At 43.7% G+C, this 532,802-nt stretch overlaps 13 protein-coding genes, 4 long non-coding RNA genes and 7 pseudogenes across 39 annotated transcripts; 10 read left to right on the top strand and 14 right to left on the bottom strand.

The window, feature by feature from the left end:
* Nucleotides 1-18,729: 18,729 nt before the first annotated feature.
* CABP7 (calcium binding protein 7) lies at nucleotides 18,730-27,210 on the top strand. Of its 2 annotated transcripts, XM_016164349.2 has the most exons (5): nucleotides 18,730-18,839; nucleotides 25,412-25,555; nucleotides 26,313-26,425; nucleotides 26,707-26,860; nucleotides 27,083-27,210. In XM_016164349.2, the coding sequence occupies exons 1-5, from the start codon at nucleotides 18,731-18,733 to the stop codon at nucleotides 27,208-27,210; spliced, it is 648 nt and encodes a 215-aa protein (XP_016019835.1). In that variant the 5' UTR covers nucleotide 18,730. The 2 variants fall into 2 exon arrangements, with proteins under 2 accessions (XP_016019835.1, XP_016019834.1); XM_016164348.2 differs by lacking the exon at nucleotides 18,730-18,839 and having other exon boundaries at nucleotides 25,240-25,555.
* A 1,330-nt stretch (nucleotides 27,211-28,540) lies between these two features.
* ZMAT5 (zinc finger matrin-type 5) lies at nucleotides 28,541-51,379 on the bottom strand. 4 transcript variants are annotated; one of them, XM_016164350.2, is made up of 7 exons: nucleotides 51,254-51,379; nucleotides 40,550-40,704; nucleotides 36,866-36,928; nucleotides 35,368-35,448; nucleotides 33,458-33,569; nucleotides 33,072-33,134; nucleotides 28,541-28,960 (listed from the first exon to the last, which is right to left on the bottom strand). In XM_016164350.2, the coding sequence occupies exons 2-7, from the start codon at nucleotides 40,674-40,676 to the stop codon at nucleotides 28,831-28,833; spliced, it is 576 nt and encodes a 191-aa protein (XP_016019836.2). In that variant the 5' UTR covers nucleotides 40,677-40,704; nucleotides 51,254-51,379; the 3' UTR covers nucleotides 28,541-28,830. The 4 variants fall into 4 exon arrangements, with proteins under 4 accessions (XP_016019836.2, XP_016019837.1, XP_036076968.1 ...); XM_016164352.2 differs by lacking the exon at nucleotides 28,541-28,960 and adding an exon at nucleotides 28,968-31,119; XM_016164351.2 differs by lacking the exon at nucleotides 33,072-33,134 and having other exon boundaries at nucleotides 51,254-51,378.
* Nucleotides 51,380-51,653: 274 nt separating this feature from the next.
* LOC107520492 (cytochrome b-c1 complex subunit 9) lies at nucleotides 51,654-53,511 on the top strand. The gene is made up of 2 exons (XM_016164354.2): nucleotides 51,654-51,838; nucleotides 53,250-53,511. Exons 1-2 carry the CDS (start codon nucleotides 51,689-51,691, stop codon nucleotides 53,286-53,288), a joined length of 189 nt encoding a protein of 62 aa, XP_016019840.1. The 5' UTR covers nucleotides 51,654-51,688; the 3' UTR covers nucleotides 53,289-53,511.
* Nucleotides 53,512-66,423: 12,912 nt separating this feature from the next.
* On the bottom strand, nucleotides 66,424-104,892 carry ASCC2 (activating signal cointegrator 1 complex subunit 2). Of its 3 annotated transcripts, XM_016164345.2 has the most exons (20): nucleotides 104,795-104,892; nucleotides 100,724-100,821; nucleotides 95,447-95,605; nucleotides 94,906-95,076; nucleotides 93,795-93,924; nucleotides 89,240-89,307; nucleotides 87,596-87,706; nucleotides 86,851-86,963; nucleotides 83,516-83,590; nucleotides 82,971-83,078; nucleotides 82,655-82,723; nucleotides 82,364-82,441; nucleotides 80,877-81,057; nucleotides 79,389-79,603; nucleotides 78,367-78,486; nucleotides 72,906-72,999; nucleotides 72,686-72,816; nucleotides 72,026-72,125; nucleotides 70,655-70,734; nucleotides 66,424-69,381 (listed from the first exon to the last, which is right to left on the bottom strand). In XM_016164345.2, exons 2-20 carry the CDS (start codon nucleotides 100,802-100,804, stop codon nucleotides 69,210-69,212), a joined length of 2,256 nt encoding a protein of 751 aa, XP_016019831.2. In that variant the 5' UTR covers nucleotides 100,805-100,821; nucleotides 104,795-104,892; the 3' UTR covers nucleotides 66,424-69,209. The 3 variants fall into 3 exon arrangements, with proteins under 3 accessions (XP_016019831.2, XP_016019833.2, XP_016019830.2); XM_016164347.2 differs by lacking the exon at nucleotides 95,447-95,605; XM_016164344.2 differs by lacking the exon at nucleotides 104,795-104,892 and having other exon boundaries at nucleotides 100,724-100,846.
* A 492-nt stretch (nucleotides 104,893-105,384) lies between these two features.
* Nucleotides 105,385-105,502, bottom strand: LOC118603172 (annotated as a pseudogene).
* Nucleotides 105,503-127,437: 21,935 nt separating this feature from the next.
* LOC118603542 lies at nucleotides 127,438-127,556 on the bottom strand (annotated as a pseudogene).
* On the top strand, nucleotides 127,491-131,168 carry LOC118602795. Its single transcript, XR_004950784.1, has 3 exons — nucleotides 127,491-127,571; nucleotides 129,720-129,825; nucleotides 130,989-131,168. It is a non-coding gene; the product is annotated as an uncharacterized LOC118602795 (long non-coding RNA).
* Nucleotides 131,169-132,311: 1,143 nt separating this feature from the next.
* Nucleotides 132,312-248,855, top strand: MTMR3 (myotubularin related protein 3). Of its 10 annotated transcripts, XM_016164299.2 has the most exons (22): nucleotides 132,313-132,508; nucleotides 133,832-134,090; nucleotides 187,164-187,213; nucleotides 198,573-198,657; nucleotides 205,112-205,201; nucleotides 205,601-205,717; nucleotides 213,844-213,926; nucleotides 215,955-216,121; nucleotides 222,072-222,168; nucleotides 224,622-224,735; nucleotides 228,753-228,958; nucleotides 229,468-229,599; nucleotides 230,570-230,681; nucleotides 233,630-233,825; nucleotides 234,609-234,794; nucleotides 237,399-237,569; nucleotides 238,775-238,920; nucleotides 240,755-242,177; nucleotides 243,291-243,401; nucleotides 243,867-243,955; nucleotides 244,751-244,777; nucleotides 246,684-248,855. In XM_016164299.2, the coding sequence occupies exons 4-22, from the start codon at nucleotides 198,655-198,657 to the stop codon at nucleotides 246,853-246,855; spliced, it is 3,642 nt and encodes a 1,213-aa protein (XP_016019785.1). In that variant the 5' UTR covers nucleotides 132,313-132,508; nucleotides 133,832-134,090; nucleotides 187,164-187,213; nucleotides 198,573-198,654; the 3' UTR covers nucleotides 246,856-248,855. The 10 variants fall into 10 exon arrangements, with proteins under 10 accessions (XP_036077364.1, XP_016019785.1, XP_016019782.1 ...); XM_036221471.1 differs by lacking the exon at nucleotides 133,832-134,090 and having other exon boundaries at nucleotides 132,312-132,508; nucleotides 229,492-229,599; XM_016164296.2 differs by lacking the exon at nucleotides 133,832-134,090.
* LOC118603164 lies at nucleotides 136,294-136,409 on the bottom strand (annotated as a pseudogene).
* LOC118603068 lies at nucleotides 194,556-194,674 on the bottom strand (annotated as a pseudogene).
* On the bottom strand, nucleotides 240,907-280,254 carry LOC107520471. Of its 2 annotated transcripts, none has more exons than XR_001599325.2 (3): nucleotides 279,950-280,254; nucleotides 257,241-257,304; nucleotides 240,907-249,375 (listed from the first exon to the last, which is right to left on the bottom strand). It is a non-coding gene; the product is annotated as an uncharacterized LOC107520471 (long non-coding RNA). The 2 variants fall into 2 exon arrangements; XR_001599326.2 differs by having other exon boundaries at nucleotides 280,006-280,249.
* Nucleotides 280,114-360,541, top strand: HORMAD2 (HORMA domain containing 2). The gene is made up of 11 exons (XM_016164306.2): nucleotides 280,114-280,288; nucleotides 286,882-286,965; nucleotides 292,085-292,226; nucleotides 294,797-294,860; nucleotides 295,353-295,389; nucleotides 298,405-298,425; nucleotides 299,172-299,198; nucleotides 305,091-305,158; nucleotides 308,100-308,251; nucleotides 308,416-308,669; nucleotides 360,166-360,541. The coding sequence occupies exons 2-11, from the start codon at nucleotides 286,915-286,917 to the stop codon at nucleotides 360,268-360,270; spliced, it is 921 nt and encodes a 306-aa protein (XP_016019792.2). The 5' UTR covers nucleotides 280,114-280,288; nucleotides 286,882-286,914; the 3' UTR covers nucleotides 360,271-360,541.
* Nucleotides 300,441-300,559, top strand: LOC118603588 (annotated as a pseudogene).
* A 22,534-nt stretch (nucleotides 360,542-383,075) lies between the features above and the next one.
* Nucleotides 383,076-387,159, bottom strand: LOC118603003. Its single transcript, XR_004951081.1, has 3 exons — nucleotides 386,182-387,159; nucleotides 384,332-385,972; nucleotides 383,076-384,004 (listed from the first exon to the last, which is right to left on the bottom strand). It is a non-coding gene; the product is annotated as an uncharacterized LOC118603003 (long non-coding RNA).
* Nucleotides 387,160-410,501: 23,342 nt separating this feature from the next.
* Nucleotides 410,502-425,812, bottom strand: LIF (LIF interleukin 6 family cytokine). 3 transcript variants are annotated; one of them, XM_036220405.1, is made up of 5 exons: nucleotides 425,564-425,812; nucleotides 419,835-419,982; nucleotides 415,667-415,787; nucleotides 413,758-413,936; nucleotides 410,502-413,021 (listed from the first exon to the last, which is right to left on the bottom strand). In XM_036220405.1, the coding sequence occupies exons 3-5, from the start codon at nucleotides 415,683-415,685 to the stop codon at nucleotides 412,611-412,613; spliced, it is 609 nt and encodes a 202-aa protein (XP_036076298.1). In that variant the 5' UTR covers nucleotides 415,686-415,787; nucleotides 419,835-419,982; nucleotides 425,564-425,812; the 3' UTR covers nucleotides 410,502-412,610. The 3 variants fall into 3 exon arrangements, with proteins under 3 accessions (XP_036076298.1, XP_015991036.1, XP_015991029.2); XM_016135550.2 differs by lacking the exon at nucleotides 425,564-425,812 and having other exon boundaries at nucleotides 419,835-420,011; XM_016135543.2 differs by lacking the exons at nucleotides 415,667-415,787; nucleotides 419,835-419,982; nucleotides 425,564-425,812 and having other exon boundaries at nucleotides 413,758-415,140.
* A 4,313-nt stretch (nucleotides 425,813-430,125) lies between these two features.
* Nucleotides 430,126-433,994, bottom strand: OSM (oncostatin M). Its single transcript, XM_016135558.2, has 3 exons — nucleotides 433,919-433,994; nucleotides 432,239-432,372; nucleotides 430,126-431,653 (listed from the first exon to the last, which is right to left on the bottom strand). The coding sequence occupies exons 1-3, from the start codon at nucleotides 433,950-433,952 to the stop codon at nucleotides 431,117-431,119; spliced, it is 705 nt and encodes a 234-aa protein (XP_015991044.2). The 5' UTR covers nucleotides 433,953-433,994; the 3' UTR covers nucleotides 430,126-431,116.
* Nucleotides 433,995-446,503: 12,509 nt separating this feature from the next.
* Nucleotides 446,504-450,932, bottom strand: CASTOR1 (cytosolic arginine sensor for mTORC1 subunit 1). 2 transcript variants are annotated; one of them, XM_016135571.2, is made up of 9 exons: nucleotides 450,768-450,932; nucleotides 450,124-450,194; nucleotides 448,759-448,946; nucleotides 448,530-448,662; nucleotides 448,139-448,265; nucleotides 447,585-447,698; nucleotides 447,394-447,476; nucleotides 447,212-447,306; nucleotides 446,504-447,088 (listed from the first exon to the last, which is right to left on the bottom strand). In XM_016135571.2, the coding sequence occupies exons 1-9, from the start codon at nucleotides 450,878-450,880 to the stop codon at nucleotides 447,020-447,022; spliced, it is 993 nt and encodes a 330-aa protein (XP_015991057.1). In that variant the 5' UTR covers nucleotides 450,881-450,932; the 3' UTR covers nucleotides 446,504-447,019. The 2 variants fall into 2 exon arrangements, with proteins under 2 accessions (XP_015991057.1, XP_015991064.1); XM_016135578.2 differs by having other exon boundaries at nucleotides 448,139-448,262; nucleotides 450,768-450,931.
* A 2,358-nt stretch (nucleotides 450,933-453,290) lies between these two features.
* TBC1D10A (TBC1 domain family member 10A) lies at nucleotides 453,291-483,762 on the bottom strand. The gene is made up of 9 exons (XM_016135586.2): nucleotides 483,498-483,762; nucleotides 465,136-465,235; nucleotides 461,122-461,229; nucleotides 456,859-456,965; nucleotides 456,037-456,151; nucleotides 455,892-455,957; nucleotides 455,014-455,203; nucleotides 454,734-454,888; nucleotides 453,291-454,147 (listed from the first exon to the last, which is right to left on the bottom strand). Exons 1-9 carry the CDS (start codon nucleotides 483,704-483,706, stop codon nucleotides 453,650-453,652), a joined length of 1,548 nt encoding a protein of 515 aa, XP_015991072.1. The 5' UTR covers nucleotides 483,707-483,762; the 3' UTR covers nucleotides 453,291-453,649.
* On the top strand, nucleotides 471,026-471,144 carry LOC118603397 (annotated as a pseudogene).
* LOC118602794 lies at nucleotides 472,846-479,535 on the top strand. Of its 3 annotated transcripts, XR_004950782.1 has the most exons (5): nucleotides 472,846-473,158; nucleotides 473,646-473,680; nucleotides 474,541-474,605; nucleotides 476,413-476,511; nucleotides 477,574-479,535. It is a non-coding gene; the product is annotated as an uncharacterized LOC118602794 (long non-coding RNA). The 3 variants fall into 3 exon arrangements; XR_004950783.1 differs by lacking the exon at nucleotides 473,646-473,680; XR_004950781.1 differs by lacking the exons at nucleotides 472,846-473,158; nucleotides 473,646-473,680 and having other exon boundaries at nucleotides 474,433-474,605.
* LOC118603606 lies at nucleotides 473,689-473,807 on the top strand (annotated as a pseudogene).
* Nucleotides 483,763-489,941: 6,179 nt separating the features above from the next.
* On the bottom strand, nucleotides 489,942-508,495 carry SF3A1 (splicing factor 3a subunit 1). The gene is made up of 16 exons (XM_016135595.2): nucleotides 508,316-508,495; nucleotides 505,579-505,700; nucleotides 501,501-501,708; nucleotides 500,086-500,343; nucleotides 497,764-497,838; nucleotides 496,950-497,100; nucleotides 496,433-496,626; nucleotides 495,467-495,584; nucleotides 495,010-495,195; nucleotides 494,205-494,326; nucleotides 493,853-494,098; nucleotides 493,098-493,305; nucleotides 492,436-492,590; nucleotides 491,391-491,492; nucleotides 491,225-491,296; nucleotides 489,942-490,463 (listed from the first exon to the last, which is right to left on the bottom strand). The coding sequence occupies exons 1-16, from the start codon at nucleotides 508,376-508,378 to the stop codon at nucleotides 490,362-490,364; spliced, it is 2,382 nt and encodes a 793-aa protein (XP_015991081.1). The 5' UTR covers nucleotides 508,379-508,495; the 3' UTR covers nucleotides 489,942-490,361.
* A 102-nt stretch (nucleotides 508,496-508,597) lies between these two features.
* Nucleotides 508,598-524,843, top strand: CCDC157 (coiled-coil domain containing 157). The gene is made up of 11 exons (XM_036220960.1): nucleotides 508,598-508,707; nucleotides 513,974-514,232; nucleotides 516,350-516,521; nucleotides 517,232-517,808; nucleotides 518,527-518,604; nucleotides 518,955-519,145; nucleotides 520,387-520,563; nucleotides 520,740-520,908; nucleotides 521,900-522,171; nucleotides 522,649-522,737; nucleotides 522,827-524,843. Exons 1-11 carry the CDS (start codon nucleotides 508,662-508,664, stop codon nucleotides 523,074-523,076), a joined length of 2,280 nt encoding a protein of 759 aa, XP_036076853.1. The 5' UTR covers nucleotides 508,598-508,661; the 3' UTR covers nucleotides 523,077-524,843.
* On the bottom strand, nucleotides 524,776-531,750 carry RNF215 (ring finger protein 215). Of its 2 annotated transcripts, XM_016135609.2 has the most exons (9): nucleotides 531,377-531,750; nucleotides 530,996-531,139; nucleotides 530,444-530,515; nucleotides 530,278-530,363; nucleotides 529,679-529,835; nucleotides 526,189-526,308; nucleotides 525,969-526,112; nucleotides 525,616-525,718; nucleotides 524,776-525,527 (listed from the first exon to the last, which is right to left on the bottom strand). In XM_016135609.2, the coding sequence occupies exons 1-9, from the start codon at nucleotides 531,659-531,661 to the stop codon at nucleotides 525,505-525,507; spliced, it is 1,134 nt and encodes a 377-aa protein (XP_015991095.1). In that variant the 5' UTR covers nucleotides 531,662-531,750; the 3' UTR covers nucleotides 524,776-525,504. The 2 variants fall into 2 exon arrangements, with proteins under 2 accessions (XP_015991095.1, XP_036076547.1); XM_036220654.1 differs by having other exon boundaries at nucleotides 524,776-525,718.
* Between the last annotated feature and the right edge of the window lie 1,052 nt (nucleotides 531,751-532,802).

The raw sequence follows: 532,802 nt of genomic DNA, 5'->3' as shown, positions 1-532,802 counted from the left end.
CCACCTATTCTCCGTTTCCCTCTCAGACAGCCCAGGCAGCTGAGAGAGGCCACGGGCTCCTCTCCCCTCCCGGGGCTCCCTGGCAGCCTGTCATTGCTGCATTATGGCAGGATGCTGCGGCCGGCCGCAGTCCCAGCCCGACTAGGGAGTCTGGAGCTCGCTTATAGGGAGAATAGGCCAACCCCATTCATCAGCACTGTGAGGACCCGAGCTGACTCAGAGGAACCCCCACCGTGTCCTCTCCTGGTTTCCATTTGATGCCCATGTCTCACTGGGATGGTAGCCCCAGAATAGCTCTTGGCATGTTGCCTCTGAGCCGAGGAAATGAAGACATCTCCTGAAGAGCTCTGCAGTCTGAGCAGCAAGAGTCCACCTGGCCAGTCCGCTAAGCCACACGCTTGCTCTGGGCCACCCCCTTCCTTGCAGGGCTAGCTAGATGCTTTGCTTCCCAAAGCCTGTTTCCCTTTCTATAGAGAGGGTTAACAGTGATGCTCTCTGAGTGCCTTTGGGACATTGTCAAAATAACATGAAGAACAGATACAAAAATTACAGACTTCTAAGAAAAAAGGCGTGAGGATAGGTAGCAGCATTACCATTATTTACAAATAATAGAAGTAATGTGCATGAAAGAACATGCAATCTTTTCTTTACACCTAGCCATGGGGCGGGCTGAGGAAACCACGTAGCTGAGAGACTCAGGGCTCTTCCTGACTTGGAACTCAGGAAAACCTGGGTTCAAGCCCCTGCTCGGCCACTTGCTATCGGTGTGATCCTAGGCAAGTTACCTAAGTTTGGGGCACGGCAATTTCTTTATCTAAAAGTGGAGTTTTAAAGGGTTTTATGGGATTAATAATGCCGGGAAAGTCCTACACACACTGCCACTCAAGGAAGGTGGCTCTTTTTCCAGATGTTTCCTCAGGGTGGGAGTGGGGGTTGCAGGAGGAAGCAGAGAAAAAAGCAGTGGTGACCCAGAGGAAGCCCCGACTTGAAAGGACCAAGCCCACCAGTGGCCCCCAGGTGGGCCCCATCCCTCCACCTGCACCAGGAGCTTAATGAACCTGCATCTGGCCTGTTTGTCCTTGTTGTGTTTGCCCAGTGCCAGCTGCGAAGCCTGGGAGATGATAGATAACCGTGGCTGGGGCTGCCTGGAAAGGATGTTCTGATTTGTCACATTAATACTCGCTGCTCCGGTCAATAATTTACTGGAGGCTTGGGTGGGAGGGGGGCACTCGGCTCTGTACCTGGACCTCCTCCCCAAGGCTCTGGGTACCTGGGCCGTAAAATCCCAACCGCAGACACCAGGGAGGCACAGCAGTGACCTAATTTTCTCTTATCAGGCATAAGGAAGAAGTCCCCGTGGAGTCTTGCCCATTTCCAATATAAATAATGTAATTCCCCTGCCTCCCTGCTAGGGGAGGAAGGGGCAGCCTTTGATCTGAAGGAATTAAGTCAGTAAACAAAAGCGAAGAAGGCTGCGGAGGCGGCTCCTTGTAGGTACCTGCTGTGCCATTTGCCCTGAGAAAGAGGAGTTAAATTCAGACAAGTGAAGTGGACTGTGGGGACAGACTCGCTCCCACCCACCCTGCCCCTGGATCTCCCTGAAGTCTCCCTTTATCACCAGCTGAGCCCCAGGACATCTTCCTGGGGCCCCAGCACGCGCCTGCCGCAGCCCAGCCTGTGCATGGTCCGCCCCAACCCTCCCGGCAATGGCCCCGCTTGTGCTATTTGTAATTTTTAGTGGAAGAGGATAATTCTAGGATCCTCAGTCCAGGGTCCCCAGGCTGGAGAAGGGCTCCCTCTGAGGGAGGAAGAGGTTCTGTGGCTGCCAGAGCCACTAAGACCATGCCCCACAGAGTGTCACGCAGGCTTCCAGCCTGCACTTCAGGAGGGCAGGCCATGGGTTCTTGTCCCTCCAACTCTCTGCCTCCGGCTGTGTGGCCTTAAGTAAATCCCTTCCACTCTCTGAGCTTTCACGTCTTTGCCTACTCAGGGTCAGGTTTGGACCAGGGAAACTCTGAGGCCCCTTCTGATTCCAATAGTCTTTTATGTCGAACTGGTTTCTAAAGGAATTCCGCAAGCTGATCCCCCGGCCCTGTCAAACCAGTTTCATCCTCCAGGGAGCTGAAGGGAGAGTGACTGACCTCGTATCTATCCCAAGAGGCAACGAGCTGGATTAGGTCCTCTGAATGCACAGCCAGCCTCACCGCATCCCTTCTAGCCCCACATGCCTCTGGCACAAACCGTGGAGTGGCAATTGCGGTGTCAGCCCCCAGGTTAATGTGAAGGGCAGTGGGCAACAGGGCAGGGGGTTGGCATGACTGCTCCGGACTTCCTGCCACCTCCTCCCCAGCAGTGGGCCCAGCTCCAGTGAGCCCAGGGAGAGGATGAGGTGACAGGTGCTGCACTGTCGGCCAGGCCTCCTTTGACAGTTGCTCTGCCCCAAAATCCACGGGGGACCTCCCTTTGTTGCCCACGCCCAATCCCTCCCGGAGTCTTCTGCTCCTAGCCGTAGTTCCTGAGGCAGAATCTATTAAGTCCTTCATATTAGCCAGCAAAGGGAGAAACAACCCTCTTTCATCTTAACTGGAGTGAATTTGCATTAACACCTGGGGAGTTCTGTTTGCCTTGAGAAAGCACATTGCTATTCTGAGCTGCACACGCTGCGGAGCTGGTTGCAGTGTCCTATTCTTTTATTAATACGGCTTCTCTCTCCTCCCTCCTCTTTCCCATGGAAGGGGAGAGCCGCTGGGGATGCCACGGCTCCCCCTCCACCCCCGTAGGAAGGTCCTGGAAACTCCAAGAAGGGAGAGCAGGAAGCAGCTCCCAGGTGGATCAAGCTTCTTCCTTCCGCAAGACCACCCAACTCCCCAACTCCCCAACTCCAGGAGGCCACCAGGCTCCCAGGGTAGCTCCCAAACCCGAGGCCCCCATTCTCCAAGTTCTGCTGTGGCCAGTGCCTGCTCAGCATAGGGTGGAAGGGCTCCAGAAGGCAGACGGGGCCCACTTCGCGGAGCTCCTTAGGCAGGGAAGGGGATGGGGAGATGCAGATAACTCAGGGACAGCTCCTGCAGGGCTGGGGCACCCCAAAGTCGTGATGTGGAAGTCACAGCGTTACAGGGAGGCCCGACTTGGAGGCTGCTGTGTGTCTGCCTGAGGGCACTGCTCCCGGCCCTCCAGCAGCAGGGCCAGCATCATCACCTCACGTCCCGGCAGGCAGTAGTAGCTCCTCGATGCAACTTAGGGTGATCACACCTGGGAAATGTCTGGGACAGTGTGGGTTGGACGGATCTTGGTTTCAGGTCTCAGATCTGGAGACTGAGGTTCCTGAAGAAGAGAAAGTGGGGGGCAACAGTGGAGGGAACAGCGAGCAACAACATGCCTGCCCTCTGCCCCGCCGGCCTTCTAGTCTCCAGAGACTCAGCTCCTCCTCCGAGTCCAGACCTGGAATGGACATGAGCCTTCTCTCTCTCTCTCTCCGGCTCCCATGGGCACAGAAGCTGAAGGAAGCCGATAGTCCCGGATGAGCAGTGAAACACCACCACCCCCTACCCCACTGATCCCAGGAGATAGGGCAGGGGAGGAAAATGCAAGGCTGACATGTGGGACCGGGCTCCATCTTCTTAGGGGTGGGGAGCTGGTCAGAGAGAGGGTCCCACAAGGACCGTGAGCGGCACAGCAGAGCTGGAGTGGGGTGGGGGACCACCCCCAGTGCTGCTCAGAGGAGAGGCCTTGACCTCTCAGCCCTCACATTCCTCTCCTGCATGATGGACTCAATTCCTGCCGACCACAGGGTCATCATGGGGCTTGAATGGGAACACAGATACCACGTTCTGAGCCAGTGCCTGCTGCAGTGAGAGTTTATTAAATGATGCCTGCCGCTGAGTGGTTATAGCTATTTTACTATTAGCTTGCCCTGACTCAGTTATCAGAGGAGACAGCTCAGGGAAACAGGGGCCATCTTTCGCCAGGATGGGTTCTCCTGCAGCTCTCCCTCCCGCTCTTGCACCCTGAGCGGCTGGGGCCCTCTCCAAACCACCCGGAACTCCCCCCTGCCCCACCTCCCCACCTCCCCTCAGTGGATCATGAAGAGAGGGGCAGGAAATACTCCCAGCATTGGGGTTCTGGCTCTTGTGGGTTGACATCAGGAGAGGGGCAGGTGGTTACAAATATCCCCAAGTGGGTGACGGCTGCATCTGGCTGGGCACAGCCCCTCGGGACTTGGAGAGGAGTCTAGAGAGTCTGGAGTCCTGGATCGGTATCAGCATTCCAAGGGCATCCCCAGCCCCTCTGGCAGTCTGCTCACCCCATGCAAGACTGGGTCCATGCTAGGTGCCAAGTCTGCTCTCTCCAGTGACATTTACCGGCTGGGAGGTGGCCACCCAGACGTGAAATCAGTGCCAGCCTGAGGATAGCCCACTTCATTAGAGGCGGCTCTGCTCCGCTGTGTAGGTCAGCACAGGGCAAGCACAGCCTCCGCCCCAAGCCCTCCAGCTCCTCTCAGGCCACCCAGCCCTACTGCCTTACACAGGAGGGCAGGTCCCAACCTCTCACCCTGGCACTGACCCTGGGGTCAGGGACACAAACATCCCCCTGAGCACCTGCTCTGGCCAGACAACGAGGAGGATGGAAATATTAACAACAGTGATCTGTGTTGGCCAGGCCATCCTTGGTCTGTCTCCTTAATCCCCAGCCGTCCCAGGAAGGCCACATGTACGCTGTACTGTATACACCAGCTCCAGTTCGTGGCAGTGGCTCCCACTTAGGTCATTTCCTGGTGACATCATGAGAGCCTTGTGCAGTCACCGTTGCTCCCACATGAGACAGCAAGAGGCTGAGGTTCAGAGAGGCCAAGTGAATTCTCAGAAATGAGGTTTGAACCCCTTCCTCCGGCCCAGCTCGAAGCAGACTGGACGAAGTCCTCCTCTCACATCCCTTGGGTGTGGCCACAGGCCCTCTGACGGGGCTCAGCAGTGGGGACAAGACCCTGGGCACGACAGGTGTGAGAGGGACTGTCCAGAGGTGGAGGCAAATTCTGGGAGGAGAGGTCCCAGTCCCGGCCTCAGCCCCAGGAGGGAAGGAATTGGGGATATGCGGTTGGGCTTGGTGCTGCCGGGCGCACGCACTTGTTCATTCACCTGCCTCTCCACTGGCAGCTGTCCATGGCAGGGCCCTGTGGACCTGGCAGAGTCCTGGGTGCAGGCGTGGGCTCCGCCTCTTCCCAGCTGGGGGTCCCCAAGCAAGTCACCTCACTGCTTTGGCTCCAGTTTTCAAAGCTGAAAAACGGGGTCACTTATGTCTGCCTTGGATGAGTAAATGAGACAATGTGCTGAAAGTGCTCAGCACTGTGCCTGCCACCGAGCACCCCACAACTGCCAGGGAACACGCACACACGTGAGAATGATCTCCCATCATTCTCATTTATCTAGCATGTTGGACACGAAACCCAGTCCTGATCCACCTGTAACTTCCAGAGCAGCTGGGGCAAGCAGGTGGCCAAAACCTTCTTGTCTAATTACCCTGTGCCCAGCAGAGAGCCTAGCACAAAGTAGGTGCTCGGTACTGATTTGCCGAGTGAATGACGGGGTCTTGGTTTTCCCGTCTGTGGAATGAGGATCTTAATGTGCCTGAGAATCTTACCCCACTTGCTAGGCCGTTGTGCAATTCAGGTGAAATTATGGCTCAGAAAGCATTTGTTTTTATAATTAGAGTGCTGAGGAGGAGGAGGAAAAGAGGAGGAGGGAGGTGGTGACTTCCCAGCAAGCAGTGTGGGGGCCGAGAGAGAGTCTGGGGCATGACGTCCCCCTTGCCAGCTGGTCAGGACAGCTGAGCTATAATCATCATAGTGCCTGGTCATCAGGCCACCACCCCCTCTCTCAGCCCCGTGGCCCAGAGGAGCACCCCGTCAATGTCTCCTTTTCCCACCCTCCATCCCCCACAACGACCTAGACAATTAGCCAGTCCTGCCTGAATCCGCTGGCCCTGCCACTTGAAGCCACCACAGCCTCCTCCTCCTCCGCCAGCCCGAGGAGCCGGGCAGGGGTTGCAAGACAGTCATGAGCCTCAAATTTGTGAATCCTCTCCTCTTCTGTGTAAGGTGACACTGCTGTATCCCCATTTTACAAATGAGGACCTTTTCCCAGATGCCAGAGACTTGCCCAGGGTCACGCGAGTGAATCACAGGACTGTCACTCAAACACTGGCTGAGCTGGTCCCAGAGTTCCCACTTCTAACTTCCGCTATCCTCCTCCTCGCTTCAGCTTCCCCTGCGCGCTAGAGAGCTGCAGACATCCTGAAGTTTGCAGCCCTGTGGAGCCTGAGAGAAGGGCTGCCGCCTGCTCAGCCTCTCCCAGCGTCCCAGGGACAGCATGATGAATGAGGATCCCATGGGGGGCAGGTGCATCACGCCCACACACGTGCGGACCGACCATCGGGTGATGGATCTTTTCCTCCTCTCCCCTCCCCAGGGGCTTGGCTCCATCTGGTCAGGCACAGCGCCAGGCTGATGGATAGACTGCCTGCTGGGCCACCCTTGCTGCCACTGTCACCCACATCCTTGCTGCTGTGCTCCGGGATCAGGAGGGTGGCTCTGTAGTCCCTCATTCAGTCATTCAACAAACACGTCAAGGGCCTACTATGTACCGGAACACAGAGCAAGCAAGACAGTGTGGCCAGTGTGGTCACAAGGCAAATAGAGGGAAGCTATGAGAGCCAGAGGAGGCTCTGACCAGATCTGAGGGACCAGGGTGAGGGGTCTGACTAAGGCAGGAAGAGAGCAGCTTAGATAAAGGCCTAGAAGTGAGAAAAGGCAAGGCATGTTCACGAAGTTTCGACAAGTCAGGATGACTCAGGCAGGGAGATGAGATGGGGGTAGGGGATCAGAGAGGGCCAGGGAGTGAGGCCAGGTTGGGTGAGAGGATTGAGGAGCCAAGTCGGCACTTCCAAAAGACCCTGCTGCTGCCAGGGGAGGGCAGCTTGCTGAGGGTCTGCAGAAACTGAGGAGCAGAGGGAGGTCCTGGTGGGTGGGACTGGAAGAGTCAGTGGAGGGGAGGCGTGTGAAAGACTGGAGCAGACAGTGGTCCCTGCAGGAAGCCAGGGGCGGGGCTGATAGAATTAGCCCCATTTTAATAGATGAGGAAACCAAGCCTTGGTAATGGGGAAGGACTTGCCCAAGGTCATGCAGGGAGGAGAGGCAGAGCTGGGCTGGAGGTAGGGTTGTGTGAGAGCCGAGAGCCCCTGCAACCCCAGCGTCCAGACCACGTCCCCAGGCTTAGCCTGGCTGGGCATGGGTGTCTGAGGACACCCCCACCAGCACCAGCACTGCCTCATTCAGGGAGGCAGCTGTCCCTTCGTGCTGCCACGGACAGGAGCCAGGCAAGAAATATCACATCATTAAAATGACAAATCCCTTCACTAACTGAACTGGAAGGCCTGTCTCCCTGCCTCCGATCCCTTCGGTTCCCCTCTTTCCCTCTCTTCCCAGGCTCATAGTCCCCCCCAGACTGGCAGGAGAGCACAGGTGGGACCACCTTGTCCCTGAGATGACCTTGGGTCTCCAGCCCTCCAGCAGGGACCCCGGAGGAGTGTGGGGCAGGAGTGAGGGTTCTGTTCCACAGCCGAGGACGCAGGCTCAGAGAAGGGACGAGACCCTCCAGCGGGGGCCCCCTCCTCTGCAAGAGTCCTGGACATTGGCCTCGGGTTAGCGCCAGGCCATATGAAGTGGGGGCTGCCCCGAGTGACCTCAAAGGCCTCATCCAACTCTGGGATTCAAAAACCATGTCCTGCCCCTACTCCAAACAAGTCCAGAGCAAGACTCACCTTCCAGAATAGTGTTCCTAGCCCATGATCAGCTACAGAGCCTTTCTTCAGGGTCAAACCTGTCTCCCACCTGGGACATTTTCTTGTCTGAGCCTTACCCTGTGGAAGACGGGGCAGGGGTCTTTCTCCTGAATTTACAGGCAGGCACCCCAGCAGCCTAGGCAGGCTGCTGCCCTGGGTTTTCTCCACATCTGACAATGTGGGGCTGACCCTGTTTTTTTTCTCTTTTTTTTTTTCTTTTCTTTTTTTTTGACTAAAGCTAAGGCCGAAATTGTGCAGGGCCTGGTGCATGCTGAGGGAGCACATCTCTCCCACACCCACCCAGATACATCCACAACTCATCCACGCCTGTATGTGCGAAGTCCACACGTGCAAAGTGCACTGCGCACACAGATGCATGTGCCCACAACTGGCCACCTGCTCTGCCCCGGCCCTGGGTTCTTGGGCCTCAGGTATTAAGACCCCTGCATGTGCATTTCCACCCTAGAACATAAGCGTGCACACACACCTGGCCACAGTTGCACCTGTCTGTACTGACATGCCCACGTGCATCCTTGCAAGCCTATACCCCTCACGTGACCACCAGATCTGTGTCGTGCATTCGCAGCCATTGGGAGCCCCATGTGGGGTCCGGGATTTTTGGGAAGCAGGGTAAGTGAATAGATGCTGGGAGACACCTCTCAGATCTGCAGGCAGCCCTGGTTCCCAGAATGACCCCCCCACCCCCAATCCCCATTCCTCCTCCAGGCCCAGGCAGCAAGGACACGCTGTCCGTCCGCCTGGTGTCCTGGTCTCCTTGGACGCAGACAGAGCCCACAGAGGCGTCTGGCGCATCCTGACTCGGCCACAGGAACTGCACCGCTGCCCCCGCGGCCCCCTTCCCTGTGCTCAGTGCTGTCCTGCCTGTCCTTTCCCACCTGCTGGGCAGCGGCACCAGCCTCCCACTCCCCACCCTCCCCGGTCCATGATGGGGAGAGGGTTTCTTTCAGAAATCACCATGAAGGGTCCCCAAGCCTTCCCCCATGACCGTAGGCAGGTCTTTCCTCTATCGAGACCTCAGTGTTCCCACGTGAAAAATGCGAAGGAGGTTGAACTAGAAATTTACCAAGGTTGCGTCCCTCGCTGGCTATTCAATCCTCCCAAAGGTCAGGAGAGGGGAGATAGAAGATGGGGTCAGGTGGAGAGATACAGGGAAGAAGAAGCAGGGTTTTAGGGACAACCGCTCCCTAGCCCACCACCAGGCCTCGCAGGGTTGGGGCTCGAGGTCAGAGCACCCCCGAGTCTGGGACTGTGCTCGGCGTGCATTCTCTCAGATGATCTTCTCTGCCCTCTCCCAGCAGGTGCTTCATTGCCATTTCACAGATGAGGAAACTGAGGCCTGGGTAGATGCATGAGGAGCCAGAAGCCCCCACCTCCCTGCACTTCCCTACACGGAGGGCCACACCGTGGGAGCCATGCCTGAGACAAATCCAGTACTCCCTGTCCTGCCCTCTTTAGGGAGGGTGGCCTTCCGGGAATGGCTTTCTCTGGAGCCAGGCACCTCCCCCACCCTGCTCCTGGCTCCTGGCTCTGAGCCCACCCCTCAGCACTGCCCATCCATCTGCTGTAGCTTCCTGGCAGGGCCAGTGGGCCATATATCACCTGACAAGCCTGAGGCAGCTTGCCAGGTGGGTGGGCAGGGCATTGCTGAGAGCTCTGGACCCTGAGTGTGACCCACCTTGGCCGATGGTGGTATTTCAGGCACTGTCTCCTGCCTTTGAACAGGGCGTTGGGGCCAGTGGAAGAGGGCCCCCCCCTCAAAGTCTCAAAGCCCACCCTGGGGTAGCCACTTATTATGGGGGAGGATGAGGACATGGTTCAGGCTACAGGGTGGTCTGGCTGAAAGGGAGTATAGGTAGGTCTGATGGCCTGTAGGTGGAGGGCACCAAGGTTGAGCATTTGGCAGGAGAACAGAGATTTTATCTCCCTGACCCCCACCCCCGGAGTAATTTGCTAATGTAGGTAGCTGGGGCCTATCTCCTGGCTAGCCAGAGGGAAGGGCTCACAGCCCCACATCAGCCTCCTGTCTCTTCATCCCTGCACCTGCTCTCACCTGCCAGGGCTGCCTCTGTAGGGATTCTCCAGTCCATCCATCCATCCATCCATCCATCCATCCATCCATCCATCCAACAACTATGTATGAGCTCCTGTATGTCACAACATAGGGATGCAGTGAACAAAATCTCGCACCACGCAAGAAAGAAGAGTCCACAGTGCGTTAGGCTGAGTGAGTAAAAGCCAGGACAATAAAGCAGAGCAGTGGGAGAACAGGTCGTGTGTGTGTGTGTGTGTGTGTGTGTGTGTGTGTGTGTGTGTGTATGTGTTTAAGCTAGGGTGGCCAGGAAAGGCCCATTGGGAAGGTGACTTTTGAGTAAAGACCTAAGGAGTGAGCAGTGCAGACGTCTGGGAGCAGAGCATTCCTGGGAGACACACAACAAATGCAAAGGCCCTGAGGCAGGAGGGTGCCTGGCTCTCCGCCAAGAGTAGGAGGGGGCCAGGTGAGGCAGCTGGAGCGGTAAGAGCAGAGAGATGAAGAGGGAGGTATTTGGGGCCCCTGGATGATTTGGGCTCTCACTCAGAATAAGGTAGATGCCACTGGAAGGCTGTGAGGGAATCGTGCTTGAGTTTAGGCCAGTGACCAGTGGTAGGTTAGGGGGCCAATGGGAGGGACATGTGACAGAGGCTGTCTGTCCCTGGTTTGTCTGTCCTCCCTCCTTCCTTTGCTCCCTGTTCTTTTTCTTCCTTTTTTTTTTTTATTTCATTAATTAATCCAGCAAACGTTTACTGAGTGCCGAGCTTACTTCCAGCCTTTTGTGAATTCAATCCAAAGGACGCTCAACCTGCCTCCCCTCCACGAGGCACCCCACAATGTCTTCCCTGTGTACCTAAGGTAGGGGCCGGGCTCACCTCAGCCCTCTCCATGCTCCAGTTGGTTGACTCGACTCGTGCACCCTTCACGTGGGTGCAGATATACACGTGAGATAGTCACACGGGTGCAGAATGGCAGCTGTGTGTGAGCAGAGAGGCCACCGAAGGTTGGTGTTCAGGGCTGGTGGGCCTCACACTCACGAAAGACCAGCGTGGAGCACACACACACACACAGACGACCCGTTCTCCCACTGCTCTGGTTTATTGTCCTGGCTTTTACTCACTCAGCCTCTTCTCCCTGGGCCTCAGTTTCCCCATCTGAGAAATGAGTAGGGCGAGAGGATCTAAGACCCCCTTCCTATTCTAAAACGAGGACACTCCGTGGTTACCCAGAGTCCCAGGGACCAGAAGTGGGAGGGCACAGGTTTACGGTTTTGCTTATACAGGCAGGACATTGATGTCTGCAGTGAGCTCACAGGCAAGGCTGCACAGAGCTGTGTGAGCCCATGTGAGCACAGGGGATATGCATGTGAGGACGCAGGGAGAGGCTGGGCTTGTGGGAGCCCCTCCACCCCATTCTATAGAGAACTGGGCTTTGGGGTCCCTTTGTGTAGTGCTCTTGGAGACATCCTCCTGGCATGATGGGACCCCAGGTCTGGTATGGGCTTATGTAGACCTGTGGCAGGGACCTGCCTCACTCAGCTGCCCCAAGGAGCAGCAGAAGAGCAGGAGGTCCCAGTGGTGACCCAGTCCCAGTAGGAAAGGGGCCCTGCCTCCTACTCCCTGCCCATGGCCCTGCGTGGCCCCGCAGTTCACCCTGGTCCCCCACAGCTCCTCTAATTACACAGCTATAAAGCACAAATCTCTAACGATCCAATTAGTAACGCCATTACTGCTCTGTCCAGGATTAAAATTACCAATTAAACTGCTGTCGATTTTATCATCACTTAGGCTCGACACAACCAGGGCACTGTGGGCCAAAGAGGCCCATTAGCGGGCCCTTGGGTGGAGCGCCAGGCGGCTAGGGCCAGGGCTGCAGGCTTAGCTCAGCCCTGGAGGACAGTGGTTTAGAAGGAAGTCCCTCCACCTACCACCCCTGGCATCCTAGTGCTCCGCCCTAGCCCCGTCCCCCAACATGGGGACTCCAAAATGATCATAGCCCAGTTTCCTATAGAACTGGTGGCAGCCGGGGTAGGAGGAGCTCTGGCAAGACCAGCCCCTCCCTGGACAGCACCTCCAGTCTAGGCCTCCTCCACAATCCTCTCTCAAAACTCACCCATCCCCTGTCCCATTCTCTCAGTGCCAAGCTAACCATGCTGTTGACCCTCATCTGAAAGTCTGGCCCCCACTTTCCCTGCCCCATCTCTGCCACCACAATGCCCTCTGCCTACAGGCTCGAGGTGCCTTCATTACATGATGTGGAGTATGAGGTGCCACTCTGAAGAGCTGCTCATCAATGGTCAGCATTGTCTGTATCCCAGGTGACATGCAGGGCCCCCTTTTGGGGGCCCCTCAGTGCCTTGTTTCAGAACGGGGGAAATACTGGAGCATAAAGCCAGAACCCAGGGAATAGGCAAGAGCTGGCTTTGCCTCTGAAGGGTAGTGAGCTTCCCATCCCTGGAGGTGTGCAAACACAGGCTGCACCCAGGCCACGTGGCAGCAGGCCAAAGCAGCAGCTCACACATAGGGAAGGGTAAATGTTGGGCTAGATGGCTGAAGCCAGGTAAATAATTTGGTTCTCCTGAGAGACAATTTGAGGGATGACAGGAGGGGTCTGGGCAACCAGAGACAGGAAGGCGTGCATCAACCTGAAAACTCAGCCCAAGGGGCGTGGTAAGGGTTTCTGGTCTGCAGCACCTCAAGAACCCCTCTGAGACACCACTGGAACAGTGACAGGGAACATTTGTGCTCTGCCTGGACCCTGGGCTTGGCAACTTCCTCTTTCTGCGCTCACCCTGAGAAACAGGTGCCCTAATTCCCAGATGCGGCACTAAGATTCCAAGTTCCAATGGCTTGCCTGAGGTCACACAGTTTCTCTCTTGGATCTGACCGGAGAGGACATGCTTGTGACCCTTGGCAAGGGTGTGCACATTTCAGCACCTTTGCAGTTCCCTGTTCAAGTGGAAGCTTACACATTGCCCTTCATGCCACACAGAAGGATGCAGAGTTAAGGGTGCAGGCCTCTGGGAGACTTCAGGGTCCCAGCCTCACCTCACTCCCAAGATGGTGAGACCTTGCAGGGAGAGCCGCCTCTCACCCCACCCCTCACCACCACAGACCAACAAAAGAGGAGGCCTCTTCTGGGGGAGCAGCTGCCCCAGGCAGGTTGGTGGAGTGTCTAGTCAGAGGCAGCAGACTGAGGCAAGGATCTGAGATCCCAGAGCAATTAGGAGCTGCCTGGCGCCTCCTCTCCTGCCAGCTGTCACAACTATCATTCAGGAAGTGGGCCTGGAGCAGGGGCTGGGCCCTCGGTACCCACATCTCCTTTCCAGCTAGCAGCCTAGCCATGCCCCGGGGGTAAGCTCCCACTTCCTAGAGCGAGAAACCAAGGCCCAGCGGGGACATGCCTAAATTCCACTCGCCCTCCCTAGACTCAGTTTCCCCCATCAGGCCTTCTTCCTTTGGAGCAGTGTTTCTAATTTTGGCTGCATCTTAGAAGCTCCTGGGGAGCTTCTGAAAAAATGCCTCTGCCCAGGCCCCAGGCCAGGCAGGTAGGAGAAAACTCTCCTGGGTCGGGTGGGGGGTAGGGAGCAGAGTGAATGCCTGTCTCTCCAGGACCAGGTTTTTGCACTTATTGATAAACCCTGCCCTGAGGCTTCTCTGCTCCTGTGGCCATGCCTCCCTCTGCCTTCTAGACCACTTCTGGGCTCAGGGGAGCCTGCAGGCCAGAGATGGAGGCTCTAAAGTTCCATCTTCGGCAACATGTGTCAGCACTGTGTGTGCCAGGAACAGCAGCACCAGGCACTGCCACCTTCATCATCTCAGCAGATCCTCACAGCACCCCTGGTTGGCTGTGTAATGGCAACATCAACCCATTTTACAGAAGAGAAACTGAGGCAGGACAGGTACCACATTCAGGGTACATTGCTGGTAATATCAGTCAGGGTTTATCCCAGCCACACCAGACTCCAAGTCCAGTGCTCTTTCTCCATCACCAACTTGCTTCTCAAGAAGCAACAAATTTAAGGACCCATCCCCTTCATCCTTCGTTCCTTCTTGTGAACTCTGTCACCTTTTCTGCCCAGTCTACCCTTGTCGCCTGTGAGAGATGGCATCTGAGGGCTCAGAGCAGGTGCCCAGGGAAGAGTAGGATCAGAGGAAACAGGGGCTTCTAGGTTCTGGCCCACACCCTCTCCCGGCTGGGTCTGCCTCTGCAAGTCTATAAATTCCATTATTCATCAAGTGACTGTGTGAGTTTGCCCAGACGATGAATATTTTATTCACCTCCAGACACTGTCCCCAGCGGGTTCTTGGAACAATATTATTCCCTAGCCAAGGAGTAGAGGCCAGAGTCTCTGCCCTCCCCGGACAGCCACTCCCCCACCTTATGCACCTCCCACCTCCCCAGCAGCACCCCCGGCTCAAGCAGGGCTGCTGTCAGCAGTCCTGGCATGACCTTGAGCTTAGTGCGTACCCTCCCTCTACTTTGATTTCCTCCTCTGGACAATGAGGTCCTTAATTGCCTTGTTGGGCTCTCAATGTCCCTCAGTAACTTCACTCTACTCGCCAGAGCCCCTGGCAGCGGGCTCTGCCAGGAGCTCTCCCTGGTGCTGAACATGAGTGGTGAGAGTAGCGGCCTCAGAGGAGTGGTCTCCTGGCTGAGGAGTGTGGGGAGCGTACTGATTTGACAGGAGAGGTCTCCAGTGTCTAGAAGGGAAGGATCCAGCCTCTGGATAAGATGATCTTCATTTCTTTCCCACTGTCTTCCTGCCACTTTGTGGATTCTCTCAGAGTCACAGGTGGGTTACCTCTCCCAGTGTTTTCAGCACCCTGAACCAAGTGAGATCCATGGAGACCCTTCTTAAGAGGGGTCTACAAGCCTCCCAGTGACACCCTGGGGAGTGCAGTATGATGGCAGCAGCGCTTTCCCCAGATGGGGGAGCGACAGACATAATTCACACCTTGCAATCATGCCATCTGCTCCCCTGTGAAGTGCAGAGAAGAGGACGGGGCTGCAATGCTGAAGGGTGGGTGAGTGGGTGATCGTTTGTTCGTTCATTCATTCATTCACTCATTCGTTCATTCATTTTCTCATTCATTCATTAAGCAGATGTTCATCCAGCCCCTGTCTCCTTCCTAAGCTAGGCACAGGATATAGGGACCGCAGACCTAGACACTGCCTCTCAGAACTGAGGGGTGGTCCTCGCACACTTCTTAGCTTCTATCTACCTGGCTCCGCCTCCTCCTGAAGTTCCCTTTACTCATTGTAAGAGCCACCATGTTCCGTGCACTGAGTACTCACATGCAGGATCTAAGCATTCACTATGGGGGCTAGATGTGTTTCTATTTAACAGGTAAAATGAGGCTCAAAAAGGTGAGCTTAGACACCCAAAATCACATACCCAACTCTGGGTTCTCCATTCAGAGCTCTTACTACTCATGGCACTGTGTCTCCTACTTCATGTCAAAGACTTTTCAAGCCCAGCCTCCATGTCCTCTGTAAAAACTGCCCTCTCCTTCCCCACCGCCCTTCAGTGGACTGTGAGCTGCGGCCTCAGCCATGCTGCCTAGCCGTCTTGCTCTGTGGGCACAGAACACTTGCTCTGTGAGCCCAGTTATGAGCAGCTCCCCCTCAACCTCTCACTCCAGACCTTTGCACCTGGGACTGTCCAGTGACCCAGGTGCACAGCAGTGGAGGGTTAGGGAAATTGATGATGGTTCATAGAGGCAGCATTTCTCTGAGCCTGGAAGGCAGGGAGAGGTCCGTATAGCTCAGAGCTTGGACCCTGCAGCCCTGGCTCCTGTCCCCATCCAGCTTCCACCCTAAGCTTGAACTTCCAGCACTGCCTCATAAGGCTGCATGACTCAATCTTGTCCCTTCGGTGGGGACAAAGACAAACTGCCTTCAGAGATTTTGGGGACTCAGCAGGTTACATTGCACAGCCTAAGTGTAACCCACATACACACCTGAGAAGGGGAAGCAGGTGCAGTTGGTGGCATGTGGAAGCCCCATAGGCCCACAGCCAGCTCTGTGGGACTTGGCTTTGTACCAGGGGAGAGGACAGGGACTAGCCTGAGTCACTAGGGGAATGGGATGTCAGGGATGGCCCAAATAGTGGGGTGCACTACGGCCTTGCGGCTATTATCCCCAGCAAGTCCTGCCCCTTTGACCTGGCGGAGTTCGCACCAGGGAGCAGCCTGGTCACAAGGTAGACAGCCTGATCTCTTGGCCACAGACCAAGGCTGAGGTCTGGGAGAGGCCCATGTCAGACCTGCAGAGCCTGGCCATACACTGTAAGCCCACCCACTTGATTTTTGTTTGATTTATCTCAGAGACTGTTTCTGCCCCATTTTTTGAAAATTCTCCACCAGGGCAGCAAGGCTGGGAGCTGCAGAGGATGCAGCAAGAGCTGTCCCTCTGTCAGGCAAGTATCAACATGGTCTGTGGCAGCCTCTTGGGGAATCACCAGGAGCTGGGTTTCCCACCAGCCCTTCAACAAATTCCAGCCCACACTCCCTCGAAACAGGGGTCCTGATTTAGAACGAGTTGGCCTGGGCTGGTGCAGCCTGGCCACTCAGTAAATGCCACAAGAGTGAGCTGCTGCAGCTCACGCTCTCAATCAATATGTAGCAGCTATAATTATTATTAATTCATATTCCTTGGGGGGATTTTCATGCTAATAGGAAACTCCCAAGAGGTATAGGGGAGCACTGCCAGGCACCTCTCATAGGTCACATCACCTCATCCTCATGGCTGCCTGGGAGGTAGCATTGCCACCCTCACTTCATGCGGAGGAAACTGAGGCCCCAGGAGGTTAAGGGAGGTGATTAAGGTCCCACAACAAGGAGATGGTAGATGCAGAAGGCCCAGGTGTCTGGCTCCGAGTTCTGAATTCTTTCATCCTCTCACTCCTCTGCTCCACCAGAAGACCTGAGAGAACTCGAAGCACTCGGCTCCAATGGTGGAACATCAAACAAGGGGACAGGTGGGCGAGGAGGACTTTCCGGAGGTCTCTCATACCCTCGGCCCCAGGTCCTAATGGGCACCAGTTGGTCCGCAGAGGCTGGTAAGACAAATAGCTGGGGTGCTTCTTGGCTCCTTTGTAGGTTTTGGATGCTGCTGCGAGCCCCCTCCAGAGCTGTGCCTGAGAAGTTCTGGGGCCCAGGCCTGGTGCAGCCCTGCTCAGCCAAGGCTGGCATTTCTCCCTGAGCCCCCTCTCCCCAGGCCCTAAAACAGGGCTGTGATTAATCAACAACAAAAGCAGAGACAAGCAGAAAACTGTAATCAGCTTGAGAAGGGCAGGGACGAGCAGGACTGTGGCAAGCAGCTTTCCCACTGAGGCCATTGGCTGATTGGACCAAAGGGGGCAGGGAGGTGGTTCCAATGTGGCCTCCAGGCGCAGGGTCCACACTTTGAACCACAGCAAGGCCAAGAGGTTATACCCTCCCCCATAAATATACATGCACATCTGTGTTCACATGTCCATGTCACTCTCAGCCCAAGGTCTGCACGCCGCCCCCCACCTGCTCGGTCTTCTGCCAGGCAGCTCCTGTCTTCCCCTCTCCTGCCAGCTCACAACCTTAGCACGTACAGGCGTCCACACATTCCCGACCCGCATCCATCTGTACGTAGACTTGCAAACACTTGTATGCATTTTTGTGGATAACAGATATATGCATACATGTGCCCCCTCATCCAGATGTGCACACATGTTCTGGGGCCTGGGTGAACCTTGCACACACATTTGGTCTAACCTTAAGCCATCTGAACTGACAGGCCCTCAAACCAGTCCCTGCAGACACCCAGCCACCTCTCTGTCCCTCAATGCCCCCTGGGCCATGAGACAGACCTTGGCTCCCCCTCTGCAGGCTGAGGGGTTGGGGCTTGGGGAGGAGCCAGGAATGGGCTGTATTGCAGGGTGGCCGGGGCAAGGTCAGCTAGGAGGTCCCAGCCACAGGGCTGGGGAGTCTACCCCAGACCTGACCCAGCTCCTGCCTGCCACTTCTACCTCATGACCTTGGTCAGCGCCCTTCTCTTTCAGCCTCAGTTTCCCCACCTTGGAGCCTCTCTTTGCACCAACACTGAGTGATTGTCCTCGAGCACCCAGCCCTGGGGCCGACCTCACCTCGCTGCTAAGCTCTAGTCCTCAGTTCCCTGCTCTTAGTTCACGGTGTGTGAGGGTGCGCTAAGGGGCAGGAAAAAAGGGCCCCACCCCCACCGTGGTCTCGGTGGCTGCGGACTTGGGGTGGGGGCGAGTAATTCTCCGCAGGGGAAAAGGGGAATCCGAGGCGAAGGGGAGCAAGAGCCCCCAGAGGGCTTGGGGAGGCCGCGCAGGGGCCGGAGGCTGGAAGGGGCGGGAGGGGGGGCGGGGAGCGCGGAGGGGGCGGGAGGGCGGGGGAGGCGGGGAGCGCAGCCAGCGCGGCACAGAGCGAACGAGCAAGCAAGACAGGCGGTGAGAGCCGGAGCCGCGGGCCGGGCGGCCGCGCCGGCGAGCGGACAAGCGGGCGGTGAGCAGCGCGGAGCGCGCGGGGCACGGAGGAGCGGGCGCGGCGGGCGCAGCGCGCGGCGGCCGGAGAGGAGAGGCCCGCCCGAGTGGCGCCGCCCCCGACACCCCTGCTGGGCCCCGGCCGGGAGCCCGACGAGGGAGGGGGCGGCATGGACCGGCGGCCTGGGGCGCGGGGGCGCTAGGCCCCCGGACGGGTGCCAGCCGCCTCACCACCGCTGCCGCCGCCGGGCCCCCTCCGCAGCCGCGCGCCCCGCCCGCTCCAGCCGCCCCCCGGGCCGCCGCCGGCCCATGAGCCCCGACCTCAAAGTTTGCGGCGGGCGGGCGGGCGCGGAGCCTCCAAGATGCCGTTCCACCCGGTGACGGCGGCGTTGATGTACCGGGGCATCTACACCGTGCCCAACCTGCTGTCAGAGCAGCGCCCCGTGGACATCCCTGAGGATGAGCTGGAGGGTGAGTGCCCCGCCGGGACCCCCGCCCGCTGGCCCTCCTACCTGTGCGCCCAGGTGAAGCGCGGGCTAGGGGCGCAGGGGGGCGCGGGGCTGTCCGCAGGTGCCTGCTGTCAGGTGGGCGCTCCAGCGAGCAGCTGCGCGGGGAGGCTAGACCAGCTCGCACCCCTGGGCGCCGCTGTGGGGGTCGCCAAGGCGGTGAGGCTGCCCTCCCCCTGCCCGCGTGGTTCCCAGCGCTGCGGAAACTTGCTGGGTCCTGCAGCGGGGTCACGGGGCCTCGCAGTCCGCGGTGACGGTGCAGCAACGCAGCAGGTTGGGGTAGGGGTCCGAGCTGCGCCCCTTGTGCCGACCCAGCCGGAGCACCCGCGTCCTGATCCCCTCCGCGGCGCCCGCCCGCGGCTCTGCGCTCGTATTGACATTCCACTCGTGTCGCTTTTAAAATCCAATCTGCTTGGGCAGCTGGAGAAGGGGAGAGGGCGACTGCCCTGCTCCTGCCAGCTGCAGGGCTGCCCCCAGCCCCTTGCGGCCTTAGCCCCTTCCCCACAGCCCTGCAGGGACCCCCCCAGCCCAGAGCGCAGGGAAGGCAGCCTGGGAGGTGGTGGCGACAACAAGTGGCCAGATTCAACGGCTTGGTCGTGATAACCGAGCCTGGAAAGGAAAGGCAGAGAGGCAGAGACCCAAACCTGCCCCCCAAAGTCCTTTTGCCTTTTGACATGAATGGGGACCTTAGGCAGCAGGGCTAGATGAGATTGGAGCAGAGGGAAGGGGCTTGTGGTCCCTGAATGGAAGATTCTGGAGAGCAGTGAGATCCCTGGGACCTGGGAGCCCTTTCTCTACTGGGATGGGGGCAAGCAGTCAGGCTTCCCCTCCCCCAGACCTTCTGGGGTCCCACGTGGAGTGGAGTGAGGGGCTCTGGGCTAATGGGAGTCTTTGCAACCCCTGATCTGCTTGTCTACTGTTGGGGGAGGGGCTGAGATCACCCTGGGGTTGGGCCTCTTTTTGGTATCTTGGGTCCAGGGGTCTCTGAGACCTTGAACTCATCAGGGACTGAGGGGGCGGATGCAGCTGAGACACCAGTATAGTCAGGGATAATGGTGGGGGCACATGAGAAGGCATGGAGAGAGGCCCTCCCTTATCCTCAAGCCCTGGAAGGGACAGATCTTGGAGGAGTCAGACTGGGTTAGGGTAGATCAAAAGGAAGAACGCAGCTAATCCCCCCGCCCACAACCCCGCTGCACCACAGGCTATGAGCTACCTCCTCTTCACCAATTCCCCTCAAAAGCTCTCAGAGACTAGAACAGCCATGGTGGAGACGAGGTCTGGTATTTGATGTGAGCAGGTCAAATGGATGGGCGCTGCCCTTGGGTCTCTAGCCTTGAACCCCAGAGTCCAAGTCCCTGCCCCGTCTGGGCCAAAGCCCAGAAACCAGAGCCCTAGTCAGGGCCTGGGAGAAGGAAAAGGTATGATGAGGGGCAAGAGGACAGGGAATGGGGCATAGGCCATCTCTTTCCTAAAACTGTTTCTTCCTGCCCTGGGTCACCCCAAACCTCCTGCCAGTGCCCCCTTCCATTCCCCATCCATTCCTTCTTCCTGGCCACTCAGGCAGGAGTTAACATTGTCCCCACACAGCAAGGCAGCTTCTACCTCATTCCCTCCTTTTGCTCCCAGCACCCACCATGACCCTGGCAGCTCTGCTTCGGGCCTCACTGGGTTCCACCTCTCCTGATCTCCTAGCCCTGAAATGTAGACCCCCAAGGAAGGGGAGAAGCTGAGAGGAGGCTAGGATGCGGGGGTGAGCGGGACATAGGGCGGGCAGTGCAGGGGCAAGGAGGCCGCAGGCTCCCCTTGGGCCTCCTGGCGGACACACTGGCAGGAGCCCAGGAGCGTTAGTCACCAGCCATACCAAACGCACTCCCTGCTTCTCTCCTGTCCCCTTCTGCTGGGCCCTGAGGAACAGAGGGGCCTGGCACAGGCCTAAAGTGGTCCCGGCACATATCCTGGCCCATGGGCAGCTATAGATGAGGTCAAGAAATCCCACACGACTGACCCCCTTCTTGGCTGCAAACACCCTGAAAACCCTCCTTCTAGGAGACCAAGTCTCTGCAGGCCCCAGTGATCCTTGAATGCCAGGGCTGCGTGGACAGAGTGACCATTCCTGGCACAGATCCCCGCTGGGCCCCCTCCACTTCCCCAATGCTCCATTAGTGCTTATGTCCCAGGGCAGTCTGGGTAACACCCAGGCCTTTGCTGGGAGGACGCCCATCAGTCGGGGAGCCACATGTGCTGAGAAGAGGGAGCCTGGCAGCTTGGGATGAAATGCTGCAGACAGTATGTGCCTGCCGCAGAAATCCAGGGGGTGGTTAGTCTAAGGGGGAGGAGGACCAGGAAGGGAAGTGGCACACCCAGGGTTAAGAGTAGCTTCCCAGCCAGGCAACACTGGGTCCAAGTCTCTGCACCCTAGTCTTGAGAAGTAACCTTGGACAATTGCTTGTCTCTCTTGCCTCAGTTTCTCCATCTGTAAAAGGGGGTTGGCATTTGCCTTCCCCAGGGCTGCTGATGATAGGATTTGATGTAAGTTGTCAGTATGGGGCATGGCACGCAGTAGGGGCTCAGGGACCAGACGCAGGGACTGCGGGGAGGCCAAGGAAGGTAGCCCTGCAGGTATATATTCCAGAGCTTGGAATATAGAGGGATCGGTGAAGGCCCATGAGGCAGGGACACAGGGTGTGCAGTGGGCCTGGCCAGAAAGGCAGGCAGAAGGAAGGACTGGGTGGAAGGGGCCTTGAAGGTCTGGCAGAGGCACCAGGGATCCTGTGTCTGGGAGGCAGTTGGCAGGGTAGATGTGGCTGGACAGAGCTGGTCTGGAATGACCTGCCTCCTGTGAGAGGCTCTCCCAGATTCTTCCTGTACCTCCTCCCCAATATATACACACAGCAGAGACCCCCAGGTCTGCAGGAGCACTGAGGCTGGCCTCAGTGGCATCAGCGGATGTGAGCATCTGAGATTGGAAATTGGGGAGGCTGCGAGCCCCAGCCCTTCCCTCTCTGGCCAGAGAAGGAGGGAGACCAACAGGCAGATAGCCATCAGGGCAGGGTTTTGCGGCTGGCACTTGGCCTGCTCAGTTGGACAGAAGATTGAGAGTGGCCAAATAGGAGCATTAGGGTATGGGGAGCAGGAAAGTCCCCCTTCCTTCCCCTCTTTCTTGCAATCCCAGCAGCCGCCTCTGTGCAGGCCAGAAACTCAGGGAGGCTGAAGCGATGGGGCGTGGGACCAATGCCAGGAAGAGCACTAATCGCTGCAGAGGAGAGACACTGTCCTACCCCCGCAGTGACCTCCAGCCCATACATCCCCTCTCCAGCTCCTTGACAGAGTGCTGGCATCACATGGAACCTGTTGGGGATTCAGGCCTTGACAGAGCTCCACAGGCCAGGGGGGAATTGGAGGTGTCGGGTGGGAGGCGGCAGGTGGGGAGCAGTTTCAGCCCTGCCTGGAGGACCTGCCAGCCCTTTTCCAGGCCAGGCTTCCTCATGCCAAGATGGAGCACAGCAGGCTTCCTCCAGCATCATGGGGCAGGAACAGAGTGAAGCTTTCGGGGAAATGCACCCAGCTGGGAGATGCTAATGGAAGTAGCAACAACAGGGGAGTCATGACACCTGCCCCATTCAGGGAGCCCCCAGCAGGGTCCACTTCTCAGGGATGGAGCAAAAGTTGTGTTCTCATTTCACAGACGAGGCATTTGAGACTCAGAGAGGGAAATGCCTTTGCCCAAGTCATTCAGCTGCTGATGGGCAGAGCCAGACTCCAAGCACAGGCCCCCAGGTCCCAGCACCAGCCAACAAGAAGGCTGGTCTGGTATCTAGAGCTCACTTAGTCCTCTTTCTCCTTCTCTGGCTCTGTCGTTCGTGACGTTCTTATTTATTGTGTCCTGCTCTGAGCCAAGCTCAGCGCTGCCGAGCACTTACACAATTAATTTTCTTATTTAGCCATCCTGCAGCCCCATTGTACAGGTGAGCAAATCCCAGACTAAGGTCATCCAGCCAGGATATAAGAGAGCTGGTATTTGAACCTGAGTCTGTGTGACTTAGAAGTGACCATCTGGCGGAGAAGGTGGTCCCTGAACTTGGCCTCAGGAGCCAGCAGGGGCTGAGGGAGGGCTCTTAGCATGGACGAAGGCACAGGCACAGGCCTGAGGTGTGAGCTGGGCATGGCAGGGAGGGGTGGCTGAAGGGACACGTGGATGTGGAGGTGGCAATCTTTGGCTTTATCTAGTGGTCTTGGGAAGTTAATCCTGCCTGAGAAATGGCCATAGGCCCATGGGCTGCCTCTTGGCCCGTTGCCTGCCCACATACCCCAAGATTCTCACCCCCTCCACTGTCTCCCATCCAGCCCAGTGCATTTCCTTGGGGCTTCCAGAAGCAGGTCAGGGCCTCTAATTGAAGCAGCTCCCTGGGCTCTGGGAGCCACACTCGGGCCCTGCCAGGGTAGGAGGGACAGCCTGGGCACAAGTTCACTAAAGCAGAGGGGGCCAGCAACCACTGCAGCCCACGGGGAAGGGGGGTTCAAGATATTGCCATCACACCCTGAGATCTCAGTGATGACCTCACATGAAGTAGTGCCTGAATTTCTGCTTAGCGACTTTCTCTGTGAGCTCCAGACGTCTGGGTTCCCCAAATCAGTTATTCATTTAACCATTTATGCAGGAAATGTTTCTGTTTGAATGACAGGCCCATGCTGGGAGCGGGGGTGAATTCAAGTACACCATGGTGAAGGAAGAGCATTCCGGTGGCTGGGTCAGGAAGGAAGGCTGCAGTGCCAGCTAGAGACCTAAGTGTCTGTGTGTGTGGAGGGGAGGGGGGCAGAGGGTGTGCCTGGTTGTGTGTCCAGTGCCTCCATCTCTACCAGGCAACCGGAAGCCCCTCAGCAGTCTCCATAACTGTCAGGTCTCTACTCACACACCTCTGGGGATGGGGACCTCACCATTCTTCAGTGGCCTAGGGAAAACTCTAAGTGGGAATTGGCCTTGAAGTGCACAGATTTCAGGGTTTACAGATTTCCCATCCTAGCTGTTCTTCTGCAGATTCTCAGGTCCTGCCTGGGATGGGTAGGGCAAAGGTTCGGAGTCAGAGGGTCGGGGTGGGGTGGTGGGCAATTCAGGTTTAGCCTGCTGTCTCTGTCTAAGCCTGAATGTCAACTAATCTAACCTCTAGGCTTGGATGCAGACACCGGTGGGAAGAACTTGATAAAGTTTGGGACCTCAGCCCAAGCCATCTTGCAGTGTGACCTGAGATATACAGACACCCTCTGGGCTATAGTGGGACCAGCAGGATCAGGGAATGACTCCAAAGTGCAGGATTCAGAGGTTCACAGACCCTTATAAGACCAGGCCCAGGCCAGCCTAACTCCTGTTCTTACCAGAAATAGCCTTGACCCCACAGTGACCCTAGACTGGCCACCTAGCTTCTCTGAGTCTCATTTTACAAGTCTGTAGTGTGGGGGCATCTCATCTGTCTCTATTTCTAAATACACACGTGAAAACAAGCTCGCCTTTGCCTACTGAAGTCCCACCAGGGGAACAGCTTAGACAAAGGCCAGGAGGCTGGCAGGTGAATTACACAAGGAGACCCAGGGAGCTGGAGCAGAGAGGATGTGAGTGGACTGAGATTTGCTTTCCCCCAAAGGAGAAAGCTCCTTAAGACCATTCTTGGGCTGAGTAACAATGAAGGGCCAGCAGGCAGAGACAGAGGTAGACAAAGGTGAGCTGGGAAAGATTAGGACCCTCAATAGTTCCTGGATGTCCTTGGTAAAACCCTTGTCCTGATATCATTACTGCCCATTTTACTGCGGGTAAATCTGAAGCTTGCCCAAGGTCGCTCATTGAGTTGCTGGTTCCCAGGCTCCCCACCCAAGTTACCCAGGTCCTCAGGCCTGCCTTCCTCTCTGTATGATGGGGTAGAGGGAGCAGCCCCTACATCCAAGCCGGCCCTTCCATCAGGCCTCCGTCTTTCCCCAAACCTTGGGTTCTCAGAGAAGTCTCTGCTGAGCTGTCAGTCCATTAGTCTGGCACGGCTGCCTCACGTGGCTGCCATTAGAGGGTTGGCCAGTGTTAACGAGCTGAGTGCGCTGAGCAGGGGGAGGAAGTGTGGGATGGGGACCAGGGAGAGTGGGGATGGGAGTGTGGGGTGGGCAGGGAAGCTTTGGCAGCTCACAGAAATCACTGGCTGCCTGGCATCCTTGCCTGCACATAGTGGGACCCATGGGCCCCACACACGGGGTCATTTTTGAGTATGCCTGGAGAGGTTGTGGGAGCCTAGAGCTCTGAGACCAAGACACTGGGGACAGTCTGGTTACTGCTGCACTGGGCACACTTCTGTTGTCTGCTCCATCCTGAGCTCGCAGGGGCAGCTATGGTGGACTCTTGGGCCATCTGCCAATTTTCTCTGACCAAACCTGCAGGATCTAGTGGATTCTCGATGCCGGGCTTGGGCTGTGGGATCAGTGTTCCTGGAGGTCTGGGAAGCGGGATGTTGGGACTGGGAGTAAAGTCCCAACCTGCTTTGCTCCACCTCCACCCCTCAGAGATCCGAGAGGCCTTCAAAGTCTTTGACCGTGATGGCAACGGCTTCATCTCCAAGCAGGAGCTGGGCACGGCCATGCGCTCCCTGGGCTACATGCCCAACGAGGTGGAGCTGGAAGTTATCATCCAGCGGCTAGACATGGATGGTGAGTGCTGCTACATGCTTGTTTCCTCACCCCTCATCTGCGGGGCCAGGTCTGGGGCCTGAGCCACTGAGGCTGAGCCCAATGGGAGCCTCTCACGCCGTCCACTCCCAGCCACTCCCAAGCCCATGCCAGTTTGCAGCCAGGTTGGACTCATTTTTCAACCTGGAGAATGAAGGAGAGTGTGACAGCCCTAGCCACCTGCAGAGGTCAGAGACTCTGCCCCTAAAAAATTTAAAGTACAGGAAAGTAGAAAGGATATACTAAATATCCCAGGTCTCACCACCCAAAATAAAAAATCATTAATTTACCTGTATTTGCCACCTGGTATTTTATTAAGAAAAATCTCCTAAGAACCAATAATGCCCAGTTCCCTCCTCATCCCTGTTCCACTCCTCCCCCTGCCTTTTCTCCACCCAGAGAGCAGGTGGCAGCCTGGGCAGGTTTTCTCCTCCTGAGCTTCATTTGCCGCCTGTATGGTAGGGATGATGTCAGGCCCCACACCCACCCTGGGTTAGCAGCAGGGTGCTGGGAAGCCGTGGAGGGTCCAAGTGGAACGTGAGGATCTCCCACGTGCTCAGGACCCACCTTGTCCGTGGAGCCTCATCACATTTGGTGTCTTCAGCATCAGCCCAGAGCCTGGCATGTTAGATGTCCCTGAAACTGACTTAAGGCTCAGAGAAGGAGGGGACTTGCCTGAGGTCGCAAATGTCCCCTAAGTGGGCTGGGACCCCACTGATTGGACCTGTGCCCACTCTAGGTGATGGCCAAGTGGACTTTGAGGAGTTTGTGACCCTCCTGGGACCCAAGCTCTCCACCTCGGGGATCCCAGAGAGGTTCCACGGGACTGACTTTGATACTGTCTTCTGGAAGGTATGCCATGGCTGGTTGGGATCCAGGGCTGTGCACTGTAGAGGGCTGTACTGGGGCCAGTGAATGGCCAGGCCCACTCTGTAAAGGGGGAATGACCACTCCAGGCTTCTGTCCACTGGACAATAGGGAGGCTGGTGCTGGTCAACGACTTGAGGAATGGAGCAAGTGGTTTCCATCCCTCTAGAATCTGGAGGCTCGTCCCTGACTTGTGTAGCTGCAGGTGCAGGGCGGGGACTGTGGTGGTGGTGGTGGCCAGAGCACTGTGTCTCCCCCAACCCAAGTGCGACATGCAGAAGCTGACAGTGGACGAGCTGAAGCGGCTGCTCTACGACACTTTCTGTGAGCACCTGTCCATGAAGGACATCGAGAACATTATCATGACGGAGGAGGAGAGCCACCTGGGCACGGCTGAGGAGTGCCCCGTGGACGTGGAGAGTGAGTGCCTGACCCCTGGGACCCCCTGGGTGGGTCAACTGCTTGAGCAGGGGAGGAACCAGGGGTTTGCAGAGGGGGTCTGGAGCCTCCTTGCCTGCCCCAAGCCTGGTGTCCCTGTGTACCCCATGGGAATCGCCCCGTGCAGAAGTGCAGGCAGCTCCTGATTCCATTGCTCCACTGTCCCCTTCTGTTTCTCTGGTGCTCCCTGGTGGGTGGCCACAGCCTGCTCCAACCAGCAGATCCGCCAGACGTGCGTGCGCAAGAGTCTGATCTGCGCCTTCGCCATCGCCTTCATCATCAGCGTCATGCTCATTGCGGCCAACCAGGTGCTGCGCAGCGGCATGAAATAGGCGCCGCCAGGGCACCGCACCTGGCGCACTCGGTGCATGGGGGCCACCTCCACACCCACCACCGCCTGCAGCCCTCCCCTCAGCCGGCTCCCTGGGCCATCACCATTGCGTGTACTTCAGGGCCTGGACATCCAGAGGCCACACCCCACCCACTCCACCGGCCTTGCATGGAGCCGTGGCCCAGCTGTGGAGGGCCTGGTGGTGGCTCTGAGGACGGCCACCAGCCCTGCCTGCACCCTGCCCATGCCCCACCCTGGCCTGTATGTAGCACTAAAACTCTTCCCGCTGTCCAGGAGCTCCCGGGAAATTGAGAAGGAATTTGTACAGGGCCCAATAGCTGCTGTGGTTCCTTAGGCAGGAAGGGCACCCGATACCCAGGGCCACATAGCCAGCCTCACCCTGTTCCCTCATGTTTAAGCCATGGACTAGATGATACAGGTGGGACAGAAAGCCTCTTCCTGGAGGGGCTGTGAGGCTGGGATCTCCTGGGCCCCACTACCTGGCATGGCCTGAGAAGGCCACTGGCTTCTGCTGGGTCTTTTCCTCTGATCCTCCTTAGACTCAAATCCAGCCCTCCTCCACATACCCGCTGAGGTGACAACTAGGCCATTCCACAGATGAGGAGCCTGAGGCTCAAAGGGCCCCCAGATGTGGTCTCAGTTCCCCCATCAACAGGATTTTCAGAAAGGGCAGAAGCTCATGGAGGATGGGGCAACTGAGGTGGCCCTGCAGTCCCCCTATCTTCTGGGCACCCCCACCAGAGGCCCAGTGACCTAGGGGCCACATCGCCCACTAGCACCCCAGCACAGAATCTAGAACCAAAGTATAGTTGAGGAAGGAAGCAGAGCTGGGGCCTGGAGACTCCAAATCTCCTGAGCAGCCTCTGTGATCTCCCCATTGGCCAGGCGGCTCCTCCAGGGCAGAGCCTTGGAGGGGCTCATGCTGGTGCCTCAGCCAGGCCACTCTATCAAGCCCAGGGCCTGTCCTCCCGGGCGCCCCTATTTCTCTACACCACCTAGGCTGGAGCCCCAGTTCTCAATCCTGCCCCAGTTGTGCCATCTCACGCTCGGGCACCAGCTTAGCATGGGCAGACATGGGGGCTAGAATGACAGACTGAGTCCTTGAGCTCCTCTCCCCAGATCTGGAGTCACTTCTCACCTGGGTGGTCACACCCACACTGACCATCCTCTGCTGGTCCCCAAGGGAGAAGGGCTGCAAGCACCATCACCCTGGAGAAGAGCTCATCTCACTCCAGTCCTGCCCTTCCTCTGACCAGGGACCAGAGCAGACAGCTGAGGGCAACCGGCAAGGGAGAAGTGCAGCCACAAAGTCACAGACAGACTCTTTATAAACATCCAGAAGGAAGTTTTCTCACCCATCTTCCCATGATGTCCCATGAGGGAGGGAGGATGGAGCTGAATGGTACAGAGCTAGGACCAAGGCTGCACCTGATGAGGGAACTCCTGGGCCTCAGCAAGGCCAGGCCAGGCTGAGCTGATGGCTTCCAAGGCTCCATGGGGCACAGCAGGAGGCGGCCTCAGTGTCCTCAGTATGGGCCCTTATCTTTACTGTGACTGTTGTGGAAGCTGACCAGGTGGGGGTCAGGTGGGGTTGAGGAGCTCAGCCCCACTGGACGCTGGGTTGCAGGGGCCACCCCCCAGGTGGCGGTGCCCGCAGAGATGGAGGCAGCTCCTGGACTGGTGGCCAGCCCACAGGGTACTGGAAGACAGTGGGTCTGATGGGTTCAGCCCTAGAGAGAGAAGAAAAAGTTGAGAAAATTCAAGGTGGGCACAGTCCAGGCCCAGGCTGGGGCATGCCCCCACCTTACCCTCCCTGCCACTTTGGCTGTAGGGAGGGTCAGTGACCTTTCTGGAAGGCAGAGCCTCAAAAACATGCAGACATGAGCCAGCAACCTCACCTCTAGGAATGAGCCCAAGGGAATAGCAGGGTTGTGGGCGGAAACTGAGTTACAAGAAATAGAAATAACCTAAGTGTTCACCTGTGGGGGACTGATTAAATATATATGCACGTCCACAGCAGAGATGCTATGCAGCCTGTGTAAAAATTAAGCAGACTTATATGCACTGATGAGGAAAGGTGTCATGATGTACTGTGTGAACAGGAAGAAAAAGCAGCTTATAAAATAATGTATATAGCATGATATTATTTTTGTTGAAAAATATATAACATATATAAATGCATAAAAAAACCCCTGGAAGACAGCCAAATGTTAACAGTGGTTTTATCTGAGTGGTGGAATTATGGGTGAGTTTTTTACTTCTTTATACTTTTCAAGAAAAGTTTTACAAGCATGCAAGCCTTTGAAATCCAAAAAGTTATTGTCTAATTTTTTTTTTTAAAGCCTCATTTCTCATGCTATTCACTCTCTTTCCCTTAAGGTCCACCACTGCTGGTGCCACCTCCTGGGAACCCAGGGCCCATTTGAAGCACTCACCCTGGGTGCCCAGCCTGGGGCCGCCCTGTCCTAAGGGAGTTGAATGAGCTGCAGAGATAACCTCCCTCTACCAACTGCTCCACATTTTGATCCTTCTGAACTTGACCCTCACTCAGGCCATGCAAACCCCTTTATAGATGGGGCAACTGATGTGTATGGAGTCCGTCACATGCCTAAGTGACAGTCCAGGGATGGAGGATAAGGGACCGGATGCAACCTACACATGGGCTCCGGACACATACACCCCCACCCTGGCTGCAGCTCCTGCTGTACCTACCTCCACCCCATCCCCAGGCCCAGCTCTCAGTGAAGGTGAGAGCCTGGAAACTTGTGGCAAGCTCAGGGGCCCAGTGGCCGGCCCTCTGTGAGAGGTGGAGCTGGGGGGCTGGGGGCAGGAGCCCTGGGAGTTTGCCTCACTGCACGTACCCAGCCTGCCCCACAGGGCTTGACTAGATAGCGAGAGCCTATTTGAGGACATCGGGCAGCCCCAGGAGCAGCCTCTGGGGCCTCCTGTTGCAGAGGACAGGGAAATCCCTGCTCAGTTGCTTGCTGCCTGCTGGAAAGTGCAGAAAGCAGCTCCCAGCATGATTTATGGCACTGGGGCGGTTTCAAAAAACTCCACCAGTGCAGAGATAGGTGGGAGTGGAGGAAGGCTCTGCAGTTGTTGGAAGGGGGAACCCCAGCTGTCAGCCAAGTCTGGGCTCCCCACAGGGTCAGGGTGACCATAATTTTCCACAGATCCTGTGGAGACCCTTCCCACGAACCTCAGACCCTTCCTCTAGAAAATGGGGCAGATTCCTGGGCAACTGGGACCCAGAGTGTCTGAATGCCCTGAGGCCTCTCGCGAGGAAAAGGGTACACCCACATGTGCTCACAGACACTGGCACATTCCTCAGGCCCCAGACACGGAGGCCTCTGAGCCCCTGAAGTACACCTCTCTAGCCTTGCACACAGTAGAATGATTGCACATGTGGCGTGAGCCTGCTCATGGCTTCTCTCGTGGCCTGTCTGCCCCATGCATAGGACAGGGGCAGCAATCTTGTTTCTCCATCCATGGTCCTAATCAGAAGGAAAGTCTTAGGGAGGCGCCTGGGCCACAACGGCAGCGCCAGCCCAGAGAGATGTACAAAGGGGGGGATTAAGAGGGATAAAGTCACAATCTGAAGAGCCAACAATAGAGGGCAGGGACAAGCACTGGCCTCACTGGGGATTAGGTGGTATGGCTAAGGCCGGCCTCTCCTTCCCACCACTGGCTGCCCTTGGCAGATTCCTCAGGGTCAATGTGCTGAAGAAGATGGCACAATGCTCCAGGCTGGGGCCCCACAGAGCCTCTGTTTCCCCTTTTACAGGAGGGATGGCCTGGCTCACCTCGAGGACTCTGCTCAGCCTATAAGGTTAGAGCCCTTGGGTTTGGGAGGCTCCAGTGGGCCAGGCAGCCACCTGTGCCCCATGCCCTGAGGGAAGAAAGAGACACAAAGAGGAACAGGGGCCACCAGACCCATCCCTATAAAAGGCTCACAGCACTAACACTCAGGAAATTGTTCTCCAGGCTGGGGATTCTGCTCTCCCAAATGCTCTCTCAGGCAGTCCACATGGCCTGGGCTGGCATGTAAGACGTCTTAGCTAAGCTTGAAGGATGAGTCTGACTTTGCCAGGCAGAGTGGGGCGTCAGCTACTGGCTGAGGAAATAGTGTGCACAAGGTTGCTCCAACTCAGAAACACCCAGCACAGCTAAGAAACTGCCAAGCGTCCAGTGGGACTGACACAGAGGCCAGAGGGGAGAGGTGAGAAGGTGACCCCCGCGGTCTGGGGAAGTGGCAGGGAAGTTTCACCTGAGGTACAGGAAGCCTAGGAAGGTTAGGTTTAAGCAAGGGCCAGGCCAGGCTGTGTTTTAGAAGCTGGTTGGGGTTATTGTGTGGATGAACTGGAGGAGCAGAGGGGAGGTGGGAGACCAGGAGGGGCTGCTGCGGCCACGTACAAGAGCCTGACAGATGAAGGGCAGTGGGCGCCTGTTTCCACAGGGCTGCCTCGAGGCTAGGAGACTTGGGAAACGGAGCCACTATGCAGCCAGGGTAGGGGAGGTGGGGCTTGAATTCATGTCTCGCCACCTGGTAGGGGCAGAGCCCAAAGCTCTTAGGCCCAGGACACGGGTGTCATTTTTTACGAGACCAGCCTGTGAAAGAGAGCTGAGGATGAGGGCAACAATGTCAAAAGCAATAATAAATATTCACTTCCCTTCCAATTACCCCTTTTCCTCAAGGCTGGACAGGACTGTTCTTCCCAGAAAATAATTCATTTTGGCTCTGAGCCCTCAGGAGGTGAGTGGACAGTGAGCGGGCACAGAGAACAAGTGGTTACTGGGAAAGCATGTCCCCTTGGAAGGACTCAAGTTGAGTGGCCAGAGGGCAAGGGGCTTAAGGGGGAAGGTTCAGATCCCTTAGGGCGCAGGGTGGTCCCCAGTTGCAGGCTCTTTTCCAGAAAAAGCAGGGAGATGAGCAGCCAGGGGAGCATGGCTTAAGTGAGTGCAGAGCATGGCTGGGACCCACAGGTCTAAGGAGCAGTGCAGGGTGGAGTGGGAGAGCGAAGAGGCCCCCAGAGCTCTCTGGGCAGCCTCCAGTGGGCTGAAGAAGCCTGAAGTGCAGGACATGGATCCCTGGATGATCATGGCTGGCTCCAAGGAGGGGGTGCCCACGTGATCAAAATCACAACCATTTCAGACAGGACCCGGAGGAAGATTCCCATATTTGAGTCATTTCTGTACTATATATATTCCCAAGGTGGTGAGGGAAAAACTGGGCACAGATTTAAAACAAAGGTAAAAAACAATGAAAGTTAATTTGAAATAACTTAACAAACTCTTCACTGAGGCACAGAGAAGGCAGGAAGCTTGGCCTTCACCTTCTGGCAGTGCCCTGAGGTAAGGCTTCATCCCACAGACTGTCCAATCAGGCTCCTTTGGCCCAGACAAGGCTGCTATCCCATGAAGCCACACCACGAAGATAACTGAATCTGAAGTGAGGTGGTCCAGGTTGAGGCTATTTGTACAAAGTCACGGGCAGCTCCCAAGCACATCCTTTAGCCCCTTTCCCTCCCCTCTCTCCTTCAATACCTGGGAGAAGAGTCCAGGAGTCGTAGCCTTAACAGGAGGACCTGAGACAGCATGTGGCATACACCTGAGGGCTCCTGACCAAGGGTGCTCCCCATACAAGGAGTGAAGGGTGCCCCGTCAACTTCTGAGCATCCTGGGTACGGGGTCCAGGCAGTAGCCACCCTCATCAGGGAGGCAGTGAGACAATGACAATAAGCCTGTTTTCACAACCCTGTGCAATCCCAGCTCTGTCTCTCCCTTTGGGCAAGTCATGCCCTCCTATGGGCCTCACTTTCCTTGTTAGGTGACTATGCCTACCTGGCAGGACTCCAGAGGGTACACAGCAGTGGAGACTCAATAACCACAGTCGGGCTCCCTGCTCTGGTAATGGAATTGGTGAAATGTAGTCCAGTTGGTTTGGCCACCCCTTCAGCCAGCACAGACTCCAGTAAGGGAGGAGCCACTAAGGCAGGGGGATGAGGCCCTGGAACAGGAACCTTAAATGCATGCCCCTTGGCCTCTGGAGAAGACCTGGGGACCCAAAAGCCCCTGACATGGTCCCTCCCTCAGGGAGCTCTGCTGGGAGGGGATTCCTATCTAGCCATCAGGCAGTATATGGAGACTGTTCAGCTTCATGTCAGAGCAGGATGGCTGGGGTCTTGTTCCCGGAGGGCACAGGAGGAGGGGCCCCCGGAGGCCTGTACCTGCTGCTTGGGGCTGAGCTCAGCCGCTTGGCTCTCTTCTCCAGCCAGTCCTCCAGATGGCCCTCTGGGAGCTCAGCAATGTCTGGAGGCCACTCCCTGGCCCTCCTCTCCTCTGTGGGGACAGGAACACAGATAGGAAGGAAGACCCTTGCCTGAATCCCACCCTCCCACAACACAGCCAGAACCTTCCTGGGAAGGCACAGGCAGGAAGGTCAGGAGCAGAGCCTCTGGCTTGCCCCGACCCTGCCACTAACTCCCTAGGCCCAGCCCTCTGGGCTTCACTGCTTCATCAAATGGAGACAAAACACGGCTACCTCCCAAGCTTTTTAGAGTTGGACACAGAATAATGCATGTAGACAGCCTGGCCCTCAGGAAGGGTCCAAGTCCAGGGTGCAGAGAGGTTGTGTGGGCTACAGAACAGGGCAGAGCAGGATCTGAATCTTGGCTCTGCCACTTGCTAGGCCTCTGACCCTGGGCAGGGGAAGAAACCTCAGCTTTCCTGATTTTTCTTCTCATAAAATGTCTTATAAAAGCTTTGCTCACTGATTTAAAACTGAGCAACAGCAGGAGTTCAAACAAGCTTTGTGTGAGATGGGGGTCAGTGTCTTGGAGGGGACAGTTTAAGATGCGACCTGGGGTCAGAGGAAAACAATCATACTCATGGACCAATGCTTACTCTGGGCCAGGCCCTTGGCTAGTCTGCACAGGCATCATCTCACTTCATCTTCAAAAGCAGTTGTGTTCAACAGATTAGGACATTGCCTCCAAGAGAGTAAGCTGTGTGCCAGCATCACAAAGGATATGACACAGCCAAGACTGTCCGAGCTGCCATCTGAGGGCACACCTCTGCTCCCAGCCCCTTCGGCCTCTCCCATCCCTGTCTCCACTAGGCATTGTCTTCAGCTCCAGGCCCATCAGCCTGTGCTCTCTCCACCATGGGCCAACTGTTCCCTGAGCCAAGGCGGGTAAAGAGCTGGAGATATTGCCACGGCCAAGAGCTGTTAGCCTGGCCCACAGGGTCTTACCCTGGGAAAGCTCCTGGAAACCATGTATTTTGCCAGGGCTGCAGCCACTCTGTCATTTGCTCCACAGGGCAGGACATTGCCTATAGGGTCTGATTGGTCAGAGAGTAGCAAGGCCCCTCAGGAGACAAGGGTAAAAGCCAGGTTGCCCAAACACTCTCTGGCTGCCCCAATGCCTGGATGGAGGGAAGAGTGAGGGCAGTAGCACCCTGGGAGACTATAGTCGACCTCTAATTTACCAGGGCTCACATGGGGCCCTTCTGCTTGAGTGCTAGCCTCAGTTTCTCCATCTGTTCAATGAGCGGTTGTTCAATGAGGGGATCGATAAAGACCATTTAAGTGGGAACTTGTCCTCTAATTTGAGAAGTAAGGAGTGGATTTTCCAAAGGCAGGCATGCCACATTCCAGAGAAAGCTGAACCTGCTCTTCCCTGGAATTCCCAGGCTGCTGAGGGCAGGCGAGATGCTCTCTTCATACCAGAGCAGAGTAGGGGATCTGCCTGCTGCCAAGTAGGGCTTCAATATATGTTGCCTGATTGAGAGAGGGAGGGAGTGCAACGTGAATGAATGCCAAGCTAGCAGCAGGGCCCAGGTGGGGCTGAGGTACGCCCTCAGGACTCCTGGGCAGAAAGCCATGCATGCCACTTTAAACCAGAAGGGGACACAGATGGGAGCTCCCCTGCTCCTTCTCCACTCATGCCTGGGGTGGTTTGGAGGCAGTTTCTGATACCCACCCCATCACCCCGGGGAAGCCCTCAGCCTATCCCACATGGCAGCCATTAAAGACGGGAAGCTGAGGAGGCACAGCACAGCTTCCCTGGCCTCAGATCCCACACACACCCTCAGCAGTCCACCTCTCCCCCAGCTCAGAGTCCCCACCAAAACGTACCTTCCACCTGGATACTCAACTCCTGCAGGTCTCGCTCTGACATGTGGGAAAATCTGCAGTTAGGGCCAAAGTCACACTGGCCTGCAATAGGAAGATAGTTACTCACCGTTCTGGAAGGGCTGCCACCTAGAAAGGCTCCCACTGTGGGCTGAGGAGCACTGGAGTTTTAGGGGCAGGGCTTTAGGGACTAAAGAGTAGCATAGCAACCCCACCTCTGAAGAAAAACTTGACTCCTTCTGGCCCCGCCCACACCATCAGCCACAACCACCTGTCTGGTCCTCATGTCCTGCTCACAGCCCTTCCCTGGCTGGGGATCATATTCCACTGAAGCCCTTCACCACTGGGTTGCACAGCCTCTGCAGGCTTGGCTCTTGTCACCACCCCCACTACCAGCACCAGCCGAGCCCATTCCCCAGCCTCAACAAACTACATGCAGGTCCTTGAAAGGGTCATGCTTCCTCCCTCCACTCTAGGCACTGCACATGCCGTGTTCTCAGCCTGGTGGCCTGTCTGCTCATATGGCTTACACTGGTCCCCAGAAAAGCTTTAATGGCAGTTTTGTACCATTAAAGGAAGTACCAAAGTCCATGGTGGCTTTCTGAATCTCAATTGAGGAAATTAAATGTGCCTCAAAATAATAGGAGACTGAAGATGTCTTAAGCCAGCATAACCCACCAGTGGCATGTACACATCAAGGCAAAGTCCTTGGGGAAGCCCCTGATCTGCAGGCCTGGTGCCCATCTTGGGGCAGCACCATCTCCTGAGGGAATGCAGCCATTCACCCAGCTTTCTTAGGTCAATAACAATGCCTCTCCCCAATGCTAAGTGCCCTTACACAGCATGTTAATCATCATGGTTTTAATCTTTACCTTGGCTACTAGGAAGCTCAGGGCCAAACCCGTAGGGAGTATGTAGGACCTCAAGGAAAGCATGGAAAGACTAATTTTACTGGCTTTGTTTTATTTTTCCTACCCTTATTTATTTACCTTTGGTTTCTTTTTATCTCTTTTCTTTTTATCTCTTTGAACTAGATGCATCTTTATTAGCTGGGTATTAAGCAGTCAAATCAACACCTAGCATTCTTGGTTCTAATTCTAAACCTTCTCAGTATTGTCAGACCTGTTACTGTCTCCAGCCCTGCCTGCTGGGAGCGGGTGGTGCAGCAGAGGTCGGGCTCCCAGACTAACTTAATCAGCCAGTCTATTACACCCATCAGTGTCCCCTGGATTTACTTGAAATCTCCCAGCACTTGCTTGTTCTGAGTAAGCCAACAAAATCACATTTTAGGTCTGAAGAGCTAAGGATCAGCCCCCAGAAGTCCTATGGCACAACACTGCAGAAGGCCCCAACTGATCAGTTGGCTAATGCGCCAAAGCTACAAAGTGGGTTCAGGATGGTGGCCAAGGTCGGGGAGAGTCTCTGCAGAGGTCCAAATAGGCCGGACTGGGCATGCTGGTCCCTGGGTGGGTAGATGGGACCTGAACTGAGAACACTTTACCTGTCAGGAGAAACTTCCTGCAGGGCCGCTTGTTCTGTTCATCCAGCAAGATGGCAGCTGCATCTGTGAGAGGAGAGAGGGGCTGGATTCAGACCTGAGCTGCGCACAGGCACTTTCTGAGATCAGGAAAGAGCTCCCCATCCATAAAGCAGTGTAAGAGAGGACGACCACAGATAAGGATGCTGGGCAGAGGGATCCAAGCTTCAGGTGACCTCAACCCTCCCACACCACCCAGACCCAGCCAAAGGCAAGTACCAGGTTTTAGGTCAGAGGTTCTGAACTTTGCACAATGAAATCACCTAGGAAATTTTTTTTTAAATGCTGATACCACAAGACTTCTCTGCACTGTCTTTGTAATTTCCTATAAATCTGTAATTATTTCAAAATAGAAAGCTAAAAAAAAATTTCTTCTGCCCAGGAAGCTTACTAGTAAACCCCAGGGCCTAGGCATCTTTCCACAGCCAAGGATGCAAAACACTGCCCTCCATTCCCCTCCCTGCACCAGCTGTGGGCTCCCAGCACCACACCAGCCGCCAGCCTCCACAGGACTTGGCAACAATCTCTCTGGATAAGAACCTTAACCCTGGTTTCCTCTGATTTTTTCCACCTTTATTTTCATCATATATTTATGGTGTAAATTTTATGTACTTCTTGGGAGGCAAGGAATCAATCAGTCAAAATCTGTAAGTAAGATATGTGAGGAAGGTGTTCTGATTCAGAGGCCCTGAGGTCATCCTGGAAGAGGGAGAAGCTAGGCGGGAGGAAAGCATGAGAATTGTTAAAATCTCAGTGATTCTGAAGTGCACCTGGGCTTGAGAACCCCTGGCCCAGGCCCTGCACAAAGAAGTCTATGTTCTCCCACACTGTGTTCAAGGGTCCACGTGATCTGAGTCCATTGGTCCTTCTCGCTTCATCTCCCAAAATTAACAGCTGCCCTGGTGCCCTGTGTCTGTTTGCTCATTCATTTAGACATTCATCTAACAAACATTTACTGAGCACGTCCTGTGTGCCAGGCACTGCGCCAGGGTGAGGATTTAGTCAAGTACAAGTCAGACCTGGTACTTCCTTCCAGTCCAACAGTCACACTAATCCACGTGGATATAAATGGGGTAAACAGCTAGCACGAGGCCAAATGACCTGACCTGGCCCGGGAGGTGGGGAGGGCATCTTGGAGGACTCTGAATTGAAGTGGGAGGACCAGGCTAGAGGTGGGGAGGACAGCAGGAAGGGCATGGCTGCAGAAGGTACAGTACCTGTAGTGGACGGTGTGACTGGAGCTAGGATGGAGAGGTCAGCAGGGCATGGAGGCCTGGGCAGGACAGGGGTTCCGCCCAGAATATGCTGTATTAATGGTGTGAGATCACTTTGCAGAGGTCCTGTTTTTCTTTACCTGCAAGTCTTCAGGGTCTGTCTGGGAGCTGAGGACATGCTTAGTGTTTACCAAGCACCAGCTGAATGAATGAACCCATGAGATAAAAGGCCTGAGGCCAATCCTTTTGTGGACCCATAGGTATTGTTCCCACTTAGTGAAGCCTTACATGCTATACAGTTATCTTGAGATTACTGAGCCCCTGTCATATCTGTGGGAGGTGGGTATTGCTGTAACGGCTGTTTTACACATGATGAAATTAGGGCCACATTGTTAGTGAGTGACACCTTGGGACTGACATCCAGGCAGCCTAACTCCAGGGCTCACAATTGTCCTGACCATGGCAGATGGATGGTCAGTTCCTTTGGGGGCTAAGGGCCTTCTCCAAGGCCACGGAGGTGGGAGCAGAGCAAGTGTTGAGTCCTAGCCCAGGCTGGGGTAGCATGTGCCTCTCCCCCCAAAGTCTACACTGTGTAGTTGTTTGGCTAAGCTGGAGCCCTGGGGAAACCTCTTAAGGAAGTGGAAAAAGCTTGCATGGCAGCCTAGGGACCCAGGGTGAGGTGATTCACTACTCTAAATTTTAAAGTCACTGTGTATAAGTAGGGATGCCTGGCCCACCCAGGCTCCCTCAAAAAGCTGTTCTAAGGACTGCTTGTGGTTGGGGATGTGAGAGGACACTGGGAATGCAGGAGTCCTGAGAAGAGGCTCACCTATTTCATCTTTTCTATAAGTAATACAACAGCCTCTACTGACGAGCCTTGGACCTGAGGACCTGGCTGCTCTCGGCTGAGTCTGAGACTAGGAGAAAACACCAGGGTGAACTTGAGGCTCAGTTCTATGCCAGATCACAGCCCCCACTGGATTTGAGGGACAGGGTGCTTCTGCTTGACACCAGGGTCAGAGGTCTCTCAGGCACCTAGGAGGCCCTCTGCCCTGACTCCCAGCTCCTCACAGCCATGCATGTCCTACTGAGCAGCCTGGCCACCTTCCCTTACCCAAGCGTCTGAGACTCAGCTTCCTTATCTGAAATGAAGAAAGTCTGATAGAGCTTTGAAAATACCATGTCTAGGCCTCACCCTAAACCTGCCTCTGGGGAAGGGGTCAGGAGATCAGTGTTATTTCAAGGTCTCAAGGTGATCCTAACTCAAAGGGTTGAGATCTGTTGCCTCAGAGAATTACTGAGAAAAGCAAATGACAAACCATGGAAGGCATCTAGCATGCAGAAGGCATTCAATAAATGCTTACTCCTTTCTAGTGAATTCTGAGTCACACACCAGGGAATTCTGTCTCCCTTTCTCTTTCCTTCTCAGCTGCTGGGACTCAGCTCCTTCCTTCCAGGCTCTGGGCCCTGTCCCAGAATCCTGCTCCCCAATTAGTGGAGCATCAGCCCTACCCCAGCTCATCCCAGGAGCTCTTGATCCACTGCCCCCTCCCCACACTGCCGAGTGCTCTCTGCATTTGATCTGGCTCCTCACTGGCCACCCTCTGGCATATCCTTGGCTATTGCTCAGTGTGTATGTCTAATGACAGCAGTGAGGAACAGCTCCCCTGTAGTGAGTGCCTTGGAGTGCCAGGCCCTGTTCTAGGTGCTTACAGCCTTAGCTCATTCGCCCTAATCACATCTGCTCTGAGAAACCTTTCCCAGAAGCTTGGCTATTCGATCATCCACCATCTAGTCATTCAATGGCCATTCACTACATCCCACTGCTCATAGAGCAGTTAGTCATCACTGTCAAATGCAGCTCTGGTCATGTTGGCTGATGCCTAAAGCCTTTCAAATGCTGCTCTCTGCCCTTGGGACAACCCATCCTGCTTACCGTGGCCTCCACAGGCCTGTAAAAGCTGGCCCCTGCCCTGTCACCAGCTTTAGCCCTACCATTCTTCTCTCCTGCTGTGTCTATCCACACCCTCTCTTCTGCTCCAAGAGCACCAGGTGCTTTGCTCATGACTGCCTTCTTTTATATACTCTGCCCAGAATAGCGCTGCTGGCTTTTCCCTATCTTTCTGCTGTTGGCTTAAACATCACCTTCTTGGAGAGGCCTTTTCCCTGGCCACAGTAACCCCAGAGCCTGGCAAGGGGTCAGAGAACAGAGCTCTCAGTCAAGATTGTGGGGGAAAGGCACTTACATTCCAGCATGACCTCTGAGGGCCAATCTGCCCTAGGGGCCAACGACCCAGGCCTCCTCTATTTTGCTCCTTAAAGAGCCCAGACCAACCAAGACTGTCGCTGGCCCATGGTTTTTTCTGGTCTGATGATAAGAAAGACTGGAGAGCAAGGCTTCATAAGCCTGGTGGCTGAGCCAGTGGGCACCCACCTCGAAACATGTCATACCAGGACTTCTTGGCCTTGAGGTGCTGCAGCCCATTCAGGTGCTTCTTGCGGTTGTGGAGGTTGTCCTGGAAGGAGCGGTCACAGTAGTCGCAGAAGTAACGCTTCCCCATGGCCAGCTGCACCAAGTGCTGCTGATGCCTGGGAAGCCATAAAGCACTCGGTCAGAGCGTGGAGGCAATGCCACACACCAAAGCCCACGGCACACCACCCCACTGAGCACTCCCTCAGGCCTGTGCTGTGAGGAAGGCTTTCTGTACACACGCCACCTCATCTAAAACTTACAACAGCCTTTGAGGAACTACACAGGCTGATGATTGCGGCCTATGAGGCCTCATTCCAGAGAGATCTTTTAACCATGTGATGTTGTGCTTCCACCCCAAGCCTGTTAAGGCGGAACCTCAGTAAATGAGGCCCAGGCATCAGTATTTTTTAAAACTCCCCAAGAAAATTTCACACACAGCCAGGCTGGGGAACCAGCACCTTATGCCCTCTGGCCAGCCCCCCCCCTCCACATCTCTGACCTCTTCCTCTCTTCTGTTCTCTCCATGCCAGCCACACAGACCTCCTCTCTGCTCCTCGAGCATGCCAGCCACATGCCCACTGCCCAGCATTTCCCCGCTGTTCCCTCTGCCTAGGTGCTTTTCCCAATACCTGCCACATTTGCTCACTCGACTCCTTTGATCTTTACTCAAATACTACCTTTTCAGTAATCTACTGTGACCACTTTATTTAAAATTGCACAATCCTCCACCCTATACTTAGCTTTCTCCATTCCTGCTTCAAATTTATCACCTTTGAAGTAATAAGTTACTTGTCATGTTTACTATCTTTTCCCCCAAACAGGAAGATAAATCCACGCTTGTCGGGATATTGTAGTTTATTGCCGAAGCTCCAGCACCCAAAGTGGTGCATGGTATATAGCAGACAACCAAATATTTGTTGAGTAAATAAATTCTCATTTTCCTTAGGGGACAACTGAGGTTCAGAAAGAGGAAGTGATTTGCCCAAGGTCACATAGCTGGTAAGCAGAAAGTAAACCCAGGTCCCCTGAAATCCAGCTGCTGAGTATCCTCTCTTCCATTGCTAGCTCAATGCTTAGAGAAGCCAGAAGCTCAGGCAGAAATGCAAATAGCTTCCCAAAGAGATAAGCTAAACCCTCAGGTGGCAGGTCTCCAGACAATCACAGAGGGAAATGAGGTCTGAAAACCCATAAGACTTTTCAGGTGTGGTGAACAAAGCTGCCACTCCTGAGCCAGGAAATCTGTAACCCAAGGTAGGTGCTGATTCCATGACTCTCATGGCCAACCCATGTGTCTTCCAGTTTGGTGCCACAAGACCAGAGGACTGGGTCTGCTCAGGGCCATCAAGTATGATCTCAGGGAAGGCTGAGCCTAGACAAGCCCCTCACCCTTCAGGCTCTATGTTCTGACACTTTGTTTCACACAGCAGGTTCCTGAGGCCCAGAGAACAAAGACAAGTGACTTCCTTAAGGTCATGAAGTAGCAGCCCAGGCTAGCAGCAAAAGCTCCAGACTCCCAGGATCTGGCAAATAAAGATAAAGCTGGGACCTGACTCACAGGCAGATGGATAGGGGAAGGCATCTTGGAAAGAAGAGACTGGGGATAGACACAGAGACAAACAAGCCCCCCAGACAGTTCAGGCAGCCATGTGGGCTGATGGAGAAAGCCACTCCTGTGGCAGACAGGGACAGCAACCATTAAGTCGAAGGCTATAATGGGATTAGGAACAGACAGTCATTCAAAATGAAAACATAAAAAATCTCTCTTTTCTCCCATTACTGCTGAAAAACCACATCCCAGACACATGGACTTGATATATTAAATTTGGCAGCTCTAATACATCCCGTCTTGCCAATATACTTATAGGAATTGAACTGAAATTGTAAGAGATGAACGTTTAACGGCTGAGAGCTTAACCAAGACATTCACAAAGCTTAAAGCTCCAGGAGCTGTGGGGCACTGCAGAGTAATGAGGAGGGGTGGGGTGTCCCTCTGGGGCACTGCAGAGTAATGAGGGAGGGAAGGGTGTCCCTCTGGGAGACTGAGACAAACAGTGGATCTGTTGCATAATTGGCTGGGTGAAACCACATAGGCACTGAGCAGCAAGCTGTGTGACCTTGGGCAAGTCACTTCCCCTATTTAGGCCTCTACTTTCACTGCAGGAATATGAGGTGGTGGGTCTGACTGGTTGCCTGATTGGGGAGTGGTAGAAAGAAGTTTGCTAATCCAAGTGAATTATTAATAAAAGAGTAATAGTAATAGAAATGACACTAATAATGTTCAGCATTGAGCGAAGGCTCAATAAATGTTATCTATTACTTGATTTATTGTGTACCTATTATGTATTGGCACTAGATTAAAAGCTTTATCACACATCATTTTATTTAATCCTCAGGACAACCTGTGAAGTAGGACCGATTATACCTTTTGAGATGAGAGCACTAAGGCTCCAAGAAGTGAAGTGACTTAGCCAAGGTCACACAGCCAGAAAGCAGCCAAGCTGGGCTTAGAATCCAGGCAGGAGGGGCTAGAGCCCCTCCTAATGACTAAGGAAAGTCTCCTACCAACAACAGTAGCAGTTTTCCTTTATGAAATACTCACTATACCCCTGGGACCATGTGGCCCCTTTGAGCCTCAAGAAGTATGTATTATTATAATCCCTTTTACGAGTGAGGAAACTGAGGCCCAAGGAGGTGCTGTGAGGTGCTCCAGATCACCTATCTAGGAAGGGTGGAATAGGTCTCAGAGTACCTGGGGCTTGGGTCTGCTGAGAAAGCCTCCCACCAACCCACTGGGAAATCAAGACCTGCTCATTCTGACTCCTACGGGATGAGCTGTGCACAGATTGTCTGTGTGTGCATGCGTGTGTGTGCACTGGGGCAAACCAGCCTCAGCTGAGGGCCACAGTGGCAGTACCGCCCACTCGTACCTTCCTGTGCCCACTCTGGTCAACCACCATCTGGCAAGTTCTCAGCTATCTGGGATGGGTCAATGGACCTCACATTCTAGTCCCAGCTCTGCCAGGTGAGGCTGTGTCTCTGTCACTTGCCCTTCTGGGCTTCAGTTAACCCGTGTAAAGCAGCAGGCAGGCAGCTGGCTTTAAATTCTGCCACTGCTGCTTTCTAACTGTGACCAAGGGCAATTAACTTCTGGCATCAGTTTCTTCCTGTGTAAACTGGGATAACGGCAATGTCCATCTCAGCGGCTGCTGTGAGATTCAGATCATCCATACACACACTTCACTTAGCCAGAGCCTGGCCCACAGGAGGCCCTCAAGAAAAGTTGGCTGTCACCACCATCACTATACTAGCCTTTGGAAAGCCCATATTTCAGAAAACACAGGCTCAGAACAAGGAACAGGATGCTACTGCCCAAGTGACCTCTGGGGTCAGGTGGTCCATATTACAGATAAGTGAGGCCAGGAGAGGGGAAGCAAGTTTCCAAGGTACACAGTATAAGACAGAAGTGGGATGAGAACCTTGACCCCTGTGGGGGCCCAGACCCCTGTCCAGACCAGCTCTGCAGAGCCACCCACTGCCCTGGTATGGTGTCAGGGGAGCACACAGCATCTAGAAGAATAGCACTTGCAGCCTATCTCACAGGCCTTCCCCACGGAGGCAGAGGCCCTTCCTTTGCCAGGAGTTGGCCTTCAGCAAGGTGACCTCATCCAGGCATCATCTACAAGTGGATTTCTGGGGCTCCTGAACCAACTGCCTCCTGCCATAGTGCCTTGCTGGGAGAATAAGTCTCTGATACAGTGCCCGCCAGACACACAACTTGGCAAGCGGAGCATATTTCACTCCAACTTACTCCTCAGCCAGGCGTCCCTGCACAAGGCACAACCTGCACCACTGCACTTGGCAGCCCTGAGTGGGAGGTCAGGGAATGGGGGTGGGAACAGATGGATGTCTCTGATGAAGCCCAGATACCAGCATGGGCTGCTGACTAAGCTAGCCCTCTCTGCTGTGATTCATTCTTATCCTTTGAGGCTGGTGTGCTCGGCAGCATGTGAGTGAGGCCCTGTCCAGAAAATAACAGTCTGGCTCTACTCCCTTGCTGAGAACACAGGCAGTGCCACCCACCCAGTCCCAGGGACTAGGTCCATGGCTGCAACAGCATCTTCTGGCTCCTTGGAGCTTGTCCAGGAGACAGGGAAGTTGCCTGGGGCAAAGGGGAAGTGGGCAAGGCTAGTGGGATAACCCTCTGGAGTCGCACAGGTCTGGGTTCGAATCTTGACTGTCCTTAACAACTGAGTGACCTCTGGAAAGTTATTCCATAGCTCCTCTTGTCTCCTCATACGCTGAATTACTGTTACATGTGCCTGCCTCCCCACTAGACTATAACCTCTCTGAGGACAGAGTTCTGTCTGTCCAACTGCTGCACCTAGCACCCGCACAGGGCCTCGCATACACAACTGCTCATGGAATGAGCCTGCAGCATCCAAGGCCTCCTGTCCTCTGCTCACTGACATCTGCCAGGCCCTCTTCTCCTCAAGCTTGAATCTGGGGATGATGACAAGGGTGGACAGAGAAAAGAGACACATAAGTCCCCAAAGGCAGATCTTTCATGACCAGCAACACGCCGCCCCCCCCCCCCCGCCCCACAGGACCTCTACCTCCAGCAGAGCCAGCTCTACTGACTTAAATGACACCAGTCTACCCCATGCCCCTGACTTCAGTCCTCTAGTCTCAAGGAAAAGATTGCCAACTAGTTGAGACACTTTAAGGTAGAGGTAAGAATAAAAGAGAATGGAGGTGGAGTAGGGTGAGGGAAGACAGCTTCAGATTTCATTCCTGTGTGTTAGGCATCTGGCTTTCATCCTCAGAGACCAGATATAAAGGTATCTACTTTACAGATGAGGACACAGGTTCGGAAATACTCCTAATTTGCTCAAAGCCAAGGCTGAAAGAGGCACTGATAACGGTAGTTTTTCATCAGCCTGAGTGCTGCTGGTGGGCCAGAGGCGCCGAGGACACCCATGTACCCTCTTGTGGAGCCTTCACCATGATGCTGTGAAGCCACGCACCGAGACTTCACAGCCAAGGCATTCACACTGGGATCTGGCTGACCTCAGAACGCTTTCTCTCTCCATACCACTACTCTCCTGTGAGGCCGTTGTGGGGCAGACAGTTGTGCTTCATTGATATTCTTGGTTCCTTTCATTGTGTGTGTCTCAGGTACAGAGCTAGCTTTGGCACAAGGCTAAAATAAGCCAACAGCTCAGCTGTGGCCAGGGGCTGTGATGCACACTGCAATTATCCAGGACTTATGCTCACCACATGCTGTCCTCAAGCTCACCTGTCATTTCTTCTAATTATGGCACCAGGTAAACAGCAAACCGCAGTCAGAGGACGGCTTTATTACACACCCACTAGGAACATGGCAACATCCCAGTGCCACATATGCCTACCGTCTGGAGTCTGCCCTATGGGGGTGACCCACAGACTGCCAGCTCAGGACCCAGCTCCAACAGAAGTGCCAAGAAGGTTTATGTCTTCACTGATAGGGGTCTCCCTCAGGTGCCCCAGGGTTTTGTAGCAACCACACGGTTTTCTCATCCTGACCTCATTCATACGTTCCACCCGTTGGTGTGAGGCACATCAATTTATTCCTGGCAGTATAAGGTGGTGGGGGCCCCACCTACAGAAATTTCTAACTTGGCAGGTCTAGGGAGGCCATGCTACAGAGTCCACAGACCACACTCGGAAAAACGCTGGTCTAAGGCAGAAGATGATGGACTAAAGAACAGAGAGGGTGAGAGCTAACCCAAAGTCATACAGGTCACCCAGGCCAATCTCTACGCCAAAAATTCAACCCAGGTGTAAATCTCATCCCTGCCACTTTCAGGCTGTGAAACCTTCAGCAAACTATTTACCATCTGAGCCTCAGTGAAATATGAGGGTAACAATATTATTTTATAATATTACTACGAAGATTAAATCATGAATGTTAGGTGCTTAGCACAATGTCTGACATGCCAGTGGGGCTCAATACTCATCTGTGGATATGATAACCAGCCTCCATGGCCCCCAATGATAACCACCTTCTCGTGTTTGTACCTAGTATTGTTCCCTTCCAAGATGTATCAGGGTTAGTCTGTGTAACTAAAAGAATAGAATAGAGGTGACAGGCTATTACTTACAAGATCGGGTGGCTTCCATCCTGGTGTCTCCCCTTCTTTAATCACTTGCTCTGAGGGGAAGCCGGCTGCCATATTGTGAGCAGCCCTGTGGGGAGGACCAAGTGGCAAGGAACTGAAACCTCCTGCAAACAGCCATGTAAGCTTGGAAGTGCACCCTACAGCCCCAGTCAAACCCTCAGATAGGTGTAGCCTCAACTAACAGCTTCACTGCAACCTCGTGAAACACTGAGGCAGAACCACCTCACTGAGTCACCTCCAAATTCCTGACCCTCAGAAGCCATATGAGATGTTTGTTGTGTTAAGTTGCTAAGTTTTGGGGTAATTTGTTATATAGCAATAACTAATGAATACAGTGGAATGTATGCAAAAGCTAAATCACTTTATAATACATGATGGCCACAGGTACAAAGTGCCCCATATCCCGAAACACTCCTGAGCCAAATCAAAAGAGCCCCTCTATCCCACTCACACATGCACAACCCTAGAGTTCCACAGTTCCCTTTTCATTCATTCATTCATTCTTTCACCAGCCAAACATTTGCTGAGCACTTCTTCTCTGCCAGACCAGAGTTCACACCTCACAACGCAGAATCCCTGCTCTCATAAGAAGGTGCACTGGGTATTTGCTGAGGGTGGCTGACAGATGCACCCCTAGTAACAATAGTAGGTAACAAACTCTGTGCTGGAGGCACCAAGGAAGGCACCTGCATCCAACAGCGAATTCCTCCAAGGAAAAAATCAGAGATGGTTTCAAAGAGCTAGGTACCAAGGGGGTCACTGCAGTGTAGCTTGTCCTAAAACAGAAATCTAGATGTCCAACAGTAAGAACAGCTGATGGTTATCCATTACTCGCCACACACCGGCAGGTTGCTCAGGGTCCCGAGTGGGGTGGGGGCAGGGTTCAATGACAAGTTGCACAAAGTCTGTAATCCTCATCTTGCCCTGCAAAAAGCTGCAGGCAGAGGGAGCCCGCAGCTGGCCAGGAGCACGAGTAGGGCATGAGCTATATCTGGTTAACAGAGTACCACACAGCAATTAAAAATCAAGTTGAAGGAGACAAGTTCCTCACATGGACAAATGTTCACTCTATATTGCTAAATAAAGTTCGTTATCATAACAGTATATATAATTTGATACCACTTTTTTAAGGAGAAAGAACCTCCTGCCCCAACATACACACAGATTAAAGCAGGCAGGAAAATATTTACTATGGTTCTATCTGGATAATAAATATTTATAAGTTTCTACATTTAACATGTATTATTTTTAATTCTCTCCAAAAAATTCCCTTCAAAAAGGGCAGGGATCAGTCCTATCCTTTTCCTTCAGGAGCTACCATGGATGGTTCCAGTGACCTGGTTCACCACGATGAACCACCTAAGGGCAGCGGTGAAAGGTATCAAACAAAGACATTTCCCTCAGTTCCTGGCTAAAGACTGATAGGGAGTGCCCTGATTCCGAGCAGACCTGGCTCAGTGAAAGCTGGCTGAACCCAAATCGGACTCCAGGGAGCTGCAGGCTGGAGACACAGTTTCTCATCAGATAGTTACAGGTCCCAGGAGGCTAGAGTTTCCAAATAGGAAAAGGTAAAAATAGCCTGAGGGAGGCTCCTGAACCAGATACCCAGACTCAGGGAGGCTGTGCCTTCCCCGTCCTCTCTCCCAAGTCTGGGCTTTAAATACCATCTGACCCTCTGTCAATACTGTCACTGCTACCCAAGTCAGGTCTCACCTACTCATACCTGGACCAGCCTCCCCAGTTTACTCCACCCTGGGCACCAACAGATTGAACTTCTTAAAATGACTCCTGCTCAAAATTTTCCAAGGATCCTTATGCAGACCTTATTAAAAATGAAGTCTCCTAGGTCAGATCTCCAGAATTCTGACCTAGCAGATCTGTAAGGGTGGGGGGCAGAAATCTGCATTTTAATCAATGAATCTAGCAGCCACTATTAGGTACCCTTTAAGAAACAAAAGCCAAGGGAATGAGCTTCTGCTCATCCACCTCTTCATTCTGTACATCCCAAAGGCAGTCTCTGCTGGGGACAGTCACTCTGGGTAGACAACAGCCCCCGATTCATGTCCCAGTAAGAAATCAGTCTGATTACTGAATAACTTCAGCTTGCTGAAATGGTACCTCAACTTGATTGGAATGCTAAACACAATTCATTAGAGTAAATAAAACTGTTTTCTTACTAAGTGCCTTGTTACACTCCAGGAAAGTTTAGAATTGAAAACAGAGTAGACTAAATCAAACACATTGTATTAATGTTCTTGTCCTGAGTTTAGTAATAATCAATGTATACTGGTATTTAAATATCTGTAACATTGAAAAGAATTTGACATGTTGAGTTTATGACAGATAAGCATTGGGATTCCAATTTAAAATATAAGTTAAAATATAGAGTTAGGTAACTGATAAAATATATGTTAGTAATTGATTTTAGATGTGTGATTTTAAGTTGAGAGGTTAGCAATGGCTGGAAACACTGGCTACATATTAGAATCAACTGGGGTGCTATAAGATTCTAAAGGTGCCCCCCATATCTTAATTTCATGTCAGAAGTGTGGTTTTTTTAGCTCTCCAGACTAAGAACCAGTGACATGAAAGAAGTTGACTATTAATAAAGTACTGAACTATTTACAAGAACTTAAAATTCATTTTGCTTATAGGTTTATTAAATTTTCTAGATACTAAGTATTCTGGGGAATTATGCTTATGTTATGTATCTGAAGTACTTAAAAAGAAAATTAAATATATAAAATTTATAAATGGAATTAAATGCGTAAGAGAATGTAATTAGGCTGTAAATAGGGCTGAATGTTTAAAGGACTAGTTTGTTCAACTTGAGTTCAAAGATTAATCAAAGGAAAAGTTAAGGTATTTTTCCTTATTTTCTAGATCTATGTACAGAATAATAATTTCTAAATTGAATTTTATGGCTTACAGAAAATTAGGCTTTTAAAAATTGTTGCTCCAAAGAGAATTAACTAAAAAGACCAAAAATAAAACCAAACAAGCCACACCTTAACTCCCTGTGTTCTTCCCCATCCATCCTACCTAAAATAATTCCTCCTTCCTCTGAACTTTCCAAACTTGTTGTTAGCAAGCCATAAGTATTCTTTCCCAGAAGGTTCACATCCTGTCCCAAAGGGCTACTAAGATGCTTCGTAAATAGAAAATGACTGCAGTAAGGATAACACATCCTGGATGTAGAACATTTCATTTTCCCTCCCAGTCCTCTAACTAGACATTAGTGTGAGTTTTACAGGTCAGAGGCAGTTCTAGGTCTCGAATCCAGTCCCTGATTTTTAACGCCACACCTATGCCAATGACTTTTATTTCTGGTTCAGACCTCTCCTCTGAACTCCAGATCCAAATCCCCATTTGCCTCCAGACTATAAGGGGCAGCTCAAATTAAAGGTGGCCAAACAGAACTTAAGATCATCCCCATGGATTTTAAATTGTTGAGGTCAAAATTTAGGGCTTGATTCCTCTGTCCTGCACACTCTAGATGTCTGTTAGCTTGTTCTGTCTGTCCTACCTCCCCATATACCTCCGAAATTTGATCACTACTGTAACCCACAGCCTAATCTAAATTACCATCCTGCCTCAACTGACCCACTACAATAACTTCCTCTCTTTAGTCTGTTCTCCAGAGAACAGCCAAAATTATGCCATTAAAGTGTAAATTAGATCATATCACATCCCAGACTAAAACCCTCAGGGGCTTCCTAGTGCAATTAGAAAAAATAAGACTCCTTACCACGGGTTACAAGGCCAGATATGAGCTGACCTGAACCCGCCTCTTCACAGTCCACTCCTCTCCTTCAAACGCCCAGGACTGCAGAGCCTCAAGGCCTTTGCACCCATGTTTTCCTGTTTGACCTACCACTATTCATTCAGGTCTCTGGTTAAGTGTTACCCTGTGCACCCTGGCTAAAATAGCACCTCCACCCTCTCCCCAATCAACCTGTTTTCTGTTCTTCACAGCATTACTTCACCTCCCCATCCATCCACACATAGTAGAATGAGCGCTCCATGAGAGCAAGAACATGTTCACCGCTGAGTCCCCTGCGCACAGCCCAGAGGAGGCGCTCAGAAAATATTTGTTGAACAGCACCAGTACTCCACAGCCCTTGCTCTTTCTGTTCCCAAGAAGAAATGAGTGGAACCCCCATGTAGGTCAGGGTTCTCGGCTGCGAAGCCCAGGAATGAGGAACATAGGAAGTAGGGGCAGAAGCTCCCAGGCCCCTGAAGCCCAGCAGATTCATCCCGCAGGACTCAACTTTTGCCAAAAGCTCCAACGCTAGGGCAAGACTTGGGGATGATAGAGGAAACAGTGGGAAAGACGGGCCGAGGACCGGGACGCTAAGACCCTACTCGCCCCTCTAGTCACTCGCCATCCTATCAAATGGCGCAGAATGCCGCGGGGCTCGCAGGGTTATAAGAAGGAGCCCCAACCGCCCGTGGCGGGCGGGGGTAGGCTAAGACTCGCCCTTCGTCTTCCCGTCAAAGAAGGTACCTGGCTCTTCTGGGGCCGACCTCTCTGAGTTCCTCCTCCTGCGCCCTCGCGTCACGAACTGCTTACTGGGATTCGTAGTCCTTCCTTGGGTATCAGTCCGCCCTTCCCACAAACCTTTGGGAATCAAAGCTGAAAAAGCGCAGGGGCGGGGGAAGCGCGAGGCCTTCTGGGTGCTGTAGTTCAAAGTATTCAATCAGGAGAAATTACTGCGGAGCAACATTGTGTAATAAATCTTACCAAATAATTTTGGCTGCCTTGATATGAATAGTATGAGAATTTCCTCTTACACAAGCCATCCATTACCTCTGTAATTCAAAACGACGAGCACCGAGATTCAGAGGAACTACAAATCCCATAAAGGGTTGCTCGTTGAGGGCAGAGGGGAAGGTCGGCCGCGGCGCAGACGCTGTGGCGCGATTTTGGCCGTGAGGAAATATGGCGGCTCCGACGTTTACTGGGAGGTTGTACTCTTTGCTATTCCGCAGAACCTCCACCTTCGCCCTCACCGTCGCTGTGGGCGCCCTATTCTTCGAGCGCGCCTTCGATCAAGGCGCGGATGCGATCTACGAGCACATCAACCAGGGGGTGAGGGCCTAGGCCAACCCTGACCTTGGGCCCGCCTGTGGGGTGACAGCGACAGTGGAAGTGGAGGTGGTGCGGGACTCAGTGTACCTTTGCGAGGAAGGTGGCGAGGTGGGGGTGGGAGTGCAGTAAATGCTGTACTGCTTGGGCGCCCTGTGTCTGTAGACTGCTATCTGTCCTCCTCCTGGTGTGAATCCTGGAACGTTAAATGGGATCAATAGATCCCACTTTGCCGAGGTTGTAAGTATTGCGATCTCCCACGTACCCACTTTTCCATTTGCAGAAGCAAAAACTAATTCTTAGTGAGAGCAGACGTACTACGGCTACACTCCCAGGAAGTCAGTGGCGAGTCAGGGCTGGAATCTGGGCTCCCTTTCTTAGAGTGTCAAGGGCAGATTAGAGCCGGCAACGGTCGCAAAAACGCTATCTCCCTGAGACATTATGGTTGGCCTTTTCAGATAGCACTTTCGGTTCCCAAGGCTTCTCACGTAAGCAGCGTGGTATTAATTATAGTTAAGAGTCTGGGCTGTGAAATTAGAGAGCCCTGGATGGGAATACTGGGCCTTGTCACTCAATAACTATAACATTAAGTTGGGCAAGTTTCTTAACCTCTCAGTTTCACAAGAGAGATGACAATAATAGTAACTACCTTGGCATTATTGTGAGGATTATTTGAGGTACAGGCCAGATGCCACAGTGCCTGCTAGGTGTTATATTCCTCAGGAGAAAATGGAAGCATAAGGTAGAGAAGTAACAACATCATTTAGACTCATCGTATGCCAGTCACTGTGCTAGGTGCTCTGCGTGCTTTATACCATTGAATTTTGGCTCATACTGGAGAAGGTCTTGTACGGATAGCCTTGTTCTACCATTCACTGGTGTTTGTAATTTTTGGCTTTACAGCCAAGGCAGACCCTGTCCATTAATGCTGTGGCCATGGCAACTTTCTGCTCCTGTGAAAGTGCTGCTACTGTTCATCTCCTGCAAGCATTTCCATTGGCCGTTGCCAGTGTTTGGGAAAGGCATCTAATTATGTTGTCATAACCCACCTTCAGCGCTTTTAGTAATGAAAACAAAAAATGTCTCAGTCTGAAGTACTTAGGGACTCTGCATTTAGGACCCTTTGAGTAATCCCAGAGTTAAAGAAATGGGACATATTCCAGGCTCTGTTCCTCAGTTTTATGGAGAAGTAAGATCATCCCTTCCCATTTATTTCACATAGTGATTGAGAGCATCAAAAGCATTTTATAAATGTTAGGAATGTGTGTCTAGTGTTGTAGCCAGTTTGCCCACCACAACTGTCAGGACGTGGTACGTATTTTTCTCATTGTTTAGAGATCAGGGAAGTGGGAGTATAGTTGTAAAATGTGAGAAGCAAAACTAAAAGTTTGTGGTTCTTGTCTTTAAAATGCAGAAGCTGTGGAAACACATCAAGCACAAGTATGAGAACTAGTAGTTTCTTGGAGAACCCCATCAAGGCCAGAAGGACCAGATCCACCACTATCCGTTTGCTCAAAGCCAGGGCCTCAGCTTGAAGATGATCCTCATGTCTCTCTCCACATACCACCTTTAGCTGTTGGCAAGAAATAGCTTCACCTGACAGACTCTTTAACTTCTGCTATGTTTGAAGTATGTTTAGTCGTAGCCATCAGCAAATAAATGTAAATTATCTTTGAGACCTGCTTCTGCTTTGGGTACTTTGTTAACTCTAACTAATCTTCACTTGTCAGTTATTTGATACAATTTCATAGTCCTCTGCAAACATTTGAAGGGCAGATTCCATGATTTTGAGTTTCCCATTAACTTATAAAGAATTCTGGTTTTCAAAACATTAGCTAGAGTTGGAGATGTTAGCTTAAACTTTGGCTTCTAAATCAGTAATTCCACTCTTAAATCACACAGAAGGGAGCTGACTGGCTTGGCTGTGGGGAAGCACCATGCTCTCAGTTGGGGAAAAACCCTGGCCCGGAGTCTAGTCTCCATGCTGCCTTTAACTTGTTGAATGTCTTTGGATAAAGCTGCCATATTTCTCTGGGCCACAGGCCATATTCTGATGATTAATTTGGACCAAAATTCTGAGCCTTCTGCTGGAGTTCTGCCCTCTAATGAGTTTGGTTTATCGTCATGCTCACATAGTTTTGAATCCTCACTCCATCAATTCTATCTGTGTGAACCAAGGGCGAAGCACTTGACCTTGTTAAGCTTCAGTTTCCTGGTCTGTAAAATGGGGGTAATAGGAGTATACCTGTGTGGGGTTTCTGTGAGCATTAAAGGAGTTATTAAATGCAGGTAATATAGTCACAGATCCTGGCACATGGTAAATGGAGGTGAGATGTGGGGGATGCTTAGGGACCCAGAGAACCAGATTTCTACTAGAAGGCTGTGGAACCATAAGAATGTGAAGAAGAGGGGTTCAAGGAACATAGTCTGGTCATTTAACAAACGAGAGGCCACTCTGTGTGAAACACTGAGCTATACTGGAGCCATGTTGTGGTGAACAGAACATGGGGTTTGAACTTCTACCAGAGACATTAAATGCCATTGATGTATATGTTACAGACTGGGCCAAGGGTTCTGGGGAAACACTGCAAAGAGAGAGAATAACTGAGAGCGATGGAGTAAATGAGGGAAGCCTCAGGATAGGTTAACATTGGTGATAAAGATGCATCACTTAAGTTGGGAGTTGAAGACAAAGCAGAGGAAATAGGTTTGAAGGCACAAAGTGGGGAGAGCCCTTGCTGTATTTAGTGGGATCAGGTCATTCAGGACCTGAGAGTCACTGAATAATTTGAATTTTACCAACATTATAATGAGTTGCTACTGAAAAAGTCTTAAGGAAGCATTAAGCTCTGCCTTATTAAAACACTATTCTGGCAGCTCTGAGATGATTAGTTTGGAAGCGGGCAAGAGTGGACGCAGAATAGTTTGGAGGTTGTTGCTGCACTCTGTTAGAGCTGGTAGCTGTAAGAGACCTTGGAAAATGTGAGACATGGTTGGGAGGCAGCAGAGGAAAGCACTGAGCAGGTGTGGAGCAGTTCTGTCTTGTAACTGGCCTGGGATCTTTCACTCAGCCCTGGCATGATTCAGAGGAACCGATGGAGGAAGTGTCAGGCCAGGAAACCCATGCAAAAGAAGGAGAGACCCGTGGAATTAGCCAATTTGTCCTACCTGAGGTATATCTATGAGATTAAGTCAAGGCCTAAAGGAATAACCTTCCAAAGGTGATACAGCTCTAAGGTCAAATCAAGACCTGAACCATTCTAAGAATAGAATGATTTCAACATCAAATAGGGGATAACCCCAGGGTTGATGGTAGTCACTAACTACCTTCACATTTTTCCCAACAATGTGTTGGCAATGTGCTGGTAAAAAACAATAAAGCAGGGAATATTCTTGTAGTTACTTTATGTTACTCTTTGGCACCTGCTCAGAGCAGCAGAGACAGGTGGGGCACATTCTGACTCAGCGCAATAAGCAAGCAAGTGCATCCATAAGCTGTCAGTCTACAGTTAAGATGTCCTGTTATTTGCCATCAACATTTCTGAGCTGTGCGTGTATGTGTACATGCTTCTTTTTAATAAGAGCTGAAGGTGAAAATAAACCCTTTTTTACCTATTGTATGGGAGTAAATAGTGTCCCCCCGCCCCAAATTTATGTCCACCTGGAACCTCAGAGGGTGACCTTATTTGGAAAGATTCTTTGCAGATATAAATAATTAAAGATGAGGTCATACTGGATTGGGGTGGGCCTTAAATCCAGTCACTGATGTTCTTTTAAGAAGGCCATGTTATGACACAGAGAAGAAGGCTACATGAAGACAAAGACAGAGGTTGGAGTTACATCATAGGCCAAGGGATGCCAAAGATTGCCAGCAACCACCAGAAGCAAGAAAAGAGGCGAAGAAGGATTCTTCCTTAAAGACTGCAAAGAGGAAAGGTGACCTGCCGAAACCTTGATTTTAGAGGTCTAGCCTCCAGAATTTGAAGAGAATAGGTTTCTGTTGTTTTCAGCTTCTCAGTTTGTGCTAATCTGTTAACAGCAGCCCTATCAAATTGCTCAAGCTAAAGAATGATATATCTTTCGAGGACGTAAAAAAATGGCACTCATATACTATTGACAAGTGTGTGAAGTTGCACCATATGTGTTAACAGCCTTCATGTGCATACCTTTGACCCAATAAATACCATTTCTGGAAAATTTTCCTTAAAAAGTACATGTCCACAAAAGATATTCATCGTGTTGATTTTTATAACATGGGGGGGGGGAGGGATGAAAACAAAATATTCAAAAGAGGAATTACCATTGAGGTAAAATATACAGTCATTTAAAACCATGTTTTAACTGGAAAAAAAAATCCAACAAATCTGGCAAAGTACCAGCCTCACTAATTTATGAAGCTGTCTTCAAAAATAATAAGAAAAAGATGAACTCAATAGAAGCTAGGGCAAAAAATGAATAGGCAATTAAGATAAGAAATACAAATGGCCACAAACTTAAAAAGATTCCCAGTTTCACAAATAGACAAAATGAAATACTAGTTTTTGCCCATCATATCAACAAAGATGAAAAAGATTAGCAACACCTGTCTTTTGGTGAAGGAGCAGGCACTGCCCCTAAGCATTGGAACAAAGGTTTTATTTTTTATTTTATTTTTTTAGGTGAAGCAACCATTGGTTGACCTCACAGACTGCAAGGACCTTGTCAGCTTACAATTTATTTTTTTATTTTTTACACCCACGGCACCTGGTCTTCCTAGATGTTCTCCCATGCAAATACTGAACAGGTCTGACTCTGCTTAGCTTCTGAAATCAGGCTATTCAGGGTAGCATAGCCATACACGGAACAAATGTTTTATGGGGCTGTTTGGCAATATCTATTTTAATTGTTCATTATTTTTGACCTTGATATACTGCTTCTAGAAAAATCTCTAGAATCACATGTGCACATGCACACACACACACACACAGTCATTGGAGTATTGTTTGGAATTAGAAGAAGAAAATGATTCTTCAATAGGGGAGTAAGTTAACTAAATGGGTAGATTCAAACCATAAAATTTTATGTAGACATTAAAATGAGGTGACTCAATGTGTAGCAGTAAAGAAAGATAAAGTAAAACAAATCAAGCTTCATAATGGTATGTTTAGTTGTTTAGTTTGATCTCATATATGCAAATGACATGTATGTCCATACATGTATGTAATATATGTTCACACAAAATAGCAAGGGATGTGCATTAAACACTTCACAGTGTTTATATGTGAGGGGTGGGATCTCAAAGAACTCTCGCTTTATGTAATAGATATCTACTTTTTTTTTGCAATGAGCAGGTATTCTAACCTAAAGATATTTTATAAAAAGAAAGCAATCGAGTAAAAAATGTGGAAGGCAAATATTCACATAAGAAAATGATCAAAATAGAAAGCTAAGTAGAAAAGGCAGGTCACAAATTTATGTAGTGTATAATTTTTTTTTTTTTTGCAAAAATGTATAAGAAAAAATGGGAAACATTCACATCAAATTGTTAACAATGATTAATGGAGTTTTACTTTTCTTTGTATTTCTCTCTGATTTCTAAGTTTTCTGCATCAAGCATGTACTATTTTCATAATGAGCAGTATAAATAAAAAGGGGCCCAGAGATAGTGTGAACACAGAAATGTAAAATGTGAGCCCCCGGGGCTCCCCTTCCTGAGGTCCCCTTTCAGACTTGCCCTTGAGCATCACTGTCAAATGAGAGCCCGGCCTTCCCAGAGCTCCCTGAGTGTGTCTGCCTCACAGGTCGGGGATGTGAAGATTAGCACCCTTCTCAGACTGGCACTGACAAGCTGTTTACTATCGGAAAAAAGTTCTCTCTTCCAAGGTCAGCCTGAGGCATTTCCTGGAGTCAAGAGCTGAGACAGTCTTTATAGTTAGGAAGCCCCAAGGGCTCCCCCCACCTGCTCCCCTAGCACAGGTGTCAGGAAAAGCTAAATGCTTGAGTGTCTCATAAAGCTAGTTCCAAGGTCTCTGAAATCCTCTCCTGAGAACTTGGCATCTGGTATATCTCTGAGTAAGCAGGATTACTTTCTGGGTTAAGAGTATTTGAACTGATGTCTTTTTCTCCTAGCTTCTCTCTTGGGTCCAAAAATACTTCTTCAAACTGGTATAAAATATTCATTCACTTGGTCAGTCATCCAATCATTACAGCTTTATCGAGCTCCTGTTCTCCCTGGTACCTCTAGACCTTGGACATATAGTGAAGAATGAGAAAGATCTCTACCTCTTGGAGCTTACATTCTAGTAGGGGAGACAGGCAGTAACAAAACACTAAATAAAAATTTCATTTTACAATAAGATTTATGAATAAAATAGAACTGGGTAACAGAGAGAGAGTGACTCAGGATTGACGAGTAACATGACATGCTCAGGTAGGTGGTAAGGGAAGACTTCTCCACGGAGATGACATTCGAGCTGATATTTGAATGAAATTTCAGCCAGGTAAAGATCAAGAGTAAAAGCATTCCAGAAAAAGAACAGCAAGTGCAAAGGCCCTGAGGTGGGCATAAGCTTAGTTTATTTGCTGAACTGTAGGCAGGGAAGGAGTGATAGAGTTAGATACTGTATGATCTAGGCCATGCTAGAAGAGTTTGGATTTTATTCTAAGAGGTGAGGAAAACCTCTGGAAGGTTTCTGATTAATAGTTTATGTTTATCAGCTACTTATGAGCCAGGCATTGTACTAAGTGCTTCGCAGTTAGTATCACTTGATTTTAACAAAAATCCACATTATTATTTCCATTGAATAGCTCTAGTGAAGTTTAAAGAGCACTCTTTTTAGAGTGGACAGTCCTGGGTTAGAATTCAAGCCCCACCACTCACTGGTTGTGTGAACTTAGACAAGTTACTTACCCTCTCTGAGCCAGTTTCTTCATCTGTAAAATACCCACTGTGAGATCCACAGTAGCAGCTATGATACTTGTTATTTCTGTAGCTGTTGTCATCTTGGAAGGGTGTCAAAGGGAGTAAGGATTACTGCACAGTAAATCCTCACCCAGCTGACTGCTTAATTAACCCAGCCAGGGGCTACCCTGGAAGTCTCTGGTACTCCAGGGCTACCTGCCAAGGCTCAAAAATTTTCAGCTCTGGGTGGAGTCCAAGTTGTCCTGGCAGGGCAGAAAGAAGGAAAGTCCAGCCCTCAGAACATTCTAGGCTTGTCCCCGGAAGATGCAAGAATGCTGCCTATTACAGGCTGGGTTCCCTGGGAAACAGACTCTGGGCTAGAGGTTAGTGTGCAGGAGATTTATTAAGGAGTAGCCTTGGGGTCAATACCCTTGGCGTCAACAAAGGAAGGGAAAGGAACAGGACTAGCAGAGGGAGAAATCAGATGCAGATGTAGTCTCAACGGAGGCCTCCCCTGACCCTAGACCCTTGGGGAGTTCTGGGAATGGGATGATCTTTCAGAGATGTCCTGAGCAGAGTGAGATGGGCAGCTCTTTACAGCCCCTGTTGATCATTCATTGAGGTTACTACCTGAGATGGGGGCAGACTCAGGCAGGGCTGTCTTCAGCCTGGCCAGACCCTGAAGGGGCTGACAGCTGAAGCAATTGGTACACCGCACCTTTAGTATCTCATCCCTGCAGAGAGATCTGGGCGGTGAATCTGAGATTCCACCACAGCCCTCCCCATCTTTTGGTCTTTCTCAGGCCCATTTTATACCTGCATCCATTCCCTGAGGGTCACGAGAACAAATTTGCAAAATAAAAATAACTAGATATGCTTTTACTCATTAAACACCTAAGATTTTTAAAATTATAGTACCTGGTGTGAGCGAACATATGGGAACCGATCATTCTCAAAGCCTGCTCGTGGGAAGGCCAAATTGATAGTCAAAAAACATAACCCAGCAATTCTATTTCTCAGAATTTACCCTGAAAAAATAATCATGAATATGGACGAACATTTAGTCAAGAGATTGTTCATTGTAGTTTTGTAGCAAATAATGAGAAACAATCTAAATGTACAACTACTGGCAACTATTTTACTAAAGTGTGGTACGATAGAATATTATTAAGCCATTAAAAAGGATATAGATAAGAAATGGGGAAAAAAGTAGTGATAATAGCATGTGTTGTACAATCACATTTTTGAAGAGAACCAATTTGTATATTCCATTTTCTAAAATAATGCTAGAAGGAAAAGAACTAAAATTGTAACAGTAATAATTTCTGGATGATGAGATTATGGGGTTTTTCTTTCTCTTTGCTTTATTGTGTAAACCATATTGAGCATATGACTGCTTTTATAATAAGGGGAGAAGCAGTGTAGGTTATTAAAAAGAAATAGATTCCATCCCCTACTCAGCCAGTCCTTCCAATTAGAAGGAACAGGGACTGTCCTACAAACGAGCTTGAAGTCTACCAAGGAAAGGACAAAAATCAATGAATCTAAAATGTCTGAGCAATGTGCAAGGTTGGAGGGAATACAAATTCTTCAGGCAAGATGGAAGTTATGGCATCTGCTTGAGTGTTAGCGAAGGATGAACACTGTACCAGTGGCAGGCAGCAGCCTACACAAGAGAGTGTACACACACACACACACACACACACACACACCTGCCTTCTCTGGGCACCCACCGAGGGCCAGGCCTGGGCCAGTTGCTGCTAACAAACCCTGTGTCACTGTATTCTCAGTCTGAGGTGGGTGTTGCTCTCCATCCCATTTTACAGGTAGAAATAAAATTCAGAGAAGTTAAGTGTCTTGTTAAGGGTAACACAGCTCTTGAGAGTGGAGCAGAGGTTCAAATACAGGACAGTGCCTCGAGGCTATGCTCATACTCACTGCTCCGCACCATGCAAAAATCATTTTTCCTTTTTTGTTGGGGCCTTGGCCTGATATTCTTAGATTTATGCACTGACCGAATGCCAAGGGCAGACTCCAGCCAGCATCAAGGGCAAAGCAATGATGGAATGCAGAGAAAGTGTTGGCTGAGAGCTGCCCAGTGGACAGTCTGTGAGTACGAGAGTACTGACATGACAGGCTTCATGCTTCCCTGGTCTATCCTCCTTTTAAAACTCCTGCACAAAAACTTTCTTGACTGCTGCACCTTCAGAAGGCTGCCAGATCAACGTCCCTGTTTAAACACCTTCAGTGGCTCTCCACGACGTGCAAGATAACATTCAAACTCCTTAGCCTGAGAATGTGGTTCCATAGTGTGGTGGCTAGCACATCTGCTTTACACACTGAAGGTTCTGGGTTCATGCCCCAGTGGAGCCGTGGTCCATGGTCTACGGCCATGCCACCCTGAACAAGCCTGATGTCTGATCTTGGAAGCTAAGCAGGGTCGGGCCTGGTTAGTAATTGGATGGGAGATCACCTAGGAAGACCAAGTGCTGTAGGTATAAATAATAAATACCTACATACATACATGCAATTCGTTAGCTTGACATTTAAGATCCAGGCTACCTTAAATCTCCCTTCATAAACCTCCCAAATAGGGTCTTTGCTGTGGGTCCCTTTGCTCTGTCATCTTTTGCCTAGGCATCGATTGTGGACTAGCTCAGCCAGGTGACCTTGGGTGAGTTGCTTCCTCTCTGTGAGCCTCGGTTTCCCCATGTGGAAAATGGTATAATGATAATACCTCACAGTATGTTGAGAAAATATGTGAGATAATGCTTGTGATGTACTCAGCACAGGCTTATTAGCTAATGTCTACAGTGAGTAAATTAACAGGACTCCCAGTGAGGTATTCAGGGACCAGAGCCTAATTAGCATATTCAATCCATACAATGCAGGCTGAGAGCTTTGGGGATGACTATACAGCTTTGGGGATGACAATCATCCAAGTGGCCCCCACTTTACCCCCATTGTCCCACTGCTTTAAAACCCTGTTCTTGACGACATTCTTCCATCCCTCTGAGGCCCAATCATTTTCTTGTGATCCCCTATTTGTTCCTTGACAATCTCGTTTCAGCATCTCTAACACTGCTTTAAACCCCAGCAGCCTCCTATCTGTCATCCTCAGGCAGCCGTTATCTCTTCCTCACACCTTTCACAATGTAATGGATTCCTCTCTGCTTCTGTCTTCCTTGCTTCCTGATGTCTAAGCAGACTTCTGTCTCCTGCCTGTACAAACCTCCAGCAGAGAGGCCACTGCCTACCCTGGGGCTGCAATTCTATGTGATGGCTTATCTCCTTGGCTTACTAAGCTTCCCTAATGAAATACTTTCTTCAAACTGGGCCCTTCAAGGGGCATCCCTTCCTTCCACTGGCAGACAGGGGAGACCATGGCAAACTGGAGATTTGGAAAATATGTCCTGCCAGCTTCCTATTCTCCTCTCCTTTCCCTTAGCCCTCTGTCAAAGGAATGACTTGATTACAGGTTGTATCAACAGAAATATGATGGTTAGAACAAAAGAGGTACACTGAGTTAACCACATGTGGAGTATTGTGGCTTCAAGTTCAAGTGCCCATCTATAGAAAAGCAAGAAAGCCAAGGGGCTGAAAATATGGACTGCAGAGGCTGGCAAACCTGGGTTTGAATCCTGGCTCAGCCATGAACAAGTGACTGAACTACTAAATGAGGCTTATAATCACACCTATCACCTGTCTTTGTTTCAAGGATTCAGTGAAGTAATTTCCAGTCCCACAAGGCTGAGCAGGGCACCTCCTCTGGGTCTCCAGGGCACCCGCCACACACTTACCAGGCTGGATCGTGCCTGTCTTTTTCTTTCTCCAGCTCCTGTGTGTATAGGTCATCCTGAGCCAGAGGCTTCTGGGAGGACTGTCCTGGAGTCAGGGCAGCTGCACTGAGGGGATAAGGGGTGGGATACATGGAAAGGTGGCTTAGAGCATTGGCAGGAGGGTCCCTGTGAGCGAGGCCCTGTGAGTTCACTAGCTCACCTCACGGTGGGCACCACACCTTGTCCCAATATCCTGCCAACATCTCAAATTTACAGACAAGGCAATTTTAGCTTAGAGAGGTGAGGCCACCTTGCTCAGAGTTACAGAGCCAGGGAGTGGCTGAGGCCAGCTCAATTCTGACCCCAGAGCCAAGCCCTGTTCTGAATGACAAAAGCAAAATAGGTCACCAGCCATTCAGAGGACCCTGATCCCCAAGGAAAAGTTCTGGCCTGGCCATCACATGCTATTCTGAGTTAATACTCTTGGGGAGAAACCAATGCCTTTCTGTGTAGACCACTCCTGAGAGGAGAATCTGGTTTTCCAGATGTGACAGGATGTACACATCATCTTTGGCAGGTCATCGAGCTGGTCCTTATCTGTTGCCTTTCTCCTGTTTCAGAGGAGACAGAGTTCTGCCCATTGGGATCTGTCCTGTGGCACCTGGTAAGCCTATCAGAGGAACAGAGGCAGGAGCCTCTCTTTCTTCTTAACAAATCCCATCCAAAGGGGTCGCAACATGACAGTTCCCGGGCTCCCCTAGAGGCAAGGCCCTGAGGGAGACTGTTTCATAGCAGAACTTGCCCATGGAGGCAAAAGCCTTGGAGTTCAAGCCATTCCCTAATTCTGTCCTTATAAGAACTATCAGCAAAAATCCAGATAAAGGGAGCTCTAAAACTCTTCATAGCCTTGGGACTCCTGAATTCCATGTTTGGAAACGTACCCCCTGGAAATAACAGGTGATTTTGTATAAAGAGGTTTCTGGCAAGGTGATTAAAAGAGAGCAGAGGTGGACGTTGCCTCAGATGCAGAGTAGACAGGGTTGCTCGTCAGTCTTCTTTTCTCCCATCTGAACTAGTTACACTGCATTTATTATTTTGATATAAGTATACATTTTTAAGTTAAATTTATTGGGATGACATTGGTCAATAAAAATGTTATAGGTTTCAAGTATACAATTCTATAATATATCATCTGTATATTGCATTGTGTGTTCGCCATCCAAAACCAAGTTGCCTTCAGTCACCATGTATTTGATCCCTTCTACTCTTTTTTACCTTTCCACTTTTCCTCTGGTAACCACTACACTGTTATCTGTGTCTATGAGTTTTTGTTTGTCTTGTTCGTTTTTTGCTTTCAGTTTTATTATCCCACATATGAGTGAAATCATATGGTTCTCAACTTTTTCTGTCTGGTTTATTTCGCTTAGTATGATATTCTCAAGATCCATCCATATTATTGTTGCAAATGGCAGTATTTAATCTTTTCTAATGGCTGAGTATAATGAGGTTCATGGCTTTTGGTGTGTCTCCCCAGTTGTGATCTCATCTGACCCTCAAAATTACCTCATGAGGCAAGAGGGCTGGGAGAATGATCGTTCTCATTTCTCGCAAGAAGAAACCAAATTCCAGAGAGGCCAAGAGACTAACCCAAGGTCACACAGCTTATTGAAGTCCAGGGCCCAGACCCCAGCCTTTCGATCTTGAATCTAGTGCTCTTTTCACCACCCCAGGCCACTTTTATGAACAAACTAACAACAAAAAAGATGGGCATATGAGCCCTGGGAATGAATGTACATGCAAAGGACTGCTAGGTAGATCAGACCAGGAGATGGGAAATAGCGTGGGCGTCTGCCTGTAAGCTCTGCAAATAAAATTCCTAAATGTACAGGAATGATTGGCCCTTATCCCACTGGGGGCCCCTTTTCTGCCAGGATCTTCTGTGAAAACCACTTTCAGGAGGGGAAAACCATAATTACTGCTTGGGATGACATAGCACTTAAGGGACATGTCCAAGTGCTGAGGGTGGACTCATGCAGCCAGAAAAAGCATATTCAATGTTATAATTTCATATTTGGAAAACTAGAATTAAGTGCCTGTTGTTTTCATAATTCAGACCACAGCAAGTGAAGCTTGGCACAAACTCCGTGGTTGGAAAAGACCCACAGAAGCCCAGTAAATTCTTAAGCAGGGAAAGCTCCCCACCCTTGGGAGAAGAGTGGGTATTTGAAATACCAGGACCAGAGATTCGGGTGGGTTGAGGGTTCAAATGGGTTAAAAAATTCTGGACTAAATGCCCTTTAGGGCTCTTCAAATTATGCCAATCTGTGTAAAATTCTCTTGATGATTATTGACCGTGGGAGAAGAATTTCTAGTATGATCTGAAGTAAGAATTTCATGCTCATTTTAAAACACTGACACTCTCACTACACATATACATAGGGCTGGAGATACTAATCTTTAGACTTTTTTTTTTTTTTTTTTTTTACCTTGGTTCAGGCTGCAGAATTGCAACAACAGCCTCAGGCCACAGTCAAGGCCCCTCCCTGCTGCCCCAGCACCCAGAGATTTCAAAGAGACCTGGTACTGGGCTACCCCTCACTCTAGGAGGTGATCTGGGAGCTCCACATGGGCCCTGCCCCCATCCCTCCTCTTACTGGGGACTCCTCAGCTCCTTTTAGCCACCCTATAAACATGTTTTGGGTTCTAACATTTCTTCTTTACTTCAGAGCCCCATCTCCCTCCTCTTCGACGTCAAGTTCCTTTCAAGACAGGCCCATCTCCTTCCTTCTCTTCCTTATCTTTCATTCTTCACACTGGCTGCCTCCCCTCTGCTTCCCAGCAAAGTTGGGACAGAGCCCTAGGATACCCCACTGCTTTAGCAGTTCACCTCTTGGCTACTGCCTGACACTGTGACTACCACCCTCTGTTTCTGGAAAGTGTCTTTGTTCTTGGCCTTTTTCTGTTGATGTTGCCTACTCATTTCTTCATTCATTTATTAGGACTTAGCACAACTGTTACTAACCGTTTTTCCAAAATGTCTTAACATCTAGATCCCCCTTGGATGATGAACTTCATGAGGGTAGGTGCCGGGTCTTTCTCACAAAAGACCTGGTGTAGTGCCTGGCACCTAGCAGATCTTGGTAAATGCGTGCCGAGTGGATATACTTGTCCTTGCCTCCCTTGGGGCTCACTGCCCAAGCTACAAGCCCTGAGGGCAGACCACAAACACTGAAAACTGCTGCTCTGGACAAATATCTAGGCCATGGCGTAGCCTAGCCTGTGACCCTAACTCTGGGCTCACTCCCTCTCTTCCACCCCTTTCACATGCACCCTGGACCCTTTGACTTTCCTAGCCTTTTGGCCCCCCTCAGTGCTCCCCAAGCTCCACTGTCCATCTCAGCTGAAATGCTCTACCCCCAGCCTTTTCTCTACTTCCCCTGAAAAAGGACAGAACACAAAAATAATTATTCAATGGCCTTAATGGTACACTGGACACACAGAGGAAATGATAAATGAATTTGAAGACAGTGAAAAAAATGGAACAGAGCATCTGAGATCTGTGGGACAATATAAAATATATACAACTGATCTAACATACAACTGGAATCCCATCAGCCTGGCCTGATGAAATGGGGTTTCCCACCCTCCTGTCCTACTGTTATTTTCTTTGTATTTTTTTCTTTCTTTGTAAGAACAGTAACAAGGATGCAGGAATGGAGGAAAGAGAGATGGCAGGTAGCGTAAAGGTTAACAATGTGGGCTTTGGAGATAATCCTGGGACTGAATCCCTTCTTAGTCACTTGCTAAATGTGTGACCTTGCTTGGACAGGTCTCCTACCCTCTGTACCTTAATTTTCTCATCTGTACTTACCTTGTGAAGATTAAAAAAGATAATGCAAAGAAAGAGCCCAGCAGAAACTCTGGCCATGGCAAGTACTTGGTAAGTGTTTTTATTCTCATTACATAGCATCACAGTCTCACATCATTTTCATTTATGCACATTCCCTTCCAGATTTGGTCTGTATGCAAAATCTTTTTGACATTTTCATAATCAGGGTGCATGACCATCATATATTCAAATTTATTCTTTAAAAAAATTATTCTTGAATATTTAGTTTCTCAGATGGCTAGCAAATTTTCATTGACATCATTTAAAGGGGTGGGGGAGTTCCACAACCCCAACCCCCGCATTTTTGTTGGTTTTACTTTTATTTTTGTCTCCATTCCTGTATTATTTACCCCGAGCTCGTGGTGTGGCAGGCACAGGCATTCCTCACAACCATTTGCTCTTCCAGACTGCACCGAGCTAAGGGGGCCACTCAGAAAGAATCTGTATCCAGGCTCCTTTGTTGCTAACTTGCCATGGGCTTTGGGCAAGTCACTGTCTGAGCTCCTGGGCTTCCTTTTATAAATAATGACAGGCTCTGTCCACCCACTCATAGAGGCACAGAAGCACTGTTCAAACAAACATGTTTATCATCATTGCCACTCACGGACTAGAAACAAAGACAAGTATTAAGTCCTCTCAGACGCACAGGTCTTAAAAGCTTCCTGGGAAATGCCTGTGATCGTCACATTCTCTGCCAGGGTACAGAGAAGGCACTTGGAAAATTCCTATTTAGGATTAGTAGTGGTGGTGGTAGGCCCCAGTGACCGAGGGGGCAGGGTTCAGAGACCCCAACCCACTTCGCTTATAACACCTCTGCCATTGCTTGTCTTAAAACTTGGGACTTCCTTAGAGGATTTAATTGGCACCAAGTGGAAACCATCCATCTGGTCCAACGTACCCACTTTGCAGATAAGAAAACTCAAGCCCCAAGAGGTGAAGGGATGTGCCTACCAGCACCATTCGGGATGACCCCTGAGCTGTTTTCAAAGCATCCCTGAAAGGGTGCCCTCAAGGTCCAAAACGAGAATACACGTAGTTCCTTAAGGGAGACTAAGTTTGACCTGGCACTACATTTAGGAAAATTTGAAAAAAAATCACTTCTGTCTTCTCAAGTCCTTTAAACCAGGAAGCTAATATGAGGCCTGAATACCACTCTGGGTGGTCGGGAGGTACAGATGACAAAGTGAAGGTGAGAGGGCTGTATGAACAGTAACAGGTAAGGCAAGTAAAGCCCAGGAGCTTCCCTGACTCACCTTACTTTGCTCTAGGGACAAGAGCCGGGTCTGAGGAGACAGTGACTGAGAAAAGAGTGGCTCCTGCCCCTGCTCTTCAAATGCATCCAGGAGGAAAACAGTCTTCTTGCTGCCTGTCAGGATGGCTGACCCCAGGCCTGATCTATTAACTTGCAGCATGAGGGGAGGGTACCACCCCCACATCTGCTCCACATTGCTAATACACCAAAAGAACTGGCGTGACACAGAGGAATTGCTATTGATTTTCACTTGTGCAGGCTGACCTAACGAAACCAATTTTTCAAGTGCTTGTCTGCCTTGCTGCTTCAGATGCTCATCCTAACCACATGCAAACAAATTGTGCTAGCGTCTAGGATGGTTTGTCAAGGTCCAGCTTGGCAGGGGCCCTGGCCTCTACTGATGGACTATAGGCCAGGCTGGGTTGGATCGTCCCAGCAAATGCCCCACTGCTGAAATGCCATTGTTTAGTAACATTCAGGGGGGTGCAGGAATCGGGGTGCCTGGCAGCTGCTGCCATTCTAGAAGCCAGTTGGCCACACTTGGGAGGGGTCTCTGAGGAACTAGGCCCACGTCCCACTTGCTCCAACAGGGCTTGGCAGTAACACCCTCACTTGTTTCTTCTAGTCTCCGACCCTTTGAGTTTGGAGGATTTAATAGAATGTATGTGCAACCAGGAGGCACTGAGCTCCGGTACTGGCTCTGCTGCTGGATAAGGGTCCTCAGGCCAGCTGAGATGGAGATGATATTACTCACAGGGGCTAGGACCCTATAAAGGAGTCAGACTGAGTGTCCACTCCTGCTATCCCACTCCCTAGCTGTGGCCTGGGCAGGCACCTTCAGTTTTCAGTGTGTACCTTTCTCATCTGTACTCGGGCTGACAATAGTGCCTACCTCCTCAGGTGTAGGTGGTGGGGACTGAAGGAGATAACAGACAGGGTTGCAAGGCTTCACATGCTGAATCCTTTCTTCCGTAAGCAGACACTGGAGGTTCAGAGAAGCAGTGATGTTCTCAGGAACACACAGCAAGGCAGAACATTAGGAGTTGCAAAAAGAGGCAAGCACAAAAGGTTAATGAAAAGAGCATGGCCATCCTGCCCTCTTCATCACCTGACAGTGGGGGTCACTGAAGAATGAGACACAGGGTAAGTGGGTCATGGGCACATTATGGATGATTGCTTAAAAGGGTCAAAAACTTTATTCGCAGACCTTTTTTTTTTTTCTTTTGGAATATACAGGTTTCCTGCTGTCCAAGGAAAAAGGAAGTGGTGTCTTGCTGCACAGGTTTGGGAGGCTTGCCTTGGCGCTCTGTCCCCATCCCTTTCACCTGCTCACTGGCCCCAGGGGTTCCTCCACTGTGGGATAAGGCACTGTGTGTTCTACAAGAAGGCGCTCACGGCTGGCTGGTGGACAATGAGGTGGCCTTCTCAGGGGCTGCAAAGCTGAGGCTGTTGAGGGATTGAATTGAACTTGGGGCCCTGGCAGGAGACCACCTGGTGAGGAGGCCTCGGGCTATAGAAACGCAGCCTGGTGGGTTTGGCACTGCTGCCTCCCAGCTGGCCCTGGCATGGTGGTTTCAGGATGGAATCATGCCTTTGTTTCTTTTGCGGTCGGCCATGGTTCTCCGGTTGTGGTTGGCTCGTGTCGACTTGTTGGCTTCCTTCTTCCTGCGTTCCTGCGTTGTCTCACGACTCTGCCCATGACCCCGGGGACTACCGGCCACTGCTGTTGAGCTGTCATGCCGGTACCTGATAGAGGAATAACCCATCCCCAGGAGAACCCATCAGCCAGAAGTTCTGATGGTAAAAGCCCACAGCCTTCCTCAGAGGTCCCTTGGAAAGGACACACAGCTTAGGCCAGGCCACCTATGTCCCAACTTCCAGTGGAAAGAGAAATGGAGCCTGGCAGGGGCAGAGCTCTGGGGACTCCGGCCATCCCTGTGCCTGATGGGTCCTTTTCTCTGAGCCTTGCCTCTAGATGGGACCTTGGCGAAGCCGTGAGGAAGGACCAGCTAGTGGGCTAACTGCAGCCCACACAAAGAGAGGAAGAAGGCTCAGGGATGGGTCCTCTCCCTTCTCAACCCTAGACTCATGTTACAGATGAGATAACACTCCTGTTCTATATAGAGCCTTGCTTGGTGGCCTTCAAAACCAAGTTCACTCACAGACATGACCTAGGACATTTTCAGACCATCCCAACTGCTGGGTTTGCCCAGAGCTCTGTGATCAGGGGGTTGGAATGGAAGAGAAGTCAAAGTTGTACTGCCCCCTGCTCAAAACCTTCCGTGGCTCCCTACTGCCTTCAGAATGAGATCTAAATACCTCCCCATTGCCTTTTGCACCCAGTGGGCAGTGCTGTGGGAGTCCGAGGGCCAGGACAGAGGACTTGGCTTTCACCCATGCTTTGGCCTTCAATTGGAGGAGAGACCTGGGGTAGGTCCTTGGCTTCTCTGGACCATTTCCTCTCTGGGAGGATGAGAGGGATGCATTACAGGTGTCTCTGGTTATGTGTTCCCAGCTTCCCTCCAAAGGCCACACCTGTTTTCTTGCCTTTTTGCCCTCACATGACAAACTCCTTTGTACCCTTTCGACCTTCAAGGGCCTAACTCAAGTGCCCCTCTCCTTATTATGGCTCTTTAAGCCATAAAGGATGTGTGTCTGTCTGGGCTCTCTCACATTTTACATACTGCCTGACACCAGCTAGCTCTGGACCCATCAGGCTCCCACACTGGGTGATAATCCCTTGCAGTGTTTGTCAAGTAATGGTTACAAGTGTGGACCCCAGAGCTGGGCCACCTGGACTTAATCTTTGCTCCATCAACTACTGTGTGACCTTTGGCAGGTTACTTAACATCTCTGGGCCTCAGTTTCCTCATCTGTAAAATGAAGATAATGGTAATAGTAGTTACTTCGTAGGGTTGTTGTGAGAAATAAACTTATACATGTGTGGGCTTCCTGGTGGTTAACTGGGCCTTCCCCGGATAGGCTCTCTCTCATTAGAAACAGCTTCTTAAATGCTCACCCCTTCCTGGCGAGGAAGGCCATGCGCCTGGCTTCTGCTTTTTCCCGCAGCACTGCAGGGTCCTGCACAAAATGGTCAGGCTGTGGAGGAGAGGGGAGGAAAGACTCATGAGTTGCCCTATTTCCCTAAGCTGTGGCGAGGTTGTGCCTGACTGAGACCTGTTATACCTCCAGGCCAGGAGATCCGGGGAACCACAGTATAGCAAAGTGACGCCCAAGAAAAGAACTGTGCTTGCTATGGTCCAAGGTTTCTGCTAGAAGCCTCCTCCTCCATCCTTTCCATCAATTCCCCTAGGGAGAGGCAGCAAAAGGGATGGAGGCTTCCGGGATAGGAAGAGTAGGGCTGGTGATTCATTGGAGCATAACAATGACAAATGAAAGCAATGCAGGGAAGGTCAGGATGGCCACCATGAGAGGCCATGTAGGGCCTTGAAAGCCAAGAGAATCACCCCTGGAAGCTAACTTGTCCCCACACTGGTGCCACCAGCAACATGCTGTGGGAGCACCCATTCTTGAGGACCGTTTTCTGTTCCAAGAGGGAAAGAAGCCTGGACTAGCAAGAATGAAATGAATCACTATGATCTAAAGAACACAGTCAGGCTTTGGTGGCCCATACAATTAAAACAAAAAACAAAACAAAACAAAAAAACAAGTAGAAGTAGTTTGAAAACTGGAATATTTTACAAAAAAATCTGGAATATTTTATAAAAAAAAATCTGGGAGCAGGAAAAGCCCCAGAAGCTCTGGCCTACACTGTGCTGAGGGGTCCCTCTGACAAGGCGTGTGTGCTGTCTACCACCAGGGTCAGTCTCCACCACGACCTGCTACTCAATTATTCAGACAAAACACATCTGCATTTGTCTCCCTGGTGGGAGGGCATGAGGGGACTTAGGGGTCCCAGGCTGCCATCCATTTAACCTGAGTTTTGAACACTTTAATTTGTTTTACATGTTGAGGTTCTTGTTAAAATTTCATTTGAAGAAAAGTTTACCTGCTAAAAAACAATTTTTAAACTCTCCAGCCCAGATGACCTCTAAGAGCCCTTGGGCTCTGAAGCCTCTCTGATTTTAAAGATTGCCATCCTGGGCACGGCAGCCAACAGCTGCCCCTCTTCTGGCCCCCAGGCTCCTGGGCCTAATAAACCCGGTAGCTCAAAGGCCTGGCCTTTGATCCATCCCCTGGGCAGCAGCGGTGAGTTCTAAGCCAGCTGCTCTCTAAGCAGACAGCCTGGGCTCAAAGGGGCCTCTCTTCTCCTGGGCAGTGATGCTGGGGCTGCCTTGAGGCCAGGTACAGGGAAGGGGGTGTACAATGCTCCCAATTCACCCTTCAGAACTGCATCTTCCCCTTCATCTGCCACATGCCAAGGAGATACCTTGGGGGCCTCGTCTTCAGCTTCCTCTTCGTCCTCATCTTCCTCCTCCTGCCCTTCTCTGGGCACTTTGGTTCTCAGCACCTGAGGGATGGTGAAGGGCCTAAGGGTTTAAAGAGAAAGTAAGATCAAAGACTAGATTAAACCTGGAGAGAGAGCCTCTGGGAGTAGGGAATTGGACTGGGTGAGAGGAGGCCGATGGAGAGGGCTTTTCAAGTCAGCTTTGCTCCAGTCCCCGAATTCTTTGAGGGTACCACGATCTGACATGGGGGCTTAGGGGAGACTGAGATGAGGGTGTGGCGGGGGGGGGGGGGTTGTCTCCAGCTCTGTTTTTATCTGTACTGGGGAATCTCCATGTTTCCACTGGAAAAAGTTTTCTGCAATTAAAAAGAACAGTATAAAACTACTACATGAAACCAAATTAATGCTGCCCTACTGAGGGTGGGTTAGACTAACCAGCCAAGGGGGTGGCTGGGGGTGTAGAGAGCACTAGACTAGGAGTCGGGAGGCCTGGGTTTGGGCTGTGGTTCTGCCATTGACTTGCTCATGTGATTAGGACCTTGGCTTCCTCATCCGTATAAATAAGAGGCTACAGGAGAGCCCCATGGGCCAAAAGTTACTCTGCACCTGGAATTCCGCCCTCTGGCCAAACTATGGCCTCACCTGCGGCTGATGAGCTCATCATCCGAGTCAGCATCATTGGCGCCCACCTGGTTACCATCGTATGTATCATCGTACTCATCCTCGTAGTTATCACCATGGTAGGACAGGCCCTCTCCTGGCTGCAATGGCACCTGCAATGGCAGAAGTGTGGGTCAGTGGGGCCCAGGGGCCGGCCAGCCTTCCCAGCCCAGCGTGGATCCAGTGGCCTTAGGACACCTACCTCCTCCACCACCACGCTGTACTGCTCATAGCGCTGCCGCTGCGCCACCACCTCCCGCTTGTCATTCAGCAGGCTCCGTGTATTCTCCACCTTCCTGGCGTTGAGAGGGAACAGCAAAGGAGAGGGGAAGGAGAATCATCAGGCTTTGAAGGCTGTGGAGTGTGACATCCTGGAGAGACCACTGACTCACTTCTTCATCCCTCAGGCCACCAAAAACTGGGATAACCAGTATCAAGCACTAGCAGGAATGTGGGCAGCTGAGACTCCCTACTGCTGGTGCCATGTGACCGGGCCCAGCACTTTGGAGGGCACCCCAGGAGCAGCTGTTAGAACATGAAATGTGCCTACTCCTTGACGAGAAAATCCCCCTTTGAGGCATCCACCTTAGAGAAATGCTGGTCACGTGCACCCAGAGGTCTGACCAGGGATTTCCTTTTCAACATAGTTTGTAACAGAGAAAATAGAAAGCAACTAATATCTATCACCAGTAAAACAGCCAAATGACCTGTGCCACATCTGTATTGCAGAACTCCGTGCAATAGTTCTTAAGAATGGCTTTGATCTATTTGTGCTGACGGAGAAACAATTCTGACTTAATCCCGAGGAAAAAAGCAAGCTACAAAAGAACACACACAATATGATCCCATTTGTATAAAAAGCAGAAAGCAAACCAGACCAACTATCTGTTCCTACAGGCACATATATATCCAATGAACAGAGACGGTGCTAGAAAGTCACCCCCCCCCCCCAAACGATAATGGTGACTCCCAGGAGGACCCTGGGTTATTTGAATCTTTTAAAAGAAACATTTAAGAAAGAGCAAGACCACATGTGGTTTTCTTACTGAGCTCAGGAGAGCCCCAGCGGCTCTCTGGGATGTCAGGGATGAGGAGGGGGTCCCAGCCTCTTCCTTTTACCTCCACTTCATTACAGTGGCCTTCTATCTGTTCTATGTTTAATCTTCCACATCAGATTGCATGGGAAGAAAGAGGCTGAAAGTTCAACTCCCATCACATCACAGGTGAGGAAACTCTGGTGCAGTGTAGGGTAGGGGAGGGATTGCTTTTGGTCACAGTAAGCTGTGGCACAGCTGTGGTGGGGACGCAGGCCTCCAGACTTTGCAAATCTGTAGAAAAACTTGGCCCGTCAAACAACAACAACAACAACAACAACAACAACAACAACAACAACAAAAACTGGCTTGTCAGACACATAGGCCTGTGGAATGGAATGTAGTTTTGAGCCCTGCTGGGGAAAATCAATATGAGATGCTAGGCAAGAAAATCCAGCTTAGATGTGAAATCAGGTCTCTGGAATGTATCAAGGGTAGGGGGAAAAAAAGAAGAGACACAAAGCCATATGCAGCTCCCATAAAAATCTTCTATTAATTGGCTTTTGGTGCAGGGAAGGACAGGCGCCTGAGTCTGTCCGGCTGTCTGCCTGGGAGCTTGGGAAAGGTCAGGACTGCAGCCTCCAGTGTGGCTGGGGAAGGTTTCCTTCAAAGGTTTTTACTAAGGGCCTACTGTGTGCTAGGCAGGGTAGTAAGGCTGAGCTGGGGAAAGACAGAGTAAAGAGTAAGATATGAATCTGCCCTCACGGAAATCACAGTCTAGTAAAGGTGACAGACAGGCAAATGGTAGCTAACATGAAACGTGTTAAATGGAGGCAAGCAAGCCCTGGAAACTCAGAGAAAGGAGGAATAAACTCTGACTCACGGGGTCCAGCTGGGGGAATGGGGAAGGGGAAATGGAGGCTCTATGAGGGGGGGAGCATCTGATCTGGACAAAGGAAAAATCCCAGTCCCCAGGAATCTTTCATATCATACCAGGAAAGCAGGCCTGTGACTGTGATCTTGGCCCTTAACTGGCTCTCTGCCAAGTTGGGGGCTGGAGAGAAAATAGGGGGAGGAAGTAAAAGGGCTCAAGCTTGTCTAAGTGGCTGGTGCCACTGGTAGGAGCACATCCATTCACTCAACACACATTTCCTGAGGGCCTACTAGATGCAAGGACCTGTGCTGGGCCAGGGAACCAAGGCTAAATGAGAAGCGCCACTGTTCTTTCTGTCATATCCATGGCTCCTGGTCCACACTGTCCCAAGTTCTGAAAAGTAGGGTGGTTCTTTTGCACTGTGTGGTCTCAGTTATGTGGCAGGGCCAAAAAGAGAAGCCTGACTAACTTCACCAGTCCGAGCCAGACACTTGCAGAGGACACAGCTAAGGACAGTGGAACCTGGCACCCTGGGCACCCTGTCTATCCCATCTAGGGAGGTGCAGCTTTGGCCCCAGGATCTCATTCAGAGTCAGGAAGCAAAAGAATATTAGGGGCAAAATTAGCTGAGAAAAGATCCATCAGAGGGCCAGAACTTCAGTTGAGTCTGGAAATACAGGCAGCAGTGGCTTCGGAGACTGTCTTTGGAGCAGGTTGCTTCCTTGGCCTCCTGAAGATGGCAGTGAGCCCAGGGAACATGTGGGCTCCCTGAAGCCTGACTGCCTTTCCCCTCCCCACTTCCTCCAGCCTATCCTTCAAGACCCAACTCAAACTGACGCCTGTGAACTTCTAAAAGGCCTTCAGAGGCAACAAACCCTTCCTTTTCCAGGTGAGGAATCAGGGAATCCAAGGGCACAGCAACCTTCCCAAAGTCACATATCTACCAGCAGAGCCAAGACCTGAACATAAGTCTCCTGACTCAAGTCTGCTCTGCTACTTCCTGAGATGGGATGATATGAAGTAAAATAAGTAGAAGTAGACCTGGCACCTGCTGGGCTCAACAAAGCGAATCCTGTTTCTTTTACTGTAGAACTTGTCAGAGCTTTTAATGTGCTTCATGACTCCCCTAGAGGCAGAGTACACAGACTTTTCTGGCCATAGAACCTTTACTGGGGGAGAACACTTATTATCTTCCAGGGCACCACTGTTAAGTCTAAAGGTATTATGGGACCCCCACCTTATACTCACTGCCTCCTTCATTTAGCTATGATATACCTGCAGCACATGTACTTGGTGTCTACCTAACAGCCACCCACTACTTCATCCCCACTTCGAATGGACCCTCATTTTGTTCAGGTCCTTCTACCCTCTCCTCTTCTCCTGAAACCCTAGATCTCAGCCCTGTGACCCAGTTCCCCAGTGAGATGTGAAGAAATCTTGAGACTTCTGAGAAAGGTTTCCTGGCATCTAAGAGAGATACAGGAAGACCTGGCCCAGACTTCCTCTTGGCACTGTCATTTCTGGAGGTTGTGGCTCAAACGGCAGTAGCCACCAAATAGCCTTGAGGCAACCAGCTCCAAGAGATGGAAAAGATGCATCCTTAATGATGTGGCTGCATGCAAGTTAACCAAGCCTAGGCTGCCCTACCTTGCAATTTCTTGTCATACAAGGAAACAGATTTCCTTATTTCTTGAGCCACTGAGTGTATCCTACCTGATTTATTAACATACACACATTTTAATTCAAGGGTGACCTGCCTTGTACTACTTAATTCCTCTTGTGGTCCTTGAGGGCAGGGCCCAGGGCCCTCTGCCTTACTCAGATTACAAGGCCACTGTATGCTCCACCTAAAACCTCTCCCACTCTGTCACTGCTTATTTAATGGTCTAAGTCTTTCCCACGGTCTCTGTGCCATTTGAGGGCGAGCCCTGGGGACTTTATTCACCTTGTCTCTCTACTGCCCAACACAGGATTTGGCACTCGTAAATCGCTTAATAAATATTTGCTGAATGAGTAAATAATGAACACATGAATGGAGGTTCTGCCTCTTTGCAATCTCCAGCCCTTGGCTACCCAGCACAATGAGTTCAGTAAATATTTGTCACCCATTCTTTCTGCTTGGCAGCTCGGAGTGCTCTATGAGCAGAGGCACAGTCCTCCTCATTTTGCCCCTCTCCCCATAGCAGTAGCTGCAGAAGGTCATTCTTGCCTGGAACAGTGGCCACTGATGCAGGGTACCGTCCCTGGCCTAAGATCTGGGGATGTTGCAATGTGTGTGACTAAGCAGTTTACAATTACTTCCTGTCCAACCAGCCAGATGGCTTTACAGCTGCCCTGTACATGCTCCCTAAGCCCTTGGCCAGCATGGACGGCCCTAGGGAAGGGAAATAGCACAGGGCTCTTACTGAAGCAGCAGCTAGCAATTCTGTCACTGAGGCTCCTATCATAAGAAAGGGGCAAGTCCCCACCCCTGTATTAACCTCATTGTCTCCATCTATATGACGGTGGGGAAAGGGAGGCTGTTCTCATCCACAGGGCTCAGATATCTGGATTTCATATATCAACATTTAGGAGAACTGTGGGGAACTTAGCACAGTGTCTCTGCTATGTGATCCTCTCTAGTATCACCAATTCTCAGTCATGCCCATGAGTCTCCATTCCACAGTCACGTGATCTTTCCAAAACATAAAATGTGTTGGCTCAAGGGACCATCACCATGGTCCCCACGGCCTCAAGGCCACTGCCCCTTCTGTTCACTCTGCTTGGAAAGCTTCTCCTTCTCCCTTTGTGCAACTGACCCTTCCTCATCCGTCCACTCTTGGTCCCATGTCATTTCCTCAGAGGATCCTTCCTGCCTGGAATGAAGCCCCTGCCAGACGCTCAGAAATCTGTACACCTTCACCTTGTAGTGCCTGTTATATCTGCAATTTTATACTGTTTGTTTGACCGATTAGTGCAAACTCCACGTGGGCAGGGGCCGTGTCTGTTTCACCCACCCTCCCTGCCCCAACTACATCCCTAGCACCTAGTAAATCCGGGGCCTAGAAGGCCATAAGCACTGGGCAAATATTTATTGAATGAATGAATAAATCATGAATGAACTTTTAATGCCAAAAAAAGTAGGAAGGACACAAAATAAAAATGCAGTATAAAGAAATGCCTTAAAATAAAATATGTTCTGTCTATGGCCATGCTACCCTGAACATGCCCAATCTCTTTTGATCTCAGAAGCTAAGTGGGGCTGGCCCTGGTTAATACTTGGATGGGAGACCAGCTAGGAATACCAGATGCTGTAGGCATTAAAAATTTTTTTTTATTAAATAATAAAATACGTTCACCTTCTGAGAAACTCACTCATTACATACAGGTCCTTAATTTTCTTGTTTTGTCATCCTGGAGAAAACCAGGCCAAGTAGCAGCTTCTGGGAAGTGCTGCCCAGCTCCATCATCCAGAGATTCGATGGTTGACATATCCAAAGACGTAAGAAGAAGGGAAGTAGGGGGACAGTTTTAGCTCCTCTGGCTTTTATCAACAGGGGGATTCACTAAAAAAAACCCTGTGTAGAGTCAGAGCCTAAAGCATAACTGTTAAAGAATCTGGCCCTGCCGCTGGAAGCACACAGGTCTGGGCTGCTCGGGAGCCTTGGGCCGAACTTGGACCAGTTCCTCAGAGATGGAGCGTTTAGTTTCTCTTGCATTCTCACAGCATTTGCAGAGTTGGGGTGTCTGGAAGCCCACAGCCCACTGCCACTCACCTCCTGCCCTTGTGTACTCGGCTTAGGTCCACTGAGTCCCTGCTGAACACGTCAAACTCATCGTTCTGGAAGACGTTGTGACGAGATGTCAGCAGAGGTGTCGGGTTGGGCTTCATCTGTCTAGGGGGTGGCACAGAAATCAATTCAAGGGGGACTTGCCAGCTGATATCTACTTGTGTCCCCTGTGCCCCCATACCATGTTATAGCCATCAGATTCTCCACTCCCCTTCAACAGTCACACTTGGGACACAACCTGAAGCCTGTTCTCTCGGGCCTGCCTGGTATGCACCCACACATCACACGAAGCTCCCCTTTGCTCTTGCATGCCATTCATACAAATTTTCTTAAAAGTTCCCTCCCTCATTTAAGGCTCATAACAGTCCTATGAGATAGGTAGCCACAGGTCACTTGACCTCTTTGTGCCTCAGTGCCCTCATGTGTAAAATGGGCACAAAGAAGCTGAGGAACTTGTCCAAAGGCAGAGCTAACTTAATCCACTCATTTGATAAACATCATTTGTTCACGGAAGAAACACCCGTTCATGCACTCATTCCGGCTGCCCCGTGGGCATTCGGGGAACAGTGGGCCAAACCCAGATAGGGTAGGTAGGAAAGAAGTGAGAAGTTCTGGCCATCCTCCCTCAGGAAACTATGGGAAGGTGGCAATGGCAGGAACAGGCCAGCAACTTTGGAGCTTTGAGGGCTCAGCAACCCCTCTGTCACATCTGTGTCTAATTGGTCTTCCCGCAAGGTGCAGCAGGGATGTCTCTGCCCTGCAGGAGGCATGTGAGATTCTCTTGGGGGTCTAAGGTTTTTAAGATTCCCCAGAGAGGACATAGGCTTAAATGGTCAGGAAGCATCACTCTGGGGAAGACAGGACAAGCTAAATTCTGGGACATGAGGGAAGGAAGATTGGAAGGCAGAAGAGCTAAGAAGGGTCCCCGATGAGGGCCTGCAGAGTGCCTCTGGTCAGGGCCGAGGCAGCTTGGCCATCATGAGCCTCCTCCCACCTATATCTCCCACCTGTCTAGGTTCCGGTCCAGCTGGCTGAGGGCAGGGGCCAGTCGCTCCTCCAGGATGTTGTTGATCACCTGCTCTGGGTCATAGCTGTAGTGCTCCAGGCAGGCTAGGATGAAGCCCTCACCAAGATCTGGCAGGAGATCCTTCACTTGGGAGATGAGCGAGTCCAGCTCCACACCGCACACGGCAGGGCCCAGGGCAGCAGCTGCCCCCACATACTGTAGAGAGAGCCAGAGTGAAGGAGGGGAAGACAAGGCCAAGCGGGTGATAGGTCAACAGGCCCCAAACAGAAACGGACTAGGAATCAGGGGACCTGGTTTGAGTTCTGGTTTCAAATGGTTCAAGGAGATAATGCACATGAAGTGCTGAGCGCAGTGCTGGCACAGACTAAATGTGGCTTCTACTAACCAAGGTAGAGCTTTTTCAGCTCTACAAGTTGATGGCTGACATTGGAGGGGAACAGCAACCACCAGACACGGACTGCGTGGTGACGTTCTCCTTTCATTATATGCTTATCGATAAGGAGGATTCAGTTTATAGATTGCTTGATGTGGCTTAATTTTATTAGGCTTTTCATTTAAGGAAATTCTCAAATAAAAAATAATAATAAAAACCTGCCATGACTCAGATAAGAAGCCCAATGGGGAAGAGGGTGGGGAAGGTAAGAGGGGGCTGTCATTCTTCAAGGTTCTGCGACAATGACGGGGCCTGGGGTCTAACGGGAAGAACAGCAGCGCCTGTTATGGAGCATCAAGGGCCAGGCAGGTTCAAGGTGCTCCATGTGGTGGCTCTGGGAACCCCAACCACCTCGCAGAGACAGGATGGCGGCTAGCTCCATCTTATAGATGAGGTACTATGCTCGATGTGAGTGACATGCCTAAGGCCACACAGCTTGTGAGTGGTGGGACCAGGATACATCCCTGAGCAGCCTGACCCCAGAGACTGTGTAGTCTTAATCCCTGTCATGCTGCCTCCTGACATGCAGAGAAGAGTCCAGGGCTCAGTGACCAATCTAGTACAACAAGACTTGGTCAGTTCTGGAAAAGCCTGGAGAGAAAGCACTAGGTCAGAGGTTTCCAAACTCACTCCGTAGAGCCCTGCAGTCTCATGGAAGGCCTTCCAGGGAGGCCAAGAGGTGAGACCAGGCGCTGGTCCCAGCTGCAACCAAAATAGCTCCACTGTGATCTGTTCAGAGGAGAATGACAAGAAGGACTTCACATGGAAAAAGGTCCATTGCTTCATTCGATAGAGGGAAAACTGAGGCTTTGACAGCTTATGAGACTTGTTGTCTCCTCACTCCTGGCCCGGCATGCCCTGAGCTAAGGACTCTAAGGCAGCATAGGGCTGACCAGTTGTTCCAGGCTGTACATTCTAAAACACACCTTTTTCCCTGAAAGCAGAATCAAAGAAGGGAGGGTTCCCGCTGCCCTGATCTCTCAGACAGGCCAGGAGGGGCTGAAGCAAGAGGAAAGCGCCACTCCAGACACACACCTCCTCTTCCTCTGAGTTCTCTGGATGTGATGACAGTCCACTGACTGGCTCCGCTGTTGCCACGACCCCATTAAAATCCTCAGCCACCGGTGGGTCTTTAGCATCTGTGGCTTTCTGTCGGTCCACCCCTTCCCATGCACTCTCAATTGCCTGGAGAATGTAGGCAGTCCGCGTCTCATCTCTATGAGGATGTGTTAAGGGGTCTTTGTCTTGGGTGCCACAACCCTGTCTCCTCAGCTCTGAGGCGGCATCATTTCTCAATTTCTCTCCAGGTTGTGAGCATATGGCTTCTGCCAGGAGCTGTCTGGGCTGCACTCAGTAGCACCTGTGCTGCATGGGGAAACAGGCCACATGGGCCGTGAAACCCAGTACCTGCTACTCAGAAGAAAGCAGCAGCTCTGGGTAAAGACAGAGCCAGGGGCTGGCTTTAGAGTGTCTTGGGACATGGTGTTTAGATGAACGAGTAGCTCCTCTGTAGTGATCTCCAGGAAGAAGGCCTACTGAGGTATTGCCCCTGGGCTACCTGTCCAACCAGCTGAGGGCTTTTTGCAAAGGCTGGAAGCCCACAGGGTATCTCTAAGAAAGGACTGAGCAACTACCCCTGCTGCCAAAATGGTCCATGGGCCTGCTCTTCCATGTCTCCCCTCCTTATCACCCTGCACACTGCCCAGCCAGACATCTGGGAGCTGCCCTGGACTCCCCCATTCCACTTCTAATTGAACCCCCTGTAAGCCATCCCTGGATGCCAGCAATGGCATCCTCACCAGCCCCTGTGCCTCGCAGAGGTCCCAGGTCAGTCTGTTCTCCTCCCTATGTCAGATAGAGCTTTTCCAAAGTCTCAAACTGACTCTGTCACCCCCTGCTTTACACCCTCCCACGGCTCCCCAGTGCTTGCACAGAAGAGCCCAAACTTCTTAGTGAGAATCATCCCAGAGCCATGCAGGTCCACTGGTACCCAGCTCATCTGCCACATCCTAACCCGCTCCCGCTAGGCCCCTTCCCTTCACTCCAACCCTGCAATCTACACAAAAAGTCTGTGGGCTCCTCTGTTCTCCATCTGCTTGGAACACTTAGCTTGGGGTGTGGCCATCTCCTATTCCTTCTGCTGCTCTCAATGTAGACTTTACTTTCATGTGACACCCTCACACTGAGCTTCATTGAATTAGGTGCCTCCCCTGGTTTTCCCACACTCTGAATGTCTCCCATATGACACTCTAGCTAACTGCCTGTTTACTTGTCTGTCTTCATCACACAGCCCCAGACACTCAGAAACACCTAGAGAAAGCAGAACTGTACCTCCCCTGTTCCAAGGACCAGAGCAGTCATCTTCTCCAGAAATAGCAGCTGGGGTTTTGGTGGGGGTCTAGGGAAAGCTAGCTGACCTGTGTGTTCTGGGGTAAACCTCCCTCTGCTCCTCTGGGTTCCAGTGGCCCATCTCTGACCTGGTGAGGCCAGGCCCCATCCCAGTGGCTGTGGTAGAAGGATACAACAAAGCTGACGAGGCTTGCTGCAGCAAGCTGACATCATCGGCCACTGGGAAGAGCACATCATAGTCCCGGAGGAACCTGCCAGACAGAGACCAGATGGGAGGGACAGGGCTGAGGCCGTAGGGGCACTGGTTTGCTATGAGCCACTCCCTGTGTCTGCTGCCCAACCACAAATTCCAGAAACTTAGACTGTAGTGATTACAGCAGCAGCTCTATTATGTAAGGTCTCGTGGGCACTGATGAGAGCACATGAGACTGTCCCACTGTTGGTCCCAGCTTAGTCACACTCACCTCTTCTCCTGTAGCAAGGAGCTGAAGATCTGAAGGAACTCTTCGATGAAGCCCTGAATGCTGTCACGGCTGGAATGGGACACCAGGGAAAATAAGCTTACTCAATGCAGAGGATATGCAGCTCCTTCCCAACCCACCCTGCCTGGCCCCTTGTGAGGCCTCTGGCCAGTTGGGAGGAAAGATGCTTTTTTCTGGGTTTCCCATCTCTGCTCAGAAACCCAGGAACAGCGGAAAGGAGAGATAGAGTAAGGAAAATGCCACTATTGGGCTTAGGGAGAGGGCTGCTCCACCTGGGGAGCGGCTCCCAAGGGTTTACCTGCTTTCTAAGACGGGGAGAAGGCAGATCTGATTTAGGAGGATGTGAAAAATCTCCAGTAGCTTCTTCCTGGAATGGGAGAGCCTCTGCCACAGGTCACTTAGCAGTCTTTGAGAACCAGAGGGGTTAAAAAAAAAAAAAATTTGAGAGACAAAAAGGCACAGAGGGAGCTTATTCCCAGCAGTTGCAGATTCCCCCGACCTTACCACCCCTACACACACCCAGGGCTGAGAAGGCTTCACAATTCACCGTTGACAGCAGCTGAGAAAGGCTACAGGCTCTGATAGGCTGGCTGGTTCCAGAGCCACCTCTGAGTTCAAACAGCAGGCCAGACAGACACTCAGAACTTGGTGCAACAGCTGAGCGGGCAAAGGCCTAGATGCAGGGGCCAGTAGGCTGCTAGGTAGGGAGGCACCAGCTGAAGCTTTACTGTCCTTGGTCCCACTCCCTTGTCTTAGAGATGCTGCTGCTAAAGCCCAGGAGGGCAGGGCCTGTGTTTAGGCCTCTCACCCACAACAACACTCAGAGTTTTGTCCCCGCCTCACTTGCTGTCTTCAAGTCTCCTCTTCTTAATTGCAGACTCCAGCTCAGGAATTGCTGTTTCATAAAAGGAAGCTAGTCTGTGGAGGCACACATGGGTTAAAGGCTAGATTAGTTCATAAATACCACATTTCATTTGAAAATCAAAGCAAACCCAAGGGAGCAGGAAACCTCATTTTTTGCTCTCAAGTTGTCACCACAATTTTCTCCTGGAACCACCCTGGCTCTTCTCCAAGCTCACCCCAGACTGTCCCACTGTGGCTGGTCCCATAAAGAGCCTCATAGAAAGTAACTGGGAGCTACGTTCCCCCATTCAGATTAGAAACCAAGGCCCAGATTCTAGCAGAGCAACAAGAGGGCCACCCAGGACTCACTGAGGTTTAACAAAAAAACACAAGGTCACTCTTTTTCATGCTCAAAAACTGCCAGCAGCTCCCTACCTCCTATGATATCACATGGTAGTTCCTCTAACACATCCATACCTGGCTCAGCATAGCCAATCTTGCTTCTCACCTCAGCAACTTCACACCCAACTCTAATTCAAATTTAAACTTTCCATTCTGGCTACATGCTTTTTTTTTTAGTTAAACCAATAAGATGCCACACAGTTCTAGATCATGCTCACGCAAGTGAGAATGATCCTTCGGTTCCTTCCCAGAACTAAATGCACAGCACTCAGGATACGCTGTTCTTACAACTTATATGCAGCTAGCTACCTCTCTTCTGTAGTGTAATTCTATCTCTGAACATCTTAGCCTCCCAAAGTCCAAAATGCAGCCTATACGCCTAGGATAGTACTGAATCTGTAGCACGTAATCTGTAAACATTTATGTCAATTGACTGGCTTCTGGCAACTTCTATCCTAGCGTAGTGCCATATGAAACAGAGGGTAACTAGGCCAAAAGAGGCAGGCCTTACTAGGCCCACAGCATGGCACACAGAAGACAGTGAAGGCAGGTTTCACTGCCAGGATACATTGCTGGTGGGAGGGTACGCTGGAATAACTTCTGTGGAGGGTGATTTGGCACAATCTATAAAAATTTAAAGTGCATCTACCATCTGTTTTTGCAATGCTACTTCTAGGAATTTATTCCTCAGAAATACTTGCAAAGGTGCAAAATGATGTGTATGTAGTTATTCTTTATAGCTTTTTTGTAATAGCAAACAATTGAAAAAAATCCAGTCCCATACAATGGAATGCTATACCCAGTTGTACCAAAGATTGAAGCTGCTTTATGTATTGATATACATTAAATTTAAAAGTAAAATGCAAATAGTACATAGAGTACTCATATGCCAGCACTAAATTTTTAAAGGGGCAAGATATAATATGCATTTTTGCTTATATATGCATATGTACATGCATGTATATATGCATATCTCTGGAAAATTCCATAAAAGAACTAAGGACAATGGTTGTGTATGAGGAACAGAACTGGGGAAGGGGGAGAGGGAGACTTCACTATATATTGCATACTTTTAGAGTTTTGAACATGTGAATGTATTATTCATTCAAAAAATTAAAGGACAGAGAGGGCTATACTCAGATATACTGAAGTGTATACTCAAGAGGAAGGAAGAAAAGGTTGTTATGAGAGGGATTAGCTAAAGAGCAATTTGGTGACTGCAACCCCTTGCAGAAAGTTCTCTAGGACTGAGGTTGCAGCATGTGCTCAGTGGCAGGTTCCTGGCTTCCAGCAGTTTAAACAGGCTGGGCCAGCCTCAGGCTGTTTATGGGTCAAAGGCAGTGTCACTTGCCAAAGACGGTGTTACTTGTAGTTAAAAGTGTTTTCCTTTCTTCCTCCTCCTCCTGAGATGAGTTGAGCCATTCCCTTCCCTCAAATGTCCCTTGCAGGAAAGCTGGCTCTTCTAAAAAGTACTGTCCCCTGCCCCCCATCTCCAAAGACCCTTTCATAAGCAATCTGTGCCACATTTGGGAAGATGTTTTAACAAAATGAAAAAATGACTATGAAAGGTGAAAATAAGCATGGTATAAAAGTCTAAGAATAACATGATTTCTCATTGTGATTTTCATTTCCTACTTCTTGGGATTTTCCAAATTCCTACAAGCATTTGCCACATTTACCATGAGAAAAGATACCCTTTTAAAAAAGAGAACAGCTACTATTCCACCCTAACCCTTTTTTTTTTCTGGAAAAGTGTAAAACACTTTATTCTAACATTCTCTGGGAAGCTGATCAATCCTAACATCTGATTTTCACAAGCTAAGGAGACCCAAGGGGGGTCACAGGACCAGTTGCCATCTCTGACACATGTCAGCGCTAGACAAATGCTTTGTTGAATGGGTGAGTAAATGAATAGACTGATGGCTGGGTATATAGAGTTGGGCAGCTCCCAGATGCTCCTTTGGACAGTGGGGAAAAATGCCTGGCAAGAGCAACAGACAGAGGCCCCTGAGAAAAGGCCAGCCCTGCCGTTGCCAGGCAACATGCAGATTACTGGCCCATGCCCTGCATCCCTTTCTCCCTGCAAGAGAAACATGCCCATGGTGCTACATGTGCAAAAGAGGGTCTCCCTCCCTGCCCCTTATCCTCCTCTACCTCTTTCTTCATCCCAGCAGGATCTTTCCATGACTTCTTTATATAAAAACCTCCAGCGGCACCCTCCTGCCTACAGAATAAAGGCTCCAATCAATCTCTAACAGCAAATTCAAGGCTCCACACAATCTGACTACTACTGACTTCTCCAGAGCCATCTCGTTACCTTTATTCTGCTGCCTCGGTCTCCCCACCCACTGCTGCATGTCACACTCCACTCCGGGGCTCCACCCAGGACACTCTCTGGGTCTTCAGGAGCTTCATCCCACCAGCTTAGAACACTCTTCCTGCCACTACAACCTTTCTCTGTCTGAAAGGTTCTATTTATTCTTCCAAACCTCATTCAGGGGTAACCATGAAACCTCTTAATTTCACCAGACAGAGTTTTGCCTCCTTCCTCTATGTTCCCAGAATGCTTTATAATACGGCCACAACAGCCTATCCACATGTGAGCACGTCTGCCCGTTTCCTTCTGTATGCTCTCTCCTGGACTAAATGCTGAAGTCTACAGACCACTTCTTGTCTATTACTCCCTGGCCCCTGAATTGAAATTGCCCGATTCTCGGTTGATTTTTTTTTATCTCCCCTACACTGTTCTTGGCCAAAAATGGGAATGCCTGTAAAATGCAGGCTCCACATAAGCAAGAGCCTTATCTGTCTTCTTCATGTTTGTGTCCCCACACTGGAGGAGGGCCTGGCATGTTCTGAGCATCCAGTGAATATTTGTTGAATAAAGATGTGAACTAGAACCTCTACTTTAACAGACAGAACTACTGAGGTACCTGTAACAGAAGTCATGTTTCTGGAAGGTTTGGCAAGCCAAAGGGAAGATATCCAGAAAGGCCCAGAGTGTAGTGCAGGTATCACAAAGGTAGAGAACAATGTCCTTTAATTCCTGTTGCCAAAAGAAAACACTAAATTATTCTCCTCTGCCCCTCTTTTACTGTAGAGAGCCTGAGACAAATTTGACAAAGCCTGGGGTCCCTAACAGGCAGATGTCTTGTGCGGGGTTGGGTAGAGGGTACCGGCTCTAGGAGCATGATCTGGGCAAGTCACTCAACCTCCCTAAACCTCAGGTCTTATTACCATAGCTCCAATGAGTATAAACCCAGTGATCTCTAGGGTCACTTCCAGCTCTAGAATAATATGGTTTTCTCTTCTAAGATGAAAGAAACCCAACCCCTGAATCTAAAGACAACACTTGTAGTCCCGCACAGAAAATGCATCCCAGTGAGGACAAGAATATCAAGCCCACACTTTTCTTACATTTTGAAGAGGGTATTCAGAACAGGGAGTACTTTTTCATACACTTTCCTGATTCTCCTGACAACTCATGAATTCCAGCTCTTTGTTCTTTCCACTAACTCCCTAGATGAAGCTCCCAGAGAAAAATAAAAGCCTGCTAAAATGCTCTAAATGTGATGGGATTAGCTGTTTACGAAGTTGGGGAAAATGGCTGTGAGCAGGGGAAGAAGCTCCTGGGTCCTCTAATAGCCAGTTAGAGGCTGGGCTGAAGGGCAACCTCACCAGAAGAGGCATGTCGCTGGGGGTCGACCGGCCCCTCTCCTCGAGTTTCTGGGGTGTGGCGCTGGCCCCATCCCTTTGCAAACCACTGTGCTGGAGGATATTGCTGAAGACCTATGAAACACAAGAGATGACTCTCCCACATTCTGTCAAACCAGCAACTAGGACCCCTGTCCTGCAGCCAGGGATGGGTGATCTCAAAACTGCCTTGGACTCTGGAATCTATGCCAGTACACTCAGGACGCCAGCTGAATAATGACCATCTCAGAAAGCAGGGTCAGAGTGAACACTGTGTAAAATACGGATGATGGGGTATTCTTCCTACAGCACTGTGGTTGGGATTAAAAAACCAAAAATGTATGTTAACGCCCCCAGGAGCCTACAGATGTTATGTGATTGTTTAGGCTGGGTAAGCATATAGTAATAAATATTTAAGATACACATTCAGCAATACAGAATATGTTTTTAGATCCCCTTTAGATGGCATTTATGGCAAATGAACAGTGAAGGTAAAAGAGACCACTGTAAAATCATGTAAGTCTTTAACTGATTGTGCCATCTTTAAGTATGTTAGTGTGTGACTACAGTCCTCCCTCCCTCGGTATCCTCTAGGGATTGGTTCCAGGATGCCCTGTGGATACCAAAATCTGTGGATGTTCAAGTCCTTATGTAAAATGGCTAATATTTGTATACAATTTATGCACGTCCTCCTGTATACCTTAAATCACCTCTAAATTACTTAGAATACCTGATACAATATAACTGCTATATAAATAGTGGTTAAATTGTATTGTTTAAAGAATAATGTCAGGAAAAAAAAAAGTCTGTACATGTTCAGTACAGACCCAACCATCAAAGGCCTAACTATATAGTATACATCAGCGACAATGTATCTTTATTTTTAAAATTTTTAAATTTTTTAATTTTTTTGCGAGGCAACCCTTGGTTGACCTCACAGATTGCAAGGACCTTGTCAGCTTACAATCCTTTATTTTTTATGCCTACAGCACCTGGTCTTCCTAGGTGGTCTCCCATCCAAGTACTAACCAGGCCCCGGGATGGGGCTTGTTCAGGGTGGCATGGCCATAGATAGCAACAATGTAACTTAAAAAATATATTTTCACATTTTCGATTCACTGTTGGTTGAATCTGCAGATGCAGAACCCAGGAATATAGGGGGCCAACTGTATTTTAAAAGTTATCATAAACAGTGAATATCTCTTGGTTTGGAGATTATAGGGGATATTAATTTTTTTGTATTTTCTAAATGTTTTACAGTAAATATTATTTTATAAAATAATTCTATAAAACTTCAAAGTCTTCATTCAAGAAACACACAGCTCTCTGAGAGGCGTATCCTTAGAGGTTCATACAGTTGTCAGCAAACACCACAAAATGCAAGCCAAGCTCTTTTTGTATGAGTACAGTATTGGACAGCCCTTAGATTTCAGTCCTGTTCAAGAGGGGAAACAATTAATTTGAAGGGGTTTGGTGAGGGGCAGGACCCAGACAGACTGAAGATGAGGCTAGAGGGGGATGGGAAGTAAACATTTCTCCCAGGCTCAGGAAAGTCAAGGGACAACATTAGGTGGTGGGTGGTCTGCCTCCCAGGCTCACTCTCCCCTGGGCGGGGCTGAGAGCTGATACCTGAAGGATGGTGGGCACGGTTTCATCTAGGTCATTGTAGTAACTTGGCTGCTGCATAAAGATGTTTCCTGAAAAGAGAAGGCAGGAATTGCAAAAAGACGGTAGGGGTGGAGAGAATACATTACAAGTGATTGCCAGCATATCCTGTGACCTTGCTCTCCTTTTCCTAAGCCAATCTGAACTGGAGCAGCCTTGGCCCCAGAACTTGCTAGCAGAGTGTTTTAGCCCAGCCTAGAAACTTCCTCAGGGTGGGGGAGGGACCTTGTTCTTTACAATTTAACCTTTTAAGCATCTCTATCTAGTGAATTACGTAAAAGACCTGCCTTGGCCAAACCAGCTACCCCTGATATCCCCAAGGAGTGATCACACTTGGGCATTGTGCCTTGTATGACGGCACTGGCTTTGGATGTGGGAGTTAGTCATCCAGGGAAATTAGGAGATAAGATGATCTCTTTGCTCAAGAAACATTGGATGCTGCAATTGAGGATTCTTGCCAGGCCATGCCTCCAACAGTGAGAGGGGCTCAGAGGAGAAGCTTCTCTGTCCCTCCCCACCCTCCCCCCCCCCCTCTGGTTTTTGATCTCTCACCCTCTGCCTTTGAATTTGCTAGGTGTACTACTCTATCTCATTCAGAGATGAAAGGCCTGCAAGGAACTCAGAGGTAGATTTAACACACATTCACAGTTGTTCCTATAAAATGTAGCTCCTATTTGAGTGTTTACTATCCTCCAAGTGCTGCTGCTGTGAGTGAGTAGGTTATAGCATATGGTAACTGGAACAGAAACCAAATGTTCTGGCTGCCTAAATGGTGAAGGGAGGGAGGAAGAATCACGGCTAGCTGGCAGACATGACAATGAGAAATACCAATGCCCTTAAGAGGTCAGGGTTCTCCATCCCACTCTAATCCTAGTATCTAAGGCTGGCTGACTGTCAGGATGTTCTGAATTCTAGGTGTGCTCTGGCCTTGGGCAGGTCTGTTCTTGGTTTCCTTACTGAAAACCAGGAAACTTTCACCCTATCCCAGAGGAGTTGTAAATGAATGAGCTCAAAGGCCACACGAGGCTAGGTGAGTAAGCAAGTCATTAGGTAGCTGGACTTTCTTTACGTTCCTGTATGCTAATTCTTCTTTGATTCCAGAAAGTTGAGATTTATTAGCACCATAGCTCAGTTTCTCACCACCTCCAGATGGGTGTTGATCCCTCAACCTGTGAAGGTACTTTTTGACCATCTGAACCTACCTTCTGCATTTGATGGGCAAAGAGTAACAGATGGTTTTCCACCAACCTCTGCCCTTCCTCAAAACCCTCCTGTTGGTAACCTCAAGGTCAAGCCTAAACTCCTGACCATGGCACAAAAGAGACCTGTGAGATCTGGCTCTGCTGGCATCTCCAGCCATCCTCTCCCCATTCCTAGCATTGCATTCCTCCCTCACACCATCCTCAACCTCAGAGAACAAGCCTTGTCCCCTCCCTCTGCCTGGAGTGACCTCCCAGAGCTAGGTCTGACATAAGGCAGGTGTCACCTTCTCTAGGGTGCACCTCCTGACCCAGGCATCAGGAGCAGTCTCTTCCCATAACTCCCAGGGCCACACCCTGGTTCCTTGTACAACCTAGCCACCTGCCATGGGGGAAGGCATGCTCTCCTAATTCTTCCAGTGCTTAAGCCTGAGTAACAGGAATGTTTCACAAGCATCAAAAGAGATCACATTTCACAATTTACCCTTGGAGTCTTCAGAGTCCTTTTATTCTCCTTTGATTCCAATGTTGGTGAAGCTCAGATTTTTGATCTCTTCAAGAAATAATTAAAAGGTACGGACAGCATAGCATCCTTTGAAATATCCCTTCTCGACTGAAGATGTTCAAAAACCCAGGGTGAATGGAAAGTGTTGCCAAATAGATCAGTGTCATCCTTGATAGGGCCAAGACAGGGCCTTGATAGGGCCTTGCTTTCAAAATTACTTGCTAATTCACAATACCAGCTTTGAGATTTAAAAAAGTGGGGGGGGGGGGTGGAGAGAATGGGAGTGGGGAGCAGGATAAGGACTGAGCTTCTGCCCAAAAGACCGTAGGCCAGTTCCCTTGCTCTCTCTTTCTCACCCTTGTCAACTCTCTTATAGCTGATCTGCTTTGCTTCAAGAGTTTCTGTGATAGAAAAATAGACGCTAACCCTTGCTGTGCCTTCTGCTCAGGAAATGGAAAGAAAGCTTCTGCGTGGGTGGGTGTGTGTGTGTGTGCGCGCGCGCGCATGCAAGTGCATGTGTGTGTAGGGATAGGTGTAAAGAAGGAGGTCTACAGACACACACACACACACACAAAGGAAGGGGCTCCTGATGCCTGGTCCTGCCCTCTTTTCCATTAACCATTTTCTAAGACCCAATGAAAGGGCTCTCCTTAATAAGTCAGTTTAGGGTTCTCAATATGGAGATAAGAACATTCAAAAACACTGCAAAATGTATAAGGGATCTGTTTTTCTGAAAACAAGCTGTCATCTGATTCTCAAAGGAGCCAAGTGACTCAAAAGATTAGGAATCGTGGCAGCAGGCAGAGCTTTCTCTATCCACCCTCGCTCATTTGGAACTGCGTCATCTCCCCCTGGATCCACACAGCCATTTTATACACAGCAGATCTAATGCTGACCTAGCCTCTACTCACAACTCACTCCTCCCACCTCCCAAAAGCTCTTTTTCTGCAACTGACATCAGTTTTCTCAGGAATCATTAGGACTTCTCCCTCCAGCTGATGTCACTAAGCCTTGCTTTATTCTGCCTCTTGGGTGCCCTTTCCCGCCCTAGTAGTCCAACCAGGCTCACCTTCAAAGCCACGCTGAAGCACTAGCCTCCTATGTGGCCTCCTGTCAGCACCCTCCCCACCCATGTACTGCCAGATTAACCTTGTTATCAGATGGCTCCTCACCCTGCTCCAAGCTCTTAGAGACTCCCATGATCTCATCACAATAAGAGTTCACACGTACCAAGTGCCAGTAATGTGCCAGGCACTGTCCTGAGCACCACCTCATATTCAGTCCCTACGACCATCCTACGAGGTAGGTGTATCATTAATTTTCCCATTCTTCAAGTGAGAAAACTGAGCCTTAGAGTGGCTAATTGACTCTTAGTCAATTAGAGTGGCTAAGTGACATAGCTAGGAATAGAGCTGGGGGATAAATTGGGCAGTTCAACTCAAGAGCCTGCCTTCTTATCCACCAAGCAATATGGCTCTCCATGTGCTAAAGCCTGGCATTGAGCCCTCTCTGATCTGGCCGCAGCTACTCCCTCTCCTATCTCCCAGAATGCTCTGCTCTAACCAGACTGACCTAATAATTGTTTCTCTAACTAATCGCACTTGCTTTTCTCACTTACTTGATCCTCTTAGTTTACAGTAACATTATTAAGGGTCTTTCTTTGGGAAAATAAAAGAAATTAACTGATGATCATGCAATGATTAGATATGAATGAGAAACTGGAGGTTGTTCTAATGAAAGAGCTGGAAATGAAATTTTATAAACATTATGCTTTAAAATGCTTTTTAAAAGAAATACACAGAGAAAAGACTGGAAAGAAATAATCACCAAATGATTGTCCCTAAGTGCAGGAATTTGGCAACTGCTTTTCTGCTTTTTTATACTTTATACTTTTCCAAAAAATTTTAAATTAACATGTATTACCTTTATTATTAAAGGGAAAAAAAGGAAGAAAGGAGAGAAACCATTTTAAGGGATTACTCAGCTTTGTAACTGTGTTTAGAAGACTGTGTCCTAGAATCTTAGGGTGAAGAGGGCTGATGGGGGTGGCCAGGGTGAGCACCTCTCCGTACTGGGCCCAATGCCATGAGCCGCATTCAAAGGGTGTTGTTCCCTCTGTAGCATCCCAACAAAGCTTTCCGTCTTTGATTGAACCTTTCAGCCCACCACCTCCTGATGGGATCCAACTGCTGACGTCATTCCTTTCAAAACCCAAAGAGTCTTCTCTGAACTCTGCCTCCATCTGTTCTCAGCAACAATGCAAATCATGACATTTTGAGCCAGTCCCATCATCTCTGAGGCAGGGAATGGCAAAGAACAAGAGCTTGAAACTCAGGCCTATATGACATAAATAAAGATGGCCACTTATGAGTCATGGCCTCTTAGGCAAGTCCCTTACATTTTACCTTCAGTTCCCTTATCTATAAATGGGGAAGATGATGGACTTACATCACACGGCTGCTGTGAGGATCGACTGAGATAACATGAGGAGTGCTCAGTACACCAGTAGGCACTCACGTAAAGGTTAGCTATCATTGCTATTCTTACTCTCATCACCAGAGCAAACTTCCTCACTTCTTCCATTGTTTGAGCTAAAATCCTGAGGAACCGTGCAGTACACATTTTTGTCTCCACTCCCCCAACACCACCCAGTCACTTCTTTTAGAGTTGACACACAGATATTTAAGTCTTTTTCAAACACCATCCACCACTGCTGCTCTGAATCTCCCCGCGCCCATCTAGATGCCCTCTGGAACCTCTAGTTTGGCAAGTGGGGGCCGTCTCTGCATCCCTCCAGGACCTGCACCCTATGTACCTATCATCTTCTTGAGCAGCTGCGAGTTGCCTTTTCCAAATAGCACACAAAGGTCCAGGATCTTTGGGATGTCAAACAGGAAGTTATTGTAGAGGATTTCTCCAAATGCAGAGGGAGAAATAAAGTGATCCTAAAGAAAAGAGCAGAAAAAAGGATAAGGATGAGAGACTTTCTGAAAGCAGATGCATTATAAAGTAATAGCAAACCTACAAGAAACAACCTTCAGGGCCATCAGGAGGGGATTGGCTAATAAATGGAGGTCTGGCCACACTGTGGACATGTCTGAACCTTATATATTGACCTGGAGCAATAGCCAGTCTTTGTTTTAAGGTAAAAAGAAGCAAAAGTGTACTACAAAACAGTTGGGGATTCGTTCTAAAATATTTATGGGTAAATTACCATGGTATCTGGGATTACTTTAAAATATTTCAAAGAAAGAAAAAAGAACTCAAGGGGGGAGAGAAAAGATTGGCAAAATGTTGATAATTGTTGAAGCTGGGAGATGGTATATGAGGTTCATTACACTTCTATGTATATCTGAAAATTTCCATACTAAAAAAGTTTTTTTAAAAAACCAAGATACTATTTTTAAAATAAATACACGTACACACGCACACTCCTATTAAAAGGGAAAAAAAATTCCCTAATGGAACATGTACCTTAACAGTGGTTATTGTGGAGGAAGGGGATTTTGTGGGTAAACTTCGCTGTCTACAATATATTTCTATAATGTCTGTATTGTTTAGAGACAGCATTATTAGTTTTAAAATCAGAGGGAAAAAACAGTAAAGGTTTTTAAAAAGCACATACAGGTTCCTTTCAAAAAGAATCAGTGCTTTTACTCTCTGACGCACAAGAAAAGGCATAGTCACGGGTCAACTGGCAAAGGGCCCTCGGGCTCCCATTGATAAAAACACTGAGTGCAACGCAGAATGACCCGTGAATTAGAGGATAAGGGAGGTGGCACAGATTTCTTCCCCAACAGTGGGAATAAAGGCTGAGGGGAGACAAGAGGAAACTCGAGACTTCTAGAGCCTTCCTTCCCAGGGGCAGAGTCTGGCACAGAGGTGTTAGGTGTCAGTGGTGACCTATCACGAGATCAGGGGCTTACTTTGGATTCCTTGTGAGTGGACATGCGGAGGAAGGTGAGAAAAACACTCCGATGGAGGCGCTTCTGCATGTCAACAACCTCAGGGGTTGGGGCCACCCACTCATCAAACTTCCGGGGGACATAGTGCAGGTAAGAGTCCAGGCACTTCTGCAGGGTCTCGTCGAAGATAACCTAAGTCAGGCAACAGAGGAGAGCGAGGATTTGTCACTGAGGCCCAAGGCTTTGTGGGTGGACTGCACAGGAGCTCATAGCCCATCAGCCCTGGCCTGTGGCACACACTCCAACCCCAAGGGACCAAGGAGGTATGAATGAGCCGAGAGCTAAACACATGTTTCTAAAAATGACAGGTTGGAAGGCATTGTATAAACACCATTAAGATTTGTGATACAAGAAAGAGCAATCCAAACCACAATTTGCTGTTAAGGATCCAGTGAAAGAAGTAGAGAAAAAAGCATCTCCTAGGGGGAGAGAAACAATAACAGCAACCAACCAACGGCATGTCATGTGCTTTGTCTTAGCGTTAATTTTGATAGAATGTTACCTGGCACCAGAATTTATCGTGAGGCAAGGCCAGGAGCCAGTCGAGGTCATTGGCTACGAAGGTGGCGCGTTCCAGGTACTCCTCCACTAGGGCGGGAATGTTGTCTTTAGGGGGCGGTTTGTATAACACAAAATACCGGTCTGCCTTCTGCTCGGGGTGCTACGGATCCAAAAACCACGTGTTAACGTGGCAGAGGTTAGTCAGCGAGGGCCCATTTGCCAACCCACAGCAATGACAACACTTGGCTGTTCCAACCGGTGACCCTCCAAGGAGCTTTTAAGCATAAAGAACCAAGTGTCTCTAACAAAGGGGCTTGGTTGCATCCAGGGAACACTAGGCGGGCATTAAAAACCATGTTTTTTGGAGACTATTTAATGATATGGGGAAAGGTTAAGGGAATAAAAAGCAGGGTACGAACTTCTCTATTTTATATAACAAGTTTTTGGACTTTCAGAAAGTATATATCTATTGAACACATTCACATACAGGCTAAAAAAAGTGTGTGTGTGGGGGGGGGGGTGGGGACAACACCCCAAAGCTAATAGTGGTTATCTCTGGTGGGGGAGATTATGACTTAAATATATTTTCCAACTTAAAAAAAATGAACATGTATTACTTTTATTTTTTAATTATACAAGTGAGATATGAGCATCCAGGTGAGTCGCCTGGAACCACACTCGCAGTCCCAACCACTGAGTGTCCTTGCAGACCTTTCCTGGGCATTTACGTTAAAATATATCTATACAAGGTATCTGTTTAGACGTTTTCACCTTTCTTACAAAAATAGTATCATTCTGTATGTATGTAACGTGCTATATCCTTTTTATAATCAGGAGAAAACTTTAGTAATTTTTTTTTTTTTTAAATAAAAGATACTAATCAAGTAATACAGGTCTCGACTGAGAATCACAAGTTCTCTCTTTCAACCCTACCTTGCCATGAACAAACCTTACTTTGTTCACCATAGAGAAGAGACGATGAGCTCAGTTTTCTCCTCAGACTACATAATGGCTGCTTTCTCCCGGGGAAGTGGTAATAGAAGGCCAGGCAACGTCTCAGCTGTTATCAACCACAATCCACCCACTTCCATGTCTGTCAGTCCAGAGGAGACAGGAAAATCACGACTGATTGATCAGTCTCCGTAAGAACCACGTATGCCTCCCTACTGCCTAATGCAAGTTTTTAAACAGGGAGTTCTTAGGTTCCATCTATTGAGTGGGCCATCAGGACCCTTCCCATTTAAATCAGAATTTATACAGTGGGGGTCCAGGTACAAACCTTTTGAAAAAGGAATCCTGCTGACTGAAGCAAGTTCAGAGACATTCTCTAGGGTCTAAATTCATCTCCTAGGTTTCCAAGCTCCCCTGTAACTCTATATACTGACACTGCCCCTCGTAGGTTGTTTCCCATGCCAGGCTACTCGCTGCCCTCCACTCCTGAACAGGCACTCCACCCCAACCCTGCCCGAGGAATCTACCTTCCATTTAATCCTACAAACACTGACTGGTACCCCACTGTGCCAGCCAGTGTCGTGGGGGATGTTAAGAAAAGCATCTGCGTGCTCACAGAGCCCATGTTCCAGAGGGGAAGATGCACATCAAAGCCACCAAGTAAGCACAAAACAGAAGAACTGACAGCTCCAACCTAGCGGAGGGACTGTGGGTGTGCAAAAGGGGATTAACTATGCCTGGAGGACAAGGGACAGCTCGCTTCTCAGAGCAGGCAGCATCTGAGCTGGGTCTTGGAGAATGAGGATTTTTATATGAAAGAAACAGTATTTTTATGGAGGCATAAAAATGGATCATAAAAATAAAGGGCACAGGATGGTAGGAGATGAATTTGGAAGAAGAGAACACTGGAATAATGATAATAAAAGCCACTTATGGAGGACTTGCCACTTGCCAGCTGTTGAGTAGGTATGTTCCAAAGCCTTCTGTTTTTTAATCTACGACTATTTAAAAGGGAGTTAATATTTTTTTTACAGAGGAGGAAACAAAGACTCAGTAAGCTCAGGAACTTTGCAAAGGTCACGAGGCTAAGGAAGCAACTGAGGCAGGATTTGAACCAAAGCTTACACTGCAGACCTACTAATGACTTACGGTACCCATGTGCCATCCTGGTCACACTACTCGTCCTTTTGACTCCAGCTCCGACCTCACCTCCTCCAGGAAGTCTCCCCAACTCCCACCCCTGACTAGGTTAGAGGTTCGCCCGGGCTTCCCCAGCACCTGCACTCTGTGATCCTCGAACAGTAGTGCTTGTGGAACCACACCAAAAGTGCTTTCAGATAAGTGGTTCCTTTGGATGGGAAGAGGGGAAGGGATGACTTATAGAGAGGCACAAATAACTTTTGGGAGTGGTTGAAATGTTCATTATCTTCATTATGGTCATGGTTTCATGGGTAAATACAAATGTCAAATCAATCAAATTGTATACTTTAAATATGCAGTTTATTGTCCTTCAATGATACCCTAATAAAGTTATATAAAAAAAGAGGGCCTGCCTTCTCTGTCTCCCCCCAATAGACCTCTGGAGGTGGCCTAAGGTTTGCTTACCACAGCATTCCCAGTCCCTAGAACAGTGCCTGGCATCAAGCAGACTCTCCACACACATTGGCTGGCTGGACAAAGGAATGAATGGAGGTAATGAAGGAGCAGATATTGCCAAGGTCTTTGAAGGACTTTGAATGCCAGGCTCAAGAGTGGGGGCTTTATTTAGTAAGTAATGGGGGTCACAGAAGATTTGAGGGCAGAGAGTAGCAGGGCCAGCTGCATCTTCCATCCTTCAAACCTGGCTCGGGTCCCACTTGCTCCATGAAGCTTTCTGAAAATTCTCTGCCCATCAAACTTCCTTTCTGTTTATCTTGATTAGAGACCATTTTGCACTGTTCTCCAAATGCTTCACTTACATGAGTCTTGTCCTCCTCAAAACCTCATTCTGGCCCAAGACTTCAATTCTTTTGGATCTTCAATAGCATCAAGTATGTGCTGTGCACATAGTAGGTACTCAATAAACATTAGCTTCATTTATAACCCTGTAAAGGCAGTGTGGTGGCTGTCTCTCAGCTAGAGACCTTCCTGTTCAAAGTTAGGACTAAAGAGGCACATACAGGGTAGGTACAAACCTTAGGGCCAACAAGACTGCTCCTTGATCAGTCAGCTATCTCCCTCAGCTCATCCCTCTTCCCACCCTACTCCTCATTCAATGCTTCTGTCACTGTCACTGTTGTTATCACCATCTTTATTGAGTGCTTACTATGTTCTAGGCACAGTGCTAATTCAGACATCTCATTTAATCCCCATAGCCACCCCACAACGCTGCTTCTATTATCCTTTTTGGATCCTGAGGCATGGAGAGGTTATGTAACTTGCCCAAAGTCACATAGCCAAGTATGTGTGAGATTTAATACACAGCCCATGCTCCTTAACTCTGTAATACTGCTTCCACTCCCAGTGATTGGTGGTTGGTACCGAAACCAGGCTCTCTCAAAACAGCATACTCAGGTTCTCCTGCCCGTCCATCCCTTCCCAGTTCCTCTGTCAGGCTAGTGCTTATTCACCCTTCATTACCCAGTTCAGGAACCCCCTCCTTTAGGAAGCCTTCCCTGGTTATATGTACCCTCCCACTACCCACAAGATCTCCCTGCCACCACATATCCCTTTGTTCTGGATCAGCAACACAGGCTCTGATGCTCATGTAGCAGCCTGGACTTCTTTCTATCACAACCCTGATCTCACTGTAGAGGAGCTACTGGTCTGCTTTTCTTTCAGACCATGGGTCCTTCAAAAGCATAAACCATAACTTTTCTCTTAGCAGCTCCATTGTCTGTCACAAGGCCTCACTGGGCTCTTTGACTCATTTACTGAATGTTTCCTGGCACTGGAGAACCCAAATGAAGGGAAGGGACCAGGTCCCTGCTCTCACAAGCCCACAGTCTCATAACCCAGGTATTCAGTACATGGGGAAAGACTAAGGTGGAAAATCAGACCCAACCACTCAAGGAGCCAGTCTCAACCAGGACTGTCCAACAGAACTTTCTGCAATAATAGAACGGCTCTATACCTGTACAGGCCAACAAGGTAGGTACTTACCACATGGAATTTTAGTTTAAATTAATTCAAATTAAATTAAAAATCCAGTTCCTTAGTTGAATAATCCACATTTCAAGTGCTCAGTTGCTACATGTAGCAAATGGCTACCATATTGGACAGAACAGTTCTAGATTTTCTGATAAAATATCCATATATAAAAAAAGTTATGAAAAGCGGAAACGAGAGGCTTTATTGCAGAAAGGTTACTGACATGGGCTCTAGCACCAGCCTAGCTGGGTTCACATCCTGGCTCCTCTGATTTTCCAGTTCTGTGACCTTGCACTCTGAGTTTCCTCATCTGTAAAATGGGAACAACCAAAATACCTACTCATAGGGCTATGGTGTGGCTTTAATGAAATAATGCAGGTGAAGTATTTAGAAAGGTTTGGCCCAGAGTGAGTCCTCTCTAAACGTTAAGTACTAGTATTAGATGGTAGTTAGGAAGTAATAGGAAGCCGTCCAGAAAGCATGAAATAAAACGCCAAGCTCTTGTTTCCCACGACTTTACTCTAGCCCCCAGAAAATACTTCCTCCCACTTTGTTCCAGTAAGCTCATATTCTTGGGAAAACAATAAGTAGGTATGAGGACTTCAGGCCCTGCAGTCTGTCTCCTTCTTTAGCAGCCTGGCACCTCTCTGTGGCTCAAATCTCACTCTGCAGCAGGTAATCAACATGCTCACAGTCTCCTTATTTTTCAGTCTCACAAGCCCTGCAGAGTCTGCATGTGGCGCTTCTTAGTCCATTGAGATAAAAGGCTGCCTGACCTCTGAAATCAGTGTTCCCCCCAAAGTGTGGATAGCAGCTGAGATAGCTCTGAAAAAGGCCTACCTGAAATCTGAACACTTCCCGCAGGGTCAAATAGCCGAACCTAGCTTTGGGATGGATCCATTTCTGGGCCAGCTCAAGCTAGTCAGAACTGCTATCAGACTCAGATTCAAAACAAAATGCTTTGGGGGAAGGTGTGGGGTGGTGACATGGAAAATACTACTCAAATTCAAGCTGCTGCTTAGTAAGGAAACTTCTACACTAGGCCTGGAAGGACCTAGCAGTGTCCCAGCTACTGAATTACTTACTGACTGTGGCCCTCAGGTTATTCTTGGAACAGATAAAAAAGAAATTTCCTTTTTGCTTTTGAAATTGTAAGAATGATAATATCAGGCTGAACAGCCTCAAGGCACCGGCTCACCAGGGCTGGTGAAGTCCTCAGCTTTCCTGTCTTCTGGTCTTTGTGGGTGATCTGGAGTTGGTCCAGGGGCAGAGCTGGCATTGTGATTCGTGACCCTCCTGAAAAGAATATGGATGAGAAGAAGAGAGCAGACACATAGGCTCCTGGTGGCAGGGTGTCTGCTCTGGGGCTGATCCCAGGAGAAGCTTCAAACTCTGGCCTCTGGAGGCTCCTGATGCGGGCCTCAAAGGCCCGGTTCATGCACCTAATCCAGACTGAAGTGACTTTTTTTTTTTTTTTGCCTAAAGTAATAGTTCTTAATTCAGTAGGAACACACTCCCCAGATGACTCCTAATATATTCCTACCCCCTTTGAGAAGTACTGGTTAAAAGCACCTAGATTATCTTCATCATGGCTCCAGCTCCATATCCTCCTTGGCCCGGGAGCTCTGTGGAGACAGTGCCTAGGCTCTCTTTCTCTTGCTACCTTTCCTGTGACCAGCACAGGCCTGGTACAGAGGCAGCTTCATCAAATGTTTGATGAACAACTGAATAAGAGGACACTGTTCTTGTAACTCTAACCAGATTTTAAGTCTTTTGAGGGCTGAAGCCATATGTTAAGATTTTACAACCTCTCTAGGCTTCAGGAAAGAATAACATGAATGAACAGAAGGATGAAGGAGGATGAGAGAATTCAAAGAAACTTGCCAGTGCGAGCTCCTTTCTACAGAGGCCTAAAGCATCCTCAGAGTCAGTGAGTGGCAGACCCCATGTCTCCGATCCAATACTCTTTTCACCATACCACTTGGCCTGATCCACAGGAGACATGCATATGAGATGTATCATGAAATAGCAGTGAATTAGGCCCCTTAAAAAACATGCCATAAAAGGCCAGCACAATCTCAATGACAACATGAAGACATATCAAGGCTAGAACGAGGAAACCAGCACCTTCTGAGCCATCACAAATAAGCCAAGGGACATGGTCACCCATGAGTTACATGGGTTATATATGTAGATATGGGTATCCATATATCAAACATCAGGCTAGGCAGGTATTTTATGAACATCGATTGATAAGGTAGGGTCTCTGCCCTGAGAGATCTTACGTCCAAATATAAAATGACAGTAGCCACAGGAACAATGTGCTTATCATGTGTTGGCACTTTTCTAAGTGCTTTTCTCAGCATTAACTCATTTTACATGTATTATGCTCATAACAACTCTAAGGTTTGTTCTATTATTATCTTCATTTTATCAGGGAGGAGAGAAGAAAAGAAAATTGCCCAATGTCTCAGTCAGTAGTTGGGGAAGTAGGCTGAGGCTGGCTCTTAACCATTTGCTGTACTGAATCTAGTGTAGCTGAGCTTGTCTGGGGTGTGGATTTCAGGAAAGGATTTCTAGAGGAGAGCCTAAAGGATCAGGAGAGCCTGAGTTGAGTCTTGATAGAAGACTGGCCAGGGAAAAAGGGTATCCCAGGCAGAGGAAATAGCAGGACCAAAGGTAAGTGGCTGGGAGGCAGCTTGGTTCATGGGCTGTTCTAAAAACTAAAGATATCCATCTTTGAGGAATATAAACAGAAAGGATCAGTCTGTCTAGTCTTCAAGGCCTGTTCAGCTCTAGGATCTCAATGGATCAGACACACTGTCCCTGCACACATGAGGTGGCCTGAAAAAAATCATAAGGCAAAGTAATAAAAGGGGCTTGGGGTGAGTTTTCATCTTTCAGCTTTGCAAAATGTCGATAATATCCTTTGTTGCATGTACATTATTTCTAATCAAGTTACTATCTTACTAGCCTCTCACAACAACTCAGTTAAGGATAACAAGGATTATTATGCACAGATGTCCAAAGAGAGGCCCTGATGTACTCAAGGCAAATATATTAGTGGCTGAGTTGAAAATAAAGCTCAGCTCTCCTGCCTTGACGCCTGGCTTGCTTATGCTGGACATGCTAAACATACTTCTTTCCTATTCCCCAGTGATGCTAGGAGAGCAGCTGGAAACATCAGTGGTCTGCTCACCAGTGCAGAAATCTAAATGACTCAGGCCTAGTTCTTTCCATTCTCACCTTCTAAAGATAATAGTAGAAATATCCAGTGTTGGGACCTAGGGTGGCGAAAGAATAATGAGGAGGAGGTAGCTCTCCACCCTTTAAATTCTAGGCCCCAGAGTCCAGGCCTAGACAGGTAATGACAACACCTGCTTTCACAAAAAAATCAACTACTACAAGCCAGTGCCTGTAACGGCAGTTCAGACCCGGGCTGGTGTGATGGTTGAAGGAGAGTTTTATAGTTTTGCAACATGGGTTCAAATCCTGGCTCCACCTTTTCCTATCTATGTTGAGACCTTGAGATAGTTCCTTGACCTCTGTAAGCTTTGATTTCCCCATCTGTAAAATTGGGATGATAATAGTACATAGTCTCTTAGGGCTGATGTAAGAAGTAATCAATGCTACAGTACTTGGTAGGTAATAAGTGCTTGGTAGGTAATAAGTGCTGAATAAAGTTTACTTGTTATTATTCAAATAAACACAGTACTTGGTAGGTAATAAGTGCTGAATAAAGTTTACTTGTTATTATTCAAGTTCCAACCATAGGCAGAACACTTTGGGCTTCCTCATTTACTCAGCACACACTGACTGAATACATTCTGAGTTTTGGGCATGTAAATGACTATCATTTGGTGTGGTTAGAGCTATCACAGGAAAATTCCAAAAACAAGCATAGCCGAGAAAGGGAGAATATCACAGAGAAGGTGACCTATAACCTGGTTGTTGAAGAATAGGAAGAAAAGATGGTAAGGAAGGGCATTCCAAGCAAAGAGCAAGGATGAGCAAAGGCTCCGAGTCTGTGGCTTTGAAGAAAGAGGGAGACATTGGTATGGTTGAAAACACAAGGTCAGGGAGGGGATGACAGAGTGGAGAAGAGAGGTTAATTAGAAAAGATGGAGCCAGTTTTTAAAAAGCCTTGAATGCTATGCTAAAGAGTTTGGTGTTTCATCTGCAGGCAGTGAGGAGTCATTTAAGTAGAGGAGAGAAATGATCGGAAAGAAAAGACCGTAACCTGGTGACAGGACAGACCTCCTAGGAACCACCAGAAAGCAAAGACTGTTAATCATCTCATTCATCCCCTCAAAGATTGCTGAGCATTTCTTATCCAGGCACTGAAGCCCAGAGAATACTAAAGCAAGCAAGTAACAGACCTGGTCCTGCCCTTTACAACTAAGAATCAAATAGCCATTCAAACAACAAAACTCAATACCATGATGTATGCTATGTCCATGGGCCCATAGAGCTATGACAGCATTTAACAAAGAGCACTGACTTAACAGAGGAAGGTTGTCAAGGAAGATTTTTTCATCTAAAGCATGAACAAATATTAACTAGGCAAAGTCTAGACTCTAAGTTCCAAAAGGAAAAGGACAATGATCATGACAATGCCTGTGCCCACCATTGCAACCCCAGAGCCAAGCAGGACAGCAGAATCCAAAAGTTGGGAAAGGACTTCCTTTAGAAGGAAGCTCAGTGCAAACATCAATGAGGCGTAGGTGCATCCCCAGGGCTACTGCTGCCTAAGTTGCTCTGACTGTCATCCTTCCGGTCTCAATTTAATATTACTTTCTTCAGAGACCCTCCCAGACCACTCTATCTAACTTATTCACTTCCCTAGTTACTATTATATTTTAAATTATCTTATGTATATATGTGTCGCTGCCCGTCGCTTCTCACTATAATGTACGCTCTATGAGGGCAGGAGCCTTGACTGTCTTGCTGTTTCTATCCCCAGTGCCTAGATCTGTGCCTGGCACGGAGTGGACGCTAGACATATACTTGTTGAACGAATGAATGAATCCTGAGGAAACTGAAGCCCGGGGTGAAGGTAAAGGGCTGTTACTCGGTCAAGTCACTTTGGGGCAGAGCCTCGAACCCAAGATGTCCTGGCCAGGGGGGCGTGGGGGCGACTTGGCTCCTGGGACAGCGTAGCCTCGACCCTGCCGTGGAGCGGGAAGACCCGAGGCCACCTGAGGCACGACTGCGGCTCCTCCCAGGCCCGGTGCCCCGCATCCGGCAGGGCCCAGCCACATGCACTCACCTCGGCAGCTCCACCACCCGCGCTGTGCCCCGGCCGCCTAGGTCCACGGTGACAGCTCCCAAAGCGCCGGCACTTCCGGGGTCAAACAGCGATTCCGCAGGCGCTAACAGGAAGCTTTGGCCCAGCCCCGCCCCCGACGCCAACTGCCACCGGGAAGCCTGGCCCGGGACCACGCCCCGGCCTTAAGACTCCGCCCCACAAGGAATCCTACTGACTAACCACGCCCTTTGTCCCTTCCTATCTCCCTTGCTTTCGCAGAGGATGGAAGATGGGCGGAGAATAGGTTGTGATCCCACCTCTTGGAAAATCCAGCTATAATAACCGACTTATCAGAACCCCGGGCTTCCACCTTCTTCCTAACCTTCTCAGTCATCGTTTTACAAATTTAATCCAGAAGAGTTTTAACGAGCCAAAAGAATAAATATGATGTTGAATGAAAGAAAGCAAACGAAAGTATAGGCTACAATTTTGTTTATATGAAATTTTATTTTTCATTTATTTAATTTATTTTTTAGGCGAGGAAATCCTTGGTTGACCTCACAGATTGCAAGGATCTTGTCAATTTACAATCCCTTATTTTTTATTTTTTACACCTACAACACCTGGTCTTCCTAGGTGGTCTCCCATCCTAGTACTAACCAGGTTCGACCCTGCTTGGCTTCCAAGATCGGAGGGATCAGGCTTGTTCAGGATGGCATAACCATAGGAAGTTTTAGTACAGGCAAAACTAAGGAGAGATGACAGGGTTAGGATAGTGGTTGCCTCTGGGGCTGGTGACTAGCAGAGATCACAAGTGAGGTTGGGGACCTAACCTGTCTTCATCTTGGGATAGCTACATAGATGTGTTCATTTTGGAAAAGCCATTACATTGTACACCTTTGGGCTTTGCACTTTTCTGTGTGTATACAATACAAAAAAATTTTTTTTTTTTTTAAATCAGAAAGACTGTCTAACCATCTTAAGAATAGAATGCATTTTTCCACAGATTGTTTCATGTGGTGTAGCCTGGCTGTGCATCAGGATCATCACAGAAAGATAGTTAAAAATACACATCTCTGGCTTCATCTCAGTGTCTGGCACACAGTAAGATTTTAAAAACCACCACCATTATTCTCACGAGGGTGTTATAGAAGCCCTTAATGGAACACAGAACCCAGCCTTGTGGGTCATGAAATATTATCCAGCACCCTCCTAGTGCCAGGCCCTGCCGTCTGCACCAGAGCTTCAAGGAATGACAAGCACAGTGCCTGTCCTTAAGGAACTTATAAGGTAGGGGGTGGCAAGAAAATCAGGAGCTGTGAGACAATATGACAAGTGCAGAATGCTAAAGAAGAAGGGGAGATGGGCTCTGAATTAGAAATAGGATGGGAGGAGTTGGATCCTGTATTAGCTAATACCTAACAAATTATCACAGACTTTGCAGCTTATAACAACACACGTTTATTACCTTACGTTTTCTGTGGGTCAGGAATCTGAGCATGGCTTAACTGGCTGCTCTGCATCAGGGTGTCCCACAAGGTGACAATCACTGTGCCACCCAGGGCTGGGGTCTTACCTGATGGCTCAACTGAAGACAAATATGCATCCAAGCTCTCATGGCTTTGGCTAAATTTAGTTCCTTGAGGGTTGTGGGACTGAGGGCCTCAGCTGGAGGTTGGATTTTGGCCAGAGGCTGCCCTTAGTTTGTTGTCTCATGGGCTTCTCCAATGTGGCAGCTGAGAAGGCAATAGAGAGAGAAGGCACAATCTCATATATCTTAATCATGAAAGTGAACCATCTCACCATTTCCTATTTGTTAGAAGCAAGTCACAGGTCCTGCCCTACAGTCATAGAGAGGAGATTTATACCAGGGGGTAGGAATCACTGGGAGTCATCTGAGAATCTGCTTGCCACGGATACTTAAAGAACACACATCAACCCCAGCTCTTCGGCAGAGGAAGTAAGGGAGCAGAGAGAGAGAGCTCAATCATGATAGTAATAACAATATTTGTCAGGTCTTTACTCCATCCTAGAAACTGGACTAAGTATTTTACATATGTTATCTCCTTGATTCTTTATAAGAATTATAAGAGGTAGAAATTATTATTATCATCCCAATCTATAGAGAGGTTTAGAGACTAGACCAGGGTCACAGAGCTTGTGAGTAGGTGGAACAGGGATTCGAACCCAGCTCTGTCTGGCTGCAGAGCTTGCCTTCATAATCTCCCTACCAAGGGCTTGCCCAAGCTCCATGAGACAGGTTTGGGAGTCTCAAGTGCAGGAAGAATTCTATGGCCAAATGCTGCAAGCCGTCTCAAAGAAGTGGATGCTTTCCTTTATTTCTGTCTTTTTTTTTTTTTTTTGGAGAAAACTGATCATCCACTCATGTGGAAGGGACAGAAAAAAGTGCCAGAAACTCCATTTAAAAAAAAACAAAACTCTGACATCACATGCATTGGGACACAGGAAATAAAATCTGCATCTTGGTGATTGGTTTGAAAGAAATCATGTGTAGCAGCCTTTGGTAGTGAGAAAATTTAAAATAGGACTTCTGGCAAAAATGTGTGGATCAGTTTTGTCTTTTCCTATGAATATTAATATCACCGAGATTTTGGCGCTAAATACATGACTGTAAAAAGACAAAACATCTAATTAGACACTTAACTTCTCCAAACATGTCTCAGTTTTCTTATCTGTTTAAAAGGGTCATTAACATTCACTTCATAATCATTAGAAGGATTAATAAGAGAATACAGACAAAGCTATGCACATAGTATGTGCTCAAGAAATTTTGGTGGAGAAGAGGAAGGAAGGGAAGGAGGAAGGGAGGGAAGAAGAAAGTAGATTCTCTATCGGTTGGAGTGTTAATGTTTATATTTTTTTCATTTTTGTTTTCTCTCCTTTGCCTGAAGAGATTAATGAGGAATGTGAGCTTCCAAAGGAGGCATCCTTGCCTGAGCTAACATATGACCAACTGGAATTAAATTAAAAAGCCATCCATAGGAAAAGCCTTAAACCATACATTAGTCACACACATGTGAAAGAACTTCTGGGCCTCTATTCTCTAGATTAAACAACAACAACAACAACAACAACTAACTTTAAGAGCAAATATTTGGGTTGGCAAAGGAGGCAAGTGTCTGTGAGCTCATAGCCAGTCAAGTCTAGGGATAACTAGAGAGAAAAACTGTCAGTAGTTGGAGTTAAAAAATCAGCGTAGGAATATCTGGGCCTGAGTCCAGCCTGACTCAGATACTCTGAGTCACCTAAGATGAATCAGTATTACCTTTGTGTTTCAGTCCTCCAGCAAGAATGAGTTCATGAGGCACTCAATGTTGGAGTTAGCTGTTGTATGCCCCCCTCACCAGTGTTAATTTCCTCCATTTTCCCACTAACAATGACTTGATTACTCCTTAGAGAACCAACCCTCTTGCTTTAGTCCACATGGATTAGGACCGACTCCTTACCCAGAGCTGAGGGGTGTGCAATTGTATGAGTTATCTAATCCTGTGCAACAAATTTGTCCCCAAACTCAACAGCTTAAAACAGTAAAAATCACTTATTATCTTACACAGTTTCTGTGAGTTAGGTAATAAAAGAAAAACAGTTGTCGAAGAATGAGACTTTGGCTTTGTCCCACTACACTGTTCTAAGTGTGTGTGTTCCTCATCTGCAGCCCCTCCTCAGTTCTGGGGGAGCCATGTGTGCTGGGCACATTGTTTCAGACAGTGGCTTCCCCACAGCTGCCTCCATAGGGCCACATAGATCAATGGTGGTTCTCTTCAGGCGGTGAGATTGAAGGGCTTCTGTTATTGTTTTCTTTGGATTTGTTTTGATAATGTATTGTTTTTATAAATGGAGAAAAAATAAACAGCATATTTTAAAGCAAAAAAGAGGGAGGACTTGGATATCCCCACAACACTGCTCCTGGTTTCCTGCAGAGAAAGTAATCCAAGAGATCAAAGGAGCAATGCCTCTATGACCTAGCTTTGGAAGTCACACCATCGCTTCAGCTACATTTCTATTGAACACATAGACCAGGCTTGGTTTTGTGTCAAAGGGGACTGTACAAGGCCATGAATATCAAAAGGCAAGATAATTGGGGGTCATCTTGGAGGTTGGCTACTGCATCAATCTAAGATGAGCTTTGACAATTAGCATATTCCAAACTCTCAGCCACAGTGATTGGCTCAAGAATAGATATATGTTCCGAATTCATCCAACGATAGCTAATTCTGGAAACTTTATTGAAGTCAAAGTGAAAGAAAAGCTCTCTTCCTTATGATATTTCTAGCAGTATGAAAGAACTAAGCCTGGAGAATGAACTAAGCTTACCAGAGGCCACTACCTGGAACCTAAGAATGAAGCCAACACAATGGAAAATAGAGCTGAGAAAAGAAATTACAAGCAGGGGAGAATGAAAGAGGGTGTATGACATCATTTGATCCCTGAATCCAGACAGTCCTAGACTTTTCTCATTCCTGCTTTGCCTAAGTATTTTGAATTGGGCTTCTGTCTAGTTGATCAAACTTTTTTAAAAATCATGACTGGTACCCACTGAGACAAGAAGGATGAAATTGCCAACTATTCAAGCTCATGAACAGAAGGAGTTGCTGGCATTACAAGTCACTGCATAGTGATGGGGAGAAGTCAGCTTGCAGATCTACCAGGGACACCTTGGGTATCCACTAATTGGTATTTTTTTAACTAGACCAAGGAGAGGTACATGTTTAGGAGAGGTACATGGTGAAGAAGTAGGACATAGTTTGGTAGTGGAGTTTGAAGCCTTGAGTATTAGTCCCAGTTAAACCTCCTACTCGCTGGGCAAACTTGAACAAATGGCCTAGCTTTTCTGAGCCTCCACTTCCTTATTTACCTAATGAAAATAGTAATACTTGTTCAATCTACTCAACAAACATTTACTGAGGGCCTACTGTGTGCCAGTTACTGTTAATAAAACAACAATGGATGCAGTTCTAGCCTTCAAGGTTTACACAGTCTTGTCAGAAATATGAATAAAATATGAATTACAACATGGTTTGAGGTAGATGTACATGGTACAATACATATAAACCTGGGTGTTTTGAGGTCATAAAGAAGAAAGTGTCTCAGATGGTGGGATCTTCATGGACATTGTGGAGTGGATGTTATTTAATCTGAGTCTTCAGAAAATGTAGGAACTGAAAGGTTGGAAGAGCCCAGTCTGGGCAAAGAACTAGAGATATAAAAGAGGGGAGACCATTCAAGAAATTGTGAATAGATGTGTACAGCTTAAATCTTGGGTTTGAAAGTAGAGCTGAGAAAAGACCTGGTCTTGAGGAGAGACCAGATTACAAAGGGTTTTGTGGGTCATGCTAAGGAGTTTGGACTTCCTCTTATTGATGATGGGGAAAGCCCTAGAAAATTTAAAAGAAACTGAGGGGTTCAGAAAGGTATTTTACAAAGATATCTCTTGTAGCCATAGAGGTAGAGAAGATAAATGGTAGCAAGAACAGAGGTCAGCTTGTATTACAGTTATCTGTTGCTACGTGACAAATTACCCCAAACTTAGTGGATTACGAAGATATATTATTTCTTATGATTCTATGAATTGACTAGGTTCAGTTCTTTCACTCCATATGGTGTCAGCTGGTGTTATCATTTGGTTACATTCGATTGGGTGTTTGACTGAGGCTAGAACATCCAAGACAGCTTCACTCATATGTCTGGCTTCTTAGTAGGAGTGACAGGAATAGCTGGCGGCTGGCTGACTCTCTCACCACATGGTCCCTCATTCTTCAGTAGTCTAGTCCATTGGTTGTCAAATAGGAGTGATTTTTTTTCCCCACAGGGGACACATGGCATTGTCTGGAGACCCTTTTGGTTATCATACTAGAGCATCTAGTGGGTAGAGGCCAGGGATGCTGTTAAACATCCTACAATGCACCAGACAGCCCACCAATGCAAAAAAATTATGTGACTTAAATGTCAATAGTGTCAAAGTTGAAAAACCTTGGTCTTAGTTCATGCTTCTGTACATGGTGGTCAGGCCCCAAAGGGTAAAAGTGGGAGCTGCCAGATCTTTTGAGTCCTAGGCTCTGGGGCTCATACATGATAACTTCCTTCATATTCTATTGGTCAAAGCAAATTACAAGTCCAACTTTGATTCAAGAAGAGAGGAACTACTTCTCCTTCCCTATCCATGGGCAACCACTAGTCTACATTCTATCTCTACAGATATTTGGTGGCCACTTTTATAGGCAACCTACCATAGCCAGGAGACCATGCAGTAAGAGAGACTCATGTGAAGGATGATAGCAGTTTGAGCTCAGGCAGTAGCAAAATATTCTCATGCGAATATGAAATAACAGCACTGAAATCTCTGCAAAGCGTTACATAAAAATACTAATTTCATAATCCACACTGTCCTTACACAGGAAATGCTGTCCCCAGCAGCTTTCTTTTAAGCCTGGCTTTTTCTCAATAGGCCTCTGCTCTGTTTCTGTCCAATCCCTCTGCCCTCTGTCGCGTTCATCAAAGCTTCTGCTGACTCAAGAAGAATCTAGAGAATGATCACTGCAGTGAAATTCTCAAATCATCCCCCAGGGCCCCTAATAACAAAACATCTGCTTGTCATTCTCCCTTACCCCTCTGAGTTTTAGTGAGAAAACAGTGTTAAATGACGATAATGACAACTTAAAACTAAGTTTCCCAGCTTCCAAGAAGGGAGGCTTAATTTGAAGGCAGCTAATTATACACTCATTGTAATTTACAGTGAGTGGTTGTCTTGCCTTCTGTCACTGGTCTGTGAACAATAGTCAGGAAGAAGAAAAAGAATGTCCAAGTTAACACATTTCAGATAATAAAGGATAGAGAATCCTCAAGTGAAAGAATCTTCTCAGACATGTGGTCCAAACTTCTCATTTTACAAATGAGGAAACTGAGGCAAAAAGAGAGGTGGGACTTGCCCAGAGTCACCCAGCAGCTGGCAGGTGGCAGATTAGGCATTGAAACCGAAGTCTCCAGTGGCTCCATAGTGTAGTGGTTAGCTGCACACATAGTGTAGTGATTAGCTACATACGTCTGCTTTACACACAGAAGGTACTGGGTTCGAGCCCCAGGTGAAGCTATGAACCATACCTCAGGTGCGCCAGGCCCCTGAGTACACCAGGTCCCCAGTGCACCAGGCCCCGGGTGCACACCTTGAGTGCATGGGAGGAGATGCCCGGCCTGCAGAGATCTAGTTCTTAAGGGGAGATGGCAATGTCTGTCCCGTCCAGGCGGAATTAAAGAGTGAGAGAAAAAAAAAAAAAAAAAGAAAAAAAGAAGCCGAAGTCTCCATGGTGGCTCCAGCCTAAAGCTCTGCCCAGGGAGATGAAAGGGTAGCTCTGTCTGCCCTGTGCAGCTCAGAAACTGCACTCAGACCACCCATCAAAGTGGCAATTGGCACGTCCGGGCCTCTCGATAATCATCAGTGTGGGACAATGGAGCCACAGAACCAGGAGGTGGAATAATTCCTCATGGCTGGGACATAGTTTAAATTGCAGAGGGTGCTGGGGCAGGGAGATTGCTTCACTTCAAGATTAAACATTTGGTAGCATCATGAACTTTTTATGCTGGATCTGAGAGGAAAGGCTTTCAAAAGACACCTCCAGCTACTCTGGTGATGTGCTTAACCATTAAATCTGGGGTTGCAATACAGTAGAATAGTGCCAGCTCTTTAGCTTTCCTTGGAAGAGCATGAAAAGAAGTTACTGGAAGATATGCCTTAGCCATCAGGAAAAGAGGGGAGTCTTCCCGTGTTCCTAAATGTTTACTCTCTGGGCCACATAGTCCCCAGAGGTCTCCAGAATGCAGCCATTCTGACCCTCTAATTTCTTAAATGCCTTGCTCCCCCATATTTCAGGGCACTAGACCATGCTGCTTCCTCTGTCTGAAATGCCCTCCATGCTCCCTTTATCAAGATAGAGACTCCTTTTTATTTTTTCTTTCCCCAGCTTACACACTCCCAGTTAGCTCCCTGCTTTTTCCCTGTGCAGCGCTGGTTACAGCTCACCATCTTGTATTTTTTTCTGTGATTACTTAATCAATGACCGCCTCCCTCATTGGACTACACGTTCTGACTAGTTAGGGACCTCATCTGTTTTGTTTGCCAAATTTATGCCCTGTCATCTAATAGGGTGCAATAAATATTTGCTGAATGAATGATTGAATCAAAGCTCTAAGATGCTCTAGACCAATTCTTCTAAATTGCAAGTAAGGAAACTGTGGCTTGGAGATAGGCAATGACTTGCCCAGAGTCACATATAGGCACCTTGCTGACTATTCACTTCCTTAAAATATCTTGGCACATGGGACAGGGCCATTTCAAGGCAAGGTTGAGGGAATCGGATGATTTTCATGCCCTGGACAACTGTAGTCCCTCTTCTTAACAGAAGGTTCCCATGAGGCAGGAATGCTAAACCTGTGTCCATGAAGTGGCTCCCAGGATTTATGCGCCCCCTGAATTGTACACAGATATATTGCGGAGTATTTTTCAGTAGAGGCGCTGCAAGGCTTTCATCTGATCCTCAAAGGAGCAATATCCTCAAAATGCTAGAATCATTCACACCTGCTCTTTGCTGAATCTCTTCTCTTTAACTAGAAAACCTACTTCATGGCTCAAGAATCTCTGGTGGCAGAAATATGGCTTAGTGTGAGGCTGTGGGCCAATAGTGTTCAGGGCTAAGTGGCTAACACATGGGATCAGAGAGAAATGCATTTTCAGCTTCAGTTGGTCGGGGATATCAGAGAAAGCTTCCTGGAATAGGTGCCAGTTGAGCTGGCTGTAATGAACTGTGAAGGTTAGAGAGGCTGGAAGGAATGTGGGGAGGGAGATAGGGTTCTGAATTCCCTTCTGGCAGCCCCAATATCTTCATTAACTCCTTATGCCTCAAAGGAGGGCTTGTTTAAACCGTCTCGTATTAGGGTCATTTTGGTCCAGACACCAGCCTAGCTGTAGAATATCTTTTTCCTTCTCCCTTTAGAAGGCAACATAGGCTGTTTTTGTGATGCCAGTGGACCTTTGTCCCTTCTGTTGAATTATTCATCCTGCAAGATGAATTATTAATTTCCAATTTTGTATAGCAAATGCCAAGCAAACAGGTAGAAAGGGAGTTGGTACTCTGGGCATGGAGCCACAGACCTCCCCAGGTACCCTGAAGTACAGGACACCAAGGCCAAGAAATTATGCAAGAATTTGCAAGGGGCTCACCCTGGAATGCATTTGATTCAGGGTGAAGTTGGCACAAGATCATGGCGCCTCTGAAGTGACTGGGCTCCATTCTTCTCTAGCTTTCAAGCCCCTTCCTCTCTTGGCATTCCTGACTGGCTCCAGTGCTGGGCCATATTGCACGTCCAGAGTGGACTTGGCTATATTCAGCAGAGTGACTTGAGTTTGATTCTAAGCCTAGAATCCTAGTGGCTGTGGGTTAGTCAAGCAGAGTTTTCTCAATCTCAGCACTGTTGACATTTTGGCCCAGATAATTCTTTGTTGGGGATTGTTCTGTGCACTGTAGGATGTTGAGCAGCATTCCTGGACTCTACCCACTCGATGCTAGTAGCACACATCCTCCTCCCCCCAATTGTGGCAACCAAAAAGGTCTCTAGGCATTGTCAAGTGTCCCCCAGGGGACAAAACTGCTCCCACTTAAGAGCCCCTGGGTTGGTGCTTTCACTTCTATGAGTCTTTTTTCAGCCCCCTCATCTGTTAAGTGAGGATCGGAGTATTAATTTCAGGGTGATATGATGAGGAAATCAGATCACATATGTGAAATGTCAGCTTGTCTGGAGTGTCTCCACTCTGGGACTTTTCTGTTACATGAACTCACAGTTCAATTTTATGCTTAAGTCCAGGTCTCGGTTAGGATTGTGTTCAGTCTCATAATGGAACATCCACCTTTAACTGACTTGAACAGTGAAGGAGAGTGATTGGTTCACATAACCAGAGAACCAGAAGTAGCTTGAGCGTTAGGTTTAATTGATTCAACAACTCATCAGTGTCCTCATCTTTAGGGACTACTCTTTTCTGTCTTTTTGCTCAGCCACATATAGTGAGGGTGTCTACTGATATTGGGTCACTTCAGGGTCCAGCAAAAATTGGCACCATGGGCTTCCTATTCACTTTAATGTCAGAAAGAACACATCTGTTTCTGCAGTCCAAGCCTGTGTCCTGAAGTCAGCCTGGCCGGGCCACAATCTTGGGTCACAATCTCACTCACTCTGAAATTAGCATCTACATCCAGCAGAATGGGTGTACCAGTTGGTTTAAGTCCTTTAAGTCCCATTCCTGCAACTTGTGATGGAATCACTTCTCCCAGAATATGGCTGTGTAGATACCCAAATGAAGATCTAAGCACTGATAAGATCTAATGAACATTCCCGAACCAACCATTCTACCTTGAGAGGAGGAACAGATTATGTTGATTGACTGGACCTATGACTTGACCAACTAACTCTTGGAGTTGAGAATGTGGGGTGGTGGACAGGTCAGCCTCACCCAAACACAAGGACTGAAGATGCAGAAGGCTTGGTTTCCAAATCCCAAAATAGCACGTTGTTATCAGAAAATGGAGAATGGATGTTTGGCAGGCAAGAATGAAAGTTGTCTGTTGTATAAGGTCAAGAGGAGGTAGCAGCATGGGGCAGAGATATGTTATTATATCTGTGGGGTGGATCAGACATCTCTGTGTAGCACTTCAGGTCCTCTTGGGCTCACTTTTTCTTCCAACCAGTGATAGGTGCTTTATTACTTTATGCCACCAGGGGTGGGGGACCTGTAAGGTTCAATACTTACCATATGCACCCTGGAAGTGTGAGATGTTAATACCCTACGAGGCAACCCTTGGCCAATGGGAATAGGCACTGATAGCTACATTCTCCCCCTTTGTTCCTTAGAGTGAACTCTTCTAAGATACACTTCCTAAGACATCTGAGAAGATCCCAAGGAATTGAGCCACCAGTCACACATACCAGGGACACTCGTGGCCCATTCTTGTTCTGGCTCTTGCTCTTTGCCTGTTCCTCGCTTTTGCTTCCTGGGGTCACTTCCTAAATAAATTGTCAACACAGAAGCCTTTATCTCAGATTCTACTTTTGGGGGAACCCAGGATAAGCAAAAGATTTTAGCTAGTCTGAGATTTAAATGTTAAGTCTTTATACTTTGTAGATGACATGTGAAAATTTTAAAAAGTAAGTTTTGTGCCTTTAAATTGGCTTCCTACCTTTTGATCAGGGGTATTCTCAGGAGACTGCATTCAGGGGCTGAAAGTCAAAACTTTTGAAATCCAGTGAGCCTCAGGCCATTCCTGGCAGGAGGCAGAGGCCTGCCAGCTGCTGTGCCCTGGGTGGGCAGGCAGGCAGCAGGAGCGTCCCAAGATGAACTGCTACCAGGAGAAGCTGTCAGGAGCTGACTGCAGGCCTTGAGAATTTTATCAAGATATCACCAACCAAACTGGGAAAGCTGCCCTGCCTCCAACAGAGCCCCTGTGATTCTGACTGACGTGTTAGGACACCAACATGTCCCCGACACCACTCGGGCATCAAGTGCTTGCTTGAGGTGGCCTGCCAGGGACAAGGCACAAAACAGCCTTTGCAGAGATAGTGAGAAGGGACTGGAGAATGGGCTGTCTCTCTTTCTCTAGTGGCCTTGTCTCTCCCTGATTGGCTACAGACATATGTTACAATACCTCTCTGCTTCCAGCATCCCTGAGCTCGGTTTCCTCTACCAGTGCTCACTGACAATCCCGTACACTGTTCAGATGAATGCCTCATTTTCTCAACTCTCTGGCTGATGCCCATACACCTACTGTGCCCTCCTCCTGGTATGGCCTTTGGCCATCTCTCCTGGGCTCAAGACTTGTTCCTTGCTGCCAATGAGATCAGCAAGCACAACACTTTTTGCCTTTACACAATCCCCTAGCTCCCCAAAAGAAAACCACAGCAGTGTCAGAAGGGCATGAAGGCTGCCAGTTTATACATACTAGGCACTATCTCAGTTTGTGGTCAGACATACCAGGAAAATTGGGAGCAGAGCAGCATGGTTACAGGTTAGCCCCCATCCAACTGTCACGCCTCGATTTCTTATTTTTCAGTGATGCCCCAAGGCAGTTCAAGGGCCTGTATGGGACATTCAAGCCTCTACAATCTCATCTTATCAAATCTCACAACCTCCCACCATTGAATATACTGCAGCTCTAAGACCTTCCCATGCTCCCTCAAGTTCCCATGCCTCTGCCCTAGCTGGTCCCACAGCACAGGATACACTTCCTACTCTTGTTCCTCTATTACTTGACTTACTTTAAATCATTTTTCAGCTCTCAGCTTACTGTCAGCTCCTCCAGGAAGCCTTCTATACCTTTCTAAACTGAATGAGGTTCCTTCTATAAGCTCCCAAATTGCCTAAAATAAATTTTAACACGTTGCCTGGTACCTATGTCTATTCATGTGTTTGTCTTCTGCAGCAAGCAATAAATTCCTAGACATTCAGTTATCACCCTTAGTTCACCCATTGTTCCAAGCACAGCCAAGCACTGAGCCTGACATAGAGAAGGTACTCAGTAAATGCTTGTTGAATAAAGATTAGACTTCAAGTATCTAATAGTTTGAGCTCAGGGTTTATTCAGAAGAAATTAATTCTCAGATTTTATATAAGGTTGAAAAATAATTCATGTGTTAATATGGGGTATTCATATTATCAAGTTATGTTCATTATCAAACATATTTATATAGATAAATATTTTAAAACTTAAATAACCACAAATTTAAAAAAACACAGTTAAAAACAGAAATAAAATAAACATGTAACAACCTAACAACAAAATAAAATAAATATGTAACAACCTAACAAAAGTACTGTATTTTCATCTAGTCCTCACCTTTCGGCAAGGTGAGTTGAATTCCCCAGTTATAGTGAGTGCTATTTCTATCTTTTTACTTAACATCACAGTATCAACATTTTTTTTCATCCTGAAATTATGGCTTTTGGAGTTAAAAGGAACTTTAGAAGTGGTCTCATCCTTCTGCTTCATTTTCAGAGAGAGGAGCTGAGGCCCCGAGCAGTGGCTGGCTCAGTCACCAAACAAAATGACGACTTTAGTTTCTTAACTTCCCAACTTGTGATGTCACCTTCCTGCCCCACGACCTTTGAGATTTTCTTAGACATTTTCTCCACTTTTGGATCTAAACAAGAAAACGCATTGAAAGAAGGATTCTGAAGCACAGATGGATCATAGTTCGACATGCTACAATCACTTTTAAGAGTTTAATGACATAAAATTTTATAAAAACTTATTGGGACAAGTTTGGGAACATTTTCTAAAGCTAAACATCCACCTACCTTATAACCAGAAATTCCTCTCCTATATATACTCCTATCAGAAATGAGCGCTTAGGTCCACCAAACGACATGTACAGCCTTATTCACAATAGCCCTCAAATGTCCATCCACAGTAGAATGGATAAATAATTATTGTCTATTCAAAGTACATTGTATTCATAATAAAATACTACACAATAATGAAAAATAATAACTCTTACATGTTTAATCATGGATGAATCTCATGGATTTAATGTTGAGTGAAAGAAGACAGATACAAAAGAGAAGACATTCTATGATTCTATTTATATAAAGTTTAAAATAGGACAAACATATTTACAGTGACAAAAAAAGTGGTCATGTCAGAGGGTGTTGACTTATAGGGGCATGAGGGAGGCTTGGGGGCTGATAACATTCTATATCTTGATAGAGGTGTTGGTAACATTGGTGTATGCATTCATCAGGCTGAACACTTAAGATTTATGTACTTTATGTGTGAAATAAAAAATTTTAAATACATGATGCCCCCCAAATTGGTGCCATCTGAGTAAGGTCTACAGTCTTATCAATTGTATTGTGTCAATTTCCTGGTTTTGGTAATGAACTATAGTTATATGAGGTATTACCACTGGGGAAGCTGGGTGATGGGTACACAGAACCTCTCTGTTTTATTTTTGCAACTTCGTGTGAGTCTGTAATTATTTCAAAATATGATATTTAAGAAAATCTTATGCTTCTTACTCTTCATTACAAAATCATACAGTTAAAACATATTACTTTTTTCAATCATACTCATCTCTATCTTCAAACAAATTTATGGATTAAATAAATTTGTTTTCTTTTCTAAGTGGTTTTAGGTCTTCCCTCTCCCTCCTTCCTCCTCCTTCCCTTCTTTTCTTCCTTATTTTCCCTTCTATCTGTCTTCTTCCCTGCTTTCCTTCCCTCCTTTCCTCCCTTCTTTCGAGTATCACTTAATCTGGCCTTTTCCTCTCTTCTGTCCCTCTCTGGATCGTCCCACCTCAGTGAATGCCTGCTTTGAGAGGGCGTTTCCACAGGATCTTACTATCTTTGGTGAATTCAAGGGCTGGGAAGCCTAGAATTCATTTCACTCACCTCCCTGCTCCGACTCCTGGTGACCTATGACCAGGTGTCTAATTTGTAAATCTGGGTTTACCCGTTTGGAAAATGGGTTGAATAATAGATGCCTTCCTCACCAGGATGTTGAACTTTAATTACCGTTTGCAACATTGCTTAAGACGTTGAGATGAAAGGCAGTTTAAAAAGTCCATGTTATTGGCATTAGTAATAAAGCTGAGGAATTTGTGAGTTTGCAAGGTTGTCATAAATGGGAATGGGGGGGGGTTGATTTTATGTGGAAAACCTTGCCTAAAAAACAACCACAGATCCTGGTTGGTATAAATAGCAAGAACATGTTGTACCTCAAATGATTTTGCAAATTTCACATTCTTCCATGCCCCTGAAAAGATAGAACCCACACTTTCAAAACTAAAAACAAGAAGTTACCTGGGGTTATAAAGCAGGAAATTCAGGAGCCAATTTTTGTCTGAGACCATTCTCTGTTCTCCTCAGTTTTTTTTTTTTTTAACAAGAAAAATGTAGTTAAAGCACAGGGTTCTTTATTTTTTACCATCAATACTTTTCTTTTTGTGTTCTAATTACATTTCTACCAATCGAATAGCTAACAAGGACTTTGAGAAATCTGCCAATTTTTGTGAAGGTTTTATAAAGGGGAGGTTAAGATAAAATAAAAAGCTAAAACTCAGCCTATGCCCTCAAAGTGTTTACCATCAAGCCAGAAGATAAATAGAAGTGAGTGGCCTATATTTAGAATTTATTTCATAGTGCCCTGTTATTAATAATAACTGCCTCCTTTGGAGTGTCCAAAGTCCTTTGAAATGCATTACTTCATTTGATCCACTGACAATGCTGAAATTACAAGCTCTGGTTAGAGGGTGAGGAAGCTCAGACAGAAGTGACTTTCCCAAGCCCACGCAGCCTATAGATGATGGTGTTGGGACTTAAACTTAGTCTTGAGAATTGGAATGGTCTAGAGGAATCTAGTAGAAGGTACTGCCACTCTTGGTAGCTAATCAAGAACCCTGGCCTTTTGGCACAGGTTCAAGTCCAGCCTAGACCAAAGACCATTGCCACATAGCATCTAATCAGAGAGAAGCAGTGTAGATGTGAAGGGTATGAGTCTTGGACTCAAAAGCTCTGGTTTTTCTCCTGGCTCTTAAAAACTGTGTGTATTGGAAAAAATGACTTGACTTTGTTGAGCCTCAGTTTCCTCCTCTATTAAATGGAGATATAATAACATTGTTTTCTTCTTCCCTAAATTCTATTAAAAGAGATAATCTATGGAGGGCACTTAGCTCAGTGCCCTGATATATGTGATTTGCTGAAGATGATTAGGTGAGACCTTGCATACAAATGAATGGTGAATGCAACCATCAGCCTTGATAGGAACGACCTTGGGCCAAGAACTCAAATAAATTAAAAAAACAACTTATATTTTGAGATAATTGTAGATTTATATGCAATTGTCAGAAATACTACCAAGACAGATCCCCTATGCTGTTCATCCATTCCCCACCAATGATAACATCTTGTACACTATGGTATAATATCACAACCAGGGAATTGATATTGATATAATCCACCCACCTTATTCATATTTCAGCAGTTTACATGCACTCACTTGTGTGTACATGTGTGTTTAGTTTTATGAAATTTTATCACACTTATAGGTTTGTTTTACCACCACCACAGTCAAGATAGAGAACAATTCCATTTTAAAGATCCCTCATATAAACCTTTTATGGTCATAGTTTTCTTCCTTCTTTCTCACTTCCCTAACCTTTGACAACCATTAATCTCTTCATCTCTATAATTTTGTCATTTCAAAAACCGTATATATAGGTGTATGTATATCTATATCCAAATATCTATATCACCTATATTTATATTTACATATCTATATATATATATATTCATACTTTATGTAGCCTTTTGAGGTTGACTTTTTTCATTCACTATAATTCCCTTGAGATCCAACGATGTTGTTGCAGGTAGCAATATTTTCTTCCTTTTCCTTTCTGCATAATATTCCATAGTATGGATGTGCAACAATTTGTTTTACATTCATCCATTTAGTTTGTTTCCAGTTTGGAGCTATTATAAATAAATCTATGAACAATTATGTACAGGTTTTTGTGTACATATAGTTTTTATTCTCTGGAATAAAAGGCTAAGAGTACAATCGTTGGATATTGATAAGTGTATGTTTAATTTTATAGGAAACTGCCACACTTTTTTCCAGAGTGACTCTGCCACTTTACATTACCACTAGCAATATATGTGATCCAGTTTCTCTGCATCCTCATCAGCATTTCATGTTATTACTATATTTTATTTTAGCCATTTTGATAGGTACGTAGTTATAGCCCATCGTGATTTTAATTTGCATTTCTCTAGTGACTAATAATGAAGAACATCTTTTCATGTGTTTATTTGTCATCTGTATACTCTCTTCAATGAAATGTCTGTTCATGTCTTTTGCCCATTTTCTAATTAGATTGTTTGATTTTTACTGTTGAATTCGAGAGTTCTTTGTCAAATATGTAGTTTATAGATACTTTCTCCCAGTCTGTAGCTTTTCCTTTCATCTTCTTCACAGGGTCTTTCACAGAGCATAAGGTGTTTGTTTGTTTGTTTGTTTGTTTGTTTTTTGTTTTTAATATGGTCCAACTTATGAACCTTTTCTTTCATGGGTTATGATTTTGGAGTCAAGTCTAAAAACTTTTTGCCTAGATTTAGATCTCAAAGATTTTTCTCCTTTTTTTTCTAAAAGTTTTATAGTTTTACATTTTAGATTTAAGTTCTTGATCCATTTTGAGTTAATTTTTGTATAGGGTGTGTGGGTTTGGTCGATGTTCTTTTTTCTTTTCTTTTTTCTTTCTTCCTTCCTTCCTTCCTTCCTTCCTTCCTTCCTTCCTTCCTTCCTTCCTTCCTTCCCTTCCCTTCCCTTCCCTTCCCTTCCCTTCCCTTCTCTTTTCTTTTTTTTTTTTTTTGGCCAATGAATGTCCAATTGCTCCTGCACCATTTTTTTAAAAAGGTGATTCTCCTTCTCTTGAATTGCTTTTGAGCCTTTGTCCAAAATCACTTGGGCTATTTGTGTGGGTCTATTTCTGGGCCAAGATCTGAAAGCAATTTTGACTCAAATATTGAACTTGGGTAAACAAAACACATGAAATCAATGCACACAAATACTCAATAAAGACTAAGCATTTATCAAACAATCTAATGCTCTATGTAATTAAGTATGAAAGTATAAGAAATTGACTGTGAGTACTCTGATCATTCAAACATAGGCTTAGGGAAGTGGTCCAAAGCAGCAGGATGTATTGAAACAGGCCCTGACTTTGGAGCCAGGGAGATATGCAACTGAACTGTGTGATTCCATCACTTATCATCTGAAAGACATTGGGCAGGTAAATGAGTTAACAAGCCTCCTGGAGCCTCACCTCTCCGTCATTCATTGGAGATCATATTACCTGCCTCGGATTAGTTTGTGGACCAATGAGATAGGGTCCTGAAAAAAAAACACAATGCAATTGGTCCACAGCAGCTACAGCAGGGACAGATCTGAGAGATGGTTTGAGAGTTTTACCCCATATTCTCTATTAGCCTGCTCCCAAGCATAAAATGTACTTACTATGCAAATGTGCTTTACAAATGCGCTTTGAGACATTTACTAGTCCCTCTCTTCATCTGAGGTACTCCTCTTAAACCCTTCTCTTATAGAAATTGCAGAGATGCTATAGGTCCACAGTATAGGTTGGACATCTTTTCTCCTAACATAAGAACTTCGTGGGTTTGTCCTCAAGACTCGAATTCAAGGGTCCACATTTCAACCTTGTCTGGCTACTTACTGACCAGCCCTGCAAAGGGGGTTCATCATTTTCGTTTCCTGGATGAAACTTGGTGCCCATCTCCCAAAGTGGCTTAGGAGGGCCAAGAAATAACAAAATACAGAATACTTAGCAGACTTCCTCATATCTTACATGTGTTAAGCACTGTTGAGCAGCAGTCAGTAAACTACATCTCAGGCCCAAATCTTGTCTTCCACCCACCCCTGTGCTTGTTTTTGTGTGGCCTGAGAGCTAAAATAGATTTTACATTTTGAAGGGTTGTTAAAAGAGAGAAAGGAAGGAAGGAAAAGAAAGAAGGAAGGAAATAAAAGAAAGATAGGAAAGAAAGAAGGAAAGAATATGCCACAGAGATGTATGTGGCTTTCAAAGTCTAAATATGTACTACCAGGCCCTTTACAAAAAAAAAAAATCTGCTGTCCCCTGTTTTTAGGGGATAAAACTGCTGTCCCCTGTTTTTAGGGGGTAAAACTGAGGCTCAGAGAAGGGGAAGATGTCATATACCTGAGTTCACACAACAAGGAAATGGTCCAGCTATACATCCATTCATCCACTCAAAATATATAGATTGAACTCTCTTTATATACATAAAGAAAAATCACTACAAAAACGTGGGATAGTACAGTATTTCCCAAAGTGGATTCCAAGGAGCCCACTTCCCAGGAGTTACCCGGGAACGACATGTCCTCGGCTTAAATGAATTCTGGACACTCTGGAAACTCCATAACCTCCTTTTCAAAGGTCACTATGTATATCAGCCTATCAAGGCTCTGAGAAGTCCTGAAGAAAAGAAAATAACCTGGTTACCTTTGTTGAACTCAGCATGTCTCAAATTTATTCAGCTGGAAAACTCTTGTTTTGTTCTGTTTATTTTGATGATAGCTATGTAATATCATCCCTCAGAAACATTTTGGATATTTTGAAGTTGTAGGCCTATCACTTGGGTTTGAAAGCTAGCCTGGCCATTTCTTGGCTTTCAAATCCTGAGCAAGTAATCTAGCCTCTTCAAGCCTCATTGGTGGAAAGAGAAGACTTATTTCTGCCTACATCTCTGATACCTTTTCCTGCCTTTAGAGCTGCATTTCCCACAGAGGTGTTCAGGCAATCTTCCATTCTGTTGTGCTGGGGGTAGAGGATATAAGGGCTTTATTTTTTCCCTCTGGTTGGATACAATTCTGTAATTTTCCAGAATGTCCAAGGCCTCTGAGTCACACTGGCTGCCCTTTTATGCCATGTATGCCCTGATAAAGGAGGATAGAGTGGATTAGGTTCTAGAACAATCAACCTTAAAAAGTCAAGAATTTGGAATCAGGGAGACAGATGGAATACAGCCAATAAAAGGACTTGTCAACATCCAGAAACTTGTTGGAACGGGATTTATTATTTCCTAGAGGTGCTGATGAAGGAATTCGTAATATTAAAAGAATGCAGCCATTGTGGAATCCAGCCTACACTCTATAATTAACACAGCATTAAGTCATAGAATTTCAGCAAGATTCCAGTCTTAGAATGGTAAGCCTGCCTTACAGAGAGATGCCCAAATAAACTTGTTCCAATTGGTTGATTCTGTGAATATGTTGCCTCTCTTTTGCCTCTGGATCATTGCATGTGCTATTGTCTCTCCCTGAATCACCCTTTCTCTTGGCTATTGCTTGATTAATTTGTACCTTTCCTTCCAGTCTCCATCAATGTTACCTGGACCCTCATAAGGATGGCGATAGATTCCCTACCTAATTGTTGCCATAAATCCTATGTCTTCTCTATCAGAGTACTTACCTGGCCTTCTATTGACGCTGTTTTGTTGGTAAGTCCTAGGAGGGCAGAGACTGACTTTGTCCTAGTCACTGTTGCATCTGCAGAGGTTGGCATGGTGCTAGACAAGGGCTACTCAACAAACATTTGCAACAAAGAGATTAGCTGAGTGAGTGTGTATACTCTTTGGACTCCTTGGTTCTCAGACATATTGGGGAAACAGGCAGTTTGACAGACTCTGTAGTGATGTCGGGGGGAGGTTGGGAATAGAACTGAGATCTTCTGATACTAGAAGTGAGGTTCTATTTCATACCCTATAACCACTTAAATAACTTAAGTCCTCCCCAGTAGATCTTCCATGGCTTTAGTCTAGTCTTTCTTGTCAGTGCCAAAGAGGTTCAGACTGTTTCGGAAAATAATATTATAGCTAATGGGATCTTGAAGTAGAGGAAAATTTATCTCATTCTCAGGGGTAGGAGAAACGTGTGCCTTTGGATCTTGGATTTAAATGAGCAAACAAATCCCTGCTAATTCTCTTCCTTTGCTGGGTCCTGTCTGCTTCATATTCAGCAAAGCCAGCCCATGTCACCCATGATTTATGCTTTGCTGTTTGCTCTCTTCCCCTAGAACATTAAACACCCTGAGCACAAGAAGAAGAGGTAATCTCAGGATGCTTGGCTGCCAGACAGCTGTTTGGGGCAGACTTTCTGCACTGGTGGGAAACAGGAGGAGGTTGAAATGTGAAAAAAAAAAAAAAAAAAGCAAAAAGCAAAAGAAAAAGACCCATAGGGCTTGCACATAAAAGAAACAAGGAAGCCTCTGTTTGCTTCAACCTTTGCAAAAACCATTGGCCTCTGAGCCGAGAGACCTGGGTACTCATTTAACTTGTTTTCTGAGTGCCTTAGTGTAAGGCTCTGTCTGGGTCTCAGTTTCCCTATCTATTAGAGAGTCTGGAAGACTTGAGCTCCTTATAGCCTCGGGGTTCTGAAGCTAATTGGTACAGAGGCCTTGCATGGAGAGAGGAGTGTAGTACAGTGGTTAACCATGTGGACTCTAGCTCCACCTTGTACTGGCTATATGGTCATGGTCAAGCATGAGGGGGTTAATCCCCTGGACCTTCCTCGTTGGGCTGCTGAAAACTAAAGCTCTCCGTGGTACTGGCACTGAGTCAGCACTTAATAAGAGTCAGTTATTATTGGGGTGTTGTTCCTGAGATGGTCTCTGACTGTGACCTTGGTGTTTCTCAATCTGAGTCCCCTGCTAGGGGCCTGGCTGGTGGGGGCAGGGTATCCCTGCCAGCACCTGGAAACTCTGGGCAGAAGGGAGGAGGAGCTATTTTCAGTGGATTCTGGTTCTATTTGTGGCTGTGAGTTGGCCCAGGCCGCAGGGAACTTTGGGTATAGCAAGCTGGGCGCTGAAACCAGTGTGTTGTCTTACATAGGGGAGAATAGAGAGAGGAGACAGGAAGAGGAAATGGAGAGGAGGGAAGGGTCCCTTCTTTCTCGTGGTCCTCCTCCCCAGCAATCCCTTTCTATCCTATTCTTGTCAATTTCATCATCTTTGTCTTTAGTGGAGATTTAGAGAGAGTTGACTGATTTTCAAAGGTGAATTTAGTTAGTAACATAGAGCCATTATTCAATCCGGGTAACATAGTGTTTCCAACTAAACAGCATTGATTTTCTCAAACTGAAGTGGGATTCCTGTTCCCAGAGGAACCGCAAGGTATTTATCAAGGTGTGAGCAGTGTCTAAACCACTGAGCACCTAAGTCATTTATCAAAGTGTAGAGGTAACACTCTCGTTTTCCCACTGGACCCTGGGACAGTACCTGACTACAACCTGACCCTCCCCCCACCCTTTCCCCACCATGTGACCTAGCACCTTGCTTGGCTTCTTAAATCATTCTGGGCCTCAGTTTCTTCATTTATTGAAATTGGGGGTGGGGTAGGGGCATACTAGGGAGACATTTGGAGCTCTTGAGTCCTTTCCAGATACAATTTTGTGATTCTCTGATGCAATAATCAAGCAAGGTGAGGCTGGATCCTTTAATCAGATGATGATTGGTAGGACTGGGAGGATCTGGAGAGAAGATGACATCCTAACCTGTCATTTTCTGGATGAGAAAACTGAGGCCCTGAAGGTGGGGTCAGGTTAGGCAGTGAGTCAGCTGAGTCAAGAATCCAGGCCTCCTACCTGGAATTGCAGCAGGCCTTCCCTTCAAGATCCTGAATGGGAGAATGGGAAAGAAACACACCTACTGAGCTCTACTGTGCATGTCACATGTGGTAACTCATTTAACCCCCTTAATAATTCATTTTCTGGATGGAGTGACCCACATAGTAAGGTATGGTGACAGGGTTGCCTAATTCAAGAATTCAATCAGTATTTAAATGTTTCCCAAAATCCAGTTATTTGGGTATTAACCTCATGGACTTTTGACATAATCATCTTTGCACTAATATTTACTTTGTATTTTCTTAGAATTAATCCATAATTTTTTGATTTTATTATTTATTTATTTATTATTTATTTTTATTTATTTTTTTATTTTTTTAGGCTAGGCAACTGTTGGTTGACCTCACAGATTGCAAGGACCTTGTCAGCTTACAATCCCTTATTTTATATCTGTTATTCCTACAGCACCTGGTCTTCCTAGGTGGTTTCCTGTCCAAGTACTAACCAGGCCCAACCCTGCTTAGCTTCCAAGATCAGACGGGATCAGGCTTGTTCAGGGTGACGTGGCTGTAGACAATCCATCGTTTTATGTAAGTATATTTAGCCCCATCCTCAGCAAAGATATCTGTAATACTAAGTTTGATCTGTTATATTTTTCCAACTCTATGTTAAATATAAATATTTAAATTAAAATTCCATGTACCAGCTAAAAATGACTCTGAGGTTGAGAAATTTCATTGAATACTCTTTACCAGTGGTTCTCAAACTTGTTGATTTCTTTAAAATTATTGAGGGTCCTAAAGAATTTTTTTTTATGTAAGTTATGTCAGTTGATATTTACCTTGCTAGAATTTAAAACTGACAAAATATTAAAGTATTTATTTATAAAAACAACATGATTTAAAAAATAATATTGTAAGCCTATGACATATTAACACAAATAATACATTTTTATTAAAAATATCTGTATTTTCCAACACAAAACAATTTAGTGAGAAGAATGGCATTGTTTTTCACATTTGCAGGTCTCTTTAGACTTATACTTAACAGAAGAATGCTGCATTCTCATATCTGCTTTTGCATTATCTGTGGCAATTTGTTTTAGTTGAAATACGTGAAGACAATCCAGCTTTATACAATTCAGATAATTGTGGATATTCTTATTTGGTACTACATTGAAACTTGATAAGGAGTAGCTTCTTAAAGTGTAGTTGCGTAGATTCATATGAACGAATTTTTTGTTCTCAGTTATACTAAAATCCATTAGTTTATCTTGCATTTTGAATGGATCTTTTATTCATGCATGATTTGGAAACATAATGTATTGGTCATTTGGAAAATATTGGTTCACTGGGTTATGCAGCTCTTCCAAATGTTGACACATTTCATGTACAATACCAAAAATTCACTTTAGTTAATATTACCACCAATATAAGCAGGAAAAATTTTGGGATTGGGAGGTTGTCAAGTTTTGGTAGAACATTTAAGTTTTCCAAAATTCTAATTAAGCTTAAATTTTATCATTGGCAACAGATACTATCATCTGTTTTACCTGATGTGAAGAGCTCATTTAATAGATCTTTGAGAAAAATGTCTGCCAAATATCCAAGTCTGAATAACTGTAGTTTGCACATTGACCATTTTTTCAAATAAAGTAAAAATAGGGTTTTTTTTTACACCTTTTCCCCTAAAAATATGGTCAGTTAAGATCGCTACTTAAACAATTAATTGCACAAGTGCTTTTCCTTAATACAACCATCCTACTTCTGCACATAGCAAAAGTGCTTTCAGTGTGGGGAGTAAGTGATGAATGAACATGCAGTTTTATTTTAGAGTGATGAAAATGTTTTGGACCTGGGTAGTGGTGGTTGTTGCACAATATCATGAATGATCTAAATACTACTGACTTGTTCACTTTAAAATGGTTCATTTTATGCTAGTTGAATTTTACCTCAATAAAACAGTGAAAGTGCTTTATGTGTAATTTCCATTTTATCATAGGACATAATTTAAAAGACTTGTATTCAAAGGTCTAGAGTTAATAAAATTAATTCTTGTACTGCTTTGTCAAGGATATTCTTAGGTCAAACTGGCATTTTTTTGACTACTAGTGCATGTTAGTGAAGATGACGATGGCTACTAGTACAGATGGTACAACTGCCTTGATTTGTGCCAGCAATTTTACCACCACTGCTTTTGTGCCATCAGTGTAAATGTCAATGTGGTAAAAAAAAAAAAAGTAAATAATTTCTTAGTATTATTATTAAAATAATTTTGACGCATATGGTCCTTTGAAAGAGTCCCAGGGCTCCCCAGGGCCCCATAGACCACTCTTTGAGGACCACGGCTCTATGCCAAATTTGAGTTAAGCTGACCCACCCTAGCAGTTGGAGTGCAGTGTGGTCTCTAGAAAAATCCCTGGAGATTTGAATCTCATAAATGTGGGTCTAGTTCTAGTTTCTATCTGATCCTGGGCAAGTGGTTTCTCAAAGTCGAGGGTTTCAGTTACCCCTGTCTTCTAGCTGGGCTGGAAGGCCAAGGGATATGCTGAAGGGTTCGGAGAGTTTGGGGATGATTCACACAAAGCACTCACTGAAGAGGAAGTGACTTTCATCATTAAGTGGCAAGACTTAGTTTTGGAAAGTTTGCATTTTGGGGGCTTTAGAGGCTTCTGTCTTTCAAGGGGCCCTGCATGACCTTGGGAAGCCTCCATTAATCAACCTTTCCGTATGTCTTAGGCTACTTCAAAGAGTCCCTGAGCAGCTGGAAGAACATTTTCAGCTTTGAAGATAGCAGGGGGAAAGGAGGCTGGAAAGGGTAGCAGGAGAAGGGGAGGAAGGTCAGGTAGGTAAAGAGGACCCCTCACATGAGAAATGGACGTTGAGTGAGAAGCCTTCACTGAGCCTGGATTAGTTTTTCATCTCTTTTCTTGACTCACTGCACAAAGTTTAGGGCTTTGTCTTCAGCCAAAAGCCCCGGCTCCCCCAATCTCATACATTGGTTCGATCTTTCAGAGTACAAAAAGTTTTCAAACTCATTACCTTAAAGAACCCTTACACACCTCTGTGAGGTCAGCAAAGTAATGATTAGGACCCCACAGAGCCAGGGAGAAAGCTGAGGCATAGAAAAGGGAGATAAGGAACAAATAAGTGGAGGCACTCAAACTTAAGTCATTAGACTAAGACCAGACTTTTTTTCCATTGGTTCTTCTCAGGCCCTTCTCCTTGAAGTAAATTTTCAAGGCCATGCAGCAGTTTTTTTATTCAGAGGCCGTTTACTAAGGTCTGCCTTAACAGTAATCAGGTGGGTAGCAGTGGGGATGAGGTGTAGTATGAAATTTAAAAGCATGCTCTTGGAATCAGATCATTTGAGTTCAAATCCTGACCCTTACATCTCCTCATGTGAAAATGGGTGAGAATGGCAATATCTGCTCAGAGGATTGTTATAATTAGATATACATGTAAAGCGCTCATATAGCATCAGCATATCTTAAGGGTCAGCCCAAGTTAGCTATTATGAGAACGAGGAGGTGCAAAAAGTGATTTTATGAGCACGGGGAAATTTCTCCCATGTCCTACATATTAGTTGAAGATTTGATTTAAAACTCTTCAAGCCAGATTAAAAAGCAAATACGGTGATATTCTGCCTATAAAGTGATCAAAGTGATATGCCAACAGTCCATTCTCTCCCTGCGTGGATTCCTGGGGATTGGTTTAGTGGATGTCAGATAGCCTATTGGCTGAAGCTTTCCCCTGAGCCACCTCATTGGGGGAGCTGTTCTGGAGTCAGGTGCTAGCTTTGATCCAATCAGAGGCCACCCAACTACGGCAACCCCTCCTCCAGCCTTTGCCTGAACCGAAGTTTGGGTAGCATAACATGTGCTCAGAGGGGGCGGAAACTGATGGGAACCTTATTTTATCTAACAATTGGAAAAACAAGTGGGAAAACCTGTATTTTGTTTGTTGTTCACCTATTCTCTGTACTATTTCCTCTCTCATTCCGTAAAGGCTATAATCATATTGCGGAAATGGGAATGAGGACAGCAAAATACAAATAAAGGTGCAACGTTGGGAACAAAGTGGAGTGCAGTTAATATGAAGACCTGAAATGACAACAGCAGGCCACCAGAGCTTCAAATTTAGCCCTTGGCTTTCTGGAAGCCAAGGTGAAAAGATACACGATCAGCAATATAATGCTAATTATCAGAAAGGAAGAGCGTCCATTTCTGTGAGAGCAAAGCAAAGCCTTTCCTAACTTTGAACTTTATTGTAATTTCTTACTTGGGATTTTATTTCAGGTGATGATGCCATGAAGTGGGCAGTACAGCCTAGTGGGTGAGAACATAGTTTTTGTTGTCAGTTGAGTTTGTATTTAAATTTCGTTTTAGTGCAGCTTATTCTGGGCTGCAGCTTGTTCGTCTGTAAAATGAAGATAATAATAGTATCTACCTATTAAAGCTGTAACAATTCAATTTGATGAACTGTGTAAATGAATATTAGCTATTAGTTAATCAAGAAATTTGACTCCCCACTACTTGTCATGTACAGTCCAATTCTAGGTGTTGGGGATAATATGATGAACAAAACAGACAAGCTCCTTATTTTCAAGTAGTCTTTGCATTGGAATGGATAGAAAGACAATAAACATGAAAAATGGATGAATCATTGCAGAGAGTGCTGTGGAAAAATCAATACAAAAATTCAAGAGTAGACTTAATTTGATTGGTTCTCTCAGCCATTTTCCAGGAAAGTCAAGGGTATGATGTTAAAATGCAACTCCGAGGAGGTTAATTCTTAGGGCCTAAGGTAATTCAGTCCTGATGTGTAGAAATCTTCTGCAGGCTCTTGTGGATGGGGTACAATTTATTTTTCTGTTTGAAAACTCACTTCTTTCAGCTGAGCAGTTTGAAATCGCATTCTAAGGGAGAACCTTGAACCCACTAAATTTACACGCTCAAATTAGTTTTAGCCTCATCATAACTACAGGTTAAAGATATTACGTACTTATTGTTCTATTTTACTGGTTAAGTAGAATGAGACGTTGTCTCGTCCAGGGCTATACAGCGAGGAAAAGATGCCTCCCCAAAATCTGTTGAATCGCTTTTGGTTTTTCTTTTTCGCCCATTTCCCACCAGTTTTTCCCTCCTCCTTCTGAGCTTCTCAGCCAATCTTTTCTCTCGCGGCGGGCATTCCTATGGTCCTGAGCCCCGCCCACTTTGGGGCGTGATCAACACCGGGCCCCGCCCCCTCAACCCGCGACAGCCCGCCCTCTTTCCCCCGACCGCCAGCTGAGAACCCGAGCGTGCGCGCGCGCCCCCGTTCGCGGCCTGGCTCGGCGTCGGGAGCGAGCTCTGTGTGGCCGCTGCCGCCATGTTGTTGTGGTTGTGAGAAGGCGGCAGTGGCGGAGGAGCGGCCAGACGAGACGCTCCAGCGGCCCAGGCGCTGCCCCACGCCGGCCCTGGCTGGGAGCCTCGTGGGGTGGCGGAGGAGGCCGTGCCGTGGCGGGCCTCGCCATGTCCTGCCGCCGGGTAAGAAGCCCACCCCCCCTCGTCTCCTCCGAGGTTGAGGAGGAGCTGGAGGAGGGGCCGGCCTCGGCCCCAGCGCGGTGGCTGTCACCCTCTGGAAGAGGTGGCGGCCCACGGGGGGCTGTGGACGGCGTGCGTGCTTCAGAGACTGGTGTTCAAGGCGGCGGCCGTCGCCGCCGAGGGAAGGGTTGGGGTGGGGGAGCGCGGTGGCCCGGCTCAGCCCGGACCCTCGGCTCTGGGGAGGCGGGGTCCCGGGCCCGGCGGCCTTCCCGGACCTGGCGGGACGGGCCCTTGGGGCTAGGGATATGAAGCGCTACCCCTGGCGCGTCCAGATAAATGCCCACGGGCCCCCGGGAGGTGAGTGTGCACCCCTTGCTCCGACCGGGTGTTTGGGAGTTCACCGTGGCTAGAGGCCGGAGGCTAAGGGCCAGCGGAGCCACCGGGGCGAGCGATGCGGGCCCGGGACTTGTGGGAAGGAGGAGTGGCTGCCTGACTGTGCAGCAGGGCATCCTTTTGACCTGGTAGTACTTGGGTGGAAGGATGATTTGGAGGCGGTTGAGAAAGCTCAGGGAACACTGGTCAAACAGCTCCGCAAAAGATTACAGTATTATTTCTTAGGTGGAAATGGTGCTGTTTTATGTATTGCATTGCACTGCTTAGGACCCATAAAATCATATTGTTGATTGGACTTTGGGCTGGTAAACTTACGTCAAAACAATAGAGTAATGGGGCAAATTTCACTTTAATAAACTTCTCTGGGGTCTGATAATCTCACAGTTTCACACATGAACTGCTGTTAGGTATTGATGTTCAGGTGTCTTCTACAGACCGAGGCCTAAATTCTTGACTGTTTTGGTATCTTGATGTCCACTTTGTTAGTCTGGCAGTATCTGTTTTTTGCACAGTGAAAAAGGTGCGCCTGCTTTTCTAGTTTAGGTTCAACTTAGTTTCTTATTATGTGGAAGGTGATGCCATTGGGGTCCTGGGTTGAATTACAAGAGACACTTTTTTAAAATGTAAAATGCTTGTGATTTGTACATGGAGAGGGGCGGGGACTGCTCCGTTTCAGATTCAAGGCTGTTTCTATAGGGCAAGGGTCATGACCCTAGTTTTTGTTGGGAGACCTAGTAAGTTATGTTGGTGACACGCAGAAAGTTTTCCCTTTCATGGCCTGTGACTTGGGTGGCTAGAAGAGTTTACAGAATGACAGCTTTGAGTAAGCCCAATACTCAAAGTAATATTAAACTAGATTTGGAGGGTTCTAGAATTTTAGATTGGCTGCCTATGGAGGCCTCTTTCAGCTCTAATTACCTCTCTCATTTTCAGATGACCCAAAGCAGTTCATGTGACCAGCACAGTGGTGCAGCCCCACTTGTGGGACGTTAATGGCAAGCCAGTAGGAAGACCCTCGTTTCTCAGCTTCTTTGGTTCAGTGCTAGTTAAATACCAGTCATCAGAAATAGTATGGACTGCCTGAAATGCTGATTCTTGGTCCTCACACTAGGACTCCGTGAATTAAAACCTCTGAAAGAGAGGCCTGGGAATCCATCCTTACAAAGCGCCCTGAATGATACTGGTCAGCCAGGTTTGTGAACTTTTCTGCTTTAGGTCACCTTTGGTATTCCAAAAGATTCTTATTAATTACAGCTTCTGAGAGAATGATTTTAATTGTTTATAGCTCTTTAAGAATTTGAGAGGTAGGGAAGAAGGGGAAGCCTGAGAAATTTAAAACTGAAAATTGAGCATCTCCTAATAATGGATTTATGTAGGGGAAACAGATGTGTTGCCCAGAGTTATTTATGCAAGTCCTCAGGAACACAACTAGATAAAATTAGATACTGCTTGACTGGAGAGATATCCAGAGACATATGGAAGAATCCAGAGGAAAGAAGCAGAGGGAGAGACAGTAAGTCTACTTCTTGCTCACTTTGTCAAAGGTGCTTCTTTATTTACATCATGGTTGCTCCTAAACCATCTCACCTAGGTTTCTAGTAAAGTGAGGGTAGGGTGCGTGAGTTAGCAGTGTTTTGAGACAAGGGTTCTAAACCAGAAAGCTTTAATGTGAATTGTGAAAGGTTCTTGAAATTTGCCTTAGGGCATGAGGAGAGTGGTAAAGTCAGTTTTAAATTTGTTCTAATTCTGGTTAACACCTTCTGTGGTAAAGTGGAATGCTGAATTATGAAGGAAGTATTCATATTGCAGAAGGGTGTGTGGTTTGTAATAAGTTTTAGAAGCGTTGGCAGAAACTGTTGTTATAGTTGTGTAGGTTAGTGAAGGAGTTTAGTTAATATTCTGGCAAGTCATTGAGTAGTATTTTTAGAGAAGTGCACCTAGTTGTGCATTATAAGAATCAGAGGCCATGTCTATTTTGCTCCTTGGTGTCTCCATTACCTAGCTAACTGGAGTTACCAGCATATACTATACCCCGAGATGTTTGTTGAGTAAATGAATGGTATTGAGATGGAAACTGTTAATGGTGATTGATAACAACGTTAGTTATTAAAAGCTATTTGATATCTTGCATTTGATTAAAGAGCCAGTTTTTAGCTGGCTCTTTGAGTTCTTCAAGAAATTCTGTTTTCTGAAGATTGTCATTGTACACTATCCTGTTCTCTAGTTTTTGCTCTTAAATGTGTCTTAAATTTTTTAGGTGTTAGTGACCTTTTTCGGATCACATTTTATTAAATGTGGAGGCATTTAGAATAGTGGGAAGTCATAGATTGGCAGAGGGTCTGTGTCATTAATTGAATAACTGTTTTTGGGAATGTTACTTCTCTGGGCCTTAGTTTTCTCATCTTTACAGTTAAAGGCCTCTACTCATTAATCTCAAGTAGTTTCTCCAGCCTGATTCTGCAGATTTTTAATAATTTGTGATTGTGTTATTTGGTATTCATCTCATAGGTAGATGAAACCTTTTTAATAAAAACAAACAAACAAACATTGTCTTGGATTCTGCTTTTAGCTTATGGATTTTATACATTGTCCAAAAGTGCTCTGAAAATCGAGCGTATGTTGTAAGTATTATGCAGAAACAACATGCTTATGCTGTTGTAATTCATGTAGTGTGGAAATCAAAACGGATTTCACATAGGGAACTTCATAATTTAGTGTGAAGCCACAAGATTAAGGATGGTTTGAGGGAAGTTTGTGCAATTTTTGTGGCCAGCTGTTTATTACAGACCACCCAATTCTGTAATTTTCTGTGATGAGTTTATAGGTAATTTTATAATCAGTAAAATGTTGATTTAAGACAAAGTAGGAGATCATATCTGTATTGAATTGAACTAGGATTCCCAATAAATTTAGAGGCTACCAAAATTCTTTACCTTCATTACTATTTTTAATTTTAATTTTATGATACCATCTTCACTTTTGCATCTAGAAACTTTAATACACTTTTTAAATTCATATTTATATCATGTTAAGAATGAAAATTGTTGTAGCATGAAAATGAATAGATTAATAAATCCTGTGTTCAAGCCTGGTTTGTGCTCCACATTAGCTGTGTTGTTTCTGACAAGCCATGTATCCCCTCTGAGCTTCAATTCCCTCATTAGTAAAAGGAAGAAGAGCAACTTCTGTTTATCTCACAATGTCAGGGAGGATCAGATGAAATGTATATGGAAAGCAATCAATGTAAGGAGATGATATTAGAATCCTGTTGTATTACAATCCTGTTTTATTTTTTTGGAAGAGTTGGCTTATGGAGCAATGGTAAACTTGCTATATGTTAAGTGCAAAATTCATTCATACATTTATTCATTTATTTTTACTATTATTATTATTTATGCCTGCAGCACCTGGTCTTCCTCAGTGGTCTCCCATCCAGGTACTAACCAGGTCCGACCTTGCTTAGCTTCCGAGACCAGACATCAGGCTTGTTCAAGGTGGCATGGCCATAGACCATGGACTGTGGCTCCACTGGGGCATGAACCCAGGACCTTCTGCATGTAAAGCAGATGTGCTGACCGCTGCAGTATGGAACCACGTCCTCAAGTGCAGAATTTACTGCTGTAATTGATATGGCAACAAAAGATTTCATCTTCTGTACTCTGCCTGGAGAAATCTTGCAGCACTTGTGTTCTATCTGCCAATAGAAATAGTCACAGTGTTGCAGGAATTCAGAGGGACCTAGGATGTCACATTTGTGCCAAGGTTTGCACTTGGAATAGACTTGCTAGATTTCACTCATTTTGTTATAATGGAGCTGTGGGGGGAAGGTGGTAGGGTCAAGGAGTTTAGTATATTCTGTGTAAAGTTTTAGTACTATCTTTGCTAAATGACAAGTGGCAAGTTAAAGGGTAATGAAATCAATGTGATTTTAAAAAACATTAAAAAAACAAGTAGAAATATCAGCACATCATGAATGGTAAAAGTTAAGTATTGATTTGGGAAGCTTTGCTTTCTTTTTTTATATATTTACATATTTATTGGGTTGCAATGAAAAATGTGTTTTTTCTTGAGTTGCGGTAAAACTGAAGCAGTTGCTTAGGGATATGGTACCTGGGCTTTGCAGTTAGGATGACTGTGAATAAGATAGGCAAAAAACAAATGACAAGCTACAAGGAAATCATGGAACTGGATTAAATTAAAGCTGTTCTATTAAGGGCGAAATGCCTCATAGCTCTGTTATAAATTTTTGATTTAAGAACAAAGTTAAGACATAAACTTATGCTAATGTTCATAAGTACTCTTTTCCCTTAAATGGACTACTTGGTAATTAGAAAGGTATTGTCTTAGTGCTGACCACTACAAAGCATCATCTTGGATTTTTCCTGGCTTGGATCTATTATGTGCCTATTTGTATATTCACACAATGTTTAGAATGATTTTATTATATGAGAGATAGCAAGTTTTCTTGATTTAATTTCTCTGGGTTCCGAATTTAATTTTCTTTTTGTAGCTAATGCTATTGTAGTTTAGTTGCAGAAGACATATAAATTTAGTTCTCTGACATCCATAGATTGCTAACCTGGCAAAATGTAGGGAATTGTAAGTATATTGATTAATTTTAACATATTTGGAGACAGTTGGTATGAAGACAAGATTGCTAACTTGAAATAGGGTAGTTCTTATTTTTTTGTTCTATGCCTGTCATTTTTTTATAAGATAAACCTGTAATTGTAAAGTATTTAGACTGATTCCACAAACTACATGGGACAAAGTGCTATAGGGCAATAGTAAGTTTTAACTTAATCTCATTTTTAATTTCAAACTGCAATTGTAATTTCTAATTACGAAAGCTACAATATATATTCAGTATGGAAATTAAAAAGAAATCCTTACAAAAAATAAGAATTGAGATAACTCAGGAGAATAAAGGAAAGTGGAGATAACCATAATCCTACTTAGATGTAATATTTGGTGTTTTTCTTTTTTACTTATACATTATCTACTGAAATACTTTCCATGTCAAAATGATGTTCCCTTAGTGGGTATTTAGTGTTCTGTGATATGGATGCATCTTAGTTTACAGCAATTCCCTGTTAATGGACATTTTCAATTTTTTTCTTCAAACAGTGCTTGATGAATTCCTTTCGACTTTTTATATAATTGTGCTATTTCCTTAGGCTAAATTCCTGAAAGTGGGCCTATCTGATTAAAGTGTAGTGTGTTTTAAATTTTAATGTACTCAAGGTGCCCTATAGTTGCCTATTTTAAAATCCCACCAACAGTATACTAGTGTCCAATTCCATATGTTCTCGTTAGTGATTTATTTCAGTTTGTTGGCGGGAGTTTAAAATAGTTTGGGAATAGTTTTTCTTTGTTCTTTTTTCAACATCAGATCTTAGCCTCTGTGGTTTAACTTTGCAAGGGGCAGGTGACAAGGAGGGCAGTGACACGGAGTACTTTAGAACAGGGGTCTCTAAACTTTTTGATCGCTCATCTCAACAGTAAAAAAATTTTTGAGCATTAATCCTCAAACCTTACATACTTATTTAATTTACTGACTATATATATAGTAACTGGTTATTGTGTACCTTATGAATATAAATCAACAAAAAATTTCGAGGATGAGAATTAAAAATAAAGCTCTGATATCTTTCTCTTTTACTCCAGTAGAGCATCTTGGATACTCTTTGCAGTATATCATACTCTGCTTGAGATATCACTGCTTTAGATTCTTAAGATTTAATGTTGGGCTTTTATGGATGATTGTTTTGGGGGCATTTCCACTGGTTCTGCAGATGTTCCAGCCTAGTTGATAGTCTTTAAAGTGTCCCATGCTGTTGGAATCATATCTGCAATAAGGGTAAACTTATAAACCTTGCTCATAAAGCATCAGTGTGTTACCTTTTGTCATTGTCGAGGGCAAATAGGATAGGAAAGGGCAAATAATAGGATAGGAAACAGCCTCAATGATATAAGAACTGATAGAGTATATTTTAAAACGTCTGTGCTTTATGGAAAGCAGTTCAGTTATAACATATCCCTGTTTTTGAAGAGCTTAGGTTTTAGAAATGGAGTAAAGGGATAAATAATTGCTACTTGCTTTCCTTTGCTTGCAAAGTACCACAATTAACCTGTCACTCTAACTCCATTTGGAAGAGCCTGAGCCTTTAACTTTAAAAAAATGCTTTCTTGGGCCAAAACTTTCCATGATGAATCTTAGATTAAAAAGTAACTTTTTTTTTTTTTAAGTTTGAATAGGTTGCTTTTGATTTGGCACCCCTCCCCCATCCAATAAGTTATGAAATCAGGAAATGGTGATTTTGCACTAGCAAAATGAGTCTCCCTTTTTCCTCCCATGATGGGGAACTTAATTTCAGTTATTTCATACAGGTCATTGTGGAAGAAAGATAACATTGAAGGGTTAGATACTGTGAAAGGAGCAACTCAAGTGATTAGTTTTTGCCAGTCAAAAGAAATGAGATAATTTATATTGAAGATGATTGCTATATACAGTGCTTTGGAAAAAAAGGCCAGATATCCCTTTTTATCTCAGATAGCAAGATTTATAAGATTCTTTCATATGTTTCTTATTAGAACCTCAAATGGATTTGAGAGCATCATTTAATCAAAGATACTGTGAACTCCTTTGGGGGCTACATGCCTAGTGTTCGACATTATGTTTAATAAGAGGTAGACTCCAAACTGCAGAAGTAGGTACTGATGGCTGTTTTCCTTCACTCCGCATCCCTTAATATAGTCTAGTACAGAGTAAGCTGTCGTAATTATGGACTGTTGGTTTTACAATGCTATAACTTATTTTCAGGTGTAAATAAATATGTAAGATGATTTATTTTCTGTAGTTAGATTGTTCTTTCATCTGATGTGCACGGAAAATGTTTTTGTAGGGGTCATTCATTTTACATTAGCCTTTCAGATATCCTTTTACCTTCTCTTAAGGATAGTTTCAAGATGGCAAAAATTAGTCTTGATGTAATTCCTTTTGCTGTGTATGTCTCTCCTACTGGCAGGACTGTTTGTATGTGAATTATTTATGTGGTAGGCTGCTATTTAAAAAGGAAACATACATAGTCTTTGGGTACACAGTGAGTCTTGAAGCATGGACACCAATTTGCTGTGGGAGTGAATGAAGAGGAGCAAGTATGATTTCTCTCACTTGTCTCATTCTCTTCAGTTCTATGTACATATGATTTTGGCGTATTCTGAAAATACTGAAGAGAATTAGTCTTTCCAAAAATTAGTATATTATTTCCCCTTTGTTCCATTGTACTTAAAATCCTGTTTAGTAAGTGGACTAATATACTTTTATACATAAGAGAGACCCGTGGAAAGACAGGAATGGAAATATTAATTTCTGACTGGTTGGGATAGTATGACACTATTTTCTGCTTCATGTTCTTCTGTCATTTCCCAGTTTTCTATAATGAGCATGTATTACTCTTATAATTAGGAGAAACTGCTATTTTAATGTGCATTTCATTGTCTTTAGTTTTCATTGGGTGTCCGATGAAGGTTTAAGTCATAGTCACCAGTGAGAAAGTAGATAGGTACCTGGCTCCAGGTCATAAACAGCAGCAGTTGTAGGAAGTGGTATGGGAGGAATGAGTAGTCAAGCTGATTTAAATTTTCTCATTGTAAACTCCGCTATGACTGAGACAGTCTGGAACTTTGATTACAATTAAACACAAGAGGACCTCCATCTAATTTTCTCAAAGAGCTGATCGAGAATTATGAATGATCCCTTAAAAAGAGAAATCGATTCTATAAACTCTAAACACAGGATTTAACCTGAATTCTCAGTTTTATTGACTTATCATATGAATTTCAGCCAGTTCTATAGCCTTGTGTGTATGTGTTTTAAATATCAAGTGGGATTATAGCAACTCATATGTAATATGGATTTTGTACATGTAATTTGAACTGGAGGATATTTAGATAAATGACTTTACAACAATATAGTCCTATTAGAGTTCTGGTGTTAATACAGCTGGAAGTTGGGCCACTGCAAGTTTATATACTCTTTTGGTGATATTTTAGGAAGATCTGTGTAATATATCCTATAGAGTTTAAGTGTTTAGATAGAGCCTGTTAGTGTTTGCTGTTAGTTTATGGCACATTATAGTCTCTTAAATGCTTGTGTAAATAGATGACATATCATTCAGAACGTTAGATTTCTTGGGGTAAGACATTTGTAATTATCTACTCTTTATTCTTTTAAAGAATAAGATTAAAGTTGAAGAGCAATCAAGGTAATAAAGGTAAGTACTAATATAGGTTTATGATTTTTTTCTCAGTTTGAAATTTTATAATTTTATAATAACAGGCTTGTTAAAAAAATACTTCAGAGAAGTCTCCAAATCCCATCTTCCTCTGTTCCCAAATTGTACAACCCAGATTTTCTTAAAAGTAAAATTTAAATCTTTCAAAAATTTAGAGAAATATGGAGAATAATTTAACAAATACCATGTATCTAATTTAATAGATGTTGATTGAGATATGTTAGGTGTTGACATTTTGTCAGATTTGCTTCAAAGGTGTATTTACATTTGTTTTTAAAAATTAAAGTATTATACAGTTGAGTCCCTTTTGCACTCTTTGATTCTATTTACATTATCCAGAGCTTATGTATCTTTCTTAGCTCATTCTGTTATATTCTTCTACAAATATCTGTATTTCATATGTAGTAGTATCGTTTCAAGTATTTATGGTACCTTAGTGTACTCAGCAGTTAAAAAGATTGAAATTTATGTTGCTGTATGTTTATTTACTTCATTTAATAGCTAAATAGTATCCAGTTGTATGAATAGAATATAATTTTAGTCCCCTTTTGATAGTTGTTTTCCGTTAATTTATAGATTTAAAAATTTCCCTCTAATGGGGTCAAATTATACATGCTGATCTATAATTTTCTTTTTTTTCTGCCAATAATAGTATATTACAGACATCCTTACCTTATCACAAAGTGTAGATTTATCTCATTTTTAAGAACTTTAGTTTTTTGTTTTTAAACTTTTTATAGACATGTTACAATTATTTGTCTGGTCCCTTACTGCTGGACATCTAGGTATTTTTTTTTTTTTGGCATTTTTTTCATATTATAAAAAGTGCTGTTTGTGATGGATATTCTTGCACTTTATACTTTTGAACAACTGAAGGATTATTTCTACAGAAATAATTCTGCAGAATAAAATCTTGGCGAATAGAATTGCATGTAATAAATATTGACGCTGTTATATTAAACTTAGACCAACATATATATTTGTAACTTTCTTATTCCTGGTCTGTTCACTTAGGTCTGTTCAAAGTGGGTGCTATGTAAGAGGTGCTGAGATGAAGCAAGTAATATATTAAAATTGCATAGTAGAGACTTAAGAGGAATCCCAGCTTTATATAGGTTAGGCACACAAAGCTGTGTTTGGGGAATAGTTTTAGTTTTGCTTGAATAGAAGATAGAGAGTTCAAAGATAAATTTTTAAAGTTATCTGTAAATTGTTGAAATTAAATCATCAAAGTATATTTTCCTTTACTCTCTATATTGAGCCTTAAATTTTAGACTCTTGAGATCAAATGCAATTTGAATCTTTCTTAGCTACAAGAAAGGGAAGATGTGTCTGGTGACAGTGTGCAAAATTAGGGGCAAAGATTGGAAAGCAGTGAAGAATCTGTACTGTACTCAGAATAAGGTGATATGGACTGGAGTTAAGGTTGTGACAAGGTGGTAATTCAGGTGGCTATATTAATGTAGAAGATACCCTAAAGGAAATGTACAAACATTTGTGAAATAGATGGGAGGTAAGGGCAGTGATTCAAAGTTGATGGGTTTCAGAACTTAGAGAAAAGTGATAGTACAGAAATGAGGAATTGGGAGGAGTTGCTGTTTTTGGAAAAGAATTGAAAAGAAACCCTTAACATGTATAACACCAAGGCCAGGGGATATACAAGTAAAAATGTCTTGCAGGAACTTGAAGATAGAGAATTTGGTGTAGGAAGAAAGGTGGGCCTCATCTAGATGAGATCTTGAACCTAGAAGAGCTGAAGATTGAGAATCACATTTAAGCGGGGTGGAAGAGGATAGAATTAAAAAATAAAACCAACTTAAAATTAGGTTAATGAGGCATAGTGGAGGCCAAGGAGAAGAGAGGATTCCAAATGAGTGATAGTTAGGTTTGAGAGAGATGAAGATGAGGGCTCAGGAAATAATTGGATTTGGTGATTCAAACTAGTCATTGGTCATCATTTTCTTGGATTAATTTTAGCATAGTGAGGGACTAAAAGTGAGTGGAAGATGAACCAGCATATATAGAGCTTCCTCTGGTGATTCCTTCTGACATTTGGTATCTGCACTGTCCAGTACATATTGAGCATTTGAATTTAGCTAGTTTGACCAAGGAACTAAATTTTAAAATTTCATTTAATTTTAATTAATTTAACTTTACAAAGCAATGTGTCTAGTGGCTACCATGTTGGACCACACAGATTATAGACTCTTAATATGAAACAGTAATGTAGACTCGCAATAGGATATCTCAGGATAAAATAAAAGCATTTAGTTATTTTCAAATTTTGTTGCAGTGCTATTGAAACAGTGTTGGAATTATATATTCTAGTGCAAACCACATTTTTACATTCTTATTTTTGTGTTCAGTGTTGGCCATAATTAATCGAAATTTTTTTTCTGGTATTGAGAACAAAATTAAAGAATGTAATTTTAAGAGCATTAAAATGAATCACTTCATGACTTTCTTACCCTTTTTCTTCTGTCTTGCCTTTAAAAAAAGTTACAATTCAAATTTTACTGATGAAAGAATAATACAGTATTTATTGAGACATTTTGGGTTTCTATTTTCTCCAACTGAAAGAAACCGAATATTTGTCTTAGAAATCTCATTGGGGAGAGAGGAAATACAGCTAAATTTGACTTTAAATAAATCAATATCTTAGATATTTTATTGCTTCAGAAATGGTTTACTTTGCGAATGATTTATAGGAGTTTAAACTTGAATATTTGATAATATCAAGGGATCCTTTCTTGCTGTCTAGCTTACCTAAGTGCGTTTTGTTTGCAAGAAGAAAAATTGAAGCATACATGAAAGGATCCATTCACAAGGCAACATACTATGTAATTCCATTTCCGTAAAGTTTAAAAAACAGCTAAAACTAATGGATGGTATTGGAAGTCTAAATAATGGTTATCTTTGGCAGTAAGCACAAGGGACAAGGGAGACTGTAGGGGTGCTGGTAGTATTTTCTGTCTTGATCGGGGGTGGTGATTTCATGGTTGTCTTAAGTTTATGGGAATCATTGAGTTGTATACTTATGATGTGCCCTTTTTTGTATGTATATTATATCTCAGTTTAAAAACTTTTACCCCCTCACAAAATTTTAATGAACATAATCAGCTGAATTTATCTTCCTTTAGCTTCTTTAACTTTTCTACTACTTGTTTTTATATGAATACACTTAGTAATGAAGTATTTTTAAACTTTTTAAGTTATATAAAACATACAGAAGAGTGCATAAAACAAATGTATAGCTTGATGAATTTTTAGAATGAATAAATTGGAGGTGTTTTTTTTGGGGGGGGGGGACGGGGGATATGTCATACGTGTATCTGTCAGGAGGGAAGGAGTTGATGGAGGTCCGAAATTTTTGAAGAAAAGAGTTTTGAGGAATCTCAGAATACCAGATCCTCATCTTGGCTCTCTGCCTTTACCTTGCTATCTCTTTGGCTAAGTCGTTTAATTTATTTGGGTCTCAGATTTTTCTGTAGAAAGGGATAATTTGGTGCAATTCAGGTAAAATTATAGGAACATGGAATAGTGTTACTATAAAGACCTTTAAGGCATTGCCTTTAAGTCTTATTACAGAACAGAATTGTGATGTACAAAGGTAAAATGATTTGCCCAAGGATACACATCTGGCAATTATTAATATCATTCATTTATATTAGTTTAAGACTTTCTGAGGCTTGCTTATTAAGTATGCCAGGCACTATTCTAAACTATTTACATGTATAAACTCATTTAATTGTCTAGGATTATTTTCAGAGATAGGTATAATTACTCCAATTTTCCGATGTGGAAGTTGAAGCAAAAAAAGGTTAAGTAACTTGCCCAGGTTTTTGGACCTGAGCTCTTAACCAGTTGCTATATTTCCTAATTAAGTGAAAGCACTTAAAAATTTATGCAGGCATTAAGAGCTTAGAATAAATCTCCTGCAGGTTTTGTGAAGTAAAATTTTGGCTTTTTGAGCCAAAATTAGGAGAGGAACCTTACTTGTTGTGACCATCATGATTCTGGAAAAGATGTTAATATTTATTGTGTGGGTTTTATTCCCTCTTTGACAAAGCTAATTTTATTTTAAGGGAATTTATTATTACCTTACAAATAGTGTTTAGATTTCTAGGCAAAATGTTGATAGAAGGGAGTTTTCAAACTTGGAAGCAGATCTAACAAGGCTTAGTGTTTCTGCTTTGGTTGTTTAAGTAGCATCTGGCCCTTGTTTTTAGAGCAATAATTAAGATTCTATGGCTTAAATTTTTTTTAACTAAGGTATAATTTACATACAGTTAAACTCACTCTTTTTGAGTACAATTCTTCAAGTTTTGGAAATAACATATGATTACCACTGTGATCATAATACAGAATAGTTTCATCACCTCAGTTTTCTCCTGGCGCTTTAGAGTCAACCCCTTCTCTCATCTCCAGTGTCTGGCAACTACTGATCTGTTTTGTCACTATAATTTTGTCTTTTCCAGAATTTCAAATAAATGAAGTCATGCAATATGTAGCCTTTTGAGTCTGGCTTCTTTTATTTAAATGCATTTTGAGACATCCATATTTTGTGTGTCAGCAACTACTTTTTATTGCTAAGTAACATTCCATTTTAAGGATGTACCACAGTCTGTTTATTCATTCTTCAAGCTCATTTGGGTTGTTTCCAGTTTTTAGTAATTACAAATAAAGCTGCTTATAAAAGCATTCATTCACACTCTCACACACGTGTGTGTGCCCATATATGTTTTTTTTTATGGTCTTTAAAAATGTGGTGCCTAGAGCTTTTGTAACTTCACTAAGGAACCTGAAAAAGCTTGTAGTTGTCACCGAATGTTGTAAATTGCTTAGTAAACTTCACCCCCAAAAAAGCCCAGTCTGTAATGACAATAATTTGTTATGTAATCTTACAGCATAAACTATAAATCATTAATTTTTTTAAATTAAGAAAATAGGCACATGTACTTATTCAATGGATAAATGTACTTATAAAACTCTTTAATACATAATTTTATATTTTATGTTTTTAGTAGCTCTTGAATTGTGAATCTTTGACTTTCTTTTGTTCCTCTAAGTAACAGAATTGTTACGTAATTGGTTATTGAAAAGTCCATAAGTAAAACATGTTTAGCACTACAAGAGTTTTTTCCTCACCCCTCCCCCAAGATAGCTGGAAGTTTGAACATTGATAGCCAGAGTTTCATATGAACAAGACATAATACTTAATGTTTTATGGTTTATGGTTAATTAGCTTCTTGAATTAAATTATCCTGTTTTAAGTAATGAGTGAGCTTTCTTTTTCTAGCAATATGAGGCCAAGAGAAAGAGATGGGACCTTTTTAGCGTGGAAAAGAGATTACAGGCAATTTTTGCAAGTTAATGTTTGGAGTTTCCAATTCTGACCCTGCAGAGGACTACAGAGACCATAAGTGGTTTGACATTTTCAAGAATAGTATGTATGTTTGTGTTTCTTTTGCTTAGTCTAGAGTCTTAATGTAAGCCCTTCAGATTTAAATGTATTGTGTTCTTTGGTTGAGGTACTTGATGTACAGAACTACAGGGCTTCTTTTAGCAATATACATTTCTTCTGAGTTAAAATATTCAGAAAACTGAATATTATATTTAGAACCAAGAGACATTACACTTCATATATGATTGTTTGGTAAGTGAATATCTCATCAGTAGGCTATCATGTTTCTAGCTAGTTCACATGGAACTATCTACCTGGAGATGCCCAGTCTTGACAGTAATGGAGATTGCAAATTTAAAATTTAGTATATAGTTGCTTGATATGGAAAAGATTTAGGCTCTTTTCCAGAGTTGCTGACTTAAGTCTAGAATTCCAGAATAGGATCGCCAAAATTAAAACCATGAGATTATGGAGGTAGCAACTATGGGACTGGTATTATAAATACAATTTTAATTAGCTGTATTAGTTGCACACTTTATTTTCACTGCCATTTATCAGCACTGGGGGCAGGTCATATTATTACTCTCACTTTACAGGTGAATAAATTATTTCATAGCTGACAGGACTTGTTTGAGATTGCACTGTTTGTGAGTAGCTGAACAAGAACTTTTGAACCTAGGTCTTCTGACATCAAGTTGATTCTCTTTCCACTATTGCAGTTTAGTATGGTGATTAAGATCTCAGGCTTGGGTTTGAATTGTGGCTCCACCACTAATATGGTACCCATCTGTGATCTTAGGCAAATTCCTTAACTTCTCTGTGCCTCAGATTTCTCAGTTTTAAAATGGAAGTAGCAATACTAATCTCTTGGGGCTTTTGTGAGGATTCAGCAAGTGCTTATAACAGCTAGCCATTAGCAAGCACTTCATATGTACTAGTTGTGGTTATTGCAGCTGTTATTACAGTGATAACAGCACAGCAACAACGTTTGCCTCTTTCCAAAGGGATCAGTGTTAAGGTTGAAAGAAGGCAAATGCAAGAATGTTCAAAGGTGATAAATTTAGAGCCCAGGAGAATCGAGATCTAGTAAGTAGTAGTAAGGGGAATTGATTTTGGCAGAAAGATGGGGAGTGTGTGTGTGTGTGTGTCTGTGTGTCTGTGTCTGTGTCTGTGTCTGTGTGTGTGTCTGTGTCTTGCTTTTAAACATGTAAACAATTGGACCTCTTATTACAAATAGGCAGTTGGAGCTTCAGGGCAGTTTTAGAGTAATTAATATTGGAGGTAAATTTCTAAATCACCATCATAGATGATGTATGGAAAATTAACTTTGTACCAAGATTTAAGTAACACCAAGTTGTTGCCCTCTATGCTTATGGTTCTTAGAGCTATTTGTTACATAAGCAGTAGGAAGCTTACCATACATTTTCCATTTTTAGTGGTTATACAGAAACTCAGCACATATCTTAGTATTAAGTAACAGGGAAATCTGAATCTCCTTAAAATTTCATACTTTAGTGAATACTTGAGCTCTTTTACCACGTGTATCATTTTTAAGGGCTGGTGAATTCTGAAGTGTAAATTAGAGGATTGCGCCATTTGGTGTTTGGGTCTCGTGTGTGGATAAGGTGCTTCTTTGGCATAAGATAATGTTCTTTTAAGATAATGTTTTTTTTTTTTTAATTTTAAATTTAAGTTCTAAATTAAATGCAGGTTCTTAGCATTTACTTGTTAGGGAATACCTTGCCTTTAATATAATAGCTGTTATATAGAATTATGTATTCATAGTATCTTTGAATTTACAGTTATATATTTACACCTTTTCCTCTTTCGATATTACAGTAACTTTTATGGGTTTCTGGTGCATGCCTTAAATTTATGCACTAAAAACCTGCAAAGCATATTTTAAGTTGAGCAAGTTTCTTAAATCTGTAAATCAGTATATATTATCTTTTAAAAATTCATTGTATATCCTTTTACTGACAAGCCTGAAACGAGCTCTCAGTATCTCAGAGTCTAGATTTACCCTGAACAATTGCTCTCGTGTCAATTTTTAAAGTATAGAAAAACTTTGGTGTAGTAAAAACTAGTGTCTAAAACTAATACCATGAGTATTTCTCTTACTTTGTATACCCAGAAAGCATTATTACTGTCCATTATTCTATTCAGGGCTTGGAGCTTACCCATTCCTGCTTGTAGAACTACTTCAGTGGCACTACATAAACCTCTCCTCCCAACAGTGTTTTACCTTTTCAAAACTAAGAATTACAGAATTTTTTTTTATTAGTGTGTTCCTGTAAAAGGGTACCAAGAATAGATTTTTCCCTATAGAGATATTTGATGGACCTTCAGAGAATTCTTGAGTATGTCAAACTTTTGTTAACTTCAGAATTCTTCAGTTAACTTACCTGATACAGAAAAGATGACTTTTCCTTCCTCAAAGGCATAGTAAAAACTTTTAAATATACCCATTTGCATAAAATTTACTTAAGCAATAGCAGGAGATTTTACAGGATGTTTTAGGACACTTGCATGTAACAGAATCTTTTAAAATGATACTATGTAAACTCCCTTCTCTTACTAAAAGCATGTGAGTGGCTTGCTTGGATATGTATCTGTGTCAATTCTTTGATAAACACTTTGAGGGAGTCTTTTGAAATGTAGTGTTTTGGCCATCATTTCAACTCTACAGAAATATGGTCTCATGATAAACTCAACAAAAAGCACATTGGCAGCAATCCAGAAGCTGACTCACCAAGGAGTAATGATAGACACTTTGAAGGGAATGGCTTATCCCAGGGTCCTATTTCAAAGCTTCATGCTATGATTACATCAGTGAAAGGCAGCCAAGAAATCATGATGAGATCTTGCTGTACCTCCTGGGAATAATGGTAGGAAGGACTTCCATAGTAGGATGCAAGTAAGATTTTTTTCTAACATTTTTGTAAAACTTGAGAATGGAAAACAAGATGAGGAGGACTCAGAATAGTGGTTACTTTTGTGGGACTGCAGTGCCCTTTCTTCTTGGCCTTGGATGAGAATAATTTTGTAGTGACTAAGGGTTAACTCAAGAAGTTCAATGCTGTATCAGTTTTCTAGAGCTGAGGGAATATACTTAGCTCAGTAGTAAGCACAAGTATCAAGTTCATGTCAGACACTGTAGCTACTGTTTACTGCTTGAACAGACCAGAAAAACCAAAGCAAGACCAGAATCAGTTCAGTTTTGAGGAACAGACCCTTTGCCTACTAGCATTGTACATTTTAGGAGTAAAAAAAGTGCGAAGGTGGGCTTGCTTCAGAACTGTGAAATAAGTAATACTGACTCTTGATTTTGTAGATTAGAGTACAGCTCCATTTCTAAATCCAGTTTCATAGCCTTAAGTTTTTCTAGGTGGCAAATTAATCTTCTATAATCACTACCAAGATCCCTTAACTGTTGACTCTGGAAATAGCTATATGTCCTTTTCATGTTGTTGAAGGTTGTCTCAGAAATAAGAAAACACCTGAATAATCTGAAAATATTTTTTATAAATAAAGCTAAGTGAATATGTCACAGTGATAGATTAACCCATTTTTGATTATTGTTGTACTTTCTATTTCTCAGTAAATTTGTTGAACATGATAATCCTTTGCTATTGAATATATTGGAAATATTTTAGTTATTTGCTGTGTTCTTTCAAGCATAGTATTTAGGAATGAAGAGTCATTTAGTTTTCAAAGTGCTGTCATTTAACATATGCTTTCTCTAAAATGTGCCTCTTAAAAGTTAAAAATGCTTTTCTTTATGTAAGAAATATGTTACTTTTTGATATTTTGAATAAAGCTATTTTCTCCTAGCGATCTTGGTCTGACTTTATTGCAGACAGAGAAAAAAATCTTAGTTTCACTTAATTTGTGCTTTTCTGCCTTTTTGAAATGGAGTACTTTGAATTGGCCCTTCTGTTTTTGAATTGGCCTTGTATATACTATTCCTACTTAATTTCTTACATGGTTAAAACTTGCATACGTAAATTATTAGGTAGCTTTATGACTTGGGCAAGTTACGTTATCTCTGCACCTTGGTTTCCCCCATTGTAAAATGGGATAATAACTTGTAGGGTTCTTTTAAGATTAAAGGACTAATAAAATAGTGAAGCACTTAGACGAGTGTTCTGTATGTCTATTACGTAACAGCTCTGTGTTGCCAATACAAATGTTATAAGCAAGGACCTTGACTTCTCTCTATACTATTTGCACCTCTTCATTTTGTAATTTTTTCACAGGCAGTATGACTCAGAATCTAAAAGAACTTTGTATTAAGGAATAGTTAACATCACCTCGTATTTAATTCTTTATAGTAAATAACTATACATTTGCTACTTGTTAAAAAATAGAGTATCATTTTACTCCATTGGCTTGAGCTTTAAAGATAAGAAATTAGTAGAAAGCAAGCCCTTTTTTTGTGTCTTATAGGTACCCAGACGCTACTAAATGTAGGTCATTATTTGAATTGAATTCTGAGTGTACATGCAGTATATAGAACAAAAACAGCTTTCCTGGGACTGGAAATTCTGGAAAGATAACCGTAGTTGATAGCAAACTGCATTAATTACAACTGAGTGATGGATCACTCAGAATTTGTAGTTGCTGGGTTTTGTAACACTCAACTATTTTGAAATGATTAGCCCTGAAACAAGGTAATTTACAACTTAGATATACTAGGACACTTCAGATTTCTTTCCACTTAAAATATGTCTTTTGAAGAGGGAAACATTTTTCTGGAGAAATTTACCTCCTTGGGTGCGGTATGAATCTTACCTATTGCTGTGATCACCAGCAGTAAGAGCTTCATGTTATGTTTCAGTTTCAGGTTTGCGCCATCAGTGAGTGAATTTTTAAAATTAGATTCCTCTGTTTCTTGCTAAACGATCACAGATATAAGCCCATTAAATTGACCTTTTCTTCTTTTCCTATTAAGGACTTTTCTGTAATTTTAGGTCAATGGTTAGAGTTTGTTATCTTTTACCTTTTGGACTGTACCTGGAGGATTAGTGCTAATTCCTAGATTACATCCTTAAACTAGATTTTTTAAACATTAGGGACTCTTCAATACTTAATTTATAATTTTAGTAAAAGGAATATGATATTCACTGGATTTTTGTTTTTGAGATCCTTGCATGTAATTCACGGAATCAAAATAAATTAACTTATTAATAGTGGCAAGTCATCTTTTTTAGTTTATTCAGAAAGATCTCTCATTCTTCATTTTTTTGGCTGCTTAATGGTTGAACATGTGTACCAGCCCTGGCCAATTTTGTACCTATCCCACTTGTAGTACTGATTGACATTTGACACAAAGCACCAGTAAGCATTCTTCACTGTTATTGATACATAGAGGATAGGAGCAAGCTGTCAAGTTTTATTCTGGGTTTGTGAAGCTGGGATTGCCTCTAGCAGGAGGCAGGAGGTCTGTCTACAATTAGAGAGAATGAGGCCAGTGCATAAAGAAGTGCATGAGATAAAGAGATGGATCAGGTGGCATTGAACCTTTGAGCTGTACTGCCTGAAGTTCATTCTTTGTTTCTCTGTACCACCTCAGTATCCTTCTGTGAGTCAGTTCTGATTTTAAGTTACTTTGGGTTCCTTTCCCTTATGATTAAGAGTTCTGACTAATATGTCTAATACTATTGTCTAATACTGTTTCTGCAGTACTTTCTAAGTATTTAAAGATAGCTTGAACTTTAATCTCAGGGTAAACATTTATTATGCATAGGTGAACTCAGTTCATATATGAATTTAGAATCAGTGGAGTGAAAATTAAAGTATCTTCTATTTTCAGTGATCTTCTCTTAGAGCGAAAATGTTTATGAGGGATATAGAATGGATCAGTACTCTTTTCCCACCATTTATTTATACCTATGTAGTGTAGAAGTTTCTTTTAAAGAGATTATCACCATAATCAGTAGAAGAGCAAAGATATAAAGTCAGATTATAGTCATAATTTCACTAATGAAGCATATTTTCTTTATTTGTTCACAAAGAAGGTGTGATAAGATAAAAGGAACAGAAAGAGGGAGGAGGACAACAGTGAAAAGTAGAACAGAGGAAGTGAAGAGGTGAGTGAGACATCCTAAGCATTAGTAAGCCACTGGCAACTGCTGTAGGTTCCATGGACTGCCTACTTCTGGATTCAGATGCTGGTCTTGTGCAAAATGAATTAGTGATAGAGATAAAGAAAGTCTTAATTTGTTTTCTTTAGGCTGAGTTAAGGTTTTAAGAGCAGATTTCTTCAGCTGTTGGCATTATGCTGCTTTGCAAAATCTGGTTCTTTTATTTCTTGACCCTTGTTGCTTGAGTGTAACACATTAGGTGAGAATAAAAAGTGAGTACTCAAAACTCTCAGGATTGTTTTGGAAGCCTTTGATTAATGAGATTAATGTGTAGGAGCTGCAGTGAACATGAAAAACTTTAGAACGGCGGTACCCAACCTTTTTGGCAGCAGGGCCCAGTGCTGCTTTGAGAAACTAATGCCTGATGATCTGAGGTGGGGCTGAGGTGGTGATGCTAAGCTGGGGAGCGGCTGCAAATAGAGATGAAGCTTTGCCTGCTCGCCCTCGGCTCACCTTCTCCTGTGTGGCCCAGTTCCTAACAGGCCATGGACCAGTACCATACTAGTCTGCGGCCCGGGGATGGGGGACCCCTGCTTTAAAATATTCTAGTCCCAAAATACTTGACTATTGATTGACAAGAATGTGGTAAGCCAAGTATTTGAGATGTCTTTGCTATACTCTCCAACTTTTAGCCTAATCTGTTTTAGCTGGCTTGCCTTGTGTAAATGGAAACTTCCTTTAAGCTTTCACTATGGGTTAAATGAAGTTCATGGAGCTCCATCCAAAGATCCTCATGGTCATCCCTAACACATACATTCTGAGTTTAGATTTATAGTAAAATGGTCTGCATCTCAAAACATGGTTCTTCCAGTTACTAATGATTTGATTTTAGGAAAGTCATTAGAGCCCTGATCTAAGTTTTAGGAAAATTAACTTGCCTTCCCCAGAGCACAGTGTATATATCTCTGACTTTTTTGCTGACAAATGAGGGGCGGGGAATCAGCTGAATTGAGGTATAATTTACACAAAATTCACCCATTTTTAACTATAAAGTTTTAATTTTTATAAATGTATAAAGTCATTAACCACCCTCATTTCTATTACCCCAGAAAGTTCATTTGTGTTTCTTTGTGATCCCTTCCCTGCCTCTGGCAAACACTGATCAATATAACTATAATTTTGCCTTTTTTCTGGAATGTCTTATAAATGAAATCATATGATTTGTACTATTTTGTGTCTGTCCTCTCACTTAGCATAATGCTTTGAGATTCATCTCTGTTAAAAGTAGTAGTAGATTGCTAAAATATTAGTGCTCCATTGTGTGGATATTCCACAATTTATTCACTAGTGATAGATACTTGGGTTTCTAGTTTTTGGCTGTTATGAATAAGTCTACTATGAACATTTATTTACATACAGGTCTTTGTGTGGGCATGTGTTTTCATATCTCTCGGTTAAATACCTAGGAGTGGAAATTGTAGGGTTGTACAGTAAATGTATGCTCACAATTTTATAAAAAACTGCTGAACTATTTTCCAAAGTTGCTATGCTGTTTTTGTATTCCCACCAGCAAATAGTGAGAATTCCAGGAGCTCCATATCCTTAACTCTTGGTATTGTTAGTTTTTATTAACTTTAGTCATTCTTGCGGATTTGTAGTGATATATTATTATGGTTTTGTTTAGTGATTTCTAGATGATTAATGATGATCATTTCATGTACTTATTTGCCATCGATTTATCTTCTTTGGTGTTCTTTTAAATATTTTTCCCATTAAAAAAAAATCAGGTAATTTGTTTTTTATTTAATAAGTTACATGAGTTCTTTATGTATTCTGAGTATGAGTCCTTTATCACAAATATTGTAAATCACATGTATTGCAAATGTTTTTGTAGTTTGTGGTTTGCCTTTTCATTTTTTTGATAGTATCTTTCAAAGGTCGGAAAACTTAAATTTTTATGAAGTTCAAGTTACCGATATATTTTTTCTCTTATAGTTCATGCTCTCTATAGCCTAAGGAATCTTCTCTAAACTTAAGGTCACTAATATTTTCTTCAGTTTTCTTCTAGAAGTTTCATAGTTTTATGTTTTAAATTTGAAACAAAGTGTTTAATGAATGAGGTAAGGGTTGAGGTTCATTTTTTTGTATATAGATATCTGACTTTTCCTCTAAGCAATGCTTTAACTACATCCCACAAATTGGTATATTATGTACTACCATTCAGTTTGAAGTATTTTCTAATTTCTCTTGTAATGTAGTTTTTGGCTATGGATTATTTAGAAGTATATTGTTAACAAATATTTGGTGGTGTTTTAGATATATTGTTACTGATTTCTAATTTAATATTACCGTGATCAAAGAACATATTTTATAGAATTTCAATCTTTTAAATTTGAGGTTTCTTTTGTGGTGAGACATATCATGGTGAATATTTCATGTGACCTTGAAAAGACTTTCCTGCAAGTAGATATCAATTATTGGTTGATAGTGTTATTAGAGTATTTTATATACTTATATTTGTTTTGTCTATTTTTCTTGTCATTTAATACAGAAAGCAGCTTTCTTTGAGTTTCCCTTATCTCTCTAAAAGCAGAAACTTTTCAGAGTGAGGCCGCCATGAATCCCCTTTCCAGGGGAATTTTTTGGTCATGAAGAAAAAAGTGAATAAGACCACTTATAACTGCATATACAAGCATTACACAGATTTTCTTATCCTGTTTATTCCCCTTGAAACTTATTTGTTCTTCCCATAAAAGCCTTTTCAGCTCTTTCCTCTCCTATTAGGCTTACAAACCCCCATCTTTAGTTGTTTTTTAGAAAGCTACTTCTTTTGCATGCGGTCTATATGCATATGAATAAACTTTGTCCCCCCCCCCCCTTCAGTTAATCTGTCGGTTTCAGTTAAATTCACCAACCTCCACCATTGAACTTCAGAGGAAAAGTTTTTCCTCCCTGACACTGTTTATTCCATCTGTTCTTTACTTTTTTTTTTTTTGCACCAATTTTTGGAATAAGTGTTTTATAAGTATTTTGTTTTATCTCCTGTATTAGCATATTAACTGTACTTGTTTTTTCCTAGCTACTCTTAAGGTTTATAATAAACACCTTTAAGTTATCACAGTCTACCTTCAATAGTATTATACCACTTGATGTATAAGAGCCCTATGGTAGTATACCTCCATTTCCTCCTTCTCCTGTCTTTCATGCTGTTGTCATGTATTTTATTTCTAAATGTTGTAAAATCCATAATTCATTGTTATATTTGCTTTAAACAGTCAACTTTGTTTTAAAGAGTAAAAGATATTTTGTGTTTATACAAATTCTTCATGGCTTATTTTTACTTAAAGCTTTGTTAGGGCAGGCCAGGAGAGGAGCCTTTGCCGTAGGGCTAGTTTAGCTTTGCTTATAAATTGTCAACTGAATGCTCTGAGTGTTCAGTAAGGTTTGTTCACTCCAGTTTTTCAGAACTAGACGTCTGTGTAGAGTCTGATAGTTGTTATGTTTATAGTTCCCAAGTAGTTGTTTCTTACTCAATGATTCTTTGTTGTCCATTCTCATGAAATCTCACCCTGTGCATGTACAGCTTAGTTTAGTGAAGACACAGGATACCCCAGAAACTATAACTTGCCTCCTCAGCCTTCTGAAAGTCATATTTGAGTTTCTAATTGGGTGTCTGCTCTGCTTACATTCCCCTTTTTTGGCTAGGGTGTGGAAAGTGCTTTGAGACAAAAAACTTAGGCTGTCATATGTTGGTTTTCAGGTAATTTGTTTCCCTTCTCTCAGGGATTGTATTTCTGTGCTGCCTGTTGTCCAACATCCAAGAACTGTTTTTTATATACTTTGTCCAGTGTGCAAGTTGATTATGTTGGGGGGGGGGCTGGCTGGTCCCAAACTAGTTACTCTATAATGGCCAGAAGACACTTAGAAATACAAGCTTCTGCATCATTAAAGCTATTATAGCCTTTGAATAAATTAATATATTGCATTTTGCAGGCAACGTTTTGGAGCAGCTGCCTTGGCTTAGCTGTTTTCCATGTTTTAATTATTTATTATATGATTTTATTTAAATTTAGAAATGTCTCTATAACAGGATTGTAAACAGTACCCTGGATCTACTACTTTACTAGTTGCTCCCTAATGCCTACAGTGGATAGTTGGAACTGTTTCACTGGCCACTGTAACCACAGTACGTAGAGCTTTAAGATATAATGTTGCTAATTAATTATGGATTACTCTGTTCTTGTTCTATAATGTTGCAGCACCTTTAGTAAAGGATTTTGTATTGTCTTCCACCAGCTGGTATTCATTAGAATATGGAAATAATTAAAGTAATAGGACTAGCCTGTTAAAAATTTGTTTTATCATCAGAAGAAAGGTGATTCTAAATGACTTTTTTTATATGAAGGAGGCATTAAATTTTTGTATTGTTTACATAAAAAAATGTGTGGCTCACAGTATCTCTTACAGTTGAATTTTGTTTAGGACTACAGACTTCAGTTTTGTTTCCTTAGTAACATTCTCTTCTCCATTTCTCATCACCCAGGAAAATACTGTTTATATAAGATTTTAAAAATTGTATGGGGATTTGCAGTAAAAGTTACAGCATTATCTCTAGTAGACTTTATAATTATGGTGTGTAATTTTCACCTACCAAATTGGAACATCTTTGTTCACCAGAACCTTTATTTCACTGGAACCTTTATTTCACTCTGTGTCAAATTCGGCACCACTCAAGAAATAATGCTAGTATTTAAATATTGACAAAAGATGTCAAGTAGTTTTCCCTTATTTTATTGTCTTCATTACTATCAAATAAATGATAGAAGATTATAAAAATACTGTACATTTATTTAGTACCTGTTTTTTGCTTTCCTTTTATAGCTTTTATGGGTTTTACAACATATCTAGAAGTAAAATGGTATGTTTTAAAAATTTACTTCATGGGTAAGTTGACATAGTTTGTCCTTGATGTGTATGGGTAAGTAAGGTTTTTATGTAGATTGAAGATTTTACAAGTAAACAGTATTTGCCAATGATTAAATGGGATTCGAATAACTGGCAAGGGATTGTTTGATACAGGCAAGTCACTTATTTATCTTGAAATTATAGAATACTCTTTCCCATATGAAATCATCAAAGTCTTATGTTGCTAATGAAGAGAGTTTGTTTTTTATTTAGATATGATTGGTAATTGCTGGTGTTACCTGGCTTGAGATAACTACTGGAAGGGAAGTGTTAGGAGAATGATGTGTACTTGTGCTGCTTAGAACTTTATTATACCTAATTCTTTCTTATACTAATCTCCCAGTTTATGCCAGAATAAGGTTTTACTTCTTGATGTACTGCAAAATAAGTCCACGATGTTAAACAAGCACCTCTAAATTGATCATATAATTTAAAATAACTTCTACATATTCTAATTAATTTTAAACTTTGAGTGGATAGAACCTCTTTGAAGCATTTCCTCTTCTTCTTTCACATCTTTGCCTGTTTCTTTTATAGTATTTGGCTTAGGCTTATTAATACAATAAATATTTACCAAGTGCCCCCTATTTACAAGGCACCGTTAATGTCCTAGGCCTTGTGGATGTTGTGGTAAACAAGATTATATGGTCTCTGACCTCATTCAGTTTGTAGCCTTATAAAGGAAAAGGAATAGGCATAAAAGTTGGAGAATTATGTATAGTTTGCTCTTTTGAATCAAGTGGTTGAAATACGTTGAATGTTTATGATAGTCTTTTTTTTTTTTTTGGTACACTAGGGGTTTTACCAGAATCTCTCTGGAAATTCTCAGTCAACTGTTAATTTAAAAGGACTATATCATGTCGCGTGTTAAGATTAAAGGGAATTTTAATTAAAAAAATTATGGTATTGGTTGAGGATACTAAAAGGTAGAGAGAGGTAACAATATTATTTGCCTTTAATAATACAAAGAAAGGATTGTACGGTTGATTAAATTCTTATTTCTTTCCTCCTCACGAGATAATTAATTCCCCACGAGATATTTTAGTATTTAGTATTAAACTAAAATCTAAAATTATAGCTGTTAATGTTTTTTGAGAAAATATCATATGCCTGCATAGTTTTGCTAGTAGTTACTAGGTCATTAATTATTTCCTCATTTTAATGTCTTTTTTCTCTTTTTGTGGGGGGGGGGAGCGAAAAATGTTTTCTCTAGGCCCCACCTTAATTCTTAAAGCTGGCACATTTTTATTCTTTATACCAAAAGTGTACTTATATAAAAGTAATTGACATTCTGTCTGGCCATGGATTGCTCACTAACACATTTGGTGGTTTAAACTGTCCAGTTATTTTATACATTGAAAGCAAAAGCTAGCCAAGAAAGGAGAAAGGGAAATTTTCTCATTAAGGGATTATTCAAATTGTCATAAAGCAGTGATACATTCCCAATAAGACATTTGGCTCTTGAATTTTAATAAGTATTTCTGGACTGTTTATTATATTCACCTTTCGGCATGTTTCTAGCCCTGTTTTTTCTAGATTAAACTCAACCCAGTATAATTATGTTTGCAATATGATTTCAGAAATCTAACTTTGTGCAGGATACTGAGTGATGACTCTAATGTGCATTTTATTGTACCTGTGCTTTTATGATTCTTAAGATTTAGGTAATTCGTTTTAAAAATCTTAATCAGATAACTCGGGAACTCATTAGTTATTCCTTATTATCAAAATAAATTATTAGATTACTGCATATTGTGTTAAGTGACTCATTTCTGCTAATTAAACCATCTATAATAGGCTAGAGAAGAGAACATTTTGTTGGAGTCTTACTGTGTAAAAATAAGCCTGTCAGGAAATTCATAGCTAAGATTAAGACTTTAGGAATACAAGGTGCTTAAGCTGGATATGAGACTTTAGTAGATAGTAAATCTTTCTAAATTTATGTGTGTATTCATTTTTTTGCCTACCGGTATTTAGAATTTTTGTTGTGTTGTAACATTTGCATATTTATGTTCATCTACATAACAAGAAATGGTAGATACTTAAACTTTTTAAAAAATAAATTTATTTAAATTAGTTTCAAGTAGACAGTACATTGGTTAGACATCTATAATGATCATAAAACGATCCCCCCAATTGCTCTCTCTATCCTTCCCCTGGCCTTCCGTATTTAAACTTTTGAATGATAGGAAACTAATCTTAGAGGCAAAGGACATCATGTCAAGACCAGTGTTGTATACCTTTTATGGATAAAGCTTTTTTTTTTTTAAACTTACGTGCTATAAATAATTCTCTAGAGTAAAATTTATTCAAGCTTTGATATAAAACATAGATGTTAATCACATTTGGCCTAAAGATTAATGCTGACCACATGCAAAAGTTAAACCTTGTACGTTTTGCTGCTTCTGTTTTTTTGCCTTATGGTATTCTTATTTGAAGATATATAAATGACTAATTTCTTAAGGTTTTAGTAAATACTTTAAAGATTTAAACTTAACAATTTAATGTCAGAGTTATAACAAATATTCCACAGGGTTATTTTCTTTGGAGGTGGTGTGATCTTTGTAATGCTACAATATCTTAATGAACATCCTGTTAATATTTTAGGGAATTTCTCTTGGAGGAGTTTAGGATTTTTAAATTTTATTTATTATTTTTTTAATGAATTGTTCATTTATTTTCTGAAATTCTCATTTTACTCCTTTTACTTTTTATATATGCATATATATACACACACACATGTATGCGTGTGTGTGTGTGTGTGTGTGTGTACACATACAATTTCATTGTGGTAAAATATATAACATGAAGTTTGCTATTCTAAACATTTTAAATAGATAGTTCTTTGACATAAGTGCATTCACATTTCGTTCAGCTGTCTCCAACATCTATTTCCAGAACTTTTTCATCTTCCCAAACTGAACTTGTGACCCTTTAAACAATAACTCCTCATTCATCACTCTCCCCAGGCCCTAGCAACCGCAATTCTACTTTCTGTCTCTGCATTTGACTACTCTGAGAACCTCATATAAGTGGAATCATATAATATTTGTTTTTTTTGTTACTGCCTTATTTCATTTAGCATAATGCCATTGGTTCATCCATGTTGTGGCATTTGTGAGAACTTGCCTCCTTGTAAGGCTGGATAAAACTTCATTATACACCCACACACTCACATGTTTTGTGTATCCATTCATCCATTGACAGATACTTGTGTTGTTTCTACCTTTTGTCTATTGTGATTAGTGCTGCTATGAACATGGGTATACAAATACCTGTTCAAGTCCCTGCTTTCAGTTTTGCTGGGTATATACCCAGAAATGGAATTGCTGGATTATCTGGTAATTTTGTTTAATTTTTTTGATGATTATACCGTTTTCCACCGTGGCTGTACCATTTTAAATTTCCACCAGTAATGCAAGTGAGTTCTGATTTCTCCACACCTAGCCAATTCTTTATTATCTTCTGTTCTTTCATTTGATTTTTAAACAATAGCCATCCTAATGAGTGTGAAATAGTATCTCAGTGTGGATTTGATTTGCATTTCCCTAATGACTAATGATGTTGAGCATCTTTTTGTGTGTTATTAGCCACTTATATGTCTTCTTTGGAGAAATGTCTATTCAGGTCCATTGCCCATTTTTAAATTTATTATTTTAAAATTATTGTTGAGTTTTAGTGTTTTTTATATAATCTGGATATGTCACTTGTCAGATACATAATTTGCAAAAACTTTCTCTCATTCTGTGGATTGTCTTCATTTTCTGGATGGTTTCCTTTGACATAGAAATAGGCTTAATTTTGATGAAATTGCATTTATCTGTGTTTTCTTTGGTCACTTATAGTTTTTTTTTTTTTGATCTAAGAAATCATTGCATAATCCAAAGTAGTGAAGGCTTATTCTTAAGTTTTCTTGCAAAAGTTTTATAGTTTTAGTTCTTATATTTAGTCTGTGATCCATTTTGAGTTAATTTTTGCATATGGTATGAGGTAGCGTCTCAAGTTTTATTCTTTTGTATGTGGATATTCAGTTGTTTCACCACCATTTGTCGAATAAACTTCTTTCTCCATTGACTTGCTCTGGCATCCTTATCAAAAAAATTGACCACGTATGTCAGGGTTTGTTTGTGGACTCTTATTTCATTGATCTGTATGTTTATCCTTATGTTAGTAGCACATTGTATTGATTCCTATAGCTGTGCAGTAAGTTTTGAAATTGAGAAGTGTGAGTTCTTCAACATTTTTTCCAAATTATTTTGGTTAATCTGAGTTACTGCATTTCCTTATGAATGTTAGGATCTGCTTGTTAATATATGTAAAAAAGTTCACTCAATTTTATAGGGATTACATGGAGTCTGTATATCAGGTCATGGGTAGTTTTGCCATCTTAACAAATGAAGTCTTTTGATGCATGAACATGGGATGTCTTTCCCTTTGTTTAGGCCTTATCTAAGGTCTTTCAACAATTTTTTGTAGTTTTGAAGTTTCTTATTTTAAATTCTAATTTTTTTTGAGGTATATTAGAGGGTAGTTATTCTTCTGTAGTAGTAGTGATTTATTGGAACTAAAAATTTGAGTATTGTTGGATTTTCCAAAGCAATGCAATATGGTGCATGCAATAGACATAGCTACATTTGTTGGAAATGATAGTAATATTTCTCAGGTGATACTATTTAAGGGAGTGAAACGTATTACATCAATTTCTTGTTTACATCAGCGCCTTCCAAAATAAAATTTCAGTATTTAAGTAGATTGTAAATGCTCCTTATACAATATTACAATGTTAAGATAAGGCTAAAGTTCCTTTTAGCATCATTTTCAGTTTTGGTCTTTTCTCCTTCTCTTTACGGGTAATCACTATCTAATTAGTTTTGTTTTTTATTTCTAAGCTTTTTTCCTCATACCTGTGTGTGTTTGTATAAAATGTATCCCTACATAATATATGTAATTCTTTTTTCTTAATATACATTTCTGTGTACATTTTACATTTCCATCAACAATATGTCTTAGAAACATTTGCTTAAATATTATATAACATATAATATGAACATAATTTTTTGTGCATTTACATCATTGTTGATGAATATTTAGATTATTTCCAATATTTTTTTCTTATTACTCATTGCAGTGAAGATTTTATTTACATATCCTTCAGTGCACATGTGAGATTACTTCTGAGAAGTATAGCAAGAGAAATATGCATGATGTATGCATAGCTATAGTTTTAATATACTGCCAGAATGCTCTTCAAAGTAGCTGTAACAGTTACTTCTACCAGAAGTATATGCAAATTCTAATTTCTACGCTCATTCCAGTATTTGAAATTAAACTATCTTTTTGCCAATCTTATGGGTAGAAAATAGTTATTGTCATTGTTTTAATTGTATCATTCTAGTTAATTACGAGGTTGAGCATATCTTCATATGTATGTTGAACATTTGCATCTCATGTGATTTTCCAATATTTGTCTAATTTTATTGTGTTTTTTTTTCCCTCATGGATTATAGGTGGTTATGTGCTCAATTCCTGATTATTGTAAGATAGCTTTAGGAAAGTGTGTATTTGTGATTGTCTGTTGTCTATTTACTCCAAATGGTTATTTTAAAATATTCTCTCATGCTTAAAGGGAAGGTTCATATTTTGACTGAAATACTCATAGCATGGAGCAAGTAGTTAAAGAGTGGGAGTAATGTGTAGAGAGTAGAGCAGAGCAAGTGAGTATCAGGTGACTCTGGGAGGTACCTAGATTGGCTTCCATACAAATGATAAATGATAGCCTTTTAATTTCTTTCTTTAATGTTAAATCAATTTCAGTAAATTTTTTTCCTAGTACTTGATTTCCCAATCATTTTTCAAATTGTGTATACTTTTAAGTTGCATATATATACTTTAAAATTAAGATTTAACTTTATATAACAGAATTAACTTTGTGTGATATGACAGATGTATACATTTATAAAATCAGTACCCCATTCAAGATGTAGAATATTTCCACTACTGTAAAAAAGGTTCCTGAATCCCTTTTACAGTTAATTCTCCTTCTAGCCCCAGCAAACCACTCTTCTGATCTCTCTGTCACAATAGATTAGTTTTGCCTGTTACAGAATTTAATAAAAATAGTCATTCCCAGACCTTGTATGTGACTTCTGAGCTTATAATTATATTTAGTTCGTTATTAAGAAAGTGAACTTAAAAAATGATTAAAGAGTTTTGGCAAGAAAATCTTGAATTTCCTTAGAATTGAGAATGGTTTCTGAATGGTGACTTGGTAACTTAACTTTAATTAGAAAAAAAAAATTGTTTTAAATTCTGCAGTGGAAATACTGACACATCAAGGTTAACAGTACTTCAGTCTCTGAAATGAGATATAGGCCAGTGGAAGGAAGATAGCAGTAGCTGATCTACCCCTATCTGTTTCCATACTTGCCTCTTAAATGTTAGTTTCATTGTACTGCTTACCATTGCATACATTGATTTTGGTTTATATTGTCCTGTACATGCAGACATTGTTTTGAATAAAAGATAGCATTCAAAGTGATAGTGTTTACTTTTTGCCAAAGCTGTATTTTTAAAAAATAAATTTCTAGTCTTAAAATGTTTTTTGTTTATTTTTTCTAAGTAATTTAAGACAGTAGAGAGAAGTGTGTCTAACCTGATTTCTAGCCCCCTGTAAGGCAGTTAATGTTACAGATTCATCAAGATTTTATGTAATTTGGTGGGAACTCCTGACAGCCAGCTCTTCTTTCTTCTTTGCATGTGCCTTGATCTTGTTGCACACCTTCAAAGTTCTACAGTGTTATTTTAAAAGATACCCATTTCAGTGGTATACTCATGTTAATCAAGATTACAGGGACTGGTTATAAATCTTGAGTGCCAGTGTAATCTATGTCAGTCTATTGCATTGTAGGTTTTGGATTTGAATTGAAAACTTCTCTGTTTTCTGAAAGTTCTTGTTTAATTTTTTTAAATTGATATAATAAAGTGTAGTAATCTTAAATTAAAGCTTGATAATTTTTTACATATATATAGACCTATGTAACTACACCCAGATTGAGTTAGAATATTTATAGCTCACCTCCATGAAGACTTTATTAGTCAGTACAATATCTGAAAGAGGTAATCACTATTTTGACTTCTGTCATTATAGTGCCTTTGTTTTTAGTTTCAGCGTAAAAGTTCTTTTTATATATTTATATTGTTTAAAAGATGCAATTAAATTTTATTTCAGTCGCATAATCTATATTTTAAGGGTTAATATCCAATCCTGCCATCTTGACTGGAACTCATGAAAGTTCTCGTTTTTTTAAAACGTTTCTTTTTTTGGTTGTAAATTTAATCGAGTACTGGAATGGTGTACCTGCCCTGTTAGTAAAGTTATAATCAGGTTGCTTGGAAGTCATGAACTTGAGGAAGGTGAATTATGAGATTCAGATGATTAATAACACCATTCTAGGGTAGACTAATGCAGACTTCCTCATGATCAGAATATAATTTATCTGGGACTAGAGTACAACCTGCTTTTTTATTTGGATTTTTTAATAAGGAAAATATAGAATAGTAAAGTAATGTAATGAATGTTCATGTACCTACAGACTAATTTAACAGTGTTAATCTTTGTCATGTTTGTGTTGGATTTAATTTCAAATTTAATAAAAGTTACAGAAATAATATGAAGACCTTACCGGTGTCCTTTACCAGTTGTTTTACAGTTTATTTAATATGTTTTATGATTTGCTCTCCTTTTTTTCCCCCTGAACCATTTGAGAGTAAGTTGGAGGCACTGTGTTCCTTTGCCTCTAAATACTTCAGAATTAATTTTGTAAGAATAAGGTTAGGACATTCTCTTATATAACCACAGAGCAATCCTTTAGGGGTTTTCATAGTTTAATTTTGAGGTTAATCTTATATCTCAGTTCTTAGATACACCTCAAAGTTGGCAAAATATTTAACATATTACCTCAGGTTCCTATATCAGAATTTTTAGTATGTTTTTAAGCTTTTTAACTAAATACATGTTTAGTTTGTTTCATTGTTGGTCGGGACATTTTGAAATTTGAGAATTAAAATGCATGTTGGTGATTTTCACTTGTATTTCATTGGGTTCTCACTAGGTATAGTATATTCCAGTATTTTTACATAATTTTTGAACTGAGAGATACTAATCAGATTTTAGTCTTTCAGTATCCTCTGTACATTGATACTGTAGAGTACCAAGATGATACTATAAATCCAACAAAGCATTTTTAGTTGTCCCTTACCACCACCTTCCACAGAGATGATGTTCTTGTGCTTGTTTAAGTCACATACATTCTTCTGCCTGTTCTCCCTATAGTAGTATACATTTTTAGGGCAGCTGATTTATGGATAAAGGCATTTGTATTATGTATAATATCTGTGGAAGTGAGTAAATTTGCTTGTGAAAATTAAACTTAGGACATTAAAGGTCTTTGTACACATCTAACCAAATGAGTAACTATCCATATTAGAGTACTCGAAGAAAGTAGTCATTTTCTTCATTCCCTGTTTGGATATTCTGGGAGCCCAATTTTTCTCTTCTATGTGGAACTTTTGGAATTTTCTCTTGTTATATTTGCATTTTAATGTAAAATTTCTTTTTTAGTATCTAAGTTTTAGTACTTTATTCTGTACTGTCATATTGGTAGAATTTGAAAAAATCCTGTCAATATTTTAGGGGAAAAAACTGCCTTTAGGTGATCATGGTGAGGTGTCCATTCCACCCTCGTATTTTAGAATCTAGAAATGTACTAGTTTTTGGTCTTGGGCAAATTACTTAATCCTTGAGAGACTAGGAGTCCTCACTGTGAAACAGGGTAAGTTGTACTTACCTCAGCTATTCTATGACAATTAAATGAGATAATGTCTGAAAAGTATATACCTCAGTGATTGGCTCATAGTTCAGTGAACACTAGCTTTTAGATATAAAGATAACGGTATTTATTCAGTTTGGTTTTGTTTAACAAAATATTTAAACATCTTTTTAGACTAGTTTTTCTAAGCCTATATTGTTCTATTATAGTATTCATGCTGAACTCTGTATGACAAAGTATTGTAACTGTTGGTCTCTTGTGAACTGAGTAATGGATACTTCTATAATGAAGACCTGTTAAGAGTTTTTTAGTGTATACAGTTGACCCTTGAGTGAGATGGGTTTGAACGGCACAGCTCCACTTATATGTGGATATTTTTCCAATATATTGGAAATTTTTTTGGAGATTTGCAACTGTTTGAAAAACTCATAGATGAGCTTTACGATTTTCTCAATAAATTATTTTCTCTAGCCTGCTTTTGTATAAGAATACAGTTTATACTACATATAGCCTACAAAATGTGTGTTAATCGATTGTTTATCTGTAAGGCTTTGGTCAATTGTAGGCTATTTGTAATTAAGTTTTTGGGGCATCAAAAGTTACACGTGGATTTTCAACTGAGGCGGGGTTGGAACCTCTAACTCTCATGTTCATAAGTCAGCTGTATTGATTTATTCTCCAATAATCCTGTGAAGTTGTTTGGTCAGGGGAGATAATTATATTTCTTTTGCTAGCTCAAGAAACATACCTAGAGAGTATGTGGTATAAACTACTTATTGATATATAACAAGGCATTAGTGGTAATAGGTAACATGTACGTGATTAGTTAAGTGCCAGGTACTTTTCTAATTGCTTCTGTGTATTAGATCATTTAATCCTTACAATGACATTATAAGATGTTGTTGCCATCAGACGCATTTTAATGAGAAGTGTCCTGCTCAAGATTACAGAACATAAATGCCTGAATTTGGTTTTGAGGCAAGGTGAGGCTGACACTGTAGCTGTGCAAGAATGCCTGAAAAATGAACATTCTTTAAAATGCTAGTGTACCTTTTAAGTTCTTAAACACTAATATTCTCCTTGAAGGCTTTGTTTCAAATAGCAGAAACTGAAGTGCTACTGTAGAGTAAAAGTGGAAGTCACATTCCTCCACTCTGCCACAAGCAGTAGGGAGTAGAATTAAAGAAGAAAAAGCAGGAAATCTAGTCATAAATCCTGACTTTTGCAAAAGAATTTACCTTTATGATTAGGTTTACTGTCGGGTTGAATAATCCCTCTCTTCTTGTATCCTTTTCTAGGGAAAAGTTTAGAAGCTGAAGATAAAATGGGTTTGCCTCTTTCTATTCTATAGCCTACAATTGTAATTTGGACAAAGATTAAAGAAAAATAAAAATATTCCTTAACTTTTCCAGTTTTGTTACAGGGTGACTCTAGCCCCATAATAAAAATTTTCTTTTGAAAGTTAGATTATTTGGGTGTGCTTGGGAACTTTTAGGTAGTTGTAGTCTCATTAATACACTGATCACATGAACCAAATTGTCTTATCCGGTCAGCTTTTTGCTTTCTTGCCATTACATTTATTCTGTTGTGCTGGTGCCCATAACAACACAAACTTACAGCCCAGTAATGCAGGGCAAGTAGACTTCCTTCCTACCCTGTAGCTTTTTCCTGTACTAGATAGATGCCAGCTCTGAGGATGGTGAGCCTTGAGAGTTTAATGGAAAACCTGATTTCCTGACTTTCTCCCATTAGATTAGATTGTCCCAGTGCTGAAATACAGAGGCTTTAAGAAAGTGGGTAGAAAGCAGTGCCCACCTTGAGGATATTTAATAAATGTTCAGCTTTAAAGTGCATGGATCTCTTGTTAATATCTCAAAATGTCAGTGGCTTTTATAATAACCTGTAGTAGAATATTATTTAGCGACATCAGGTTTTCAGTTTAATAGCCATTTATTTGCCTTCGTAAATCTTCTGTATTTTCTCATGTGCTCCCAAACTTTTCTTCATAGTTTTCTGAGTTAATTTCTTTGAATTGGGTATGTAATTATAATCTTAAAAAATATATTCCCCCTCATCCTTTATCTTTGAGTTTTAAGATGCTTATGTTTTGGGGATTACTGACCTTTTGATAATAGATATCCTGGAGAATTTGATCTGATGTTTGAATTTAAAGGCTTTATTTACCCGTTTTCCAAAACCCGTCGAGTACTCACTGCTTCTGCTGACAAACCTAAGATATTTCTTGATCATGGATTAAGCTTCATTGTTACATGTCATTTTATTTTCTGTATTTTTCTAGTCATTTTACTGATTTAGCTTTATCGTACTTCATATTCTAATTCATTGGGATTTAGCAGTTTTAATTTATCAGCAGGGCTGAATCTTTTTTTCCTCAGGAAAAAAGTATCAGGAGAACGCCGATTCATTAAATGGCTTGAAAAATTAGTTTGAGTGCTTAGTGAGTGCCAAGACATCCTCTTCTGGAGACTTTTTTCTTTACCACACATTGTTTATCTTTGATCACGGTAGGCTCAGGAGGTGCTTGTTCTGTACTTTTTGTGCTTGTCCACATTTTTCTTTCATTATACTTTGAAGATTTGTATTTATCAGATACTAGTTTTTAGAATATAAAATTTGGCGAATAATAGCACTACGTATAATTTTTGGGTCTAATGAGGTAAATATCAAAATGCATTTCATAAATATTTGTAAAAGGATATACAATCACTGAATGATGGAATAAACTTGCAGAAGCCTGGCTTTGTAATTGATGATGCTTCCTGTAGGTGTAGTAGACCTTTCTGAAACCTAAGCCTCCAGTTTGGAACTGTATATGCACTTCCGGTCATACTAAGAAGAAAAACAGTTTGTATCGATTTGTAAGCCTAGAGAGTTCTTTTTGGTCACTAGAGTAATGGTGTTTGTAATTCTTTTTCTGTTTTTCCGTAGACTTCTTGCTCAGGACAAGCTATGTAATTTGTAGGGTCTCTTTTTCAAAAATTATTAAGAATTTCGAAACAGCTGTAACAGAATGTTAAACCAAGCATGGAGCCCAGTGTGACTGCACAGGTTTTACACCCATAAAGTTGGCCTTGTCCTGGTTAATGTGTTTAGTTCTTCAACAGATAATTTAGAAAATCTGTGTATATTTTCTAATTTTGTTGTATGATGGTACATTTTACTATTTTTATTTGAAGAAAATATGTCTATACTAGAACTTAAAATATTCTTAAAGTGTTTTATGTTTTATTTTTTAACTTCAGATCTGGTTATGGAGTGTCACAGTTCAAATTGTTTTTATTATAGGTTTAAATAAAATAGAAACCACAAAATACTATGGATCTGAAAGATAAGCAAAGGACTTTATTGGAGTCAATTGTTTTGTTTTATTCAAACATTGAAGTATTGTAGAGACAAACTCTTTAGATTGATGATTCTGAGTTGTGACTTTGTCATGTGCTTACCTTACTATGCGATAACCTTGTAAACCTTTTCAAGCATGTTAACAGCAAAAGCCATGTGCTGGTTTTCCCGGTGAGCTAAATCGAACATTAATTTCTGAAGATATATTTTTTAATGAAACTGCTTCACATTTCATTAAAATTATGTCAAGGTAGACATGATTTTGGGATGGCTTTATATGTATTACACAGCTTTATACAAACGAATAACATTTGATGTGGACTTTCAGATAGTGGCTGCAAATACTAATATAAGAATATTACCGCTCTTATAACAGGTGAAAAATTTGATGGGAGCTGAAACTAGAACCTTTTTTTTTCCCAAGTAAGAAATTGGAATGTTCTCTAAGGTGCAGCATTATTTCTCGTTCTTTTTCTTCTTTCAGGCTAGCAAGTGGTTAAACAATTTACTTCACAAAAAGTGCAAGGCGAATGACTAAAGCCATCATAGAACACATGCCCTTGATCATGGCATAAATTTGATTTCCTTGGAGGCTATGTTAACTTTGTGGAAATTTCAGTACCTTAGAAGAATCTCAGACTTTACCCCAAACACTGCTCATCTGTAAATGCTTATCCTTTGGTTATAGGAGAGGCTGGGAATTCATATGCATTCCCTCAGAAACAGAGTCTGGTGACTGGGAGAGTGGGGCATATGATCTGGTTGTATAACCTTTTCTAGAGACACTTTGTTATTACTTTTGGATGAGGATTAGAGCCTCAGCTTTTGAATACTATGTTAGGATTTTTAAAAAGGTTGAAATAGAATTTATATAGTGAAATACACAGATAGAAGTGTGCAGTTTGAGTTTCAGTAATTACAGCTGTGTAGCCACTGTTCAGCCTTGATATAGAACTTATACCTTACATTAGAAGTCCCCTCATGCCCCTTTCTGGTTAGTTACCCTTCTCCCCCTACCCAAACTGCTATTCTGGTTTCTATCACTATAGATTAGTTTTGTCTGTTTTTGAACTTCATTTAAATGGAATCATATAGTATTTATTCCCCTTTAAATTGTTGCTTTTAGTCAACATTATGCTTTTAAGATTCATTCATGTTGTGAATATCAGTAGTTCATTATTATTGCTGAGTAGTATTTCAGAGAATAAATACACCATAATTTGTTTATCCGATTATGTGTTACTGGAACTTTTGAGTTCTTTCCAGCTTGGGGCTGTTACGAGTAAAGTTGCTGTGAACATTTGTGTCTAAGCCTTTTCATGTTCATGTGTTTTCACTTTTCTTGGGTTAATACCGAGCAGAATTGCTCAGTTGTAGGAGACATGTATGTTTAACTTAATAAGCAACTACCAAACTGTCCTCCAAAGTGCTAATTCCAGTTTACAATTTCATGAGCCATATCTGAGATCCAGTTACTCAACATCCTCACTAGCATTTGCTCTTTTCAGTCTCTTTAATTTAGTTATTTCAGTGAGTGTGAAAGGGTATCACATTGTGCTGTTTTCATTTGTATTTTCCTGATGACTGATGATGATGCACATCTTTCAATGTGCTTATTGGTGATTTATATATTCTTTGTGAGGTATCTATTAAAATCTTTTACCTGTTAAAATTATTTTATTTCTGTTTTTGTTTTGTTTGTATTTCATTTTCCTAATGGTCTCTTTGATTAGCAGAGGTTTTAACATATTAAAAAAAATTTTTTTAGTGTGGGAAAATATAAGAAAATTGACCATTTTAACTATTGTAAGTGTATAACTCAGTTACATCAACTACATTGACTATTGTTGTGTAGCTGTCACTATTTCCAGACCTTTTTCGTCATCCCAAACAGAATCTTCATACCCATTAAGTAATAACGAAGTGTCATGATGTGTACAGTTTTCTTGTTACCTTTTTCACTCTCTTAGTGTCATAATATACTTACCCCTTTCCCAGATATTTATACTAAGGACTTGTCATTGTTTTGTGTAACAGCTTTATTACTTGCATGTTAATTTAGGCTTGCATGTTAGTTTTGAGATAATTTTATTCTAGACCTCACTCAAAGTCATATTTTTGATAGAGGAAAAGTCAGATCTGAGTTTTCTCTTCTCCCTTATGCCCCAACAGGACCAGAAGTAGATGGGATGATTTTGAGCTGAGTTGGACAAAGATGGTATTTGTGGTCTTCCAAACAGATTCTGTTATCCTCAGGACAGCTGTAGCTTCTGGCACAAGAGGCATCTTGACTTTTGGAAACTAGGCATTGTTTTTTTCCTTCCTTTGGTAATTTTTTTACATTTTGCAAGCTACTTTGCCCTGTTGCCTTTAATATTGATTTGTTTACTCATCCACTCCTAGCCAAGTAAAACTCTGTTCTCTTTTTCCAGAATTGGTTGAAGTCCCTTGAACATCCTTCCCTTGCTCCAGAAGTTACACCATTGCAAATTTGATATAATTCTCATGCATTTTTTCTCCCAAATTGTCTTTTTGAATGCTTTTTGTAGTGAAATATGACACAAAAAGTACATGAGATGCAAATATACACTGTAATGAATGATAAAGTGAATACTCATGTCACCACCACCCAGGTCAAGAAATAGGACATCACCAGCACCCAAGAAGGCTGTTCCTTTTTATATATATCCCTCATCCTCCCTCTTAGAAATAACTAACTGCTATCCTGGCCTTTATGGTAATCACTGTCTGTCTTTTATTGTATTATTATCTATATATGCATTTGTAAATAGTACTTTATTTTTTGCTTGTTTTTGAATGGAATCATACTGTACATATTTTCTATTTTGCTTCTTTGGTGTATTTCTATGTATCGTCTGTTATTTTGTACAGTATATTGAATGTAAAGATTATTTTATTATTGTTGGACATTTAGGATGTTTGGACTACTATGAGCAAAAATGTTGCTCTAAATATTCTTATACATTTCTTATGGTGCAGTATCCACATTTTAGGCTGTACACCAAGGAGCACAGTTGCTGGGCCACAGGATATATATATTTCAACTTTAATGCCATGTTGTTTTCCAAAATGGTTTATCAGTTCCCATTCCCGTTAATAATGGGTTAGGGAACGAGAGTTCCTCTTGCTCCACATCCTCATCAACAGTTTTTGACAGCTTGGGAGGTTTATAGTGCAACCCAAAACCCTGATTATTGGGTTTTGAGCATCTTTGCCTGTGCTTTTGGCCATTTAGATTTCTTCTGCAATTGCCTATTCAAGTCTTTAGTCCATTTTTCTATTTGTTCTTTTTAAAGAAATACTAATTTTGCAGTTATTTATGTATTATGGATCCTTCTTTGGTTACGTTTGGGTGGATATTTTTGCCCATTAATTTGGCTTTATTTTTGCTATCTCTGTGGTCTTTTGATTAATAGAAATTCATAACTTTAATGTAGTCAAATTTATCTAGTTTTTTTCCTTATGGTTACTTTTTATGTCTTATTTCAGAAATCTTCCCCTACCCAGAGGTCATGAAAAGCTTTATAGTTTTGCCTTTGATGGTTATGTCAATCACCCACTTAATGTTGCTTCTAATGTATGAAATGGGGGCACTTCACCTCTATTTACCATTCCATATTTATTTTTACATGACACTTTTTATCACAGTAATAGCTAAAATCTCTGCTTAAAGAAATTATGACATTGAAAGTAGAGAATTGCGAGCTAATGTTAAAATTATGAATGATTACAGGTAGTTATTTGTGTGGTTTACTAGTATCAGTTATTCTTATGTTTCCCTCAAAAACTTAAACAGTTCTTTAGTGCTTTCTTTGAATTTACTGTGATGCCCCCTGTGAATTTACCGTGGTACCCCCAGGGTACCTCAGTACACAGCTAGGGAAGCATGATTCTAGTGGAAGAGAAGGGTTCTGATTGGTTCCCCTTTGGCTCATATGGTTGAGGGAATAGAGGATTAGGCTATGATTTGGTCAAACTGGGTTACTGACCCACTCACTCTGTGCTTAGAAGGGCATAATATTTTATTGTATGGATATATCATTTTACTTGTTTCCAGTTTGTAAAAAATTATAAACAGTATAAGTTAATGTCTTGCATATATGACTATATCATAGATTCTGTTAAGTCTCATGTAATACTTAAATGTCAAAAAAGTTTATTTATGGGTTTAATGGCATGATATTTGTACCTTAAAAATTACCTGGGTAACTGAGGATTAAAGACCTAAACCTAAGAACTTGAAGTGTAAAACTCTTGGAGGAAAACATAGAGGAAAAGTTTCATGACATAGCAATCAATGATTTCTTGGATGTGACATTAAAAGCACAGGCAACACAAGAAAAAATAGATAAATTGAACTTTATTAAAATTAAAAACTTTTGTAGATCAGAGTATATTATCAAAGAGAGTGTAAAGGCAACCCAAAGAATGAGAGAAAGTATTTGCAAATCATGTATCTGTTAAAGAATTAATATACAGGACATACAGAGAACCACAACTCAGAAGCAAAAAACAACTCGATCAAAAAACATGCAAAGGACCTGAATAGACAGTTTTTCAAAGAAGTTATACAAATAGCCAGTAAGCACTCATTATTACTAGTCATTAGGGAAATGCAAATCAAAACCACAAGGCATTCACACCTTATTGGACGGCTATTCACAAAAAAAGTGGAAAAGTGTTGATGAAGATAGGAAAAAATTAGAAGCATGGTACACTACTGGTTGGAATAGAAAATGGTGCAGCTGCAGTGGAAAACAATGTGGTGGTTCTTCAAAAAAAATTAAACATAGAATCACTATATGACCCAGCAATTCCACTTCTAGGTATCTACCCAACAGAAGTGAAATCGGGGACTCTAAAAGGTATTTGTATACCAGTGTTCATACTAGCACTATTTACAGTAGCCAAAAGGTAGAAACAACCTAAATGTCCAACTAACGAATGTATAAACAAAATGTATATACATACAATGGAATATTAGCCTTAAAAAGGAAGTTTGGGATGATGTAAAAGTTCTGGAAATGGGATAGTGCTGGTGATTGCATAACTGTGAATATTCTCTAGGCTATTGACTTGTACACTTAAAGTGGTTAAAATTGTAAATGTTATGTATGTTTTATTACCATAGTGAAAAAAAAACTGGGAAAAAACCACTTTAAGTATGTGCCATTTGTTATGCTTCAATTATACTTGAATAAAGTTTTAAAAATCTTGGTAATTGATCCAAAAAATAATTTGTGAAGACCTAAAAGATGATGAAGTAATAAGTTGAATACCTTTGAAAGACAGTTTGTCCTATAAAGTAGTATCTTATAATGTGGACAAGTCTGTGGAACAGAGGCAAGCAGTGGATATATTTTAACTTTAGGAAAGCTTTTAATTTTTTCTGGTGGCACTTTCATCCATAAGGGATGAAAATATGTCATTTAAGGCTAAATGGTGCAAAACAGATTAGAAGGTCATATACAGTGTTACTTGTGGTTTGCTGTTAGGTGAGAGTGATAAATGGTTTTATGAAAGGGTTAGGATTGGGCTCTCTATATAAATGTTCTTAACAGTGATATAGATGATAAAATGGGGTATGCTGATTAAGTTTGTAGATGACTTGTCAGCCCTTGGAAGGATAGAATTAGAGTTCACAATTATCTTGACAAGCGAGAAGACATTGTAAAGAATAAAGGTTTTCAGGAACAAGTGTCAAGTAGTTATATACTTGAGACAATGGATAATAAAACACTGATGAAAATCTCTAGTTTTGTGGGAGAATGAAAGTGAATAAAGCTTTTCCTGTTTTTGAAAAATAAAGTAGGATATGTAGTATATAAGAAATATATTCTCAATATTACGAGGATCCCTTACTTGGGTTCTTTTATCAGCAGTATAGTTAGCATCACATTTTACTTATTAGCAAACTAATTGAGAGGCAGTGTGGTAGATGTTTATAATCTTAACTGGAGCCAGAGGCTTGAATTCTGGCTTCTGTACTTGGCTGGTATAACCTTAGGAAAGTTACTTCTCTATATGTGTTTACAGCTGTAAATGTGAACAATGATGGTTGCTACCTTATAGAATTATTGTGTGGTTAATTGAATTAGTACGTATTAAACTTTTAAAACAGTGCCTGGCATATAGGGAAGTGCTCAGTAAAAGTTTTTGATAAAACAATTTTCTTAACAGTTGGTCACAGTTTGCTCATTAACATGAGGTTATACTTGTATCGACTGAGAGTATTTTATCTCCCTTATTTTGCTGTCACTTAAAAATTATTTTTTAAAAATAAATTGGCCTTGATCTTTCTGCATAGTATGCCATACTTTTTGATGCTGTAGAGTCAACTCTTCATGAGGATGCAGTCCCGTTCACATTCCTTGCCAGTTATCAGAAAGCATTAAATGAATATGACAAAAATTATCTTGGCTTCATGTTGGAAGAAACTACTTTATAGTCTCACCTATTTGTGAACCTGTGCGCTCTTCCTGTGTGAATTCAAGAAAGGTTGAGAAAAGGACAAAGGGAATCTAGTTTTGGAGGTAGAAGCAAAATTATGACACAAAGAATGGAACATATTTAGGATGTTTTAGGAATGGCTTGATTGTGAGGACTCATATACTTTTATATGATGGCCTCAAGGAGATCAAAGAGGAGGATTAAGACCACCTCCCTTTTGTTGCTTTTATATTTCATATCCTTGTTTTGAAGCAGTATTTTTATCTTTACAAAAAAACACCCTCGTTTTATTCAGAAGCAGCATTGTAAACAGCAATTCACGATTGATATTATAGCTGTTACCAAGTTCCTGTCTACTTCAAGAAAATTTTACATGTTGGTGAAATGACAATTTATTGTAATTAGGATCATATAGTATCTATTTTTAGCTTATTGCAGGAACATGAAAATAGGAAGCACTCAAATTTTCCCATGATCGTAGTGGGAATTATCACCTATAGTTATTTTCAATTACTTATGAGAAAAATTTTTATGCTCTGTCCCAAAACTTAAGGAGAGATAAATATTATTTCATTGATTGACCAACACATTTTGAGTAGCTCCTGAGGGACCTTGTAGCCTGTGTGTGTTTGAGAGAGTTGAGGAGAAGGTGAGGGAGTCGAGGGAGGGAGAGAGGTAGACTTTGATAATAGAGAATAAATGCTAAATCATGTGTACTTAGAAAAATGCAATTTAGTAGCTTGGAATACTAGAAGAGCTCTGGGGATCTGGTTGGTAGAGAAAAGGCCATTCTGGGTATAGGAAATAACATAAAGAATGGCAAGGAATTTGGAATGAACACAGAATGACCTAGAGGGGAAGAGTAAGATCTTCATTTAGAGGAGACCTTGTTGTTGAGAGGGAAGGTCTTTGTTTTAGGGAGACCTTGTTATTGAGAAGGATGTACTGATCTTGACAAATATTATGATAGTGCCCTGTTAGTTAACTGAGAATGTGTAATGTATAATGAGAGTAATGGTTAATGTTGCTTGGCTCACTCAACTAAGTGATTCCTTCTTACTTGGCCTCAAAGTTCTATGACTAAAATTTTTGCTTCAGCCACATAGTTTTTACTTTGGACTTTGAAAGTTTGTAATGAGTAATGGAAACTTACAAATTTTTCAATCCTAAGTATTTATTTGATACCAAGAAAAGCAGGTAGAGATGTCGAATTTATGTTAAGAACTAGGATATAGAGGTTTTAAATGGACATGAGTGTGCTTGAAACATTTATTCGATGGGTAGGTAATAGAAGGCCCTGGTTAATTTCTCATGTTTATCTAAATTAGGTTTACTTTTTAATAAAAAAGTAGTTATTGAGCATGTCCTCATCCTAATCAGAATTAGTATTTTTTAAACATTAAAGACACTAGTTCAATGACTCTCCGTTCTAATATTATCTCCATTTTACAGATGAAGAAACTGAGCGAACTTTCCAAAGTGATAACAAGTAAGTTTGGAGCCAGAATTCACATCCCAGTCTGATTCAGAATCTGTGCTCTTATCTAATAAGTTCTGTTGTAATGCCTCTCATTAAGGATACTGTAGGGCCGGCCCTTGGGTTCAAATGTTGAGTAGGAAAATGACCTGTCAAGGAAATCATAATCTGTCTAGTAGGACAGATAAAAATATAAATAATTATAATGGCACAGTAGGTATTTTAAAATAGAGCTATATTGAAAGTGCACAGTGAACCCAGAAGCTTTCACAATGGAAGTAGTTTTCAAGCCCAAAATGGATGTATACATGGGATTTAGCCAAATGGATAAAATGGTATAAATAAATCATGGATGAAAAATTTAAAAGCAGCCCTAAGTTGTTTATTCTGTATATAAATGTCATAGGGTATATTTTTTTTCTTTGAGCAGAGTAAAACATATTGATGAAATAAAATATGCCAAGTGCTGTTAAAAGAATTCATTGACTAGAATCAATTCATGATGTAAGTTCAGTTGTCACTGTGGTTATTTTGTTTCTTAGGTAATTGAAGTCTAAATGAATTTAATTTAGCAAATGTTTGAGAACCAACCAGTTTTCTAGACCAAATTATGGTGACACTTACTGGTGGCTGTGACACTGGTGGCAAAGATGGAAATTGAGCATTTCAAAGAAAGCATTGGGAATTGGTGTCAGATTTTGTTAATTAGAAAGGAGTTGAATGATTTCTAGCCTTGAAGATGTAGGCAGACCAAGATTCCCAATGGAATAGTATTAAGAAAGAATATGGATTCTGCTTAGAATATGTAGAGTTGGAGGCGCTACATTGACAGAACAGAGGAGATCTGGTACTCTGGTATTGTGCTAGCAGTGGCAGTCAGGGTTGGGGAAGATGAGGAAGCTCTCTGGTGGTAGCAGAAACCTTGAAGAGAAGCTTATCATTTGTGTGGAGTACAGACTGGATACTGTTGCTTGTGGCCCTGATCAAGCATGCTTATGAATAGTTTCAGACTTAGATTGGAAAAATAGGTCTTATGAAGAAAAATGAAAGAATAAAGCAGCCTGAGGAAAGACAGTTATGTAACAGTTTCTATATATGAAGGATTTGTATTAGCATATACTTTAGTATCACCCAGACCTCTCATTAATATATTACTTACATGATTTTTTTTTCAATATTTGTATACTGAATGGAGAATGCATCTTAAAATCAATGGCATGTTATAGTTGAATTTGCGAGTTGTTTTCTTAGTGGTGTGTAAATTTAATAGTGTCTTGAATTGGATGGCATTGAGTCAAAGAGCAGAATGTTTTTTTCCATTGCTCATTAGTGTAAATATATAGTTTTTGTTTTTTAAAGCTATTTGTCTATATTCCATTTAAATCATCTCAGTTATCACCAATGGTATGTATACCACACCATAGAAACACAGGTAATTGAAGAAATAACTGTATACTGTGGAATATACAGTTTGGGTTACATGTTGAAAGTGTATAAATCAATAGAAAATAAAAAGTGTAAGCTCTTCCTCAGGTCTTTATATTTCTCCGCATTTTGGCATATTTAAGAGTCCTAACTAAAAACAGAAGGAGTACAAAATGTGTTGTCCAGTCATAGGCCTGATGTTTACCAGAGAGCTTGAATATACACATTATTCCTTTTGCCTCTTTCAGACATTAGTGCCTTTGACAAACTATTTCCATATTGGAAAATACAAGAAATATATGAGTGGCTCAGATTGACCTTGGAGATGTGATATTATTCTCAATAGTTATGTTCACATGCTTACTGGAAACTTGGTAATTCCAATTACTTGTTTGTGTGGATTTTTTTCATGCTGAAACGAATAGTACTTAAGTTTTTGATGTATAAAAATATACTTAGAATACTCCATAATGTGTGTAGGTTTATATTAGGCTGTATGTTTGAGAAGTTTTTCTTGTTTTAGAGAATATTTTACTAAAATTTTAATGTGTTTAGTATGAATATAAGTAATTTAGACAGTGCGCTTTTTAAAAAAAGCCTTCCCCTCCTTCTGGTTAATGGGTTAAGGAAAATTATAGCTTAAGAATTTTTAAAATCCAAGGTTTGTTTTTTGTCTTCAGTGTGAACCCATTACTACTAGTCTGAGTTTTTCTGACTTGTTAATTTAAATGCACTTATTTAAAAACAAAAAAGGAAAAATAAGCTATTAAGGTTATTTCTTAACAACCCTGATTTAACTTAGTACTTTTACCTTCCTTTTCTTAAGTAAAGCATATTGATGAATTCTAGTTTTTGACTTGAGCGGAAAAGTTCTTTTCTTCCTGTATATATTTAGATAGCAGTCACGTGTCCCTCTGTTGAGGAGAGATAAATGTTACTAGTTTAAAAGGGTAGGTCTTTTTCTGGGGATCTGTTGCAATGTATGGTTTTAAAAGGATTCTTAAGAAGATGGTGTTCTGGTCAAGATAATTTCTGGTCTTTTGGCTCTTTAGTAATTGAGGAGAACTGCTTCGAAAGAGCAGGTATTTGAGCTCACCATTTAAAACAGAGCCCACATTGTGTGGTTATTGGAGGTTATTTGGGTTTTTATTAGCTTATTTAAAAAAAATATGACCAGCCCTCTACCTAATTGCCAGTATATAAATTTAAACTAGGCCAGAAGAAGAGTGGATTCTTTTCATTGCACATAGCCTCTATTTGAACATTGTCTCTCTCCTCTGAATGTACCTCTTGGCTAGCTGGAGTGGACAGTTTTTAATTATGATGACAGTAGTTAAAAAGTCAGATATGTTTCTTCATTATTAAGTTGTATGCTTAAAGGGTGAATTTGCATTTTCATTCAGCGTTCTCGTCCTTGTCCATTTTGATGCCTTGTTACTCTGCATAAAACTAAGTAGAGGGAACCAGAACTTTGAAATGTCTTTTTGTAGATGGAGAAAGGAACATTAACATTACTTATATAATATTAATATACTAGTAAGAAATATGCAGATTAGCTAGGTTTGGGATACCGATAGCTATTGTTTGAGTGTAGTTTACTTTCAGTTTTTTCCTAGAATTGCTGTTGGACATCTCAGAGCACCTAGGCAAAACTGGAAAACGTTATGCTCATTTATACGTGGGCATACTCTCCCTTCCCTTCTTCCTTCCTCCTGTGGAGTGGGGGTGGGGGTGGGGGTGGGGAAGCAAAGTTATTTCTTTCCTCTTCACCATAGGTTAACTGAGAGCAAGTAGCAGGATGTTATTAATACGTGTGCAGGAATTTGCCTACTGTTAATTTCCCAAAGGTAGACCTTGGAACTAGTTAAAGAGACAAATGTCAGGAAACATTTTCCTGACACTAGAGTTGGTCTTTCGGATCTTTCTACAGCATTATAAATATTGAACTATCTCTGGCACTTTGATTAAATCCTCTTGCTTGGCTTTTAATTCAATTAATTTTTAGTGATTTGAATGTCTGGATTTTCTGTCATCTTAACAACTGAGACTTAAGTATTTTTGTTTTCTGTTAAATTATAGGTTTTCTTTTTTCCTTAAGAGATAGAAAACATTTCTTCATTTAAGATGATGAACCTAAATACTACCTTACAAAATTAAATTTAAAATTCTTAATTTCAGTAGTAAAATGTACCTTGTGATTTTTCATGGAGGTCTTGGAGTCAGAAAATAACATGGCAAGTTATTTGTAGAAATTCCTTACAATCCTATTAACGATTTAATATACCTGAGTTAGTAGTATGAAATGAATGTGTTCTATATAGGAGTGGTTATAAAGAGCAAGTCAGAACATAGACTTTTTACATTTTTTTCTTAAAATTATTAAATATTTACCCTTTTTAGTAGATTTTATGTGATCTTTGGTTTTACTCTTTTCTGGTTACCATCAAACATGTCTTCACCAAGACATCATGTATGATTTATGCTTCACCCATTTCCCATCCGTTATATAAGGATTAAGTATAAAAGGAGAAATCCTTGCAACAAATAAGTGATTTTTAAAGGTACAAATCAAATTTGCTGAAGTTGCTTTGATCACAGTCAATCCTTTCTGAGAACATGATTAGGACTTCCTTTTGCTTACTTGAGATGTGGAGTGCAATGAATTCTTAATATCTAAAAATGCTAGAGCACAATTACAGTGCTTTGCTTTTGCCTTCTCACAGTTTGGGGCCCATATTTGGAAAAACAGCTGTCAGTAATCAGCTACTTAAATGAAGACAAGTGATCTTAATTATTGATCACTAACCAACTATTTGAAATTTTATTGCAGAGCCTCCTTTGAAAATGTATTCAGAACTCTCGCATTTAAAAAAAATATTTCTATTCCTCCCTCCCTGCTACTCCTTCTTCCCCCAACCTCCCCCCCCCCCCACACACACACAGAATGGTCCACGCTCTGTACCACTAATGTAGTCACAGAATTATACAAGATTGATCTTTGGTCATTACTTTTGAAATCCATTTTACTTATTATAGTGAATATCATCGTAAGTGTTACTGGTTCAAGAGACTTATTACCAGCAAAAGACTTTTTGATAGAAATGTGATTATAAAATGGAGTTCAACTGATGGTTTTTAACAACTTACTGGATTTTGTTTTTCTAGGAGAAGATGGTTGATTTTTGCTTAGGAAATGATAATATTTTAGCTGTTTATCTGTGCCCTGCAGCTGGTAGAGGAATGCATCTGGATCTCAGAAAACTAACAGACTGTATTTAGTGTTTCCAAAAGAGGTAGGAAAGACATGTAGATTTTTTTTTTAATCATCTTGTTTTGAGATCTTACTGAGTCAGTTCACTGCCTCGATTTTATGTTTACTGTTTTTTTTATATTTTTCAAAGCATGGTCCTAATAAGTAGGGGGAAAAAGTCACAAGAAGGGCGCATTCAGCCCTCTGAGAATATTAGAATTAACACTAGAATTGCAACTCCGTAATAGTAGGAACTTTGTTTTGTTCACTGCTGCATCCCCAGTGCCTAGAATAGTGCTTGTCGCTCCAAAATATTTGTCAAATAAATGAGTCTCCTACACAATGAACTTGTTGGATGAATGCAGCCATGCTTTTTGAACTCTCTGTTTCTATTTTTGATTTATAGTTGACTTCAACAGCATAGGTTTTAGAAAACCTGAGGTTTGGGCTCTTGTTCAGGGCATAAGACCAAGCCACAGTAGTAGTATTCAGCTGATACATGCTTGGGTTTTGGTTAACACTAGCGATTAAAATCATCTTCCCACCATGAAATTAATCCTATCCAACATACCACAGAACTCTGGTTTGGGAAAGTCATATCACCCCTCAGATACCTGAAAAGTTATCATGTATAAATGAGGAAACACTAGGAAGCTGAAAAACTCACCCAAAGTAGTGACAGTTGTAAAGCTACTTCTTAAAAGTTAACATGTGAATTATTTTATATTACCTCGACACTCGTTTGCTGTGAATGTTTCTTAATATGTAGTACATGCATAAGAAAAGCCATTTCTTTTATATACAGTGAAAATAAACTATTATTTTAAAGTTATTTAGTTTTGCCTTCTTAAAGTTTTGAACTCTTAATTATTTTACATTTGAAAGTGAGACAAGACTATGTAAAAAATATTCCATTGTTCTTTTGAAGTGAAAATGTACCCTAGCCAAAAAAGTGTTACCATAGCCGTCGCCCTCTCCCCCCATACACACCATTTTAGGAGGCTTGGCTTGAGTCTCTTGGTTTTTCCTGTTCAATCTGATCAGTTTTTGTAGTTTGAGTTCTTTTATTATAGAAATGGTCCATATTGGTGTGCTTCTTTGCCCTTGTTGAAGCTGATGTGGTAGGTAGCATACAGATGATCACAAAGTATGCCGTGTAGGTGTCTGTTTCTTCTTGGCTTTCCCAAGGCCTACATGCCCTTCCTTGTAGTCATTACCTCATTTTCCAGAAAGGGACTTTGACTGTGTTAAGTTCCCCTCTCTAATGCAGCTACACAGTGGTATCTAGTATTAAAGTATTTAATATTCAAGTGTACTGATTTTTCACTCTCTTTAGGATTTTCTCTTAAAATAGATAAAATCCTATCCATAGTATATGTGATTGTAAAAATTTTACCTCTTATTTCAGGTAACTTCAGAAAAATTTATTTATTTTTACCCTCCATGGAGGTGGAACTTAAGGGTGACTGTTGTTAACTCCTGCCCCACCCGACTGCCCTGGCTGTTCATTAGTGCTTAATGTGTTTAAGATTCCCTTGTAATTAAATATTTTAGATTGCTTAGATTTAACATAACCACTTTACAGTCTGCCTCTTCAAATATATTAATGTTCAGGGTCACCCAAACATAACTGCTCTTACTTTCTGAGGAATACGTGACTTGTATTATGGGGTACTTGCTGATATCATGAGATGGTCGCTTGTGGCACCAGAGAGCTGCTTTCAGACTCCCTTCTACGTGGCCTTTACCTTGCAAATAGTCCTAACATGTGAGCAGTTTAAAATTTTTGTTGGCAATGTTTTACAATGACATACTTGTTTCCAACCCAGTAGATGTTTGATTGTGGTTACTAGCAAGAAGAATCTGCCAGCATTGAAGCAGACCTGCCTGAACCTTTTTGTCGAATATGCCTGTTGTTTGGTCCATCTCTTGGAGCTTTATTTTACACCTGTGGAAACTTCACACAAACACTTCTGTATGAATGGATTTGTCATATCTCTGACAGAATAAATTATCAAGTAATTTCTAAAAACATATCGATTAATCTTATAGTAGATACAGTGATTTTCTTGAATTAAATCTAGCACCACCAATTCATTTTTACCCTAGAGCTGATTTTTTTCTTAAATATAATCCCATTTTCCCCCTAATTACATGTTGGACATAAAACTACTTGGGATGCACCTTTAAAGCCAGGATATCATAGCTGGCATTGCTTTTTTGGAAGCTGCACTTCATTTCTTAATGATACCATCCTTTTTCTACTCACACAGGCCTTAAAATTTTGTAGTTATTTTTGACAACTTGTTCTGCCTTTTTTTTTTTTGGTCTATTCCTAATCAGTTACCAAGTTCAGACAGTTAATGATTTCATTTACTTTGGTGTCTTTCTCTGCATTTTCACTGCTGTTGAGATATTGGGCCCTTAGCAGTTCACATCTGAACTGCTAGTCCAGGAATATCCTAAGGTGACTTTCCCTCTCCAGGCAATTCTGCTTGCTGCCTTCTACTGTTTAATACCACCACTTGCATATTATTATTCCCCTGTTAAAAAAGCTTTTGGTTTCCCACCATTGAATGAAATCTAGACTTCTTAGCTTGGCATTCAAAGTCCACAGTGTGTCCTGCCTTTCTACTCTTCCTGAACACTCTCAATATTGTGACAGAGTCTTTATTTCTCAAAAATGTTTTTTTTTTCTTCCCACTGTGGTATTAATAGCTATCTTCTTTTGAATTACTCTCATTCCTTCTTTTCTTCGATCCCACCTATTCTATAAGATCAACTTGAAATTCTCCATTGCCTGTGAAGCCTCCCTGGGCTGCCCTGCCTCTGAATTCTGAGCAACACACATGCCATTGGACAGTTAACCTTGTAGTATTCTGGTACTTTTTGAGTTACAGTGAACTGTGTCACGTCATTTTTTTGTATGTAGTAGTTCCCTCTTACCCACAGTTTCAGTTATCTCTGGTCTCAGTTACCCAGGGTCAGCCACAGTCTGAAAATATTAAATGGACAATTTTAGAAATAATTCATAAATTTTATATTGCATGCCAATCTGAGCATGATGAAATCTCGAGCTGTCTGCTCTGTCCTGTCCAGGATGGGAATCATCTCTTTGTCGAGTATCCATCCTGTATACATTACCTGCCCCTTAGACACTTAGTAGCCATCTCGGTTATCAGATCGACTATTGTGGTATCACAGTGCTCCTGTTTAAGTAACCCTTATTTTACTTAATAATGTTACCAAAGCAAAAGAGTAATGGTGCTGGCAATTTGGATATGCCAAAGAGATGCCAAGGAGAAGCCGTAGGGTACTTCTTTTAAGTGAAAAGGTGTGTATGTTTTGGAAAAAACAGTATATATAGGGTTAGGTCCTATCCACACTTTTAAATCCTCTGGGGCTCTTGTATCCTCAGATAACAGGGACTACTGTAATTCTTTCTAAGTGGAATGTGCCTTAACATGCTATTTTATGTGGTGTTTTTTAAACAGCTAAGGACAGAGATCCAGCATCTGTTCTTTTAAACAAACATTTCTTTATTATTCTAAAGTAAAATTTATAGATAATATAATGTACCTACAGACATGACTTTTGAAAGCTGATAATAACTTCACTGTAGTACAGAGGAAAAATAAAAGTAAAGAGAATTATAATATGTATTTCAGGTTTTAGGTACTTAGTAAAAATTATACTCTAGCAAGAAAATGTTCTAGAGATTTACAAACCCCTCAACTTTCCTGCAGTTCTGTGTTCAATGCTTAAGACTAGTCTTGATACTTAATATAGTTTGTACCTGAAGTTGCAAATTATGAATGCTTTATTTCCTTTCCAGTGTAGAGTGTAGTTAATATGGCATGAATTACAAAATCCAAATTAAAAGTTACTGGGAGCCGAAAATACTTGTAAAAGGTTAGAATACTTTATTATTGCATGGTTCACCTTCCTTTTATGGAAAAAAGTAAGTTTCTGGAAGTTATGGGAGTAATGTGCTGTGTTGATTTAACTCCCTTAATTTTAGGATTTTGGTATTTCGTACAGTCTTGTTCACATATGCGACTTCATGTCATGTAAACAGTTGACCCAAAAGGATGAATAGTCTGCAGATATTGAGAGTAATCTTTACAGAGGAGTGAAGTTGATTAGGTTTTTTATTTCTGTAAAAATAAAAGATGAGATTGTTGCCTAGTTATGAGAAGAATTCTTTGTGTTTAGACTATAACAATCCCCACTCCCGATTTTTTGCTTACACATAAAAGATCCCTCGGTAGAAGCCAATTATGTTTACAAAACAACTACCAGGTCCAAGCCTAGATCTCATGTAATTTTAGTTTTTTTAAGTACTTGCTCCTGTAGTAGCAAAGGTTTACCTGAGAAGCCACCAGAATGATGCTTTTACCAATTCAGAAGAACTTATAAATAGGAGTTATCTTTATCTTCCTGGAAAATTCTGTCTCTACAGTTCTGTAGTTTCCAGAGGCATGCTAAAGGCTGACTGGGTTAGTTAAACATTTTGTGTCGTTAATATAAACAATCTAAAATCTGTGGTTAATAAAATAGTCTACATTGTAACAATTTAAAAAATTATCTAGTATCCTGACATTCTAACTTGTAGGAAAAAAGTCTGGTGAGATCTAAATGGCTTAATTTGATTCTTAGGATATTTGTCATTGTAAAAATACTGGTTTTTCTTTTGCAGATTTTCTTGTGAAACTTAGTAGAAAAAATTCTTGGAACAAACTTCATTTGGTAAGTTTGTCTCCCCTTATTCTCAACTCTCTCTGCTGTTTTAAGGCAGCTAGAACTAATTTACAGATTAATTTTGGTGATGTGTTTGTCCATGTCCTTATACACAATTAGATGAGCTCTTATATTTTTACTTTAATGTTAAATCTTTAAATATGGTGTTTTTTCATTAGGGCTCAAGATTACTTTTTCCATATGTAACTGTGCCATAATACAATTTACTGTGCCTGGAAACTTATATTTAAGATTGAGATTTAATGCGTTGTAACCTTATCTTTTGTTAAAAATAGTCCTTAACAATGTGGAGATCTTTTAAATTGAAACTTGATTCTTGTTTAAATTTTCTTTAATTGTTGCATATGAAAACCAAGGCCTCATTACTATACTTAGTGGCACTAATGTGATATTTAACTAGAAAACAAGTTCTAAAAAATTTTTAGTTCTGTCCTCAGTGTGGATATTAATCCCAGTCCTGTCCTCCTTTTCATAGACCTGTGTGTATCTGTTACTGCCTAAGTCTTTATTACTTCCTCTTGTTTCTGCTATTTAATTTAGGAAATTATAATCTAATATCATTGAAAAGAGAAGTTATTGCCTTGGTGTTGTTTTTAGCTCCAAGTCATTCCCTCCAGAACCTTTAGCGTGACATTTTAGGCCCTTCACAAATGGGTTTTAAATACATAAGCAACTAGTCACCTGTTTTCCTATATACCTACAGCATCTTTTGCTGTAGCCACACTGGCCTACTTACTGTCCTTAACATACTCTTCAGTTTGCCTTTTTTTTTTAGAAGGTTCTCATTCTTCACCTATACAGTTCCTATTCCCTCTTTTTCTCAGTAGCTCACAGTTGTGCTAGTCCAACTATTTAAAAGCTGGCGTGTTCCACAAAGCTTTACTTGAGTACCCATATCAGAATCAATTTCTTTGTCTTTTACATCACCATGGAATTATATTCCTTTATCTGTTATCACACACTGCCTTGTCACCCCACAGGATTGTGAACACTTTGAAGGCAAGAACTGTCCTCATACTTGAATTTCAATTCACATAAACATTTCCTAAGTCCTGGGATACCAGGTTCTTGTCACTATAATTTCATTTTAATTAGGACTTTTTTTTTTTTTTTTTGAAGAATAAGGGAGAATAGATTCTGTGGTTCTAATAGGGATTAGTGATAATCTTGTGAATTGAGAGTATCATTTTTTTCTATCTTTCTGTATAATAAAGTATTTATATAGTATATATGATCTGTGTCTTTGTAGTCCAAGGTTGCTCAGTATCTCACTTGGTTGAGCTATTGTTTACAAATGTAAATTTTAGTTATTAAGTAAGGAATTGGGTAATCTCTCCTTAATAGGAAGTATCTGAAAGATGAGATACCATGTTCAGTAGGAAAATTAAATGATGATATGCTTTGCTAAAAGTTTCTCAGAAGTCACATCCATGAGTAGTACTGACGTTGGAGCCTAGAGAAGCCTGCAGATCTGAGCTGTCAAATCTCATACATATATTAAGAAAAGATAAATTATTTAACTCTGATGGCTAGAATAAGAATCTTGTCCTTCATTTGGCCCCATTAGACTTTTAGAGAAGTAAATGTAATCCTAATGTATTACTTGTTTCTGCAGTATTTAGTTTTTACATGGCCATAATAATATAAATGTTTATGGATTTTTAACTTTAGAATCATTACTAATTTTAGATAAGGTATCTAAGACTTATATTTGCAAAAAATAGAATGAAAAAGTATTATATTCTTAACTGAAGAAACATGATCCAGATTTGGAGGGAAAGATGTGAGATTATTAAGTTAATTTTGATGCCAGGAAACATATTATTTGAATTACTATAGTATGGGTTCCAGATTAAAATAGGCTAAAGAGATACGACAGTTAGATCCAATATGTGATTCTAGACTGGATCTTTTATAGAGGGAAAAAATCAAAAGGTATAATTGAGTCAGCTGACCAAATTGGAGTATACAAAGTAGATTAAAGTACTACTACATCAATGTTAAATTTCCTGAATTTGAAAGCTAGTACTGTGGTTATGTAAGAGATTATTTTTGTTCTTAGGAAGTGTACATTGAAGTAATAAGGGGTAAAGAGGCATGGTGTATACAACCCTCTTTTAAATTGTTCAGAAAAAATAAGTAACTGTGCGTATGTGCATATGCACACAAATATGTATGTGTGTGTATAAAGAGGACAGTGTTTAGAACTGTCCTATTTAAATTCTTCTTTTGTAATGGAATATCTTAATGAATGATTTAAAAAGTGCTTATTTCTATCCTCCAGTAACTGTACTAAGCACAATATATACATTATCTTTTAATCCTCACAATTTTTTGTTGCAGCTGTTATTGTTGTTTTACAGATGGAGAACAGGGGCTCAGAGAGGTGGCATTATTTGCCCGTAAAGTCATAGAGTTAGTATATGGCTAAGGACTTATATCTCATTGGCCCTCAGAGTCATTGTTCTACATCTCTAATTGCTTCCTAAATTGAGATTATTATCTTCACACTTTATCTTAGATTAAATGAAAACCTTCCATGCAATATTATTTTTAGTTTCTTTTTCAAAACCTTTTGTAGAAAAGTTTATTTTCCTACTTGCAAATTTAAAGTAATTCTAAAAGTATAAAAACTCCTAGTCCTTACTACCACTTTGTTAACAGTCATTGTACCATTGTTCTGTACATGTAGAAACATACTTCATAATTAATACAAATAATTCATATGGGTATTTTTATTTTAACCTTTTAAATTACAGAACATTAAAACTTCTACCAAGCTAATAACTGTGTGTTGGTGAATTATTTTTCATAGATAGAAGAAAAAGTATGTATAGTCTTTGGCAGTAATGATCCCATTCCACTTTAAAAATTGTGTTTCTCTTCACTTAGTAAATGTATTTTTACAAATCAGTGCTGCAGAAATAATGAATCATACAGAGATAGAGGCAAAGATCATTATTACGGATTTTTCTTACTGTAATAGACAAGTGGAAATAACCTAAATGTCTCAGCAATTGAATGGCTAAGTTATGATATGGAATACTGAGGAAGGATTTGATATATTAACTAAAGAAAAAAGATACGGAACAATGAATACAGTGTGATCCTCCCTCTCATTTTTTTTTGGTAGATTTGCATACAAAGTGTTATAAATACAAAGAATTATAAATTAGTTAACACGGATTGTACTTACCTGTAGATAAGGGACAACAGAGAGTGAGAGGGGAATTTTTTATTTTAAAAAAAAAGATTTATTAAGATATAATTCAGATAGTCTACATTTAACCCATTTAAATTACACAGTTCAATGGCAGCCATCACCACGGTCAATTTTAGAACCTTTTATCACTTTAAAAAGAAACTCCATACCCTTTATCTGTCACTTCTCTTACCTTTTATCTCCCCCATCCCTAAGCAACCATTAATCCACTGTCTATAGATTTCCCTGTCCTGGGCATTTCATATAATGGAATCATATGATACATGACCTTTTGTGAGTGGCTTCTTTTACTTAGCATAATGTGTTCAAGGTTCATCCATATTAAAGCATATATCAGTATTTCATTCCTTTTTATGGCTTAATAACGTTCCATTTCTGGGTATATAACATTTTGATTGTCCATTTATTCATCAGTGGACATTTGGGTTATTTCCATCTTTTGATTATTTTGAATAATGCTATTATAAATGTGTACATGTGTTTGGACATACGTTTTTGTCTCTCTTGGGTAGTTAAATACATAATGCTATTATAAACATGTGTACATGTGTTTGGATATATGTTTTTGTCTCTCTTGGGTAGCTAAATACATAGGAGTGGAATTGCCGGGTCCAATGGTAGCTCGATGTTTAATTGTTTGAGGGACTGCCAAACTATTTTCCAAGGAGGCTCCATAATGTCACATTCCCACCAGTAGTGTATGAAGGCAGTTGTTTACTTTTTACACCTGTATTTTAGATTTCCTTAGACTAACATTAATAACTCAATTCTTCCTTTTGTGGTGATAGTATAATTATAACTCTAGGACCCAAGTTTTGCCAGCCAGTTGCTGAATATTTCTTAAGGATTGGTTATATCTGCCCTTCATAGTTTTATAAGGACCTTCAGCAGCTACTTGATTCATATTGGTTGCAGTTACTTATGATCTTGGCATTTTCTTAACATCTTGGGCTTCTATAGAAAGTGTATCTTTTCTCAGATGCTTAAAGCAGCATCTCTTACTTTGAACTGTTTTTATGTTTTTTTTTTTAACTGCCCTGGTGACCATAAATTCTTTAATCTTTCTTAGCCTCAACATTTAGGCCTTTACTTATTACTGTCCGTTATATTCCAGAATACCTTTCACATCCTTATGCATTTATTCAATCTGTACTGCCTTCATTCTAAATCAAGCCACATTCCTCTTTCGTGTAATTCTCTCCTGATTCTATGTTTATTCTTTTTGTTCTTTGATCCAGTTATTACACAGTAACCAGAACGATCTTGAAATCAAATCATACCACTCTGCTGTTTAAAACCGGTTAGCGGCTCCCTATTGCACTTGGAATATAGTTTATACTCCTTACTGTTTACATGTACCTTCTCTTGTACATTTCTTCACCTTTAAGTTGGACCATTCTTCTTTCTGACTCAGCACATTTTTGCGTACCAGTTTCCTCCTTTTAATCCTTCAGAAATGCCGGTCTTTCCTTTGTCAGTAGCACATGCTATTTGTTCACTGTACCAGAAGCTTGCCTTTCCTCACCTTATCTGAAGTGCCCCTGCCCTTCATCCCATCTCTGTATCAGCTTCTTGTTTATTTCCTTCATCACATTTAGCACAATTTGTGTCTATCTTCCACTCTGGAATATGCATTTCTTAGTGCAGGAACAAGCACAGTGTCACATTGTCTGACACATACTAGGTTCTCAGGTAATTGTTGAATGACTAAAGTACAGCACACCATTTAGAGTTTGTATTTGGTGTAGAAATGGAAGCTGTCCTTTCTGGGTAACAACTATTTAAATTGAGAGAGACTCTTAATCCTAAGTGGCAAATCTTTGTCTTGGTATTTCGGTATTCATTAAAAAATTGGATTTGACTGGGAAGAAACCTAACGTGGATATGTCTGCTGATTAAGAATTAACTTTGAATATGGAATTTGATTTCTAGTTCCATGTACTGCAGTTGAGTATTGAGATAGCGCTAACTCTGTGATGCCTGTGAGAGATTTTTTTTAAATTTTGCTAAAAAAAATATCTTGAAAGACACATACATGGTGATTTGTTTACAACCACTGTTTTTTTGACAGTGAAACCTTTGAGTCTTTAAATAAGGTCTTCAGTAGCTGGGGGGTTTGAGGTAGAATTCCTGTTATTTTAAGAGAAACTATTATGTGAAAATTTCAAGTGCATAAAAGTAGAGAAAATAGTTTACTAAATTTCCGTTAACTTATTGGGCTTTAAAAATTATCAACTTGTGGCTCAATTTGTTTCATAGACACTTATTCTGCCTTCTCCTTGATATATCACTTCATCTGTTTGTATTTCAATTTTATACATAAAAGGAATTTAAAAACATAATCACCAAAAAAAAACCCTCATAAGCACAACATTGTCAATTATATAAAAATTAATAAGTTTCTTAATATCATCAAATATTTAATATGTGGTCAGATTTCCCTAAACGTCTTAATTTATTTTTATGCTTTTAGTCAGGATCCAAATAAGATCCATATATTGCAATTGTTTGACATGTCACTTAAGTCTCTTTTAATCTGTAGGTTTCTCCTTCATCTCTCTCTTTTCTTGCAGTTTATTAAAGAATGTGGGCTATTTTCCTCTAGTTTTCCATATTTCATTAGCAGTTGTAAAATGTTGATACCTATTTCTCTCTTTCCTCCTTTATATATTAGGCAATATACTCCCCTCATCAACTACCTGATTGTGCAGAGGTTCAGTTTATATAGGAAAAGCAGGATAAATAATAATTCTTTCCCATTATTTTTAATAATTTTCAAAAATAGGAGGTTGGTTATTTAGCATCCTCCAGTGGTAACCAGTGAGAGAGAATCATTGTGAACTTGTATTTAAATATATTAAAACTCAGTCTATTGCACATGCTACTTTTGTTTAGATTATTCCATTTTTGGTCAGTGAGTCTGTTCAGGTTGGCTCCTGAGTCCTTTCAATATACCCTTAGTAGTTTTTGATAATTTCCTTGCTTTCCAACTTAATAACGTGTTCCAGAATCAACCTGTGTATTACCTATTCTAGACTGGGAATTGGCTATTTCTCATTAGCACTGGCTGCTTCTGAGGTGGGAATTAGTCTTTACAGTCTAGATGATTAGAAAGCTCATTGCTGCTGGATTGGTCCTATAACTTTTTGCAGTAAGATTAGTTTTAATATTTCATGGAAGACTTTGATTATAGTCATACTCTTCACCTACAGTTTTTGACTGAGCTATATAAGTCACATCACATAAAAGTACACATTTCAGGATTTTATTATATGTCTATAATTGTTGTGCTAAACCACCACTGTCTGATTCCAGAACATTTTCATCATCCTGCAAAGATTCCCTGTACCCATGAACAGTCGCCCCCCTATTTCTTCCTCACCCTAACCACTGACAGCCAATAACCTACTTTGTCTTTATGGATTTACTTATTTTAGACATTCCATATAAATAGAATTGTATGGTCTGCAGTCTTTTGTGCCTGGCTTCTTTCACTTAGTGTAATGTTTTCATAGTTCATCCATGTTGTGTCATGCATCAGTATTTTAGACCTTTTTATTGTTGAATAATATTCCATTGTGTGGATAATACCACATTTTGTTCAGTCATTTATCAGGTGATAGACATGGGGTTGAACATTTGGGCCGTTTCTACTTTTTGGCTATTAGGAATAATGCTATGAACATTTGTTTACAAGTTTTTGTGTGGATATATATTTTAATTTCTCTTGGGTATATAACCTGGAGTGGAATTAATGGCTCATATGGTAACACCGTAAGTTTTTAAGGAATTGGAAAACTGTTTTCCAAAGAGTTTGTACTATTTTCTATTCTCATCAGCAGTATATGAGTGTTTCAAGTTCTCCACATTCAGCCTACATTTTTGACATTGATGTCTTCATCACTGAAATTGCCTTGTGAGTTTTCTGTTTTGCAAAACATATCAAATTTACTTCTATTTGTCTAAAATATAGCAGTTGGAATGTGTTTGATACTATCATTAGAAACACAATTCTAAAACAAAGACCTTTTGCAAAACATTCGGACAGGTTTTTTTTCTTTTTGACTTATTTTATTTTCATTTATTTATTTGTTTGTTTGTTTTTAACGTCTATAGCTCCTGGTATTCCAAGGTGGTCTCCCATCCAAGTACTAACCAGGCCCGACCCTGCTTAGCTTCCAAGATCAGATGAGATTGAGCACGTTCAGGGTGGCATGGCCGTAGATGACTTTTATTTTTTATTTTTATGTTTTTGTAGTTTTTTAAAAATTATTTTTATTTAGTTTGAAGTATACAGTATATTGGTTAGACATCTTTATAGTTCATAAAACAATTTCACCCTCCCTCCCCTGACCCTCTGCCTAGCCAAAGTATTAGTGCTCTAACTGCATTCCCTATGCCGTGCTCCCCATCCCCGTGGCCATCCATCAGTTACTAATTTGTACTTCTTTAGCCCTTCACCCCATTCTCCAGCCCCTCAAACTCCCCTTTCCTCTGTCCGACATCAAATTGTCCACTATATTTGTGAGCCTGTTTTTGATTAGTTTTTTCTTTTTACTCCTTAGATTTCACATATAAATGAAATCATACAGTGTTTAGCTTTGTCTGACTTAAATACCTTCTAGGTCCATCAAAACAATATCTTTTCCATCTCCTTCCTTTTCATACGTAGGAGTCTTGTTTTCTTATCCTTTCAGCCACTCTGTCTTTTGATTGGAGCGCTTAATTCTTTTCCAATTAAGGCACTTATTGATAGGAATGTAGTTGTGACCATTCTTTATTCCTGTTTTTAATAACATGTTTTTTCTTCTTAAAGAAGTCCCTCCAACATATCTTGTAGTACTGGCTTGGTGGTGATAAATTCCTTTAGCTTATTTTTGTCTGGGAAGCTCTTTATCTGTACTTCAACTCTAAATGATAGCTTTGCTGGATAAATTATTCTTGGTTATAGATCCTGGGTCTTCATCCTGTCAAATATTTTGTGCCAAGCCCTTCTGTCCTGCATAGTTTCTTTTGAGAAATCAGCTGCCAGTCTTATGGGTTTTCTCTTATATGTAATTATTTGTTTTTCTCTTGCTGCTTTTAATATTCTTTCTTTGTATTTAACCTTTGGCATTTTAATTATGATGTGTCATGGTGGGGGCCTTTTTGGATCCCTGATTTTTGGAATTCTCTGAGCTTCTTGGGTTTTTATGTCCATTTCCTTCACCAGATTAGGGAAGTTTTCCATTATTATTTCTTCACACAGCTGTTCAACATCTTGATTTTCTTCAGTTACACTGATCAGACGAATATTTGGAGCCTTGATAGTGTCCCATATCCTCCTTAAATTATTTTTATAGTCTTGGCATCTTTTTCTTGCCATTCTTATTGAGTGTCCTGATTGGTTTTCCTGTCCTCTAGATAGGGCATTTGATCCTTTTCTTTATTCCTTTGTTAATTCCATTTAATATGCTTCTCATCTCAGATAATGTATTCTTCATTTCAGACTGGTTCCTTTTATAATTTCCATTTTTATGTTTTTTTATCTCTTTATCGAAGCTCTCACTGAATTTATGAAGTTCCTTGAGCATCTTTATAACCAGTGTTTTGAACTCTGCATCCATTAGATTACTTGACTCCATTATCTCTGGATCTCTGTTCTGTTCTCTCAAATGGCTTCTACTTCTTTGTTTTCCCACTCTGTCTACCTTTCCGTGTCTGTTTCTATGTACTAAGAAAAGTTCCTAAGTCTCCCGGTCTTGTTACTGTGGATTTGTGAAGTAGGTGTCCAGTGGCATAGTCCTGAGAGGGGTTCAGCTACAGGCCAAACTTAGCCCAAGCCTCTACCCCTCCAGGGCCACCTGTTACGATTCAGCAGTTCACAGATACTGTGCTTATAGTTGCCTGAAAAGGCCACACCAGAAACCGAGGCTGCCTCCAGTGTGAGTCTCAGCAAGGAGCACCTGACTCGCTGAGGACACACCTGGATGTGGCTTGGGTGGGGCCATGAGTTCAGGGAGGTGGGGTTTCAGGGAATCCTCTGGGCGGAGTGACCTCTGTTATCTAGTTTGATGAAATCATGCCTATGGTGGTGCTATGTCTGCACCCTGGGGAGGGGGAGGGCTCAACAGGGAACAATGGATGCCACCTGCACTTCTGTACCCAGTGAATCTCATCTTGGCCCTCACTCCAGCAGTGTCTCCTTGTAAGTCCCTGGTATCCTCTGCGTGCAGCCGAATTGGCACTGGTATTCACAGTGAGGAATGTCCGTCACTGCAAAAATCTGCTCGTGGATGCAGCCCCTTTAAGAGGCTTCTGCTGCTGCCACAGCCTCCATCTCACACAGCTGCTTGGGACTAGGCAGCCATGTGTCCTCGCCCCGTCCTATCTTGTTTTCTTGGACTTCTCTCTAATTGTATGGCTTGTTCCTCTGGATCCCAGATGATTTTTCCTTGCTGCTGCTCCTTGTTTCTGTCACACTTTGGTTTGGTTGCCAGAGGGATGAACAGAGCCTCTGTCATCTACACCATTTTTTTTTTCTCCCAATTCCATGACTTTTAATTCACAGTTGTCTTCCTCAGATCTAGAATAGTGCCTGGGATATAATAGGCATTGAATAAATATTTATCGAAATGAATGAATAAAAGATAATTTTATACTGATTGGTTCTTGAGCTAGGTCAATTCACAGAGGTTTGTTTTGGGCTTGAAGGATGGTAAAGATGATGATGCTGATTTGGTTTGTCACTGAACAACTTAGTTTTTCTAGTTCTTTCTTATCCTTCCAGCCTCTAAACAGTGGAGTCCTTGGTCTTCTGTACTTGCTCCCAAATTAACTAGCTTTAATGCTTTCTACACATTTATGTCTCTCACATTCAAATTAATGTCTCTAGCTTCCCTCTTGATTTCCAGGCTTGTTTATTCAGTGTTCTACTTGGTATCTTTAATTGGATATCTAATAGGCATCTTAAATATGGCATGTCTAAAACGGAACCTCTGACTACCTCTTCCCCCTTTTGTACCTCGCATAGAGTGGGGAATCCATTTTTTTTTAATGATCTTCCCTCATCAGTAAATGAGAATCTTTGCTTCTAGTTGCTGAGGCCAAAAAGTTTGACTTCTCTCTTTCTCTGACCTAATTCATTAGCTAAATCTTATATAATTTCAGAATCTATCCAGAATTCAGCAATGTTCTACCATTTCTATCACTGCTACTTCGTAGTGATCATTGCCTTTTAACTGGTCTTTATGCTTCCTCCTGCACTCCTAACCACCTACCCCTCCCTTCCGGGAGCAGTCTAGCATATTCCCCAACCAGAGTCCTCTTTTAAAATAAGTCATTTCATGCCACTTCTCTGCTCACAGCTGCACAGGGTTCCACATGTTCTGGGCCCTGCTGCTTCTTTGATGTCCTCTGTTCCCTCACACTGCTTTGAAAGAGCTTACTTTGGATATTGAATCCCAGACTCCTTAAAATATCCTGTATTCAAGGAAGTTTAGCAAACTAGATATACTGGCTTTGCATGAAGTTAATCTTTTTTTTTTCTTTTTTTCAAAGCAACCTAAAGATGAAGCTAGTGTTCTTACTAGCCTATCTTTGAATTTCTGGTTGAGTATTCTTCCCCCACTTTTTGTTTATTTTAAAAACCTGGTGAATGTATTAATACCACTTATGTGAATTTTCAGATTAGCATAGAATATTGAGGCAATACGGAAATTTTTTTTTTCATATTTTGCTTAGTTAAGCTGGTTTGGGTCCCACAGATAGGGAGAATCCTTTTTGAATTTATAGATAAACCATAGTGTAATATTATAAAAATGTTTTCCTGCTTATAGGTTGGTTTTAATTATTGTTTTATTTTCATCCAAGGTTTATGACATTTTTTATATTACTATCAACATTAGGAACATGAACCTTTGTTAACATTTTTGCCCAAATAGGTTAGGACCAGGGTGATTTTCACAAAAGTATATGGAGTTTGGATTTGACCCATGGGAATTGGCTGGGTAATAGTCAGCTCTTTCTTGGCTAACTCTGGTCAGGTGTTTGGGTCTGTGTATATGCAGGTTCTTCAATTAGGGTGTGGCCAAGTAGGGTGGAAATTGCCAATTTTCTTTTTTTTCTTTTCTTTTCTTTTTAAAGGTCCAGGCATAAAGGAAAGAAAAGCTTTGCCAGGCACTGAAGAAGGGACAGGGATCTGTCCTCCTAATCTGGGCCTCCTGTCATGGTAAGTACAAGATAAATAACAAAAAACTTGGGATTGAACTCTGTCCCGACAATTAAGTGAACATTAATATGTTTATAGTTACCCATTTTTGTTCTTATAAGAAATCATTTCATCTTTTCCAGAACTCTGTTTCCTTTCTTTTATTGTTTACTTACTAGTAATAATTATAGAGTATTCTAGTATACTAGATCAGTTTCATTTTATTAATTTTAGTTCTGTGAATTAGATATTGTCTCTTTGCAGTCAGATAGTAAATGAAATCAAGACTAAAAGGTATGATTCTTGGACTCCAGGTTTTTTGTTTTTTGTTTTTTTCCTAGGAAGGATGCTATAGCAAAAACTGTGTGTGTCTGAGAGAGAGAGAATTATGATACGGTCATACACCTGTTCTTTATTAATTAACCTTTCTGGATAGAGGCAATCCCCTGGATTCCCTGTTCAATTTAAGGAAGTATTTTTATCTAGAGAAGGTGAAGCAGCTCTGCATATCCGGACTACATCTTTGACTAAAAGCATATTATGGACGTTTCAGTGACTTGTGGGCCATTCAGGACACAGACTCGGCCCATGCAGAGAAGATGAAGCAATGAGCCAGCCACATATGTAAATAGCCCTTTAAGGCTTAAAAAAGAATGGTCCTCTGTAATATTGTCCTGCTTCTACCTTGTGATGTTTCCTAGATGCAAACCATTTCATGCTGGTGCACAAGGAAGGAATTGAAAAGGCCATGTTAATTTCAAGCTTCATTAGAGACATGGGTGGAAAATGCATTTCAGAATTGAAAACAAACTAAAACAGAAAAACTAGTTGTGCAGAAATGTCATATTAAAAGGAGGAGAAAGGTAACTCATCTCAAGCTGGGCCAATATTTTCTTCAATTATGGGCATAACAACTGTGTATCCTGGACCCAAACACTGATGAACTTTTAATGTTATTTCTCTAGACTATATTTTATTGGTTTTCCCACAGAGTTTTTAATGAATTGAAAAAATGTTTGCCTAATATTTATATGGTATATATGCCAGTGCTAATGAATAGCAAATGATGAGCTTATGAAAGCAGCTATGTTGTGTACTGAGGGGTTGTTCTTCGTTATATACCACATAGCTAGCCCAGCAACAATATGGTCCTCACCTTGGTGCTGCTGGGGTCTCTGTGGTGCCCTGCAGACAGTCCTCCTGGTGGGCTTCTTTGTGCAGTAGTTGGGGAGCAGTATGGCCATGTATCTTCAAAGTTTTTTTTTCATAAGCTAGCATTACAACAGATTTTTTTACAAGTACTCTTACAATTCTACCACCAAAACCCATGGTTGTATTCATTTCTAACTCGTCCAATGTCCATATGTATATTTTATGTAGTTAGAGTTAAAGCATAATTGTTTCTATTTTACTAATTACTAAATGAATTAAACATTTTCCCATGTCGATTTATTGGTTCCTAATGTTCATTTTATTATATATAACATTTTGAAAGTCGTTGGACCATTGATTTAATTAATATTAATGAATATATTCTATCGTTTTAGCATTTAGGTTGTATGTCCTTAATTCTTACATTTTGTATAGAGAATTCAGGGGCACCGAGTGAGTTTCCTTCCCTCCCCCCTTTTAATGCTTGCCTCTGTACTAATTTGAGTAACATCATTTCTCTTAATACTTCTAAAAGTCTTAATGAGATTGAAGCCTCTCTTTTTTGGGAGGTTAAGCATTAGGAAAATGTGTTTTCATGGCTTGGTATGGAAAATCTCAAGCTATACAAAGAGAGAATGGTATAGTGATCTTATATATGTGTGTCAGTCAGCTGCGGTAATCATCAGTTCATGGCCACTTGTTTCTTCCAATTCCCTCACTCCCACCTCTTTGGATTATTTTGAAATAAATCTCAATCATTATAACAAGGGAAATTGTATTTTTGATTGCCTTCAAATACTAGTTTTACGAATAGTGACTGGAATTAACAATGGGGCTGATAATTAACTTCCACTTTTACATTTTGCTAAGTGTTCCTACACATATTTCACTCTTAGGAGTAGGTAGAGTTTTTTATCCTGGGATGCTGTATTTGAATTTAGTTCATAGGTATTTTGAGTCATCAGCAGTCTCTCTTCCCCATGTCCTTTAACTATATATCTTTAATGTTGGCTTCCCCTCTGAGTTATGGACTTATCTCTCTTACTTGCATAGGTCAGTCAATAGCAGAATCTTGTCTGGAACTGTACTGTGGTGACTGATCCTTTACAGGATTTTTGTAGGTGACCCCACTGACCTTATGGAGCTGATAGAGACTTAAATAAGTGTCGGATACTACAATGCTGGTGTTCCTCAGCAATACCAGGAAATCTACTTCATGGAATGCATTCTCTCTAGTACTGTTAAATTACTGTTTATAGCCTAGGAAGAATTTGTTTCCAGGCCTCTTATCAGGCCACCACTTGCCAGTTTTGTTCCCTTTGTCTCCTTCAAACTCCTTATTTGATCAGTCATCTCAAGTTTGGCCTCCATTTTTACTCATGAAATTTAGAAACTGTAATTAATTAGGTGGTTAATTCAATGTATGTTTAGCCAAGTAATGTTTTTTGAATCACCATTCTTCTAGAAAGTCAATGTGTAGTCGATCCTATGTTAATTAAATCCTTGGGAATTAAATGCATTTTTACATACAGAAGGAAGAAAAATCAGTTCCTAATAAGCCTTACAGATAATACGAACTGAGACAATATTTTAAAAAGAGAATTTATTTTATTTGACTATTAAATAATTATTATTTCATGCTCTTGTATTGCTGGTCTGATTTTCAGTTCTCTTATGTTGAAAATCATTCGTTCCATTTTCACTTTTTAGTAGCTACTGTGGTTATATACATTAGTCTGAATTAGCACTCAGGTGAATGTGCCAGCAAGAATAAAATGGTGTATAGCATCTATAGTTTTATTTATTTTAAGCCCTTTATTATAGTTCTGTGCTATTTAAAGATCAATTTTTTACTGGTCAAGGAGTCACTTAAATAATGGGTACCTCTGTAAAATGATCTTGAAGAGAATAAAACTTTGGCCTTTATACATTTATGTGAGTTAAGAAGTTAATGTGATGCCGAGAAGGCATGTTTACAGTGTCCTTTATGTAATAATTTTTAAAGCTTTTCCTCACATTTTTTAGTATTTTTCTACCTATCCCATGTTGGTTTATGAGAAAAACCTTCCTAAATTCAAGATTCTTCATATCTTTTATCTTTAGTTCTAAGAATAATCAATGTTCTTTTAAGTCAAGAGCTATCTCTTAAGAATGGAAATAGTATTGGTTAAAAAGAAAGGTAACACATGTAGGAAAATGAGTTTCTTTCATATATGACTTATGTCCTGTATTATTCCTTCACTTAATCATTGACCTAAGAGGAAAAGAGTGGAAAGGGATGAAAAGAGAAAAATTCTATGATGTCCTAAATTACAGCAGCCTGAGAGTGAGAGAAAGAGATAGGAATGGTTATCTAGTTAATAGCTGTGGGCCAACTAACAAGATTGCTTACACTCCTGAATGTGAGTTGGAACTTGATTCAAACTTTCAGGCATTTGTTAGCTAGCTGACCACTAGATGCCACAACATCCTGCATATGCATGAATTTTCAGGACTGTTGCCTGTAACCAATCAAAAGTAGTAAATATTTCTTCACAGACGGTGCTCCTATCATAGGACTGCCTGGTTTCACTTTTTTCTCCTGCCCCCTCCCCCCACCCCGCTGCCATTCATAGTCAATATAAGTTTTTGGAAAACAACCTACATCCTTCTTCACCAAAATAATGTATAGAAGCACCAGTCAACTCCAGGACGGTGGGCATATTGCCTCTTCCACCTAGTGCTGCTGCTGGTTTAAACTTCATGCTCTAGGACTGGTCCTTTTCTGGCTAGTGTACTGAGCCAAATAAACCCTTTCTTTCAGAAAAGCTTTTGGCTCTGAAAGATTTTTTGTTTAGCAGGCATGAAATGGAATAAATTGACATAAACCTTTTCTTCTAACAAGTTATTTAGATGATTATAGGAGTGGAGTCATTTTACAAACCTTTTAGCCCCTAGGTAATTATATTTTTGGAGGCTCCAAGCAAAATCACGTCAACCTTTCTAAAATCCGTTAACTTCATAAATGTTATTTTTGGTATAAGAAACAATATATTTTTATACTTTTGCTTTTGGCATTTATCAGCTATAATTTCTTGACAATCATGGTGAATACCTAGTGGTCCTAGGGAAGTGACACTATTATATGATTCGTTTTCAAATATAACATAAGTATTTAATAATAAAATTTTACAATTTTTGTAGCATTTCATGAACCATTTACAATTTCATTTGAAGCCACTAATTTCTTTCTACATTTTAAATATCAAGCTTTTAAAAAGGTCCTCAGAAAGTTTGTGCCTCAACATAAAGTAGACCCTTAGAGGGGATGAAATAGGCCAATTCATCTGGTAGCAAAAATGCTGTTTTTATGGGTGGTAGATGGGTGAGTGATTGTTACTCAAGTCTTTGTGTGGCTCTTACTGCTATAGATTAGCAGTAGGAGAATGGTTTTAGAGAAAGCCTGACTTCAGATGATACAGCTTTAATTGGTGTTTAATACTGGAGTATAATGAAGCAGCAGTACTCAAACTCTTTAGTCTGAGGACCTCTTTTTATCGTTTTAACTTATTGAGGACCCCAAAGAGCTTTTGTTTATATGGGATATTTTTGCCTGTATTTACTTTATTAGAAATTGAAACTGAGAAATCTTTAAAATGTTTATGAATTCATTTAAAATAATTAATTAAATATTAACAGAAATTAGATTTTTGATGAAAAGTAACTATTTCCTCATTCAAAACTAATGTAAAGTGGCATCATTTTACATTTTTACAAATCTCTTTAATGTTTGGCTTAATAGCCAGATTTTAGTATCTGCCTTGCATTCAATTTGTTACAATGTGTTGTTTGAAATCTATGGAAGTAATCCAGCCTCAAAGAGATATGAAATTAGAAAAAAGAAGTGTATTTTAATATAATTTAGATGACTGTGTGTATACTACACCAAAATTTGATGTGTAATGGTTCTTTAAAGGTAGAAAGGTTAGTTGCAATATGGAATCTGAACCATATCTGTGAACTTTTTGTGTTCTGTTACATTAAAACCATAGGTTTGTCTTATACTTTAAATGGGTCTTTTATTCATGCATAATTTTGTGATATCATGCATTGGTCATTTTGAACATAATGGCTCACTGAATAATGCAGGTCTTCCAAATATAGACATATTTTTCTATATAACTTCTTTCAAAAGTCACACAAGTTAGTTCAGTTCATGTGCCATTTAGATTAGAGTTTACTGCTGCTGCTTTTGAAATTGCCTTAATAGAAATTATTTTGTTATGTAAGACAAGAGATAGTGGTTCACACATTTTCATTTTGAGAAATTCAGTTTTTAAGCTTGCATTAAAAACAAAACAAAACAAAACCTTACTTTAACGGAAATTTCACATATAACCAAAGTAGTAGACAGTGTTATAATTGATGCAGGACAGGGCAAATTTCCCAGAGTGAGGGTCCTTTGGTGGAGTGTGGATGAGATGGACCCTGAATTCAGTTTATATATCATTCTTTAGTTCCCATTTCCTTTGATATGAACATACAGTGAGGAAGGAGAAAGGAAAGAGTATATAGCTTGAAAGACCAGACTCCCAGCCTTTAATCCATAGGTTCCCCATGGTTTTAGCCATAGGGAATGAATGACTTTATTTGTGTAAGGCAGCCACTTAAAGACACTGTTCCTGTTTCCCTTTCCACGGGTGTGGGGAAATAAGTTGTTAGCAATCGTAGTACAATTCTTCCTTTGTTCTGAAGGTGTCATCCTGGTCTGGCTGCAGGACCCATCAGCATATTGCAGTCTCTGGATGTAGCTTGATTAACAGTCCTCCCAACATTGTATTGAACCCCCATTTACCCAGTTTCATCAGTTATCCCTCATGGAAAGTCCTATTTCATTTTTGCCCCATTCACTTCCTCCTTACCTTTCTCTCTCCAGTTATTTTGAAGCAAATTCCAGACATCACATCATTTCATTCTTAAATAATTCAGAATGTATCTTTCAGAAATAAGAATTAAAGTTACAAATTAAAGACAAAACAGAACCACTATATCTTGATTTTTCTTATAAGTAATGTACTAACAACTTATTAGTGCTTAGTATAAATGTTCTTATAACTTTTTCACTTTTTTTTCTTTTTGCATTGGTGTGTTCTCTGTCTAGAGGCATTTAATATATTAGATGGAACACATTTGGGGATGACTATTTCTTTCTTGAGTTTTCTGCCTGTTCACTTTGGTTACTGGACTCTCATTGAGCTTACACTATTAAACATGGCAAAATAAAAAACCCAAATATGGATGACTAGGAGCTTTGAAGTTATTTAAAGGTTTTGGGTTTTCCTAGGATGAAGAGACTCGGCACAGTCTTGAGTGCATCCAAGCCAATCAAATCTTTCCCAGGAAGCAGCTGATCCGGGAGGATGAAAATCTTCAGGTAATTACAGGCCACTTTTGATCGTAAAATAAGTATTTAGCAGGTTAGTAATGTAGCAAAGCTAATGATTTGAAGTAATAGACTGTATAACGTATATGTTTTTTCCTAAACCATGCACATAAGTAGAAATGCAAGCTGGAAAACATCTCACTTAGACTTCTTTCCTGAGAATTCACTGTTTGAGATAAATGTGTCATTCCTTCATTAGTCTAGAATTTGAAAAACTAGGTATATTCAAATTTTGTGGGTATAAACCTATCCTCTTCAGGTCTCTTACCTACTTATATATTGTTTTAAGTTCAAGTGACAGAGGATTTATCATTTATTCACCTGACCTGTGTTTGAAGACTTTGCTTTACCACTTCAGAACTCTGAAGGGTTTCTTCTTTCATTTTGAAGGTTCCTTTCCTTGAACTTCATGGAGAAAGCACTGAATATGTGGGCCGTGCTGAGGATGCCATCATTGCCCTTTCTAATTACAGACTTCACATCAAGTTTAAGGAGTCTCTTGTTAATGTAAGTTCTCCCACTAAAATAGATAGAGAAAGAGAAGTCAAAAAATTTGTTTATGTTCTCAAAGAAAGGAGTATTATACAGGTTTGGGTGTGAAAACATTGTGTGCTCTGCTTTTCTCTTACTTTATTTAGCACCCAGGGGACACTAGGTTAGCAAACATTTCTTACATCTGATTTAAAGTGATAATGTAGTTGTCAGTTGAGGTGTCCATTGTTTTGTAACACTGAATGATTTGTGCCAAGTGATGCTATTATCATTAAGCTTTATAAAGGTACAAAAGCTATATAGACTTTTATTCTTCAATATTAGTAGTTACTGCTACTTCAGTTTAGATAATTTCCTGGACTATAATATCAAATGATGAGATGTACTTTAAAACTCAGTGCAGACTGTCATTATAGGATGAAGTTAGTCTAATGGCTTCTTAGTGATATAAGTATAGATGTTAAATACAGTGTATATTTGCATAATGGACTCTCTTACTGAAGAAAAGGAAGCCTCTCAGTTCTCAAGAGTGCATTTACCCTTTTCAGTTATGTGGATATTCTCAGTGAACTGGTTCTTCTAGTGCGTTGCCATTATTAATAGCTTTCCGTTAATGTGCCTTTCACCACAAAGGCACAAAAGTTCATGTACTTCCACCAAATGAATGCCCCTCCCTTCTTGACTTGCCAGCATTGTGCTTTTCTACACTTTGGTTCTAGTTCAAAAAGTGTGTTATGACATCTTTAAAAAGCTCAAGACTATACTTTCATTCAGAGTGTGTGTTTTGGGATTCATTTGGGTTCTTTGAAATATGTCACTTTTAAGTTCATTTTATTCAGTGGCCAAAAGTTACCTAACTCCTTCATCACATTCTTTTCTTTGTCAAAAGACTCAAGTGGCTGCCGTTTTCTTTGTAGTTTGCTTTTATTATTTATTTAGTATCTATTATATTCTTTCTAGGTAAGCATTTAAATCCAGGAGCCATGTGGCTTGAATTCCTTTTGGCTTCTGGATTTGAGCTATAATCATAGCTATTATGTTAGTTTTCTGTTCATCAGTTAAAAATACGCATCAGCTTCATCAAGGAAAGAAGCGTGTTGTATTTTCATTCCATATAGCACTGTGTTCAGAAGGGTCCATTTGGAATTGGGTGGTCATAATAGAAGGGGACAGGATAGAAACTCCTATAAAACCCCAGCAACCGGAAACTCCCCACCAGCTACTATGAAGGTAATGACAGTACTGTAATAGTCTTCATTTAGCCATGGTCAGCTATGGTCTGAAAATACCAAATGGAAAATTCCAGAAATAAACAATTCATAAGTTTTAATTTGGGCACCATTTTGAATTGTGTGATGAAATCTCATGCCTTTCCCAGTGGCCCCAAAGTGCAAGAGTAGTGATTCCAGCAATTTATATATGCCAAAGAGGAACCAGAGTGCTTCTTTGAAAAGGGGTGTACAGTAGTTCCCCCTATCCTCAGGGGATATGTTATGTGCTTCTTTGAAAAGGGATGTACAGTAGTCCCCCCCATCCTCAGGGGATTATGTGCCAAGGCTCCCAGAGGAAGTCTAAAATTGCAGATAGCGCTGAACCCTGTATATACTATGTTTTTCCCTATACATACATACTTATGATAAAGTTTAATTTATAAATAAGGCACAGTAACAGATTAACAATAACTAATAATAAAATAGAACACCAATAAAAATATACTGTAATAAAAGTTATTTGAATGGCTTTCAGACCATTATTAAGTAAAATAAGGGTTACTTGAACACAAGCACTGATACTGTGGTGGTCAATCTGATAACTGAGAGGGCTACTAAGTGAGTAATGGGCAGGTAGCTTATACTGTGGATATACTGGACAAAGGGGTGATTCATGTCCCTGGTGGGATGGAGCAGGACAGTGCAAGGTTTTATTACACTACTCAGAATAGCACATAATTTAAAATTTCTGAATTGTGTATTTCCGGATTTTTCATTTAAATTTTCAGGCCACAAGTTTACCATGGTTAACTGAAACTGTGGAAATTATGGGGATAGGGGATTACTGTATGTATAGGAAAAAACGTATATATAGACTTTGGTACTATCTACGGTTTCAGGCATCCACTAGGGGTCTCAGAACATATCCCCCATGGGTAAGGGAGTGGGGGACTACTGTAACAAGCAGAATTACCCAATTTAATTTTGTGTTTAGATTGTGTTTAAATGATTGCATATGGGGATGGTATAGTTTCATATCATTGCATTTTTCCATACAGTCCCCTATTTCTCAGCTTATTAGTTTATGGTGAAGTATTTTAGGGACTATTTTTAGGTTTATTTGAAAATAGTGTCTTTTGTAGGGAAAGTATGGATCCAGTCATGTCATTCACCAGCCTAAAGCCTGTCGGTGTTTCTTTACTACTTTTAAGATGAAATCACTTAGCATGGTATCAGATTCAGTGGTATATGATTCTTGGTCCCTGCCAGCTTATCTGTTTGTTTCCCTTTTTTCTCTTCTCCCCTTGGTGTTAGTAAAACTACCCTCCTTGGACTATTCAGCTATATCTCACACTTCTGAGTTCTTTCTCTTCTCTCCTGCCCAGGGAACTTCTCTTCGTCTGCCAAAACTCAATTCAGGTGATAACTTCTGTGAAGCTTTTCTCAGTCCCAGTTCCCTCCCTGGCAATTTATGACACTCCTCTGGCTTCTTCTATATTTTGAACACACCTTTACAGCATTTACCAGATATCTTACAATTTTTTGGTTATTCATCTTGTATCTTTAGAATCCAACATGTTTCCTCATGCCATAATATTCAGTAAATATTAAGTGCATTGGAGTTAATATGGGTTTAAATGGATATTAGACCATTTTTAAACTCCTTTTAGATTTAAAGCTCATTTTAAAACGACATATCTATGTGAATAGGCCTGTGTCATTGTCTCTAACAATAGCTGGATAAGTAGGTTGTTTACTGGAATTGTTGGTCCCCCTTTGTGGTTGAGATACAATGCTGAAGAAAACTTGCCACTGTTCTAATTTTTGACCCATTTCTTCACCTAAGAGTATTTTCTGATTTAGCATTATAACCCTCTAAGGCATAGAGCCTGCATGTCACTTAAAAAACACCAGATAATGGCAATGCACAAAAAAGATGATCGTGCAAGAATATTTTGGCATTGCAGTGACTTTAAAAATTTCAGATTGAGAGAGACTAGGACTTCTCTATACAAATAAATTAATATATACATGGCTAAGGTTCCTGATGTGTGGTTACTCCAGGAAACAGTGGCTCCTCCTGCACTAGGTCCCTAATGGAGACCAGAGAGTTGGTGGTGTTGCCTCTCCTGCCTTCCTTTTCTCCCTCAATGGATTAGTATTTCAGTAAAATATGTGAGGTTAAGAAACCCCTTTAATGTTATTAAGTCTAAATCAAACGTATTTGAACCATCAAAGCTCAGATATACTGGAATTTTGCATGCTTTTAAATCAATATCTATTTAGCACTTTAGAAAGTAACTTACTATCAAGTTTTAAATGACTACGTGATATTTTATGTTCTCAAATTTTTCTTTTTGGTGGCAAAATTGGTATTCGAGATTACATTTTTCTGGTGTACAGCATAATTTGATATTTGTATGCATTGCCTAATGATCACCACTCTGTCTAGTTACTATTCATCACATATATTCTCTTAATTTCACAGCACATTGAGTGAAAGGTGTCTGTAGATTTAGTTACCATAAACGTCATTACTTTAATCCACTCACATTCACTGGATACTAAGTTTCCAATTCCTAGGATAAAGAACCTTTGTAGTAGAGTTCATTAGTAGCATTTAAGATAATGAATCACTTTGCCCTAACTATATTTTTACATATATAAAAGTATATTTCTTTGATGCTCAGCTAATTTATAAACAAGTAAGTGTTCAAATGGAATTCATGAAAGTTTAAAACAATTTTTGTTGTGTAATTCAATAGACTGCCTCTCAATCTACTGCTTCTGAAATCCCAGTAAGTAGCATGAGAAACCTAGGCATTTTTTGCACATGTGTTGTGGAACAGATTGGCTTTGAATGTCAGATGCTCACCTTGCAAATCAGCAAAATGTGTCCTCTCTGCATGAGTCCCTTCCCTTTTACTAGACAAAGTTCTAGTGGTATGTTATAATGAGAACAATTTGTATGATGAAGATAAGCCCCCACAGCTTGTATATAAACAGATGGAATTGTGACTATCAACTAGAAATCATTTGTAAAAATTAATGTTAATATTTAAAAAAGGACATTAAAACTTTGTTTCTAGGCTGATCTGTTAGTGCTTCTTAGGAAAAAGGTGGAAATGTAGCAGATGGAAACACCATTCTTAGCATTTTTCCATTGTCTAACTGTAGTACTTAAAAATCTTTATTCCGCAAGCATCAGTAAGAAGTTATTATTAACACTTAATGCACTTGGGCCTCAGCATTCATATATACCAGCAAGAGGCGTTTGAAACCAGTGCTGGAAGAATAGCCTGTAAATATCAAAGATAAGTAATAAAAAAAAATTTGTTTATTTTACCTGCGACAGTCTTCTTTTTTGGACTGGTTTTTAAATAAGATTTAATGCCCATATATTCTATAGTTTATTACAGATTTTAGGTCTAGAATCATTACTTGTTTTATTGTCACTGTTATTGCCATTTTTACTTCATATGCGTATATAAGATTAGAATTTTCCATTTTTAACTTCCAGTGCTTAAAAACAGTACATATGTGCATGCGTTTGTGGGCACCTCTCCTCCACACACACACCATACCCCTACTCCCCCAGAAAGAGATAGTACTGTGGATTTTTAATACCTCTGCATGTCTATCAAGTTCTTTAATTGCTGCTCTTTTGCTTTTTTTAGATTGATGCTCTTATGAGTTTTGGTGTTCTTGATGTAACTTCTGGCCTTTTGAGAAGTCGTTTAATAGCACTGAGTATGTTTTATGCATTGTTTTGAGCATGAGTTTGGTGAAATTAATTAGTGGAAAAGCACTGTAAAGGGAGATAGAATTACCTGGAAGGTAGAAGGAAGAGGAGAAAAGAGCAAAAGGAAAATGAGTTGCTACAAAACATTTGAGTTAGTGGACTAGAGAGGATTTGAATGTGACTTTAGACTTTTTACTACTCTTCTATGGATAGAATTGCCTTGCAGGAATCTTGGTTTAGATTCTGTTTTCCTTGTGAAGATTTCTGGTAAAGAGACTTTGATTGTGAAAGAAAAACTAGAGTTCATACAGAAGGGAAGAACAATCTTAGAGGAAGAAAGGTGCACCGTATATAATGGAAGGAGCCCGGCTGGAGGACAGACGTGGATTCTGGTTCCAAATTTGTCACTAGCTAATAGTGTAGTGGCTGACCTTCCTGGGCTGTAAAATGGTCTGGCCCTTGAATCTGTAATTGTTTGCTTATGAGGTTGGTATTGGGTATGTCTAGTTATAGAAATGTTAAGAGATCCTCTTCACATATGAGGAAAGTTGAGACACCTAAAGCAGTGGAGTAGGCCTTAGAAAATATAGAAAAACTTAGTATGTTTTGGTTGGCTAGATGAAGAGGAAAAGAATGCCTTTTCCGCTTTTTTAGAAGAGGAGGCAATCTGTGGAGAGCACATTGAAGGTGGGTACGTTGAGGTATAAAGGAGAAAAAAGGGAGACATTCATTTGATATAAAATCAGGTATTTCTCTTTTATATGTTCCTGTTCTTGCTGCATATTACACTTCCCTGCATGTAACAATCTGCATGAGTTTTAAAATCTGCTGTTTTCCATATCTATGACTTAAGTATACATGGTGGTTTCTGGTGACTTGCCTAGTATCTGCATATTAGCAACCAACTTTTAATTTTTCCTTAAATTTGCAATGTTAAAATACATGAAAATTTCTACATCAAATGCATTTTAGGTAGCATATCTTTTTCATGCTCTAAGATGTTTCATTATTCTTATTCCAGAAGTCTGGGCATAGGCCCTTGGGCTCTGGTCCAGTAGGGGGGATGTAACTTACCTGTTCTTTGTAGCAAAGTAGCACAGGTTGGTCCATCTTCTGCAGCAGCTGTTAATAGCTTTAGTTAGTTTTCAAGTAATCGCAGGGGACCTGTGATGCAGGTGACTGCTGAGAGAGCAGCCTTTCCACGTGGATTTGTAAAGTTCACTCTCTGCACACCACGTTCTTCCTGTGCCTGGGAATTTCTAAGCTGTGACTATCCAAGGTTCAGAAAGCAGAAGCCGGTGTCATATAGGAAGGTGAGAAGCTTGTCCAAGTAAGTCTGGAAGAAGGCAAAGTTTAGTTGGTAAAATTTTAGAAAATTGGCATTAGAGCTCAGGCCTTTTGTCAGGCTGGTAGCCACTTTTTTTTGCAGGGCAAGGTGGGCATTGGAGAAGGGAGAGGGAAGTACATAAAAAAGAAAAAAACAATGTGAGAGTCTGTTACAGGGCTCCCTAAAGACTGTCCTGAGAATAAATCAGTGTCCTCTTCTTAATCTCTTATTCCTCCTCCTTTACAGGTTATCCCTACTGATACACTCTTGTTGATTTCCTTCTTAGATGTACAGCTCTTGAATTTTTAGCCAGTTTAGCTTCAATTTCCCACAGCACCTTGGGATTAAGGACTTAAACAAAAGCAGCGGGCCAGTGCTCCTTTTACTCTCAAACAGGCAAGATTTCATAGTCTTTCTCTTACTCTCAGTTCTATTATAAGTGTAAGGGAATTTTATTGGTTATAAGACTTAGAAATAAGTAATAAGGTTCTAAGTAAGAAGGCACTGAGGTGGAAACTCCCAGCCAATATCTGATTATTATTATTATTATTTTGCTTTCTTTTCTTTTTTAAAATCCCTTCCCCAATTTCTGTCTCTTTGCCCCGGACATCCAGCACTGGGCTTATTTTTGCTTTCCACATCCTTGTTCTTAAGAGTTCTCTGCTGACTCTGGCAACTGCATGGTGGGACAAGGTTTCTGAAACTGGCTCAGCTAACATGGGGCCACCCTGTGCAGGCAGCACTCTTTTGTTTCTGTCTCTGTTGGAGGAGACTGCCTTCCTTTTCTCATGCTAAACACGAATTATTTGAATGCTACTTGGAACTCCCAGAGCCACATTTTGGCCAGCATGATAGAGCCACATTTTGGCTAGCATGATACACTATAAGAGACAGTGGTCTACCCTTTTCCAAGGAGTGAGAGTATTTATTGTTATTTTACCAGGCTCTTTTTAGAAGTTTTGGAAATTGCTTTTTGAAGGCAGGGGTTGAGTCAGGATGAGTAGAGGGACAGGGGGAGGAGTCTCTTGTGTCAACTTGAGGTTTTGTCACCCTGTTCAGATGCCTTCTCTCCTATCTGTCTCCCTTCTCTGATCCTCTTTACTGTTGTATTTACTCCTGTGTTCATTATAGTCTGCTGACCAGATTGGTAGGGAGACAATGATTTTAGCTTGCTTATATCTCAAGCCCCACTTGGCAAACAGGGCTCCTTAGCTGGTCTTTTAAAGCAAATCAGACTTAGTGAGTTTTAGGATCTTTGGCCACTCTGGCCTGCTTTCTCCTCCTTGATACCTGCGTCTGTTCTTTTGAGCAGAAAGCCTGACCAGCAGCTCCTGTCCCATTGTCTTTTCTGTACAACCTGCAGGCATTTTAGACATCTATCTAGTCTTTTTCAGGATGCTCCTTTGCTGACACAAAGCCCAAGCTTACTTTGTCATTTGGGGCAAACGAAAAGTATAGTCTTATTAGCACCTCAATTGTAGTTTATTTCTGTAAACAAGACAAGATTACCATTCTGGTTCCCTTCAGCTTCTGTGTCATTGCAAATCACAGCTAGTTATAGCATCTAAAGTAGTTCTTTGAGTGATGGGTTTATGAGTTTGATGCCTGAAAGATGACCTGTTTTCCTGTTCTTCCAGAGGTGGTGCCGCCTCCTCATGATTTGAGGCCTTTGATTTAGAGATAAAGGAAACCCCTAATTCACCCAGTAGTAAATCACTTGAGCACTGTCAATCCAGATAAATTACAGTTCTGTTTGCTTTTTTCCTGTGTGAAGCTTTTCAGTCACTCCTGTTAGAAACATTGAAGAACTGCAGGGTTGATGCCTTTTTGACTAAGGGGACTTTATCTTTTTTAATTGCAGGTTCCTTTACAGCTTATAGAAAGTGTCGAATGCCGAGATATATTTCAACTTCATTTGACTTGCAAAGACTGCAAAGTTATCAGGTATGTGGTGTGTTTAGTGTGGAAAATACTTTTTAAAGAATAGATCCATGGGGTTTGGTAACAGAAAAACAGTTTTTGAGGGTCAGCCTTGTTAGGAATATTTTTCTGAGTAGTTAGTGTCTGAAATATTTCACCTTTAAGTTACTTTGCAATTTGAAAGGTATTTTTAAATTTTTTATTTGGACATTTCAAATTTACAAAAAATGCAAAAATGTAAATATATAAAGAATACCAGTATTGTTAACATGTTATCCCATTTGCTTTTTCATTTGCAGGAGCCCTGCGTGTGTGTGTGTGTGTGTGCGCGCGCGTGTGCGTGTGTGCGCTCACATGCGAGTGCAAGAGAGAGAGGGTGGGGGGGAGAAAGGGAGGGAGAGAAATATTCTTTTCCTAAGTGATTCTAAAGTAAATTAATATAGTCATGGCTTTGCACCTTGAAATGCTTCATTGTGTTTTCCTAAGAATAGGGATATTTTCTTACATAACCATAGTATCATTATCAACTTCACTATTTTACACGTATAATACTTTTATCCAATCTACCAACCCTGTTCCAATTTTGTCAGTTGACATAATAATGCCTTTTATAGCATTTTCCCTCAACCCTACCTCATTCAAAACAGGATCCAGTCAAGAACAGATACTACATTTAGTTGCCATGATTCTATAGCCTTCTTTAATCTGGAACATTTTTCTCCACCTTTCTTTGTCTTTTATGACATTTTGAAGAATACTCTTATTTTAATAGACTGTTTCTTATTATGTGTCTGTCCAGTATTTCCTCATTAAATTAAGGTGATCCATTCTCAGCTAGACTGCTATATGTATGAAGTTGTGTCCTTTTCAAGGTGTTATATTACGTCTGGAGGCAAACAGTGTCCATCTATTTCTATTGGTGATGTTAATTTTGATAACGCTATCAAGGTGTCACCTGCTTTCTATATGATTTCTATTTTTTCTCCCTTGCAACTAATAAATTGTCTCCGGAAGGCACTTTAAGACATTGCACATTCCTGTTCTCATAAAATTTCTCCATAGGTTTAACTTCCATTAATGTTGTTGTTGTTGTTGTTGTTTTTGATCTGATCTTTACTATAATTGTTGCAAAATAATACCTGAAATTCTTTTTTAAATTTAGTAGCTCTGCAAGTTTTAAATTCTCTAGGTTTTTACTTTATCTCTTTGACTTATTCTGGAGTGCCAGTAAACATTGTGTTGGCATATTGATGAGTCACATTGATTGGGACAAGGGAGAGGTTTAAGTGACCTCCTTGGTTTTAAGGTAAATATTTAAATTGCTTTTTATCCATTGAGATTGGGCTTGCTTTTGGTAGTTACTTGCTACAACTCACAGTTTAAAAACCTATTAATTACACAATTTTAAACACCGTCTGCATTTGAAAAGGTATTTCTTGCACTAATTATTTTAACCTCCTAGTTATATATACTGAAAATTGCAATTGATAATAGAATTATTTTGTTCTTTACATGGTCACAACTAAATACTGTATATCTTATTTTGGATCTGAAGTTGTTGATTTATTCTAATTGCTAAATAGACAGATTTTGAAATTATTCCCTGACTGGCTGAAAGTATTGATGTGATTTTGAGTTCAGTCTAATATATTGTAACAAAACAAAAAGAACTACTCTAAACATATTTCTTGAAAGGGACAACTATACAGCTTTGATGGAAGAAGTAGAATGAAATTTCACTCATGGAAGAGAATGACTGCCATTTTACTTTAATAATTGACATTCATCAGTCTCAGAAGAGATTTCATTAGTCTTATAAAATTAGGTTTTTACATGTCTGGCTTTCTTCTTTTTGAAATTTTTCCACCATTGACTAAAATTTGTTGGCCTGTTTTTATTATAAAAAATAAACATGTGAATTACCATCTCTCATGCTTTCTTGACTATAGTTGTCACTTTACCATAAGTACGCACTCTTGAAATGGTGGCTTCCCTTAGGTTTCATTGTCAGCTGTCTTCTGATAGCATCCATACTTGTTTGGTTTTACAAAGGTGTCAGTTCTCAACCTTTGAGCAGTGTCAAGAGTGGCTTAAGAGACTGAACAACGCAATCCGACCACCTGCTAAAATAGAAGATCTCTTCTCATTTGCGTACCATGCTTGGTGCATGGAAGTCTACGCCAGTGAAAAAGAGCAACATGGAGACCTGTGCAGACCAGGTAGGCCTTTCTTAAATATGCAGATGGTGGCTTTATAGAACTGCTACTCAAGTTACCCTTAACAGGAAATGGGACTCCTATGCATTTATGTCAGTATATATTTTGTGCAGCACCTAGTGTGTGCCCAGTATTCCCCTAAGCTCAGCAGAACATGTTTTCTGCATTTCAGGGGAAGGAAAGAACATTAGACATGGCATCACAATCTACTGGGCCTCAGAACCAACTGTAGTAAGATTTGATGGGTGTTACGGAAGCCTAATGGAAGGGAGCCATGAGCGTTGTATACAGGTCTGGGAAGACTTCACGTTAGAAGTGGCTTTAAGAGTAAGCTTTGAAGGTCAAGTGAGAATTCATTGTTTAGAGAATGGAGAAAAGAATGATAGAGCAAGTAGCATAAACAAAGATACAGAGGTGTATGGTTAGGTCACAGAATGGTGGAGTATAAAATGGCCTTTTACTGTTTTTGAATTTTTAAGTCATAGATTACCTATTATCATCCCTTTCATCCCGTAGATGATAAAACAGAGGTCCAGAGAAACCAGGTAACTTTCCGCAGGACAAACAGAAACTGAGCCTATACTAGATGCTGTACTTCCTGATTCCTCATTAAATCTTTGTCCCACTCACCATTTTTCTCTTCAGCTTTGACCAAGTTCATGGTATTTTCCTGCATGTAGTTGTCAGTGAACTTTATGTTGCTATAAATAGAACTTTGCTGGTGCAACATTGAATCTTTAGTGTCTCTAGTTTGGGAGCAGTCGTAAATAACTAAGCAGTGAAAAGTTGTGAGCTTCCTTCCAATAAAGTTTACTCCTGTCACTTTTTTTTTATAAATCTCATTTTTTCAATCCTAAATCTTCAATTTAATAATTCTGTCCTGGGTCATTTTAAACATTTGAGGCTCGTCTAGCTATGCTTGCATCACTTTGTTCCCCGGCTCATTCACTGGTTGAAGCTTTTGGTTCATATTCTTGTTAGATTAAATTATAACAAACAAGCATTATTTATTTTTAAAGATTGTTTGATATGTAGTTTTACTTGGCCCTCATGATCTCATCAGACAGGCAAGATAGGCTAGTATCTCTATTTTGGGAGCCAAAGAAGATTCAAAGAGGTAAAGCATAATAGGCAGACAGAGTTAGGACTTAAACTCACTTCTCAGCTGTTTAGAGCTGCCTGGACGGGGTACTTTCGATACAGAGATGAAAAAACAAAGGCACCTGCCAATTGTTGAGCCTCCAGAATCTAATCTTTCTACGAGCCTGGTCAGGCCAGTGGAACCCAAAGTCATCCATAAGAGACCACACCAGACCTTGGAATATTAGGAGAACGTGCTTTTTAAACATTTTCACTTCACCCCCTTCCCCATTAAATCTGTCCTTTTCTTTTTTCTTCTTCATTGAGATGCCATAGTATCTTTTGTTTGCTTGTTTCTTCCTCTTTTAAAGTTTTTTTAAGGTAAAGGTTATACACAATAAAATGCACAAATCTTATGTGTACATTTGCTGAGTTTTTAATCATTACATCTTATTAAATTTTTAGTCTCTACGGCCTCCTAGGGTAATGAAGTTAATGAGTGTATCTTGCTACATTGTGTTATAGAAGAACTTTGATTTAAGACTCTTAACTCCAAAGGCATTCCCTAGTTTTGTGTTGCCAGTGTTTAGTTAATGGGCTTGCTTTCTTCTAACCTGTTCTCTCACAATCACAGACTGAAAATTCCTCATCTTTTTAGGTCATTCTTCATTCCCTTGATAATTTTATATTCTTTTTGGATTTGAGCCAGCTCTTAGCGATATCCTAAGATGTGCCGGGTCAGAACTTCACTCATGTCTTTTAATTATGGATTGCTTTTTCCTGAGCTGGGATTACTTTGATCTCCAGGTCCTTCCCTTTCTGATGATATTTGGTATTCTTTGGCAACCAGCCCTTAGAGATGTCTACAGTATCCTTTGTCTTTTCATGGGTTTGTGATGGATGAAGGCATTAGGGGGTAATGTACTGACTTTGGAACTAGAAAAAACAAGTTAAAGTCATACTCTACCAGTTCAAAAAATAGTACCAGACAAGCCATTTATCCTCTCGGTACTTTCCTTTGTTTTTCAAACTGAAACATTCTCGTTCGTTTTGTCCAAGCTGGTCTGGGTATCTTGAGATTAAATCTGTTATGCTGGAGTTCAAGTCAGTAAATGTTTGACTAACTCCCCTATGCCATGCTTGTGAAAACGTTTTTGAAAATTATGAATTTGCAAGGTGGTGCCATGCCATTGTAACTGATTGGAACGTCTCTGTGAGTAAAGGTTGTATTTCGTTTCTTCCCAATGTAATACAATGCATATCAAAGTTAACCTGCTACCGCTCACATGGAATCTCATTGTACTTCAGTGGCTTGGTTTGACTGTATGTGTGTGAATATATATGTATATGTGTATGTCTTTTTTCTTTTGTATATTTTCATTGTGAAGTACAGAGAGAAAACATGCTGTTAAAAAATACCGAGGTAACATTTTTATAGCCAGTCAACCTGGTTCTTCTGTCTCCACCCAGTATTGTTGATTGTTGGTGGTAGCTACATCATCACTCACCAGATATGAGCGTACCATTCAACCACATTCTTATAAGTCATCTTTGGGGTGAGACGGCACTCGAAATATTTCAGAGTGATGCCTTTGTATAATCTGCCCCCAACATATAATATCACAAGCATAGACGCTGGAGGGGTAGAAGTTAGTCTTTTGTCAGTTAATAAAACCTTTTATAGGTTCTTCACTGCTTAGCCTGTTAACAGTAGAATATGTCAGAGAAGAGGTAATTGGGGAAATTACATCATTACCTTGTATTTATATAAATCTAAGTTTCCAATTGTTGAACCTGTCATAGTTAAACCAGCCATACTGTGGCCACAGCTCTGGGTCTTAATCTGCTTTGGAAAGTCTCAACATTGCTATTGGAGTTGATCCGTGAAGCTTGCAAAAGCCTTTGTAAAACTCTTGACTCTACTTTTAGCCCCATTTCTCTGAAAAAGAAATGAGCTAAAAACTGAAAGCTCATCTTTCTTGTGCTCAGCTTCCTTCTCCTCATTGTAGCTGCCTTCTTGGTGATCATTCTATACCTGAGCAGTAATCTAGAGTCCTGACAGATGACTGGGCAAATCGGTGTAGTAGCATAACCCCTCCTTTATGGCCTCTTCTGTGAGAGGCCAATTAAGCATACCTTGTTTAACCATGAACCGCATATGACTTTGGGTCTTATACTGTTGTGCAACTCCTTGTTTTATATAAATTAAAAACTCTTACCAGCAGAGTCTGTCTTCTGAGTTTTAATGAATTCCACTAAGTGTATATCTGTACAACTGTACTAGGACTTTTGTTCATAAGAAGAATGATTCTTTCCTTCATATTTGAAAACCTGGGATGGCTAGTTTTCAATTTCTTTGACTCTGGTACTTTTTCCTTACACCCTGGTAAAGGTCTAGACCCTTATATTCCAGGCTTTTAAGTTATATATAATTGTGGGCCTGAGTATTCAGAATTAGCCAGGGAGCTAGACTTTTTTGGGGAAAGAGTTTTTAGACTACCAGTTGACACTTCGGTTATGCTTTAAAAAGTTTTCATTCCCATGAAAATAAGAATCACTCCACTGTATTTGTAGGATCAAAAATATGGAATGTTAAAAGGGCGCAAATCCTCATTCAGGTTTAGGGGCGGCAGACAGGAAGGTTAGAGGTGTAAATGTAAAGCCAAACAGAAAATTTGTCACCATAATACTGTAAATAAATTGGGACATTACAGCATATATAATGTTAAATCAATGGAGACATGAGAATTCCGAGAGGAAAATTCTTAAGGTAAATCCAGCAATAGACATGCTTCGTATTCAAACATAAGTAAACTAATAATTTGGCAAAAAGCCAGTTGAATTATTCATGTATTGTAAGGTCTGGCTGGATTTTTTTCAGAAAGCAGTGGTTTTCAAACTATAGGTTGTGATCCACTAGTGGGTCGTGAAATCAAAGTTTTAAGAAATGAAATATGAAATGAAACATTTAGGATAGAAAATATCAAAATATATCACATAGTAAGAGTGGGTATTATTTTGTGGAAAATTCTTTTAAAAATAAGCATGTTGTATTTATTTGCTATGCATTGCGATGATCAGTTTCAAAATTTATGAAGTCACTATTTAGAGGTTACAAAGGTAATTAAAACTCACTCCTTGTTCTCAAGGCACTTGAACTAACATTTTCTATACTTGAAATGCAGTATATATTTCTATGTGTAGCTCAGAATTTCATGCTCTAGATGGTGGTTCTAAGCCCTTCTTAGGGCAGTGGTTCTATGTAGTGAATTGCCAATGGTGGTTGATGGTGGTGTAGTGGTAGTGATGATTATTTTGCCAGTGATTGCCTTAAAATTATAGGGTCATTCTATGGTATTTGTGTGTTTACTCTAAGATAGAGATACTAAGGTAAAGGACCATTCATTAAAGAGCTGTGTCACAGGATGGGAAAAATCTTCTCATTAATTAATGAATTTAGGAGTTGCCATAGTTTTACAGCTTTTAGATTGGGATTATAAATGAAAGACTCCATGTCTAGTATTCTTGATGGTCACTATTCCTTACAATTTGTAGGCAGATGGCATCCCCACTTCAGATAACTTTTTTCCTATTTTCCAAAATAGGATAGATTCAGCTGATTATTTCTTCCTGCATCTTTGAACTTCATCTTTTTAAAGCTCTTTTTCAGGAAATATATAATACTTAGTTTAGTTTAAGCTCAAGAAAAGCAGTTTAAGTAGAAAGTAGTTTTATAGAATTGTCCTTCATTCAAGTAATTGCTGTTTCCTATTTTAAAGCTCCTTTCCCAGGGAGAAGTTTTATACTTTAATCACCAAAACAGCCTGTTTTGGGCTTTTATTTGTTATTGTAGTTTCTCCCAACCCCCACCAGCATTTATTTTGCAACCTACAATACTATATATTAGATATACTGTTTAATGATTTTGTTTGTTTTTAATAAAATTGCTGCCTTAGGACTCTGTGTTTGCAAGGAAGAAAGTTATTTCAAATTTAATGACTTTTATGTTTGGTTCATTTCTGCCTTTGTTTCTCGCTGTCATAAGGAAAAGGAAGCCAAATTCATTAGGGTAGACGTAGGTAGGTTACACATGTTTGGGTGGATATTCGTATAGATGATCCCCATTTTACTTGCTAGTGTGGTGTTTCCTAAAATTCCTGGGTACCAGCAGTTGTAGTACCATGATCTCTTACCTGTAATTCTGTAATCTGTAAGGCTGTGAAAATCAAAAGATTTTTCTTTGTTGGCTTGATCTGAACTGAGCTCACATGAAGCTATTTGTTGTTTTATTTATCGATCCTATTTAGTGTGAATTATTCACACATTTCATTGTAGAAATATTAGTGTTTGATTAAGTAGACCCTCTTGAGAGTGTAAAGCTAATTTTATATATGTAGCATATTAAAATCCAGAAAACTCTCATTCTGATATCTGGCCCAAACGTTTCTGACAAGGAGTTTAGATCCATATTACCGTTTTTGTTAAACTTGTTGGTGTTAATTCTTTTGAGTGTGGAAATAGGAAAGTAGCCAATATAGTGATAAGAACATGGGTTTTAGAACCAGACAGACCTGCCGTAATAACCTCTCTCTTAGTTTTGTCCACTGTAAAATGAGCTTTGTGATACTACCCTCAGAGTTAATAGTAGTGATTAGATAACACAATTCTTGATCAAAATTAATTTTTTATTCCTTCATTCAGTTTTAATCCTGACACGTTTTTTGGTTTTTTAACAAACTATAAATATGTTATTTATATGATACCTGTGCACTCCCCCCCCCCCCCAATAATTGAGTGGGATAACTATGCTTTTATTCCACTTGTTATGTAAAATGGTATCGATTTCTTCCTTTCTGCTGTCTTCGGCCCTTAGGGGAACACGTGACGGCAAGATTCAAAAATGAAGTGGAGCGGATGGGTTTTGATATGACCAATGCCTGGAGGATTTCCAACATCAATGAGAAGTACAAGTGAGTTGTATGGGTCCCCATGGATTGTGTGTCACAGCCAGTGTGCTTTTGCAGAAACCCCAGTTCACATGTGGCAGAACTCTTGAATTAAGACTTTTTAAAACCTAAATGCATGATCTCAAGTACTTCTTGAGCCTTCTATTCCACATTGCTATCTATCACTGAAGTAGAAAGTGATGCTTACTCAACAGGTTTCTGGAACCTTCCTTTCTCCCCCTCCAGGCCTGTTCTTCCTGGCACATGCATGTCTGATAACACTGGGTTTACATGTAGTTAAGCAGTTTTCATTGTTCTCATCACCACTTGACATCACATTAGTGATAGGATCAGTAATCTCATAAGCAATGATAAAACACTTAGGAGATAATTTTTATGACTATAATTTTACCTCAGGCCCTATGAAATAGGCATAAGTTACTCTGTCTTTAATATACTGATCTAAAACTAACTTCACAGCTATAATTATTTAACCATTAAATATTAATGTAACCATTATTAAATATTTTCCATTACCTGTTTCCCTAACAGGTGTAAGTACTTTTGTGGGGGAGGTAGTTAATTACTGTGATTTTGGTGATCCAGATTTTTATAAAAACAAAAGAAAACTTTCCAGGAGATTTAAAATAATGTATCCTTATTTTAAGTTTTCCTGTAGCAGCTGGAGGCATTAATCATACTGTTGTCCTTTGAGCTGCCTTAAATTCTGATAGCTGTTTTCCTAGCCATCAGAGCATTTCATTTTTCTTTGGAAAAACTATAGCTTATTTACTGTACATAGCTCTTAACATGGACCTTGGCCAAGGAATTAAGAACCAGGGATGTTGTGAAGAATTGGGAGCTACAGACCAATCATATCTTTGCCTGTTCTCAGTGATAAGTCAAAGCAGAAAATGCATATGGAAGCTGGAGGGAGGGGCTTCAGAGAGCCTGAGGCTGCTACAGGGTTTAGTCATGTGTAACCCACCTTTCCTATAGCTAGTACTTGCTGAAGAACTGATTACTAGATAGTATTATATTTATAGGGAGAGGAATAAATGATCAAAAAATTGGGTGAAATAAAAACTGAATTAAGTTAAACTTGTTGAAAAGAAGTTTGAGTTCAAAAGCCATTGGTTTCAAAAATCCCTATTTTGTATGGGTTTTAAAAATTAACTTCTTATCTTTGAGTCTACTATTTTACCTCAAAACTGGTCTTCAGGAAATTGAAATGGTCTTCCTACTATAAAGGAAGACACCTTGAGTAAGTTCCCTACATTTACTCTTAAGTTTAAAACAAGATAAAATGAACAAGGTTCATGGTAAGAGTATTAACTGTGGTTACTGTGTCTCTGGTTATTTTTAGGAGATTGTGGGAGGTGTTAGGACTTTTGCAGAGCTACTCTTGGTCATAGCTATTCTTCTGGTTCATTGGCTTTTAAATTCCTAATAATTAATCTTCTGGAAATTGAGAACAGGACAGAGCTATGTGGTACAGAATGATTAAAACCCCCAATTCCTAAGCCACTTTTTGTTTTTTCTGCCTCTTCCCCTAATGCATGAGATAATTTAGGGCATGGGGGAGGGGGTGTGGTGGTGTAGTTTATGTATTTTAGGATTTGGAAAAGCTCTTATTGCACCCACTATTAAAAGGAATATTGAGTTACCCATTGAGAGATATTGTCCTATGAGTGAAAAGCCTATCAGAAATACAGCTTGACTAGCATGCAACTACTATGTTTTCATAAATGAAAACATAGCTTCCCCTCCCACCCCAAGTGTAGTTTATTCTGAAGTATATTTTATAGGAATTATGATTAATAGCTTATACACATTACTAACTTGGGTAAATGAGACTATGATTATGTATGCAAATTGACCTGTGATACAGTTTCTTATATGCCCATGGCTGCATCTATTACCAGTAATTAGAATACCTTGTTTGGTTCACATCAAAGAATATGTTTAATAATCCTGTGAGGTCTCTGGAAACTTGAGATTGTGGACTCTTGTTCTTCTTTACATGTTTCCCTTTGACAAAAGCCTCCTTCAGGTTTTTTTGTCAAAAAGCTTGCAGGTCTGGTAAAGGCGACATAGACTTTCACTTCTGTAGTTGGACGGGGCACTTGTATGGTTAGAAATGACCTGTGTATCTGTTAAAACAGAGTTACAATGGAGTAACTGCCTCTCAACTCTCTCTTTTTTATTAATAGTTAAGATTGGCAGATTCTCAAAAGACATCAAGTGGAAGAACCCAAGAGAGTATCACTTGATATATACATAAGTAAACACTTAAGGCAACTCGAACTACCTGAGCAAATCAAGACTCAAGTAATGCTCCTCATTGCCTTTTAACTGGCTCTGGGGTAGCTTGCTTAACATCCTTATGCTGCTTACTCACTGAGTGTCTCTCCCTCTTCTCCCTCCTCTCTGTCTCTTGTTCGCTCTCTCTTTCTTGTTCTCACCTTCCCTATTAGGCTATGTGGTAGCTATCCACAGGAGCTCATAGTGCCTGCCTGGATCACTGACAAAGAACTAGAAAGTGTAGCAAGCTTCAGGTCCTGGAAGCGCATCCCTGTCGTCATCTATAGGTAAGTAAGCCTGTCCAGGCCCATCTTGGTCTGTTGCCTCTGCTGCCACTAACCTGGGAAGGGAGGGGAGAGTTCAGAAAACTTTCTAGGCAATTCTGTGCTTCCTTATTGCTTAAGCTGCTCTTCCAGTCACATACCTACAAGTAAATTATTACATCCAGAGTACTAGCTGATGGTATATGTTGACACTGGTAAGAAAATTTTAATAGAAAAGTAGGTGGTCTTGATATTTTAAGATCCTTCTGACATTTTATGGAAAGATAATGTGCTTACTGCATTTAGATCTTGGCCTTTGGATCAAGAGAAATGAGTACTAGAAAGTGAAAATTGAGTCATTTGTGATTGTCTTTGTGGTTGAAAAACTTCAACACTGGCAAGAGCTCTCTGCTTTGAGAGGGAGCATTTAGAGAAGGCTAGGGCTTGGCTGGGTAGACCTTAGAGATCAGAGGTAGGAGAGCCAAGAGAGGCAAGTTCTAGAAGGGGATGGTGGCCTGGTGACAAGCTCAGCTTTTGGAGTTTGTCTTTTCTCTGATATTCCTTGCTATGACACCTTGAGTAAGTTCCCTAACTGACCTCAGCCTGTTTCTAATTAGTAAAACGAGAATGATGTTCTTTGTAGATGTGCTGTGACATCAGAATAAATTTGTAAACACTAGATTTCTCTCAGCAGTGTCTGGAGTAGCTTGTATTCCTGATGGCTGCTTTTATAATTCAATGAATAGTTCAGTTCTCAGAGAAGCATATTAAATTTTTAAGAAGTCGTTTCCTACTATTTTGGAACTATTTCAGACATCATCTTGTAATATTCACATTCTCCATTTCATTTTCCCAGTTTGCAGACTTTTTGGTGTCTTTTTGAATTTGGGCCAACCCAGTGGGGCTTAGTTAGAAACTCCTTTTATGCCAAGAGGCATTCCATCGAAATACGGAGCTTCCAGGAAGGGATTTATCTCTTAGTGGAATTCCCGCCGAGGTAACCAGCTTGTTCATTTAGTCCACTGAAAGCAAATTCTGATGGCCGCTCTGAATAGAAAGAGATGGAAAAGTATTTCCTTTCGGTCCAGTGGAACCCATTAAGTTTTCATTCTCAATTTCATTACTGTTGTTTTCAAACACCCCTAGAAAAGTAGGTCACCAAATATACCTATTACTCAAATGGTAAGCATGACACAAGAATTAAGAGAGCAGTGAAAGCTCAAAGGATTTGAGTCTTATCAGTGATCAGCCCAGCTCAAATGGGGAAAAGCAGTTAGCTGCTGCTTTGTGGCCAACAGCTGTGTGAAATCAGCAGCCCTGCATTTGTGCAGTTTGCTGGCTTAGAATGTAAGGGGGAAGGACTCTTATTTTTCAAGTAAAGGACTTTAGGTGAATTCTCTCTGTTGGTAGTGCAGGTTGAAGGAAAACATCTTAGAATAAACATGGGAAACCTTTTATCCCTTCTAAAATTTATTCTCTAGGGCATGAGCCGTAGGATTTTTTTTTTTTAACCCCTTTCTGGAGACTGTAGAGCATACATAAATGAAAATTTTTATTTGTAGTTTCCCAGAGAAAATCTGCTATCAAAACATTACAAATGAAAGTTTTTGGTGTAGTCTACATGAAATCAGACAGGCTTCCAGGAACTGACCTCTGTTTCAGAACATATCTTGAATCTCTGAGCTCCAGGCTGAGTTGTTAGATCAGAGTAGGTGAAGAATGTTTTTAGAATACTATGTCACTCTTTGTTTTGCCACCCCAGGTGGTAGGATGCTTCTGAATCCAACAGGCATTTACTAGATTTAGTTGTCTATAGACTGTAGTAATGATTCCCGAGGTTGCTAGCAGCAGCTACCTGAGAGCACCCACTGAACTAGCGCCTGATGAGTGCTTTCTCTGACTGATGAGAGAGTGCTTAATTGGATTTATCATTGAAGGCAGAGATTGCTCTAACACAAGATGATGCGAAGGGCGCCCATGTGTAGTACAATTCACAGCTCCCTCTCTTTATGCATTGAGTGATTATTAGAAACTTCTAGTCATTTAGGGAGCTTGCGTAACACCAACTTAGAGATAGTTTAAACGTTTCTATGTTTATATATAAAACAAGCATTCAGTGTTTAATAATAGTGTACTCATCCATTGGATACCTTAATTTTTATACTGTTTTTCTGGTTCTGTTAGTTAAAATGATAGAAATGCTCTTTAGTAATTTTTAGCTTTAGTATTTTAGTTCTCTTTCATGCAGTCTAAAGCATTTTAGAAGACTGCAGGAAACTGCTTATTATATCAGCTCAGTTGCAGTCTAGCTACTAATGATGCCATAGCCCTTAAAACCTAAAACCCAGGCTAAAGAGTGTCATCTACTGTTCTTCTTGGGCATTGCTGAGAAGCATTGCAGACGGAAAGGATGCTTACTCGGAAAGGCTCTACTAACCTCTTCTTAAATAAAGATTTGGAATCAATCAACTCATTGGTTACCCAGCTCTGATTACTGTATACTAGTAGGTATTTTAAGAATCAATGAGGTTTTATTTGCAGTTTGACTTCGTTCAGCAGGAAGTCATTGGAGCGTGTTGGCAATACACAAGTACTTCCTGTTACTTGTCTCTCCCAAGAAGGGAGGATTTAAAATTACAAGCGGACTGATAGTTCCAGTAGAATTTAATTACTGCCACATTTAATTTATTGCTTATGAGCATTAAGATTAAAAACAAAAATCTTTCTCACATTATTCCTTGAAGAAGACAAATTCAGTATAATATTTTATTTAAATCCATCCGAGTCCAGTATATGAATAATGTGTGTATATGCATATATGTGTTTAGAAATAATTTTAATGAGAAGTAAAACATTGTTGGTTTCCTCTGGAATTTAGAATTGGGAGACATTTGAATTTTTTGCTTCCTGGCTTTTTATTCTGCTAATTTATTTTTACATTGAACTGATTATTGAGGTGTCAACATACAGTTCACCCTTTTACTGTGTATAGTTCAGTGAATTTTTAAACATATATTCAAAGAATTGTGCAGCCATCACTATAACCAGTTTTAGTAATTTTCACCACTTGAAAAAGAAACCCCAGACCCACTTGTAGTCACTCCCCATTTCTACCTCAAGCCCCCTGGCCCAGTTTTCTGCAGTCTTCTAAAATGCTGGATTAACGCTAATCTACTTTCTGTCTCCCTAGATTTACCTATTCTGCACATTTCACGTAGATGGAATCATATAGTATGTAGCCTTTTGTGACTGGCTTCTTTCACTTAGCATAACATACTCGAGGTTCATTCATGTTGTGGTATGTGTTATTTGTAACTTTTTAATTGCTAAAACTGCCTAAAATTCCTAATTCGGAAAAGACCGGGTTTTAATAGCACCTTAAAGTAGACTGTGACTATGATGATTTCTGGTCTTATTTCTTGAAAAAGGATCTATGTGAATGTGGCTTATTGAGGTTTATGCTGTTCCTTTCCTTATAAGAGCTCAAGGAAGGGAAGTTGCTGGCTCATTTGAGCTATCTGCCTATAACAGCAGTTTGTGACTCAGGAAGTCTAAGGAGATTTTGTAAAGCAGTCCACTGTGGGCCAGGTAGTTTCAGTCACAAAGGTAAGATCTTGTTTTGAAAAGAATCCCCAAACCAGCCATAAGTGTACAGTTTTTTCAGTTGGGCCTCGGAAGTCAGTGAGGAAACAAATATTTCTGTTTCATTATCTTTTCTGCCAGCCCATTTAGGTACAGTATAAGAAAGGGAGAATAATGCTTTATTATTGAGTAGTAGAATTAGTATAGTATTGGTAATGTTACAAAGGTCTCTAAAATGGTATAATAATTGAGAAAGGTTCAGGTAGGTTTGTTATTTATTCTTGTTGCTATTTGAGATTTCTGCCCTGAAGGGGCTTGAAGCTAACCCATCACCTACATTGTAATCAAGCTGTTCATTAAGGCATTTAAAATCCACGACCTCACTTTTGGTATAAGCACAGGGCATCTAAATAGGGCCACTGGGATGGTACAGTTTTTTGTGTCTTATTTCCCACACAGGCACCAGAGCAATGGGGCTGTCATTGCCCGCTGTGGACAACCAGAGGTCAGCTGGTGGGGCTGGCGAAATGCTGACGATGAACACCTGGTGCAGTCAGTAGCCAAAGCTTGTGCCTCCGACTCCCGATCAAGTGGCAACAAGCTGTCGACTAGGAACAGTTCTCGAGACTTTCCCAATGCAGGAGACCTTTCTGATGTGGAGTTTGGTAAGGTGCTCCCTGGACCCATAACAGCAATTACAACATTTAAGAACCTTTTGTTGAAATGGAAATGGCCTTTCCTTTATAAGACATAGATAGAATTTGTTTCATAGAAGAGAGACAGCAAAACTTCAATTGATGGATTTGTTTGAATAGTCATGGTTCTTGGCAATGAACCAGAAGACGCCTTGTTTCAAATTAAGAGGGCTAGAGTGTTTGTTGTCTTTCTTGCCATAGTGACAAGAAGGGAATATATATGTGATAGGGGACCTACAGTGTCTCCAGACCACAGGGGAAAGCACCAGGCTTTATTAAAAGACTACCAATGTAGAAACAAGGTATAGGATATTATAGGCTAAATAGAAAATAAAGAGAAGTCTATATGTCAAGGGTTTGGTTAGGTGGATTTCACCTAATGAGTTTTTGTTTGTCATATGTGCCTGTGGTACTTATTTTGCACAGTTCTGGGAGAGACAGGTTCATTTAATTTTCCTCCCCACTCCTAATGTCTCTAGATTCTTCTCTGTCAAATGCTTCAGGAGCAGAGACTTCAGCCATCCAACCACAGAAGCTTTTGATCTTGGATGCACGTTCCTATGCTGCAGCTGTCGCAAATCGAGCCAAAGGAGGAGGCTGTGAATGCCCAGGTGAGGTGTACAGTGCTTTGTCCCCTAACATTCTGTTCTTGTGGGTCCAGCCTGTGCCTAACTGGGTCTTAGTTCTCAATGTGAAATGAATGGTAAGCCATATTCCACAATTATCTTGAGGGAGCCAGAGCTCTTTGGATTCTTAACACTACATTCTTTTTAGGGGGAAATTGAGGAGGTGGTGTAGTGAAACCAAATAATCCTCCTTCCCTGTGTCAACCTTTAGGTGATAAGGAAAGTAAATCCTCTCCCATAATAAGATCTGTTCATATTTGGAAGCTGCTGCTTTAGTGGTTCTATTTCTCAGCCATCTAAGAGCTTTTTGTTGCCTTTGGCAAGTGAGTATACTCATCACTGGCCTAACAGAAAACTCTTCACATGGCTTCTGCTTGAAAAACCTGTCATGGTTATTGAGGCAGTAAATACAAAAGTAGCAAAGCACCTCTGTCCTGACGTTTGACATCCTTACTGTTTGAATGCTGGTTTTCTCCTAGGAAGCACCCCTTCGGTGCTCCTCATTTTTCCCCTAAAAAGAGGCACCAAGCTCCTTATTTAGATGTGATCTAAGCTGGAAATTAAAAAGTAGTGGTTCCAAGGTGAAATTTGAATGCATTGTTCTGCCAGGTTTTTTTCAGAGATTCCTCTAGAGCTATAAGTTAGATGAGACTCAAGTTGTAAACCTGGGGTGAGACAGAAGTATGTAGATCATTTTTTTAAAAAAATATATATATAACAGCTTTTATTTTATGTCAGTATCTTCACCACTCTAACCTTCTTTTTTGCAAAGACAGCTAAAATTTAAGCACTGTTTTCCTCTTATAATAAAGGACTGGGCTAATAGGCATTAGAACACTGCTATCAGCCAGCAGCTGCAATGGGTTTGTTTTTAGCCGTTTTGGTTCTTTTAAATTTGGCCACGTGAACTTGAAATTCAACATATTTGTGTTCTGTTTATTGTTATTCTCTCCAGAGTATTACCCGAACTGTGAAGTTGTATTTATGGGGATGGCAAATATTCATTCAATTCGGAGGAGTTTTCAGTCTTTGCGGTTGCTGTGCACACAGATGCCAGATCCCGGAAAGTAAGACCTTGCCTGGCCTTGGATTTAACTTTGCATTCCCCGCGCCACCCCCCGCCCCCCTTAAATGAATTTGGAAGTCTCTTTCCTTCTATTTCTTGGTAAACTTCAGTTAGTATTATTACTGTCAGTCTCTCTTGGTATTCTTTCTGTATTAGGAGCATGGCAATATAAATGAGGAGCTGGGATTAAAATCTAGCCCTTTGAAAGATTTAAAACGTACAGCACTAACAGATCTCAGCCCTCAGAAGAGAAGCATTGTCTTCTTGTTTTTCCTGGAACCTCTTCCTCTCTTCTACATCGTTCTTGGCCCAAAGCAGTTTCATTCTCTGGTTTCTGATGTACTGTAGTAATACTAATCTATTATGAACTGGGATGTTTTACCACAAAGAATCAAAATTTATTCCATCATGGTCTAAAAACGGTTAAACTTTCTTTAAACTTACCATTAGGCCAGTTCCTTTTACATATGCTTCTGATTTCTGAACCTGCCCTCTCTTATTTTCCAAGAACATTACCATGATTTTTATTGCTTATTAAAAATGAATTGCTGGCATTTGTAGTGAGGAAGGTGAAATAACATCCCTTCCTTCCAAAGGAACTGTTTGAATACAAGATAAATTAGGAGGAATGCTCTGTAAAATAAATAAGGGCAGATAAATATTTAAAAGCCCCTCTTTTACTATTTCAGGAAGCCAGCAATGGTGCCAGAGAAGATAGAATTTTCTCCTTTCTGGTATTTATGCTGGAACCCATAGCTTTTTCCCTGGGTTCTATTCAGTAGGTCTCATGATCACATAAAGTTTTGCAGCATTCTTCATTTGATTTATTAAATCAAATGGCTGCCTGAACCACTTGTACTAACTCCTGGTAGCAAATGATTAAATTCATCACAGTTGCAATCAGCCCAGAGAGTGAAGCACTTGTCCTTGGGGAAAGCCTGACTGGAGAAATGAGTTTGATGCTCTGCTTTGGGGATTAGCAATTTGCATCCGCTACACATTTCTAGAACCCAGTTAGCAGTGCTTTTTTCCTTAAAGGTGGGGCATAGAAAGGACGACTTGGGAGATCTACCACTAATTAACTGTATGCCTTTGACCAAGTGGCTTAATCTGTGGGTATCAGTTTTCCTACCTATAAAATGAAAAAGGATAGAATCAGTACTACCTGATCTCTAATATCTTCCATATATTAAAATTCTTTCTTAAAAAGCTATTTTTTCAACTCAGAGTCAAAAAAGCTGTAATTAGCCCTTACCTAGTCCAAATAAATGACTGGGGGATTTTATTAAAGAAGGTGATACTTTGTCTTTCTTTGGCAGCAAGTCATAATGCAGTGCTGAAGCCTCCCTTGAGGATAAAAAGAAGCTATGGCAGTGGTGGGACCAGCTATAAACAAGCCTCTCCTCTCAACACTTTTTTTGTGGTTGTGGAGGGCTAGGGCACAGTATGTTTCTATTGCAGTTTAAGGATAGGACAGCTTCTCTATTAGGCATGGACAACAACAACTGGTATGTATGAATAGTTCAGTCAGGTTCAAGAGAACCTAACACTGGTTCTCATTTACCATTTCTCCAGGGACCAGCAGATAATTTAGTATTTATTCTCCTAACTCTTATTTTTTAATTTCTTTCAAGACTGTGTGAGGAATGAGAATAAACAATTGACCCACAAGCAAAAATGTTTCTCGGGTACCTAGAAAATAGAAAGTCTTGAGATTAAATTGTTACATATGATTTGAACATTGGGAATCTTCACTGTATATGCTAAGCACTACTCTAGGGGTTCAGTTATACCTGAGACACAGTGTCCACCCTCTCAGAATCTAGAGTCTGGTTGGTAGACCAGTTTATTCTGTGTGAAACCAGTGCTTATACAGTGCATTCTATTGTCTTTTTGCCTGGAAAGACCCTCCTGCCCCTTGGACTATTCCAAAAATTCACACTCATTCCTCAAGTTTTAATAGTCCTTTATAGCCTAGTTTTAGCAATAGCCTTCTCAGAGCCTCCTGGTAGAAGTATTATCCCTCCTCTGACTCTGTTTGAAGGGCTAGACTCTGGTCTTAATACAAATCTGATTGCATTTTGGAGAAATCGGACAGCTTTTTTTGAGTGAGGGGGTGGAATTCATGATAGGGCACAAGGAACAAACTGTCACCACAGGTAATAGATAAGTGTTATCAGTTTGTGATTACTCCCTAAGGGCCATTCTGAGGATCCGATTATTTCCTGAAGGCCTTTTGAAAAAAGGTTCTTCTAGACCCCTGCTGAATCCAGTGTCTGTTAAGCCCAGTAATACTGTTGGTGTACTAACTTGAATGAGTCTAAATTATAAATTTGGTCCCATCCACTTTTAACCAACAGATATTCAGGAGTTGAGCAGTGGTAGGTGTTAAGGTGTGGGTGGTAGCAAGTGATGTTTTCTGCACCCGTCTTGAATGTGGCGTCCAGCTAACATTTAATTACAGACGTGTTTTGTGTTTGAGTTTTTCTTTGCTTTTTGTTTTTGTTTTGAGAACTTGTCAGGCAGAGTTGCTGATCATTAAATACAAATATAAATATCTTCTGTTTTCCATCTCACAAGTGGCCACGTTTTCTTCAGGAGGAGATTTCAGAAAGAACCACTTTTCTTATACTGGGTATATACCTACCGTGGACTGAAAACTAATAAATATTAAATCTCTGGGAAATTAGTCATAAGATTTTTGGTATAAAAGGTGGTCTTATTAATGACTGCCCTATTTCTAAAGCTCTCTTGTATTGCATAGTAGGGTGTGGGTTGCACCCTTGTACTTGTTTTATAAAGATAGAGCTTTTCTGTTTTGGCAGTGTTTTATATGGAGGGAAAAGTCTTTGGGTCTGCTTTTTCATTTTGACAGATATTTGGCATGATGCAGCAAAGAAAATCAGAAAAATAAGCATTTCCTTAGCCCTTCTGTTTTTATTTTTATAGTTGGCTCTCGGCTCTTGAAAGCACAAAATGGCTCCATCACCTATCTGTGCTTTTGAAGTCAGCACTTCTGGTAGTGCATGCTGTGGATCGTGATCAGCGACCAGTGCTAGTGCACTGCTCAGATGGCTGGGACCGCACCCCCCAGATTGTGGCATTGGCTAAACTCTTACTGGACCCTTATTACCGAACCATAGAGGTAGGTGTGTCCAAGAATTAGGATTTGGTACTTCAGGATGAGTTGGGGAAGAAACCTTGGAGGGTTTTGTGATCAGTTTTGGTCATGTGGTGAAGGTCTAATGAAAGTGAAATTTTGGTTTTTAAATCTTTGTTCCTTTACTTTGAGCTAAATTGTGGTGGTGCCCGCCTCAGCTTTTGGCTCTTAAAGTGGGGCAGATTGTGGATAACAAGGTACTGAGAATACAGACATCTTTTCCTTTATGGTCTACCTACTTGGAAAAGTTTAGGCTACCCCAGGAAGATGGGGCTTCTATAAAAGGATCTTGGCATGTTTACATCATGGGTGTAGATACCACCGCAGAGTGTTCTGTGGAGAAAGAGCCCTACTCTGAAATAACCACCTATTGGGTTAAAGATGTTAAAAAAAAAAAAAAAAAACCATAGAGTTACCCCAAAATATATGTAAATATGGGATGGGGAAAGATTTTACAAACATGAGTTTGTAAGTCTAACATGAAAGAAATTTAAAAAGTTTAAAAATTTAGAAGAAAAATGGGGCTTTTATATAGTGGATGAAAGAGTACCCATTTGTTGATTATGGAATGGAGTCCAGGGAATTGGGAAATAGCCCTAAGCATGTGTCCCAGCAGGGATGGAGCCTTGGGCTATGGGTTTGGGTCAGGGGCCATTGATGAGCTTAGTGGGAAGCTGTTAAAAGGATTTGCTGCCAGTGATACCAGGCTCAGGACTATTATAGTCTGGATAGACAAGCACAGATAGTCTCTTGGGTGCTTCCTCACAGGGTTTCCAGGTCCTGGTGGAGATGGAGTGGCTGGATTTTGGTCACAAGTTTGCTGACCGGTGTGGTCATGGGGAGAACTCAGATGATCTGAACGAGCGTTGCCCAGTGTTCCTGCAGTGGCTTGACTGCGTTCATCAGCTTCAGAGGCAATTTCCTTGCTCTTTTGAGTTCAATGAAGCATTCCTTGTGAGTTTGGATTTGTGATTCTTCCTTTTTCAGGACTTTGTAAATTTTGGGGGTTATCAATACAAATGTTAGTGGGCCAGTTTTCACTTGAAAAACTGTGTATCCTTTTTAGAATTTAAGAGAGGGGCCATTCTTCTATTTTTTTGTTAAAAATAATAATAAACAAGTATATCTATTCAGTGAATGCAGATGTATGAGGTTTTCATAAAGTCTTTGAGTTGTTTTAAACTTAGCTTTTAAAATAGAAAATAGAAGCCCTAAATAGCAGTTAGAAATAGAAACAATATAATGTCCTCTGTTCCATTCAGTCTATCTACCAAACCCCCTACATCTGTCCTATGCTCTTTGCCCCTCCCCTGCGATCAAGGACATGCATTTCTTGCCTTCTTCCAGCCCCTCCTTCCACTTGTTCACCAGCTCCTGCCTCCTCTCTGCTCAGCTGTATAGCTCCAGCATTTTTCTTCTCTGCTTTTCGCATTGGCATATTTCCCTCTCTAGCAGGTCATTGCCAGCAGCATACAAACATGGTGTAGTGCCTCCCATCTCATCAAACTTTTCTCAGCCCTGCACCCTCCTCTAGCTGTTCTTATTTCTCATATCTCATTTCTTCACAGCAGAACTCCTCAAGTCTTCTGCATTTACTGTCTCAAATTCTTATCTTCCCATTCTCTCTTAAACCCATTCCAGTCAGGTGTTCACCTCACCCCTTTACCAGAGCTGCTCTTGTTAAGGTGACCACTGACCTTCATATTGCCAGTCTAGTGGTCAGCTCTCAGACTTCATCTTTTTTGTAGTTGAGGAATAATTGACATACATTATATTAGTTTCAGGTGGGCAACATAATGATTCGATATTTGTATATGTTGTGAAATGATCACAGGAAGTCTGGTTGACATCTGTCACTATACTGTTAATTTTTTTTTCTTTGAATGAGAACTTTTAAGATCTTCTCTCTTAGCAACTTTTAAATATGCAATACAGTATTATTAACTATAGTCACCATGCTGTACATTACATCCCCATGACTTATTTATTTTATAACTGGAAGTTTGTTCCTTTTGACTGTCTTCATCTTCTATGATCCATCAATTACGTTTGGTAGAGTTTAATCACTTTTTTCTCGAAACACTTTCTTCATTTGACTTTCAGCATGCACTCTTAATTCTCCTTTACTTTACCAGCTGGTCTTTTCTGTCTGCTTTGCTGATTCCTCCTTACCTTCCCAGTTCTCAATGTTAGAATGTTCTAGGCTGCTTCTTTGTCTGTCTACACTGTGTGTCTAGGAATTTCATCCAGTCCAGTGGCTATAATTGCTATCCATGATTCCCACATTCATACATCTTCAGCTCAGGATCCCTCCACTTAACTCCATACTCACATATCCAACTGTAACTACTCAGTATCTCCACTTGGGTGTCTTAATGATATTTCAAACTTAGCATTTTCTAAACTTAGTTTTTGATTTCCATATCTCCCTGCCCCAAAACTCATTCTTCCAGAATTCTTCCATCTCACCAAATGACAATTCAGTCCCATTTATTTAGGGCAAAATCTTTTATGTCATTCTCAGCTCTCCTCTTTCTTTCATACGTCACACTCTGTCAACAGATTCTGCAGCTCTGCTTTCAAAATATATCTAAAAACATGATTACTTATTGCTGTCTCTGTTGTTTCCACACTGGTCTAAGCCACCGTCATCTCCTGCCCCATTTCGAGAGTCAATCCAGCAGGGAACCTTCTAGAGCATAATACAGACCACATCATTCCTTGGCTGAAAAACATCCAACAACTTTCCATTTCATAGAGAGTAAAAGTCAAAGTCCTTAAAATGACCTGCAGAGCCCTCCTAGATGTTACCTGTCTAGCTTTATTTCATACCATTTTCCTCCTTGTGCAGTGTACTTTAGTCACACTGGCCTCCTTGTGTTCCTCAGAAATCACAAGCGTACACTTAGTTCAGATCATTGTGCTTGCTGTTACCTCTGCCGAGCATTTCCCTACCAGATATCCACATGACCTGCTCTGTCAATTCCATCAGAACTGGAGCTAATGAGGCTTTCCCACACTGCCCTACATGTGCCTTGTCCCTCTTACTCTGTCCATAGCACTGGTCATCCTTCTCTAACTGGAATAAGTTCCATCAGGGCAGGAGCTGTCTAATAATTGCATATCCAGCCCCATAGAAATGTCTAGGGTATGTGAGATGCTCAATAACGATTTGTCGCATGAAAAGTAGAAGTATGCTCTCAGTTAAGACTTGGGTTGCACACTGACCTCCTATACCCAGTTTATATGCTGTTGCTCTTGAGGGTAGCTGTTAACCTAAGACCTCAGAGACTGTGTGCCGGGGGCGCCAAGAGGAGTAGGTATGCCAGTGCTCTGTCTTTGCTCTTTTGACTCAGGGGTAATGGTAGTTGGAGTTGGAGCTCTGAAATTGGTGTTGTGAGGAGGTGGCTTTTGCATGGTTTTACTTGGTTTCCCCATCCTTACTGACTGTGGACCAAAGTGTTTCGGGAATGTCCGGGAAGGGTGGCTCAGCTGGGCTGACCTTCCCTGAGAGAATGTTCTCTGTTGCTTCATTTTTATCCCATTGGACTTCCATAGGTGAAACTGGTGCAACATACCTATTCCTGCCTCTTTGGAACATTCCTGTGCAACAATGCCAAGGAGAGAGGAGAAAAACATACTCAGGAACGGACATGTTCCGTGTGGTCGCTGCTTCGAGCAGGCAACAAGGCTTTCAAAAACCTACTGTATTCTTCTCAGTCAGAAGCCGTATGTATCTTTCAGCCTTTCCTCTCTGATCAGCAGAAGGAATTTGGGGTTGGGGACATATAGGAGCCTTTTTAGTAGAGACCGTTTTCTCGAAGGCATCTCTGTTGTCTATGGATGGTTTGAGTCCATTTTTTTCACTACTGTTCTGTCTTGAGAAAGGCCTGTTTGCTGGTGATGCTCTGACCTGCTTTAACCACTTTTATTCAGGGGGGTTTGATTTAATATACATCTCTGCTGTGCTACTCTAGACACAAATCTTTTCTGGCGCCTCTGCCAGAACTTAACTCATTCCTAGCATGTTCTGACAAGTAGTAGAGGCACTTAAGTTGTTTTCTGGATGCCCCTGGTAGCTCAAAAGGAGATGCCACCAGGCCCCCAACACTCTTCCAATGTCAACAGGTGATGATACCCACTACATCTTCTGTCTCAAAGAGCAGAAAACTATGTGACATTAGCGTGTGCGTCTGTGTGATTCTCTGCTCACGTAGAGAACGGCAGGCCCTCTAAGACTTTGTTCCTCAAGGGAACACCTTCTGTTAAGCAGAGAAAAGGAGGCACTTACATCAGGGTTGATAACATAGTAATGTTACTTTTGTCAGAATGTGTCTTCAATTTTAAAGTCAAAAGGAGGTTTATAGGAGGTTATATTGCTTTGCTTGGACTATTACACTTCTTACCACATTTAAGTAGTGAGAGGAAAGATTTAAGCTAACTGCTTTTGTCTCCTTCACTGTGCCTGCTGGGGAAGTAACAATCCAGGAATAAAATTCTCTCCTTTTTACACGACTTATTTAAATGATCCTATAAAACAGGTTTGACGGTATCTTCTGAAGCCAGGTTTTTGTACCAGGAAAAGACAGTCACCGTCATCTAGTGAAATGATTCACTTTCTTATGCAGTAAATGCAACAAATTAAGCTAATGAAAGTCAGCTGTTCAATAAAGGTGATCTGAGAAGTGGATTCTTATAAAATCCTTTAGGTGTTCATGCCCACAAGAAGCTCTGAGGTGAAAAATGTTGCCTAATCGTGTATATAGGCCCCCTTGGAAGATAGACCTGTGTCCTCTGATGCTAATTTCCTTTGGAGATTTGCCAAGACCTGTTGGGTGTTCCAGCTTTGTGCTTGTTCTTGACCCTCATTTCTAGACATTTTTAAAAGACTTACTGGGACTTGTTTAAACCTGTGTCCTCTACTCTCTTCTTAGGTGCTGTACCCTGTGTGTCACGTGCGTAACCTGATGTTGTGGAGTGCAGTGTACCTACCTTGCCCATCTCCATCCACCCCTGTGGATGACAGCTGTGCACCATATCCAGCCCCTGGCAGCAGCCCTGATGATCCACTCTTGAGCCGGTGAGCCCAGGATTGAAGCCAAGGAAGGCCTCAAGTCTTGTATGATGTATTTCTCTGTTAGGACATGCCCATGGTTGGTCAGAGATGATGATATTGGCTGGTTCCACACATTTTATATCTCTGAGGCTTTCTCGGGGAAGGTGTAAGGGTTTTGGGATATCAGGCCAAAAGAGCCTCATTTCCTAAGATGTTTGGGCCCATTGGTACATCACTCTGCTGCAAGCAGTACTTCAGTGATGGAGCAAATCCTCTGGGTACTTTGTGATTCTCTGATTTGAGTTTCAGCCACTGAATCAGTTTTATTGAGTTCAGACTTACAAATAATAATTTAAAATAATGTAATCAGAAAATTAGCATTACTACTTTTTTTGCCACTAGTTGAGAAACATAGTAGTATTGATCCAGGACAGGGTAAATTTCCCCAAGTGGGCCTGCACAGAGAGAAGGTTCTTTGAGCTCAAATGCCCACCAAGTTAGAGTCAAAAGGAAAGTTTAGTAGAGAAGGGCAAAAGCTAAGACAAGAGAAAAATAAAGACAAAAAGCCAAGACAAGGAAAAAAAGCCCTGTGTCAGGGAGAATCTAGTTTGTATATCTTTCTTAGTTTTTGTGAATTACAATTTAAAACTTTGTTTACCCATTTTTCTTTGATATGGGCAAACCGTGAGAAAGGATAAGGAATATGTCTTTTTGAAAAGGTATGAACATGTAGTGTGAAAGACCTGCTAGCAGTTCCGAGCCTTTGATCCATAGGTTCCCCATGATTTTAGCTATAGGAAATGAATGATTTTATTTTGTGTAGGGTGCCACTTAAAGACTCTGTTTTCCCTTCATGGTGTGGAGAAATGGTTTGTTAGCAATCCCAACAGAAATCTTCCTTTGTTCTGCAGGTTTCCTCTTGGTCTGGCTGTAGGGCTGAACAGCTATTGCAGTCTCTGAATATAGCTTCATTTAATACTTTAGTTCTCTTGCCTCCTCCCTATGTTATTTCCTTCTCAGAGATTTTATTCCCTTATCCTTAAGGGAATGTTGGGGGATGGAAAGTCTGTCTTCTGTAACTTCTTCAAAGCTGATAGAGGGCTGTAGTCTCTGCTGTTAATAAAAAGCCTATTCTGAGAGCCCCAGATGCAGAGAACATGGGGTTGTTCCAGAATTTGGAAGTGGCAGGAAGCTTTGCAGTCTAGAAGAGATAAATTTAGCAAAAAGATTGAAAAGACGAAGGTCAAAAATTAGTAGAGGTAAATTGACAATGAAGTTATTTTTCCATGATAGTTTGTTAATTTAAGGTAAAGACATACAGTGAAATAAGATTGAATTATTTTGAAGACAGCGTAGTGGCATAGACACTGGGCTAAGAGAATAATTATCCAGAAAAGTCCCCTGATCTCTTGGGACATGTGGCCTTGTCTATTTTCCAGAATAAGAGTTTAAAATCTTCCACAGGTTCACAGGAATAGGTCACACTTCATGTTCAGTTTTCTGCAGGGAACTTATAAGAAACTGGTTTGAGGGAAATGTACCCAGCTGTAGATTCCTTGTAATTGAACAGCAGTTGGGGAGCTTAATAAAACTTGATAGGGCCCTTTCCTTTTGTGTTGAGGGCTGACCTTCAGTAGATCACAGGGAAGGAGCTGTTCTGCCATGAAGGAAACCCCTACCCAGAAGTAGTTTGTCTACCAATGGTTTAGCACTAGGTTTCCCAGAAATGTGCGTTGTGTGATGGGAAAAGGCCACCCCCTTTCCTGCTGTGTTCCGTTTTCCAGACGAGGGGCTCACTACTGGATCTTGGTCATGACGTACCTCAGAGTCTCATTTTCCCCAAATTTCTTTCTTATAGGCTACCAAAGACTAGATCATTTGACAATCTGACCACAGCCTGCGACAACACAGTGCCTCTAGCCAGCCGGCGCAGTAGCGACCCAAGCCTGAACGAGAAGTGGCAGGAACACCAGCACAGGCGCTCGCTAGAATTAAGCAGCTTGGCTGGTCCTGGAGAGGAGTCTTTTGATTCTGACAGCCTGGGGAAGTCAGCCAAAGTGCTGGGTGGCGCCGAGCTGTCTGTTGCAGCTGGAGTAGCCGAGGGGCAGATGGAGAACATTTTGCAAGAGGCCACCAAAGAGGAGAGTGGGGTGGAGGAGCATACCTACAGGGGGAGCATCGAGATGCAGGACGATAAAGAGGAGGCACTCTTAGAAAAAGTGAGCCGGGGGAAGGACCATGAGGGCTCAGTCATTGTGCTTCGTCAAGCATCAGAACTAGATGCTGCTGCCCTGAGGAGCCAACCAGGCATAAGTCTTTCTCTCTTCTCACAGGGTATTCCTGAGCAGCAGGGTGGGCACAGTGTTCTTCCCAATTCTCTCCAGGAGCCCTCCAGGGGAGAAGATGCCCAGGAGGTCCCTGTGGATCAGCTTCAAATAGAAGCTATTGCAGAGGACAGGGAGGAAGCAATTCTTCCAATCCCAGTAGATATAAAAATTGATTATGGTACCTCACCATCAAGTTCTCTGCTGCCCTCCCAAGTCCTATTTGAGGACAGAGGACCAAACATAGACAGTTCTGTGGACATGTTAATGGAAGATAAAGTGAAGTCAGAAGGTGGGCCCCAAGGCCATCATAGACCTTGCCTGGTAAACAGTGGCAGGTTCAGTGGCAAGGACATGCTTCCTCAAGCCATGGAGCCCAGGCCCTCAGAGAGGAGCCTGGCTGATAGGCCCCAAGCGGGATCTGTGGTGCATAGAACTTCCCGTGGCAGCACATACAGCCCTACACATTCTCCTTGTGCCTTGCCTATAGCCGAATGTAAAGAGGGGCTTGTGTGCAATGGTGCCCCAGAGACTGAAAATAAGGCCTCAGAGCAGCCCCGAGGGCTTAGTACCCTCCAGAAGTACCCCACCCCTAATGGGCACTGCGCCAATGGGGAAGCTGGTAGGAGCAAGGACTCACTGAGCCGCCAGCTGTCCACCACAAGCTGCAGCTCTGCCCACTTACACTCGAGGAACTTGCACCACAAGTGGCTGCACAGCCAGTCAGGGAGGCCATCTGCAGCTGGCAGTCCTGACCAGCCTTCCCGCAGCCACCTGGATGATGACGGCATGCCTGTGTACACGGACACTATCCAACAGCGTCTGCGTCAGATTGAGTCAGGCCACCAACAGGAAGTAGAGACCTTGAAGAAACAAGTCCAGGAGCTGAGGAGTCGCCTGGAGAGCCAGTATCTGACCAGCTCCCTACGCTTCAATGGGGATTTTGGGGATGAAGTGGTGAGTTTACCGTTCTACATAGCTACCCAAGAACACAGTGTACACTGAGGCTGGGCACCCTTTGTGCCTGGTGCATGGCGATTGGTACAGATTTCTAAAAGAATTGGTAAGGTCCAGGGTACCCCTGTTGAGAGAGGCTGGAGATCAGCCTCAGCCACATGAATGGCAGTCTGTCTCTTTTTCTTTTCTGCTTTGCTTTCTTTCCTTGGGTGTCCTGTTCAGTTAAAATAGGAAGAGAGTTAGCACTCACTCACTACATGGTTGGTCGAATCTGGAGTATATGTCTTAAGGGCATGAACTGGGCAGAATGACATTTGTAGGGCGATGTCAAATATTCCTGTCAAATTGTAGTTCCTGTCCAACCCCAGTAGCTAGTAAACTGTTAGCCACCCCAAACATAAGTTATAGCTGTGAAGGTTTAGTTTTCTTTTAAGATATTTGTACCCACCCTGTGGCAGATGATGGCAATAGAAATGGAGAGAAGGGATTGATTTCTAGCACTGTTGAGTCCTGGTGACTGGAAGTAAGCATACCTGAGGGGAGGTTCTCAGGGAAGCTCTTTCCTCCCTGGGCGTTTAAGTACTCAGTGTTTAAGTACAAGTGTGAGCCTGGCTCTGAAGTAGTCAGCGTACATTAAAGGCGGGCTCATCCAATGACTTTCAATTAAAACTGACCTCTCATTTTTTTCCTTTATACTAATGATAATTTCTCATTTTCCCAAGAGTCCTTCAGAGAAAGGAGGACATGCCCAAAGTACTCAGTTTCAACACACAGATGTAAGTGGCAGAGTTGGATTGACAGGCCCACTGGAGCAGCTGACACTGAAGTTCCCATTCCATCCTGGTCACTTCTGTGCAATTCACTTCCTGGAACCCAAGGCCCATCTTTCCACTCTAGAGTCACTGCACACAGCCTTAGACCTGTGTATCTCTCTTCCAGCTGAGCTCAACTCTGTCTCTGCACCTGCTCAACTCAATTCTTGATGGCTCATGCACCTACAGATTTGGCAGCCCTAACACCTAGGTCTACCTAAAGTCCCTTCTTTTCTAAGCCCTGTCTTCTTCTGGGAGGAGACCAGGTTCATTCTCTTCAGCTGTGTTTGTTTGCCAACAGACTTCAATCCCCGACTCGGAAAGCAATCTGGATCAGAACTGTTTGTCTCGCTGCAGCACAGAGATTTTCTCTGAAGCCAGCTGGGAGCAGGTGGATAAACAGGACACGGAGGTACAGCCTCAGCCCCTGTTCTGAGTGCCATCCATGCAACTATTTTGCAGTTTTTCTCTATCCCCATTCCTACCCTATGTCCCTGGCCAAAGAATGACCTCATATCACACTTAGCCTTGAGCCTCTGTGAATCTCAATGCCTGTGAATACCCATCAAGCCTAGAATTTCTGAGCCAGGGAGACTCAAGCTGGCCCTCTCTCCTCATTGCTTCTATGAACTTGAGCTTTGCCAGCTCTCATAGTAACCCAGGTTGCTGCTGCCTGCCATTTTATCTCAAGGGAATTTGGAGTCCCCTCCAGGGAAACGATTTGGACGCCTTTCTTGTACTGCTGACATGACCTACTGGTCTGGTGCCACTGGAGTCAGTGTGGTCCTTGTGACTCTTGCTGCCCCCAGCATGGCTCTGCTGGCTCCAGCTGGATGGACCATTTTCTGTCACTAACCTGGCCCTGTCTGTTTTGCAGATGACCCGCTGGCTCCCTGACCACCTGGCTGCCCATTGCTATGCGTGCGACAGCGCCTTCTGGCTCGCCAGCAGGAAGCACCATTGCAGGTGCCATTAGGGAATGTGGTGGGATGGGCCAAGGTGTGGGGGCTAAGATTTGGCCCACGGAGCCTGTAGATTGGAGAGAGGCAGGCTTCTGGTTGGCAGTATTCTGAGGCAAACCCCAGGGTCTACAGGACCCTGACTCGTGCTTTATGCCCCTGAAATTGGTATTCACAGAACTACATTTGGTGTCTCTTCCAATCAGAGCGATCGTGACTAAATTTTGGAGTGTGAAAATGGTATCCCTTTTTGTTTTGTTTTATTTAGCTTCCTGAATTGGTAGAGCAACAGCCACTGCCTAAACCATACACCACTTCTTATTTCTAAAATAAAATTGCTTCCCATTCAACATGGCTGCTATCAGCAAAAATAGTTTTCCTGCTGTGGGCAAGGAACTTTATTTTCTTACTCCTTATCTTGCTCCCTGACCCCAAACTTGTTTTCCTTTTGCCAGTCATGAGCAGAAATAGCTGGGGGGAGTAGCGAGACAGCTGAGGACACAATCTTCAATTCTTAAGGCCCCTGACTTCTTCCCTTCTTCCTTCTTGTTTGGGTTGTGAGTTGCTAGGGATGTTTTGCCCCAGCTGGGGTGGTGACTGGAAGCTGTTCAGTGTTCTTGGAATAGGAAGTTTATCTGAATTGTGGCACGTCTCACACACATGAGTGAACCCGGATTGAAAGTGGAACCATCTCTTTGTCTAGTATTGATGTTTCTAGGACTGTATATCTTCCTGCCCTGCTCCCCAAACCCAGATGTCTTCAGTTGGCTGCTCCTCTGAGCTCTTTCTCCCCTCCTTGCAGGGACACTGACCGTGTTGATCAAACGTGGTGAGCATTTGCAACAACCTGTCTGTGATGTCTGCACATCTACAATAACTTCTCCACACTAACACTGCCATTTCCTCTTCTCTGCACTCATTGGGATGAAGCCTGGGGCTGGGGACACAGGCAGGCAGGTGGGCTTGGGAGAGAACCAAAGCAGCTGGCTAAGTAGACTGTTAAGACTGAGTCGAGCTGCAGCCCTATACTCCCCTCCTGACTACGTAGGTCAGCTGAGCTGAGCCATCGTGCTTGTGATGACAAGCGATGCTTCAGCAGGAGCTGGTCTTATGGAGTAGCCTGTTGGGTTTTTAGAGCTACTTCTTTTGGGTCAGTTATTCATTGAGAAGCCAGAATGATGCTAATGACTTCTAAGTCAAAGAGCATCGCTGCTCTTTTTTTTCCAAAGAGATCAAAATTGAATAGAGGTTGTCTTTCCAGAGAACTGTTTCAACATGAAAGACTAAAGGAAAACTCCACTTAGGGTCTGTCAGGATCCCCTGAAAGAAGTGAAATTGAAAGGCTTAAATGATCAAATTCATGTCAGGCTTTTGAGCTGAACTCCAGCAGGTATGTTAAATAAATGTAGATATTCAGAAATTTAGGTAATTTTTCTGTGTAACCACAGGTTCTTGCTGACTTGACTCATGCTTTTCGGAAACAGAGTTGTGAAGTACTGCATTCTAGAAGATGAAGTTTTGTGTGTTTTAATTCTGTCCCTCTATTGCCCTGTGTCTAGCCTTTTCCTTCTTTGGGTGGTTTTTGTTTGTTTGTTTGTTTTCCTGTCGCAAAAGGGTATTCAGTATTCTGCCCCCTGTGCCTAAGTGGTTCTTAATCCAGCAGTGGGTTTGCATTCTGAGGAGCATAAATGAAAAGATAGTGAGCGATGCTGGCTAAGGAGGAAGATTTCCTTTCCCTGCTTTCCCCATGTCTTCAGTGGGCTGTGTCAGGCTCCTTGAAGTCTCCCATTCTTGGGTTCATTGGGATTGATTTTTCATTTAGGGCCCAGCAAAAGTGGGATTGTAAAATGGGCAGAAACTCACCTTCTTCCAGTTCCCTTTCCTTTTAGCTGTGAAGAGCATGTTTGGGTGTGTGGATCTGTCCTGCACAGACACATCAGAGCCAGGCTTTCAAGTGGAGGAGAGGAAGGCCTGGGGCCTGGGGCCTGGGTATAGTCAGGCCTTCAGGTAGCGCTCTGATATTCCCTAGAGATGCATGCAAGCAGGGGAGTGAGTCATAATCTACTGACACCTATCTAATAAGGGGGTGTATGTGCACGTGTGTTCATCTGTGTTCTTGTCCTTTCACGCTGCGCATGTATCTGTCACTGGTTGCTTGTCTCCAGGCTTTGCATGCTGAAAGCAGAGTGGTCCTAGATGGCAGCAGTCTCTTTTCCGTGTTGCTGCCTCCGAGCCTCTAGGGAAGTGGCCCTATGGGCAAGGCTCCTAATTCCTAAGCTGGGTTGGATAGTGTCTCTCATCTGAGGGGCTTGGAGGCAGTTCCATTGGACTGTGGCCTCTCCTTGATTATAAGCTGCATGGAGGTCATTGCCCAGGTAGGTGTGACCACTGGGTTTTCCCGGGCCAGGACTTACCCATAGAGCTAGCTGCCGCTTCTGCCCTGGGCCTCTTTGTTCTCACAGATCTCTCTTGAGCAGCATCTTCCTGTATACCTGGTAACCTTGAGCCATAGTGATGAGGCAGCCAAGTGAAAGTGGCATGTGACTATGCTAGGTAGGGATTCCCTCCCTGCCTGGCTTTTTCATGGCTAGACAAATGGAAGTGTTCACTCTTAGAGAGGAGTCTCCAGCACATTCGAATTACATACAACAAAGTTCTGTCTTTTAAAGTTGGTTTCCCGAACCCATACCTGTTACCGAAACTAACATTGTTTTGTTTCTTTTCCTCACCTCAAGGAGTTGTGGGAACGTATTCTGCTCCAGTTGTTGTAACCAGAAGGTTCCAGTTCCCAGTCAGCAGCTCTTTGAACCCAGTCGAGTGTGCAAGTCTTGCTATAGTAGTCTACATCCCACGAGCTCCAGCATTGACCTTGAACTGGATAAGCCCATTGCTGCCACTTCAAACTGAAGCTCAGTGACCTGGGGCGGACAGAGGCCAAGCTGCTGTTCCTTTGACAGGCCCACACATCCTGGGCAGACTGAGAGGCCCGTGCACTTTGGAATGGGGGCATGGAACCACCTGTGCAGAGTGACAGAAATTCAGGATGTACCACTGGATTGTAGATTGATTTTTCTTTCCTGTTTTTTTTCTCCCCCTTTCCCATATTCCTTTTGCCTCCCCAAAAGAAAAAAGTCCCCCGGTTGTCTTAAAAAAATTTTTTTTTGAATGGAAGACCAGAGGTTGCCAGGCCCCCAGTAACTAGTGAGCTGCCTGTTGTTAGGTGATGCTGAGGCTTGGCTTGGTTCCTCAGGATGGGAGGAGGCTGGTCAGAGTCTTGTAGAGGCCTGAGATAGTAAATGGGGAAGAAGCCAGTGCTGACATCTGTGACCATTCCTCATGCCACTGCCACATCAGAGCTTGTTGGAAAAATCTTTATTGCTGAGGAGGCTGGAAGCATCTTCCTTAAGAGCACTACCCGGGGTGCCCTCTCCCTTCTGCGAGGGGCTGGGATAGGCATTTGGAGAGAGGATCACATAGAAATGGATAATAGTAAAAGGCCCCTCTTTGGAAGAATGAAGATGTATACTCCTCTGAGGCAAATGAGAAAGGTTAGGATGGGTGGCCAGCTTGTTCTCCCTTGTGGGATTCTGTTTTTAACTTGACTCAGATTGTCTAGGGCTCCCTTTACTGTCATGGATGTGCCTCCCTCGGCCAGGCTACATAATGCTTCCCACCCTCAGGCATAGAAGTGCAGACTGACCAGAGTGTGTTTTCCTGTTGCTATGGCCAAGGTCAAAGCCTGTCCTGCACCTAGGTACCTGAAAGCCCCTTCTGGGGCCCGGTTCCTCATACAATCTCTAATCAACTAGCACAGAGAAATCCAGACTCAGGGTTCCAAAAATTTCCCATTCCCAAACCAAACCATGGACCTCCCTCTTAAGGGGTAGAATCAGCCTTTTAGAGTGTAAGCCTCTGGAAAACGGAGTATGTCCCATACAATCAGCCTTCCTCCTCTTCCCCTTCTTGGGGTAGCAGGAAGGGCCCAGCAGTCCCCCTGCCCTGCTCCTGTGCTGCTGGCCAGCAGTGAGGGCCTACTTGGTGACTCTACAGTCCTTAGGGAAGTGACACAGCTTGTAGGCAATTTGGGGCACCTTTCCTCAGTAAGCTTTGATATGGTCCAAAAAGAGCCTTAAATCAAGAATATTTGTGGTGGAGGTGGGAATGGGGGAGGAGTGGAGAGGAGTTTAGGTTTGTGCTTTGTAATCTTGGCATCCATGTTTTGTGCCTGCCCTCCCTCTTGGGGGAAGGGCCATGCTTGGCTCTGCTAAAAGCTGCTAACTGGTAACGGCGGATTGTGAGCAGTGGGGGTGAGACCAGGGAACTCTTCTGACCCTTTGGAAGCAGCTCCCTGGCCATGGGCAAGTTGTGTCTCAGGAAGGTGGCGCCTGTGTGTACCTGGGTATGGTTAAGACGTGGCCCAGAAGTCTTCCCTGGAGCTGTCAATCCAGGCAAAGCCAAGAGCATCTGAGCACGTCTTCCACCTCCCAGTGGCAGCAGGTTGCTTGGAGTTTGAATTTAGTGAAACAGGGTGTAATGTAGTTCTCCGCACTCTGTGTGGTCTGCCCTTGCAGGTAGGGAGAAGTCAGTCTAATTGAAGATTGTGCAGTTCCTAGTGACAGGTGCCAAGAGGTTATGATACGGGTTTCTTGGGTCTGATGTACAGTGTGAATAAACGCTTGAGCTCTTAGCCCTTTTTTGATCAATGAAGCACTTTTTTATTAATATTTTTCTTTGTATGTAAAGGAGGAACCGTAACTCTCCGTAGCTGTACATATAACCCTTTTCTCCTAAAGAGGAGTCAGTCAGTGCTCCTATATTTTTCATTTTTTTGTCAAAGCAAGAAGTAAATACTTTAGAACTGTTATATATATAAATAAAGTGAATAAAGTTTAGTGTTCTGCATGGTAGCATTTGCTAACACGTTCTAATTCTTTTCCCATGGTTTATTCCCTTTTCATCCCTCTTCCCTTTTACGCAGAAGCAGTCTGAGGTGCTGCTGGGTAACTGGACTTTGGCAAAGGAAAACTACAGATTTCTTTTCAACTTTGGACCTTCGCAAAGAGCCATACCACAATGCCCAAGCACAGAAACACTTTCCTTAATGGTTTTTCCCCTAACATCTCCAACGCTAAGAAGGCCAATCATCCGGGCATTCTGACGATCAATGGTTCGTCCCTTTTCTGAAGAACTGAGTATCAGTAGTAATTAAAACTACCTCTGGCCTCCAGGCTCCTTTTTTTTTTTTTTTTCCCTGCTTCTCTGATATCAGGGCACCCAGTACTTTGGCCCTTAACCCCACCTACCCAGGGAGCATCAGCTGTACCTGTAGCCGTGGTTAAGCAGAGTGTTCTACATGCAGTGGAGTGAAAGGAGATGTTGGGGAGAGGGTGACTAGAAAGTGCTTCTTTCTTGTTCTTAACTCATTTCCTGTTAAGAAAAAAAATGCAGTTCACTGCCAGTGTTCATTTAACATCATATGTAGGGAATGCTACATTTTCTAGGATTTGAAAATTTTAGCGATCAAGAATTACTGTTTTATAAATGGAAATACCACTACTAAAAACAGGATGCTATAAATAGAATCATTTGTTTCCAAAAACTATTGGTATACTAGAGCAATGTGAAAATAATAATAAAAGTGAAATATTTCATGGCAAACTTTGGGGTAAGGTTAGGACTATATAATCTGAGTTATCTTGGCGTAAATGCAGCTGCAAATGTCGCTGGCAAGTATTCTCGGGGGCACATGGGAAATGGGTTAAATGAGAGAGTATGGGTGGGCACAGAGACCTTCCAGCAGAAAATGAATGTGATTGGATTATGCACCTAACTAGAGGTCTCCTAGTTATAAGGAACTTCTGCTCCTTAGATAGGCAAACAGCTGCGCAAACAGCTGAGCAAGGCCATAGATTCTAGTCACTTGTTGACTAGTTCCTGCTCTTCACAGAGGTGGATTTTATTTCTCCTGCGTCGCTGTTGGGTATCCTTCAAGGGATGTTATGTTACATGGTTCCTCCCTAGGGAAGGTTGGTGTTGAGTGGCGCCCAGCTCTGGGGTCCCCAGCCCAATATCTCTGTGGTGGGTTGTCTGGGCTCTGAAGAGTGACCTCAGTGCCCTACTGAGGGCCTCAGGCACTCCAGGGTCACTTTCTAGATGTACTTCTGACTAGTACACAAGCACTTAAAAACAGCCCAACAGGTTCTAGTATGAAATGTTTGAGCCCATGTTTGAAAATTAGCCTGTTTTCTGGAAGGAGAAGATAACACCTCAGCTGCCTTCAGTCCATTGGGGAGCCCAGTCTTAGTTTCAGACCAATTTATAAAAACATGTATCATAGCCAGCATGTGTCTACACATAGCTCCTATTCCTGAGATCTAGTGATTAGCCCTCAGTGAATTAAAACACTAGCAGAAGGAATCTAGCAAGTCTGTTGATGCCCATAGATGGGAAGCTGCTGAGAGCAGGAAGAATGAAGAGCCTGGATGCTCATAAGACCTGCACGGTGTGTGTTGAAGGCAAGGAATTGCCTTTGAAGTTGGCTGTAGGTGGAGAAAAGCAGTTCTCCAAGGACAAGACCAGCTGTCTTTATCGTGTGGAGTAATTTGGCCTGAAACAATGGGGTATTAACAGTGCCCGAGCAGCTTTGAACTTTCCTACCCTGGCACTCAATATTTCCCTTTTTTTCTGTACTTTGGACCCCTTAATCCCCCTCCAGAAAATGATACGGCTGCCTTAATCCACTGGGCTTTTCTAGTGAGGATGTATAGAAAACTTTTTCTTTGGTAATTTTGCTAACATGCTCACTGTTCACTTTTATGTTAGCAAAGAATATTCTGAGAATTTAAAAGAAATTGTGGCATATTTAAAGGAGAATGAATAAAATGGTGCCAGAGGATCTGTTGAACAATTTCCAGCTATTAAAAAATAACAGGTGGGAACTGAGGGTATACTCTAGAACTATAGGTTACAGGCTATAGACCTTGGGATGGCTGATAAGACTTGGCTGGTGCACATTGAGCCTGGGAAATCCATGCCTATTGAAGTTGTTAACTTTTGCCCTGACCTCTATTGAATGAGGGCTGATTTGCAGGTGCTGTTGCAGGATTTCATTTAGCTGGTTCAGGTGACCACCCAGTTGTTTGAATTGAGGATAGGGCCAACAGCAGGGTTAAAAATGGGCCCTGGGCTTTGGGGCAAAATGACTCTCCTTTTGAAATTTTGGATAACATAGCAGGAGTCTCAGCTGTTTCATTTCTAGTCACATTTTCTAAGAACATTTCTTCTGAGTTGAGGTTACTGACAAGATTTCTTGGAGGCAGGACTGGATTGTGTGAGGCTTCTAGCAGGAATAGGAGGCGACCCTTCTAAGCCTCTGACTGTTAAACATGAGTCTTGCTGTCCCCAGCACATCACTGATACTTTGTTCCTCACCCTTTTGTGCAGCGTTAATCTGCTGTATATTCTGTGCACATACCAGCTGCCTCCCCAATCTAATAGGCCTCTTCTGGGCTAGCAGTTGTTCAGAGGCATGACGGGTATGGGAAAGGGAAAGTGTACCCTCTCAAGCAGGAATACAAACTTTTAAATGCTATTTTATTTACTGCTTAGTTTTTCCATTAATATCTGAGTTCTTAATTTTTCTTAAAGTGTTCATAGCAATTGCATTTTAATTGTATTTTCAGTGAAATTTGTTTCATATGGCATTTAAAACTGGCCTTTAACTACTTCCCAATTGGTTTGTAAGATTTCTTCTAAAAATGCGAGTATAACTGCGAAGCTCAGATATTGTTTAAGAAATATACTGTGTGTTGCTGCTGACAATAGTGCTTGCCTATTGTAAGAGCATTGGTTCTGCTGTAGCCTCAGTGACCATTTAAACTAAATGTGTCGTTTTCACCCACAGTTGTTCAGCCCCTGGATTTGTGTTCTCTAGTCAGTGCTATGACCAGTGAATTAGGTGTGAGAGGTGAAATCAACTCAGTCCCTTAATTGGTCTAGCAGAGAGGGAGGCCTGGCAAGGAAGGGGTGGCAGGGGACATGGAATCTGACTTGGAGGTGAAAGGGAACTTAGATTACCTAGTTTCATGCTGTTCTGTCTGGCCTTTGTGGGGAGGGAACCCCCCCCAGGCCCATTCAATATTAGGTTTCCAAGTAAGATCTGATTTGAAGGAAGGTTTGGTGCTTAAAGTCTGAAAATCATCAATTTATTCTAACCTCCTGGGGTTTTTGTTTTGTTTCTTGAGGAAACAGAGAAGGCAAAGATTCATCCAGGGTTACTGATGAATTAACAGCAAAATTTGAATAAAAAACATTCTTTCCTGACCCCTCCCCCTCAATGCTCTAGGCTTACAGAAGACAGCCTTAGATAAATAGCTATTTTAACCTGGTTCTCTGAGTTAGCTGAGCCAGAAACCTTAGAGGAGAGCTTAGTAGTTGCTACCAAAGGCTTATACTATGAACCCTCCTGTCCCTTTTAACCCAAATCAAAAGGTTTCGATATTATAATCCAGTGTTTTTCTTTTTAACCTTATAAATACATAAAAACAAATGTATGTTATTAGCATGAATTGTCTTAAGTTCAAGTCAACATTGTCTTAAATCACTGGGGTTAGTGGGGAGCATTTTTGACTAGTGCAAATGGGTTAATTATGAACTGTCTCAGTATCCAGTTTATTTCTGAATTTGTTTTCTTTGTATGGTATGGAGAAAAACTCCCACTTTCATATATAGAGAAGTGGTTACAGATGGTAATAGTTTGCCTGCAATCTCTGGTTGTTATTGACAAAACAAATAGATGCTTGAAAAAAAGGATTCATAGACTATCCAATACCTGTTTTCAGTTCTCACCCTCCGTATATCAGGTAAGAACCATCCAAAGGTTATAATCACTAAAATTATTCCATGGTGAGAGCCACTAGCATGGAGTTGCAGCTGGGCTCGGTGATCACAGCACTGATCATCATCCTCTTGATCAGTGACCCCTGAGAAGCCCACATAAGCACAGCAATGGAGGCCTTACTGTGAAGTCTCAGCCTAAACTAATGCGTGTTTTACACCTGTGTGTACATATTAAAGATGATTTTTTAATATTTAAAGTGAAATTTGAAGTGAATATTTGCACAGAACCCCTGAAACACTGCCACAGAAGCCAGTATCAAAACCACTAGTTTGATGGGAAGAATCTGGGTTCCTGTGCCACATCCAGGTTGGAATTCCAGCCCCACAGCACCAGCCGAGTTGCCTGTGGGCAGGTGAGGAACTGAGCATTTCCTCATCTAGAGCAGAGCACGTGCCATGAAATAGGGTTTGGAGGTGGGAAGCTTAGCAAATGTTCTCCCCACTGTCTTTAAGATGAGATGGCATTTCTGTCTCTGGCTGCTGGCAGACATTCTGAACCATCAGAGCCAGACGGCGCTTCCATTCTACCACATATTTAAAACCAGAAGAAAGCTGGCTCTGCCCTGGCTTCCACCTTACAAAGCTGAAATTTTGACCTTGAGGTATTCTCATCTGAGTTTTAAAATAAATTGTAAACTTATCACTAGTCAAAGACTTTCAAGTTCATGTATATATTTTATTAAAGAATTTTTTTAATGGTTTAAATATACGCAGGTCTACAGGTACACTGACACTTTAAGATTAGAGTAAGAAACTGCTTGTTGGGGTTGAGGCATCTTTACTCTCCTGAGTCCTGTGAAGATTGATGTGGCCTCGCTTTACTGAAAACTGACGAGTTTTAGGTTCCTGACTAAAGACTGAGCCGTAAGATGTAGGCTAACTCTCCAGGCTGAGGAGTGGGGCAGGCAGCCAGCTGGGCCCTAACATCTATGCAGCACAGATGACTGAGGCAGAGACCTGGACCCAGGTTGTGTGCTCTGTGAGGACCCCGGAGGCCAGGGTTGGGAGAGGAAGTGAAGACCTTGCATTCTGATGATCCTACAGTCTCCAATGCCAAAGGAGTCCAAGGTAGCTGAACATGTTTAAGGCTTTGTCACCCAAGTTTAAATAGATGTAAGTCAGTGGTAAATGGAGTCCCTCCTGTGCTTTGCCAATTGGAAGATCAAATTACTACAACTGGAGGTTTTTAAAAGTCATCCAGGAGAGACTGGTACCTGCTGTCACACACTGCACTGTGGTGACCTCCCACTTTTAAAGTCCCATCAGCCCAAGACATGACCTGCATTCCCTGACACCTCAGGGGTAATCTGATTCTTTCTGTTCTGTCTTTAGATAAGCCAGCCAGCTGTGGCCTCAGAGACTTCCACTGCTCCCAACACTGTTCTCAGGTGTCCCTAAGGACTATGTACTCTAGCCCTTGCCCCAAAGCATTTCTTCACAAGCACCCCACAACACAGCAACCTTGATAAACCTGCTGGTTCTTCTCTGTGATTAGCCTTTGGGGGCTTTGCCAGATAGTTCTTTTCCTGCTCCCTAAGTCCCCTAGGTGTTCTTGAGGTTCAGTTCTCTGCCCTCCTAACACACATGCTTCCTTGGAGGTTTATAAGTCATAGTATTTAAAATAGAGACTTTCAACCATAGTCCCATATGACCGCCAGGGATGCAGTGAAGACCACCTTCCCCAAGGGCTTGGGAAACTGCTGGAGCATCGGGCCATGTTTCACGTGCACACTGTTCCACCACGCCCTCACGCAGTTCTGAGCCATTAACTTGGGGACTGTTTCTCATGGACCTGAGGACTGCTAGCTCAGTCTTGTCAGTTGAAAGGAGGGTTCAGCCCTCCCTTTTGGCTGTTGAATATAGGGTGTAAAGCAGTAGGATATCAGTGGTTCCTTCCCAAGTAGTCAGCTCCTGGAGCAGGGGTGAATAGTGCTGCCAATTTGCCCTTCCCCCCCCCAGGTACGAAGTTAACCTCTTTCTAGATTGTAATTGAAATCCCCCCCAAAAAATACCCACCCACTTTCCCCAAGGACTGGGAAAAGCATCATCATTCAGTCTGTCGATGAAGCTCAGTCATAGAAAGTTATGAACCAGAGCACCTTAAGCCACTGCAGATGGCTTCTGTGTGCTGCCCCAGGGGAGGACAGGGATTGCAACAAAGGCTTCTGCCTCCCCTGCCTTGAGCGTCCCAGATCACCCTTGCTACTCTCTTCCATGTAGCCCTGCCCTCCGAAGCACTCCAGACCTTTGGAGATCGCTGCCAATGCCTGAAAGCCTAGATCTGGGATGAAGACGAACGCTGGGTGCCTGAGGTCACCTGGTCACCCCTCATTGCTGGGAACCCTAACCGAGGCCTTGGCAATGGGGTCTTTGCTTCTAACAACTCTGGATACACTGGGTGACTCATTTAACAAGTAACCAATGGACATGGCTCTGGCACTGTTTGACCTCAAGAGGGTGCTGTTTGTTAGAGAAGACTGGGCAGATAAGACTCATCCAAAAGAACTGGGACCGGAAAAAGCCTCTTAGAGTCAACCCACTTAAAATGGAGACCAGAGGTTCATATAGTAAATAGTGAAAAAGATTTGCTTAGAACTTTATCTTGCAAAATGAAACTATTAATAAGTATCTGTTAATAAAATGTAATTGTAACTATGGACTATTCTTAAAACTAAAAGAATATTTTAGATATATTTCTCTCCCACAATTATATAATTGCACAATAGGTCATCATTTCATGTTTGATTTCCACAGTGCAATCAATCACGGTCATTTTTGCAAAAATAGTCAAGGGTTTTCTCAATTTTCCTGAAGGTCTCTCTTAATCCTTTAGCTCTTTGATATTCAAATTACCCCCTCTGAAGCCCAAAATTAGTAATGGGTAGCTAGCTATCCACTTCATTTGTCTATAACTCAGGATTTTATTTGTCATTGACTGCACTCCTGTGTGCAGTTTCCCAACAATACTTTCATGACTTTATGAAATTATACATAGTTTGCAAAACTTAAATCATACTTTGGCACCTCTTTCATTGTATTTTCAATGTCAGGAATTTATGACATCACACAGAGACAGGAGAGATGGGCTATAATGGATGGAGGGTGTCACAGAGGGAGATTTCTAAGTGGAAAGTAATTTTATAAGTGGTCAGTTGTTTGGAGAATATTTTTCATGTCTGATGACTAGTTTTCCTTCAGGACATTGTGGCTACAGCAACCTGGATACTGACTAGCTCAGAGGGAAAAAAAGCCCATCAACGTGTCTAAGTAGAGAGCCTGACCCTGAGGAATAGTGGTGACTTCCACTCATGATGGGTCAGCATGAGCCAAGGCAGGAGGGCAGGTTTGGAGAACTGAGCTAGAGTGCATGGGTTAGTGAATGAGGGAAGGCAGGGAATATTTGTTAAAAGTCAAGGGAAAAAGTATTTCAGGCCAAACACTGGTCTCAGTTCTACTTGAGGTTTTGGAACAGAATTGAATAAGATGATAACAGTTATAATTTATTATAGGCCAGGCACTGTTTAAGTACTTTCCATGAATTAACACATTTAATTCTCTCTCTTACCAATCTGGTGAGGTCAGTATTATTATATCTCCATTTGAAAATAAGGCAGCGACTGAGCCAGCATTGCTGTTAAGCTGCTTGCCCAAGGTCACACAGCAGATAAGCAGAGCCATGTCTGAGTGGGGACCATCTACCTGCAGAGGTTACACAGCAAACTACTGCACTACCCAGTCTTCTCCTGAGTCAGGGCCAGCTGGGAGTGGGTGCTGGGAGGCACGGGAAGATGAAGTGGGAAGAGTAGTAAGAGGGCCACATGTAGGATAAAAGGCCTAAATCAGTAGAGAAGGGTTCAGGAGCAATTCCAAAGGAACTCTTAATTTTAAAGTACTAGTGCTATTACTTTGGATTTACATAAGACTGTTTCCCAAATCCAGAACTCTATTAAATTATACACAAAGCAGGAATTAGCTGCTCACTAAATTTACTAAGTTTCTTAGGAGGAGCTCTGTCACTCCACTATAAGGCTTCTACATCTAGCAGCAGACACTGACTCCATCCAAGGTTGAAACAGCTCTCAGCCTGAAGAAGCTAGATTGGCGTCTGCCTGGGCGAGTGCCTATTCACACGCAGCTCAGTACACCCTGACCCAGGGATTGTGGGACCTGTGTTCTAGCCTCCTTGATTGCGTATTTAGGGCATGGCCTTGACCACTCTACTCCACTTTGATTTCTTCTCTGTGGGGATGTTTATCTAGTAAACTAACGGGGCTGTCGAGCATCCAGTGAGGAAACAGACCATGTTTCACAAAGTCTGGTTGCACTATAGCACAGTGAGTGGCATCCTGCCAAAGCTTGCACTTGAATATCTACCCTGACTGCCAACAACTTACCTGGTGTCCAGTATAATTCCATGCAGCCTGCCCTGCTCCAAGGCCATGGCACTCTTCCTCTTACCTGTAGTGACCAAACAGAGAGAGGAGGGAATTACTCAGATCTTTCAGGGGGCAGTAGAGACTCCCATCCATCTCCAGCCATGATGATCCCCAACGTGGAATACTTCAGATTCAGCCACTATGGCTGGAGGGTTCCCAGGGATGGGTTTTCTGGCTAAGGTGGGGAGCTCTGCCCTGGGCTGCTGGGATCGCCAAGAGACGCTCTCAGGGGAAAACCTTGCGTCCGGTGCAGGCGAGGGCTGTGGGAGCAGTCAGCAGTGCTGGCCCCTTCCCTTCGAGGCTCTGACTGCCTCACCTCCATCCAGGCCAGTGTCTGCTTGTGCAGTGGGTGATCCCTGAACCTCCAAATACGAATCTCTCAATGTATGTCTATCCTGTAAGGAGTCACCAGAAGCCAGTTTGTGGTGTTTCTCTGTCCCCCTAGGGCAGTATTTTGCTATAAGCTGCTTTACCTGCCCCCAGCCCCATGCACGCAGAGCTGCCCCTGCACCCCAGAGCAGAGAAGAGGCATCAGTCAGCAGGTCTGGAAGGTGGAGAAGTTGAGCGCAAGCCTGCTAAACTTTCTGAGCGTGGCTTTGGGAAGGCAGAACACTTGCCCTCGGAGGGGACATGCACCTCTCCAGTCTCAGAGTAGGCACAAACTTCACAGGAGCCCTCCTGTGCCTTTTCCTCCCTCCATGGTAACTAGTCTTGCTCTGCACGTTAGTAGCCCTGCCTGACCTGAGAGCCCCTCTTACCTACCCATCCCCCTTGCCTAGAGCTGCCTCTGCATCTCCCCCACCACCCCTTTCCTTCCGCTCCCAACTCTGATGGAGGCAAGCCATCCAGGACAGCCTCATACTAAGGCATGAAAGATACACAAGCTAGAAACAGCACAAATGTCCATCAACAGGGTAAATAATTTGTGAAACATTCATTCACAGAATGAAACATAGCCATGAATGAATAACTAGTTAAACATGCAACCAACCATATGAACGAGTCTCACAAAATATTGAATAGAAAAAAGAATAAAATTGTGTAGTATGATTCTGTTCTTTAAAAGTTCAATGACCAGGCAAAACAAAACTATTGTTTTGGTATGCAAAGATGTAACTACACAAGCCAGGGCACTTGTCATCTCTAGGAGGATAGAGCAAGCAGGTAGGGAAGGATATGTAGGCTTCCGGGATGCCAGTGATACTCCAGGTCTTGATCACAGTAGTGGGTTTCATGGATGCTCACTTTATAATTCATCAACCTCCGAAGATGTTTTATGTGCTATTCTACATATATGTTATTTCACAAAGCTGAGAAAGAAACCAGCCTTCCCCACTCCCCTCTTTGGGCTTCTCAGGGTGCTAGCCTCTTAGTATGCACACCTCTCATGCAATCTGCCTAGTGGGGAGCTGCCGAGGCCTGAGAAGGAATTGGCCCAACTGCTCAGGAGGCCCTGGGTCAATGAACCATGGAGTTCCAACTTCATTCCTTCTCGTGGAGGGTCCTCCTGCCCCTAGTGCTGCCACTTACTTGCCACAGCTTCACTGAGTTCTCAAGGAAGTTTGGTTCTGCTGACCTGCCTTGGGTGGGCCTTACATGACCTAGGTCTGTTTCTTATGGAAGGGACCTGCTATGATGAATCACCTCCAGTGCCCTAGGTGTAACTTGGACTGGTGGGATACTCTTGGTCTCCACCGTTTGTTTATGTTAATGTGTTCATCTGCCCACTTACTTATAGTTAGAGGGTAACGTTACAGGGACCTATGCCTGGGGACCTTTGAAAGATACCAAATAGCAAAATATAAGTTCCTACTCTATGTCAGGCACCTTGTTGGGCAGAAAAAACAATGATCCTTGTCCTCATAGAGAAGACTGTTATGGAAGTCAGATAAGTGTGATGAATGCTGCAGAGCAGTCTGGTGGTCTGCGAGAATCTGTGCTGAGTCTGTGGCGAGTTAGGAGAGGGGGCCCTAAGGAAGTAATGTGTAAACTAAGGCCTGAAGAATAAAGAGGGAGAGAGAGGGAAGATGCTAGTTCATTGAGAGCTGCAGTAATACTAAGCCACTTGCACCATTTCATTTAGTCCTGACAGCAACATTTTAAGATAAGTATTATTATGCCTACTTTGCAGATCAGGAAACTGAGGCTCAGAAAGGTGAAGAGCCTTACTACCAAGGTCACTGGGTAACATATGGTAGAATGAGTACCTAAACTCTACTCTGTATGATTTCAAAGCCAGTCAAGGAAGAGGCTGTTGTCATAGTCATGGCCAGAAATAATGGATGGTGGCAATAGGGGACACTGAGAATAGAATTGATGGGACTTAGTGAGCGCTGTTGAGGTAAAGGAGGAGGAATCAGTCAGAGACGGCTCCTGGTTCCTGCCTTGATGGGTGATCCACCCAGTTAGATCTCTTACCAAGATGGAGAAAAGGGAGGAGCAGGTTAATAGGGAAAAAAAAATCATTCATCTAAATTTGACACATTCTACTTCAGTTAAAAGAAAAATGGCTCATTAAATGAAAACAAAACAGGGATAATTCTATACCTAGAAACTCCCCTCGCTTCATGACTCCTCAGTCCCAACCCAAGCAGATTAGGACCAGGAGGACTTGCAAGAAAACGTTGTCCTCGACCACACCAACCACATACCCTTGGAAATGGGGCTCAGATGGCCTTGTGTTCCAAAGGGCCCTATCCTTGATTTAATGCTCTTCTATTGCAGTCTTGATAGTCCCATTGTATTTAAAAAGGGGCCCCACACTTTCATTTTGTACTAGGTCCTGCAAATTATGTAGCCTGTCCCATATGTATGTCTGCACTTTAATGACGTGAGACAGTGGCAGCCTATCCCATCTGTGAATGAACATCATTTCCAACTAGGAAGACCCACTGTTTTAAATCAGAGGGAGATAAAGCAAAAAAGATCTCTCTTCCTTTGTTTCTATGAAATACACAGTTTTATGTTACTTCCTGGGTAATAACTTAGGAGGGAACCTTGGGTGTTGAATATGGAAATAAATATGGGTTGTTAACTGTGGTAAAATGTTTCTTTATAGCTTAGAGTGGAGGCACGTTTGAGTTGCTCTGGTCCTCAGTTACAGGTAGGGAAGTCGGTTTGCTTAAAGACAACCTAGGATCACTTAGGAAGTGGAGAGAAGAGAAACTGAGTAATCCCACCCTGGTTTCTAAGCCTAAACTGCCACTCAGGCCTCACCTGCAGTTAGAGTATGTTCTCTCACAAGCTTAATCACTGACTGATTAGGGATCCCTTACCTGAGATCCCCTCAGCTCTGCAGGTATGAAGGTGTGATGAGCTGTCTGGGCATCCTGCTACAACAGCCTTCGGGATATAACTCACGCTTGTACCCCAAAAGTTGGTCTAATCTGCAACTTGGGCTCCAAAAGAGCTCCAAATCCTTGCTCACTTTAGTTAATGCCTGTTAAAAAAATTAAACCAAAAAAAAGTTTGGATTCCTTGCTAAAAAAAAAGATGCAGAAATGCTTCACTGCCTATTACCATAGCTCTTCACATCCTAATGAGCTAATGGATGAGCTAATGAATAAAGTACTAAGATTGTTGAGTGGAAAGTACTCCAGTGTTATTTACTTGCAGTAGTAATATCAAAAACTCAATAAGTACCCAACCTGGAAAATATAATCCACTGCAAAATTCCTTGTTCTTAAAGACATAGCTGATATCAATCCAAACTGATCGTCAAAGGCTTTTTAGAATGTACTAGGTCATCCCATTCATTCTTCATTGATCTGATCATAAAACTGTCCTGCCCTGGAAGCTTGGCTGATTTCACAAAATACAACCTGAATTCCTCAGTCTGGCATCTGCAGGCTTCCTGTTCCAACCCAAACTGGCCGCTCCAGCTCTATCTCCCCAGAGCCTGCATCCCAGCCATGCTAGCTTTTGTTTTGTTTTGTTTTGTTTTGTTTTTGTTTTTACCCCATGTACTTTCTCCTCTTTATTCTTCTCACCTGTTTCTTTCCCCTTTCACATTTTTATTTATTGAGAGCCTACCCTTGCTAGGACCTGGGGGTTATAAAAGAAGGAAACAGGCCCATTTCCTAGCCTAGGGGACTTTCAGTCTAATAAATTCATAGATTATGCAAAACTTCCTGGCAAACTGTGAGAAGGGCTGTGAGGAAAAGGAAGCAGGGAGGAACCCAAGTACCCACATCAGGGTTTGGTCTAGTTTGGGCAGCAGGAAAGTTTTCCTCGAGAAGTACCATTTCTGTGGAAAGAAACAAAGGTGGTAACTAGGCACTAATTAGGGGACGGGGAGGATGTGAGGAGGGCACACTCCAAGCCAGGACAACAAGAGCAGAGGCCTTGGAAGCAAGGCCATTTGGAGGGAGGCTGGAGCACAGAGGGCAAGGAAAGATGTGAGCCAGGTCAGATAAGCTGAGTCTGAGCTTAAAGAATGTGGTCTTCATCCCTAGAGCCACAGGAAGTCTCTGAAAGATTTTCAGTAACAAGAAACACCAGTGTTGTGTTTTTAAGAAAAGCCTTCTAGAAGAGGTGCAGGGCACTTGCAAGGGCATTAGTTACAAGGTTATCATGTTCGTGATGAGAAGTGGGGAGAGGTGCAATAGAGTTTGGGTTGCAGAGAAGGGAGAAGCCAGATCTGTCCTGCAGAGCAGGACAGTCAAAGGTGTCATCCACTGAGGGTTTGCGTGTACTGGAAAAGAGTGGGGGTTCATTTTGAAGAGGTCTCTCCAAATGTCATGCTCCAAGGGAGGTCTGGGCTAGCAGTAGATGTGTGAGAGTTGAGGCAGCGTGATGGAACCGAAGCAGTAGATGGGAAAGACCTTGCCCTGTGAGAGAGAATAGGAGGCCCAGGACGAAGCTCAAGGCCAGGGAGAAGAAATAAGGCTGGCAAAGAGTGCCAAGAAAAAGAAAACAATAAGAATATAGTGCCAAAGAACAGGGAAGAGAGGGTTTCAGGAAACACCAGCCCCAAAGGACGAATAGAAGCGAGCCCCCAAAGAGAAGGGAAAAAGAATGGCTGAGAGAAAGAAGAGGAAGTTGAAAATTGAGAAGGCAGAGCATGGTGAGTTTGGGAGCTGGGGAAGCTGTGGTGATTTGTTATAGAAAATTAATACATACTCCATTGTCAGAGGTCCGAGTTCTAGCTGTTGTTGGGACCCTCTTCCAGGCTTCTAGGTTCCCATAACCCCAAACTCTTCCCTTGTTTCCCCAGTCCAAGGGGTGGTAGCTGTTTCCTGCAGGTACTACTTCCATGATACCTCAGGGGTTCCCTTCTGCCTTTCGAGTCCTCCATTTCTGTTTAAACCACCCTCTGGATTAAGTACTTCCTGTTAAAATAACGAATGTGGTTGCTGTTTTCTTGGCTGATTCAGTATCTGCTACAAAGAACTCCTGCTGCTTTTATTATAGTCACATCTCTATTTTCCCCATTTATGATTTTCTGATTTTGTGATATGCGTAAGAATTCTTCCATTCCAAGATTTTTTAAATTTCATTTTTCAATTTTATACATACTTATAATTGCAACTTTATATTTAGTTTATAATCCATCTGAAATGTACCTTTTTATTTAATAGGAAATTAAGATTTAATGTGATCATTTTCCCCAAATGGCTAATCTTCCAGCATCATCTAGTCCACATTTTCCCCACTGATGTGAAAACTATCCTTGTCATAGTCTGTGCTTCAAAAAGATCAGTTGGGTGGCAGTATAAAAAATGGTTGTTTTTTTCTTATTTGTATTTATCAAAAATCTTACCAATCTTTCAAAGCCTAGTTCAAATTTTCCTGTTCCAGAAATCCCCTCTTCATTTTGCCCAATCTCTTAGCTAGAATTCTCCTCTACTTAGTTCTCCCAATAAAAGAGAGAACTACTCAGACTGTAGACCCTTTGAATTTGGGAATCATGGTTTTCATCCTCACATGCTCCACAGAGATAATTCTGAGGACTAGACTTAATAATGTTCACAGAATTATTCATACACTAAAAAACCATTTTAGTGGGGCAAAAGAATGAATAAGTGAGCAACTTAATACTTGTTTGGAACTTAAGCCTTCTTTAAATATGGAGTTTATCTGCAAGCCTCAAGATATATATAATCAAGGAGCACAGGAGGTATTTTCTCCACTCTGGACTGAAAGGTCCTGACCTCCCTGGAGTGCTGATGTCGAAAGAGATTGTCTGGAAAACAGGTCCTGAGGCCAGCCTGTTTTATTGTCAAAAGGCTTTAATAATATCCTGCAACGCTGAGGGCTGAGCGCTTCCTTTTCACCTTGCACAATACATTGAAACTATTGCCTTCAATGGACTATCGACATATGGGAATGAGTGGTATGGGAATGACCTGCTTTTGAAAGTTTTGTCCATTAAATTTATCTTTCCTAAGATCTATGCAATTCAGTATTAGGAAAATGAAAGCTTATATTGAACTCCTGTTCTGCAACTCAAAGATCGGTTCTTCTGTTTCATAATTTAAAATAACTTACGGAGAAAAAACGTCATGCGCACAAAGTATGTTATCATTTAAGGAAATACTGAAAATTTTCTGTGATTTCTACAGAGTCTGTAACCAAAATAAATGAGCCTGAGTAATCCATAGAATTAACAAATAATTTAAAAAATATATCGTTGGCTATTAGTTAAATATTATTCTGAAAATAGGTAGCTGCCTCTGGGAGTGTGGTGGGGACAGGGATTGACTAAGAAGGGCCAAGAGAGAACTCTCTGGGGTGATGGTCATGTTTTATAATTTTTTGTCATATTTTATAATTCAACATGGAATACATATGTGAACACATTTGTCAAAACTCATCTAATGGTGCACTTACCATTTGTCCACTGTGTATTATTATTTTATGAATAGCAGCCTTTGTCTTCTACAGACAGAGCTGATTCTCCTGATTTGACTAATTCATTAAAAAGACTTAATTTTTTAGAAAAGTTTTAGGTTCACGACAAAATTGAGAGGAGGGTACATATATTCCCTATATCCCCCCTGCTCCCACACATGCATAGCATCCTCTATCAACATCACTCACCAGAGTGACACATTGGTTATAAATGATGAACCTACATTAACACATCATAATCACTCAAAGTCTATGACTTACATTAGAGTTCACTCTTGGTGTTGTACATCCTATGGATTTGGAAAAATGAATAATGACATGTATCATAGTATAGTATCATTATAGTATCATACAGACTATTTTCAATGCCCTAAAAATCCTCTACACTTTGCCCCACCAACCCTTGGCAACCACTGATTTTCTTACTGTCTCCGTAGTTTTGCCTTTTCCAGAATGTCATCTGGAAATGTCAGTTGGAATAATACAGTATGTAGCCTTTTTAGATTGGCTTCTTTCACTTAGTAGTACGCATTTAAGATTCCTCCCTGTCTTTTCATGGCTTGATAGCTCATTTCTTATCCCTCCCCCTTTAATTCCCTTACCCCACCACTCCCACCCCTGACCTATGGATGTTGCCGTTTTCCCCTTAAGAAGTGGATCTCTGAAGGCAGGGTATCTCCTCACACATGGGGCCTTGCCCACCAGTGGGGGCCTGCCACACCCGGGGTATGATCTGTGGCTTCACCTGGGGTGCAAACCCAGGATCTTCTGTGTGTAAAGCAGACGTGCTAACCACTACGCTATGGAGCCACCCCCCTCACTTCTTTTCAATGGTAAATAATATCCCATTGTCTGGGTGCACCAGAGTTCGTTTATTCATTTATCTGAAAGGTATCTTGGCAATTATGAATAAAGCTGCTTATAAACATCTATGTATACATTTTTGGGTAGACTTAAGTTTCCAACTCCTTTGGGTAAACTGTATATGAATTTTACTTTATAAAAACAAATAAGCTCTAGTCTAAGATATGCATACTGAAGTGTTCAGTGTACTTATGTCTGCAACTTACTTTAAAATGCATCAAAAAATAAAATGATTTCTGAATGGTGGAGGGGTGGATAGGTAGGTAGATATATGTGATAAAGCAACCATAATAAAAAGGAAATTATAAAATCTAGGAGGTGAGTATATGAGTGTTTACCACATGATTCTTTCAACTTTCCTGTATGCTTTAAAACTTTCATAATAAATTGTTGGAAAAAATTATTCTGAAGCCTATGTCCCATTCTCTAGTATTAGATACATTTCAGAAAGTCAACCGGTACCTTGTTTACAGTCATTTGGCAACCCCAGCAGCATAGTCCTAAACTATAAAGACACACTAAGAATCAGGGAAGCACCAAGTCAAGGTCCTTTAAGGCAGCCCTGCCTCTGGAAAGGATAGTGATGTGAAGTGGTGGCGTAAGACAGTGAGGTAGTACTCAGTCCCTGTCCAAGGTGCTTCCTATACGCTTCTAGGGATGACTTGTTAGATGAAAGATGAAACAAAGACTAATTTTAGCAGCAAATTAAGATAATTATGCTAAGAAGGTGGAGAGCAATCGAAGTCACCTTGAAATGGAGCTCAGCCCCTGCTGTGCTCACATGTCCTGCTGCTTTTATCTACCTACCTGCTGGAATATGGCTACTACAGAGGACAGGGCTAAGAGGAAAAGATGTTCTTGCCTCCAAAGCTATTGAACCTAGAAAATATAGGAGAGGCAGGGGTAAAACTGTGGAAGATTAGAAAGATACTAGGAAGCTGTATAATAGGAGCTAAAATGAACCCTAGTCAAAACTTAGACATTTTATTTCTCTTCTAACAACATGATAAAGAAGCAGCATAGATGGGCAGGTTAGAACAGTTGTTCTCAGTGTGTAGTGATGGGCACTTTGGGGGCTCTGAGACTGTTTCAGAGGATCATAAGGTCAAAACTATTTTTATAAGCTGGTATTTTTTTTTCACTGAATTTATCTTACAAGTGTGTACAGTAGAGTTTCCAAAGGCCGAACAATGTGATATTTTAATAAATTAAATGCAGAGGCATGTTTGGGACTGTAGCTGTCTTCTTTAAGCCAGATATTTAAAAAATTTGCAAGGATATAAAATAATGCCACTCTTCTAATTTTTTAAAAAAGAAAATACAGTTGTCTTTCATAATAATATTATTTACGTAAATGCATAATGAGTTTAGTGTTATCTTAAAATGAGTTAACATTTTTAAATTTCCATTTCAATTTCTAATATGGTAAAATTTGATAGGTATAACTCACATAAATGAAGGCTCTTTGGGGATCCTCAGTAATAATTTTTATTTAAATTTTTTTCCTGAGGTATAATTTACATACTGTAAAGCTCACAAATCTTAAACATATTGCTCAATTAATTTTTACATATGTTCACATCACGTAACCTCCACCCATTCCCATCACCCTGGAAAGACTCCTTGTGCCTCATCCAATCAGTACCCAATCCACCAAAAGTAACCATCATTCTGATTTCTATCATCATAGATTAGTCTTGCTTGTTCTTGAACTTTATAAGAATAGAATCATATAGTCTACATTCTTTTGTGTCTGGATTTTTCTCTTAGCATACTGTTTTTGAGATTCATTCATGTCGTTCCATGTATTAGTAGTCTATTCATATTTATTATTGGTGGTAGTGTTCCATTATATGATTATATTATTGTTTTATTTTCCAGTTAATGATATTTGGATTTTCTCTATTTTTGACTATAATGAATAAAGCTGCCATGAACATTCTTGTATGAGTTTTTTGGTGAACATATAAACCACATTTTCTTGAGCATATGCCTATGTGGTTCCCACAGGTATATATTTGGCTTTATAAGAAATTGCCAAATAATAATGTATGAGAGTTCTCGTAACTCCTCATCCACATTATCCTGGATAATGACAGTTTAAAAAAAATTTTTTTTAGCCATTCTGATGAATGTCACTGTGGTTTTAATCTGCAGTTATTTGATATTATTCTGAGTACCTTTAATATCTTTATTGGCCATTTGGATATCATCTTTCATGAAATACTTATTCAGGTCTTTTGCTCATTTTAAAATTGAATGTCTTTTATTGATTTCTATAAGTTCTTTGTATTTTCTATATATGAGTTCTTTATCAGGATATAGCTTGCCTATTTACTTTCTTAAGATCTTGGTGTTCGGATGTTCTTAATTTTAATTAAGTTTAATTTATCAATTTTTCTTTTGATTTAGTGCATTTTGTGATCTGACTAAGGAATCTTTATGGCAATATTAAGAAAATATTCTCCTATGTTTTTAATTGGAAGTTTGATTGTTTTAGCTTTTGAATTTAGGTCTATAGTGTATTTAAAAATCCACTTTTTGTATATAGTTTGAGTTAAGGGTCAGACTTCATTTTTATGCAGACATATTTGGTTGTCCTATAATTCCCCTATATAATTACAGTAGCATCTTTAATGTAAATCAAATGAAAAATGGCAAATCCATTTGAAAAAAACATTAGACAAGTTCTTATAAACATATTCTTACTATATGACACAGTACTTGCTTTTAGATGTTTACCCAAGAGAAACAAAAACATGTCCATACCAACAGCTGAATGTGAATAGTCATAGCAGCTTAATTCATTATAGCTCCAAATTGGAAAGAACCCTGGAATCTTTCCAAGGTGATGGGAATGGCCTGGAGGTTACATGGTATAAATGACTTGTGAATGGATAAACAAATTGGAGTACATCCATACAATGAAATATTACTAGACAATAAAAAGGAACAAACTACTGCTATACAAATTAGCATGGGTGAATTACAAACACACCGTGATAGGTTAAAAAAGATAGACACAAAAGAATACATAGCATATGATTCCACTTATATGATGTTCTGGAAAAGGCAAAATATAGGGATGGAAAACAGATCAGTGGTTGCCAGTGATTGGAATGGAAAGGGTGAGGAGAGGGGACTTGACCAAAAAGGAGAATGGGGAATCTTTTCAGCATGATAGAAATGTTTTGTGATATACATTTGTCAAAACTCACAACTGTATACTTATAAAGAGTGAATTTTATTGTATATAAATTATACTTCAATAAATCTGACTTTTAAAAATAAATTTCAAAAATTAATACAAAAATGTTATTACCTTGCAAACAAAGTATTCCCTTTAAGCATAGCCTGATATAGAATGCAGAAGAATAAGATATAGAATGACGCTTTGGGTGAAGTAAGTTGGAAACAATAAGAAAGAAAAGAATATCTCTTGTATATATGATTTTTGCCACGTAGATTTAGAAGGCTGAAGAGGCCTATGCCAAGTCTGTAGCCCAAGGCATGATCTTATTTATCTCTGAGATTTTGGTGTTTTCTAGCATTTAGCAAATAAAAGGCATTCATTAAATGTTTATTGAAATTAACTTATGCTTGATCCTGAGAGACATGTAGCCTAATTGCAGCAGTGGGTATAGTAGATTAGCTAGCTCAATATGAATGATCCCCAAGACCATCCTTAGTTTCAATAATTCATTAGAAGGGTTCATAAGGTGTGGAAAAAGCTGTTATAGTCATGATTATATTTTATTATAGAAAAAAGATGCAGATTGGAACCAACAAAGGAAAGCCACATAGAACAAAGTCTAGAAGAAACCAGGGACGGGCTTCCAAATGTACTCTGCCAGTCTCGCAGTGTTTAATTCTCCTTAGCAGTGATGGGAGACAACAAATGCAAAGTGTTGCCAATTAGAGTAGCTCACCTGACCCTTGGTTTCCAGGATTTTTATTGGGGGTCAGTCACGGACTCTGTATAACTGACCTTACCTATTAGTCTTCAGCTCCACACATGTCAACTTCATACTGTGTGCCCCAGGGTCTCGTGTGTATAAAAACAAGTGTTCATCGTAAATCAGATTGTTAGCATAACCTTTCTGGTCAAACTGACACAATGTGGCACAAAGCCTCAGGCATATAAAAACAGCCTTCTCAGGAAGGATGTTCTATAGGCTCAGAAGTTATATTCAGGAGCTGATCAAGGACCAGTTCTTTTTTTGAAATGTGCAGGGTTTGAGTAACCCAAGCCTGATGAGTTAACATTCTATAGCACAGACTGTACCAAGATTTTTAAACCAAGGTCCATAGGATTTATGAGGGCATACAAGACTCTCAAAATTTATCTTGTATGTCTATTTTTCTAGGAAAAAGTTTCACAGATTTCATCGAATTATCAAATACCCAGAAACTCAAAAGTGTTAAGAATCTGGAGTGATGTTAGCAAGATGAGGGAAAAGGAAACTCTAGATCTTGTTTCCCCGCAGAGACACTGATTCAACAACAATTTATGATCCAAAAAGCCTTTATGAGAACTCCAGAAACCAGTTAAGAAGTTGTAGTACCCCAGGCAAGCACAAAGCCAAAAACAGGAAGAGTGAAATGGGTAAGAAAATGCTATTTTATTTCACCACAATAGCCCTAACTCTAAGCCAGCACAACTCAATGTGATCAGAAGAAAATGTCCAACTTGCAGCTTTTCCCTTGGGAGGAGGTATGCCTAATGTTCTGGGTTTTTTTTTTTCTTTCTTCCTTTTCTTTCTTTCTTTTTTTGGGGGGTGGGGCAGGGTTTGCTACTAAGAGACTCGTTTCTTTCTTGCCTGATTTGGAGTGCTGATGAGGATCTGGCATACTTTGGATGCCTGAAGGCCACTGAGAACAAAGGAGAACTTGGTGGGTTGTTGCAGAACCTGGGGTCCCATGGACAGACATCAGAAGCAGGAAAAAATTACAAGTTCCTGAAAAAGAAACAGGCAAATCTCTCTAACTGGGAAATAACATGTATAAGCTTAGAGAAGATGCATCCCAGAAGAGGTGTAAGAAGTTTCCAGAATCTTTTCCTGAGGTGACTGGTGAAGGTCTTTCCCTGTATGAGGCCAGTCAATAAAGACTGGGAGAAGTGGTTGCTTTATTAAGTGCCCAACTCCCAGCAAAAAAAATAACAAGACACATGAAAAAACAGGCAAATGTGGCCCACCAATGTACAAAATAAATCTCCAGAAACCAACTGTAAAAAAAGATCTATGAATTACCTGTCAAAGAATTCAAAATAATCATCTTAAAGGTGCTTAACAAGCTATAAGAGAATACAGCTAGATAACTAATGAAATCAGGAAGACGATGCATAAACAAAAGAGAATGTCACAAAAAGGTAGAAACCATAAAAAAACCAAACAGAAATTCTGGAGCCAACAAATAAAATAACTGAAGTGAAAAATTCATTAGCTAAGTTCAACATCAAACTTGAGCAAGCAGAAGAAAGAATCAGCAAACTTGAAGATAGATCATTTGAAATTATTGAGTAGGAGGAATGAAAAAAGATGAAGAAAGAAAAAAGTGAAGAAAGCATAAGAAAGAGACTTATGGAACACAAGTAAGATAACTAATACACACATTTTGAGAGTTCTAGAAGAGGAAGAGAGACAAGGGAAGAGAGTTTATTTGAAACAATAATGGCTGAAAACTTCCCAAGTCTGAGGAAGGAAGTGGGCATGCAAATTCAAGAAGCTCAAATGACTCCAACAAAGAGAAACCTAAAGAGGCCCACAGAAAAAAACATTATAGCAAACTGTCAAAAGTCAAAGTCATGAAGAGACTCTTGAAAGTAGCAAGAGAAAATAACTTTTCATGTACAAGAAATCTCCTGTAAGAGTATCGGCATATTTCTAAGCAGAAACCTTATGGACCACAGTGGAAAGGTATAGTCAAAGTATTTAGAGAAAAAAAAAAAAAAACCTGCTAACCAAGAATACTATGTCCAGCAAGACTCTCTTTCAAAAATAAATGAGAAATAGATATATTCCCAGATAAACAAAAACTGAGGGAATCCATTCCCACTAGACCTGCCTGAGAAGAAATAGTAAAGGGATACTTTCAAGTTGAAACAAAAGGATTCTAGATAATAACATAAAGTGCATGAAAACATAAAGCTTCTGGTACAGGTAAATATATAGACAAATACAGAATCCTGTAATACTGTAATGATGGTGTGTAGATCACTTTTAACTCTGGTATATAATTTAAAAGGTAAAAGTATAAATTATAACTATAACTATAAAACTATGTTAATAAACATGAAATACAAAAGATGACATCAATAACATAATAAGGAGGGAGAGGCTAAGGAATAGAGCTTTTGTATGAGATTGCAGTTAAGTTGTTATCAATTTTAAATAGACTGTTATAACTATAAGATGTTATATGTAACCCCCAGGGTAACCACACACACACACACACACACACCCCTAAAGAAGGTACACGAAAGCAGATGAGAAAGAAATCAAAGTAAATTACTACAAAAAGTTGACAAAACACAAAGGATTGCAGCAAGAGATGAAAAGAGGGACAAAATATTTATAAGACAGAAAACAATTCTCTATCAGTAATTTAAATATAAATGAATCAAACTTCCCAATCCAAAGATACAGAGTTGCTGAATGGATTAAAAAATATCAACAACAATATCCAACTATATGCTGTCTACAAGAGACTCACTTTAGATATACAGACACATATAGACTGAAAATGAAAGGATGGAAAAATATATTTCATGCAAATGGTAATAAAAAGAAAGCAGGGTGGCCATACTTATATCAAACAAAATAGACTTTAAGTCAGAAACTGTTACAAGAGACAAAGAACATTATATGAGAGAAGGAAAATTCACCAGGAATATATAACAATTATAAATAATATATGCACATAATAATCAGAGCACCCAATTATTTGAAGCAAACATTGATAGAATTAGAAGGAGAAATAAATAGTAACACAATAATAGCAGGAAATTTCAATACCTAACTTTCAATAATGGATAAACTGACCAGACAGAAGGTCAAGAAGGAAACAGAGGACTTAACCTAACAGATATACAGAATATTCCACTGAACAGCAGCAAAATATACCTTCTTCTCCAAAGCATACAAACATTCTCTAGAATAGGTCACAAAATAAGTCTTAAAAAATTGAAAAAGTTGAAATCATCCAAGTATCTTTTCTGACTACATGACTAAAACTAGAAATCAACAGCAAAAGGAAAACTAGAAAGTTTACAAATATGTAAAAGTTAGAAAATATTTTCAGCTGAATGAAAACAAGAAAGTCTAAGAATCTGGCAAACAACACCAAGGATGATCAAGTTTAGTGAAAAGAATATAAGATTTTTAATAAGTTGATCTGGGTTTGAATCTACAACTTACCACTTACCAGCTGTGTGAACTTAGATAAATATTTTTAGCTTTCAACAATTCCATTTCCTAAACTGTTTTAAAATGGGAATAATCAATTTTTTCATAAGACTGTTGAAGGAGCAACTGAAATAATATTTTAAATGGGCCCTTATAAATGGAAAGGCTGGAAATGTCATCATCCTTTGTTACCTTTATCAGCACTCACTCTTACCCTAGTTGTGGCTACTACTCTGGTGCTACTTGTTATGTATTGTAGCTTGAAAACAGCAATTCTGACCCACAAAGCCTGTTTTCTTAATAAGCTGTTTATGTTCACATTGTAAAATATATAACTTAGAGCATTAAATCTAGATTACAGAACTGATTAACTCCTGGTTTTGCCAAACACTAGATATGTACTCTGGGAAGTTCCATAAACTTTTACGTCTTTCCTCATTTGTGGAAAGGCAGAAGTAATTCGTGCCTTGTCTGTCTCTGAGGGTGCTTATGTTGATCATTTAAGAACATATATGGAAAAGCATCCTTAAAACACGATTATTATTATTATTAGCCCATCTGCCTGGCGCATGATAGAAAAATAAAGCTTTGTCCCTTATTAATTCTAATCCACAAGGATAGCCTCAAATAGACATCTTCAAATAAGATACAAGTTGGTTTCTTCAATGAAGACCAATGTCACTAAGAACTCCAAGAACACAGTGATAGTGTTACCTAGAATATTTAATAAGAGTATGTTCTTAAAATCCCTTACATTGCCCAAGTTAGAAATCTTTCTCATTTCTCACCTGTGACTGTTTTAAACTTTACTTTCTCTGAGACTTCTGGATCACACTTAAACTTCTCACTCTGAGCAAATGAACCCTGAAAAAGGCAAAGAAAGCCCTCTTATTCTCTCTCACCTGCCCTCTAATGTTAAATAATATCTATATATCCTTAGCATCTGAGATCTTATCTGAGAGGATAAAGGCCCCCCACCCCCGCCCTTGTTTTTAAGGCAGGTAAGTGTTCGTAGTCCAATTCCCTTTCATTCTTCTAGGATTTTATGCCATCAGTCACTTCCCATACAATTATCTGCAGTCACTCCTCTGCCACAAGATTCTTTCCAGTTTACTGATATGGATGTGTTTCCTCCAATGTAGTCATCCTTGCATTTTGGGGGAAAAATTTAACTTGGTTATGGAGAAGACAATAATTAAAGCATATTTAGAAAGAAAACCAGTACAGTTTGACTTAGAAAGGGGAGAGCTAGAAATGAGTTGTTAAGTTGGGCGTTTTTATAGTAATCAAGGTAAGTAGTAAATGGGATCTGAGATAGCACGTGCCACAAGAATGAAAAGAGGGAATAATGCAAGAAAAGTTATGTAATTAAAAATGATAAATCTTGGCAAGTGATTGCATGTGAGATAGAGGGAAAGGGAAGAAAAAAAGAGAATGGTTTTCAAGAGAGACTCCTATAGCTTACACGTAAGAAAGAATACAGATTTTATAAAATTCATTTAGGAAAGTCAATAAATAAGCAAACAGCGATGACAAGCCCTAGGGAGAGGAGAATCTGATTTCCAGAGTTGCCATACTATATTATTTTAAACGTCCTGTTTTAATAACAATTACTAGACACACAAAGAAACAAGAAAGTACGACACACACACACAAGCAGTCAAGAGAAACTATCCCCAAGGAAGCCCAGACACTGAACTTACCAGACAAAAACTTCAAATCAGCTCACAAATATGTTCAAAGAAGGAAACCACGAACTAAAGAACTAAAGGAAAGTATGAGAATGCATATCACAAAACCACTGATTTTTACAATTTAAAGTGGTAAATTTATATATGTATATGTCAGTAAAAAGTACATTTAAAAAAGAGGATGGTTTTACAGCCACTATGGAAAACGGTCTAGAGGTTTCTCAAAAAATTTAAAATGGATCTACCTATTGACCCAGCAATTCTGGGTATTTATCCAAAGAAAACCAAAACAATAAGTCATAAAGATCTATGCACCCCTATGTTCATGGCAGCACAATTTACAATAGCCAAGATATGGAAGAAACCTAAATGCCCATCAACAGATGATCAGATAAAAAAGTTATGGTTCATATATTACTCAGCCATTAAAAAATGAAATCCTACCATTTGCAATGACATGAATGGACCTAGAGGTTATTATGCTGAGTGAAATAAGTCAGAGAAGATAAATACCATATGATTTCACTTATATGCGGAATCTAAGGAACAAAAAGAACAAACTAATCAAAAACAGACTCACAAATATAGAGGACAATCTGGTGATGACCAGAGGGGAGGGGGGCTGAGGTTGGGAGAATGAGGTGAAGTACAAATTAGTAGTTGATAGATGGTCACAGGGATGGGGAGCACAGCACAGGGAATGCAGTTAGTGTTAATGTAATGGCTAAGTAAAGAGCAAGAGCAGTTAGCGGGATTGTTTTATAAACTATATAAATGTCTAACCAATGTACTGTATACATGAAACTAATAATAAAATAAAATTTATAAAAAGAAAAAAAGGAAAGAAAAAAGAGTAAAAAACTGTAAACAATGTTAAAAGAATGGTTTTCTGTATGCATACTAGAATAAAAAAATTCACTCAAAAATATAATGGTTTCAAATTAGGATAAATAGAAAAAATAATGCGATCAATAGAAATAGGAAATTGGAATGTATCTTTTCAAAGATCAACTTTGTTATGCATGATGTGAACACATTCCAGTTAATTGCTTGAATAATATTCTAGGTTCTTCCAACAACATATGTGCATTCACTCAACATGTTTTTATTAAACATGTTCTAAGTCTAGGCACTTTTCAATGAATAATGAAGATGGGGAATGTCTACAGGTTATCGATAAGGTCATACTTTGAATTTTCCCAATGCCTCTTACTATAATACATCTTTCTGTGCTGTGCACTGATATGACCAATGTTAAGATAGTCCCTGGCGTATTTGAGAACATGGCTTGCGCAGAAATCTGGCTTTCTTGGTGGGGGTAGTTTTCTTAGGCGTAAGTTACAATAAACCTCTAAATGATGCCTTTTTGAAATTCTTTCTTCCTTCCATTCTCAAAGCTTTGTAGGTAATTTTCATGTGATGTTTTACTTCCTTTCCAGTTTAATCTTTGGGTGGAAGGGAATCAGTGTTTGTTTGTTTAATGAGAAGAGAAGTTAGATAAACCTGCCTCAGATGTTTTGTTACTGTATTCAGATCATGCTAAGATCATAAGTATTCTGAACCTTAAATTAGGGACCTTCTCAAACAGAGGTAATTAGTACTTATACATTCAATTTATCATTAGTTTAGTATAAACTAAGGAGAAAAAAGGCCTTTTTGGAATTGAAGCAGCACTATTGTCTCATAGGAATTCTAAACCATTTTTTGGTAATTGTCATTTTTCCAAGCATCGAAATGCATAAGAAGCAAAGGGCCTCAAAATATGGGCTGTCAGTAGTGTGGTAAATTTTGAACATCACCTCATTTCAGATCTCTGTGCAGATGTACCAAGTGTCAATCGTGGAAAGTCAGTTTAAAATCTATTTCATCTATTTCATTTGAAACCTTTTCTATTAAATGATAAACATTAAGAGGGACAACATAATTTTACATGTCACCAAAACTTCATAGTCATCAGAAAACAGAAAGAAGTAGCCAAATAGAACATTTCTAAATGTTTGAGAATTCAATATCTTCCTTGGTATCATTTCTTAGTAAGGGCACTCATGCAGGCAGAAGCCTGTCACTTACCTCCCCTGTCAGTTCCTGTTCCAACTCATTAAACCCTAGGCTTTCCCCAGAAACACATGACTCACATGAAGATTCTTCTGCCAATAGGAATAGATCAATGTGAAGGATGCAGAAATTGATTTGTAACCCTTTAGTGGGCACGAATGCCATAATAAATTGCCACCCACACATGGAATTATGTTTTGTAGGTCAACAGTGTGTAGGCAGAAGCAGTAAGGGCTCATTTTTAGACCTTACAGTCAGGGCTTATATCACATTGATTGGCCTCTCTTTGGCTGCCAAAGAATGGATCAAATTCAGAAGCTAAAGCCAAGTTGGCAATCCTTTATCTTTGCCTTTCTCTCTAAAAAAAAATACCCTAAATGAGTTAGACAGTATAGCACTTTATATATTGAGGCTTCATTCATAATTCAGTTCTCTAAGTCATTTTGTCTCCTTTCCTTCTCAGTAATAATTAAAATTCTAGGACTCCAGAGCCACATTCATAAACACATTTATAAACACTGCTGACCAAAAAAAAAAAAAAAAAAAAAAATCACGTGGCATGCTCCAATGGAAACCAAGATAAAATAGTACCCTAATGTGAAATGAGAAGTCTTGAAATAATGCAGCTGGCACGAGAGAGCCATATTTGACCTAAACTTAGTGAGGAAGAAGACAAAGATGAAAGGGGATTCTCTCTTTTCAGCTCTCTTCTTAACCACAAGTGATGTATTTGGGACTGCAAAAGCAACATTTAGCTTTCAGAAGCATGTTGCTGTCAGGAGTGGAAAAAAAAAGTTTTACACCTTCTTTTCATTCCTAGTTCTAAAGTGGTGGGCAAATGTCTGCTTTTATTGGTTTGAAGGAGTCTAATCATTGCCAAAGAACAGGCAAAGGAAATCATATGCACGTGCCATCTTCCTAAAATACCAGCTTCTTTGTGAAGCTGTCTTGATTCCCTATTCAGAATACATAGCTTCCTTTTCTATACTTTATCATATAAATTACTTGCAAACTATTTTCTATGTGAGTAATGTGTTTACAGGTCTCCCTCTCTTACTAAACTTCCATAGCTCGGGGACCAAGTCATTATCTCTCTAGTCTCCCAAAGCGAGAGTGCTTTATAAATGGTAGGTGCAAAATAAATGCTTGATGAATGAATAAATATGGTGATGTCAGCTTTATAATGACTGGAAATTATGATGATTTAAAGAGTTTTAATGAAAGTTGAATGCAAATAGGATAAAAAAACAACAACAACAAAAACCACCCTTCCTGCATGGCTGCTCCCTTCACCCCAATCTCTTTTCTCTGTATTCAGTATCGTCACCGTATACATTGAAGGAGAAGACACATCTAGAGATGTCCTCCTGGGAATACATTTTATATTCAATATGTCCATTTTGACAACCCTCTAGTAAATCACCTTTCAGAGATTTCCAAGGTTAAACTGAACTCGATGGTGAAGTTTCAATCAGTCAGACCAAAGGTATCTCTACTTCCTGTGATACAGTGTGCTGTGAGATGCCTCAGAATAAACTCCAAGATTCTAAAAGGTGACAGCATGATTCCATAAGATTCTACTAACCAGATGTTACCTACATAAAATGATCAAGAAGAAAGAAGAAACCTGAATTTCTTTTAACTGAGAATGAAAAATGGTATTTAGCTCCCAAAAACAAGGGTCTAACTAGAGACTGATTAATGAGATGTGACAACTGTTTCAGGTACACAGAGTAAAATAAAACATGTGTCTAAAGAGAGAAAGGTCAGCTTCAGGCCATGAAAGTCATCTCAAAGAAGATATTCTATCCCTCTATTTTCATCTGTTTCACATTTTACAGGGTTTGGCAAAACTTTAACAACTAGTTATTTGGAAATTTCTAAACAATGATCAATTTCTACCACATTGTACATTTTTCCTTCCAAAACAAACATACTTTTGCTTTGACAGGGACAATTTCCAACCTCTTATCATGGAAAAGTACAGAATAGGCTAGGAAATTACCTGAATATCATATAGCACTTTTGAATTCATTAGGCCATTATCTTTAGGGTTGGATTTAATCAAAAGATGAAGAATACAAGCTCAAAGGTTTCAGGTGATAAGAAGCAAGTCTGGCTTGGGATTTTTGTGTTTGAGTTGTAAGTCAGGTTCACAGAAAAGTAATCAGAAACTAGACTGGCTGGAGAGATAAGAAAGAACCTTGAAATGAGAGGTTTGAGACTATGGGTTATGCCTGTGACTTAAACTTTAATCTGTAAAGTAAGATACTAGACTTTGATGATTTCTAAAGCCCCATCCAGCACTATTAATTTTTATCTAATATTATTCCTTAAGTCATGGTTTGTTCATTCAACTATTTGAATATCTTCAATGAACATAATAAAGGACAGTGTCATCCTCAAGGAGTTAATAAGTCAGTGGGAAAAGTGAAGGCTTTACCCACAGCTCCTAGAATAGGTGTTCATCCATTCAAATTCAAGTTACAAGAAAACCACCAGGGATGAGAATGGAAAGGAGCAGAGGAAACTCCATAGAAGCACTTAGGAGGAAGAGAGGGTAAATGTATTGTTTCAGTACATCAATGTTTATTGAATGATCTTTGTGTGACACACACTGTGTTGGGCACTAGGGATCCTGGGGTGACTCTGACAGACTGATTGGGCCTCTGGTGATGCTTACTTATATCCTAGGTGATGGAGAAAGAAAAACAAGTTAACAAATAAATGAAATCCAGATTGTGATAATTTCTATGAAGGAAACAGAGTAATAATGAGACACTACTGCATTGTGTGTGTGTATGAGGTGGGGGCGGGGGCGGGTCAGGGGTGGACTGCCATCAGCAGAGGGCCAGGGGGAAGACTCTTTGGAGATGGTGGTAGTTGACTAAGCCAAGACCTAAAGGCTGATGAGAATGAGGACAGCCAGCATAGGGGAGCCACTAATCCAGCAGAGAGAAGCAGATGAATGCTGAGGCTGGAAAGGGTTGGGGAAGAGAGACCATCTGCTGATTGGTGCTTAAAGAGCAGTTCCTTCTGGAAAGTACAGGCTTAAAGCAGTAGTTCTTAACTAAGGCCAATTTTGCCCCCGCAGGGGACATCTAGACAGTGTCTGGAGACAATTTAAGTTGTCATGATTTGGGGAGTAAGGGGTACTAATGCTGAGATTGAGAAACCCTACACTAAAGGAATATTACAACCCAACTTTTGAGTTTAGTGATTGTTATAAACTCATGATTCTACCAACCTGAATCTTTTTTCCCTTTACTTGCAGAAACAGAATAAAAACAGATTTCTTCATCTACTCTCTTAGGAAATCCCACAGTAGAGGTTTAAGGGATCCCACGAATCTTCGAAAAGTTCCACAGGTTAAGTATTAAGTATGTACCTGAACGCATGGGAAGGGATTTGAGAAGATTCACCCCCACTGCTCACTGCAATTACCGCTGCGGAAAGGACATGGGTTAGGGGCAACGTAGGGAGAACATATTTATCTTTTATTTGCATAATTACAAATTACTGTTAAAGCAATGCAAAGTTATATTCATTCATAGGGAAGAAGCAGTGATGCCCTCAAGGACTGAAACCTCTGTCTTCTTAAGTTCTAAATACATCCGATGCGTCAGCGTTGACCCGACCTCCCAGACTCTATAGTCTTCTTTCCCCCACGTCGCCGCGTGCTGGTCTCAGGCCTCTCTGGGACTCGTGGCCCGGGCCGTGGCCCAATTAACCCCAAGGTCCCTCGGCCTCTAACCCAGGCCCCTCACGGCCCACGAGGGCCTCCCCGTCGCCGCCTCACCTCCGCGGGCAGGCTCTTCCTCAGGAAGTCCACGCGGCAGGCTGCCCTCGACCTACCAGTTGCCTAAGCGAAAGTCACCGTCAGAGTTCTCGCGCAGCCCGGCGCCCCAGGTTCCCGTCGGCGCTGCGAACTCGGCGCGGGGCTAGCCCTCAGAAGCGCGGGAAACACGGCGGCACAGACGCGTCGCCGCGGCAGGAGGGCAAGCGGACCAGGCACACCGGCGCTGCGGGGCGCAGAAGCTGGGCGCCGAGCCGCCACTCTCCCCTTCTTTGCATATTCATGAAGAGAGAGTGAGTGAGTTAGAGAGGGAATATGGACGCTTGAGCGAGCTGGGGAGAGGTAATGAATAATTCATGAGGAAGCTTTTCGCCCCGCCCAGAAAGGCCTCGTTGATTATTCATAAGCCTTAGAGGCGGGTTTGGGCCGGAAAAGGCAGTTGAATCCCCTTCTGAGGGAGGCGTCGAGCAGCGGAGGTGAGGGATGACCAGATGCGAAGTCTCTGGAGAAAAAGGGTGCTCGAGGACTGTTAGTTCTCTAGTCTTATGTTAACTTTTTGTTTCTCTTCACCCGAGACTTTAAGTTTGATTTGGAAATATATCACTGAGGCCCCAAATACTCTGAGAAGCTTCGGGAAGACGAGGCTGAGGAGAAAGGCAAGAGGGAGTTTCTTGGTAACATACCCCCCTCACACCGCAACACTTGAAGAAAGATTTCACCTATACGGGGGAAAAAAGTGGGAAAACATTCTCACTATCTACGTAGGTTTTAAATTCAGATTTTGGTGAGAAAGAAGGAATCAGTTTTGCCGAGGACGCAGCAGCGGTGATTAGCCGCCGCGCAGTTGGTCAGGCTTATGAGGGTTTGTGTACCGCCGGAAGTAGGGCATGAAACTCGGAGTTTATTTTAGCTAGGTCTGGTTTACTCCAGCCATTGAGGTATTCTGCCAAAATCAATGCTTGACACAAACCTAGAGGTGAGAGGTAGGAATGAGTCCCCACGAATGACCTCAGCTCCTCTTTCCCTTTATTCAGCATTCGCTTTTTAATCTCTGTGGACTTTACTTTCCCAAATAGTACGGGGGCCAGGGGCGGTGGGGGGGGGGAGTATCTTGGAACTCAACATTAGCCAATCACCAAAATGTGTTAAAGTGTGCAGAGCATTGGACAGTGTGTGCAGTACATCGTGTACTTGGCTGGTGAAAACGAGAGCAAAGGAGTTTTTAATCTAATTAGGATGATAATCTAATTTCTCTCTCATTGGATCATAAATTTCTTGAAATGTGAACAGTATTTTACAACTTTGTAATCCTACATGAAGCCTGGCACTTTGTAGTTGCCCAGTAAATGTTGAGTGAATTAATAATTGAAATACATGGAGAAGATTTTTTAAAAACCAAACAGCATGAACAAAGTGAACAAATACCCAATTAATACAGTGGAAACCAATTACTCTGAGTGAGCATGGAGTAGGGAAATTATCAAGGTCGAATGGGATTTGTTAAAATGGTCAGTAATAGTTTATGGAAGCAAACCGAGAAACCTCTGAGTCACTGGGTGACCTTTGGCAAACCACGTCCACTTGCTGGACTTCACTTACCTCTTCTTTATAGTTTTATGTTACATTTAAATTCATGATTCATTTTGACTTAATATTTATATATAGTATGAGATTTAGGTTGAGGGTTTTATTTGTTTGTTTTTGCCTATAGATATCCCATTATTTCAACACCACTTGATAAAAGAGACTCCTTCCTCCACTGAATTGACTTTCCTTGGGTTAGTTGTAGAGGATGTTTCCTCTTCCTTCCAACTCTATGTTGTGGAACTCATTTATGTTGACATGTACTTCCTTTGAGTAAAGCCGTCCTTCATATCATGCATGTGTCAGAAAGTTCATCTAGTTGCATTTTAGAATCCTGCTATTGGATATTGTTCACTCAATAGAAAGGGGATTTTCTTGTTTTAAAAAATTGTTGTGGAAGTTTGGGAAAGATGGGCAGAGAGCGTTAGGAAATCAACTATTATTGTCTTTGGGCAAACATAATAAAACTTTGGTTTTTGCTTCACTTGGAATGTTCCCCTCTCCCCCCCAAAAAAGATGGTTTAGACCTTCATAAATTTCATAAGATGGTTTATCTTTATCTGAATCTTGGATTCACAAATAGAAAGGTAAAGTAGTAAGTAATTGTGCCACCATTTTTATTAGGGCAGTTGAGATGTAAATCAAGAGGTAAGTCCAGAGCGAGTCTTTATCTGAGAAACCATAAGAAATCTTGTCTCTTTCTCAAGATCATAATCCTTGTCACAGAGTGGACATATAAAGCATAAGAGTGAGTGGTATTGATACCTTGTGAAATTTCAGATGATTGTGGATACAACACGCAAGCAAATATATCAGTGAAAGACATTGGAAAGTTAGAGTTCTGTTCTTAAAATCCATAGTTATGAAGTGTCTCCTAGGTTTTTAAATAATTCATCAGAACAAGGTGATACGAAATATATAGTCATTATCCAAGAGTCCATCATCTGTAGAGTCATACCTTCTTGGACTGTCAACTTGTGAGCTTTCAAAATTAAGCAGTTAGTACTTGAATAGGAGACCTCTACAAAACACTTGCTCAGAGGGAAAACAACAGTAGGAACAGAATAGATAGAGGAAGGAGTTTGGCTGTTTAAAAAATTATTTAGATCTTTTTTTTTCCTTCCTGAGGCAAGCTCATTCTAGAATCCCAGAAAGAGACACTAGTAAAAGTGTTGGTAGTACATCATTTTAGATGAAATGAAAGCAAAAGAGAATTTCATTTTGGGGCATCATTTTAGGAAAGCCCTTAAATTGGGAGTCAAAATATCTTGAGTTTTATTCTCAATTCTGCATGATTGTTTGATCCTGAGTAAGTCAGTTGACTTCTCTGGACCTCGATTTCCTTATCTAGAGAATTAGATGTTTAGTCTAGATGACATTTAAAGTTCTTTCTACCTCTAAAATTCTTTAATTCTTTTCTAGACCCTTAATTCTTCCTTATGCCTGTAGTACTTCCCTGTTGACTTGGCAAATATTTATTGAGCATCTAGATCTTTTGTTCTAGTGCTGTGATAGTGCTGAAAATTCAAGAATGAGCTAAACCATGCAGAAAAAGTCACATATTATATGATTCCATCCACATAAAATGTATAGAATAGGCAAATTCATAAAGGTAAAAGTAGATTAGAGGTTGTAAGGAGTCAAGTGAGGAGAGAATGGGGAGTGATGGCTAATGGGCATGCGATTTCTTTTTGGAGTAACAAAAATCTTCTGGAATTAATAATAATGGTTGTCAAACTTTGTGAATATACTAAAACCCATTTAATTGTTGTTGTTGTTTTTTTAATTTTAAAAGCTTTTCTTAACCTTTAAAGAATGAGCTAGATAGACACAACTTTGCCCTCACATTAACCCACTACAGGATGGGATGGATGCATAAATGGAACCATGAGATAATATATATTACAATGGGCCTATAATCCGGACTTGGTAGTAGCGGTGAATTAGGAAATAATTATTTGAGAAAATGATACTAAGCCAAACCTAGGAGATGAGTAGGAATAAGGAACAGAGGAGGATGTTTCAGGTAGAAGGAATATTAAGAAAGCCTGAAAGCTGGAGAGAATATACTATTTTAGGGTAATTAAAGTAGATAAGAATAGCTGATGCACAAAAGTGTCAAAGAAAATTATTAGAGATGTGGTTAAGGAGGCATGAGCCAGATCTTGAAACCATAGTAAGGAGTTTGAATTTTATTCTGAAAGCAGTGGGGAGCCATTGAAGTATTTCAGTCTGGGAAGTTACATAATTAAGTTTATAATTTAAAAAGAAAACTCTGGCTGTAATACAAAGAACAGACTGGAGAAGGGTAAGACCAGTGACAAGCAGACTGGTGCTTGTAGCAGTCCAGGCAAAAGAAGAGGCTGATCTGATCTAAAGCAGAGATGACAATGTGGATAAAGTGAGGGGTGGACATTTAAGAAATATTCAGGAGACCAGATATGGAAATGGTGATGGTGCTGGTGAGGGGACAGGATTCAGTCACAGTTTTCAGGCCTGAGCAACTGGGTTTTGATGATGTTCACTAAGCTAGGGAACAGAAATAGGTTTGGGGAAAAGGAATTCACATTTGAATGTGTTGGGAACATCAAAAGGGAACTGTGTCTTCAACAGCTAGAGGTATAAATCTGCAACTCCCCAGAGAGACCTGGGCTTGGGGTATACATATAAGAATCATTAGACTAGAAATAGTAATTGAAACAATATATTCAGGGAGTATATTTAGAAGTAAAAAAGAATAGCTCCTAGGACAGAACCCTGAAGAACACCAAAAGCTAAAAATGGGCAGAGAAAAAGTCTGAAGAAGAAAATGAAAAGGAATAACTGGGAGGCTGGAAGAAAACCAAGAGTTTGATTACTAATACATTATAAGATTTTTAAAAATAAACATGCTTTGTTACATATAATGAAATGAGTGTCAGACTGTGTTCAAGTGTCTTAAAAATAACTCATTTAGTCCTGACAACAACCTTGTGAAACAGGTACTATTACTATCCTTATTTTACAGGTGAGGAAACTGAGGCACACAACTTGCCCAAGATGTGAGTGAATTGCAGACCGAGATTTGATCCTATATAGTTTAGTTCCAGAAGAGTCCATGTGCTTTTAACCACTATGCTATGTTACCTTTCCAGATAAACACATGCCTGGATAAACACTGCAAGAATCTGAAAAGTTGGATTTAATGCCTCTGTTTTACAAAAAGTAAACTGAGGCACAAAGAGATTAATTTGAACAAGTCATAAAGTTACTAGGTTGTTGAGTGGAATTTGAAACTAGGTTTTTTAACTCCAAAGCCTCTTTCCACTAGATTATACTGCTTGTTATTTTCCTATGTATAAAATGTAACTTTACTTACTTTGTAAATGTTAATTCCTCAGCATTTAACAAATACTAATAGAGACTAATTTTAAAATCTTCCTCAGAAGCAAGTGCCTTTAATGTCTAGAGATTTCAGTGATAATATCAATTCAATCCAGGTTATCCGTACATTCCAAAAATATGGATGTCATAATGCATTATGTTCTAATTTACTTTCTGAAGCAATTAGGCCTTGATTCTCTACAAATACTGTCAAAATGTCTTATGATTTCAGAAAATTTAAAAAAAAAATATGTAGAAAGCTATTTAAAAATCATTATTCCTCTTATTTTTGTCTCTAAGACTAATAATTACCCTCAGTAGGAGGTAGTTTACCATATTTCAATGGCCTGGGACTAGAGCTTAAATTAAACTCTTGTAGTTATTTTTTCCATTTTATTTCTTGAAGTTGTAAGGGAGACAATTGATGTGTCAAGTTAGATTTGAAGGTTAGACTTAGGAATGAAGATTATACTCTGAAGTCAATAAGAGATACCTTAGAATCTTTAAGAACCAAAGGAATATTGTGTGGTTTTCAGTCTCATATAAAATATTATAAAAGAGTGTCCCCTAGTGCTGCTTTGAAGAAGTAATCTGATAGAAGTCGAATACTACCTGTGTATAATCTCTGTCACCACCTTGTGGCCTCAAATAATTCTGCCCTCTTTTATTTACAAAATCTTCCATAATCTTGCATTTATCTAGACCACAAATAGGTCACCAGCTATCCTGGGTGATACTGAATGGAATGTCTTAAATGGATTATTTTACAAATATTTTGGTCAGAACTCAGAAAAACCTTGAAAAGAAGCCACGGTTTAAATTAAATTAAGGCCTTTGAAAAGAAAAAAGGAAATTCGCTTTTTTTTTTTTTTTATGTTAGTGAAGCAATGGAAAGGAAAACTATTTTAAGCATTATTATTTTTTTATTATGGCAAATGTACATGACATAAAATTTACCATTCTCAAGTGTATAATTCAGTGGCACTAAGCTCATTCACAGTGTTGTGCAACCATTACTACTATTCATTTCTAGAAAATTTTCATTATGCTGAATAGAACTATGTACCTATTTAACTCCTTATTCCTTCCAACATTTAGCCCCTGGTAACCTTTATTTTACTTTCTGTCTCTATGAATTTGACTATTTTCCTCATAAGTGGAATCATGTAGTATTTTTCCTTTTGTGTCTGGCTTATTTCACTTAGCATAATTTTATCCATGTTGCAGTGAGTGTCATTCCTTTTTAAAGCTGAATAATTTTCCATTATATATACCACATTTAAAAAATCCATTCAACTGCTGATGGGCATTTAGGTTGTTTCCACTTTTTGGCTAATGTAAATAGTACTGCTGTAAACATTGATGTGTTTGAATCCTTGCTTTCAGTTCTTTTGGGTATATACCTAGAAGTGGAATTACTGGTTAATATAGTATTGTTTCACTTTTTGAGGAACTGCCATACTGTTTTCATAGCAGCTGCACCATTTTACATTCCCACCAGCAGTGCACAGGGTTCCAATTTCTCTACATCCTCAACAATGCTTGTTATTTTCATTTTTTTTTTTAAATAGCCATCCTAATAGGTGTAAAGTGTAAATATTAACTTTTGAGCTGACTTCGAAAATCAATTAACGTGAAGTTAATTCAAGAAATATTTTTGAGCTGCTGCTACATATAAAACACTTATAATCTGAGGGAATAACAAGGATGAGTAAAACATATTACTGAATCATTAGGGGATTTTCGATTTATATTTCTTCTCCAAATGTATTTGGGAACAAGTAGTCAACTTAAATTTCATTGGGTGGTTGGAAAAACTAATACAGAGACTTCATGCCGAATTTATAGAAAATTGGTAATGGAGATAAAAATGTTTATTAAACTAATTTACCAAAGAATATAGTCAGATGCTAATTATATAGTTTTTCTTTGGAAAATTCACAATAAGAATTATGTTAGAAAGGTCTCTAATTAATTTTTTTTTACAGGTTAAACTTGTTAAAGAATCCTGAACATTACTAATGGCCACTGCTCAACTCTCTCATGCCATCAGAATTCACAAGGCATCTAAGGTATTTATTAAGAATTAAAGAGAATCAATGACTATTTAGTTAGTTCAGAATCATGACTTCAATCTTTGTTGTTTTTTTTTTTAATAGCAGTTTTATCAAAAAAAGTTAATTGGCACATAATAATATTCTGACAGAGTATGTCTACATTTTAACTGCCTAATGGACTGAGGATGTTCAGAAAATTAGAATAGATTCCTACAAAATAACTTATTGGGTGCTTGGTTCATATTTCTATATTTAGATTTTCTAGGGTAAATGAATCAGAAACAAAAAAGATATTTAAAGAGAATGGTTCTTTGTTAGACATTCACTTCCCAAAGCAATTAGGAAACTTATAATGTACAATATGATGTAATTATAAGAACCAAAGGAGAGAGCACTGAAAAAAACTTGGATGCTGCGACCCTGGGGAAATGTGCCAAGGCCAGGCAACCTTGCTGGGTTTACCTCCTCTAGTTTATCTTGTTCCATGACAGTCATTAATGAATCATTTATTTATTCATTGAAAGATCAATATTACATAATACATATATATATATAATACTGTGCTATTCTCTGAAAGAATAAAAAAAGAATCTTTATCTTCCAAAAATTTATCATGTGGTTAAATTAAGATTTGCAAGAGTTAAGTCAACATACAAAGCCATATATACATTACATATGTGTGAAAAAGAGTAAAGCAGTACAAATTATAGGAATTTAGAGATTTTCTGTAGACTGAAATGGTTGGTATATTTCTCATGAAGGAGATGGGACTTAAGGTGGACCTTGAAAAATGAAAATGGTTTGGATAGAGGAGAGAGAATTCCATGAGGAAAACCTAGCATATGGCTTGGCTCAGAATAAGAAATAAGCATTGCATGTTTCAGAAAATAACAAAGAACCCTATTTTAGTGGAGTGGAGTGTCATCTTGTTGAACAGAAGCAGGAAATAAAATTGAATAGAAACTTTGAGGACAAAATAATACGATCATAAAAGGCAGGGTAAGGAATTTATGCTTTATTCTGCAATCAATGTAAGTCAGTAAGTTGGATCAGGAGAGTGAGTAAAATTATTGTTTAAGGAATATTAAGCTATAGCAGAAGTTTGAAAGATTGAAAAGAGGAGAATGTGGGCAGAGAAAGCAGTCATCTTTCTGGCTCGAATTCAGTATACTCACCAAGCAGGCTCTTGATCTCATTTAGTTTTCTAAGTGTGCTTCTTTCCTGGAGGTGGAAATGCTGATATGGGTATATGAATTGCAATCGACTTGGTAGTTATTTTTCACTGTAAGTTAACAAATTGAAGTTTTGATATAAACAAATCTTCGCAGTTTGGACTGCATGAGCTACTTCTCCCAGTAAATATTAAGTGACTGTACGATTTTGCTATTTAATACTTAATAATAATAACTATAGAAGCTAATATTCAACTCTTACCATGTGCTGGGCACTGTGTCAAGGCTTTATATTATTATTTCAATTAAACCTTGCAATAAGGAGGAAACTGAAGCTCAGAGAAGTAAAGTAACTTGCCTTAGGTTATATAACTTGACAGCTAAGCTGTCAAACATCTCATGTCATTAGCATACTATCTTATTAAAATAATTTTTAATAGTGTTTTTTATTATCAAGCCATAGTTTCATGTATTAGACATTTATAAAAACAACAATAATAATCTTTAAAGTATTAGAAGACCAGCTGAGCTGAGAAAAAAATCCCTGGAGTCTAGAGAAGTAACAGAACTCTATAGGCTTTTCTAACCATTGGCATTCATGACTACGAATGGGCTTTTAGATTCTATATTTAAAGTAAATGTCTTTATACTTTCAGGTTATTTAATCTTACAAATGATTATTACTCAAGTATTGCCTCTAAGTTTTGGCATATTTTCAGTAAGTTACTATATATGCATGCCATGCCAGCTATTAGCCAATTACTGAAAAGAACTTTATTTTCTCAAGATTTATGGCTACAAAAATCAAAGAGCAATTTTCTCTAAAATTTTACACACATATACACATGCACATTACATACACACCTAATTCCTTCAGCTTCAGTCTTTCCTACTTCTGTGTAATATTCTCAAAGCAATTGTTTTACTCTCTCACCTGAACAAACCTACTGACTTTCCATTGATTGTAGAATGAAACATAAATTTCTTTGCTTGGCTTTTAAGATCCTTATTAATCTTCCCCTCGCCCCCCGCCAAAGTTCCTAGCATACATGCAAGAGTAGTAATTTTATTATATACCTTTTTAAAAACTGAATATAATCTGGTTTGACAAAAAGATGAATTTATAATTCATTGCCACTACATAGTATACTAAAGAAGAAGCAAGCTTATATAGCAAAATTATGTCTAGAATGTCCCAAAGACCTTCTAGAATGAGATCTAGATATAAAATTGCTTTGGGGGAGTTCTCTTTCATCTAAAGTCATATTTAATTATTAAATTAAATTATTAAAACTTCAACAGTTGAAACTGCAGTAGAGTAAAAGATCCCTGAATTTCAATAAGGTAATCAAACACCTACCATTGTGATTTCTAACAGCATAGATTAGTTTCACCTTCTTTTGTACTTTAATTAAATCAAATCATACAGTAGTACTTATTTGTATCTGTGTTTGTTGTTGTTGTTGTTCAGCTTTATGTGTGAGAGTCATCTATATTGTTAAGTATAGTTGTAGATCATTCATTCTCATTGCTCGAATAGTATTCTATTGTGGGAATATACCATAATTTGTTTATCCATTCTCTTGTTGATGGACATTTGGGTAGTTTCCAGTTTGGGACTATTATGAATAATGCTATTATGAATGTTCTTTTGGTGAACATATGTATGCATATTTGTCAAATGAGTAGAATATGAGTCATAGGATATGTGTGTATTTAGCTTTAGTAGATGACCTCTAAGCAATTTTCCAAAGAGGTTGTACTCATTTACACTCCTATATATCCTTGTCGACATTTGGTATTTTTTTATTTTTCAGTTCTAGCCATTTTGGTGGGTGTATAGTGTTACCTCGCTGTGATTTTAATATGCACTTCCCTGATGAAGTTTGAGTACTTTTTCATTGTTTATTGGCTATTTGGATATTCTCTTTCATGAAGGGTCTGCTCAATTTTTTTGCCCATTTTCCTTTTCCATTGTCTTTTTCTTAGTGAATTTAGGTGTTCTTTATACATTCTGGATATGAGTTTTTTGGCAGACATATGTATTAAACTATCTTCTCCTACTCTTGAGTTGATTCTTTGCTCTTAATAATGTATTAATGAACAGAAGTTCTTAAGTTTAATATAGTCTAATTCACTAATATTTGGAAAATATTTTAAAATTATAATCTATTGACATAACACCAGCTGCAGTTCATGAGACACATTTTGTGTTTAGATTAAAAAAGACAGCAAAAAGCAATCTCATAAACTAATTAACTGACAAAAATGATCATTTTTTAATTTTTATGTTAATATATGTACACAAAAAACATTAAATGATATGACAAACATGTTGAAATAATAACTCAAGATATAAAACAAACTATCAGCAAATACTCTGTATGCAAAATGACCGTTAGTTGGTAGACACTTCTTACATACTGAAGTAAAATTCATGTATCTGTCACTCTTATGACATTCCTAATGTGGTACACTATTTCTTAAGGAAAACTGTCCAGTCCTTTGAGAATAATAGTATAAATTGTTTAATATGTCACACATACATATATACATATATACATAAACTTTAGAAGGAAACTATTATTAGCATTGATATTTTTTATGGAACACTATCCGACATCTTACAGAACCTTAATGTTAAGCAGAACTCTATCTTAAGCAAAGCACAAAGGTATGGAAATACATATTCGCAGAATAGTAGATAAATGGTATTTCCACATGACTAGAGAGCAGGGTGCATAGGAGAGGATAAGGGAGTAGGGGTAGCGAGGAGGGGGTGGGAAATGAGGCCGGAGAGTTAGGCAATAATAAGATTTAGATAGTTTTCAAATGCTCCACTAAGGTACTTGGACTCTATCCTGTATGAGCATCAGAAGTGTTGTGATAAGATTTGTATTCTTTAAAGTTATTGATGGCAACATGAAGAATAGTTTGAATGAAAGGAACTGTTGGCAGGGAGATCAGGGGCTATTGCAGCAATAAAGAGAAGTGAATATGTCCTGAGCCTAGACAGTGGCAGTGAGAAGGAGAAGGAGAAAACATATTTGAGAACACTTTAGAGAGAATTCATAGAAGTTAGTGATTGGATATGGGTATGAAAGAGAGAGAGAAAGCAAAGATGACTCTACTTCTATCCTGGATAATTGGAGTGATGCTGATTTATTTGTCTGAGAATGAAATTTGGGATCAGGTTTTGGCCATAGGTAGTAGAGATAAACTGAGTTTGAGGGTCTACAAAGTGGTCTAGGTGCAGATGTCCAGAAAATAAAAATATAGAAGTGGGGCTCAGAATAGAAATGAGTACTCAAAGTCTCTATATAGGCTGTAGCTGAAGCAGTGAGACTAGATGAGATTACCCAAGAAGAGAGAGTTATGAAAAGAAAGGCTGAAGGCAGAATCCTGGGCTGAGACCAACATTTAAAAAGCAGAAAAACTGGAAAAAATAAAAGAGATTGAGATAGATACAGAGGGATGGGTGAAAAAACAAAATAAAATAGTATTATGGTAGCTGGGAGAGAGGAGGGAGAGTGTAGCCAAGTGTCAAACACTGCAGAGAAGTTACATAGCACTAGGACCAAGAAGAGGTCAATGATAGGATATGCTTCAGGGATGATGGTATAGAATGGATGAGGTAAAAGACAGATTGCAGTTGATTCTGAGGAGTGTGTAAAGGAAAGGAGATTATATAATTATAGTAAAACTCCAATTTTGCCTCAAATCCATAGATTATTTTGAAATAAGTTGTATTAGTCTTGAATTACTTGGGTAACTAACTTTCTTTTCTGCCTACCTGTGGAAATCTAATTTAAGCAATATTCAAAGCCTGTTTTCTTTTGATTATCTATAAAGGTATCAGATTTGAAGTCCTGAGAAATCTTTCCATCATGTCTGTGGTAATGGCATGATGGACTGACTATATTAAAGAATACTAATCGTTTTCATCTTTGTTTTTTTTCCAGGAAACAGTTTTCCCATCCCAAATTACTAATGAGCATGAGTCATTGATAATGGTGAAGAAACTTTTTGCTACTTCTATCTCATGTATAACATATTTAAGGGGCCTGTTTCCAGAGAGCTCTTATGGAGAACGCCATTTGGATGGTAAAGTTTAACTAAATGATTACTTTGGCTGTTGTAGCCCTTTTCTGTCTTTGGCAAGAGTAAACCTTTAATTTCTCACAGAGCATACTCATTCAAAGTCACGGGCATGTTCTTTAAGATCAATTTGCTAATTCATTTTCCATTTTGATTTCATCATGTTTAGTGGTTTTACTTATAGGAACCATTAGTTCCTGGCTAGATACCAAATGACAGACTGAGGAGAAAAGAAATCTGTGTAAACAAGCCTAGTATTTCTAAACTATAAGTATAAAAGCAGCAGCCAGATCAAAATCTCTTTGGATGCTGTAGATTTGTGCTATTTTGCATCTCAATTGAATTCGTTCTTTGAATTATACTTTGGCATTGAGGAAGTTTAATGGAGCTAGATGAAAAACTCTTCTTCCTATTAATACACATATGCAGATATGCTGGGAAAGAATGAATACTCATGCCAAACTCATTTGTTAATTAGCATGGATCTTTAGACAATTATTATTCTATTATCAGCTCCAGTCTTTTTGTAATTTCAGGTCTTCTACTTTCCTTCCTTTTGTTTCTTATGTCCCTAAACTTATGATTTCATTTCCTTATATTACAAGCTGTTTCTGGTTCCTTTCCTCCTCTCGTATTAAAAAAAATGTCCATTATTCTTGTGCATTTAGGTTTCAAATAATAAGACTTCAATTTTTCAAAATCTTATTATTTGTTTAAAAAGCTGGATTATAATAATAATTCAGAAACTCTTGCTGAATTGTCACTAAACTGGAAACTATCATTTGGAAAATATAGAGAGCTACAGATTTCCTTGTAAGAAGTTATTTTTTAAAATCTAGGCATGATGGGTAATACCATTCCTATAGCTTTATTTTTTGTGACACTTTTAGTGAGTTATATGTCTCCCACTCAATGTTAGTACTTAAAAATACTCAATACTCCTATGTCGCTCTTTTTTGTAGTCTAATTGTTATACCAACATAGAATACTTTTAATATCCTTCAATATAAGTAGAGATGACATCAATTTTAGGATAAGAGAATATGTAAAGGCGAAGTGACTTGTGCAAAGTTGTACGTGAATCAGTGATTGATTTTGGACTGATCAAAACCCAAGCTCCTTTAATATGATTTTCTATTCTTCCCTGTGTCAACATAAGGAACATCCAAGCCTGTAGAGAATTTTTGAGTTTATTTGAGACAAACCAACAACAGGCTGGGAAACAAGATCTCAAATGTTCCAGAGAATAACAGTTTTGCAGTTTCTTTTATACATTTGGAATTACGGAGGAAACATAAGGAAGATTACGTGAAGGTGGGAGAAAGCCAGGCAGGGAAATCTCTATGATTGGATTACAGGATAATTAACTACTCTTGAAGGTGGCTAGGCCTCCTAGGGGTCTGAAAAAAAGGATTACTCTGGCATTTCAAAGGTGTGTTAACCTAAATGCACAAGAACAATGGACAAGGCTTGGCTTAAGGCAAAAATAAACCTTTTACTAAAGCAGTTATATGCCTAAGGGGAGACTACCTACCATAACCTGCCCAGTTAGGAATTTATGATCAGATCACCCTGTGAGGTTACTTTTGGTCACTTGACTTTTCAGATTTATTACAGAGCTCCTTTATCATCAAACCTAACTATAGTAAGATAGTTGAATTTCAGATGGAAATTAATATTTAAGGATAATTCTTGGAAAAATTTTTATTTTTATTTTTTACTAAGAAGAGAAATATCAGAGAAGTGACTTGAGATTGAGGTGTATGTTTTAAATTGGTTTAATGGTGATGGTCTCAATACTAATTTAAGGTTACTTAGAATTCAACAAAAGCAAAGAAATGACACAAATTGGTTTTGCAACCAATTCAATGTGCTACTTTGGGAAGAAAAATTTTTCCTTCTAGGTTCTTTGGGTTTTTCTAGTAATTAAGTTGACATGAAAATTAACAACAACAACAAAAAAAACAAATTTAACTTTGTGCATACAGGAGACCCATACAAATGAAGCCAAAGGCAATTCAGGCAATTCAGGCTTTTATGCCATTCTGAGCTAAGGAATGGGATAAGGGCCTGGGGGCTTCAAAGGGGAAGAGGGCAATTCACAGGAAGATAAGAGACACAGGTGTTTGGTAATCAGATGTTTGCCTAGCGATGCAGTTAAGTCTTTTAGATAAAAAGTTATCTCTGGTAATAGTTCTCTTTTTGGGCCATACCCCACATATAAACTTTTTAGTCAATTAAAGGAGAGGTAAAAGTTTTCCTTGAGTCAGCTGGGTCTTGATTGCTGTGAACCAGATAATCCATATGCTAAAGTTGCACGTTCTGAGATGGCATATTCTGCTTCCCTTCACTACATCGTGTAAGGAGAGACTGCAAAACTATAATCAAAATAAGAACTAAGCTAATTATCAATGTAGGATTTTTAAAGATGGTATTTAGAGATTCAAAATGTTTTTATAAGCTATAAAACTAAGTTAATAAATAAAATAGTTGAAGGAATACCCTTATTTAGCATGGATAATTCTAGTACACAGTAATTTAATAGATGAAAATAGACCATGTTTCTATTTTTGTAGACCTCAGTTTAAAAATCCTCCGAGAAGATAAAAAATGTCCTGGGTCACTGCATATTATCAAATGGTAAGTAATTGAAATTTTATAAAAGTTGAAATTACCTGTAATTTCATGGCTGAAATTACCCATAATACTTTATTTGGTAACATTTCCTTAAAACTTCTTCTCTTTCTTTTAATAATTTCGTAGAAATTTGTAACCATTATTCAATATTATTTTAAGGTACTGATTTAGTGTTGTTTTTGAAGTAAATGGATTTGTATAAAGGAAGAAAAATATCAATCAAAACCTGATTACTCATGAGCATGTTTATGTCCTAAACATTACGGGAGCTGAAAAGAAAAGATGTGATTCTTTACCTCAAAATTGCTTATCTAGTATTTATAAAGTTCTATCAACATGTTAAAAGATATTTGAAGTTTAAAAAATTAATTAAATGGGAAAAGTAAATGATTATCAATTTAATGTATTTCAAAACAAAAAACATAAATTAATTCTGTACTTGGAATTCTTTTTGGCTTTGCATCTAGTTGACATCAAACATTTATTTCTTGACAGGATTCAAGGTTGTTTTGATGCTTTGGAAAAGAAATACGTAAGAATGTTTTAAAATTTACACCAGAATCAAAGACTGATCTTTTATCCCTTAAAAAAATAGTTTAGCCTTTATTTTGTTGTTGTGTTTTAAGGGTATACCAGTGCTTACATTTGCATTCATGGATGAGTTTCTTTTTATGTCTTTGTTGTCCCATTAATGTTTCATTTATATTAATTAGAAATGAAACCCTTGTTTTTTCTCTTTTACATACTCATATCTTTTTTGACCACAGAATTTCCTCTGAAGTCACTGGGAGATATCCACAGGATGTGGGAAAGGGGAGACAAGAATCTACCATTTGGTACATTGAATATGGTCAAAATAGTGGCAGATATAAAAGGAAAAAGTGATCTTGAATCATCTGTTTTTATTCTGTGCTGGTTACTTTGTTAACCATGGTACACGTATATAACCTGTTCCCCTAAAATAGCTAATATTGTGTGGCTCAAATATTTTAGAAATGCAGCTTGAATTTTAAGTGCATCAGATCTTTTTCACTGCCCAAGACAGCTATGAAGGGTGTAAAAATTATAGGCTCTAGTCCTAGTTGAAGAGATAAGATATATATAAATGAACTTTTTGTCAGTACTTCCTCCCCTTTTCCCCATCTGTGTTTTCTTTTTACTTCTTCTCAATTTCTATTCCTTTAAGAAATCTTCAGGTAAATAAGACTTACATTGGATTATTTAGTCGCACACATACATTTCCTTTTTCACTGAACAATTATTATGTACGATTTATTCAGCACTGACCTGGGGGAATGAGGGGTACACAAATAAAACAGATATAAGATTGTACACTCAAAGAGCTTATAGACCATGACAGAAGATATATGATATTCACAAGCATGGCTGATAATCAGCTGTTACACATTGGCCCAGCTGTACCTGTTGTTAAAATATTGAAATACTCTATATCAAGTGGAAAATAGCTGTTTCTCTGAGACCCCAAGTGACCCCACAATGTCCTCCCTATCACCCCACCACTGTCTCTTTTGGGATCTCCCCCAGACAATTCCACAATCTAGCAACTAAAGGGTTAATGACCTGGCCACAGGAGAACTTCTTGGCTAAGTTTACATCCTTTCTGATTAGTCAATACCTGTGCCTTATTGGGCTGTTAAGTATTGATTTTTCACATTATATTTTGACTATCACCTCTATCACAAGTATAAGGAACCATAATGCCCAATAGAAAGTGATGCATGTCAAAGGAAAAATACTGATTATGTGCAATGGAACTATGGAAAAGGAAGGGTTATATCCAGTTAGGGGCAAGAAGGAGATCTTTGGGAGAGAGGAAATGGCTTTCAAGCTTTGAAGACCGTTAGTATTTGGACAGGTTGAGAAGGGAGAGAAAGTCATCACCAGCATACTGAACAGTGCTCTTTCATTCTCCTTCATCTATTCATTTAACAACACTTCCAGAGTGTCCATCATTGAGGAGCAGTACAATGTAGTACGAGCTCAAGTTTTGGAATCGGACAGTCTTAAGTGAATCCCAGTTTTGCCACTTATTGACATAAGAACATCCAAACCCACAGAAAAATTTTATCAGAGTTTATTTCAGCTAAACCGATGATAGTTTCCGGGAAGCAAGATCTAAAATGCTTGGAAAAATAACAGTTTTGCAGTTTCTTTTATGTTTTCAAGATTAAGGAGGAAACATAAGGAAGAAATAACAAAGTGGGGATTGGATTACAGGATAGTTAACAAGATTATGTACTGTCTTAAGGGTGGCTATATAGCCTAATTGTCTCCTTATTGCCATTCTCAATCCCCTACCATTCCAATCCACTGTTCACACTGCATTCTTTTAGAAACCTGAATCTGACCATGTCATTCTTTAGCCTAAAAATATTCCATGGCTTTAGAAATAAATTTCAGAATCCATCACATGATCTACAAGGCCCGTATGATCTAGTCTCCATCTGCCTTTCCAAAGCATCATTTTCACTGTCGCTCACTATGTTCAAGCCACATAAGGATTCTAGAGCATGTAAAGTGCCTTTTACCTTTGAATATAGTGTTCTTTTTGGCCTGGAAATTTTTTTTCCCTACCCAACACCTTTTACCTGGCTAACTGCAATTTATAATTTAGGTCTCAGCCTAAATATTTACTTCCTCAGTGAGGCCTTCTCTGACAGCCCTTTTTCCCAGACCAGATTGTCCTTCTGTTTGATGTTTTAAAGTACCCTGTGCTGCTTCTTCATAGCAATTAACACATATTTGTGTAAATTTTTTGTTTAATGTTTTCTTTTCTACTGGTCTGCATGTTCCCTGAGATCAGGGGCCATGACTATTTTTGAATGAATGAACTTTTAATTAAATAATTAATATATAATAGAGCTTCACTATGTAGTCTTAAATCAATTGTATGCAGTAATCAAAATAGCCACACAGTGTCACTAAAGTTTTAGTCCTTTGGGTGAAATAGGTGAATAATTTGATATGGAATTATGGTCCTGAAATTTTCTCATTTCTATTCTATTTTTTAAAGATTTATCATAGGCTTTATTATGTCTCTATCTCTATATCTATATATTCTATTACTTTTCGGGGAGAATCTGTTTCTAGTAACATATATATGTAGGGAAGGCACAGATTTTATAGATTTATACCAGACTTTACATTTTTTACTTTAGTAGATTAGTTTCAAAAGGCACAATTTTTTGAAATACTTGTAGCATATTAAATTTTTAGTAATAATAAATTATTTTGTATATCTTTTGCCTCCCAAACTAGAATAAAGCTTATTGAGAGTAAGGATATTTATTTTCTTTTTTGTATCCCTCGCTCCCCAGCAGAACCCTGGGTATGTAACAGGCACTCACTTGAATGAATGGATAATTAGTATCCCCTTTTCTGGTCTTTCGAATAATATTTTTTTTTTCCTACCCCAACTTTTGGAACCGCTCTGAAATTCCATTTTAATTAGCCTTTAATGAAAATAATAATAACTTAGTTGCAAGTATGTAATATATAATAACAATAGTTTTCTTTTCTCTTGAAGCTACATATGGCAGTACTTACAGTAAGTAAATATTGAAGGACCAAGACTCTGTCTATACTTCGTTGTCATTTGATGAGTAAAACATTAAAACAGTACTCTCCCTCTGCCCTCTTGAATTCTTTTATCTGTCTTATGACATTTTGGAATAAAAAAAAGAATCAGAAGTTTTTATAAAAGATCACAAACTATAGATTTCTTTGGTATATTACAATACATGAGAAAATATATATGATATACTATCTGCTTCATCTATTGGCTATCAGGATTTTGTTTGAGTTACTTTATAAACTTGAAATTTTTATTTTTGAAGTTTTGTAGACTTTTTTGAAGTTTTGTATACTTCTGAGTGTAACATGGTGAATGTAGGTAAGAATAGAAGGAAAATGAGGAGATACCATTGAGAGTTTTGGATATATGATTTATTTAAGAAATTTTAAACCACAAAAAGGTATTTAGAATTTATTTGTAGCTCAGTCACAATAATCATAAATATCTGTTTATCAATTTCCTTATAGTCAATATTCACAGACTATTCCTAAGACTCTCTGTGTTTATAGAATAAGAGCTTATTCTATCTCGTTTGAACTACATATCTTAAGATATATCTGTATATATACACACACACATATATGTGTGTGTGTGTGTGTATAAAATTCTCAGTACTCAATGAATATAGCACAAATTGAATTCTTTACCTAGAACATGCATTCTGTGAGGAATAATCTTTAGTTTCAGAAATTAAATGCTGCTTATTTTTCCTTAAACAGCTTTACACAAATCCCAAGGAACCTGAGGTAAGAACACACAGAGAAATGTGCAGTATATGTATATTATATTTAAAAATGTTTATCTGAGTTGAGGCAATAGATTATGTTACTAGCAAAGTAACTCATAGTGGGCTCTTTCAGTGTGTTTTTAATAAACTTCAGTAATTCTTTATTATGAGGTTTTTAAAACTACTTAAGGGCATTGAAAAAAAAAAGCTTTGAGTAGAACTGATCCTATTCTCTAACATGTTAACATTAAGAATCTCTGCTTGTATAAATACCATATTTTATTACTTATTTTAACTGATTCTGAATCCTTTCTGTTTGTGGCATTTGAAAGACATGGCCTATTCTAAACTTTTTTTTTCCAACTAAATTCTCCCTGTCTTATTGACCTTTTCATAGATTTTCAGAGCTTTACCTTGTTTCTCTCTCTAAATGTCTTCCCTCTGCTTTTTGAGTCCTACTCATTCTCAAGACCCATTTATATTCAAATATTTCATGAAAGTCTCTTTGCTTATTTTGTTCACACTAATTTCTTCCTTTTCTAAATTCCTTTCCAGCAGGACCCCACAATTTAACACCCTCAACTGATTCATGGAGATTATCTCCCTAACCAGATTGTGAATTCTTGAGGACAAGAGTCTTGTCTTGTTTTCTGTCTCCCAGAGTGAATATTATAGTCCTGGACACATAATAGTTACTTGTGCTACTTCGAATGGCAGCTGTGGTGGTGGCATAGAAATAGAGGGAGAAGCCTTTTTCTTTCTCATTCTATTCTCTTTATTCTCCTAACTTTCTTTCCCCTTCCCCTTCCTTTTTCCTTGCTTTCAGTTTTCCTTCTCTAAGCCAGTGGATTTAATCTTAGTGGCATTCAAGACTAAATTAAGCATTTTTAGTCTTTAACATCCTTGATTGGCAAGATTACACATAGCTATTTGAACAAGGTGGAAGAAAATTGGCGCATAGTGATGGACAGCAATTTTTCAATGCCCAAACTACCTCTGTTTATCTTTGTCTCTTGTGTAGTTTCAAATGCTTTTTTTCCCCTGTAGATCTGAGGAGACATTCCCTAATAAATTGTTCAGAAATCGATCACTACCTTAGTGCCATAAATTGTTATATTTTCTTGTGCATGTAAAACTCCTAGTCTGAAATGCTAAGCAAATTGGGCTTAACTACATAAAAATACTACCCAGTGGGAAAAAGTATTAAATGAGCTTTGATGCAGGCAATATATATAATAATGAAGTTAGAAAACAAAATTTTGTCTACAGCTATGCCACCCTGAACAAGCCCAATCTTGTCTGATTTCAGAAGCTAAGCAGGGTTGGGCCTAGGTAGTACTTGGATGGGAGACCACCCAGGAAGACCAGGTGCTGTAGGCAAAAAAAAATTTAAAAAATAAGGGATTGTAAGCTGACAAGGTCCTTGCAATCTGTGAAGTCAACCAAGGGTTGCCTCGCCTAAAAAAGAAAATATTTTATTTTATTTTTTGATTAGTTCTGAGCTGTCATGACCCAGAAAAAGTATTTGAACACTTACAGATTCTTCCCTATAGCAGTAATCCCTGGCTTTTCTGTGCTCATGGCACACTTTTGATTACTAGAAAATTTAGTGGCATGTTTGAAGGTAAAGGTTAAAAGACTCAAAGAGACGCCAAGCAAATCTATAATACAGTATAACTATGTATAGCAATATTCACAGTGCCTGAAAGTATCCATGGGGTTACACTGTTTTATGGTTGTTGAGCATCAAGACACTAATAGAACTGTTTACCTCCCTGATCTCATTCTTTTATAAACTCACAAAACAATAATAAACACAGTCTTTCTTTGACATTTATCTGATATTGCACCATGTTGTTTGACTCATATCCATAGAAGTGTATCCTCCTCTAAAGGAAGCTATACAAATAATAACAATGTTAATATTTACCTGAAGCAGAAATACATTTTACACATAGATTAAAATTTGAAGCACTCTTTTGAAGAATCTGTTCTGATACACAATTGAGAAACTCTGTCTTAAATCAAAAATGTGCTTACTTAGTCCAGAAGCCAATAGAGTTTTGAGCATTATTGCACAAAGATGTGGTTCTTCTGCACTTGAAGTTTTGTTCTGGTTGCTCCATCTCATGAAAGAGGTAAACTGACAAAAGTAACTAAAGTTACTAAAGTGAAGAAAGATAGTGTAGCTTTTCTATACACATACACTACAAAATGTGTGGAGGGTTTTAATAAGATGTGTAAGCCAACATGTAAATATGTTAAGGAAAGATTTACACACCTCAATGCAGGATAGACCCATAAAGAATTACTGTATATTAATATCGTGAGGACACAAATCTTACTGTTTTACCACCATCTTTCCTTTGTGACTGTTGGAGGTGGTTCAACACCCACTTTTAACAGACTGCTTCAGGAACTTAGCTTTAGATGGTTTCTTTTTAGCCACAGTATGCTTTCAGAGACTTTATGTTTTTATTATTTTTCAAAATCTTTGTTGAAATTCTTGATGAAATGCTAATTAAGTGTGAACTGTACACTGGCCGAATATTTATTCAATCAGCAAATATTAATTGGGTTCTCTTTATGGGCCTAGCACTGTTCAAGGTAAAAAAACACATGAGGTAATGGGATAGACAAGGTCCCTTCTCTCTGGAAGCTTAATTTTAATGCGGGAGTATAAAAAATAAACAAATAAATGAAGATTAGCAAATCAATTTCAGATAGTTTATAATGCTATGTAGAAAAGAAGAGAAGTTAGTATGCGGGAGAGTGCTGAAGCTGGCAATGAAAGAGGAGGGATAGGAGGGCAGTCCATGGAAGGCCTCCCTGAGGGGTCACTGTTTAAGCCAGAGGAGTCAGCCTATGTATGTCTGTGAGAGGCAATGGCATGTGACTAGCTGAATAACACCATAGTTAACCTTTCAGGTGCTGGAGTCAAATCCCAGCTCTGTCACTTAATAAGCTTCATCTAGGATAATAATACCTACCTCAGAGTGTTGGCTACATAGGAATAAATAGATGTAGAACATTTAGGGTAGTCCTTAAATATTATCGTTATTATCATTAACTGGAGACAACATGGTACAGCTGTGCAAGGGTTGTAGGGCAGAAAGGCTACATATATGTTCGTGGACAGAGAGGGTGCCCTGAGCCTGGAACCTAGAGAGTGGGAGGAAAAGAGGCAGGAGATAAGGTCAGCAAAAAAGGCAGAGGATAGATTGGTAAGGCTTTATGGATCAAGGTAAATTTTGGTTTTATTCTAAGGACAGTGGGAAACTGTCGGGAGTTTTATGCAAAAGAATAACATGGTCTGATTTTTATTTTCAAAAACTCTTTTTGACCATAGAACAGAGAATGAATTATAGGAAGAGTGATTTGGAAGCAAGTAGATCAAATGAAGAGAGATGGTAATGGCTTGGATAGGGCCATAGTAGTGAAGATGAAGAGAATCAAATGGACTTGGGATATGCTTTGGAGACAGACTTGAAAAAATCTATTTTTTTGCCAATGAAATGGAATGTAGAGGAAGAAGGAGAGCCTGTATATGTTTCTGTTGCCTTGGTTGATGTGGATATATTTAGTGTGATTAATAAAAACCATTGATGAGCTGTTTAAAGGGTCGTCTTTATTAAGCAACACATTAATCTAAAAAGCAGGAAGACATTATATGAGGTGTTAAGAATAGACTAGTGCTTGCTGTAAATATATACTTCCTTGATCAGAGTCAGAGTAAAGTTATTAAGGATTAGCATCTTCTGTAAAACAATTACAAACATAACTCTTTTATTATTTGCTTTGGGGACCAAATAACAAACTGTTAATAAAATTGTCAGTTACTAAAAGATCTATTCTTGATACAATTTAAAAAACAAAAGAAAGCTCAGAGCATCAGAAGCTAGAGTTGGTTGAGAAATATGGGCAGGAAGGGAGAATAAGCAATTTGTTTGACAATGCAATTACACTCAGCATCAGCGGAGAGGATGCCGTATAATTAATCTTTTTTTCTGGAGTGAACCTGTTACTGTAGGCACCTCTAGTCTCACATACCTTTCCTATTGTACGCTTGTCCCTTGGTATCCTTGGGGGATTGGTTTCAGGACCTCTGCAGATAAAAAAATCTATGGATGCTCAAGTTCCTTATGTCAAGTGGATTTGTATATACATAAAACCTACGCACATCTTTCTACTATACTTTTAATAACCTCTATGTTACTTACAGTACCTAAATACACTATAAGTGCTCTGTAAATAGTTGTTATACTGTATTGTTTAGGGAATAATGACAAATTTGTATATGTTTCATACAGATGCAACCATCATAGGCCTAACTACATAGTACACATCAGCAACTACATAACATTTTTTTCTTTGAATATTTTTGATCTGTGGTTCGTTGAATTCACAAATGTGGGGCTTGCAGATACAGAAGGCCAATTGTATTCACAAAGTACTTGGTTTGATTTCTTAAGTATACTGTCTTATTAGGAAAATATTTTTCTCTTTTAAAATTAACTCCATTACAAATCAGTTCTTCGAGCTGAAGCAGCATGAGCTTATTTCTCTAGGACCTGACCACTTGTGATTAATAGAATACCAAATTTTAGAATAGAGAAAAGTAAGAAGAACATTGAGACTTTTTCTATTAATCTAACATCTTCATTTCCACATTGTCAAGGAACAAATACTGAAACAGATGAATGAAGGGTATTTTTTGTGTTCTGACTTAAATTCACATACACTTTGCCTGTTTTTAACACCTCCAGCTCTGTGGACAAACGACAATGTATCTGGGCCAAATGTTTGCTTCAACTACTAGACAATCATTTTGAGCTTCTCTCTCATGAGGAAATTTGTCCCTTATTTCTATCTTTTATAACAGTGAGGAGAGCAGATAGCAGTAGTATCTCGTTTTTAATGCAGGATCAAAAAAAAAACAAGACCTGAAATCATAGATTCTGGTTCCTTTTCTAATTTTTCCAGTTTTCCTATTGCCATTCTAGTTTTCCCTGAATTACTGCAGTAGCCTCTTAATTGCTCTCATGGTTTCCAATTCTTCCCTTCTGCACTCTTAAAATAGCCAGAGTGATCTTTAAAAATACAAATCACTCCCATGCTTAAAATCCTTTCATGTAAAATAAATACTAAACCCCTTACCATGGCCAACAAAGCCCCAAAACCTCCTTTACAATCTCATCTCCTATACTCTCACCCTTGCTTACTTACTGCCAGGCACTTGACCTCCTCTTTGATCCAGAAAGAAAGAGGCATTTTCCCCCCTACTTTAGTGCCTTTGCATTGCTGTTTCCCCTGCCTGGGGCACCCCACTGTCCCCCAGATTTGCACATGACTGATCCCTCTTATCAATGAGGCTCAGCTCAAACATGACCTCTTTAGAGAGGCCTTCCTTGGCCTTTTCAAACCAAATCATCTCTCCCCTTCAGTCACAGCATCTGCTTCATATTGTTCACAGTACTTATTACGATAGGAAATTATCTTATTTTATTTGTTTACCTATTTACTGACTGTCTCTCTCTCCAGGTTACATAGTCCAGAAAAACAGAGACCTTTTCTGTGATTTTCACTGACGTGACTTCAGTGCCTGACACAAAGTTTAGTAAATATCTATTATATGATAGAATGGTTTCTCAACCAGTTCCACTGTTATTTACCTATGCTGGGTCAGATTCTTGACTCTGTGCCTTAGTTTTTCTAGCTTTAAGATTGTAACAATAACATTTGCCATCGAAGTCATTTTTAGCACGGAGGAGAAAAATTGTTGTCTTTATATCTGCAAATATTACTCCTAAATAATGTAATGCTGTGAAATAAACAGGTAGGGAAATATAGTAGGTACATAATGAAAATATTCCTTATCGATTTCTTTCTCTATTCTCTTTGATGTTTCTAGAAAGTGACTGAAATATACCAGTTCAAATTCAGATACACAAAAGAAGGAGCCACTATGGATTTTGACAGGTAGAATCTAATTGTTTAATGAACATGAGAAATATATAGGATTGAGGTAAACATAAGCCTCTTGAGGCCAGAAATAGAGCTTATACTTCCTTTGTAAATTCCCCAACAACCCCAGAAAAAATCCATGGTTATAGAAAGGGATTGTAATAATTATTTACATTTCTGAAATCCATAGATTACTGGTAGGAATAGAGGCTTCCTTTGCCTCTTTCCCTCTTTTCCTCATAGGTAATGTTAGTAGGGTCTAAAGGCAGTTAAGTTTAGTGGTTAAGAGTTCCATTTCCTAAGGCAGAAAGACCTAGCTTGGAGCCCCAGCTCTGACTACGAATGGTTATATAATGTTGGACAAATAACTCAATCTCCCTAAATATTGGTTTTCTCATCTGCACGGTGGAGTTAATAATATCTACTTCATGTGGTTGCTGTGATTATTGAGTTTTAATGCATAATAAAGCTTTGCCCAACACTCAGTTAATGATACCTAAGTGGTGGTGGCAATGGTAGTTCGTGGGCGGCACAGGAGTAAGGTATTAATGAGGCTGTCTATGTGGTGTTGATTGAAGAACTCCATAGGCTCTCTCTATCCACTAAACCAACATTTCTCAATTGCTATGCCAAGATAGTGATCCTTTCTGCCCTCTGTATAGCCAGACTGGACCTGGGGTAGATGAAACCCCTGAACTATCTGCTTATAGACACAAACATTCTCATCTTCTTACCCCAATATGTTGTACAAATATAATTATCTATGTGTGTCCCTGTATGGAAAAGACTGGAAAGCACTGCATTTTCCTATCAAGTCTAAAATTCCAAACTTTAGATGTATTAATGGATTAAATAGTAAAGACAAGGACATTTGCTTCAGAAGGTCCTTAGTGCAAATGTAGATACTTTATTGAGGAGCAGTATTTATTTTCTTCCCAGTAGCTTTTGGGTTCAGATAGAGCTAAAAATTGCTGATGAGACTGAATAGAAGAAGGTGGAGCAGATGATGGTGAAAAGCTTCTGGTAGCAGAGGGCTCCACATCAGGAGAATGAGTTTCCCAGAAAGAAATGGCTGAAGAGAAATGTGGCCTAATTCTCAATTTTCTATACTCTTAGCCCTATTTCATTTACTGCAAGTTTGAGGATTTCTCTCCAAGATTCACTTCCTTAATTATCTTCTCATTTGTAAAACTTATAGACAGTACTAAGATGTGAAGAGAAAGTCAGTTCTAGGAATGAGAATTAGAATATTCATCATCATTAGCTAACATTTGCATAGCACTTTATAGATTGTACAGCACTTTATATATATATATTCTCTTAAATAAAACACTTGCCTTTTGCTCTCTAAAATTTAAATGTAAGTACAACTGATAACCAGACTACTGTTACGAAAGCACATATGCCAAGAGGTGAGCAATGAAACAGAAAGGCCAAATTTTCTAACTACTAAGGAAGAGAGAAAGTAATGCACATTACTAATTTCCTAGAAACTAAAGGTAGGCATTTGTTTAAATGATCATTCTTATAAAATTATCTTATCACCTCTTCCATAGTAAAGATAATTACTCTTTTAAAAGGGAATCTTAACTAAGATTTTACACGAATATGAGGTATATTGAAAGATCCCATGAGCTAGATAGCTATAGCCCTTCACTCTGGTTACCTATTTCAAATTGGTAAATCCTGGTAGACAAAACTTTTAAGTTGTTCAAAAGTGAAACAAGAGCAAACGTATTTACTTAATATTTGTTTTATGAATTCACACTGCCTCCAGTAGAGTTCAATTACTTAGGATTATTTTTCAGTATTAAGTGCTTATTATGTGAAAGACATTGTGCAGATATATTGCAGTCATAGTCCTTTCTGGAAACTACTCAAATGTGAGACTAATTGGAGAAGAAAATTTTAGAGAGAGAGAAAGAATATTTAGTATTGGAAGGTAATTTAGTCTAATTTGTTCATTCGCTCATTAATTCAACAAAAGTTTATTGTATACTTACTGTAGCTGGGCACCAAACTTAGTATTGTGGAGATGAAAGATATAGCCATTTATAATCTAGAGGGGGAGACATGCAAACAGTTATAAACGGGTGAGGTATGGGGATTAACAGGGAATACTTTCTTGAAGAGGTGATACAAGAGCTAAGTATTAAAGGGTGAATTGAGGAGAGTCATGAAGAGAATTGGGAAAAGCAAAAAATAAGCAAAGTGAACAGCATATGCGAATACATATGGATGAAAAGGAACCGGTAGTAGTTGCAGATGAAGGTGGAGATGAGGGCATAGCTGGTTGTTCACGAAAGGCATTATACACACAACCCTCGATTTTGGTTGAAAGGTGATGAAAGTAATAGAAGAATTTTAAGCAAGAGAGTGACGTAAGCAGATTTTCCTATTAGGAATATTATTTCGGCAGTGATGTGGATAATGTTTTGCAGTGTGAACAAAAAGAAAAGCAGGAAGAATAGTCATTGTCATAAGCCATGTAAAAATGAGGAGGGGATTTCTCTGAGGGATAACCATATGGTAGAAAGGCCTAGGGATGATTATTGATTTTATACTTGAAGAAGTGTGGAAATGTGTATGTGAATTCATCTCACAAACGCGCTCCTGACCTAGAGTGTCTAAGTGACTTGACTGAGGTCATTCTGCTACTTAGCAGCCGAGCCAGTATTAGATGTCAAGTTTCCTAATTCCAAATCCATTGCTCTAAATACTATAGCATGTGGTTATTTGTAAATCAAATTTTAAAAAATCAGGTTATATTTAAAATAGCTTAAAAGAACTTGCTATGTAAGAATCCTTTGTATAAACATTGCAAAAAGTACAATCTCTCCTTTAATTTACATTCTAAAAATAGTCTCTAGTGTCCTATTTTTATTTAATCATATAGTAAAAAGTTTTGTATTGTATACGATTGAAAAATATGCTGTTTTTTTTTATGTGGTTGTAGCAGTAATACAAGCTTCGAAAGTGGGACAAATAGTGAAGATATTAAGAAAGCTAGTGTTCTACTGATTCGTAAATTATATATATTGACGCAGAATCTTGGACCCCTTCCTAACGATGTTATACTTACTATGAAGCTCCACTACTATAATGCAGGTAGGTGGAGACTCTAGTCAAATTCCTTCTTAAGTATTGAAATAATATTTTATATAAATAGAAGGATTTTGCAAGTATCTGAAAGAGATATCTGTTGCTATATATGAAAGATTAATCTGACTTGTTCTGTTGAAACTCAGTTTTCTTTTCTTTTCATTTTACAGTGACCCCACATGATTACCAGCCCCCTGGTTTTAAAGAAGGGATAAACTCACACTTCCTGCTGTTTGAGGGGGAGCCCGTAAACCTACAAGTGGGAATAGTCTCAACAGGCTTTCATAGCATGAAAGTAAAAGTTACAACCGAAGCCACCAGAGTGTCTGATTTAGAGAACAGTCTCTTTCAAGAGAACAACACTACTGAGATTGCCCATCAGGGTCTAGACTGTGATGAGGAAGAAGAAGAATGCAACAACCAAGTAAGGCAAAGCTTTAGTGATGCTCTACTTCTTTGGTTAATAACGGTTGACATTTTTCAGTTCCTACACAGACCATATCATAACAGAGTCTAGTGGAGTGTGCCAGGTATAAAAACAGAAACAAAACTAACCCCTAACCTCAAAGAGTCTTTATTCTAAAAAAGTACTATTTCAAGAAGCAAATATATTTTGTTAGAGGAAATTGTCCATTACTAGGACAAGAAAAAGATTTTCCAATATACTTCTTCTGTGAAAAGTACCCATGAATTTAGAAAATTTGGGATTTTATTTCTTTCATTTATAAGTAACAAATGTACTCAAAAAGAGTGTGGAGGCTTTGCGAGAAATAAATGATGGAGATTTATTTAAGGGTCTTAGAGTTTACAAACTGGAAACACAACTAGGCAAAAACCCGGAAGTGTTCCAAAGAGAAAGAAAAGTTAAAAGTTTTTATGGCAAAATGTACATTCTTAAGAATCGTCAGTCAAGCATTCTTAGCCTCAGTATTGGTCCAGGATGGTTATCAGCCAAATGACAAGCAGTTAAGATGTTGGATGCCAGATGGTCTGAATGATGCGTGCTAGGAAGTCTGGTCATGTCCTGGTGATCTGGATAATGGATGTCAGGTGGATGTATACATGAGTCCTTCACCGGGTAATTAGAGGGTTATTTGAAGGTCTATATGTATATCCAGGCATTGGCACAGGACTGGAAAGTTCAAAAAAGTTTAAGTTTCCAGAGTAGTTAGAACAAGAATGGAGTCTTTCCTCATGCCTCAACTTTCGTAATGTTAATAATTTTAGCAGCTTGGTTAAAGTGACTCCATTTTATATGTTCCTTATTTTTACTCTTTCCTCACTTATTTTTAGGACTTAAATATATTCTAGGTGTTCATTAATTCATATTCACTATAAGTATAAATAAGTTCTTGATTACTAGGGTAATTGGGTGGGAGAGGGTTGGGGGAGAAAAAATTTACAGATAAACTCGGGTCATAGTGAAAACAAAATGATAGTCAGCTTTTGGTTATGTGGAGAGAGACAAGCTTAGGGGCTAGGTCTCTGGAGAAAGCCAAGAGGCTCGGATTGAAGCCGCTGGAACCAAACGAGCTCTGAGCCCTTTACCTTCCTACTTTCTCAAGGAGAGGCTTGATGTTGAGTACTTACTAGGGCCTCACTGTGCCCTAGGTAAATCCACACTCTGATGTCTGGGTAAGAAAGTTTACTGAATGACAACATAGTATTAAAAGGGTTCTGAGGGTGTGGTTACATGGTGTAGTGGTTAGCATGTCTGCTTTACATGCAGAAGGTCCTGGGTTCACACCCTGGTGGAACCATGGTCCATGGTCTATGGCCATGCCACCCTGAACAAGCCAAATGTCTGATCTCAGAATCTAAGCAGGGTCGGGCCTGGTTAGTACTTGGATGGAAGACCACCTAGGAAAACTAGGTGCTACAGGCATAAATAATAATAATTTCTTTAAAAAAGGGTTTTGAGTTAGACATGAAGAATTTTCAGATGCCTAGTGGGAAAGGATGCTGTAAAATCTTTTGGGAGACTTTTTAAAGATTAGGATGCTAATTTATTTGCTTGAAATAGTTTGAGTCTTAAAGATAGATGACTATAGTAGGTAACCTTTGAAGGTTCCTTTCTGGTTCTTTAATTCTATACTATGTTTAATACATAGAAAAGAGTCTTAATTCAGACAGGATTTTTTTTCATTTTTAGTAAGTATTTTCATAATGTAACACATGATGATAGCTTTAGATTTTGATGCAAATTTCTTCTGTTTCTACTCAAGGAAGATATAGCTAACATCGATTGGTTTAAAATAGATTGGTTTAAAAAATAAAGGTTAAGCAAAGAATGAGCATATATTAACTGGATTTTTATCTTTTAAAATTAAGAATTTCTTTTTACCAACTGAAAGTCAGATAACTTGAGAATGAATAATTCAATTGATAGATTGAATAAGACATGTGATAACACTGTTCCTACTAAATTTAGTAGGAACTATATACACTTGACTCCAACACAAGTTTGAACTGTGTGAGTCTACTTACATGCAGATTTATTTCAATAAATACCTGTACTGTTTTCAGTCTGTGGTTGGGAGTCTATGGATGCAGAGGGCTGACTGTATGTGTTGATCTATGCATTGTACATAGGGGATTTAAGCATCAATTGATTTTGGTATCTGGGGGCGGGGTTTGGAACCAATCCCCTGTGATAAAGAGGGACAACTTACATTTTGGGGGACTCAAAAGTTTTACTTGGATTTTTGACTGTACAGGGGTCAGTGCCCCTAACCCTGGTGTTGTTCAAAGGTCAACTGTGTACAAATATCAGGACTTGTGAAAAACTCAGTCAATTCAAGTTCCTCGCTCAGCTAGCCAATTATGAAAGAATAATAAGTCTAGTGAAGTGCTTATTGACATTTCACACTAAGAATTCTGTTGTTTCTTCATAAAATACACTCACACACATATGTGCACGCACAGACACACCTATACTCACATAAACATGTAGAGCACTTCATTGCCTTCGAAAATATTTTATTCTGAAATATACCATGCACAGCAGAGTATACAAAATAGTATGTATATTTTAAAGAATAATGAGTATCCATATACCCTTCATTCAAGCTTAGAAGTAAAACTTTGTCGCTACCTTAGAAGTCACAATGTGACCTGTCTTTATTGTACCCTCTCCTTCTCCTAAATTCTAAGATAACCCTTTCCTTAGTCTTTTTTATAGCTTTACCATCTATGAGTATATTTGCTTTTTTCAAAATTTTATAAGAATGTAATGATACTCACGGTATTCTTCTCTGATTTACTTCTTTTGCTTGAACTTCAAAAATAAGATATATCCATTGTGTGGCTGTCCATTCACTTTCACTACTGTAGACTATTCTATCTATTCTTAATATTCTTTCTTTTTAATTGTTATAAACATTCATGTACACACCTCCTGGTGTGTGTGTGTGTGTGTGTGTGTGTGTGTGTGTGTGTATATGCAGGAGTGTCTCTAGGGAATATACCAAAGAGTCCTGGGGCTTTTCAACTTTATTAGGTAATGGAAAACTGTTCTCCAAAGTGGTTGTACCAATTTTTACTCTACTAACAGTGAAAGAGAATGCCCTATACTCTTGTCAATACAATATTATCAGAGTTTATTTTTCTGCCTATCAACTGGATGTGAAATGGTCATACCACATGATTTTGATTTTTATTTCTCTGATTATTACTGAGTTTGAGTATCTTTGCATGTATTTTAGCCATTCTGGTTTTCTTATATATCAAGTAACTATTCAAGTCTTTCATGCATTTTTCTATTGGGTTATTTATCTTTTTTTCTTTTATTTAAAAAAAATATTCTACATAATTTTTTTTTACTCATTTGTGTTGCAATATTTTTTTTTCAGATTTGTGGCTTGTCTTTCCATTTTCTTTAGTGAAAGAACTTTTGCTAAAGAGAAGTTCTTAATTTTGATGTAGTCAAATCTTTTCCTCTAATATGTGCTTTTGGATAATCTTAAGAAATCTTTCTTTACCTGAGGTCATTAATAATATTCTCCTATATTCTAAAAGTTTTAAGATTTTTCTTTCTACATTTAAGTTTTTATCCCACTTAGAGTTTATTTTTATTTGTGCTATAAGATAGTCCAGACTCCTTTAATATTTTTTAATCCAAGTATAAAATATATACAGAAAAATATGCATATCATAATGATACAGCTCAATAAATATTTACAAACTGAACATCAGGGCTGAGGTGAGGGTGAGGCAAACAAGGTGAGAGTGAGTGTCTCCTTAAATTTTTCTTCCTAGGTATCTTGTTTGCTTCACCGTTGCCCCACCCCTGTGGAATAAACATGTGAAATCATCACCCAGACCAAGAAACAAAATACTGCTAGACCTTCAGAAAACCCAGCCTTACTCTGTAGTTACTGTTTTACTCAACAAAAATATTTCTACTTGACTTCTATTAGCATAGTTTCTTTTGTTTTTTATTTTCTAGATGCAGAATCATAGAGTATGAACCATTTTTTCACTCCACATTATGTTGCAATATTTATCCACATTTTTGCATGTTGCTGTTGACTATTCTCACTATTCATCTAGTCTTAATGGGCATTTGGATAATTTCTTATTTTTGATTATTATGAGTAGTACTGCTCTGAACATTCTGAACATGTTTTCTAGTGAAATATGCACACATTTCTGGTGGGAATTGAACTGCTAGGAGTAGAATTGCTGGGTCAAGGGATATGTTTTCATACGTACACAAAACAATTTCCAAAGTAGTTGTGCCAATTTACACTTCCATCAGCAATATGTGAGAGTTGTGGTTGCTCCACATCCTCACCAAACCTTGGCATTTTCCATCATGTTAATTTTAGCCATTCTGGTGGGTGTGTTGTAGTATGTCATTGTGGTTTTAATTTGCATCTCCCTGATGACTAATGAATTGAGCTCCTTTTCATATGTTTATTGGCCATGTTGGATAGATATCCTCTTTTGTGAAGTGTCTTTTCAAGTTTTTTTTTTTTTTTTCTATTGGGTTCTGTTGGATTGTCTTTCAGTCTTATTAATGTGTAGGTGTTCTGCACATATATTCTATGTACAGGTGCTTTGTCAGATACATGTATTGTGAATATATCTTCAATTTTGAGTTGACTTTTTACTCTTTTATTGATGTGTTGTGATGAACAGAATATTGATTATATTAACTTCAATTAATATATTAATATAGTCCAACTTATCAATTAATTTGGCAGTTTTTATTTTTAAAATTTTTTCTAAAGTGTACAGAGACATACTCTGTTTTTCTCTAAAAAGGGGAAATACTTATAGAAACGGAAGAGATTTTTTTAAATTATAAAAGACTTTCATGAATAATTTTATACCAAAAAATATAAATACCTGACCTTTCTCTCCCCTACCTTCAGGTATTCATATATTTTGGTATGAGATATTCATGGAGGTCTCAATATTTTAAAATCTCTCCTATTTCTGTAGTTATTTCCTTGTTTTCATGTCCAGCGGTATTTATTTGTGCTCCATTTGTTTTTCTTGGTTATATTTGCCAAAAATCATTATTTTTATCACACTTTTTAGAGTCATCTTTTGCTTGTGCCGACCACTTTTATTGCTTTTTAAATTCATTTTCTGTATAATTCATGTTTTGCTTTTATCTTTGTCTTCTTCTGCTTTTCTGGTTTGGTTTTGTCTCCTTGACTACAAATTGATCTTTCCATCCATCAATATATATAGACATATATAGCATACGAGTACTTAAAATTCAACATCTCTAAATGGAATTTCAACTTCTGACCAAACATGCTCTTCCCCTCTCAGATTCCTTATCTTGGTATTGCATCATCACTTTATCAAAAAAGCCTGATTAGGAATGTGTTCAACTCCTATTTTTTTTCACTTCTCACATCCTTTTAGTTACTATTTCCATCTGTTTTGTCTTTGAAATATTTCTCAAGTCTGGCCGTATTGCCATTGTGTTGATTCAGACTACCATCATTGCTTTCTTGGTGAATGACAGCTGAGACTCCTAATGAGTCTCCCTGATATCAGCATTGCCTCTCTAATCTGTCTTCTAGAGTGACAGAGAATGAAGGTAGTAAATCTATGATGATCATTTTCAAATATTTTAAGTTGATTTATTTTGTGTAATTTCAAGGGCAGAATGAGAGCCATAAATGAAAATTGCAAGGGAGAGAGGGAACAGGTTGATTTTGGCTCGATAGAAGGAAGAACTTTTTCTTAAACCATCCTGTCAATTCTGTTATCATTTTTATATATTTCATCCCCTCCAGTCTTTGCCCACAGATATATATATATATATATTTGTATATGGTGTACATATAAATCTGTACATATAATCATGGTGTACATATAAATTTGTTTTACTTTTATACTTGACATTAATTTTATATATGTCTCACCTTAATCTTTATATTTTTACTTTTAATGACCTTTATTTCATTTAAGTACTTACTCGACTATTTGTCTACTTTTAGACATTTTGGTTAAATCATGATTTTGCTATTATCAATAGTGTTGTAATAAATACCTTTGTATGCATGATAGATTTATTTTCTAAGGATATAGTATTAGGAATTTGCAGAAAATTTGGATAGCTCTCAATGAGTATTGCCAAATCATTTTCCAGAAGCTGCCAGCTTCTTCACCTCCTCAGAATGGATTTTCTAACAATGACAAGTACTTAATAAATCTGACTGTCTTAAGAAGGGTGAATGCCTTGTTACCAGCTGTGTGCAAATATAGATATATACTGTTTTCAAAATAGAGTATAGATTATTGTCTCTAGGGTGTTACAAGAGAAAATCATGATTGAGGGGGAAGATTGAACTAGATTGACCTCTGAGATCTCTTCCATGCTAAGATTCTCTGGGGTATTTTTTTAATTCCTAGTAAGAGCATAATGCCCTGCTAAGTGCTGTGAGGAAAATAGACATGTAAAGTATAATTTCAACCTTGAGAAATCTGTCTGAAGAGATAATACCTATATAATATATAATGAGAAATAATACTGGAGAGTGTATGAATGATAGAAATAATATTAACTAATATATTGAGCATATTCTCAGGGCTTTACATGTATTATCATTTGTAATCTTTCCAACTATTTTATGAGGTAGATTCTATCATCTTGATTTTACAAGTGAGGAAACAGACTTAGAGGAATTAGGCCAAGGCTATGTACACAGTGAATAAGTAGCAGGGCCAGAATTTAAAACAAGGCAATTGGACTCTAAAGCCTGTGTTCTTAGGGTACAGAAATAAGGATAAAATGGCACTGTGTGGGAAGGTCTCATTGAATTGGTGATTTTATGTATGAATCATATTTTGATTAGCAGAGAATAAGATGGAGGACATTCCAGGCAAGTTGGAAGGAACAGTATGGTAGCATTAGGACTTTGTCTCTATGACTTAAAATTCCAATATTGAACTTCCCACACCTTTCCCTGTATAATATATGGCTTTGCTGAGATTTCTACTTTTTGGTAACTTCTAACTCAAAGATTTTTTTAAAACTTTTTTAATTTACAAATTTTTTTTATTAAAAGAGAGAGTTTATAAAATCTTGATCAAACAGCTTATACCGCTTTTTCGTCAGTAATCTATAGTAAAGAAGCAATTTAACATAATTATCTTGTGAGAGTATTTTAAGATTAAAAAAATTATAACTTTTTTAGGTTATTCCTTATCTTCATCACAAAAAGACAAACATAAAAAAATTTCTATGGGTAGTTGAAATTCTTCAGTATTTGTATTATTCATTTTCTGGTGTGATCTCTAAGATTTGAGGGAAAATGTAAAAGTAAGGTGGTGATCGGCAGTGCATTCAGAAATGATAAAAGCACACGAACTTGAAATTTAAAAATTCTTAAATTATAAGAATTCTTAAAAGCTAATTCTACTTATAAAGAAGGACATGGAACTTGCCAAGTAAGAAATCAAAAAATCCTGGGACAAAACTTGGTTATGTATATCGGTATGACATACCCTGTCCTAAATGTGTCCTTATTTTATCTGCCTCCACAACAAATTTGGGACAGGCCTACATTCCTAATGGGAATTAAGAGATGGTTTGGGCTTAAGACCTAGCTAGTAAGGCCATACAAACACAGCGACACCTCACAGTGCTCTGGGAAGTTGGGCCTGTTTTCTCTATTACAATCAATTGGGCAGATAGCAGTAGATATATACAGCAGAAAGAGACTCCCGGACAGTTTTCTTTAAAGAACTCACCTATGTGGTGACAACACATGTTCTGGAACTGGAATCTTATTTCAATTTTATGTTAAGTTTAACTGTTGAAGGAAACAGGCGTCTTAAAAACTAGTAATTACTGACACATACAAATAGCTATAAAAAGATGGAGGGCTAATGTTGCCCAGGTTTACTTTAGAGACTAGTGGTCTTAGTTTATTAAGCCATTGCAGCTCTTTGGGAATTCATATTTTTATCTAATTTTTAGGTAGGGGTCTATATACTATAATTTTCAGATTTTCTGAGATCCTATAAGTCTTTTGTTAGAAAGAGTTTCTAGCTACTCTGTACAGATTTTTTTCTTGACCTATCCTGAACCTAGGAATCTTGATCCAAAATGATGTATTTTTCTCACTTGTAACACATTAATTTAACAGAAGCATAAATAATTCATGTAAATGATGTTTTTTGAGGATGAGAATATTATTTTATTATGAGACCCACAAGTACTTCTAATCAATTCAATAGTTTATCATTTGATCTAGTTACAATGAATGGTTTGCTTTTTACACATAGGTCCAAACTTATACACTATATCTCACTATTTTCCAAGTGTAGTAAAAAAATGGTTTTCATTTTACGTAGATTTTTGTGTTTTATTTCAATTTAAAAATGGTATTTTGAGGTAGCTTTTTTCTTTTTGATGAATTCCACAAAAGGATATCTTATTGTAACAATGTATGACTTACCTGGATGCATTTTTTTTCCTGTGTGAAGTCCATGTTTCACCCTTTTGTGTTAAAACATTTGATTAAAGTGTAAATGATTTGTTTTTGAAAAATTAGAATGTTAAATACATTGGTGCCAAAGTAAATGGTACCATTTAATTGTGTATTAGACAGGTACTTTCTGAATTTCTTAGAACTGCTTTGTATTCTAGCCAATGGATTAAAATAAGAGGCTTTTCATTCAGAAACTGTTTTTTTCCCACTAAACAGTGAACTTAAGTTTTGCAGTTTTGAAGAATAGCCTGATGATTTTCATAGCATCACATCTATGAAGCATATATGCCTTGTTTGATACAGTGTAGTGTTGGCAAGAATATCCTAGATTCTTGCAAGTAGAGTTTATTATTGAAAATGTTGGAGGAGGTACATAATCTACAGAAAATATTCAGACTTAAAAACCACACATCATTCTTTATTTATCATGGAACTATAGTCCTTTTCACAAAGCTGCTTTTTACCGAATAGGAAATTTTTTCAATTATGTTTTCTGTTTTGCATACAGAATGTAATTGTTTTCCTTTGTTAACTATGCAAAGTCATTTCTTTTTTTATATGAATCATTCTATAATATATCAGAGAATTATTTTCTTACTGTTGTGAGTATGAAGAGTCACACTGATGATCTGTGTGTATTTCACTTATATAAAGATAAAAGACAATGTTGATATATATTATAGCAGAAGAAAAGTTGAGCCTAGTAAGTAATCTTAGATAGAAACACTTTGAATGTTACCATTATTAAATTCTAGCATTAAAAGAAATAAGTTTTATAAAAAAAAAGAGTAAGACAGAATGTTCTGTTTGTTAAAAACAAATGTAATAGTTTGAAAAAATGTTATCATTATATTAAAACCAGTATAATATTAGGTTCTATTTAAGTTATAATTTTTTTCAAAATGAAAATTTGGGATTTAGTCAATTGCAGATTGGAAAATATAACGATAATGTTAGTTATCTAGAACTATTCAGTCAGCTATTTTTCTAACACTTATATGTGCTTCTAATTTTCCAGTTGAGACTAAATTGTCTATTGTCTGGATTATGGTTCATAACAAATTTAGGCATGGTAGGGAGAGTATTAGGATCTCAAAATTGAGATCTAAGACTTCAAAAGTCAGTGCTTCAGTCAGTAGTAAAGAAGAGCTAAAAACAGAAGTATATATACTTCAGAGAGCCTTAAATTTGCTTTTCCTGAATAATGAAGGGCGCTTCCTGCTTTGATAAGCAAATTCAGAACAAACAGAAACATTAGAGCTAATGGCACTATTTTGATAATTAAATAAGTCTACACAAAGCTAAGTGTGATGAAATCTTAAAATAATATTCTAAAATATTCTAATCAACCACAAGTTACCAAAATGTATTCACTCAAATTTATATTGAAGCCTACATGCTTGAGTCACTATACAAAGCTAGTGTACACAAAGATAAACAGGTCGAATGAATCTCTGATTCAAAATTGCTTAGGAGAAATGAAACATAAACACATGGCTGTTGTATAAAAAATAACAATAATTATTTAGTGCTTACAAAAGTCGTTATATACACATGGCCTCAATTAGTCCCAACAATAACTTTGCATACTATTTTATAGCTCAAGAAACAGAAGTTCATAGATCTTAAGTAGCATGTTCGAGGTTTCCCAAGTAGAAAGCATCAGATCAGTATTTTAATCTAGGTCTCTCTGGCTCTAAACCTTATATTCATTCATGTAGAGGAAAATATGAAAAATTTCACAAGACAGCAAAAACTCTATAGAATGATCAAATTCCACTTTTAGTCATGAAGGAATATTGTAACAGGCTTGCTCTCCTGCTGTAAACAGGTAGGAAACTGTTTATATGAAGCAGTTGTTTTCAGACATTAAACAACAGAAAGTACAGAATTGTGATCCCTGAGAGAAAATCAAGATGACCCTTAAAATTGCTCTGACTTTCTGTTAGGAGGTTTCTGGGCCACTGGAGCAAGGAGGGGGAACCCAAGCAGAATGTGGCAGGCAGTCTTGCTGGGTTGTAAAAGCAGAGATTGGTATTTGAGAAAGTTGACGCAGTTGGAGACAGAGCATCAGAAAGGAGGGACCTATAGATAGGAAGAGCTCCAGAAAATCAGCATAAGGGTCCCCTGAATCTTTGGTTGAATATTTAGCTTCTCAAGTATGGGTTGAAATTCTATGAAGTTGTGCCAAAAACAAAACAAAACAAAACAAAACAAAACTATTAGGGAACTGTAAGCTAAGCAATTCCTAGAGTTCTCATAGGACTAGAAGATATTTACATAATGATCAGTAATGTGGGGAGACCTTGCTGAACAGCTGGAACATTTATTTGAGATTCTAGAAGGGTTACACATTAGCATTAGTGCTAAACCAGCCCTTTAGTGAAGACCTCCAAACTTATCTCTAACCACTTAAGCCTTCAAAGGATCAAGCTTATTCGCCCTCCCGAACAAAATTCAACACTTTTTAGAGGAAGAAAACAAAGTCCAAACACTCAACTATATAAAATTCATAATGTCCAGAATCCAACAAAGATTTATTAACATAAAATAGCATGAAATTTGGCCCATAACCAAGGAAAATTAGTCAGTGGAAGCAGAACCAGAAATGTCAGCAATGATAAAATTAACAGATAAAGACTTTCAAACAGCTCTTATGGCAAATCCAATGATAACATATGTTTACACAAAAACATGTATACAAATATTTATAGTGTAATGTTTATTTGTAATATCCACAGACTGGAAACAACCCAAATATTTCTTAGCAGGAGGAATGGATAAACTTAAAAATAAATAAACTACTGATACATGCAGCAACATGGATCAATTGCCAATGCATTATGCTAAGTGAAAGAAGCCAGAATACTGCATACTGTATGATTCTATTTACATATTTTTTCTTTCTTTAACAGCTATATTAAGATATAATTCATATACTGTACAATTCAGCCATTTAAAATATACTATTCAATGGTCTTATTATATTCACAGAGTTGTGCAACTATCACCACAGTCAATCTTAGAATATTCTCATCAGCTCAAAAATAAATTCATTTAGTTATTGCCTTCTTATTTCCCTGTTCTCCCTCTCCCCCAAGTACTAAGCAACCATTAATCCATTTTCAGTCTCTATAGATTGCTAATTCTGGCTACTTCATATAAATGGAGTCATGTAATATGTCATCTTTTGTGATTGGCTTCTTTTACTCAACTTTATGTTTTCAAGGTTCATCCACGCTGTAGCATATATCAGTACTGCATTCTTTTTTATGACTGAATCATATTCTCTTGTATGGATACACCAGATATTTTTCTATTCATTAGTGATAGACATGTGAGTTGTTTCTACCTTTTGGCTATTATTAATAATGCTACTATAAACACTAATGTACACATTCTCTGTAAACTCCTATTTTCCAATCTCTTGGGTATATACCTAAGAGTTGCATGTTTAATCATTTGAAGAACTCCAGAACTGTCTTCTAAATTGGCTGCACCATTTTATATTCCCACAAGTGCGTATCACAGTTCCAATTTTCTTCACATCCTCACCAACATTTATCTCATGTTTTGATTCTAGTCACCCTAGTGGGTATGAAGTTAGCAGTATCTCTTGGTTTTGATTTGTATTTATCTAATCACTATTGATGTCGAGCATGTTTTCATGAGCTTATTGTCTATTTATATATCTGCCATGAATGTTTACTCAGATCTTTTGCCCTTAAAGTTAGGCTCTTTGTCTTTTTGTATATTCTAGGTATGTGATTTGCAGATAATTTCCCCATTCTATGGATTGTCTTTTCATTTTCTTGATGATGTCCTTTGAAGCACAAATTGATTTTAATTTTGATCAAGTCCAAATTATTTATTTTTAAAAGCTTTTGCTTTTCTTTGGTGTCATAATTATAAAAACTTTGTCAAACTAAAGTCATGATTTACTCCTTTGTTTTCTTCTAAGAATTTTATAATTTTTGCTTATATATTTAGGTCTTTAATCCCCTTTGATTTAATTTTTGTATATTGTGTGAGGTGAGAATCAGACATCTTTCTTTTGCATGTGAATATCCAGTTTTCCCAACACTATTTGTTCAAGAAACTACTCTTTCTTCTTGAAATGTTCCTAGTGCACTTGTCAAAAATAAGTTGACCATATACACATGATTTTATTTCTAGACTCTCAATTTTATTCCACTAGTCTATATGTTTTATTGTTATGCCAGTACCACACAATCTTGATTACCATTGTTTTGGAATGCATTTGAATCAGGTATAAATCCTCCTACTTTGTTCTTATTTTTCAAGATTTTTTAATCTTTTCTGAGTTCTTTGTAATTTCATATAAATTTTAGATCAGCTTGTCAATTTTTACAAAGAAGTCAGCTGGGATTCATATAGGGGTTGCGTTGAATTTCTAGAGGAATTTGGGGATTATTGACAATAATATTAAACTTTTTGATCCATGAATATGGGACACTTTTCCATTTATTTAGATTTTCTTTAATTTCAGAAATGTTTGTAGTTTTCCAAGCTTGCAAACTACAAACCAAGTTTGCAGTTTCCTGGGTTTGTTCAATTATTCCTAAGTATTTTATTCTTTTGATGCTATTGTGAATGTAATTAGTTTTTTTCCATTTCATTTTTGGATTGTTTATTGCAAGTGTATAGAGATGAAATTGAATTTTGTATATTGATTTTGTATCCTGCAAGCTAGCTGAATTTTATGTGTCAAGAGTATTTGGAAGATATATATGTGTGTGTGTGTGTGTGTATATATATGTGTGTATATATATATGTGTATATACATATATATATACACATATATATATGCACACACATATATATACACACACACATATACATATATATACATATATATATATATATAGATGAGATTAATGTGAGATTAACATTTAAATAGGTGAACTTTGAATAAAACACATTGCTCTCTATAATGTGAATTAGCCCCATCCAATTAGTTGAAGGCCTGAATAGAACAGAAAATACAGCCTCCCTAAGCAAGAGGGAATTCTCCAGCAGACTGCCTTCAGACTTCATCTGTGCTATAGGTTCTCCTTGGTCTATAGGCTACTGGCCCTCAGACTGGAAGGGCTTCATCAGCACTCTTAATTTTCAAGACTGCCAGCCTATGTAGCAGGTTTTGGACTTGCCAGACTCCGTGTTTATGTGAGCCTATTTCTTATATTAAATCTCTTACTTTATATACATACACATCCTATTAATTCAGTTTATCTAGAGAACTCTTACTAATACACTTACTGAACTTGTTAGTTTTAATAGCCTTTTTAGTGGGTTCTTTAGGATATTTTATTTATAAGATCATATTATCTACAAATGGATACTCTTTTACTTCTTCCTTACAATCTGGATGCCTTTTATTTCCTCTTCTTATCCATTTGCCCTGGCTAGAACTTCATTACATTGTTGAATAGAAGTGGTGAGAGTGGACATCCTTGTTTTGTTCCTGATCTTAGAGGGAAGCATCCAGTCTTTCACCACTACTATGTTATTGACCAAGGTTTTTGTTTGTTTGTTTTTGTTTTTTTGTTTTTGTAGATGTCCTTTATCATTTTGAATAAATTCTCTTCTATTTCTAGTTTCTTAAATGTTTTCTTTCTTTTATCATGTAAGGCTGTTGAATTTTGTCAAATGCTTTTTCTGCATCTATTGAGATGATCGTGTTATTTTTTTCTTATTCTTTTGATATGATGTGTTACATTAATTGATTTTCAGATATTAAACCAAGCTTGCATTTCTGTGATAAATATCACTTGGTCACAGGGTGTGTGTGTGTGTGTGTGTGTGTGTGTGTGTGTGTGTGTGTAATGTTGGATTTGGTTTGCTAGGATTTTTACCTCCATATGCATAAGCGATATAAATCTGTAGTTTTATTTTCTTGTGATTTTTTTGTCTGGTTTTGGTATCAGGATAACACTGGCCTCATAAAATGAGACAGCAAGTATTCATTCCCTTTCCAGTTTGGAAGAGTTTGTGAAGAATTGGTATTAATTTTTTAAATGTTTGGTAGAATTCAGTGGTGAAGCTATTAGGGGTTGTGCTTTTCCTTGTGAGCAGTTCTTAAAATTATTATTATTATTATTATTATTATTATTACCATTATTATTAATTCAATCTCTTTACTTGTTATATATCTATTAAGATTTTCTATTTCTAGTTGAGTAAGTTTTGGTAGCTTATGCCTTCCTAGGAATTTTCCATTTCATCTATGTTATCTAATTTATTGACATATAACTGTTCATAATATTTCTTTATAATGATTTTTTATATTTCTGTAAAGGTAGTAGTACTGTTTCCTCTTTTATTTCTGATTCTTGTAATTTGAGTTTTCTCTCTTGTTCTCTTGGTCAATCTGGCTAAAGTTTTGTTCTATTCTGTTGATCTTTTGAAGAACTGGTTTATGGATTCACCAATTTTCTCTATTTCTTCAATTTCCAATATAATCTTTATGAGTTTCTTTCTTCTGTTTGTTTTAGATTTACTTTTAACTTTTTAAAGTGAAAGTTTAGATTATTTGAGATTTTTCTTCTTCCTTAACATAGGTATTTTCACTTATTAATTTCCCTCTAAGTACTTCTTTTGCAGTGTTATGTTTCGTTATGTTGTGTCTTCGTTTTTATTTATTTTAAACTATTTTATTATTTCTCCTTTGATTTATTCTTTGACCCATTGGTTATTTAGTAGTATGTTGTTTAATTACTATCTATTTGTGAGTTTCATCAATTTTATTCTGTTCTTGAGTTCTAATTTTATTCCATTGTGGTCAGAAAACATACTTTTAATTATTTTTATATTTTTAAATTTATTGAGGTTTTTAAATAATAAATTTATTTATTTAAATTATTTTCAAGTATATAATACATTGGTTAGACATCTATATCCCCCAGTTGCTCCTTCCTTCCCCTGGCCCTCCACTTAGCCATTATATTAATGCTAACTGCATTCCCTGTGCCATCCTCCCCATCCTCATGCCCAATTATCAACTACTAATTTGTACTTCTTTAACACTTCACTCCATTCTCCCAGCCCTCCAACCCCCCTCCCCTCTGTCTGTCACCAAATTGTCCACTATATTTGTGAGTCTGTTTTTGATTAGTTTGTTCTTTTTATTCCTTAGATTGTGCATGTAAGTGAAATCATATGATATTTATCTCTCTCTGTCTGACTTATTTTACTCAGCATAATAACCTCTAGGTCCATCCATGTCATTACAAATGGTAGGATTTCATTTTTTTTAATGTCTGAGTAATATTTCATTGTATATATTTATTACTGAGTTCTTTTAATGCTCTAATGTATGGTCTTTCCTGGAGAAAAATGAATAGTTGGCCAGATATTGGCTATAATGTTCTATAGATGTCTGTTAGGTCTGGTTGGTTTGTGCTATTATCCGTGCCTTTATTTCCTTTTTAACCTTATGCCTGGTTGTCCTATTCATTACTGAAATTGGAGTATTGAAGTCTCCAACTATTATTGTTGAATTGCCTGTTTCTTCTGTCAGTTCTATCAGTTTTTGATTTATGTGATTTTCTGTGTTATATATATAATATTTTTATAATCATTTTATCTTCTTGACAGATTGACTCTCTTATCATCATGAACTGTCCCTCATTATCTCCAGTAACAATGTCTGCATTTTTATTATTACATTATTTAATCTATTCAAATTAATATTTTATTGATATAGTTAGATTTATGACGGCTATTTTGCTTTGTGTTTTCTGTGTTCTCTATTTTTAATGAAGCATTCACATTTCTTTAATGATTTTTTTTTGCTATATGTATATATATTTTTAATTAGTTGCTCTAGGGCTTGTCATTTACACATTAACTCATCAGAATTACCTTCAGGTTCATGCTAGTTTAATTCCAAGGAGATATAGCAATGTTACTCCTATATAGGTCTAATTCCTTTGACCCATTTTTGTAGTTTTATTGTTACCTGAATTACATCTATTAATGTTACAAACCCAACAATATAATGTTATAATTATTACTTTACCATCTATAGTTATTTCCTTAGCCCAGTGTAGCTTTGTTCCCACTCACCTCCTTTGTGCTGATATTGGCAAATATATTATAGCTCCCTATGTTATAGGTTAAACAATATATTATATACATATTATTTTGTACTTCTTAAATCAGTTAAGAGAAGAAAGGAAAAAATATTTCTTTACAAATACATAATTACCAATACCACTGCTCTTTGTATTTTTGTGTTGGTTCAAATTATCTACTGGGATATTTGTTTTCAACCTGAAACATTTTCTTTCGTATTTCTTGTAAAGCAGGTATTCTAGTAACACATTCAGTTTTTGTTAATCTGGGAATGTTTTTATTTTACATTTTGTTGTTGTTGTTGTTAAAGATAACTTTGCTTGACATAGGATTCTTGGTTGACAGTTTTTCTTTGAGACCTTCGAATATGCTATCCTACTGTCTAATTTGCCTCCATTGTTTCTGCTGAGAAGTCAGCTGTTAACCTTATTGAGGATTCCTTGTAAAATATGGGTTATTTTTTCTTGTTTCTTTTAAGATTTTCACCTTGTTTTTGGCTTTTAGCATGTTTAATATGGTGTGTCTGTTTGCGGATCTCTTTGCATTTATTTTAATTGTAGTTCATTGAGCTTCCTAAATGCATAGGTTAGTGTTTTTCAATAAATTTGGGATGGTTTCAGTCATTATTTCTTTAAATATTTCGTTCTCGCTTTTATCCCCTTCTAGTTCTCTATTATGTGTATGTTGGTAAGCTTAATGGTGTTCACCATTTCTCTTAAGTTCTTGCCATTTTTCTTCATTCTTTTTCTTTCTGGTTTTTGGATTGCGTCATTTCTATTAATCTGCTTCGAGTTTGCTAATCTTTCTTCTGCCAATTCAGATCTGCTCAACCTCTCTAGTGAATTTTTCATTTGTTATTATACTTTTCAATTACAGAATTTCCATTTGGTATTTTTAAAAATTTGTAGCTTTTTATTGATATTCCGTATTGGATATGACATTGTTGTTATACATTCTTTTTTTTTTAATAATAATTTTATTTAATTCTTTGGTCATATTTATAATATGACTTTGAAGTCTTTGTGTGTTAAATTTGATAGCTGTTTGTTCTCACAGGCATTATCTGTTATCTGCTTTTTTCCTAGTGTATAGGTCATACCTTCCTGTTTCTTTGCATGTCCTATAATTTTTTTTTTTTGGAAACTTTACATTTTAGATAATATATTATAGCAACTATGTTTGTGGTCCTTCTCTCACCACCCAGGGCTTGTTATTGTTATTTCTTCACTTATTTGTTTAGTGACCGACTGATTATTTTAGTGAAATATACTTCTCTCTGTAGTATTAAGCCTCTGAAGTTGCTGTTCAGATAATGCAGCCTTAGATATGCCCACCATTATCTTGGGATGATGAGGGTTTTATCACGGCTTTTTTGACTGTCTTTTTTCTTGACCACACCCAGCTGTTAAATTCAACTAATTGCTGGTGACTGTTTTCAACAGTGTTCTAGGCATAAATTTCTCTGTAGAGATTAGTATAATCAATTTGGGCTCCTTCAAAGGTACGGTTTTTGAGGTCAATGTTTGAGATTTGTTCTGACCTCATGAGGGCTGCTCCCAGCTGTCTCTTTTCCTAATTGTCTCCTGCAAACTAGCCAGCCTACAGGTTAGCTTATATCTCTAATGATTCAACCAGTATCCTCTTAATTTTTGTCAACATAACTTCCATCATATTTGAGAGCGCCCTTTGCCTTGAATTTCTTTTATATTCTGCTGTAAATAAGTTACTTTCCTTGGAAAAATTTTAGGGGATATCTGCTTTATATCCTGCTTCTGCCCTCTGGTAAAATCTCTAAGCTATAAATCTGTAATGGGGGATTAGGACAATGGCATGCATGTCTCTGAGTAGCATTCTTGTTTTAGGAACTTAGTGCAAGGGGAAGAGGGGAAGCACTGGCTTCTCAGTTTGCTTCTCTTAACATGGGTCCACTGTCTTATGAGCTAGAGAAAGAGTGATTAGGGGTCTGGCACTCTTAGAAGTGCTGCACCCAGAGCAGAACCTCAATTTCAGCAGGGAGGCTAGGTGGAACAAAGGAGCCATGGATCTTGGCCATACCGACACAGAATTTAACCTCGGCAATGCATATAGCTAAGGCTGGGATGAGAAATGCTGATGTTCTGACTCTCTCATAAAGATAGTCCTCTGAGTAAGAGCTAGGGGAGAGGGTGCTATGTATTCTTGGCTGTACCAGTTTGGAGTGGAGGGGAGTTTCACAGAGCTAGGAGAGTGGAGGGAGTGGTTTTGGTTCAAATACCACAGACTTTTGTTGTTCTTGCCAAAATTTAGTAGATTTTCTTGCATAGGGTTTTCTTCATTTTACTATATGCCCTTAGGATTATTCTAGGGACTTTAATATTTAATTTAAATAGTTTTCATTAGTTTTTCTAGGGGCAGGTCTGTGCTGTACCTCATACTGATGTGCTGGAAATGGAAATTGATTTGTTATACAACCTTCTTACAAAATTCAAATTGTAGGGAAAGATAATAGATCAATAAGTTCCAAGGCCGAATGTGAGATTTAACTGCAAAGGGGCATAGTGGAGTTTTGGGGGGTGATGCAACTGGTGTATATTTTTGTCTGTATTCATTTGTCAAAATTCACAGAAATGTATACTAAAAAGGATGATATTTACTTTATATAAGTTATACTTAAATAAAATGAATGAGAAAAAGCTATGCTCAAGGATTTAAAGAAAAACATACATAATAAGGAGAGATATGGAGAGTGTTAAAAGGGGAGGCAAATAGACTATAGAGCTTAAAATACTATATCTGAAATTTTAAAATATCACTGTATGGGTTTAGCAGCAGATTAGAAACTACAAAAAAATATATATCAGTCAACTTTTAAGATAGAGCAATAGAGAAGAGCCAAACTGAAGCATAGGAGGAAAAAAACTTTGAAAAACAAAACAAAAAGAATAGTACCTCAGTGACTTATGGGGCAACATCAAGTAGTCCATCTGTAATCAGAATCTCAAAAATTGGGTGAGAGGTTTAAAATATAATGGCTATAAATTTTACAAATTTGGTAAAAATGATAAAGACACTTTTAGCAGAAATAATGCAAACTTTAAGACAATGAAATTGCCTCTTTAAAGTGCTTGAAGACAAAAGCTTTCAACCTTGAATTTTATACCCAACAAAAATATTTTTTAAAAATTAATGTGAAATGAAGACATTTTTAGGGGGAAAAAAAGCTGAAGGAATTTATTGTCAATAGACCTGCACTACAAGAAATACTAAAGATATAAAACATGAAACAATAAATTGCATAGAAGAAAATAGGTACTAAACTTATGGACCTTGGTTTTAGAGAGGATTTTATGAATTTGACCTCAAAGGCAAGAAAAATAAAGGCAAAAATAAATGAATGAGACTATAGCAAGCTAAAACGCTTGCTACAGCAAAAGAGACCATCAACAAAACAAAGAGACAACCCCTACCCTTTTTTTTTTTTAATGGTGAGGCAATCCTTGGTTGACCTCACAGATTGCAAGGACCTTGTCACCTTACAATCTCTTATTTGTTATTTTTTTACACCTATAGCACCTGGTCTTCCTAGGTGGTCTCCCATCCAAGTAGTAGGCTCGACCCTGCTTAGCTTCCGAGATTAGATGGGATCGGGCTTGTTCAAGATGGCATAGCCATAGACAAGAGGCAACCCTCTGAATGGGAGAAAATATTTGCAAGCAATGCCTCCAATAAGGGGTTAGTATCCAAAATGTGTTAAGAACTCATACAACTCAACAATGAAAAACCAAACAATCCAATTAATAAATGGACAGGAGACCTGAACAGACACTCCTCCTAAGAAGACAGACAAATGGCCAATAGACATATGAAAAGATGCTCAACTTCAGTGCTATTAGGGAAATGCAAATCAAAATCACAATGAGATATCACCTCATCTGTAAGAATGGCTATTATCAACAAGACAAGCAATAACAAGTGCGGGAGAGGTTATGGGCGAAAAGAATCCTCATACACTGCTGGTGGGAATATAAATTGGTACAACCACTATGAAAACAACATGGAGCTTCCTCAAAAAATTAAAAATAGAATTACTATATGACACAGCAATCCCTATTACAGTTATCTACTAAAAATTTTAAAAACATTTATCCATAAAGATAAATAAACCCTGATGTTTACTTCAGCATTATTCTTGGTGGCCAAGACATGAAAACAACTGAAGTGTCCTTTGATAAACAATTGGATAAAGAAAATGTGGTACATAGATAGAACAGAATATTACTTAGCCAGAAGAAGAGATGAAATACTGCCATTTGTGACAACATGGATGGATCTTAATGTAATAATGCTTAGTGAAATGAGTCAGACAGAAAGGGTGGAGAATTATATGATTTCACTCATATATGAGATACAAAACTAATGAACAAGACAAACAAACAAAAACTTATAGACAAGCAATAGTTTAGTGGTTACCAGAGGGAAATGGAATATGGTGGGGAGGTAGATAAGGGTAAAGGGTGATGAAGGACCTTCAACTTTGGCTGGTGAACACACAATGTAATAGACAGATGATGTATTATTGAATTGTTCACCTGAAACCTATATAATTTTATTAACCAATATCACCCCAATAACTTTTATTTAAAAAAGAAATATTAAAGAACTTCAAGTTGAAAGAAAATTACATGAGATGGATACTTGGATCTACACAAATATGTGGTCAAATAAAAGGAATTTGTGTCATTTTTTAATTTTCTTAAAGATAATTTATGGTTTAAATAAAAATAATAACATATTGTGGAATTTATAACATGTAAAAGTAAAAGCATGACAATAGCATAAAGGACAAGAAGCAGGAAATGGTAGTACATTGTTTTAAATTATGTGTGAAGTAGCATAATGTTACTTAAAGGTAAATTCTGTACATAAAATATGCATTTTATAAACCCTTAAAGCAATCATTAAAAAGTGATATAACTAATAAGTCAGCAGCCAAGATAAAATGGAATATTAAAAAAATACTGAATCCAAAAAGGCAGTAAAAAGGGAATGAAGAAAAGATAGGACAGATAGAAATAAATAGAAAAAGATGGTAGACTTAAACTCAATCATATAGATAACTTAATTAAAAATAAGAAGTTTGAACATTTTGATTAATAATGAGGTTAAGGAAGGAATCAAAAGATATCCAAAGACAAATGAAAATGAAAACAAAACAGTTCAAAATCTATGGGACACAGAGAAAGCAGTCCTTAGAGGGAAATTCATAGCAATACAGGCCTACCTCAAGAAACAAGAAAAAGCTTGAATAAGCAATCTAACCTTACACTTAAAAGAACTAGAAAAAGAACAGCAAACAAAGCCCAAAATGAGTAGAAGGAAGGAAATAATAAAGATCAGAGTGGAAATAAATGAAATAGAGTCTAGAAAAACAATACAAAAGGTTAATGAAACCAAAGCTGGTTCTTTGAAAGCATAAACAAAATTGACAAACCTTTAACCATACTCATCAAGGAAAAAGAGGACTCAAATAAATAAAATCAGAAATGAAAGAGGAGAAATAACTACAGATTCCACAGAAATATTACGGGTTGTAAGAAAATACTATGAGCAATTATGCATCAACAAATTGAACAACCTGGAAGAAATAGATATATTCCTAGAAACATACAATCTCCTAAGACAGAGTCGAAAAGAAACAGAAAATCTGAACTGACCAATTACCACCAACAAAATCAAGTCAGTAATCAAAAACCTCCTCCAAAAACAAAAGTCCTGGACCAGATGGCTTCAGAGGTGAATTTTACCAAACATTCAAAAAAGAATTAACACCTATCTTCTCAAACTATTTCTAAAAACTGAAAAAGAAGGAAGGCTCCCTAACTCCTTTTATGAAGCTACCATTACCCTGATTCAAAAACCAGACAATTACAAAAAAGAAAACTATAGGCTGATATCTCTTATGAACATTGGCGCAAAAATCCTCAACAAAATAATAGCAAACTGAATTCAGCTGTTCTCAAAAAATTATAAGTTATTGAAAAAAAGAATTTGAAAAAGATACAAATAAATAGAAGCATATACCATGCTCAATGGTAGGAAGAATCAACATCATTAAAATGGCCATATTACCCGAAGCAATCTATAGATTCAATTCAATCCCTATTAAAATACCAATGGCATTTTTCAGAGAACTAGAACAAATAATCCTAAAATTTATATGGAACCATAAAAGACCCCGATAGCCATGGCAATCTTGAGAAATAACAAAGTTAGAGATATCGTACTACCTGATATCAAACTACACTGCAAGGCTACAGTAATCAAAGTAGCATGATACTGGCATAAAAACAGATACATTGATCAATGGAACAGCATAGAGAACTCAGAAATAAATCCACACCTATATGCTCACTTTATATATGAAAAAGGAGACAAGAATATACAATGGGGTAAAGATAGTCTTTAATAAATGGTGCTGGGAAGATTGAACAGATACATGCAAAGAAAGAAAGAGAGAGAGAGAGAGAGAGAGAGAGAGAGAAGAGGAAGACTTGAAGAACTAAACGTCACAACGAACGAAAATCCCGAATCCAAAGCAGCAGCCCGCCCCAACACTCCCCCCCTCCCGCACCCTCCCGCACTCCCGACCGAACTCCCTCCCTCCCTCCCTGCAACCCAATCCTTACGGCGCCCCATAAGCACTCCTCCGCCCGCAAGGCCGTCCGTCCCTTCCTGCAGGAAGGAAGGAAGGAAGGGAAAGAAAGAAACTGGATTACTTTCTTACACCATATACAAGAATAGACTCAAATGGATTAAAGACTTAAATGTAAGACCTAAAACCATAAAACTTCTCGAAGAAAACATAGGCAGTAATCTCTCTGATATTGCTAATAGTAATTTCTTTTTGGATATATCCCCTCAGGCAAGGGAAACAAAAGAAAAAATAAATGAATGGGACTACATCAAACTAAAAAGATTTTGCACAGCAAAGGAAACCATCAACGAAACAAAAAGACAACTGACTGAATGGGAGAAGATATTTGTTTATGATACATCTGATAAGAGGTTAATATGCAAAATATATAAAGAATTTATGCAACTCAACAAAAAACTAACAATCCAATTAATAAATGGGCAGAAAATCTGAATAGAAGTTTCTCCAAAAAAGGAAATACAGATGCCAACAGACATACGAATAGTTGCTCAAGGTCACTAATCATCAGAGAGATGCAAATTAAAACCACATGAGATATCACCGCACATCTGTCAGAATGGCTATCATCAACAAATCAAAGAACAACAAGTGTTGGCAAGGATGTGGAGAAAAGGGAACCTCATACACTGTTGGTGGGATTGCAAATGAGTACAGCCACTGTGGAAAACAGTCTGGACGTTTCTCAAAAAATTAAAAATGAATATACCTATTGACCCAGCAATTACACTTCTGGGTATTTATTCAAAGAAAATCAAAGCAATAATTCATAAAGATTTATGCACCCCTATGTTCATAGCAGCACAATTTACAATAGCCAAAGTATGGAAGCAACCTAAATGCCTATCAACAGACAATCAGATAAAGAAGCTATGGCTCATATATACAATGGAATATTACTCAGCCATTAAAAAAAAATGAAATCCTACCATTTGCAATGACATGGATGGACCTAGAGGTTATTATGCTGAGTGAAATAAGTCAGACAGAGAAAGATAAATACTATATAATTTTACTTATATGTGGAATCTAAGGAACAAAAGAACAAACTAATCAAAAACAGACTCACAAATATAGTGGACAATTTGGTGACAGATGGGAGGTTGGAGGGCTGGGAGAATGGGGCGAAGGGTTAAAGAAGTACAAATTAGTAGTTGATAGATGGTCACAGGGATAGGGAGCACAGCACAGGGAATGCAATTAGCATTAATATGTTGGCTAGGTTGAGGGCCAGGGGAGGGAGGTAGCATTTGGGGGAATCATTTTATGAATTATATAGATGTCTAACTAATGTATTGTATACTTGAAAGTAACTAAACTAACTAACTAACTAAATAAATAAATAAAATGATGGGAAAAGATATACCACACAAAGACTACTTGTAAGAAAGCTGTAATAATAATATTAATATCAAACAAAGCAGACTTTAAGATAAGGAATATTATAAGAGATAAAGAGGGATATTATAAAATAAAAAAGAAGTCTATCTTAAATGTATATGCAGTTAATAACAGAACTTCAAAACACAAGAATCAAAACCTAGCAGAACTACACAAGAAGTCAACAAATCAGTAATTATAATTGGTGACTTGAGCACTCCTCTTTTAATCATGAAACAAATAGAAAATCAGTAATAATATAGAAGACTTAATACACTATTAATCAATTTGACTTTATTAACCTTATAAAATCCTCCATCCAGTAACTATAGAATACATATTATTTTCAGGTGTTTGTAGAACATCCACCAGGTTAGACCATATTCTGGGTCATAAAACAAGTTTCAGTAAATTTAAAAGGATTCTAATGTTGTATAGTATTTCTCTGATCACAGTGGAGTTACATTAGATATCAATAACCACAATATCTAGAAAATATACAAAAAATCATAAAATATTGAAAACATCAATAAGACTGACAAACCTCTAGCTAGCTTGGTTAAGAAATAGAGAAGACAGAAATTACAAATATTGGAAAGGATATTGCTACAAATCCCATAAACATTAAAAGCAAAATAAGGGACAATTGTGAAAACTGTATTCTGATAAATTTTTCAACTTAGATGCAATAGATATTTTCCTTGAAAGACAAAAATTACCAAACTGACTTGTAGAAATAGATAAACTTAATCCTATTTTGTTTAAAGGAATTGAATTCATAACAAACCCTTCACATAAAGGAAACTCTAGGCAAGATGGTTTCACTGGTGAATTCTATGAAACAAGGAAGAAATAATGCTAGTATTTAACAAACTCTTTAAGAATACAGAGGAGAAGCCTTCACGACTCATTTTATGAGGCCAGCATTATTTTGATACTACAACCAGACAAAGACATTATAAGAAAACTATGGACTGATCAATATCCCTTGTGACTATAGATGCAAATGTTCTTAACAAAGTATTAGCAATATATGGAAAGGATAATCGTGACTAGATAGGGTTTACCACAGGAATGCAAGGTTGGTTTAAGAGTTAAAAATCAATCATGTGACTCACTGTATTAACAGAATAACGGAGAAAAACCATAGGATCACCTCTAAAGATGCATAAAACATATTTGACAAAATTCAACATTGATTTTTAATTTTTAAAATAAATTTCTAGAAAACAAGGATGAGAAAGAAACTTTCTAACATTATAAAAAACATTTATAAAGAACCTGAATGTAGTATCATACCTAATGGTAAAAGACTAAACACTTTGCAACTAAAACATGATATCAATTCTTACCATTTCTATTCAATATTATCTTAGAAGTCCTAGTCAGTAAATTAAGGTAAGGTTAAGCAACAAGAGGCACACAGTTTGGAAAGGAAAAAGTAAAACCGAATTTCTTTGAAATTGTGATGATCGTGTATCTAGAAAATTCTAAGAAATCTACAAGAAAGACACTACCAGGACTAATACATGAACTTAGTAAAGTTCCAGGATATGAGATCAATACATAAAAACCTAATGTATTTTTTTTTTTACTATCAATGAAAAATTGGAAAATGAAATTTAAAAATATCATCTACAGTAACATAACAAGTCATGATATACTTTGAGCTAAATTGATGATATATGCTGAGATCTTTACAATGAAAACCAAAAAACATTACTGAGATAAATTTAAAAGGATCTAAATAAATGCAGAGATTTACCATGTTCATGGATTGGAAGACTCGATTAAAATGTCACTTTCCCCAAAATGATCTATACATTCAGTGCAATCCTAGTTGAAACTCCACAGGCTTCTTTTGTATAAATTGATAAGCTGATTCTAAATTTTAAGTGGAAATGCTGAGGACCTAGAAAAGACACAAAACTTTTGAAAAAGAACAAAGTTGGAGAACTTACTCTATCAGATATTGAGATGTAAATGTACAGAAAATAAGACAGAGCTACATTGTGGTAAAAGACATATGAATCAATGGAACAGAAAGCAGAGTTCAGAATTATACTCACACATATATAATCAATTGATTTTTTACAAAGATACCAAGGTAAAAGATATTTTTCTCAACATATTATACTGAAACAACTGGATATCCACATAGAAAAAATGAACCTTAATTCTTACCTCATATCACACACAAGATTAACTCAAAATAGATTAAGGACCTAAATGTAAGAGCTAAAACCATAAAACTTCTAGAAGGAAACAGAATTTTCAGCAAAATTTCTTAGGCAATTCTCTAAAAGCACTAATTATAGAAGAAAAATGGTGATAAATTAGACTTTATTAAAATTAAAAATTTCTTTTTCAAAGACTTTGTTTAGAAAATGAAAAGGCAAGCTAAAGTCTGGAAGAAAATGTTCTTAATCATACATTTGACAAAGAATTGGTATTCATAATATATAATTTTATGTATGCATATTATACAGATTATTTTTTAAAATGTCCAAGAATTTGAAGAAACATCTTGCCAATGGCCAAATAAGCATGCAAAAAGATGCTTAGTGTCATTAGTTGTCAGGGAAATGCAAATTAAAACCAAAATGAGATACTAGTACACATTCACTAGAATAATTAAAATTAAAATTGACAATACCAGGTGTTGTCAAGGATGTAAATCTTTTGGAATTTTAATACATTACTGGTTGGTATATAACATGGTATAAACATTGGAGAACATTTTGTGAATTTCCTATAATCATACACTTAGTATATAATGAAGCAATTTCACATCTTGTTATTTACCCAAGAGAAATGAAAATATGTAATTAAAAAAAGACACACATAAATGTTTATAGCACCTTCATTCATAATAATTTCAAATTGGAAACAATTCAAATACCCATCAACAGGTCAAGGGATCAAGAAATTGTGATATCTTTTTAAAATGAATTATTGTTAGCAATAAAAAGAACAACCAACCAATACATGCAAAACTGAAGACATTTTTAAAAGTCTGCAAAAAGTCAGACAACTGAAAGACTGGTTCAATAAATTTTGATAGACCAATAAAATGAAATACTATGTAGTCATTAAGAACATATTAGAGAAATAAAATTATTCATCTGGAGAAAACATCTGTACTTTTTTGGTAAATGAAGGTAACATAAAACCAGCCACCAAATAGCCTTCCAATAGATAATATAATCTGGATTATGTCAATAAATTACACTTATATTTTTATAACTATATAATTCTATACAGAGCTGAGTTACACAGTAAGCTATGATTGCTCTTCCCTTTTTGCATATTTTTGTTTTCTCTGCAGTTAATAAGTTTTCTTATATTTATTCCTAATTCAACTTCAAATTTTCTGCTGATTATCTGAACTTGAACTGTCCAAAAATGTTACCAACTAACCACATGCGGCTATTAAAATTTAAATCAATTTTAATTAGATAAAATGATAAGTTTAGTTCCTCAGTCACACTAGCCACATTTCAGGTACTCTTTGACTAGTGACTACTACTGTATTTGACAGTGCAGATATAGAACATTTCCATCATTACAGAAATATCTAATGGACAGTTCTGGTCTAAATCTCTTCTCAGATATTCAGAAACAATAATTTTATCCTCACTGAGAAATTTCTCCTGGAGCTTTTCACTTTTGACCAGATTGGGATAGTTGCTGTCTGGTGCCTGGCTCTCATCCTGGAATCTCCCTTCATCAATTTCCAGAGAATTCTTTTCCTCTCCTGTGTTAGATTTCTTGTTTCCTTTTCTTGGTTTACTCCCTCATTTCGATGGAGCATATCCTCTGGTAACTTTTGTAGAGATGGGTAATGGAAAGTAAGATTTTGAGGTCTTACATGCCCTAAAAATATTCTACTCTTATGTTTGATTGAGAGTTTGGCTGGAAATAAAAATCTAGGACAATTATTTTTTTATGAGAATTTTGACGCATTGTTTCTTTGTCTTCTCGCTTTGTGTGTTGCTCTTAAGAACTTCCAAGCCATTCTGATTCTGTGTTTTTTGTATATTATCCTTTCTTTCCTGTCCGAAAGCTTTCCCCTTAGGATTCTGAAATTTCATAATGTTCTACCTTGATGTAGGTCAATTTTCATTCATTATTTGTGCTTGTCACTCAGTGGCCTATTTGATTCTAGTAACTCAGCTTACTCCTTCAGTTTGGGAAAATTTTCTTGAATTATTTCCTTGATGAAAATTATGTCCCCTCAAATTTCTCTGTTCTTTTTTTCAGGTTCTCCTAATATTTTGATAGTGGACCTCCTGTATAGGTACTCTTATTTTTAAAAATCTTTTCTCTCCAAGTTTTCATCTTTGTGCCTTTGTTTTGTTCTTGTGGATAGGTCCTCAACATAATCCTACTCTTCTGTTGAGTTTTCACTTGTGCTATTGTATTTTCATTTTCAAGAGACTTCTGTTGTTCTTTGAATGTTCCACTTTATGGCATCCTGTTCTTCTTCATGCTTATAGAGTTGCCTTTTATCTCTGAGGATATTATCTCTAGATAGATTTCTTCTCTCTGTATGTCTGTTTTTGTTTCTTTTGTTTCTTTGCTGTTTCCTCCTCTACTCCCTTACTTCCCTCTCCTCAAAAGTCCAAAGATGGCTGGTAGTTCTTGATTGTCTGCTCATATTTAAAAGTGGAGGAACTGGAAAACTCTGAGCTTGTGGATAATTGTGCTTTTGGCCTTCACTGTAGAGTGATCTGGTCAGGCTTTTGAGAGAATTCTCACTATTCGTATTTAAAAATTTTTCCTCAGAATCTATGTTGGCCATCAGTGTTTTGGGAGCCAAACAGAGGACTGAGAGTCTCAATAGTCAATATGCATATCTTCACTTAATTCCATGTTTCTAGTACCATAACGCTGCCTCAGCTATGCTTTGTATCCCACTATCCAAAGACCTCTATCACCCTCTTCAGGGAATAAGATTCTGATTTTATGCCCAGGTTGGCAAAGGGCAACTGTTTGATTCTGCAAAGATGAGGAAGGGATCTGAGGATTCCAACTGCTTCATAAATGTCTTTTAGTTGGTCTTATTTTAGTTCTTCTACCCACTCTCTTGATCTCCTCTTCCAAGGGTATCTGATGCTTAGACTAATGTAGATTTGGATGGATGGTTTTGCTGGTTCATGTTACCAGTTATATTAGTTACCTCTCATCCATCCGATTTCCAGCTTCTAAAAATTCATTGCTGTTATCTTTTCTCTTATTCTTTCTGTTCTTTGGCTTTTCTGCTTTTTAAATAAATCTCTTTACTGACATTCTAATGGGGTTTTGGGAGGAAATCAAATAAATTTGTGTGTCAATCTACCATTCTCACCCAGAAGTCAGTAAATACATTTCTTAAAAAAAAAAAACAAATATGTCAAGAATTAGGTTATAGGACAAGCAATGAATTTTTTCTTTAGGTACTTTGTTCTGAAGGATAAAGATAATATTACTTATTCATACAAGATTTCTGAGAATTGGTAAAGTATTGCTTAACAATTTTAACATGAAAAACACTTCATAATACTATAAAATACTACAAAATTATATTTAAAGAATTTAAACAGTCTCAAGAAGAGAATAATTATCTCATAGTCATCTACTTAGAAATAAACACCTCAGATGGATAGAAGGCTACTGGGTATAATAATAATATCTGAAAATATTTGCATGTTTTTAATTTCTCATTCATATTGTGTCTTTTCAGAGCTTGCCAGAACATCTGGCAATTTAGAAAAAAAAATTAGTAGAAGATAGTTTGAAAGTCCACAAAGATACCTTCCTATTAATTTATAAGAACACACAAAGAGATCAAATTCCTCCACATAGTTTTGGATGCTTCACGTCATACTTTTGACTTTGTTCCAAAGCAAGACTTTGAAAATCTCAGAGTAGAAAGATAGGAGGAAAATCTGAATGAAGTTGGTCTAACTATTAGATAGAAAAGCTCTCATGTGACCTTGATTACCCCTCTAGTTACTTTGCTGTTTCCTTCCTTTCCTTATCAAATTTCTCTCATGATGCCATCCATTTACTGCATCCCTCCTCACCTCCTCTTCAACTCAGAAAGCTAGCTTCTTATCTTCACTTTCCTAACTACTTTCTTTAAACTATACAATGATCCTTGAATTAATTGACCTCAGTCTTTGCTCCTTTTTCCTTCTTGACCTATTTTATGATGTTGACTATATATATTCTTTTTAAATGTTCCTTCTTATTTCTATGATATACTGTTCTCATTCTTTTTCCATCTGGCTGAACTGTCATCTATTTCTCTCTGTTATTTTTATTCCTTCTCCCACCCCTAACTGTGGATGAACTCTGACATCGCCAAGGTCTCTGACCACATACTATTCAATTTCTATGTACTTTCCTTTAGAAGACTCATCCATTCTCAGGGCTTCAAGCATCACATGTATGCAGTTGACTCCCAAATACCTTATCTTGAGCTCCAGTTCTGTATTTTAACATTCTGTTGGGCATTTACATTTTGATGCCTCATTATCATTTCAAATCCAGTATGCTCATCTTTTTATTCACCACTGCCCCCTTTCACACTCAGAACAAGTTTTCGCTCTCAGTTTTCTGGCCTTTCAACATCACCTTTATCCTCTCAATGTCTTAAGTTCAGAATCCTGAAATCATTCTCCTTATTTAGTCAGGTAACAAAATTCCCCTAAGACTTCCCTTTCCAGTCTATTCTTTCTGCCAAAACTCGAGTCCAGGCCTTCATCCTCTCACATTTGAGTTGCTGCCACAGCCTCCAGGCTCTCCCACAACCTCCTTCTCTATCCACTATACCACTGCCAGTCTAATCGTCTTTAAATGTAACTTTCATCATATCACTTCCCTAATTAAAATAGCTCATGACTCCTACTTCCTACTACATCAAGTCTAAACACCTCTAACTGGCTTTCAGGCTTCTCATGATCTGGCTTCAAGTTACTTGTCTTATTTCCCTCTCTTACCCAACATGTTCCCCTTCCTTGTAAGGTCAGTTTTTTACTGTCACGAGAACAAGCCAAGTTCATTTCTGCCTCCATATCTTAACAAATAAACTTTCTCTTGCCTGAAATGCCTTTCTTTTTTCCATCGACCCCAAATCATATCCATCTTACAAGAAGATTTTCTATGCTTTCTGTGTCCACTTCCCGGTTTTCTATTTTCTTTAATCGGATGTTCATCCTCATCACTCCACTGTCCAATACACATTTCTCATTTTTTTATCATTAGTCACTTCCTCTGTGTCTCTCACCTCAATATATGACACCATCATTTACCCAGTTGCTCTAACTAAAACTCTAGGAGCCATCTTTGATTCTTCTTCCTCATAACCCACATCCAATCCACCAGCAAATCCAGTGAGCTCTACTTTTAAAGTATATTTCAAATATGACTACTTCTCACTATCTTATTGCTATCACTTTAACCCAAGTAAACAGTACCCCTACAGTGGTCTCCCTATTTTTATTTTGCCCTCACACAGTTTATTTAACATAAAGCATCCAGAGTCATCATTTAAAGATATGAATCTGTTTATGCCACTTCACATTCCATGGCCTTGAAGGCCATCCATACCTGATCTTCTGTAGCCCAAGGCTCTGACCTTATCACCTGTCGATTTCCCCTCATTCCTTCATCTCTAGTGTATCTGGCCTTTTTTCTAGTTCTAAAACAAGCCAAGCTCATTAACATCTCACTAATACATGGGCACATTTCAAAATAATTACTAGGTAGGTTTGAACGGGATAATTGTCTTCAGTTTCTATAATATTTATCTGTAAAATATGTATTATATTAAAAATAAAATGTACAATATTTCTAAAATTAATATTTTTTAATAAACTTATTCTTGTTTTGAAACAATTTCTAACTTTCAGAAAAACTGCAAGTACAACACAAATAATGTTTTTTTCTGAACTAATTGTTTCATCGCTCATGAATACTGCAGTATGCATTTCCTAGAAGCATGGATATTCTCCTGCATAATCGTAACACAACCATGAAAACCAGGAAATTAATTTTGATACATTGCTATCATCTAATCCTCAGACTCCCAAGTTTTTCTAATTGTCCAAGTTATGCCAATTATAGCAAAAGGATCCAGGTTCGATCAGGTGTTGCATTTAGATGTTAAATTTCTTTAGCCTCCTTTGGTTTGGAACGGTTCCTCAGTCTTTTCTTGATTTTTGTGACCTTGACATGTTTTTATAGAATGAGCCAATTATTTTGTAGAAGCTCCTTAAATTTGTGTTTGTCTGATGGTTCTTCATGATTAGATTAAGAGTATGTGTCTTTTTCAAGAATACCATAAAATTGGTGCCAAGTACTCATTACTTCCTGTCAAGTGGCATATGATTTTGATCTGTCTATTACTGATATTTTGGTCACTTGATTAAGTTGGTTTCTGCCAGGCTTCTCTACTGTAAAGTCACTCTCTTCCCCTTTGTAATGAATAAGTAATTTGTAAGGAAGTGCTTTAAAACTATGCAAATTATCCTATTCCTTATTAAACTTCCCATTTATTCATTATGTATCAGCATAGTCTGTGAGTGCCTGTGTTATCCATTACTATCATTATTTATTTTTATGTTCTCACTGTTTCAGATTTTGCCAGTGGGGGCCCTTTCAGGATGTATTTTTTGACATGCCCTACTTTCTTACATTCTGGTACAACAAGCCCAGGCTTATCTTGTATTTTCCCTGTCCCAGTCCTGGAGTTGGCCATTTCTCCAATGACCCTGATTTTTTAGTGGTTTCGTTTAGTAGCCAAGATGTGGGCTCTCTCAGTGGATAGAGCTAGAGAATATATATACGAACACACAGGCACACACACACACACACATATACATCTATATTTATGTCTCTGTGTAGAATCCATGAGTTCACACCTATACTGATCAGAATTCTGATACAATACTATAGAGATTATTTTAGTTTTCCTTCTGTCCATATTTGTAATCTCTCCATCAGTGAGAAACTTAGCTCCCTTTTTAAAAATACTTAACATATTTACTCATTTTATCAGTCCCCTCAAATGTAACCAAACTTCCATCCTTGCCACCTTCCCCACACACATATACCCATCTCACCCGATTAGCGCTCTGACTTTCTTGCCCTGAACCTCTTCCCCGTGTAGATGCAATGTCTTCCTCTCCCTGCTTGGTCTCTGACAACCCACTGTGGGTCAATACTTGTGAGGCCCTCCTCAATTCATTCAGCCTCTGACTCCTCATGGCAGGCCCATCCTCTACATGGATGCCCTCCTTAGCCTAGGCTCTGATACCACTCCATGAGGATCCCCTTCTTGCTCTGCCATACCTAACACTAGCATTAAGACTAAGGTGTTCATCGAGGGATGGGAAGAGGAAGGAGAACCAAAATCAACGTTTTATTTAGAAAAAGCTTTCTAGTTAGTGTAGATTTGACTACAAATTGAGAAGGTTATAACATATCCCCTAAAAAATCATATATTATCAATATTAATCAGCCTGAAATACCATAGTAATCAGTGGACAAGAAACCAAATCATTTCTGAAAGAACACCCAACCTAGATCAATGTAGAAACAAAACATCCAGATAAGGAAAGATACCTTCACATTTTTTTCCATCTTTTGTTCAAATATTTTAGTATTATAGACACAGCCTCAGAATCACAATTAAGTGTTAATGATTATAAGTTCACAAACCTTACATTTTGAAGATGATGGTTTCTGATGCTCGAGGCCCTTAGATTAAAATTAATTCCATTTTTTTAAAACTGAGAAATGCAAATATTTTGTCATATTACTGTCATTCAGTTATATCACAGGACTTTGCAAGACAATGTCTGCATTGAATTAATTGTCTTTCGAAACTTTAGAACTACAACCTCTGCAAGATAGCCCTTGATAACTATTTGATAGGTATGAAGCACTGATAAGGCATCAGGATATTGCCATCAAAGAGACTACCGCTGGAGACAACTTTCCCAGGACAAAAATGCCCAAGTTTGCCTCCAAATCCTTTAAAGATATAAACTAACCATTCCAAGAAGTAGCTTTCTCATTCCTACTTTTACTTCAAATTGCCTTTGTCTGAGAAAGGCAAATTTAGCCTTTCTTCTAAATCAAGATATGATATGACTGGACTTTTGTTTAATTCTAAGCCAAAACATTCCCAAACTCCCACTGCATTCCTGGGAAGCCCTACATGCTATTGAAGTGCTCTCTTGGCCATGCCTCATTCCTTGAGAGAGTCAAGCACTCTCAATCTGCACACTCTCAGAGACCATGAAAGGGGAACATAGCCTCCATGACTACTCCGACCAGGTGGGTCAGATTAGCTTTACGGTCCACTTGTGAGGAAGCTAACAAGGCTCCTCTGTCAGTGTTTGAACACACTTTACAAAACTGCTGATGACCTCATGAGCCAAAGAAAGCAGGTCTCACATTGTGGACTAAGCCTAAATATTAATGCTATTTTATATTTATGTAGTGTCTTTTTTCCAAGGAGCTCCAACCTCTTTACAGACATTATGTCATTAATCCTCAAAGCATTGCTGTTTGGTACACGGCAAATATTACCCCCCTCCCTTTTTTTTACTGTGATGGAAACTTGCAAGTCAGTGATGGAACCCAGCCCCCTAGTTCTCAGTCTTTGCACTATACCATGAAAAAAGCCAGATGAATAATTTTTCAAGCTTATTCATTGCTTCTTGGGTGGGATTTGAAAGGATGTCTCAGTTTGAATGTATTTCGATTTTCTCTAGGTTTCACACTCCTCTTTTCCTTTTTTATTTTAAGTTAAGCATTCCCAAGACATTTAGTTCATCTTCCACTGTTGCATTTACAGGAACACTAGAAATTTGTAGCTGAAATTTGAAGTGAAAGACTTTGTTATTGAATATGTAATGTCACTTACCCCAAGATAAGTTAGATTTTTTTTTTTAATCTCTGTGCCAGCTCAGGGCACATTTCATTTATAGCAACCACATATTCAATTTGTATTGAGTGGTTAATATGTACCATATATTATGCCAAACATTTTCAAATACATGATTTTATTTTATATACGTAATAGTCCATGAGAACCTATTAGATTAGGTCTTGTGTGCGGAAACATTCTCTTAGAGTAGGGCAAGAAAAAAAAAAGGAACTAATAGAAATATGGCCTCAGCTGCTATAATGAAAAAAAAAATAGAGAGAGAGAGAGAGCTCAATTAACTCTGATTCCCTTAGTGGAAATCCTTACCATAAATATTTCCACAAAAAGGGAAAATGTGGGTAAATCCTAAAAACCACCAGGAATTAGCTCAATATCCACAAAGTAAAAAAAAAAAAAAAAAAAAAGGATTGGTTCCTTCAGACTGAACAATACAAAGTACACAGAAAAGAATGAAACACAGCTTTATCTAATGACGACAAATATTTCTTGTTTTCACTTGGTTAGACACTTCCTAGTCAGGAATATTAGAACCAAGAATTAAGAACTACAGTGGCATTATTTTAAATATTCACAAAAATTAGTTTCATATCTCATTTTTTAATTCTTTTATATGACCAACTGTCTTGCTGTTTTCCAAAATGGTGGATGTCTGTACATTGCTGAATTAGATAATAACAGTGAAAAGAGAGATTCTCGGTGCTGGGGGGGAACAACTCTTCTTCTAAAACAAGGAGAACTTCAACTTTCAATCATTAAATTCTGAAAGCCTCATAGTAAAACGTGCCAGATGCTCTGCAACAATAATACTATTCTATTCTGCTCTCTGGCACAGCCTGATTTGAAATAACCCTGCGTTTCTAAATAAATAGTGTTTAATTTGAAACTGAGCAGTCCTACCCCATCATGGAAAATCTTTATAGGTTGGAAAATATGTACAGTATGTCATACTTTAGGTATATAATCTAGCCAAATTCTGTAGCATAGCTACATTGCAGTTTATACTCAACAACCCTGGTTTTTAAGGAAATATATTCATAACATTCTAAATGTTTGTTTTTTCTAGTCATAGGCAATATTAGTCAAAAGGAATACCCTGTATGCCAAGTAAAAATTTAATGATGGGGAAACTTAAAAAGTGGTAGTCAAAATACTGATGTTTACACTAGCAGGGTCACCATGCATGGTTGTATTGATTGTACACTGCACAATTCCAGGGATATCTGAAACAGAGACCACAGTGTGAATGATGCCCCCTGGAAGTGAGCAATGCCCTGCAGCTCTGATTTTAACTAATTAGGAAAGCTTTTGAAAATGCTCATTTTAAATTTTTTTTTATTTTTCTGATTCACAACTGAAGACCAGTTGTGACTGCAGTAGGACTGTTACTATTATTCCTTAAATTTCTTTTGTACGTATGCAAAATTCTTAGTTTTTCCTCTTCATGCTGATTCCAAAAGACGTCCCTACACGTCAGCACACTGATCTGGCATTCTGTCAGCTCTAGGTTTTTTCATGAGTCAGGAAAAACATGTGCAGTGTGAGAAGAAGCTCGTCAGACATGCTCAACCAGCCCTGGGCTTATTTATGAAGTTCCTCCCCCGCCGCCCCATTCTCCTTCTCCCTCTACATTCCTACAGCATACTGCTTGTACCTTTATTTAGCCCTTACTTCATCTCACCTGTGATAGATTAGAGTTTGTTTACACATCTATATTCCCTATTATCTTGAAACATTCTACGGCCCATCCCTGTTTTGCCATCCTGCGGCTCCCATCACCACCACAACATTTTGCGTGGTACCTTGAATCTCTGCTTTCCTGACCCTCCTTTTCACCTTTCTACTCTTTGATTCTCTTCTATTTCCTTTAGTCTTGAGGAAAATATGTGGTCTCTAGATAGGGAAGATAACCAGCAGCAATGTGAAGAAAGCCTACCTCCATAGAATATGAGACCAGGAAACACCCTGCAGATCAGTCTGTTACTTGGGCACAGCCGTCTACCTCTTTTACTTTTACTCTGGCCAGGCCTGCTCCAGCTTTAGTAAAACAATTTGAAGAGACTGATATTATAAATTTTATAGCATTTTAAGTTTTTTAGTGGTACAGTTGATTTCAAAATGAAAACAGAACAGACATTTTCTGGAAAGATGTATAAGAATCTTTGCGTTCTAAGGGTGAGGCATCAAGTGGCGCTCAGATGGCAGGGAGAGTCTCAATGTATAGCTTTAGTTTAACTTTTGAATGTCATACTATGTAACTGTATTAGTTATTAAAATAGATAAATAAAACCCCCCAAAAGGAAAAAGGCAATTAAATACTAGACATGAACTAAATCAATACCATAGAAAATTCTGTAAATTATAAGAAAGGATTCCAATATATTAAAAATAAAAGTAGATCAGAAAGAGAGGTATGATTATTTTCATTTTGTTTTCAAAACTTTGAAAATGTTTCATCGTTTGCTGGAAAAGTAAAATAAAAATTAAGTTTAAGGGTCTTCCCTTCATATAAAACTTATCCTCACTCTAAACACTCCACTATTTCTCTTTAGGGTTTTTTTTTTCTTTTGTTTTTTTTTTTTTCTCTTCAAATGAAACTTAAGGCAAACTTAAAGTGAAAATCTGACGTTTAGTGAATGTATTTTTGCTACTCTGCCTCCACCTTGCATAGAAAAACTATTCAGGGGATGCCAGAGTTTCTACTCTCATCTACTTTACTTTCTCCTTCCTGCCAGTGAGAGTAGGTAGTTATGACCTGAGGTTTGGCTATCACATCAATAGAGATCTTCCATTTCAGTCAGTCTTCACACCAGAGTGGTCTTTTTCTGTATATCTTATGGGACCTATCTCTATAGTCATTTCTGCACTTACAGTTATACTATGTTCCTTTCAACACCTACTAAAGACTTTGTAACGAATCAGATTCAAGGAAGTGACCTACATACCAAGTCTATGAGAAGCAGTGTATCACATTTCCAATTCTGTATCTATTATCTGTTCATCTCTTTTTTGAAGAATCAGCAAACCTATGTCAAGTCTAGTACATCTAATAACACCATCATGCCATTGCCTGTAGATTTCCTCCTACATGCCGCAAACTAAGAAACAACTTTTTCATTTTTATAATTACTTAAAGTATGTGCTCGAATGTGTTTTAATGTGTTTTATATGTCTGCCTTTAGCTACCACAGAATTAATGATTAATTACCCAGGCATTTGAAATTTAAAAAGTAACTGATATTTTTCTATTGAAAAGTATCTAATAATATTTTAGAATATTTTATAATTGTGAAAGTTTAAGCCAAATAAACTTTAAGGTTTTTTTTATGTTTTTATTACCGTTCCAGTTTACAAATAAAAATAATTTCATAATACTTTCATCACATTGAAATAAAGGAAAACAAAGAGATGAAGTAATAAGCATGTTGATAAACATATCAAGTAATAAAAGGCATTATTTTAACAGAATTAATAATCAAATTAATGTGGAACTTCATATTTTTAATTTTAACTTTAATATTACAAGTTACACATGGATACGATCTCAAAGATAATTTAAAAACTACCGATAAGGATATTTCACACCTTTGACTTTATATTTAAAACAGACATACATGCGTGCATACACACACGCCTATACACCTGTAGGCAATAGCCACATGTGGTGTCTGAGTAGAGATGCCTTATCAAGACAGTGTACTAGGGCACTGGTTTCCAAATGCTACTTCAAGGACTGCTACTTTCACTGACCTTATAAGAAGTGAGAAAAAAAGCTAAATTTACTCAATTTAAATGATTCTCCTTTATTCTGAGATTATCTTTTGTTATTTTTTCCTGCTGAAATGGCCTCTCTTTAATACAGTGATTTTCAAAGTGTGGTTTCCCAGACCAGCTGCATCAGCATCATGTCCAACATGGTAGCCACTAGTTACGTGTGGCTATTAGGAACTTGAAATGTGGCTTATTTGAGTTGAGAGGTACTGTAAGTGTAAAATATACACTGGATCGTGAAGATATAGTATAAAAAAAGAATATAAACTAGCTAAATTTTTATATTGATTACATATTGTATTAAAGAAAAATAATTATTAAAATTTAATTTTATCTGTTTCTTTTCACTTTTTAAAATATATCTATAAGAAACTTTAAAATTATATATGTGGCTTATATTGTGGCTTATATTATATTTCTGTTAGACAGCGCTATATAGATGTATGCATATATATAATGTATATACACATATATACACGTACATACATATGTGCATATATTTGATTTGTAGACTTTTTAAAACATTTATATGTTAATACTCTTTTTCTGAAACTTGATTTTTTTTACTTCACATATATTTTGGAGATTTTTCCTTGTTAGTACATGTATATATTAACCTCAGTCTTTTTAACTTTTGCATAGTATTCCTTAGTAGTAAAGTGCTCTGGTTTATTTCAATTTTCTGCTATTACTGGAACATTTAAATTGTTTTTGCTTTTTCTTAAGAACATTACTTCAGAGAATGCCCTTAAACATGACTCTGTGTGCATATGAGAGCATTTCTATAGAGTAGATGCCTAGGGGTCAGAGGATATATGCATTTGCAGTTTTGTAGATTGTCCAGATTGTCCTGTTCAAAGACTACCACCAGAGGAAATATATTTTTCTTTACAGAGTCATCTATTTTTTATCGTTTGCCACTTTTATTTTGACTATTTTTTACTGTGAGAAAATATACATAACATAAAATTTATCATTTTAACTATTTTTAAGTGTATAATTTAGTGGCACTAAGTACATTCACATTGTTGTGCAAACAGAACTGTTTTCATCTTCCCAAACTGAAACTCCATACCCATTAAACATCAAATCTCCATCTCTCTCTCTAACTCCTGGCAATCACCATTTTACTTATGTCTCTATGAATTTAACTACTCGAGGTGCCTCATATAAGTGAAATCATACAATAGTAGTCCTTTTGTGCTTGGCTTATTTCACTTAGCATAATGTCCCCAATGTTCATCTATGTTGTACCATGTGTCAGAATTTCCTTCTTTTTTAAGCTTAAATAATATTCTATTATGTATATTCCACTATACATATGTATCATATTTTGTTTATCTAGTCATCTATCAAAGGACATTTAGGTTTCTTCCACCTTTTGGCTATTGTGTATTATGCTGCTGTTAACATGGGTGTACAAATATATGTCCAAGTTTCTGCTTTCAGTTCTTTTGTGTATCTACCTAGAAGTAAATTTGTTGGATCATATGATAATTCTATTTTTAATTTTGGGAGGAATTGCATACTGTTTTCCATAGCAGCTGCATCATTTTACATTCCTACTGGCAATGCCCAAGGGTTCCAATTTCTCCAGATCATCTCCAATACTTTTTCTTTTCTTTTCTGTTTAATAATAGTCATCCTTATAGGTATATAGTAATATCTCATTGCAGTTTTGATTTGCATTTCCCTAATGATTAGCGATGTTGAGAATCTTTTCATTTGCTTTTTGACTATTTGTATATCTTTGGAGAAATGCCTATTCAAGTCCTTTGCCCAGTTTTGAATCAGATTGTTTTTTCATTGTTATTGAATTGTAGGAGTTCCTCATATATTATGGATATTAATCTCTTATCAGATACATAATTTGCAAATATTTTTTCTTATTCCATGATTGTCTAGTCACTCTCTTGGTAGTGTCTTTTGATGCACAAAAGTTTTTAATTTTGATGGAGCCTGATTAATCTATTTTTTTCTTTTGTTGCCTGTGTTTTTGTGTCATATTCAAGAAATCCTTGCCAAATCCAATGTCATGAAGCTTCCTCCTATATTTTCTTCCATGAATTTTATAGTTTTAGTTTTATCTTTAGGTCTTTGATCCATTTTGAGTTAATTTTTGTATGTGGTCTAAGGGTACAATTTCATTCTTTTGCATGTGGATATCCAGTTTTTCTAACACCGTTTATTGTAAAGACTTTCTTTTTCCCATTGAATGCTCTTCATACCCTTGTTGAAATCATTTGATCATGTAAGTGAGAGTTTATTTCTGGACTCTCTATTCTATGCTTTTGTCTATATGTCTATCTTTATGCCAGTACCATATGTTTTGGTTACCATAGCTTTGCAGTAAATTTTGAAATCAGGAAGTGTAAGGCCTCCAACTTTAGGATTTTGACAGGAATTGTATTGAATCTGTAGATTGCTTTGGGTAGTATTTACATCTTAATATTAAGTCTTCCAGTTTAGAACTATGGGATGTCTTTCCATGGTTTTATATCTCACTTAAGATGGTCTTTCCAATGGTAAAGTTATAAACAAAATTTTATATATTTTCTTCTATTAAGTTTATGTTTTTGCTTTTTAATTTCATTCCTTATGCTAGCTGAGATTCTTTTTTTTCCAGTGTGAGAACATTTTCCCATTGTTTCGATCCTGCTTGAATTGTCTGCCCTTTCTCTGCTAATTTGGATGCCATATTTATCATAAACTAAAAACCGATGTGTATATAGGTTTGGTTTTAGACTGCTATTCTTTTCACTGATCCATGTCTACTTCTATATTACTGCTATTATGCTTTAATTGCTCTAGCTTTATATTATGATTTTCTATCTGAAAGAGCAACCCTTTTTCCCTCACAGTTTTTTTTTTCAGTATTTTTAATATTTCCACACATTTTCTCTTTGAGATGACAATTAGAATCAGTTTAATAAGTTCCAACAGACACATTATTGGCATTTTGATTGGGATTGCATTGACTTGATAAAATAATCTTGGGAAAACTGACATTTTTACAATAATAAATCTTTGCATTTTGAGAAAAAAATATTTCCAGTTTTCATATTCCTATTATCACCATAATTTCGAGGAAGCTTTCTGTTTTCTTGGATTATACCCAGATTGCCTCTGTAAAGCAGTTCTGTCCAATTGAATTTTCTGTGATGATTAAAATCTTCTATAGCTGTGATGTCTAATATGTGGCTATTGCACACTCACATGTGGCTATTAAACACGCAAAATGTGGCTAATACAACTGAGGCATTAAATTTTAAGTTTTATTTAATTATGATCAATTTAAACTTGAATGGTCACATGTGGCTAATAGCTACCATAATAGTGTAGCTTTAGGATATATGAATATCTGTGTAACTAAACATTTTTATAGGTAGTAAAGGTAGATGGCAAAGAATTATTGATACCTACTTATAAAAGACACTGCATAAGACATTGTAGAGACTCTAAAGACCATAATATTAAATACAAATGAATTCCTAACGAACTTAAAACACAGTTTCAGGTAAAGACTAAATTGCTTAAAAATATTTATGCTGTCAGAAAAACACAATTATAAAAATGTACCGTGGGGATTTGCTAAAGAAAGAAAGCTTGTATCTGATTAAAAGAGCAGGAAGGGGTTTGTGGATGAAATACTTTTAGAGATTGACCTTGAATGTAATTATTCAATATTGAAAATGAGTAAACAATAAAAGATTTTTTGTTTTCTGAAATGTGGAGGAAATAGAAAAGAGGGAAAAGAATGAGGTGTTTTTGGGGACTGTAACTATATTAGTTTTCTAGGGCTGCTATCACAAATCACCACAAATTTAGTGGCTTAAAACATCAGAAAATTATTCTCTCACTAGAGGCCTGAAGTCCAAACTCAGTGTCCCTGGGCTGAAATTAATGTGTAGGCAGAGCCATACTCCCTCTAGAGGCTATGGGAGAGATTCTATTCTTTGCCTCTTCCAGCTTCAGGTGGCTAGCTGCTGGCATTCCTTGGCTTGTGGCCACATCACTCCAGTCTTAGCCTCAGTGGTCACATTGAAAAATGGTGCCCCAATTTTCAGCTTACCATACCCATACAGTTTGGCTGGAGTAAGGGATATCTGAGGCAGTAGGAATAACAGCCATCAGTTACTGGATGATTTGCACATGTGATGTTTTACCAGGCTCTCTATCTGTGCTATTCCATTTACTCATTACAAGAACTCTGTGTGGGCATTAGGGGATGACAGAGGAATCTAAGGTGACTGTGTTTTTGACCTTTAATGATTGGGAAATGGTGAATAACACAAATTGAGAAGTCATGAAGAAAAATTGGTTACAAGGGAAAAACAATGAACTCAGCATTGGCTATGTTTAGTTTGAGGACCAAGTAGGCTATGCCTAAAAAGGGTCAACCCCCAGATAGAAGCCTATGAACCCTCCAGAGATTTGTAATAGTCTCACCTGCAATTTCCTATCTTTGTTTTCCCCTTTGGGCTGAAGAAGCAAATTATAAGGAGCACTAAATTTGAAATTGGGAGACCTGGGTTCAAGGCTTCCACTTACTAAATGTGTGAACTGGGCAAGTCATTTCACTTCTCTGAGCTTCAGTTTCTACATTTGTAAAATAGGAATAAAAACCCCCTTCCTGACATCACACAGCTATTGTGAGGAATAAGTGATAAAACATTTTTGATATTCTTAGCACAGTATATCGTCTTTCATAAGCATTTAGATCTCTGTAAAATGAAAAGCAAAATTTTTAATATGTCAAACTTAAGTATTTTAATTTGAAGGTGATATATCTTAAAGCTATCTGGATCCTAAGCAACAGTTAACATTAATTTGAAAAGCCTATTGTTCACTTCCTTTCCCATTGTCCATAACTTCATCACATAAGTGTCTTAAGCACCCCCTTAGACTTCCCTCCAATTCTAAGCAAATTATCTAAACTCTACTTCATAGAAATAAGTAAAGCTGTTGAGTATGAATCATTCAACTTCCTGTCCCCAAATTTAAAGATGTACCTATATTTATATCCACTTTTACCTCCTTCCTTCCAGACCTCAAGTAATATCACCTCTCTTATCCAAAGTGAATAAACCTTTCTACATGTACTCTTGGTGCAGTTTTGTCCATCATGAACTCCAGAACACGTAATCAATGCCATTGTGGACATATTCATTTGGATATATCACCTCGAATTCAAAATCTTAAAATGGCCAATTATTTCTCTGTCAGTCCTCACCACCATATTCCTATCACCCACCTCCTTGGCTTCCTTTGTTTCTCATCTTGGTAAATGGCATTACCAGAAACATGGATAATTTTTGTCATTTTTTACTCTTTCTTTCCTTTGCCATCCCTGTGCCCATTCCAGTTAACAAGCAAGTCATGTTAGGGTTCAGGTTCAGAAATTCATTCTCTCTCTCCTCTATTAGTTCTCTCCTCTCTAACCTCACTATTGCTCTTGTTCTTGCTCTGATCAATTCACATCTGAAATAGTCTCATTGCTTCTTGTCTCAGTCTTCTCCAGTCCACCCTTCACACTGCTGACATAGGGACCTTTCTAAAACAAATTTGCTCTAATAGCCAGCCCTTCCATGGCACTCCATTACTGTACAAAGTCCAAACTAAAGGAATGGCAGTGTCTTAACCAGCCCACCACTCTGTGCCCTTCCTATTATTCCCTGTAAACTTTTCCCCTTTCTCAGAGGTATTCTGCTTTATATCCCTGTACCTATGTTTCTTTTTCTAGAATGTTCTCTATGAAACTTCCATCCCTATACCATTTGTCTGGTGAATGTCTGCTCATCTTGCACCACTTAGTCAAGCTTCACAACCCCTTTGAAGACTTGCCAGGCCTCCCCAGGAGAAGCTGATAAAATCTTTTTGGAACTTCTGCTGTATCCTATACATGACTCTATCATTTCATCTGTAACCAGTTTGTTTCCCCCACCAGGCCCTCTTTGAGGACATGAGTGTTTCTTGACCAGTTTAGTATCTTTTGTGCTTATTAGCACAATGTCTGGCACAGAGAAGATGCTCAAAAACATTTGCTGAATAAATAAATTAATTCTAGCACTTTTAAAGCCATATGATGCCTTAGAAAATGTGGAGGAAGGGCGACTTGATATAATACCTTTTGAAAGTTAATGGAAATATGTAGCTATGACTTTAAGGAAAATACATATTTACCTCCTAAATAGAGATAACCATGGTCCAGAACCCTGGTCATAAACTACAGAAAACCAAGAATGTAAATACATGGGAAAACTTCATAAATCCCAGTAAAACATGAGACACTTCCCAACATATCAGAGAGCTCACAGCTCCACTGAAGTTGGAAGTAAGTGCTCTCTTTAAGCATTTGCTTTCTTACTGTTCATTCATCACAATGTTAACATTAATGCTAATAGCATTTATTTTATAATTGCTATTGATATACCTTTCACTGTTCAAAAAAAGGTAAATGTCCAGGGAAAAGAATCAAAACTAATATCACTGCTATAACAATTTACTTATAGGGGTGCAGACCCTCTCTGAGCCATAACATTCCTTGACTTGTGAACTTCCACATCCAAAGATTCTATACTCGATTATAAATCTATACTGGTAAGGAACTGGTTTTCTCAAGAGAAAATATTTTACCAGCTTTGGCCTGACAAATAATTTTGAAGTAAGCAAAATTTACTACACTTTCACCCCAGGCAGTAGTCACGACATTTCCTGGTTGCTTGGGGCTGCCCCCACTTTCCACCTTGATTCCCCACACAGATCTACCTCTTAATGCAAAGTAAGTACTATGCCCTGGACTGCTCTTTCTATATTGGAATTTATCTGTCTTCTTTCTAAAAGCTGTGAGGCCCCACTTTCAGCGAGCTGCCACTTGGAGACCATTTAGTAAGTTAACTTATACTAACATCATATCGAATAATAATTCCAGGAGAATTTACATTTTTAACAGAAGTGTGTTAGATACATAACACCTCACCCCCAGTGCCAATCAAATAAAGGGATATTTCTCCTATATCATATACCTTCCACATCTTTTCATCATTTAATATCTTTAAACATGCCTAATCTTCTGTCTAGAATGACTTCTCCCACCCCTTCCTCTTGCCATCTCCAGTCTGGTGAATTCCTACTCATTCTTCAAGGCCTAAGTCAATGTCCCTCCTGCCAAGAAGCCTTCTTTAAATACTCCCGGCTGAGTTGGTCATTCCTCTTGACTTTTATAAAACTTTTAATACTAGATGTCTCAATTACTTTTATTTATAAAACTTTATATACTAGCTGTCTCAATTTTCTAATATTTTTATGTACTCTTCAACTGACTTCAAGGTGACTTCTGCTCCCACCAACCTATTTTATACCTTGTACCCTCCACATGGCTAAATCATGCAGACATATTTCAATCCTCATCTTCCTTGACCTCTCAGCGACACCTGACACTATTGACCACCACCATCACCCTTTTCATTTTCTCCACTCCTTCTTCTTAAAACTCTCTTCCCTTGGCTTTGTATGACAATCTGCTAGTCTTCTTTTATCTCTCTTTCTTAATCTTCGTTGGCTCATCTTCTACCTAAATGTTAGAGTTCCTTAAGGCTATGTCCTGGCGCCTTTCCCTTCTCACGCTCTGATCTCTTAAGAAGCAAACTCTTCCACACCCATGGCATTAATTAGCCTCTGTATGCTGATAACTCTCAAATTTATATCTCCAATGCAGTCTTCTCTCCTGAGCTCCAGACTTCCATATACAGCTGCCTATTCAATATGTCCACTTGGGGTTTCAAAGATACTTCAAAATCAGCATGTTCAAAACTGCCATTGTTTTCCACCTAAGAAAACAGTACCTCTATCTATGAAGTTAGCTAAACCAGAAACTAAGAGTCATTATTGACCTTCCTACCTCTCCTTTACCATTGTATGCAATGCCCATTCTTCTAACTCTACTTTCTAAATATTTCTCATTGTTGACTTCTGTCCATCTGCACTGTCACTCAGGTTAACACCTGATTACTACAATGACATGATTCATAACCCCACATCTACTATTTTTCTACACTGCAAGCAGAGTGCTCTTTGAAGATTCATTAATTCAGTGAAAAATATTTATCCAGCGCCTACTATATGCAATTTGTGACCAAGTCAGGTTTGTCCCTGATCTTCTGGAACTTTATGTAAGGGAATATGGTGGTGTGACCTAACTTAATTGTAATGGGGGTAAAGAAGCTTTCTTTGTGGAAATAATTTTTTTATCTGAGATATGAAGAATGTGTAGGAATTAACTAAGCAAAGAGAAGGAAAAGAGCATTTTAGGCAGAAAGAACATCATGTGCAAAGTAGGAAGAAGCAAGATATGAGAAAACTGAGAGGGAAGAGAACAAGAAGTAGAATGGAAATGATGAGACTGGTACTGCTGGACACAACTAGGCCCTGTGGGTCAGTCACTCTAATTGGGAGGTATTCAAGGGGTCTCAGAACCTCCTCGAATGGCCTTTTATAGTGGACTAGTGTGTGAATGAAGGTGTGAGCATTTTTCTGACAAGAGAATGCATAGCTTTCATTAGGGTCTTATAGTAAATTTGTGACCCCTCTTCCTCTCTAGGAATGTAAAGAACTACTAATGGTGTATGAAAACAAAAAGATATGGTCTTTGGACTTTGTCCTAAAAGTAGTGAGATGCCATTGGAAATTATTAAGCCAAAAAATGGCCAAATTATAAAATCTAAGATGTAGAGATTTTTATGTCTTTTGTCACTGATGAGTCCCAAGCACCCAGAACAGTACCATGCATAGAACTGACACTCAGTAAATAATTGCTGTGTTGTGTTGTATTATATTATAATCATGTGCTTAATGACACTCCCTTATAAGATTCAATACTTGAAAATTACTGTCTTATTCATCTTTATATCATTAGAGATATGGCACTAGTGCCCAGTATAGTGACTGGCTTAAAAATCAATTTCGAAATACATTCATTCATTCAGCCAATAATTTAAGAGCATCTAGCAGATGCCTGGAACTGGGAATACAAAGATGGCTAATATAGTGTCACTAACCTCAAGGAGTTTAGATTCTGGATGAGAAGACTGATAAGTAGGCCTGATAACACTATGCAGTAAATGGTATAGAAGGGGTAAGAGCAGAACACAGCCCTCGTGGTATCAGGAAAGGCCAATAAACAGAAGAAACTCCAGGAGTAACCCTAGGCCTTGTAATGAAGGGAGAAGCAGAACATGAGAGTGAGCATGAAAGGCAAAGCCTACAGGGGAGAGAGCAGGGCCCATTTGGAAAATTGTTAAGTGGCTAAGTCAGTCTGGGACAAGATGAAACTGTAGAGGTGGACTCTAGGGCCATAAGGAGTCTAGACTTTATCCCAAGGACAATGGAAAATCATTAATGGGTGAACGATCAGTCAGAAGAGCAACATGGTCATATTTAATATAAGACTACTTAGGCTCCAGAGTGAGGAATGGATCAGAGAAGCAGTAATAGTGGGAGTCTCAGGTCCAGGAATTGAAAGAGATGTTACCCTGGGCTAAAGTAAATGCAGGGACAATAGAGAAAAATAGATGGATTCGAGAGATATTAAGGAGATAGGAACAACAAGAATTAGTGACTAGTTAGATGTTAGGGTGAGAATGATGGAGTGGCCACGTATGACTCCCAGGTTTTTAACTTGAACAACTCCAAGAGAATCACAGAGATTGAGAACAAAGATTGGAAACAGGCCTAGACAAGCAAATGATCAATTCCAGTTTGGACACATTGCATTTGAGTTTTCTTTGGAAAAATCTCCATGTGGAAATTTTTAATAGGCAGTTGATTATACACATGGATCTGGAATTCTAAAGCAAGATCTAGGCTAAATATATAAATGTCGTAGTCTTCTGCTTAGACATGGGAACTGGTTCCTAGGATTCATACCCAGAGAGAGTATAGAGAATAAGGAGAAAAGATAACCAAAGACAGTAACAAACATTCAAATATCAAACTTTTTTTAGTAAACAAATAAATAAATAAATGACAAATGGAGTCATTTAGGGGAAAGGACTCCTTCCAGTGCTGTTCAAATAAATGCTACCAAGTCAGATAACTATCCCATCTGTGCATAAGGCAAAACCTGCTCTTTGGCTCCCCAAATGGAGAATGTTACCATACCAAAAATGGAAAGTGGAGAAATATCATACAGCAAAAAGTAAGCCTTTGAAGATTTTTTTCAGACATATATGTAGATGCTTTACTCCTGAGGCCCTATTGGTAAATGGAACATAATAGCCTCTCTTTAGTCTGTATACAAGAAACATGTTAAAACTATCTGTTTAAAATATAATATGCCATGCATTAGATATCATTTGATGACCATCCAGTATTGCTGAAATCATCCAGATAATCTATCTAGCCTGCCTCATCAATGGCCCTTTGCTTGCCTGGTTGGCTTTGGCATCAAATATGCAAACTCAGCCACCTGAAAAATGTTTCTTTATATAGATAAATTTGTTGGTTTATATAGTATCTATAGACTATTCATCTATGTTAGTGTCCTCTGACTGATCGCATACTCGCTTTTGAATCTAGTAGTTTTCTATGAACCATTGAGAGTTCTTAGGCCTCATTGGTTTCTTTGAGATTGCATGCATTATTAAAGATGTTTTAATTTAACTCACTGCAATAAAATTATAGTTCTTAAATTTGTAATAAAACTCTGGTTTACTTTTGAGCAAAGAAGGAAAAGAACAAAACTATTAAACCATCAGATCACCTTGTCATTTGATTTGTACATCTATCTTCTTTTCTTCCCAATGTGCCTAGACTTGATAGCAGTGAGGATAATAATTTTATTTGAACGTAAAGAATGCCCAAGTAACATTTCTAGAAATTTTACCAGGTAGTTTTTCTAACAGTAACAAATTCATCTCCTAGGTAAAGAAATTAGTTTTTATACTTTGAGTTTTTATGTTGCTATTTCCCTTCTTTTGAAGTAAACCCTTTCAAACTTTTACATATCTAAGCAAACCAGATATTTGACATTTTCTCAAAGATTTTTGTTCTATATAGCTGATGTGTTAGTTTAAGCTGAAGAGAATTTGTGATTTCTGAGATCAAAATTTCAACTGCTTTCTAAAAGTAAAAGTTAGTGATTAAATTAACTATTTGTAGACCCAATCTTTGGTTTTAAAGGGTACTTAAATGTTTTATTCACATTTCCACTATTTTGTAATAATAACATCAATATTAATAATAATAACAACATGCATCTATAACAAAAGGAAAAAGGATAATGTTGGAACCTCTACTAGATATTCTGACAAGTCTTGCTTAAAAATACTTACTTTATTTTCCAACCAAAGAAAGAACAGAGGACATGGAAAAACCTTTCCTTCCATCTAGTGGCTAGAAAATATAAAATTGTCCTCTGTGTATTTCCTAGAATTCCAGGCATTGGAGATGGTCTGACAAATTATAATCCATCTAGCTGTTCACTCTGTTAAGCAAAAATAAGTTGAAAATCTTTACCAAAACTGAACCCAATGGAGAATTATATATCTCTAATGACTCACTAATTAGCTTGTCTTTAATCAATAACATATACTTCTCTTCAAGCAGTAAGAAGGGTCATTGTCCTTCTCATTTCATTAATCTCCACCTATGATAAAAAAAAAAAAAAAGATAAGGTTGTATGTTTCTGCTCACTGAAATTGGGACTTAAATTCTTTTGCTTTGCTGCTAAAGCAATCAGTGCCCTAGATCTCTCCTGACCCTTAATTGCTCCTTGTTGGCCCCATACTTTGACAACTCTTCCCTCAAGAGATGGATGTGCTGAATTCACTAAAGAGAGCCAAGAAACTGTCCCTGAAACAGGCTGCCTCCAAGGGACCTCAGCTCCTGAAACTTGGAATACCAGACTCTGATACTGGCAGCAGGGCCTCTGTGCAGGGCCAAACCAGCCCACAGGAAAGCAGGTTTGGATCCGTTATGCAGCTAGAGGGATTAATACTTGGTCTACCTGTCTTGTATATGTCTTGTGCAGACATCAAAATCTCTGCTGAATTGTTCTTCTCTCTGGTGATTCTCACAGATTCAAAGAATGAATTTAGTACACAGTCAGCAAAGTTCTGAGCGCTCCAGGAAGAAGAGGAAGGTCAGCGAACCAGTGAAAGTTTTCATCCCCGACAGAAAATGAAAGTTAGATGCCTTGGCTACCTTTATTCTAAAGTAATTTTATTTTGCAGCAAACATGCATGAAATGTCTTAGTAGGAAAGTAAGTTTCTGTCACCAAAACCTTTTACTAAATTTGTGCTCAACTTTTTAAGTCAATTTACTAAGTGCTAAATTACTGGATAGTACATAGGTTCACTTTGCCACAAGGAAACAAGGTCACCAGGGCTGCCTTGGAATAGCATTACTTCAAGGCTGAGTTAGAAATGAGACACCCTTCATATTTATAGGGAAACCACAGTAGCTATTTTGAAAAGAAATAAGCTGTTGTTCTCAAAGGAAAGAGGGTTTTCTTTGCATAATTAAACTTCCTAAGTATTTAAACTACTGTGAAGTGTTTTAACTTGTTGTAACCTGTGTGCTGGAATCCCTCTATAGCTTTATTAGAATTCCCACAGAATTGCATAGAATGTGTGTAGTAGTGCTTATTCAGGTGTGCTTTTTGTGTTAACTTCAATCACGAGATTGATCAGCTAAGTGTTGGACCAAAATGTTCTCTCTTTGTAAAGTTCCTCAAATCTGTTGGCTAACCCAAGACTGGGAAATAGGCTGCAATGCAAGAGCCTGGCTCCCTTCTTAAGGTCCATGTTGAATGCTTCCCAGCAGGCACTTCAGTTTACACTTCAGTCTGTAACCTGCAGATGATGTTACTAGTTCCTTCCTTATTCTGAAAGAATTTTGATAGATTTAATGATTAATATCAAATAAATTATAAATAATTTAAAGGGTTGTTTTTATTATTTATATAATTTAATAATTTAAATGGACAAGACCAATAAATTAAATGTTAAGCTTTTTGGTTAAATAAAGCAAAATGAAAGGTATTTTTTTGCTCTGCTTTTCTTCGTCACTTAGATCAATATTTCTCCAAGTGTAGGAAGGACATCAGTACTTGGAGTGCTTGTTAAAATATGTATTACTGGGCCTGCTTCATATCTACTAAATCAAAGTCACAGGAAGTGGAACTCTATGGAAAGCTCCCTGGATTATAATGCACAAAAGAGAGAGAATCGGGACCTCTGACCCAGACCAACAGGAGAATCTCTGGGGTCAGACATGCGCTTTAGCCAGCAGAGGCTGTATGTTATTGTAAGAGAGAGGAAAATCTGGGGGAGCCTGCCTGTTCAGCACTGCCCTTTGCCAGATTCTCATCCATTTCTTACCATCCACAAGTAGCTTACAAACTGGGATCCTGAACGGAGCTGTACACCAAGGCCTGCTAAGGAGGAACATTTTCTCTTCTTTCAGCATATAAAGTATACTCACATAAGCATACTTTGCTTACTCTTACTAAAAGGAGGAGGGGAAAGGTATTGGGTTTATTATATCCTTGATAGAATTGTAGCCTGAGTCATCACATTTTCTTTTAAGAGAATCACATAAAGAGATTAGCTGTCTACTAAAGGGATTAGGTTTATTTTGTGTCTCTCCAAAGGATAGATCTAAGACCAAATTGTTGAAAGTTATAGGAGCTCAATTTGGCTCAGTATAAGGAGGAATTTTTAACTCTACAGGTTGTCAAAATTTTGATATGGGCTGCCTTGTGAGGTAGTGAGTGTACCTCCGCTACAAGTGTTTGAACATAAAGTAGCTTTACAAAGACTCACGGAGTCTTTGACTCTGAAAGCAAATGAATTAAATGGAGTAATTAGTCAGTCTGGATTTTAGGATGAACCATTTTGTTTAAAAGGGGGATTTAGCTCTCAATCTATATTTATAATTTTAATAAACTTAGCCTAAGGTTGGTAGATTCTTTGAGTCAAAGTTTAGAATCTGACTCCGTCTAGAAATTTTCTGTAGTGATTTTATTGTTTCTATTAACACCCTCCTGCCCCAATGGAACAGTCTCTTATCGGTGCCAATAGGTGTAAAGTGTATGTCTAATGCAGGGTACGTATGAGGCAACGGAGAGTAATTGCTGGGCCTATGCCCTTGGCGGGCACACAAGGAAGGAGATTTGTTATCAGGAGGATCTGAGAACCATGAAAATGTGAACTAGCTGATATTACATAGGAGAGCTAATATATGCAAACAGCTATCAAGATCAGAGGGTATCCAATTCTATTTTCTGAAAGATTTATTAAGAGGAAAAAAAATCTCTTAGTCTGTTCATTTCTGTCCTTAATAGCAATGGAATGAGTAAACACAAATACATCAGGAAGCTGGAACTTCAGTGAAGAGAGTGAAAACTTAGACCCTGAGCTGTCCCACACCAGCCATTCCCTCACTCTGATGGTGCTTGGTTCATCAGTGTGATTATAAAGATTAGATGATAGCTTGGAAACTGGAACATTGTTAAAATAAAAATTATGCAGGGGAAATCTGACTTCATCTGTGTGGGGTTTTTCTGTCTTTACAGAAAGTTAGTCTAGCTGGAAAGAGATGGGTTAGGCTCTTGATTGCCGCCAGCCTTTGAAGCCAGGCACCAAAACCACACCTTCATTTCCCCTCTTTCAGGTCCCTCTGGTGTCTGGGTTCTTTCATTCTCCAGCTCACCTCTGCCAGGAAGAGGCTGGAAATGAGGCTGAACATTTCATCAGTGTCAAAGTTGCACTCACACAAGTTCAAAGTTGCGTATGTGTTTTAAAAATAAAATTAACCTTTAGAGCCAGTTTTTATTGTTTAAAATGATCAACGTATGATTTCAAAACCAAAAGTATTGAATCCTTACAGATTTCCACAGCTTCTTATAATAAAAATTATTCTCAGTTATAATCATCATCATTCAGAAGGACAACCCACATGATTCAATGAGACAACACACTCTGCTTGTAAGAGTTAAGGCAAGGTCCTTCACATTGTATGCTTCTAGATTCTATGCAAATGAGAAATACCTTTGTCCCAAATGTATTCTCTTTAGAAATGATTAGTTTGCATTTTAAAAAGTAACATGTTAAGTGTGATTTTGTGTTTGTGTAATAAGGCCCTGGAGGAGACTTGCTATGCAGTTTTCAATTTCTGTAAAGGATGAGGATGTCAGTGAGGGCCTAAATGGGCCCTTTGGTTATGCAATGGTAATGCCAAGATCTTACCCAGAAATGGAGAGACTTGAGCTACTAATCTGTTCATATAACTTCTCCTTGCATATACCACATCTCTGCAAATCAGGTTTTACCTTCTGTGAGTGTCGAAGGTGTTGAGACTGACTTTTGTAAGGCCTGGTGGGCTCAGAGGTACTGCTGGCTGACTGTGCAGGGGGCAGTAGGTAAACTGATGCCTGCAACCTGGCTGAAAGTTACACATGAGATTTGCTCAGTAGGGGACCCTAGGAGAAAGTCTCAATGAACATTTCAGTCTTGTCTTCACTGTGCCGACAGGTTCAGTAGTACAAGGGTTTCCCTGTGGCAGGAGTGGAGAGGCAAGCTAATTAAAATAGCCAAAAACATCTCAGGCTGGTGGAGCACAAAACATTCCTTGGGGACTCAAGTACTTAGGGACAGAAACCTGAAATAAGAGTAAACTTTTGGGGGGTCATTATTTGGATATTACAGGACTCTCAAAGTCTGGATAAGTCTGAGGGATATAGGTTCCATTTGCAAAATTACTAATCAGCTCTAGGGTAAGCAAGTAAGGTTAGGTTTTCACTTTCCTTTTCACAAGGTAGTTAAGAAAAAGCTTAGTCTGCTGCCTTCAAAAGCAAACTGCCATTTTCTAAACAAGTTAGAAATTCTGTAGCCCTCAGTTCACTCAATCTGTAACATAAGGATAATAATACCTACCTGGTAACACTCTTGTGAAGATTAAGCAAGGTGATTCAAACAAACTGCCCAACACACATAGTGTCAGTGCTTAACAAATGTTCACCATTATTACTACTTTTTAATTTGGCATGTATTCTTTTTTAGTCTCAGGAGCATGGGATCCCTGTGTTGCTTTCGCCTACCCAGAGATCCTACATCAACATCTTCTCCAAGCCCAGACTAGCACTTGAACCATGTTCCCAAATGCCTCTGTCCTGAGCACTCTTCCCTACTCTTTTCTCCAAATCAAAATTCCCTTTCCCTCAAGACAGTCTGATGGAAGGGAAGCATCAGATTAGGCTTAATGTGTCGCCCTCCCACATTTGCATTTTAAAGCAGAAACTTGTTAATAAGAAAAATGAATCTCCCCTAAGGAATGCAATGTAAGAAGAGATCGAGCAAACAGGCAAGAAGAAAGTCTGAGAACTTTGTAGCTGTCTTCAAATATATATGGGGCTGTCATAAAATGCAGGAACCGCAGACATAATCTGTGTTTTTCCAAAGAGTAGAACAAAGACACAGTTGAGATGGCAGAAGTTGAGGATGGCAGATATGGGCTCAACATATTGAAGATTTTCTCCCCCATGCTCTAGCAAAGTGCCTGGCAAGGAGAAGGTGATCAACATTTTAATGTTTTTGTTAAAAATTTGATCTGTCAGTTGGTGGCTACGTCTAGCTGTAATGAGTTCCCCACCACTAGAGGTGTTCAAACCAAGTTGTCCAGGATGTTGTCTCCGGATAAGAATTGAATCATATGAATACTGAGGTCTCTTCCCATTGTAAAATTTTATGACACTTTTACTAATAGTAGAATTTCAACAGAGATATTTGGGAGCAAAGGAATATTTTATAAATTTTTCCTCAAAAAGCAGTAAAGTAGTTAAAACTGAGGATTCTGGAGTTACACATTGCCTGAGTTCAAACCCTGGTCATCCTGCTTACTAGCTGTGTGACACTGGGTGCGTGATTTGATCCTTCTGTGCTTCAATTTTCTCATGTGGAAAATGGGAGTCATAACAGTGATTTCCTCAAAGAGTTATTGCGAGAACAAATGAGTCAATACAGGTAAAGCCCTTAGAAGAATGCCTGGCATATAGAAAGTTAATGCTTAATACCTGTTAGTTATGAGGTATTATCCAATACCCTTTTTACATCTTTTTAGGATGTAGAAGGATGTCTTTTGTAGCAAAATTGACCCTGAACTTGTTTTTTCCTAAATCATAGGCCAGCCATGGGCATTGTAATTAACCAGGGTACTCTCTGTCTCCAGTACGCAAGCTTTAAAGCTAAACAAGCAGACAAGGCCTGTGATGCGGTTTATGAAGGATTTCACTAATGGACCAATCATGGCTGCGGACACCTTAACCCTGCCATATGTCTGGCAAGTGGTAGATGCCCAGTAAATATTTGTTGAATTGAATGGATGACTTTGGCAGGGTTCTTATTATCTGCTACATTTTATTTATTTATTTTTGATTAGGTAATATATTCACATGATTTAAAATTCAAAAGGAACAAAAGGCTATAGCAAAAAAACATCCTTCCCACCCAGTCCCCAGCCACCCAGTTCCCCTCCCTGTAGATAACTAACATAACCACTTTCTCATATATCTTTCCAGAGCTATTTTAGGCATAAATAAGTAAACATACAGCAGGTCCTCGAATAATGTCATTCCATTCAACGTCATTTCATTATAACGTCAATGAGATGCTGTAGGAGCTTAACTCTTGTCAGTATCAATTAGCCTATGATAAAACTGGTTTCATTATACATCATTTCACTGCAGTTCCAAAAACCTATTGATGACATTAAGTGAAGACTTACTTGACTAGCACATGAACATTAGTTTCTTTCCCTCCTTTGAAAACCAATGGCAACATATACTATACTCAGCATGTTTATGGAAGTGGGCCCAGAAGTGGAGGTGAGCATGTGTACTGTAAGGAGGAGTTAGAGAGGAAGGAGCTCAGAGACAGAAAATCAACCAGGAGACTTTTGTTTTAACTCAGAAGCAAAGCAATTAGGGCCTGGACTAGTATATTAAAGGGGTTAATGAGGAAAAGAATTGTTTCAGTAGTTCTTTTTTAAGCTTACACAATGGTAACTGCCACCACAATCAAGATATAGAGCATTTCTTTCACCCCCAGAAGTTCCCTCATGTCACTTTGTAGCCAATATTCCTTCCCAGGCCCACACACCCACTCCTCTGCTTTGTCAGTTTTTCAACTTTTATGTTTTAGGCCTATGTGGCACAGTGAGACTGCCAGTCAGCAGAGCTAACCATAGTATCAGTCAACATCAATGGCACTTGCTCTGTCTGGGACAGGCACTCTTCTAAGCACCTATGTATGCTCATTCATTTAATCCTCTCCACAACCAAATGAGGCAGATCTCAATCAGACAAGATATCTAAGATACAGAGATGTTAAATCACTTGCCCAAATTTACGCAGTTAGTAAATAGCAGAGCCAGAATTTTGAACCCAGAGTAATCTGATTCCAGAGACCATATGTGAAAATAATCAAGAAAATATTCAGATTCCAATAGAAAGACTTTATTACTAGTTAACAAGATCAAAGGAGAAAAAAAATCTTTAGTAGGTTAACACAGAATGGATTTGTACAGCAGCTTTTAAGTGTGCCTTAAATGGTTGGTAGCTGTTTTTCATAGACGTTAGAGTTTAATTCCCTTGCCTTCAATGTACACAACCAGCCACACTGCTTTCTACTAAGAAATTATAACATTTAGAACTGTCTTTTTATGTTAAAGAATTGGTGTGGTCAGGGTATTACTGAGAATGACAACTATCTCTGCCTATCTATGAGTCCCAGAATATGCATGTCATTCTGAAACCACAAGGAATGTGGTTAAGTCCCTTGGTCACATCTCTCAACAAAGATTTATCTGTTTCACTATGCCTCCAAAGAGCTTTTCTCCTGCACTAAGATGTTAATTCATAGTGATGTCTACTAATGGGCTTTCCCTAAAGAGGAGCCTATTAAAGGAATTAATTACATCGCAGGTTCAGAAACTTCCCGGCATAATGAAATGACTCCCCAACTGTAATAGTATGAGAAAGAAACCACTGAACTAATTTATAATGAGAGGAAAGTTAGCTAAGATAACTGCAGACCCTAGGAGAAACGGATAGTGAAAATGTTAGTAATAAAACCAGTTTTCACTCACTGATGGAGTTTTATTAAATATAAATCATATTTTTCCAAACATTTCAAGTTTATTATTACCAACTCTTATGTGAGGCCCATGTTTGCCATTTATTAATATTGCCAATTAAGCTTAAAATGCAATTTTAATGGGTTTTTAATAAGGAAAAAGTTACCTCCAGTCAACATAGAATAAAAGAAAATGGACTTAGGATGCGCTAGGTGACATTCAAATTTGAGACAAGGTGGTAGAATGATCTTTTCTTGAAGTCTAGATTGATTTCAGTGCAGTGCTGCCTAAAGTCTGGGGAGCAGATTAGATGAATTTCTGGTCTCTTATTCCTCTGTATAGCCCATTTTCACACTGTCCAAATTTCCAGAAATGACAATAGCAGAAGAAAAAGATAATGGCAGAAGATGAACTGTAGTGCTAGGGATTATGCTAGTTATCAGTAAACCACCAATTCATTGGTTTCTAGGTAGGCTGAGAAGAGTGATGCAGGAGAATTTACTAAAAATGTATCAGTTGAAGTCTGCATATTAACTTTAATCTTGGTTCTTCCTTTATTTCTGGATGAGTAGTTTATCTCCTCTTTTCCTCTCGTTACCTGCAAAATGTGGATGGTGACCCACTTTGGGTTTCAAACAATCAAAAGATAGAAGCAGTGGGTGGTGGCAGTCTATCTTAAATTTGCCATGGTATTTGGAATGCCTCTGCCTGGGCCCTGGGATAGCTTGGAGGAAGCATAGAGAGTTCCCTTGAAGGGCCAGCCCATTCATCAATGGTTCTAGAGAGAACTGGAAACCTAGGAGCCAGGAGAGACCAGAAATTTCTCTGGCCCCTCCTCTAGACATTGAGATTATTGTTGAGCAAAAGCAGATTCATCTGAGCCTGGTCTAAGTTAAGTGGTTAACAAGGTGAAACATGGGCTTCAGTCAGAATGAACTCAGCCTTAAGGATGGGGCTCAGGGGAAAGATTTTTCTTTTTAATTAATGAAACTCATTTATGATTACAGTATACATAGAAGAGCCATTTGAATGCTATAAACTCTTTAAGAGATTATGGTGATGACACACTATGTAAAGTGACTTTGAAAAGTTACAGAGGTTGCAATATGATAAAACACCTTTCACTATTTTGCTGTTGCTTGGATTTTGTGTTTCTTAGAATGGATAAGCTACATAAAATCTAACCTAGTTCTAGCTAAAAGTCTAACAGTTCTAATGGAAACTGATAAAACAATTCTGTAACCAAAAAGACAAGTAGCTTAAAACTGTCAGGTATCAGTATTATTGTAATATTCCTTTTATCAAAAACTTATAACTGAAATTTATAGGTAAGAATTTACAGTAAGTAGCAGTACTTGGAAACTTGTCAGTTAACGTTTCCCATTATAGAAGAACTTCTGCTGTAAGCTTTTTAACTGTCTAAAGTCAGAAAATTAAAAAAAAAAACTTTCACAATTAGTTTCTAAGGAAATTATATAAAGGTCATGATACTAAGAGAAAAGCTTTAGGTTGTCATTGCCAATAGGACAGAGACTCCTAAAGAAAAAAAACAACTTTTTGTGGGGAGAGGAGGGTAGGGGTGTATATAAATAATAATCAAAATCTATTTTCCCTATATATTGCTTTAAAAGATAGTTAACTAAATCACTTTAAAGTGACTTCATTTCCTGCTATTCCCTCAACCTCCTCAAAATTAAGACCACAACAAATATTTGCATAGGTTTATTATTCACATTTAATCATGAATAATTCACTTTGTACAGACAGCTGGGTAAACAAGAGATTTGAAGTTTCCTTTTCCTAGAATATTTTTCCCTTGCCTGAAAGGAAACAACATCAATGTGGTTTTATATAATTTTCAGTGCCATCTTGTCCTCCCTCCCCTAAGCACGAGGCACCCCACCTTTTGGACTTTTTTCCTTTTTTCTTTTCTATTTCTTTCTTTCTGTCAGTTCTTGGGCTACACCTCACCAACACCTTTTTATTATATAATGACAAACGAGTCCAATCACTCATTTCTTTAGTCTGCAACACAACATAAAATATGTTTATGGATTTGCTTTTATGTAGATACTCTCTTAATGTTGGAAAAAGATCTTTCTAAACGCGTTCTGCCTCGTCATTTTATCCTTCATCTTCTCCTATCAGTCATTAACAATTTCACAATTATTTGACTATCTACCACAAAGCCGGTTCTCATTTCCCTCTGCTCCTCCCAGGCCTACGTGAGGAAGTAAAGCACGTATCACTGAACACAGGTTTACCCAGGGCATTTCAACCTGGGCAAGGGGGCATCATTTACCAAAGGTCAAGGATCCTTCCAGTTCTATGAACGTCATGAATCAAATTGTGATAGTATAACTTGTGGTTTAGGAGAGAATTAGGCTTGCCATAATTAGGCTATGACCAAATGAGGTGGGGGGAGGGAGGGGTGGTCATAGTATACCCTTGGGAAATTCCTGCTCTTTGTCATGACCTGGCAAATAACTTTAGGAATTTTAGCCACCCATCAAATGCCATGCGTCCACCCTATCTATATTAGTTGAGGGCAAACATAGGCATAGGGTTATATGTATCCTCTCTTCAGCAACACATTTCATAAAATGTGAATGTAATAGAAATATGACCAATAGTATTCCAGAGAAAATTAACCACAATTTGACTAAATTAAAATTTATTATTTTCTTCATTTAATTTACACAGTGCTTACTATGTACTAGATATTTTCCAAGCACTTTATCATATTAACTCTTTCATTCTCATAACAACTCTATGAGATAGATATAATCCTTTCCCCATTTTACAGATGAGGAAAATGAGACAGAAAAATTAAGTAATTTGCTTAATGTCACCACAGGAAGTGGTAGAGCCAGAATTTGAACCAGGCAGCCTGGCTCCAAAGTCTGTACTTTTAACCACCATGCTCTACTTCTACTATGAGTATAATACCTGCTTATGGTAGAAAGTTTGGGAAAAGAAGAAAAACATAAATTGAAAAAAAATTACCCATAATCTCGCCATCCATTTTAGTGTATTTCCTTTGTGTGTGTGTGCGTGCGCGCGTGCATGTGTGTATGTGTGCACAAAAACATTTAATTTAGCGGAATCTCTCTCTCTTCCTCTTCCTCCTCCTCTTCCTCCTCTCTATTTCAGTTAGCTATATCTTGTGAATTTTCTCCCAGGAAAAAATATGTATTCGATTAAACATTCAAACAATTTTCTTAGTCTACTTTGTAAATACCAGCCCAGCCACGTTTGAAAGCCCTTAGGATTGGTGGGTGGGTGGGGGTTGCTGGTTTAGTAGATGCCTTATCTCCCCGAGCTCAAGTGCTTCCCTGAAAATGGACTCAGCTTGATTTCTTTCAAGCAACCCCCCCAAAAAACATCGTAGCCTAAAAACATAGCGTGACTTTTTTCTTTAAAGCACTTCATGTCATGTCCACTTTGTATTATTCAGTTTTCTTAGGGGCGGGGCAAGAGGGTGAGTCTTGGTGCAAAGAAAAATGTAGGCTAATCAACAGGAAACCTAAGTCCTTAATACAGCACGGCGGCCTCTAATCATGCTCTGGCATGGTTGCTTTCTCTTTCTTTGGTAGGTATTGCAAAAAGAATAATAATAAATGGTTGGGTGTGGTGGGGGGGGGCCCTTTATCTGGTTTAAAAACCTGTTGGTATATGCCAAGATATTGAAGAGTAGTCCATGAAGCCAAGTCAGTAATGATCGTTGCTATGGACTGTGACAGCTTTTGGCCAAATCACGTGCCATCCTGTCAACAGCCAAGGGGTAACCAGCACAGATATGTGCAGAGCTAACCTCAAAACCTCTTAGGAGCACAAGGAAATTGGCTTGAAAAGATGTTTTCTTTTTTCCTCCTTGTTAATTGAATTTCCAGTTCTAATTAAAGAGGCAGAAACAAAACAATATTGAGAAAGGTAGAGTCAAAGAATGACTCCATCTCTGAAAAAAACAAGTCATCAAGTCCTTAGAAACACCCCTGCGTCCATCTCCACTCTTTCCTTGAGCTGTTTCACCCATTACAGGTGAGGAAGTGTAGAGGCGGGCCAAGGGCCAACCTTTACAAAGGTTGCTCTCTGGGAATTACTTTCATATGCACATAAATTTCCACAATAAGTACCTTCTGGAGTTTGCAATACAACTAAGCTGTTCTTTCAAGCTTCCTGTCCAATGTTCTAACTTGAGTTGTGCTACCAGAAAATCAGGTGTACTCAGTTGCTAAGTCAAATTGGCTTTTTTTTTTTTTTTTTTTTTTTTTAGAAACCAGAACTCACTAATGTGAGCTCTTGAATCCACCCTCATTTTTTCCCTTAAAATTACTTTTTACCTATAGTCACCAGTCCTAGTTTGCCTTGGAGCTGTTGCAGGCAAAAACTGTTTGAAATTTAAGATGCAATACCAGGATGACAAATGATAAAATGAATTTTTTCTTTGACTGGAAAACTAAGGTCAAATTTGTTTTCTCTTTCTTTCTGTTGCAAGTGTTTTAAAACTAGTTCTACTTCTTTCTGTTTGAGTCTTCTAGTCCTGGGGGAATGACAAGGCATTGGGACAGGGAACTAATCACTCTTCCAGCCAACAGCCTATAGCTTTTTAGGGTCACCACTTCTCTCAAATTCCACGGAGATTCCTTGAAGGGAGGGGTTGAAGATCTGGGGAGGAGCGGGTAGCTAGGATCGCACTAACAATGGGCCTCCAGAGGGGATTTGAGTGGATAATAACTGCGACTCAGGACAATACAGAACTCACCTTTCCGTAGGATTTACAAAGTACTTGTAAAGTATATCATTTCACTGAAGTTTAACAATTGTCTTGTGAGGTGTGTAGTGACCATTGTCCACAGCCCAGAGAGGTTGTGTTGGTTATCCCAGATCATACAGTTTATGTAGGACCTGAGTCTGAGTGCTGTGATATGTGCACTGAGGCCTTGCTCTCCCCTTACCCTTAGTCTCTCTCATCCACATCTTATCCAGCTCTAAGTAGCATCTTATACCACAGCCAAAGGCTGTCTTTCTCCAAGGCATACTGTTCAGTTAAGTGATTCTGTTAAATAGTCAGCACTGGTTTCGGCGTCCCTCTACCTCGACCTAAAGTCTCCTCTACCGAGACCCCTGCTGCCTGCCATCCCCATAGGTCCCATTCTCCCAGAACTCCCTGAGGTAACATGACACCCAGGTCTGCTTTTCTGGATAATCACTCGTGCTTGGAACCTAGATCCTTTATCCCACAATTAAACTCACTCTGTGCCCTCTCTCTCTGAGTCCTATTAGGGGGCCAATTTGTACTAAGAGACCAAAAGCTGTCAATGGTATAATATTCTAATATCCCAAACCCATTGGGACCACTTACTAGCTGTGGGAATTTAGGTAAGCCCCCCTGAGCTTCACCTGTACAATTAAGTTAATAATTCTTAACATATGAAGATCACATTATATGTTTTGGTAAAAGAAAAGTTTAGTGGAATATTATAAAGTCCCAAGGAAGCTGTAGAATTATTGAATTTTTCATGCTAAGGGAAACAGTATGTTTGATTAATCTAAACTACAACATTAAAGCATCCTAAATGTTCCAGGAGCAAAGAAGACAAATCAAAATTCAGTGCTACGAAAAAAAAATAGTCTCAAAAGTGTCTACTCACCTTTCAGAAGCATATTTAGATTTATAAAAGATTTCAGGTAGGTCTTCTTTAACTACCTTTGTAGATGTAAAACAATTTAATTCCCATATAACTTTGGAAGAAGTCAATGTAATAAATGCAGTCCACCTGCATTTAACTTCCCCCAAGTAGCATCAGAATCTGGCAGAGATGCTAATGCCACATCGTACCATTTTGTGAGGAAAAAGTTAGCTCTATTAGATCATTCAGTCCAATTCCTCCCAATTACAATTGAAAATGTTGTACCCTGTTGAGGAGGGGACTCAGAAAGAAATGATTCTGCCAGGGCCGGAACTCCCTGTACCTGCCACATCACTCACAAAAGGAGCCCCCTCTTCTCCCCAGCCTCCTGGGGCCTGCCACCTCCCACCTCCTTCAGACCAGAGAGAAACTTTTCTTTCTATTGAAACGCCAATGACTCTCATTATAAAAATGTCTCATTATGAAAACCCTCTCTGCTGCTTTCTGAGCTTTAATAAATCCTGGATTAGTATGAAAACCACCCAGGCACTGACTCTCCACATTTCCCAACAAGCTGTCTCGAGCTGGCTTCTTCCTCATGAGTAACTTCCCCAAATGTTGGGAAAATTGCCCAACACCATGAACTTACGACCACCAGATAAACTTCTCAGACCATTGTCAGTCTCGAAAGCTAGCACTGACCTCTCCCTTGTTTCTTTTTTGCTTTTTTCTTTCTTGCTCATGGCAATTCATGCCCCTCACTGCCCTTGTTTTTTTTTTTTTTTTTTCTTTTTTTTTTTGACTAAGAATGGGATTTGGGTTCTCTGCTCTGATCAAGAACTTAAAACGTAGATTTTTGTCCTGCTCTTAGCTTTGCTTTTTTATAACTTCTCTGTGATGGCGCATTCTGAGGTCAGGAGGAAGCCTATTTTCCAGTTATTTCCATTCGGTGCTTCACTATCTTCAAATGTATCATTCCATATTTCTAAGAATCTGCAATGCTACAGCTGTTCTAGAAAAAGGGCCACATTAAAGTTTCCAATCTTAATATTTTCACCGGCTTTTACTTCACGTGAGCTCAGGGCCACTCTTGTAGTTTCCAGTTTCTTTCCAGCCTCCACTTTTCCCTTTCTCATTTCCTTCTGCTCTCCTTTCCCTCTGGGGTGAGCCTCCAAGACACGAGCGGCTCAAGCCGTATGCTAGGGCATCTATCAGAGTTTTTTTGGATAATATGAAACTTGAAGGGATAAAGAAATGTATCAGTTGATATAGCAAAAAAAAGGTCTTTGGGGGCTAGAATGATGGACGAAAACAAGCAGCTGAAATACAATAGGTATAAATGTGAAATATTTCGTTTAAGGTCAAAAACATCAACTTCTCAAAGCAGATGGAGAAATACGTCTCAGCGACAGTCGATGTGAAAAGAGACCTGATGCTTTTAGCTTACCACAAATGACCTAACAGTGTGGTGTGCTTGGCAGAAAAGACTGTTTTTAGTAAGCATATAGTGAAAACATATTCTTTAATTCAACAAATCCTTATTTAGTCCCCCAGTGTCATGCACTGGGTTGAGCAGTGAACACACTGGAGAGAACAAGACACGGAGAGTCCTTGTCCTCATGCAGCCTGTACTTTACTAGGAGAAAGAAACAAACACAAAAAAAAAAAAAATCACTAAAACTTGTGACAGAAAGGGGCCTGGTGGGACATAAATGAAAGCTGGAAAGAGAGTGATGAGGGATCCATTTTTCCTAGGGTGGTCAGGGCAAATCTCTCTGAGCAGGCGACATTCAAGCTGAAGGAAGGACAAGTAGGGAGACAGAACATTTCAGTCAGGACAGAGTATGTGTTGGCCCTGAGTATGGAAGGAGCTTGATGTGTTCCTGAAACTGAAAGACCAGTGAGGCTTATCCATATTCATGCCCACCAATGTCCATTCTCCCGGTCTCCCAAAGTGATGGAGTACTACATTTCCCAGCCTCCCTTGTAGTTGAATATGGCATGGGACTGAGTTTTCACTAGTGGGATGCTAACAAATGGTCTGTGTTGGGTGCTTTGCCATTAAGAGATAAGCGCACTCCCTCTCCGCACTCTATTATTTTCTTGCTAGCTGCAACCGGGACTTGGCAGCAACCCAGTTTGGATGTGAACATCCTAAGGAATATTAGAACCCCAGTTAGAAGGTACCTGGGTTCCTAAATGAGTGCAGAGGGCAGGGGCCACGTACCTTGGACAATTGCTTGAGAAAAAAAATTATATATTCTTTAAGCCACTGAAATACTCTCACATCTCTTACCTAGTATAACCATTATAGATACTAGCTCTACCAACTGGTCCACATTTAGAACATTGCATTTAGTTCAAAGGGTCATTTTTTAAAAAGAGACATTGACGATTTGAAGCATGTTCAGGGAAAGATAAGGAAAATGACATTTAGCAATTTGAAAACAAAATCAATAACAATTTATTAAAGACACTGCACTTTAGGGTGGTTTGATGGCTGTCTTCAAACATGGAGGAAAAGGAATGAAGCTGAACTGGAGAGGCTCCTATAGGATCTATGGGTGGCTGGGATCTATGATGAGGCAGATTCTGATTTGACATAAGGGAGGAGTTTCTAATAATTAAGGGATGATTCAAAAAAGGCCAGATTGCTTTGAGTGTGAGAGGCTTTGCCACTGTGTCCAAACAGAGACCTGCTGCCTACTTGGAAGGTGACATTTACGGGAGATTGTGACATTATTGTAGAGGTTCTAGTGAATTCTAGTAAAGTCTAGGATTTTAGGTAGGAGGGGTAGATAATGCATGTTGAAGCCAGATCATAACAGGAATTGAATGTTGGTTTAGATTGAATCCTGGATGCAGGGAGAATCTTGAAGGTTTCTGAGTAGAGTAGCAACATGAGAAAAGCAAAGAACATTGCTTTGGCCAACAGAAGAGGGAGAAATCCTGATTTTCCCTGTCTGTGTTGATCATCTAGTGCTTGCATTTTCTGAACCAGTAGCAATTTAAGGAAAGCCAGGGGTAAAGGATATTGGTTTTCATTATTTTATTCTTCGATAATCAAAACAAATTTGGGGGCTAGCATTTTTTTTTTTGAAACTTATCTTCCAAGATGAATAATTCTTTTAGTCCAAGGAACTCAAAGTACTTTACACTCTAGTCTCATTCCGGCTTGCTACATATCCAAGCTGCTATGTCAGGGGCAAGACTGGCGAACCTCCTCTCTTAGATAAGAAGGACGTACAAAGAGGGCCAGTGATTTGTTCAAGGTCCTAGTGAGTCAGTGGCAGGGCACACTCCTTGACTGAGGTCTCCCAGACTGTCCCCAGCCCATGGTGAGGGTGCCCTCAATTAGGAATGTCTTCCACATACCGGAAACACCAACCTGAACCAACAGTCTTTCCATACTTGGAAATTACCCAAGACTTTCCATGTTCAACCAACTTCATTTTGCCTATGAGGAGAGTGAGACTTAGTGAAGTCACACAGGCCAAAGGCTTAGCTATGACTTGAACCCAGTTCCCAGGATTCTTTGTACTAGATCTTACCACCCCTCGTACCTATGCAATGGTAGGCCCAGGAACATGCCACACATAATTACCTGGCATCAACGGGGCCATCACCATGAGCTCCACTGTCTGGAAATATAAAGGCTCATATTGGCTTTGGCCACCAAAGAAAGAAAACACGCTGCAGTCCCTGAAAACGCACAGCTGAGGGGGGCGGGGAGAATTGTTTGAGCCTTGTACTACAAAGTCAAAAGGGAAAACATGTGTTTCACATTTGTCTTGGGATGGGAAAGAAAAACTTTTCCTTTCACTTAATCTCAGTTTAAACAAACAGAGAGACTGCCCTTTTTGTAAACTCACTGAACGTCAAATATTGTTCACCAGCATGGCATCAGCTTACTAAGCCACTACAGAGCCACTTTCCTCACGTAATGCCCTCAATTAGAAGGCACTTCAGCTTGAAGAGAGGCAACTAAAATAATACACATTTCCTCTGATGAATTGGACAAGAGTCAGCCCATGGAGTCAGATTTCCAAATCTATAACCTCTAGTTTCAGCCAGAGACCGGAGGCAATACAACTTCAGTCATGACTCAGGATTTTGGGAGTGAAAGCAAGCACGTCAAGTGATGTAAGAAAATTCCCCCATTCCCCCCATCCCACTGGTGTCCTCCTCCCTTGGGAATTCAGTCTGAGAGCACTGAAGGGGAGGGGTTGCCTTGTCACCGGGTGCCCAGTTGCCCGGCACACCTCCTATCCCTGAGGCAGTGGCCAGCGTCAGCGCTCGCTCGACAAAGGAAGTACTCAGTTACAATTACTTTCCTGTTGGCCTGTGTGCTCAGATAATTGCTCGGCGATGTGTGTGAGAACTTTATAAAGTAAACCAAGAAACAGAAGGGCCAGGTCTGAGCTAAAGGGAAGTGTCGAGTGGGGGAGGCTAGTGATGCAAGTCTACCTTTGAAGTCACTTTGTTTGTGAAGAGTCTGCTGTGCTCTCTCTTAAGGAAACTCCGCTGGAATGAGGTTTCTGTGCATGTGGGGTTTTGGGCTATTGTTTTTGGCTCCAGTGTTCACCTCAAGCCCCAGCTAGGACATGTATAAATCCCATAACAACAGCCTGACATGAAATTGCTCACCCTCTCATTGCATCAGGGGACTTTTACTCAGACGGATTTTGAATGCCTCATTGTTTAATAGGACAGGAAGTTTACTCTGATGTAAATGAGGAATCTTTATTTTCTCCTCCTTACCTCCTTGGGAGATTTTTACAGAGGCCTGCCTCGTCATCATCCCTCGTCTAGCTCCTTCCGTGAGAGCAGCTGCAGCTGCAGTATTGCCCAGGTTTCTTCTTAGAATAGGGGTTTTCTTAGGACCAGAGTTTTAGATAGGCTGTTCCCTGGAGCTGATGCTGGGTGATAGGTTAAGGACCACCCAGGGACAGGAAAGGGTTGGATCTAAAAAGGGTTGGAGTCTCTCTTTTTGGTTTTTTCAATTCTAATCTGGACCCAGGTTGTGTCTTACATACATACACACAGGGGTGAGCCTCATCCCCAAAACTTATGACGCTTTTTTTCTTGTGATATATCACATGGTGACCAGCTCACACTGGGAACATTGAGTTAGGACTCTGAAGTCTGAATGTGTATGACTATCCAGCCTCAGCAAGAAGATGCTTGATTCAGAACTATAACCCTACCTTCCATTGGAGCAAATCCCTGAAAAGGATAGAAACTTCTAGAAAAACCCTTGTAGGCTGCCCCAATCTCATGACATACTCTTTAGGCAAACTCTTTTTAAAAGGCACAAAAAAGAACCCTTTTAACTTTTTGCTGATGCCCCCAGCCAAGAGACTGTCCTCAAAGAAAGAGAGAGTTCAGAGATACTACTTTTAGTCAGAGGAAACCAGATAAGGACAATGAAGAGGTAAATGACAGGGACACTGACATTTACTTGGTTCTCTACCTCCAGAATATTTTTTCTGTACATCCGCGAAGACATCAATAATGAGTTAAAAAGAAAAGAAAAAGTCAAGCACTGTGCATAAGCCCTAGAGATTAGCGTTGAAATACCACTGCAATTTTCTTCTGCATACAGCTGCATCACCACATCCGCAAGAGTCACAATGACACCTAATAACATACATGCTAAAGATTTCTTTTTGCTTCAAATTGCAGTATCGACCAGGGTTTTTACATGTGTGTATGCACGTGTTTTCACTGGCACCCAGTCAAGTACAATCAAGCAAGAAGTAGCAACCTCACTCCTGGGCTCAGCTCTGTTCTCTGTTCTCAGACCTGCTTTCATATTACAGTCACCTGCAGAGCTTTAGACACGACTCTCTGAGTGTCTCCCCCAGAGACTCTGATTTAATTGGGTTGTGCTGGGATCTGGGCATGGGATTTTTTTTTTTTTTTAATCTCCCCAGGTCATTATTATGTGTGTCTAGGGTCACCAACCACTCTAGTTGGCCAGCCGCCTGATGCAGCCTCCCTCCACTGGCCTAGGAGGTCAGCCACACCCCCCAGCTCCTTGGACAACATCCCTCTTCTCCGTCACTTTGCTCATCTCCCTGGTCCTAACTTTGGCTGCACTCTAGGCTTCAGCATCTGGGATCTGGTCTCCCTTGTGACCATCACCGTGGCAAAAAAAAATTTCTCCTGAAAATGCCCTTGAGTACAACTATTCTAAGTTACTCCTTCACGGGCAATGACAATAACTATTTATAATGCATTCAGTCATTCTTATGTAATGTGAGAAACACCAAATTATGTTCAGTGGTACTTGACTGCCTGGCTGGACCCTTCCTCTGTGAGTCTGTGTCCCAGCTTCTTGAGAGGCCAGTGCAAATCCATCCTGTGCGAGCCACAGATAACTAACTACATGTCATGAACCTTCAGGGTTCTGGGCCTGACACAGAGCTTGGCACATCATAGATGCTCAGCAAACCTCTGATGAAAATGAAAATATTAAGTCTGCAAATTCAGGGTGCTTTCCCAGCCTAATTTGATTCTGAAAATTCAAACGACTGGATTGAGAAAAAGATGTCGCAGTGATTACAAAACCCCCTCTCGGAGAACGCAGTAAGTGGCAGAACTAGCCAAGGAAATGCAAAAGCTATCAGCAGATATGCATATGCACCGAACTCTCTCTGCTTTCCATGCCATTGCAGAAATAGCACTCAGCTCAGGGACTTCCTTTCCACCGAGACAAGCAACTTAGTTGATGGGGTTATAAGCCAGGACCCTTCTGGGTGGGGATGACACTCCACATCATAGATTGTAGATGGAGATTTTCTTCAATCTGTGTAAGCGCCCAAGTGTCCTGAATTCTCAACATTGCCATTTTGTCTTCTTTAGGCCCTGTCTTGCCCATTGTACTTCATTTTGTGCTAATTTCTGGAAGGCGTTAATAGACATTGAACCAGCATTTGTTTGCTTATGGCACTATTTTGTATCATATGCTTGCATATTTTTAGTTAATAATATGTTCTCTGCCTGATTGGACAGAGCTCTCCCAACCCCACCTTGTTTCTCTTTTTCCAGAATTGTCTTTTCCATTTTCTCTCATTCATTAAATTTGGATTTTTTTAACAAAAATCAGTGAATCCCTGGGGTTTTGATTAGAATCATAATGAATCAACAAATTACTCTGGGACTAAAGAAATTTCCTAAATTTAATATAGGGAAGCTCTTCTCATAAGCGGCCTGAGGTGACCTCTGAAAATGGTTCACTATTCACTTGATCCAGAAAACCCCACAAAATCATGCAAATCAAGAGATTCAAATCTTCGTGTTCACTTTAAGAACACTCGTGAAACTGCCCAGGCCATCAAGCGTATGCATATCTGAAAAGCTACCAAGTATCTGAAGGATGTCACTTTACAGAAGCAATGTGTGCCATTCCGTCGTTACAATGGTGGAGTTGATAGGTGTGCCCAGGCCAGACAGTGGGGCTGGACACAGAGTCGATAGCCTAAAAAGAGTGCTGAATTCTTGCTGCACATGCTTAAAAATGCAGAGAGTAATGCTGAACTTAAGGATTTAGATGTAGGCTCCCTCTCACTCTCACTCTCTGTATAGGCCCACTTGGGAGAAATTTGCCCTGTCCTGCATTAAAATTGTCTAGTGTTCTTTATCAGGATCCCACGCAGGTTTAAGGGAAGTGGTTTATGGCTTCAGGTGCTACTATGAATGAGATGTCATAGTTAGGGTTCTCAGCTTACTGGCACACAAGAACTCCTTGACGTTGGTGTATTTACTTTATGTCCAGTCATTTTTTTCACTATTTCTATTATCAATTCCAGTAGTGCTTAGCCGGTCCCTTTAAATTTTTTAAGAGGGAAACCATGGGGTTACAAACAGTGATATTTTGTATTGATGTACAAGGCAAGGGGAGTAGTGGTCCAGCGTATCAGTGTCCTGGGCCTGCCATCACAAAGTACCACAAACTGAACAGACCACATCTAGAATTTTGGGTTCAGTTCATGAACCATATTTCAAGATGTCCATTCAAAAAATCGTTCGTATCTGTGTAATATGAGGAGTGGTTATGGGTACTACATTCCACTCAGATGCAGGAGGCATTTAGAGGAGTATAATGTCTACCTTCGCTTAGTTATAGGGCTTTTATGGTACAACTAATCTGTGTTGCTCCAGAGGGTGGCACTCAGAGAGAAGCAAACTTTGGCTCACTATAATTTGACTCAAAGATCCGAGGGACCTTTGAAATTAGGCCGTTTACCCAGGGCCATCTGCCTCATCCTTCCCCCACCTGACAAATCCATACCGAAGCCTATTATGTGCCAGGGAGCAGATACCAGGCCAGATGTTGGGACCGTGACAGGCTTCAGAGAGATACAGGCCCTCAGGAGGCTTATAGTCTAGTGGTTCTGACAGGCTGGTGGGGTGAGCATGATGCTTGACATTATGGAGAAGATTCTCTAAGGATCGCTGTGCCTCTTGGAGCTAAGGAACTATGGACTTTATGATCCCTGAGAGGTAAAATGTAAAGGAAAGTGGGAGCTTGGGGGTGGAATGAATTTAAGGAAAAATAAAAATAGGTTAAATGAACACAGAGGGGCTTTCTCGGCGGGACACATGCAGAAACACAGGCTCCCTTACACTATCATGCATAGCTTACCCATGGAGAACTTTTATGTGCACAAGCCTGAGGCTTCACTCTCCTGCTTCCCATTACAGAGTTCTCAGCCTTACTCCACCCACCCTGAGGAACAGACACTCAACAAACAAACAGCCGAGACCCACTGTGGCTGCTGGGGCTGGAGCCACCTCAGTGGGGAAACCAGATTCCTCTCCCAATCTCAGCAGACAAAACAGCCTGGGTCCTAGTGCTTCCCTTCTGCCTGGGACACTCAGCCAGGGAAATCAGAGTGAGAATCAGCTCTAAATCTTGTGTTTTCTGCAGAACAGAGCCCAGGGGTGGAAGGGAGAGGCCTCTGCTCTCAGTGGCTGCTCCTCCTTAATGAGCCAAAACAAAGCCCGTGCCAGGGAAGTTAATCTGCCCTGAGATAGGGGGAGCCACGCCCTGAGGTGGAGAGGGAGCATGGCCCAGGCACTGTGGGGCCCAGGAAGCTGGGTCTGCAGAGTCCACACACGCTGCCAAGGTAAACCTTCAACCGTGATGCCCAGCGAGGAGCAGGTCAGGTCCTCCAGGAAAAGAAACTCCTCTTTGCCTGAATACTGCCCTTTGACCACGTGAGAAGATAAATACACTTTTAAAAAAGATCTGTCCTCAGTGCTGGGAAACGCCTGGTACTCAACACGGAGGAGGTCTCTCTAAACAAAGAACCCATCTGGTCGTGATCACAGTGCTCCCGCCTTTCTCATCCATCTGTTCCCTTCTTCCTGACGCATGTGCACGCGCCCTCACATGTGCGAACGTGCATGCGCATGAGCGAACATCCTCACACGCATACTCATGTGTGCACACATAGGCACCTACCAGTGTGCCTGCATTCACCCTGTTTCACCCTTCTATACATACATTCACACATGCACTCACACAGGTATGCCCACACATACACACAAGTGTGTACACATCCACCCACACACAAGGACACGCATGTGCACCCTCATATACAAAGGTGTGTGCACACACATCCTCACATAAAGCTCACACATATTCTCACTCATACGTGCATCCTCACACAAATATCCACACGTGAACCTTCTGTGCACACACATTCATACACAAGCACAGACTCTCAGTCCTTATGCACGTATGCACACATGTATGTACACATGCAAAGATAAATACACTCTTAAAAGATAGCTGTTATAGGTGTTGAGAAGCTCCTGGTACTCAATACCAAGAGAGTCTCTCTAAACAGAGAATCGCCACACACAAGCACATACGTCCTTACATATAAGTGTACCTTCACATACAAACACGCACGTGAGTATATATTCTCATATCACCACATGTCATCACACACATGCGCACATGCTTATGAACATCCTCAAACACAAACATACACACATCCTTACATAGACATGCATCCTCACACCCCCATACATGGATGCACACTCCTCACACACGCTCATCCCTTTTTTGCTGATACTTCTCCAGGAGTTGGTGTGACTCTCTCCTTTAGAAGGCTAGGCCAATGACTTGCTTACCAGGCCAAGTTTCAGTTTGAAGTTTGTGGCTTAGGTCCCAGGTTGGTAGACGGCTGGTAGGAGAAGCCCAGAGCCCAGCCATGCACAGGCCATGTAGGCATATTCCCGACATCCGTCTGTCATGGAAAGAGCCGGGCCTTTGGAGTTGGGCCAAGTTGAGCCAAAATGATCCTCTCAGTAGCTTCGTGACCTTGGACAAGTTACATGGCATTTCTGAGTCTCAGTTTCTCATCCAAAAAAAAAAAAAATGGGGGCTAATATCACCTACTTCCTGGGGTTAGGAAGATCGAGATGATACAGGTGAAGTGGCCATGCAGAGTACCTACAGTATTCAGGAGAGAGCTTGTTCTATTTTGCGGGACTGGGTCACCAGAACTCCCTATTTCCCAGGACCTCAGGCATGTGCAGGATGGAACAAATGAAATCTGAGTGTGAAATACTAAAGGCAGCTCATGTTGTTACCAGTAAAGGAGCATTTTATAAGGTGTTCAGCTGTCCTGACCCTCCCTCCCTTTGTGATTGACTGGCCAAAACATTTCCAGGGATCTTCTGAGAAAGAGACTGTGGTCGGGGGATTTCAAAGGTGATGAGAAAGATGTAGTTTTTTGTTTTTTGTTTTTTGTTTTTTGTCTATAAAGCTATGGTGCCCAGTTGGGGAAAAGCAAAGGAAAGAGAAGCCATAGGAAAGGAGATCCAATGAAACAGAACCTGAAAGAACTCCATGAGCTACTGCCTGAAACATCTGGAAATACGCTAATGTGCATGAAAGAAAGAGCACGGTGCCAAGCCATCTCTTGGCACAAGCTCTGAGAGCCGCCTGAGGGGGCTGGAGCAGACGCTGGGACTTTTCCTTTAAGTTATTGCATCTTCCTTCTGAAGCCGGCCTGGTGTGGCAGCTGAAACATGAAAACATGGTCTGAATTCTCTTCCCACCAACTGCCGCTGGGCCTTGGTTTCTTAGTAAGGTCAGCAGTACAGTGAAGATGAGCAAACCCATATTTCTGCAGAAAAATAAAAAAATAAAAGTATATTGTGAGTGCCAGACACCATGCTGAGCTCTGCACATACATCATCTATCTTAATCTTTACAAAAGCTCTGGAGGTGGCAACTGGTATGCCCAATTTTACAGATAGTGTCACTGCTCAGAGAGGGTGTGAGCCTTGCCTAACATCACAGAGCCAGCAAAGGAACAAGGTGAAGATTTGAATCCAAAGCCAATTGTCTCCCAACCCCTGTGTTCTCCTGCTGAAGAGGAACAAGTGTTCAGCTACCCAGCTCTCTCCCACACTCAGAACTTTCTGGGACAGAATTGCCGGAAATGCATGACCTCAGTCAGCCTCCTCCTTTCACAGATGCCGGGGAAAGTGAAGAAGGCCAGAGACTGGCCCAAGGTCACGTCGTGCCCTGTGTCCCATCCTCATTCCCGGACTTCACTCTCCCCGACAGCCCCTGGACAGAGCTGGGGAAAAACCTCCAGAGATAGCCCCGGGGGGAACAGCTGGAAGGCAGGCTGAGCCAGGGACTCCAGTGATGCAGTGATGAGGTGATGACGACAGGACTATATTTCCCCCTTTTGAGAAATTCTCTGGCATCGGATGAGTCTTGAGCGGAGGTAAGAGGAATTTGGCAGGGATGTGGTTACAAGCCATCTGGAAGGCAATGTGAGGACCAGAAAAGCTGCTGCCTGTTCAGCATGGTGTCATTCTGAGTGTGGTCACAGAAGGCTCAGCTGTGACAAGGGACATTCAGAGAGAGCACGGCTCTACCCAGAATCCCAAAGCAAGGCAGTGACATTCTTACCATGCCATTTTTCAGCCTTTGTTCTGTGGATCTGAGCAAGAGCCCATTACACACTTGTCTGCCCACCCGGAAGAGTATTTCACATCATTGCATCAAAAGGGTGACATTCTAGCACAAGTCATCATTGTTAAGCAACTCCTGTGTCCTAGGGATTGTGCTCATATCTTACCCACATTCTCTTGCTTCATCTACCCCACTAGGCATGAAGTCAGAACCATTATCTGCCCCCGTTTCCACTTGAGGACACTGAGGCCCAGAGAGGTTTGATGAGGTTGCAAAGGTGATAAGGATGGAGCCAGAACTCAAATCAGGGCATCGGAGATCTAGAACCCAGGCTCCCTACCCACGACACCATGATGCATCTGTCACCACTTCCTGGCACCTTGGGTGACACCCAAGCATCACTCAAGCAGAAACAGCCAGAATCCTAGCTATCGCCCCTCCCCTGCCCCACTTTCCCCTCTGAACTGGGGACCTGGACAGAGGCAGAGCTCCAGGAGATTCCTCCCGTCCCCTCGTCTTGGCCTTGCTCACCCACGGATGAGTCAGCTGGAATTTTTGGACATCCTGGGCTCACAGCCCTGGTACCAGGAGCTGTCAGGAGGCAGGAATGCATGGAATGCTGCTCGCTACACTACCCCCAACCCTGGCCAAGTCTACGGAGAGGTTGGGAAGGTGAATGACACAATGTTTGTCAAGGGTTTGGGACGACAGGTGCACATGAACACGAGGACAAAGAACGATTCTTTTCTCAGGTCTGCCAGCACAGTTTCACATCCCTCCCACGCACGTCCGCGTTCCAGACCCAGATGCTCCAGTGAAAGGCTCCAGTAAAGGGCAAGAAACCACTGATTAGGAAGGAAGAAGAAACAAATGTCTTGGGTTCTTAAAAGGTGGAATGTTCGACCTCTTTTCCCAGCTGTGACTCGGCCTTACGACTCCACCATCCTGAAACACAACTTTGATTTTTTTTCCCTCGTCTGCTCAGATGTGTTTGCACACGCCACGTGGACTTTTCCAGGACCTTCTCTGTGCAGGGCTCCGTCCGGGCCCTGGGTGGACAGTGGTTCTAGGCAGCAACGTTCTTTGCCTCTTCAGGCTTTCCTTCTAGAGGGGGCTTCAGATAACAAACAAATTCAGTCACGGCGATGATGGAGACAGACCAGGTCTGGGATGGAAATGGGCGGAAGTTACTTTAAAATGAAATCCTTCAGAGCTAGCTGTGTGCCGCCTAAATTTGTCACCTACTCATGTCACGCCCTCGTCCGTCCCAGTTCCCTTCCCTCCCACCTTTCCAGGGGGCAGCGGGATGTGCCACTCTGCCACCTTGAGCCCTTCTTTACCCACTTGCTGCTTTGCCCATGGATACTGGCTCACCTCTCATCTCCTTTCCTGGCTCATGGGCCCCTCGGGGGCAAGGACCACAGTTATCTCGCGCACCAGCACTTTGTGGGAATTCCCTCTGACACACGTGCCCCAGAACCTTTTATCTTGGCCCCAGCCACTGGAGAGACACATACTAAATACTTCTTTAGTGAATGGGCAACCCCAGACTCTGGCTGTGGAAGGTCAGGAGGATGTGGGGGTCTAAGCAAAAAAAAAAAAAAAGCCCATATGTAGGAAACGCTCAGTGTTGAGAGCCAGCCTGGAGCCTCAGGGATTCAGAGGGTCCAAAACACACACATGCCATCAAGGAAGAAGGAAAGATCGAGAGTAAAAACTGTTTGATCAGCTCCTCCTCCGGAAGTTGGGCCCACAGATCTTGCCTTGATTACCTATCGAAATGAGCAAACGCCAGAATTCACCCAAAGCCTTGCTGACGCAGGGCACTGGAGGGAGAGAAACCGCTGGGCTGATTATCTTGGCTTTATCCGCCACATCTGTTTCAGCTCAGCATCTCTGCTTTTCATCTTTAAAGAGATGGTGTAGTGTTAGAGAATCTTAGAGACGAAAAGGGCCTGAAAAGACCTCACGTCTTACCCTTCTCCCTTTGTAGATAAGGGCCATGTCACCCGGAGAGACTGTGACTCACCCACAGCCACACGGCTGGTGGGAGGCCCAACTGGGACCTCACCGTAGCTCTTTGCCTCCCAGGCAGGAGCTTTTCCCGGTTTTCCAAGCTGCCTCTCGGATCCTGCCAAGTCGTTCCCACATTCCCCTCTGGTAGGCCTCATTAGCAAGAGAAGCTGGCAATGGCCCTTTCTCCCTTCCCATCACCTCACAAAAAAAAGAGAAGTGATTCCATTCCAGAACCAAACAGGGATAGTTTTTCTCATCATCTGATGTCTTGTACTGTCTGTCTATGCCCGGCTCCCCTCTAGGAATGCAGCTCCCAGCCCTCTCATAGTGTCATAAAAGAATGTCATTCACCCTCCCATCGACTCTGAGAACAAGAGGCCATTTCTCAGCTGGTGAATCAAGCCACCATGAGGGCCAAGACATCATAAAGACTTAGCTTATCTCTTACCAACCACACATTCCTCAACCAAGGCCTCCTGTTAGAGAGCGGGTGATCCCCACGGCATGACCAGCACCATTTCCTGAGCCCCTCTCTTGGGACTGTCACCTCCACCAAGAATGAGTTGAGAGTCTCTCTTCACATCCATTCTGGAAATGAGGGATTATCATTCCCACCCCCATCCTATTTTTTTTTTTAATGGATAAAGAAATAGAGACTCAGAGAGGTTAAGTTACCTGCCCATGGTTACCCAGCTAGTAAGTGGCAGAGTCAGAATTTGAACTCAGGCCTGACTCCAAAGCCCATCTCTTTCCACAACATCTCTCTGTGCCTTGAAGGAATTGGGGCATCTTAAGATGCCCCTGCACACATGATCAGAAATAGTTCGCCTCCCCACCTGCTCAAGTGCCTGAAATCCACACCTCCCCCCCCCCCACTGGAGTCTTCTCCCAGTGACCCCAGCCTTGGGCAGCCGGGCACTCTTTCTTAATGAGAAAGGCCAGGGATGGGCAGGAGGATGGTTTATAAGAAGCCCCTCAGCGAAGATTCAATTATGGCAGGACCCACTTAAGGCTTGACCAGACCCAAAGGTGAGGGCTTGGGAGGGCTTGGGGTTGACTGGAGGAAGAGAGCAGGGAAGGGAAATTGGCCCTGGAGAAGGCTGACAAGCAGGGCCCAGAGGCTGGCCGGGACAGGGCATGAGGGTAGCACCAAGGGCCAGGGAGAGTCTCCCTTAAAATCCCACAGGGCCAGCTCCAGGGCAGGGATGAGTTTGGGGGTGGAAGGGCCCAGCGTGACTGGGAGGCATTAGTCAGCAGTGGAAGTTTATGAAAGGAGGGATTGTCTGGAGCCTCCTTACTCAGCGGGCCGATTGGGTTGTCCCCAGAGCCTGGGAGCAGGACCCGTATCAGAAGGCGACTGGGAACTCCATACCGCTCACTGCCCAGGTTGAATGGCTGGGGCATCAGGGGCCAAGCGTGGGGGCCCTGCCTGGCCTCATGGCCTGTGAGTCACAGTCCTTGGCTGGCAGGCTGAGTGTCTTCATTGTCCACTTGGCCATGCGACAGGAGGCCTAACTCCCTCCTCTCATGATAGAAGAAGCCCAGGGATGATTCACGGGGTGCTTGTCCCCAAATTATCACTCACTGACCTGCTGTCCCCTCTCCGAAATCACAGAGTTGCAGTCACTCCTGGGAGACCCCTGGCATTCACCCACCCGTTCTTTCTTCAGTCGTTCACACAGTCATTCTTTTTGTTGTTATTGTTGTTTTTCAATCAGTATATTTTGCCAGTTGCAAAAGTAATCTATTGAATATTGTTCAGCCTTAAAAGAGAATACAATTCTGACGTATGGTACAATGTGGATGAACCTCGAAGACACTATGCTGGGTGAAATAAGCCAGTCACCAAAGGACAAGTACTGTATGGGTCCATCCACATGAGATATCTCGAAAAGCTAAAATCACAGGGACAGAAAGTAGAATAGAGGTTGCCAGGGGCTGGAGGGAGGATGCATGGGGAGGATGCAAAATTTGAGTTAGGGAAGATGAAAAAGTTCTGGAAGTTATGGTGATGGTTGCACAATAATATGAGTGTACTTAATGCCATTGAACTGTACACCTGAAAATAGTTAAAATGGGAAATTTCATGTTATATATATTTTATCACAATAAAGAAACACAAACCACAAAAAGTAATCTACTGTTCAAATAATGCATACAAGTAAAAGATAATTGGTGGATGTCCTCATCCTACCCTCTGTAATTAACAGTTTGGAATATTTCAAATTTTTCTTATATTCCTATATAGTCATGTGTGTGTGTGTAACAAAAGTTGGCCGAGAGATAGGAAGGGAACTCAGGTACCAGCCACATTCCAGGTCTTTCTTTCTTTGAAGAACAATGACACAGCTGTATCTCACCCACAAACCCCAGGTGCCAACTCACAACCAGGAGACAAGGTCATGACAAGGTCACTGCAAGTTCAGGGCATTAACAATAACCACCACGCAGTGAGAGAGCCGTGTCTGGCTCCGTGCTAAGCCCTCATACACAGAACTCACTTTATCCTTATACCACTGTGGTGAGGAAGGTATACTTTATGCCCACCTCAAAGCCTGTTTCATGGATGAAGGCTCAGAGGCTTTGAGGGTGAGGGAGGTGCCTGGATCACATCACTAGGAGGAGGCAGGAAGGGAGGTACATCTCCACTGAACCGTTAGGTTGTACTTCAAACTCAAAGAGATGACTCGGCTGCCACACAGCCCCCTCCTCAAGCAGAATAAGCATTTATAGTGCACTCGCTCACTTTGTAGTAATCCCTTAGTGTTTGGCTTCCCAGGGGGAGGGCTCCTGTGGTCTTGTTCACTGGTCCTCTTTGAGCCTTGGAACACAGTAGGTATTCAACAAATAACTGCAGAGAGAATAGTTCTCATTCATGTCTCTGTTTGATCTTCTCCCACACCCCTGTGAGGTATGATTGCTGCAGGTGTTAGTCATCTGGCTAGCAGGCAAGATGGAGTGACTTCCTCCTGGTCACACGACCGACTGGGCCACTGAGCTGGAGCCCTAGGCTTCTGGCTGTCTTCCCAGGCCTTTCCAACTCTGTTGTCATGACCTGGGCCCCTGCTGTTACATGACAAAGATATTAATTGTGGGGGAGGAATCCTCTGAGTCATTACTAGCAATAATAATAATAATTGCAGTCACTCTCATTGTAATCTTTAATTTACATAAGCCTCTATCAGTAGCACCAGTGAGGTCCTATTATTATCTTGATTTTATAGTTAGGCCCAGAGAGGTTGAGCCGCTTTCTCAATATTACCAACTAAGAGGTGGCAGAGTTGGGATTCAGACACCATCTGACTCCAGAGCTCATGTGCCACATACCTCTAACATATCAAGATCAATTAGCATCCTTGGCTGGATGCAGCATAGCTCACAGCACAGCCGGGCTGAGCTTTGGTGAAGGATAGAGCTGAATGAAATATCCACCCATTCCCTCCTTCATTCATGCCATCAGTCAGTGAGCCTTCACTAAGACCCACCTGCCAAGTGTCTGGCCCTGGGACACAGACGGAACAAGGCAGGGGCCCTCCCCCACAGAGCCTTTGGCCTGGCAGGAGAGACTGATGTCATAATTTTGTGGTTAATTATTTCATTAAAGCAAAGATGAGTGCCACCGAGGAGGGTTAGGGCTCTGCCAGCCTCTTATGGGCACAGACCAGGAGCTGGAGATGGTTGCCTAGCAGGGCTGACATCTCAGCAGAGTCGGGAGAGCAGAACAGGAAAACCCAAGCAGAGAGCACGGCCTGGGCAGCAGCTCGACTCTAACTAGGGCAGAAAGACAAGCTGTGCAGCTGGAGCTGGCACGGGAGGAGGAAAGTTGTTGAGGGTGCCGGATGTCAGGATCCGTGGGCTGGCGCCAACCGGCCCAGTACCCGGTCCTCCCATAGGGACTAGGGTTACTGTAATTATCTTTATTTTCACTATTATCCTTAAAGAACAGATGGGAAAAGGAATGTGAAAAAATCCCCATTCCTTCCCAGCTAGCTGGGCTTGAGTAGGCCCTCCAATGAGCATTTACTTCACCATGCCGTGGATTTGGGCAGCTGTCTGCACTTGACAGCGTGCTCATTGTGCTGTTTGACCCCCACGACCACCTGGAGGGAAAAAAGGAGAGCAGGTGTCAGGCCCCTGTAAAGCAGAAGAAACTGAGGCCTTCCCAGCACCACGGCTCTGCACAGTCTGAGGTCCAGGCCTTCCTTTCTGGGTGGCCTTTTCTCCTCTGTAAGATGCGCTTAGTAGCACCTGAGTCTCTGAGTTGTCAGGGGGGTTACGTGGCGTATCTAGGTAAACAGCTGAGCAGGTAAGGGCTCAAGGTCAGTGTTCAGGACACAGTGGCTGCCATCATTATCATCGTAACCATCATCATTACTCTTATAATTCCTGAACTCGTTTCTCCCTCAACACCTGTGTGCCAGGCACTGTGCCAAGTCCTAGGGGGTAGGGAGGTATAAGATGTGTCCTCTGGTCCTAAGGAACTTACAGTCTAGCCAGAGAGGCAGTCAGTTAGTGACTGAAGGCAGCAAAGAAGGGGCAGGGCTCAGGACAGGCATGGCAGGGGAAGCCCAGAGGAGACAGAATTTGAGTGACATTTTGATAGCAGCTTGGACTTCAGAAATGGGAGACCGGGCAAGGACTCCAGGGACACCTGAGATGGTTAATGGTGGGCGTCCCAGGGCTGGAGTGGACAGGCTCTGGGGGAGCCATCTGTCCTCGTGAAGAAGGGAAAGGAGCTTAAGAAGCTGGGCAGTCAGGGCAGTGAAGGAAGGGGTGTGAGGAGACTTTGATCCGTCTGGTTTCGTGCTGCCGTGGCTTTATCAGGGTGCTGCAGATCTTGACAATCGTCACTGCTCATCTGAAGCCAGGCTTCTCAGAGCACGGGCCTGCTGTCCTCGAGGAGATAAGGCAGCCCCAGTTATGCAGCTCTAACTGTCAGTGACCAAGCAGAAGCCACGGCAGGGCCGATGGCCCGCGCGAAGGGAGGCCCTGCCAGCCTCTTCTGACCACCTCTCCTGGGCTGCTCCGGGACAGCAAGGAGGGGAAGGAAGGGGCAGACCTGGACAAGGAAAATAGCAGTAAGCATGATGTTTGCCTTTTGCTTCGTAAAGCACTTTATTCCCATTCTCAGAGTGAAAAGGAAAGGTGGGGCTTTGGCACCGGCCTGGGATCCAGTCCTCAGGCCACCACCTGCTGACGCTGTGACCGTGGGCAGGTGACATCACCTCTCTGAGTCTCAGTTTCCTCATCTGTCCAATGAAAGCAGTAATGTCGTTTCTCTTTTCCCAAGCTCAGTGTCCAGCCAGCCTGCTGCCACCTCCCTCCTGGCCCTGTTCTCTTCCCAGTCACTTCCCCTTCCCCCAGAGGTCCACCTCTGCCAGGCTGGGAATTGAGTCAGACCTCGGTCCACCGACATGCTGCTGGGTGGACGGGCCCAGACAGTCAGAGGATTCTTGTCCCGACTCCCATCCGCAGCCAGTGTTTGCCAGTGGAGGCTGGATGAGCAGGAGGGAGCGGGGGAAGGGAGCTCCCCATGAGAAGGCTTCAATTTTGCCAGCAAAGGCTTTTGTGCTTGGAGTGCCAGGCCAGGGCAGTCGGCTCTGCCAATAAGAAGACCGGCCTCCAACAATAATGTTTTTCCAGAAGGCATCAGCTGCTTTCTAACTCGAACCATCAGGAGCAGGCTTACATGTGCTGAGTCTCCAAATGCCTGTAGAAAGAAAACTATCCCCCATGCCAGACAAGAGCCAGCCTGGACAGAGCTTTGGCCAAGGGGCCCCTGGACATGAGGCTGTGAGTGCTTCCCTGGACCCTGTCATCCAGGCCAGGTCCTCAACTGGCACCCTCCTTGGGACACACTTGCTGCCAGTCACTCCACCCACATCTACGAGGGCCCACCGTGCACCAGAAACTTCGAGGCTTTTCAAGTGATTATCGTAGCTGTTACTGTAGTCTACAGTGATTGAGCTCATATCGACTAAGCCAAGTACTTCACATTCACTGTCTCTCAACCACCTACCATATTCTATTCTACAGAAGAGAATCATGAGGCTCAGCGAGGTGAAGAGACCTTGCCTAAAGTCCCCCAGCAGAAGTGAAAAGTTGGGCTCCCAGCCCTGGGTCTGACTCCAGCAAATGAAAGATGTAAGGCTCACCACCTCACATCCACTAGGATGTCCAGAATCAAAAAGTCAGATAACTGGACAAGATGTAGAGAAATTGGAACCCTCACACACTGCTGATAGGAATGCAAAATGGTGCAGCCCCTTTAGGAGACAGTCGGCAGTTTCTCAAACAGTTAAACATAGAGTTACCATCTGACCCAGCAATTCCACTCCTAGGTATATACCCAAGAGAAATGAACACGTCCACACAAAGACATGTATGGGAATGTTCATGGCAGCATTATTCATAAGAGCCAAAAGGTGGAAACAACCCAAATGGATAAATGCGGTCTATCCATACAATGGAATATTATTCAGCCATAAAAAAGGATTGAAGTCTGATACATACTACAGCGTGGATCAACCTGAAAAAAATGAAAGAATCCAGTCACAAAAGTCCACATGTTGTATGATCTTATCCATAAGAAATGTCTAGAACAGGCAAATCCATCGAGGCAAAAAAGGAGATTAGTGGTTGCTCAGGGTTGTGGGTAGGTGATAGCCAAAAGATATGGTCCTTTTTCTGAGGTGATGAAAATATTCAAAAATTGACTGTGGTGATGGTTGCATCTATTCTTGAATATACTAAAAATCATTTAAATGAGCAATTTGTATGGTGTGTAAATTCTATCTCAATAAAGCTGTCTTAAAAAGAAAACGTTTAAGGTGCAGTCTTCGGGAGCTCACAAGTAAAGGAAGGTCAGAGAAGTAATTTCATTCATGGCACCAGAAAGCTCAGGCCGGGGTTAGGGTGAGCGGGGTCCTGGTGTGAATGGAACATGTTTTGCACACGAAGCCATGTTAGTATAGTGCTGTGGAAAGAGAAGACAACACCTCTCAGCCTAGAGAACTGGAATGAGGGAGAAGCATTCCAGGGAGGCTTCCTGGAGTAGGTAATACTAAGCTGAGTCCTGAAGAATGAGTTGGACGAGGAAGTGAGTGGGAGAAAAAAATGTCACAGGTGGAGGGGCAGAAGCATACTCAGGAAATGTTCTGAGGGGCTGGGTGAGAGTGAAGGAGGGGCCGAGAGAGGATTTCTGCTTGGCACAGTGGGAAGGGCAGGGAACTCCCATCTGCCCATACCCAGCTGTGTTCCCTCTAGCAAGCTTTTGCCCTTCTCTGGGCCCGGATTCTGACAAAAAAAACCCTCCCATCTCTGACACTGTGAGTCTCTGAGGCTAAGATCTGAGTGAAGATGGCCAACTGATGACACATAGGGAGGCAGAAAAAGAGAGAGTTGTCAGGTGTCAGGGCCTGGAAACAGAAGGACCGAGGCCTCTCAGACACTATCTTCCTGGCCTGGTGGAGCCAGATGATGACCTGCTACCCACAGGTCATGTCCCCCTCCCTGACCTTCCCAGGAAACACGGGTGCCTGAGGAGAAATTGAAACAGAAACACAGGTGTTTCTCCCTGGGCAGATTCCAAGAAAGAAAAAGTGGCTTCTGAAGGAGAGAAACCATGAGCTTTGAAGGGAGGAAGGAAACTCAAGCCACAAGAGGAAGCGAAAGGGGAGGGGAGGTGTGAGAGAGGAGCAGGTGCCCTGGTTGTGGGCTCCTGGCTACCCCTCCTCTTCTGTTCGTGTAAACCAACAACAGACAGCTTTGAAGGGACAAAAGAAGTGTGCGCAAAGAGGGAGCAGGCCCCAGTGGCGGTGGGGCGCTTCCCACCAATGGCGCCCGTCAGCCCCTCATCGTCTCAGCCTGACGTGTTCCTCTTCCTCCTCCTCATGGCCTCCTTCGGCCGCCATGGCTCTGGCATTTATGGTCCTGTACTTGGAGCCAGAGGATCGGGTTCAGCATTTGCCCCCACTGTGTCTCAAATGGGGTCTCTGACCTTCGGTTTGCTGGTCTGTGAAATGGGATCGCCGTTGCTGCTCTGCCTCTCCTATCAGCGAACAGGGAGGAAGACAGTCCCATACGTGGAAATACCTGGCCAATGATGCGGATCTAGGGGAAGGGTGTACCTTGGGCATGAAGTTATTAACTCTTTGCACTGTTCTGTGCAGCGTTATTGCCTTTCAGAGCATCTTCCCACCTGCTACCTCCTCTGGGCATCACGGCACTAAACAAGAAAGGCCAGGCAGGTGACTTTCTACCCATTTTACAGAAGATAAAACCGAGGCTCAGAGGAGCTGCATGACAGAGAGCATTATGCAGCAGGCAGGAGACCTCGGGGACGTCGGAGGCTGGACCTGCCCACCGGCTGGGCATGCTGGCTCCTAAGTGGGCGTGGTGACATCATGTGCTTCTGCATACAGGCACGGGACCACTCCCTGACCCAGGTCAAACTTCCTGGGTCTCGTGGAGGGTGTTTGGCCTGGAGTAGGGACGATTCAAATATTTGAAGGCCTTTCGTGCTATTCCAGGGCCAGAACTAGGACAAAGGCTTGGAGATTATAGAAATATGAAAGGGATTTCAAGCCCTCATGCGAAGGAACATTGTGAATATGCTGAGTTACAGATGGAACCAGCTGCCTGAGGGGTAGTGAGCTCCCTGTCACTGGTTGGTGCTCAGGTGCAGGCCTGACAACTAGTTAATACAGATAATTCAGAGGGGAGTGAATTCTCAGGTAGGTAAACTGAGAGCCGGGCTTCTCAACCTTGGCACGACTGACATTCTTTGAGGTGAGGGCTGCCTTTCGCACCTGTAGGATTTTCAGCAACCTTTCTGGTCTCTACCCACTCAAGCCAGCAGCAGTGCCCTCCCTAACCTTTGTGACAATCAAAAATGTCTCCAGACATTGCCAAGTGTCCCCCGAGGAAAAATCACTTCTGGTTAAGAACCACTGGCTTAGATGACCTTCAAGATACCCTGATTCAGTCATTCTAGACAAGGAACCACAAGAATTGCTGTCATAGTTTGAACCCCCGTGGCCTCTATGATACTAAGAATCTTATGCACATCATCTCATTTAATGTCGCAACCTGCCTAGGTCAGTTTGTCTTCTTACACCATTTCCCCCTACTCCTCTGCCTGGCTTACTTCAATTCCTCTTTATGTGTCAGTGTTACTCCCTCTGCCGTTGCTCCCCTAAATAGCTCAGCGTCTGAGTTGCTTCTATGTCTGTCTTCCCACAAGACGGCAGGCTGCCGGAGGGCCTCCTGGGTCTTGCTCACCAATGGGCCCCGCATGGCAGGGACTCTATATACATACACGGAAGGAGAGAGGGAGTTTGATTCTGCAGCCCGAGCTGCCAATCACTTCGTGCTGCTCACGAGAGCCCCAAATGCCCCTTTGTGAAGCCTGCTGCCTGGCTATTCCCCAACTCCTCCCAGCACAGGTGCCCAGGCAGGAAGGACGAGGGGTGGGCTGCATAGGCGGGACCCTTTTTTTCCTGCAGAAGATGACTTAGATAGGGAGAGTGACTACAGACTTATTAGCAAACCCTGAGTCCCCGAGCAAGTCCCTTTCTTCAGAACTGGAACGATGTCACTTTGGGATAAATGAGGGAAGCCCAGTCAAGTCCCAGCTGGGGGATGGTCAGGGCAGAGGGTGTTCTGTTCAGTAGGAGTCATGGCGCAGGATGGCAGGAAGCCCGCCGCCCTTTGTGGCCTGGGGATCCAGCCCGCCAGTGCACAATCGGCCAGATAACCTCTGCTGAGTTGCTCCAGTGCTCAGGGCCCCAGAGGTTTCTTTGTAGAGATCTGAACTACATTGGTCGTGTCTGAGCTTTCGTGGGTGTTTTTATTTTGTTTTTAGAGAAAGAATCTCCCCTTCTTAAAGGAAACTCTCATGTACTATTCTAACATATAAAACCCCAAGCCCTGCCTTCTCGGTGTGCCTATTCCCCACCCCACCTCAAAACAGCCCTGGGTCACCTCCTCACCCCATAGGGCTCCTCAGGGTCCAGTGTGAAACCCACAGGGGTTTTTCGAGGCCCTTCTAGCCCCAGTGGTCTGCACTTCTATAACTGACTCCACCAAATGGTGAAGTGCAACCAAATACCACGAGGGTATGTGTGTTTATGTGTCTGTGGCGGGCCCTCGGGGTCTTGCAAGGCCCAGGGGACAACTGTGACTCGGGTTATCTTTGAACATGCTGAGATGGAAAATTCTGGTCATCCGAGTATTCTGTTTATTTCTGTGGGTCCCTGGATAAACAGGAATTCACAGTACCAGCAAAGATAAACTTATGGAACTCATTACCCCAGAAAGGGTTACAGGCCAAAGTCATGAGCACACCCGGGCAGGCCTCTCTCTGTGTTTGGATGACAGAGGCCAGAGAGGAGACACCCAGGTTTCATCCCAGCCTGACAGCGGCAGCCACATCCCTAAGAGAGCGGCCGTCATGAGGCTGTCACTCTAAAATGCTGCACGAGCATTTTCTTGTCCCTTGCCATAAGTTCTTTTCCCTTTCTTACTGATTAAGAAACTGAGGCTCAGAGAGGTAGAGTCATGTGTAAGCGCCTGAAGCCAGAGTTTCAACTCCACTGTCAGGGGACCTCTTACACCATCCATCCGGTGGCCATGGGCAAACCCAGGCTTGGTGTCCTTACCTTGAACCTGGAGATGTTTGACTAGAGCACACCTTCTCATCAAGACCTATGGATTAAGCGATTGCTCTGGGCTGGGGATTGAGTTAGATGTTGACAATAGAGAAATGAATAATGACATGGCCCCTGCTACATCAGAAGGACAAGGAGCCAAGAATTAACTGCCAGGCAGCTGGTGGGTGAGCATTTGGAGAAGGTTTTACCAAGAAGAGGATATCTGAGCTCGCTTGGGGACTGAGTAGACAAGCGGTAGATGGAGGCACCAGGAAACGACATTCCTTCAGAGAGAATGGCCTGTGCTAAGGCACAGAATCACAAGGGAGGATTTCAAAGGCTTCCTCCAGCTCTAACTGCTCAGGTATTGGGAGGTCATTAAGGGATGATGAGGGAGGAAGGGTAGGTGTTCCAGGATCGATATCTTAGAGAAATCAGGTTTCTTTTTCTAGAGTCAGATTCTCAGACTTCAAGGACCCTGGGGGCTGCCCATGGGAACACGTCTGACAATTGTGAGAATCTCTGAGTCAGTCCTCGTTGGAACTAGTAGAGCCCTTTACGGGTTGTATTGGTTTCCTGTGCCTGCCATAAGAAATTACCACAAACAGGGTGACTTCAAACAATAGACATTTATCCTCTCATAGTTCTGGAGGCCAGAAGTCTGAAATTAAGGTGTTGGCAGGGCCACATTCCCTCTGCAGGCTCCTAGGGAAGAATCCTTCCTTGCCTCTTCCAGCTGGCTCCTAGCAACTCCAGGCATTCCTTAGCTTGTGGCTGCATTGCTCCAATCTCCGCCTCTTTCTTCACATGGCCTTCCTCTCTGTGTGTCTCAAATCTCCCTCTGCCTTTCTCTTACAAGGACATTTGTCATTGGATTTGGAGCCCACTTGGGTAATCCAGGATTCTCTCGCCTAGAGATCCTTGACTTAATTAAATCTGCAAAGACCCTTTTTCCAAATAAGTTCACACTGATACATTCACAGGGATGTGAATGTGTCTTTGGGAGGAAGGCACCACTCAACCCACTACAGGGATCAATCATTCCACAGCCTCGTTTTGAAGTTAGGGAAGCTGAGGCTCAGCTGGGAACAGACTCTTGCCCAGGGCTAGGCAGTCAGTGACAGAGCTTATACAGGGACCCTGGTACTAATGCCACCATCGTCATCATAGTATAACATGCATATCACTTAGCACATGCATTGATCAATTCAGAGTAACCCCATTCTGCGGAAGAGAAAAAGGTACAGAGAGGTCCAGGAACTTGCCCAAAGCCACACAGCCTCTGCTCTTCCTTGGAGACCCCATGTATCTCCTGATACGTAGGAGTCAGTACATGTTCATGGGTGCTGGCAACGGAATGGACCTCTGTGCAGCTCTGAGGCTTTATGGGGACAGAACAGGGGTCTGCAGTCCAGCTGGGGAGATGGACTCACACAAGATCACTTCCTAGAATGTGGGGGAGAGGCCAGCCTGGGAGTGCAGGGAGAATTCTCTTAGAAGAGGCCGACATCGAACATCTAAGGAGGAATGAAATCATACAGAGGAAAAAGAATAGGAAGGATGTTGTAGGCATGAGAACTGGGTGCACAGACGCAGGGAAGCAGAAATGAGCATGTGTGTTCTGGGGACCATAAGCAGTTTGATTTTGCTAGAGCGTAATGCAGAAAGTAATAGGTCTCAGGGATGAGCAGAGCACAGGTTGAGGCTTTGGACTTGATCTTGAGGGTGCTGGGGAGCCTCTGAGGGTTTTAAACAGGAGCTGCGTCAGTCTATTTGTGTTTTGGAAAGATTGTTTGGGCTCCAGCCTTGATTCGGTCCCTGGGCCAGGCCTGGTATGGTTGGGAGTGAATGAGGGCATCTCTGCAGGGACCTCTCCTGTGGGTGCCATGTGCCCTGCACCTGGAGTTCAGGTATGAGATGAAGCTGAGCTTTAGGGCTGGAGGAGATGTGCTCAGTAGACTCTCCTCCTTCTACCCTTCTGTTCAAGAAGCCCGGCTCACGCTGCAAGTCCAGGGGCATGGAGGAGGAAAGGTCTGCAGACAGAACTTGGCCCTGCAGCAGCCTTAGTGTGCTGGCCTTTGGGAAAGGGCAGTAAAAGAAGTGGACAGATCAGCATCTCCCAGACCGTGTCTACAGAATGTAGTCCTGCCAGATCCACCCTGCACGCTCTACCCCCGCCTGATTGTCCTAAAGGCTCTGAGAAGTCCTGCAACAAAGACATCTTTTTCAATTTTCTTTAAACCAGTGTTTCACAAACATTTTTGATGCAAGGTTTTTCCATTTTCTGACCACGAAAAGAACTTCCCTTGAGAATGGTGAGCAGCAGAACCCACTTTGGGCCACACTGCTACTGAGGAAGGAGAACTGGACCAAGAGTCAAAAGGCTGGGGTACAGGCAGTCCTCCCAGGGACACCCACTATTTCTCCAAGGCTCCATTTCCTCCTGGCTCCTTTTGGCAGTTGTCTTCTGTATTACAATGATCACATGGCTTCCCTGTCAAAAAGATCTCATATATTCACTCCGGGGTTCTAGTACCTGGCACAGAGCCAGGCACTAAATGCATGCATGAATGAAAGTTTAAAATGAGACCTGCCTTTTCAGTAGGGCTCTTATGAAATTAAATAAATGAATGCCTATGAGATGAGTTTTACATTAGTAAACTTTATAGCCCTGTTCACCTGTAAGGGACTATTTTTTACACACTGTAACCCAGGGGGCCTTACCCCCCACCAACTTGCCATGTGCCTAAAATTCCACCATTAGTCACTTGTTTGCCTCAGGGTGCTGAAGGTCTCAATTAAAATGTAAATGTGTGACCTAGTGGTGTCTCCACTGGGCCACCAGCACCCCTGGCACGGCAACATGCCATCATCATTCACAATGTGTTCATCAGATTAATCTGGCAAAAAAGGTACAGAGGAGAAAACTCAGAACGGAGAAGCTCCCACGTGGAAGATGGAATGTAGGGGCATAAAACAATGTTGCCGGGGGTTCTGGGGATGTGGGGAGCATGGGTGGGGCTATAAACTAGGCTCGACTGCTGTCAAACCACCACCCTCAACCACTATTCCCATCTAGACCGGCCGAGGCCATTTTCCTTACCTCCCAGGACATCCGGGTCAGAATGCTGGAAGCCAGCCTCTGGCCCATTGTGCCCAGGGCTGCCTGGCCAAGGGGAGTAAGCTGTGCTCTGCAGGAAGTCCATGCAGCACAGCCCTCCCGGTCCTCTGGTCTGGCCGCTGGTGTCAGGCCAGTTTGGCCAGCTGTGGACTTGGGACAGGACACTCCTGGGAATGGGTACAGGAAAACAGGAAGGGAGGTAGCTGCTGGCCACTGTCAGGACTAGGGCCTTCCTTCCCTCTCCACTCTTCACCCCTTATTCTCTGCCTTACTCCCTGTCCCCAAACCCCCAACCCCCACCAAGTGGCAGCCCTGCTGGTTTGGTGGCCTCTCCTCTCCAGACCAAAGGGTCTCACACAAAGGGGCTTAGGAGAAATGTCAGAGCTGACCCATGCCTGCCCTGAGCATCCCCACAATCCCAAGGAAACAGTGGATGGGGAAACTGAGGCTCCTCCTCCTCCTCAGGCCTCCCCTCAAATGTCACTTTGTTGGCCACCCAACTCTGCCACAGCATCTTCGGTATTTTCTTCAGGGCATTTTCTTACCTGCTTATACCAGCTTGTATAATTGTGAATACTTCCCTTATCTCTTTTCCCAACCTGAATTGAATCTGTTCAGGAAAGCAGGACCCATATCCAGCAGCATCTAGCACACAGTAGGCATTTAAAAAATATTTGATACACAAATGAAGGAAATAAGGACTGGACCCAGAGAAGGAAAAGAACTTCGCCAAGGTCACTTGAAAGTCAGTCAAAGGCCAGATCTAGACCCCGGGCCCCCATTCCCCCAGGCCAGCGCTCTTCCTAAGTTTTTCCATACTGTGTCCCCAGGGTGACCAAGAATGCGCACCTTCCCCTACACATATCTCCTCTATCCACTGCCCAAAAGGGGGTTGGGAGGCAGTGACTCCATGGGCTGTAGACACACACCCCACCACCCTTAGACAATTATTTTCCAATATAGTTTTCCTGTAGAGAGTCAGGTACTATGTTAAGCTTTACAGACCATTGAAGTCTCTGTTGCACATACGTGACTCTATTGTACCACAAAAAGCAGCCAGAGACATTATGGAAATAAGTGGGCATGGCCGTGTCCCGATAAAGCTTTATTTACAAGAACAGGCAGCAGGCCAGATTTAGCAAATAACAATTTAAGGAGACATTTAGTTAAATCTGAATCGCAGTGTCCTGTATTTTATCTGCAACCTCAGGCCGATGGGCCGCAGTGGGCTAGCCCTGGCATAGGCGCTGGGTTGATGTGAACCTTGAAAATGACAGGAAAGAGAGCCGTCTTGGAATGCCTGCCATACAGGTGTCACTGGGCTGGGTGCCTTCTTTGTTTATCTCCTTTTGTCTTCCCAGCAGTCTTATGAGGTAAGACATGGGGTCCCCATTGTACACACAAGGACATGGGGACTCAGAGAACGAAAGTATAAGGAGCCCAGCTTCCTGTAGATAGTCAGGGACAGAGGCAGGATCTAAACCCAGGGCAGTCTGGCCCGAAAGCCTTTGCTCTCTTAAACCAATCTCATTTTATGATGCACAAACCGAGGCTCGGAGAGATGAGGGGACATGTCTAGGGCACATAGACTTCCCGGTTCTTCCTCCTCTGAGCTTTTCAGGGACTGACCAATGCTTCTGTGTATGAATTTTCTTTGTTCTTGATCCCTAGGGTTGCCGTGTGTGTGTGTGTGTGTGTGTGTGTGCGCGCGCGCGTGCATGCGTGTGTGTGTGTACATGTGTGCACATGCACCCACAAACAAGACCTGAAGGCATGGATCCAGTCAGTTCCTGGGAGAACTGGATCTTGTCTGGGAGCAGATTAGATGCTCAGAGATGATGGGTCTTTTGAAGGATTAATTTTGACCAAGGCTTCTTAACCTGGGCACTGGTGACATTTGGGCCGATGACTATTTGATCCTTTGTGGCGAGGGCTGTCCTGTACATTGTAACATGTTTAGCAGCATCCCTGGCCTCTACCTACTAGACGATAGTAAGTAACACACCCACCAGTAGTGTGTGACAACCAACAATGTCTCCAGACATCGCCAAATGTCCTGTGGTGGGGGGATGGGAGGGTTGGGATGAAATTGTCCCCAGCTGAGAACTACTGATTTTGACTAACTCAGAGGTTTAAACTTTCTCAGCGGTCTGCCAGGGGAACCCATACTCGCCCACAAACCTCTCCAGGCTTTTGGCAAAAACATTCTGGGCATCCAGAATGGGATGATTGGGAAACCCTAAAAAGCAGAAGAAAGGGTTTGTCTTGGCCAAGTGGCAACGCAGTTGCTGTGAGCATAGAAAAAACCACAATCATGCAGCCCGCATTCTACCGGCAGTGGATGTGAATGACGCCTGGAACCAGAGGCTCTGGAATCTGTCTGTGCATCAGAGTGCCCCGAGTTTGTTCGAAGGCCCACTCGGGGCCTATCCTCCTGGACCCATGTGGATTCTGGAGGGTGGTCTGGGCATCTATCTTTTTTTTCCCACTCTGCCCACACAGCTTAGCTCCCCCAACAGGTGTTGGGGGCCCACTCCTTAGGGCCTCCAAGAAGGAATGAAGTAGAAAGAATCGGGGGCCCAGGGAGAAGGTTTAGACAGGAGACTTGGGGGTACAAGACTTCTGCCATGTGGGTGGCTGACTTCTTTGCATCAGGTTGGTCTGGTGGAGAGAATGACCTCACCTGCTTGGAAGAGCCCTTGGCGGGCGCTGGGATCTGGGGTCGGGGAGGGGTCCTGAGGGCCAGACAGAGAGGAGCTTGGGGGCTGAGAACACCTCCCCCCAGGCCTGGCTGCAGCCCAGCAGTGGCTGCCTGTGGTCTGGCCCCAGAGTAGGGGACAGACCTCCCCCGTGGCTGGCACCAGCTCAGTGGCCTCTTCCCAGCCTCTGCACGAAAAGTGAGAGGGGCTGATGTGGGGCTGACCTCACACCCCGCTCCCCCTCCTCCAGCTCTCACTCAGGGGTTCACTGCTGCTGGGAAGCAGGACCTCCCTAGGGTCCCGGGCGGGGGGAGGAGGGGAGTCACCTGGAAAATGAGGCAGGCTGAACTGAGTGGGGAGTGCTGGGGTCCCCAGCCAGGGCCAGGGGCAGGTGTAGGGGGATAGAAAGCCCCGCATAATCCCAAATACTCCCTACGCTGTCTCCAAGAGATCTGAGATTCCCCTTAGAAGAGTCACCATTATGTGTGTGTGGCAGGGGGATGAGGGGGTTAAGGTCGAAAGTTCTAGAGAGCAGAGGGAGGCTAAGGGACTTGAACATTCAGATGCTACCTGCTACCAGGCATCATCACATCGATTTCTCTCAACGGCCTTAAGAGTTCACGTGACAGATGAGAAAACTGTGGCGCAGAGAATTTAAGCAACTTGCCTAAGCTCCCACAGCTGGAAAGGACAGAGCCAGGACTCAAATCCAGGCATGTCAGAGCCCCGGCCCTATTCTGGGTGTTATAGGTCAGCCCTTTCTCAGATTCGAATGTGTAGAATCTCCCGAAAATAGCACTAAAAGGCAGATTCCAATTCGGCTTGTCCAGGTGGGGTCGAGATTCCGCACTTCTCAGCTCCCAGAGCTGAGGATGTGATTCGTCTGTGCTCTATTCATTTTACATAAGGTAACAGAGACACGTGCCCGGCACAGGCCTTCAGTAAATGAAAGCTATTGTTTATACTACCTCTTAAAGCACCTACAATATGCTCTGTATACAGTAGGTGCTCAGTAAAGAGCAGGCGTCATTGTCCTTGTGAAACATGATTATATAAAGAGTTTGGTGAACTCTAGAGCTCCATGCAAACATTATAATTGGAGCTAAAGTGGACTTAGAAGAGTCAAACTGAAGGAGTCAAGGAAGACTTCATGGAAGAGGTGACACTTCAGCCAGGTCTTGAAGAACCAGAAAGTACATTTCATGCAGCAAAAGAGGAAGGGCATTCTAGACAAAGGGAAGAGCCAGAGCAAAGGCGTTTGGAAAGGCGAAAAGATGTGACATTTAACAGACCACCAAGCCACGACTGTGGCCAGAAGGATGGGGGAAGAGGGGGAGGTGAGCCGAGAAAGTTAAGTTGGGTGGGACCAGCTTCATGATTTGCAAAATGAAAATGCGTGGCCCCTCAGAAGGGGATAGATGGGTAGATTAGTGTCCTCCTGGCTGCTTTAACGCCTTATCAAACAGGGTGGCTTAAAACAACAGCCATTAATTCTCTCACAGTTATGGAGGCCAAAGTTCAAAGCCAAGGGGTTGATAAGGCCAAGCTCCCTCCAAAGATTCTAGGGTGGACACTTCCTTGCCTCTTCCAGCTGCTGGTGGCCCCAGGCATTCCTTGGTTTGTGGCTGCATCACTCCAGTTTCTGCCTCTGCCTTTATATGACCTTCTCCTCTCTTTTCCTCTGTGTGTCTCTTATAAGGACATGTGTCCTTGGATTTAGGACACACTTGGACAATCTAGGATGATCTCACCTCAAGATCCTTAACTTAATTACATCTGCAAAGATTCTTTTTCCAAATAAGGACACTTCCACAGGTTCCAGGGACTAGGATATAGATATACCTTTTCAGGGGCCACCATTGAACCCACTGTGGCAGATGATGCCTGCTATGACCCTCTCATAGATGAGGCCAGAAGAGCAGGCAAAGGAAGATGCCAAAAGTTCCTCCCCGGGGGCTGCTCATGTCTGGCCTTTGTGACACACTCTTCTTCAAAGGACCATCTTTCTGGGGACCTGGGAGGCTTCCAGCTGGCCTACTGGGACCAGAGGGGTGGGGCCATGGTGAGCGGGGCCAGGAGAAAGCCTGCTGACAGGTAAGCCCTTCCCGGCTTTGATTCATTGACCGTCTGGGCATGAGCTGGACCGAGCCTTTTGGAATTACAAAAATGCCTCACACATATTTTCCTCCGGCTGGTGGTTTTGTTCTCAGTCTGCAGAGAAGGCCTGTCTGCTCGGTTAACCCCGCTGAGCGCCCCGTCCCCTCACCCGTCTGCGGCTCTCTCTGCACGCCACCCACCTCTTCCCCTAGAGACACCCTCTCTTCACCACCCCCTCATTGAGGCTGGAGTGGGCAGGGCTTGACCACGTCCTCATAATTGAAATATTTGGCCCCTGAAATGAGGCCAGAGCAGGGCGGTGCTTCCCCCAAGTCAAAGGGAGAGATTCAAGCTGGGCCGTGCTCGGCAGGAGGGGGCGCAGGAAGTACCCTGGACATTGAAGCCAGCGGCCAACAGAAAGTCTTCTGCTGGACCCCAGAGGCCTCAAGTGGCCTTGGAGTGAGGTGAGGTCAGAAACTCAAGGCCCGCCCACCCCCAAATCCCTGCTTCCGTCCATCCTTCCCACCCCTCTCTTCCCGCACTACCTGGCGTCACTCCAGCTTCATAGTTTTCCAGGAGGGAGGAATTACCTGATGTCCACGCTGTAGGTAGAATATACATCGATAAGAAGGTTTTTCAAAATCCTGGGGACAGAGGAAGCTCCTGAGGCATATTTGGCCTCTGCCATACCCTCTGGACTCAGAAGTCCACTCAGGTCAGGTCAGGCAAAAGCCCCAGTTTGTGTCAGGGTCACCTGGAGCTCTTCTAGAATCCCCTTCATTGGGTTGCATTGAGTGTCAAGCATTAGTTTTGGCAAAGACCGCTAGAGAAACAGCCCCAAGGAATCTACTCACTGTATGTGAAGCCCATCGCTTCACCCACTACCCACCATGAGTCTCAAGGCAGAAAGCCCCAGGATAGGCTCTGAGGCTTGAGAAAACGTCCTCCTTTCTGTCCGTGAGAACTCCTTGATTGCAAATCACATTTCCCTTTTTCCTTTAGCTGCCAGGCATCTCAGAGCCAACTTTGAAGCTCAGCCATGGTAATTGTCTGGCCCCTCGTGAACTGAAAACATTTATTTTCTTTCTTTCTGTGGTTTTAGTTTTCACACTCTGTGGATATCTTCTCTGATGCTGATTTACTTTATCTATTTTATCGGTATTTTTATCACATGTCTTTTGTTGTAAACTGCTTCGCCTGCTGTTTAGAACAAAAAGGACTATAAATTTAAAAAGTGATTCCATTATGATGTTAATTTTATTGTTGAAAATGTGGTTGTTCAACATGATAAGTGAATTCCACTTCTGCATAGTCTGAATTTAGGGCAAAAGTGACCTGGGAAATTCTCTTTTTTTCTACCTCTAAGCCTGAGCTGCTTGGGTATAAAGCTTGGTTCATGGAGTCCCTGACTGGTCTTGACCAGGCAAATGACAGATGATGAACATCACAGGCTGAGTGATGTCAAGACAGTCCCTTAGCCTCCTGGAGCCTCAGTTTCCTCAACCTGTAAAATGGAGACAGTCATCTAGTCCCACTCTCAGAATGGCTAGGAGGATCTGATGATGGCTGAATAAATGCTTGTAAACTGTAAAGTACAGAGCCTGTGGGCTTATGTGTCCAGCGGGATAGCTGTTGGTCATCATCTTCTTGGGGTGGAGGTCCCCCATGTCCTGTTGACTTCCCAAGAGCCAGAATGGGAGAAGGCCCACTGGGTATCTGCCCCTAGCTCCACCACCTCCCTAAGGTGAGGCAGTATGTCTATTCAGGTCTTGTCCAGGCCCGGGGCTCCGGGTACAGTCAGGGGAGCAATCAGTTGGTAGTTTGTTTACCCTGCTTGTCCCTTTCTCCAGCAGCCTGCCCGCACCACCCGGCCTTGGACTCCCCCTTCTGCATTCACTAGGGGAGAGGACCCCTTTTCCCTCACGGAGAGGACTCCAGTGTCTGAGATTAATTCTGTTTTCTCCATCTCTAACCTGTGGATGGGCCGGCCAGTACTGATTCACGTATTTCTGTCTCATAGGCTCCCTTTGTCAGCCTTGTGAAGTAGATAGGACAGCGTTCATCACTGATTCCTCTTGCCATTTCACAGATAAGGGAGCTGAGCTCACTTGGGAGAGTCCCAGGGCTGCACGTGACAGAGCCAGCAGAGGACCCAGGCCTCAAGGGATGGGGAGGAGGGGTTTTCCCAGCAGAGTAGGGGGCCTCCCTTCCTCCCACCAAGTGATTGTTTCTTCCCCTTATTGGGAGGGTGACCCAATAACTAAGTAACAGTCCTTTGTTCTCTCAGACCAGGTCAGAGCAGAGAACAGGACACTTGCTGTCTCCTCAGGGACTGAGAACTCCCCAGACAGAGGTAGGGAAGAACCCGAGTGCCCAGGCATCCCAGCCAGCTCCACAGGACAGTTATGATCTGCCGTTTCTGTGTTTCCCTTGTTTCTGTGCTTTGGCATTTGTTTTCCTATAGTTTCCTAGTAAAGGTTTCTTTTGAAAAGCTTCAGCCTCGTTTCCCATGAGCGAAGGGGATGGGTGATGGCGGGGTGTGGCTGGCAGTGAAGGATTTAGCTGGCTGGGAGGGGCCTGAGACCCTGGAGCTGCTGGAGGAAGAGTCTGAAACAGCTGTGGGTCTGGCTCCCAGAGGCCAGCCGGCCTCTCCCTCCCAAGCAGCTGCCTGCGTTGCCCTTGGCGATGTGCACTTGGCTTCTTAATCAACTCAGGAGGAGTGAGAGATGGAAGGAGTGCAGGGTGGCCTTTCTCCGACTTTAAAGTGCACACGAATCGCCTGGGATCTTGTTAAAGGGCAGATTCTGACTCCGGGTCTGGGGGACGAGATTCTGTGTTCCTGATCAGTTCCCAGGCGAGGCCAAGGTTGCCTGATGTGAGTCAAGCCCCTCCATTGCACAGAAAGCAGAGAGACCCAAGGCCTGAGCCCCCTGCTGGTACCTAGAGCGCTGAGTGGTCTCTCCACTTTGACCTTGGCAGTTTCCGTGTGCCTCTTCTGTTGGCCACATCCCCCTGGATGTGCTCGTTCATTGTTCCCACTAGCCTGGGAGCTGCCAGAAGGCACAGACGGTATCCCATTCACCTTTGGAACCTGACCTAATGCTTAAAAACATTCATGAACAAGTGAGTAGGTAACTCTCAGAAACACTGCCCACTCCCCAAATGAATCCCAGCTCGGGGAGCCCAGACCCCAAACCGCAGGGCAAAGGGCAGTGGAGACATCTGGAGCTGCTCCTGTGTCTGTGGCCATCTGGTTCCGACTTCTCTTGTTCCCCAAAAAAGGGATCCCAGGAGGTTGGGAAGAAGGTTGCAGTGGGAGGGGTTCCCTAGGTATGAGACAGGAAGAGGGACCGTAGTGTCCACTGTGGAGAGCTACTCAGGCTCAGAAGAGCCTGCGGGCAAAGCCCATTTCTTTTCCCAGCATCCTACTTGATTCTGAACAGGACCCTTGAACTTCCTGCTCCAAAATCATCACACCTGTTGCCTTTATTTACCCTCAGACGGTCAATGGACCATTTCTTGAGGACAGAGGTCTCAGTAGCTAGTATCTTCTAGGTCTCTGAAGTTCCATGTAGAGAAAAAAATCATGAGATTTGGAAACAGAAGGGTGGCCCTAAACACCCTGCCAGTGTGACTTTGGGTGAGTAGCTTCATATATATCCCTGAGCCTCAGTTTCCCTCTCTGTTTAATGGGGACGATGGCTCTGAGGAACTCATGGGAGTACAGTGCGCAGTAAATGGAGGGTGGGGAGTGACCGAGCTAGGACATCAACTAATACCCCTCCCCACTTTTGGGCAGCCCCTCCCTTTTCTGGCAGCACCCCATGATCTGGAACCCCACCCACCTTGTTCTGCTGTGCCAAAGTTCCACCCACCCCACCCCTGCCCAAGCTGGCACTCTCGCCAGGTAGAAGCGTCTCACCTTCCTATCCCTCAGCGCTTCGCCAAGCAGAGTCCTACTGGACTGGATGCTCAGGCCAGAGACCTTCCCGGACCTTCCAGCCCCCTCTCCCCACACAAGTACACTCTGAAGAGCTTGCCAAGAGCAGATTCTTTATTAATTTCTTTTTTCTTAAAAAAAAAAAAAAAGATTCCTTCAGTATAAAAAAATAAATATTTTAAATATGACATCGAATAAATAAAAATAATCTATCAGTATGAAACATTCCCACAGGGTACATTCATCAAAGAGGAATTTGTCCCCCAAGGCCAAGTCCTTTCCAGTAGAAAGGAAGGAGGGAAATACGGAAGGACGCACGGAGCATGGAGCTAGCGATGTGGGTGGGAGAGACACCCAGGCACCAGGATTTGTGGGGGAGTGATCCGAAGGTAAGAGCATCTGTACCATCTAAAGGGAAATTCAGTTCTCACTGGATGCGAGGCTGGACTGCTTCTGTCAAGGGGGATGTTCCCAACGAGAGGACAAGACGGGGAAGGAGGATGGTGACAAGGAGGGGAGACGAATAAACCAGCGGTGCTTTTCTGTTGAAATTTTTTTCTAAATAAATAAGGTCCCCAATACTCCTCTCTCAGTAAACTTCAAAATGACTGTCCTACCCCCTCATTGGCTGATGGTATCTTCCTCCTCCTCGAGTCCCCAGCCCCGAGACCCACTGTGCAAGTCAGGGGCAACACCCGCAGATGAAAAATGAGAGAAAGGACAGCTTCCTGCTCTGCAGAGCTTTTTCCACACAGAGAATCCATGATTCAGGGATGCTGTGCAAAGTGGGTGCTGATCAGCCGGCCTGGTTCCGGTAAGAGCAGAGGAGGGGTGTAAGGGGGCAGAGTGGGAAGGGGCTGAGGAGGGGAGGGCCTGGGCAGCTACAGCATGTGAAGCCCGGGGCTGCATCAGGCCCAGGGGAGAAGATTTTCTTGGGCCCCGAGCCTCAGAGGCTGCCCAGGCGACCCTGGCATGGAACATGAGGTGATGAGATGATGGCGACCCAGCAGGCCCCCAGCCTGCTGAGCCCTGTTCACTGAAGGAGCAGAGGGATGGGGGCAGCAGGCTGAGATCTGGAGCCACACTGAGACAGCATAGGAACACATGCGACTGCCAGGGCCTCCGCCACCCCTCACATCACATCTTAGCCAAAGGGATAGACAACTCCCACTCTGGCCCCCAACCCCACCCCAGGCCTCAGGGCCTGCCTGCTGCCTGCTCACCTGCCAACCAGTGGGTGTGATAAAGTGCTTAGAGAAGACAGAGAGAGGTGCAAAGTGAGTGCAAAGTACCATAATCTCCTTGGCTGAACTGCTCGGACTGCAGCCCGCTTAGGGTTTGAGAAGAAGCCAGAAGCTGCTCTTAGCAGCTGCCCCAGCTCTGCGCCCTCCTCCCCTGCTCCCAGACTGGAGGGCGGTTCTCCACTAGCCTGGCCCCAGCACAAAGGAAAAGATCAGGTTCCCTGCCTGGGAGCCCAGACATGGGTGGGGGCGTGCGGGGAGGTGGGGCAGGAGGGACCACAGCTTCCTGGTCCATGTCCCAGGGCCTCCGTGTCCTCCTCTCCGGAGGAGGGGCCTCCTCCCTGAACTTCCTGAGGTCCAGCCAGGCCCTCTCGCCCTCTGTGGGTGTTCAGCCACCCGAGAAGGAGCTTCGCCGCTGTGTGTGAGCATGCTGGGTGCTGGCTCAGGGCCCCTCAACTGCTAGTCTAAAGGCAAGCAGCATGGGGACAAGGAAACGACCACCAGAGCCGCCTTGCCCACTGCCACAGAAACACAGTTCCAGGGGGCACCAGAAGACACAGTGTAGAATGATCCCCTGGAGCCAAGCAACATGGTGGTACTAGGAAAAGGCCCTCAAGCCGCTGCACAAACTGGCCCAGCCTGCCTTGCAGACAGGATGCTGACCCCCAAAGTTAGGGTGGGGGGACGGATGGAGCTGGGTCCCCCGATCCCCGCCCAGGCTGACCAGTTCTCTCAGATCGTGACCCTTCTCTGAGCTTCATCCATAAGGCTTATCCCACTTGTAACATCGTCAGCTTCCAGACCAAGCTCTGCTAAGGCCTGGTGCTGGCTCCTATGGAAGGAGCCATCATATTATTTCTGTTGGGTAGGGAGCTGGGAAAGGGGAATTAACTTTGCCATTTAAAGCACCAATAAGTTAATATAAATAGGGCATCATAATAAATAGATAATTGTGCTGGATCAGACACACAGCACTCTTGGATCTCAGGCTTCCATGAGACCCTGACCTCAAGTTCTGCTGACCCCTTGCTCTGGGGACCAGAGATGGCCCCTGTCCCCTCGAGTACCTTTGTGTAACCTCACAGGGCCTCCATGGGCCTCAGATGTGAGCTGCCACTCTGAACTATCCAGTCCATCCTCTCCCTTACAGACCCTTGCCCAGAAGAAAAATTCTGGGTCCCCTCAAACCTCCTCACCTGACTTTGCCACCTGCTCATCTCCACATACCCCCACCTCCAGGTCCAGTCACCATACCTTGGCCATCTTGGGCTGCAGGAAAGACTACAGAGAAGAGGGAGGAAAGCCCGCCAAGGCTTTTGGGGACTCTCTTCCTCCTAGCATCTTCCTTCCCAGACCTGAAGGTGGCTTCTCTGCCTCCCCAGGAGCCTGAAGGCCAGTGGTCTCCTTCTGGAACCTTGTACCTAACAGTCCCTAGGCTTGAGCTCTCCAATCACGCATGCTCAAGAGAAGGCAGCATCTCAAACAGAGCTCCCTTCTCTAACTTCCATTCACCACAATTACAGGGGCACCAAGGAGTCCTTAGGAATCCCAGCCCCTCTGGCTTGCCCGAGTTCCAAACAAACCTTTAAAGTTTACCTAAGGGGAAGGAACGGCAATGATGATGGTCATTGTGCTGGGGGCCGGGCAATTCCCCTGACACCTGCCATCTCGCCCTGTGGTCAGGGTCCCCGTAGACCATTTGTTCAGTTGGCTCACAAAGCCCCAGCTGAGGGGACAAGTAGGGCAGAAGTCCAGCCCACACTCCCCTCGCCAGCCAGGCACCATGGAGCCTGGCTGCAGTCTCCCAGAAGAAAGGATGCCTCTTCTAGTTACCGCTGTATGTAGGTCCTGCCTATGGGAGTTGTAACTCTGCCCGGTTTTATCAGTCCACCCTGGAGGGAAGTGGACTGGCCAGGAATGCCTCAGGGTCTGCCAGCAGCCCACACTTGGGTTTGTCAATGCTTCAGGCCCCAGCCACAGTTTGAGAGCCACCTGAGTCTAAGATCTGGGGTCACTGCACGCTTCAAGACCTCCTGTTTAGAAGGCCTGGGCCACTACAGCGATGACCTGCTTATACTTCCCCAGGAGCTGACAGCCCAGCTTCTTCTTCTGGAAGACATCCTTGCCTGAGGTGTCAGGGCCATAGGCCACCTCCACGTGGGCCACGTGGTACTTGCTGCACAGGCGGCAGAGCACATTACTGAGGAGGCCCCGCATGGTGTCTGTGGTGGCATTCAGCTTGCTGTGGAGGCTGAGGGCGTTGGGATTGAGGATCTTCTGGTCCCGTGTGATGTTGCCCAGGGAGGCGCCAAGGTACGCGATGATGCGGTACAGCTCCACCAGCCGGGCCTTTTCTGTGCCATTGGCGTGGAAGGGTGGGAAGTCTGTCACATTGGGGCCACACAGCTTGTCCAGGTTGTTGGGGAATGGCTCCCCTTGGGCCGTGTACTGAAAAACAAAGAGGCAGAGGAAAGGTGACATGGCAGTCAGAGATGGGTGTTCCAACCCTGTCACCAAGCCTCTGGGTGAGCCCTTGGGTCTCAGTTTCCCACCTGTGGCATAGGGACCCAACTACTTGCCCTGTACGTATCTCGAGATTGTCATGAGAGCCAGAAGTAATCATGGGTATGAATGCACTTGATAAAGAATCAAGGCCTGTACCACAAAAGGTATATAATCACCATCATCCTCCTCATCAGGACCATATAGGGACAAAAAGGAAAACACCATGTCTCACCGAGGGCAGGTACACTACACACTTTCCCTTTCATCCACTGCACTCACCCTCTTCCTGGGTGGCTTTGTACCCCCAGACACGTACAGCTACTGTCTCTCCCAACCTCACCTCCCCATCCACATCACTACCTCTTTCTTCATTGTTTTTCACCATAGCCTCTGGCTCCACATGATGGACCCCCAGGTCTAGGAGTGCAAGAACTCCCATCTCCCCACAACTTTGCCCTTCCTAACTGGGCACCCTGGAAAAGTGACTTCCAGTCTCTAAGCTTATGCTGGGGGTAGGGCAGAAGCTATGAGAGGCTGGTGTGGTTCAACCAAGCCCCATGCCCATTCTTTCCTTCCAGCTCCAAAAGGGTCTCTTCCCTAACCAGCCCTGTCAGCCTGGGTCAGTGCAGCGAACCCCCTCCGCCCTCCCTCCTTCCTCGATAACTGGGGGGTGACTTACATAGAGAATGAAGAGGGCATTGGCACTGCTGTTGAGCTGGGCCAGTTGGTTCCTGATCTGGTTCATGAGGTTGTTGTGACATGGGTGGCGTGTGACGCAGGTGGCGTTGACAGGGGTGATGGGGAGGGGGCTCCCTGCCCCGTGTTTCCAGTGCAGAACCAGCAGCAGGGGGACGACTCCTGGGAACAGGCAACCGTAAGTCATGAGCGGATGGGGAGAACGTTCCTCATCTTCTCTGGGACAACAGCCTCCAGCCCGATCTTCCCCTGGCCTGGCCTTTTCTAGTTCTCACCACATCACTGCATCTGTTCCTCTCCGTCTCCCTCTCTCCAGACCTCTAACTCTCCATCTCCGCTTCTCTCTCCCTGCCTTCTCCTGAGAGGAGGAGCAAAGGGGCAGGGCGAGCTGTTCCTACCTGTTGGAATACGGGTCCAGAGTGACACCAGTCATCCAGCCCTTTCCCTTGGGAAGGAAAAAGCCCTTGAGGACTCCTGGCCCTCTGGCTGGAAGGCACAGTGCCTAAGCTCAAGGTATCTCAAGGAAAAGTAAGGCCCCTATCTTTCCACCTCCCAGGATGGCCCAGATTCCTAAGCATTGCTTCCTGCTCACTGGCCCATTGTAGCCTATAGCTCTCAAATTAGGCTCCCAGGAGATCCACAGGGAAACAGAGGGGGTTGTCCTCTGATGACTGTCTTCTCCCTCCCATGTCACATGATTCGGTCTCCCCAGGTTATTTGGCCCCTAATTCTGCCTCTTCCCTCCATATCTGCTAGCTAGCTTCTAAGTGCGCACTCCTCTACTAGGACCCTCAACTTCACCCCGATTCTGTGGTTCTGCTTCCTCATCCATCCCCAAATCATTATTCAAAATTTTCTCTCCCCCAGCTCTGCAAAGCTCCTCGCCTTCACGCCCTCCCCCTCTAGTCCACTCCTCCTTGCCCCAGGCTTTGGGTTAGGACAAGGAGCATCCAGGGGTCCCACGGGCACCCAGAGCCTTGGGGAAGGAGAGGAAATGGTGCAACCAGAAAAAAAGGGAAAAGGTCGCAGGAAGCCAGGTGGGCGGGGAAGGAAGGAAAGTGAAAGGTGACAGGAGAGCTGGGAGCTGTTCATTCCGGTCCTGGATCGCCCCTCCCCCAGCGCGCTTGCTTCCCCATCCCCCCTTCACCCATAGCTGTCCTCAAAGGGGTCTTTCCAGGTGGCTCAGCGGTAAGGGCCGGGGTCAGCGGACCACTGAGGCTGGGGAACCAGCGAGGCTGCGGGGAAGAGGGTACGGGAGTTTCCCGGGACAGTGTGGCAGCCTCAAGTTCACTTCTGTTGGGTCCCCTGTACCTCCCAGCATCCCCAGGCAGCGCTGAGTCCCGGGGATGGCTGCCCCCCACCCTCGCTGCCCCCAGCTCACCTAGTACAGAACACAGCTTTCCAGGCACTAGCAGTTGGAGGCAGCACCTGCTTTTGTCCCAGCCGGAGTTTGCAAGCTGCTGGGCGGCCTGCGCCCCTCCCAGGGAGCAGCCCAGGACGCGGTTGGAAAAGAGAAAGCGGAAAGACAGAAAGAAAGAAAGAGGGAGGGTGAATCGGGGAGAAAGCAGAGCGGGAAGAGCAGCACGGGAGAGTGGCAGGCTCCAGGAGGAAGAGGAGGAGCAGGAGGTGGAGGAAGGCTGCGGCGCCCCTCGCTTGCCCGCCAACCTGCTGGCCCCCGGGCGGACGGGCTGGACGCGCTGCGCCGGGACCATGTGCCTGCGCTCGCCCCAGCCGCCACCCAGCGCCTCCAGCGGCCGGGCCGGTTGCGCGGACGCCCCAAGTATCCGTGTGTCTGCGGCGGGCCGGTGTCCCGTTCGCAATCGCCAAGTGCCCCAAGTTGCCGCTGCACTCGCAGCGGGGCGCGGAAGCCAGCGCGGGGCGGGTGGATTTACCTGCTGCCAAGACCTTCATTATGGGCTGGACTCCAGAGGGCCTTGGAGGAGACCTTAGATGCCGGCAGTTTTCAGAGGTTCATGCTCAAATGGGGAATTTGCCTGATTTATATACTGGAGCCTGTGTTGTAAGACAGAGAAACAGCTATATTTAGCAGGGATCCCCGTCCAGGAAGTTGTTTGAGGTGCATCATAGGAAATTATGAATGGAAGAAAGTGAGAGTGAAGGGGGGCCAGTGAGGGGGGAGGGTGGAGAGAGCAGACTTTTTCCCTCTTCTAAGAATTTGATTGATAAAATTATAATGAACTCTTCGACAAAACACCCTGCGGTTTTCCTGAGTGGCTTGCCCTGAAGGTGAGGAGGGGGAGGAGGGTCCCCAGGCCGAGTCATCAGGGTCCCCTGGCAGTGGGCGCCTCAGACAGCCCTGACTCACCTGGGTTTGGGGAGGTGGCTTGAGACTAGGCAAGCAGATGGAGGTTGTCACCTGTGGTCCCCTGATTGGGGGCTTTGGGGGACATTGGGCAGGAGGCAGGCTGGGGCTTGGCTGAGAAGGAGGCTCCAGGAAGAGGGGCTGGGGCCTGGCGTGGACTTTAGACAGCAATAAAGCAGAACTGAATGTGGGTGCAGGAAGCCACCTCATAGGTAGCCTCCTCCAACCTGCCCATTGCCACTGGGTAAAGGGGGACTCCAAAGGGAATCGTTAGTTGCCCAGGGACCCACAGGTCCCTGACTGCCATCAGCAAGACTGTGTTGCTAAACACAAGTACCCGTGAGTCCACGGAGGGGGCTGGGAAGATGGGGGCTGGGGGTTGCTGTGACAGGTTATTAGGGGACAGCCTGGGGAGGAGCTTCTGGGAAGGTGTTGTGTGTCTGGGGGTTACCTAAACTCTTTGCAACCCCATCAGGAACGCAGTCCAACGGGTCCAACATTCCAGAGGGATACCTGAATTAGAGACCTAGAAGGGCTCAGCAAAATGGACCCAGGTTTCCTCCTGAAGATGCAGAGGAATGGTGGGGAGAACATAAATAGCTTGCTCCTCCCAGATCTGCCTTGAAAGCCCCTTAGGAGCTTCCGAGAATGATGGAGGACCCCAGAAGTTGCTTATAGAGTATCTAAGGCAAGGTCGCAAATTCTAGTGCCAATTGTGGTCAGGTAGATTCGTAAACAAATTGTTGGGGGTAGGTGGAAGGAATAGTAAGGACCAGGAGAAAATGAGCACGAGGCACTCCTCTTCTGTAAAAAGCATTTTTAAAAAAACTGAAATGGAGATGCTGACCAGAGAATAGCTATCTGGGACCACAGTGTCCCACAAGCTGCCAGAAGCATCCCCATCCCAGGAAGATGTCTCATTCCTCTCAGGATCCCACCCCAGCCCTCGGGCCTGACCCTGACCACGAAACAAGGTGGGAGAGTTGGTTTTCCAAGGCCAGGGAGCTCCTCATCCTTCCCCTGGATTCTAATACCCCCTGCCCACCCCACCCGGCTCCATGCATGCCCCCAGCTCTCACCTCTTGCCATTTCCTGGACTTGCCCAGCCAGGCATTCCTCCCTCATCATGCCAGGACTGGCCTTAGTGCTTATTGCTGTCCCTGACCACCCTCCCCCGCAACACACACACACCCTGCCCCATCCAGGCTCGCTTCTCCCATGCTTTGGGGACCTGGGATGTAGGATATAAAACTGCCCAATCCACCTGGGACTTCCCAGCAGGGGAGAGGCTGGTATAGCCCAGGCTGGCTCTCCTTCTTCTCTGTTCCTCACGCTTTGTCTCTTCCTTCAAAGGCCCTACCTAGCACTTACTTGCCCCTCCATTATGCCTGCTCTGGGGTCTGCAATACTCCCAAGAAGCCCGTGTACCCCAGCCCGTCTCAGGCAACCTCACGGCCCAGGACATCCCTTGTACTGCCCTCTGGCTCCCCAGATCCCGCATCAGCCCTATAATCACCCCCAATTGCTCTGTAATCTCAGCCCCACCCACAGGAAATAGGAAGTGGGAGCAGAGTCTAGGAGACACTTAACCCCTGCATTGACTAGCCCCCTCCCATGCCTCAGTTTCCCCTCTCACGGTACCTGACTTGGCCTGTGCTCCCCAAGTGCTGTGGGCCCCTTGGCACCCCAGGCCCAGCCTCCCTCTCCTGTCCATGTCCAGGCACCACCTGCGCTGGGCCTCTTGGGGGAAGGCCGGGGAGGGTCTCGGAGCCGCCAGGCTGTGAGCTGCCTGCAACGTGGCGTCGGTCCCCAGGAATCGGCCGCCCAGACCGAACTCCAGGCCAGCTTTGGTCTCCAGGAGTTTGTTTTCTTCCCTCCCTCCCTACGCTGCTGTGTGTGTGTTTTCTCCAGCTTCCTCACGGAAGGCATCCTCCCTTCTTGGCTGCCTGCTACCAGGGTCGTGACCCCAGGCCCCACCCTGGAGTGGCAGCCCCAGCCCAGGCCTCTTCCAGCCTGTGACTTCATCCCCAGCCTGTCCTGCTTCTGCACACTGGGCCTGCTGGGGATGTGACCGGCCTCAGGATAAGAGGAGCAGTCGGGACCCACATGGACCCCACATGGACCCCTGCCTTCAGCCCGGGCAGGGGGCTACCAGGCCAGGGCTCTGGGGTGCTCTCTCCAGGAAGCCATGCCATTCACTTGCTCGTCTTCCCTCTCTAGGAAATGAGCCCATGCGCTTGCCGGGGGCCTTCCCAGGGCCCCCAGGGCTCTTTCTCCTACACGCTTTGGCACATGCCACCACCCTCCTTTTCTGCTGATTCTTACCCACTAGCCTCTCCTGGAATGTCACAGATGTTTTATTTGTCAGGTGAGGAAACCGAGGCTCGGAGAGGCGAAGCGCTTGCCCAGCGCTGCACAGAAAGTTAACAGGAGAACGAGGTCTCTGGCTTGCAGGCCACAACGATGCCAGCAGCACCTCACGCCACAAGGGGAGCGAGGAGCACTAAGGCCACTTCTTTGAGGCTGCCTCTCGGGGCCCAGATGGGCAGAGTCTGTCCAGTGTTGCCCAGGTAAGGATAGGTCTTATTCCTCAGTCCTGGATAGGGTCTGACACTCATTTGTACTCTTGACAGTACCTGGCTCAGGGTTATACCAGAGTAGATACTAAGTATTGTTAAAAAAAACAAAAAATATTTTATGATTTCCAAAAGCTGTGTGTGCCAAACCTGTCGTGGAGAGGTGTAGACTCTGAAGAGCGAACTTCGGCCTCGGTCAGAACCGGGTTGGAGCTTTGGCTCTGCCAGGTGTGACCTGGGTGACTTTGGGGAAGTGACCGCCTCCTGGTCTCAGTTTCTTCGTATGTGAAATGGGAATGAGGCACCTACGCTATGGGTTTGCTGTGAGGGCTCAGGGTTCAGCGCAGTTCTGGGCACCCAGCAAACCCTTTGCATGCCAGCATTGGTCTTCACCACCTTCCTGTGAAATAGAGGTTCTTATCCCCATTTAACAGATGAGAAAATTTGGGTGCACTCCAGGGCTTAGGTGGGAAGGCTGGGCAAGAGAGGGACAAGTCCACATATTTCTGACGGATAATGGAGGCAAGACACCCTTACAGACTCCAGCTTCGGAAGTGCCTCAGAAAAATCAAATGGGTTGTATAGGGGGCCGAAATGACAGTGTGCTCACTCTCCTCATGTCGCATCCTGGCCCCTGACCACCCTCACCCCAGGCCTGAGCTAAGGACAGTGGCTGACCCGACTTCACCGCCCCCAGGAGCTGATTCACCCCCCAGGCCCCTACTGAGAAGGAAGGAGACACAGCTGGCTCAGAGGGGCTTGAATCACCAGCCACTCCCTATGGAGCCCCAGGGGGTGTGGGGGCGGGGGCCAGCCCCCTGCCTGTCTGTCTCTTTCCTGCACCCTGGGGGCACTCAGAGGAGAGGGCAGCATGGCAGTGGCCATTGGCAGAAAGGTGGCAGGGAGGTACCCTGACAGTCAGGCATCCTGTGTGGGCAGTTAGTCACCAGGTAAGCAGCTCTCTGGGCATTGGGGAATTCCCCAAGACCAGTGACCCAGAAACTGAGCACTTCGGGCAAGCCCCAGTACCCAGGCTGTCCCCCTCCTTCTCTCACCATTCCCCTTCCCTACGCTCAGCTAAGGTCTCAGTTCTCTGAAAACCCAACCAGCAGCCGCTCTCAGCCATCAGCTCAAGCCCAGCCCCTACCCTGATATTCTCACCTGGAAGATGAGCACGGGAAAGTCAGATGGCCCCAGAGAGGAAGATGGGAGCCAGAAGGTATGGCTCAGGACCAGGGCTGGTGAGGGACAGCCAGAGGAGATGAGAGAAGTTCAGGAATTCCTGGCACAGCCCTGGCAGTTGGGCGTCCTGTCCAAAAAGGCAAAAGTACCTCATTCATTGGCACTTGAGAAGTGAGGGTGTAACTACACGTGTGGGCCCTCACCTCCATCCTGCAGCACCGTGGAACCATCTACGCACTCTCATGGACTTTCCTGTGGCCCCTGACTCAGCGTTGCACATCAACTTTGGGCTGACTGGGGCTAGGCTGGCAATGGTCTCCGTGGGTTAAAGTATAGCTTAGAGCCAGATAAACCTGGGTTCAAATCCTGCCCACACCACTTACTAATGGCGTAACCTGGAGCAACTGACTTTCTCTCTCTGAGCCTCAATTTTCCTTCTGAAAGTGGGGATTGCTGTAGTGCTGGCCTCATGAGGATGTCGTGAGAATGTTAAATGAGAAATGCAGATCAAGTACCTAACACCTGGCAATCATTCTAACTAGGGCTCAGGGTGGCCATGGGGGAGGCGGGGCGGAGCTTGGGTCGGGCCTGGATGCAGGGGTCAGTGCACTACCCTTGGTGTGAGAGTTAAGCCAAGGAGAGCTCCTGGGTCCTCTCAGTACACAGATCGTAGTGTGGGTCCTAGGGGAACAGGCAGCCTCTTAGAGCCTCAGCAGGGGGATAAGCGATATTTCCCACCTTGAGGCCCTGGAGAGCCCAGCTACCTTTGGGGCTCTTCAGGCCCAGGCTCCAGGCCTATTGTCTGCCCCTTCTCACCCTCACCCCATCAAATCTCTGGCAGGGACCAGTTATACCCACTTGAGGCCAAGGAAGTTCCAGAAGCTGCCCTGGCCTCCTGCCAACTGCCCCCAGCATCACCCTGACATTTCCTGAGACTGGTTCTGCTTCAAGAATCAATCCCCTGGAGGTGAATCAGAGTGACAGCATTTTTTCCTCAGTCCTGATAGAAACTGCAAGGAAAGAAACAGCCCACAAAGCCCCAGTTACTGGTAGGGCCAGAGGCCTGGTTCCAAGGGCCATGCTGTTGCATGCTCCACCCTTGGTGTCTCCATCTGTAGAATGGGTTGCTTTCCCCTCTACCCCCTTGTTCATTCATCGGCACTTAGTGGATGTGGCATTTTTGCTTCTGCAAGCACTTCGACCTCCTCCAGGCCCTCCCTGAATCTCGAACTAGCCCTAGATCGTTGCACGCAGATATAGAGAGCTTTTCGAACTGTGGATCTCTGCCTCTTAGTGCATCATGGATTCAATTTAAAGGGTTTGCTGCCAGCACTTTCAAAAAGGAAATGGAATAGCAAAATCACCCAGCATCGCCTGGAGCGAGGGCAAATAGTGCTCCATGAAAGTTTTTCTTTCTGCTGTTTGTATGTGTCACTGTATACATCATCCTCTGGTTGCAAGGTACAATGTGTTTCTAACTATGGGTCACGGTCAAAAACGTTTGTAAGCCACTGGTATCGATGATGAAAGCCAGGCCCTGAGGGTTGGGAGTGACTTGCTTAAGGTCACTCAGCTGTTGGCAGCATGGGGCTCCAGACTTCCAACTTAGCCGCTATCTATTGCAGCTCAGGAACGGGCAGGAGGTGCTGCAGGTGGGGTGGGGCAGGCAGGTGCTCACGGTGGGGGGCGGAGGCCTGGCATCACTCTGAGCTGGGACAAAGGCCCTCCCAGGGCCCGGCCTCTCACCGACCATTCCCTCCAAAGCCTCAGACCCTGGATTCCCCTTCCTATCCTGCTCCCCCTGGGTGGTGTCCAGGATAGTCACAGGCCTGTCCTCACTCTGCCATGCATGGGACCCCTTCGATCTCACCAAGGGCAGTGGGAGGAAGAAGTGGCTGCATTCTTCCCTCCAGGGTAGCCGGAGACCCAGAAGCCCAGCCTGTGTCTAGGAGCACCCACCAGGATCCCACGGGTCCGTCTGGGTCTTAGTGGGCATTGCGTGTGTGTGGTGTGTGGTAAGGGCCTTTGTGTGTCTGCACATCTATGTTCAGCTGTGTCTGTGCTGATCTTTTTGCTCGTGTGTAGTTGGGAGAGAGCTGGAGCATGCACAACTCTGGCTGACTTTGTGAGCCCTCTGTGTGATTGCGAATGTGTGTGTGACCGTGTGCGTTAATCCTGTACAAGTGTGGGTCTGACCCCGTGTCCGTGAGAGCCTGTGTGTGGTGGGGGTCCCGGCACGAGTGGGAGGTGTGACCCTGTGCGTGTGTGCGCGTGTGCCCCGGCGCGTGTCTCCAGCGATCCTTGCTCCTCACCCTCCAGCCCCCGTCCCTGGGAACCATGTGGCAGCCTCACGTCACAGGGGCCACCAGCAGCTGGTTTCCTCCCCACCCTGCCCCAGGCCACCCCCCGCCCCGGCCACCCTGACTCTTGGCACAGGGACAAAGCTGATGTCAGGGCTGAGCTGACAGCTTCCTTCTCCCACTGGATTTTCCAAAAGAGAGAGACCACAGCTCGTCTCCTATTAAATAATCTCGGGCAGGGGGTGGGGGAGGATGTTTCACTCAATGATTTCCTGAACTCAGAGGCAATAAATAGAACAGGAAGCAGCCCCACGGACCCGCTCAGCCTGAAACTGGCCGGCACCAAGGTGGGACCCGGCCTCCCTCCCCTTACCCCCCACCTGCAGTCAAGCTCACTGGGGCCACCCTGATTCGACCCCAGAGATGATGTCAGGGAGGCAGCCAGGCCTTCTCCCTAAACTGTCCCCCAGTGCCCACAGGGACTAAGGAAATGTGCTGAGGATGGTGGGTAGGAGGTGATAAGATGGAAAGGGTAAAGTGGCCCTGTCCCAATGGGTGGGGAGGATGGAGGGAATGAGGCCCCGCTGAGGTTGTACCATCCTCTTCCCTGGAAAGAGAAGAAAGGATGAGCTCTCTGACGTCAGGAGGGGATGGACCAGGTAGGGGAGCAGCTCATAGGGAGCTGGGAGGAAAGGTCCAGGCTTCCCCCTGACCCTTCAGGCAACCTGGGTATGATGCTCGTCTCCGCCAATCCTGCACCCATGGACCACTCCTGTTCCCCGCCCTTTTGGGGACATGTGGTTGGCACGCCAAGAGCCCCAAAGGCCTTCATGAGCCTCTCTCACACCGATGTCCCCCAAAGCAAACCATTATAAAGCGCTCACTAGAGTAGCCTCTTATCTCCAGTCCTAATCCCCATCTCCAAGGGAGGCGTTTTCATCCCGGTTTTACAGGCACGGAGACTGAGGCTCAGAAAGTGGGATGATTTGTCCAAGGTCTCACAGGATATGATGGAGCCAGCCTCCCGAAATCAGGAGCTAAAAGGCCAAGTGTGGTCTGGGCAGCCTGGCGGGGGAATCACTGGCAGCAGGGGGCCATGGGGTCCCCAGGGTGACTCGGCCCCCGGGGGAGCCCCTCCTTCTGTCTGGGCTGGCCGCTCAGCTGCTTATCAGCCACAGGACTCCATGACACAATCCTGCTCTGATCTCCTGCCCAGCCAGCCTTCTCCACCCCGCCCCACCCTGGACCCCGTTTCCACTTCCTCCCTTTCTGGATGGGACCAGCCTGCCCAGGGATCACAGTGAGCCGTCTGGAGAGCCGGCATCCCTGCAAGCCCCTCAGACACGACTCTCCCGCGTCTGCCCTGGCCAGCTGGCTGGTGGCAGGGACCCTCCTAGAGGGAGGATGGTGGCCTGTAGTTCTCCGCCCTCAGGCTCCTCTCTGAGCAATGTCAGCTTGCGGGAACTTAGAAACCATCCCAGCCTCTGCTGGCCCTAGCCTCAGGATCCCCACTTATAAAGGGAAAAGTTTGGCAAGATGAGGTTGGTGGGTAGGGGGCGCACAAGGTGGGGTCTACAATCAGCCAGACCTCAGGTCCAGTTCTAACTCTGTCACTCATAAGCTATGGATCTGCAGACAGGTGATCTCATAGCTCAGGCCTTAGTTCCGATGTCTACAAAGTGGGACACAATGTGTTGTCAACCTGGGAGGTTAGCAACTCCCTCTGGAAAACCCTGGCAGGCACTGAAGACGTGCCTGAGTTACTGACATTATTATCCAAGCTGATAAAACTTCACGGGTAGGGCCCAGAGAGGGGAAATCGCTTTTCCAAGGTCACACAGCAAATTAGTGGCACATCCCCAACAGCGTGGGCTGCTTGCTGGGACACCCAGAGAGGGAGTCAGAAGCCCAAATTTCTGCCCTGATTTCCTGTGAGAATTCTAAAAAGAAGCTTCTTGGAGTCTCCCTTTCTCCATCTGTAAAACGGGCCTAGAGAAGGCCTTTGGTCTTGAAGGAACTAGAAAAGGTGGGTTTGGGGGATAGACAAAGCCTCGCAGGCATCCTGGAAAGCCCGTCCCAGGGGGAGTGAGGGGCCGGGTCCAGGGCTCAATGCCCAGTGTGCTCCAATGCCCAGCCACTCAGCTGGGCTCCAAGCTGTGGACTGCAGCGCCCCCCACTGCCCAGCGGGCAGCAGGAGCCATGGCCACGGCACCACCAGCTCCAGACCTACCTGGCCCGGCCAGTGCCTCTTCCAGAACACTGCAGCTCAGAATTTGGGGATTGAGGAAGTGCACAGGGATGTCTGAGGTTCAGAATGGAGGGTGGGGAGAGGACATTGGCCAAGGCAGGGGGAAGGGGACAGGCTGAGGAGTCCTGACGGGGCCTCTGCCCAGCCCAGCACCTCCTGAAGCTCTGGGAGGGGAAAGAGGAGAAGGAGAAGGAGAAGGAGAAGGAGAAGGAGGGTCACTGCTGCCCTTTCCCACCTACCTCAGGCCCCAAGACCACCTAGTCCCCACCCAGGACGAGCCCTGGAGACAGTGTCCCTGCCCCCCCCCCCCCCCCCCCGCCCCAGAAACCTCTTCCCAGCCCTCAGGAACTGTCGATGATAAAATTGTGGTCGAGCCCTTTCTAGGATTATTTGTGCCAAGGTGCCTCCCCTCTGGTGCCAAGCTCTTGCAGACTTTGCTTATATTTTTCCTTCCTCCCCACCGTGGTCCCTGACCTGGTGCTTCCACAGTTAGGTCCATCTTATAGAGCAAGTGAAGCACAGAGTGGTCAAGTCCTGTGCCGGCTCAAGGTCAAAAGTGTAGGGACCATGACCTTACTGACCACACACCCAAGAGCCTCCCATGAGGGATTTCACTTTGGCAAAGATCCTCACCCTTCGCCTCAAAGCAGAAGCAGGTAGGAGCCACCCCACGACCCACCGCAGCCCCTCCTGGAGGGACAAGGACACTCTGCCTGCCATGTTTGCATCTGAAGGAAAGCTAGGCCTCCACGGGCTCAGAACCCTCCACTGCTCTGGGGAAAAGGGAACTTGAGGGTCTCCTGGGAATCCAGGAATCAAAACCCCCAGAGAGGTGACCTCTCTAGGATCGCACAAGGCCAGGATTCCGTCCTCTCCATTCTGCGCTCTCCCCTCTGCCCTTTAACCCTGAGATGATCATTAACCCCTGAAATGTCCACTGCTGCTTTCACATCTGGTCTGTCTTCTTTGCCTGGACACCCTCTGTGTAGGGCACTTCTTACCATGCCCATTACACAGATGGGGGACTGAGGCCTAGAGAACCATGTGGGCTGCCAGGTGCACCCCTGGCCACGTGAGGGAGGGGGTGATGTTTGCTCTGCTGAGGATAAATTTGGGGACTGGCATCTACCCCTTGACCCCACCCCATCAGAGAAGCCTACCGTGGTCTGCGTCCGCACAGGACCCTCCGGTGTCTCGTGGGGTGTGTGCCAGGTCTTCAGTGGGACACCGTCGTCTTCGGGGCCAGGGTCCCCTCTGCTTCCCTCTCCTGCTGAATCTTCTCTGGAGAGGGCTCCTCACCCCACCCCCCACTTGACTTCCCTTCAAGGGCCGTGTGGCTCTTAGGCTCCCCCCACTTTCACCCCGCCCCCCAGATGAGGGGCTAGGGGCAACGGGGGCAGAGAACCCCAGTTTCCTGGCCAGACTGCACCTGACACAGGTGGAGCAGAGTCTTTGAGGTGGCTGAAGGGAGAAGCAGAGCCAGGGGTGGGGAGGGGGCGTCCCTGTGCCCCACAACCCTGCCTGGTGCTGCGTGGCGAGGCTGCTGGGACCTGAGTCACAGCTGACTGGGCCACGCCCAGCCCTTCTGGGTGACCCAGGCCGGCATAAGGCGATGACTGGGCAGCCCTCCGCATGACCGGCCAGGGTCAGCCTTAGGTATTTTGACTCAGACCTGCCGCAGGCCGTGTGCACCAGGGCCATGCTCCCTTGTCCCTGTCCCCAGAAGAGTCACAGGGCTGCAGTCACCATTCTGGACACAGTGCCCTCCCAAACTACCACTCCGTACCTTGGCACCCACCTCAGAGCCCTGGAGCCACCTGGCCCGTCTGATCTGCCCTTCTCCACAGGCTCCAGGGCCCCACCTGCCCAACCCCCTCCCTTGGAGACCTTCGCCCCTCCCAGAGCCCAGCCCTTGGGGACGCCCCAGGAAGCAAGGAGTGGGGCTGGCCTTTCCAAGGGCCTCCCCACTCTGACCGTGGACTGTGACCCTTCCCTCGCTGTGGAAAAAAGGTTCTGTGGGAACTCCGAGTCCTGGGCCTGGTGTGGAGTATGTGCGTGTAGGGGGGGCAGGGTGACAGGGACAAAGAGCTGTGAAGAAAGAAAACTGAGAAAAAAGAAAAGTGAGAGAGAGAAAACAAAGCGAACATTGCTTATCACCTGCTTAGTGACAGCTATGACGGCACTGACGTAGCGCTGACTGTGTTTGCTGTCTCTCAAGACAGCGAGGGAGGTGGGCCACATCAGCCCACTGTACAGGGGGGGCGGCCGAAGCTCAGCTTGGGAAGTTACACAGCCTAAGGGCTGGGGGACTAGGGTTCGAATGCATTTTGCTTAACTCTTAAGTACTTTCTCGTCCCATGAGAAAGAAGGAAAAAATCACCTTAGAATTTGAGGATGGTGAAGGCAATAAGGCCATGGAGGCAGGAGGCCCAGCTCTGTCACGACAGGCCGCGAGTTTGTTTTATAGATAGCCGGTAAGTGCCAGGCCCCCATCTCTGCCTTTTTCCTGCAGTTCCCTGCCCGCTGGGCCTGCTGTCCTAGGCAACAGACAGCATTGACATAGCCTGTAACTGTCACCATGAAAACTTGAAAAAGAAAATCTGGCTTTGAGTCAATTGCAGGAGCAGGAGTGCAGGAGGAGTCTTTTGCCTTCCTAGCCTGTGTCAGCTCACCTGGGGGGCATGGCAGCTTTGGCCCTTCACATGAGCCACTGGGGGAGCTTACACCATTCGCAGGCTCGCGGGGTATCACCACTCTGGGAAGAGTGTGCCTTGTGGGGGATCAGCTCACTCTGTAGTACAAAAGCTGTTATTAGAGCCCCCGCCCAGCTGCCTGTCACAGCAGATGGTCCTGGGAACCCCAGTCTCAACAGTAGTAGGTGCTGGTGAGGAATGGGAATGATCAGAGGCAGGTTGTTCTGACTCCAGAGGCAGATGCCAGATGTGACCCCCTGCAAGCTGTCTGAAACCCCCGGGACGCCCCACAAGCCCCTCTGGAATCAAGAAGGAGGAGGCAATTGAGCTGACCCCCTGGGAGGGAGCAGGTAGGAGGGGTGGGGAGGGGCAAATGCAGGCATGGGGAGGTCGGAATCTCCGGATATGTTGCTGGCCAGCTGAACGTGCTGAGATGAGCTGACGGAGTTTGTGGGACCTGAGAGCAGGGGCCTGGCATGCTGCAATGAGGAGTTTGGAGCCGATGCCACGGGCGTTAGGACAGGAGGAAGTCACTGAAGATTTGTAAGCAGAAGGCATGGCAGTGAGATTTTAGACCACATCCAGGGAACCTGGACCTGGCTGGCAATGGGAGGCATGTGCCAGAGATGGGGTGTGGAGGAAAACAGTAAGTCTTTGTGACTGACAGGGAGAGGAGAGGCTGAGGGAAGAGAAGGGGTGGGTTATAGTTTTGGAACTTGAGTTGGGGCAAATAGGAAGCATAAAGGTTTGGGTTTGGGAGGTGAGTTTGGCTTTGAGGTACCCACGGGTATTCCTGGCTGCTGAGTCTGTGGATCTGGGCTTGGGAGAGGACCAAGCCGGAGATGGTGGTATGGGGACATCCGTGGCTGTAGTCTTATCAGGATTCAGCATGGAGGTGACAAATCCTCACAGGTGGGACCCCTGAGACCTCTGCCCCAGAGTCTGGAGACCTTCGATCTGCTTCCTACAGGGTGGGTGCTGCTCCAACACAAAGCCAGCTCCAGACCTCTCTCCTGGGGCTTATCCACAGGGTGGGGGGCTGGCAAGGGGCCCAGCCAGGGGTGGGGGCAGCAACCCTGGGCTTCCCAGCTCTTCCTCCACGGACCAACCTCAGCCTTCTCCATGGGCAACCGCACGTCAGCCGCAGTGCCAGCTCCCCTTCCGCTCTGAGAACCTGAGCGTGCGTGGCTTTCGGCGTCTGCCACCTCCCACCCACAGCTTCCCAGCAGCCCAGCCTGAGAAAAGCACCTCACCCCCATGCTCGGGCAGGGCAGAAGAGAGGTCCCCTGCTGTTAGCAGCCCCTAGGTGGCACCTGTTGGGACCAGACTGCCTGGCACGCTTCTCAGTGTTTTCACTTCCTCCAGGGCCCCTTCTGCCTTGCTCTTCGTTGAGCTCGTACTGGGTCCAGGCGCTGTGCTGGGTGCTGGGACAGAGCGAAGGGAAGCAGAGTCACTCTCCATCCTTGGCAGCTCCAGGCTAGGAGCTGAACAGAAACGCAAACCTCACCATAGCAGTGAGGGGCCCTGATGGGGCAGTTTTGAGAGAAACAGTAAAGTCACTGGACCCAGACCATGGGCACTGGGGAAGAGTAATTGAGGATGTACTCACAAAAAAGACAGGGAACGGCATTCCAGACAGAGGGAACAGCATAGGCAGAAGTTTTGTAGGAGGAAGGAGCCCCGGGCATTTCATGAACCCAAAGGTGGCCAGTGTGGCAGGAACCTGAGCACCAGGGAGAGCCCAGTGGGGGGCAGTGGAGAGCCCTTACCTGGCAAATAGCCTGGAATACTTTGGGCAGCTGCTGAGGAAGACTGCCGGTTGGGAGTCAGGGGCTGACAGTCTAGAACTCTCTGGCTAACTGGCTCTGTGACCTTGAGCAAGATGCTTCCCTTATTTTGGGTCTTTTTGATCATTCTGAACCTTGAGTGTTCGGAGCCTTTGCACTAACTGTGCCACAGGAAGCATCACCCCTTCACCTGCATCCTTCAGGCTGCGAAATGGACATCACCTCTTTCAGCCATCATCCTGACCACCCACGTCACCGGACTCTCTCATTCTCTATTACATAGCCTTGCTTTATTTTTGCTGAACTTGTACTGCAGTCTCGGAAGCTCCTGTTAGTACTTTTTTTCTGTTGTCTTTCTGCCCCCTCACCTGGGAGCCCTGTGCCCTTAGGGACTCATGAAATTGTTGGCAGTTACAGAAGCTGAAGTGTGACAGGAAGATGCTCCTGCCCTCACATCTAACCGACCAGAATTCAAAATGTGCTCGCTTGCAATAAATTTGTTTTGAGGACGTGGGCAGGTGACTCAAACTCTCTGAGCCTCCATCTTCTCATTTGCCAGGTGGATCATATCTATTGCGGAGAGTCCCACTTCCTGTACTTCTGATGTTAAGTCCTTTTCCCACCTTGGCTCCCAATCCCAGGAAGTGGGCGTAACCAGGGACAGATCCTGGTCAAATTCATCTGCTTTTGTTAGCTTTTCCTTTATAGCTGCTGCCTCAACATATCATCCATCAGGCCTGTAGGTGCCCCCTGTGGTGGGGCCCTGAGCATTGGGAGGCAGCCCAGTTTTCTGGGGCCCTTCAGGGAGCATTTTCAATTCACAGGCTATGTCTGAAGCAAGATCTGTTATTATCTTATTCATTTCATGTGACACACGTCAGCATACGTACCCCAGCCACACACCCACAGGGGCCAGAGCGACCCAGACAGTCCAGCCTTCAGCTCTCCTTGCGCTTCCAAACCCTAACACTCTAGTCCCCAATGTCTCAAGGGAGACCCACTCAGACACAACAAACATCTTGTCTGTGTTTGAGACGCCCCCACAGTCAGACCGCGGCATGAGACTTCCCTTCCTGGATAGGGCAAGGACCTCCGGCCCGGCCCTCAGGTTGTAGTTGCTTGTGACCTTGCCACCGAGGGACCCCCCCTACCCAAGAGGCCAGCCTCCTCCAAATCCTCTCCCCCAAGGCAACAGTGAGACACAGGGGCTTTAGAAACCAGGCAAATTTTAAATATATGTTGGCACAATAATAACATTAAATACACATCATAAATAAGCATTATAAATAGAAAACAGATAAAAACTAATTTTAAAAAATTGATAAATTAATCGTGTCCCTCCTAGGTATTGGCCCAGCGGCTTCCGGGAACCCTCCAAGAGGGCAATGTGGTTTCAGCATGAGAAAATTCCATGATGCACCACCAGGGGGAGCAATCAGCAACCAGAACTGCTTCCAGGCGCTGCGAGGTCTGCAAATAACTGTCTGCACCTGTGTCCATTTGGACGCCGGGTCTCAATTTATGGAAAGACTTTGAAATCCATCCTATGTCACAGAGTCCCAGCCGCTGACAGGCAAGAGGGCTTTACACAGTCTCCAACTCCCTTGATTCACAAAGAGAAAACTGAAGTCCAGAGAAATAAAGTGACCTGCCAGAGGCCACAGCAAATTAGGGGCCAAGCTGAGACCTGAGCCCCCATCCCTTGGAACCCCCAGATCAGTGCTTCTTCCAGGACATTGCCCCTGTCATAGCTGCTTGAAGTGAGGTCACTCAGACGTCCAGGTGTCTGGCCTGAGACTGGCGATGAGACATAGGAGGCCAGCTCAGGCCCTGACCTCCCCCTCGGAGCCATGCCACCACGGAAAGGAGGAAGTCTGGGGGCAACAGCTCTGCAAGTCATGAGAGGGAAGGGACGGCAGGCCTCCGGGGAGCAGAGTGGCGGGGCGGGGGGGCTGTCAGTCTGGCCATGAGTCAGCCTGTGTCATCAGACCCCTGAATCAATGGAAAGTTGGCCCCATGTGGCCTGACCCAGCCACCCCACTGGGACTGGGGAACTCAGGCCTGGGGGGAGCAATGGCCTGATCCTATGCCCCAGCCTTAGAGGAGGTAGAGGAGCCTGCGTGGCTCTCACTCCTTAAAGTGCACTTCTGAGAGGTGGAAGAAAATGGGGAGCAGGTTTGGAGGCCCCAAGGAGGCACCATCTTGAGGAGCACCTGCTGGGGCGCCCCTAAGGCTACCGGGGCAACTGTCCCCTAGGCAGGAGTCCCTTGCCCCTCGTAAAGGGTTGCATCCCATGAGCCCCCTTTTGTAGGGCCTGGTGGGAGCTGTGTCTCGGGCTCTTGCTGGGGTTCTTTCTCCACTTATGGAAGACCTGCCCCACTGAGTGCATGAAGCGGTGGTAGCCACGCAGGAACTCACAGCCCTCTATCTTGCGCTGAAAAGTGTCTGAGGTGGTAGTGGGTGGCCGTGAGGCTCCCAGACCAGCTTGAGTGGGTTCAGCTGTCTCCGTGGAGTCTGGAAGCAGCTGGGCCAGGCAGTGGATGTTACTCTTGACCCCTAAGATATACATCTTCGCTGTACTCAAGTCCTGGGAGGGGAGGTCCTGCAGGAAAGCTGTCAGACTCTGCAGGACATGGCTCAGCTTGGCGTTGAGGGTCTGCAGGAAGCTCCTTCTGCTGAGTGCCTGCAGGGCATCCTCACTGGGAAAGACTCCAGGGCGCTCTTGGCAGCGCTCTTTCAGTCCAGGCACGTCCAAGCCTTGGATGCGGATCTGCGGGGGGGAAGGAAAGGCAAGGGGTGATGCTGGAGTCCCCATCACATACACATAGAGACAAGTCTGCCCTGGTTGCCCTTGAAATGTTTGACCTCATCCATCCCTCATCCAATCCGCCCGTTGTACAGATACAGAAACTGAGGCCCTGCAGGCAGGGTTGAAGGGAGGCAGGGGCTGGTGGGGGTGACCACACAGGTGGTGATTGTGATCCAGGGAATGTCAGTAGGAAGGCGACCCTGAGCTGCAGGAGGGCAGGACTCTGTTTTGTTCACTGCTGCATCTCCAGGGCCCAGAACAAGGGACGTGATAGGTATGCAATAAGCATGCTGAACAAACTAAAGAATGAGGCAACAGAGTTGGGGTTCACACTCCAGGCCCACTGAGCTAGGGAAGATATATTGTCTCAGGGTTAAGCCTGGGATGTTTGAGGTGGTCCTAGAATAACAAAGGACTCAGTTTCCCCACCCACCCCACCCCTATACTGAGCGGGTGTTGGGTGAGTGGGGATTGGGCCTGATCCTCTCTGGGATTCACTCCTGCCCTAACCCCAAAGACAGATGCTATCAGCGGCCGGGTGCTCACATAGTGGTCCAGGAGCATTCTGGTGTCCTGCATGAAGTCCGCCTGATGCTGGAGCTGTTTGAGAAGCTCCTGGTCATCTCTTAAGCAGTTGCCCGTGGCCACTGGCTTCAGGAACAGGAGTCTGAGGACCAGACCTGGGGCAGAGAAAGGGAGTGTCACATGACTTGGTAAGGAAACCACAGGTGGGCAGCTTTCAAAGGGGAGGGCACTCAAGAGGGCCTTGGAGGGCACGGCCCAACATCTCAGGCTTTGTGCTGTGAAGGGTGGGGACTGGGCACTGTATGTACACAGGAGCACCTGCTGGGGCCACTGCCACCTGTCCAGTGAGTTACTGTCCAGCACCCGAAAGAGCATCTGTGCTTTTCCAAGTAGGCCTTGGAGGGGAGGTTGTGGGCCCGGCCAGAGCTCCTGTGCCCGCCAGTGCTGCCAGCCTCAGGAGCTGACATGGGGTGGTCCAGGCAGAACTCTGCAGGACCTCTGGGCTGAGAGGTAGCTACCGTCACAGGGCCCTGAGATCCTGTGACAGACCCTGGCCCTCCATGTGCTCGAGAGGGCTTCAGGGTGGGTAGCCTGAGAGCAGTCTGGTGCCCTGAGCTGTCTGAGGAACCATCCAAGGTTCCGTCTGGGAAGTATGTGCAAGACCATCCAGTCCATGTCCCCATTTTACTGACAGGAAAACCAAGGCCCCAAAGAAGGGTTGCCTAGGTCACAAAGCCAGCCTTTCTCCCGACCTTGAGCCTCCCTCCTCTCTCCGTAAGTGGCCACTCCTGTCAAGATCACCAGTGATGCTGTGAGCCTGTCAGAATGTTCCGGGGGCTGGGCACAGTTACCGCTCGCCTGCCTCCCCCCACCCACCAGCAGCCACGTGGTCGGAAGGGGCCTGTGGTGCAATGGCCCGGAAGGCAGTGACACCATGTTCCCTTCCTAAGAGCCGTTCGGGCCCTTGGGGAAGACGCTGCTGGGGAGGCGGAGGGGCTGGGCGCCCAGGAACAGCGACCACAGGGCACCCCTCAATGCCTCCCCAGGTATTTGCTGCCTGTGTGAGTGTGCATGTGGGACCAGGGTGTCTGCTTGGTGTGTGTCCAGGTCTGTGTGAGACACAAGGGAGCAGTTGTGCCCCATCTACCGTGGAGGTTCCGGGCTGTATGTGGGGGTTCCCAGGTTGGCGAGATTGAGGGCCCTGAATGATGTCACATGGCCCTGTGGGTGTGGCTATGGCTCTGCGTGCTGTGTGATTCTGTGGGCTCCAGGGCCCCCGGGCCCGGCTGACTGTGTCTATTCATCCCAGACTCTGTGAGTACAGGCAAGAAGGAGGCCCCTCCACACACTGCACCAATTTTATGCTCAGCTTCTGCAGCTTCCTCCTCTGAGCAGCACAGCTCCCAGCTCCCCCTTGCTTCCCCAGCCTCTCCCCCAATCTATCCCCTTTTCTCACGCTCTCAGAGTTGCCTCTATATCGCCTCCCCCTGGAAGCCCTCTGGGAATACCCCTTCTTCACCCTGTGAAGATGCTGTGTTCTCAGTGGACTCCTCTCTTTGCCTGACCTCCTGGCTCTGTCTCAGCATCCTTCTGCCCAGTGCCCAGCCTCCCCAGTTCTCAGAGGACAGAGGGTACTCCTGATCCCCGCTGGCACCGTGAGCACAGCAAGTGGGTGCTGGTAGGGAGGAAGGAAGTACTTACTGAGCAGCGCCCTCCTAGTGAGCTGTGCCCGCATTCTGGGTGTCCGAGCTCCGGCCTTCGCCTGCTGGGGATGACACCTCCCTGCTGGGAGCCCTGCGGGCTGACAGCCACTTTATTGCCTGCCTGAGCGATTGGCCAACACCTCGTGAGGTGGGTGGGGAGGGGGTGGGGGGAGGGCAGGCCTTCTGGGAACATGACCCCAAAAACCAAAGTTTCTGCGGTCGGCCAATGGGCGCTGGGCACGGTGGCATGCCTGCTCCTCCTCCTGTTTTCTTCGAATTCGTTCTTCGAGGTCAGCTCCACGCCCAAGAATGATGCAAACTGCAACTTCAGCCTTCCTGGGACGAACAGGGAGCAAGGGGGTCCGTGCCATGTGCAGCATGCTGTGTTTGAGATAGAGGGAAAGGTCCACCAGCTCGGCCCTTTGATGGCCCACAGGTGTCTCAGCCCAGGAGCCGTGGGCCTCACAGGCCACTATGGTTTGGGCGGAGGGGAGCAAGACATCTTCCTTCTTGAGTGCCCTTCCCGCCCTCTTGCTGGGGCTGTTGGGACATCTGTAAGCGGAAACCACCGGGCTCTGGGCACAGAGCCAGACCCAAGCTGGCAGCCCCGAGATTGTGGTTCTGGCCCTAGGAACTGCATCTCCCAGTGGGGCTCCTGGCTGCCTCCTTTCCCCACCATGCACCTCCCACACAACGAGCCTTTCCCATCCCAGGCCCATGGATGCAGCCAGTCCCTCTCTCGACAGGCAGCTGAGGAAAACCGGACACTGGGAGCAAGAGAAACAGGAGAACAGGGTTCAAGCCCACTGATAAACTATGTGACCTGAGGCGAGTTGCTTAATCTCTCTGGATCTCAGAGGCCCCACCTATAAAACGAGAATTAGAAAAGTATTTCTCAGCCTGCCTCACGGGGCTGCTGTCATCATGGACATAAAAGGTAAAAGTTCTCTAAAGGAAAAAGGAAAGATGTAAGTCTGATTCCAAGTACTAGGTATTGGGGGTGTGAGATGGGGAGGGGAGGAGATGGGGAAGCTGTGAGCTCAGAGGGGAAGCCAGGGAGGGGGAGTCGCCTTGGCGACGGTTAGGGACCAGGTTTCACTTTCTCTGAAAGATAGTGATCATGGGTTGGTCCTCTGCATCACCCAGACCTCTGAACATCAGAACGAAGGAGTCCTGGAGACAACGCCTCCCTAGTCAACCAGCTACTTCACCAGGGGGTAAACTGAGGCCTAGGCAAGTGTGGATGAGGTGGTAAAGGGGCCGCCCCAGGCCTGGAGGTCACGCCTGGTGTCCCCAGCACATCTACCGGGCCTGAAAGAGGGTCATTAGCCTGCATCCTCAGGAGCCTGGCAGGGAGGAGGGTGTCAGAGGCTAGGAAGCCAGGGGTTTGGGGGCTGCTAGAGAGGCCTGAGCTGCTTTAGATGGGGAGAGAATTAGGCCTGTGGAACCTGGACTAGGGAAACTGAGGTGACTAGGGCCAGATGCCCTCCCCATCCGCACTCTTGGGACCCATTGTGACCACTAAGGCTGTTCCCACCTGGCTATCCTCTCCATAGACATGCCCACCATGAGTCATTTATTCACTCAACAAATTTTTATTTGCCCCAGTTCAGTGGCAGTCACCCCCAGGTGCTAACGATCCAGCAGTGGGCAAAACCTGATGCACCCTCATGTCCTGGGGGCTGCTCCTCACCCCCACCCCCTCCCTGGTACCTCATCATGGCACTCACTGCACCATGCCCGATCACCGCCCTCCCCCCATCGCCACTCCTGAAGGCCAGTTCTGAATTCTCCTCCTGAGAATGTCATTTCTGCTAAATCTGTCACCTCTGTGTCTACCCCCGCAGGGCCGCTTCCTGCATCCATTCCAAGCCAGGGTCCTTCTTCATTTCACATCCCTGATCTCATCTCACAACAGCCCTGGGAGGGGGAGTGACTGGGCAGGGATGCTTCGGCTCCCTTTAATGAGGAAACTGAAATTCAGAGACGCTCGGGGCCTGGCACCAGGAGGGAGAGCCAGGTCTGGCTGGATTGCTTCTTGCCGCTCTCAGTTACTGCTGACCTTCCACATTAGGGGACAGTCACATGCTTTTCTTCATTCTCCCCTCCCTATGGTCCAAGGAGGCCAATTATCTCCTTGGTTTAAAGGGGACCCGCAATCCCCTGGCCATGGTGCCTGTTACGAACCAGACCGCACAGTAGGAGGTGAGCGGCGGGTGAGCAAGCAAAGCTTCATCTGTATTTGCAGCCGCTCCCCAGCGCTAGCATCACCGCCTCAGCTCCACCTCAGATCATCAGGCATTAGATTCTCATAGGAGCACCGGTCCCTGGTGCCAAGAAGATTGGGAATCGCTGGTGTGAAGAGGCCTCTGAGGCCGTGAAGTTGCCACACCTGAGGTCGCCCTCCACGGGAACATTCACGAAGAGTGGGGCACATCAACCAGGGCTATGGAATCTGAAAGGCCATGCTCCCAGCACCTGGTTCACTGAGATGCCTGTGCAGGCCCCAGGGACAAGGGCTGCCAAAGGCAAGGAGGGCATGTATATTGGTTTGCTATAGCTGCCGTACCAAATACCACGGACTGGGTGGCTTACATAACAGAAATGTATTTTCTTACGGCTCTGGACCTATAACTCTGAGATCAAGCCGTCAGCAGGATTGATTTCATCTTGTGGCCTCTCTCCTTGATTTGCAGATGGCAGCCTTCTCGTTGTCTCCTCACACTTTCCTCCTTCGGTCTGTGTGTGTCTATGTCCCAATCTCTTCTTATAAAGGCACCGGTCATATTGGATTAGGGCCCACCAATGACCTCATTTTACCTTAATCGCCTTTCTGAAGTCCCCATTTCCAAATACATTCACATTCTGAAGTACTGGGAGTTTGGATTCCAACAAACATGAATTACAGGGACACCATTCAGCCCATAACAACTCTCAAGAGGGCGTGGTTGGAGAGATGCAGGAAGTGTGGACACTGGGGGAGACTCCAGAGCCAGTTGGGAGGAGGCAGTGACAGGCAGGAAGACAAGAGGTAGCCCCAAGGTGGGAAGGCCCAGCTGCCCATTTGATTGAAGCATGAAGGGAAGATGCGTCAGCATCTTCTGGTGAGGTCAGTGCCCAGTGACGTCCCTCTCACCATCAGGAAAAGCTTGCAACATGGCCCAGCCGGTATAAATAGGCTCCCCAACCACAGGACCCGGGCTGTCCCCTCTTCCCGGGGCCACGTCAGCCAGTTCCGCATGATTTGGAGGGGAAGAGAGGACCGACTTGGTTCCTCAGAACTGCTGCCTCCTCGCTTTCCGGCCCACCCTCTGTCTGTGGGGCCCTATCCCTTTAAAGGCAAGGACAGAACCTACGGTGGCCTGGGGGATAGGTCAAAATTTCAAGCCGCTCCACTGGTCCCCTAGGTGAAGCGACTGTGGCCCCTGACCTGCTGGGTGAGAGGCAGAGACCAATCTACTTGTGAGCCCACACTCTTTGGCCCAGTCACATCCCTTTTCTGAGCTCAATGACAGTGGTACAATTTAACATTCAAGAGACAAACAACTCAATTCAAAAATGGGTAAAGGATCCGCATAGACATCTCTCCAAAACAGAGAGACAAATGGCCAATAAGCACAAGATGCTCAACATCATTAGCTAAAAAGGAAATGCGGATCAAAACCACAATGAGATACCACTTCACAACAGCTAGGATGGCTATAATCAAAGACAGTAAGGAGTGCTAGAGAGGACGGGGAGAAATCTGAGCCCTGGTACACTGCTGGTGGGGGTGTACAATAGTGCAGCCACTTTGGAAGACAGTCTGGCTGTTTCTCAGTTAAACATAGAGATGTCAGACACCCAACTGTCCCACGCCTAGATATATACCCAAGAGAATTGAAAACGTCTGTTTACACAAAAACTTGCACACAAATGTTCATAGCAGCATTTATTTATAATAGCCAAAAGGCAGAATCGACCAAAATGTCCATGAAAAGAAAACAGATTAAAATTGTTACCTATCCATACAACGGAATCTTATTCAGACATGAAAAGGAGGTATTGATGCGTACTACAATGGGGATGAACCTCAAAAACATTATGCTAAATGAAGGTAGCCAGTAACAGAAGGCCAGTTATTTTCTGATTCCCTTGGTACGAAATGTCTAGAATAGTAAATCCATAGAGACAAAAAGCAGATGAGCAGTTGTCAGTGTTTGGGGGTTCTGGGGGGTCTGGGGATGAGGAATGACGGGGTTTCTTTCACGGTGATGAAATGTTTTTGAATTAGGTAGTGGTGATGGTTGCACAATCTTGTGAATACACTAAAAACCACGTATTATGCACTTTAAAATGATGCATTCGATGGTATGTGATTTTATCTTGATTTTTAAAAATGCCGTGGCAAATGTTGTCTTGCAGGATGGTCAGCATAATTTGGTGGAATCATGCCCGAAGTGCCTGGGCCTTAGCAGATGCTTGATAAACTCTTACCCGCCAGCCACTGGGGCGGATGAAGGCTCACGTGTCCTTATGTCACAGGGTGGCGTTGAGGACAGTTGGAAAAGGTCTTACATAAGCCCAGGGTGAGCAAGGCTCTACCCATAAGGTCAGCGAGGTCACCCTGGGCTGGGGGATCCTTTGCTTCGAGACCTGCTACACAGTGCTTCTGGGGCCTGTCCACAGGCGTGGGAAGCCCTGTCCCTCTGTTCCCAGTGGCTCCCCCAAATTGGATAACTGATCCCCCTCCCAAGGGGCCCAAACATCTATTCAGGGGAGTGCAGCAGAGAGAGAGAGAAAGAACTCACTTCTGTGCAAGAACCTCTTACTACTCTCTGCCTCACCCTAGACTAGGCCCCTTGCAAAGGACCCTCAAGTCAAGGAGAAGGCAGATAGATAGGGGTCAACGCATTTCCCCTGAGGTAGAATGACCAGGAGACAAGGGGCTGCCCTGCTGTCTACTCTCTGACTGGCCTAGAACAATTCCTACCCCCTCACTACCACCTGGCCACCTCCTCTGAGCCCAGGGTCCTTCTGTGAGCTGAGGGGACAGGCGAGATGACCACAGATGGACCCATAACTCTACAAACCCCATGGTACCCCTTAGCGGCTCTAAGTACTTGAGAAGTCACTGTAAATAAAATAACCTTAAACATTAGCCACGGATCAGGAAGTCCAGGGAGTCCCGACTTTTCTCATGATGACAACATACAATGCCTATTTTGAAACCTCACATTCTTGTCAAAAATGTTTAGGGCCCAGGCGTGAGCCCAGTGGTGATAACCGGCGCATTCCTGGAGCTCTTCTGTGCGCTGAGCCCAATTTCAAGCATTTCACATGGGTGAGCTCACTGAACCCTCACGACCATCTTGCAAGGCAGAAATCGTCATCTCCATCTGAGGAGATAGGGAAACTGAGGTCTGAGAGGCAGGGTATTTGGTGGAAGGTTGCACAGCTGAGAGTGAGCAAAGGCTCAACCAAAACAAAGACAAATGCTCTCAGAGCAAAGAGAAGGGAGATCCACTCCCTCAGGAGGCAGCTGCCAGAGGCACAGGAGATCGGAATTTCTGTAGGTCTGGAAAGATAATGCTTCTGCCGAATGCAGAATGCAGAAAAAAAAGAAACTAAAATTCCACTGTCAGATAACTGCATGAGGCCACATGCAAGCAGGACCCCACAGGACCAGTTTAGAGAATGGCAGGACTGGCTAGAAATTACCAGAGAAGGAGGGAGGCACGGAGGGAGGGGGAAGCAGAGCCACTTGCAAAATCACTTTGTCACCATTGCAGCCCCTCTGGAGGGGCTTGTCTGGTACAGCCTAGTCCCACTTCCCCAGCTTCCCATTGGCATTTGGGTAAGGTCAAAGTCATTACCACAGCCACTAAGCCCTGCCCACCTCCCTAGCCTCACCAACACCTCTGTAGCCTGCCACCTTCCTGACCCTCCTCAGTCCCTCAAGAGAAGCTGAGTTCTCACCCCAAGTCCTTTGCACATACTGTTCCCACTGCCCGAACATTCCACATACTCATCTGCCCTGTCCAAGTTTCGCCTCTCCAGGAAGCCCTCCCTAACCTTCCCCAACCCCAGACTGGTTCCTGCCCCTGCTCCTCCAGCCTTCCCAGAGTACCATGCTCCCCTCTACGTAGTACTCTTCAGAGTTCTAAACAGCTGAGGGGTTGTCTCCTCAGCCAGAGTATAAACTCTGAGGCTATACACTCTATGGTGACTCCCCATTACCCCTTTCAAGAGCATGGCACAGGAGTAGGTGCTCAATAAATCCTTAGTGAATGAATGAATGTATGGCCATACAGGTTTGGTCATCTGCAAAATCCCCAGAAAGGTCATCTATGGCGTCCAGGGTGCAGGACCCAGACATGTCCCCATCCCACTTCTAGTGCCTCTGCAGCCGGACCTCTAGAAGTGCAAGCTCACCTTGCTGCCAGTGGGGAGTAGGTTCTCCCTCTCCTGGTCACCTGTCCCCACGGAAATCAGAATCGTATCACAATACACCGAAGCACATGTGATCTCTTTTTGGGGGAATCCTTGATGTCCAAGACATTGACTTTTTCCTTTATGATAATTTTCCTAAAGTAAAGTCAAAATCTATTCTTTAATTCACCGCAGATGTCAACACTTTCCTGGAAAACAAACTGAAAAAGAAAAAGCAAAGGCATTCCTCCTGCCTCCTTTAAAGAATTCATTTCAGAACAAATTCTACATCAGCGACACCTGACAGCCTCGCAGAAAGGGGCCAGTCTTCACATGAAGGGACAATCCGACATTTTGGAAAACAGACAAGTCACAGTGGCTTTTCAGTCCCTCATTCAACCTAAATTTCAGTGACTCACTGTACATGTTGGGCGCCAGCCTTTGGGCGAGGGATAAATTGACAAGACAAGGCTTACAGGTGAATAAAATTTACTGTCAATGCCTTTTTCTATCTAGGTTCTGAAGAGTGAATAAACACATACCAACATCCAGCACGTGGAGGGGCCTGGAAGATCCACTTGTCAGGCTGCCTGTTTCTGGCCACATGAGGGGATGCCACCCAGCCTGGCTTTGGTGGCACCTCAGGGTCTAGCAAAGCATCCATGTCCTGAGCCCTTCCCGGGACTGATGTCAAACCCAGGAGACATACCTCCCTCTCATGGCTGGTGTTTCTGAGCCAGGATGTCACCGGTCTAGCACTGCGGAAAGTCACCCAGCCTCACGGAGTGGGGATGGGGTCCTGCCAAAGAGACAAGAACATGGCCAGTGCAGCTAACTGATTTTCCTGAGCCCTGGTCCCTGCTCAGAGCCCAGCCCAGCCACACGGCGTGTCTCAGCTACACAGGACATGATAGCAGCCTCCCTCCTGCTGGTTAAGTTGGTTTCTTGGCACTTGCAGGGAGGGTGGGGGAAGGGGTCCTTAGTTCAGCCACAAGCATGAGGATGGGGGCAGGAGGGGTAGAGGGTATGGAGGGAGGAAGTGGATGGGATCGGAGCCTTCTCTTGGTGCCAACTGCATGGGCACAATACGTGTAGCAGAAGCTTGGAACCCTTGCTTAAGAAACAGCAGCTGGAGATAAATGGGGAAAACTGTCTACAAATAACAGCCCTGGTCCCAAGGACACAGAGACGGGACTCATTTGCAGGGATGCTGACTACCGGCCCAGAGATGACCTGGAGCAGGTGGAGGGAAGACCTGCCTTCTTCCCTGTCTTGTTCTTGGGAAGACATCAAGGAAACTTGGGGAATTTATCTTGATCTGAAGAAAAAAGAAAAAAAGAAAAATAAGTCTTACAGCTCCAAGGGGAGAAAAGGGTACCAAAATTTGCTCTGTCCAAGGGCCTATTGGAGGCCATTCAAGGGGTGAGGAGTCTAAGATAGAGTGTGGAAGGAAGAGACGCAGACTATACGGCATTAAATGAAAATGCTGTGTACCTCCACAGTCAGGAAGGCAGACCTTAATACCCAGAAGGTGGGAACAACCCAAACATCTATTAACAGAAAATGGTTAAAAAAGTGGTCCATCTATACAATGGAATATTACTCAGCTATGAAAAAGGAATGAAGTACTGGCATACGCTACCATTTGGATGCACCTTGAAAACATTTTGCTGAGTGAAAGAGGCTAGGCATCAAAAATCACATCTTATAGAATTTCATTTATATAAAATGTCAGGAATAGGGGAATCCATAGAGCCAGAATGCAAATTGGTGGTTGCCAGGGGCAGAGGGGAAGGGGATGAGGAATGGAGCAAGAGGGGACAGGGCTTCCTTTTGAGATGGTAAAAATGTTTTGGAACTAGATAGAAGTGATGTTTGCACAACACTGCGACTGTGCTAAATGCCACTGAGTTATCCACTTTAAAATGGTTTGTTTTACATTATGTGAATTGTGCCTCAATTAAAAAACTTTTTTTAAATGCAGACCTTTAAAACACAGTAAACCCAGGAAAACTAAGGAGGTAGAAAGCAGACAAGTTGGCTGCAAAGGGGCAGGAGACAGAAGGCCTCCCACATCCTCTCCTTTGTTATCACCTGATTAGTACCTGTCCTAGGCCTCATTTGTGGACTTGGAAAAGACTCATCTCAAGTTAAAGGCCAGGGCGTGCAGCTGCCGGGGGTGGGGGTGATCCTGGCTTTGGGAGAGAAGTCTAGGGCTAGGCACCGAGTGGTAGGGCAACCAGGAGAGCTGGTGCAGGCTGGGAGATCTCAAAGGCAGCCTTCCTGAGGAGGAGGGCTACCGAACCCTGGAAATCAGGGACTGAAGGGGCACGCTAAGGTTGTGCTCGGGAAAATGTGCTCGAACACCCAAATGAGAGGGAAACTGAGGCAGGGAGACCAGCAGGAAGTCTGGGGCAGCAACACAGGTGAAGACAACCATGGACTGAATCAGCACCTTTGGAAGCATGGGTGTCACAGCGGAGGGCCCAGGCTGAGGGGCTCGCGCACAGTGGGGCAGAAAGCACAGCCAGGCTCGCTTAGGCTGCAGACAGAGAAAGAGTGAGAGGTGAGGTAGGAGGAGATCAAGGAGGATGAGGCTGGCAGGGGGATGGGGTAGCAGAAGGTGAATGGGTGGGTGGGGTGGGGACCCAGAACAGCTCACCTCTCCCCTGGTGACTGCAGGGAGCCGGACCTTCTGGGATCAGGGAGAGGCAGGGAGCCCTGAGGGGGTGTGGGTCTAGGGACAGAAAGTGGGCAGAAGGGTACATACAGCATATGTGTGAACATGAAAACACAGCAGATGCAAACACACATGGACATAAAAAAAATTCCCTAGCTGCAGTCAGGAACAGACACACAGAAACACATACCACATATGCTCAAGGCACATACACAGGTACGGATGCACACTCCAGCAACACAGGACACGTGCAGAGATGGGGCCAGGCACATTGCTGATGCTCATACATAATCAGACGCACACACAGCCACAGACATGCAGATCTCCAACAAAGACACAGTGCGCACCGGGACACACTGACAGACACACGCATAGAGGCACACACACACACTTCCTGCCGAAACAGACTCATCGACACAGATGCACATCAAGGCCTGCATGCACTGCAAGTGTAGCCCTGCATACGCATGCCCACGCAGCACACGGACACCCGTACAGCTCATGCGTCCACTTGGCACTGTGACCAACCCCTCAGTTAAGAAACTCTGGACAGCCCGGTTTGAGGCATCCTGGGCTCCGAAACCCAGCACCAGGGCCTGCCTGGGAAAGTGAGACAAAAACCACGGCCATTGCCCAACACACCCATCTGGCCTGGCCCAGGGTCAGGGAGGAGCCAGGGCCAGGCCTCGCGTGCCTGCCCACGCACTCGTTGCCACCAGCAGCAGACATCCAGCCACCAACGCAGACAGCTGGGATTGCAAGGGATCTTGCGAAATCATCCTGTCCCTCAGGGTTCAGCTAAAGTGTCCCTTCCACCAGGAAACCTCCCCAGGCTCCTGTTGGCCCAGTTAATCTTTTTGAACTCTGGTTCTGCCATGCCCAGCTATTTGACCTTGGGCAAATCATTTCACCTCTCTGTGCTTCATCCCCCCCCCCCCCCCCCCCCCCCGCTCCCCGTAAAGGCAGATAAAGAGCATGTGCTGAATATATGAATGGAGCACCCCTTGCCCACATAGGGACGGGGGGAGCAGCTTCCCCGTGCTCACTCAGCTAGCTGCAGACTGGGCTCCCCCACTGGCTCCTGCTCAGTTCCTTTCCACCCAGTGGGATCCTGAAGCCTGGTGGAACATGGAGAAGGTGTGCAGTTTATTTTCCTCTCTATACAGGACCAAGAAGCCAGCTCTGGAGCAGCTTGGCAAGTATGGGACCACATGGCAGTGGGAGTGAGGACTTTAAACTCTGAATTTCTGCTTAAATATCTTCGAGGAGGATTAAGATGTCACTTCCTCTGTTTAGGCATGGAAATCAGAATGGGTGGAAATGAGCAGTGACTCTCCCCGCCTGAAGTTTCCTCATCTCCTTTCCCCACCCACCCGAACCCCCACCTGGGTCCACATCCTCCCAGTAGATACCAGACACCGGGCTAGCAGTCTGAAGGCTGAGAGCACCTTCCCACTCCCTGAGGAACTGTGGGCAGGGCCCTCCCAGGCCCAGGCTGCCATCTTTGTGAGGATGAGCACTCAGGCTCCACGGTCTTCGGCCTTGACTCTTGCACCCAGGAGCGGCTGTGCTGTGGACAGGTAAACTGGGGTTTCCAGGGCCGGGAAGACAAGGACATGGGCTGCATGCCATGAAGCATCCCCAACCCTGTTTATGAATAACCCAAGCTGAGTCCAACCCAAGGCCTGAGCTGACCAGACTGACTTCCTTTGCTCTAGGACCCTCTGAAAGCCTAGGTGGAATAAGGAGGTGGTTCCATGAGACCCCACCCTCAGCCTGGGACAGCTCAAGGGCTGTCTGATGATAGTATCTAGCGCCTCAGTCGTGGGTGAGGTCCAGGGTCACATCCCTGGAAGGTGCCCCTTCTCAGCTGAGTGTCCCCCAGGCACCTCCCAAGCCCAGCGCCTGACCCCAGCGGGGCTCGGTCTCCCTGGCACTCCCAGAGCAATCTTCCTTTTTGTGACCCACTGAAGGTTGAGGAGAGCTGGCCCAGGGACCCCCAAGGATACTCTGGGAGCTAAATTCCCTCTACACAGATACACACACATGTGGCAGAGACGCACATGGGCACACTGACCTCTAGGCCTGGGTTCCAAATCTGACTAGCCCACTGGGGCATGGCTGTGGCCCCCTCACCCGGGCCATTGCAAAGGGTAGCCCCAAGAACTAACTGATGCTGGTTTAGGATCTTGTTTAAGGGACCAGGTGAGGGCTAAGGCACTTAGAAAAATAGGATGACAGAAACATCGGCATCAGAAGGGATTCAGAGGGAGAGACAGAGGGACAGACCCCCGGAGCTGGATGTGGGGCCAGGAACTCTCTAGTTGCAGGTCAAATGGCCTCAATAATTCTGATTCTAAAGTCCCCACCTCAGCCCAGGACATCCCTTGAATAAGAGTCCAGGCCAGGCCCTCCAGGAAGAACCAGGGCCCCCCACCCCCATGAAAGACAAACTATAAAGAAATGGCCCCTTCCCCAGGCCGAGCTGGCCCAGGGTCCCCAACTGCTCACTCACCAGGTCAGGATGTGGTCTCGGCTCCTCTGATCTGCAGCCCCTGGGTCCTTAGGGTCAGGGCGGGCGCACTGCCAGAGGCCTGACCCCTGTTCTGACTTTTCTGGGGAGCCACAGAAGCTCTGAGTACGCCGAAGTCACACCCTTCTTCCCTTCCTGAGCGCGGGTGGGTCTGGGCTGAGGGCACCTGATAACCTCCCCTACGCATCTGTGGGGCCCCATCAGGCCACAGTGGAATCCCAGCCTCACGGAGTGGGGAGGTGGCCCATTCGTGACAGGAAACCCAGCCCCAGATGTGCTGACTGAGCCTCTAGCCCAGGCACATAGCCATTGAGAGCAGAACAGGCTCCAGGTGGCCTCCAGGGGCCTGTCTTGTCCTCTTGGCCAGGGAAAGCCAAGTGTGTGGACTCCTAGGTCCCCATTCTGACTGGCCCTCTCCCACCACTACTCCAGGAGAGCCCTGGTGATAAGAACTGATGGATCTCTTGGCCAACAGAGACTCCTAGAGAGACAGCCAAACTCAGGTGTGGTCCAAAAGAAAGCAGGTAACAGCCTGGAAGAAAGGTGCTCTTGAGCTCTCCTCAAGGGGGTTTCACAACAGCCACATCTGAGGTGGCAGGGAAAGCTGGGGGATCTCCAGGCAGAGGAGTCTGGAAGTTTCTGACCGTGTTCAAAATCTTCTGGACTATACTGGAAGCAGCAAAGAATGTAGAAAGAGCTCAGATTTCAGAGCCAGGCGGCCCTGGGTGGGAGTTATATAACCTTGGCTAAGTCACTTTACCTCTCAAAGCTTTGGTTTTTTCATCTGGAAAATGGTGATGGTTCATTTACCACTCCTGTGGTAAGAACTGAGTGAGGTAAGGTGAGCCTGACCCAAGCCAGCTCCACAGAGAGACCAGAACCTCAGGCAGAGGGACCAGAGGAGCAGCAGAGCAGGCATGGCTGAGGCTCAGACAACCCCCAAAGACCACAGCCCAGCCTGGTCACTACAAGCCCTTTATTAACAAGTTGATTTAAAAAAAAAAAAAAAAAAAAAGGAGAGAGAGATGTAAAAATACTTCTCTTGGAGGCCCCAGGATGGGGAGGCATTATCAGAACTCACTTGGCCAGGGAAGGCAACACAGCCAGAGAAAGAACGGAAATTAGGGCCCTGTCCAGGGAGCAGCTGGCACAGGGCACTAAGAGGGGGGAAGGCTCGGGCCTCAGGCAGGGAATGTGCAAACGCCGAGGCCGCCAAGGAATGATGGGTTGAGGGCTTCCCCGTGGAAACCCTGAGCACCGTGTTCCTCCATGTGGGCAGACGTGTGTGTCCACGTGAGAGCCGGTGCCTGCACGCAGCTTACATACAGAGAGCAGAAGGAGGGGTCCCCCTGCACAAATGGGGGAGGGAGGAAAGGAAAGTGGACTCGTCCCAGAGCTTAAGGAAATGGCTTAGAGAAGTCTCTGGAAGCCTGGGAACAAGGGGAGAGCACAGAGGCTGCTGTTCCTGTTGGGCCTCAGGAGCCCAGGCCCTCCTGCCGTCGCTGGAGGACCTCGATGACATTGCCGATGCCGTCCTCGGGCACCTGTGGGCAGGTGGGAGGGAAGGGTCAGGGCTACTCTGACTTCCTGTCCTGCTGAGACTACCCCCCACCCTTCTGGGCCTTGGTGTCCCTCGAGGGGCCCCCACCCCAGCCCGTGGTGCTCACCAGAGCATGGTCAAAGTTGAAGGTGCTGATGTAGTAGGCAGAGATGTCGGCTGCAGCCAGGGGACCCGCAATCTGGGCCACAATCCCACATTCATCTAAGGGTCGAGGAGGGGCCCATGTGGATCACATGGTCACCCCACAGACCCTTCCCAAGCCCCCAACACACAGGGAGTGGCCCTCACCAAAACCCAGGGGCTGTCCTCCGATGCGCACCATCCTCCACAGCTCTCCTGAGGAGCTGGTCAGCAGGAGGTCACTGGGGAACCTGGGGGATGCAGGGGCACCTGGTGATCTTAGTGTCTAATGCTCTACCTCCTTCCTCCCTGTACCTGGCTTAGGTTCTGTGGCCCACTTGGGGTCAGGAGTCACATACTTTTTCTGCGTCTCAGCATCCATGACGATGGAGATATAGCCCTCAATGAGGGAGAAGGCAAAAAACGTGATGGAGCTAGGTCCAGGATCTCCAGGGGCTGCCTCTTTGGGGGCACTGCGGAGGGACAGAAGGCTCATGTACTCTGCTAGGCATGCAGCCCACTTCATCCTCTCCCAGTCAGGGAGCAGCTGGACAGGCCCTCCTGTTTCTGGGCCACTTTCAATCCCTGTCTGAGGACCTTGATCACCTGATGGTACCAAGTGGGGATGGGGGAGGATGATGAACACTGCCTGTGCCAAAGATGCAGGACCCCAGGGCCAGAGGGCCTGACCACAGCGTGGCTCAGGGATGGCTCTGCAGGAAAGGGCTACAGCTGCAGCACTGAGACCTTCCCCAAACATCAGTGAAAAGTACATGGGCATCACAAGATGCCAGGAACCCAACATACAGAACAGGGCATATAGTTACAGAGCCAAAGGATGGGTGGAAGGTGATGGGACAGAACGTAGGGAACAATGGTGTGAGGACAAAGACTAAGTACAGAAGAGGCCCACCTGTGGGAGTAGAAGAGGACATCAATAAGGGTGGTGGCGATGGCTGGCAGTGTCTCAGGGTCCAGCGTGAGGACGCAAAAGCGGTTCTGCGGGCTCTGGATGGGATGTACTGTTGGGCTAGGTCCTGCTAGGGAGGAACCAGGAGGTGAAGAGTGAAAAAAGGACCACGGTCTGGGGCGCCCCCTGGTGGCTGGCCAGGGAGGGGCCTGGACTGGGCATAGGGTCCTGCCCTACAGGAAACCGCCTACATTTCCCCAGCCCCATCTCCCTATCTTGTGAGGTTATCAATGTTAGCTAGTCTCCCCTTACACAGACCCGCCCAAACGACTGATGGGCCCCAGTGGGAAGAGGAACCCCTCGCCCAAGTCTGGGTGTCAGAGGGCACCCTCACCATGCTGAGCGCGGGGAAAGCCATTGCTGGAATCATCCCTGGCAACAGGCACAGGCTCCCCGCCCACCTCTCGGTAAATGTCGAACTCCTGGGCCAGCGTGTGGATCACCACGGACAGGTCCTGCTCCCGCACCTGGGCCGCAGGGAGATGGCATATCACATGGGTCCCCAATCGCCCATGCCCACCTATGCACACCCTGCCCTACACCAGCACCTGTGAGAAACTCACCAGGATGAAGTCTGTCTGATAAGTGGACAGCATCAGCACGGACACATGGTGCTCCGCCAGTGGTGCAATGACTGAACGGGCGATTTTGGTGACCCCGGCAGCTTGCACTGCTGTGCCGCTGTGGGATGACACGTTCATCACCAGCCATGTGGCCTCAGCCACTTGCAGGAACTCAGATGGGGGCAGCTCTGAGGACAGAGTGCACATAACTGGTCAGGGCTTGCAGGGCTGGCCCCAGCCTCTCGGATTCCTCGTCTGAGCGTAAGGTTGGGTCCGAGAGTTGGGGCTGTGTCTCTCTCCCCCAAGTTCTGTTCCTGATATCTACACGTATACAAGAACTGAGACGTGCTTCAGGTGCTGGCCTGCCAGGGATCTAAACTATTCAGTTAAGATCAGAGCCCCAGATTCAGAAAGACCTGTGTTCAAACCTCAGCTTTGCCATTTACTTGCTGTTGACCTGATGCAAATGATTTAACTTCTCTGAGTCTCAGTTTCCTCAACTGTAAAATGGGATGACAGACAGTATCTACCTCATGACAGTGTTCTGTGGGTTAACAGAGGCTTTATACCATGTGTCACCAGGAGGGGGCGCCAGTAGATCGGGTAGGTTGGTGGATGCCCTTCCCCATTAATCAGACCTAACCTTTCCTACAATACAAAACAGGGAAACAAAGGCCTGAAGCAGCCAGCACAATAGAAGATGGACCAAGCCCTAGTTGGCTGTCTTGAGACTTCAGGGTTGTGAGGATGGATCAGGCTGGCAGAAATAGAAGCCATATGTCAGCTACAGGGGCAAAGGAGGAACAGGGCTGGTGTACAGTCTAGACCAGGGGCCCAGGGCCAGGCTGGCTGCTAATTGCCCAAGCACAGCCAGGAGGTCCCCAAAGACCATGCCCTGGGTTGGCTGCCTGCTCCTGCATTCCTTTCCAAATCCTCAAACTCCTGGAGTTCCCAGACCAGCCCAGGAGGTGATGGCCAGCACCAGGGAGAGAAGTCCAGGGGGAAATAATGGCCAGGCGCTGTAACAGCCACAGGAACCTCTGATTCTTGCCAGGAAGTGTAACTGAGGCCCCGCTGCTGGTCTGGGGCTGCTAAGTGCCCTTCATATACAGCCCATTTATAAAGCCCTCATGGGACCCTATTATATTAGAACCATAATTATGCTCCTTTACATAAGAGGAAACAAACAGCTCAGAGAGGGGAAGTGACTTGCTCAAGGGCACACAGCCAGTGAGTGGTGGAGTCGAATAAAAGCCCAGATGCATCTGCCTTCAAGGCTTCAGCTCCCAGAACACTGGACCCCAGCATCTGGTGAGAATCCCGCAAAGAGCATAGCGCGACATCCCTCCCCAGCCCAGCCCCCACCTTTGAAGCCCTCCTCGTCCACCATGAGCGTGTAATCCTCGGGAGTCTCCGTCAGGCTGAAGAACTTGCACCTGGTTGGGGGTTGGGCGCAGGGGACGGATAGACTTCGCTCCAACCCTCCGAAAAGACACCCCCCGCCCCGGGCTCCTCTCAGCCCCCTCAAGCCTTAATTTTCTCTCAGCGGCAGTGGGCGTGGGCCCTATCTCCGGAATCGCGAACTGTTTACTGCCTCCCGACCTTCGCAGGAGCCCCCCGCCCCTCCACTTTGGGAGGGAGGAGAGGCTCGCCCGCGGCAACAGCCCCAGGGCATCTGACCTGGGGTCCCCTAGACTGGCCCCTCTGACCCGATGGGAGGCGTCTGGAAGAAGCTCTCGCAGACGTCAGGAAGGAATGCCCCCAGCTGACACCTCTCGAAGTTAAGCATTGCATACCCCAGGCTGTTTGCGCCTTAGCTGGCCCGGGATAGGCGGCGGTCCCAGGGAGGGTAAGCCCAGGCCAGATGGCGGCCGGGGTGGTGTGGAAGGGCCCTCCCCGCCCACTGCCGCTCACCTCCGCTCGCCTCGTGGCAACCCTAATCTCCTGACCCCGTCCCGGAGCAACAGTGGAGCCCACCCCAATCTGTGCCCCGGAACCCCGGCGCGCACCGGTTTCGGCGGGGCAGGAATAGCAGCTTGATGAGAGGGTGAGTGTAGAGCCAGAGACCCGGGCGGGCGAGGCTGAGCACCCGCACCCGGTGCTCTAAGATGTGCAGCTCCATCGCGGTCGGAGCCGACCGGACCCCGCCGCCAACCAGACCCAAGCCGCGCCGGGGGCGGGGCAGGGGGGCGGGGCCGGAGACTTAAAGGAGCCGCTGCACCGCCGCGTTCACATCGCGGGCTACGCCTGGGACCCGCCCTGCCGCGTGCCGCGTACTGCTCCTGACGGCCACGCCCCGAGGAACGCGCGGCCTATTCAGGGTGGCCACGCCTCCTTCTTCCGACAGAGCCTCACCCCGCTCTAGTCTGCCAAGCCCCGCCCGGGCTGACTACGCCCGTTTAACTTTGGTTTAGGGATCTCCAGAGGACCCCACCCCCGTCGCGTTCTCCAGACCCCGCCCTCTCCTCTGGCTCCGCCCTTTCCGCAGGTTGCCAATCTTGGGGTGGGAAGTGTGCGTGAACTGTGGGGTCGTTTCTGTCCTTTGGACCCCTATGTGGGTCTGGAAGGGCCGTGAGGTGAGTCGAGGCTAGGTTGGGACCAGAGCACTGCCCACAAATGCCTGGAGCATGGAGAGATAGGGTCCTACTCTGCAGCTCGGGCAGCCTTATGATTCTCCACCAACAAAGTATCCTCGTGTCTTTCTCCCTCCTTCCTCTAATGGAAGAAGAAAGCTCCCCCCGCCCCCAGGTCACAGAGATTGGAAGGGCCCCATCCACCTCTGAGCAATGCACTGTTGTTGGGTAGGGCACTGAAGGTAGCCAGGCCTAAGGAGAACCCTCAAGAATAAGTGCCTGGGCCAGGAATGACCAAGGCTCAGACTTCAGGGGACAAGTCCATGCATCTGGGGCTCACTGGGTAATAAATGTCAGACCTGAGCCTTGAGCCCTGCTGAGGCTTCTCAAAGCCTGCAGCCATTAGTAGAACCTAGTTGGGCTGGGCACATCTAAACTTGCTTAATGCCCAAGGAGGCCCCAAGTGCTGGCAGATGCCCCAGATCTGAGGCTTATTAGGACTAGCTTGGGCTCATTTTGGCATTATGTTCTGCTCAGGCCTCTTCAGGTCTAAGAAGACCCCAAGGCTGAGCAGGCTTCAGCACACCTCTGCTGGCCCAGTAGCAGGACCCAGCATGCTCCAGGGGACTCTTGTCTGGCCCAAGCATCTTCAGGTTTCAAATCTGATGTTTTGAACTAAGCAGGTTAAAGCAGGCCTGCACAGGCCTCCCGCCTGCCCGGGAGCCTTCAATATAGGTGGGTAGAAGCTGGGCAGTACCTTTCCTCCCTAGACTCTCTGGCTCTGGGTTCACATGGAACACTGTGTAACTACCACATCCTGGCCTGTCCCCTGGAGGGTCAGGAAGAGGGGACTCCTCAAAGGCTGAGCCCTTCATCTCATTGATAGTGCAGATGAGGTGGAAAACCAGAGGTGAGGGTTGGGAGGCAGGAAGCAGATAACCTGCCCTGACAGGCTCTTATGAACCTTGACCTCCTCAGGCCTCAGTATCCCCAGCTGTACTAGAACAAAATGTTCCAGGCCAAGACCCTGCAATGCCTGAAAGCTCCTAGGGAGGCTCTAGTCCCTCTCCAGTCCCCTCCCCCCATGGCCTGGCCCAGCTTGGTGGCCTGCCAGGAACAGCCGCTATTGTTTGACTGGAAAAGCTGCTTCCTCAGCAGAAGGGGGGCCTCTCCCAGGGACACCCTGTCCGTACCCTCACCAGTCATCAGGTTGTGACTATAATGCCCGCCTGGGCCTTCAATAGCAGAGTCGGGTCACCTGGCACCCTGGTCAAAAGAGGCAACTGAGGGGCTCTTGCATGCAAATTTGGACCAGCTTTACCTTTCCCACTCAGCTCCTCGGTTGCCTCATCTGTCAAATGAGGACAATAATAGAGCCTACCTGATCAGCTGGTGACACAACCAGCTTAGTGTGGCACATGCTAAGTGCTCAGTAAATGACAGGTGGCCTTTTATCAAAGACCAGGACTTCTCCCCTCACCTCTCTCCTCTAATGGAGGCTCAGGCTGAACATGTGAGGGCATTCATGGTCTCCTACCCCTAGCACCAGCACTCAACCTGGAATGAACACTCAGAATCTTATTGGAGTCCAAAGTGGCATCCAGGCTGGTCCTTAAGGAAGAAGACCCTTAAAGGGCTTCCTTAAGGACCCCCACTCTGTCAGTGATCAGTAGGAATCAAGGCCTGAGGAGCAGGCCCTGCTCTGTCCCAACACTGGGCTCCAGCCCTGGTGACCTTCGCCCATGGCAGATGGTAGATATGGGACAGAGGAGGGGGTGAGGGAAAATGGGGGCCAGGAACAGGGACTGGCCCTGGACGTGGCATCCCCTCTGGCAAATGTACTTCTCAGAGAGACTCTAGTGCTGGACTAGGGTCAGGATGGGGGCTTGTAGGGCATGGAGAAGAGATACTGAGCACCAGGGATGGCACTCCATTCCCAGTCCCTAGCAGCACACCAGCTCTCTACACAAGACTGTTTATTTCTGTACAAAACCATGTTTCTATTTTACACAAAGAACACCCCACTCTTCACCCCACCCTCTCCCCTCATGTCAGTGCCCTAGCCCTGGGAAGCATCCCCCCAGAAGGAGGGGCCTGAATGAGGCCCTCACTCCTGCTTGCCCCAGCTGGGCCAGCCTGAGCTCCACTAGAGATAATAAATAAAGAGGCTCAAGCAGAATCTGTGCTGGGCCAGCCAGACTCTCTACACCCAGTGACCAGGCAGCTCAGCCCTCAGAGGGTGGGCAGGCCCTGGACTGTCAGTCCGTGAACCATGTAGGTGTGTGGAGACCCCGCCCTGGAGGCCTGAGCTGCCGGGGTTACAAGTAGGTGTCCTCACTCTCCTGGGATGTCAGGCTCTCCTGGGAGCGGTGATGGGCTGAATCCTGAGGAACTGAATCCTGGGGAGCTGAGTCCTGGGGGGCTAGGTCCTGGTGGACTGGGTCCTTTGGGGGCACATCCTGTGGGGGACATGCATTTCCCACAGCGGGCACCAACTTGGCTTGACTTGAGGTCGAAGTCTTGTCCAGCTGCCCACTCTCCTTTGCCTGTTTCTGCTGCTCCTTTTCCTTCTGGCTCTGCTTGAGTGGCTTGGGCTTGCCTTTGGAACCAGTGAGGAGGGCATCTGGTGGCAGGCGGATGGACGGTGAAGGTTGCAGGGTAGGCCGGGGGCCTGGCTCTGCCTCCAGGATGGCCTTGGCGCCATGCAGCCTGGGTGGGGAGCGGCACTGCAGCTCACCACGGGTTTCCTGCCAGCGCCGCAGCTGGATGAGGTGCTCTCGCTCAATCTGGCGCTCTGTCACTGGCAACTCTACCACCTGTGACAGGCAGGTAGGCATTAGGAAGAACTTTCCCCTCTGCCTCCCAGCCTGGGCTCCTGCTCTGCCTCAGCATCCCCTAATCCTGGTTGCTAAAGGCTGACCCTAGGAAGAATAAAGGTCTGGTCCCTGCAATGGTCACAAGTCCCAGAGCTGAGTGCCAGGTAAGCCAGGCACTTGAGACCCAGTGCCTTAGAGAAGAAAGCTGCCCACAACTCATGACTCTACTTGCCTGTGTTACCTAATTATAGCCCCTGAGAGAGTAAAATCTACAAACGGAAGAAAAAAGGGAAAATAAGGCTAAATCCATGGATGTGGTACCAGGGAGGAAGAGGGAGTGACAGGTTGCAGCTCCTCTCATTCCCAAGTGGTTGAGAACAGGGAAGGTCCTACAGCCTAGGCCTCTCTGTGCCCCTCTTCTTGTTCAGATAGCAGGATGAGATCTACCCACACCACCCTGGGCTGCTGAGCACTGGGCCTGGCACCAGTGATATAGCCTCAGGGGAAGAGGGTTATCAGACTCCCCTCCAAAGGGTCCTACATCTCCCCCTCCCTCCCAGTGGTGAGAGGAAGGTGTGGGCCGCACCTCCTGGACCAAGAAAGCCTCCTGCATGATCTTGGGGCTGAGGCTCCGCAGCCGCTCGATAGTCTCATACTGGCCCTGGCAGGCCTTGAGCTTCTCCGGGGAGCCCAGCGCATGCTTCAGCAGCACCAACCCCACCCGAAAGATGATCTTGACTCCTGCAGGAAGGGGGTAGGGTGGCTGGTGAATGCAAGGGGGCCTTTAAGGAGTTTCCTTGAAAATGGAGGCCCCCACCATGGGCTGGGCTGGGGGCAGGGGTGCTCCCCCGAGATCAGCCCAGTACCTTCGCAGAAGAACATGTCCCAGACGCGCAGAACAGAGCTCCAGGGCAGGGTGCGGGCAAAGGCACACATGAACCACTCTGTCATGTAGAGTAGCGGGTCAATCTTCTGCCGGCTGAGGTGCTTGTGGGCCACAGGCGACACCTTCTGCAGCAGCGAGAAGAGGATCTCCCCATCCAGCTGGATCGCCTCCTAAGGGGACAGTGAGGCCATGACCATGGGCCTGCAGTAGCCAAGGAAGGGACTGCACCTGGCCATCAGCACCAGACAGGCATTCATTTATTCTTCAGACGGCTACTGCCTGCAGGAAGCCAGCCTTGTGCCGGGATACAATGATGAACAAAACAACCAGCTGGTTCCCCTCGTGAGTGTGTAGTGAAAAGGGGCAGACAGACATGAGTCACAGGAGCAAAAAGACTAGGGAGAGGGTGAGGGAGGCTAAGTGCCCAGGACATGGCAGGTCCAGGAATGCTGGATGAGCATGTGCTGGAGGTCCCACCTGTCAGGGTCAAGGAAAGCTCCCCAAGGGCAGAAAGATGAGGGGAAGGAGGAGTTATCAGAAGAAAGAAGGGAAGGAAAAGGGCAGAGGTTTAAGCCTATGCCAAGGCCAAAGCAGGAAGGAACTTGGTGGAGGAACCGTGATCTTGCCAAATGGCCGGTCAGCTGGAGGCTGAGATGGTGGCAAGAGTGGAAGTGATGATGCTGGAGCCTGGGAGACCTGACTCTGGCAGCCCTGGGACCAGCCTGAAAGCAACAGAAGGCTGGGAAGGTTTCAAATAGGGGCAGAGGTGCCTATGGAGAGAGAGGCCTGGAGAGGCCAAAGTGGTGTCCAGCCTGGGGCAGGTCCCAGCCTAGGTCCTGGGTCTAAGCAAGCACTCACCAGTTTCTCACTGTAATAGCCAGGCAGGTACTTCTCACAGATCTGTACCAGGCACCAAAAGGCTTGCTGTAGGTGAGAAAGACATAAGACCTTGCTGCTGGGTGTTCCTTGCCCACCCACTTGCCTGCCCAGGGCCTCGTGATACCTCAGCAGGCATGTGCATGAGCAGGACAGCGGCGATGGGTGCCTGAGCCTGGCAGTAGCCCTCCTCAGGTCGGTACAGTGTGTAGGCCTTCAGCACACGGAATAGGTCCTGTTGGCTGTGGAGAGGCCAAAAATGGAAGGGATGACAGATGTGGTGACTCTGCTACCCATTGCCCTCACCTGTGCCCCCACTAGACTAGATCTATCTCAAAATTTGTACTTCTCTGGAGAGGGGATGTAACCTGATTCTGGTCACCAAAGGGGTCAGTCTCCCACTGCAGCACATGGATTCTCACATGACCAGAAGATGGAGGCAGGGAGGGACTACCCCATTTGATAGGTAAGAGCAGAGCCTCAAAGAGAAAGCAGGGGAGCAGGGGGCAAGTCCAGGGCAGGATGCCATATACAGGGTAAGGATGTGTCAGGGACTGGAAGTATGGGCCCCTCACCTAGAAGCTATGACCCCTCAGCCAGGCCAGCTTTGTCCCAGGTGTCTGGGATCCCCTGGCCCACCACATCTCTCCTATTCTACATACCCTCTGCTCACCCAACTATCTCTAACCCTCTTTCTCTCACCAAAACCTGTTTCCAGAAGAGGGCCAGGCTGGGCAAAGTTCTAATACTCTGAGGAGTAAATGAGGAAAGTTGCCCCAGAGGTAAGAAGAGACACTAAGAGGACCCATCAGACTCAAACCAAAGAAGGGAAACTCTAAAAGTGGAGTCTGGGGTTCCCCAGATACCCACAAACTGGTTTTACCTCCTCTCGTTCCTGAGGGACAAGGCCTTAAAGCCACCTCCAGACTACTATGACCAGCCTGCTCACCCATGGCCTCCCCGGGACACAAACATCTCATGAAAAGGGAATTGCCGGTGCAAGTCACGCTCAATCACGTCCAGCCACTTGGAGTCCCCAGGGGCCATGTCCAGCTCCTGGAAGCAAGATCAAGGACACATATTAGGAGTTAGGTTAGGATGATACAACTGTCCCAGGTATTGAAGGAACCCCCAACGAAAGGCAATGCCCACCCAATTCCATTATGGACCAGGTCTTCCTGGGGACAGGTCAGGAAGCCCAGGTCAGAAGTCTGGGCAGCAGAAAAGAGGCAGAGCAGGGAAGGGCCCTGGAAAGCCTGAGGGGTGATCCTGGTTCCAGGAAGAACAGTGTAGGTAAGAATGTCTGTCAGCTGTAGCTATAAGTAACTGCTAAATATTTCATTCGGGACTCACTTATACACCTTATGTCACATTCTTAAGATGGAAGGCTATCATCCAAGCAATAGCTATCACCTGTTAGCACCACTCTGAGCCATCAGTGGGCCTCACTGACTCTTCTCAGCTCCAAAAGACAGGTCCTGTCATTACACTATTCACAGATGAGGATCAAAGAAAAGTCATTTACTCAAGGTCTTATGGTTAGAAAAATGGTGGAGCTGGGCCTGGAAGCTAGGTTGACTCAGAGCTGTCAATCCCAATTTCTCTGCTACCTGTCTCCCTGTGCAAGTGGAGTTGCCTATTCAGGAAGCGGTGTATGTGTGTGTGCATGTCATCTGCACAAGTGCTATCTTAAAGGACATGACAGTTGTCAAACCATTAACCTCAGAGCTAACTATGGGTGCTCTGGGGTTTCAATAAAGTAATTCTTTTCTTTGAACTTCTGTGAACATTTTAAGCATGAGTACCATTTATAAAAAACAAAGTACAGTTGACCTTTGAACAGCATGGGTTTGAATTGCAGAGGTTCACTTATATGTGGATGTTTTTAAAATTTACTTTTAAATTATAGTTGCTATGCAATATTATGTTCATTTCCGGCATATGACATAGTAATTAGATATGTTTATAACTCATGAAGTGATCACCCCAATAAGCCCAGAACCCATCTGACACCATACATAGTTATTACAATATTATTGACTATATTCGCTATGCTGTACTTTATAGCCCCGTAACTGCCAATTTTGTACTTCTTAAAATTTTGTACTTTCAACCTTTCACCCGTCCCCACAACCCTTCCCATTTGGCAACCATCAGTTTGTTCTCTGTATCTGAGTTTCTGTTTCATTTTGTTTGTCCATTTGTTTTGTTTTTTAGATTACACATATAAGTGAAATTGTATGGTATTTGTCTTTCTCTGTCCGACTTATTTCACTTAACATAATACTCTCTAGATCCATCCACGTTGTCACAAATGGCAATATTTCACTCTTTTTTATAGCTGAATAATATTCTAGTGTATATATGTACCACATCTCTTTATCTTTTTGTCTATCAATGGACACCTGGGTTACTTCCATATCTTGGCTATTGTAAATTATGCTACAATGAACATAGGGACGCATATGTCTTTTCAAATTAGTATTTTTAATATATACGGACTTTTAAATTCCTCATGTAAGTAGACCCACATAGTTCAAAGCCATGTTGTTCAAGGGTCAACTGTGCTTTCAATCCAAGGTTGAAAATTTGTGTACACAGAGAACCAACTTAAGTTATACATGGATTTTTGACTGGATGGGGGGTCAGCATCCCTAACCCCTGTGTTGTTCAAGTGTCAACTGTACTACACAGAAGTCATTTCTTGGTCATTTGAGATGTTTTACATCTTGGTTTGCATGTTAGTTACACCGATGTGTATTTGTCAAAACTCACTGAACTGCACACTTAAGTTGTGCATTTTACTCTATGTAAATTCATATCCCAACTTAAAAGAAAATAAAAAGGAAACCCAGAGGGCTGAGCAGGGAAGCAGACTAAGTACACGTTGTCTTCAGGAGTAGGGCAATGCCAGGGGAGACTGCAGGAGGAAGGCTGGGTCTTGGGCAAATGCGCCAAGTGGGCACAGGCCCAGGTCCAGGCCCTGACTGGCAGGGACTTCATACAAGTCACTTTACCTCATTGGGGGTGTTCCAGCACTAAACTAAAGAACCCGGGTACCAGATAACTTGACATATGAAAATAAACACTCAGAGAAAAAGCTGATGGAGTGGTCAAGGCTGGAAGGTGGTGGAAGGGGCCGGGAGTTTCCAGAGAGGGCCCTTGAATAGGCACACAGCTAAAGAGGTAAGTATGCAACCTCTATAGCCGCACATGTCCTTAAGATGGGGTGGGGGCTATATTTGCCCTATGTACCCCAAAGTCAGGCACAGGACTGGGTACTGTCTGAGTACAGTGCAGGTTTGCTTTTGTCAGAAAGGGTTGGAGGGTCCCACAAATTCTCCTGAGGATTCCTGTGAGGTAGGGACCTCAGAATCCAAAGAGTTAGTTCCTAGGATATTCTTGCCTAGTTACCTCAGCAGCCCAAGGTGCTCAATCACACATGAGTGGGTGAGAACAGAAAAGATGTAGCTGAAGGGCCTGTGGGGAGAAAGGGTGCTAGGAGTAAAAGGCAGGTCTCAGCCACTGGCAGATGATCCAGCTACTAAAGCCTGAGGGAACGGGCACCATCTTGAGGTGAAGCTGGAGAAAAAAACCAAGTGAGAAAAGGATGGAAGGTCCTGCCTGCCCTGCCCAAGCAAAGAGGAAGAAATAGTAAGTGCAGGAGAAAACAGAGCCACCAGGGATGCAGAACCTGCCCTGACAGCTGAGGTTGGGGTTGGCTGCTTGGGTCTGCATGGAACGTTAGCAACAGGTATATGCTGCCACCAGCAGCCCCATCACTGTACGTCTGCTTTGGGCGCATATGCTCACAGCAGCCAGGGGGGTTTCTCGTCCTTGTCCATTTCCTTCAGGTCACCCACAGCCAAAGTCCCTCCAGGAATACTCACAAACCACTGTAAAAGCCCCCAGGACAGTCTCAGGGACCCATCACTCTACTTCATGGCATCCTTAAAGGCCTTTCTTGGCAAATCTACCTCCTCTTACAAGCAACCTGCAAGACCTCATAGGGGTGGCCCATTCCTCTCCAGATGCACCACTCAACACACACACAATGCACACACAGCTCCATGCTCTGCTGCTCACACAGAATGCACTCACATCTGTTAATAGGAGGCTGGCCAGGCCACTCAAGCTCTTGGCAGCTAGAGATAAGCTAAGGACTTAGGTAGGCCTCTCACCTTCCACCCAGGATGCGGCCCCCTGAAATGGAAGAGATGCAGCCACTAGGAGGAAGACTCAAGTTAAGAGGCTGCTTGAATAGGGCCTAATATTGATGTTTCATCTGATCATCCTAATTCAGCGCTGCCCCCAGACAGATACTCTACTAGCCTCCCTGACCTCCAATGCCAAGTGCTGCCAGCAAACAGCTCTCACTCTCTCCAGGTCAATAGCAGAAACTCTAGGCTTCCCTGACTCATCCACCCTTCTCTGAGAACAGGTTTGGCGGGACAGGAGTATTCACTGAAGCATGAAGTATGTCAAAGTATGTCAACAAAGAGCTGGTGGCTCACAGCTCTCTCACTGTCTTTTTGTCACCAGTCTCAAGACCGTGGGAGAAACCCCAATGCCTGTAGTCAGTTCTGGCAGGTAAGCTGGGGCAACCCAAGGGAAGCCAACTGCCTCTCACAGTTCCTGAGGCAGCAGGCTAGAAGAGCCCAGTTGTGTCCCAAGAAGCCCCATGAATGGAGGGGGTGTTCTTATCCTGGCAGCCATGGGGCAGAAGACAATGGGTAGGGTTGGGAAAAGGCACAGTTGCAGAGGGCACCCTCTCTGACTACTAACTGGCTTCTGAACCCTAAAGTACAAGTTTGGCTCTACCATACCCAGGGGTGATAACCCTACAAGAAACACAGGTGAACCGTGTCTGGCCAGCTTAGATAATGTAGGAAAAAAAGTAAGACGATGGGAGGCCAGGAAGTATTAAGGGTTCTGTGGCCCTACTGGGCAGGCCCCTAAAGACCCTGAGCACAGGGCCCAAGGCAGTCAGGGAAGTGGTCTGAGTGTTCCCTCCTGATGAACAAGAGTCCAAGAAAGCAAATCGGAATGGCTGTCAAGAGAAAGAGCTGAAATGAGCAGTTGGGTACTTGATGGGTGGCTCTATGCATTGTTCATACTGCTGAGGTCCAGGTGAGCTCACAAATGATCAATGTCTTTGGGAGGACGACAAGAGATGTGGAAGAAAAGGCAGAATCAAGGAAGGACAACTCACGTCAAACTTTCCAGGGTTCTGCTGTAGCTTCACCTTGCCTCCTGACAGATACTGCCAAGCACGGCCCCGCAGAGAAGGTGGGATGCCCTTCTGACACCGCAGACGAATCTGAAAGTTAAAAGGAAGGCTGTGCCAATGCATCCACCTGGGCACTCCTCCAGAGGCTGCATGCCAGCCCAGCCACTCTGCTGGTACTTGGCAGGCCTTCGGTGAGCACATTATCAAGACCAGAAAAGGGGAGAAAAGAAGACTTTCCTACTGTTGCTACAATACAGATCCTATGATTGAGGGTGTGACTGCAATTATATATGCTGCCACCAGGTGATGGCAGAGTCCCCACATCCCCCGGTCCAGTGACAACAAAGGTATTCCTAAGGTCTACCACAAAATTATGAATCCCTATCACCATTTTCTAAATCAAAATCGAACCATACAAATTGGAGGAGCCTCATGGGATGTCACCAGGGAGGGATCTGCATGGGGCAAGGCACAGCTACAGAATGTAGCTGGCACTCTCAAGGGGATGTTTGTTTAAGCAGCCACATAGCAGGACACAGCCAGCCTAGAGAAGAGAGATCTCAGCACTACTCAGAAGGAAGATGGGAGCTGATTACAATGGCTCCCTCTTTGTTTTGGTCAAGAACGCCTTCTCTTCTGCTCTCCCTGACCCTGAGCTCCCATGATCACCAGCCAGGAGCAGAGGCAGCTGGCCTAGATGCTAAAATGGCACAGGTCTTTCCCACCACTCGCAGACTAGTATAGGTGAGAGAGGAAGTGTCTGAAAATGCTCATGACCCAGAGCTAGTGCTCAATTTATATGCCAGCAATTTTTATTAGAAAAAGGCTTCCACTGCCAAAACCCAGCCTGAAAAACCATCATGTCTTTTACAAATCGGTAAAATGAGGCAAAGTGTGGCAAAAATATTAGGGTCACACCATTGGAGATGACTACACCATAGAGGACCCCACTATCTCCTAGCTACACCACATGAGCTGGAGGGATCAGGCCCCATGAAGCTTTCCACTCCCCTAGCCTCTTGGAGACAGGCAGGGAGGCAAGCTCTCTCTGGGCTTGGGGCTGAATGAGGCTCTGAGGCAGCTGCCCGGATCGTTCTCCTTGACCTCAAGGCCAAGGATCAAGAGTAAGGGCAAAGGTAGAGAGGTGCCACTGCTAAAGAATGGGGGTGGGGTGATTGACACTCCCCTCAACCCCTGCACTAAACAGCCTGGCCTGGAATGAAACAGATGGGAGATCAGGGCCGTGGGAAGAGCACCAAGGTGTGGGTTTGAAAACAGTACTTACCTTGATCTAATCACTTATCATTAATAGTAAGATAAGAAGGATAATACCCAGGATTCTGTTAGAATGGGGACAAAACCATGCCTAGCAGTCTATCGTCAATAAATGATGGCTTCCTTTCCATCCCTCTATTGCTGGAGGATGCCTGACACAGAAGCCCTGGGGCTTTGGGCTCATACCTAACTTCCCTTCACCTGGAAACCCCCGTCAAACAGTCTCGTTACAAATTCTCAGAGGAGGGAACACAAAAAGCCTGGCCTTCCTGATGACCAACACGAACAAGAGAAAACTTTCCAAGGGTCAGAGAGAGTCAAGAACCAGGAAGGAGACAGGCAGACAGGCTGAAGGCAGTGGGGGAAGAGCAGAGTGGTGACAGGAGCCAAACTTAAGCTTCTGGGACTGCCTACAAAGTGAAGGAGAGAAAAAGGGCAGAGGGAACTTCCCCCAGACTCTGGGAACAGTTTCCTGCTGCTGTGGGACAAGGGTCTCCTTAAGGAAACCTCTTGGTTTGGACAGGTTTTGGCAAGGGATACAGTATGACCGAGTCACAGACCCTTTAGGCTTTCCCCAGAGCCAAGCTCAGCAGAGCCAGCCCCTATATCACTGCCCCCTGGCACACTTGGCCTACCCAGGGGAGCCCAAGAATACCTTCAGTGCACTGAGGTTCTCAAAGAGGCCCTATCCCCACTCAGACCCAAGGCTGGGGAGGGAGATCCAGGAGTTCCACTAGCCTTTCCTGTATGGCCTCTGGAATCCTCCTCAGCACAGAGGTGCTAATGAAGGCAATCTCCACCTGCCTGCTTTAGGGAGGAGGAAGTGGTAGGGATCAGTAAGGATAAAGCAAGAGAAAGTGCTCAGGCAAACAAAAGGCACAAGGGCTTACCATTCTCTGAAGAAATGCCCTGGGAAAAGAGGTCTCTGTGACTGTCGAGTGAGGCGACACCCTGCTTGCTGAACTCTGGCCAGGCCACAGCTTGAGCAGAGCCTTATGTGGGAAGACAGTGTTCCAGCCACAGGGCTGGGCCCGCCTCCTGGGGATTCAGGATGAGTCCAGGAGAAGTGGTGGGTCTGGACAAACTTCCTGAAACAGGTATTGTCCTTCCTGTGCCATGACTTCCTCACCATAGGGAGAGCCCAAGCCTGCACAGCCAGGCAGGAAAAGCTCCCAGTGTGGCCACAGCTGAGGTGGCAGAAATAGAACAGAGGGCTAGGGCTCTGGGTAGGGTGGGGTGAAGCCTTGTGTAGTGGCCTCTGCTAAGCAGGGTAGACCTCAGCCTCTAACCACAGTGCCAAGGAAGCAAAGGGAAAGAGGAAGTGGTAGTGGCTGCTCTGCTAAGAGGAGCTCTGCAAGGCTCCCTCTGGAATTCCCATTTGCAAGGGAGGCTGTGGCAAGGCCAGAGCCACCAGTCACCACAACAGACAGTAGAGAGAGAGAGAGAGAGCTGAAGCTCAGGGTAAGACCCTGAGCGGTGAGGAAGCAAGAAAACAGACCCAGAGTCAGACAGGAGGCAGTTGAGGAACAGCTGCCTTTAAAAAAAGATTTCAAAAAAAAAAAAAGATTAAGAGCTTTCTAATAAGCAAAAAAATGAGTGCCCCTAAACCCACAACAAACAGCAAGAAAAAGCCTAGGCTTAGAAGCACTTTTCTTCCCATGGGCCCAGGGCGTTATAGTCACCACCTCATAGGGCCGTTGCAAGAGGACTGTCATTCCCACTTAACCTGGGAAACTGAGGCTGTAAGGGTGAAGTGACTCACCCAAAGTTCCACAGCTAGCCACTGGCATGAAGAGAGAAAGGCGGTGGGGCTGGGCCCAAGCCCATACCTGACCTTTGATTCTGAGCGCTCTTCTAGACCCTGTAGCCAGCTGTGCCACCCTGGACCACACCGGCATGTCAGCTGATGACAGTGAGCCAGAGGGTTTGCTCTCTGCCCTGGGAACTTGTGTAGCGAGACCCCAGTTGTAAGGGCCTGGGCTGGCTCCCACTAGGCCAAGGAGTAACTAGACCCTGCCGAGGTGGCCAAGGGCATCAACATATACAATAAGAATGGTGGGCAAGGACATTCCTCAGGGGCAGTGGACTTAAGCAATAGACCGACTAGAAAAGGCCCGCTGGGTGTTTTCATTTTTATAAGACTATTAAATTGTGAGGTTACTTTTCTTTCTTTATGCTTTGGTCAGGAGAGGAAACTGATCAAATTAATTTAGAAGATGAAGGAGTCCCCTTATTGTGATAGTGAAGAGTACAGGCATTAATATTAGACACCTGGGTTCAAATTTTGATTCTGCAGGTCATCCATAAAATGGGGACACTATTACTACCAACCTCATTGGGGTGTTTTAGGTATACGACAAGTGTTCAACACATGTCAGCTATTATTAGAATTATAAAGTCCTCCCTGATAGGTGGTAAGTGGCAATAAGGACTTCTGCCAGGAGGGGTGAAGGAAAGCTGCCTACAAAGGCTTTAGGCTAAGAGCAGGACTCAGGACAAAGTCTGAACAAGTCTGAAGTTATATGGGAGGATCAAGTGAAGGCTGGGCCCTGCCCTCCCAACAGCTTCTATTCTCATTTCAGAGCGGGTAGATGGGCCACACCTAAGGCAACTGGCAGCTGGAGAAGCCCTTGCTCCTCCAAGCTGATGTAGTTCCTCAGTCTTTCTCTTCCGCCCCAGGCAACCAACTCCCAGCCCAAGGCCCACGATCAGCCCCCTCACCTTTTTATGCTTCTTGGCCATCCACTTGTCCCAGTTGTTGAGCATGTCCAGCCACTTGGACTCCCTCTGCCTCAGCACCTCCAGGGGGACTTCCTCCAGCCTGTGGAGCAGAGGGCAGGGCCCATTAGAGGTGCCAAGAGACGCAAAGGCCCTGGCTTAGGCCTCAGCCACCAGTCTGGTCAGGCCGCCTTTCTTCCCCCTGCCCGCCATCCCTGCCATTTCCTTTGGGGCTGCTAACTCATGAACACCCTAACACAGAGGAGAAGAACTCTGACTCCACCCTGAAAGGCATATGCCAGAGTGACACCAAGTTCAAGTGCCCACTCCTCCAATTTGTCAAGGGGTCAAGGGTCACTGTGCTTCCCTGAAGCAGAGGCCTGAGTGCCTGCATCTGTGCACCAAAGCAAAGCATTCCTGTCTTGGATCTGTCTTGATAAATAAACCTCTTCAGAAGGCCTACGTGTAAGGTGCAAAGTTGGACCAAAAAACTAGTCAAACAGGTACAGAAATAACATGCTCACCTCTGCACTCCAGCAAAACTAGTTACTCATAGTTTCCCCAATTACATCCTGGACCTTTCCCATCTTTCAAACCTTGCTCATGCCAGTCCCCTTGCTGGAACACCCTCTAAGTTGTCTCTACCTATCACAATCCTACACATACATCAAAGTCTCATCACATACCACTTGTATTTGTATATCTACTAACTAAGCAGCTATCACAGCTGTGTCAGCATTGCTCTAGGGCCAGGGTCTCTGGGCAGGCTGTGAGGACGAGAGCAAAGTCCTGGCCTTCATGGCATTAACATTCTACTAACACTGAATGCCCACTAGAGCTGGCAGGGGAAACACCTCAGCATGGAGACCCACCTCCCCAGGCAGGTAGATGGGGACCAAAACAGCTGAGGCATGTTGGGGCAGGAATCCCTGGCTTTGCCAGCAGACACTTCATGTGAGTGGGCTTTCTCTACGGAATGAGTCCCTGGGAATTCATGAGTTCACCTGAGGGACAAAGAGGAGGAGACTATCATTTGTAGGCTGGATATCTGCATATGCTTTCCTATTTAGTCTAAAGCGATATTGGTAAAATAACACATGCCCATTTGACACTATTTGACTATTTGACACCTCTCTACAAACACACTCTTCTTAAAGTTATTATTTTTTTAAGTTATTTTTAAAGTAGTAGATTATGGATCTTTTCAATTTCTTTTTTTGTGGTTATGGGGTTCTCCCCCCCTCCCCATTTAAAAAAGTGCTTGACAGTATTGAGAGGTAAGATATCCAGAGGTTATCTTGTTCAGAGTCAAACAGCAAATCAGTGGAAAAACCCAGCCTCAAATCCAAGTCAGATCCTAGCCAAGAGCCTGCATTCAACGCTGCCTGACCTCCCAGAAAGGAGTGCAGAGTCGAAGGCACTGAGGCAGCTGGGAGGAGGCTCTCAGGAACAGGACATTGTGGGGTTACGGCTTGGCCCAGACCACAATTCTGATTCTCTATGCCGGAAGGAAATGCACTGCTATGACTTTTAATGGTTGGAAGAGCAGAGGGAGGGGCCCTGGCAGAGCAGAGGCCTCTGAGACACAAAAGGGCAGGTCCTCTTCTTCAGTGCAATTTTTCTGGGGGAAGTACACAAGCCTGAGAGCAGCCTCAGAACTGAACAGCTGAGGGATAACAGCCTGGGGCAAACTGCCCCCCCCCCCCCAACACACACACACTGACACTGGTCTTAAACTTCTGACCCTTTCACTACCTAGAGACAAAACTAAGGCATGAGGACACTCCCTTACCCTCCTTGAGAGGAAAAAAGTAGGGACCACACCTTTAGATCAGGTAATTTACAAAAGGACATGTGTCTCCAGGCAACCTCCAAACATCCAGAGAAACCAAAGAACCACAAATCACAGGCCATGTTGCCTTCCACCACCTACAAAGCACTCGACTATACAAGTTAGGGGATGAGACTTCTAGTTAACTAAATGAAAGGGAGTACCCACACTGAGTCAACAGGAAGTTCTGGCATTTATGGATGTGGATATCTGATCCAATCTCCCCATGAAGCAGATGAGAAAACTAAGGCTCATAGAGGGTAAGGCTTTCACCTGAGATTACCAGTTTCCAAAGATTAAACAAACACATGTGATTAAACACATGCCCATCTGACACTATTTGACACCTCAAACGTCAAACCTTTGTTGATAAGATCTGATTGCAGGGCCTCAGAGATACCCATTCTCCCAAATGCACATACACAGGGGAACACGTTCCTGTTCAGTGGGGGTTTTTTTCTTTTTCTTTTTTTTTTTTTTAAGCTGATGCCAGATAACAGCTTTGGCAGTTTCAAAGCCCCAACATCGAACCTCAAACCGGAATTTCAATTGGGTACAAAACAAACGATCATATTTCCTAGATTCTAAGATACTACTGATTTTAAGCTACACCATCAATGTGGTAAGATCTTTTCAGACACATGCAAAATACCTACCACTTTAAATGCAACATGTCAATTGAAAGATTCCATTTTGATTTTTAATGACTTTTTTTTTTATATACCTGCAGCACCTAGTCTTCCTAGGTGGTCTCCCATTCAAGTACTAACCAGGCTCAACCCTGCTTAGCTTCCAAGATCAGACATCAGATTTGTTCAGGGTGGCATGGCACTAGACCACAGACTCTAGCTCCACTGGGGTATGAACTCAGGACCTTCTGCATGTAAAGCAGATGTGCTTACCACTGCACTATGGAACCATATCCCTATTTTGATTTTTAAAGGCTTAAACTGGGAAAATTTTGAAGAAATATGTCATTTGAATGGTTTCTCCTCCAAAAGCAGAGGAGTTTAACCCACCTGGAGATGGTGACAAAGACGACAATGGAGGTCTAGTTGTACCTAGCACTCAGCACCTCATGTGCTCTCATGTGGATAGACTTCTTTTTATGCACAGGATATGCTCCTGAAGAGTTATATGTTATCCACTTTTTAAAATTCAGAAGGCTCATGTATCCTTCAGGCTAGTCAGTTAGGACCTCAGAAGGCATCTGATAAAGGATGCTAACATAGGAACCCCTTCTACAAAAGGCAAGTGCCTTGCCCTCTCTGAGCCTCAGTTTCCCTATATGACTGGATGGCCTGCATTGTGAATTGACACACAAAGGATGCCCAGAAAGGAGCCATGAGATGAAGTTGAGGTCAGGGTGTCCCTACAAACAGCATGATAGTGTAGAGGCCCTGAGGTAGCGTCTTTCTGACAGTAGAAGGAGAGAGCATGAGCCAGTTTCTAGTGACAGGGAAGCTAACCAGGTAGCCAGTTTAAGAGGCCAAATGGCCTATGGGGGATACTTCAGGTCTGAGAGCTTCACTCACCCTTTCACAAAACCCTTCCCTTAAGGTGGCCTGAGAGATTCTCTGCAACCAAAAGAACTTAGTGAGAATTGTCTCCAGTGGCCAGCCTCTGCTGGAATGCCTCCAGGGATGTGGCCTCATTATCTCCAGGTGAAGCCACCCCATTGTTGGTTTCAACCTGTTAAAACCTTCTTCCCCATGTAATGTCAAAATTATCCTGGTACTTTCTTCCTATAATCTTAACACTCCCTTTTAAGGCTACACAATTCTCAGTCAGACCAGTCTAATACTAGGTATACACATGCTTATTCATCCCTTGTCACTTGCTCATACCTACCTGCAATACTCTTTCTTCTTCCCTCTCCAAGTCACAGTAACCCTTTCAGGGCACAATACAATAATAAAAACCACGACTTCAACGATAACAGCAGAAATAGTAGTTACCATTTGTACATTATTTACTATTTGCCAATTTCTTTCTAAATGTTTTATATACAATAATTCATGTACACATCATAATAACGCTAACATAATATCATTCTCTCTATTTTACAGAAGTAGAATCCAAGACTTAATGAGATTAAGCGCCTCATTCAAGGTCATGTAGTAGTAAGTGACAGAGCTGGGACTCGAACGCAGGCCTGCATGACTCCACAGCCCTTGCTCCAGACGCTTGCACTACACCCTACAGGTCAAGCCCTCAGCCCCAAAACCTGCTGAGATCTCATTAACCGTCTTTGAACCTGAAGACCTTCATCCTGACTTAGAATATCATTTCTCAAAGTTATTAAGATACAGTAAGAAATACATTTTATACTGAGATTTTATATACACATATATACATATATAACTGAAATATATTTTATGAAACAATTTACTCTTACATGTACTCATATATTTTCAGTTCAATTTTATATTATTCTACTCAATTTCTTTTTTTAAATGCTCATCACGATCTCCTGAAATTAATTTTAGCACTAATTCATTAATGAATCAAGACATGAAGTCTGCAATTTGCTCATATTGCTTAGCACTGTCTCTCCCTACTGGACTGGGTCTTAAAATTCTATAACTCTCACCACGTATCTCACAGGTGTTCAACATGTCCTTGCCTAGTTTTCACCATGACATCATTACTTACATCCGCATTGCACTGAGAGGTACAAGCCATTGCTGCATATAGTGACTTTATTTATGTCTCTAAAAGCTCAGTGAGGTGGGTCCTTCATAGATTAATTACTATTTCCATTTGGCCCATGAGAAATGACCCAGTCAAAGAGGTTGTGTGACTTAGGCAAAGTCACAAAGCTAATAAATGGCGGCAGTACTAGGAATTACCCTCTGCCACAGTGACTTAAGCATTGCTTCTGACTCCCCTGGGAAGGCTGTGGGGAAATCAAGACCCTTCTAAAGATGCTGCCATGGGGCTCTATCTCTGGCCCCCAAACTCCTAGAGACAGTCTAATCCCCTCCTCCAGGGTTCTGGCTATCCTGGTGAGTGATCTGCTCACACCCAGCAATGCTTGAGAAGGCCAATATGCTGAATGAGCACAGCTTGCAAGCACAACCTCGGTTGGAGACAGCAAGCATGGGCAATGTACCAGCTATACCCTCCAGAAGAACAGTAGCACAGAGGAGACAAAGGTGGGCAGGCAGGGAGCCCCTGATTCCAAATTCTGTCTGACTTTTAGGCTGAGCTAGGCTTAGCTGTGTTATGTCATGCCATGGCCCACTACATGCTCTGTAGACTCCCAATTCCCCAGCTTTCTCCTCAAACCCAGAAACTGGGGGCTTCCAAAAGCTCAAGGGCCAAAACCATTTCCCAAGGCTACTGAGAACACAGGTTTGGGCTCTCACCTCCCTGTCCTTCTAGCTATCTGCTTTCTGCCCAAGCACACCTCAGTCCCTCTGGTTGGCAGACTCAGTCAGGTATGGTCCCTGACCCCACATCCCCTTTATGCGATGATAGAAGATAAATCTTGGTCCCAAGGAACCAGTCTAAGCCATTCTTCCAAGTTTCACTCTTCAAACCAGTCCGAAGAAAGAAAAACACAGCCACAACAGAAAGCCCACAGTCATAGATGGAAAGATAGATCCTCCTGATCTCAATGACTAGGAAGGTCAGATGGTTTATGGGGGACAGGGAACAGGCGGGGAACTCAAAGTCTACCAACCTAGGTTTCCATTCCAGATCCTCCACCTGGGAGGCCATGGGCAAAATACTTGCCCTGCTTAAGTCTCAACATCTTTAAGTTGGACCATAACAAACATCTCACATTTGATTGGACCGCAATGAGGAATAAATGTATATAAGGGCCCAGACTGGTGGGTGGCCAGCAAATGGTATTTGCAGCTTATCTCACACTTTCACACCCATTTTCTCATCTGACCGGTTCTTATACACAGCCACATACACATGTGGCAGGACAGGATTATCCTTATTTTACCCATGAAGCAACTGAGGCCCCAAGAGATTAAGTAATTTACTCAACGACCCACAGACTGCAACTCCTGGATTCTGATCTCAGCCCTACCACTTTATGGTTGTGTCTACGGCCATGCTACCCTGAACAAGCCCGATCCCGCCTGATCTTGGAAGCTAAGCAGGGTGGGGCCTGGTTAGTACTTGGATAGGAGACCATCTAGGAAGACCAGGTGCTGTAAGCATAAAAATAAATAAATAAATAAATAAATAAATAAATAAATAAATGGTCATAAGCTGACAAGGTCCTTGCAATCTGTGAGGTCAACCAAGGGTTGCCTCGCCTAAAAAGAAAAGTGTGGAGTCCACTTTATGTTTATGTGAAAGGGGCAGGCTGTTCCACTCTCTGAGCCTCTAGATCCCCACCTGTTCTATGAAGGATAGGCCGCCTCCTTGGAGGGCAGGAGTTAAGATCACAGGAGGCAATAGGAGTTGACACATTTCTAGCACTGGCCATATACTAGCCTGCCATGCTCTACATAGGCACACAATTCTCCAAAGAGGTAGCTTTGTTATCGCCATTTAATAGACAAGAAAACTAAAGCTCAACATGGGTGAGTAATCTGCCCAAGTTTACACGGCCTGGAAGTGGAAAATGCCACTTGAGCACTAAACTATGCAATAAAGAGAAAGTGCGCCATATGTAACACCACCTCAATACCTGTCACTTTCCCTTCCCTCTTCTTCACCACCCAATAGAGAACTACCTCCCTCTGTGCTAAGGGTAGAAGTGAACAACATGAAAATGTGGAAAATTGGGAAGTGGATGTGTAGAGAGAACATGGCCAATCACAGATCCAGGAACAACAGGGTGGGGGAGCTTAGAGCAGGAAAAAGAAGTGAGGATAAATAAAAAGCTGACCTACTTTGCACACTGGGTAACAACTTCTGGAGTTCATTAACCTAAGAGGTGGTAATGACTAAAAGTATAAATAGCTTTTATGCCAGCTCCATTATAACCAATGATAGGAAACTGGAATGCAAGAGATGGTGGGTTGGTGGTGTGCAAATTGCCAAAAGTCAAGGCTGGGAGACCTGTGAGATCACCCAGTGAGTCTACCACCACCACCCGCCCGCCCCTCCCCCCAATCCCAACAGCCAGGGAGGCCTGTAGCACAGAGGATAAGCGATCTGCCCAAGGTCACACTGTGAGTCAGTGTGGAAAAAGAAAATGGTCTGTAAAGGCCTGGCAGCCTCTGGCTTGAAGGTAGGGCCAATATCTAGACTCCCAGTCTGGATAAAAGAGACTGTTTACTTCACTCTCCCCCACACCCAATGCAAGCTAGTTCTGGGCCTGCCTCCTTTTCCCATAAGGAATTCCTGGCTTTGCTCCTTCCAGCCCTGGGTCAGTGCACAATGGTAAACAGGTTCTCTCCACCCTTCACTGGCCCCAGTGCCCTGGGCCTCTGCCCAGCTCTCCACTCAGCTCAGCTCCACCCCTGCAATTTAGAGGGAAGAAATGATTCCTTCAGGCACGAGTCTTGCTGGCTCCAGAAAGCAAGGAATCCCTCCTCCCCCACTCCCACTCCGTTAGGGAAAGGCACCAACCACAGCAGAAACCCCCAGGGCAATTCTTCCTGACAACTGCAAAAAGGTACAAAGGCTATTCTAAACAGAACACATCCCTTCCTTAAGCCCCAACCCCTACCAGGAAAAGTAAGGCTTGAAATTCCCCTGCCAGCAACTGGGTCCTCAGATCACAATCTCACTGTGGGCACCCACGGCCGCCCTGACTCATATATGGTCCCCTCATGCATCCTTACCAAATTGCTAGATCTTATTGATACATCTTACCAAATTAATCTTGACTCATTGCTTACATAAGGTCCCACTTCCGCCCAGACTCCTTCAAGGCTCCTTACTGCCCTCCTTGTCCAACAGAAACCTCAGGCCCTCCTATTCCCTCTGAACAGCCCTCTTTTCCCCCTAGCCCTTTCTCTAGGAGGCCCTCTTTCTGCACTGCCCCCCCTCATTCCTACCCCCACTCTTACTCAGTCCCACTCATCTTCTCAGGCCTCATTCAGAACTCACCCTCATCTCTACAAAGCCTTTTCTAACTACTCCAGGGACAGAACACAATCAGCACCTCATTATATTCCATACACATCTCTCTAGAGTCTGTGTTCCAGGCTCCGAATCTACAAAAATGAAAATATACAGCCCCTGTCCTTGAAGAGGTCAATCTGGCGAGACAGAAGGGTAAGTAAATAACTAGCATACATAGAAATGCTATCACAAAAACATGTAGAAGGTTCTAGGAGACTGCAAGAAGCCCCTAGGGTGGGGGTGGGGGGGATTTAGGGAAAGCTTTAAAGGGGAGCTGACTTTCGAGATGGTCCTTGAAGGGTGATAGAAGTTGTCAGGGTAAGGAAGGAGAAAGGGCACGTCAGGCGAAAGACCCAGTATGAGTAAGCATAAGTTAACAGAAAAGAGCCTGACTTGTTTGGGGAATGTGAGCAGTTCAGTGGAGCCAGTAAGGCTTCTCTATCTGACTGTCTGTTCTGCTGAGGCAGCATTCCACAAGGTCATTCCTGGAGGGCAGAGGTTCTGCCTGTCTCATTCTCTGCAGTGTCCTGGCCCTAGAACAGAGCCTGGAACCTAGCTGGTGCTCAATAAATGTGTGTTGCCTAATTCATTAGCTTTGTGACCCTGATTCAGGTACTCTGACTTTCAATTTTCTCTTCAGGGATATGGGAATTCTGTCCTCTACCTTAAGATCAGGTGGATAAGTCTATAGCCATGCCACTCTGAACAAGCCCAATCCCGTCTGACCTCGGAAGCTAAGCAGTGTCGGGCCCGGTTAGTACTTGGATGGGAGACCACCTAGGAAGAACAAATGCTATAGGCGTAAAAATAAAAAATAAGGGATTTTAAACTGCTGAGGTCCTTGTAATCTGTGAGGTCAACCAAGGGTTGCCTCACCTAAAAAAAAAAAAAAAGGATCAGATGGGTAAAGCACACACAATGCTTGATAAAGGGCTCTTCCTCTCTGACCTGATACCAGCTCTAGATCTTCCTTGAAGTCCAGCACAGGGCTGAGGATAGATGTGTTTGATGATGGCCTTTTACAACATTATAATTCTAATATTCAATTAACGTAACTGAATGTCTGTTATAACACTTACCAGGCACTTGCTATGCACCAGACATGGTGCTCAGCACTTAACTTACATTATTCTATTTAATCATGACAACGGCCCAGGAGATAGGTTCTCTAATTATCACCCCCTTTACAGATGAAGAAACTCAGGTTTTCAGCAAGCCAGTAAACTATCCAAGGTCTAGGGTGAGCAGAGGACAGTTCTGGGAGGTGAATTCAGGCCCTGCCCTGCTGCCACTCTGTCACTCATCTCCAGCATTAAGTGCTGTCTACCAGGTTGGGTGGGCACGAACCTTGATCCCAGGGAGCTTGGAGCTTAGTAGAATCAGAGCCATAAACTGTGTGATGCTTGACAATTCATTTTACCCTTCTGGGATTTCGTGTTTGCCTCTGAAAAATGGGGATTACAATGATAACTAAGTCTCACAGAATTAAATGAGGTGATGTCAGTGAAAGTCTGCTTCTTCCTTCCACCATGCAGGCTCTTATATGAAAATGGCATTACCATGTGACTACGCTGGAAGTATAGGGGCAGATCACTCAGAGGTAAGACAGGAAGCCCAGGATGAAAAGTCTACAAAGAACACAGAATGGTGGTGGTAATTATGAAGCAAACTGTGACTCCTTCCCCAAACGACTACCACTACCCAGGAGGGCACAGGTCCCAGGCAGCCCTATGGTTGCATGCTTTGAATTGAATCTTTCAGGAGACCCGCCTCTGTTCTCACTTCTGCTTTATTGTCACAGGCCAAGAAGGAAGATCAGGGCCTTCAGAGTCAGGGTCACCTGAAGACTCTGTTCCAAATGACTCAATGAGGAACTGATGGGGGGATTCCCAAACTGCCCTGGCAGGCCAGAAAGCTCCAGACCACAAGCTGAGTGGTACTGGTTCCTGCCTTACCCCTAAGGACTAAGGGTGAGTGGGCAGCAGAGCACATGAGATAATCTGGATCTTCACATCCATGCTCTCTTGTTCTCTCACCATTATGCCAAAGGCCTAAAGTGAACCTCAGAGTATAATTGACACTCAAATTATAAAAGCCACCATGTACCATGGAGCCCATACTTTATGGCAGATACTGTGCTGGGTGCTTTGCCAACATTGCCTGCTTTAATCCTCATAACACCCCCTCTCCCAATGCCACCACCTGGCCCATTTACAGACTCAGAGAGGTCACGTGGCTAGAAAGCGACAGAGCCAGTACTTGAAGCCAGGTCTGCTGGTGTCTTGAACCCAGGCTCCCCCAGGCCTAAATTTAGGTTCTCTTTTGTGAAACCAAGACAGGGAAGGAAGGGAAAGCAGCAGCATTCCCCAAAAGTGGCTGACTGGGAAGGATCACTTCTGGACATACAGAGTCCAGGGCCCAGAGAGCACTGAGGAAGAACAAGTGTTCTCCACCCTCTGTTCCTAGGCCCCCTCACTACCCATCTGCTTCTTCCTTGTCTTAGGGTACATGGAAGAGCTGTGAGTAGAGAACTGGGACAGAAAGTGTGCCATCCATCATAATAACTCAGCAACAAAAACAACTAGAGAAGCCTACTATGAGAAGTATAGACATTTGGGGCTGAGCTGAACTCGTAATGCTGGGACAGGGATGAGGAAGAGAGGGCACACAGGAGCCACTGGCTTTGGTAAATGAAAAATTGGGAAGGAGGAGTCCTAGGTTCCAGGCCCAGTTCCATCACTTGCTCAGCCTCGGTTTCCAGTAGGGTAAAATAAAACTTACCCTACTGTCTTCCCATGGTTCCTGTAAGGACGACTGTAAGGCAATGGGAATGAAAAGACCAAAGAGCTGGACAAATCAAAGGATCCTTTGATTTGATTATACTCCTAAAGACGTGAGGGCCACCAATCTTAAACACAGAGAGCAATACTCTCACAAGAGGAATGGAAGCATTGGCCTGTATAGGCTGCTGTGACAACCCCTTGCACTTGTGTGATACTTTATAAAACAAAACTTCTTAAAGCACTTTTGATATGCTCCAAGGTCAATCTCAGAATGTTAGAAGCAGACCAGCTGACGTAGTTTACATCTGGGGGAAACTGAAGTTTGGACAGGACCAGGTCTGTATTCCTTAGCCTAGCACGTGGCTGCACACATAGTAAGTGCTGGATGAAAAACAGGAGTGTTAGCCCCAAGGTCAGGTGAGGGAACATGCCTAAGTCACACACCACAAAAGTCAGTGGTGGAGCTGGCATCCCTATGCCTGGTTCAGAACCCTTTCCCACTGCTAGCCTAAATCCACATTTCCAGTCAGAATATCTCACCTCTGAGAAACAGCTGGTGGTCCCCCTGTGTGCTGAGGGGGTTCACCTTCTCATAAATACTGGACTTGCTTCCACCTGTCCTAGCTCAGGCGCCAGCTCCAGAAACAGAAGACTCAAGCTACCATCTGCCTGTCTTGATCAGCTAATGGTATGCCCAAAGCCCCAGCTGCATACCACCCTAAGGTAGGTTTTCCGTGCCCTTAAACCTTACTCCTCTATCCCTACAGCCTTCCCTGCCATCCAATATGTTTACTGGGCAGAGACCACAAAGCTCAATACCACTCACCCCACCCCACACCCTCCCAATCAGGCCAGCTAACCCGCTGTCCTACTGGAGAAAAACAAAGAACCTCTTGATATACCCTGGGCATGCCGGCCATGCCAGACACCTTGGAGAGCTCAGCGCTGTGACAAATCAGAGTCAACAGCGGCCTATTACTTCAAAGGAAGGCCACAACTGGCCTTCTCTCCTTGTAGCCGGAAGGCACTAGCATGGGTTCTGTGACAGTCCAGCGCTGCTTTGGCCTGTTTCAAGCCTTCTTAACTCCCCGTCAGTCCACATAGTCAGTCAGGCACCACGCCCTCTTCATAGCTCTTCAGACCTCTTCTAGGCCTCTCTATAGCCCTTCTGGGCTATTCCAAAATCTCTCAACTAGTTTTATTGCTTGTGGTCTGGCTCCTCTTTATGCCATCTCCCACTCCAGCAACAGACTGATCTCAACGAAACACAGGTCTGTCTGACATTCAAGGCTAGGCACAGTCTGCCCAACCTACTTTCCTAGTCTACCCTTGCTTTATATCATCATTCTGCCTCCTGCTCTACTTATCACCTCTGCATACCACATTTCTCAAACAGCTGGCTTCTGGGAGGACTTTGCACATGGGTTCCCTCCCATCCAATAAAATGCCTTTTCTTGCTCCTTCTGAGGCCTTGATCAAATGCCACTTCTTTTTTCTGGGCTCCTACAGGTGGAGCTGGCTGCTTCTTACATATATTTCCAAGGCAACCACATACCTCAATTATAGCCTTTATTGCTTAACATCATAATGATTTGTGTGTGGTTCTATTTTCCAACAAATCTATGAAACCCTGAGGGCAACAAGACACAGATGTCTTGTTTGATTTTGTATCCCTTGTCCCAATCACAGGGGCTGGCAGAGTAGGTGCTCAATAAGTGTCTGGTAAATAAGCTTTCTGCTAAGATGGATAAACTGGCAAAAGTAACCCTTGGCTTTCTTTCCCAGCCTCCTGAGTCTGCTGTCTACTTCCATACCTGAAAATCAGCAAAGAGCTAAACTGTGACAACCTCTGAGAAGCTGAACGGGGCATGGAATGAAGTAAGGTAGGGTGGGATGGAAAAGGGAGAGAAAGATGAAATAAATCTAAAGTTGGCAGCTGCCCTGAAATCCTGGATGGAGGGCTTCTAAGCAGGTGAAGCATCAGAAGCATCAGTTGCTCTGTCAGTAGAGCAGCCAAGACAGTTATCTCCCTGCCAGGGAGGGTCCCTGGGCCCAGAATACCAGCATATTTGCCAGGGGCAGACAAATCAGCTAAAGGAGGCCTCCTCTCCATCAGGTGTAGTGTCTGAAAGATAAAGAAAGTGATCAACTAACGCATTGGCAATGGGTAGATAATGGCAGGGTTCTGGTGTGGTGGGTAATGGATCCTGGCTGAGAGGTTCAGTTGGCTTGGAGGACAAACAGTGCTATACAGCTGGAGTAGCAATGGGCTGAATCAGATCTGGGATTTCTCTCTCCTTAACGTGGTTCTACTGTTAACTGTAAGGCTTCTTTACATCTTGGGTTCCTCACCTGTACACAGAACAAAATCCCTCCCTTACCTAAACAGAAATGCTTCTTCCAAAAGGGAGACTGGATATTAAAGTCTGAAAGCCATTATGCAGTATTTTGGGATCAAGAGAAATGCAGTGTGGACTCTGGCTACGTGAAGGCTAGACCAGGCCTGATCTGGACATGCTTCCAGGGCCTCCCCAAGAATCTTTCTTCACTGAGTCTTCTCTGACTTGGCTGTCCACGGACTTTAACTGTACTGAGACCTGCCTTGCCCTCCACAGTATGATAGGGAGGTAGCCAGGTTCTTGCTAACTCCTGTTCTGGGTGTGGAGGCCTCAGGGACTGGTGAGCACCTGGCACACTTCCTGTTCCTACCTTAGCAAATCTTAGTCACTGGATTCAGCATTGAAAAACAGGTTCTAGTCCCAGTTCTGCCATTTACTAGCTGGCAAACCTCAAGTACTTTTTTCTCCAAACTTCAGAGTCCTCAACTATAGAATGGGGGTAACCACGCCTTTTAGAGTAAAGTGAAGGTTCACCAATGGTTAGGGTTCACTCCTGCCCACAGAGGATGGACCTCACTGACACTCATCATCACATCGAGAAATGAAAGGGAGAAAATGAAACACAGGACCACTAGCTACTCCAGTCTTTAAGAGGAGGAAGAACAGTCAGTCATTGGTCACCTACTACATGCCAGGCTCTTTTCAAACATCAGTTCATTTAAATCTCACAATAACCCTGCAAAGTCAGCATTATCATCATAACCATTTCATAGTGAGAAACAGGCTCAGAAAAGTGAAGCAACATATCCAATGTCACACAGACTCCAGAGCTTGTGAGGAAGAAGCAGAGAGTACCTTCTTTCCTCCACCCCAGTGTAAACAGATTGGGTGGCTGGACCACAGCCAGGCCTCACTGACCTTCTTGAGGTCCTGTTTCAGACTCAGATGCTGGGAGGACAAAACATCAAGCAGGCCCCACCACCTTATCTCTTTCCCATAGCTTAGGATTTCCTAACAGGCGGACAGACAGGCACCTTCCCAGGGCAGCAGCTGGTAAGCTGGCTCCCTTCTTCACCAAGTCAAGTCTTGTCTGAGGCTCTAGAACACCCCCTGGGCCACCAAACTGGATTTTCCTTTGAAGGTGTAGGAAGAGAAGGAGGAGAGAAAATGGAGGGCCTGTGGTCTACAGTCACAGACCAGGGCCACACATGTTCAGCTGCCTCCTTCCAGATGGGCCACCCAGGGACCATTCCATTGCCAGCTTCATGCTCTCTTAGGAACTATAATAGTTCAAGAAAAGAGGATGTTATGAGCTTATAAACTGGAGAAGGTGGTGGGAAGGCAGGGCAGGCTCTGGCCTGCCAGGAGGGCCCTGGCCCTACCCCAACAAAAACTGGCATAGACCAAACTATAGGGATGCCAATTAAGCCAGTTCTACGATGTCCAAAGTCATAGGACTGCCGTAGTTGGCTAGGAGTAATGGAGGGCCCAGGGGACAAGGGAACTGTATCAGCAGAAGACAACACTGCTATTCCAGATGTTTCTCCCTGGGCTCAACTCAGATCCCTCTTTCCCCTAACAGGAAGCCAACACCCACAGGATCCCAGAGAGCATAGCTCCTCACCTCATGTGGCCTGTCGCACTCAGCAGAATGAAGCTGAGTGGGAAGCTCCAGCCTCAGGAGGCTAGTCCTGGCAATTACATGGGAAAAGGAGAGGGAGGTCAGGGACCCATCTCTCTCAGGTCATCTCCTTCAGGCCAGGAGACCTGGTATCTAATCGAAATCCTTCTTTCCCTTCCTGACTAACTCCTCTATGCTACGGAAGGGAACCTCTTCAAACAGGTTTGCTCTTCCTACCCCCAAAGTGATAGGAATGGTAACATCACTCCTCATACCCTTCCCTGCTGGATTCCTAGCCCTCACTTTTCTCCTCCTCTGATCTTTCCTGGACTTCAACAACCAGCTCATTTCCCAGCCAAGCCAAAAGAATTAATGCTGCTAGCACCGCTGTCTGTGCCCATGCCACCTACAGGGCCCTTCACTGGCTGGCTGCTTTCTTGCCTTTCTCACTTACTGGCTACTGCTCAAGAGCAGGTAACAACCATCTCAGTCCTACCAAATGTTCTCCGCAGAGCAGGCCCAAAAGACAGACAAGGTGAAGAAGTAGAAAGGGCCTAGGGCTGGGAATCAAGAGTTCTGGGCTCAATTCCTGACGTTGCTCCTAAAAGGCTAAAGTGGTAAGTTTAATCACTTCTCTCAGGTCTCAGTTTACCTATCTGTAAGATGATGGCCATCTCTAAGGTCATATTCAGCTTTCTGACTTGTCAGAAAATGTCATTTAGTAAGTTAGTATTAAGTGAGGACTTACTTTGATGCAGGCCTGAGAAGAAAAGGTGAAAAGTCTGGTTCCAGCCCTGAAGTTGATCAGTCTAATGAACTGGTAATGACAATACACTCCTACCCTTGCTAGGCTGTCCTTGTTAGCCTCTTACACTGCTGAAGGAGTAAAACACGCTGAGCTAAGCCACGAAAGGTGAGGGTAGGCAAGTTCCTGCAAGGAACTTTCTGTCTACCTGTCTGGCACCTGGTTTTCTGCTGGGACCATAGGCCATATTTATTAATAGATGATGAAGGCAGTGGAAACTGTTCTGACCTGGGAGTCAGAAACCCTGGGTTTAAGTCTTTATTCTGCTAGACTAAGCTTAGCCTTCTGTATGACATTAAGCAAGATATTCTCCTCTCTGGGCTTCAGTTTCCTCATGCCAGACACTGAACAGTCACCCAAGCAGGTAGCCTCTGACCTGCTTTCTTCCCCATCTCTCCAGCCCCCAGCAACTGCCAAAACTAACTGTCTTGAATAACCTTTGGCCCAGGATGGCTGAAATGGACCTTCAATCTAGAGCCAGAGTCCTCACCATCTCTACTGCAGCCATCAGTGCTAATGTTTCACTTCTCTGTGATAGCACATGGACTCCTAGCTGTCAATCACGAGACTGGGTTCAGGGCGGTCACCCTGAAACTTCCCCTCCTATGGCTGTGGGCAGGGACTTACTTTTGGCTTTTTTGGAACCACAATATAAACTAAGTAGCGAACATCAAAGCTTTCAGACACCAGAGATTTTTAGGTTGACCAACAGGGTCAAGAAAGTGAGGCATGGAAAGAAAAGGGAAATGGGGATCCCACTTCAGCTCCAGACACCAATGATGCAGAGGGTGTCTGCAAAGCCTAGGGGTTTGTGGTTGGGGGGTAGAGAAGACAGATGTCTGGCAGCCTGGTTGGGGACTACAGACAAAGGGAGGTGCTCCCACTGGGGCTCTCTGTCTGCAAATACCAGAGGTATGCCCTCGATTTTCAAACCCTTAGAAAGAAAAGAAATGAAGCTAACATTTTCGGGGCCACTACTCATACCAGGCACTATGCAAGGCAGTTTCGCATACCTAATCTCATTTAATCCCCACAGTAATCTTGGAAGTAGGTGTTGCCCTTTACTGTGAATAAACAGAGATTCTTAATCTTGCCAAGGATCACACAGCCAGCAAGTGTGAGTTCTTCCTAAGTCTGGCCTTTTCTCACTATATCACACTGCTCTATACCCTGAAATCTGGTTAACTGTCTGATAAACATGTAGTGGGAATTCTTATCTCCTAGAATTCACCAGCAAATCTGAACTCACTGTTCCAAGAACCCACAAATGCAACTGCGAACTCCTTTCTCACTTCTTAAGACACTGTCCCTCCCAGGGCCCTAGTCCCTGATGACTGCTCTTCAATTAAAAAATATACCTTAAATCCACTTTGGGTTCTCACAAGCTAATCCCTAGGGAACTGTGACAAAGCATCGAGTAGGGATGAGGGATCAGAATAAGAGGTACTCTCTGAGTCCTGGACTGGCCTAGGTTTAGCCTGCTCTGAGCAAGTGGGGAGACGCTGAAGGAGACAAATCCAGTGAGTAGGAGAAAGAGAACTCTCCTTAAGCAAAGGATCTACATTTCTCCAGAGGAGGAGAAGGTAAATACGAATCTTCGGGACCGAGGAAAATCCTGGAAGTGACCTTGATGGGGCTGCCTGTGTGGCTGGGATTCTTACACTTCATAAGTCACAAGAGAGGCTGGAGGACCCTTGGACAGTCACAACTGGTCAGAGAAGGGGAGGAAGGACCCTCTGGAGCAGGGTTATGGTTGAGTGCTGTGGGATCCCACAGGTGATTGTGTAGGCCTAACTCTGTTGAAGGGGAGGCACATCGCTAGGGAGGCTGGTCAGTTCTGTGCAGAACACTGGTCTCATGTGACAGGACAGCTGGGTTGAGAGTAAGGTTTGCAGTCCATCTTTCCTAAAGGGACTACTAGCGCATATATATGATCTCTGTGAGGACTGGACTCAGGGGGTTCTTAGGGACCAAGTGTGGCTGCCCAGTTTACCCAGCTTGGAGGGAAAGTGCTACTCCACTGCCTCACATTTCTTTGCCTGTCAGATGGGTGCCTACATGCTCTGGGGGGAAGGATTTGGATCCTGCTGTCTCCCTGCCTGGCCCCCTCCTCCTCATTCAGTGTTTTGGGAGGAGGCGCATGTTTCCATAGCATACTGGGAGACAGCAGATAGTCTGTCCTGGAGGTGAGTCACTGTCACCCTGTGGGTACTGAGAAGGGGGAGTGTCTGCCTACCTGTTGCAAGTGACAGGGAGAAATCTGTCTCTGAGGTGGGAGAGAAGCACTCTCTGACCCCTCTGTGAGAGGAACAGACTGTCTGTCCCAGGGTGGGACTGTTTGTACCTTTGATAACCAATGACAGTCCATCCAGAGGTCTGTGTGTCTTGAGGTAAGCGTCAGTCTGCCCTGGGGTGGGGTGGAGGCATGATAGTCTGTCCCTTTGAAGCCTGTCTAAGGTGCCCCCTGGTGTGGGGGTAGAGGGGTGATAATACAAGGGTGTCCGTGAGTCTTAAGGGGGCGGTATAGAGAATATCTGTCTGTTGCGGGAGGGGCAGCCATCTGTGAGCCTGTCAGAGGTAGCAAAGTCAATCAGCTCTAAGGCCGTGTGGCAGCAGTGCTATGGGGACAAGTGTCTGTTCCACAGTTGGGAGGAGGGCACTATCGGCTCTTCCTGGGGAGTGGGTCGGTCGGTCTGTCTGTATGGTGGAGGCAGGGGGGAAGTGGGGTTGGCCTATCTGTCCCCCGGTCGGAAGTGGGCTCTCGGGTCAGTCAGCCTGAGGGGGAAGTGGGGGTGGGGCGGGGGAGAGAAGGAATCGGCTGTCCTTGGATGGGCTGGGAGTATGTCAGTCCGTCCTGAGGGAGTTCTGTTCCCATCGAGACCCCACCCCCGTGGGGTCCCGCGCTCTGCCCCAGCCCCCGGCCCAGTGCCTCGGCGCTACTCACGCGCCCTCGGCGCCCTGCGAGCCCACGATGAAGCCGAACTTGTCGATACGGCGCTCGGCAAAGCCGTTGGCCTCTGAGTCGGAGCCGAGAGAGCTGAGCTCGTCGGCGGTTGCGGCGTCGGGGCCCGGGGCCAGGCTTTCTCGGGTCCCAGAAAGGCTGCCCCCGGCCGCGGGCGCGCGCGGCCCGTTCTCTCCAGGGCTCTTCGCCATCCCGGCCGCGCCCGCCGCCTCAGCCTCAGCAGCCACCTCAGCCACCTCAGCCTCCTCAGCCACCCAGCCACCGCCGACGCCCCGCCCACGCGCCGCGCCCATTGGTCGCTGCAAAGCTAGGGGCGGGGCCCCAGGCCGTCCCGGGAGCTTCCCCCCCACGCCCAATGAGCGCCGCGGACCCTGGGGCCCGCCCACCTCCCCCAGGATGGCGCCAACCGGCCCGACGTGAGGGGGCGGGGCAGCCGTCCCTCGGAGCCCTCCCCGGCCTCCCAGGCTGCCAATCACAAGAGCTCACCTGAAAAAGCTCTGGCTTTTCCGGGTTGGCTCGAACAGGGCCTGTCACTTGCAGCGACAAGCAGGCAGAGGAGGGGGGCGTCCGCCAGGGATTCTGCTTCTTTCTCCTGATCCCCTGCTCCTCTCGAGACACCAAGGACTTTGGCGGGGATTATTTCATCCATTCATTTATGAGGAGCTCTAAGGAGACTCAGCATGGTTCCGGGACTCGCCCAGGCACACAGCGGCTTAAAGACCCAGGCTGACTTAGAAGTTCAGCCGCCCCTTCCTCAGCTTACTGCTTCTGGGGCCTTAAGTTAGCTCGTGGGAGTAATTAATAAGAATAACAACCAACGTTTATTGAACCATGCACCGCCTCAAGTTCCACCTATTTACTCTTACTTTTTTGTCCCCAGCAGCTTTGAGATATAATCAACATGCCAGAAAAATCCATAGAGTTGTACAACTATCACCATAATCTCATTTTGGATCATTTTCATCACCCCAGAAAGAAATTCCTATCCATTAGTTGTCACTCACCAACCTTCCTCCTCAGGCCCTAGCAGCCACTAATCTGCTTTCTGTCTCTGTAGATTTGCCTTTTCTGGAACCATACAAATGGAACCATATAATATGTACTTTTGTGTGTCTGGCTTATTTCACTTACCATAGTGTTTTCAAGGTCCATTCATGTTGTAGCATGTATCAGTACTTCATTCCTTTTTATGGCTGAATAATATTCCTTTGTATGGATAGACCATTTTGTATATCCATTTGTCAGTGATGGTTGTATATGTTGTTTCCATTTTGAAGCTATTTTGAATAATGCTGGTATGAACATTCAGGTACAAGCTCTCATGTGAACATATATTTTCATTTCGCTTGGGTAAATACCTAGGAGTGGAAATTTCGGGTCACTTGGTAACTCTTAAAACCTTTTGAGGAACTGGCAAGCTGTTTTCCAAATTTGTCACACCACTCCTTACAATCTTTTAGCAACAAGATAGATACTATTATTAGTTCCATTTTATAGTTAAGGAAACTGAGGTGCAGGGAAGTGAAGTCAGCTGCATAGTCCCTGAAACAGCTTGTAGCAGAGCCAGGATGTGACCCTAGCTCTTACCAACAGCTTACATTGGGAGGCATGGGCCAATTGTATCTACATAGACTTAGCTTCCAGCAGCCTACTTCTGACCCCAGAGATTGTCAACACTTGAAGACATAACAATAGCTCCTCACTTAAGTCTAATACTTTATAGTTTACAAGTCACAGCCATGTTGTCATTTGACATTCTCCTATAGACCTGTGGGGGAGACAGGACCAGAGAGGCGAAGGGACTGAAAGAGCCAGGCCTGAGCTGCAGGGCCTGGGACAGGATGCTAATGGGCCCAAAGCAAGCCCCAAGAAGGGAAGAGGTTTCAGTGATTTCAACAACAGTCATTTCCTTGATGCCATGTGGCCCAGACATTCTTGAAGACTTCACTATGCAATCTTAACATTCCATAGGCTTCTGGTTTTCCACATACAGGGCAACAAAATACATGGGCATGGGCACAGGCTATTTTGGTCTTAAACTCTCAGTCGAGGAAGGTGTTTCCTCCTTTCCAGTGGCTCTAGACAGAGTGGTGGGCTCTTAGTCCCAATTCCCACGAGGGGCAGAGTGGGCCTTATATTGAAATGTAGGCCTATCCCAAAAAAGGGAGCCAGACACACCTGGAACAGATATGAAGCCCCAAAATCTGGCAGTATCCACATCTTCAACTCCATAATTCTGGTCCTAGAGTCATAACCCAAACACATTCAGCTCTATAAGGGCACATATACATTGATGTTCACCCTAGGGATGTTTGGGGGGTGGTGAGGTTGGGAGTAGGTTAGAGGGACCCAGGAGTCCATCTTTGGGAGACTGGATAAATGTTTCAAGTTAAGGCTTTGATTCCCCAGCTTCTAATTTTTTTTTACAAGACTACCTAGGATTCAAATCTACTCTGTTGCTATGTGACCTTGAACAAATCACTTTTCTCTGAGCTCATTTCTTCATCTGCCAAATGGAAATACTGAAAAAATACCTCCTTGGAGGAATTTTTCTGAGACTTCAGTGTGATAACATGGGTTAAACATCTAACACATGGAGGAACCCAGTAAACGGAAGCCAGGAGTAGTGGCATTTGTAGTTTGCAAAGTAATTGCAAATTCATTACTGTCTTATGTGTTTCCCATCACGGCCTGTGGTTGCAACAGTGAAGTTTACCTCATTTAACCAGTGGCACATGGCTTGGAAGTCGTTTCATGGCTGCAACCCTATGAAGCCTCCAGAACATAGCAGACACTTGATAAATGTTAGGTTTCTTTACTTCAAACTCCAGAGCACTTGACCTTAGTTGATATTACTCTAGTGAACAAAAGAGATGAAGTCCTGGCCCATGGGAGAACATGAATAAGCATAGAATATTTGTAAGGTAATGTGAAAAGGAAAATAAAGCAGGGGAAGTTATAGAGAATGCTGAGGGCAAAGGTATGGCTTGGGGAAGGAGTAGATAGAAATGAAGAAGGCTCTCTGTGGGGACCTGGGAGAATAGTGTGCAGGAAGCAGGGCAGCAAGTGCAAAGCCCTTGCAAGAAGCAGGCTCAGATGATGGTATGGGTAAACTGGTGTGAGAAAGCAGGAGCAAATGAATGAATGATTCAAAGGATGCCCTGCAGAATCACGTGGCTCAACAAAATGAGAGGCCTTTGGCAATGCTGTAAAACATTCTCATAGACTGACTGCTGTAGATATTCTTTTGAGGATGAGAGATGCTTGGCTAGGGCTACAAGAATATATATTGATAACTTGGAGTCTCATCACTGGGGTCATTCCTGAAAATTTAGCTCAAGATGCTCACACAGGCCCCTGGTATGTGGAGCTCCCATATGTGCTCAGGAAACCTGTCAGCAATGGCCACAAGCAGATATCCAGAAGTCATAGCCTTTATTTGTAATGAGAGCAGTGATTCAAAGTGGACAGCTGGTGCCCAGTAGCCTATGATGAGTAGGCAAACTATAAAGCTTCTTTATCCTTACACTGACAATAACAGTTAAGAAGCTTTTGGTCCAAGTGGCAGAGAACACAACTCAAATGGGCTTAACTCAAAACTGCCTTTAGTGGATCCCATACCTTAAAAATATCAAAGGTATATAAGCTTCAGCAGCAGTTTGATCCAGAGGTTATCACCAGGGATATCAACCTAATTTTCCTTTTTACTCCTTTTCTCTTTGTCCCTCTTCCTGTGGTTGCCTCATCCTCAAGCTAGAGCCACTCATGGCAGCAGCTCCAGGCTCACTCACCTTCTTCCTTCACACATCCATACAACAAATGACTCTTCTGGTAGCTTCTGCTCAATGGTGAAGAGGCTGCATTCCTTCCTCTATCACCTGTTCATACAACACATCTATTCCTATCTAATCACAGCCACTGGTTTGCGGGGGGGTGGGGGGGGGGTGGCACATCAGGTAACACTGACTAGCTTAACTGAACTCAGCTTAGAATGATAGTATCTTCTCTGTAATGATAAAGAATAGGAAAGTATTTTGTCTTGTTTCATGGATTGTATGGCTCAGGGGTACCTACAATTTTTTTTTTTTTTAATATAACAATGTAGAATAGTTAGAGCAAATCCCCAAATCAAATAGTTAATAATCTAACCTCAAGATCTTACATTTTACTTTCATTTTAAAAAACTTCTAAAAATCTTATATATTAGTATGTATACTCCTAGATATGAGCTATATTATACTTTTTTGATTTTTGAATTATAGGGATAGATGAAATAGTACATACAAAGATTGCTATGATTATAGTACACCACACATTTCAAGTATATAGCATAACAACCTAATGTAATCTTCATATATATTCTCTAATACAATATATAATTTTAAAAAGTGCAATGGGTCTAATCATTAGTGATCTCCTCTGGGCTACATGACAAGTGCTCATTTCAAGCAGCTGGTAGAACTGAAACTGACATTCTTTAATGTCTGCAATCCCTGGAACTCATTTCGAGCAAGTCTTTAAAATTAGTGATTCTGAAAGCATCAACTTGTGCCTGATTTTCCCAGCAGTGCCACAACAGGAACATTTCTCTGTATTTCACATTCCAGTCTGGTGAAATGGTGAGGACTGTGTGGCCACCAAGAACAGAAGAGCTGCTTTGGCCTTCCAGAGCCCTCACTGGCTATGTAACCTTGGGTATCCACCTCATTGAAACAATAGGGCAGATAATCCACAGAGGATTGCAGTGAGAATGAGAAAAGCTGTGCAAAGTGCTGCCTACATGCTGCAAACCCTAAGAAATGCATGCAGAGTGCTGTGCTACAAGCTGGGCCTGTGGCCACTGACAGTCACAAGGCCATCTTGTGGTCAATGGGCCTTCTGCGACTGAGTGAGCCAGGACAGATGTTCATTCAGGAGCTCCGGGAAACTGGGTTCGGAACCCAGAGGCTGCTCAAAGGACCCATTCACTCACATACCACCCAGCAGCATTCTTGGCCTCCAGTCACAGCCTCAGTCACAGAGGGCCTGTACGATCTGCCAATCTATGCAGTGCTCTGTCCCCACCTCCAGAGCCAATCTCAGGAAGAAAGGAGAGCTAGGAGTGTAGGTCTCCCCCAGGTCTCCTGACCCCTTCCCTCTTGGAGCAAGATCCAGATGGTGTTCAGAGGGATTTTTGGTGTTGGACATGGAGAAGCGATTAGCAGGGGGCTTACTTTAAGCACCCAAACCATGGAGCCCATTTCAGGAAGGCAAATTTCAGCTCTGGTCCCTGAAGGAAACTTTCAGTAACCAGGTAAGAGGCAAATTTCAAAAAGGGTGAGGAATAACATTCCACAGACCAAGTTAAAAACTTGGTCCAGCAGTTTGTAAAGCAGCCACACAACTGGCACTATAGAAGGGCCACCTAAGCCCTAGGTCTGGAGTTGCAAGCTCTGAGCTTGGCAGGGGGTAGGGTAGGGTAGGGTGGTAAATAGAATACTGGTTCTGTGACCTTGGGAATGGCCTCACCCCTCTAAACCGTGGAGATGACCTCAGGGGGAAACTAGTAGGATCAAATAGGAGGGAACTGCAAAGAAAAGGCACTGGGTAGTCCTCTCAGGAAAAATACATGAGATATCCAGAATGAAATACACAAGATATCCAGAATGAAATCAGCTTTAGGTTTAAAACCAGAAAATACTTATCAACAGTCTCTCACCTTTCTCCCTTGGAACACCTACAGCAGCATCTACTTCCCTGTGATAGCACAATTCCTAAAACAGCAGCCTATATCTGGCCCTTACTAGAGGGCAAGAACTGTAATAAGTGTTTTGCATACATTCTCTTTTCATCTTCTTACTGTGTGACTGTGGACATGGGACTCAACCTCTCTGTGCCTCAGTTTACTCAAGTTTAAAATAGGAATACTCACATCAGAATTATGAGTTAAAACAGATAAAGTGCTTAAGACACTAAGGGTGCACTGGTTAAGCTTTAGTCCTTAAATAGTTCAAGGCCTTGGCACAATTATATATTTTAACAATAAATACATTTTAAAAAACCCTCATCATGTCCTTGTGCTCACTCAGGGCAAGCCACCTGCCCAAGGTCACAGAGCCAATCAGGTGGTGGATAACAGGAAATCTCTACCTTCTTAACCCAGGACCTGCATCCCATCTGTCACGGTTTTGTGGTCCTGGCATGTTGCGGACATCTGTATTAGTTTGTTAAATATATGGGGCTATGCCTTTGGAGAGCCCGAATGTTTTAAAAGGGCAATAAAAATTTACTGAAGAAAGACTCATGAAAGACTTGATGGTATTAAGTAGTTAAAAGCCCAGCATTCCTCAGAGCAGAAGAGGAGCCGAAAGGCACTGTGCCATGCTCCTCCTGCCTTGAGTCTGGGCAGGGTGCAAGTGGCCAAGGGACAACTCTTAAAGACACTGATTCCACAAGAAAGGTCCAAGAGGTTTATTAGACAACTCATGGCGAGACACAAAATGATTAATGACGACAATAAGCATATTCTATCAGCCAAGTGCCACTTTGCACTACGACACTATCCTGTGGGACATCTCTGGGTTCACATTTCCTAATGGGCTGCCTGAAGAAATGAATCCCCCCTCAAATCAAGACCTGAACACAAAGGAATTCTGGACACCACTAGGGAGAAGAGTAGCATAGAAAGCCCTCTTGTCAATGTGGGGAGGGAGTGGGAGGAGGAAACTCTGCTTGACAATATGAATTTCCAAACTTAGTAAGAGGAAAACAAATGTACAAGGCAGGGTCCCCTGGGTCTGGGGAGAGGGTGGGGGCCAGGAGAGGCAAAATGGCAGTGGATGGAACCTGAGAGGAGGTTTTTCTCTTCTACTTCTTCCTCCCACCTCTCTCCTTGAGAGCCAGATGGATGATGGCGCCATTGGCCATGTTATAGTAGGCCAGTGAATTGGAATCCTTGATGAAGATGCCCTGGAAAACAGAAAGTGCATCAGCATGGGGCAATATGGCCTCAAGCACACTGCAGTCTCACAACTCCCAATGTCCATTCACATGAAGCAAATACAGGGGCTTGAAGGAAAGCAGGGATCCAAGCACAAGGCAGGACTGAAAATCTCTGGTTCCTCCCAGAATGCTTTGCTTTTCCTTCCTTCCATACCCAGCCATGATCTTCCCTTCTGTGACACCTCAAGAAGCTGGCACTAACCAACTTTACAGAACTGTGCCTCTTAAATCACAAGACCTTTAGAGATCAACTACTCTTACAGCCTTATCTACAGAGTAAGAAACTGAGACCCAGAGTAGGGATTTGTCAACATCCAAAAAGGGAGAACACAGCAGCCCCATGTGACCTCAGCACCAGGCTGAGCTGGACTATCACCTCCATGTCCTTGCACGAAGCCAGGCTATCTGAGACCACACCTGTGGGATGGCCACTCCACTGGGACAGAAAACCACCAGAGCATCCTCAAGTCTTATACCCAAATGTCTACCCCATCGTTGAGGCAGAGGGTTTTCTAGACTCCACACAAGACTGCATTGTAACCCTGCCAGAGCCTTGCCCTGTCAAATTAACCTGCCCTGGCACTTCCAGCCAGCATCGTCGCTTCTATGATGGACTCAGATGGCCACACCCAGGTGTCTCCCAATTCCTTCCGTTCCACAGGGGATTTAGCTTCTGGGAGAGCAGAGGTTTTGGGACCCAAGAAGGCAGGTCCAGACACCCGACTTACCTCATACTGTAGCTTCTGTTTACCTGCAGGCATGCCCGTGGCTTCGTGAATCTTCACCTTGATGACAGAGACCTGTAGAACCAAAGGAGAGGTCATTCACTCCGTTGCTAAGGTCAGCTGGAGGAAGCTGACCCCGACCCCTTGCTTCCCCTGCAGCAACTCATACCTGGTCTGTGAGTGGGAGGGTGAAGACCAGCACCTGTCCGTTCAGTTTCCATTCTGTCTTATCCTGCATATTGGGCACTTGGACTTTGATGGACACTGGACCCTGCAGAACAGGAAGTGGCCATTAGGCTGTGGAGCCATGAGCAAATCAGGAACTATGCTCTCCTATTCGTGGACCAGTCTAGACAATGTCACCTCTCCATCTGAGCTCCTGATGATGCCACTTGTGACACGACACAAATCACTTCTCTTTTCAAAATTTAAAACAATCTCTATTCTGCTTCCTGATAACATGAAAATGCTCTATAAACCCTGAGAAGTACCACAGAAGGCAAGAAAATGAACTGTGTGTTCGGAAGATCTGAGTTCCCAATTCAACTTCCCTAATAACTAGGTCTCTCTGCGCCTCAGCACCATTTCTATAAAGCAGGTGATCACAACCGCTGCATGGTACTAAATGGACAAGACCCATAAAACATGTAGCTCTCCCCTGACACTTGAGTACTTAAGAGATGAGAAACACTATCAGAAATAAAGGGGGGAAAAGAAAAGATTTGGTCGAATTCATTGGGAGAATGGGGCTGCAACTGTTTCTGCTTCCTCACTGGGGCCTAATAGCTTCCCTAGGGACAAGCAGTGCCAAGATTCCAACCTTTCCTTATTTCTAGCACCCCAACAGGATCCTCAGAACAGGCAGATATCCTAAGGGCTGAAACTGGAGAAGGCCATAAAAAAATTAAGAACTGCACCCAGGATTTTCCGAGTCCTACTGTCTGTGCAGCTGGGTCTCCCTGTTGGCCTCTACAATAGTTCACACCTAGGGACCACTGATGTCTGATCCTCTAACTGCTGACCCCACAACTAGTGTATGCTCAAAAGCTCTCACAGGCCTCCAATAACTAAACTAGGCCTCAGAAGCCAAAACCATGGGAGTAGAATAGGGTAAGCTAGGGAGTGTGTAACTGGGGCAGGATTGAACACCCTTCTCCACCCGCCCACCCTGCCTAAACACCCCAAGCCATAGGCAGCACCCTGGGATCACATACCTTGTTTCTGCGAAGGAACTCCTCCTCAGGCATGAGGCTGTCCTCTGTCTTCAGTTTCTTGGAGGCAGGTTCATCTTCCATGGGAGGTGGAGGGTGGACAGGGGGCATTGGAGCTGGAGCTGGGACGGGTGCCACAGGTGGAGCAGGCACGAAGGCTGCAAGGACAGGAGTAAGCAGCTGTGTGAGTTGAGGGAAGGGGACTAGGTCTCAGGGCTGGTAAGAAGTAAGAGTGGAGACTGCAAAGATTTCCTGTTTCTCCCAGTCAGAGGTGTGAAGTGCCACTCCTTACTGAGTCTGGCAGCCAGCTGGTTCCCTGGCAAGGGGACCTGGGAGGCTGCCTAGGCTGGGCAGCAGGGGACTGGAGGAGAGGTGGGACTGATGGCTAGAGTGGGTGCCTGCTGACAGGGAGCACTGTCAGATCTATGTCCCCGTCTGAGGCCTGACTCCCTGGGTATATAAACCCCAGCTCTGCCACCGTCATGACGCCTATCTACCCCAAGAGCCGCAGCTCCCAGCTCAGGGCTCTCTCACACAGGGAAGCCATGGCTCTCCTCTAGACCCCCAGCTAGAACAGCTGGCACTACCGTCAGCTACTGCTCTGCTCACAGTGCTTGGCCTATAGTCCTGACCCAATGGCCTGGAAATCAACGTGAAACACTGACCTGTTGGCACAATCATGGGGGGTGGACGGGGTGCCATGATAGGAGGGGCTGAAGGAGGCATAGGCACCACGTTGATCCTGGGTGCATGGATGATAGGCGGCATGGGAGCGATCACCGAGCCTGGAGGCAGTCGAACAACTGATGCCATTGGGGGCCGGGGCATGACGGGTACTGCAGACACAACTGTGGTACGAACAGGGGGCGGCATCTGTGGGGGAGAAAGGACCTATGGGTCACAGGAAGCGAAAGCTAGACTCCCAGAGCACAAGCAGCTGGTGACTGGTCACCTACAGCCTTTAAGGATGAGTCTAGACAGCTCTGACTTAGCACCCTGGGGCTGAGACTGCAGCCTCACCTCAGGCTGATAGGAACTACACCGGGAAAGGCCCATGGCGACACTCTTCCCACTTGGGACTCAACTAGCCGCTCATGGCAGACACTGAGAGAGCCACTAAAGAGGATGACCTGGACTTAGCCTCCTGGAGACAAGTCAGCAATCCTCAAAGAACCATCAAGTCCTTCGGCCCTTCTCTCCTTCTTACATTTGCCACTCATCTCCCTCCCTGTTCCAATCTTCCCATACTGATAGAAGTCCAGGCTAGAGGTTCTCACTTCCAATTAAAGTGTTCTTTCTTTCTACCTAAGCCACTCAGCACTCAGACGCTGCTATAAGGTAGTTGCTCTTCTCAGTCAATAGTGTGCGACCCCAAGAACAAAGGTCTAAAAGATCATTGACTAAGTGGCTGCTGGCTTACTGCAGGTGGCCGGGGCACTGAGGTGATAGGTGGGGCAGAGCTGGGGATATTGGTGGCTGAAGATGGAGGCGGTGGCTGCTGGGGGATTTCATTGGGCTTGCTAGGGCCGATCTTCTCTTTGGTATCATCTTCTGGCACCAGGCCCTTGGCCTTGTGGATGGCCTCGATCTGTTCCTGGAGAGTGATATTGGCCTGGGCAGCCTGCTGGGTCCGGGCCATGCTGCCTGAGTGGCCATCCCAGGTCACCTACAAGGGAAGGGAAAACAAAGCCACAGCCTGTCAGGGCTTCTAGAACTGAGCCCAACGCGGGAATCTGAGGTTAGGGAAAACACTAAGATCCACCAAACTGCACCTTCTCCTCTGGCTTCTGGATCTCCTCCTCCCCAATCTTCTTGCCGATGGCTGTTTCCTCTACACCGAAGATGTCAGTACGCCGTTCAGCCAACTGTTTCAAGCTGCTCTCGATATCCAGACCTGGATACAGTCACAGAATGGAGACAGGGGACAGAGAGGGAAAATAAAGCAGGTGCCCTACCAAGAAGGCAGCAGCTCTCCTGGTACAAGGTAGAGGCTGGTCCTATGGGAAGAGGCTGACTCTGGGTCCTAATGTAGTACATCTGTCCTCTGAGACTGGGGAAAGCTGCCCAATCAGCACTAAATAAGGCTATAAATCAGAGCTTATCCATTCCTTGCCTTATGAAAGATACTGAGACGATGGGGTCACATGAGTAACAAATAGCAGAGTCAGGACTAAAAGCCTGGTGTCCTACCTCTGGGACAGTTTTCTCCCTATTGGCTGCTTCTCACACAGTAGTCACAGGACACCATGTCTCATTCCCAGGTGCTCAGGGTACTCCAGCCATCAGGGCCCTAATTCTAAGATAGTCCCGAGAATGAACATCCCTCCCAGCTATAGTCAGATCTTGCTCTATGATGTCAATGGGCATGTGCCATCCATGTGAGTTACTCTGGAAAATTGGGAGTTCTTTTGTAGCATCACAGGTTGCACCTGTCCTCAAAGGCTTTTGTTTACCTCAACTGCTGCTTTCTATGTTTGCTTAAAGCAAGTTGACTGTAGTTTAGAGACTCCCATGGGCCAAAGTGAGTCAGGGCTGAGTCAGAGAAGTGTGGACTGTGTGGGGGAATCCCCACCTCACCTGGAGCATACACTTCATCGTCACTCTGCTTCTCACGGATTGAGCGATCTCGCTGCTCCAGCCAGCGAGGGTCGAGAAGCCCAATGCGCATGTGTTCCTGCATTTTGCTGGCAGGGATCTTCTCCCCAGTAATGGGAGACACAAGATATTCATCTGGAGCAGGGGCTGGAGGCAGGGGCTTAGAAGCTAAAAGGAAACAGAAATGCTTGCGTAAGAACAATGGATGGCAGCCTGGGTTAAGAGGGTGTTGTTTCATTCACATATCATTCATTCAAGACACATCCATTCAGTGCCACACTGCATCTAGTACTATGCATGTTGCCCGAACACCAGAAATGACTAAGCCCTGTTCCCCACTGCAAGGCCTCAGACAGAGGGTTAACAATGTCTTTACAAGACACCTAGAAACATCCCATCCTAGAAACAGAACACATGAGGGCAGGAAAGCACGCCCTACCTTTGGGGTCATAGTCTTTCCGGACAATGACCTGGTCTGGAGTTGGGGGCAGAGGAGGTGGCATGGGTGTCTCTGGGGGTGGGGGCACTTTCTGCCCTTCTTCTTCATCATCTGAACCCTGCAAAGTGAAGCAGTGGCGTGACTCAGAGAGGGGCCAAGAAGCCACTTCTCTGCAGCTGAGCCTGGTGGCTCTCAGTGTGGCAAGGAGCCTAGGCTCCTGCCAGCCAGCGTCCACATGCTAAGCCTCCCCAGGCAGCTGAGGCCAGCCGGCAGCCAGCCAAGCTGCTTCCTCACAGTGTGAATGGGAGCGTTGGGGGCCACAGTGCTAACACTCCGCCCAGGCATTTCCAGCAGCTGGCACCAGGCAGTCCCAAGAGGCTAAGGGCACTTAATATGCTGGGGAGGGGTGCGGGGAGCAACTTGGTACTCAATGGTAGCTGCTCATAGAGCAATGCTGGGAGGGAGAGAAAAAGTCAATTCCCACAGACATAGGGCTCTTTATTCTCAGGCAGTACACAAATTCTTTCCGAGGGGAGGAGAGCAGCTTGGCTATGGAGCCTATGCCTGCTCGGAAGGCCAGGCTCAAAGAGGACAGAGATGGCCGAATGGAAACACAGGCTACACTCAGAAAAGCTCTGGGAACTGCTGATCATTTGAGCCTAAGCGTTAATGCACCAAAGCTCATGGTATAGGACTCCCTAACTAAGAGCTAGCATGGAGGTGCTGGGAAGCAGGGCCTCTGTGCAAAGGTCTTAGAACAGGGCCGGGAAAGCTTTCAGATCCTTGCCTATGAATGAATCTTTGTTTGTCCAAGCTGGGAAAGAGGCTCTGTGCGGCCTGGACAGCTGCTCAGCCAGGACGCCTGATGCAAGACCCATGCCTCCTTTCAAGGTTCACAAGGGAGCTGGATATGACTTCAATGGAGAGCATCCCCATCTCCTTGGGCTCCAGGGGAAAAGGGCATACCTCATCCATGTCTTGTACTTGGGTATCCTGGTCCAGCTGGGAAGGAGGCTCCTCTGTCTTCTCCTGCTTCTCGTCTTCTTCATCAGATTCGACCTCCATCTCAACCTCCTCACTCTCCCCAAACTTTTCATAGCGCTCCTGAATGAGGATTCGGGCCCCCAGCTCCTCTGGGGTGGTGGGGGGAGGGAAGTTCCCTGGGAGAAAGTGAGCCAGAGTCAAAGGGTGGCCTCCACAGATGTTCCTTATCAAAGGTCCAGCTATCTGCTCTCTTCACAGTGAGCCCAGGGGTAGAGCTGTCTGATTTCTCTCCTATCTCCAGAGGCCCACCCAGAGTCTGATACAATAAGCATTTGTTGAATTACGTTTAAATGGTACAACGCGGTACAACTGACATCTTTTGGGAGCAGAGATGAAACAGACACTGATAAAGCCCTCTCAAGGATTCTGATGGTCTCTGTATGAGCTGTCCCGGGACAGCTCTGAGTTCCTGGCTCCCTATCTGGAGTCACAGACAAACCTTGTTCATTGGGTTGGAAGTCCACTGTTTCCACTACCACAAAATCATGCCAGTCGATTTGCGCATAGGCCACCCGTTCCTTCTCCTTCTCCTCCTCTTCCTTCTTCCTCTCACGCTCCTGGAACTTGGCCCACTCCACTCGGTAACATACCTGAAAGGATGGGAAACAGCATGATGCTGAGCTGAATAGGGGTCTGCTCCAACAAGGATGTCACCAAAGGCAACATCTCCTTCGGACGGGAGGGAAACTTCACGGAGCAAACTATGGTATTTGTATGTGGTTTCAGCCAGGCTCAGAATTTGGATAGGATGAACATTCTAAATGCCACAGAAACCTTCTGTCTAGGCTCCAAGGGCAACTGTTTTGTTATAACCTCCGAGTTTTCTATTTGAATTAACAAACAGCTCTGGGTTCAGAGGGTAGCTAACTCCTTCCCGGGAAGTCTGTGTAACAACCAAGTGCCCACAAGAGAAGACTTCATGTGGCCACTCAAAACAGCTAGTACCGATATGCCTCCTTTCCTCTACTCTGAAAACTTAGGCCTTCACAAGGCATCTGTGACCAAAGAATCTGTTCAGCAGTGGGCTTCTAGTGACAGTGAAAAAGAAGACCTAGTGAAGCTAGGAACAAAGCAGAAATTTGGGGAGCACAGAGTCCAGGTTTCTTTGACCTTTGTAGCCACAAAGCCTTTCTTCCCACCACTCCTGTGCCTGGAACCTAACAAGGAATTGCCTCAGGAACAATTTCCAAATGTGAAACAGAACCTACACAAACTTGCACCATCAATAACTGGTTATAAGGAACCGAGTTTACCTGGTCCAAAACTTCTCGGGGGTTCTCGGCTTCTTTCTTGAGCTTTGTAAATAAGCCTTTAGGCGGAATCAAGATCTGAAACGCAGAAGAATCATAAAAGCAACTGTCAGTGCTATACAACATGGGACAAAAAGGTGGCCTTCCTGGCCTGCCAAAAAGCATAGAAAGGAGAGCGCGGTATTTTGGGCCCCAATCCCAGCTACAATTGGCTGTGTCAGCGGTTCCCAATCCCCAGACTGAGGACGGCACTGGTCTGTGGACTGTTAGGAACCAGGCCGCCCAGCAGGAAGCGAGCAGCCTGCAAGCAAGCAAAGTTTCATCTGTATTTGCAGCTGCTCTCCAGCGCTAGCATCACCACCTCAGCTCCACCTCAGGTCATCAGGCATTAGATTCTCATAGGAGCACCGGTCTTTGGTGCCAAAAAGTTTAGGGACCACTAGGTGTGACTCTGGGCAAGTTACTTAATCTCTGTAATTTGGTTTCCTTCTACAAAAGGGTGGCACCACCACTTAAAAGTTGGCAACATCTACTTAAAAGGTTGCTGCAAGGATTAGCAGAAAAGTATGCAAAACCACAGGCAGCTCGTCCAGCAGATGGCCAGTATGCAATGGCTGTTTTCAGGGGATGTATCTGCTCCTACTGTTTTGCACACTCTCCTAGGCCTCCCCTGACTATCCTATTTAAGACTGCGGCCCACTGGCCCTACTTCCCTAAATTTCCATCTTCTGCTTTCTTTTTCTCCATGGTATTTATCACCGTCTGATAGTCACTGACATTGCATTTGTCTGTTACCCCCTCACTAGACCAGAAACTCCATGAAGATAAGGATTTCTCTTTTTTTTCACTCTATCTCCAGCACCTGGAAGAGTGTCTGACACTCAATATATATTTGCCAAAAGTAAAATTGCTGGCTTTGTTCAAAACAGCCAGTCATTCCCACTGCCCCAACAGTATTTAATAGCATTGGCAAAGTGGCTCAGCTCCACCTCATTCTCCCTGTACCTCTACCCTCAGAATCAATCTGTTCCTAGAGTGCCCATGGCTAGAGACAGACACTAGTGCCCTCAAATTAGAGTACTGAATATCAACACCTCAGTTCTGAAAGAGAAGAAACAGGCAAGTAACAGAATAAGAAGAAATATGGTGACCTTTAACCCCAAAAGCAATCCAGTGGGAAAAATTAGGGTTCAACTTAAAACTGATACTATGTGATTACAGTAACCCTTTGGCCTTCAATGATTATTATTTCAGCTACTAGCTTCTGGATTTGGTCATTTTATAAATACACATGTTTTTATAATTCTTTCTACTTATATACTTAGAGTGAATAAAAAGTTACAGGAAAGCATTATGAGTCTTACCGAGTCAGAACTTTAATATATTGCTTCTAGATATCAAGAACAGATGTGCAGACCAGGTCACTAAAAGGAAGACAATTTCCACTACATTTGTAGCAATAAAAACTTACCACAGGCAAATTTATACCAGTGTACCTTATATTAACAACGATTATTTTAAATACCACTATTAACTTGCCCAGATTCCTGACTGTAGCATAACTAGATCTTTGGCCCTGAAGTAAAAATGCCAGAGCTAAAGTCTCAGCTTTGTGACCCTGGCCCAGTTAACTTCTTTGTGCCTCAGTTTCTTCTTCTACAAAATGAGTATAACAACAGTGGCTATCTTACAGGTTATTTGGGATTATATCTGAAGATGCTGCATATGTTAAGTACATAAATACTGGCTACACTCACTTATGTTAAATTGTTTCCCCAATGCCTATTTAAATATTTCTAACTCGAGTACTTTCTAGTAAAAAACCAACGAAGATTTGGATTAAGTCTCACTGTAGTTACTTAATAGCTAAGAGACTGTAAGTGACTTCACTTCTCTGAGCCTATTTCTGCTTTTGAAAAAGGGGGGGGGACACTTATATTATGGGTTCTTATGAGGAGTAAATTAAGTAATAGGAGACAATTATTAAGGGCTGGTTTCTTTCTCAGGCCCTGTGCTAGGCACCTGAAAATTTAAATGCACTTAAAAGCAGCTAATACTACACGGTCTTGTGACATAGCAGGCACTTGCCTAACAGCAGTTATCAATCATGCATTTCATTTCTGTTTAGAAACAACAGTCTATGTTGCGTTTAAAAGGAAAAACTGAATAGAAAACAAGATTTCACACTGAATGAAATTTTTAACATCTACCCAGGGGCCCCAAAGAGGGGCACTGTCCTTGCAGACAGTAAGTGGACAGAGTACTTATGGTAAGATGCACTTGTTCCCTAGGCCCAGCACCCTAGCCCCTGCCCTGACCAAGCACCTTGGTATACTGTTCCACCAGCTTCGTGAAATAGTTGAAGAGGCTGTGCTGTGGGCGGAGGAAGTCAAACTGGTAGTTGCGCTGCTCTTTCTGCATCAGCTGGGTCAGAAACTGGCGCCCATTCCTGGCTACAAACTGAGCCGTCAACTTCACCACATCCAGGTCGAAGGCCGAGATAGAGGGGGGGTCTGCGATGAACTCAAACTCAGGAGGGGGCTCTTTGGGTACGATGGTCTCTTGGATCACCTGGGCTTGGACCTAAGATGTAGAGAGAATGGGAGACAAGAGGCACATGAGTGGACTGGATCTGGTGCGGGGGGCGGGGGGGGGTAGCACTCTACATTTCTACTAATGACATGCATACCACTGGTACATAGTGTGAGAGAAACCTAACTCACAAAAGCACCAATTTCTTGGCCAACTGTGTCCTGAACAACCTGAATCGCTTCTAGTGAGAACCATGCCCCTTTGTACCTCCGCTGCTGCCCTGAAATCAAAGGCTGAAACTGGGTGCCAGAAGATCTGACAGGAACATGGCTTATCAAGCCCCATTAACAGGGACAGAGGAGACAATAGGCCCTACATGTATGCAGAAGACCCGATGGACAAAGGATTTCCATGTTTGTTACCTCACTGGCCTCCACGTGAACCATGAGGCAGAGAGAACAGGTACTATAAATCCCTTTTATAGATGAGGAAACTGAGGTAGCCTGAAGCCCTAGGAGTAGTAAATTGCAAAGCAAGGTCTCGAAACCTACTTCAAAATTTACCCCCCACTGTAAAACAATGGCCTTTGCCACCAAGGTTCGGGAGTGGATCAAAGGGAAGGAACCACCCCAGGTCTACACAGGAGGCAAAATGTGCCAGCCCTTCCTGTCCTCATTGACAACCCTAATTGTCCCTAGTGCTGGGCCTAGTGCTGAGGGGAGTATTAGGGCAGGCCAGATGTAGAAGCCCTGGGAAGGTAAGACAGAAAAGAAAAATGGTCCAAGGAGGAGCGTATAAGCCATATCACAGCACTGCCCTCACACTGTGATTAAGGCAAAGAGAAACGGCTGAGAGCATCTTCAGAGTCCTGACTCTGTGACCTTGAGTATATACACTTCTTTGGGCCTTAGATTCCTCATCTGTAAAATGGTCACTTTGCTGGCCTCCTCGGAGAGCCCCTATGAGGTGCCAATGAGACTAGGCCCCTAAAGCACTGAGCACAGAGCTTGATAAGCAGTGCTCAGGAAATGCCGGACTTTGCTGTCTAAGTCTCAGCATCTGCTTCTGTAAGATGGGGCTAGAATCTCACATCTTCTCCCTGGGTGGTTGTATGGTTTGGATAGCAGAGTTCATTATCCTCCCCCCTCCCTATCCTGGCCTTCCTCTCAGCCCTGGGGAATGAGGGGAGGGAAGGGACTGGCTCCAACCTTCTGGGGAAGCTGTTGCTGAGTGGCTTGCTGCTGCTGCTGCATGACCTTGGGGATGGCAGCTGAGGGCTCCTGTGCCTTCCCCTCTTTGAACTCGCTGACCTTGTGGCGGTAGTATGCATGGTAAGGGTCATTGGGGTTCAGAAAGTTGAACTTGGGGTTGTTGATCTCATTCTGTCGTATCCTAGCTTCAAATTCAGGTCCGTTCCTAGAAGGAGGAAAAAAGAATTAACACTAGAACCCTTACAACTGCTGGGACCCAGAACGCCGCCCATTCAAGCCCTCTTCTCGGTCCCACCCATCAAACTAGTCTGTCTCTTGGCATGGCAGAGGTCCTCCTTGAGACGTCTTCAGTGGCCAGTGCCATCTGCGTTTTTCAACCTGGCCCAGGCCTCCACTACCACAGGATCTCCCAGACCTCCATCATTCTCACAGTTCCTGTCGGTCTTGCCATTTCCAGAAACCATCTGGACTACTGCTTTTCTCTTTTATAAAATTTATTTACTTTTAAAAAATGTACTAACAAAGGAAGGCATATATTACTACTTCACATAAAAATCAGTATGCTTTACTAATAAAAGGCAGTCATAAATTTAAACACAATGAAAACAAAGTAACACTGTTAAAGTTTAGTTTGAAGTTTGCTGCAATCAAGGCCAGGTCTTTTAATTAAGAAAAGGGATTACTGAGCACTGGAGAGATGTTAAAGATATACTAGCACTAAACAAAGACTTTGTACTTTGGCTAATGAGGACTGAAAAAAACCTGAAAATGTGGACAATTAAACTGAATGCTTTAAGTATTGCCTAAAACCACCTCATTTACTACTGAGTAAGGCCCACACAGGAAATACTGCTCTCTGTGGACCTGGACCTGTGCTGTTGTATAAGGTACATTCAGATGACAGGGGAACAGTAAGATTAGTAGGGAGGTCTCCCATCTCTCTCTGTACTTAGGACAGTTTCTCACATATACCCCATGTTCCGAGTTTGAATGCCTTTAAAACCTCAGACTTAATAATAATTTAAAAAAAGTCTCTCATAAGGTTTAGGAAACCCTGATTTTTTAAAGAGTCTCATTTGTAATATTTCAAGGTGTCAAGTATAAATTACACCTGTGTCAGTCAGAAAGTGCACTAACCTTAATGATATAAGATATGGACATGTTCAAGCTTTGGGTTCACTACCAACTCACCAAGTTACCGAATTTCTCTTTGAATCAATTTCCCATGTGTAAAAATATGGCTAATATCACCTTCTCTCTCTTCCTTGAAGTATTGAGAAGATCAAATTAGTTAAGAAGATGCCAAAGTCTTTTTGAAACATAGAGGCCTGCAAATGTAAGGGCTGTTACTTCTATAAAGGTTAGAAGAGGCTGTTTCATAAACATTAGAGATGATGTGGGTATTATCTGTGGGGCTTCTATTGTTCCCAGAGCCCAGGGCTGAGACACCCCAAACACACCAAGAAACAGCTACAGGGGCTAGGTGGAAGCCGCTCTCTTCAGACTTTCACAACCTGGCCCTATCAGATGAAGAGAGGGTGGGAGAAAGGGTGCAGGAAATGCTGTCCCCCAGATTAGCCACTCTAACAATCTGTGCCAAGGTGGTGGTCATCAACACCAGGCAGGCCCAGCTCCTCCGCAAATTCTGATCACACTGTGGTATGACTAACACCATAAGGTCTCAATTTGACAGTGCACTAGTTGAACTGGAACCTCATGCTTGGGGAAGAGGCTTTCGTCTCCCTCATTAAATAATGTGAACCATACACATGGAGAATGAATGCACGCATAAATACTGCTAAACTTGGCCACCACACCTAGCATACGCCCAAGGCAGACAAAGGGCTGTTAGAAAGAGGGACTCTGGTTGTCTCCTCTATCACTGCCTCCTAAGCCATAACCTCACCACATGTGGGAACAATCTGAAAAATAAAACAAGAAGGCAGCCATACTCATTCCTAGCTCTTTTGTTGCTTTCAATTAGCTTACTGTTAATTTTAGAATTGTATTCTCTAACACGAGAAATACATTTTAATAGAAAAAGACATGACTGACTAAATCCAGCTGGTGGGACTTTCAAGGGTAATTTCCACTTTAGTTTCTTGACAGGCAAAAGCTGGGAAGGGGAAACATAACTGACAAAAAACTTTTGGAAAACCATACTTGGTTCGTGATTTTTACTGTTTGCTCCATCAGTCAATACATGGGAACCCAGCAGATGTGAAGCTGAGGGTCCTGCATGTTTGCTTTATCCCAGAGTGAGATGCTGATCTGTCCCTTCATTGCAACATAAATAAAAGCAAGTTCACAAATTTTAGAAATGCCTACAAGGTAATCATCATAGTCAAAAATAGAGGTAGAGATGTAGATGTACAGATTTATTTTTAAAGGAACTTGGAAAGATTCTTATTTCTGTGGTATCAGAGGTTGGCACAAAATTATTGGAAAGCTCCTTGGCAAATGTTTAAAGAATCTTTTTAAATGCTATTTTAGCCAGTAAACTGACATATAGAATTTTCTTTAAAAAAGAAAAAAAAAAAATCTAAAAGGGAAAGAGAATGCTCAGACTTCCCTCACAGTTTCAGTTGCCAAACTGAAATATTGGAAACAATCTCAAAGTAAAAGATAGAAGAGATGGCCAAGTTAAGGCCCATCATCTCGAAATGGTACAGCCTGTCCAGAGAGGACTATGCAGCATGAGGAGACCATGAAGCAACATGGGAACATGGTTACAACACAGTGCAAACGGGAAAAGCAGGATGTGAAAGTTCTCCACTAGTATTACAAGGATCTAAAAAAGGATGCCAATGGCCAGAAGGAACAGGAAAAAGTGAAAACAGCTAGCAAAATCTATTCCGGTAGTGAGATTGTGGTAATGCCTCATCCAACACCCTTTTCCTATTTGTTGTTTTTAAAATATTGGTAGAAAGGGGAAGCATGAGCATTGGTATGAGACATTAAGTATTTGTCATAAATACAACACCAGCTGCCCTAAATCTGATATGGCCTTGTAATGTTCAATAAAGCAGAGAACAGTTTTAACCCAATACTTAGGTTAATCAAAGCCCTTGAAATGAGATGAGGATACTCTCCTCACACCTGACACAGTGAAAAGATATCAACCAGAGTAACCTCTTGCTAGGTTTCATTTCAGTTGGTTAGGAAAGGAAGGAATCCTCTTTTGATGTATTGATGGGGATGGTGCCTCAGGAGTAAAGGCGTGGCCCCCGGAAGTGCAAATGCCCTGATTGAGGGCAGCAGTCTGCTCAGGGCCAGCTACTGCTTTCATGCAGAGCTGTCCAGTTCATCAAGAGGCCAGAAATCCAGATTTATTGTGCAATCATCTCATTTTTAAAAAGTAGCAACTAATTTGAGTTTAAAAAACTATAAGAACAAACAAAAGACCTGTAGACTGAATGTGGCCTGTTGGCTGCCAAAAGAATGCTTTAAATACCCTAAACTAGGGTATGTGCCAACCCGCTGAGTTAAGCGGCCATCAAGAAGATTCCATTTGAGGACGCGTGTATGTGTAAGTATGAAGAAGAGGGACAAGAGGAACTCAGACTGATTTCCATGACACCTGAGAAGATGGCTAACACCTCCATTAATGTATCCGGATTACATTCAATCCCATTACCTCACTCCTGCCTCACAACAACTTGAAGTGGCATTTTATTCCCTTTTACAAAATGGGTCATTTGAGGCTCTGAGAAATGCAGTCCTTGTATAACGAGAATGATCAGCTTCCTTTTTTGTCTTCCTCAGGCCAGAGGCTCAGATATGGACACAGAGTATCCATGACAAAACAGTTTTCCAGGCATTTCCTCAGGCTCATTTTGAAAGGACAGATTCCTGGTGACTCTGGGGATGGGTGTGACTCACTCTCTACCACTGCCATGCTGTTAAGAGATGCCAGTCCTGTCAGTTGCCTACCTTACCACCATGTTGTGGTTTTAGAAGAGCTAATGGGCCTACCCGCCAATACTTCTCTAAAAGCCTAGTGTTGCCCTGTGCAGATTCAAGGATTCTCGGTGCTAAAATCCACTTATGAATCACACAAGCAGAACTATGTTACCTGGCCACAAAGCTGGCAGTCTTGTCAACGATATTTCTGACCTCTGGAGGAGGGTAAATAATCCCCACCACTGGCTTGGAAGGGGTAGAATCATCCTTTGAAGATGCTTCTTCTTCCATGGGCTATGAAAAAAGAAAAAAATAAATAAAGTCTTGAAGTTCCTGGTTTGGGGCTGGACACCTGTCCCCCCAAGTTAGTAATACCCTTCTAGGTTATTACTGAGAGCATTAGAATTTTTCCCACAAATTTCCCTTGAGTTAGAAACCTTTGCTCCAGAAGAATGGTTCTCTTAACTGCATTGTGTTTGCATGGAACCCTCTGGGGGAACCAGTAAAAATAAAAGCAACTTCCCTGGCTGCCTTCTGCATTTTTACCAAGTGCTCAAGGGATTCAGATGCAGAGGGGCTCTGATCACAATCTGAGAAACCATGTTCCAGAATCCAGAGGACACCCACACTGAGGGATGTGCCTGGCATGGGATAAAGAAGCAGGAAACTCCTTGCTGGCTGCTCCTTCTGCCCTGAATGCCCTTTCCCTCTGCATCTATTCCATAGTTTTAACTACCACTCAATGCTCAAATGTTTTGTGAAACTCTACTGGAATATTCAACACTAACTATCCATATGTTCTAATATTCTTTCCTCACCAGCCTTCCTTAAGCGAACAAAGGGTCAAGTCTCTCATCTTAGAAAAATAGTTTCTTTCCTCCCTCATGTTCCTTTCTGCTGCTGCCTGACCTCCCACCCCTTCCTCTGCTAGCTAAACATCCTGAGTTCTTTCAGCTCTGGTGTTCCCACTTCCTTACCTCCCATTTGGTCCTTATCCACTTCAAGTGTTCTTGCCAAAGTCAAAAACAACTACCTACATCCAACTACAGCAGTTATCTGCTGTATGATCAATGACCACTCCTTTACAAAACTCTCCACTTCTCTATTCCCAGGCCCTTTGTCACTAGCCTTTCCTTCTTGCTCACCATTCCATCCAAGTTCTTCCAGGTTTCTGTTTCACCTCCTGCCCTATAACAAGCATCTCCAAATTTCTGTTCTTGGTTCTTTTCATAGTATTCATACTGTCCTCTGTCAGGAACTCACAACCACATCCTCCATTTCCCTTACCACCTCTAGGCTAAACAATCCTGCCCAAACTGATATACCAAATCACTTTGTGCTCCAGAGCTGCAGATCCAGTTAACTCCTAGGTACTTTCATTTCTATCCCCTTTCTTCACGAATAGCTAGAAACTTGGTCAACCAGGCCAGAAATTTGGGCCTCCTCTCCCTTCCTCAGTCTCCATATTCCATGATAATAACAATGTTATCATCACTGAACGTGGAGGCTGAGTAGGTGTCATATACTTTAAGTACTTTAACTATATTAACTCATAACCTTTATGGGAGCCCTGAGATAAGTACTTTAATCATCTCCATTTTCCAGATGATAAAACTGAGGAATGGAGAGCTTAACTGGCCCAACAGGCAGCAGAACCAGATTTCTAACATATCACTCTGGCTATATAGTGCTTGTACTATCAGCCCTTTTGTGACATGAGCTTGCCCAGACCCTCTGTCTACCATCACCCCCAATCCAGCCAGGTTCTCAGCATCTTTTGAAAAGTGACTAATCCTTCGTCCTCATAGCGATTCTCCATGTCGCTGCCTACATACCTGAATTTCTGAAACACAAATGTGCTACTATCCTGCTTAAAATCCTTCCTTTTCTCTCCATTGTCTACTAATAGTTCGAATCCTCAGAACTGAATCTCTTGCCACCTCTTTGCCAGCACTATGCTTCAACCACACCTATTTACCCTTGACCAGAAGCACCATCTGATTCCATCTTGGTGCCTTTGCATTTACTATCTGGTATTTCCTTGTTTATTTTTCCCTGTTGATTGGGAAAATGCTGGGACACGTAGGCACTTGAGTATTTGTGGAAAGGGTATGGACCTCTTCTGTCACGTTCCCTGCTGTATTCTGAACCCAAAACAGTGGTCGCCATACAATATATGCTCAATAAATGTTTGCTGAATGAATAAAAAAATGCTATATCCCTTTCCTAAGCACCTACTTGGTGAACTCCCATTCTAAAAGCAATTTACCTCTCACTCCAGTGGGCTTCACCTACTTTAATCTCCCCTCCACTCCATCAAAGCAAAGGTGACTGGGTTACTCTTTTGTACCTGATACTTCTATAATAGAGCAAATCACACTGTAATGCAATTATTTATATTCGCCTTTCTCCTTCCACTAATTGCGATCCTTTTAAGTTCCACTGTGTTCTTTACAGTGCTGGGCCAATAAACATTTGTTGAATAATAAAGTACATCTGTCTCCCCCACTAGTCTGTGAACTCTCTAAGGCAGGAGTTGCGCCTCATTTACTTCAGTAGCGTGAGAGCCTGGGGCACGGGGTTTGGCTTAGACTAGTTACCGAATAGATGCGGATGGGCTGGATCAGTGTTTCTCAAACTTTAATGAATCACTTTGGGAACTTGATAAAATGCATTTTCCTATTAGAAGATCTGGGGTGGAGACTCCGCATTTCTAATAAACTCCCAAGTCTGCAGAACACACTTTGAGAACCATTGTCCCAGAGAGTTCAGTTCGTTACCAAAAGGCAGCGCGCTGCCTCCTGGGACTTGTAGTCCCTTTAAGACCAGCTAATGGGCCGCTTCTTCCTGCAAAAGGAGCGCCCAGGCCTGGGCTCGGACTACTGGTCGAGGTAAGGGGGGCACGGTACCTGTTTGGGCTCGGTGGCCACCGGCGGCGGCGGAGGCACCGCCTGCACAGGTCCGGCCGGCATGACTGCGACGCTCAGGGCTGCCAGTCCGCCTAGGTGTAGGTGAGCAGTGCGGCGTTAAAGCAGTTTCCCCGCAGCGATGGTACGACGAGCTCCCAAGATGGCGGCAGCTGAGCGAGTCGTCGCCGAGGAGGCCCGTGACGTACTTCCGGACACGCCCCTCCTCCGTGACGTAATTTCCACGGGAGCGATCCACGTGATACACCGTTGCCATGGAAACAGTCTGGGCATTTGGCTAGAGTTTGCTTGGGTTCCCAGGATCTGCAGGTGAGCTGGAGTCATTTCCATGAGCCGACCCGACACTGGGGCTAAGGCTACGACGCCGGAGACTGGTGAGACGTTCTATATCACCCGCACATACCCCAAGGCCGTACCCCCCGCCCCTTTACTCCCCCGGCCATTTCCTCGCTACCTCCGACCCCGCCTTCCAAGGCACCAGCTCCCTCCCATTCGTCCTCGCTTTGGAGAGCCCCCTCCTCTCCGTCCCTCCTTTTTAGAGCCCCACCTCCTTAGCCCCTCTGCCTCCTCTCGCTTCAGGCCCACCGCCTCCTCCAGGCCCCTTTCCCAAGTCCCAAAACCTAATTACCACTGGTCTCTTATCCCTTGGACCTGCCTTTTCCAGGTTCCACTCCTCTGCCTTCCATAGTCCCTCCCGCAAGCCCCAAGGACCAGGTCAAATTGGGGCAGTCGGTTTAGGCTCCACCCCTCACTCCCTCTGGAACCTTTCTGCAGGCTACTTCCTAGCTCGAATCTTGCCCTTTCCTATTCCTCTCTCGAGATCCTCTCCTCCCTGTTCTTTCTTCCCTCCTTCCCAACTTCTGAATGCAGGCCGGCTCTGATCCCTTGCCTGGACTTCAGTTTCCTCACGTGTGAAATAGGGGCGTGGCAGAAAGAGATGTCCTCCCAAGTCTTCCTCTTCGTCTCTCTCTCATACACACAACCCCCATAGGTGGTTTATGTAATAGTTGTTATTATTAATGTAGAATAATAACGACAGCTAGGATTTATTAAACCTTTATCATGAGCCAGACCCTGTGCCAAACACTACATGCATTACATTATTAAATTCTTATAGCAATTTATTTACAGATGAGGACAACTAAGTTCAGAGCAGGTGGAATGGGAACCCAAACCCAGGCCATTCTTAACTCCTTTACTAATGCGGTTACTTATTCTGAATTCACTTCAAGTTTTCAGTGACCCCAGGGATCCAGGCAATTAGCAATCTGAGTCAACTGACAACTGCCATTCATATACATGGTTTTAGAGTTTCCAAAGTATTTTCTTGGTGGTGACCTCCAATCTCAACGGTCGCACTGGTGGGGAAGTAGACATAATCTTTACCAGAGGAGTAGGGTCCTAGAGCTCAGAGAGGAACAGGGCTTGAATGTTGACTGGGAATGGCATAAAGGCTCCCTTCCTTCTCTGTGAGTCAGCAGTCCACCTCGAGCTGGAGAGAACTCAAGAGAGGCAAAGTTAACTGCCCCTCCTACCCCAGAGCAATATTGTCTCAATTAGTGCCATCACCTATATGGTCTCAGGAACCATGCAGGTCTGGCAGCTTTAGGCTGAGGGTTCTACTGAAGACCCAGGAATTAGAAAGCCTGTGTCAAATGCTTCTTCACTTGACACATCTAAGTGGTTTTCAAACCATGATGATATCTGCAAATCCTCAGTGTTCAGAAGAACCAACATAAGGTAAACTTGGCTATTTTTCAATGTTGTATTTTCCTCTTGTAATTTTTGCTTCTTTGCATTTGCTGGTGCTTATCCGAATCAGAATCTAACAGGAGTTGGTATCTCAAATGGCCCCAGATGGCAGCTGTAGTTATTTGAGGGTGAATGGTCAATGTTTCTTGGTGTCCTCACAAACAAGCTTCTGAGTTCCAGGGCTTCTTCCCAGGGTGGGGTTTCTTAATTGTTTTATTTCCATTCTCCCTTTCCAGAATGGAAACCCAGGATGTTTCCATCTGTTTCTTCTGTTTGTTTCTGCTTCTTCCCTGGGGACATGGGTAGCAATATCTCACTAGAGGCAGTCACCAAAGCAACATATTTGTGTCGGTTTTGGGTGTGTGTGTGTGTGTGGTGGATACTGATGGCCCTGTGGATGGGACTGACAGCTGACACACCCAAGACTTGCACCCTGCAGAGACCCTCAGATACATATGGTGGTTCCTGTGTGCCCTGATCTGTCCCTATTGTTGACACAGTGCCAGCATGTAGTAGGTACTCAGTCATCATTTGCTGAATGAACACACAGGACCTAAACTACTACATCTGCACTGTCCAATACAGTAGCCACCAGCCCACATGGTGGTTCAAACTGAGATGTGCTGTGTCAAATGGACACTGGATTTTGAGACTTAATGCAAAAAAGATGGTTAAAAAATCTTCTTAATGATTTTATATTGATGTCATGTTGAAGTGATAATATTTTGGGTATATTGGGTTAAGTAAAATATATTATTAAAATTATTTTAGCTGTTTCTTTTTTTTTTTTTTTTATGTGGCTAGTAGAAAATTGAAAATCCCATATGTGGCTCGCATTGTTTTTCTTTTGGACAGTGCTGCTCTAGAAGCAGCATGACCTGAGGAGAGAGCTGAGATGTTGGACCCAAGAATCCCAGCTTCCTGAATGACTTTAGACTAACCCCCTAGCTTTCGAGAGCCTCAGTTTCCTCATCTGTATGAAGGAGCAGGACTCCGGAAGTGACACACAGTAGGGTCCCGTGGTCAGAGATAGCACTGTTGAAGCGTGTCATCTATGCTCAACTCAACTCAAGTGACCCCACCTGCCTTTTCTCTCACTCCATTCTTCCAGCCTGGAACACCTTCCCCTTCTTCTGGGACAGCCTCTTTCCTGCCCCTCAGAAAGTCCTCCCTGAGTGCCCACTCACTCTTTTTTGCCTTCATCCATTCCCAGGGCTGGATGAAGAGCTGCTTGGGGCCAACCCTGCACTGGAGACAGGAAGCCAGATACCTGGATGAGCCTCTGACCCTGAGCCTCAGGCTAGTCCAAGAGTCGGACAGGTGCCTGTGCAGACATCCTGCTCTATAGGCGGGCACCTGCACAGAGGTGAGAACAGGGCACTATTCTGGGAGGCCAGAGAGGCTGGCTCAGCTCTCGGGGACTACCCCGGGGTGCCTCCGAGCTTCCCAGCACCTGTGGGCACAGACTGTCCCTCAGGTGCTTAGCACAGGTGATACCCCCGTAAACTCAAAAGACAGTCTATGTGCTTGCCACGCACAAGTAATTACTCAAATAATGATTTAGCGCCAGTGTGGTGTGTGACTATATAACGGAACCTCACTTGCCCTGAGGACCTGAGGGAGGTGTCATAGCTAGAAGAAGTGGGAGAAGGTACATTCTGGGTTGTGAGACACTAAAGTGAGGGCAGACCACCTAGGGCTGGAGCACGGGGAAGCAGTCCAGTCTTTATGTTGTAGAAAGCCATTCAGGGTTTCTGGCAGGGGTGTGAGTTGCCTTTTTAAATAATCATTCTGGCTGCCATATATAGAATGGGAGAGGTGATGCTGGGCAGAGGGGAGAGGGTAACCCCTCAGGGAGGCTGTGACAGTGGTCTGGGGAGATGGTGGAGTGCGGAGCAGTGTTGGTGGACAGAAATGGTGTGTTCTCAGCGTGGTTTGGACATAGGATTGGCAGCACTTGGGCTTGGAAGTGGGGGTGAAAGAAGGGGACTCAAAGAAGTGCCTAGGTGCACTCAGTGGGGGAGCCATTTTCTGAGGTAAGGGAGATTGGGGGTTGGAAATAGATTGGAGGAAACGAAGTTTCACAGCCAGGCTTGGACTTACTGGGAGACCAGAGGGGCCATGACCTAAATAATGCCCAAGTGGCCCTTGAATTGCTGGGAGGGGCTGGTGCAAGGAAGCACTTTCTGCTGCTGAGAAATTCACAAAGGACCAGGGGCCCTTTTGTAGGGCGGAGAGGGACCAATGCTCAGTGTCTATAGGGCTGCCTAGCTCTGAACCGAGTGCTGGCTCTGACACCAAGTGCCAGAGGGTAGAATCCGCAAGGCATACAATGAGCCACAGGAGGGGCCATGACAGTGTCAGTTTTCCACCTTCTGAGCCAAGGGCCATGGTGATTCATCCAAATCATTATCTTCAGATGTCCACAGACTCCGAAGATGGACAAGAAACAGGCTGTGTGGGCCATAGGGGAAAAGGGAAAGTGTAGAAGGCAGGCAGTGGCTCCAGACAAGGATGATCTTTGCCATTGTTGCTGCTAATAATAATAATCACAATAATAATCTGTACTGTTGCTGGAGAACTTTTACTGATGCCTTGCCTTGGACCAAGCACTTTATTTGTGAACGCCATATAAGGCCTCACACAACCACCCAGCCTGTTAGGAGGTCATGCACCCATCTTACAACTGAAGCAGCTGAGGCTTAGAGGAGGGCAGAGATTTGCCTGAGGCCACAAAGCCAGGAAGGGGAAGGTCTGGGACTCTCTGTATCAACATATAATGGGCCTCCTGTAGGATAAGTAGCATATAAATTTTTAGGTTTTCCTCTCTTACACCATGACTTGTCCCCCTCCCTCCACCCCAAATCAATATATTTTAAAATTTCTTTATGGATTTTTTTTTCTTTTCTCCATTCAATTACTAAGTCATTCACTTGCCAGTAAGCATCTATAATGGGCCAGGCTCCAGGCTGGCCACACTGGGTATACCAGTGACTCAGGTGGACTGAGGACCTGCCGCAACGAGGGAAAGCTGTTTAGCAGAGCAATCAGGGCAAAAATGAGGAAGCCCAGAGGGTGCTCAGGAAAGGCTTCCTGTAACCGGTAAAGTCCGGGAACCTTGAAGGATGAGAGTGGTTAGCCAGGTGATGGGAATTGGGTGGGCAAAGCATAATTCAGATAGAGTGAACAGATAGACATAGATCTAGAAACAAGTACCTATGAATGAGCAGCCCTGTAGTTGATGGTAGTTGGAATAGGGAATATGGAGCAGAGAGGGGGAAGACTGGAGTGAGGTGAGAGAAGTAGCCAGAGGAGGCCTTTTTCCCAAGGGCCACAAGGAGTCTTGAGGGGTTGTTGGCCAGTGTGAAGTGATTAGATAAGGTTTGGCCAGATCTCTGGGGCCGAAGTGGATCAGATTGGGGCAGGCAGTCGTGTGGCCTGCCTGGAAGCTGCTGCAGTGCAGGAGTAGGAGATGACAGAAGCCTGGTGTGTCTCGGCACTCCCAGTCATGCTGTAGCTACAACTCTCTTTTAGTTGTCAGTTGCCTGTTCAGTGGTTCGCTCTAGGAGGGAAGCACAGTAAGTACATTCTCATTCACAGATATATCCACCCAGCATTAAGCAGGGTCCTGGCATACACAGGCCCTCGGAGGTACTTGTGGAACAATGCAATTGGCCATGGGGTAGGGTCAGTGAGAGGGAGGCTAGTGAAGTCACCCATAATCAGCTTCCAAAGGGCCTGGTTACCTGGGGCTGATAAACAGACTTTCCCCCAGGGTCTAAGATGGACTTGAGCCTAGCAGCATCGGGGCAGATAGGAATCTTAGGAAGTTTCCTCCAGCAGTGGCCTCATGGCTCTGGCTAATGGGGCTCCTCTCCGCTCACCTAGGAGCTGTGAGGATGGCTCACCTGCTGGGCAGCCAGGCTTGTATGGACAGCCTGCGCAAGGACCTCACCGACCTGCAGGGCGCCATTGTAGACGTCTTTTCCCGTGCTGGACCCGTGCGCTTTCCCTCCTGGAAGTTTCCTGACCGCGTGGCCTGTGACCTGGACATGGTGGCCCTGCTAGAGCACTATGACCATGTGCCAGGTGACCCCGAATTCACACAGCTGTCCCATGCTGTACTGTTGGAGCTGGTCATTGACAGGTAAGGGCCTCGATCAAACCTGGTGATCTTGGGATGCTGGCAACCTCCCCTTAGACCAGTAGCAGCCTTGGGATCCCTTTCCAGCGGTGGCGATAACATTAACAATAATCACCTTTGAGTACTTTTGGGACCAGGTCCGCTCAGGGCCTTCACAGTGATCGCACCTTGTGCTGTGCTGTGCTGTGCTGTGCTGTGCTGTGCTGTGCTGTGCTGTGCTGTGCTGTGCTATCCTCTCCCCTCCTCTCCATCTCCTATCCTATCCACCTTCAGGGAGTTGCTGGCCACCCTATTGGTCTCTGCAGCACCCCGGCTATGATCACCGCCTCTCCAGCTGCATCCAGCTACCTCCTCAGGGTTTCTGTGTGTTGGAGACACTACAGCTGCTGTTCAGAATTTCCATCCCAATCTCTTTTTCCTGGCATCTTGTAGGCTGTGTTATGCCCACTGTGTGTCATGGGGCCAGACACGGGTTGTGTTTTTCCAGATCCCAGCCCTGCTGGGAAGGGGCCAGTGGAGTCTCCCGCACTCCCACCATTTCTATGATATCATCAACATTAACGTGGTTGTTAGCCTTCCACTTTCTGGGGAATCCCAGATTCCCTGTGCTCCAAAACCTTACATACTAATGAAGTTGTGGAGTCATGGGGGCACAACAGGCAGGGACCCCAGAAGCTTGAGGATGACCTGCCTGGGGTCAAAGAAGGCAGGGTAACCACTTAGAGGCCTGGAGGAGCCTCCTCTGTAAAAGCACCATTCGGAACCTATGAGGGGCTGAACATGTAAACACAGAACACACCCTTCTTCCTCGGTAGCTTTGCACACGCTGAGCCCTTTGCTAGGAACAATCTGCCTACCCCTTCTTGGTCTGGCCAAGCCCCATTCATCTGTCAAGGCCCAGTTTACTTATCCCCTTTGTGTGAAGCTGTTGCTGACATGTATTTCTACCCCTTACCTGACCCCTCTGCCCACCTGTGGCTGAGTTAGAGCCTCCCCTGGGCTTCTATGTGTGTACATAACTCCTGGCAGAGACCACTGGGTCTAAGACCTAGACTAGCCTGGGAACCCTGGAGGACAGGGTCATAGTCACTGGCTCTAGCTTTTGGAGATGCTCAGTTTATGTCAGGGATGGGATTATGGCTAAGGATGAAGATAATGCAGACAGCATAGCAGCCTCCTGCTGAGAGGGTTTGCCTGTCTGAGCAGATAGATCGCTCTGTCAAGACCAAGCTTTGTCTTCTTTCCAGGTGCTTTCCCACCCCACAGTGCTGCTCAGCACTGCAGCAGGCACAGTGGTCCCCATTTACAGAGGAGGATACCTTGACTGAGAGAGGGGCTGAGCCTGGAGGCAGCTCCTCCCCCAGGCCCTCTCTGCCTCAGACCTAGTGGGTTTAGGATGAGCCCTCTGCACTTGAAAGAAGAGAAGATCACTTATCTGCCTCATATGTTTTGTACACACAATATGTCTTCCTTTAAAAAAGCCTTCTTCCCATGCAAATACAAACTTCCTTTTCCAGTACCCCTTTTTCTTAAATTTAGCCTCTGGCTTTAATTTGGGACTCCAAGGTTAAGATACAGACCTAGTGAAGAGTCACTCCACATTTGGTTGCCACAGAAGCACCTGTGCAGGAGAAGCCCCTGACTAGAATTAGGAAACTGTAGGGAGCTCAGTGTCCCACATGCTCACCCTGAGGCTATGGGCAAGGTCCTCCCCTCTGGGTCTCAGTTCTGTCCTCTGTAAGGTGAAGGCTTTGAGCCACATGATGTAAGGCAGCCACTCACCCAGCATTTTATGAGCACTCAGATACAACTGAGGCAAGGCCCAACCTCCCAGACCATCCTGATCTAGTGGGGAACAGCCAGGCAGAAGTACTCTCCCAGGAGTCTCAGAGGAAGCCCCCATGCTCAGCCTTCAAGGTGGGCTTCCAGGAAGAAGTGGCTCTTTGGTTGAATTTGAATCTGGCCTAGCAGAGCATGTTCTAAGATGCTTCAAGTTCCTGATGCCTGGCCCAGTCCCCCAGAGCCAGAGGCTGCCAGAGTCCCCCAGTGCCAGTTGTGTTTCATGAGGGCACACTGGCACTGGGCTCTACCTCAGCTGACCCTGGTATTTCTGCCCCCAGGCTCCTGCTGCTACTTCAGAGCTGTGCTAGGTACTTGGAGAACCTCGGTGCAGAGCAAACGGTGCCCTCTGCCCGGGCTGCAGGGCCGTGCATGTCCGTGGGGCTCACAGTGCGGCGCTTCTGGAATAGCTTGCTGAAGCTATGTGTGCTCTACCAGCAGGCTCCCCACCAGGTGGGTCATCTATACCCAGCTGTGGTCACCCTCATGCCAGTCCACCCTGCCCAGCTTCCTGGCACACCATATGTGCGCCACATCCATCAGTGTCAGCTCTGGAGCCTCCTAGTCCAGGCCCACACATCTCAGCAATTAGTAACACAGGCCGCAGGGGCATGTCTGGGCTACTGGACTCTGCTATTTACAGCATGGGACTTTGGAAAAATCCTACCTACTCTGAACCTCAGTTTCCTTATCTGCACAATGGAGTCATGGCACTCCCTACCTCTCAAGGCGTTCTTGGGCAATAGTGTTAATATAAGTGCCATTCGTTAAAGGTTATCCCGTAGTCCTCACAACCACTCAGTGAGAAGGACCACCATTATCATGATGGGGAGGAAACTAAAATTGAGAGTGACTAAAGTGACACAAGTGCAGGCAAGTTCACTAAGCAAGAGCCCAGTAACTGGCAGCTGTGCCTGTCACTGTTACTCTCCCAGTACCATGCATTTAACTGCATTGAGCCTGGGGGGTGGGGGCGGGCAGCAGAGAGGGCTTGGTAACATGAGGCAGCGGAAAGAAAGAAGGTTCTCTCTCATTCACATTGGTGTTAGATGACATCTGAGGATCTGAGCATCAGGAGAAGCTGTCACAGAAATCCCCAGGGACGTGATCACCTCCCAGGCTCATTTTCCTCACCTGCTTTCCTTTTCTTTTCCTGACCACAGAAAAGGGCAAACCAAGGGGAGATCCCTACTTCCAAGCCTACAGCTAAGGGCGAGCCAGCCAGGAGCCCTGAATTTGTGACTGCCAAGTTCATCAAGACCCCCTCCCCGATGCCAGGCTTGCAGTCTCCAGCCAGGACTGCTGAGAATACCAGGAATGTCCACTCCCAGACTGTGGAAACAGCCCTGGTGCCCTGTGATGCGTGTACCAGTGTCCAGGGCAGCCTGCGGGAAGTGGGCAAGGTGGTCATCAGCCTGTGTCAGAGCCAGAACTTGCCTTCGTCCTTAGTCCAGTTCCAGCAGTTGGTACAGGACAGCATGGGGTTCAGGCCACTGCCAGCTGCCACTGTGGGCCACTGGGCGGCAGAGCAGAGCAAAGACCTGATGCGCCTCAGTGAGCATATTGGGCCCCTAAGGACCCAGCTGGAGGAGGCTGAGGGGCAGAAGGATGGACTGAGGAAGCAAGTGAGCGAGCTGGAGCAGGCACTGCAACAGGAGCAGGGGGAGCGGCAGCGGCAGGCAGAGGAGGCCCAAAAGTGCCTGGCCAAGTGGGAGCACGACAAGCAGCAACTGCTCACAGGTCTGTGCCCCAGAGACCCACCCCTTAGTGCCCGAGGCTCTGCTACCGCCCTTGTGTGGGCTCTCCCAGAAGCAGACCCCGAGACAGGGCTGTGGTACAAGTAGTTGGTGTGGAAGAAACCTGGGCTGGAGAGTGGGCCAGAGACACACAGAAGGGAAAGCAGTTAAAAAAGGTGCACTCATCAGGCCAGCAACTGCAGGCAACTAGAGCTTAATTTCATCGAGAACACTGGATCTGTTGTGGAAGACGTGCCTCAGAAGGGTGAGAGAGCTGGAGGATTCATCCACTCGTGTTGGTCACTTGAGTGACTCCTGGGGGAGTTTGTTCTCCTGGCACCTCCAGCCAGCGGAGTAGTCTCTTTGGCTTTGGCAAAAGCCGTTAGGCAAAGAGATGCAGCCGCTGGGACTGGAAATCAGCCAGCGCCTGCTGATGTGAGGCCAGAGGGATATGGGCAAGTCACTGCTCTTTCTGAGCCTCGCTGTCACCTATGTGGAGGACATGGAGGCCCAGAGGGGTCTAGAGACATGGCAGTCAGCCAATAGGAAACAGGATGGCCTGAGGGTCCAGGCTTCCTGGTGCCGCCCCAGTGCTCACCCACAAGCCTAGGTGGCCTCTCCACATAGCAATGGGTGTCACCACTCTACAGGGCACACTGGGCATGAAGGCCACTGGCCAGGCCCAAGGGAACCTCTGAAGGGACTTTTTCTTGGCTGCATAGAAACAAGTGACCTCAAGATGAAGGTGGCCACCCTGGAGGGGGAGCTGAAGCAACAGCAGGAGTCCACACAGGCCGTAGGTGAGGAGCCCTATCATTTAGCCCCATACCATGCACCCTGTACTAGATATGGCAGAACAAGCACCTGTCTCTGTTCTTCGGGGTTCTGGGACAAAGGTAAAGGGAACCACAAAGGAGGGTGGGCAGCCACACTGTTGGGTAATAACCCGAGTTGGGCTGCCACCTTCTATTTACAGAACCCAATTTAGGTGGGATTTATAGCCGCATTTTGTGGCTGATGCCATGGAGGCCCAGAGATGTACTGTGACACCCCCCTTCTCCATGGTCCCATCCTGGATCAGAGGCAGTGCAGGGACTCACATCCAGGGCTCCGCTGCCCTACCCCTTCCCCCACCTGCTCAATCCTGCAGAGACAAAGGCCCAGCAGCTACAGGAGGAGGCTGAGCGCAGGGCAGAGGCTGAGAGGCAGGTGCAGCAGCTAGAGGAGCAGGTGCAGCTGCTGGCAGGGCGGCTGGACGGAGCCAGCCAGCAGATCCGCTGGGCCAGCACAGAGCTGGACAAGGAGAAGGCCCGTGTTGACAGCATGGTCCGCCACCAAGAGGTGAGGCCGGGGACCTTGCCAGTGCCCTGAGCGCCTGCCACAAAGGCTGCAGGGAGAGAGGGCTCCACTGGTGCGGGATGGGGGCTGATCTGTATAAGGTACTTGTTCCCCAACACACATGCAGTTTTGGTTTGATTCACCTTTATGGAGGGTCTGAGCCCTCCCCTGAGCCGGGCACTGGGTGAATGGTGACCTAGGGACAGAAATGGACAAATGAGACCTTGTTCTGGAGGAGCTCCCTACCAGCAAGGGCAAGCAATTGTGCCACCACCAGTCTCCCACCAGATGGCTGAAAGAGGCAGGGGACATGCTGCTGGGGTCCAAAGATGGATAGTCGCATCTGCTTGTGGGAATCCTGGAAGGCTTCTTGGAGGAGGTAGCCTTTGAACTAGACATCAATGGCTAGTGATTAGTCCATCAGCAAGAGGAAGGATAGAGAGGGCACAGGGTGAACAGGGGCCCAGGGTACAGCTGTGCCCTGGGCAGTGGAGCCTTGCAGGAATCCCCATTGGAGTGGCTGAGGGAGTGAGTGACCTATCATATCTGTCACTTAGAAAGAGGGCAGGTCTGGGGGCTGTCCTGGCTGGGCTTACCCTCACAGGTTGGGTGGGGAGCTACGCATCAGGTGGCTTCTGTGAGCCAAACACTGGGCTCAACCTCTACAGCCCTCAGGTTCTTCCTCCTCACAATAGTGGGAGGAAGATACTCTTGTCATCCTCATTTTATGAATGAGGAAACAGACTGAGTGAGATTAATTTAAGGAAATTGACCAAGGCCGCACAGCTAACCAGAGGTGGCCCCAGGACTCAGGATGACTGGGTTGGTCCTTTTTACTTTACGCTTAGTTGGTGTCAGGAAATATGGGTTCCATGTGACATGGCCTGATGGAGTACTGGAGACCTAAAAAGAAGAAAAGCATTTTTCCTAGAATTCCTTTCTGAGTGGAGACTGACCGAAGAGAAGTGGGGTGGAGGCCAATAAAGTCAGCCAACTGCTTTTCAAGGGGGCAGGAGCTGCAAGCCAGAGGTCCTTGACCAGATGGGTATCTGTCGCCCTGCTGCCATCTTTCTTGTGCCCCTTGCCCTCCATGCGTGTACCTAGGCTCCCCCTACACAGACAGTTGTGGCACAAAAGGGGAGGGCTTGGAGAGGGGAGGTCACAGATTATAGTCTCCTTAGTCCCACATAGCTAGGCCTAGTCTCATGGGCCTCATGGCCTCCCTGCCCGCCCATCCGGCTCAGTCCCTGCAGGCCAAACAGCGAGCCCTGCTACAGCAGCTGGACAGCCTGGATCAGGAGCGTGAAGAACTTCGTGGCAGTCTGGATGAGGCCGAGGCCCAGCGGGCCCACGTGGAGGAGCAGCTGCAGAGAGTGCAGAGCGAGAGGGAGCAGGGGCAGTGCCAGCTCCGGGCCCAGCAGGTGAGAGTGGGCAGGGTGAGGGCGCAGGGGAGACTCTTCCCTTTCACCAGAGAACCCTCTAGCCAGCTGAGTGCCTGTGGGCCTTTCCTACGTCTGGGGAGTGGAAGGGGTGGAGTGTCCCCAGGGGGAGCCAGGAACTGTTTCTCCGGCCAGGTCTGAGCCTCCCTCTATCCCAGGAGCTGCTGCAAAGCCTGCAGGGGGAGAAGCAAGGCCTGGAGCAAGCAACAAGGGATCTGCAGCTGACCATCTCAGAGCTGGAATTGGAGCTCGTGGAGCTGAAGGAGCAGGAGCGGCTACTGGTGGCCTTCCCGGACCTGCACAGGCCTGTCGAGGCCCAGATCCAAAGTAGGGACCTGGGGTTGGTGTACAGGGCACACTTGGGCCTGAGGTAGACAGGACACTGGGGTCTGCAGCTCTCTGGCCTGCAGCGAGGGTGGTAAAGCGGAGGCAGCCAGCAGTTCGGCCCCTATGGAGCCTCCACAACAGTCAGGTGCCTCACGTATTGTCTACTTTTCTGTGTAGATGGGGACGAGGACTTACTTAGGTAAGGTGACTTCCCCCAGTCACACAGCTGAATCCAGACACAGGTCTGGCTGCCTCTGTAGCCTGTGCTCATCACCATGTCACATACCAGTCCTTCGCTTGACTTACCTGTGTCCCCTGTCCTGGTGTCTTCCCAAACCACATCATGCGGCCAGCTCCAGGGACACAGTCCCAACTGTACAATGTCCTGGAACCCATGGCACAGGAGTTCTAGGGACCCATCTCAACAGAGGACTGGATGTCAGGCCACCTGGGTTCTCATTCCAGTCCTGCCAGCCCTTTGAAGCTCTGAGGGCAAATCCATTCGCAGAGCTGTCAGGATGATCCACTGAAATTTAACTGTGCATTATAAGTCATCACTCCTGAGTGCCGACTACATGCCATGCCTTTCTGTTGCCCTCTTAACTGCCCCACCTGGTAGGTAGCAGCCTCTTTTTGGAAACCAGGAAGCAGAGAACCAGAGTGGGCAGAGACTTGCCCGGGCTCATAGAGCCAGAAGGAAGCATCCATCCCCCATATGGTGGGAAGGAATGTCCTTGCTGTATTCCTGACTCATATCCAAGAGCACTGTGTGACTTTGGACAATTCCCTGTCGCTGGCCCTCCAAAAATAGGTGGCCTTGGAAGAGATTTACTCTCGCCTATTTGCTAAGTCTTTACTAAGATCTAGGTCCTACCCACCGCTCAGATTTTATAATGCTGTGGTCACCTTCCAGCAGGCATAGGAATTTGAAAGTGCAGAAGGCCTCAGGAGAGGAAAAATGAGACGGGAGGCCTAGTGCACTGACCCTTCCCAGCTCCCCTGTGCCTGCTGGGCCACCAACCCAAGGCACATCCCAGTTGGCATGCCTGCCCTCTGAGGTCCTGTCCCATTGGGCATAAGAGACAGCCCTGGTGGGATGAGTGCCACCAGTGTGTCCCCACAGGCTCCGGCAACGTCACAGATGACATGGAGAGGCAAGTGCAGGCCAACGACATCCGCATCCGGGTCCTACAGGAGGAGAATGGGCGTCTCCGGTCAATGCTGTCCAAAATTCGGGAGGTAGCCCAGCAGGGGGGCCTCAAGGTGGGCAGCCTGACTCCCCCACCTGAGAGGGCTGGCCCTTGGGGACTTGAATGAGGCCCCCAACTCAGCAGAGGTCTTCAGACCCCACCCCAAGAACCTATTGAGAGTCTGTCTCATCGCATGTGGCTTTGGGCAGCACTGTTCTGAAACACCTTCCATATTTTAAGAAGGTATGAGGATATTACAGTGCCTTCTAGCTCCAAATCACCTACTCTGGCCCTTCGTACTTTCATTCTAAGTACAACCAGGAGCCTTGTCAGAAAGCAACCTTCCCACACTTACTGTGGCTTAGGTAGCCCTGGGAGGCTTCCCAAACCCTGCCCCTCAGGGAAAGGGGCCATGGATACAGGTTTGGGTTCTCCCTACCCATCCAGGCTATGATACCCTCTCTGAACAGTGTGTGTGTGTGTGTGTGTGTGTGTGGCGGGAGGTGCAGGGGCGATTCCTGGGCCTTTCTGAGCTTGGCTTTCTTCACAGCTGATCCCACAGGACCAGCTCTGGGCCCCTCCCAGTCAGGGAATCCAGGGAGCATCGCCACCAGCCCAGGTCCAGAGAGCATCCCCGGGGTAAGTAAGGCTTTTCTAGAAGCGGGGCAGATGGGCTGCGCTGGTCTCCCTCACTTATAGGAGCTCTTGCCATCTGCTCCTCCCCTCAGGCTTCTGGGCAGGCAGCATTTACCTGGCAGCAGGATGGCCAGTGCAGGCAGGACCCTGCCTGGCCAGCCCCGGACATCCCCACCTCAGCAGCCCTGTGGCCGGCCCAGTAAGTCTTCCCTGGAGGATGTGACCCATTCAACTACCTGTGCCCATAACCCCATCCGGGCCTTGGCCAGGCTAAGGAGGAGACTGTCACCAAGCCAGAGCCAGGGTGGCCCTGCGCACCAGCCCCAGGAGCGGCCAATGTAGCCTGTAGTGGGGTGGGGCTGGAGGGCAGGTGGCTGGCAACCTACTTAACGTAATAAAGCCCCAGCCATCTGCCCACAGCGACCTTGACCTCACAGCACTGGCTGAGCTAGGGGCAGAGCTCTTCCTTCCCTGCCCTGGGCTGGGACCACTGAGTCCCCAGCCATGCAGGTCACTCATCCGCAGAGGCCTGGCACACTGTGGATCCTCAGTGAATGGGAGCTTCCTGATGGGGGCAATGGAAGAAGACGGCACACTGAGGGGAGAAAGAAGCTTCTAGCACCTGAGCCAAGTGAAAGGCAGGCAGCCTTTCAATCCCCATAGCAAGGGCCAAAGAGTAGCATGGATTCAGTCACTCCACCACACCCCCCCCCGCCCCCACCAATGAAAGGCAAGATCAATGTAGGGGGTGTGCTGGGGAAGGAGAGCAATTCGAGGTGGAGCCAGTGAGAAAGGAGTCAAAGACTGGGGTCCCAGCTCTGGGCTCCTGGAGATAGGCAGAGGGCAGTGACGTTTCTTTAGCCTCAGGTCCAAACCTGGGGCCTCCCACCCTGGCTCTGAATCTGGGGATGAGGACATTGAGGACCCAAGAAAGTCAGCATTCCTTTCCCCAAGGAACTCACCTTCAGGAAATGTGAGTCACAAAAGGTTTCTGTAAATCCAGAAGGACAGATTCCCAGGAGACCACTGAAGACAGGGGAAGGCCTCACCCAACCAGAGAGCGGGACACCCTAGCCAGCCCTGGCTTTCCCAGGCCTACCCCTTGGGGCCTGGACACTGACGCCACCAGCCACACCAGGCCCACAGCAGTCGTTTTCCTCATGAAGCCTCCAGTCTGTCCTGGGTCACCTCATCTGTCAGGGACAGGCCCTAAGACCTTGTGAGGACTTCTCAGAGTAGGTACTCCCAGCTTCCTGTGACATTTCCCCTGGTAAGAAGGCCAGCAGGTAGAGCACCTCAGCTTAAAGAGAAAGGTCAAGAGGGGCCAGGTGTGCAGCTGAACTGGCATGGCCAGGATCTGCCCAATTTTTGCTCTTACGGAGCCCAGGGGTTCGTGAGGGAGGTGAGGATGCCCTGTCCCTGTCTCTGGCAAGTGAGAGCCAGCCCTGGGGGCTCCCTGAGGCAGGAGGCCTGGGCCCAAGTGCAGGGGAGGACCCACCACAGTTCAGCTCCTTTCTGCTTCCATTTATTAGCTCACAGTTCTGTAGGTCAAAAGCCCAGGCTCTGTGTGGCTGGATTCTCTGCTCAGGGTCTTAAAAGGCTGAAATCAAAGTATCTGCCAAGTTGCATTCCATTCTGATAGCTCTGGGGAAGAATCCAGGCTCATTCTGGTGGTTGGCAGAATTCCAGTTCTTGCAGCTGAGGTCTGTTTCCTTGCTGGCCGCTGTCAGACGGGGCCACTCTTAGCTCTTAGAGACTGTCTGCCTTTTTTGCCACGTGGCCCGCTCCATCTTCAAGTCAGCAATAGAATTTCTCATGTGGTTATAAGGTTAGGCCCACTTGGATACTTTCCCTCTCAAGGTCCTCTGTGCTATATAACAGAATCCAACAGTAGTCAAACTCATTAAGAGTCACAGTTTCAATATACAAGGCATGTTCATGGCGGCTGGGAGTACTTTTGGAGGCTATCTTAGAATCCACCTCCCACAGGCAGTAGAACCCAAGGTAACTTTTCATCTTAAAACATCCACACAAATTTTACTTATGTTAAAATATATCCATGTTTATTTTAATATTAAACCTTCCCTACCCCAAATCTTCTAAACAAAATGGATGCCTCTGGAGATGCACCATATTTATTCTGTGGCTTCAAGTATCCTGGTCAGCAACCCGTAACCCCACCGAGAAGCACAGGACTAGATGGTTTCTAAGGCCTCTGGTCCCAGCCAGGCCCAGGAAGGGAGCCTAGTGGGACAGGCACTGGGTCCTGTGGCTCCCAGTGCCCAAGGACCAAGGGCAGCAGACCTCTGGGTGTAACATGACAGCCCTGACGAAGATGTGACCTGAAAGATGGTCAGGCCAGGTGGCTCCTCACCCAATAAATAAGCACAAAACATGGCCACTGCAGCTTCGGCCCCTGGAATGTCCTGACACGCAGGCCAGAAGGCTCCTGGAGCCACGGGCCCCTGCTCAGGGTCCTAGGAGCTGCCTGTAAGAAAGGCAGTCACAGACACCCAGGATTGCACAGAAGGTCCCCAAAAGGGCCTCTCTTCCTCTCTCTCTAGCAGGTCTGGGCCCTGCATCCTTGGCCTGGGGGCTGTGGCCCCTCCTTCCCAGTGTGGATGTGGTGAGGCACCTTGCTCCTCAGCAGGGGAGGCCCCTATCCTTCCTTCCACCCACAGGGCTTTCTGTCTTGTCCATCCTGCTGTGCTGTTCCGAGAGCCCAGGCCGAGGGATCCCATCCCCATGTGCAGAGACCCAGCTCTGGAGGCTAATCATCTGAGTAGCGGTTCCCTACAGAGAGAAGGAAAAAGAACAGGGAGGGAGGTGTCAGGTGGGAACCAGGCAGAGCCAGTCATCGGCCACCACCCTTGGCGCTCACCCAGAACGTTGAATTTGCACAGCGGGCAGGTTTGCTGGAGCATCAGCCAAGGGTCTACGCAGTCTCGGTGAAACTCATGCTTACAGGGCAGCACCCGGAGCCACTGCAGGGTGGGGCGGGGAGGTGGAGAAGGGCTCAGGCCACAGTGGCAGACCTCGAGGTGGGAGTACCTAGCCTGGTGTCCTCACCTGAGCTGGAGAACTGAAACCACTGTGGCCTGCCATCCCCACCCCCCAACCATTCTGCTTTCTGTGGTGCTGGTGGGGGTAGAAGAAGGGTCTGGAGGTCTCTCAGGCATTGGGGTTTGGTCATCACACGTCAGCCAATAGTTGGCCTGTGCCCAGGGCACTAACCTGCTTGTTGCAGAAGTAGTCCAGACACACAGCACAGGTCTCTGCACCAGGCTCTGGGGGACTCTGGGCTGCCCTGCCCAGCCGGCAGCGCCGAGTCTTAAGGGACGCCAGTCTCTGCACCACGCGGCGCTTGAGCAGGTCCACCTGTGGGGAGAGGGCAGGCACAGTTTGGCAGGCCCGAAGGTGGGAGGCATCGGGACTTCTTCAGGCTGGCTCCCACCTGGCTTCCAGGCTCCCGCTGGCTCTGTCTCGACGCCTGCCGCTGGGCCTGGACCACAAGGCCTGTGCACAGAAGCATGGCCACCAGCAGGATGGCGTTCCACAGCTGCTGCAGGGGCTTCTGGGGAGGGGAGCAGAATGTCAGGGACACTGGGGCTACCCCAACCTCTTCCCCCAGTAAATCCGTCCTAAGGACAAGGTAGGTGAGGTTCGTTGGTACCAGCCTCCTGGCTTCCTCCTCTTGAGCCTCCACTCCAGGGTCCACCTAGCTGTCTTTGCTCCACCCTACACAGTGAGGCGACCCACACTGTCCCCAGCCTAGGCCTCTCCAGGGCAACAAACCCAGTGTTTCGGCATTCATGGCAGCAGCTGGCTAGCAGCCTCACAGATGCCCCAGCCCAGTCACCTTCTTACTCCCATCCCTAACCCGCACTTGTGGTCTGCTTTCCAGCAGCCATCACCCACCCACTTCCATCCAGGCTGAACAACATTCACATGCCCTTTGAGAAGGCGCCAGTCCCCAGGCCCTGTTGCCTTGCTCTCCTACGGGTCTCACGTCCCTCCTCTCCAGCCCATTCCTCTACTGCTTTTTGGGTCCCTTACTCTAGCCTTGCCCACTCATTCCCCAGCACAGCCACAGGCAAACCTTAACACGCAGTCTCACTTCTTCACATCCTTCCCTGTGATGCTCCCCTTCCCCAGCCCACCCTGCAGGCCCTCGATCTCCCGTCACCGCCCTCCTCTCAGTATCCCTTGCTCCTTGCCCCCTCCCACGTCTGTGCCTTTCTACACACTGTTCCCTTCTTGGGGACTGTCTTCTTTCTTGCCCCTTCCCTTGGCTATTGTCTTTGGATGCTCTGGAAGCTCTTCCTGACCACCAGGCAAGTGCTCCCTTCTTGCTTCCCTTGCCCAGCTCTCCTTGTACCTGTTATAAACCTATCTCCTTGCTGCTGCCCTTAGTGGTCCCACTGGAGGGAGGAAACTCTGTCTGACTTGCCTTATCTAGTCTCTGAGAGGCACCTGGGTGGGGGGTGCATAGTTTCTGGGGGATGGCACTGACCTAACTCCTCCTATATGCAGTGTGGCAGCTAGGCTTTGACTCCTAAACAGCTGGCTCAGGAAATGATGTAGCATTGTAAGCAAAACCAGGCCCGTTCACCACGTAGGCACACCCCACCCACACAGGCCCACCGTGTCACAGGGTTCGTGGGTGTGTTATGACTAACACATTTGCTTAAAAGTTTTTTGCATTCCTAGTAGCTTCCCGCCATCATGTTACTCCCCAGCCAATGCTGACGTTCAACTACCAGAGTGGGGGAAGAGGGGTGAGAAATCAATAAATGTTAAAGAGGCCACCACTCTGGACGAGGTTGGGTGTCATAAGCTGTTGCTTTGCTCAGGGCAGGGGCACTCTGGGGGCCACTACTGAGCGGTGAATGTGAGTCCCAGCTCCCCGACTCTGTCCTGTCCCCTCCCCGCTGGTGTCTGTGTCCCTATCATCTTCATTCCTGGTGGGGTGTTGGCACCTGCTCTAAGGCTGTCTCCACACCCCTAAGCTCGGGTGCTTTCACTCTGCCCCAGAGGGCCCATGCCTATCACTAGCTCAGTGCTCACCCCAGCAGAGTGACAGTGTCTCTGGCCTGTCTTTTCCCCAGATGGGGCCTTGTGAGTGCTTGAGCTGCCTTGCCCTTGTGCTCCCTGCCATGCTAAAGCAGGCTGACACCTAGCAGGACTCAATGAGTGGCCATTACAGTGTAAGCTCTCCAGGGCAGAACCTGGAACTCCAGTGTTTACAAGAGACCAGTGAGCACTGGGTGGGCCGAGGGCGTGGCCAGCCTGGAGTTCTCCTATAGGCCTGAGACCCAGTGTTCCCAGGTGCATCTTAGGGACCCCCAAGTGAGGAGGGAAGGCAGTGTTGGGAGTAAGGCCATGGTCCATTGGACTTTTCTGATATGACTGGGCCCTGGGGTCAAGGCTGAGAGTTGGTGTCAGCTGCTATGATGGCCACCTAACACCTGCATGGCCCACCTCATCCAGCTGTTCAGCCCTTTGTACCAGCCAGAGCAGCCTGTTCTTCCTGCCTCCAAGCCTCTTGGGCTCTCTCCCAGCCTGCTCTTCTCCCCTTCTGTCTGTACCTCATTCCGGCCTCTCATCTGACAGCCCCTCACCAAATTCCCATCTCACACAGAAGTCTGTGTGGGCTGTTCTCCAGGGGGAGATATAGCGGGGATCCCTTCTCTTCCAAAGCCCTTCCAGTCCCCCATACTCAGTGTCTGCTGCTTCCACAGAACTGTGGTTTGTGCTACTTACAGGAATTGGCACATGCCTTCTAGGCTGAATTGCCAAGGCTGCCTTCAGGTAAGAGTTCCTCTTCCCTGCTTGTCTTTGAGCCTTTGGAGGGCAGAGCCCAGGTCTCACTGCCTTTTGTACCCTCCACAGCCCTTCCCATAGAGCCCCAAGTATCCTAGGATCTCAAAAGTTATTTGGTGTCTGCCGACTTATTCAAGCACGTGTAACAAGATATTCAGAGGAGCAGCAACTGCCCATTTGCTCAGTACCCACCATGGGCTTTACATACACAATTCTCTGACAATCCTGTGGCCATGTGCCATCCCTGTTCACCAATGAGGGACATGAGACCAAAGAGGTTAAACACTCAGCTTGAGACCGCTCAGCTAAGGTTTCAGAGCCACGATTTGAACCCAAGTCTGCCTGATCTGCTGCCACACATGGCTTATGTCCTCCAGCACTTGCTAGAGACTGCATGCCAGGAGACTGGGCCATGCCTATTCTGCACAGAGTTGCAAACAGGATACCTTCGAATCCTCTCGATGCTGAACATTGGAAAATTCAAAAACAAATGAGATGCAGCCTTGGCTTTCAGGAGACAAAATCACTCTCTCCAACTCTTACACAGGATGGGCTGTCCTAAGAGCCCGTGAAGGGCCTGACAAAGCACTGCTGTGATTTAGAAGAGGGAGAGAGGGACTGGGAGCTAAGAGTATGAGGGAGGCTTTCCAAAGAAGGCAGGCAAGATGAGCTGTGAGGGCTTTGGCTGGACTGGTATATATGGGGACAAAACAGATGTCCATACCTGCAGCCAAGCGTGGACAAGGCTTAGTGGCGGGAAACCAGGGCATGTGTGAGGGCCAGGAAATGGCACAGGGTGGGGGAGTGTACAAAGACTAGAAAAAAATAAAGTGAGTCAGTGGGAGAGCTGTGAAAGCCAAGCTGAAGAGTCTGAACCTTATTCTGCAGGCAATGGGGAGCCAAAGAAGGCTTCCGAGCAGGAGAATGACATGACAATAGCACCTAACATTGATTGCACATGACCCTAAGTCAGGCACCACACCAAGTAACCATTGTGTCACTGAATACAATAGCCCTGGGAGGTGGAAGAGGTGGTCCTTGCCACCCAGGTGAGAAGCCTCGGGATTTGAGATAAGGCATGTGTGTGGTCTCACCTGAGCCGCCTCTCCTGGGGCACCCACCTGCTCCTGAGCCCGACTGCCTCCCAGGCACACCAAGTCCTGCCATCCTCCGTAGCCATCCTTAGAGAGGCCACAGGTGGTCCACAAGGTCAGCTTCCACTCGATGTTGGCTGACAAAGACTCTCCGCTAGTGATCTCAGCCGTGGCCTGGGTCCTCCTGGGAGGGAAAGCCACCAAGGGGTATCAGGAGGGGAGGCCCAGAACCATCCATCCCCCAGCCTTGTGGGAAAAGGATACTCCCCAGTATCACCCTGCAGCCCTTCTGCTTTGGCCCCAAGGCCTTTCTTGGCTATTGGTTTTTCCCATTCTCGTACCAGCCAGGCCAGGAAAGCCCAGAATCCCAGGAAAGAGCCTGTCAATCAGGAATCTGTTTTCCTCCTTGCAGGAGCCAATCCCCTCTGCCCACAGGGCTGCCTCCACCCTCCAGACCCTGGCACCTCCTTCCAGTCTCTTCACCCATTTTTCAGACCAGGAGATTATAGTCTTAAGGCTAACAGGAAAGGCTCTGGTCCTGAGACTCCCGAACCCATGGCAGTGCCAGGGACCCTCAGCACCCAGGCACCCAGGCCCAGTCCTTTGGAGCACAAACCCCAACTTACTGCAGCAGTGCCTCCAACAGCTTGGTGACATTGGAAGAATAATGGAGGACGATCACTGGCCTGAGCAGAAGCTGGGATATGTCTAGCTATAGGGAAACAGAAAGGTCAGCTGGTCTTGGTCCCCTATTCCCCAGCCTATGCGCCCATAAAGCCTTATGCAATTTACCTCTCGGACCACGTTGTGGTTCAAAATGAGAAGGAGCAGGGCAGAGGCTCCCAGGAAGAGTGCCCTCCGCATCTGTAGGACAGAAGCAGAGGCTAGCTCACACCCTGCCCACACACCTGTAACCACAGCTGTTCTTAGCTACTGGCAGGCACTACAGTGAGAATTTCCTCTGAATGAACAGTCTGGCTATAAGCTCCTTGAGGTCAAGGGCAGAAAACTTTATTCCTCTTGCCTTCTCCCCAGATGCTCTGTGGAACCCAAACAATGCTGTGTCTTCCCCAGTCCTAGCAGGGCTGGGCTGCCCACCAACCCCCAGCAATAACTTCCAATCGAATATTCTCAGAGCTGGAAGAGCTTCCTGACTCTCTCTTGCCTCCCCCCACCTCCCGTTTCCACACCACCCTGACTCAGTTTTCCTAACTGGGGTCCCTTGCCTCGCCCTGGCCAAGGGGTTTTCTGGAAGCTCCTTAAGGTCCCACCTGGTAGTCTGGCTCTAGCAAATGCCTTGAAACACCCTTCTCCAGTCCCCTTCCTCACATACACCCCCTGCACCTGCTGGACCAGGGCCTTGGGATAGAACTGCGGGCCACTGCCCTGACTCTCCTGGTGGAACTGGGCCGCCTGCTCCTTTCCCACATACGCCACTGCAATCCAGCCTTCTCTGGGCACCTCCTGCTCAGCGTCCACGATGTCCATCTGTGGGGCAAAGGTCCATGGGCAGAGGGAGGAGGGGGAAGAAAGAGGATCAGACACATAGGGGATGCAGGGTTTAGGAAGAGCATCTGGATCTCAGGTTTTGGAAGCCGGAATGCTGGGAGCCTGGGCGGCCTGGGGAGGGGGCGCTGGGCTGCCAGGGGTTGGTCCAGGATGAAGGCCGGATCTGGGTGTGGGATCTACATTGGGACGGGGGCCAGATGGCTCAGCGGCGCTCACCAGCAGCAGGCGACCGCCCAGCGTCGGCGCCGGGTCGGCCTCAGCGCCGATCCTAACGCCCTCCAGGACCAGAGCGTCCTGCCGCGGCAGCCTCACGTCCACCCGCACGGCGCGGGCCCCGCCTCGTCCCGCCCCGGCTGCGGGCTCGCTGCCGTCCGCTGCGGCCCCGGGCCCTGCAAGGCCCAGCCAGAGCGGCAGCAGGGGCAGCAGCAGCAGCAGCGGCGACGGCGGCGGCGGAGGCGGCGGCGGTGGCGACCTCAGCGCGGGGCGAGCGGCGGGGCCCATGGTCCGACCCAGCGAGCAGATGAGACAGGAACCGAGGGTCCCGGGAGCGGCGATAGCGGAGCAAGCGAGGCCGCGGCCGGACGGGGCGGGGCGCCGGGAGGGGGCGGGTCTGGGGCCGGACGGGGCGGGGCGCCGGGGGAGGGGGTGGGCTCCCGGCGGCTCCGGCACCCAGACCAGGCCGCGCGCGCCCCCTGGTGGTCGCGGAGAACCCTAGCGCGGGAGGCCGGGGTGGCTAAGATTGAGTTGAGCCCAGGTCACTGTGCGGAGGAGGGAAGACAGGGAGGAGAAGCTCACAGCTTGCTGGGTTGCTAAGGGCCGAGGCCCGGGGCAGAGGAGAGTGAGGGAGATAGTTGGAAGGGACGCCATGGGGAGGCGGAGGCACGATCAAGGCAGAAGAAGGGCAGAAACGAGAGATGTCTGGGGTCCCGAAGGCTGGAGTGACCTAATGGTCCCACAGTGTGGCTTGGGCCAAATAGCAACCCTCCATCTTCTCTGGACCTGTTTCTTTCCAAGACCAAACTCCAGAAGGCAGAGGAACAGAGATTGGGGTGGGAGGCAGCCAGGGGGAGATTGAGGCATCCTGGAGTGGCGAAGAGAGGGGCTAGGAATGGTTGGCTGGACAGAGTAGGCCAGACGACACATCTCCTCAGTGGGGCCCAGAGGCTGGGTCCTAGTGGAAGTAACTACCTTGGGCTGTGAAGTGGGCACAGTATATGGCCAGCATCTCCTCCCCCACAACAAGTAATCTCTGATACCCGCCAGAATGTGAAAGTTCCATGTGTTGTCCTAAAACTCATCCTTCTCTTCAGGGGATATGGCTACTGGGAGCTAGATCAGTCTGAAAACCTTTTTAGAAATAAACTGTGATAAAAGGGCAAAGGCAAGATGAGCCACAATGATCTTTTCCTTAAAATTTCATAATGAAAAATATCAAACATATAGAAAAATTGAAAGAATTTTACAGTGAACACCCATATAACCACAAATGTTGAATCGTCATGATGCTCCAGAAGAATAAAACAAAGAATAAGACAGCTTGATATCAGCCCAAATACAAATGGGGCATCAAACAGAGAAGCCAGATACAGACCCACATACACGTAAACATAGCTATGTCAGAGGAAGCAGTGCAGGTGGGGCC

Source organism: Rousettus aegyptiacus, unplaced genomic scaffold, assembly GCF_014176215.1.
Source record: "Rousettus aegyptiacus isolate mRouAeg1 unplaced genomic scaffold, mRouAeg1.p scaffold_m13_p_5, whole genome shotgun sequence".
NCBI lineage: Eukaryota > Metazoa > Chordata > Mammalia > Chiroptera > Pteropodidae > Rousettus > Rousettus aegyptiacus.
This window is presented reverse-complemented; position numbering and strand designations above follow the sequence as displayed.

Bases quoted from the DNA above. Each gene is read 5' to 3' on its own strand.
- LIF (XM_016135543.2), bottom strand. From the start codon at position 413,961: ATGACTTACGGTTGCCTGTTCCCAGGAGTCGTCCCCCTGCTGCTGGTT. The intron at 413,022-413,757 runs GTAAGTCACCCC...TTTGTTTTTCAG, and splicing joins ATGCCCTCTTCATTCTCTAT to TACACGGCCCAAGGGGAGCC.
- CCDC157 (XM_036220960.1), top strand. From the start codon at position 508,662: ATGAGCCGACCCGACACTGGGGCTAAGGCTACGACGCCGGAGACTG. The intron at 516,522-517,231 runs GTGGGTCATCTA...TCCTGACCACAG, and splicing joins ACCAGCAGGCTCCCCACCAG to AAAAGGGCAAACCAAGGGGA. The intron at 520,909-521,899 runs GTAGGGACCTGG...ACTGACCCTTCC, and splicing joins TGTCGAGGCCCAGATCCAAA to CAGCTCCCCTGTGCCTGCTG.
- MTMR3 (XM_016164300.2), top strand. The intron at 230,682-233,629 runs GTAAGACCTTGC...TTATTTTTATAG, and splicing joins CAGATGCCAGATCCCGGAAA to TTGGCTCTCGGCTCTTGAAA. The intron at 244,778-246,683 runs GTGAGCATTTGC...CCTCACCTCAAG, and splicing joins GACCGTGTTGATCAAACGTG to GAGTTGTGGGAACGTATTCT.
- OSM (XM_016135558.2), bottom strand. From the start codon at position 433,952: ATGCGGGCACAGCTCACTAGGAGGGCGCTGCTCA. The intron at 432,373-433,918 runs GTAAGTACTTCC...TCTCTGCCCCAG, and splicing joins CACTAGGAGGGCGCTGCTCA to GTCTGGTCCTCAGACTCCTG. The intron at 431,654-432,238 runs GTGAGCACCCGG...TCCCCCCCGCAG, and splicing joins GAATGCTCCTGGACCACTAT to ATCCGCATCCAAGGCTTGGA.
- CABP7 (XM_016164348.2), top strand. From the start codon at position 25,240: ATGGTGGACTCTTGGGCCATCTGCCAATTTTCTCTGACCAAACCTGCA. The intron at 26,426-26,706 runs GTATGCCATGGC...CCCCAACCCAAG, and splicing joins TTGATACTGTCTTCTGGAAG to TGCGACATGCAGAAGCTGAC. The intron at 26,861-27,082 runs GTGAGTGCCTGA...GGGTGGCCACAG, and splicing joins GTGCCCCGTGGACGTGGAGA to CCTGCTCCAACCAGCAGATC.
- HORMAD2 (XM_016164306.2), top strand. From the start codon at position 286,915: ATGGCCACTGCTCAACTCTCTCATGCCATCAGAATTCACAAGGCATCT. The intron at 292,227-294,796 runs GTAAAGTTTAAC...CTATTTTTGTAG, and splicing joins TGGAGAACGCCATTTGGATG to ACCTCAGTTTAAAAATCCTC. The intron at 295,390-298,404 runs GTAAGAATGTTT...TTTCTCTTGAAG, and splicing joins ATGCTTTGGAAAAGAAATAC to CTACATATGGCAGTACTTAC.
- SF3A1 (XM_016135595.2), bottom strand. From the start codon at position 508,378: ATGCCGGCCGGACCTGTGCAGGCGGTGCCTCCGCCGCCGCCGGTGGCC. The intron at 495,585-496,432 runs GTATGCCCTTTT...TTCACTTTGCAG, and splicing joins AAGTACAAGACATGGATGAG to GGTTCAGATGATGAAGAAGA. The intron at 491,297-491,390 runs GTATGAGTTGCT...TTGGTTCTACAG, and splicing joins CCCTCCCACTCACAGACCAG to GTCTCTGTCATCAAGGTGAA.
- LOC107520492 (XM_016164354.2), top strand. From the start codon at position 51,689: ATGGCGGCTCCGACGTTTACTGGGAGGTTGTACTCTTTGCTATTCCGC. The intron at 51,839-53,249 runs GTGAGGGCCTAG...TTTAAAATGCAG, and splicing joins ACGAGCACATCAACCAGGGG to AAGCTGTGGAAACACATCAA.
- CASTOR1 (XM_016135571.2), bottom strand. From the start codon at position 450,880: ATGGAGCTGCACATCTTAGAGCACCGGGTGCGGGTGCTCAGCCTCGCC. The intron at 447,477-447,584 runs GTATGTGACTCC...TGCATCCCCCAG, and splicing joins GATGCTGAGACGCAGAAAAA to GTTCCCCAGTGACCTCCTGC. The intron at 447,089-447,211 runs GTGAGCACCACG...ACCTGCCCACAG, and splicing joins TCAACTTTGACCATGCTCTG to GTGCCCGAGGACGGCATCGG.
- ASCC2 (XM_016164345.2), bottom strand. From the start codon at position 100,804: ATGCCAGCTCTGCCCCTGGACCAACTCCAGATCACCCACAAAGACCAG. The intron at 95,606-100,723 runs GTGAGCCGGTGC...TTGGATCCGTAG, and splicing joins TGAGGACTTCACCAGCCCTG to CACCCCGAGCAGAAGGCAGA. The intron at 72,817-72,905 runs GTAGGTGTCCTA...CTGCCATTGCAG, and splicing joins ACAGCGTGGTGGTGGAGGAG to GTGCCATTGCAGCCAGGAGA.
- RNF215 (XM_036220654.1), bottom strand. From the start codon at position 531,661: ATGGGCCCCGCCGCTCGCCCCGCGCTGAGGTCGCCACCGCCGCCGCCT. The intron at 526,113-526,188 runs GTGGGAGCCAGC...CTCTCCCCACAG, and splicing joins AGCGGGAGCCTGGAAGCCAG to GTGGACCTGCTCAAGCGCCG. The intron at 525,719-525,968 runs GTTAGTGCCCTG...CCCACCCTGCAG, and splicing joins ACTACTTCTGCAACAAGCAG to TGGCTCCGGGTGCTGCCCTG.
- TBC1D10A (XM_016135586.2), bottom strand. From the start codon at position 483,706: ATGGCGAAGAGCCCTGGAGAGAACGGGCCGCGCGCGCCCGCGGCCGGG. The intron at 461,230-465,135 runs GTGAGGGGGCTG...TTTAACTTTCAG, and splicing joins TGGCCAAGAAGCATAAAAAG to ATTCGTCTGCGGTGTCAGAA. The intron at 454,889-455,013 runs GTACTGGGCTGA...CCCTTCCTGCAG, and splicing joins GGACATGTTCTTCTGCGAAG to GAGTCAAGATCATCTTTCGG.
- ZMAT5 (XM_016164350.2), bottom strand. From the start codon at position 40,676: ATGGGGAAGCGTTACTTCTGCGACTACTGTGACCGCTCCTTCCAGGAC. The intron at 36,929-40,549 runs GTGGGTGCCCAC...CTCCTCTCACAG, and splicing joins CTGGTATGACATGTTTCGAG to ATGCAGCTGCCATCTTGCTG. The intron at 33,570-35,367 runs GTACGTTTTGGT...CTGTCCCCACAG, and splicing joins GTTGAGTATCCAGGTGGAAG to AGGAGAGGAGGGCCAGGGAG.